The sequence below is a fragment of the Lepidochelys olivacea genome (assembly GCF_965140295.1).
Source record: "Lepidochelys olivacea isolate rLepOli2 genome assembly, chromosome: 23".
In the NCBI taxonomy this organism is placed as follows: domain Eukaryota; kingdom Metazoa; phylum Chordata; order Testudines; family Cheloniidae; genus Lepidochelys; species Lepidochelys olivacea.
In genome coordinates, this window is record NC_140433.1 from 14434742 (window position 1) to 14927595 (window position 492854).

At 63.7% G+C, this 492854-nt stretch overlaps 31 protein-coding genes and 1 long non-coding RNA gene across 66 annotated transcripts in view; 12 read left to right on the forward strand and 20 right to left on the reverse strand.

Moving 5' to 3' along the window:
• Positions 1–59: 59 nt before the first annotated feature.
• HUWE1 (HECT, UBA and WWE domain containing E3 ubiquitin protein ligase 1) lies at positions 60–25766 on the reverse strand (the record flags this gene model as incomplete). The annotated part of the gene is made up of 19 exons (XM_084612964.1): positions 25351–25766; positions 20981–21125; positions 6827–6897; positions 6042–6140; positions 5332–5538; positions 5042–5194; positions 4894–4956; positions 4109–4186; positions 3516–3563; positions 3352–3420; positions 2928–3027; positions 2618–2718; positions 2234–2384; positions 2019–2146; positions 1418–1558; positions 1237–1348; positions 546–707; positions 359–460; positions 60–148 (listed from the first exon to the last, which is right to left on the reverse strand). The coding sequence occupies exons 3-19, from the start codon at positions 6869–6871 to the stop codon at positions 60–62; spliced, it is 1848 nt and encodes a 615-aa protein (XP_084469090.1). The 5' UTR covers positions 6872–6897; positions 20981–21125; positions 25351–25766.
• Positions 25767–27688: 1922 nt separating this feature from the next.
• Positions 27689–37481, reverse strand: PHF8 (PHD finger protein 8). Its single transcript, XM_084612480.1, has 21 exons — positions 36917–37481; positions 36273–36358; positions 36004–36121; positions 35290–35450; positions 34859–35000; positions 34446–34632; positions 34194–34356; positions 33856–33943; positions 33491–33597; positions 33308–33399; positions 32863–32952; positions 31859–32092; positions 31563–31660; positions 31024–31199; positions 30844–30929; positions 30616–30740; positions 30123–30388; positions 29797–29892; positions 29397–29506; positions 28544–28916; positions 27689–28361 (listed from the first exon to the last, which is right to left on the reverse strand). Exons 1-21 carry the CDS (start codon positions 37012–37014, stop codon positions 28273–28275), a joined length of 2985 nt encoding a protein of 994 aa, XP_084468606.1. The 5' UTR covers positions 37015–37481; the 3' UTR covers positions 27689–28272.
• A 1777-nt stretch (positions 37482–39258) lies between these two features.
• FAM120C (family with sequence similarity 120 member C) lies at positions 39259–64840 on the reverse strand. Of its 3 annotated transcripts, none has more exons than XM_084612733.1 (16): positions 63720–64840; positions 61325–61571; positions 58857–58939; positions 57946–58074; positions 57456–57558; positions 56851–56936; positions 56285–56598; positions 55748–56027; positions 55456–55627; positions 54825–55074; positions 54484–54598; positions 52920–53129; positions 52366–52567; positions 51750–51888; positions 45702–45759; positions 39259–45461 (listed from the first exon to the last, which is right to left on the reverse strand). In XM_084612733.1, exons 1-16 carry the CDS (start codon positions 64698–64700, stop codon positions 45222–45224), a joined length of 3609 nt encoding a protein of 1202 aa, XP_084468859.1. In that variant the 5' UTR covers positions 64701–64840; the 3' UTR covers positions 39259–45221. The 3 variants fall into 3 exon arrangements, with proteins under 3 accessions (XP_084468859.1, XP_084468858.1, XP_084468860.1); XM_084612732.1 differs by having other exon boundaries at positions 58818–58939; XM_084612734.1 differs by lacking the exon at positions 56285–56598 and having other exon boundaries at positions 57460–57558; positions 58818–58939.
• On the forward strand, positions 45770–51636 carry LOC311511841. Of its 2 annotated transcripts, none has more exons than XR_014709351.1 (2): positions 45770–46761; positions 48824–51636. It is a non-coding gene; the product is annotated as an uncharacterized lncRNA (long non-coding RNA). The 2 variants fall into 2 exon arrangements; XR_014709352.1 differs by having other exon boundaries at positions 49059–51636.
• A 5456-nt stretch (positions 64841–70296) lies between the features above and the next one.
• On the reverse strand, positions 70297–129565 carry WNK3 (WNK lysine deficient protein kinase 3). Of its 3 annotated transcripts, none has more exons than XM_084612735.1 (25): positions 129324–129565; positions 117499–118085; positions 107175–107347; positions 105508–105728; positions 104660–104817; positions 98452–98540; positions 97515–97734; positions 95573–95855; positions 94291–94484; positions 92988–93119; positions 89902–91755; positions 88499–88563; positions 87767–87914; positions 86507–86623; positions 83548–83703; positions 83403–83454; positions 82191–82286; positions 80753–81501; positions 80213–80303; positions 79618–79727; positions 78816–79270; positions 77941–78152; positions 76620–76721; positions 74876–75078; positions 70297–74608 (listed from the first exon to the last, which is right to left on the reverse strand). In XM_084612735.1, exons 2-25 carry the CDS (start codon positions 117997–117999, stop codon positions 74279–74281), a joined length of 6711 nt encoding a protein of 2236 aa, XP_084468861.1. In that variant the 5' UTR covers positions 118000–118085; positions 129324–129565; the 3' UTR covers positions 70297–74278. The 3 variants fall into 3 exon arrangements, with proteins under 3 accessions (XP_084468861.1, XP_084468862.1, XP_084468863.1); XM_084612736.1 differs by having other exon boundaries at positions 92988–93116; positions 129324–129564; XM_084612737.1 differs by lacking the exon at positions 117499–118085 and having other exon boundaries at positions 129324–129563.
• Positions 129566–134729: 5164 nt separating this feature from the next.
• TSR2 (TSR2 ribosome maturation factor) lies at positions 134730–137473 on the forward strand. The gene is made up of 5 exons (XM_084612750.1): positions 134730–134860; positions 135836–135926; positions 136344–136435; positions 136643–136816; positions 136998–137473. Exons 1-5 carry the CDS (start codon positions 134780–134782, stop codon positions 137082–137084), a joined length of 525 nt encoding a protein of 174 aa, XP_084468876.1. The 5' UTR covers positions 134730–134779; the 3' UTR covers positions 137085–137473.
• On the reverse strand, positions 137280–154616 carry FGD1 (FYVE, RhoGEF and PH domain containing 1). Of its 6 annotated transcripts, none has more exons than XM_084612742.1 (18): positions 152556–154616; positions 145322–145495; positions 144740–144929; positions 144129–144549; positions 143550–143639; positions 143306–143346; positions 142975–143131; positions 142368–142506; positions 141217–141275; positions 140738–140884; positions 140407–140499; positions 140007–140102; positions 139727–139757; positions 139380–139466; positions 138981–139136; positions 138693–138839; positions 138215–138358; positions 137280–137871 (listed from the first exon to the last, which is right to left on the reverse strand). In XM_084612742.1, exons 1-18 carry the CDS (start codon positions 152674–152676, stop codon positions 137591–137593), a joined length of 2574 nt encoding a protein of 857 aa, XP_084468868.1. In that variant the 5' UTR covers positions 152677–154616; the 3' UTR covers positions 137280–137590. The 6 variants fall into 6 exon arrangements, with proteins under 6 accessions (XP_084468868.1, XP_084468865.1, XP_084468864.1 ...); XM_084612739.1 differs by having other exon boundaries at positions 138215–138355; positions 143306–143454; positions 152556–154612; XM_084612738.1 differs by having other exon boundaries at positions 143306–143454; positions 152556–154611.
• Positions 154617–156130: 1514 nt separating this feature from the next.
• Positions 156131–163328, forward strand: GNL3L (G protein nucleolar 3 like). The gene is made up of 16 exons (XM_084612744.1): positions 156131–156233; positions 156832–156886; positions 156979–157013; positions 157190–157291; positions 157442–157558; positions 157803–157886; positions 158068–158203; positions 158679–158782; positions 158983–159127; positions 159269–159356; positions 159451–159628; positions 161263–161405; positions 161533–161669; positions 161911–162041; positions 162408–162579; positions 163074–163328. The coding sequence occupies exons 2-16, from the start codon at positions 156874–156876 to the stop codon at positions 163139–163141; spliced, it is 1653 nt and encodes a 550-aa protein (XP_084468870.1). The 5' UTR covers positions 156131–156233; positions 156832–156873; the 3' UTR covers positions 163142–163328.
• On the reverse strand, positions 159649–167564 carry LOC311511845 (uncharacterized protein). 5 transcript variants are annotated; one of them, XM_084612746.1, is made up of 9 exons: positions 167271–167564; positions 166792–166965; positions 165784–165941; positions 165351–165549; positions 165013–165109; positions 164519–164690; positions 164163–164270; positions 163781–163908; positions 160943–161140 (listed from the first exon to the last, which is right to left on the reverse strand). In XM_084612746.1, the coding sequence occupies exons 1-9, from the start codon at positions 167519–167521 to the stop codon at positions 161078–161080; spliced, it is 1350 nt and encodes a 449-aa protein (XP_084468872.1). In that variant the 5' UTR covers positions 167522–167564; the 3' UTR covers positions 160943–161077. The 5 variants fall into 5 exon arrangements, with proteins under 5 accessions (XP_084468874.1, XP_084468872.1, XP_084468873.1 ...); XM_084612747.1 differs by lacking the exon at positions 160943–161140 and adding an exon at positions 163249–163575 and having other exon boundaries at positions 164519–164585; XM_084612745.1 differs by lacking the exon at positions 160943–161140 and adding an exon at positions 163249–163575.
• A 1120-nt stretch (positions 167565–168684) lies between these two features.
• On the reverse strand, positions 168685–198288 carry ITIH6 (inter-alpha-trypsin inhibitor heavy chain family member 6). Its single transcript, XM_084612923.1, has 17 exons — positions 197997–198288; positions 195238–195357; positions 187096–187303; positions 185227–185501; positions 183113–183267; positions 182424–182534; positions 182020–182267; positions 179734–179903; positions 179051–179167; positions 173692–173863; positions 171508–173004; positions 171246–171272; positions 170671–170700; positions 170399–170449; positions 170198–170311; positions 169573–169953; positions 168685–169478 (listed from the first exon to the last, which is right to left on the reverse strand). Exons 4-17 carry the CDS (start codon positions 185317–185319, stop codon positions 169249–169251), a joined length of 3396 nt encoding a protein of 1131 aa, XP_084469049.1. The 5' UTR covers positions 185320–185501; positions 187096–187303; positions 195238–195357; positions 197997–198288; the 3' UTR covers positions 168685–169248.
• TRO (trophinin) lies at positions 192090–197923 on the forward strand. Its single transcript, XM_084612927.1, has 10 exons — positions 192090–192127; positions 193078–193185; positions 193276–193339; positions 193941–194020; positions 194727–194821; positions 195250–195386; positions 195470–195512; positions 195671–195733; positions 197038–197152; positions 197438–197923. The coding sequence occupies exons 2-10, from the start codon at positions 193093–193095 to the stop codon at positions 197702–197704; spliced, it is 957 nt and encodes a 318-aa protein (XP_084469053.1). The 5' UTR covers positions 192090–192127; positions 193078–193092; the 3' UTR covers positions 197705–197923.
• A 55-nt stretch (positions 198289–198343) lies between the features above and the next one.
• Positions 198344–210256, reverse strand: PFKFB1 (6-phosphofructo-2-kinase/fructose-2,6-biphosphatase 1). 3 transcript variants are annotated; one of them, XM_084612925.1, is made up of 15 exons: positions 209956–210256; positions 208606–208731; positions 208264–208360; positions 208049–208115; positions 207892–207966; positions 207564–207620; positions 202706–202827; positions 202377–202584; positions 202014–202160; positions 201783–201887; positions 201172–201301; positions 199503–199565; positions 199222–199286; positions 198843–198977; positions 198344–198437 (listed from the first exon to the last, which is right to left on the reverse strand). In XM_084612925.1, exons 1-15 carry the CDS (start codon positions 209981–209983, stop codon positions 198378–198380), a joined length of 1485 nt encoding a protein of 494 aa, XP_084469051.1. In that variant the 5' UTR covers positions 209984–210256; the 3' UTR covers positions 198344–198377. The 3 variants fall into 3 exon arrangements, with proteins under 3 accessions (XP_084469051.1, XP_084469050.1, XP_084469052.1); XM_084612924.1 differs by lacking the exon at positions 209956–210256 and adding an exon at positions 208990–209164; XM_084612926.1 differs by lacking the exons at positions 198843–198977; positions 209956–210256 and adding an exon at positions 208990–209164.
• A 1589-nt stretch (positions 210257–211845) lies between these two features.
• Positions 211846–217768, forward strand: WDR45 (WD repeat domain 45). The gene is made up of 11 exons (XM_084612205.1): positions 211846–211933; positions 212630–212732; positions 213086–213160; positions 213259–213363; positions 213474–213579; positions 213925–214019; positions 214126–214205; positions 214442–214650; positions 215718–215819; positions 217010–217155; positions 217232–217768. The coding sequence occupies exons 2-11, from the start codon at positions 212684–212686 to the stop codon at positions 217339–217341; spliced, it is 1077 nt and encodes a 358-aa protein (XP_084468331.1). The 5' UTR covers positions 211846–211933; positions 212630–212683; the 3' UTR covers positions 217342–217768.
• A 670-nt stretch (positions 217769–218438) lies between these two features.
• Positions 218439–234182, reverse strand: HDAC6 (histone deacetylase 6). 3 transcript variants are annotated; one of them, XM_084612202.1, is made up of 29 exons: positions 234044–234182; positions 233759–233863; positions 233335–233460; positions 233036–233124; positions 231594–231678; positions 231382–231422; positions 231003–231099; positions 230675–230772; positions 229666–229770; positions 229357–229425; positions 228947–229073; positions 228756–228821; positions 228536–228595; positions 228266–228355; positions 228009–228115; positions 227854–227921; positions 227297–227444; positions 227000–227128; positions 225965–226133; positions 225561–225694; positions 225314–225382; positions 225016–225208; positions 224312–224461; positions 222668–222842; positions 222303–222565; positions 222053–222133; positions 221530–221676; positions 219950–220078; positions 218439–219209 (listed from the first exon to the last, which is right to left on the reverse strand). In XM_084612202.1, the coding sequence occupies exons 2-29, from the start codon at positions 233759–233761 to the stop codon at positions 219141–219143; spliced, it is 3087 nt and encodes a 1028-aa protein (XP_084468328.1). In that variant the 5' UTR covers positions 233762–233863; positions 234044–234182; the 3' UTR covers positions 218439–219140. The 3 variants fall into 3 exon arrangements, with proteins under 3 accessions (XP_084468328.1, XP_084468329.1, XP_084468330.1); XM_084612203.1 differs by lacking the exon at positions 222053–222133; XM_084612204.1 differs by lacking the exon at positions 233759–233863 and having other exon boundaries at positions 234044–234157.
• Positions 234183–235810: 1628 nt separating this feature from the next.
• On the reverse strand, positions 235811–252293 carry GATA1 (GATA binding protein 1). Of its 5 annotated transcripts, none has more exons than XM_084612681.1 (8): positions 251093–252293; positions 249521–249706; positions 245383–245420; positions 241604–241797; positions 240670–241056; positions 240430–240575; positions 237286–237411; positions 235811–236741 (listed from the first exon to the last, which is right to left on the reverse strand). In XM_084612681.1, the coding sequence occupies exons 4-8, from the start codon at positions 241773–241775 to the stop codon at positions 236442–236444; spliced, it is 1131 nt and encodes a 376-aa protein (XP_084468807.1). In that variant the 5' UTR covers positions 241776–241797; positions 245383–245420; positions 249521–249706; positions 251093–252293; the 3' UTR covers positions 235811–236441. The 5 variants fall into 5 exon arrangements, with proteins under 5 accessions (XP_084468807.1, XP_084468808.1, XP_084468809.1 ...); XM_084612682.1 differs by having other exon boundaries at positions 251083–252293; XM_084612683.1 differs by lacking the exon at positions 245383–245420.
• Positions 252294–253961: 1668 nt separating this feature from the next.
• Positions 253962–260382, reverse strand: CDK20 (cyclin dependent kinase 20). Of its 4 annotated transcripts, none has more exons than XM_084612287.1 (9): positions 259434–260382; positions 258096–258197; positions 257771–257884; positions 256464–256652; positions 256056–256177; positions 255849–255911; positions 254944–255067; positions 254679–254834; positions 253962–254363 (listed from the first exon to the last, which is right to left on the reverse strand). In XM_084612287.1, the coding sequence occupies exons 2-9, from the start codon at positions 258168–258170 to the stop codon at positions 254175–254177; spliced, it is 1032 nt and encodes a 343-aa protein (XP_084468413.1). In that variant the 5' UTR covers positions 258171–258197; positions 259434–260382; the 3' UTR covers positions 253962–254174. The 4 variants fall into 4 exon arrangements, with proteins under 4 accessions (XP_084468413.1, XP_084468411.1, XP_084468412.1 ...); XM_084612285.1 differs by lacking the exon at positions 259434–260382 and adding an exon at positions 258871–259106; XM_084612286.1 differs by lacking the exon at positions 259434–260382 and adding an exon at positions 258785–258825.
• Positions 260383–260430: 48 nt separating this feature from the next.
• Positions 260431–263764, reverse strand: TIMM17B (translocase of inner mitochondrial membrane 17B). 3 transcript variants are annotated; one of them, XM_084612290.1, is made up of 6 exons: positions 263644–263764; positions 262612–262711; positions 262343–262406; positions 262104–262232; positions 261826–261936; positions 260431–261479 (listed from the first exon to the last, which is right to left on the reverse strand). In XM_084612290.1, exons 1-6 carry the CDS (start codon positions 263667–263669, stop codon positions 261391–261393), a joined length of 519 nt encoding a protein of 172 aa, XP_084468416.1. In that variant the 5' UTR covers positions 263670–263764; the 3' UTR covers positions 260431–261390. The 3 variants fall into 3 exon arrangements, with proteins under 3 accessions (XP_084468416.1, XP_084468415.1, XP_084468414.1); XM_084612289.1 differs by lacking the exon at positions 263644–263764 and adding an exon at positions 263301–263393; XM_084612288.1 differs by lacking the exon at positions 263644–263764 and adding an exon at positions 263124–263209.
• Positions 263765–264028: 264 nt separating this feature from the next.
• On the forward strand, positions 264029–266994 carry PQBP1 (polyglutamine binding protein 1). 2 transcript variants are annotated; one of them, XM_084612795.1, is made up of 7 exons: positions 264029–264160; positions 265007–265088; positions 265538–265649; positions 265780–265889; positions 266063–266173; positions 266449–266509; positions 266793–266994. In XM_084612795.1, exons 2-7 carry the CDS (start codon positions 265022–265024, stop codon positions 266947–266949), a joined length of 618 nt encoding a protein of 205 aa, XP_084468921.1. In that variant the 5' UTR covers positions 264029–264160; positions 265007–265021; the 3' UTR covers positions 266950–266994. The 2 variants fall into 2 exon arrangements, with proteins under 2 accessions (XP_084468921.1, XP_084468920.1); XM_084612794.1 differs by lacking the exon at positions 264029–264160 and adding an exon at positions 264177–264266.
• A 578-nt stretch (positions 266995–267572) lies between these two features.
• SLC35A2 (solute carrier family 35 member A2) lies at positions 267573–276417 on the reverse strand. Of its 2 annotated transcripts, none has more exons than XM_084612792.1 (5): positions 276357–276417; positions 273098–273280; positions 271966–272117; positions 271099–271793; positions 267573–268141 (listed from the first exon to the last, which is right to left on the reverse strand). In XM_084612792.1, exons 1-5 carry the CDS (start codon positions 276406–276408, stop codon positions 268114–268116), a joined length of 1110 nt encoding a protein of 369 aa, XP_084468918.1. In that variant the 5' UTR covers positions 276409–276417; the 3' UTR covers positions 267573–268113. The 2 variants fall into 2 exon arrangements, with proteins under 2 accessions (XP_084468918.1, XP_084468919.1); XM_084612793.1 differs by having other exon boundaries at positions 271079–271793.
• Positions 276418–282479: 6062 nt separating this feature from the next.
• On the reverse strand, positions 282480–286216 carry PIM2 (Pim-2 proto-oncogene, serine/threonine kinase). The gene is given in 7 exon segments (XM_084612126.1): positions 282480–283245; positions 283668–283844; positions 284008–284380; positions 284938–284988; positions 285136–285242; positions 285982–286031; positions 286033–286216. Coding segments are annotated over 7 exon segments (1011 nt in total). The 5' UTR covers positions 286116–286216; the 3' UTR covers positions 282480–283075.
• Positions 286217–293627: 7411 nt separating this feature from the next.
• OTUD5 (OTU deubiquitinase 5) lies at positions 293628–314090 on the reverse strand. Of its 2 annotated transcripts, none has more exons than XM_084612618.1 (9): positions 313524–314090; positions 306221–306314; positions 298852–298916; positions 298358–298514; positions 297704–297852; positions 296640–296825; positions 296293–296503; positions 295622–295735; positions 293628–295107 (listed from the first exon to the last, which is right to left on the reverse strand). In XM_084612618.1, exons 1-9 carry the CDS (start codon positions 314073–314075, stop codon positions 294989–294991), a joined length of 1647 nt encoding a protein of 548 aa, XP_084468744.1. In that variant the 5' UTR covers positions 314076–314090; the 3' UTR covers positions 293628–294988. The 2 variants fall into 2 exon arrangements, with proteins under 2 accessions (XP_084468744.1, XP_084468745.1); XM_084612619.1 differs by having other exon boundaries at positions 306221–306311; positions 313524–313657.
• Positions 314091–316563: 2473 nt separating this feature from the next.
• On the reverse strand, positions 316564–328967 carry KCND1 (potassium voltage-gated channel subfamily D member 1). Of its 2 annotated transcripts, XM_084612751.1 has the most exons (7): positions 328857–328967; positions 326235–327897; positions 320425–320587; positions 320143–320226; positions 319302–319379; positions 318977–319218; positions 316564–318522 (listed from the first exon to the last, which is right to left on the reverse strand). In XM_084612751.1, the coding sequence occupies exons 2-7, from the start codon at positions 327347–327349 to the stop codon at positions 318321–318323; spliced, it is 1884 nt and encodes a 627-aa protein (XP_084468877.1). In that variant the 5' UTR covers positions 327350–327897; positions 328857–328967; the 3' UTR covers positions 316564–318320. The 2 variants fall into 2 exon arrangements, with proteins under 2 accessions (XP_084468877.1, XP_084468878.1); XM_084612752.1 differs by lacking the exon at positions 318977–319218.
• Positions 328968–333260: 4293 nt separating this feature from the next.
• Positions 333261–350759, reverse strand: GRIPAP1 (GRIP1 associated protein 1). Of its 3 annotated transcripts, XM_084612291.1 has the most exons (26): positions 350665–350759; positions 349980–350046; positions 348315–348376; positions 348055–348081; positions 347439–347546; positions 347190–347340; positions 345795–346003; positions 345663–345710; positions 345519–345550; positions 345320–345367; positions 344299–344398; positions 344061–344138; positions 343056–343148; positions 340680–340814; positions 340037–340132; positions 339212–339424; positions 338646–338759; positions 338421–338498; positions 338163–338258; positions 338014–338070; positions 337607–337706; positions 336562–336689; positions 336095–336211; positions 335894–335987; positions 334061–334215; positions 333261–333842 (listed from the first exon to the last, which is right to left on the reverse strand). In XM_084612291.1, exons 1-26 carry the CDS (start codon positions 350704–350706, stop codon positions 333741–333743), a joined length of 2550 nt encoding a protein of 849 aa, XP_084468417.1. In that variant the 5' UTR covers positions 350707–350759; the 3' UTR covers positions 333261–333740. The 3 variants fall into 3 exon arrangements, with proteins under 3 accessions (XP_084468417.1, XP_084468418.1, XP_084468419.1); XM_084612292.1 differs by lacking the exon at positions 343056–343148; XM_084612293.1 differs by lacking the exons at positions 343056–343148; positions 344061–344138.
• A 2639-nt stretch (positions 350760–353398) lies between these two features.
• On the reverse strand, positions 353399–395231 carry CACNA1F (calcium voltage-gated channel subunit alpha1 F). The gene is made up of 47 exons (XM_084612806.1): positions 395101–395231; positions 393885–394024; positions 393409–393551; positions 392187–392339; positions 391920–392116; positions 390979–391082; positions 389898–390064; positions 387894–387977; positions 386578–386665; positions 386431–386457; positions 385619–385779; positions 384097–384322; positions 383084–383291; positions 380780–380900; positions 380411–380498; positions 380220–380274; positions 379490–379544; positions 378894–379026; positions 377908–378037; positions 377492–377551; positions 377265–377371; positions 375679–375766; positions 374344–374451; positions 373026–373078; positions 371578–371724; positions 370977–371178; positions 369976–370017; positions 368564–368722; positions 368114–368224; positions 367835–367918; positions 367076–367096; positions 366772–366900; positions 365749–365814; positions 364909–365000; positions 364371–364530; positions 363120–363247; positions 360851–360947; positions 360323–360425; positions 358931–359032; positions 358577–358707; positions 358249–358371; positions 357815–358047; positions 357419–357559; positions 356666–356829; positions 356241–356353; positions 354374–354670; positions 353399–353965 (listed from the first exon to the last, which is right to left on the reverse strand). Exons 1-47 carry the CDS (start codon positions 395182–395184, stop codon positions 353678–353680), a joined length of 5913 nt encoding a protein of 1970 aa, XP_084468932.1. The 5' UTR covers positions 395185–395231; the 3' UTR covers positions 353399–353677.
• Positions 395232–397800: 2569 nt separating this feature from the next.
• CCDC22 (CCC complex scaffolding subunit CCDC22) lies at positions 397801–408028 on the forward strand. Its single transcript, XM_084612504.1, has 17 exons — positions 397801–397887; positions 398583–398665; positions 399085–399262; positions 399382–399514; positions 399683–399789; positions 401175–401241; positions 401501–401670; positions 401851–402060; positions 402423–402494; positions 402779–402898; positions 405634–405870; positions 405955–406056; positions 406351–406458; positions 406738–406833; positions 407117–407176; positions 407400–407474; positions 407572–408028. The coding sequence occupies exons 2-17, from the start codon at positions 398616–398618 to the stop codon at positions 407683–407685; spliced, it is 1899 nt and encodes a 632-aa protein (XP_084468630.1). The 5' UTR covers positions 397801–397887; positions 398583–398615; the 3' UTR covers positions 407686–408028.
• A 172-nt stretch (positions 408029–408200) lies between these two features.
• FOXP3 (forkhead box P3) lies at positions 408201–433845 on the reverse strand. Its single transcript, XM_084612505.1, has 11 exons — positions 433785–433845; positions 415157–415295; positions 414961–415059; positions 414649–414739; positions 414419–414548; positions 412429–412516; positions 412036–412116; positions 411618–411777; positions 409848–409924; positions 408868–408969; positions 408201–408708 (listed from the first exon to the last, which is right to left on the reverse strand). Exons 2-11 carry the CDS (start codon positions 415277–415279, stop codon positions 408457–408459), a joined length of 1203 nt encoding a protein of 400 aa, XP_084468631.1. The 5' UTR covers positions 415280–415295; positions 433785–433845; the 3' UTR covers positions 408201–408456.
• Positions 422507–433226, forward strand: PPP1R3F (protein phosphatase 1 regulatory subunit 3F). Of its 2 annotated transcripts, none has more exons than XM_084612206.1 (4): positions 422507–423784; positions 430029–430084; positions 430635–430702; positions 431038–433226. In XM_084612206.1, the coding sequence occupies exons 1-4, from the start codon at positions 422685–422687 to the stop codon at positions 431956–431958; spliced, it is 2145 nt and encodes a 714-aa protein (XP_084468332.1). In that variant the 5' UTR covers positions 422507–422684; the 3' UTR covers positions 431959–433226. The 2 variants fall into 2 exon arrangements, with proteins under 2 accessions (XP_084468332.1, XP_084468333.1); XM_084612207.1 differs by having other exon boundaries at positions 431066–433226.
• A 548-nt stretch (positions 433846–434393) lies between the features above and the next one.
• On the forward strand, positions 434394–441954 carry GPR173 (G protein-coupled receptor 173). The gene is made up of 2 exons (XM_084612506.1): positions 434394–434529; positions 440235–441954. The coding sequence occupies exon 2, from the start codon at positions 440281–440283 to the stop codon at positions 441391–441393; it is 1113 nt and encodes a 370-aa protein (XP_084468632.1). The 5' UTR covers positions 434394–434529; positions 440235–440280; the 3' UTR covers positions 441394–441954.
• A 4474-nt stretch (positions 441955–446428) lies between these two features.
• Positions 446429–455840, forward strand: LOC311511782 (uncharacterized protein). Its single transcript, XM_084612636.1, has 7 exons — positions 446429–448477; positions 448592–448669; positions 448884–448995; positions 449075–449220; positions 449298–449374; positions 454406–454506; positions 454891–455840. Exons 1-7 carry the CDS (start codon positions 447122–447124, stop codon positions 454953–454955), a joined length of 1935 nt encoding a protein of 644 aa, XP_084468762.1. The 5' UTR covers positions 446429–447121; the 3' UTR covers positions 454956–455840.
• A 1336-nt stretch (positions 455841–457176) lies between these two features.
• Positions 457177–475887, forward strand: LOC311511868 (semaphorin-3F-like). The gene is made up of 18 exons (XM_084612796.1): positions 457177–457263; positions 458557–458671; positions 460650–460810; positions 461180–461242; positions 461507–461626; positions 462081–462174; positions 462284–462403; positions 466388–466527; positions 466627–466741; positions 467254–467323; positions 467478–467622; positions 468515–468737; positions 468853–468941; positions 469230–469271; positions 473766–473923; positions 474154–474221; positions 474909–475039; positions 475122–475887. Exons 2-18 carry the CDS (start codon positions 458569–458571, stop codon positions 475455–475457), a joined length of 2178 nt encoding a protein of 725 aa, XP_084468922.1. The 5' UTR covers positions 457177–457263; positions 458557–458568; the 3' UTR covers positions 475458–475887.
• A 6213-nt stretch (positions 475888–482100) lies between these two features.
• PNCK (pregnancy up-regulated nonubiquitous CaM kinase) lies at positions 482101–487678 on the reverse strand. The gene is made up of 11 exons (XM_084612828.1): positions 487560–487678; positions 487219–487350; positions 485548–485622; positions 485220–485358; positions 484776–484899; positions 484519–484594; positions 483988–484100; positions 483703–483781; positions 483533–483620; positions 483019–483137; positions 482101–482609 (listed from the first exon to the last, which is right to left on the reverse strand). The coding sequence occupies exons 1-10, from the start codon at positions 487634–487636 to the stop codon at positions 483027–483029; spliced, it is 1014 nt and encodes a 337-aa protein (XP_084468954.1). The 5' UTR covers positions 487637–487678; the 3' UTR covers positions 482101–482609; positions 483019–483026.
• A 3177-nt stretch (positions 487679–490855) lies between these two features.
• SLC6A8 (solute carrier family 6 member 8) overlaps positions 490856–492854 on the forward strand; it is a gene marked incomplete at its 5' end in the record, with an annotated part of 7333 nt that continues 5334 nt past the window's right edge. Inside the window, one exon of the mRNA XM_084612965.1 lies at positions 490856–490919. Coding sequence (XP_084469091.1) covers positions 490856–490919 — 64 coding nt within the window. The remainder of the gene's footprint in view (positions 490920–492854) is intronic.

The window sequence follows — 492854 nt, forward strand, 5'->3', positions numbered from 1 at the left end:
CTCGGGAGGACATCGCTCTGGAGGAGGGGGCGCTGCAGGTTCCCCCTGGCCCTGTCCCGTTACTTACCGAGCAGGAAGAGAGATGGGCCGTAGTACTCCGCATTGCTGATGACATGCTTCAGAGAGGTAGGCAAGGAGCCATCCATCACTGCGAGGGGAGAGGGGCCGTGAGACACAGCAAGGGGGGGGGGGTTACTCCCCTTTGTATGGGGAGAAAGGAGGGGGGCTGGGAGCCAGGACTCCTGGGTTCTCTCCCTGGGGGAGGGAGCAAAGGAGGAGAGAGGCAGCTCAGATCCTGCTCCCCCCACAAGCCCACCTGCTGCAGCCCATCCCTCGCCCGCCACCGGCGCCCCCTCACCGTGGCGAATGCCGTCCGAGAAGGCGGGGTCCTGGATGGCCTTCTTGAGGAAGTTGAGCATGGATTTGAGGAGGGCGGCTCGCTGCGGGATACACTGCACGCCTGCAGACAGGGAGAAGGCAGGGAAGGAGAGGTCAGCACCCGGGCCACTGCCCCCCACCCGCCCTGCCCGAGCCAGTGCACCCACCGCTGCGGGGGGCGACGACAGCACTGGTCGCGCTGCTGATGCTGCAGCTGGGGGCAACGGCGCTCGGCATCCTCGCTTCTGCCACCACCACCACCGCCGCTTCCGGCCGGGGCTCTGCCGAGGTGGAGGGGCCCGGGCTGCTCTCCATGGCCACGTCTGACACTGCAGGGGGACACAGAGCATTACACGCTGGGAACCACACGCACCGGGATTCCTCGGCACCACAGGGCTGCCACCTCTCTGGGGCTGAGACCTCTGGGAGTGGGGGCTATGGGTTAGAGCAGGGGGCCAGGAGCCAGGACTCCTGGGTTCTCCCCCCAGCTCTGGGAGGGGAGTGGGGTCTGGTGGGTTAGAGCAGGAGGGGCTGTAAGCCAGGACACCTGGGTTCTCTCACCAGCTCTGGCAGGGTAATGGGGGCTATGGGTTAGGGCAGGAGCAGGGCTGGAAGCAAAGACCTCTGGGAAGCTCTTTCACTCCCAAACCCCTTCATCTCCTGGGGCAGGAGACCTGCAGCTCAGTCAAACCCAGGCCAGCATCCATCTCCATGAGGCTTCGGCCGCAGTTTCGAGCCCGGCCGCAGACAGGGCAGAACCGCTGGGTGATGGGTGGGATGGGGGACGCGAGAGGGGCCAAGGGGCCCAGAGGGCGCACGGCCCAGCACCCCACAGTGCTCTGGGAAATTTCCAGTTACCTTCCATGTCCGTCTCCATCTCCTCCCCTTCCTGGAGAGGGGCGGTGGGTGGTCTCTGGATCTTTGGCTTTATGACGAAGGGGCACTCCCGGCGGCACAAGTCCACCTCGTGCTGGGGAGAGAGCAGGGCATTAGTGGGGGCCAGGCGGGGGGGAGCCACGGCTGGCAGGGGGCCGGTTACCTCTAGCCGGTAGATGAAGATGGAGAGGCCGCTGTGGGACTGGAAGGCCGCCATGTCCAGGTTGGTAATGAGATCCACCACGCGGACTGCCCGGGTCACAAATGTGATCTGGTCCTGTTCGTCCCCCAGGAACTTGATCACCTGGTGTGGGGGAGCAGCGAGATCCCTGGTTACGGGGTGCGCTGAGGATCGGGGCCACACACTCACCCAGCGGGGCTTTGAAATCAGCCCTAGTTCAGCCCATTCAGTGTGAGGGTGAATGCCAGTGGGGACAGCCGAGACCACCACCCATCCCATCCGGCCTTGCAATCTGTGACCCTGGGAATGCATGGATCTGCCTGGGGGTGGTGGTGGGGATTCTCCAGCTCCTGGGGTCTTCAGTTCAGGCTCTGGGACAATCTCCAGAGAGGGCAGAAGTCCTCTACACCCCAATCCCCTGGCCACAGCCTTTCCAGTGAGCCAGCCAGTTCTCTGCCCTCGGGCCAGATGGGAGCTGGGGCCCCCTGGAGGGGACAGGCCACATGTCCTGTTCCCACTACCCCGAGCCAGCCTGATCAGAGCCGACGCCCTCTAGAGGACAAAGGCCCTCTCCCCACATCACCTTCAGTAAGGCCTCCATCATGCCGCAGGAGACCAGCGCTTCCCCGCCGGCGTCGTAGCTGGCCAGGTGGTAGAGGAAAGAGAAGAGGGCCGTGGCGAACTGATGAGGGTACGGCTCCATGGTCGGGTCTGCAAGGGACATCCTGGTCAGCCTTTCACCTGTGTCTACCCCGGCCCCACACCCTGCAGCCCTGCACCCAGCTGCCCCCTGCTCACCGATCATAGCCTGGATACAGTTGCGCACCAGGACCGGCAGGAAGCCGTGGTAGGAGGCGGTTCCCGTGCAGTCGATGATGCTGCTGAGTTTTGGGGTCCTCTCCAAATGGACAATGGAGGTGAGGGTTCTCAAGGAGGCCGCCTTGATGTCCTGCGAGAGGTGACGAGAGGTGCGAGATGCCAAGCCGGGCCCTGGCTTCCCAGCACCCTCAGGGGGAAACTGAGGCAGCCCAGGGATCAGCCGCCAAGGCCGTAACACATCAGCGGCTGGCTAGGTTTCCCTCCCACATGAGCGGAGCTGACAAGCACAGGTGCCCCGAGAATCCTGGTACCCCAACTCCATGGGGTGACCAGCTATCCCAACCCCCCACCTGGGACGCTCACCATGAGCTGTTTGTCCGTTATCTGCAGCACGTCCACCAGCTCCTCTATCAGGCCGTTGTACAGGATGCTGCTGGCCGACTCCTGCAGGGCGTTGGAGTATACTGTGGGCACAGAGGGGCAGCGCATCAGGCTGGACCGCGTAGCTGGCAGGGGGCTCAAGCCAGTGGCAGCTGCCTCGGATCGAGCAGGGCCACTGGGCAGCAGTGCCAGGCTGCGCAGGAACCAGCCACCAGTGGGCACAGCGGGTGCCAGGCTCCGCCCTCCAGGCCGAGGGGGCGGAGCCAGCCGGGACCATCAGAGGCCCCCTTACCTAGGATGGAGATGGCATGCAGCCGGGCCTGGACAGCCTGCAGCCGCTTTCTGTGGTTGGAGAAGCCGTGCGCCAGGCGGATGTGTGTGAACAGCAGCATCTGGAGTGGGGCAGGGAACAGTGAGTATTGGGGGTGGGGGGCAGGATTACGGTACAGCCTACAACTGCACCCCACCCTTCCCAGCTCTGCACAGCCCCCCTGCCCCACCCACAAGGCAAGAGGCTCCCCCCAAGTAGCTTTTAATCAATAGATAGAGTGAAAACTGAGGCAGAGAGAGGAACGGGCTCTCCCCCACAGTCAAGTCAAGCTGCGGATAGAACCCAGGAGTCCTAGCTCCCAGGACCCCACCTCTGACCACTCGCCCTCAGGGATAGAGCCCAGATGTCCTGGCTCCCAGGCCCCGGGCGATGCCCCAGCACTGACCTGCTTGTCCTTGGGGATGCTGTACATCTTGGTGAGGGATTCCATGATCTCGGAGGGGCTTTCTGAAATCTACGGGAGGAGACCAGACCAGGCGCTCAGCACTAGGCAGCTTCAAACCCGTGTACAACACATGCTCCCCGCCCGCTCCGGGCCCTAGGCCTTACCTTGTCCAGCTGTTCTATGTGGATGTAATGCAGTGTGTTGCTGGTCGTCTGCAAAGAAAGAGGGCGGGGGCATTAAGGGACGGCTCTGCACGGGGCCTGCGGGTGGGAATGGGGAGGGGGAGCTGTCCACTGCTGTCTCCCCCCACACAAAAGCTAGGAGATGTAACCCAGGAGTCCTGACTTCCAACCTCCCCAACACCCACCCCTCCTGGCACCAGGGATAGAGCCCAGGAGTCCTGGCTCCCAGCCCCCTGCTCTAACCAATAGACTCTACTCCCCTCCCAGAGCCGGGGAGAGAACCCAGGAGTCCTGGCTCCCAGTCCCACCTCGCTCTAGGGGGCATGACGGGCCACAAGCTGCTGAGGGTGGTGGGTGTCCTGGCACCGCGGGCACAGCTAAGGAAACCTGCCCTTCCCAGATGACTGCTGACAGCTCAGGGGCACTAAGGACAGAGCTTGCAAGCCAGAGCCAAGCGGGGCTGGGCTGGGCCCCGGAACTGGCCTCATTCCATGGCCTTTCAAGCTACGATCCCCCCGCTGCCCCACACGGGGGTCTCCCCCTAGAGGATCAGCCCTCCCCGGCCGGACACTCACCCTTTTATCCACTTTGACCTCGGTGCCCAGATCTGCATAGAACTCAAAGTGCAGCGTGGTGGCACTGGGTGGGTATTTCTACATAGAGAGCACAGCACGGGGCGGTCAGAGCGCTGCAGGGGACGGCCTGCCCCTTCCCAGACCGGGGAGAGCCCCACCCCCTGCCTAGCACCAGCAGCTACCCCCGGTATTGTGGTGATACTACCCCGCTCCTCTCGCCTCTCAGAGCTCCCCCTCAAGAGGGAAACTGAGGCAGGGAGCCCAGCAGGCTGAGCTGGGACTAGAAGCCAGGAGTCCGGAGCGCCAGCCTCGTGTTCGAGCCGCCCTGGCAAGGCGCTGTGAGCTGCTGTTTCAGGGAGGGGAGACGGAGCAGCTACCATTACAAGGAATCCCATCTTAGAGCCATGGAGAGAACCCAGGAGTCCGGTCCCCCAGCCCCGCTTCCCACTCACTAGACCCCACTCCCCTCCCTGTGCCAGGAATAGAACCCAGGAGTCCCGGCTCCCAGCCCCCACTGCTCTAACCCACTAGACTCCAGTCTCCTCCCTGTGCTGGGGACAGAACCCAGGCGTCCAGTAGAGAACAAGTGACGTCGGTCATACTCAATGGAGGGCAGCACTGGGGGTCCCCCAGGAACTCAGCCCATGAGGGGTCAGGGCACGGACAGCGCCAGGGGTCCGGCATGTGCCACGCTGGCCATAGCCCTGGGCCAGGCGCTCAGGGGTCTGGAAGACGCAGCTCAGGGCCGGTTAGCCGAAGAGTAGGAAGCCGGGGTGGGAACTCACCACCATGAGTAAGTCTCTACAACACCCAGCCAGTCCAAAGCCGTTTTCCTTGCCGCCCCAGCTCTGCAGGAGAGGAGAGGGGGATTAGCAACATACAGAGCCCCCCAAGCCCGCCCCCGCCCCCACCCGCGGCGTGGGGGGCGCTCACCTCAGCCAGGTGCTGCAGCCGGGACAGCAGGGGCGCCCGCTTGTCGGAGCCCAGGCGTGTGATGTAGTTGGAGCGTTTGCTGAAGACGTAGAGCAGGTTCAGCACGGCCAGCACCACCTGCATGTCCGAGGAGGCCAGCAGCGTGGTCAGGTGCTGTGGGACGGCGGGAGGGGTTAGACGCTGCATGGGTCGAGGGGGGTTCTCGGGGCTCAGAGCTGGGGGACCCCAGCCCGAGAGAGAACCCAGGAGTCCTGGCTCACAGCCCCCCCCATTCTACCCACTAGCCCCACCTCAATGGAGCTGTAGAGATGCCGGGAGAAGCTGTACTCTATGAGCAGGGCGGTAAAGTTGAGTACAGCCAGCAGCAGGGCCTTGAGCTGCTCCCTCTCCGGCCGGTCGCACACCAGCATCCACAGCATGTTCTCCACCGTCTGCCCGGCGTCGGCCAGGATGCCGTCAAAGCGGTCGAGGAGATCCACCCAGTGGTACAGCTCGCACTGAACGGGGGGGAAAAAGGAGGAGACACGGGGGTGAGGGGAGCAGCCAGCAAACCCAGGAGTCCTGGCTCTCCCCTGCCCCGACATCTCTTCCCCGCCCCAGCCCCATACCAAGATGGGAGGCTCTTACCATATGCTAGAACTTAGACCGGCCACCAGGTAGTCTGTCCTGAGCCATGGACTTGGCTGGCGGCCACCACTCTGCTGGTCTGGATTACAGCTGGCGCACCTAGAGGAGATGACCCTGTCCCCCATTCCCCCACCCCCTGAGCCAATCAGTCCCCAGAGCTGGCGCCCCCTGGCGGGGACATGGTACCTTCTCCCCTCCTCAATCCTCAAACCCTTGGAAGCAGCTAGCCACGCTGACAGCGAACGAGCGATTCCTGCCAAACCCCCGGCAACACCTGGGGCTGGCCAGGGAGCCAAGGTCCCAGCTGGACAGGTGTCGAGCCGGAAGCAGTACCAGCCGAACGGCATGCGCACTGGACGCCTGGGAGACCCACCTTCCCGATGTTCCATGTCTTGATCTGTTGCAGTTCCAGCAGCAGCTGCTCATCGTTGCAGACTTTGAGCTTGTCAATCAAGGCCCTGCAGTCGGCAGGCTAGGAAGAGACAAGTGGGGAGAGGCAGGTCAGGGGGACCAGGCTGCTTCGGGCCTGGGGCAATGATCTGGCTGGACCCCCTCGCCCCAGGATTCCTCCAGCGTCCCGACAGCCCTAGGGCTGATTTCAAACACACTGGGAGAACCCAGCGGCTCTGTGGGGCATCAGAGATGAACCCACAGGACTGAAGCCCAGACCTCTGGCATCAAGGGAGAGCACCCCCTCTTCACATAGCAGGGCCCCCAGAACACACCCTACAGGGAGCGACAGTTTTCACACTGGCTGGGTCTAGTGGTTAGTACGGGAGAGCCGGGAGTCAGGACTTCTGGGTTCTATCCTTGGGTCTGGGAGGGGAGTGGGGCCTAGTGGTTAGAGCAGGAGGCTGAGAGCCAGGACTCCTGGGTTCTCTCCCCAGCTCTGGATTCAGTTTGATCCCAGTAAAAATGGCAGCCCAAGCACGGCCTGGCAATTCCTAGGCCAGAGAATGTACATTCCATTGCGAAGGCAAGATCCCGCCTGCAGCAGTAACATCTCTGTCAGCGTGATGGCCCAGCTGGCCAGTAGCCCAGCACTCTGCTCCTTCGCCAGCCCCAACTCCTGTGTTTAATGTGGCATTTCCCCAGGAGCCTTCCAGCCCCCCAGTCATGCCTGGAAGGCCAGGTGTTCCAACCACCAGCGATACTCACAGCCTCAGTGGGGGTTTTCTTCAGTTTCGTTCGGTCCACTTTCATTTTTTATTCTTTTCCACTTTCTGATCCTGGAAGGGAAGAGCGGAGAACAGATGGTGAACACAGAGGGGGCCAGGCACGGAGCCTCGCTGCCGGGTTTGTTCTGTTTGGGCTACTGTAAGGTCTGGGAACCCTAGTCCCAGTCCAAGGCCGCACCATGCCAGGCCTGGACAGAGAGCTCACCAAGGCGGGTCCTTCCCCCACCAGGGACAATCTTGAGAGACAAGGCAAGGGGACAGGCCACGGATCTCACCCAAGGTCACAGGTTAGTGGCAGAGCTGGGGACAGAACCCAGGAGTCCTGGCTCCCAGTCTCGCCCCCCGCCCCCGCCACTAACTGCTACTTCCCATCCTCAGCCAATCAAAATTGAGGACCCCATGTGGCCACGCCGCAGTTACCCCGACTTGAGACCAGGGTGTCAGCCTCCAGACCAGGGTCCCCCTAATCACAGACTCCAGCTGCCCCACCCCCTTCCCAGATCAGGGGGTTTCCCACTGCACCAGGTGCCACTCAGTTCCCCCCTCCCCAAACAAAATCAGCCCCCTCCATTGAGCCAGCCCAGCTCCAGCCCCCTTCCCACCGTGCCCAGTGCGGCCCATCCCACTGGAGAGGGGAAGGGTGACCCCCAAGAGTTACCCCGGGCAGGGCAGGGCGACAGTGCCACGTATGGGTAGAGCCAAGGCGGACTCTGTCCCCAGCCAACCCACATATCTGTCCAATAGCCTGGAGTTATGGGAATGCCCCCACCCCTCCAACCCATTCACTGCTTTCACCCCTCCCCCAAACCCAGGCAGGGTCTCCAGTCCGGCAGCAGCAGACCTGAGCCCAGGGGGTTTGAGCGCCTCAGAAAGGAATCTGCTTCTGACCCTCGATTTAGGCTCCAGTCCTGACCTTGACTCAGCTATCCCGGAAGAGACGCTTGGGGTGAACCCGATGGTCCCCCGCCAGTGGGCAATTCTTGAGATCTGGGTCTGACCCCTGGGCATCCAAATGGCTTTGTTGCTCTGGGCTGCAGTTGAACAGCTGTCCAAGGAGCACAATTTTCGGGACAGGAACTGGCTATGCAGCACGGGGAGGGAGGGACCCCGATCTCAGCTGAGCCCCCTTGATCGGGGGAAGAGGAGAAAACACCTGGGCCCTGTTTGCATCACAAGGGCCGAGCAAGCCAGCGGCATGGCTGGATTGGAACCCACCCCAGGGAAATCAACAGCAAAACAAAAAAACCTGTCACCCCAAGCACAATCTGCCTTCAGAGTCAGAGCGAGACAGACAGCTTCCAGGCCCGCAGATCAGCCCAGAGGGGAGGGATCGGGGCCTGAGCAAGGCACTAAATCAGAAAAGGGGGCCCAAACAGCCACAGCGTCTAGTTTCAGGAGTGGCTTCGTCTTCTTCCCTAGCAGCCACGGGCCCGCAATGCTTTATTCGGCACCAATGCCACCACTGCTGGATTGCGGTGTCCAGTTCAATCAGAGAAGGGTTGGAGAAAAGCCACAATTAAAAGGATTAGCAAACTGGCTTTCAAGCGACAGACTCCAGGAGCTCCAGCTCTTCAGCTCCCCAATGAGAAGGTGTCTAGTCATGGGGAACCAACATTTGAGAACAGGAACGGGCTCTTGGATCCTGCAGAGAAAGGTCTAACAGGCGTGGCCATGCAGGTCAGACCAGCCGAGCCTGGCCTCACAGTACCAACTGGGAACAGCACAGACCACGGCATGAGCTGGACAACAGCATGGGAGGGAGACCTTGGGCCCCATGCCAGAGCCTGAGCCAGAACTAGCCACTTCTCCTTCGGGCACATGACTGGCTGCTGACCCCTGCCCTTGCAATCTGCTTTTTAGGGTCAGGCTTCCCTGCAAACAAAGCCGGGGCCAGTCAGGCCGGAACTACAGCTCCCAGAAGGCAGTGAGCTTGCCTCGGCCTTCGCTGATGACATCACGGCTCCAGCTCTGGAACAATGAATGTGCAAAAAACCCCCAGAGGAGCAGGAGTGGGAGGCGGTTTGAAGAGACGGGGTTGGGGATGGGGGGGTGGCGGGAGGAAGGCCATGCTCAGGGCCGCTGGAGCAGACTCGGGTCCCAAAATCCAGTGTGCGCAGCACGTGTGCAACAGGGGAACCTGAGCTGTAAGAATACAGCGCGTCCTTCCGTGCTTTGACCGTTCCCTGCCTTTCCCGGCTCTGGCAAAGGAGCCGACTGGGTCGTTCAGAGCCTACAGACTAGGAGCAGCCCTGCCTGCTTCTTCTCAGTCTTTCACCACAGTATAAAGGGCCCACGGGGGATCTCATCTGGCCCCCTGTATTGCACAGGGCAGGGAACTGCCCCCAACAGGTCCCAGAGCAGATCTTTTGGGGGAGGGAGCCTGAGCCTGATTTACAGATGGAGAATCAGTCGCTCCCTTGGTTGCTCACTCTTGGGTCAGGCTGAGAAGCTGGAGCTGAAAACTAGGACTCCTGGGTTCTGCTTCCAGCTCGGAGGCGAGAGGAGTGGAATGGGGAGCGAGGACTCCTGGGTTCTGTTCCCACCTTGGCAGCAAGCAATTTCTTGCCGGGGCTCCCTAAGCCAAGCCAGGTGAAGCATTCGGGTCCCTGGGCAGAGGCTCCCCAAGTAGATTGTGAGCTTAGGCTAGGGCCACACTATGCAATTACTTGGGCCCCTGGGCACCATAGCTGGACCGGGCCGTGCACCGGTTGGTGTACACAGCGCTAGGTCGGCGGGCAACGAACCAACCTGCCCGCATTACGATTGCCTCATCTCTCGCTTCACATGCCTGTCGCCAGCTCTTTTGGGGCCAGGCAACGGACGAAACCATCCCCTTCTGATCAGGGGATCGGGCCGCGGTCCAGAAAGCCCACGCCGAGTGCTTTCAGACACTAGACAAAGCTGGTGGCCAGGAGAGGGCCAGGAAGCAGCACGTGCACCAAATTTGTCCTAGACTGCTAGGACCACTTGTCAGAAGCGCCAAAGACCCCTGACCCCAAGCCCAGAAGAAAAATGATCTAAGCAAAGGAACGCAGCTTGCCAGGGAAGAGAACAGCAGAGACTCACAGGCTCTTGGACTGCAGGGCACATGCCAAGCACCAGTTTCTAACAGTCAAGGGGGAATTAGCCACTGACACAGACCCCTGAGGGAAGCGACCGATGTTCCCTCGCTTGTCGTGCCGAGATCAAGACCACACACCTTGCTCGAAGACAGGCAAGTTTAGGACTCTGTGGGAAACTGTCTTGCGTTGTATTATTTAGATCTAGTCTGACCTCCAAGATCCTTCTAACCTTCTGCCCACCCTCCTGGAGCTGAGCCACGGCCCGGCTAGCCTTAGACCAAGGCTTGGTCTCAGTCAGTGGCCAGTGGACACTGTAAGAAGCCCTGAAGTTACAGTTTTAAGTTTCCCTTCCAGATAACCAGAGTTTGGCTCAACCCAAAGGAGGAGAATTTAGATCCCTTTCCAGAGCTTCTTTACCTTGTACAGTATCTCTGTATGTTCATGTGACCGGTACACGTGTCCACGCCTGCTAAAAAGTTCTCGGCCAGGAGTTCCATCAGCTAATTGGGTGCCGCGCACTTAAAGGAAGTTTCCTTTGATCACTTTGGAGTTAGAGACCATTGGGAACCCAGGAATCTTGGCTCCCAGCCCCCTGGCTCTCACTCGCTACAGAACCCAGGAGTCCTGGTTTTGCAGCACTGCAAACATGACTGAATAAATTGGACGACTCATTCAAAAATGAGAGCAACCCGACAGATCGGAGGAGCACAGAAAGTGCCGCTTTTCTTAAAAGCGAGTCAGCGAAGAGACCGGCTCTAGTTTAAGCAGGAATGAATTCAGAGACGTCCTATGGCCGGGGTAAACAGGAGGCCAGACGTCCATTTGGAGTATGATTTCACAAGCCGCCAGGACAAGTGTTTGAAAGGCAGGTCTTGGGGGAGCAGCAGCCAAGGCCACATGTCACAGCGGGGCTGGGCCCGGGGGAGGTTTGTTAGCCCACAGGCCGGTTGGACACAAAGGAGCCCACCTTCCTGGAAGCTGGGGAAATGTACTGGTCGAGACGTTCTTCACCGAGGCCAATCTCAGAGCTCTGACCTTCTGGAGCACAGCCAGCACTCCTTTCCACCCAAAGGAAGTCATTAATTATAGCCTGACAGAGCACAGGACTGGGAACCAGGTCCTCACAGATCACGCAGTCCTGTGGCTCAATTTACCCTTTCTAAAATAACCACATGCTCTATAAACATGAGCTCCAACAGCCTGCAAGGCACAGGAGGTCAGACCAGACCGAACTGAGGTCCCTTTTGAGGTCCAAAGCTCTTTCACACTCCTTTGGGGGGTGGTTAGATTAAGTTCTTCCGGCCAGGACCTGCTCAGCTCCCTGCACAGCTGACTACTCTAGACGCCATGGTCAGGCCAAACTGAACTATCACAGAGGAGCCTTCCGGCCACATAAGCTAGGAATCCAGAACTGGAACAATGGGATCTTCCCCCTGCTTTTATAGAAGGGAAGCACAAGGCATAGACTGATCAACTGAACCCAGGAGTCCTGGCTCCCGGTTCCAGACGCCTGCCAGAGGAACTTCCAACTCCTGCACCGCTGGTCAGGTCATTAGTGGTAACCGTCCTGGCTCGTGGAGTCTGCCCCACGGCAGATTGAGTTCTAGCGACCAGTGTGCTCTCCTGCTCCGAATTGGGCACCAGCCAGCCCTGGGGCCGGACAGAGGGATCCGGCCCTACAGAGCACAGGACCCGGGACGGGGGAGGCAGCTGGAGGGGAGAAACCCAAGGAGACAATGAGCCAATCCTGGCCTGATTGGGTTCTAGCCCAGGCAGCCCACGTGACAGTGGATTTTGCTTCCCCAAAGGGCAGGTGGTGCCATGCGCTGGGACTTTTGTGCCAGAATAAGAGCTGCGGTTTGATTCCCAGGTCGGGGGTGGGGGACAGTTGGATGAATGTCACCGGTAAGAAAAGCTGACTTGGGGGGAGGGTGTATCTCGGGCCCAATCTGTTCAAACAGCCCCATATGTGGGCCACTCAGCCTATCCTTCGCACACACGAGGGGCACCGAATTTCAAGGCAATCTGAGGAACCGTGCGGATTTGTCACTTGTTTTAACACCCTTTGATCCTGGCACAGACTCCGGCGCAGGCCGGTGGCTGGGGCCAGCTTTTCACATTGCTTTTCTGTCTCTTTCCCCTCCCACCTTTCACCCGTCTAGACTGTGAACTCCTTAGGGCAGAGACCGTCCAACTAGGTGTCTGTCCAGCACCCCATGAAGCCAGGGTTTTCACAGGCCCCGCAGCCAAGCCCTGGGGGCTGCCACCATCTCAGTCAGCCTGACTGGGCACCGTTGCTCTGCAGCATTTCAATTAACAGGGACACAGCGACAGGCTTCCCTTGAAAGCTCCTGTCCCTCTTCTGATGGCGACTGACTTGGGCTCCGAGCCTGGGTTACAGATCACTGCTAAGTTTGGCCACCTTTCCCAGCACCGCGCCCACGTTCCGGCTAGGCCCTAGGGAGAGGAGCTTCCGCAAGCATTCGCTAGAGTCAACGCAGCCTTCAGAGCAGAAACGCCGCGCCTAACCCCCCGGCCGGCCCAAAAAAGCCGACAAAGCACTTCCTGCTGGGTGACCCAGTTTGCTAGAGAAACCAGCCTTCGATGGGAACCAAAGCCCGGTCGTGGGGCGGGGCCCGTCCGTACATACCCTGCTTGGCGAGGCCTGTGATCCTACCCCACCAGACATCTCAGGAGGGCTGCAGGCCAGTGGGCCCCCACCGCTCCAGGTTGGCTGCCTTAACTTGGCAAAACAACCGGAACCTGGATGCTGGCTGCTCCCAGAGCCTGCTGCTCCTCTCTGCTCCAGCCGCAGGCCCTGAGGCTGTGGGGCAGATTGCGTTAGCTCGCTCTTCTCCTTGCACTGGCTGGTTTTAAAAGCCACCTGGCCACACTTTCGCACAGCTCTCAGCTGAGCTGGGGCTGCTGCTCCGATGATAGGCTTCCCCCAGCTGGGCACTGCCCAGACACCCACCCTTCGCTACCCCTCGAGGAGCCATGCTCCAGCCTGAAACTGAAAGCCAAAACTCCCATGGCATCCCCAGCTGAAGAGCCTGGGCCGGGAGCTCCCAGCCGCACAGAGCACGGCCGACACTCACCAGACTGCCCCACGGCAAGAGCTATGCGTCCACTTCCCATCGTCAAATCTGTTCAGATCAGACTGATCAGGAAGCCAGTCTCCTCCTGCCCCTCACCCCCAGCAACACTGGACACTCTAGAAGGGACCAAAGCGTCGTCCTCCACAGACTTCCTCCCAGGGGATTTGCAGACAGACACCTTGCAACCCGCAGCTGCTTAGTCACGGCCATGACTCCACGAGGAGTTTTCGTTTCGGTTCTGGAACAAGAGAGCCTTCCGCCCCCGCCTAATAAATAGCTGTCCACTCACACGGCAACGCCAAAACCATAGGACAAACCTGGAGCGCGCCAGGACTTCCAGCCCCATCTTTTGCATCCTGACTGCTGTGGCTCACTGCTCCAGCAGCTGTACCTCCCGAGATCAGCCGTGCTGTCGCTAACTGGCGCTAGACAAACCCCTGTGCTGTGGGGTGGGGAGCTGCTGGGGCTGTGAAGCTCAGAGCCTTCCCCACCCAAAACTCCCCCAGCAAAGGGGCAGCAAGGAACAGCATGCGGAGGTCGGAATGAAGGGGGCCGCCTGGGCTTGATCCCTGGCTTTTAGATACTCATACGCCCATCCCCTATGTGGGGTCTCTCAATCTGTAGGTCGCTGATCCTCAGCCTCCCTGTGAGGAAGGGCAGTGCCAGCAGCAGCTCTGCCTCAGTTTCCCAAGCTCAGAGACTTGCCCCTGCAGTCTCAGTTCCCAAGCTAGCACCCTAACTGCCAGGCAGTCCTGCTAAGGCCAGAGAGGTGGGGTGAACGCCATGCGCCCGAGACCCCGGACAGGCCTGAACTCATTCCTGCCGGAACTAGAACAGAGCTCTTTGAAAACATCCCGGACAGACTTTGCCAGCGCTGGCAAATCCAGCGTGACCTTCAGCAAGCGCTTCATTCGCCTCCCTGTGCATCTCATTTTTCCTCTGAATTTGTTCGGCTCCAACGGTCGGATGGAGCTGAGAGGGCTCTTCAAACTGGGATCGAGTCACCCCTTAGCCTTCTTTGTGAAGTTGTGTTTGCTCTTTCTGGTTAACAAGGAGTCCCTGTGGGTCCTTAGAGACTAAAATTTGGGCATAAGCACAAATCAGACATCAAGAATTATAATATTCAAAAACCAGTAGAACACTTCAATCTCCCTGGACGCTCAATCAGACTTAAAAGTGGCAATTCTTCAACAAAAAACTTCAAAAACAGACTCCAACAAGAAACTGAAGAACTGGAATTAATTTGCAAACCGGACACCATCAAATTAGGCCTGAATCAAGACTGGGAGTGGCTGGGTCACTACAAAAACTAGTTTCCCCCCTGCTGACACTCACACCTTCTTGTCAACTGTTTGAAATGGGCCACCTTGATTACACTGGCATCATTAGCACTACAAAAGTGATTTTTCCTTCCTTGGTATTCACCCCTTCTTGTCAACTGTTGAGACTAGCCCACTTCCATCTTAATTGGATTGGCTCGTTACCACTGACACCCACTTGGTAAGGCAACACCCGCCTTTTCATGGGCTGTGTATTTATACCTTCTTACTGTATTTTCCACTCCATGCATCTGATGACGTGGGTTTTAGCCCACGAAAGCTTATGCCCAAATACATGTTAGTCTCTAAAGTGCCACAAGGACTCCTCGTTTTTGCTGATACAGACTAACACGGCTACCGCTCTGAAACCCGTCAGAAAGAGAGAAACACTCTGGGAGCTCAAAGGCAAGTTTTCCCATCCGTTCTCTCCAGCTGATCGACACCCGCCTTGAATCATGGGCACCAGAATGGGACACACTATTCCAGCAGTGGTCACACCAGTGTCAGATCCAAAGGAAACAATCTCAGTCCTTCCCGTGTGAAGCTGGCCAAGTCAGGCGTGTCTCCAGTCCCCATCTCCACGGAAGGTTTCCTACCCTAGCGAGAACATCAGCTCTTTGGGGCGGGGACCGTCTCTCCTAGGGACACTGCTCAGCAAGCAGCACTTAGTCATTCTGCTCACACCCAAGCCCCAAAAAGCCTGCTGGGCAACACGCTGCATTCAACGCAAAACCCCCACAGGTGCAAGTCTGGTGACTATTTTAGTTGCAGTGGTTTGGGCATTACGGTAGCCACTTTGTACAAAGACAACGAGACGCAGGATGGGAGAGGGACAGCGGCACCGACAGGGAAAAGAGTCGCCAGATGGGGCAGCAGGAACAGACCCCACCCACTACGCTACGTTGCTTCAGCCTGCAAGAGCCCCCACTCACACCCATGGCACGTTGATCCGACTGTGCAGTGACACTTGTGACTTAACACGTGGCACGGGGGCAGGGGCCTGGCTGCTGTGAGCACTCTGTTGCCAGAGGTTTTGAAGTCTTGGACGAAATACAGCACTGCATGGCTCCGAAGTTATCAGACTAAAAGGCGTTTTTCCCCCCCAAGTCCCTGGCCTTCTGTGTCACGTTAATGCGAACAGCCGGGCTGTGGAACCTGAGAAATCTCCGATGCAGAACAAAGTGCAGCCACCTCTCGTGCAGAGAGCGGCAGCTAAACAGAACACAGCAAGCTGCAGGACAGTGAGGGAGGGGGATTCTGGGCCACCAAGGAAGCCCCATGAAGAGCAATATAGGATCTTTAGCAGCTTACTTAAGACTTTGGGCTCTTTTTGTTCTGTGTTTGTGAAGCGGCTAAAACAAGGGGCTCCTGGGACTGCCACCATACAAGTAACCTGCGCAGAGCAGAAGGGACCTTGGCTGAAGATGCCAACAAAGCGAGAAGCAAGATGCTCTGGGAGCGATCAATGCAGGTTGAGTCCAGTGTGACCTGGGAGTCAAGCTGGTTTCAGGGCAGACAGCGTGCTTAAATCCAACAGGGGAGGTGGCAAACTCTTCAGGGTCAGTACCCCTGTTTGAGCTACAAATCCTGCTCGGCCATCTCCACTCTTCAAATGTTGCTGGGGTCTTCAAATACACTTTCTGGCTTGCGGTTTTCAAACAGGATGGTTTGCTTCAGTCCTTGATAGCAAAGCACAGTGTGAGCACAAGTCACCCGACGGTAAGGATGAGGGAGCCCTTTGAGCCAAGATCCAACCAGAGACATTCCGGCCCAACACGGCCCACCTGTGAAAAGCAGAGCCGGAAAGAGAGACCTACGGATTGTCACGGAGCGCCTTCACTCCAGGTCTTGAAGGACATTGTTTGCCTCCAGTTACAGGCCCTGTCCCACTGCTGAGCTAGCTAGGAGATCTTGGACAGGCAGTGGAGGGTGGAGGTGCCGGTTTTGTGGGGTCACAGGCCAAACGTTCCGAATCCACCCAACCAGTTCCTGCTCTTCTAAAGGGAGCCATCCCCTCAGAAGTGTTAAGGCTAGAAAGGAACCGTAGATCTAGTCCGATCTCTTGTACAGTGAGACCACAGGACCCCTGTGCTGAGCTCAACAAACTGCAGTTGAACAAACATCCCTCTTACAAATACACCCAGTCTCGACTGAAGACCTGCGTGATGGAGACCCTCTTACCACATCCCTGCACAGGTCTGTCCCAACGGCCAGCCAGCTTACTCCTGACTTTCATCCATCGCGGATCAGCTACCAAGCCAGCGATCTCAACCTGCCTCCTGGGTGAGATCCAAGAGCTGTCTGAGGTCCCATCTCTTCTCCCCAGGCAGTGGTTAAGTCACCTCTTAACCGTCACTTCCATAAAGCTACTTCAGTTGTTTACCATGCGAACCTTGGACGGCCCCCGTGGTTCTTTTCCAAACCCTCTCCTCGTTTTCCCAGCGTCGTTCTAGATCCACTGGGGCACCAGACCTAGACGCAACCTCCCAGTGACGCAGCCCCGTCTCTGCAGGTTTTTTAATGTACCCAGCGTAGGTGCACCCCCACTTTAGCAGCTGGGACTCCCTGGCACATGTAAAACATTCCCCACGCCTGCCTCGCTAGCTTCCCAGTTTCAGCCTTGCCACTAACAGCTCCAATGACAGCCATCCATCAGCCACACGGTAGCTCTCAGCGCGCGCTAGTCCATTTCTCGCCTCCTGCCCGACAGCAACCATCGCTCCTGTAGTGCTCCGCACAAGCGCCTTCCCCTTGCCAGGTGCTGTACGGAGGCTGCTCGCTGCCTTACAGCTCAACAAAGGCCGGGGAAAGGAAAACACACACAGACGTGAAGCCAGCAAGGCAGAGGCAGCAGCAGAAGCCAGGAGTCCTGCCTCCCAGCTCTGCGCCTCTTGTCCCTCACTACGCAGCCGCTGTTCTAGATGGAAATGAAAGCACTTGTCGTCGAACGCTGACCTCCAAGAGGAAACTGGGTGTGTATAACATTTGCCCCCCTACAGTCAACACCCCACGGCTTGGTGCATCCATGCGAAACTAACAGGCGAAGACACTGCACTAGCCTGATTTATAGTCCAGAGAGGCTCCTTGATGGGGCACCACCTCCATTCTCCACGAATGTCTAATAGTTTTCCCTGCCTACTAACTCCACCTATGATCAATGGGAGAAACAGGCTCTTTGGTTCACTTTGTAAAGCTCTAGCTTTGTACCGTCAGCTTCGCCGTTAGCCCTCATTTGTTCTGAGCTTTCCCAGTGAAAGAGGGGCCAGCTGGGGGCATGGGGACCTGCAAAGGCAGGGGGACAGGTGCATGATCAGCAAAGTGTTTTAACTGGCATGATTTCAGTTGGACAGTGGCCCCTGAAGTTTGTAACTTACCATTCCAAGGCCAGAAGGGATCATCCAAGCCTAACCTCCTGGCTAACACAGGCCAGAGAATTTCACCAGTTCCCCCCGGGGTGGAGCCCGACAACTTGTGTTTGGCAAAAGCATGTCCCAGAAGGTAGGCAGTCTGGATGGGAGCCTCCATCTCCATCCCCGGGAAGTGTGTCCCAAGAGTAAACCATCTTCTCTTTTAGAGACAGGCGCCTCATTTGCCATTTGAGTTTGGCTGGCTTTAGCTTCCAATCGTCTCACCACTAGAAGGGGCTTCGTACTCAAGCCTGGGATGAAGGTACTTAGACATGGGTCACACTGTGCTGTAGCTCCACACTGGTGCTTAAACACACCCAATAAACTTTAATCCCCTTTAGTGTCTAACAAGCAACAGGATGAAGCATCCTGGGTGAGAAAGAGAACGGGGCCAGTGTGCCTGACTGCTCGTTAAGAGGAGTCGATCAGGGTCACATCAGGCTCCTTTATAATATTCCAGTCGGATTCTCTTTGCTCACCCAAGACCTCCCCGGGAAGAACCGGCTACCTCTGTCAAGTACAACGCCCGCCTGAGTGCCAGGACTCCTGGGGGTTCTGTGCCCCGCTCTATTCCTGTCACTGACAAGGTGGGACCACACACAAGCCACTACCTCCAAGCCTCAGTTTCCCCACTGATTAAACAGGCAGAAGTTTGAGACATGGAAAGCGCGGAGATCCTCTCACCAGTGATCTCTCTACCCCAGAGCGATTTACTCTGCACAGGTTCTAGACGTGGTGACAGCAGTACATGGAAGGCTGCAGGCTTTAGCAGCGAGGCCAGCTCTTCGGAAGCACACCCTTAAACGGCAGAGGTTGGAAGGCACAGTCACACATTTCTGGCCGGGGCTCTTGTCCTCCACAACAGAAGCAGCATGCTTGGTTCGAGAGGAGAAATCTGCCAATACTTTAACGAGGCAGGGGTTGGGAATACACCCAGCCACTCACTTCAACTCGCTGGCTCATCTGGAAAATTGCTCCAGTGAGCCAGGCAACAAGTGGAGCAAGTTTTAGTAACTCTGCCATTATGACACACATCCGATTAAGAGTCTCTGAAGGATCCAGGGCAGAATTGGTTCCACCAGCGATGTCCTATTTATCTGGCCACGCAGCCACCACTTAGCTACTGCTGAGGAAATGTGTCAGACAGCAGGACACAAAGCCAGTCTAGTGCATCTCTATAAACACACCCCCCCCACACTCCCAATGACTACCTGCAGGCTCTGATCCTTGCTCCAATCAGTTTCATGGTTCTCTAAGATGCAGGCTTTTAAGAGACTGGAAAAAATGGCATCGTGGACTCAGTTACCCTGACTCTCCCATCAGCCGACAGTGGACAATGCCCGGAGGGCTGGCGGTTTCCAGTTCTGCCACAGCTCCGTCGAGTGAGCCTGCCTCCAGGACCGGCTCGCCGTTACTCACAGGCATGCCAAAGCAGGGGGAGTTGAAGTGGAAAAGGTTCTTTCAACTCTGTTTGATTCACAAGGCTAAATATGGGATTCCATAGTGACGCTGCATTTTAATCGGTACGTCAAGCCGTCTGAATCAGCCTTTTTTCAAAGAAAAACGATAGCTCCCCCACAGGGCTAACCCCAAGCCCACAGACAAGCCAAGAGGCTGGAGAATGCCGCTAAATCGGCTCTTCGCACCGGGTCTGACACCCATTCCAGATCACAGGGCAAAGCAGAGGGGTGCTGCAGACAGTGCACATACAGGCGGCATGAATGGTATTGCTGGACTTGGCTCAGGGCCTGAAACGGAGTCATGCTGGTCTGAACTCTTACAGAAAGGATCGTCACTTGAACCTAAAACATCTAACCTGGCAGTACACACCCTCTACATGCTGTCCTCTGGGTCCTGACTAGTGAAAGGCACCAGAAAGTTAGGTGACTTGACAGAGGTCACAGTCAGTGGCAGAACTGGAAACAGAACCCAGGAATTCTGGCTCCCAGCCCCATCCCCCTGCTCTCGCCACTGGACCCCACCCTTCTCCCAGAGCTAGGGAAAGAACCCAGGAGTCCTGGCTCCCAGCCTCGCTGTTCTAACCACTAAACACCACTCCGCTCCCGGAGTTGCGGAAAGAACCCAGGAGACCTGACACCCAGTACTTCACACCAGCAGCACTCAGGCCAGAGTTGGGGGTTATCCCACAGGTATTGGGGCATCAGACCACTCAGTCTCCCTTGCAGGAGGACAGCTATCAAGGCCCTGCGCTAACCATTAGACACACTCCCTTCACTACACAGCGACCAAATCAATGTTCTTAAGGCAATGTAGCAATACCAAGGGGAGCCCGTAAGCACCTCCCTGCAATTCCAGGCGCTGAGCAGGCCGACAGTCCCAGGGAATGAACCTGGGACATTTCTAGGGCGGAAACCCTGGGACTGAGCCAAGACCCAGAGCTCAGACACACAATTCCACTGCATCACATCGGGTGCCACCTCACCTGAAGCTAACTGGACTTAATCAGGCAACTTTCCATGCTGCTGTAGGCTGGGAATTTGGGAAGAATCTAGGTGACCAAAACCCATGGAACCCCGGAGTCCTGGCGCCCAGCCCTGCCACCTCCACTAACCCACTCCACCTCACCTCTGCCCAGAGCCAGAACGCATAAGGCTCTGAAAACCCCAGAAGAACTTACTTAACACCCACCACCTTCAGCACATATTCCATGCGAGGATCTCCAAGCACATCACCAGGGGACTGGTGAGCAGAAGCCTTATCTTTCAGAGAGGGTGGATGCCCTGGCCAGTATCAGAGCTGGCTCCAGGGCTTTCAGAGCCAGAACCTCCTCACCTTCAGCCACCAGGCGCCCTCTCTGCAACATGAGACAGAGCACTGTCTGGAGGCCAGAGCTCCATGCCTAGCTCTGCCTTGTTGTGAGCTCAGATGTGCCTCAGTTTCCCCTCCCACCAACACCTTGGGATAGGGGCATTCTCACTGCACATCCGTGCGGGCCCCAGCACACAGGCAGCCTCCCTGCCCTTGAGGGGGGGCGCCCCCTCAGAATAAAGATCAACCCAGAGAGAATACACCTGCTGGCTGCGGTGTTAGCCAGTTCACCGTGGACCCTTATGCCCCCTCATCAGAGGAGCTTCAGCGGCGTGGGTCGCCGTCTCCATCCTCTCACCATCGATACGCAACCACAGCTAGGGATCGCTGCCAGAGCAAAAAAGCCCAGCTAGGTCACCAACAAGCCAGAGTCACCGCTAGCTGACAGAGGTGAGCACCAGAGGTGCGCGGACACCCACCTGGAATCACAGCCAGTCCATGCTCAGTCCGGTCTGCTGTCCAAATCACTAATCCAGCACCCACGCTTCGCCCCAGCCGGCCAAGGGAAACACCTTCCGGTTTTCGCAGCCACTCTAATCCACTTCGACCAGACTAACTGAGGGCCTAGGAGGAACCAGAGACACGCGTGAGACCTGGCATTGGGGGCAGGTGGGGCAGAATCTACCGAGACCCCAGAATGGGCACGGGGCAGAGGCCAGACCATGGAGACCCAGGTATTGTGTTATACAGGGTAAAGAGCAGATACATCCCTAGCAGGCGAATTGGGCAATATATTGGGGGACAAGTCAAAGCAACTTAACAGCAGACAGGAAGCCAAGTGGGGTACCTGCAATACCATCGTATTCACCCTATGGTATCCCTGCCTGGCGTCGAAAGAGTGAACCTAGATGTGGTATTTACCCTTCCCTCCATACAAAACCCAGGAGTTATCTGATAACATTCAGACGCAGCAGCTCCCATACAAAACAAGGGGAAGTGCCTCTTCTCACACACCCCACACTGTTAACCTGTGGAACCCATGGCCACCTCACTTGTGAAGCCCAAAAGTAGATCACTGGGGTCCAAAAAGAACTGGGCAGCCCCATCGATGGATCTATCCTCCATGAAGTTATTAGCCAAGACAGTCAGGGACGCTTGGGACAGCCCAACTCTCTGACGGCCAGAAACTGGGAGGGGAAGATGCTGGGGGGGGGTCTTTCCAAAACTGCCCTGTTCTGTACGCTGCCCTGAAGCTCTGGGCCTGGCCACTGCAGGAGATGGGATACTGGGCTGGATGGACCATTGCTCTGCACCACTCTGGCCTGTCTTATGTTCTCACCTGCTACAAAGCAGGAAATCAGGGGGTGAAATTCCCTGGTCTGCGTTACACAGAAAGGGACATTGTGAGCTAATCTTACCCCCACCCTAGACAGATTTGCTTCACACACCACATCAGCCCCCCGAGAAAAGCACTGAGTGCTGTTATACATGCAAACAAAACAATAAAGAGCCAGGCAAGCCCTAGTCACCCAACAAGTATCCTGCCTTAACGTAGACTCTACGGTTATTTACAGGGAGTCTCCCACCTCTGCACACCACACACTATGCAGTTGGTCACCCCCAAACCGTGCTGAAAGCCAGCAGCAGGGAGAGGCCAGCTGGGCTCGAAGCTGATCAGGGCTCGGCCGCGGCAGACCCAACTTTTGGCAGCTACAGGATGAGCATGGGCAGCCCTGCGGTGCTAGAACAATCCCCGCCCCCATGCTAGGCTTCCCTGCTCACCTAGCATGGCTACATCCAGAGCAGAGCCCAGGCGTGGGTCCAGGCAAAGCTGGGGCTCCGCTCAGGGCAAAAAGGTGTGTGGGGCAGGCGGGAGGAGAGAAAATGGAGAAAAGTCTCCCCCTGAGCCGCCACTTCAATTTAGACCCAGAATTGGGAGGTTCTGCAGCTTCGCCCCACATGCAAGGGTGGGAAGAACTGCCAGCTCCAGGTCCTCCTCCGGAGAGATTTCTACAGCTTGGCCTAGGACGGGGGGAGCCCCAGAGCACCTCTACCAGCTGGGAGAGGAGGGATTTCCCCAATTACAAAGCTTCCTGGTGGGCTTCCCACCCAAACCTTGAGGCGGGGCACCATTTCCCCACACACCTAAAGAAATCAGGGAGACCTCCCTGACCCACCCTCTTTCACATCTCCCTACCGCAGTGGCACCCGCCAAAATAACTCCCCCTTTGGGCAAGACTCAGTTAGTGTCGTCCCCCTACACTAGCTTCAGGGGTCCCCCTTTGAGCTCTTCACTCCCTCCATCATCCCCTGCCTTTGGGGGTCATCCGTGCCCCTTCAAAGCCTTCCAGGTTTCATGGGGTATGGAAGCTCTGTTATGGAGTTGAGGGGAACTGGGGCAAATACCCTGCAAGGAGGGAGACAGGGGTCCTCATGGGAGGAGGGGTTTCAGGGCGAAGACCCTGTGGAAGGTAGCAAGTTCACTGCCCAGAAAGGGGAAATGACAGACTTTGGGGGACTGACAGTTTTCAGGGGAGTGGGGAAGCCAGGCACGGAATGGTGCGAGATGGACCCTCATGGGCAGGGGGAACCCATCCTGCACAGATCTGGGGGGGGGGGGAGAGGAGGGGGAGGTCCCTGCCCAATGGGGATGGGAGAAGGGCAGTGGTCTATGGAAGAATGGTGCAGATCAGGCTGGGGGGGGGGGTGTCTCCGTGGGGAGGAGGAGAAGGTCCCTGTCCAGGGGGTGGTAAGAGAGGGGCAGGCTTGCTGGTGGGGGGGAATGATCTCTCAAAGGAAAATGGGTTCTTCCCTGTGGGGGCAGGTCTCTATGGGAAGGGGGGAGAAGAGAGGCAGGGCTTGCTGGGGGTGAGAGCTCTATGGGGAGTGGAAAAGCAGGTCTCTGTCAGAGCATGGGAGAGAATCTCCTCTCTCATGGAGGGGGGCAGGTCACAGTCTGAGGGCACAGGTCTCCATGGGAAGCAGAGTCCCCTCTCTCCTGTGGCAGCAGTGGGGGCAGCGCTCCACATCTCCCAGCAGGGGTCAAGTCTCCCCTCTGTCCCTGTGGGGGGCAGGAAGGCAGCCTAGCAAGGTAGGGGGATATGACAGGGGCAGGAACCATGGGAGGGGGGATAGGCCCTGGCTGGGGCAACGTGGGGGGGGGCAGGACCCATGGCAGAATAGGGGTGATATTATGGGGGGCAGGTCCCTGGTTAGTAGAGTGGCAGGGGGGATATGAGGGAGGGCAGCGGAGGGCACGACCCCCGGCCACGGGGATATGAGGGGGGGCACCGGGGAGGGATGGGGGGCAGGACCCACGGCCAGGGGGGATATATGGGCAGGCGGCGGGGGCGGATGGGGGGCAGACCTCCACGGCCGGGGGGGGGAATATATGGGGGGCAGGACCCATGGCCGGGGGGGGGAATATATGGGGGGGCAGGATCCACAGCCGGGGGGGGGAATATATGGGGGGGCGGCAGGGGGAATGGGGGCAGGACCCACGGCCGGGCGGGGGGGGGGGGAGGATGATATATGGGGGGCAGGACCCACGGCCGGGCGGGGGGGGGGAGGATGATATATGGGGGGCAGGACCCACGGCCGGGCGGGGGGGGGGGAGGATGATATATGGGGGGCAGGACCCACGGCCGGGCGGGGGGGGGGAGGATGATATATGGGGGGCAGGACCCACGGCCGGGCGGGGGGGGGGGAGGATGATATATGGGGGGCAGGACCCACGGCCGGGCGGGGGGGGGGGAGGATGATATATGGGGGGCAGGACCCACGGCCGGGCGGGGGGGGGGAGATGATATATGGGGGGCAGGACCCACGGCCGGGCGGGGGGGGGGGGAGGATGATATATGGGGGGCAGGACCCACGGCCGGGCGGGGGGGGGGGGAGGATGATATATGGGGGGCAGGACCCACGGCCGGGCGGGGGGGGGCAGGACCCACGGCCGGGGGGGAATATATGGGGGGGGACGGCGGAGGGACGCCCCCCACGAGGAGTAGGGCCCAGCGCAGGCGGGTCCCCCCCCGGCCCCGGCGGTACCTGCTCCGGGCGCGGGGTCAGTGCCAGGCCCAGCCGCCTCCCGCCGCCGCCATCTTAATAGCAGCCCCGAGCCTCAGCCCAGCAGGCAGATCCCGCGAGAACTCCCTGCCTACCGCCCAGGGACGGGATCCCGCGAGACTTCGGGAGAGAAATCCCGCGAGAGAAGCTCCGACCACTCTCTCCCGCGAGAACGGAGTGGGGCAGATCCCGCGAGACTTGGCGGGAGTGACTTCACCGCGCTGGAGCAGGCGGGACAGAGCTCGCGAGAGTTCAGGCGACAGTTCACGTGAGACTTCGCCGCAGAGCTTTCCCGCAAGAATGGAGGACGGAGATCTCGCGAGACCTTGACGGTTCCCATACGCATTCAATGCCGGGGTAGCGATCCTCGGAGCGAGAAGGGACGAGCGAAATCTCGCGATAGTTCGGGGAGCAGAATTCACCGCGAGGCCGCCTGCTCAGTATAAAATCCCGCGAGACGTGATGGTGAAAATCTCGCAGGGGTCGTGAGACTCATCACTTTAACCGCTTACGGCCCGGAATAAAGTGGAGGCGAGATCTCACGAGACTTGAGGCCGCAGATCTCGCTTTGGTCCCGCCCTCCCCATGAGACTAAACTACCTTCGGCCCAGTAAGAAAATCGCGCGATAACTGGAGACGGATCCTCGCGAGAACTCACTCCCCGGGCTGTAAGAAAACGGGAAAACTCGCGAGAAGTCGGGGGGGGGAATGAACGCCCCCCCCCCGCCGTCCCAGGAGCTCGAAGACGATGGGAGCCCTGAGGGGAAATCGCGCGAGAACTCACCGTCTCCAAGGCGACAGGGGGCGAGAACGGCCGGCTGTGCCTGGGTGGCTAGACAAGAGCCGACGTGAAGTATCGCGATGAGAGGAAACCACGCGAGAGCTCCGACCAGCGACGCTATCGCGCTTCCTCCAAGGACATTTCTAATCACGCGAGATCTCAGGAAGCTGTCTCGCCCACTCTCAACTCTCGCGAGATCTCTGACGACGAACTTCCGCCTTAGATCCCGAGTCTCGCGAGACCTCGCTGCTAAGGCCGAATCCCAGACATTCTTGAGACAAATGTAACTTTATTGAGCCGGCTCCAGGCGGACACGCGAGAGGGCGGGGCCTGAGCGAGCCTCGTCCCTCCCCCGTGCGGTCATGTCACATGGCCCCCCAGGCTAATGGCGGGGCAGAGCCACTGGGGGGAGGGGGCTGGTATGGGGGGTTGAGAGGCCCTGGGGGGGGCTGGTATGGGGGGCACAGAACCCCCTGGGGGGAGGGGGCTGGTATGGGGGGTTGAGAGGCCCGGGGGGGGGCGGCTGGTGGGGGGGGCGGCTGGTGGGGGGGGCACAGAGCCCCCTGGGGGGAGGGGGGATGGTATGGGGGATTGAGAGGCCCTGAGGGGGAGGGCCACAGAGCCCCTTGGGGAGAGTGGGGGAGATGCTGTGGGGTGCACAGAGCCCCTGGGGGGAGGGGGGATGGTATGGGGGATTGAGAGGCCCTGGGGGGGGCTGGTATGGGGGCCACAGAGCCCCTTGGGGAGAGTGGGGGAGATGCTGTGGGGTGCACAGAACCCCCTGGGGGGAGGGGGGATGGTATGGGGGATTGAGAGGCCCGGGGGGGGGGGCTGGTATGGGGGGCACAGAGCCCCCTGGGGGGAGGGGGGATGGTATGGGGGATTGAGAGGCCCGGGGGGGGGGGCTGGTATGGGGGGCACAGAGCCCCCTGGGGGGAGGGGGGATGGTATGGGGGATTGAGAGGCCCTGGAGGGAGGGGGAGCTGCTGTGGGGTGCACAGAGCCCCTGGGGGGGAGGGGGGATGGTATGGGGGATTGAGAGGCCCTGAGGGGGAGGGCCACAGAGCCCCTTGGGGAGAGTGGGGGAGATGCTGTGGGGTGCACAGAGCCCCTGGGGGGAGGGGGGATGGTATGGGGGATTGAGAGGCCCTGGGGGGGGCTGGTATGGGGGGCACAGAGCCCCCTGGGGAGAGTGGGGGAGATGCTGTGGGGTGCACAGAGCCCCTGGGGGGAGGGGGGATGGTATGGGGGATTGAGAGGCCCTGGGGGGGGCTGGTATGGGGGGCACAGAGCCCCCTGGGGAGAGTGGGGGAGATGCTGTGGGGTGCACAGAGCCCCTGGGGGGAGGGGGCTGGTATGGGGGACAGAGAGGCCCTGGGGGGAGGAGGGGCTGGTGTGGGGGCACAGAGCCTCCTGGGAAGAGTGGGGGGGCTGGTATGGGGGAATAGAGAGGCCCTGGGGGGAGGGGGAGCTGCTGTGGGGTGCACAGAGCCCCTGGGGGGGAGGGGGGATGGTATGGGGGATTGAGAGGCCCTGAGGGGGAGGGCCACAGAGCCCCTTGGGGAGAGTGGGGGAGATGCTGTGGGGTGCACAGAGCCCCTGGGGAGAAGGGGCTGGTATGGGGGATAGAGAGGCCCTGGGGGGAGGAGGGGCTGGTGGGGGGGCACAGAGCCCCCTGGGGAGATGCTGTGGGGTGCACAGAGCTCCTAGGGGGAGGGGGGATGGTATGGGGGAATAGAGAGGCCCTGGGGGAAGGGAGGGCTGGTAGGGGGCACAGAGCCCCCTGGAGAGAGTGGGGAAGATGCTGGGGGGTGCACAGAGCCCCCGGGGGGAGGGGGCTGGTATGGGGGATAGAGAGGCCCTGGGGGGAGGAGGGGCTGGTGGGGGGGGCACAGAGCCCCCTGGGGAGATGCTGTGGGGTGCACAGAGCCCCTGGGGGAAGGGGGCTGGTAGGGGGGATAGAGAGGCCCTGTGGGGAGGCAGGGGCTGGTGGGGGGGGGTACAACCCCTGGGAGGAAGGGGGGGCACAGAGTGCCTGAGGGGAGTGGGGGGGGCTGGTATGCAAGACACAGAGCCTGTGTGTTGAGGGGGGCTGGCGTGGGGAGCACAGAGCCCCTCTGTAGAGTTGGGGGGCTGGCCTGGGAGGCTCTGTTGTTGGTCGGGGTCTGTGCAGCGCCTGGCAGGATGGAGTCGAGGGGTGTCTTGGCAGCACCTGACATGATGTCGCCCCACGCTGGGGGTCCATGTGGCGGGGGGGCTGCAGGAAGGAGGGGGGGCCTGTTCAGCACAGGGGGGCCGAATGGCAGGGGGGGGCGCAGTTAAGAGACGGGGGTCTCCCAGAGACGAGCGGAACTAACAGATTTTTATTCTAACCCTGGATATAAAATGTCTGGCGCAAGCCCCGGCTGGGCCCGAACCCCCACAGTCCTGGGGAGCCCCGGACCCCTGGTGTGGGGGGCAGAACAGGGACCCTCTACCACAGTCCCCCTCCCGCTACCCCCGTGGGCCAGCTGTACCCCTGATGGCAGCAATGGGGGGAGTCATTCCCCCAGTGCTGGGGAGGGGCTGTGTGGGCTCAGGGTCCCCCAGCCTCCTCCCTCCCTGGGCCTGTCCTGCTGTGGGGAAGGGAGGCCGGGGGACCCCAAAAATCAGGGCAGGGAATGGGGTGAAGTCTGGATACCTTCCAAAGGAGGGTGGGGGGGCACTCAAGCCAGGTTCCCAAGAGCCCCCCCACCAGGGCAGAAGAGACCAATCAGACCCAAAGGGGGAGGGAGCATTTGGGGGGCTGGGGGTGGGGCTACCAGGACACAGCAGCCAATCGTTGGAGGCACCAGGGAAGCCCCTCCCCTGTACAGGTCCATGGGGGGGTGGGGGGTGGGGGGGAAGCGGTGATCCATGCTGCCCCCCCCCCCAGCTCCATGGGGCTCAGAGAAGCAGCTTCCCGTTGCGATGGATCTTGAGGATGCGGCCGAGCCGTTGCTTAGCCGTGGCCAGCCCCTTCTTGGGGCGCTTTCCTGGGGGGCAGAGCGGAGGGTTAGGGGAGCTGGACGGATCCCTCCCCCACCCACACGAGATACCAACAGCCCCACCATGGAACCCAGGTGTCCTGGCTCCCCCAGCCCCCAAACCCCACTCCCCGCCCAGAGCTGGGGAGAGAGCCCAGGCGTCCTGGCCCCCAGCACTCCCCACGGCTTACCCTGAGCGGGCGGGGTGCCGGGGGCGCCGGCGGAGGGGCGGCGCTGGGACAGGAAGACGCCGGGGGCCATGGGGGTGGTGCCGCGGCTGAGCTGGGCCATGCCGAAGACGCTGGGCCGGGCCGTGTACTCGTGGTCAGCCAGGCTGCCGGCGAAAGGCTCCGCCTTGGGCTCAGGGGTGGGGGGCGCCGGAGCTGCCCCGGGGGCACCGTCCAGCCCAGCGGGCGCCTCCGGCTCTGGCTCTGCTTCCGGCTCTGCTTCTGGCTCCGGCTCCGGCTCGGGGTTGGGCTCCGGGTCGGGCTCCGGGTCAGGCTCCTTGGGGGACGGGGCCCTTCTCTTGGCCTGACTCTTCCTCCGCTGCAGCCGCTGGTGTTCCTGGGGGACGGAGCACGGGGTGGGGAGGGGGATGGGGAACCGCCCCCTGCCTGCCCCCCACGCCACAGCGACCCCCAGCACCCTCCCCCACCTGCCCCCCACGGCATGGTGCTCCCCACCACCTGTTCCCCATGACACAGTGCTCTCCGCCTGCCCCCCACGCCACAGCGACCCCCAGCACCCTCCCCCACCTGCCCCCCACGGCATGGTGCTCCCCACCACCTGTTCCCCATGACACAGTGCTCTCCGCCTGCCCCCCACGCCACAGCGACCCCCAGCACCCTCCCCCACCTGCCCCCCACGGCATGGTGCTCCCCACCACCTGTTCCCCATGACACAGTGCTCTCCGCCTGCCCCCCACGCCACAGCGACCCCCAGCAGCCCCCCGCCTGTCCTCCCCAGCACAGTGCCGCCTACCTCCCCCTCCATCTGCCCACAGAGCGTGCCCGCTGCCCAGCCCCGGCCCCGCGAGGCCATTACCTGCTGGGCCAGCTTGGCCGCGGCAGCCGCCAGCCCCGTCTCGACAGACGCCACTCGGGTCCCCTCCCTCACAGGCCGGTCCTGGCGGGGCAGCGTCGGGGTCACCCGGGCTGGGGGGAGCAGACAAGGTACTGCAGAGTTCTCGGCCCGGGGGCGTCTCGTGCCCGCGGGTAACCAGGCGGGACCCAGGCCCCCCTGCTCCCCACCCAGAGCTGGGGAGAGAACCCAGGTGTCCTGGCTCCCAGGCCCCTGCTATAACCGCCAGCCCCCACTCCCCTCCCAGAGATAGGGAGAGAACCCAGGCGTCCTGGCTCCCAGCCCCCTGCTCTAACCGCCAGCCCCCACTCCCCTCCCAGAGCTGGGGAGGGGATTCACAGCCCGGACGCCTGGGTTCCATTACCTTTCGGGCTCCAGGGGGCGTCATCCGTACATTTCTTCTTCTTTGGTAGCGATTTCAAGGCTGGATCGTCCTCGTCTGACTCAAGAGAGGGGTAAACTGTGGGGCAGGGGACGCAGTGGGTAAGTTGGGGGGCCCCCATACCCCTGACCCAGCCAGCCCCCTCCCCAGGGCCGGATGAGAGCCGGCGCCCCCCAGAGGGGACAGGCCCCTGCCCCATTCCCGCCCCCCTGAGCCCACCAGTCCCTGCCCTGTGGTCGGGTGGGAGCCGGCGCCCCCCAGAGGGGAGAGGCCCCTGCCCTATTCCTGCCCCCTGGCCTGGCACTCACTGAACTCGGCGTCCTTGAAGCAGGTGCCCAGGCTCTCCTGCTCGTCCAGGCTGCCCGTCTCGCCCTCGCTGTCCGTGCTGTGGGCGGCCGGCCGCTTCGGGGGTCTCCTGCGGGGGCGCTTGCTGCCCGACCCGCCCGCCCAGCCCCGCTCGTGGCCTGGGACCCACCAGGCCGGGCGGCTGGGCGAGGAGCCGGCGGCCTGCAGGTTGGCCATGCTGAGCATGCCCTGGATCGCCTCCTGCGTGCTGGGCGAGGCCGGCGCGTCGCTGGGGGGGGGGGGCGCGGAGGATTAGTGGGGGTGGGATCCCCCTCCCCCTGGCACAGCGCCCCCCGGTGACGCCCAGCATCCTCCCCTCCCCTTGGCACAGCGATCCCCCAAGTGACACCCCCCTCCCCTTGGCACAGCGTCCCCCCAGTGACACCCAGCGCCCTCCCCCCCCCAGCGACACCCAGCGCCCTCCCCTCCCCCCACTCAGCCCCCAGCGCGTCTCACCTCAGCTCGTCGTAGTGGGGCCCCCCCACCTGGCGACTGGCCTTCAGCAGGTCGAGGATCCCGGCCGCACTGCCCCCCGGCCCCTCAGCCCCTGAGCCGCCCTCCTCCTCCGTGGTGTAATCCTCCTGGGGGCGAGCAGAGAGACGTGGGGCGCCCCGCAAAGTGCAGCCCCCTGCTCCACAGCCCCCCACTCCCGGCCTCCCAGCCCCCCTGTCATCACCCCTTTACCTCGATGTCGAACTCGACCTCCCCAGGCTCCCGCACGCGGTTGGGGTCAGAGCAGGGTTTGGCCCTTGGCAGCTTCCTGGGGAATTCTGGGAAAGAGAACGGCAGAGCCACTCACCGAACGGCCCGGCGGGGGCTGCCGAGCCGGGGGGGGCTGTGGGGCCGGGGGGGGCAGTGACCTACTGGCCAGTCTCCTGGGGGCCGCTGGGCCCCGCCGGTCCTTGTGGGGCGGCGCCTCGTCGATCTGCAAATCCTCCTCCGAGTCCAGGTCCAGCCCCGGGGCGCCCGGCGAGCTGGGGGGCGATGGGGAGTGGGAGGGGCGGGGCCGCCGGCGCCCTGAGACCCTGGCCCGCTTCGTCCTGCCGGGGGGAGAGCAGGTCAGAGACCCCAGCCAGCCCCCCACCCTGCTCCCCACAGCCCCTCCCAGAGCTCCCCTACCGGCCCCTGCCCCGCTGCCTGCCCTGCAGCACCCCCTGCCAGCCCCCCGCCCCGCTCCCAGCTGCCAGCCCCCCGAACCGCAGCACCCCCTGCCAGCCCCCCACCCCGCTCCCCAGCGCCCCCTGCCAGCCCCCCGCCCCGCTCCCCGCCGCCAGCTCCCCGCCCAGCAGCACCCCCTGCCAGCCCCACTCCCCAGCGCCTCCTGCCCCATTTCCCACCCTGCAGCACCCCCTACCCACCCCAACTCTCCGCCCACCCCCTGACATCCACCCAGCCCCACTCACTGCACGGGCCGCCCGTCGGCCAGCACCAAGGTGAGCTCCCCTTCGGCCACCTCCGAATCCGCGTCCGTCTCCTCCAGGCTGGAGCTGGGAACGTCAAACTGCCAAGGGAGGGGAGAGGGGCTCAGCAACGGGGGGCCGGGCTGAGGGGGACGCAGCCCCCCCTAGGGTGGGGCCACTAGGAACAGCCGCACACCACGCTGCCCAGAGACGGCTTGCCCGGCGAGGAGATCGAGGCCCCTGCCCAGCCCCTCTGCCCCACGGCGCCCCCCAGCCCCCTGCCCAGCCCCCGCCATCACCTCCTCCTCGTGGGGGCTCTCGGTGCTCTCCAACAGCGGCAGCTCCGTGCGCGTGTCCAGCAGCTCCAAGTCCAGCCTCGTGGGGGCGCCGGCAGCTGGGCCCTCGCGCCCCTTCCACCCTCCCCTCCGGCCCGGCTCCTGGGGGCTTTGGTCCCCCCTCCTGGCACCAGGGGGAGGGCCCCGCTGCACCCCGAAGGGGCTGCCCGTCTTCCCGATGTTCTGCTGAAAGATATCCTGGGAGGGCTTCAATCCCCCCACCCCGGCCCTGCCTACTGGGAGAGACCCCCCCACCTGCCCCCCAGTGCCCGGCCCTGCTTGCCCCCCCCAGTGCCCCCTCACCTACCAGGGAGACCCCCTTCCCGCCCCCCCACCACCTGCCTCACAGTGCCCAGTCCCACTTGCCGGGGAGACCTCCCTCCTTCCCCCCACCACCTGCCCCACAGCTCTCAGCCCTGCCTGGCCCCCACCCCACAGCACCGAGTCCCAGCTACCAGGGGAGACCCACCGCCTGCCCCCCAGTTCCTGGCCCTGCCTGGCCCCCACCCCACAGCACCAAGTCCCACCTACCAGGGGAGACCCACCGCCTGGCCCTGCCTGGCCCCCACCCCACAGCACCAAGTCCCACCTACCAGGGGAGACCCACCGCCTGCCCCCAGTGCCTGGCCCCGCCTGGCCCCCACCCCACAGCACCGAGTCCCACCTACCAGGGGAGACCCACCGCCTGGCCCTGCCTGGCCCCCACCCCACAGCACCAAGTCCCACCTACCAGGGGAGACCCACCGCCTGCCCCCAGTGCCTGGCCCCGCCTGGCCCCCACCCCACAGCACCGAGTCCCACCTAGCAGGGGAGACCCGGTGCCTGGCCCCCACCCCACAGCACCCAGTCCCACTTGTCAGGGGAGAGCCCCTGCCCCCCAGTGCCCAGCCCCAAGTGCCAGGGGAGACCGCCCCCTGCCCAGTGGCCCTTGCCCCACGGGGCCCCCTCGCTCCAGGACTGCCCCTCACCTCGACCAGACGGATTTCCTTGGCCAGGTCTTTGATGAGCTGTGCAGGACGCACAGAGCCGGGGATTTCGTCTTCGTGCTCCTCCAGCACCTGGGGGGGGCGGGGGGGGGGGTGTTACTAGGGGCGCTCGGGCCTGGTCAGGTTTGGGAGGCCAGGAGTCCCGTCGGACGAAGGGGTCCCTGCGAGGGCGTGCGCTGCGGGGGGGATGGGGGGGGACAGCGGGAATTCCTGGGGGGGCTGAGCGTCGAGCTAACACAGTGACAGCTGTCGAACAGACACAGCCCAGAGCAGGCGCCTCTGTAAGTCCAACGTCCCCCCGAGAGCCCTGAGATGCGGCTGACGCTGGGGTGGGGCACGACAGCTCCTTGTAACACAGCGTTCGCCTCTCTCCAGCTCCGCCCAGCCGGGGATTGCTCCCGGCCCCCCCCCGATCAGACCCACTTGCCTCTTTGCGGGTCCAGGCGCGGAACGCCGTGTTCAGAGCTTTCGCTCCGTGGACCAGGTAGGCGGCCGGGTGTCGGCGGTTCTCCCGCAGGCCTGGGGGGGGCGAGAGGCACAGGTAGGACTCAGGGGATGGGTCGGGCCCCCCCGGCCCCTCTGACCTCAGATGCCCCCTGGCCCCGCTCACCTCGGAAGATGTCTAGCAGGTGTTTGCCGACGTACCAGCAAATGGTTTCAAAGTTGGGAAACCTGAAGAGATCGGCCGTGCTCAGCCGCTTCTCGATCTCGTAGGCCCTGCGGGAGGAGACAACCAGGCCAGGTTGGGCTGGGACACCTCTGGAACAGCAGCCGCATGAGGACGGCTCACCCCGCGCGGAGATGCAGCCACCTCTGGGGCGGAGCAGCTGGGGAACAGCCACACATAACACAGCCTGGGGACGCCCACCCCGTTTGTGGGCTATTTCCCAGAGTGCTTTGCACCAAGCCCCACTCTCGGCAGGGTCCAGGTCCCTGGGGCGGGGCTGGGAGTCTCCGGCACCCCCCGACACTCACTTGAGCTGCATCTCGATGTTGAGGCTATGCAGGAAGTTGCCCCCGAAGGCCAGGCAGTCGACGGGGGTCAGCACGGCATGGATCCAGCCTGGGGACAGAGCGGGGTCAGACTCCGGGGGAACCCGGCCCTGGAGAGGGGCAATGGGGGATCGGGGACCGACGGTATGGGAGCAGGAGGGGGTGGCGGGAACCCGTGGGGATGAACGGGACTGGGGGGTACCCACGAGGGGGAGGAAGAGGGGTACCCGCGGGGATGAAGAGCGTCTGGCCCTGGCGCAGGGGGCACCGGGAGCGGTGGGGACGGAGGGGCCGGGGTACCCGCGGGGGGCAGGGGGTACCCGTGGGGATGAAGAGCGTCTGGCCCTGGCGCAGGGGGCATCGGTAGCAGCGTTCGGCCTGGTCCCCGAAGAACGTCTCGCTCTGGTTGGACGAGCTGCTCCAGGCCTCGAACCGGGCCAGGTTGGCTGGGCTGGGCCGCACCAGGTAGAAAATCTTCTCGCCCTTCGGGGAGGGGGACGGATGGACAGTGAGTGGGGGGTCCCTGCGCCCACCCCCCACCGCCCCCCCGCCTGGTCCCGCCCGGCCCGTACCCACAGCACGTGGTACCAGACGGAGGTGCCCCCGAAGTCGATGTGGAAGTCGGTGTAGCTGCCCTGCATGCCCATCAGACAGTACTTCTGCACGCTCGGCCGCTCGAACACCGACTCGCCCGGCCACAGGTTCTCCACCCACGACAGCTTCCGCACGATCTTCGGGGTCTCCACCAGGTTGGACAGCCTGGGGGGCAGAGCCGTCAGCCCGCGGGACCCCGGCGTCCGGGAGGGGGGGCCGGCCCGGCTGCCCGCCCGCGGGACCCCGGCGTCCGGGAGGGGGGGCCGGCCCGGCTGCCCGCCCGCGGGACCCCGGCGTCCGGGAGACAATACAGGTAATACGCTCTCCCCTGGCTTCCCCCTGCCCCAGCCCCCCTTCCCCTCCAGACCCCCCCGCCCCAGCCCCCGCTGACCGGCTCTCGGAGAACTCCAGGCTGATGACGTTCAGCACCTTGTCCCGCCGGGCGGCACAGAAACAGCCGACGAAGTCGCCCAGGTGCATGCGGCAGTCGGCCTGGCGGCTCACGTCGATCACGTCGATCTCTTTGTCGGGCCCTGGGGGGCGCAGGGTGAGAGCGACAGGCCCCCATGCCAGCTATGGCCCCCCCACGGCCCCCAAGCCAGCTATGGGCCCCCACCACAGCCCCCTGAACCCCCAGCCAGCCACGGCCCCCTGGACCCCCACTGCCTCCAAGCCAGCTATGGGCCCCCGCCACAGCCCCCTGACTCCCCACACCCAGCCATGGCCCCCCTGAAACGCCAGCTATGGACCCTTACCACCCCCTGCCCCACACGCACACCCAGGGCTGTTCCCAGCACTGGCAGCCCCTCGGCCCGGCCTTACCCACGTAGTGCTCGATGTCCCGCACGGTGAAGGACGGGGGGGGCAGCGTCATGCCCAGCCCGTCCTTCTTCAGCACCAGGATGGGGACACTGAAGCTGTTCTCCTCCAGGAACTCGACCGTCAGCTGCGCCCCACTGGGCTTCAGGATCACCTCGTCCGCGCTGCCGGGCGGGAGAGAGAGTCAGCAAGGTGCAGCCACCTCTGGGGCGCAGCGGCTGGAACAGCCGTACATAGCACTGCATGGGGATGACTCCCCCGGCACTGAGATGCAGCTGCCTCTGGGGCGGAGCAACTGGGAACAGCTGCATAGAACATCGGACAGGGATGACTTGCCCGGTGTTGAGATGCAGGCACCTTTGGGGCGGGGCGGCTGGGAACAGCCACACATAACACTGCGTAGGGATGGCTCGCCTGGTGCTGACGTGAGATTTAGCGACGGTGGCCTAGAATTAAACCAAGGTCCTGGAGACAGGCGCTGACAGCTTGAGAAATCTTCAAGTGTCCAGCTCTGACTGCCAGGGATGAGTGCCCCCTACCCAGCCCCCCCAGCACCCAGCCCTACCAGGGGTGAGCACCCCCTACCCAGCCCCTTGCCCAGCCCCATGACACCGCCCAGCCCTGCCAGGGGACAGGCCCCCCTGCCCAGCCCTCCGGCACCTCCCAGCACCCGGCCCTGACTGCCAGCCCCACGGTGCCCTCCACCATCCCTCTCACCTGGGGAACGTCCGGGCCCGAAGCTCCCTTATGAACTGGGCACTGCCCGTCCGCACCGCGGCACCCGCCTCTCTCAGCCCCGCGTCCTGCTGCTTCGGGGGCCCACGGCGCCGCTTCACTGCAGGAGACCCCGTCAAGGGAGATCAACCAGGGGAGGGAGAAGATCCCCCCCACCCCCGAGGCAGCCACCCCCAGCCTAGGGGCCGAAGCCTGTCCCAGCCCCTTGCCCGGCTGCCCCGGCCCACGGCGGGCGGGTTCGGGCTACTCACTGACGGAGGGGCCATGCGCCAGCTGGCAGTTGGGGCAGTGATACAGGTCGATGTCGGCGGCCGCGTCCTCTTCCACCCCGACGCAGCTGGGGAGACAGAGAGTCGCTTACCCACTGCCCACCGCTCAGCCCCCGACCCAGACCGGCCCCCCAGAGGGGACAGGCCCCCCGCCCCACCCCCCCGAGCCAGCCTGCCCCCCGGCCCGGCCCGGAGCCGGCCCCCCAGAAGGGACAGGCCCCCCCGAGCCAGCCTGCCCCCCGGCCCGGCCCGGAGCCGGCCCCCCAGAAGGGACAGGCCTCCCCAAACCAGCCTGCCCCCCGGCCCGGGCCCGGCACCCCCCAGAGGGGACAGGCCCCCGCCCCCTCCCCGAGCCAGCCTGCCCGCCGGCCCAGCCCCTCAGAGGGGACAGGCCCCCACCCTCCCAAGCCAGCCTGCCCCCCGGCCCGGCCCCCCGAGCCAGCCTGCCCCCCGGCCCGGCCCCCCAGAGGGGACAGGCCCCCCCCGAGCCAGCCTGCCCCCCGGCCCGGCCCCCCGAGCCAGCCTGCCCCCCGGCCCGGCCCCCCAGAGGGGACAGGCCCCCGCCCGCCCCCGAGCCAGCCCCCCAGCCCGGCCCGGCCCGGCCCGGCCCGGCCCCCGCCCCCCACCTGCCGTGGAACCAGTCCTGGCAGGTGTCGCACTCGATCATGAAGCGGGTCACGTCGTAGGGCAGGCGGCAGAGGCAGTAGACGGGCACCGAGGCCATGGCTGCCCCCCACAAAGGACTGACGCCCCCTCAGGACCAGCCGGGGGGCAGGGGACGTGGGGGGCCCCGCGCCCCTGCCAGAGCCTCGCCCAGGGGGGCGGACACCCCCGGGGTCCCCCCAAATCAGTCCCGACCCCCCCAAAACCCTAGGGGTCAAGTGGGGTCCCCGCGGCACCCCAAAAGAGCACGTGCCCCCTCGGGGTGCCCTGCCCTGCGGCCACTGACCCCCAAGCGAGCCTGAGCCCGGGGGGGGTCTCCCCGCCCCCTGCACCCCCCGAGGTCACCCCACAGCCCCTCCCTGTGGCCTAGAGCGGGGGGCCTCCCTCCTGCAGCCCGGGGGTCTCCCCGCCTCCCGCGCCCAGGCCCCGCGGGGGGTCTCTCCAGGCCCGGTCCGGTCCCCCTCGGCCTGGCCAGGCCCCAGGATCCTGCTCCGGCTCCGGCCTCCCAATAAAGTTTATTCAAAACACGGGGAGGGGCCCCGGCGCCATCTTGGGAGCGGCCCAGGCCACGGCCGGGCGACGCGGCCATCTTGGGAGTGGCCTGGCTGGGTGCGGAAGCCATGTTGGCCCGGGAAACGGCTGGGCCCATCAGCCATCTTGAGTGTGACACCGCTCACGGGCCAGGGAGCGGCGGCCATCCTCGGAGTGGCAGGCCTGACGCAGCAGGACACATTGGCCATCTTGAGAGTGGCCTTCAGACTGAGCCATGTTGGGACTGGCCAACAATTCGACCATGGCCGCCATCTTGGAAGTGGCAGCGTTCCTGGCTAAGCGGCCATGTTGGGAAGGGAACAGGACGAAAACGCCATCTTGGGAGTGGCAAGAGCACATTCAGGCCCCGACCTAGGGCAAGTGTGAGCTCGCGGGGGTTCAGGGCTCGGTCCGACCCGGCCCCCAGCGGGGGACTGGCCGCCCTGACGCCAGCAGCTGTCGTCGCCGTCTTGGGAGTGGCACCAGTCCACACACCCTCAGGTGTGGGCCCTGGTCGCCATCTTGAGTGTGGCATGTGGCCACTTGTGTCACACCCAGAGAACCCAGGAGTCCTGGCTCCTAGCCCACCCCCGGTCTAACCCACTAGACCCACTGCCCTCCCAGAGCCGGGGAGAGAACCCAGGAGTCCTGGCTCCCAGGCCCCCTGCTCTAACCCACCAGACCCACTGCCCTCCCAGAGCCGGAGAGAGAACCCAGGAGTCCTGGCTCCCAGCCCCTCCCCTGCTCTAACCCACTAGACCCACTGCCCTCCCAGAGCCGGGGAGAGAACCCAGGAGTCCTGGCTCCCAGGCCCCCTGCTCTAACCCACCAGACCCACTGCCCTCCCAGAGCCGGAGAGAGAACCCAGGAGTCCTGGCTCCCAGCCCCTCCCCTGCTCTAACCCACCAGACCCACTGCCCTCCCAGAGCCGGGGAGAGAACCCAGGAGTCCTGGCTCCCAGGCCCCCTGCTCTAACCCACCAGACCCACTGCCCTCCCAGAGCCGGAGAGAGAACCCAGGAGTCCTGGCTCCCAGCCCCTCCCCTGCTCTAACCCACTAGACCCACTGCCCTCCCAGAGCCGGGGAGAGAACCCAGGAGTCCTGGCTCCCAGTCCCTCCCCTGCTCTAACCACTAGACCCCACTGCCCTCCCTGAGCAGGGGAGAGAACCCAGGAGTCCTGGCTCCCAGCCCCTCCCCTGCTCTAACCCACTAGACCCACTGCCCTCCCAGAGCCGGGGAGAGAACCCAGGAGTCCTGACTCCCAGCCCCTCCCCTGCTCTAACCACTAGACCCCACTGCCCTCCCAGAGCCAGGGAGAGAACCCAGGAGTCCTGGCTCCCAGCCCCTCCCCTGCTCTAACCCACTAGACCCACTGCCCTCCCAGAGCCGGGGAGAGAACCCAGGAGTCCTGGCTCCCAGGCCCCCTGCTCTAACCCACCAGACCCACTGCCCTCCCAGAGCCGGAGAGAGAACCCAGGAGTCCTGGCTCCCAGCCCCTCCCCTGCTCTAACCCACTAGACCCACTGCCCTCCCAGAGCCGGGGAGAGAACCCAGGAGTCCTGGCTCCCAGTCCCTCCCCTGCTCTAACCACTAGACCCCACTGCCCTCCCTGAGCAGGGGAGAGAACCCAGGAGTCCTGGCTCCCAGCCCCTCCCCTGCTCTAACCACTAGACCCCACTGCCCTCCCTGAGCAGGGGAGAGAACCAAGGAGTCCTGGCTCCCAGCCCCCTGCCTTCAGCGGCCGCTCAGAAGAACAATCCAGCTCAGCTGCGGTTTACTAAAAGAATAGACTTTTATTAAGTACTGTAAGTCTCTCTCCACGGTCGCAGCTGACCGTACCACGCGCCCAGATCCACCCAAGCGAACCACGTTCCCAAAGACATCCTCCCCGCCGGCTTCACCTCCGCCACGCAGCCTTCCCACGCGTCCCCACCACTGCCACTTTTCCTGCCGAAGCGGGACCCGTCCCAACTTACATGGATAAACTAGGGAGCAAGTCGTGGGATCTGGGGCTAGCAGGACAACAGGGTTTTTACAGTCATAGGGCTGAGGTGCAAGGGAAGTAGAGGTAACATTTATCCATCCACTAATAAACGTGTCAGTAGCTTTAAAAAAAAACAGGGGTGGGGGAGAATTTAAATGATAAGATTAACAACAAAAACCATGAAATTTCTTACTTGGCTTTTTTTCCCCTCGTAAATATAACACACAACTGTAAATTGACAAAATCGCAAGGAAGAAAATAACCCGACGGCTCATTTCAGTGAAAGATACTTTTAGGTTTAAACAAAAAAAAAAACCAAACAAACCCCAAACCTAGGTTCTTATGCTAAAAGCATTTTAAAAGTTGGGGAGAGAAAAATATATGGATAGATACAGTTACAAAAACCGGAAGCTTCAGAGTTATTTGAAGGATGGGGGGGGGGGCGCAAAGTGTGGAAAGGAAAGTCCGCTGGTTTACAATTTAAGAACCAAAAAAATACAATTGAGACCTCTGAGGTTTGATTTAAAAAAAGTCTCACTAGTCATTAGTTTCTATCCAGAAAAGCTTGTAGCAACATACAAGGGCTATGGCTATCGTCAAAAAGGTGTATGCCCCAGGTGAGGAGACAGACAGATAGAAAGTGTATTAGATAGATAGATTGTATGGAGATGGATAGATTGAAATAATTTTATTTCAAAAGGGGAGGAGGGAACGTTCTTAACATCAACACAAATTATTTAAAAAAACCCTTAACCGTAAATAGCAGTATAAACCCAAAGGATTTTCTACCCTGCAGGCAGGGCAATGGGGTTTGATTTTAAAAAGTTAAATTAAATCAACAGCAAAAGAAATCAACGGGAGAAAGATGCCATGAGACAGGGAGGCCGGGGGAACAGAAAGGGGACCAGGCCTAGTTAGAAATACAGATCAGGAAACAGCTAGTGCCCAGACCTGGCTCTACTGAATTCCGCTAACTAGATTAAAACCGAAAAACCACGGTCGCTTGTTGCCCAGTTGCTTCTCTCGTGCGGCTGGGGCAGCGGCGAGAGCTGAAAGGCCAGCTAATCTGAGCACAGAGTCTCAGACGCTGGGGCTGGAGCTGTGCCGTCAGACTTTATATTCGCCTCCAGGCTGGCCTGGCTCAATTCCAGCCCATGGTCTGAGCAATTTCCCCCAGCCGGCCACAAACAATTCCCGAGGACGGGTTTTGTCTCATTTGTGAGAAAATTCTCTCTCCTGGGTGGGGGTCGAATGAAAATTCGAGAGAAAGTGGTCGGGGGCCAGTTTCTGACACACAACAGGGGACACAGAGAGAAAACTGAGACATCCACGGGAGAGTTAACACAAGTCACACAGACAAGGAGTGGGAGAATAATGTCGGAGTGGCCAGTTTACACCATCAGCCGGTTGATTTAGTGGCCAAAGGTAGGAAATCAGTAGCCACACCCTGGCCCATGGCAAGCTGGCTGGCTTAAAAGTCAAGAGAACTGCAGGTGGGTTGGTTCAAACTTCTTTGTGGTTTTTGTTCTCTTTTAAAGCTTCAAGTCAGCAAGAAAAAGAAACCGAAAACTCCACTTCGGTGTGGGCTTCGTCCATGGGGCTTCGCTGGATCAGAGTTGAAAGCCGTAATCCGGGAGCAGAAGGGTTAATTCAGATGCTGCTGACTGGGGCCAAGCCAAGGGTCCAACCCACGCACTCCTCTCCGGCTCACAAGGGAAAAAGCTGCCCAGATTAAATACACAAAGAGCTGTAATGGGCCAGACCCGCACCTGGGGTACACGAGTGTAACTCCACTGCAGTAAGTGAGGCCAGACCCCCAGCTGGGGTCCATCATCCATCGCTCCATGGAGTCAATGGGGCCAGACCCCCAGTTGGGATCAATGGGCCATAGCTCCGCTGGGTCAATGGGGCCAGGCCCCCAGCTGTGGGAATCCCCAATTGACACCAGCAGAGGAAACGGGCTCCATGCTAGTCATAAAATGTTTCACCTAGATACAGAAAAAAACCCATGGAGAAATTTAGCAGCACAATCCCAAAGCCTCCAACATACCCCAGGCTCTTATGAACGACCAGCCGAGCCGAGCTCCGACACACGAGGCCAGCAACTTTCACCAGTCACTCCTGCAGCCAGCCTGACAGCTGAGAGAGAGAGAGGTGCGTCCTCTCAATTCCACCGCTCACTGGGGGGCTGAAACTGGGAGGAAATACCTCTCCTCCTGCCTTTGTCCACTGGTTTCCACTGCCCTGGGCTGCCAGACACGACGCCCGCAGCAAGCCAAGCGCACACTTCAGCCAACAGGAATTTCCCACACACATGACTCTGGGCTTTGATGGGTTTGTCTGGGGCTTTTCCACCTTCTCTGAAGCAGCTGGGACCAGTCCCGGCTGGAGACGGGACCCTGGATAAGGTGCTTGGAGCTGCTGCGCAGAGCATCGACAGATTGGCAACGGGGAAGTTTCATCTTCCACTGCAGCCTGGGCCTGCTGGCATCATCTGGGCACGTCTCACCTAAATGGATTCCCTGCAGCCCCTCACACCTGCTCAGTCTCCTTTAGGCCAACCGCCATCTTCGGGCTCAGCGAAACCGAACGCCCTGCACTGCACAAGACTCGAGTTCCGGCCTTGGACATGGAAACACAGGGTGTTCCAGGCCAGGAGCAAGGATGACTCCATGGGCCGGAAGGGACCTCAAGAGGTAGTCCAGTCCAGCTCTCGGCACAGAGGCAGGACCAAATAAACCTAGACCATCCCTGACAGGGGTTTGTCTGACCTGTCCCTAAAAACCTCCAACAACAGGATTCCCAAATCATCTCCTCAGCTGTTCTTCGACAAGCTAAGCTGAACAGTGCCTTGCTAGGTGGGGCAGTCGAGGCCTCTTGAACGCCAACGGTGAAAGAAGGGGAACTTCTTACCTCCGGTCAGTTTTGCAGGGCACTTCACAACATCAGGAAAGGCAGCGTGGGTGGGAACTGAGCCCCCAAAGCAGATCCAGAAAAGGCGAAGAAACTGACCATGGTTTTCCAAAGGGAACAAGCGATTTCCAGTGCGGGGAATCGGTGATTCCACCGAATGGTGCCAAGAAAGGGGCTTTTGCAAAGCCAACCAAGCCAGCAGCCCCAACTCGGATCAGTTCAAATCCCCATCCGAGGTTCAGATTTGCCCTAATTTTATTTCCAGTGTAAATCTAAAAGGTGACTCTCCGCCGATCTAGTCAAGACTGCTTCATCCCTGCCAGGCAGGATGCTTATCTCTGTGTTTTCAGCTTAGTTTATGTCACTTAATCTCGCCTGGACGGCAAGACCCCAAGAGCTGGAGAACGCGCCACTTCCATTGGGAGTTCGTCCCAGCTGTTCATTACCTTGACGGGTAAGAATTGGTCCCTTATTTTCAATTTGTATTGGTCTGCCTTCAGCCTCCTGCCTCTTGCTTTTCAGTCAGCCTCTCCCCACCAGAGTAAAGAAGAGCCCTGTAGCACAGTGACTGCCAAAGATTCTCCAGCAGAATACAGTCCCCTCTAGACCTTCCGAACACGGTGGGCTGCTTACGCCTCTCAAATCATTTCCACAGCTCTACTCCGCACCCCAAAGCGTCTCCGTGTTTAAAATCTCTGGGATGGCAAACACTACAAATCTTCCAAAGCACCAATGACTGGCAGATGCGATTCAGAATTTCCCCCTGGGAGTTTAGCAGAGGCCGTTTGGGAGGCTGTGATTTAGGGTTTCGTTTTCCGGATTTCAGAGGAGAAAAAATGGCTGCACTGAATTGGGATAAGTTCTGTAAAATGCCGAGTGTCCTTCAAATCATATCTCTCCCCTCCCCCAAAAAAGGGGGGTTATTCCAGCAATAAAAGTGATTGCAACTCCAGGCGTCTGCCCTGAAGATTCCCAACCCCAAACGCTTCAGATTAACTCCTTCGTGATTCGCAGACACGGCCGATTGTCTCCAGACATTCAGAGAGGCCTGATCTGAGGTCTGACTTTGAAACACGGTTAAAGTTATAAAAAAAACTACAGAGTGACGGCTCCAAGTGGTGGCGCGCGTCGAAGATCGCTCTGCCGATGAGCTGCCTCAGGTGGGCAGGCGTCTTCTGAGCGTTGGGATTCTGAATTGGCCTCAGTTCGAAAGCTCAAGTAATCAGAGTCCGGAGATAGTTTTCCGGAGTCTTTGCTGGCGTATCAGTCAGGTTAAAAGGGTTCAGTGCCCCGATCAAACAACGGGGTGTTCAGATTTCCTCCCATCCCCCCAACCCCGAGGGGAGGGGAAAATAAGTTTTATCGAGATCTGGGCTCTTTCCCAACCCCTCCCTGTTCCCCAAATACCCACGGCCTGGCCGTCTCTGCCCGGCAGCCAGGGCTACCAGGGAAGTGACGTGCTCAGAAAACGAAGGATGCAGGACCACACCGAGCCACGCGCAGCACAGGGGAATTCAAGCCTTCCCGTGCCGACAGGGGCGTGGATTGGTCAAGTGTGGAGTCGCATTGCCCAGTTTTTATACACGTCTGGGGGGCCAGGATAGGAATTCACCACCAGCCCCCCGCCTGAAGTTAGAGTCGGGGCAGGGGGTAGGATAGTCCACAAAACCTTCAAATTTTCCACCCTGTATGGTCCAGATTTTAATGGGTCTTTAAAGGGGTCCCCCCTCTGCACCAATACATCCCCGGTCAGTGAGCCTCCAAGTCCCTGCACTCCCCTCCCATGGGACAGAAACCCTAATAGCCCCCAGCCTCAATATCCCTGCCCACCCCTCCCCATGGGTCACCAACCTGAACCCCTCCTCCACCCTCCATTGATCAGCCCTGCTGGGAACTGCAGCCAGGATGGGGGACTCTGCGGAAGCAAAGGGGGACCTGTCTGGTTTTGGAGGGACCCCCGACTGCCCCTGCCTCCCTGGGTCCGACGTGGACAGCTCTGGAGCTGCGGCTGGGGACAAGGGAATTCCCCCTTTCCCCCTGAGATACGTAGTTTCTATATAGAATCTGTCTCTGTAAATATAATCTCTCTTCTTTCTGTACAAAGCCCAGGCAGATTTCCGCCGTCACCACGTCTGCCCCGAACTCGCCCCCAGGGTAACGTATGAACCTCTGCGCCGCCCAAAACGAACATGGGCTGGGGGCGTCTGCACCCACCAAATATTGGGGAAATCCGCCTCCCCACCCCCCGGTGACATTTTGGGGCTCCCCCCAGAGCAGCGAGGGGCATGACTGGTGCGCTCCTCAGCTGCCTGCAGGTGCCGGGGCATATGGGGCACACCGTGTTGCAGGGCAGGGGGCGCCACGACCCCTTAGCAGCCTGGGTTGAGCCCCCAAATGTCACCCCTCCCCCCTCGCTTTGATTCATCCTGGCTGGCTTCCTTTTAACGGCTCCCCCTTTATTTAACAGCATTTCTCCCTGCCCCCTGCTGCAAGAGCCGGGGCAGGGGCTATGTATAACACGTTAAAAACCCTAAAAACCGTCAGCTCCCCACCCCACAAATATTAAAATAAAAAAATAATAAAATACGCCATGTTGCAGACCTGATGGGGGGGGTCAGTGCCAGGAGGGGGCGGGGGTAGCGAAACAGGTACACATCCTCCCACAATGCACTGGGGCGCTGTAGGAGATCATCCCTCTAATTAGGGGACGATCCCCCACAATGCACGGGGGTGCTGCCTTTCCAACCCCACTGTCCTCATGGTACCCTGAGGCTTTCACACTCCGGGCCCCGCTCCCGCCCCCCCGGAAAGCCCCACCCATCCCCGAATCAGGTCCCCATCACTCTTCCTTCTGCAGAGCTGGGAGGGGCAGCTTGGTGTCAGGGCCGCGATCCACCTCTTGGGCCAGCCGCCCACAGTACTGGCCCTCGGCATTGCAGGGATCAGCGTCTCTGGCTAAGGCACATTGTGATGGGGCTGGGGGGCAGGGACCGCCCCCCGAATCCTCCTCCCCGTTCACCTGCGACGGGGACTGCCCGCTCTGCAACTCCGCTGCTTTGGCTGCTCCCTCCAATGAGCCCTGTGGAGAAGAGAAGTGCAACATAATCGGACACCCGCTGGAATCCCATCCCAGTATGCCCGGTGCTGAGATGCAGCCAGCTCTGGGGCAGGGCAGCTGGGGAACGGCCGCACACAACACTGCATGGGGACAGCAACCCAGCTGTGGGGGGATGGGGGGCACAGAGAAGGGCTGGGGTCTCTCCTTGGTTGGGGGGAGGGTCCAGACCAGTGGGGCTGAGGGAAAATCAGAAACATGTACCTGCTTGCTCAGTTTCTTGTTTCCTTTAGGGAGTTTTCCAGACCCGTCTCGACTGCGTCTGGGGTGGAACAGGGCGGAGAACAATAATACCGATGAGCTAGCAGCAGGGTTGTTACACTGACACCCCCGTAATAAGAGTAATTAAGTAACAAGCCTAATAACCATGGTGACGTTAACGAGGATGAACAACAATGGTCATTAATAGTTCTAATAATTACAAATAATACTAAGCATAATTCATGAGAACAGGGATGGTTCGCCCAATGTGGAGATGCAGCCGTCTCTGGGGCGGGGTGGCTGGCGAACAGCTGCACAGAACGCCACACACAAATGACTCGCCCAGTGCCGAGATGACCCAAGGAGAAGATGCTGGCCCAGCCAGCGAAACCTCTCTCCAGTGTTAAGGAAAAGTTAGCATATGTGACTCCATTTTGGTTTGGGGCCCACCATTGTTTAAATGCCAGCACATCACACACCAGGAGGAGTGATCCTTAGATACTGAATCCCTGTGAAAATCCTCCTTGTCTCCAGCCCGCCTTGACTCCCAGTATCTGGTTTTTGTCAGTCTCTAACTCCCTGTCTCTTGGCCTTGATGTGAGGCCTCCCATCCTATTTACTGATGCATGGCTTTAGGACCATGCTGTGTAATTAACATACTGGTATAGCATGAGGAATGCACCAAGCAGGGATAGGTGGTAGATAAGACAAGGGTTTGTTTATTGGCTAAGGTTTCCAATGCACGAGGGCAACATGCTTTGCTAAAAAGTATATAACCTTTGTATAATCTGTATTCAGGGTCCCCTCCTGGCTAGCAGGGGGGCACCATGCTCGAGCATAATAAACTTAGTGTCTTTTGAGAACTCTGCAGTTGTGGACTTTGTTTATGTGCCTCAGCCTAGATTCGAACTGTGCATGTCCTACCAGGTGTAATTCGCAGCATTGGTGTGCGTGTCCTACCAGGTGTAATTCGTAACAGTTTTGGCGACCACGAAGGGACTCTAGGCTCGCCCCAACAAGCAAGACTACATTCCTCCTCTCGGACAGCTCCAGGCGGCACAGGGTGAGTTCACCTTTGAGAACTCCGAGGAGGGGGTGTGTGAGCCGTCGCTTAGGCGATAAGGTGGCACATTTGGTGTCCTTTTGGTAGCCCATTATGGGTTCTGGGCAGAGTGTAAGTAAGGGGACCCCTTTGGCTGAAATTCTCGAGAATTGGGGGAATATTTCTGGCACCAAAGGGTTAGATAAAAAAAAAGCTGTAATCTTGTGCAAGATTGAGTGGCCAGCACTAACAACTCAAACACCTTTTGACTGGCCACCAGATGGTTCCTTTGCTGGGGAAAAATTAACAGCACTTAGGAAAAGGCTGGAAAACAAAGCTCCAGCCCAGATGGATTATTGGTATGTATGGGACAACTGGGCTTATGCACATGCGAAAGGACGTCCTCTTTCCTCCTCCTTTTCTTATTCATCTCAGGGGTCTCCAACCCCGCTCTGTGCTATGCCTGCTTCTGCCCCTCCTCCAGCTTACCCTTGGCTTTCTGACTTATGCCCGTCACCTCCTTGCTTGCCAATTAGCCATGCTTTCTGTTCAGGTGACAAGCCTCATGGGGGTAGGACTCGGGTAGCCCTTGTAAGTGAAAATATTTAAGAAAAGAGACCAGGAGTGCTGGGGGCTAGTTAAGAAGCCTACCCTCCTTGTTAATATGGTAGTGAAACAAAGCTGGTGCTCATGGAAGGGACAGTTCAGAGAAAAAAAAACAGGATCGGCCCAAGCGGGCAGGCAACAGATAAAGAGATTGGAAAACAGGTTGGAAACTTGGAGGTCATAGTGAAAAAAGAGGAGTAAATAATTACAGGAATGGAAAACGTAAATCCCAGAATAATACTTGAAATGGTAAAATCTAAGTTAATTGGGTGTCGTTTGGGGAAATAAGCAAGTGATTTAAGAAAGGAAAGTAAGAAGTTAACTCTTTAGTTGCTGGAAAGAATTAAGCAGTTGAACTTTGTGAAATACTGGAAAGAAAAAGAATTCTTGGTTTCTTTGCAGCCATTTTGGAAAAAAATGGGCCCTTTTCCAAAGAAATGCAATTATACAGTGCTACTTAATTAAATATCTTATTAGGCTCCAAGGGGCTACAATAGGTGGTGTCTTCCTTTTCAGGTCGCTGTGTGTTTGACAGCAGGAGTTAAAAGTAAAAGGCAATCAAAAGTCTGGTAAAGTTTATTGTGCCTTTTTTAGAGTAAGAATCTTTAACCTGTGGATCCAAAAGCAAGCCGGAAAGCATTTGTTTTAATGTAAATTACCTAACTAATAAGGTAGAGGCCACTGAAACCTGGGCTGCCTATAAAACAAATACAAGAAAATATGGGTAATTCCTCTGTTTTGCCTGCAATTAACAAGGGTATTTGCATAAAAAGGAAATATTTTAAGCAATGACTGACTGCCCAAAAGGGGTAGATCTGTGGGTTTTTTTGTCTTTCAAAAAATCAGAGAAAACTGATGCCAGCTGAAAAGCAATTCAACATCTCATAAATTTACTGGCACAATAGGAATTCTGTTCTGTGTTCTATGTCCTGTCTTGTGGTGTTTGTCTTGTGGCCAGAATTGCTGTGTTTAATTTTTCATAGGACAGTTTAGTTTAAAACTAAATAGAAGGGTTAAATCAAAATGCAGATACTCGTTTTATTCAACTTTGAATATATACTAAAGTTTAATACATTTGCTTAAGTAAAAAAAAAAAAATTCATTGGCCAGATCTTTTAATTAAAAAAAATTGTTGTTAAAATTTGCACACCAACAGTCTTTGGAATCAAGGACATGAAAGGTTAACCCACTCCCCATATTATACATGAAATCCTTCTGGCTACCTCACATTTCTAGCCGGAGGGCTGGGGAGGGAGGAAAGCTATTGGACACCAGAGGTTGTACCAAGCGGCTTCCTCAAAAGTGGGTGTGCTTGTCCTGGCTTGTTGCTCCAAAGCTCTGTAATAAAGTCATTTTCCTAAAAGGGTGTATGTGGCATACATTAAACAATAACATTAAGTGCTGTATAATGGGCAATGTACATGTGTTCCTTTTTAAACAAAGGTGTATAAGTAAAAAGTGAAAGTTTCCTTTGCAGGTTAATAAAGGCCAAGAAGGGGAAAAAAAAATAAAACGGAGGACAAGCTAATTCAACACTGTAGCTGGCAGGCTCGGTCCAAAGATAAGACACTGGCCTGCCCAAGGACACTACTCACAGCTAGGATTTGGCTAACAGCCAAGAAAGAGGGGGGCTTGAATGTGCCCAAGCAGCTGTGAGATCTGCACCACACTGCCAGACATTAATGAAATGTGTTAGGTCTCTGTATTTACAGGTGAAAGAAGTCCTGCTCCAAGGATCCTGAGCAAACCTGCCATTTGTTAAAACCAGGTAACTGGGTCTACATAAAGGTCCATCAACAAAAGACTACTCTGGCCCCATGCTGGAAAGGCCCTTATTAAGTCCTGCTAACTACCAACACCACTGTGAAGTGCCAAGGACTGACTGCTTGGACCCATGCTTCTTACTGCAAAAAGACCCCTCCACCTCGAGATGACTTCACTTCGACTACTGATCAGCCTGTCCCTCCTGGGTTTTTTTTCTTTCCTCCTTTTGGACAACAGGAAAAAAAACAAGGTGAAGTGCTAGTCACCTTCCCCTTGTCCACTGACAGAGCTAACCTGCATTCAGTATTTGCTAAAGAAACCAAAGCACGGCAGGGTGACGTGCTAGTAACCTCGCCCCTGTATAATGCAAAAGCATGACTGTTCCAAGAAAAAAGAAGAAACGCCTGCTCTGCTAAAACCACCAAAATCCAAGGATTCCTGACTGCAAAAGACACTGAGAATTGGCCTTGATGGCAAAGACGGAGCATTGTACATTGGCAGGGAGGAAGTTGCGGGATGTATTCTTGGGAATGTGAAGTAAAGTGGTGGGGTGGGTTTATTCCAGAGGCTGGAACCTGTGCTGATAGGCAAGTATAAATACCAAAAACGCCTTACTGCCACGAACATTACTCCCACCATCTGCCACCACTCCTTTGCAGGTAAAGGTTCCTGGCTCCATCATAGCTACGTTAAGTTGGCACTGGGACCCCCACCTGACCCTGACAAGCCATTGGACGAGCCACTTCATGAATGAACACCACGACCAACCCATGGACTAAGCTTTCCAGCTACTGGGACCTTCACAGCCCACCAGGACTCTTTGTGTTCCTGTTTATTGGACTTACATTGGGCGTAGTGTTTTTTGTATGGTATAAAGGAGGATGCCGACATTGGTATGGTTTGCCTGGGGGGTTCCTCTTCCTATTCCCAAGTCCAGTACAAGGATGGGAGGGCAATAGCTTCTTGAATTTAACCCGCGCTATCAAACAGGGTGTAAATCGAACGCAGTGTTGGATTTGTATTCATACCCCCACATATTTAGGTCAGGGGGTCCCGTTGGTAGGGGTACCTATCCCCCTTAATTGAACACTCCAAGCTAAGCTATGGGCAAACACTACATTTAACTGGAATGTTACAATCCAAATATGGTCTATTGATATGGTGGCCCAGGGTAATTATGCTTTATGTGTGTCACGACGTAAGGGCATAGAAAATACAGTTTTTATAGGGAATTTTGTAGGGTGCAAGGACACCACCCAAATCAGCTCTGGTGCGGGAGGCCCCTCTACCTACTCCAGAACCCCGTGGCCAGTCCCCGAGGGGTCTGGCTGGAATTGGTTATGTAATCACACAGCCTATAAGGTTCTCCCAGCAGGATGGTGTGGTCCATGTACCTTAGGGGCTACAGTACCCACCGTGACAGTACACCAGACCCTGACCCGGAGAGAGATCCGCAATCTAGTATGGCGGGACCGACGAAGTATTCCTTTAAACCCCCTTTCTCAACAGCCCAAAGGCTTTCACTCCTTTGTGCGTTGGTTTCTGCCATGGTTGGGAGTAAGTGAGCTGGAAAAAGCTATAGTTAACATTTCAGCTGCTTTGGAACTAATGGCAAATGCTACTGCAGATGCTCTTCAAATTGAAGTCACCCAGCTATCCCAAACTACATTGCAAAACCGCCTAGCCCTGGATTATCTCCTTGCAAATCAGGGCAGGGTTTGTGCTCTGGTCAACTCAAGCTGTTGTGTATTTGTAAATCAGCACCATAGGGTGGAAACTGACATCCACGTCCTCAAGCAACAGGCAGCCCTATTCCACCACATCAGCCTCGACACTACGAAAGCCGGATTCCAGGAGGTCTGGGACTGGCTCACCTCATGGCTACTGGATGTGGGGACTTGGGGACGGCGTATTTTGTATTTACTTTTTTTGACTGTTATTGTTTTTGGGTTATTTTTTGTATGCCTACAATGCTGCAGTGTGTTCGGTCGGCAGTTGCTAACCCTGCAGCGTGGTTACTCAGCCCCAATATAGCTTACTGACTTACAAAAAGAAAGGGAGGACTGTTAAGGAAAAGTTAGCACATGTGACTCCATTTTGGTTTGGGGCCCAGCATTGTTTAAATGCCAGCACATCATACACCAGGAGGAGTGATCCTTAGATACTGAATCCCTGTGAAAATCCTCCTTGTCTCCAGCCTGCCTTGACTCCCAGTATCTGGTTTTTGTCAGTCTCTAACTCCCTGTCTCTTGGCCTTGATGTGAGGCCTCCCATCCTATTTACTGATGCATGGCTTTAGGACCATGCTGTGTAATTAACATACTGGTATAGCATGAGGAATGCACCAAGCAGGGATAGGTGGTAGATAAGACAAGGGTTTGTTTATTGGCTAAGGTTTCCGATGCACGAGGGCAACATGCTTTGCTAAAAAGTATATAACCTTTGTATAATCTGTATTCAGGGTTCCCTCCTGGCTAGCAGGGGGGCACCACGCTCGAGCGTAATAAACTTAATGTCTTTTGGGAACTCTGCAGTTGTGGATTTTGTTTATGTGCCTCAGCCTAGATTCGAACTGTGCGTGTCCTCCCAGGTGTAATTCATAACACCAGCCCACCCCTCAGCAGTGCTGTGATACTTACCCCTTGCCTGGCCCCCCGACAGACACCACCTGCATCCCAAAGGAGCCCCGCCCCCGCGAGGGCTTACTGCCCGCCCACTGGCCAACGACCATGCCGGCGATCTCCAGCTTGCCCCCCTGAGGCGGGATGGGGTGGAGACCTAGGGAAGCGGAGACGGGGGGGGGGGAGAGATGAGTGACAGGTGACACTAGGGTCATGTCCAGGCCCCAGCAGATATGGAACAGTAGCAGAACAACATCTTTCAGGTCAGAAACAGGGTCCGCATGAGCCTGAGCCGGTCACTGGGAGAGGTGTGAACTGCCCTTGGCATAGCCGATCCCTGCCTGAGTCTTCAGAGAGCCTGAGCCAATAGCCCTGACCGAGGGAATCTGCCCCGATGCATCTCAATAGGATGATGCCCCCCAGCCCCACTGCTCTGGAGCACCCCACCAGCTCCCCGCACTCCACATATGTACAACTGGAGGGGGGAGAAAAGAGGCCTCCCCTACCCCTGCCTTCAAGAGGGCACACAATCCAGCCACCTGGGGATCCCACCGTTGCCACCAATTCCCTGCGATGAGTGAGGCCACAGAGCAAAGGGGCAGGGAGACGGCTCAGGGGATTCACAATCTCTCACCTGTGAACCCTCTGCTCCTCCCTGGGGGCGGCAGCGGCGCAGAGCCCGTGGTGCGGGGGTAGAGGGGCATCGAATAGAAGGGCGCAGCCATGGCAGGCACAAAGGGAGGGGGTGGGAGCAGAGGGGGCGGGGCCTGGCGGTTGAAGTTCACGCCCTCCAGGATGCTCTGTCTCATCCTCTCCACTTTGGCCGCCTGCTCCGTCTGGGAAGGAAAGTTGGGGACAGGGGGAGATGAATCCAGCTGACTTCATCCCCCACATTCCTGCCCCTCCCCCACAGCCTGCCCCAATGTCAGAACATCCAGGTACTTCCAGACCAAGAGGCGCAACCTCTCAAACCCCCTCCCCCACTCCCCCCCGCAGAGACAGGGACAGAACCCAGGAGTCCTGGCTCCCAGCCCCACCGCTCTAACCCACTAGACCCTCCCTCCCCTCCTCTCCCTGAACCGGGGATAGAATCCAGGAGTTCTGGCTCCCAGGCCCTCCGCTCTAACCCACTAGACCCCACCCCCCATCCCAGAGGCAGGGAGAGAACCCAGGTGTCCTGCCCCGTACCTGTCCGTCACACAGATCAATGAGGGGAGCCCTGTCACGGGTGGCTTTGATGAGCTTGCTCTGGAAGAGTTTGCCATCGAAGTAGATCCAGGGGCAGCAGTGTTCCCAGGGCACCGGCTGCCCACAGGCGTCATTGGCAAACAGAGCCATATCTACTCCACTCATGAAAAGGGCTGCCAGTTGCACGCCCCGGGCATCCAGCTTCTCGATCTGCAAGGGAACCATTCCCATCACTTTAACTTAGGAAGGAGTGCAGCCACTTCTGGGGCAGGGCAGCTGGTGAACAGCCACACAGAACACTGCATGGGGAGGCTCACCCGGCGTTGAGATGTGGGCAGCTGGGGAACAGAGCAGATCAGCAGTTTTTAATCTAGTAAAGGAATAACTCCCGCATATTCTCCGGTGAGAGCTAGAGAGAGAAACCAGGAGTCCTGGCTGCTAGACTCCCTATACTAACCCTGCACCCCGCTCCCATTCACCTTTCTCCCAAACAGCACCAGTGCTGGCTGTCACCAACTGTACTCCATATTCACCGCTTTTACAGACTAAGATAAATTGTGTACAAAACGTGCCTTGCGAGGTGTCATTTGACAACTCATAATCTTCTGAACATTATTGTCCTGGTAAAATATGTGTATGTTCTATGGATGTTGTATGGCAAGTTATGAGACTCCACTGTATAACATCACCGTGACATGCAGGCACAAACCAGTTCTTCAGAGACAAGGGACACACTAACGGCCCAGCCAGGTGACAGCATAATAAAGCAGACTATCACCTGGGTAAGAGGCCAATCTTTGGCGGGAAGAAGGGTGCGAGCAAGAACTTTACACATTGGCAAAGATACGGCTGGGGTTTCCCAGCCCACAGACTGGCTGTCGCCTGCGCCCCAGCTAGAGACAATCCTCAAGGAAGGGAGAGGGGTATACGAATGGAAACAGAGGACCCCAAATCATGTTCGTCCCTCATCTCTACTCACGGCAGCAGCCCCATTTGAAAGACAAATGAAGCATCACTGAACTGGGGCCAGGGTCCTGGCAGAAAGATCAAGCCAGTGGGCTCCTTATAGGGAGAGAAACCTTTTTGCTTTGAAGTTCCCCTAGCTTGTTACGTTAGGTACCAGTTTGTATCTTCTCTCCTTTTATTTTCTTTGGGACCCAGTGTGACTTTCACGTCTCCCCACCTGTCATCACTTCAAATCTTTCTGCCTGGGGTTAATCAGCTTCTTGGATTCTTTTCTCTATCCCAGCATGTTTGGGAACCTCCACCGGAGAGAATGAGGTCCAGGCAGGTCAGTTTCCTTTGAGGAGCCTGCAATGTCCGGGAGAGACAGGGCAGGACGAGACCCACCGTCCAGAGGAAGGTATGGGGCTGGGAGTAGTCGGTGAGGGACCAGCCGGAGCATTGGTTTAACTCAGCAGGCAGTGATGCCGAGGCAGGCGGCTGCGTGGGCCGGCCAGGAGCAGTTGTTGTCACAGCGAAGCGGGGTGCGATGCACCCCAGGCTGGAGAAGTGAGGAGACACGGCTGCTTGTGCCCCGTGGAACGTTGCGGCGGCCCCCTACCTTCAGCTCCTGCAGATGATCCGGCTCGTAGAGCTGAGAAGAAACCGCCTGAGCCAGGAACACGTCCAGCTCGTGCCTATGAAGGATCCTCCCTCCGGGCCACTGGATCATGTAACTGCAAACGGAAGAGAGATCGTGAACCCGGCCAGGCCTGGCATGCCCACACGGAGCAGCTCACCCTGGCTAAGGGAGGGGGGGCTGGTGGTTAGAGCAAGGGGGCTGGGAGCCAGGACTCCTGGGTTCTCTCCCTGGCTTTGGGAGGGGAGTGGGGTCTAGTGGTGAGAGTGGGGGCCTGGTTGTGTCGCTTGTCACCCCACACATTCCGCCCTGCCCCCGCTCACCGTAGCACGCAGCACATCAGCAGCAGGTGCGTGGGTACGTTGGCGGGGTTCAACATGCCGGGCGTGTCGGCCCGCAGGCAGGCCAGGAAGGCCCTCATGCGCCGGTTCTTGTCCTCCACCGCCTTCCCCAGCCACAGCTTCCGCAGGTTGGGGCAGGTCCACTCGCGGAAGGCCAGGGCCGAGACCAGCTCTGGCGTCTGCGGGGACTTCCCCTTGTACGCCGCCCACTCCTTGATGATCACAGGCGGCACTGAGAGGCAATGAGAGGGGGAAGGGTTCAGGTTCTCCTGGCTGGGGAGAGAACCCAGGAGTCCTGGCTCCCAGCCCCTCCCAACCACTGAACCCCACTCCCCTCTCAGAGCCGGGGAAAGAACCCAGGAGTCCTGGCTCCCTGCTCCAACCCACTAGACCCCACTCCCCTCCCAGCACCAAGAAGAGAACCCAGGAATCCTGGTTCCCAGTCCCCCCTGCCAACCACCAGACTCCACTCCCCTCTCAGAGCTGGGGAAAGAACCCAGGAGTCCTGGCTCCCAGCCCCCACTGCTCTAACCACTAGACCCCTCCTCTCTCAGAGCTGGGGATGGAACCCAGGGGTCCGGAGGCTACAGCTCTCTGCCACGGGGGCCCCTACCTTCTGTGGGGATGCGGCGGCGGATGGCCAGGCGCTCCACCCGGCGCTGGTTCTCAGCCACGCCAAACAGCACCCCGTAGATATGCTGGCGGGCGCCGCGGAAGAGGATGGCAGCTGGAGGCAACTCAGTATTACACTCATCCTCGATGCACACTGGGAGCTTGATCTCGCCCTACACCGGAACGTCAGGAGAGGGACTGAGAACTCAGGAGTCCTGGCTCCCAGCACCCCCAGCCCCCACTCCCCTCCCAGAGCAAGGTGGAGAACCCAGAAGTCCTGGTGCCAGGCTCACCTTGGTAAGAACATGGTAGATGGAGGGGTACATGAGGCCGCGTCGGTGCCGGTGCTCAGCCACCCGCAAGACCTCAGGGGCGACAGGGGGCAACGGGGGGGTGGTTATGTCCATGTGGTTGCGGGTGGCCATGGAAAGCAGCGAGGGGATGGAGGGCTCAGGCCCAGCCAGGGGCCCGTCGGTGTCGCCGGAGCCCCCCACCTGCCCCCAGCCCCGGCTCAGCTTCTCGGCACCGGGCCCCTCCCAGCCAGACTTGGGCTGCAGCACCTCGGAGACGTGGCTGGGGAGGAGACACGGGGAAGGTGGTGAGTCACGCCCCTCTCAGAGCCAGGAAGACAACCCAGCCTGGCTTCCCACTCCCCCTGCTCTAACCACCAGACCCCACTCCCCTCCCAGAGCCAGGGAAAGAACACAGGTGTCCTGGATCCCAGCCCCCCTGAGACAACCCCTAGACCCTACTCCCCTCCCAGAGCTGGGGAGAGAACCCAGGAGTCCTGGCTCCTGCTGACCTGGCTCTAACCACTAGCCCGCACTCACTTGGCACTGCCCCCGTTGTGCTCTTCGCCATCGGAGGAGGAGGAGGGGGAGGAGGCTGGCCCGGAGGAAGGGGAGGGCTTGGGGCCCCGGTGGTGGTGGGGGAACTTGGCGTCGTAGGCGCTGGGCCAGCTGTTGAACTCGCCGCCCTTCAGGATGGGGTCCTCGTTAAAGGGGGGCACGTCTCCGAGCGGGTGTGGGGAGAAGAGGAGGCTGGCACTGGGGCCCGGGGGGAAGGAGGCGGCCGAGGAGGAGGAGGAGGAGGAGGGAGGGGCCGGCGGCTGGTACTGCATCTTTGGCCCCAGGTGGTGGGGGAACTGGGGAGGGAGCCAGAGAAAGAGAAAGAGGTGAGCAAAAAGTGGCAGACCCCACTCCCCTGATAGAGTGAGGAGAACCCAGGCATACTGGCTCCAACCCCCTCTCCCCTCGCTCGAACCACCAGACCCCGCTCCCCTCCCAGAGTGGGGGAGAGAACCCAGGAGTCCTGACTCCCAGCCTGGCCCACCCCCACTTCAACCCACTGACTCCAGAGACCCCAGTCCCATTCCCCACCCCGGACTGGAACGTACCATCGGCTTCCCCATGGGGAGGGATCCCACCGGGCTGTGCTGTGCAGGGGCTGCTCCTCCGAAGTGGTTGGATCCATAGCCTGGCACTGAGACACAGAGCGGGGCTGGCATTGGCGTCAAAACCAGCTCAGCATGCGGAGGGGAGCGGGGCCTAGTGGTTAGCGGGGGCAGCCAGGACTCCTGGGTTCTCTGCCTCGCTCTGGGAGGGGAGTGGGGGTTAGCGGGGGGGGGCGGCCAGGACTCCTGGGTTCTCTGCCGGGCTCTGGGAGGGGAGTGGGGCCTAGCGGTTAGCGGGGGGCGGCCAGGACTCCTGGGTTCTCTGCCTCGCTCTGGGAGGGGAGTGGGGGTTAGCGGGGGGCGGCCAGGACTCCTGGGTTCTCTGCCTGGCTCTGGGAGGGGAGTGGGGCCTAGCGGTTAGTGGGGGCAGCCAGCACTCCTGGGTTCTCTGCCTGGTTCTGGCAGGGGAGTGGGGGCTAGTGGTTAGAGCAGGAGGCGATGTGGAGAGCAGGTCAGGGTGCTGGCTGTGTGGGGGGCTCCCAGCTACTCCAGCCCCAGCCTCTCCCAGCAGGGGGCGCTGTGGGGAACAGCCCCTGCCAGATACTCACGTACAAACGAGGATGGGCCCACAGGAGCCGGTGGCATCTTGGCAGTCACCGAATAATAGTTCACGGCTTTCTTGAAGCGCTCGATCTTATCCTCCGTCCTGGACTGGGGGAGCAAAGCAGACAGGAGACTGGCTGGGGAACTGGGGGCTGTGTCATTAAGCCCCACCCCGGCAATCGAACCCACCCTCTCAAAAAGCAGGAGCTGCTCTGCCCCGTCTGACGCTACAGAGCGACACAGGACTGCAGTGTTAGCCCAGTGGGGCTTGGGAGTCAGACCCCAAAAGAGATGGGGCAGAAGCCAGCGTGCCGGGGACCCCGATCTTGCTCAGAGTGGTCTCACGGCACGCCAGGGGCCCCCGATCTTGGCTGGAGGGGTCTCACGGCCCAGGGCACACCAGGGTCCCCCCGATCTCGGTTAGAGGGGTCTCACGGCACGCCAGGGGACCAGATCAGCAGCTCCAGTCAACAAGCCAGGCCCCTCCCAGCTCACCTGAGAGTGTTTGAAGACATCTCTCCCCACGGCATCCAGGTTGTAGGGGTCTTTGATGGCGCTGACATACTCCGAGACAGCCTTGATCACCACGTCGCAGGGGGGCAACACCAGCTGGTGGGCTCGGACCTGGGCACGGAGGGAGACACAGACAGTGCTCAGCATCTGGCACCCCATGGGCAGCCGGGCTGGAAACCCCACCCTCCATCACCCCCCATGTGATCCCCAACCACAGACCAGAAAGCCTGCCCAGAGAGTCCCCAGCACCCCATGTGCTCCCCGACCATAGAGACCTGGCCAGAGAGTCCCCAGCCCCCTCGTGTGCTCCCCGATCACAGACACCTGGCCAGAGAGTCCCCAGCCCCCTCGTGTGCTCCCCGATCACAGACACCTGCCCAGAGAGTCCCCAGCCCCCTCGTGTGCTCCCCGATCACAGACACCTGCCCAGAGAGTCCCCAGGCCCCTCGTGTGCTCCCCGATCACAGACACCTGCCCAGAGAGTCCCCAGGCCCCTCGTGTGCTCCCCGATCACAGACACCTGCCCAGAGAGTCCCCAGGCCCCTCGTGTGCTCCCCGATCACAGACACCTGCCCAGAGAGTCCCCAGGCCCCTCGTGTGCTCCCCGATCACAGACACCTGCCCAGAGAGTCCCCAGGCCCCTCGTGTGCTCCCCGATCATAGACACCTGCCCAGAGTCCACAGCCTAACTATGTGTTTCCTAACTACAGAGATTCTTCCCTACAATGGCTCCCAGCCTCCCCTGCTCTAACCATTAGACCCCACTCCCCTCCTAGGTCCAGGAATCCTGGCTCAGTCCCCTCTGCTCCAACCCACAATGCCTGTCCACAAGGCCAAGCTCGTTCCAGCCCTACCAGGCTGCTGTGGGGTGGAGCCAGCGGCCGTGAGGCTACCTTGAGCGATGCCAGTGGGTGGTCTGGCCCCAGCAAGCTCCAGTGGAAAGCAGCCAGGTCCTCGTCCGGGAGGATGTGGTTACCTGGGGGAGGCAAGAATAACACAGTCCCTGGTTACCGCACCCCAAAAGGATTTGGTGCCCCAAAGAGAAAAGGGGAGGCTGTCACAGACCCTTCTGATTGGAGGAGGATTCAGGCCAGAAGGCCAGAAAACTGGAGCTTTTATGCAAATGAGGCAGCCCTGATTTGACTATTAGATGACTAGGCGCTGTCATTTGCATAAATGTACCCCCTCTTTCTCTTGGGATCCCCTCTGAGTGATCCCCTTTCTTCATGCAATTCCAACCCCCGCACAGCTCCATTCTGATCATAGGTTTCAGAGTAACAGCCGTGTTAGTCTGTATTCGCAAAAAGAAAAGGAGGACTTGTGGCACCTTAGAGACTAACCAATTTATTTGAACATGAGCTTTCGTGAGCTACAGCTCACTTCATCAGATGCTTACTGTGGAAAGTGTAGAAGATCTTTTTATACACACAAAGCATGAAAAAATACCTCCCCCCACCTCACTCTCTTGCTGGTAATAGCTTATCTAAAGTGATCACTCTTCTTACAATGTGTATGACAATCAAGGTGGGCCATTTCCAGCACAAATCCAGGGTTTAACAAAAACGTCTGTGGGGGGGCGAGGGGGGGGCAGGAAAAAACAAGGGGAAATAGGTTACCAGGTTACCTTGCATAATGACTTAGCCACTCCCAGTCTCTATCTAAGCCTAAGTTAATTGTATCCAATTTGCAAATGAATTCCAATTCAACAGTCTCTCGCTGGAGTCTGGATTTGAAGTTTTTTTGTTGTAATATCGCAACTTTCATGTCTGTAATCGCGTGACCAGAGAGATTGAAGTGTTCTCCGACTGGTTTATGAATGTTATAATTCTTGACATCTGATTTGTGTCCATTTATTCTTTTCTGTAGAAACTGTCCAGTTTGACCAATGTACATGGCAGAGGGACATTGCTGGCACACGATGACATATCACATTGGTGGATGTGCAGGTGAACGAGCCTCTGATCGTGTGGCTGATGTTATTAGGCCCTGTGACGGTGTCCCCTGAATAGATATGTGGGCACAGTTGGCAATGGGCTTTGTTGCAAGGATAGGTTCCTGGGTTAGTGGTTCTGTTGTGTGGTATGTGGTTGCTGGTGAGTATTTGCTTCAGGTTGGGGGGCTGTCTGTAGGCAAGGACTGGCCTGTCTCCCAAGATTTGTGAGAGTGTTGGGTCATCCTTCAGGATAGATTGTAGATCCTTAATAATGCGTTGGAGGGGTTTTGTTGCAATATTACAACAAAAAAACTTCAAATCCAGACTCCAGCGAGAGACTGTTGAATTGGAATTCATTTGCAAATTGGATACAATTAACTTAGGCTTGAATAGAGACTGGGAGTGGCTAAGTCATTATGCAAGGTAAGCTATTTCCCCTTGTTTTTTCCTAGCCCCCCTCCCCCCCAACATTCTTGTTAAACCCTGGATTTGTGCTGGAAATGGCCCACCTTGATTATCATACACATTGTAAGGAGAGTGATCACTTTAGATAAGCTATTACCAGCAGGAGAGTGGGGTAGGAGGAGGTATTTTTTTCATGCTTTGTGTGTATAAAAAGATCTTCTACACTTTCCACAGGATGCATCCAATGAAGTGAGCTGTAGCTCACGAAAGCTTATGCTCAAATAAATTGGTTAGTCTCTAAGCTGCCATTCTGATCATAGAGACCCTGACTAGGGTGGTCCCCAGCCCCTCATGTCCTCCCTGACCATAGAGACCCTGCCCAGAGAGTAGCCCCTCCTCCCCCAACATGTTTCAACCATAGAATTCCTGGCTAGAATGGTCAGCAAAGGCCTTGCCTAGAGAGTAGTTCCCAATTCCCCCCCACGTGCTCACTGACCACAGAGTGCTTGCCTAGAGGGTGGTACTTTACCATAGAGATGCTGCCTAGAGAGGTCCCCAAATCTCCCCCACCCCAGCAGGTGTCCTCCAAAGAGCACCAAGACCCTGCCCAGAGCGGTCCCCCAGCCCCTCGTGTGCTCCCCGACCCCAGAGCACCTCCCCCACGCCACAGAGACCCGGCTAGAGAGACTGCCCTCGCCGCCAGTCGCTCGAGCCGTCTCTCTATGGTGGTGGGGTGGGGAGTGGCTCCCCCAGGCAGGAGGAACAGGGCTGCTTCCCAGACTCCCCAGAGCGCGGCTTAGCCAGCGCCACGGACCCCTCGATCCCAGGCACGGACTCCCTCTCCCAGAGGGACCTGTGTGTCCGTCCCCCGGCTAGAGGGGCTGAGCCCAGGGCGTGTCATACATACAGACCCCGGCTGGAGGGGCTGAGCCTGCGGGGGGGAGGTCCCTGCTGCCCCCTCCCCCCCTCAGCTCTGTGTGCCTGCCCCACACAGGCCCCAGCTGTTTGCCTGGCTGCCCCTACCCAGCAGGGCGGCGAAGATGGGGAAGCTGGAGACCTTCAGGCCCAGCTGCTTGGCCACCTGGTGCATGAGGAACTGATTGGTGGTGAGGCTCTTGCCGTTCCAGCTCAGCTTCAAGGCATGGGCGCTGAAGTAGCAAGGCAGGCTGGCCAGGGCGAACTCCGAGTCGTGGGCCAGCAGCCCGTGGAAGCCACGCTCCCGGAAGAAGGACACCACCTCAAGGTGATGGTCCTCCAGGCTCTGGAAGACCTGCGGGCGGGAGAAGACCGTCACACTCGGTGGTGGTGAGACAAGGGAAGGAATGGGGCCCAAACAGAGCCTCCCGCCATAGAGATGGGGATATGAGGGGCCCTGCTATGGGGGAGGGAGAAATGGAGGGCCCTGGTATAGGGGGAGGAGGGAATGGGGCACACACAGGGCCACCCGCTGTAGAGAGGGAAGGGGGGACCCTGTATGGGGGAAGGAGTGGGGGACAGAGCCCCCTGCAGAGGAAGGAAGGAAGGAAGGAGGGAACACCGCAGCACGCTGGGGGGTGCAACTGGCAGGTGCCATCTCTGGGCTCGGAGGAATGAGCGGAGGAAGGCGGCAGGGCTTTGCTGGGTTTCTCTCTCCCCGTCAGCGCAACCCGTGGTTCTGCCTGAGGGCTCAGGGACTCAGTACCAGCCATCAGCCAGGGCAGGGGCAGAGCTAATCAGGCCAACTCCACATTGGGCGACCCTGGACCAGGGGGCCCAACCCCCCACCACCAGGAAACTAGACAGAGGGGTCTGGCTCGCTGGCCCACGACGCCTCTAGCTGCAGCCGATCTCTGATGCTTCCGAGTAGGGCAGAAAAACTACAGTTCTGCATTGGGGAGAGATGGAACCTTCCTTCCTGACCTCAGATGGTGAAGCCCTGAGGCATGGGAGTGGATCACATCCCATATCCAGAGGCAGAGCTATACTCGGGCATGGGACAAGCAGCTCCACCCAGAACTGCTCCGGCTTCCTGTCCTCGAAGCGTCACCGTCACTTGCTTGTCCCCCACCTCCCTTTGATTGCGATGCTGGCATGATTCCACAACCCTACTGCTGGCTGCTCCTTCCCTCCTTTTAATTAAAGCAGGGTTGCCCAGCCCCACACTGCCAACACGCGGGCTGCTCCAGGGCGCTGGCCATATCGTGTCAACTAGAGACGCCCTCCAACCCAGGCACCGCTTTACACACAGGCCATGGTACGTCCTTGAGTTCAATGGAGAATCCACACGTCCCCCGGGAAATGGGCCCCTCCCTGTTCAAAATCAACACCTGATTTCCAGGCAGGATTTGTTTAGCTTCAATTTCCAGCCACGAGCTTGTGTTCAAGCTTCCACTACTAGACTGGTGAGCCCATTAGTAAATGTTTGGTCCCCCCAGAGGTGTTTAGAGACTGGGATCACGTCACCCCTTCACCTCCCCTTTGTGGACTTCAATAGATCGAGCTCCTGGTGTCTCTCTCAGGCCCGTTTTCTAACCCTTTAAATCGTTCTCCTGGCTCTTCTCCGGCCCCTCTTCAACTGATCAACAGCCTCCTTGAATTCCAGACACCAGAACTGGACACGGGATCCCAGCAACAGTCGCACCAGGGCTGAATCCAGGGTGAAATCACCTCTCTGCTCCACCTCGAGATTCCCCGGTTTATACCTCCCAGGAGGGCCTTAGCCCTTTCAGCCCCGGCCTTGCACCGGGAGCTCCCATTCAGTTGCTTCTCCCCCACGACCCCCGTCCTATTTCTCCACTTTGTCTGGCACAGAGTGTTCCCCTGGCACCACAGCTCGAGGGCGGACGATGCAGCTAGCCCTGTAAGTACCCTTTCTTATCGAGCTGTTTTTACCACATCCAGCACTTGGGTACCAGGAGCCCACATTAAAGGTCAAAAAAGAACCACTGCTGATGATGGAGAGAGAGAAATCCAACAGACACAATGAATACGAGTCACCCAGCACTGAGATGCAGCCACCTCTGGGGCAGGGCACCTGGGGAAAAGCCACATATAATGCCACATAGAGAGGGCTTGCCCAACACTGAGGTGCAGTGGCAGCTGGGGAACAGCTGCACACAACCCCACATAGGGAGGGCTTGCCCAGTGCTGGGATGCAGCCACCTCTGAGGAACAATCACACAGCCAGGTGGCCCAGCCGGTTGGGAGAGGAGACGAAAGAGAACGACAAAGTGCAGGGGAAGGAGGCTGAAGGGAGTACGGAGGCAGCAGAGAAGTTAGGGTTACGGCTCAAACCGCAGGGAGTGGGGCTCATGCAGGGCAGAAGGGGCCATAGGTTGAAGGGCAAGGGGCACGCGTGAGTAGGCACAGTCGTAGGGCGCCAAGCAGAGGTGTTGGATGCACAGACATGGGGGGAAGGTGCGCAGCCGCCCTCTCCTACCTTGACCCGGAAGCGGATCATGGCCAGGCGGACACAGTGCCCCAGGCAGGCAGGGGGCAGGAACCAGGCGCGGGGCGGCGGTGTGCCCTTGTTGCCCACGTGGCCAGCGATCAGCTGGGCTGTCTGCCGCTCGGCCTGGGCCTTGCGGCCCCACTCGGGCAGCCGCTCCTTGCCCAGCCCGCCGTTGAAGATGACTGCCAGCTCCAGCCCACCCTGGTAGAGGCAGGCCTGGGACAGGGCCGCCAGGTAGCCCACCATGGCGTTCCACTGGCCACCGCACACCCAGTCTGTCTGGTAGCCGCCATACAGCCGCTGCAGGGCCGAGTCCGCGTCCACCAGCAGCCGGGCCGGGCAGGCCGATGTTAGCCCCGGAGCATGCTGGGAGTGGGCCGCCACCGTCGCCAGCCCCGGAGCATGCTGGGAGTGGGCCGCCAGCCCCGGAGCATGCTGGGAGTGGGCCGCCACCGTCGCCAGCCCCGGAGCATGCTGGGAGTGGGCCGCCAGCCCCGGAGCATGCTGGGAGTGGGCCGCCACCGTCGCCAGCCCCGGAGCATGCTGGGAGTGGGCCGCCAGCCCCGGAGCATGCTGGGAGTGGGCCGCCACCGTCGCCAGCCCCGGAGCATGCTGGGAGTGGGCCGCCAGCCCCAGAGCATGCTGGGAGTGGGCCGCCACCGTCGCCAGCCCCGGAGCATGCTGGGAGTGGGCCACCAGCCCCGGAGCATGCTGGGAGTGGGCCGCCACCGTTGCCAACCCCGGAGCATGCTGGGTATGAGCTACCGACGCCAGCCCCGGAGCATGCTGGGAGTGGGTCGCGAGAGGCAGCGGGTAGGGCCCGGGCAACGGCTGGAGGTAGCCGGCCAGGCTGCAGTAGGGGGGCCCCCCGCGGACCCCCGCCGCCCGGGCCAGCTTGAGCAGGTCGACGGGCACCACAGCACCCGGGCAGCGCTTCTCCACGAACTCCTGGAAGCCCTGGACCCCCATCGCGGTGGGCCCCACTTAGGGGTCAGGGCGAGGGGGGGCTGGACCCCCCCCTCCCCTCGTCGGGGGCTGGCTCCTGGGCTCGTCCCCGCCCCCCCCCCCTCACAGCGCCCAGAGCTTTGGGGCGGCCGTGGCCGCCATGTTGTAGCTTTCTTCTCCTTCTCCGCCTCCCTGCCAGCCCCTCCCCCGCCCGGCCGCGGGGCACGTCGGGAGTTGTAGTTTACTCCCTCGGGGTGCGCCCCTTAGAACCCATGGACGAGTGGGAGGGATCTGGACTACAAGTTCCGGCAGGCCCTGCGGGAAGAGCGGCGCCCTCCCGCCATGTTGTCCGGGCCGCCTGCGCGCGGGCTCATGGGAGTTGTAGTCATCTCCGCTAGGGCAGCCCCGTTACCACGGAGGGCGCGGGAGAGCTCGGACTACGACTCCCGACAGCCCGAGCGAGACGGGCAGCCCCCTTCTCCACCATGTTGTCCGGTGCATCTCGCAGGGCGGCATATGGCCTCATGGGAGTTGCAGTGCCCAGCTCCCAGGCTGCAGTGAGCCCTAGGGTCGCCATCTTGCCTGGTGCCGACTCTCCCAAGGGATCATGGGAGTTTGTAGTGCGGCTCGCAGAACGCCATCTTGTCCTCCGCAAAGCCGCATAGAAGGTCTAGGAGGACTTGGGGCGCCTTAGAGACGAACCAATTTATTAGAGCATGAGCTTTCCTGAGCTACAGCTCGCTTCATCGGATGCATGCCGTGGAAACTGCAGCAGGCTTTATACACACAGAGAATAGGAACCAATACCTCCTCCCACCCACTGTCCTGCTGGTAATAGCTTATCTAAAGTGATCATCAGGTGGGCCGTTTCCAGCACAAATCCAGGTTTTCTCACCCTCCGCCCCCCCCCCCCCCACATTCACTCTCCTGCTGGTGATAGCCCATCCAAAGTGACCACTCTTTACACAATGTGCATGACAATCAAGTTGGGCTATTTCCTGCACAAATCCAGGTTTTCTCACATCCCCCCACCCCCATACACACACAAACTCACTCTCCTGCTGGCAATAGCTCATCCAAACTGACCACTCTTCAAGTTTAAATCCAAGTTAAACCAGAACATCTGGGGGGGGCCGGTAGGAAAAAACAAGAGGAAACAGGCTACCTTGCATAATGACTTAGCCACTCCCAGTCTCTATTTAAGCCTAAATTAATAGTATCCAATTTGCAAATGAATTCCAATTCAGCAGTTTCTCGCTGGAGTCTGGATTTGAAGTTTTTTTGTTTTAAGATAGCGACCTTCATGTCTGTGATTGCGTGACCAGAGAGATTGAAGTGTTCTCCGACTGGTTTATGAATGTTATAATTCTTGACATCTGATTTGTGTCCATTTATTCTTTTACGTAGAGACTGTCCAGTTTGACCAATGTACATGGCAGAGGGGCATTGCTGGCACATGATGGCATAGATCACATTGGTGGATGTGCAGGTGAACGAGCCTCTGATCGTGTGGCTGATGGTATTAGGCCCTGAGATGGTGTCCCCTGAATAGATATGTGGGCACAATTGGCAACGGGCTTTGTTGCAAGGATAAGTTCCTGGGTTAGTGGTTCTGTTGTGTGGTATGTGGTTGTTGGTGAGTATTTGCTTCAGGTTGCGGGGCTGTCTGTAGGCAAGGACTGGCCTGTCTCCCAAGATTTGTGAGAGTGTTGGGTCATCCTTTAGGATAGGTTGTAGATCCTTAATAATGCGTTGGAGGGGTTTTAGTTGGGGGCTGAAGGTGACGGCTAGTGGCGTTCTGTTATTTTCTTTGTTAGGCCTGTCCTGTAGTAGGTAACTTCTGGGAACTCTTCTGGCTCTATCAATCTGTTTCTTTACTTCTGCAGGTGGGTATTGTAGTTGTAAGAAAGCTTGACAGAGATCTTGTAGGTGTTTGTCTCTGTCTGAGGGGTTGGAGCAAATGCGGTTGTATCGCAGAGCTTGGCTGTAGACGATGGATCGTGTGGTGTGGTCAGGGTGAAAGCTGGAGGCATGCAGGTAGGAATAGCGGTCAGTAGGTTTCCGGTATAGGGTGGTGTTTATGTGACCATTGTTTATTAGCACTGTAGTGTCCAGGAAGTGGATCTCTTGTGTGGACTGGACCAGGCTGAGGTTGGTGGTGGGATGGAAATTGTTGAAATCATGGTGGAATTCCTCAAGGGCTTCTTTTCCATGGGTCCAGATGATGAAGATGTCATCAATATAGCTCAAGTAGAGTAGGGGCTTTGAGTCGGGCTTTATTCCGACTCAAGGAATATTTCCAAAATACCTCTGAACAGCATACTAATCCACAGAGGTCTCCCTACCAACACTACAGAAAGAGGGATTCTAGGTGGACTCCTCCTGAAGGTCGAAACAGTAGACTGGACTTCTACATAGAGTGCTTCCGCCGACGTGCACGGGCTGAAATTGTGGAAAAGCAGCATCACTTGCCCCATAACCTCAGCCATGCGGAACGCAATGCCATCCACAGCCTCAGAAACAACTCTGACATCATAATCAAAAAGGCTGACAAAGGAGGTGCTGTTGTCATCATGAATAGGTCGGAATATGAACAAGAGGCTGCTCGGCAGCTCTCCAACACAAGTTTCTACAAGCCATTACCCTCTGATCCCACTGAGAGTTACCAAAAGCAACTACAGCATTTGCTCAAGAAACTTCCTGAAAAAGCACAAGATCAAATCCGCACAGACACACCCCTGGAACCCCGACCTGGGATATTCTATCTACTACCCAAGATCCATAAACCTGGAAATCCTGGGCGCCCCATCATCTCAGGCATTGGCACCCTGACAGCAGGATTGTCTGGCTATGTAGACTCCCTCCTCAGGCCCTACGCTACCAGCACTCCCAGCTACCTTCGAGACACCACTGACTTCCTGAGGAAACTTCAATCCATCGGTGATCTTCCTGATAACACCATCCTGGCCACTATGGATGTAGAAGCCCTCTACACCAACATTCCACACAAAGATGGACTACAAGCCGTCAAGAACACTATCCCCGATAATGTCACGGCTAACCTGGTGGCTGAACTTTGTGACTTTGTCCTTACCCATAACTACTTCACATTTGGGGACAATGTATACCTTCAGATCAGCGGCACTGCTATGGGTACCCGCATGGCCCCACAGTATGCCAACATTTTTATGGCTGATTTAGAACAACGCTTCCTCAGCTCTCGTCCCCTAAAGCCCCTACTCTACTTGCGCTATATTGATGACATCTTCATCATCTGGACCCATGGAAAAGAAGCCCTTGAGGAATTCCACCATGATTTCAACAATTTCCATCCCACCACCAACCTCAGCCTGGTCCAGTCCACACAAGAGATCCACTTCCTGGACACTACAGTGCTAATAAACAATGGTCACATAAACACCACCCTATACCGGAAACCTACTGACCGCTATTCCTACCTGCATGCCTCCAGCTTTCACCCTGACCACACCACACGATCCATCGTCTACAGCCAAGCTCTGCGATACAACCGCATTTGCTCCAACCCCTCGGACAGAGACAAACACCTACAAGATCTCTGTCAAACTTTCTTACAACTACAATACCCACCTGCAGAAGTAAAGAAACAGATTGATAGAGCCAGAAGAGTTCCCAGAAGTTACCTACTACAGGACAGGCCTAACAAAGAAAATAACAGAACGCCACTAGCCATCACCTTCAGCCCCCAACTAAAACCCCTCCAACGCATTATTAAGGATCTACAACCTATCCTAAGGATGACCCAACACTCTCACAAATCTTGGGAGACAGGCCAGTCCTTGCCTACAGACAGCCCCCCAACCTGAAGCAAATACTCACCAACAACCACATACCACACAACAGAACCACTAACCCAGGAACTTATCCTTGCAACAAAGCCCGTTGCCAATTGTGCCCACATATCTATTCAGGGGACACCATCTCAGGGCCTAATAACATCAGCCACACTATCAGAGGCTCGTTCACCTGCACATCCACCAATGTGATCTATGCCATCATGTGCCAGCAATGCCCCCCTGCCATGTACATTGGTCAAACTGGACAGTCTCTACGTAAAAGAATAAATGGACACAAATCAGATGTCAAGAATTATAACATTCATAAACCAGTCGGAGAACACTTCAATCTCTCTGGTCACGCAATCACAGACATGAAGGTCGCTATCTTAAAACAAAAAAACTTCAAATCCAGACTCCAGCGAGAAACTGCTGAATTGGAATTCATTTGCAAATTGGATACTATTAATTTAGGCTTAAATAGAGACTGGGAGTGGCTAAGTCATTATGCAAGGTAGCCTGTTTCCTCTTGTTTTTTCCTACCGGCCCCCCCCAGATGTTCTGGTTTAACTTGGATTTAAACTTGAAGAGTGGTCAGTTTGGATGAGCTATTACCAGCAGGAGAGTGAGTTTGTGTGTGTATGGGGGTGGGGGGGATGTGAGAAAACCTGGATTTGTGCAGGAAATAGCCCAACTTGATTGTCATGCACATTGTGTAAAGAGTTGTCACTTTGGATGGGCTATCACCAGCAGGAGAGTGAATGTGGGGGGGGGGTGGAGGGTGACAAAACCTGGATTTGTGCTGGAAATGGCCCACCTGATGATCACTTTAGATAAGCTATTACCAGCAGGACAGTGGGGTGGGAGGAGGTATTGGTTCATATTCTCAGTGTATATATAAAGTCTGCTGCAGTTTCCACGATATGCATCTGATGAAGTGAGCTGTAGCTCACGAAAGCTCATGCTCTAATAAATTGGTTAGTCTCTAAGGTGCCACAAGTCCTCCTTTTCTTTTTGCGAATACAGACTAACACGGCTGTTACTCTGAAACCTGTCATAGAAGGTCTAGTCGCCACCTGGGAGTGACCAGCAAGGACTACAACTCCCAGCGGCCATTGCTGCCCGCAGCCACCTTTGCCCACCCTGCTTCCTAGCCCCAGGCCATGCTGGGAGTTGTAGTCCAATAACTTCCCCACCCCCAGCAGCCTACAATTCACAGTAGCCTCCTTACCCCAGAGAGCTGAGGGGAAAAGGGTGGGGATTATATTACCCAGAATCCTCTCAGAGAACAGGGGGAGGGGCCTCATTGACATTACCCAGAATCCTCTCAGAGAACAGGGGGAGGGGCCTCATTGACATTACCCAGAATCCTCTCTGGGAAAGCAGGCGGGGGTGGGGGGGGTTCTCGATTTAGGCAGCGGGGCCTCGGGCTGGGCTCACAGCAGCATTGTTTGCGTCGACAGGGCGAGGCCGCTCCGCACCAGCTCAACACGGGGCCTGGCCGAGAAGCTGCAGGCCTGGGGCTGCGCTTCTGTGCTTCACAGCCCGCTACGTTCGCATTACAAGCGAGTCCTGCCAGTCACAGCTCAGGGGATTGATTGTTTTCCCCTGTGCTCAGCCTCACACTATCCCCCCCCTCTTTTTTATCCCCCACAGGTCTATTCATGTTGGCCAGGGGGAGGTGGTTGGCGAAGGAAGTGGAGAATTTTTGCCTGTGTCTCCGCTCCCCCCCTTCCCAAACCCACACACTTCCACGTCCCCTAGGATAAACTGGAGATTTGTAACCACCAAAAAGAAACAAAATATTAAAAAACAAAAGTCCAAATGTATTTTAGGTTAACATAGTTTTCACCAAACATTTCACCTTTACAGAGTAAGAACGTGTAAAATGAAGGACAGACAGACTGCTGGGTTTCGGAAATGAAACAGCCCAGAATGCATCATTTTAACGACTATTAAATAAAACACCTTAAAGGGCCGTTAAGAATCACGCCCCGCGGAACAATGCCAGTGGCTTGGCTTATTTTGATGGCTTAATTAGGGACACAAATAATTCATGAGCAATGCTTCTGTGGATAAAACAAGCTTTTCAAATTGTTGCTACTGAAAGGCAGATCGGTGCTCCAGCTTTCACATGCGCTACCAAAGATCCCAGGTCAACGGTGCAGTGTCTAAATCATATTTTCATTCATCTAGCTGAATTCAAGGGGGGGGATTTGCCTCAAGAGAGCAAATGCAATCGCTACACAAATAATTAACTGAGAAAACGGAAGATCAAATGTCACTTTGAAGTCCCATAAGACGAGGGGTGGAAATAAAGCAACATTGGGAAATTGGAGGCTGGATTCAAACAGCACTAAAAAAAATGAGGTAGATAAAACCAAGAGCAAACATAAAAAGCACCAGGTTCAGCAGACTGTACCCCAAACCAGCCCGTTATTAAACTGATCCATTCGTTACAGTGGACGCTGACCCTGGCAGACTTCCACCTGAAAGAGGCACAGCAGGAAAATAAAACGTCTCTTTAAAAAAATAATAATAATAATAATAATAATTCACATTTGTTTATCACCTTCAAATTCTTCATGCTGGATAGAAAATAAAAATGCCACGTGGGACCCAGAAAGCTCCTTGTTACATTACAGCCAACGAAAAGATGAACCGTTCCATACAGACGGAACGCCGCTACTGACTCTTTGGGGGCTGGGGGTGCGGTTTGGTTTGTTATCAGATTTACAGCATCTATTTCTAGCGTGCTGCTCAGACACTTCATGATAGAGAGGATACATCTGGAGGGACTGCAGTCTTCGAAGGACTTGTAGTTTGCCCTAGGAAACAGACACAAGCGTCTGGTCCATACAGACAGTAGGTGTTTTCCCGGTCTAACTGCAGCCATTTCTGCTGTTGGGCCCTAATCTGGGACACCCTCCCCTTCTGCTGTTTAAAACCCTTCCTGAATCAAGGCTAGATTCCCAGTGTCACTAAGGGTCTGTCTGTGCATGGACTCTTCCCAATTAACTGTTCCTGTCCCTGATTACTCATACACTTCAACTTGTGCTTTGCTGGATCAGGGCCAGAGCGCTCCACAATTAGCAGGGTCAAAGCCAAAAGCATCCTCCAGACCTGCTTTTATACCACTCTCCCTGGGTGAGTTACAGACAGGGTACCAGCCCCGTCCCTCCTGTAGACACGGCTGTACCACTACAGCTTTCTCCTCGTCCTTCAAGGGAACAGCCAGACCAACAGGTGCACACGAAGGTGTGCTTTCACTCTACCTGCATAGCACTCGGATTTCTGTCCGGTTTTGGTGTCAGTTACAATCAGGTCCCAGAGCTAGTTCGGAGTCTTAGGCCTGGGTCTACGGAAAATCCCTCCTGCTGCAGCCTTGCAAGAGCAGACAAGTACTTGATTTCCCCTCCCACTGGAAAACCAAAGGCTGTTTCGCAGATCTGTGCTTTGGGGAAAGGAAGAAAGCTAAGGCCAAGCACCTCCCATTTCCAAACACCCTCTCCTCCAAGTGGAAAACAAAACCAGACTTCGTAGCCCAAGTGCCTACACCGTTTGAGACTTGTTTTTAACGGAGTGAACACAACCAGCCAAAAAACAATTGAAAAGTCTTAAAAAAATCCAAAAAATCCCAGGGAGATGAGAAACGCTGTTCTCAGGTCTTCACAAACGCCACTCGCTATCTGCGTGTGGGTTTGTTTTCTGCACGTGTTCGCTATAAAAAAGTTAAACCCACTGGTGTCAAGTCACCCTCAGACATGCAGCCCTTCCCAGTAAAAATCTGACAAAAACCTTAGGAGACAGCAGTTATAAGGCAATGCAAGTGGCTGCAGGCAGACAAAGCGGGGGGGGGGGGGCATGGAATGGGGCCGGGTTTGCACCTCTACCTGGGTCCATTCCTAATGCTGTTCTAAGCGGAGCTTTCAGGGTGGAGCAGAAGCATTTGGCACATCTGAAAAGTTCCTATCTGACAAAGGGCCCAGCCTTGCAAGATCCAACGGACTTGAAAGCCACCTGGCAAAGAAATGTCTGTTTGAAACTCAGGATGCAGAAAAGGCCACGTGACAGAAACGCCAAGGGGAGATGGGATGAGTTTTGGCAAGTGATATTAAGTCCCTGTTCCTACCACAAATCTAACCCAACCCCATGTGCTAAAATCCTTGCAAAGACAATAAGGAATTGAAGCCAAGTTGGGTACCGGTGTTGGAGTCAGTGGGTCCATCAGGTGAGACGGAGAAAGAGGATTTGCTGCACTTCACGTAAACCAAACTTCAGCTAAAAAAATCTCCATTAGCCTCAATTAGTCTCTTTCTCTGAAAGCACTCTCTCCGAGCATAGCCACTGCAGGGCTGCAATCAGGGGACATGTGCTAGTCTACAACCCAGGCCTCGGAGGCAGGTTGCAAAGGGAAAGAATATTAAAAAGAAACAAACCCACTGAAAGTGAGCCGTTTCGAATGCGCTCCAGATCATAACGCGAAGTCGACCCCCATGTTCAGGTTGCTGTGCTTAAGATTTCAGAGCCCAAAAGGGGTCAAATATGAGCTATGAGATCAAAGCCAGGATGACGCAGGATGAAATTTTCAGAAGTGCCATTTTCAAAAGAGACGTAGGAGCTGATTTTCAAAGGTATTTAGGAGAGTAAAGATGCAAACAGGTGCCTACCAGCATAGTCACAAAGCACTAAGCAGGTTAGGTGGATAAATTTGATTGAAATCAATGAGTTAAGCCGCTAAACTGCTTCTTCCTTTGAAAATCAGGAAAAGTCCCTTTCAAAAATGGACTTGAGGCAATATTTTCAAATGCGCCTAAGATAGAAAAACATTGGAAGCCAGTGCTTCTGAAAGGCAGGCTTTTCAAAACAAGGGCAGCTGCAAAAGCACAGGGTTTAGCAGGGCTAAACTAAGACCCCAATTCACTGCGTTTGCTCCCAAATTCTCTACAGCACAGAGGTGCACACAGCCCTGTTGCCCTGTCTAATTTTGCACCTCCAAATCTGTGTCCCAGATGGGGTGACTGAGATTGGAAGAGATTTAAAATAGCCCCCTCCCAGCAACTCCCCCCCACTCTGAGACTCGTGTCTGCTGCAAAAATAACAAAACCAGAACTCATTTCAACAGGAAACACCCAACTACCCAAGCATCTCTCAGCTGCTCAAATCAAAGAAGTGTGCGTATGAGGAACGAGGAAATAGCTGCTGGCTTTGCACAGAGCTGCCCTGAGTGGCTCAAGGATATTCCTGACACAGCAACAGGATTGGTGAGATCAAGGAAACCCTTTTTTCAGTCCCCAATCCTCCTGGCTCAGGGTTGGAAGGAGGGTCTTTAGAACTCAGCAGAAGCTAGCTGCACTGATCAAAACATTTTTTCTTTCTAAACTTCCCAGCCGCAGCTCAAACCGACGTGAGTTCTAGGAGCACATTTTCCATCACCTAACTTAAAAACCAAATCAGAAATTCCTCCCCACCATCACGTCTGCCATTTAAAAGATGCAGGCGGACAGCTTCTCCGCCAGAGAGGGGTGAAATGGAGGTTTCTTTCTGAAGCGATCACGTCTCAGGAGCATGAGACGCAGGAGCCAAGTTTACCAAAGCTGGTTAAAAAAATCAAATCAAATCAAGTATTCCGGGAGGATAGGAACCGTGCCACAAGTCACTGTTAGCTGAGCCAAATCGCCTCCACTGGCAGACTGGGCGTCAGCCACACCAGAATCCACACGGTTTGCAGGCCACGATGGGGGAGTACGACAACACCCTGTTTGCCTCCAGCTCCCTGCTCTGGCTTCATTTGGGACCAGGCGGGATGGTAGCTGGGTTAGGGACCGGGGAGGCCGGGAATCCCAGCATGCTGCCCCCAGGCTGGAAGGGTCCGATGGGCGGGGAGGGGACGACAACCGACTGCTGAGCCATCCCCGAAACACCCACCCACTGCATTGGGTAAGCTGCCCCTGCCATGGCGTTGTACTGGCAGACGTGGGGCATGCCGTAGGGCGGCAGGACGCTGGGGAAAGCCGGGAGGGCCAGTCCGGGGGGCAAGGAGGCCGGCACAGTCCCGCGGATCTGGGAGAGGGAGGAAATCCAGGTGGAGGTGTAGCCCACTGACGAGGACGTGTTCTAAAAGAGGAAGGGGAGAGAGAGAGCAGTCAGATGGATCAGAAAATTCTGAGCCCATTCCCCTCGCAGCGCCAGGGAGAGAACCCAGGAGTCCTGGATCCCAGCCTCCCCTGCTCTAAGAACTAGATCCCCCTCGCCTCCCTGCGCCGGGGACAGAACCAAGGAGTCCTGGCTCCCAGCCTCCCCCCTCTAAGCACTAGACCTCACTCCGCTCCCTGCACCGGGGACAGGACCCAGGTGTCCTGGCCCCCAACCGTCCCCTCTCACCTCGCAGGCTTTGCTCCAGCTGTCCCCCTCCAGCCGGTGCTGGTTCTGTTTGATCTGGTTCAGGCTAGGTTTCATGAGGGCGTTCCCGACCGCCTCCTTAGTCCAGTCATCCACCAGCTTGTGCAAGTCGTCGGTGAACATCCCCTTCTTGCTGGCCGGGGACTGCTGGCAGGAGGCAGTCCCACTGACAGCACATAGCTGCTCTGTCGGGGAGAGGGGCAGAGAAGGGGTTAGGCAGGGCGAGGGTGGCCATGGCCCTCCTCACATGGGCAGCGACACCCACAGCTAGCCGACGTTCCCCGTTCCCAGGGGGAGGAATTAGCCAAGTAAACGCCAGCCAAGTTCTTGGCCCTCACGGCTCCTTAGAGACGGGGCCAGCCCGTCTTACAGGGTGGGTAAGTGAGGCAGAGGGGGGAGGGAAGGGAAAGATTTGGTATCCACCCGTCCGTCCATCCCCATCCAAACTCCTCTGATCCATCCATCCCCAACTGCATTCCTCCAGCTAACCATCCGTGCATCCCCAGCCACGTCCCTCTGTCCATCCATCCCCACACACCCCTGTATCCACCCGCCCCTCTCTCCTTCTTCTTCCCCATCCCTCCCTACATATGTCCTTTCATTCATCCATCCATCCCCGTGCACCCCTTCCATCCCCCCCACACCCATGCATTCCCCAAATGCATCCGTCCCACACATACCCTTCCATCCCCCCACACACCCATCCATCTCGCCATCCATCCCCTCCCCCCCCGCACACCCATCCAGCCATCCAAGAATTTGATCCTGACACCCATCACCGTAATATCTGGGCACCTTGCACGTGAAATCAAGGGCAGTAGCGAGGTCCCTAGTGCTTAGATGGGAAGCTCTGCGGGGGCAGGAACTGTCTTTCTGTTATGGGTTTGTACAGTGCCTGGCGCGTTGGGGTGGTGGGCCATGGCTGGGGCTCCTAGGAGGTTCCGTAATACACCTAATACACACTGTACAGTGCCCGGCTCAGGTGATCAATCCCCTGTCATGGCAGGGTCCCGGGGCGTCGGAGGCACCGGGGTCTCTCTTGCTCAAACAGCGATTCAGCCCCATTTTACATTAATGCCTCTGGGCTCACTGCCAGGTGGAACTCGCTGGGCTGGGCAGGGGCCGGAGCGCACCATCCAACGTGCCCGCCTGGGCTTGCGTGCTAGAAGACTATGGGTCTGTGCACCGAGACTGGTGGGGGGCAGCAGAGCAGATAAGTACAGGGTGGAGGGCCCAGACACTGGGGCAATGGGGCCGGAAGCACCCCCAAGCCCGAACCAATGGGGCTCTGAGAAGTATAGAAAGACAGAACCAGCTGTGGCCGGAGAATTAGATTACGCAGACCCAAGAGGGGCCAGAGGAGTAAATCAGACAGACACAGACAAACCAAACCACCAGCTAGAGGAAATTTCCCCCTGGGTCAGGCTATCCCAGAGCAGCCTAGCGGGGTCTCTTCGTAAGGGCTCCTAGCTCACACAAAGTGCTTTCCATCTGTAGGTCTCAACGTGCTCTACACAGGGGTGCTAGTATCTTCACCCTGGTTTCACAGATGGGGAAACCGAGGCACAGGCCGGGGCCAAGTGACTCATCTGAGCAGCCGGGAACAGAACCCAGGTCTCCCAAGTCCTAATCTGGTGCTTTAATCCTTAGCCCGGGCTGCCTCCACCCTGGGCTGTCTGCAGGGGAACTGGCTAAGTGCCTCCCCTCCCCCGGGGCGCAGAGGTACCTGGGCTGGGCTCCCCCGGGGCACAGCTCTGATGCAGCAGGCGGGCCTGGATGCTCAGCTGATAGTCAATCATGGAGGCGGCGGTGGTCGTGCAGCAGCACTCTGTGCGTACGGGAGGGAGGGAGTTAAAAATCACGACGTAACCCACTCGCTTTCCAACCCGTCAGCTCCCACGAGCCACCAACCCCGGGCTACAACCTAATCTGGGGGGGTCAATTGCACCCCACCCCCACTCCATCCAAAGTCAGTAGCCCCCTCAGGGCAGCTGGCCCTGCTGTGGTGACCATGGGCAAGTCACGACCTTTCTGTCCCTCAGTTTATCCAGCTGTAAAATGGGGATATATATATATACCAGCTTCCTCTGTGAAGGCTGGCAGATTACATAAGGTGTACATCATTAAGGATGAGCGTCGTTAACCACTGGAACAATTCCCCATGGGGCATGGCAGATTCCCCATCGCTGGGCGCTTTTCAGTCAAGGTGGGCCGTTTTCCTAAGAGGTCAGCCCCAGGAATTACTTTGGGGACACGCTCTGGCCTGTGTCAGACTAGATCAGTGGTTCTCAACCAGGGCTACACACACCCCTGGGGGTACTCAGAGGGCTTCCAGGGGGTCAATCAACTCATCTAGAGATTTGCCTAGTTTTACAACAGGCTCCATAAAAAGCACCAGCGAAATCAGTGCCCACTAACGTGTCACACAGACAACGCCTGGTTCACACTGCTCTGCCAGTGCAATAGTTCTAGCCCAAGGGGTTTATTTTACAGCGATCTGGTACAGATGTGAACATCAGCCATTTGTCAATACCGCTGTGCCTGGGACGCTTGTCTAGTTCTAGGTCTGATTTTGTAAGCAAGTCAATTTTAAGCGAGGTGAAACTTGGGGGGACGCAAGACAAATCAACCTCCTGAGCGGGGTCCGGCAGTCTGGAATGGTTGAGAGCCCCTGGACTGATGATCGCAATGGTCCTTCTGCTCTGAAATCTAAGCACCTCGCTCGGAGCCAGGGGCCATTGTTCATAGGTTTGGCTAGCTTCAACTTCCAGCCCTGGCATGGCGGGAGACGTTCGCCTGCCACACCGAAGAGCCTGTTAGCAAATATTTGTTCCCCGTGCAGGTACATCTAGGCGGGGATCGAGCCAGAGCGACCGAGCTCCTTGCTAAAGCCCGGTTTCCAACCCTCGGATCATCCCCATGGCTCGTCTCTGGCCTCTCCACCTCAAGCTCCCCTGTGCAATGCCAGTTCCCTTTGATCCCCATCCCGGAAGGCCAGAAGGGACCAGGGCGGCCCCACGTTGGCCAGGGCTCATTTCCTGGCTTACCTGTGGCGACGATACAGTTCTCGGCGTGCGTCAGGACCTGAGGCCGGCTGCGCAATTTGCTTCTGAAGGAGCGAGGCCGGCGGGGGGAGGCGGGCTGCAGGGACAGCTCCGACAGCTCAGGCTTGCTGTCTTTGAGGGCGTGCAGGCGTTTGTACAGCTCCTGCAGCTCCCGGCTCTGCTGGGCCTGGAGCGTCACCACCTCCTGGACGTGTCTGCGGGGCAGGAAAAGCCGTCAGCACGGCGTCCCCAAACCAGCAGGAACTGGCTTTGGACAAGTGAGCTACTCAGCTGCTCCGTGAGGGGGGCCTGGGTTCCCTCCCCAGCTCTGGGAGGGGAGTGGGGTCTAGTGGTTAGAGCAGGGTGGGGCTGGGAGCCAGGACTCCTGGGTTCTTTTCTTGGCACTGCCACTTCCCCGACCTATGCCTCTGTTTCCCCTTGTCTGTCTAGCATATTTAAACTGTGAGCTCCTGACCCACTCTCTGGGTGTTGCGCACGCCCGGCCCAACGGGGCTCCGACCCTGACCTCTAGGCATAAGAGGAAAAACAACAAATGGTCCTAACAATTCGCTCCAGGCTGGCTCTGAAAGGACAAAGCAGGACTGGACTGAGGCAAGCCTGAGTCTGCACAGAGCCTGCGCTGATTGCTCAGAGAGATGTGAAGTGACCCTGTCTGAATCTGCAGAGAACCTGAGCCAGCAGCTGCCCTGTAACTCTCCAGCCCAAGCCTCACTGCTTGGGGGGCCTGGCGAACCCCACCCCAGCCAGGGGCTTGACGTGTAGGAGGAGAAGCCCTGGGGGAGGAGATCCCTGGTCCTTGCACAGGATTGGGGGGAAGAGAGTTGGAGGTCACAGTCGGGCTTCCCAGGCCCCCTTACTTCTCCCGCAGCCGCTGCAGCTCCACCTTCAGGTCCTCGTCCTCGAGCTCAGACTCGTCATCGCTGCTCATGGGCGAGGAGGCCGAGTGGAAGAGGGAACTACGGCGCATGGCCCCATGGCCGACACGGTCCTCGGCCAGCGGGGGGCACTGGTCCCTGCCAGACCCCAGGGTCTCCCCCGATTCCTCGGGGCCCAGCTCACTATCGGAGCTGGGCTGCCTCAGGACAGGCCCCTCGGCCCACGGCTCTGTGCTGCTCCCTGTGGCCGACAGCTCCTCCGGCTCCTGCTCTGGGGTGAGGGAAGAGGCATCGGTCTCACAGGCCGGGCCAGCCCACAGGAGCGACTCTCCCGGCGGGGGGGTGCCTGGATCGTCTGTCTGAGGCTCCTCCAGCCCGGCAGCATCAGGTCCGGCATCTGCAGTGCAGGGAGCTGGCTGCTGCGGCACGGAGGTGACCTGGGACAATCAGGGATGGACAGGGTTAGCTGGGAAGGGCAGGGCCCCGCCCTGAAGAGGTCATGCCTAGGGGTGATGGGAGGGGCTGGGAGCCAGGACTCCAGGGTTCTCTCCCCGGCTCTGGGAGGGGAGTGGGGTCTGGTGAATTAGCGCCGGGGGGCTGGGAGCCTGGACTCCTGGGTTCTCTCCCTGCCTCTGAGAAGGGAGCAGGGTGTGGCTAGTAAGAGCAGGGGGACTGGGAGCCAGGACTCCTGGGTTCTCTCCTCGGCTCTGGGAGGGGAGCAGGGTCTGGTGGATTAGAGCCAGGGGCATGGGGAGGGAGCCAGGCCGTGGCTGGCAAGACCCACCTGGAAGCGACCTCGCTGATAGGACACCGAAGCCGATCTCCACCTCCCACTGGCTTCGTTCGCCCCAGCCTGCTCAGCAGGCCCCTCCGTCCTCGTCTCCTCTGCCTCCGCTGCCAAGGGGCGCCACAGCGGGAAGAAAAGAAGAGCAGAAACAAGGGAGGGCATCGCGGGTTGGAACCGCACCACAGGGGCCGCACCTCCCAAGAGTGATGCCACGTCCAACGCTCCGCCCCCGGTGCTAGCCGGTTTTTCCCAGCCCCCCACCCTCCCCGAGACTTACGCTTCTAGGTGGAATGGAAAATAATGCGGGGAAGTGGGGGGAGCCCGAGAAAAGGAAAGTGGCGATGGCTGTGCGGGGTGAAATGATGGGCGCGGAGGGGAGGCGGCGTGGGCGGGGAAAGAAATCATAAGGGATGCTTTACCTATGGTAGATCCCTGTCTCTAAGCACACTACCTTGGCGGACTTTGGATCTCTTGAAAAAGCTGGTGGATTGCCGGAGCCTGAACGCCCAGCTTTTTAATTTGCGAGTCCAGGATTTCTTGCTAATAGGGTTTTTGAGACTAGGGCAAGTAAAGCTTAGGCCAAAATATCCACCTCCTGTCTGCAGATGAACGGCTCCGATGCTGGCTACTGCAGCGGGGCAGGCCTCGGGGTTCGGCAGGGAGGAAGGCTCCGGGGACAGCTCCTGAAGGAGACACAGGGGAGGGAAAGAGAAAGAGCTGCAGCGCCTGAGTGGGACGGGGCAGCCGCAGATTCGCAAGGCAAAGGGGACCCCTGGCGCCCCCCACATCAGACTTCCCTGAATTAACTGCTGGGTGCCCTGGAGATCTCCCAGAAAACAGCCACCGGGAGGAGGGTGAAGGGGGCTCGGGAACCACCATCCTGTCCCAACCCAACTTTCAGACCCCCTCGCAGCTCCACCACATGTATCTAAAGGACTTTCCAACAGGCCGGTGCATTGGGGGCCTGATCTCAGCCAGGGGAGGGGTCTGTGCAGCACCTGGCACAAGGGGAACCCCGATCTCGGCCGGGGAGGTCAGAACATCTTGGCCCCAACCCCCCAACGCCAGCATTGTGTCCCGGGTACCGTAACTAGAGCCATACCCGCCGTCCCCCCACGCCCTCCATACTCACTTGCAGACAGAGTTCGCTGGGCGCGACCGTAATGATATCGGGGTCCTGTCTCAGCGCTGGCGAGCCAGCAGGCTGGCTGGCAGCCTCGGCGGGGGGCAGCGGAGACCCCTCGAAGGCGTCAGTCCCCTGGGACTCTGCCGGGGAGGGGACGGCAGCTGGCGCTTCCGGCCCAGCACAGGACAGCGTATCCTCGGCCGAGGAGAGTGGGGACTCTGTGCTCTGCGTGTCCTTCTGGCTATCGGAGTAGCTGTGCTCTGGGTAGAGCAGCGTCCTTAGCTTCTCATCCAGGGTTTTGATTCGGTTGTCGACAAAATCCATCTTGGGTGGCCCCTCGCCGTCAGATTCTGGCACCGAGGGGGGCAGAGGGGCCGGTTCGGAGCCAGGCGTCTGCACCTGCCCGGCGCTGGAGCTCAGAGAGGCGTCTCCTTCTTGCGGAGGCTGCTGGGACTGGCACTCAGACGCCGGGACCTCGGCCAGGAGGGGCGGCTCACCAGCGTGGGCCACTGCCAAGCCGACCGGGCGGTCGCCAGGCTGTGGGGCAGGGGGCTCTCCAGTCTCCGGCCCAGCCCAGTTGTCGTTGGCAGACAGAGGCACTAGTGTCTCCGTGTCTCCTTCCGCCAGCCGCTCAGGTTTCGAGCCGGGGCACTCTGGTGCCGTGCTGTCCTTTGGGCTGGCATTGGGACCCTGGCTCTCGGCAGCCAGCAGCCCACCCTGCGGGGATGTCTCCTTAGCATTCTCCTTGTCCGGACCTGTAACAACCGCAGGGGGAAACGTTACACCCCGACCAAGACACTGAACAGGGACCTCGGCCCCTAGCAGGTACGTGTGTCTGTCATCATCAGTAAAGACAGCTGTGGGGGTCTCCCCAAACTAAGGGCCTAAGAAGGAGCGGCTGGAAGGTGAAGGGAGCTGCTGGAAATATCTGTGGACCCCCTGCCGCTGAAGGATCTTCACAGAGACCCGATTCTCAGCGGACTCAGGCTGTATGACTATCAGTCACACTAACAGCAGTTCACACCTCCCTGAGCGATTGGCTCAGGCTCTCTGTAGACTCAGGCAAGATCACCGAGTCAGGTCACACTCAGGGCAATTCCCCCTTCTCAGAGCAACTGAGACCCATTCCTTCCCGACCCTAAATCTGGCTATCAGTTTGACCATGAACAGGGGAGAAAGACCCACCAGCCAGGCATCCAGACGGAGGATTCTCTGGACTTTCTCAGAGCATTAGCCCACCCTGTCCAGTGCCCTGTCTTACCCCAGCTGAGACCAGGATCCAAACCTGGGCCCTTCACATGAGCCCTACTGCATGGGCTACAAAGGCTTATGCCAAAGCTAAGAGAAAGCCTCTGGCTGGTTTTGACTCAGGCCTTCACTGTAAATTGTTCGTTTCCTTCTGCTCTCTGACCTCCCGTCACCCACAGTGGAAGTCTCTGCTCACCGGTAACACCCGGCATCTGGCCCTCTCTGTTCCTTATTGTCTGATTGATGCAGAATCGCCAGCGGCCGACTGGAGAGGACTGAGGAGCGCACTCGTCTGGGGAAAGATGAAAGGGGAAGCGTCACTCGAACCTACCAGCAGGTAAGTCACTAGTGGAAGTCTAGTGCATTTCTGTCCTAGTTAATCGGCCAGCCAACGCACGCCCCCGACCTCCCCACTCTGTGGGTCTGGTTTGCCTGCCTTCGAAATATCAGACGCGGGGATCATGCACGGCGAATGGGACACTGAGGCTAAGCTAACTGCTTTGCTTGGCATGAGCATCACTTGCTGAATTCGCCCTGACGGACTGGTTTAAATAACACATGCGGTTGCTGTGTAGGACAACGGTGCTGTTTTGTACCGTGCTGAAGGACAGACTTAAAAGGAAGTGAATTAAAACAATGAAATACACGACAACATCCCTGTAGCGTGAAAAACAAGGATCTCTCTACATTAATGGAGTCACAGATTCATACGTTCCGAGGCCGGAGGGGAGCGGTGTGATCATTCCACCTGGCCCCCTGTAGAGCACAGGCCGGAGAACAGCCCCAGAAAAATTCCTAGGGCAAATGTTTCAGGAAAACATCCCATCTTGATTTAAACAGAGTCAGTGATGGAGAATCCGCCGTGACCCTCCAGGAAATGGTTGCAGTGGTTAGCGACTCTCACTGTTAAAACTTCATGCCTCATTTCCTGTCTGATTGCGTCTGGCTTCAACCTCTACCCATTGGATGGTGTTAGACCTTTCTCTGCTCGACTGAAGAGCCCGTTATTAACTATCTGTTCCTGACGTGGATATTTACAGACTGGGATCAAGTCACCTCTTCACCTTCTCTTTGGTAAGCGAAATAAATTGAGCTCCTTGAGTTAACCCCAGAATCCCCAAGGTCATTATGTGCCCCAGAGAGAAACAGAGAAACATGAAAACTGGCCTCGCTATTATGAACCTCACACCAGAACACCACAGATTGATCTTGCAATCGCTAGCTAGGTCTGGGAATCGGTGACAGCATGGCCCCCTCTCAAAAAATTTTGGGAGAAGGGTGGGGAAAGCAGAGGGTCAATAAGATTCATTTCAACAAGAACCCAGTGAGGTCTCCCTTATTTCCAGCTCTCCGGGGCTCAAAGATAAGCCAACACCCCCGTGTTTCAAGGTTCTTGAAAGGTACTTACTTCCAGTCTGAGTGGAGGCAGGATTTATCTGAACTTGCTCGGACGATCCTGTCTGAATTAAAAACCGACAGGTCAATAAACAATGAAGCTTTTGAGGTGCCCACGTAGCCAAAAAGACATGCCCACAATAAAGCACTGTTCTTACTTGGCTGCTGTTGGACTCGGAGGGAACGGAATCGTTGCCAGACGCTCGCTCTTCCACCGGCAGGCTTCGGAGGATCTCCTGAGCTTGGCACACAATGGCTCTCAGCTCCTCCACAAACCTCTCCTTCTCACTCTCCAGCACAAAGTTATCTTCTACCTGATCGGGGGGGACCAACAACCAACAGTTCAATCAGCATTTCCCAAAGCGTGGGACTCGACAGCCAGGGGATTGGACAAGTACCTGAATTGTTCAGCAGATTTTCAGCTTTCACTTATTACAAAAGGCAATCTCCCTAGCTCGCACTGCTGCAAAGGAATCTTCAGTAACGTGCCCCGAGTCTGCCTGACACAACAATGCTTGCCTGTGTCTGCAGAGAGCCTGAGCCAATTGCTCAGAGAGGTGGGAACTGACCAATTTCGCTGCTGGTCCAAGCATATTAGGAAAGAGAGGAACAGCTCATATTGGGAGCAATGCTGGCTGACAGCGGTTTGAAAAAGTGGTGGCTCACCAAAAAAGAGAACAGCCCTGAAGTGGCAGGTGAGGAATCGTGCGAATTTGTAGGTTTGACTCCCAACTCTCAGAACTCCAGGGACCCACAATGCACAGCAAGAAAAGTCCCAGAATGCACAGAGCCCAACAGTGAGGCAAAGCACCAAGGGAGACCTGTCTAGAATCCAGAGTCCAACGACTACCCCCACACACACCCCAATTTTGTGAATCTAGCCCTTTAACGCCCCCAACTGATGTTGTCGATTCGCTGACATTTTTCGTAATCTTCAGATTCAGCCTGACCCGCTTTTTTTGGAACGGACCAAAACAATCAGCAAGATGTAGCAAAACCAAGCCCTATATGGCTTATCCAAGGCTAAGGTGGCTCTGGGAACTAGCCCTAGGGTGTGGCCCTCATCACCCTCTCCCAAGATCACATACTGTCCACCTTGGAAGATCAGCCCAGGTATGACACAGAGCCCAGGTGAGAACCTCAAAGCTCACGGGCACGGCGACACAACGCACTAGACCAATCTCCCACCGCAGCGCAGCATCTGAGCTGCCCAGGATGGTGGGAAGACGTTCAAAAAGGAAGTCCAAAGAGTACGGCTGTCTGCGTGGAAGGAAAATTCGTTGTTTCCCTGGCTGGAAGGGACCATTGCGACTATCCAGTCTGACCTCCTGCACAGCACAGGCCCAAGAACTGCCCCGAGATCATTCCTGCTTGAACCAGACCAGATCTTTAAGGCAAACATCCCATCTTGACTGGAAGATTGTCAGGGATGGCGAATCCGCCACAGCCGGTGGTCAGTTGTTTCAATGGTTAATTTCTCGCACTGTTATTTCCAGTCTGAATGTGTCTAGCTGCAGCCTCCTGCCATTGGACTGTCTCAGAGCTTTCTCTGCTATTAAATATTTGTTCCCCAGGTGGAGCCATATAGACCGGGATCAAGTCACCCCTTCACCTTCTCTAAAGCTAAACAAATGGAGCAGCTGGAGTCTCTCACTCTAAGGCAGGTTTTCTAACCCCTGGATCCTTCTCATGGCTCATCTCTGACCCCCGCCCCCTCCCCGATTATCCACATTCTCCTTGAAGTGTGGGTGTGACACTCCACATTCTTTATAGAAATATGCTTGTAATATGAATCAGGCATAACTAAGATGTATTTTATGCAGGATGACTCATGTAAGGTATCATTGGAAAGGTTTGTCTGATTATCTGATTTGAAGGTGATTATCCAATTTGTATGCTTGTATCATTTCTGTATCTAAGGTTAGGGTGTGTGTACTTGGGAGACATCCACCAGACAACCGGCCTAGATGGGCCATTAGGAAGAAACAATAAGACTTTGAAGATACTAATCTCTGTTGCTGTGACAGTCCTAGGTCATGTGGTCCTGTCACCTGGTACTAAACACCATCTTAAACTTCTAGTGATTTTCCACTAAAAGGAGGGGGAGGTCACACCTCGGAAACAAAAGGTACCCGCCTGGTGCAAAATTCTATCGAAGGCTGGGAGGTAAAGCCATCGGCACTCTCCCCTCACTGCCTTCCTGCCCAGAGGAATGATTGTGGAAAGTACCTGAAGAGAAAAAGGAACTAAGCTGAAGGAAAGGCAGGGGCTGAGTCCAGACTAAGACAGGAGTCTAGTCTGTAAAGGGAAATAACTGGAACTCTGAGCTACAGAAACGCTGCATCCTGCCTAAATCAACATTTAGGGTAGGGAATTGCATTTTGTAACCTGTTTCTTTGGAGTAACATAGTAATCTGCTTTGTTCTGTTTGCTATACCAGTAGTTAATAAATTTATTTCTTGTTTATTTCAAAACCCAGTTTGTGCAATTCATATGGGGGGGGGGAGAAGCTGTGCATATCTCTCTCCACATTGAGGGAGAGGGCGAATTTTTATGAGCTAGTGCTGTCCAGCTCTTTCTATACAGTGCAAGACAATATTATCTTGGGGGTACACTCCAGAGGGGAGGTGCACTTAAGTGCAGGGCAATTTCCTAACTGATTCTTCCCAAGTAGAGCTGATTTCAGTGTCTGTGTCTTTCTGCAGCTGGGCGTGTCCCAACCTATGTGTGTGCACTAGAGGAGGCTTGAGGGCCTGGCACAGCAGGACAGGGTGAGGGAGCCCAGGCTAGTGGAAAGGTCGGGCTCAGTGAAACCCCAATATATCAGGTGGCATCCCAGAAGGGGGGTCCAACCTGTCACAGTGGGCACAAGAACTGGATGCAGTATTCCAGCATTGGTTGCACCAGGGCCAAATCCAGAGGTGAAAGAACCTCTCTGCTCCTATTCAAGATTCCTCTGTTTATGCCGCCCAGGACTGCATTATCCCTTTTGACCCTGGCGTCGCCCTAGCAGCTTGTGTTCAGCTCATTCTCCCCCACGAGCTCCAAATCTTTTCCAGAGTCGCTGCTCCCCAGGAGAGGGTTCAAGCAAGCAGGGCGGCAGCTGGGGAAACTCACCATGTAATCAGCAATATCCTCGGGCGCATCTCCATCAGCATCAAACTTGAAGGTGACCATCTTGTTGTTGTGGGTCTCCAGCTGGCACTCGACCATATTATCCCCAGCCGCAGACACCTGGGGACGTAAGCAGAACACCAGCATTTTGCAAGGGGACCCGATTCCAGGGGGGGAATCTCAGGGAGCAAGGGGAGGAACATTCTGCTTTTAAGACCGACTTCGGGACTCTGATCTACCTGGAGGCCTTCATCCCCTCCCCTGAGCCAAAGCAAGCCCCTCGTAGATTTCAGCGGCTGTGGATCAGGCCCCAAGACAGCCACATGAAAGTCCAAGAGGGCTGATTCCAAGGGCGGACATGGAAGAGAGAGAGCAAGCCTGATGGGGCTTTGAAGGACGGGCTCATGTGACGTTCAGGCCCTGCCAAGGTGGGGTAAAGCAACACAATACGGCTTTAACTCCACTGCCAGCCTCCTGAGCGTGGGCACCATCACATCAGCATAAAGGCGCTCTGGCCAGTCCCAGTGAGAGCAGCATCAATCAGACGGACCCGTTTCAGGCCTCGGGAGACTACACTGTTGTGAGGACGAGAACGGCCAAGGCCCGAACGACGGCAGGGAATTGATAAGGTGAGCTGTGACTGGGTGATCTCAGGAAGGTGAGCCAGCCCGCTTGCCCCCTTGCAGAGGAAAGTGACCTCCCAGCTCCCAAATCACCCCCCACTCCCCAAAAAAACCTTAGCCATAGCAAACTCGGGACAAAACCTGGGGAGTTAAAAATTCAAAAGCACCGAAGTGACTTAGGAACCTGCTTTCAAAAGACAGATTCACACATCCCAAGGCCAGAGGGGAGCGTTGTGATCATCTGGTCCAACCCCCTGGATAACACAGGCCCAGGCTGAACTGGAGCAGAGCCTTAGGAAAACAGTCCATTTCGAATTATACGAATCGCCCGTGAGCAAGACTCCCCCACCTCTAGGTGAGATGTCCCAGCGGTTCACTCCCCTGGCACCTTATTTCTGGTCTGAATTTAGACAGAGGAGGCCAATATTTGTTCCCCACCTAGATACTTCTAAACTATGATCAGGTCAATTTCTCCACGCAGAGAAGCTTGGGGGAACTAGGCAGCCCATGAGCACAAATCACTGAGGAATGTCGGATCTCCGCTGGGTTCTAATCCCTTCCTGCGGTGAAAGGTCAGCTGTCCTGAGTCACAGGTTGAATGCTCCCGGAGCCCGACTTTTACCCCCTCGCCACTACCAACCTGCAGCACAGTGAGCTGGAATTTGGTCCCTTTGTCCGGCCGGGGGCAGGACGCCCGCCTCTGTTTACTTCGGTCTTGTTTGCCGTTGCCGCTCATGGGCTCGTGTGCATTGGAGCTTTCCTTCAAAGCAGCCAGCTCGGGATTTAGCCTGGGAGCAGAGCAGGGAGAGAAGAAAAGCATGAATGGATGAGCTCTCAGAACGGAGCTCGCTGCGGCAAACTGGATCAGTCAATCTTCCCCCAGGGGAAGATACAGGTTGACGCATTTAGTTCCCTGCCCAAAGACTTGATTGTTTATTTGTTGTTTCTTGTAGCAATGAGTTCCGCAGGCCAAGAGAGATGGGGAAATCGAATCACTTCAGTGGCCACAGCTGTGGAAGGCTCAGGCTCCTCAGACGGGTTAGACAAGCAGCGGGAAAGGGACAGGACTGTGTGTCTATCTCGATAATATCCCTCATTGTGGTGGGAGGTGAGCTGGGAGAAATAAATTGAAGGGGATTCTTTTATGGAGGTTTCTGGGACACACCGACCCAACAGTCCTCCAGCTGGCAGGATGGCCGGCCGACTGTTAATGCGGCCACTTGACGGGGCTGTGAACTGCAGCTCACATGTACTCCCGCCACACCCCAGATACGCACAGCACACGGGCAGAAAGATTGGATGTAGCACCGGGCTCAATTCCTTTCCCCCTTGCAACCCCCATGCTCTCGGATTAACGAGGAAGGAGACTCACCCTTGCAGCAAGTCTGGCTTTGGAGCAGCTATTTGGGCCTCAGGCACCGTGGCAGGCTGGGAAACCTGCCAGGAAACAGAGTTGTGAAACAAGTGAATTTCAGTCTTTCTCCAGGGACCAGCGGAGATGGGGCTATACCAACTGCAAGAGGAAGTGTTTGAGGAGACACTGAACAGTGCAATGGGACGCATTAGCTGGACAAAGACCAGAAGAACATAAGACAGGCACAAGGACTACCGGGATCAGGGATCAATTCAGGCTGGAAATTAGAACACTGGGAGGGGACTGAATTTGGCTTCAGAGCAGAGGAGCAGGATCACAGACGGGGCGCGGGAGAACGAGACGAACTTGCCAGGCTCTTGCAAAGCTAGAATTTCCCTCTGGGAGCAAGAAGCAGCCACCAGGTTACAGAAAACTGCTGGTTAGGGAAGAGTTTGGTGGGTTTTCAAACCCAGCCATTGTGAGGGAGGCAAGTCTGCGAGGTCTGGAAGAGAGCTGTAAAGCGTTCCAAACAGAGCTAGAAAAAGTAGCCGGGATCGCCAGCTATTCCCAGGCGGAGGAAGCATGCAAGGGTGAAAGAGTGACCCAGAGCTGAACACGGGAGGGACACCTGGTGACACCACTTTCAGAGGATGACCCCATGAGGAACCATTCTCCGGGACAGTGGCTAAACCTGGAGACTGGACGGAAACTCAGAAAGGGTCACCCACCAGGGAGGAGGCTTTCAGGGTCAATCAGAGACCTTCGGGCTTGTCCAGGGCAGGAAACTGGCTGGCAAAATCTCAACTTTAAAAAAGGCTTCCATGATTCCAAAATAAGAGCGTTGCCCTGGTGTCACTCCACTGGTGGAATTACCATGGCATTTCCCCATGTCAACGAGCTGTCGGACTCTGCAGGGACTGCTCGCAAGCTCTCAGCCTGGCTGCTTCAAGCTGGCCCGGGAGTTCATAAACCCCAAGGCCAGAAGAGACCACTGAGCTCATGCAGTCTGACCTCCTGTATAACCCGGGCCAGAGACCTGCCCCACAATCCTTCCTTCTGACCTACAGCAGAGCTCTTCTACAAACCTCCCGTCTCAACTTTAAAATGGCCAGTGATGGAGAATCCACCACGACCCTTGGTAAACTGCTCCAACGGTTAATTATGCTCACCGTTAAAATCGTATGCCTTATTGTTCATTTGAGTTAGTCTAGTTTCAAAGGCCAGCCATTGCCTCATGTTAGAGCTTTCTTTGCTACCCTGAAGAGCCTATTATTAAATATTTGTTCCTCGCATGGATACTTCTAGACTGTGACCAAGTTACTTCTTACCATCACCCAGCACGAGGGAAGGGCTCTCTGTGGCTCTCCCCCACAGTTCCCAGCCCGGCCGGTGCTGTTTCAGTCTGAAGCCGGGTCACATACCTGCTCGGGCCCCGGCCCATGCTGTGGGTGCAGCTGGGGGCTCAGGGCGGGCTGTGGGGAGGTGGTGAGCAGAGGGCTGGCTGCCGGACTCTGGTACACCCCCGACTCTGCTGCTAACAGGACGTAGGCTGGCTGCTCGGGTACGTGCGCCGCTGCCTGCTGCACTCCATAGGCTTGTTCTGAGGAGGGCGGCTGCAGCTGCTCTGGCCTGGGCGACAGGGTCTGGAGCAAGGTGGGGACCGTGGCCAGGAGCGGCTGTGGCTGGAGAGGAGCCTGCTGAGGTAGCGGCTGCATCGCGGGAGGCGCAAAAGTGGAGGGCTGCGGCGGGAGGAACGGGACCGCTGGCGGCGCTGTCTGTTGCCCTTCGCCCGGCCCTTGCGCCAGGGGGTACCCCAAGCCGCTGCTGTCCTGCTGGGAGAGCGCCACGGGCATCTGCTCTGTGCTGGCCTCCTGGCTCAGCGCCCCAGGAGACGGCACAAAGGCTGGCTGCTGCGGATCTGCCAGCTGGCTCAGAAACGTCACCTGCTCCACCCGGTACGGAGGCTGCCCCGGGTAGAGGGGCTGAACCGGGTACCCCGGCAGCTCCGGGTACGCATACACCACCGGCTCTGCCGGCTGGGCTGGGCAGGGGGGCTGGTCAGTGTAAGGACCCTGCAGGGGATATGCTGGCTGCAGCCGGTGCGGGGCCTGCAGCGGGTAAGCCAGCTGCTCTGGGGCCAGGACAGGACACACGCATTCCACCTGTTGGTCTGTCTCCTGCACCAGCAGCCCCTGCGGCTGCTCTAGGGTGCCTGTGTGCAGCACAAACTGCGGCTGCTGAGGGGGCGGGTAACCCGGCAGCTGCAACTGCATGGGCTGCGCTGGCTGGGCCAGGGAAGGCTGCAGTAAGGAGTCTGGCTGCATCACAGCATACTGCTGGGGCGGCTGCATGACGGGAACCTGTTGGGGCTGCTGCATGGGTGCAACCGGCTGGGGTTGCTGCATCGATGCAACCTGCTGTGACTGCTGCATGGTAGGAACCTGCTGCATGGGCGCAGTCTGTTGAGGAATTTGCTGCGGCTGCTGCATGGCGGGAACCTGTTGGGGCTGCTGCATGGGCGCAACCAGCTGGGGTTGCTGCATCGATGCAACCTGCTGTGACTGCTGCATGGTAGGAACCTGCTGCATGGGCGCAGTCTGTTGAGGAATTTGCTGCGGCTGCTGCATGGCGGGAACCTGTTGGGGCTGCTGCATGGGCGCAACCAGCTGGGGTTGCTGCATTGATGCAACCTGCTGCGGCTGCTGCATGGCAGGAATCTGCTGCATCGGTGCAGTCTGTTGAGGAATTTGCTGTGGCTGCTGCATGGACATCACCTGCTGGGACTGCTGCATGGCAGGAACCTGCTGCATCGATGCAACTTGCTGCAGTTGCTGCATGGCTGGAATCTGCTGCATGGGTACAGTTTGCTGAGGAATTTGCTGCGGTTGCTGCATGGGCACCACCTGCTGGGGCTGCTGCATGGCAGGAACCTGCTGGAGCGGCTGCATCGATGCCACCTGCTGCGGCTGCTGCATGGGCGCCCCAGGCTGCCCAGCCAAGGAAGCAGGCAGGAGCTGGGCCATCCCCTGCATGTTGCCAACAAACTGGGCCGAGGGCTGGTTCTGCGGTGCCAGGCTGTGACCGAGGGTCAGGAAGCCAGAAGCCGGGTCGACCTCGGCTGCAGTGGTGGTGGCCATCTGACTCCCGGTCCTGGTGGTGGAGTCCAGCTGCGCGCTGGCTGCCGGCATGGCCTGGGGAGAGGCAGCTGTCAGGATGGCCTGGGACACCGCCATGACCGATGGCTCCAGCACCGTAGGCAGTTGTGACTCGAGGTGCTGGTGGCAAAGGAAACGTGGGGCTTACAGGTGCGGAACCACAAACTAATCACAGCACAGCCCCCCCACCCCAAAACAACCTAGGCTCTGTCCACGTCTGCACTAATGCATTCTGGGAAAAACAATCTGAGCGGATACCCCATAGAGCAGTAGGAGGGCATTCCCAGAGCATCTCCAGCAGCAATGCATTCTGGGGGTGAGACATGGACGCAGCCTGCTGCACAGCATCATAAGAACGTAAGAGCGGCCACACTGGGTCAGACCGACGGTCCATCTAGCCCAGTGTCCTGTCTTCCGACAGTGACCAGTGCCAGGTGCCCCAGAGGGAATGAGCAGAACAGGGAATATCAAGTGATCCATCCCCTGTCCCCCATTCCCAGCTCCTGGCAAACAGAGGCTAGGGACACCATCCCTGCCCAGCCTGGCTAGTAGCCATTAATGGACCTATCCTCCAGGAACTTAGCTAGTTCTTATCTATCATGAGGAGAGCAAGGCGCTCCGGGAAAGACAGGCAACATCAAGGGATGCAGGGGCGGGATACTGTCTGGCTCAACATCTTCAGTTTACAAAAGCAAACGGCTCAGGCCCCCAGCCAGAAACCTGGGGAAAGGAATGGCTGCCCGGAAATTGGATTCAGCAGAGCCCTGCTCAAATGCCTCAGATCCCTCATAGTAACGGGGCTCTCTCTTTGGATCCCCTTGCGCTGATCCTCCAATGTGCGTCCAGCCCTTGGGACAATTATATTCCCCCAAAATAAGTTGCTTTTGGTCCAGTGCCCCAGAGGCTCCGATTTTGGCTAAGCAGGGTGGAAGCAGGTGGGGGCTTGTACAGGAGGTCCCTGCCCACGAAAACACCAAGTGGTAGAGGAGGCAAGTACTAAGTCGAAGCAGGGATGACTGGGGACGGCCTGTCCCTCTTATTACTTTTAACCACAATTGGGGCCGGTCAGGAATTTCCCCACAAATTTTGCCAGATTCAGGGAAACTCAAACTTTCCAAGGGAAAGGATCCTCTTTTGGTGGGGAAGGTCCCTCGGGGCCAGACAGAGCCCCACCCCAGAGGCGAGGGAATCACCTAGAATGTGGGATCCTAGATTCAAGTCCCTGAACCAGGAAGGACTTGACCCTGGGGTTCACACATCCCTGTTCAGTGCTTTCCCCACCTGCCAAGGATTTCTCTGCACCAGCCACCCCTCGTGTGTCAGCCGCACCACACAGGACACACCAGACGTACCATTATCGGCGTGAACTGCGGGACCGCGCCAGGTGACACCTGGGGCTGGGGAGCTGCCGGTGGAGCCAAGCTGGGGGTGGGTAGAGCTGGGGGTAAGATCTGCAGGTGGCCCAGGTTCTGCTGCTGCACCTGCTTAATTAATTAACGACAGTGACAAATAAAGAAGCTTGTTAATGACAAAGCACCACCGGACCCCACCTGTGCTCTCCCCGACTCGGATCTGCTGCACCCTCCTACCTGGGTCTCTGTAGATGCTTGGCTCCCCTTTTAGGGGACATCTACACTGTACGCAAAGCCGGGATCTGCAGGACACGGCTAGTGGACTTGGTGCAGCCAAGCCCCTGCTCACGCGTCCACACTGCCTTGGAAGCCCGGGTTTCGCAACTGAGCTAATGCGCTATGCAGCCCTTCTGACTTGAGCTGCGTTCACACGGCCGAAGGACAGGGCTTGGATGCGGGTCACGGCCGGGCTCAGGGCCTGACCCACCCCACTAGCAGGGTCCTATGGCCCGGGCCCTGAGCATTCGCTGACCCAAGAAAGACTGATTTGTGTGTGGCGGAAGCGGGGCTTGAGCTCAGCCCTATCTCAGAGCCTGGGTTTGGTGCAGACATGCCCTAGGAGTCCCAGACGCCCTGCCCCCCCAGGCCACAGCATGGTTTTGAACTTGATGGGAGGCGGTTCAGTAACGCGCCGGGGGTCCCTCGCACCAAAGATAATGGGTAACCTCCAACCCTACCCCCTGTAACGCCTCCAACTCTGACCCACTCCCCAGAACCCCCCAACCCTAATCCCCAACACCCCATTTTCATGGCACCCCCAAACCTGTCCCCTACAATCTCTTCTCATGGCCCCTCACGACTCAGGAGTCGGATCCTAGGACCCTGCTAGAAGGGTGGGTCAGAGCCTGAGTCCCAGTGAGCCAGTGCTGAGCGCTGAGATGCTCCGAAACCCAGCAAAGCGAGTGGGTCACAGAGCCCAAGTGGGACTGTCTACACTGCAATTTGTAATGCCGCAGCACCAACCCGAGTCTGTCAGTCCTGGCTCTGGGATTCACTGCAGTGGGCTGGGGAGATGTACCTTTAACAGCCTAGCCTGTGGGCCTTGCTCAGATGCTCGGGGTCAGCAGATTTGGGGTAGGGAGGGGATTTCCCCCAGGTCAGGGTTTTTGGGGCGTGGGACAATCCAGGCGCTGGAGACACCGTTCTGTGGCCTTACACGCTGCGCGTGGCTAAGGACGCCCTTGGTGTACCGTACAGTCATGGACCCTAGGATGACGGCTGGTGATCCGAGGAGGCACCTTACCCCAGCAATCTGCTGATAGTGTCCCATCACCGGCTGCGATGGGTAGAGGTGTCCCTGAAGGCCGGCTTCCACCGGTGGGGGGATAGAGGCCTGTGGAGGGCAGCCCATCACCTGCTCCGTGTAGGGCAGGCTGTGCTGTCTGGAGGCATCCGATAGAATCACTGACCCAGCACTCTTCTCCGACAGGCTCTCGGCTGTATGGGGAGGCAGGAAAGCCCTGTCAGTCACTCAAAGCATTGACAGGCGTGTCCTTTCCTAGCAGGTGCAAACGCTGAGTTAACACGCAACGGGGTGGGGGAGGACACAGGAACCAAAGACTCACTAGGTCCCACTCCAGACCTATGTCTTCCTCACCACCATCACCAAGTTCTTGTCTAGCGCGCGTCTCCAAGCACTTTACGGAGCAGGGAAAACATGCCACTGAGACCGGCAGGATCACTGGGCAGGGACTAGAAGCCGGCTGTTCTTGGCCCCCGGGGCAGCGCGCTACCCACTAGGCCACACTGCCCATAGACTCACATCTAAGGCTGCTCAGCGAGGTCAAAATGACAGTAAACGATGGCTGCTCAGAAAAACCAGGGCAATTATCACCAGTCTCCAGGAACTCCAAGAGGCACCAACTGCCCCAATCCCCACCCCTCCAAAACATCTCCCTGCCACCCCGAGGAGGGGGCGGGACTGTGGCGGCGTGGGGACCAAGTCATAGCATGGGGGGCACAGAGCGCGCCACCCTCAGGAGGTGGGGAGAAACCCTTTCTGCTTTCTGCTTCGTTATCGCTGTTGTGAGGGCAGAGTCTGGGCCAGGAGTTAGCACACCCCGGGACTACAGATCACCACAAGGCCCCTCCCTCCTTTACCTCAGGCTGGGGCTACCCCTAAAGATGAGCTCCACCAACACGCCCTGGTAGTGTGAACGCAACCCCAGCAAGACCTGCGATGGCTCAAAGCCGGAGGCAGCTGTGTTCTCAGGGTGTTTTTTTCACCTTCCCCCGAAGCATCAGGGATGGGCCTCAGCTGGAGAGGGACACCGGACTGAGGGGAATGGGGCTCTTTGCAGCTGCCGGTTGGCAGGTCTGGCTCCCAGGCTCGGGGTGGCCAGACGTGGGATGGGGGAGGCAGGGACGTGGTGGTCCCTCTGCAACATGGGATCATCGGGGCACATCTCAGCGAATCAATTCCCTTCTATAGCAGGCGAGCGGGTGACGTTTCGGTCTCTCCGGAGGAGACTAAAGGGGTCAGGGGGCTGGTGAAATTGACTAGCCACCCCTGTCGCTCCATGTACCTGCCAAGGAAGACTGGTGCTGAGTCTGCTGCAGCAGCTGCTGCCGGACGTGCTGGTCCACCTCCGTCTCCTCCCACTCGGCACCCGCCGGCGGGGACGGGCGGGTCAGCGAGACGCCCTGGGGCAGCAGGGCCCCACCAGCTGCCTTGCACTGGGCTTCCCTCTGTTCCTCCAGGCAGCCGGCTTGCCGCCGCTCTCGGGTCTTCTTGATCAGGGCCACACGGTCCCGGATGGACTTGGCCACAGCTTTGGAGTCGCTTTCGTGGAAGAATCCGGATTTCACCTGCAGAAGGGGGATCAAGATAGGAAAGACGAGGAATCACGCCTGTTCTCCAGATACCCTGGAAAGACGAGGAATCGTGCCCGCTCTCCGGATACCCCACGAAAGCCTCTCTCGGGTTGTTAACCAAAAGCATGCAGCTTTTAGCTCTCCACCCTTTTACGGGAGAACTCCTTGGAGGGCTCAGAGATGTGGATCAACCACTCTCCCCGTTCTCAGGCAAGAGGCATTGCTGACTCTCATGATATCGGACCCCTGACGGAACCAGGATTTCACGTCAATGTTTCTTCATAAAGACCCAGCTGCCGGAGTCATGTGATTTGGGGAGAATGTCACCTTTCTTTTTACCAAAAAAAAAAAAAAAAAAAACTTTCTAGCCCTCGGGACTGAGGAGAAAATCTTGCAAACGGGACGTTCTAAAGGCTCAAAAGCTAGAAAACAAATAAGACCCCACATTTCAAAAGAGATTTTTCAAGCCACATCTCACGATTTTGGGATGACACCTAATTTATAATTTCAGAACATTTGGGGCCAGCAACGCCATCTTTAACGAGGCCTTGTCGACGCACATTCATCCAATTGGTTAGGGGAAAGCGCTCTTATTTCCTCTTCACAACTGACCTTAAAAAAAAAAAAAGCCCAGCCTGTTGCCGGCACAGCCTTCTGTGTGGATTCTCCTGTTTCAGTTTAACTAAAAGTGTATGTCTTGGCTGCAGTTGCGAAGTGTGATTGCCGCACACCTGAGCTAGCTTTGATGCTCACTGCAGGGTAGGCATGCCCTGAGTGGCTTTAAATTCATATCACGTTACACCTGTGACAGACGCAAGACCTTGGAGGAGAGGAAATGTCCGAATTGATCCCACAGTGCAGGGCAGTAGGGGATATTTGTAGGATATTATATCAACAAGTGGTCTATGGACCTTTGTGTTCCTGATCCTCCTGAACTGGGAATCACTAGGAGGGTGATGAAAGCAAATCCCCAGTCCCGGTTATATAGATACCCCGCCCTTTGACACTCTGCATCTCTTGGAGAGACAAAGACCTAGGAGATGTCCCCAGCCTGAGCTGGCTTAGAGACAAAGCTGCTCCCCAGTGAGGCTCTGCCAGACCCCCATGGTCCACCAGGACTCCACACGGACAGCCACTGGGTGAGTGTGTCGACAGCTTGTGGCTTCGTGAGAGCATTTCTCTCAGATGTTCCAAGCCAATCCCCAGGGTGCTTTGCCACAGCAGACATGGCCAGAGACAGCAGGATCACCAGTGTCAGCGTGAGAGAAATGTTAATAAAGTTTCAAATAGTTTGAATTTAAAAAAAAACAAAACAAAAAAAACAGTTCCCACTTCTCAACCAGTCGGGTTTCAGACACATCCCTGATGGCACGAATGCGGCTTGATCTCCATCCTTCCCGGAGTCACCCAGGAAAGGCGGGTGAGACACGACTTCGGCATGGAAAATACAAGCAGAGCCGAACAACGGTAACGCTTCCGGACCTTCTTAGTTATTAATGTGCACTCAGAAAGCGCCTGGATCCCCTCCAGCCCCACTGTGCAAACAGTGAGAGACAGCCCCTGCCCCGACGAGCTCCCACATAGACAAAGGGAGGGAGGAGAGACAGTGGCACAGGGAGCTGCAAGTAGGAGGTGTCCGTGCGAAGCGCTCACCATCTCGCACGCCACTTCTTCGGGGACATCCGACTCCAGGTTGAAACTGAACTCGATGGCTTCGTTGTCCTTGTGCTTCCCCTTCAGTTTCTTGGGGTCTTCCACCCACAGTCTCAAGGCCAAAGAAGAGCTCAGCCCGTCATCGTCCTCTGCCAGCTCCACCCGCAGCCCCGTGTCCTCCGCGAAGAAGGCATGGTTCAAAAGGTCTTTGATGGACAACCTGATGGTGAGAGGTGGGGTGGGGTGGGGGTGGATTAGGGGTCCATCGCCAACAGGGCATTGACATCCTGGTCAGTGACCACTGCAACCACACAATTTCTAGCCTCTTTGGGGCCACCCAGTCTGTCCCCGCCCCGGTACCCAGGTAAAGCAAGGAACCACTCAGCTGACCGGGACGGGGGTGGAGGGAGCGAGAGTCTGACGGTGGCCTCAGATGCTTTGAACTGGAGCCAGAGCACTCGAGTGATCTACCTCAGGGTCACAGAGCAAATCACCAGGAGAACCAGGAATAGGACCCAGGCGTCCTGGCTCCCAGCCCCCCTGCTCTAACCCACTAGACCCCACTGCCCTCCCAGAGCCGTGGAGAGAACCCAGGAATCCTGGGTCCTAGCCCCCCAGTTCCCCTGCCTGCTCTAACCACTGCACCCCCCACACCAGGTGCAGGTAATAGAATCCAGACGTCCTAATTCATCTCTACACAGCACTGCCATTGTGGTCAGGAGACCCCGCAGCTTTTCCTTTTTAACTTTACTTCAAACAGCCCAATGGCCCCCCCACACGCAGTACGGCAGCTGCTCGGCTGCTGACTCAGGAAAGCACAGTAGCGCGCGCTCGAGTCCCGGGGACTTCCTGAATCAGACTCGGAGGCCGCAGCCAAGGCCAGCCCATCGGCCCTGCGACGGGCATCTCTGAGCTGGTGCCTCGCAGGGAGACGCACCTTTCAGATTTGTTCTGCCGGATGCACCCCTCAATGATCTCTTTCACCTCCGGGTCAGTCACCTTGTTGAAACTGGCGGGTTTAATGCCCTGGAAGAGAAGGGAATTGTTATGGTGTGCCGAGCGGCACCAGTCCCTTCCTTTGAGCCAGCTAGCTGGGAGCAGGGTGTCTATGACCTACTGCCAAAGGGTCTGCCTCCGCACACCGAAGTTTCATAGATCCCATGGATCATGTTAGACCTTTCTCTGCCAGACTGAAGAGCCCATTCATAACTTTTGTTCCCTAAGTTAGTATTTGTGTGACTGAGTCTCCACAGCCCCTTCTCTCGGTTAAGCCAAAGAGACTGAGCTCGTTGAATCCCACTTCCAACCCTTCCGTCATTCTAGTGGCTCTTCGCTGAGCCCTCCCCGATTTATCCACATCGTCCTTGAACTGTGGGCACCAGACTTGGACACAGGATCCCAGCAGCAGTCGCACCATTGTAACGGAACCTTCTTGTAAACGACTCTTTTGGCGTTTGTTCCAGTGGTCAGCTGCCCTCACTGGTAAAATGTGCAACATTTGCAATTGAAACATGTCTGGCTTCAGTTCACAGCCCCTTGGGTCTTGTTCTCCTCTAGCTCAAAGAAACCTTTCGTATCCGGGCTTCTCTCCGCGGGAAGGTGCTCACACACGGTAATCGAGTCACCTGCCGCTCTTCCTCTTGAGGAGCTAAGCCCTCTTTCCTTCTCTGACTGTGAGGCATTTCTTCCAGCCCTCCAATGGTTTTCTGCACCCTCTCCAATTTCTCAACATCCTTTTTAAAAATGGGGACACGGAAACTGGATGTATCGTTCGGTGTCAGGCTCACCAGTGCTGTTTACAGAGGTAAAATCACCTCTCCTGTGGACTGCGATAGACCCATCTCCCACCCTGGCCATCAGATAATCTAGCCTGACCTTCTGTACAGCGCAGGCTGTCGAATTTCATCCAGTTAGTCCTCCTGTGAGCCCAGTAGCAGGGGTTTAATAACAGGGACCGCACTGGTACAGTTACAAAGTGTGGCTTCGATTACGGCTATTCCATAGGGGAAATCACATGTATATTATATTTATGCTGCTACCTCAATCAACTAACCTACTAAATCTCATCAAGAATATTACCAGCTTTGTCTGACAAGCCCCATTGTCCATAAAACCATGGGGACCGGCATGAATTATATTCCGATCCTTTCATTCTTTATCAACTGAATCCCGTGTCAGGGACTGATGCCAGGCGAATGTTACCCAAGTCATCCCACTGGTTCTTTTGGAATATCGGCATGACATGAGCACTTTCTCAGTCTTCTTGAGCTTCCAGTATGAGGCAGGAATGTCTGTGAGGGGAGGGCTCCTGCCTCATACTGGCAATGTGGGGCGATCAACAGGTTATCTCAAGTGCTTATATACAAATACACAAAGCCTTGGAAACAAGCAGGGAGAACTGGAGGTCCTGGTGATGTCAAGGAACTATGACGTGATCGGAATAACAGAGACTTGGTGGGATAACTCACATGACTGGAGTACTGTCATGGATGGTTATAAACTGTTCAGGAAGGACAGGCAGGGCAGAAAAGGTGGGGGAGTAGCACTGTATGTAAGGGAGCAGTATGACTGCTCAGAGCTCTGGTACGAAACTGCAGAAAAACCTGAGTGTCTCTGGATTAAGTTTAGAAGTGTGTGCAACAAGAGTGATGTAGTGGTGGGAGTCTGCTATAGACCACCGGACCAGGGGGATGAGGTGGATGAGGCTTTCTTCCGGCAGCTCACGGAAGCTACTAGATCGCATGCCCTGATTCTCATGGGTGACTTTAATTTTCCTGATATCTGCTGGGAGAGCAATACAGCGGTGCATAGACAATCCAGGAAGTTTTTGGAAAGCGTAGGGGACAATTTCCTGGCGCAAGTGCTAGAGGAGCCAACTAGGGGGGAAGCTTTTCTTGACCTGCTGCTCACAAACCGGGTAGAATTAGTGGGGGAAGCAAAAGTGGATGGGAATCTGGGAGGCAGTGACCATGAGTTGGTTGAGTTCAGGATCCTGACGCAGGGAAGAAAGGTAAGCAGCAGGATACGGACCCTGGACTTCAGGAAAGCAGACTTCGACTCCTTCAGGGAACGGATGGCCAGGATCCCCTGGGGGACTAACTTGAAGGGGAAAGGAGTCCAGGAGAGCTGGCTGTATTTCAAGGAATCCCTGTTGAGGTTACAGGGACAAACCATCCCGATGAGTCGAAAGAATAGTAAATATGGCAGGCGACCAGCTTGGCTTAATGGTGAAATCCTAGCGGATCTTAAACATAAAAAAGAAGCTTACAAGAAGTGGAAGGTTGGACATATGACCAGGGAAGAGTATAAAAATATTGCTCGGGCATGTAGGAATGTTATCAGGAGGGCCAAATCGCACCTGGAGCTGCAGCTAGCCAGAGATGTCAAGAGTAACAAGAAGGGTTTCTTCAGGTATGTTGGCAACAAGAAGAAAGCCAAGGAAAGTGTGGGCCCCTTACTGAATGAGGGAGGCAACCTAGTGACAGAGGATGTGGAAAAAGCTAATGTACTCAATGCTTTTTTTGTCTCTGTTTTCACTAACAAGGTCAGCTCCCAGACTGCTGCGCTGGGCATCACAAAATGCGGAAGAGATGGCCAGCCCTCTGTGGAGATAGAGGCGGTTAGGGACTATTTAGAAAAGCTGGACGTGCACAAGTCCATGGGGCTGGACGAGTTGCATCCGAGAGTGCTGAAGGAATTGGCGGCTGTGATTGCAGAGCCACTGGCCATTATCTTTGAAAACTCGTGGCGAACCGGGGAAGTCCCGGATGACTGGAAAAAGGCTAATGTAGTGCCAATCTTTAAAAAAGGGAAGAAGGAAGATCCTGGGAACTACAGGCCAGTCAGCCTCACCTCAGTCCCTGGAAAAATCATGGAGCAGGTCCTCAAAGAATCAATCCTGAAGCACTTGCATGAGAGGAAAGTGATCAGGAACAGCCAGCATGGATTCACCAAGGGAAGGTCATGCCTGACTAATCTAATCGCCTTTTATGATGAGATTACTGGTTCTGTGGATGAAGGGAAAGCAGTGGATGTATTGTTTCTTGACTTTAGCAAAGCTTTTGACACGGTCTCCCATAGTATTCTTGTCAGCAAGTTAAGGAAGTATGGGCTGGATGAATGCACTATAAGGTGGGTAGAAAGCTGGCTAAATTGTCGGGCTCAACAGGTAGTGATCAATGGCTCCATGTCTAGTTGGCAGCCGGTATCAAGTGGAGTGCCCCAAGGGTCGGTCCTGGGGCCGGTTTTATTCAATATCTTCATAAATGATCTGGAGGATGGTGTGGATTGCACTCTCAGCAAATTTGCGGATGATACTAAACTGGGAGGAGTGGTAGATACGCTGGAGGGGAGGGATAGGATACAGAAGGACCTAGACCAATTGGAAGATTGGGCCAAAAGGAATCTGATGAGGTTCAATAAGGATAAGTGCAGGGTCCTGCACTTAGGACGGAAGAACCCAATGCACAGCTACAGACTAGGGACCGAATGGCTAGGCAGCAGTTCTGCGGAAAAGGACCTAGGGGTGACAGTGGACGAGAAGCTGGATATGAGTCAGCAGTGTGCCCTTGTTGCCAAGAAGGCCAATGGCATTTTGGGATGTATAAGTAGGGGCATAGCGAGCAGATCGAGGGACGTGATCGTTCCCCTCTATTCGACATTGGTGAGGCCTCATCTGGAGTACTGTGTCCAGTTTTGGGCCCCACACTTCAAGAAGGATGTGGATAAATTGGAGAGAGTCCAGCGAAGGGCAACAAAAATGATTAGGGGACTGGAACACATGAGTTATGAGGAGAGGCTGAGGGAGCTGGGATTGTTTAGCCTGCAGAAGAGAAGAATGAGGGGGGATTTGATAGCTGCTTTCAACTACCTGAAAGGGGGTTCCAAAGAGGATGGCTCTAGACTGTTCTCAATGGTAGCAGATGACAGAACGAGGAGTAATGGTCTCAAGTTGCAGTGGGGGAGGTTTAGATTGGATATTAGGAAAAACTTTTTCACTAAGAGGGTGGTGAAACACTGGAATGCGTTACCTAGGGAGGTGGTGGAATCCCCTTCCTTAGAAGTTTTTAAGGTCAGGCTTGACAAAGCCCTGGCTGGGATGATTTAACTGGGAATTGGTCCTGCTTTGAGCAGGGGGTTGGACTAGATGACCTTCTGGGGTCCCTTCCAACCCTGATATTCTATGATTCTATGATTCCCTGCTATTTCCAAACTGGAAGACATGTCTAGTGGGGTTAGTCCCAGGGCTGGGGCTACACAATATTGTCATTAACAACATGGATAACAGACTGGAGAGCGGTTTTATAAAACCTGCGGATCACACCAGGCTGGGAGGGGTTGCTGGCACTTTGGAGGGCAGGATTAGAATTCAAAACGACCTGAACAAATTGGAGAATTGGTCTGAAATCAACAAGATGAAATTCACTAACAACAAGTGCAGAGAACTCCACAGAGGAAGGAAAAATCAAATGCCCAACTACAAGATAGGGACGAACCGGCTGGGCCATCATACTGCTGAAAAGGATCTGGGGTATTAAGACTTGGCCCCGCTGAGCCCTAAACTGGAGTACTGTGTGGGGTTCTGGGAGCCGCTCCTTAGGAAAGACCTAGACAAACTGGAGACAGTCCAGAGGAGAGCAACAAAAATGAACAAAGGTTTAGAAAACCTGACATTTGAGGAACAGTTACAAAAATTAGACGTGTTTAGTCTTGAGAAAAGAAGACTCGGGGGGATCTGATACCAGCCTTCAGATCTTTTAAGGGCTGTTATAAAGTGGATGGTGACCAAAGGAGACTGAGGTTAGATATTAGGAAAATTCTCATTATAAGGGTAGTTCAGATCTGGAAAGGCATCGCTGTTTTTAAGGACATGGCTGTCAGGCATGGTCTAGCTTTACTTGGTCCCACCTCAGAGTAGGGGGCTGGACTTGAAGATGTCTCAAGATCCCTCCCAGCCCAACATTTCTATGATTCAAAGACACATTAAAAATTAGCATCAGCCAGGGGGAGATCTCTGCCAACTCTTTAAAGCCAGAAGAGACCATTATGGTCACCTAGTCTGAGCTGCCTCACACAGAGGGTAGGATCCGGCCAGCCCCTTCTGTCAACTCCCTTATCCCACTCTGAAACTTCCAGCCTCTACTTTAAAATGCTAAAGCAGAACCTCTGAGCTTTACATAATGTGGAACCGGGGACAAATCCATTCTAATCCATTTGACTCATCCTTTCATCCACACTTGCCAGCCCTTCCACCCTCTGTCACAATAATTACACGTGACTTTGCTGAGAATTAACTGGGTCTGTTTGTCCGCTGATGTTGTTTTCTCCTGCTCTGGACAGGTTCAGTAAACAGGGCTTCAGAATGTATTGAAAGAATTGGCAGCTTCCATTCCCCAGTTCTAGAAAAGCAACTTTGATACACCTCTACTTAAAACTCTTTCTAACACAGAGTCACGTCCACTGAATGCATCCGATGAAGCGAGCTGTAGCTCACGAAAGCTTATGCTCAAATAAATTTGTTAGTCTCTAAGGCGCCACAGGTCCTCCTGTTCTTTTTGCAAATACAGACTAACACGGCTGCTACTCTGAAAAGAGTCACATTAGCATCCTTCCACCTTTTTATGCATATTAAGGAGAGGCCTGGAGCGTGTGTGTGTGAGAGAGAGAGTGAGATACACAGACAGGGATTAGGGCCCCTATCATTCTGCGTGCTGCACAGCCCCTGACTAGGTCCGGGGTCCCTGTCGTGCCAGACGCTGCACAGATCTGCCCCCCTTTCCCCCAGCCCACCCCAGCTACCATCAGGTTCCCCATTTTTTCCCCACACACACTCCCCAGAGGGTCAAGATTTCCCAGTGACTAGCGTTTGGGGCACTTAGTTTGAGACAAGGACGCCGCTCAGCCTCCACAGACTGAAACCGAGCCTGGGGATGTGGCACGTTACGGTCGGTACACAATTTTGGAAGCGACTAGCGTGTTGCGCCCCGAGACCAATGCGGAAAGGGCACTACTCAGCCGGCGGCTCCAAACAGACTAAGTTTAGCCTCCGATTTGCACAGCAAGGTTAGTGCTGAGTAATAGGCTTACCCACCCTAATCTGCCAATGTACAAGTTTATGCTAACGAGGAAGTTAAATTTACACCTACGCTGGTGACTTTGCGATAGATCTGGGCAGCGTTCTGGCACTCAGAGTAGGGGTACTCGGAAGTAGCCATTTCCAGCATGCACATCCCGAAAGCATACACGTCCACCGACTCATCGTAATGCTCTTCATACATCTCGGGGGCCATGAACTCGGGGGTGCCTGTGGAGGGAAAGAGGGATGTCTTTCAAAAGCTTCTCTGATCTGCAAGCCTTTAGTCAGGCAAGACAAGCTGCCACACCACATCCCACACATCAAACTCCTCCTGGACGTTTTTCTTGAATTCCCACCTCCCCATCAGCAGGAACAAAAGAGGTGGAATGAATAAGTCAAGGTACCACCTTCTTGATAGCTTCATAGGGTATCTCTGCACAGTATGCGGAGACATACACAAGCTAAGCTTTGAACTAACTGCATGCTACAGACGCTGCAAGTTCAAAGCCCGGCCCAGCCAGAATTGGTTGCATGAACACAGGCTTGTTGCTGCAATTTGCCAGTGATAGGTGAGGATTTTATTTTGCCATACTGCAGTGTGAGTGGAGGAGAAGAGCCAGAAAGATTGCTAAGTGATTAGGAAAAGGACATCTGAGATTGTACGTGACGTGTGGGATACACTGTGGGGTTTGCGGTGGTTGAATGCCATCAGGCTGTTTTAATACGGCTAACAGTAGATGCATACATCTAGGAACAAAGAATGTCCACCACACTGATAGCGACTTAGAAAGGAGGTCAGTGTGGTTATCCCCATTTTATAAAGGGGGAAACTGAGGCAGAGAGTGGGGAAATGACTCCCCCCGCATGCCAAATCACCCCGGGCCGGCTGCTTGAGCAGGGAGCGCGCCGTTGTCGTACCAATGACGCTCTTAGCAAATGACGTGCGCATCAAGGTTGCCAGGCCCAGGTCGCCGATCTTCACCGAACCCGTGGGTCCCGTGATAAAGATGTTGTCGCATTTCAAGTCCCGGTGGATGATGGGCGGGGTCCGGGTGTGGAGGAACTGCAAGCCTTTCAAGATCTGTCGGCACCAGCTCCTCAGGACCTTTGGTTTCATGACTTTGAATCGCTTTAAGTACCTGGGCAGGGGGAGAACCATGGACTGGTCAGAGAGGAGGAGAGGCTTTCCCAACACAGCCTTTGTCCATAGTGGGGATGCACGCAGAGCGCCGAGCAGCCTGCTGAGCCAAGGCGAGTGTGGTAGTACCTGCTGTCTGTCTGGGAAAGGAGCTGCAGGCCTCACTGTGCGGGACACTGGAAAGACCTAGCTATGTGCCAACCCCAAGGTGTCAACCCTTCTCAAAGCAAGTCCCCCATCCCATACCTGGACTAGCCAGCAAGCCGGTAATAACCGTGGGGTACCTGGGTTTGACTCCCTAGGGGGTCTCTCTGCAAGCTGGCATAGGCTCGCTCATCATCTACACTTAAGAGTCATTAAGGGATAATGCTAAGACCATCAACTCTAACGACTCTGGCTCAGGAAGGCTGACGCTGAAGGACACGGAGGCCATGTCGAGACACCACAAAATTAAGTCGACCTAACTGACGTCAGCATAGAGCCGCCGCAGTAATTACATCACTTGTGCATGTCGACACTTTGCTCTTCATGTTGGTGGTGTGCATCCTCACCAGGCACACTTGTCTCGATTGAACTGTCACCGTGGGGCACCGTGGGATGGCTTCTCAAAGCCGGCAACGGTCGACGTACGCAACGCAGCGTTTACACTGACGCCGTGTCAACCTAACTACATCAACCTTGACTCTGCCGCTCACAGAGGTGGCGTTATTAATTAGCAGGCAAGTTACGTCAGTGGGAGTGAAATTTTAGGGTAGACACTGCAGAGTTAGGTCAACGTAAGCTGCCTTGCATCAATCTAACTCTGTAGTGTAGACCAGGCCAGAACTCCAGCAGGGTTTAAAAAGACCAGACCGAAATAAGACTCATGGCAGATGAAATTCAATATCGGTAAGCAACAGAAAAAATCATCCCAACCATACATACAAATGAAGGGGTCTAAATCAGCTGTTGCCTCTCATGAAAGAGATCTTGGAGTCATTGTGGATAGCTCTCCAAAAACATCCACTCAATGTGCAGCAGCCGTCAAAATAGCTAACAGAATGTTAGGAACCATGAGGAAAGGGACAGAGAATAAACCAGAGACTATCATAATGCCACTATATAAATCCATGGCAGGCTCACACCTGGAATACCGGTCACCCCATCTCAAAAACGATAGATTAGAATTAGAAAGGGTCCAGAGAATGGCAACAAAAATGATTCGGGGGTGGAACAGCTGCCATATGAGGAGAGATTACAAAGACTGGGACTGTTCAGTTTAGAAAAGAGACGACGTGAAGGGGGGTATGACAGAGGTCTGTAAAATCATGACTGGTAAGGAGAATGTGACTGCGGAAGTGTTATTTACCCCTGCACAGAACACAAGACTAAGGGGCAACTATGTTAAAACTCAGCAGGCCTGCACCAAGTATGACTGGGAGCAGGGAGAGGAGATAGACAGACTTACGTCTTTAAGGTGCCAGAAGTCATCAGCTCAGTGACTAACACAATGCATTTCTTCCCCTTCACCGTGGACTCCCAGGAATCATAAAACCGGACGATGTTCGGATGCTGTAGGCCTTTTAGCATCTCTGCTTCTTCCTTAAACCTCTGCTGTTCTGCTTTGGTTAGCTTCCTGTCCTGGAACGGGGAGAACATTTGGGGAAGGGGGAATAAAGCAGATTCACTTGTTACTCCCGACAGTCACAGCTGAATGACTGTCTAGCTATTATACTGTGGCCGCGCCTTGGCGCAAAGCCGCAAAGGTATTTAGACATTTAACTCCCTTGAGATAGACTCCAGGAGCTCAATCTATTTCACTTAGCCACGGCAAGGTTATGGGGTGACCTGATTATGTGGGGAACACAAGGGTTCGAATGGGCTCTTCAATCTAGCAGACAAAGGTCTGACGCAGTTTGATGGCTGGAAGTTGAAGCTAGACAAATTCAGACTGGGAAGACGACGCAAATATTGAACCAAGTGGAATCCACCGCTGGAGCAGAGTACCCAGGGTGGCAGTGGGGTCTCCAGCATCAGCAATTTTTAAATCAAGATGGGATTTTTTTAAAAGGAATTATTTGGGGGCAGACCTATCGGCTGCGTTATCCAGGAGGTCAGATTAGACAAGCACAGTGGTCCCTCTGGCCTAGGGCTCTATTCATCTGTTTGTGCCTTTTTGTCTACGAATCTAGGAAACCCTCTGGTGAGCTTCTTCTTCCCTTGAAAGTGCATGAGCGTAGCTGTGTGGATGAGGGGGGGTGGTATCCTTGTACCAGCAGAAGCCCTAATGGGTAGGCAGTTATACTGGTACAGTAAAGGGAAGAGCTAGCCTGGGAGAGTGAAAACGTTACAGCTTTTTTGTACAGACAAGGCTTCAGTGAATACATTTTTGCCAACTCAGGCGACGAACTCGGCTCTTTAAGGCAGGGGACCATATCTACCTACATGTAAAATGCCCATAAATCACAACTAGGATGATGCTTTTTAGGCAACAGTTTTAGGGTCATAAAATAGATTCATAGCATCTAGTCTGCCCTTTTGTGTGACACAGGCCACCAGGCTTCCCTGAATTAATTCCCAGTTGAACTAAGGGATTTTTTCTAAAAGATCTGCTCATCTTGATTTTAAAATGTCTAGTAATGGCGAATCCACCACAACCCTTGGTAAGCTGCTCCAATTATTCATTCCCCACCCTGTTAAGTCAACCCTTAACCTTCTCTTTGTTAAGCTATATAGACCAAATTCCTGGCGTGTCTCACTCTTGGACACCGTTACTAATCTTTTAGTCATTCTTGTGGCTCTTCTCTGACCCCTCTCTACTTGGTCAACATCCTTTTCGAACCGGGGATACCAGAACTAGACCCAGGGTTCTAGCAGCGGACCCCTGCCCCCCCACAAGACAGAAACCAGGAAACGGAGGCATGGAGAAATTCAAGTAATTTGCCCAAGGACCTACAGCTGACAGAGTGCTGACAAGGCTGGCCTTTCCTCCTCTTCACCTGCAGAGGTTTCCGCTCCCTGTGCCCCTCTCTTTTTTGTTTCATTGCCGTTACTGCAAGTTCAGAACTGGCCTGACCACTTTCCAGGACTTCCCAGGAAGTTTATTTAAATGCTGACGCTCCTCTCTATAACCCAGTTTCTGGGGGTAGTTCACATTCAGAGTTTCCTCTTGCGGGTGGCTTTACAAAGGCACAGCCCTTCCAACATAACCTCTTACCCTTTAATAAGCCAAAATAAACAGTCATTTAAGTGGCACTTAGATCTGCTGATAGCTGGGAGATTTGAAAGGAGGGAGGCTTGCTGATGAAAAGAGGCAGGCATTTAGGACCAGATTACCTTCCCTGCTACAGTTTAAGAGGTTTGATTTTCATTCCCCAAGGCCAAATATCACTCCTGGCAATACCTAAAAAAGACCAATTAATCTATGGACTACCAACTGCATACACTATCCCCATCCATGCAGGGCTATAGGGACTTGTTAAATGCCCGTCCATTTCCCCCATTGGAGGGAATTGGCCTCGGAGGGCAGGGCGGGAGGAAGGGAGGGCTGCCCCAGCACACTGGTTTCAGAGTAACAGCCGTGTTAGTCTGTATTCGCAAAAAGAAAAGGAGGACTTGTGGCACCTTAGAGACTAACCAATTTATTTGAGCATAAGCTTTCGTGAGCTACAGCTCACTTCATCGGATGCATCACTGGGTTTTAGATGCATATCTCTCTCAAACAGACACAAAGGTAAACAAAGGGACCTGGCTCAGGAATGAGAAGCAGCTGAAGTTTTGTGGAGAATGAGAAGTGTTTGAGTCTGGCACTGACAGAAGACATGCTGAAGGTTCAAACACAGGAAATCCTTGCTGGATTGGCCTGCTTTTCTGGACGGCTAATCACCATGGCCTCTGAGCCCCTGGCCAGCCCTCCTCAATGGAGAGTCTTTTGTCCTCATGCAAACATGCCCACGCTCACTGCTGCCTCCAACCCTATCATCCCGCACTCACCCCATAACCCATCAACAACTCCCCCCCCACCCATCCACTGTCCCCAATACCTTCTGGGCCACTCACAGCACCTCCTCCTCCTGCCAGCTCAGCATGCCGCTCCCTCCCATCCCAGGGTAGGGCTGGTTTTCCCAATCCCGGCTCGCTCCCGTCGCCCACGCTGCATTCACAGGGCCTGACTGCCCCTCTGTTGTGCAGGCCAAATCTCAGCAACTAGCATTGTGATCCATCTGGCCAGGGCCTTCTGCAAGTGCAACAACTGCAGACTTGTTAATCTGGGCCTGGCTAGGGGCTACAATCCACTGAGTCTATCCCCCTCTGGTCTACTTTCTGCCTTCGCCACAGACTTCCCGTGCAACCTTGGTCAAGTCACTTTTGCTCCTCCATGATTCAGTTCCCCCCACACCTCACCCCAGAGAACAGAGACAAGGATTCTCTATCTCAGCTGCCCGTACTGAGACTCAAAGTCCACCGACTGGGAGGTGCTCGGAGGAGAAAGCTAAAGGTTTATTGGACCAGCTCCGGGCCTGGCTCTGCCGTTGTCTCACTGGATGATGACCCACCACAGACAGATGGGGCTACCAGGCAAAGTTGTTTCTACGCACTGAGCCACACGCGAAGGTTGCCAGACATGGAGTCTACAGCTGCGGCAGGATGGTTGGCTTCAGGCCTAGGGTTGCCAATTTTGGTCAGATGTATTCCTGGAGATTTCATCACATGACAATCTTTAATTAAAGATTAATCTTTAATTCCTGGAGACTCCTGGCCAATCCTGGAGGGTTAGCAACGTTATTCATGCCATAAAGGGAGTTGCAGAGGGACTCAGGAGGGAGTTGACACATACAACAGGACAGTCAAACCCGGGCTCCTGCTACAGAACATTCTGCTCGCAAACCCTCCGACTCAGGGGCCCCGTTAGCACCCCCGTCATTCTGCCACAGAGGGGAAGGGTACTGATTGGCCAGCTGGATCAATGACTGCGGGAACAAATAAGGTGACCACAGTAGGCTTCCGTTTATACAGCTAGCACTGCTCCAAGCTGACACCCCCCCCACCCGGCCGGCTCTCCAGATTCGCAAGCCACCAAACTGCCCTGAATTCATCCATTCAAACTGCCCTGAGTTCATTCATTCATGAACGTGGATGCATGAGGAGTGGAAAACTCTGACCAGGCTCGGCAGATCAAACTCCCTGTGCAGAAGATTAAACTAATTATTATGTTTATGGTAACTATTCTGCCTCCCACTGCGGGGGGGGGGACCCCACAACCAGCAACACACTGGCTTGTGAATCAGCACTGTTCAGAAGCTCAATGTTCCCTGGTAAACAAAGAGGATTTTCACTGGCAAAGGCCTGATTTGCTCTAAAATAGCACATTTCCCTCCCCACCGGCTTTTCCGATCGATGTGTTATTCGGGACACCCACTATAGATTATTATAGATGCTCTACCCCCAGATAAGGAGGTTGAGATGACAAATTCTTTGGGGGATTATGTCTGTTGGACAGGCCAGCTGTGGGGACCCTAGCCAGCTCCTGCAGGGGAAAAATCTGTAAGCAGTAATACGGCTGCAGTTGGGAGCTGTGCTGAAAAGATGCGACGTGTTCTAGATTACAGAGCCGTTATTCTAGATTATTTACACATAATACAGTAGTGCTGAATGACCCCGGCCGAGATCAGGGCCCCATTGTACCGGGCGCTGCCCAGACACAGTGAGACACAGGCCCTACCCCAGCTGAGATCAAGTCCCCGCTGTTTTGGGCACTGCCCAGACACAGAAGTGCACAAAAGAGCTTAGCATGGTAAGTTAAGACCAAAGCTCCTGTGGTTATTAAAGGCAGCAGCCCAATGCCTCCGAGGGGCTGCAATCTGGGGTAAGAGTCATTACAATCCCCACCCCGAAGGACCACATATGTCCTGGTCAAATCCCAACCCACATTCTGCAGTCCCAAAATTCTCTCTTGTGGTTTCACTGGATACAGCATCTTCTGGACTTCAGAAAAGCAGACTTTGACTCCCTCAGGGAACTGATGGGCAGGATCCCCTGGGCAAATAACATGAGGGGGAAAGGAGTCCAGGAGAGCTGGCTGTATTTTAAAGAATCCTTATTGAGGTTACAGGGACAAACCATCCCAACGTGTAGAAAGAATAGTAAATATGGCAGGCGACCAGCTTGGCTTAACAGTGAAATCCTTGCTGATCTTAAACACAAAAAAGAGGCTTACAAGAAGTGGAAGATTGGAGAAATGGCCAGGGATGAGTATATAAATATTGCCCGGGCATGTAGGAATGAAATCAGGAAGGCTAAATCACACCTGGAGTTGCAGCTAGCGAGGGATGTTAAGAGTAACAAGAAGGGTTTCTTCAGGTATGTTGGCAATAAGAAGAAAGCCAAGGAAAGTGTGGGCCCCTTACTAAATGAGAGAGGCAACCTAGTGACAGAGGATGTGGAAAAAGCTAATGTACTTAATGCTTTTTTTGCCTCTGTCTTCACGAACAAGGTCAGCTCCCAGACTACTGCGCTGGGCAGCACAGCATGGGGAGGAGGTGGCCATCCCTCTGTGAAGGAAGAAGTGGTTCAGGACTATTTAGAAAAACTGGACGTGCACAAGTCCATGGGGCCGGATGCGTTGCATCCGAGAGTGCTAAAGGAATTGGCAGATGTGATTGCAGAGCCATTGGCCATTATCTTTGAAAACTCATGGCGATCGGGGGAAGTCCCGGACGACTGGAAAAAGGCTAATGTAGTGTCCATCTTTAAAAAAGGGAAGAAGGAGGATCCTGGGAACTACAGGCCGGTCAGCCTCACCTCAGTCCCTGGAAAAATCATGGAGCATGTCCTCAAGGAATCAATTCTGAAGCACTTAGACGAGAAGAAAGTGATCAGGAACAGTCAGCATGGATTCACCAAGGGAAAGTCAAGCCTGACTAATCTAATTGCCTTCTATGATGAGATAACTGGTTCTGTGGATTTATTCCTCGACTTTAGCAAAGCTTTTGACACGGTCTCCCACAGTATTCTTGTCAGCAAGTTAAAGAAGTATGGGCTGGATGGATGCACTACAAGGTGGGTAGAAAGTTGGCTAGATTGTCAGGCTCAACGGGTAGTGATCAATGGCTCCATGTCTAGTTGGCAGCCGGTATCTAGCGGAGTGCCCCAAGGGTCGGTCCATATGATTCTATGATTCTTCCACTTCCTGTCCTAAACTGAGGCACTGCCTAGGCACGCCCAGTCATGAAGGAGTAGCCTGAATCCTCCTGCTATTCCAACCGTTTAAGGCCACTAGATCATTTATTCTTCTAGGTAGCACAGGCTGGTGAATTTCAATTAGCTCCCCCATTACTGAGCCCAATAACTTGTGTTTGACTCAGGCCTCTTCCAGAAAGGTGTCCCATCTGGCCTTGAAGGCATTAGGAGATGGAGAATCCAAACGCTTCTCTCAGGAGTTTGTTCCAATGGTTAATCACCCTCACTGGGAAACACTGGTGCCTTATTTCCAATTGTCTGGCTGTAACTTCCAGTGGCTGGTTCTTCTGCTTTACTCTGCTAGATTACCGAGCCTGGGGTTTTCCTTACGCAGTACATATCCCCTACCGTCCCCACAGACCACCAGGTTTGCTTAGTGAAGAGACCTGAGCCCTTGGATGAAATCACATGCCCCCCATACACACTTTTTCTTTTTCTGGAAGGAGGACAGTTTGGTTCATTTTACGATTCCTATTTGCCTCCCGTGCATCCTCTTGTCCTCCCGCCCTTTGCAGTCTTCTCTGTTTAGATTACAGGCTCTTTCCGGCAACGATCTGAGCGTGCGTGTCTGTACAGCGCCTAGCACAATGAGGCACTGATCTCACGGGGGCGGGGGGGGGCCTAGAGACAAATGGGAACAGGGGGCACCCAGAGCCACTGAAATGGGGAAATGAGGGACCTTGGTATGGAAGATGAGGGACCTGGGGCGACACACAAAGCCCTTGGCATAGGGGCGATTGGGGGGGGGTTTGCAGGGAGTCTCAGCAATAGGGGGATGGGAGAGTGGCATTCAAAGCAGTTTGTGGGGGGGATGGAGGGTGCATACAGTGAGCTCAGTGAAGAGTGCAACCCCATGGTATTATTTATTAGGTGTATTACGGTAGCACCTAGGAACCCCAGTTCTGGCCCAGAAGCCCATTGTGCTAGGTGCTGTACATCATTATTGAATCATAGAATAACAGACTTAGAAGGGACCTCTGGAGGCCATCTAGTCCAACCCCCTGCCCAGAGCAGGACCAATCCCAACTAAATCATCCCAGCCAGGGCTTTGTCAAGCCTGACCTTAAAAACTTCTAAGGAAGGGGATTCCACCACCTCCCTAGGTAACGCATTCCAGTGTTTCACCACCCTCCTAGTGAAAAAGTTTTTCCTAATATCCAACCTAAACCTCCCCCACTGCAACTTGAGACCATTACTCCTTGTCCTGTCATCCACTACCACTGAGAATAGTCCAGATCCATCCTCTTTGGATCCATCTTTCAGGTAGTTAAAAGCAGCTATCAGATCCCCCCTCATTCTTCTCTTCCGTAGACTAAACAATCCCAGTTCCCTCAGCCTCTCCTCATAACTCATGTGTTCCAGACCCCTAATCATTTTTGTTGCCCTTCGCTGGACTCTCTCCAATTTATCCACATCCTTCTTGTAGTGTGGGGCCCAAAACTGGACACAGTACTCCAGATGAGGCCTCACCTATGTCGAATAGAGGGGAACGATCACGTCCCTCGATCTGCTGGCAATGCCCCTACTTATACACTCCAAAATGCCATTGGCCTTCTTGGCAACAAGGGCACACTGTTGACTCATATCCAGCTTCTCGTCCACTGTCACCCCTAGGTCCTTCTCTGCAGAACTGCTGCCAAGCCATTCAGTCCCTAGTCTGTAGCGGTGCATTGGATTCTTCCGTCCTAAGTGCAGGACTCTGCACTTGTCCTTGTTGAAGCTCATCAGATTTTTTTGGCCCAATCCTCCAATTTGTCTAGGTCCCTCTGTATCCTATCCCTACCCTCCAGCGTATCTACCACTCCTCCCAGTTTAGTGTAATCCGCAAACTTACTGAGGGTGCAATCCACACCATCCTCCAAATCATTTATGAAGATATTGAACAAAACCGGCCCCAGGACCGACCCTTGGGGCACTCCGCTAGATACCGGCTGCCAACTAGACATGGAGCCATTGATCACTACCTGTTGAGCCCGACAATCTAGCCAGCTTTCTACCCACCTTGTAGTGCATTCATCCAGCCCATACTTCTTTAACTTGCTGACAAGAATACTGTGAGAGACCGTGTCGAAAGCTTTGCTAAAGTCAAGGAATAACACGTCCACTGCTTTCCCTTCATCCACAGAACCAGTTATCTCATCATAGAAGGCAATTAGATTAGTCAGGCATGACTTTCCCTTGGTGAATCCATGCTGACTGTTCCTGATCACTTTCCTCTCATCTAAGTGCTTCAGAATTGATTCCTTGAGGACATGTTCCATGATTTTTCCAGGGACTGAGGTGAGGCTGACTGGCCTGTAGTTCCCAGGATCCTCCTTCTTCCCTTTTTTAAAGATGGACACTACATTAGCCTTTTTCCAGTCGTCCGGGACTTCCCCCGATCGCCATGAGTTTTCAAAGATAATGGCCAATGGCTCTGCAATCACATCCGCCAATTCCTTTAGCACTCTCAGATGCAACGCATCCGGCCCCATGGACTTGTGCACGTCCAGTTTTTCTAAATAGTCCCGAACCACTTCTTCCTTCACAGAGGGATGGCCACCTCCTCCCCATGCTGTGCTGCCCAGTGCAGTAGTCTGGGAGCTGACCTTGTTCGTGAAGACAGAGGCAAAAAAAGCATTAAGTACATTAGCTTTTTCCACATCCTCTGTCATTAGGTTGCCTCTCTCATTTAGTAAGGGGCCCACACTTTCCTTGGCTTTCTTCTTATTGCCAACATACCTGAAGAAACCCTTCTTGTTACTCTTAACATCTCTTGCTAGCTGCAACTCCAGGTGTGATTTAGCCTTCCTGATTTCATTCCTACATGCCCGAGCAATATTTATATACTCATCCCTGGTCATTTCTCCAATCTTCCACTTCTTGTAAGCCTCTTTTTTGTGTTTAAGATCAGCAAGGATTTCACTGTTAAGCCAAGCTGGTCGCCTGCCATATTTACTATTCTTTCTACACGTTGGGATGGTTTGTCCCTGTAACCTCAATAAGGATTCTTTAAAATACTGCCAGCTCTCCTGGGCTCCTTTCCCCCTCATGTTATTCTCTCAGGGGATCTTGCCCATCAGTTCCCTGAGGGAGTCAAAGTCTGCTTTTCTGAAGTCCAGGGTCCGTATTCTGTTGCTAATTATTAGGTGTATTACAGAAGCACCTACCAGCCCCGCCCCCCTGACCAGAAACCCTACTGTAACAGGCACAGTACAAAGACAGAACAAAAAAGTGGCCCCTGCCCCACAGAGTTTCCCTTTCAAATAAAAAGGAAACAGGTGGAGACAGACAAAGACAGACAGACACAAGGATCCAATCCCAGGCAGAGTGACGGGCAGCCGTCCGCCCGTTTCTGAGGGGCAGGGCTGAGCCTGGACAGGTGATTGGCGGAAGAGCCAACAGCAGAAGTAACAGAAAACTCGCCACGGGGGGCTGCATCCGCACACGCCTCATGCATGTGCCGGCCCCAAGCGTCCACAAACCCCCGAGGCAAAAATTCACAAGACTGGCTTGAATGTCAGGCAAACACAGAAACGGGGGGCCGGAAGGGACCTTGAGAGGTCAACCAGTCCAGCCCCCGGGGCTGAGGCAGGCCCAAGTAAACCTGTACCATCCTTCATTGGGGTTTGTCCAACCTAAAACAATGACGCGGATCTCACCAGATTTCAAGTGTCAGGGAGAGAAGGGGTTATTGGCCTTCTGATTTCTGAGCCTTTTTTAAAAAGAAAGCATGAGCAGAGATTTTTAATCATCATCATTATCATCAAAGAAAAAAAAGTAACAGGCTCTTACAGATGCCAAAGCCAGCAGGGACCAGAGTCATCGAGTCTGACCCCATCTATAGGACTTCCCCAAAATAAAATTACAAAGCACTTTTTACCTGCGGCGCTCAAAGCATTTCATAACCTTGACTTGTCATGACACCTGTGAGAGGCAGGGCAGCGCTATACAGATGGGGAAAGTGAACCCCGGATAGGCTAAATGATGTGACCTTAAGGTCACGCAAGGAAGTTTATGGTGAACCAGGGAATGGAACCCAGGTCTCCCAAGTCTTAGAGGAGGATTATATTCCTAGCCTATGCATATAATAAGATTCAAGGAGTGTCGCTCTATTTGTGTGTCACTCTGAAGCCTACAATGTCTGTTGGGTCAGGGTAAGCGAAGCAAACAGTTACAAGCAGGTTCAGTCACCCCTGAGATTCACAGATTCCAGAGCCAGAAGGGATCGCTGGGATCTCATCTGACCTCCTGTGTAACACAGGCCGGACAACTTCCCCACCATAGTTCCTAGGGCAGATCTAGATTTACAAATCCGCAGCCTGTTACCCATGCCGGGAATATATCAGCATATCAGAGGTAAGTCAACCAAGCACCACCATTACTCTGCAGCTAATTTGCATGCAACAATTTTCATTGGCGACTGCACAGATGGCAGATTACTTGTCCCAGCTGCCATGGTCTTACAGCCCAGGCTTTCACCTAGTTTTTTACATAATCCCAGGACTCAAGGAGCTGGAGATTTAAGAGAAAACACACCAATTATTGCACAGAATGAGATCTGCTGTACTAACCTGCAGTTCACACCAGGCTACCTCAACCCACGTCTCTGTGTCAAGCCCTTTGAAGACGGTTTTAAAGGCCCCTCGGCCCAACTCAATATCAAACTTCAGGAAGCGGCCGCTGGGCGAGGTGGCCACTGCTTTCATCTCTGCCTCCTCTTCGATCTCCTTCTTGGTCTTCTCCTTGGAGGCCTCTGAAATCGCCTTAGAACCCAACTCATTCCTAGCCTCCTGCCCCAGCACACTGGCAGAGAGCTGGTCCCCTCGGCGACCGCCCGCAACCAGCTGCTCCCGCTCATCCCTGGGAGACGGTTCAGCGGTTCTGTCCTCCTCCATGATCTCCACACTCTTCCGGAAGAACCGCTTCCGTTCCATGGCACCCCCGGAGGCCGGGGCGCCGGCGGGCTCCATGATCAAAGCAGCTTCGATGGTCGGGATCCTGCCGTCCAGAGAAACTCCATCAGGTTTTTCCGGATCTTCCGTGCTGGCCGGCTCACCGGAATCTGTAGCCATTGGTACCTTTCGCCTGTGTCCTCCCTCCTCACAGCCGGCACAACCTTACTAGGACTTACTTCCTCTCAGAGCATCCCCATAGCAACCTGAAAGGAGACCGAGGGGTGGGGGTGGGAGAAGAATAGGATCATTTCAGAAGGTAAATCATGAAGCAGCTGCCAGAAGTGCAAAATCTCTGGGGGCTTCTTCCCCCCTGCCAGCGAAGGAATGAACTGGGGAGTCGCTCGGCAATACTAACTCGGCTCCCTGACCGAGATGAAGGCCAACACTGTGCTGTACGCAGTATTCCCCCCCTCCCCGACTGAGACCACAGCCCCTTCGTGGTTCTAGACACTGTAGAGAGCCACCCAATCGATACCAAGGTGTTTTGTTCTGTGGGGCACCATACAGGCCCTTGTGGCACCGGACAAGCCCTGACAGAGATAGGGGCCCCTCTGCACCAGATGCTGTACAAACCCATAGCAAGAGATGGCCCAGGCCCAGAAGAACAAACAAAAGGTGGGAGGGGAAACTGAGGCACAAAGACGGAGGGTGATATGCCCTGCGCATCAGCCGTGCAGCCAAGAAGAGAAACTCCCAGTTCCTCATAACTCAGTAAATGTCTCTTCCCTCTGGATTTGCTAAAATGCATTGGCTCAGACATACTGGCCTCTTAGCTTGTAAGTTCTCGTGGCCAAGGGGCTGTATTTATTTTCTGTCCTGAGCACATTATGGGTCCTTAATTAATCATTTCTAACCAAGCCCAGTGAACCCTGGGTTTCCAGCCAAGATGAAAGCACAGCAACTGCAATATGCAAGGGTCCAGATGCGGTTTTGGAAGTTTGAATTTTTAAAGAGCTCCCATGCACGCGTAAATTTCCCTGCTCAATGAAAGTGCATTTAATCAATGAGAACGCCAGACCAAGGAAATGTGAAATGGAGAGACGAATTAACGGACTCCACTATGATCTCTACGGATACCGCTGCCGTGTCAAGCTACTTCCTGGAACTGCGTTACAACAACGCCCCATCAGGAACACCAGGCTCAGTTCTGGGGGCTGCCTTTTTGAAAGGATCCCAGAGCTGGGGATAGAACCCAGAAGTCCTGGCTCCCAGCCTCCCCTGCTCTAACCACTAGACCCCACTCCCCTCCCAGAGCCAAACAAAAACCCAGGAGTCCTGGTGCCCAGCCCCCTGCTCTAACCACTAGACCCCATTCCCCTCCCAGAGCCAAGGATAGAACCCAGGAGTCCTGGCTCCCAGAGGTAACAGAATTAAGTTCCCTGGCCTGTATTATACAGGAGATCAGACTAAGGATCTAATGATTCCTCCAGGTCTTAAAATCTATGAATCTACTTAGCTGCCACATGCCCCAAAAGCCACCACTTGCATTCTGGAGCCAAGTGATCAAATGGGGGTCGTTTTTTGCAACTACAATTCACTTCTGAAATTTCCCAGGACAGGGCACACGCTGTCAGATCAGATCAGATGCTGGCAATTTAGGAAAGGGGGTCCCAATAAGCAGGGCACGGAGGCCCCTGATGCACCAATTCCTCTATGTACACAGTGTGAAATTAAGAAAGAGGAAGCGTAGGACTGATGATCAGGGAAATCGGCTAACAGCAAGAGCTGGTTTGACTGTGGGAAAGTGATCTCATGGGACACTTAAGACTACTCAGATTGCAAAGTTTCATTATGTGTTCATATAGCCTCTAGCCCAACAGGGCCCGACATGGGTTACTGCATACTTACTCATATTGCCATACCACAAAAGTCAGCTTAATATCCCTTCCAGAATTCGTTACTACTCCTTATATTGACTTTAAATAGTCCTGATAGCCATATAACTGTCCAGTCTCTTTTCTGAACCTGGTTAAGTTCTCAGCCTCATCACTTTCCTACGGCAAGGAGTTCCACAGTCATTTGCTGTGTGGAAGAAGTCTTTTAGCCACCTTTAGTGTCTCTTCTGGTGTTAGGACAAAGGGAGAGCAGGAGTTCTATGACTACCTTACATATCCCACTCATTATTTCAGTTCCTTTTATCATGCCCCTTCTTATTCACAGACGAGAAGGCCAGAAGGAAAAACTATCACCGTCTAGTCTGATCTCCTGTACAACACAGGACCCTGAACTTCCCTAGACTAATTTGTGCTTGAACTACAGTAGATCTTTCAGAAAAACACCCCAATCTTGATTTTAATATTGCCACCATGACCCTTGGGAAACTGTCCCAGTGGTTAATTACCCTCCCTGGTAAAAATTCATGTGGTAATAGCCAGCCCCCATCCTAAAGAGCTTACAACCTAAACTGAGAACCAGTCTGAATTCAATAAGGCGGAATTTCTGTAAAGAGAAGCGCAAAGTACTACACTCTGGAAGGAAAAAATTAAATCCACCACGGTCAGGCAGCAGTACTGCAGAAAAGGACCCAGGGGTTTTACTGGGTCATAAATTGAACATGTGTCAACAGTGTGATGCAAACAAGACAAATGTCATTCTGGGATGTATGAACAGGAGAGTCATACGGAAGACACGGGAAGTAATTGTCCCCCTCTACCCGGCACTACTCAGGCCTCAGCTGGAGTACGGTGACCAGTTTGGGGCACTGCACCTTAAGAGAGATGTGAACGAACTGGAGAGTCCAGAGGCAAGCAACAAAAATGATCGGTGACTTAGAAAACATGAGGCAAGGTTGAGAGAACGGGCATGCTTAGCCTAGAGAAGTGAAATGGAGAGGAGAGGAGAAATAATAAGGATCTTTAAATATGTCGAATAAGAGGACGGTGACCAAGAGTTCCCCATTTCCACAGAGGACACAAAAGCACCGTTTGCAAGTGGTAAGACGGACTAAGGGACCGAAGTAGGTTTTTTGCCATCTTCTATTTCTTTACATTCTGCAACTGCCCCCAACCCCCTCTGCCTCAGGCCTCTTCTCCGCTGGGAAAATCCGTCATGTTAGAACGCAGGGGAACTTCAGGGAGCCCAGGAGCAGCTGGCTTTTATTTAATCATGGCTGTCCCTTAGAAATCATGGACGTGCAGGCCTGGCAGGGACCTCGAGAGGTCACCTAGTCCAGTCCCCTGCACTGAGAAAGAGGGGGGTAGGATTAAATATTATCTAGACCATCCCCAACAGGGCTTTGTCTAACCTGCTCTTAACAACTTCCAGTGATGGAGATTCCACAACCTCTGTAGGGAATTTGTTCCCGTGCTTAGTTACCCTGACAGTTTGGAAGTTTTTCTTAATGTCTAACCTAAACCACCCTTGCTGCTATTTAAGCACATTGCTTCTCGTCCTGTCCTCAGCGGATAAGGAGAACAATTTATCACCCTCCTCTTTATAACCACCTTTTCTGTACTTAAAAACTTGTCAACATGTCCCACCTCAGCCTTCTCTTCTCAGATTAAACAACCCCCGCCCCCTTTTTTTTTTTTTTTTAAATCTTGCCAGTCGGAGATCATGTTTTCTAGACCTTTCAACATTTGTGCTGCTCTCCTCTGGGCTGTCTCCAGTGTGCCCACATCTTTCCCAAACTGTGGTGCCCACAGCTGGACATAGCACTGCAGTTGAGGTCTCATCAGTGCTGAGTAGAGCGGAAGAATTACATCTCATGTTTTGCTTACAACACTCTTGCTAAAACAACCCAGAATGAGGTTTGCTTTTTGGGGGTTTTTTTTGCAACAGTACTATATTGTTGACCTATATTTAGTTTGTGGTCCACTATGACCCTCAGATCCTTTTCCGCAGTACTCCTTCCTAGGCAGTCATTTCCCATTTTGTGTGTGTGCGACTGCTTGTTCCTTCTTAAGTGGAGTACTTTGAATTTGTCCTTATTGAATTTCATCCTATTTACTGCCGATCATTTCTCCAGTTTGTCCAGATCATTTTGAATTCTAATCCTGTCCTCCAAAGCACTTGCAACCCCTCCCAGCTTGGTATCGTCCACAGACTTTACCAGTGTACTCTCTACGCCGTTATCCAAATCATACATGAAGATATTGAACAGAACCAGACCCAGGACAGATTCCCTTGCCACACTAAAGACAAAGCTCTGGTACCTCACAAGGGACTTTTTCTACTTCAATGAATTTGCCCACACGACAACAAACTGAAAACAAGGAAATACGTCCAACGGGGAACTACAGCACCATGTAACGAACCAGAAGAGCACAAATTCCACAAAAGGGCTTGACTTCAAAGGCCCACCCCATTCCACCAGTGGCAATGACAAAAAAATCCCAGCCTGGTGGTTTTCAGCTCAGCTGTATTTTATTATTCACATTAAAGTAGTCCAGCTGAGATCAGGGTCTCATTTGGCCAGGAACTTGACCAGCGCGTAAGAAGATTATAAACTCTTCAGAGCAGAGCACATTTGTACGGCTTCTAACCCAGGACCCTGGCCTCATGGCCATGTGCAGTATAACTGTTCACAGAATCATAGATTATAAAGCCAGACACGACCACCGGGATCCTCTACTCGGCCCACCAGGAGCCCAGAATTCACTCCTGGTTGAACCAGAGCAGATCTTTGAGGAAAAAAACACCCCATCTTCATTCAAAAATGGCCAGTGATGGAGAATCCAGCACAGTCTTCAGTAAGGTATTCCAGGCATGAATTCCCCTCCCTGTTAAGAAGGTGAACCTTAAACTACGTCACAAGCTCATCTTTCCTCTCTTAGCTCAACCCTCATACACAGAGCAGTGACCCAAAAGAAATAAACCCAGGAGACCACCTTCCTGAGGGAGGAGAAGATATACCACAACACAGAGAGACAAGGGATCCAGAAAGCGCACCAACCAACTTCATCTGGCTAGGAAGATCCAAGATCTGCTAATGGTGGGGAAGGGACAAGACAACAAAAATACAGGATTCATAGATTTTAAGACCATAATGCACTGCTATGATCATCTAATCCGACCTCTCCTATAATTAAACTTGACAGAATTCAAATTTTTTTTTTTAATTTTGATGGATATCATCTGTGTTCATTTTAAGCATTTTTTTCCTATTTTCATCCATTTAAATTTGCAAAGTTGTGTAAATTTATGGATTTGAAGCATTTTTCCCTATATTTATCAATTTAAATTTTCACAGTTGCTGAAAATTAATGGAGGAGGGGCCAGACAATAATTATATAATGACGGTAGATGTTGAGATTCAAAAAGTCAACACTTGATATCCATTAGAATGCAAACTGTCAACAACACCCATCAAAATACATAAAGTAAGCATCTTAAATCAAAGTTCTCAAGCAGCATTTGTCTTACTTTGCCTATCGGTACATCTCAATTACTATCTTCCTGGGTGTGCCTGTGGACAGTGAAATCAACGTCTGCAAACACTTACTGATAAATATCTAAGCCTTCCAAGATTACATATAGCATAGGCCATAGCAACTCATCCAGATTAGAGTAGGGTTCTTGTGCTCTGAGAAAAGCAGTGTGATCTGTTGGGTAGGGGACATGATCGGAGACTGCTACACCCAATAGGCCAGTGATAGAACCCAGGAGTACAGGATGGTGCCACAGTCACTTTGGGCCGTAGTCAAACGAGATATAGACTCCCATCTGGGAACAAAGATTGTAGGCCGTATTGATGGGATGGGGGACTCTCCCCGGGGAAACCGTGACTCTGAAAAAGATTTGGGGGTCATGGTGGAGAATTAGCGGAACACGAGCTCCCAGCATGACACTGGGGCCAGAAAGGCAAACGCGATCCCGGGATGTATAAACCGGGGAATCTTGAGTAGGAACAGGGAAGTTCCATGACCTCTGGATTTGGCCCTGGTGCGAATCCTGCGTCCAGTTCTGGTGTCCGTGGTTCAAGGAGGATGTTGGCAAATTGGGGAAGGTTCAGAGAAGAGCCATGAAGATGATTCAAGATACCGGGAATGGAATCTATTAAGTTTAACCAAGAGAAGGTTAAAAGTAGACCCGATTGCAGTCCAAGTACCTCCACAGGGAACAAATACTTAATAAGCGGCTCTTCAATCTAGCACTCAAAGGTCTAACACAATCCAATGGCTGGAAGTTGAAGCTAGACAAATTCAGACTGGAGAGAAGTGTACATTTTTAACAGCGAGGGGACTTCACCATTGGAACAGATTACCAAGATATACTCAAGTAGAACAAAGCATTCTCTCTCTCTCTCTCTCTCTCTCTCACACACACACACGAATCACGAAAGGCTCAGCACCTCACAAGACCATCCTGACAGGAACATCTGAAATGTACTGAATGGAAAACCAAAGTAAATGAAAGCCATTCTGTCAAACACTAGACACAGGAACAAATCAGTGGGGGCGGAAAGAACACCACAGAAATGCTCTAAACATTTGCAGGGAAGAAATTCTAATTATTCTGCTTAGTGCTTTGAAGAGTGAAAGAGCTACAGAAATGCAACACATTGTTATTATCAACCACCATGGCAAAATGGAACAGACGACAGGGAAAATGTGTTATCTGCCAAGGCCAACAATAAAAGATGGGGTTGAAAAAAGAACTAGCTAAAGTTCAGGCAGGATCGGTCCATCAATGGCTATCAGCCAAGATGGTAAGAGATGTAACCCCATGCTCTGAGTATCCCGAGCCTCTGATCTCAAGCTAAGATGACTGATTGGATTTTTTTTTTTTAAGACGTGCTCTAGTTCAAAAGGAATTATTATGGGGAAGTTCTATGGCCTGTGTTATACAGGTGACACGAGATAATCACAACTACCGGCCTTGGAACCGAGCAATCTACAAATTTACAAAGAGGTCACCATTCAGACGCAAAACAGTGACGAATTCAAGAATTCACATTCCAAATGAAAGTGGCGACCGATACGACTTTGTGTTAAAGAGTTAGCCCCAGATCCTTGAATCCTTTCCATGGCTGAACAATCAAAAGCCACAGAATGCACCAGCACAACAGGGTTTGGACTATGAGCTGTCATTTCTGGCAAAGTCAAAAGGTTCTCACAGACTAAGCCATTTTCTTTCACTTTAAACAAACATTTCAGCCTGGATAAGGTCAGAGACACATCGGCACGCATTTGTTTTAACACTGCTCCTCAAAATGAGGTGCTTTTTGTAAGACAGAAATACATCCTGTGGGCATGTTTCTCAAATATGAACAGCAATGTTCACCAGTACTTGGGGGGACATTTCTCCAAACAGGGAAAGTGGGGTCTACATGTACTTTTTGTACACGGGTTGGGAGTTGAAGCTAGACAAGTTCAGACTGGGAACAAGCCGCTAATTTTGAACTATTTGAGGAATTAACCATTAGACTGATTTAACAAGGGGCATAGTGGAGTCTTCATCACTAAAAATTTTTAGATCAAGATGGGATGCTTTTCTCAAAGATCTGCTCTTGTTCAGCCAGGAATTCATTCAAGGGAGTTCTCTGACCTGGGTTACACAGGAGGTCAGATGTGGGTGGGTATACCTGCATAAAGACACCTTACACTTGCCTCCCTCATTCCATTTCTTGTATAGGAAGAAGCTATGCTGATATAACTGCAACCAAGGGTGGTGCACAACTTTAACCCTCCCAGTGTACTTAAGTATAGTTAAAGCAGGTTAACTTGCATGTATAAACAAGACCTTACATATTCAGAAAGTTGTATTCAGTCCCAGTTTACAGGAGAGGGGAAATCAAGCACAGAGAGATTAAGTGATTTGGCCAAAATAACAGAGCTCATCGGTGGCAGAAAGAGAACCCAGGCGTCCTGGCTCCCAATGCTACTGACCTAAACTTCGTACAATTATTATTATGCACTTATATAGGGGTACTGCCCGGGTGCACTAAGCATGAATTGAGACCGCCATTTTGCTGAGTGCTCTACAAACATAAACACTACCCCCACCTCCAAGTTAGGGACAGAACCGAGGAGTCCTGGCTCCCACCTCCCCCCACCCCTGTGCTCTAACCCATTAGAATGCATACCCATCCCAGAGCGAGGGATAGAAACTCCCAGCCTCTACCTTGCCGCTCTAACCACTAGACCCCACTTCCTTCGCAGAGCCAGGGATAGAACCCAGGAGGCCAGGTCCCCTGCTCTAATTGACTAGATACCCACCCCAGAGTTAGGGATGGAACTCAGGTGTCACGGCTCACAGACCCGCACCCCCAACCCACTGGCCCCACTCCCCTCCCAGAGTCAGGAGTAAAGCCCATGGGTCCCAACTCCCCACAGCACTACTAAACCCCACCCAAAGTCTGAACCTTCCCTTCTTTCATTAAAAGATTGTATCTATTTTCTGCAAAGGTTTTTTTTCCTTCTTTAGAAAACCTGCCATGACCCCCACCAAATATAAAAAAGTTCACAAAGTACTTAGTCAAATCATATAATTACCACTAACGCTACCATCAAATTGGAAACCTCACCTTGCCACCCCTTTCCACGGGAACTTACCCAGCAGTCCTCCCCAGTCAAACCTCCTGCTGTTTTCAAGGGCTGTTCTCTGGACAGTCAAAAGCATGCACACAGAAAAACAAAAAAGGCTGACTAGCAATTTTCCCTCCTCCTTTTCGAGATGTCTGAGCTTGTGATTAACAGAGCACTGAAACAGCCAGCTACATACAATGCAAATAACTTCTGCTTTCACTCTGAAGTCTAGCGATGTCTCGAGCAACTTATCGCTCACCATTGTTTGGCAGAGCAGAGCTCCAGAAGAGCCCATTGATCCTCTCGTGAGTCTGACTTCCTGTATAGCGCAAGCCATTTTCACCCCGTTCTCCCTGTCCTTTACCCGATCCCCATGGGAACTGACCGCTAATGACAGGAATACAAGGAAAGAGGACGGTTGCTCCAGGCATCAGATCACCGGTCTGGCACATCGAATACCGAATATCCGGTCCAATTCCCTGCTCCCCACAGCCTTCCCACCTAACTCGAGGTGAGCCAGTAAAGCCAGAGCCACCTGCAGGTTTTTGTACTGGTATAACTATTAGACACAATGGTCCCGGGTCCCTGCCTGGGACTGTGAGCTGCTACCGGAAGGCACCTAATATAAAACATACAGCACCCAGCACAATGGGGTTCTGGTCAATCCCTGGGGTGCTGAGCTGCTACTGTAATACATCTAATATATAATGTACAGGTGCTACCATAATACATCTAATATATTAAATTCAGCACAATAGAGTCCTGGTCCAGGATTTGGGCTCTCAGGCCCTACCATAGTACACCTAATATATAGCTTACAGTACCTAGCACAATGGGGTCCTGGTCCAGCACTGGGGCTCTGAGCTGCTACCGTAATATACCTACTACATAACGTACAGCACCCAACACAACGGGGTCCTGGTCCAGGACTGGGGCGCTCAGTTGCTACTGTAATACACCTAATATGTAGCACACACTACCCATCACTGGGACCCTGATGTGCTACCTTAATACACCTAATATATTATGTACAGGGACCAACAAAAAGGAGTCCTCATCCAGGACTTGGGCTCTCAGGCTCTACTGTAATACACCTAATATACAATGTACAGCACCCAGCGCAATGGGATCCTGGTGCAGGACCGAAACGCTGAGCTGATACCATAATACATCTAATATATAATGCACAGAACTTAGCATCATAGGGTCCTGGTCCAGGCCTGGGGTTCTGAGCTGATACCATAATACACCGAATAACATACAGCAACCAGCACAATGGAGGACAGGGGCCCTCAGGTATTACCATAATACACCTAATAAATAATGACAGGCTTGTCTACACACAACAGTTGTACAGGTTTAACTACAGTTAACTATTCCCCTATGGTGGACACAGTTATATCAGTACAAATAGGCTTTATACCGCTAGAACTACTCCCCGACGGGAAGGGACCAGTATAAGGCATCTCTATACCAGTATAACGGCTTCCCTGTACTCATATAACACTTATGCAGTTGTGACACACACACACACACTCCAAAGCATCCAGCTCAATATTAATTTATTTCTTTGCACTAACATATTTGTATTCCTGTATTCAAATTCTTGCCATCATCTGATATGTGGCTGTCACCCCTACTGGCGAAGCCAGTTTACCCAGACTCTCCGCGGCACTGCAAAAGCCACTATACCTTCCTGGCTTCCCGCTGCGTCTTTCCAAGGCTGGCAGCTACCAAGCAACCGAAATTCCAAGCCGTGGGAGATTTCGTCGTCACTAACATGACCCAGATACTGACATCTGTGTTGTCCTGAACTCACCACTGGCAACAAGAAATAAAACGGGGGACCACAATGATGGACTCAATCAGTGAAGCAGGCTTTTTTTTAAAGAAAAAAAAAACAGGACATGACTTGCACAACTTAAGGGATCAAAAATAAAATAAAAAAAGAACAACTCAAAAGCAATCACGTAAGACAAATATCACTGCGTGAATAAAGGAGAACGCCTGGCACTTTAAATCTTTTATGCAGAAGCAAGGAATAGACAGCTCAATTTCTTTTCTGCGTTACGACACAGCTTAACTGTAAAGCAAGCCTCGTTCCCACAAATCCCTGTCCCCTAAAAATCTAGCAGGGATCCCCTACGCAAACCCTCGCTTGGGAGCACGGTATAAATTACAAGAGGAAGGTACAGTTACAAAGAACGGTTCTAAGCAGCCATTCATAAACTGGTATTTCGTTTCACAGACCAGCTGAGCAGGGAATTGCAATCCACTTCCTCCACCCCCAAAATAAATCTGCGCGAAAGGAAATTGTTTTTAACCAGGAAACCCCCCCCCCCCCCAGATCAGATGAATCCAGGTTGCTATAAAAAATTTTAAAAAAATAATTCCAAAGAGGCGGAGGAAGGAAGCCGCCAAGCCACACACAAGAGTCTCACAAATAGCTGCAGGCTGAGGCACAACGGGGTGCAGCCAGCGAACGACAGAAGCCACATTAAAAAAAAATGAGGTCGGGGGGAGTTAATTCTCCATCCAGTGACTCTGTGGCAACGTTTAGAGGCAGGGGTTAGAAAACTGAAGCAAAAAGTCTTTTCCTCCCCCCCACCGTAAGGGTAACACCAGATTTCCACAGGCATCTCCCGGCAAATAACGCACCTACATACACCATCAATAAATACACCTGTTTCCCCAACACACGCTAAATAAGCATCCTTCACCAATAGCGTGCACACACTCACACTATACGCACACTAACAAATCATCCTGCAAACACATCCCACCCACACCCGCTCACAAATGCCACCACCCCCTCCCCAAATCCCTGGCTGTATCCATTTGGCCCCAATTTCTAACCATGTTCGGCAGAAAGAGAAGCATTGCAGACAGCATGGAGTCCCACGCACAATGCACCCCCCAGACTACACACACCCACTCCTCCTCCCCTTTCCCTCACGAAATCCCCCCCCCTACCAAGATTGCAGGACTTCAATTAAATCCTTAAGGGGGTGGATTGCTCCATCCCTCCATCTCTGTTCCCGGGCTCCCCCCAACAAGGCAGCCAAAGGAGGGGCAGTGCATCTGGGGAGAAGACCCCCCCACCCACACACACACTCTTCCTCTTGAGGAAGAACTTCCGGGGGACAGCAAAAACAGTCTGCCGAGCAGGTGAAGAAGCAATTCTTTCTCCTCCACCCGCTGTCTGGGCTGTGCTATTGCCAGCAGAGTCTGCCACAGAGGAAGGAGTTTGTAGGTGGGGTGGACCATCTGCCCCAGCCAAGGGGGAGAAGGATGGAGATGGGGAGGGGGTGAGATAAAGGCAGATTACCCGGATGTCTCCTTCCCCTCCCCATCCCCCCTCGGGGAGAATTCAGCTGTGATACCTCAGAGGTGTCAAACCCCTGCAAAGTTAAGAGAGAATCTGTCAATATCCACTTTTCCCGGCCACATTTAACTCAGCCCACTAATGCTTTATTGGCATGGCAAGGTGCCAAAGTGTGAGAGGCGCGCACTCACACACGCACAGAAGATTCCCAGACCCTTGTTAGCCACGCACACAACACCCCGTTGGCTCACACACACACCACCTGATTCAATGCACATCTCCACTACGTGCCTGATACTGGTACTGAGGTAGCGTCTAAGAGTTTTGCAAGGCCCTGTGCACACCTGTAACAAAAAGATGTACGGTGTGCCATCCCCTCCCAGATGTGGGAAAAAGAACCCAGGCATCCCGGCTCCCAGACCTCCCGCACGCACACACACACTCTAACCACTAGTCCCCACTCCCCTCCCAGAGCGGAGGATGGAACCCAGGAGTCCTGGCTCCCAGCCCCCCCACCCCCGCTCTAACCACTAGACCCCACTCCCCTCCCAGAGCGGAGGATGGAACCCAGGAGTCCTGACTCCCAGCCCCCCCCGCTCTAACCACTAGACCCCACTCCCCTCCCAGAGCGGAGGATGGAACCCAGGAGTCCTGACTCCCAGCCCCCCCCGCTCTAACCACTAGACCCCACTCCCCTCCCAGAGCGGAGGATGGAACCCAGGAGTCCTGACTCCCAGCCCCCCCCGCTCTAACCACTAGACCCCACTCCCCTCCCAGAGCGGAGGATGGAACCCAGGAGTCCTGACTCCCAGCCCCCCCCGCTCTAACCACTAGACCCCACTCCCCTCCCAGAGCGGAGGATGGAACCCAGGAGTCCTGACTCCCCAACAGCCCTGAATTCCCAGGGTCTCCCTATTGTTCTGCCCATCGGCCACTGTGCCCCGGGGAACACCCTGCCGCTTGCAACCTGACACCCCTCGCTCCACCTACACCCCACCACCAGGGACGCACGGTCCCCAAAGACCGCACGGCCCCATCGTATTGGTTCCTGCCTTCGTGGAGCTGGGGGGGCGGGTCTCTTCATTCACCCCCACCAAATAAGGGGCCCCAGCTTCTGACCCTCCACCCAATCCTCCCCAGACACATGCGCCTCCCCTTCTTCCTTCCCCACCCCCTCCCTGCACCCCAATTCCCTCCCTGGGCCTGCCCCGTCCCAAGTACCCCCTCCCCCCATTTATCCCATTCCCTCCCTTTATTCCACTCTCTTCCTCCCCCGTGTACCCCAATCCCCTTCCTCATTCACCCTAAATCCCCCAGGTCCCCCCCGCACCCTCCTCCATAGGCCTTATTCCCCCCCATTCCCTTCTGCACGTCACCCCGTTTACCCCTTCCCCACCATGTACCCACCTTCCCCTGTACCCCCTGCCTCCACTGTCACCCACTCACCCCCCTCCCCCACCCTTCCCCCGGGGGCGGGGCGGGGCGGGGGAGAGGGGGCAGGCGCGAGACGCACCGTCTCCAGCACGAGGCGCCTCTGGGCGGGGGAGGGGGGAGCGGGCGCGTGCTCCCCGCGCTGTTGCGAGCTCGAGACTCATTGGCCCGCCCGCGGCCCCCTCCCCGCCCTGTCTGAACGCAAAGCGTCGTGGGAGTTGTAGTCTTCCATGGACTCTGCGGGGGAGGGGGGGCTCAGGGGCTCTCTCCCGGCAGCCATTTTGCCAGCCCTGTGAAGTAGGGGGCGCCCCCGGGAGGGGCCCCCTTATAACCCTAGGGCCCCCCCACACCCCCCAGGGCCTGTTACTGCATCTGCCGCTCTGCCCCCTTTCCACGCAGAGACACCGTGAGGCGGGAGGGGCACAAAAAGCCAACTCACGCCAAGGGGGCAGCCCAAGATGGCCACCAGGCAGAGCCAGTTCGCTCCCCACCCAACATGGCTGCCAACAGCGTGGCCGCCCACAGCAGCCAACCCGCCAACATGGCCAAATTTGCTCCAGAGCCAACATCGCTGCCAACCGGGTTCCCCGCCCAACATGGTTGCCAATCAACACAGCCACACACAGCGGGTTTGGCCAATTCATTCCCCACCCAACATGGCTGCCAACTGACATGGCTGCCCTGAGCAGCCAACTCGCTGGCATGGCCAATTTGCTCCCCAGTCAACATAGCCCATTCATTCCCTGCCCAAAACATGCTTCATTCAACCAACCCAATCTACTGGCACGGCCAATTTGTTCATCACCCACCATGGCCAATTCAATCCCCACCCAGCATGGCTGACAACCAACATGGCCTGAGTGGACAACCCATAGGCATGGCCAATTCACTCCTCACCCAACATGGCTACCAACCAACATGGCTTCCAGAAGCAGCCAACCTACCGGCATGGCCAACTTGCTCCCTGTCCAAGATGGATCTTGAGAGCCCAACCAAGCCCTCCGGTGCTGACAGAGGACGAAGTAAACCTAGACCAGTGGTTCTCAAACGTATGTACTGGTGACCCCTTTCACATAGCAAGCCTCAAAGTTCGACCCCCCCTTATAAATTAAAAACACTTTTTAATATATTTAACACCACTATAAATGCTGGAGGCAAAGCGGGGTTTGGGGTGGAGGCTGACAGCTCGCAACCCCCCATGTAATAACCTCATGACCCCCTGCAGGGTCCCAACCCTCCGTTTGAGAACCCCTGACCTAGACCATCCCTGCCAGGGCTTTGCCCAATGATGGGGATTCCACAACCTGCTTTGGGAGTTATTTCCACCACTTAGCTCCCATTTAAGTTAGAAAGATTTTCCTGATCTCTAGCCCCAATCTCCCTTGCTCCAGATGAGGCCCCTTACTTCTGCCGTCAGCAGACATGGAGACAAGGCCTATCCCAAACAGCCCTTCACAGATCTAAACCCTGTTATCAGGGCTCCCCCGTCCCAGTCTTCTGCTCTCCAAACTAAACATGCCCAGTTTCTAACCTAGCCAGGTACTTCGCATTTTGTACTTGTGCATGTGAGTTTTCCATCCTAAGTGAAGTTCTTTGCACTTCTCTTCACCGACTCTCCCTTTGCGGAGCTCAGACAAAGGTGAAGTCATCTTGAATTCGAATCCTGTCCTCCAGAGCACTGGCAAAATACCCCAGCCTGGTGTCACCTGCACATTTTACAAGCCCGGCCTCCACTCCCTTCTCCAAGCCATTCATGACAGTGTTGAACAGGGCCAGGATCAGGACAGACCCCTGCAGGACCCCACTAGAGACGTCCTCCCAGTTTGGTAGCAAATCCTTGATAACGACACTTTGAGGCCAGTCTTTCCACCAGTTCTGCACATTGGGCCCACGTCTCTCAAGTTGGCTCCATTCTCTGCCCCAGGGGCCGAGGTCAAGGGCGTCCCAGAATGTGCTGTGCCCCGGCTTTTACAGGGTCCCTAAGATTTTCCCAAGAGCTGGCTGCATGTTTTCTCCCCATGTGTTCCCAAGTAGCAGACAGCGTCTGTACGGCCTGAAGCAACTGTCCCATTCGTCCAGCTTGGATCTCTCTGGTTCCAAGTTCCAGTGTATGTCACAAAGTTCCCACTCCGCTTCCCTGATGAAAGACTGGCTCTTCCCATCAGCCACGCTGAGTCCAGTCCAGGCTTTAGGGTCTGACCCAGACAGGTGGAACAGTGCTATCTGACTTTTCCTAAGGAGAGAGGCCCAGAGGCAGGGCTGATGGGGGCGGGCGGGGGGGTGAGCAATCGTACTGGGGTCCTGGGCTCAGGGGCTGCCCCAGAACGTCTGTAACTGGAGTGAAATGACAGGGTAGAGCTCCAACAAACATGATGTACCAGAGGCCCAAATTTCTCTCACTTCCCTGCCCAACACACTCCCCCTCTACTCTGCTGCCCCCACACCCAGCTCCAACCTCTCCCCCAGACAAGCGATCACCACCCCACCAATGGCCAGGCAGGTCTGGGAGCTTCAGATCCCCTCCTCCTCCCTTGCATCTCTGCTGCCCCGGGAAGCACCAAAAGTTCAGACCCTTCTGGTACTCCCTGGATCTGCCCCAGGGGTTGGGGGCGCCCACTGGAAAGACTGAAAAGGTGTGTGTGGTGGTGGTGGGGTGTTAAAGCAGGTGCATGGGGTTGCAGCACCCCTCAAATTTGGTCTGGCCACCCCCTGTCATTGGGCCAAATGGGAGAGGTGTCTAGGACAAATTTCCAGTTCCAGCCAGAGGCCAAGAGGGAGGTGTGTGTATGTGGGTGTCCCCTGCCTCCCCACATTGCATCCCTGCCTAGGTGATCTCCGTCCCAGCCGTATCTTGGTTTTCCCCTATCCCCAGAGAAGGACTCAACCCAGTGGGGAGTGATAGGAAGTGGGTGGAGATTGCCCATTCTTCCAACACTGGTATCCCACCTCATCCACCACGGTCGTCCTTTTGTGGAATGGCAGCACGTATCTGGGGCCTTGCAGGCCCTGCAAAGGAGAAACCAGAACTGTGGGATAGTCTAAGTGTGACGTGTGTTATTGACCCAGACACACCAAGCCTGGGACAGAGGGGGTCAAACAGCATGGAGGGAGAGTCCTCTGGAATAGCCACCCTTGTAGCAGCACCCACTTCCCAGGGAGCAATTCTGCAGAGACCACCCGCCATCCCGACCTGTGCAAGACCCAAGCAAACAGACCCCGGAGAGCCCCAGGGAGGAAGACGCGGATTCTGTTATGATTCCAGGTAGAACCATCTGTCGTCCATCATAATTTTCGTCATGGTAACACCTACCAACCCCATGTGAGATCCGGGACTCCAGTTGTGCCAGGCGCTGCACAGACCCCTCCAGACCGAGACATGGTCACTAAATCGGAAAAACAGGGGGAGGGGGAGTCCCCAGAAGGGGCTGAGAGATGATCTAGCCTGAGCCCCTCGCTGCAGGGTTTGCAACCCAGGGCAGCGCCGCACCGGAGCCCGGCAGGGCGGGGGCGGTCTCCGGCCGCAGAGAGGGGAAAGCCGGACTCGAACCCGCGGCCCGAGCGCGCAGCCACCGATCGATCGACGAGCCCGGCGTGCGATTGTTGATGGCGGCCTGGGTGGGGGATCGATGCTCTCCGCGCTCGGTTCCTGCCGCCCGCCCTGGCGCCCCCTGTCATGGCGGCGCCCAGGGAGGAGACACGTGGCCTGTTCAGCCAGGGGGTCCGGGCGGTGCTGGGCAGCTGGGCCGCGTTGCAGGTGAGAGCGGGGGGCGATGGGTGCGGGGCAGAGCGAGTCCCGGAGCTAGGGGGCGGCAAGGCCAGGCCAGGCCTGGCCTGGCCTCCTATAGGAACACGTGGAAGGGGCAAGGCCACCTATAAATCCTCCCAGGCCCTATAGAAACACGCAGAAAGGGCCCGGCCCCCTTTTGCCCCCCTCTAGAAACACGCAGAAAAGGCAAGCTTCCCCAGACCCTATAGAAACACGCAGAAAGGGCAAGCCCCCCCCCGACCCTATAGAAACACGCAGAAAGGGCAAGCCCCTCCCCCGACCCTATAGAAACACGCAGAAAGGGCAAGCCCCTCCCCCGACCCTATAGAAACACGCAGAAAGGGCAAGGCCCCCTCCAGACCCTGTAGAAACATGCAGAAAGGGCAAGCCCCCCCCGACCCTATAGAAACACGCAGAAAAGGCAAGGCCCCCTCCAGACCCTGTAGAAACACGCAGAAAAGGCAAGCCCCCCCCCCCGACCGTGTAGAAACACGCAGAAAGGGAAAGATCCCCCTATAGAAACATAGAGCAATGGCAAGGTCACCATAGAAACACCACCAGGCTCTATAGAAAAATAGAGACACGGGAAGGTCCCCTATAGACACGCTCTCCAGACCCTCTAGAAACACAGAGAGATGGCATGGTCCCCTATAGAAACACAGAGGTCTCAAGGGCCCCTGTGGACACCACCCCCCCCCCGTCCCTACAGAAACACACTGCAAAGGTGAGGTCCCCTATAGGAATTTTCCCTCCCTGTCTCTACAGGAACACAGCGGGGTGATGAGGTCCCCCATAGTCCCTGCCCCCAGGCCCACACAGCCCTCCCACAGAAACATGACGAGGTAGCACGGTCCTGTCTAGAACAGCCGGCGTGCCGAAGCCGGGCGATCCCGCGCCCTGCCTGCCCCGCGGTTCGCAGGCCCAGGCCAAGGGGTAACGTCCGCACTTCTCTCCCCGGCGCAGGTCGCGGTGGAGCATGGCTTCGGCGGGGCACACGGCCGGGCAAAGGCCGAGTGGCTGGTGGGCGTGGTGGAGCAGTATTTCCACAGCAATGGTGAGACCCGCCGACACCGACGGGGCGTTCCCACCGGCAGCGCCTCAGGGCCCAGCTCCTCAAGCCCCCAAGATCGCAGGGGGTCTGTGCTACGCCTGCCGTGAATGGGACCCCAGTCTTGGTTGGTGGGGGTCTAGTGGGTTAGAGCAAAGGGAGCCAGGACTCCTGGGTTCTCCCCTCGGTTCTGCGAGGGGAATGGGGTCCAGTGGTCAGAGCAGGGGGCTGGGAGCCAGGACTCCTGGGTTCTCTCCCCGGCTCTGGGAGGGGAGTGAGGTCCAGTGGTCAGAGCAGGGGGCTAGGAGCCAGGACTCCTGGGAGGGAGCTGGGAGTCTTCCCCCAATCCCAGAATCCTTTTCCAGGCTAGAGAGTTCTGAAAGCCCCCTCCCGCCCCAGCTCTGAGTCTTCTTCTCTCTGCAGTGGCCCTGGAGCTGGACGAGGTGGAGGATTTCCTCGCCGAGGTGCTGAACAACGAGTTTGACACCATCATTGAGGACGGCAGCTTGGCTGAGGTATCCCAGCTGCGTGTCCTAGCCCCCGTAGTGCTTGGCAGGAGGCGACTCCTCCTATCTCTCAACCCTGCCCCGGGGGACTGCGGGAGTGAGGGCAGAGCATGTGTGTGGGGGTGGGGTGGTCATCCTGGCCTGGGGGATTCTTGGAAGGAGGGGGGACACCCCCTGGCCTTTGATCCCATCTCTTCCCCCCACCCTCCCCGGCAGGTGAGCCAGCAGCTCCAGTTGCTCTTTGCGCGGTGCCAGCGTGGCGAGGGGCCGGCCCTGACGGAAGCCATCGCCCGGCTGGCGCGGAGGCAGCAGGAGGTGGGCAGGGCAGCCGCCCAGGCCCGCCCCGCCGAGGGGAGCAGCAGTGAGGAGGAGGAGGAGAAGCCGGAGGAGGTACCAGCCGCGCGGCCCAGAGCAGGGGCCAGGAATCAGGGATGGGAGCCAGGATATGCAACTGGCTGAGCCCATGGGGCTGATCTTGGCGGGCGGTAGGGAGCTGGCTGGGCTCAATCTTGGGGGGGGGGCTGCAGTTGGGAGGGATCCCAGCTCTGACTCCTGCACCCCATCCCTGCAGGTGATGGACTGCAGCAGCCCCGGGCCCCTCCCGGACCCTTCCCCGGCAGACGACGGCTGGACGGTCGTACGGAAGAAAAAGAAATGAGGGGTGCCCCCCCGGTCACGTGTGGCCTGGGGGGGCTTCGCTGCAGGGAGCTGGGCAGGGGAAGAAACCAGGTGTAGCCACAATGTGTCGCTATGGCAACAGCTGGGGGGCGTTAGTCAGTGAGAGGGGCGCCCCCTAGAGGGGACAGGCCCCGCCCCCCATTCCCTGCACCTTGGCTGAAAACGAAACGACCCGAACAAAACAAAACCTTTATTAAGAAATCGGCTGATGGAGCTTTAACAACGCGCGGCTCCCAAGAACTCTAGAAAATCCGGGTGCCCCCCCATCTCCTGGGGGGAGGGAGAGAGTTGGGGTGCCCCCGTGGATGGGAGGCTGCCCCCTAGTGGCCAGCCACTGCACGTCAGCAACAATAAAACGCGGTCTGCGAAGCGAGCGTCTGTCCCTGGCGAGCGCCGCGTGAGCCGGCCTGTCGATCCGCGGGGGGGGGCAGCTGAACAAAGGGGGGGGGTTAACAGCTAGGCCTGCCCTTGTGCGGGGAGGTGAGTTCAAAGTGCCTGAGGACAGTTCAAGTATCGTTTGCTGGGGGGGGTCGGGTCCAGTCCAGCCCCTCGGCCTCGGGCCCGGGGGGGGCTGCCGGCTCCCCCCGCCCGGCCCGGCTCAGGGCTTCCATCCAGCGCCGCTGCAGCCCCTCCGACTCGGCACTGAACTGCCAGCAAAGCTGGCTCTGGCGGATGGCGAACGAGTGACGCCGCTCGAGCCGCACCCCTGGGTCCGGGGCCGTCACCTCGAAGCCGATCAGCGGGAGGCTGCGCTGGGCCTTCACGTCCTGGGGGGCCAGAGAGACGGGGTCAGGCGTGAAGGGCAGGGGCTGCCGGTCGGGAGTGGGGTCCCAGCAGGGCTGCAGGTCGGGGGCACCAGCGGGGCAGGTCGGGAGTAGGAGGCCTGGCCAGGGTCGGGGGGCCCGGCAGGGGCTGCAGGTCGGGAGTGGGGGGCACCGGCAGAGCAGGGGGTGCGGGGCTCGGCAGAGCAGGTGGAGGCCGTGGGGCGAGGCCTGGCGGGGCAGGAGTGGGGAGCCGTGGCCTGCCAGGGTTACGGGGTGGCGGTGGGGGGCCTGGCAGAGCTGCAGGGGCCAGCAGGGCAGAGCAGGTGGGGGCCGCGGGGGACCCTACCTGGGGGGCCCCATAGACGTACAGCACCAGGGGCTCGCTCTCCGGAACGACGAACCAGCCTTTGTGCCAGGCCTTGGCTCCCGGCTCCATGTAGTGCAGGGAGCTGCAGACAACGCTGCGCTCGGCCGCCTCCGACGCCTGCTTCTGTGGGGCAGAAATGCCCAGTAGTGCCCGGGGGCCCCACTGCGAGGGGGGAGGGAGCTGGGGGTGCCAGGGGGCTCACCTCGGGGATGGAGCAGAAGCGTGGGGGGGTGGTTGGGGGGCCCTGGGGGGGCTCACCTCGAGGATGGAGCAGCGGCGTGGGGGGAGTAGCTGAAGTGCACCGGGGGGGCTCACCTCGAGGATAGAGCGGTGGCTCGGGGGGGGATCCTGGAGGGGGGGCTGGGGGAGTCACCTCGAGGATAGAGCGGCGGCTGGGGGGGAGTCACCTCGAGGATGGAGTGGTGGGTCGGGGGGGGATGCTGGGGGGGGGACTCACCTCGAGGATGGAGCGGCGACGCGGGGGGGGGCCGGGGGGCCCGGGGGGGCCGTGCAGCGCGGCAAAGCAGCCCCCACAGACCCGGTTGGGCCGGTTGTTGTCGTAAAGCAGCCGGGCCCGGAACTCGGAGCATTTCCCGCAGACCACCTGGGGGAGCCGGGGGGGGAGCATGAGACCAGGGGGGACCCCAAGACAGGCCCGGCCCAGCCGGGGGTCCTGGGCTCCCAGGACCCCCTCCTGCAGCCCAGGCCCCCCCATCCCGTTCCCGCCCCAGCCCCCGGGACTCACGCGGCCGCAGGCCCGGCAGTGGTGTCGGCGCTTGGTGAGGGCGGCGAAGGGCTCCTGGCACTGCATGCAGAGCGTCACCTCGTTCTCCCGGATCGGCGTCGGCGCCCGGCGGCCCAGCTCCCGGTGGCCCAGCTCCCGGCGGCCCAGCTCCCGGCCCTGCACGGGGACAGCCGCACGGGGCCTCGCACGGGCGCACACGGCTCCCGCCCTCGCCCCCCGGCCCTGCGCACGCACGTGCAAATCCTGCCCTCGCTCACGTGAATATGGGTCCTGCCCTCGCACACTCACCCCCAGGTCCCACCCTCTCATGCACACCCCCAGTTCCCTCCCTCGCACTTGCACCCCTAGGTCCTGCCCACACTCAGCCATCCACGCACGGACACACGCGTGTGAGCTCACCAGCGATCCAGCCCAGGGCTCCTCCTCTTCCCGGGGGGCAGCTCCCACCGGAATCTGCTCCAGCTTCAGGATCGTGGCCCGAATCGCCTGGGGGGGGCAGAGGAATGAGAAGGGGAGGGAGGTGCCCCTCCCCCGGCAGCCCCCCTCCACCTGTGCCCCCCACAGCAGGCCCCACCATGGCCCAGGACCCTCCCCACTGATGGGGATGGGAAGGGCTGTGGGGGCAAGTGAGAGGTGACCCTGAGCTGAATCCCGCCCCTCCACCCTGCCCCCCCCCGAGACACCGCTCCCTGGATCCCCCCACCCGTGCCAGGGGAAGGGGGACAGTCCCAAGGCCCCCCAGGTACCTGGATCCAGTCGCGTTTCTCTTCCTCCGTCCTAAAGGGCAGAAACAGGAACACGGAGGGGGGTGTTAATGGGGGGCGGGGTAGACGTGGGGGGAGGGGTACTGGGCGGTGAGTGGGGGGGGAATAACCAGGCTGTGGAGGGAGGCAGAGGGGACACCAGGCTGGGGGGGTTGGGGAAGGCAGGGGGGATACCAGCCGGGGGGAGACTCAGGGGGGAGACAAGGCGAGGGGGCAGTGGAGATATCGGGGGGCAGTGGGGACACCGGGGGGGTCTCCCTACCTGGCCTGCAGCTCCAGCGAACGCTGCTTCCCTGACACCAGGAAGGTCCGGGGCAGGTTGACGCCACTCGACTCCTTCACCTGCGGGACAGAGACACTGGGAGGGGAGCGGCCGGGTCAGAAACCCCCCACACCCCCTCGATCGGGGGGGCAGGATACCAGGGCAGAGGGGCCCAGGGCGGAATACCGGTGGAGGGGGGAGAAACTGAGGCACAGGGGCCTGGGCAAGGAGGGATACGGGGGGGAAATGGGGCACAGGAGGATACCGGAGGAGGGGGGGATACCGGGGCGGGGGGTACGAGGGGTAGGGGGGATACCAGGGCGGGGGGAGAGCAGGGCCAGGGAGGATAGCGGGGGGGGGAGGGGGGAAGAGGATAGCGGGGTCCGCGCTCCCCACCCACCTCCATCCCCTCCACGTCGATCCGGGCCCGGACCCCGAATTTCTGGCCGAGGAGGCGCAGTTTGGGGACGCAGCAGAGCAGCCGGTCGTTGAACTGGGGAGAAGGGGGTCGAGAGGGGGTCAGAGGTCACCCACGCCCCCAACCCCCCAGGGCTCAGAGGTCACCCCCCCACCCCCAGGGGTCAGAGGTCACCCAACCAGTCCCTCCCTTTGTACAGAGGCCAGCCAGGGAGCCCCCCAGGGGTCAGAGGTCACCCAGCCAAGCCCTGCCCTCATATGGGGGTCAGAGCCCCCTCCCAGCCCCCGGCAGCCCGACCCAGGGGGTCTCTCACCAGGATCAGGTACCGGTCCTGTGTGGTCCCGTTCTTGGCCGACAGCTTGAGGATGTGGCCTTCCTTAATGAGCTCGTTAGTGGGGCTAACGATGTCCTCCTCCCCGCCCAGCAGCTCGTACACCTTCAGCAAGGAATGCATCCGTTCCTGGGGGCGAGACGGGGGGTCGGTCCTGCCCCACAGCCCAGCAGCCGCCCTGCCCCCCCAGCCGGCTGCTTCTCGGGGCCAGGGGAGCCTCCCCGTGTGGTGTTGTGTGTGGCTGTTCCCAGCCGCCCCACCCCAGAGATGGCTGCATCTGGCGAGCCATCCCCACGCGGCGTTGGGTGCGGCTGTTCCCCGCCGCCTGTCCCCAGAGGTGGCTGCATCTCGGTGGTGAGCGAGCGTCCCTGTGGCATCGCCCAACGCAGCCCCGCCCTGCTCCCCACAGCACAGCGCCCCCTAGCGCCCAGGCTGGGACTCGCACTCGGACCCCGGCGTACCATTTTGCGGATGGCGGCATTCGAATGCTCGGCTGCCGTCGCGATCAGCTGCAGGGACTCTGCGATCAGGGCGGAGAGACGGGGTGAGTCCAGGAGAGCCCCCCACCCAGCCTGCCCCCTCAGATGCCCAGAGCCCCCTGCCCAGCCTGCCCCCCTGGATACCCAGAGCCCCCCGCCCAGCCCCCACCCAGCCTGCCCCCCTGGATACCCAGAGCCCCCTGCCCAGCCCCCCGCCCGGATACCCAGAGCCCCCCGCCCAGCCCCCACCCAGCCTGCCCCCCCAGATACCCAGAGCCCCCTGCCCAGCCTGCCCCCCCAGATACCCAGAGCCCCCCACCCAGCCCCCCGCCCGGATACCCAGAGCCCCCCGCCCAGCCCCCACCCAGCCTGCCCCCCCAGATACCCAGAGCCCCCTGCCCAGCCTGCCCCCCCAGATACCCAGAGCCCCCCACCCAGCCCCCCGCCCGGATACCCAGAGCCCCCCGCCCAGCCCCCACCCAGCCTGCCCCCCCAGATATCCAGAGCCCCCTGCCCAGCCTGCCCGCCCGGATACCCAGAGCCCCCCGCCCAGCCCCCACCCAGCCTGCCCCCCCAGATACCCAGAGCCCCCTGCCCAGCCTGCCCCCCCAGATACCCAGAGCCCCCCACCCAGCCCCCCGCCCGGATACCCAGAGCCCCCCGCCCAGCCCCCACCCAGCCTGCCCCCCCAGATATCCAGAGCCCCCTGCCCAGCCTGCCCCCCCAGATACCCAGAGCCCCCCACCCAGCCCCCCGCCCGGATACCCAGAGCCCCCCGCCCAGCCCCCACCCAGCCTGCCCCCCCAGATACCCAGAGCCCCCTGCCCAGCCTGCCCCCCCAGATACCCAGAGCCCCCCACCCAGCCCCCCGCCCGGATACCCAGAGCCCCCCGCCCAGCCCCCACCCAGCCTGCCCCCCCAGATATCCAGAGCCCCCTGCCCAGCCTGCCCCCCCAGATACCCAGAGCCCCCCACCCAGCCCCCCGCCCGGATACCCAGAGCCCCCCGCCCAGCCCCCACCCAGCCTGCCCCCCCAGATACCCAGAGCCCCCCGCCCAGCCCCCCGCCCGGATACCCAGAGCCCCCCCCCAGCCCCCCACAGATCCCCACAGAGTCCCGGGCGCCCCACTCACTCTCTGCATCCCGGCTGTCGGGGGCGCCGGGGGGCAGGCGCTGCAGGTAACCCTTCAGCAGCAGCTGGTACCGGGGGATCCTCTGGACGGGCTCCAGCATGTGCTGCTGCAGGGTGAGATTCCCGCAGGCCTCCTCCATCTGCAAAGGGGAGGGTGAGCCCGGACGCCTGGGTTCTCTCCCCGGCTCTGGGAGGGGAGCGGGGGCTGGTGGTTAGAGCAGGGGGGGCTGGGAGCCCGGACGCCTGGGTTCTCTCCCCAGCTCTGGGAGGGGAGTGGGGGCTGGTGGTTAGAGCGGGGGCCAGGAGCCCGGACGCCTGGGTTCTCTCCCCGGCTCTGGGAGGGGAGCGGGGGCTGGTGGTTAGAGCGGGGGCCAGGAGCCGGGACTCCTGGGTTCTCTCCCCAGCTCTGGGAGGGGAGTGGGGGCTGGTGGTTAGAGCGGGGGCCAGGAGCCGGGACTCCTGGGTTCTCTCCCCAGCTCTGGGAGGGGAGCGGGGGCTGGTGGTTAGAGCGGGGGCCAGGAGCCGGGACTCCTGGGTTCTCTCCCCAGCTCTGGGAGGGGAGTGGGGGCTGGTGGTTAGAGCGGGGGCCAGGAGCCTGGGTTCCTCACCTGGATCTGGTGGACGATCAGCTTGAAGTGGGCGGATCGCTCCATCCAGGTGTTGACGAGCTCCATGGCCCGGTCAAAGTTCTTGACGTACTCCCCGTACATCTTGAGAAATGGAGCCAGCTTCTGCAGTATGTCCCCTATGCGGGGGTACCTGTCCCTGGGGAGGGCGGGGGGTGGGATCAGAGCTGGCGCCCCATGTCCCAGGCCCCGGAGCCAGCCTGTCCCCCATGCAGCGTTCTGTGCGGCGGTTCCCCAGCTGCCCCGCCCCAGAGGTGGCTGCATCTCGGCGACCTCTCACACACGCCCCCCCCCCGGCCCACTGCTCGCTCACCATTCCTGCATGCGCTTCTCCAGCTCCGGCAGCAGGAACTGCTGATGGAAACAGTAGATGGAACAAATGTTGGAGAAAATCCCCATCACCACGTCGCCGGGGAAAGAGCTTCTGCTGCGGGCTTCCTCCAGGAGACGGGCACAGAACACCTGCGGGGGGGAACCAGTGAGCACCACCACCCCCGCTCCCGGGGCCGGGAGAGAACCCAGGCGTCCTGGCTCCCAGCCCCCCCAGTTCCTGGTACCTGATCCAGCAGGTGCAGCCGGGCGACGTAAGCCTTCTCTGTCTGCAGCAGCTCATTGGCGATGTGGAAGGTTTTTTGGGGGGCTGTGAGCTGGGGGTGCAGAGGGGGAGAGAGAGAGAGAGAGGTGTCAACCCCATACACTCAGTCCCGACCCCCAAGCCTCTGCCCCACCATATCCCCACCTCACACACACAGACCTGCCCTGCCCCACCCCCCAGCTCCCTCCCCTGGCAGTCAGGACTGGGTGCTGGAGGGCGCCATGGGGCAGGGACGCTCTCCCCTGGGAGTCAGGGCTGGGTGCTGGGCTGCACAGGGGGTGCTCTCCCCTGGCAGTCAGGGCTGGGTACTGGGGGCGCCGTGGGGCGGGGAGCTGGACAGGGGGCACTCTCCCCTAGCAGGCAGGGCCAGGCACTGGGGGGCGCCATGGGGCAGGGGGCTGGGCAGGGGGCGCTCTCCTCTGGCGGTCAGGGTTGGGTACTGGGGGGCACCGTGGGGCGGGGAGCGCTCTCCCCTAGCAGGCAGGGCCAGGCGCAGGGGGGCACTGTGGGGCAGGGGGTCGGCCGCTCTCATCGATCTCACCTCCGGCGCGTTCGGTCTCTCGGCCTGGGGGGGCACCGTGCCTGGCGCCGGCTCCCCATCATCCCCGCTCCCCTCGTCCAGGTCGCTGTCCACCTCGGAGTCTGGGCAGGGGGGGGACCCCGGGCTGCCCCCCCCATCGCCCTCCCCCACGGGCCCCTCTTCCCCCCCGAAGCCCAGCTCCTCGCTGGGGGACGGGGAGCTGATGCTGTCGAAGCCACTGTCCCGGTTGGCCAGTTTCCCGCTGGGGACCGGGGGGGGCAGGCAGGGGGCCTGGTCCCCCTGCCCGGCTGGCCCTGAGTCCTCCCCCGCCGGCAGACCCAGGAGAGCCAGCGACTTGGGGGTTACATCGGCCTCCCCAGGACTCGGGAGGTCCGAGCTGGGGGTGGGGGACGGCTGCTCCAGCGTCAGGATTACAGGGTCCCTGCAGGAGGAAGGGAAACAGAGTCAGGACTCCTGGGTTCTCCGGGAGGGGAGCGGGGTCTGGTGGGTTAGAGCGGGGCTGGGGGGAGCCCGGACTCCTGGGTTCTCCGGGAGGGGAGCGGGGTATGGTGGGTTAGAGCGGGGCTGGGGGGAGCCCGGACTCCTGGGTTCTCTGGGAGGGGCGCACTCACCTCTCAAACTTCTCGATGAGGGTCAAGACGTCTGTGGAGACAGCTCCATCCTGAGCCTCGGGGTGCGGCGTTGGGGGGCTCCGGGGGCCCAGGCGGGGGTTGGCTGGGAGGGGGCGTGAGGGGGGCGGGGGGATGGGGGCCGGAGGCCACGGGGGATGGGTGCTCTGGAGATGACCTGGTTTGGGAGGGACTGGAAAAGGAAAGGGAAGAAAGGGTTAATGTGATCCCCGCCCAGCACCAAGCCCCCTCAGCACCTCCCTCAGCGCCCCACCCCCAATGTCCCCCCAGCACCCGGCCCCTCCCTCAGCGCCCCACCCCCAATGTCCCCCCAGCACCCGGCCCCTCCCTCAGCGCCCCACCCCCAATGCCCCCCCAGCACCCGGCCCCTCCCTCAGCGCCCCACCCCCAATGTCCCCCCAGCACCCGGCCCCTCCCTCAGCGCCCCACCCCCAATGCCCCCCCAGCACCCGGCCCCTCCCCCAGCGCCCCACCCCCAATGCCCCCCAGCAGCTCCTGCTGGCAGAGGCTGGGGCTGGAGCAGCCAGTTCCCCCGCCCGCCCTGCCCCGCCCTGTGGGACTCACCCTGTGGTTTGGGGCCCAGGGCCCTCCTGGGCAGGGCGGGGTGGGGCTCCCCCCCGTCGCTGTGGGGCCCGGGGTCTGAGCGGAGGCGCTGGGCGCTCTCCGGACGCCAGGGTTCGCTTCGCGGTTCCAGGGACAGGCTCTTCACCAGCAGCCGGGAGCCCTGGCCCGGGGGGCCTGGAAGGGAGAAGGGGGGTGGCTGGGTTGAAGGGGGTTGGAGGGTCATTGTGCCCCCCCGAACCCCACCCACAAGTTTGCCCTGCCCATCCCCCACCAGTGCCCCCTCCCTGCAATTCCTCCTCCGCAGCCCCCTCATGGCCCCTCCTTAGCAGGGTCCCCCCATAGGTTCCAACCCCCACCCCGCCAGCTGCTGTCTGCGCCTGTCGGGGGGGGGCAGAGAGCAGTGGGAGCTCCCCTCCCCCCCCACAGCGCACCCTCGTCTGGGGGGGTCAAAGGAGCAGAGGAGCAAACGGCTGAGCTTGGAGGAAGGGTGGAACAGGGGACCCAGGCATCCGGGCTCCCAGCCCGCTCCAGCCCTGCACTCTAACCCACCAGACCCCGCTCCCCTTCCAGATCTGGGAGAGAACCCAGGAGTCCTGACTCCCAGCCCTGCCCCCCCACTCTCACCACTACACCTCACCCCCATTCCAGAGCCGGGGAGAGAACCCAGGAGTCCTGACTCCCAGCCCTGCCCCCCCACTCTCACCACTACACCTCACCCTCATTCCAGAGCCGGGGAGAGAACCCAGGAGTCCTGACTCCCAGCCCTGCCCCCCCACTCTCACCACTACACCTCACCCCCATTCCAGAGCTGGGGAGAGAACCCAGGAGTCCTGACTCCCAGCCCTGCCCCCCCACTCTCACCACTACACCTCACCCTCATTCCAGAGCCGGGGAGAGAACCCAGGAGTCCTGACTCCCAGCCCTGCCCCCCCACTCTCACCACTACACCTCACCCCCATTCCAGAGCCGGGGAGAGAACCCAGGAGTCCTGACTCCCAGCCCTGCCCCCCCACTCTCACCACTACACCTCACCCCCATTCCAGAGCTGGGGAGAGAACCCAGGAGTCCTGACTCCCAGCCCTGCCCCCCCACTCTCACCACTACACCTCACCCCCATTCCAGAGCTGGGGAGAGAACCCAGGAGTCCTGACTCCCAGCCCTGCCCCCCCACTCTCACCACTACACCTCACCCTCATTCCAGAGCCGGGGAGAGAACCCAGGAGTCCTGACTCCCAGCCCTGCCCCCCCACTCTCACCACTACACCTCACCCCCATTCCAGAGCCGGGGAGAGAACCCAGGAGTCCTGACTCCCAGCCCTGCCCCCCCACTCTCACCACTACACCTCACCCCCATTCCAGAGCCGGGGAGAGAACCCAGGAGTCCTGACTCCCAGCCCTGCCCCCCCACTCTCACCACTACACCTCACCCCCATTCCAGATCTGGGAGAGAACCCAGGAGTCCTGACTCCCAGCCCTGCCCCCCCACTCTCACCACTACACCTCACCCCCATTCCAGAGCCGGGGAGAGAACCCAGGAGTCCTGACTCCCAGCCCTGCCCCCCCACTCTCACCACTACACCTCACCCCCATTCCAGAGCCGGGGAGAGAACCCAGGAGTCCTGACTCCCAGCCCTGCCCCCCCACTCTCACCACTACACCTCACCCCCATTCCAGAGCCGGGGAGAGAACCCAGGAGTCCTGACTCCCAGCCCTGCCCCCCCACTCTCACCACTACACCTCACCCCCATTCCAGAGCTGGGGAGAGAACCCAGGAGTCCTGACTCCCAGCCCTGCCCCCCCACTCTCACCACTACACCTCACCCCCATTCCAGAGCCGGGGAGAGAACCCAGGAGTCCTGACTCCCAGCCCTGCCCCCCCACTCTCACCACTACACCTCACCCCCATTCCAGAGCCGGGGAGAGAACCCAGGAGTCCTGACTCCCAGCCCTGCCCCCCCACTCTCACCACTACACCTCACCCCCATTCCAGAGCCGGGGAGAGAACCCAGGAGTCCTGACTCCCAGCCCTGCCCCCCCACTCTCACCACTACACCTCACCCCCATTCCAGAGCCGGGGAGAGAACCCAGGAGTCCTGACTCCCAGCCCTGCCCCCCCACTCTCACCACTACACCTCACCCCCATTCCAGAGCCGGGGAGAGAACCCAGGAGTCCTGACTCCCAGCCCTGCCCCCCCACTCTCACCACTACACCTCACCCTCATTCCAGAGCCGGGGAGAGAACCCAGGAGTCCTGACTCCCAGCCCTGCCCCCCCACTCTCACCACTACACCTCACCCCCATTCCAGAGCCGGGGAGAGAACCCAGGAGTCCTGACTCCCAGCCCTGCCCCCCCACTCTCACCACTACACCTCACCCCCATTCCAGAGCTGGGGAGAGAACCCAGGAGTCCTGACTCCCAGCCCTGCCCCCCCACTCTCACCACTACACCTCACCCCCATTCCAGAGCTGGGGAGAGAACCCAGGAGTCCTGAATCCCAGCCCTGCCCCCCCACTCTCACCACTACACCTCACCCCCATTCCAGAGCTGGGGAGAGAACCCAGGAGTCCTGACTCCCAGCCCTGCCCCCCCACTCTCACCACTACACCTCACCCTCATTCCAGAGCCGGGGAGAGAACCCAGGAGTCCTGACTCCCAGCCCTGCCCCCCCACTCTCACCACTACACCTCACCCCCATTCCAGAGCCGGGGAGAGAACCCAGGAGTCCTGACTCCCAGCCCTGCCCCCCCACTCTCACCACTACACCTCACCCCCATTCCAGAGCCGGGGAGAGAACCCAGGAGTCCTGACTCCCAGCCCTGCCCCCCCACTCTCACCACTACACCTCACCCCCATTCCAGATCTGGGAGAGAACCCAGGAGTCCTGACTCCCAGCCCTGCCCCCCCACTCTCACCACTACACCTCACCCCCATTCCAGAGCCGGGGAGAGAACCCAGGAGTCCTGACTCCCAGCCCTGCCCCCCCACTCTCACCACTACACCTCACCCTCATTCCAGAGCCGGGGAGAGAACCCAGGAGTCCTGACTCCCAGCCCTGCCCCCCCACTCTCACCACTACACCTCACCCCCATTCCAGAGCCGGGGAGAGAACCCAGGAGTCCTGACTCCCAGCCCTGCCCCCCCACTCTCACCACTACACCTCACCCCCATTCCAGAGCCGGGGAGAGAACCCAGGAGTCCTGACTCCCAGCCCTGCCCCCCCCACTCTCACCACTACACCTCACCCTCATTCCAGAGCCGGGGAGAGAACCCAGGAGTCCTGACTCCCAGCCCTGCCCCCCCACTCTCACCACTACACCTCACCCCCATTCCAGAGCCGGGGAGAGAACCCAGGAGTCCTGACTCCCAGCCCTGCCCCCCCACTCTCACCACTACACCTCACCCCCATTCCAGAGCTGGGGAGAGAACCCAGGAGTCCTGACTCCCAGCCCTGCCCCCCCACTCTCACCACTACACCTCACCCTCATTCCAGAGCCGGGGAGAGAACCCAGGAGTCCTGACTCCCAGCCCTGCCCCCCCACTCTCACCACTACACCTCACCCCCATTCCAGAGCCGGGGAGAGAACCCAGGAGTCCTGACTCCCAGCCCTGCCCCCCCACTCTCACCACTACACCTCACCCCCATTCCAGAGCTGGGGAGAGAACCCAGGAGTCCTGACTCCCAGCCCTGCCCCCCCACTCTCACCACTACACCTCACCCCCATTCCAGAGCTGGGGAGAGAACCCAGGAGTCCTGACTCCCAGCCCTGCCCCCCCACTCTCACCACTACACCTCACCCTCATTCCAGAGCCGGGGAGAGAACCCAGGAGTCCTGACTCCCAGCCCTGCCCCCCCACTCTCACCACTACACCTCACCCCCATTCCAGAGCTGGGGAGAGAACCCAGGAGTCCTGACTCCCAGCCCTGCCCCCCCACTCTCACCACTACACCTCACCCCCATTCCAGAGCTGGGGAGAGAACCCAGGAGTCCTGACTCCCAGCCCTGCCCCCCCACTCTCACCACTACACCTCACCCTCATTCCAGAGCCGGGGAGAGAACCCAGGAGTCCTGACTCCCAGCCCTGCCCCCCCACTCTCACCACTACACCTCACCCCCATTCCAGAGCCGGGGAGAGAACCCAGGAGTCCTGACTCCCAGCCCTGCCCCCCCACTCTCACCACTACACCTCACCCCCATTCCAGAGCTGGGGAGAGAACCCAGGAGTCCTGACTCCCAGCCCTGCCCCCCCACTCTCACCACTACACCTCACCCCCATTCCAGAGCTGGGGAGAGAACCCAGGAGTCCTGACTCCCAGCCCTGCCCCCCCACTCTCACCACTACACCTCACCCCCATTCCAGAGCTGGGGAGAGAACCCAGGAGTCCTGACTCCCAGCCCTGCCCCCCCACTCTCACCACTACACCTCACCCCCATTCCAGAGCTGGGGAGAGAACCCAGGAGTCCTGACTCCCAGCCCTGCCCCCCCACTCTCACCACTACACCTCACCCCCATTCCAGAGCTGGGGAGAGAACCCAGGAGTCCTGACTCCCAGCCCTGCCCCCCCACTCTCACCACTACACCTCACCCTCATTCCAGAGCCGGGGAGAGAACCCAGGAGTCCTGACTCCCAGCCCTGCCCCCCCACTCTCACCACTACACCTCACCCCCATTCCAGAGCTGGGGAGAGAACCCAGGAGTCCTGACTCCCAGCCCTGCCCCCCCACTCTCACCACTACACCTCACCCTCATTCCAGAGCCGGGGAGAGAACCCAGGAGTCCTGACTCCCAGCCCTGCCCCCCCACTCTCACCACTACACCTCACCCCCATTCCAGAGCCGGGGAGAGAACCCAGGAGTCCTGACTCCCAGCCCTGCCCCCCCACTCTCACCACTACACCTCACCCTCATTCCAGAGCCGGGGAGAGAACCCAGGAGTCCTGACTCCCAGCCCTGCCCCCCCACTCTCACCACTACACCTCACCCCCATTCCAGAGCTGGGGAGAGAACCCAGGCGTCCCGGCTCCCGGCCCCTCCCCAGGACCACTCACCCCTACTGCTCTCAGCTCTGGACCTGTGGGGACCAGGGCAGGAAGGGGGAAGTCAGGGGGGGGAACACGACAAGGGGGCGGGGGCTGGGATCCCAGATCTTAGCAACGGCCCTGCCCAGGAGATATGAACAGACGGGATCCCGCAGGCCCGGAGAAGAGCTTAAGGTGGAGGGAACCGGGTGCAGGGGCGCCGGCTCTGATCCAGCCCTGGGGGGAAGGGGGGGGGCTGGCTGGCTCAGGGGGGCGGGGAATGGGACATGGGGCCTGTCCCCTCTAGGGGGAGCTGGCTCCCACCACGCCCCAGGGCGCGGACTGGCTGGGTCCGATTCTGGGCTTCCCCTGTAACTACATGTATCTGTGCCTCAGTTTCCTTTCTCTATTCAGGCTGGCAGGTAAGGAACCGTCTCTCACTGCCAGTGCCCCTCACTCCCGACTTGCAGCCCCTACCAGCCCAGCCCTGCCCCCCCCGCCCCGCCGGTGCCCCTCTCTCCCGACCCGCAGCCCTACCTGGTATCCTGATGCCACCTTAACTCCACCAGGTGCTGGCTGTGATTTCACCCACCTGGCTGCCTAGTAAGAACCTTGTCAGCCTTGGCACCGCCCCACCCGCCTCTGCCTGAGGGTGTGGGGGAGAGACAGGGCTCAGAGAACCACCCAGCCCCCGCCAGTGCCCCTCACTCCTGACCCACAGCCCCCTGCCAGCCCTGCCGGTGCCCCTCACTCCCGACCCGCAGCCCCCTGCCAGCCCAGCCCCCCAGCCCCGCTGGTGCCCCTCACTCCCGACCCGCAGCCCCCCCAAGTTTAGCTGCTCCCTGTGCAGCAGCGACTTCAGGGGGTTAATGAACATCAGCAGCCAGAAGGCGGGGTGGGGGGTGCAGAAGGTTGGGGCAGGGTCTGATGCCCTGGGGATGGGCCCCTGGGGGGGAGGGGTCAGGGGGTCAGCAGGACGGGAGAAATGCCTGTCGAGATTGCTCAGGACTGGGGGGAGCCGGGAGATGCAGGGGCTTGTGGGTAATATGCAAATATCACCACTACAGCCTAAACCACAAATCTGAGCCCTTCCATCTCAGCCCCTCCCCCAGCTGAACCCAGGAGTCCTGGCTCCCCCCTCCCCTCCCAGAGCAGGGGGAAGAACCCAGGAGTCCTGGCTCCCACCCCACCCCCCTGCTACTAACCACTAGGCCCCACTCCCCTCCCGGGGACTGGGGGGAAGAGAACCCAGAAGTCCTGACCAGCCTTCCTCTGGACAATCACGGGGTCTCTCGCATCCCAAATCAGCTGAGCCCTTTGGGAACAATAACACTGTGGTTGTTTTGTTTTGCTGGAAATGTGTCGCAAGAGGAGGGTACCGCAGACAGACCGACCCTGAGCCAGGCTCGTCCCCTCCCGCTGGGTCCGCACGGAGGGACCGACACACACGCAGACCGCCCCCCCCCCCCCCGTGAGTCTTTGTTCCAGACCTGGTAAACCCGCGCTTAGGCCAGTCCTCTCATCCCTCCGTGACTCAGTTTCCCCTTCCACCTCTGTTTTTGGGGCAGGAATTGTCTCCTGCTCACTGTTGGGGCCTGATGGGATGAGCCCTGATCAGTCAGGGCGATTTGTACAGCATCTGGCAGGACAGGGGGTTGATCTCGGTCAAGGGGGGTGGGGAGGCTGGGAGCCAGGACTCCTGGGCTCTCTCCCCGGCTCTGGGAGGGGAGGGGAGGGGAGGGGGGGGTCACAGAGCCAGGGTCTCAGACCAGGGGCTGCCCTCCCAGCCCCCTGTGCCCTGGGACCCTTCCACCCCCAGCCGTCCAGGGCAAGGAGCTGCTCTCACTCCATGCGCCCAGAGGCAGGACTGGCTGGGTGTGGGCAGGGCCAAGTCCAGGGGAAGAGACAAACCTCGAAAACCCGGGGGGCGAACGTCACCTGTCACCAAAAACTGCAGCAGAAGGGACCTGAGTTTGGCATTGTCCCGGGTGCCCCTGCTCTAACCACTAGACCCCATTCCCCGCACAGAGCCAGGGAGAGAACCCAGGAGTCCTGGCTCCCAGCCCCCCCCCCCCGCTCTAACCACTAGACCCCATTCCCCGCACAGAGCCAGGGAGAGAACCCAGGAGTCTGGGCTTCCAATCCCCTCTCCCACTTGACAAAGAAATCACCCCCACACAGGTGTCCCCCCAGCCAGATTTCACAGCCCCCCTTACCGGCTCGGTGCCCGCCAGCCCCACTCTCCAGGTGATAGGAGAACCGCATGGCCTTGCACTGCTGGGAGAAGGATCCGGCTTGGTCCAGGCTGGGGATCCCGACCATACTGGCCCTCTGCATGTCTGCACCCCTTCCTCCGGGGCTCAATCCCCCCCCAGCTCCGGTCCCAGGCCCCCCCGAGCCCCGGGGATCTCGGGCCACATCCTCAGCCAGGGGTGTCCAATCCCAACCCGGAGGCTGGCAAGAGAGCAGAGGGTGGGTCTCCTTCGCCGGGGGGGCACGGGCACCTGCTCCCCCGTCAGCGTGGGGCTGGAGGCATGGGGAAGGGAGGGGGTCTGTTTTCTCCAAGGCTGGGATGGGGGGGCCTGGCTCACTTGGGCCCCACGCGCCGCTGGCTTGCTGCAAAATCCGCTACCCCCTTCTCCGCCCACGAACCCGGAGCGAGGACGGGGGGAAAACACCCAGCCCACGTGGGATTTCCATCCACGCAGGCTCGGCCACGCAGCAAGGCCTCGGACGGCCCTCGGCAAAAAAGTCCAGGGGTTCCTCCGGGCAAGGGGTCCGCTCTGCAGCCGTGGCAAAAGGCAGCCACTTCCCCAGCTCTGGCCTTGCCAAACCCCGACCTCTTCGCTCCCGGGAGGTTTTCCTCGGTTGCCAAGCGCTGCTTTCGCGTGGGCCGTGCTGGAAACCGTCCCCAGCCAGATGCAATGTCCGAGTCGTCTTTAGTCAATCCCCCAACTCCCCACGAGGGTCTCGCTCATTGCCCCGGGGAGCGAGTTCTTCTCCCCCGCCACAGCGCGTGGGGCTGCCGATTCCTGGCTCGGAAATTCTCCCTCAGCCGCGAGGTCCCAGCTCTGCTCCTTCGAGGTTTCACATCAGTTGTACCCACCCATCTCCTCCAGGGAGGGTTCGCTCATTGGGAGCCCAGCTTCACGGCTTTTTGTAGTCAGGTTCGGATCTATTTCCCGCTGCTTGGAAGGAAGATCCAAACCGGCTGGCAACTCCCAATTCTGGCTTCGGACATTTAAAATCAGTTGTAAACTCCCGTTTTCAGCTTTGAGCGCTTCCAGCCAGCTGCGAACGCCGATTTCTGGTGTCCTACGTTTCAAACCAGTTGTGATTTCTTGCCTTGTGAGGCCCTTCTGCCGGGCTGTAAACTCCCAAGTCTCGCTTCGCCAATTACAAACTAGTGGCAACCGCGGACGGCTCGGGTTCAGACCACTTGTCAACTGGGATTTCTTGGGTTCAAACCCGTTGTAAACTCCGATTCCTCGCTTCCTAAGTTCCAGACCAGTTGTAAATTCCAATTTGCTGGTTTCAAACCAGGTGTCAGCTCGTGTTTCTAGCTGCGTAAGCTCCAAGCCAGCGCCAGCTTCGAGTCCTTGTGGAGCAGAGCCGGCGTTCCCGAGGGGTTACTGCCAAACAAAAGAGCCAACTTGGATGTTCACTGCCTTTCTTCGAAATCAGGCTGGCTGGCTATTTTAAGCAGGGAAATCCACCTCTGGGAGGCCAGGGATTTTTCTCCCAAGGAGAGGGGGGGAAACCTCTGAAATCTGCTGCTAAATCCAGCCCACGGCTTCTTTCCCTGCTTGCACATGGTAGGGGGGGAAATTCCTCCTGCTCTGGGATAATATGCTTCAAACCACAGCAGATGGGAACAATGGGGGGAGGATTTAAAGGCGCAGAGCCAGGCGCTGGAAAGGAATCACACGCGGCGGGGAACGCCCATTGATTACAGACATGCCAGACTTGTCTTCGCCATGGCTCGGGCCTGGCGGGCCCCGTCAAAGGCTTCCCGGCCCCGAGTCGCCAGCTGCCGGAGCATTGCTGGCTCACCCGCCTGGCCTGTTATACGGAGGGGAGGGGACTGGAGTGAGCGGGAGCTGGGGAGAGAACCCAGGAGTCCTGGCTCCCAGCCCCCTCTGCTCTAACCACTAGCCCCCACTCCCCTCCCACAGCTGGGGAGAGAACCCAGGAGCCCTGTGACTCAGCAGAGGGGCTGGTGCTAACAAGAGGAGCCGTTTCTCTTGCAGTTAAAGGGAAGCGGGAGCTGCCTGGATCGGGGCCTTTGAATGAAATCCCAGCTGGGCTCTGGAATCCCGGTTATTTCCTGAACTCCTGGAGGTGCTTAAACCCCCGGCTGCCGGCTCAGCCCCAGCGCCACACGACCGACCAGCCATCCCAGCGCCAGGGAGAGAACCCAGGAGTCCTGGCTCCCAGCCCCCTGCTCTAACCACTAGATAACAGCGTCTACACAAAGTGGGCCAACCCCGTCTGTGTACAAACGGCCCTTTAGTGCGTTTGCCTGATGCCCTGGGCCTGGGGCCAAGAGCTGTTCCCTGCGGGTGAGGGATCGCAGCTCCTGAGACAAGTACAGTCCAGCAGCGGGATCACCCTGTTTCCCCCTGCCAACCATCTACTGTTAACTCACGGGTGGCTGTGGCGGGACAGCTCCCCCGACCACCTCTGGGGTGGAGCGGCTGGGGAATGGCCACACATAACGCCGCCCGGGGACAACTGACCTGGTGCTGAAATGCAGCCACCTCCGGAGCGAGGCAGGTGGGGAACAGCCACACATAACAGCATGGGGAGGGCTCACCCGATGCAGCCACCTCTGGGGCGGGGTATCTGGGGAACGGCCACACTTAACGCCGCATGGGCACAGCTCACCTGGTGCTGAGATGCAGTCAGCTCTGAAAAGACTGCTAGGAGGATGGGGAAAGGGCGGCTGGTGGGTTAGAGCAGGGGTTTCTGGGCTCCAGGACTCCTGGGTTCTCTCCCAGGCTGTGGGAGGGGAGTGGGGTCTAGTGAGTTGCATCCCGCACATTTTGCAACTTGGGATCTTTATATCTGGGAGCAAAAGCCCCGCATGGCCGCAATTTGGCAGCAAGGCCGCAGGCCGGAGATTTATTTCCTCTGAACAATGTCTGTGACCATAGCGCACGTTTGCAACCAACGCAGGCACCCAGCCTCTTCGCCTCTGGGTGCTCGCCACCCGGCCTGCATGTGCGCTGGGTCTGCAATCGGGGGTCGGGGGGCTTGGTTTGCCGGCAATGGGCCTCTGCAAGGCATGCAGGCCTGGGGATGGAGCCATTTCGATGCATCCATGCAGATTTGCAAGGGATGCGCGGCCCCCCCCCTGCAGATTTGCAAGGGATGCGCGGCCCCCCCCTGCAGATTTGCAAGGGATGCGCGGCCCCCCCCTGCAGATTTGCAAGGGATGCGCGGCGCCCCCCCTGCAGATTTCCAAGGGATGCGCGGCGCCCCCCCTGCAGATTTCCAAGGGATGCGCGGCCCCCCCCGCAGATTTGCAAGCCTGGCGGCTTGGTTTCCTGGCAATGTGCGGGCTGCAGAGTTGCAAGCCCAGGCCCCGCAGGACTCTCCAGGCCCGCCTGCAGATTTGCACCATTTCATCCCATGCAACCGTCACCCCCGCACCCCGGCTTCCAGCTGCGCCCCCCCCCGCCTTTGCAGCTGGAAATCGCAGCCACCTTTTGCAAAGCTCAGAGTCAGCAACAACACGGGGGCGGGCGGGAGCTCCCGCCTTGGGGACGCGCCTGTGCACGAGGCCCCGCCCACCGCGCGCGCACTCGAGGGGGAACAGGAAGTGCCCCTGTGTCGGGAGCGCGCCACGTGGGTTCCAGCTGGTGCCCTGGAAGTGGAACTGCGACAGCCAGGTAGGGAGGAGGCGGGGGGGGGCTGGATCTGGGGGGAGGGGGTGCAGAGGGGGAGGGGCTGGATCTGGGGTGCAGAGGGGGAGGGGCTGGATCTGGGGGGAGGGGGTGCAGAGGGGGAGGGGCTGGATCTGGGGTGCAGAGGGGGAGGGGCTGGATCTGGGGGGAGGGGGTGCAGAGGGGGAGGGGCTGGATCTGGGGTGCAGAGGGGGAGGGGCTGGATCTGGAGGGAGGGGGTGCAGAGGGGGAGGGGCTGGATCTGGGGTGCAGAGGGGTGTAGAGGGGTCTTAGATCTATGGGGCGGCGGGAGGCTCTCTGGGGAGGGGGCTGCAGAGGGCGAGGCATGGGGCGTGAGACCAGAGGGGAGGCTGGATCCCCACCCTGTCCGTGTCTGGGATTTCATCAGATCTCCCCCCCACCCCACACACACACCCCGATTCTCTTCTGGTAGGGACTGCTGTGTGGTGGATCCGGAGGTCACAGAGCTGGCGAGAGAACCCAGGCATCCTGGCTCCCAGCCCCCCCGGCTCTAACGACTAGGCCCCCTCCCCACCCCCAGAGCTGCTCTCCAGGCCCCTGTATAACCGTAATTTCTTCCCAGGTGCTGCTCAGTGGAGACGGCCCTGCGACCTGCTTCGGAGCCATGACCCGGCCCAGTAAGTCCCTAGGGCCGGTGCCCCCTGGACCGGCCTCCAGCCCCAGCCCCCCAAAATATAACATCCCCTTAACTCTGTCCCCTTCTCCACAGAACACGCAAGAGCTGCGAGGAAACACCCATGCAAGGTGAGCCCCAGGATGCCTGGGTTCCTCTCCAGCTCTGGGAGGGGAGTGGGGTCTGGTGGGTTAGAGCCGGGGGGGGGGGGGCGCTGGAAGCCAGGACTCCTGGGTTCTCAATGGGGGGGGGGGGCGCGAGTTGCTGCCTGCTGTGAGGTTATTAACAGGATCTCTCTTTTACACAGAGGAAGGAAGCAAAGGCTCATGGGAAAAAGGACCCAGGAGTGCCTCACCTGTTGGGTTTCAAGGAGTATGCGAAGAAGGAAGCCAAATTAAAGCAGAAAAGGGTAGGGATGGGGGGAGCCTGGACTCCTGGCTTCTCTCCCCAGCTCTGGGAGGGGAGTGGGGTCTATTGGGTTAGAGCCGGGAGGCTGGGAGCCCGGACGCCTGGGTTCTCTCCCCGGCTCCGGGAGTCTGAAGCCTGGCTGTGTCTCCAGGTGGCAGAGCTGAGGGCGCGGCAGGAGGAGGCCCGGCTCAAGGAGACCAGCCAGCGCCGCAGCCTGGAGTCCCTGCAGCAGGACGCCCTCCACAAGCAGCGGGATTTCGAGCAGAAGGTAACATGGCCCCGAACCTCACAGCCCCTCGGCCCCCAGACCGGCCTCCTGGGTCCTCTCCCATTTGGCAGAGGGGAGTAGGGTCCAGTGGTTAGAGCAGGAGGGGCTAGGAGCCAGGACTCCTGGTTCTCTCCCCAGCTCTGGGAGGGGAGTGGGGTGTAGTGGCTCAGAGCAGTGGGGCTAGGAACCAGGACTCCTGGGTTCTCTCCCCCCCCCCCCACTGTTTCGTCTCCTCTCTCGGCAGGAGGCCGGGCTGCAGCAGCTGCAGGGGCACCCGCGACTGGAGAAGGAGGGGTCCCGCCGGGCCTACTACCGGGAGTTCAGGAAGGTCAGTGTGAGCCACATGGAGGGGAAGCCCCCATATCCCCCCCTCCCTGGCGCTCAGTGGGGCCGGACTGCGGAGGGGAGACTATGATTCTCCCCTTTCACCAGTGCTCAGTGGGGCCGGGCCAGGCCAGGCCAGGCCACGGAGGGGACACCCTACTCACCCCCTCTCCTGCTCCCCACAGGTGATCCAGGCAGCTGACGTGGTCCTCGAGGTGCTGGACGCCCGAGACCCCCAGGGCTGTCGCTGCCCCCAGGTGGAGGAGGCCGTGCTGCAGGCCGGGGGCAACAAGAAACTGGTGCTGGTGTTAAATAAAATCGGTGGGTGTGTGGTGGGGGGAACCTGGACTCCTGGGTTCTCTCCCTGGCTCTGGGAGGAGAGTGGGGGCTAGGGGTTAGAGTAGGGGGGGCTGGGAGCCAGGACTCCTGGGTTCTCTCCCTGGCTCTGGGAGGGAAGTGGGGGCTAGTGGTTAGAACATGGGGCAGGGGGCTGGGCCCCAGTATTCCTGGGTTCTATCTTTAGCTGTGGGAGGGGAATGGGGCCTAGTGGTAGGAGCCAGGACTCCTGGGTTTTCTCCCCAGCTCTGGGATGGGAGTGGGGGCTGGTGGTTAGAGTATGGGGGGGTGGGAGCCAGGGATCCTGGGTTCTCTGCTGTCTCTGGGGCAAGTCCTGTGGTGCCTCAGTTTCCCTCCCTGGGGGTGCGAGCTGGGGCTCCTAAGGGAGGAGGAGCCGTAATAGCTGGGTGGGGGAAAGCAGGCAACGCTGGGTTAACCCTTGGTGCTTTGCGCTCCCCAGACCTGGTGTCCAAGGAGGTGGTGGCCGGGTGGCTGAAGTACCTGAGGAACGAACTCCCCACAGTGGCCTTCAAAGCCTCCACCCAGCAGCAGAGCCGGCACCTGGTGAGGGGTTGGGGCATAGGACTTTTCCGGACTCTTGGCTTCTGGGAGGGGAGTGGGGGCTAGTTGTTAGAGCCGGGCGGGGAGGGGCTGGGAGCCAGGACTCCTGGGTTCTCTCCCTGGCTCCGGGAGAGGAGTAGGGCCAGAGGGGATGTAGCTGTGTGAGCCCTGTCCTGACCTGTCTGCTGCTCTCTGCTCCCCAGCAACAGAGCAAGGTGCCCGTGGCCAAGGCCTCCTGCGAGCTGCTGGCCAGTGGGGCGTGCGTGGGGGCCGACTGCCTGCTGAAGGTGCTGGCCAACTACAGCCGTAGCCAGGACCTCAAGACGGCCATCAGCGTGGGGGTCGTAGGTGAGAGACTCAGGCCCTTCGCTGTGGGGGGCCAGGACTCCTGGGTTCTCTGGGAGGGGAGTGGGGGCTGGTGGTTAGAGCCGGGGGTCCCGGCTGCCTGGGTTCTCTCTCTGACTCGTGTCCCTGTTGCTCTTGGTCCAGGCTTCCCCAATGTCGGCAAAAGCAGCCTGATTAACAGCCTGAAGCGGAGCCGGGCCTGCAGTGTGGGCGCCACGCCCGGCGTGACCAAGTAAGCCCTCCTGCCCCACGGCGGGGGTGGGGGTCCGGGCCCCCGCGGGACGGCCCTGCTCCCCCGCTGATGCCCCCTTTCTCCCCCCGCCCAGGTGCCTCCAGGAGGTCCAGCTCGACCGGCACGTCAAGCTCCTGGACTGTCCCGGCCTCGTCATGGCGACCGCGGCCACGGACGCTGGCCTGGTGCTGCGCAGCTGCCTCAAGGTGGAGCAGGTGGCCGACCCGGTGACGCCCGTCCACGCCATCTTGAGACGGTGCTCCCAGGGCCAGGTAGGGGAGGAGGGCAGTTGCTAGGGGGACGGTTGGGGGAGTGCTCAATGGGGCGATGCCACAAACCGTGGGGCCAGCGCCGTCCACCAAGAGACAGGCCCCAAGAAGCACCTGCTCTGAACTCAACCCGCCCAGGACCCAAAAGGACCCATTCAGCATTCTCGAGCCTCCAGGACTCCCGCTTTCCTGCCACAGCAGACAATGGGGCTCCCAGCGCCCCGTCTTCTCCCCACAGTCCCTGTGCCCCCTCCAGCTCTTTCGGGAGCAATGTGGAGAAGTAGCGCTGGTCTTTGAAGACCAAGGGAAATGGAGTATTCACCTGGAGCAGGTGGAGAGTCCTTGGGGCGATGGGAGAGGCCGTATGGGGGAGAGTAGAGGTCCCTGCAATTCTGTCTCCCCGTTGGCGCCGGGGGTCTGTTCTCACCTCCTTCCTCGATAACGCGCTCCTCATGTGGTCAGCTTCCCAAACAGTTGAGTGTTAATGGCCAGGTTGTTGGCTCTTCCATTGGCCGCAGGGTCTTCCGTTGGTCAACGCAAGATCGTCCATTGGTCATTGGGTCTTCCATTGTCAATGCAGGCTCTTTCCTTGGTCGTTGGCTCCTCCATTGTCAACTCCAGCTTCTCCGTTCTTATGTGTAGATTCCAGCCAGTTCTTAACATGTCTGGTTCCAACCCAGACTCCTCAGACTCGAACCCCAGCCCCTCTTTTCCTTGTCCCAGGAAGGAAACTAACACTTTCTTCCCAGTGGACGGAAGTACCTATCCCAGGAAGAGATTTCTCATGGACAACTTTCGGCCAGACAGCCTGCTGCCGTTTTCCGACCAAGAACGTCGATTAGACAAGATCAGAATGTTTCACTCAGTTTGTCAAACTCAGTTACTGAGGTTTCCCTTTTATAAATCATAGTATGCATGATACAACCCTCTGACTTGCTAGCCAGCGAAATGAAACGATGAACAGAAACTCCGGAGGAAGGGCTCATTAGAAGAAGACCATATCAGGTTAACAGACATCACTGTGATCCTCCAATCTGACCCCTCCATATAACACAGGCCAGAAAACTTCCCCAAACTAATTCGTAGAGCAGAGCTTGTCGGAGAACCTCTCGGCTGGATAGAGAAACTGCCAGCAATGGAGAACCCACCCCGCTGCTTGGAACGTTGTTCCGTACTCTCACCGTTAAGAATTGACGCCTCGTTTCTGCTCTGAATTTGTCCAGTTTCAGCTTCCAGCCTGTGGATCGTGTTAGACCAGATTGAATAGCTCGTTATTAGCTCTTTGTGCCCCACATGGGTACCGACAGACTCGGGTCAAGTCACCCCTTAACCGTCTCTCTGTTAAGCGAAATAGACCGAGCTCCTCGAGTTTCTCACTCCCAGGCCGGTTTTCTAACCCTTGGGTTTTTCTCGTGGCTCTTTTCTGACTCGTCTCCAATTGAGCGACAGCCGTCAAGTCTGTGAATGCAGAAGGATCCAGCAGTGGCTGGGTCGGGGCCCCAGCGTGGGGGTGGCCTGTGGGAAGGCGGAGAGGAGATGCGACCGCGGTTGGACGGGGAAGCGAAGAGGGAGGAGAGGGAAGGTTGAGGGGAACCGGGAGCGGTTTGATGGGCTTGTCTGGCTGCTCCCCACCCCAGATCATGCAGCACTACGGTGTGCCGGCTTACCAGGACGTCATGGAGTTCCTAGCGCACCTTGCCCGGAGAAAGGGGAAACTGAGGAAAGGAGGCGTGCCCGATCACGAGAAGGCAGCCAAAGCTGTGCTGAGTGACTGGATGAGGTGGGTGGGGAAGAGGCGGAACGGGGGCGGGGATGCCAGCCCTAATCTGGCACCAGGGCAGGGGACTGGCTGGCGGGAGTTGTGGGGAGTGGCACCCTTTCAGAGCCCCCGTTCTTTCCCCTCCCAGCGGGAAGATCAGCTATTTCACGCACCCCCCAGAGACCCACACGCTGCCCACCCACATCAGTGCTGAGATAGTCACGGAGATGGGCAAGGCCTTCGACTTTGAGGCGCTGGAGCAAGGCAACCAGGAGGCTTTGGCCAGTGAGTAGTGAACATGGGCTGGTAACCTGCTATGCCCCGCTCCCCTCCCAGGGCCAGGACAGAACCCAGGCGTCCTGGCTCCCAGCTGCCACCCCCATCAAGCCAGGAGAGAACCCAGGAGTCCTGGCTCCCAGCTGTGCAATGTGGCCTTTGGGGGGCAGTACCACTTTCTCCCCCTGGGGGTGGGTGGGAAGCAGAGCATCAGCTTACGGTGCCCTCTCTGTGTCCGTTCCCTGCCCAGACCTCCCGTCGATTCCTGCGGGCATCGGCCTCGCCCCCGCCGGTCTCACTAGCGGGGCAGGGTCAGAGATGGAGGAAGAGGAGACGTTGGGAGAGGAAGAAACAGCCATGGACGAAGACAGAGATCTGGAGGTATGGAGGGAGGGGAGAAGCATGGCCCCTAAGCCCCACAACAGGCTCCGCCCACACAGGCATCCCAAAAGTATTCTCCAGAGAGGCTGAAGCTTCAAAGACCCACCCCCTCTTGGTGCCAACAGGAGACTCTTTCTCTTAGCTGATTTGCATAATAGGCTCCACCCCATCCAAGGAATGAGCTCAGGCTCTCTGCAGACTCAGGCAGGTAGTGATCCTTTCTCTCCCCAGCCGTTTGAGCTAGAAACTTCATTTTCTTTTTATCTGAAAGCTGAGATATTAGAGTATGAGGCAGCTGCCCAATTCTGGGCCTGTCCCGTTGGCAGGCCGCCCTCTCATGCCTTACTCTCCGCTTTGTCCCTGCAGCTCGGCCCCGTGACAGTGGAACTGAAGGCTAAGAACAAAGCAGCCGCTGCCGTGGAGAGACCTGTTCCCAGAGCCCCCAGCCTGGAGGAGATCTCAGCCCTAGACCCCCTGCACCAAGGGCAGGGGCTGCGGGCAGCTAGCAGAAGGCGGAAGAAGCAGCAGAAAAGAGCAGGTTGGCGGAGGGGTGCTTAGGGGATTCATCGTGGGGGCATCTGGGGAAGGATGCCGTCCAGACTGAGCAATAAGGGATGGTCCCTGACCAAAGGGCTTAGTCTAGAAATTAATGGTAGAAAGGAGAAACTGAGGCACGGGAGAGGGGACTTGGCCACGGTCCAAGGCAGAGCCAGGAAGAGAACCCAAGGATCCTGGCTTCCTCCCAACTGCTCTAACCACCAGTCCTCCTCCCCTCCCAGAGCCAGGGAGAGAACCCAGGAGTCCTGTGCTCTAGGCCATGTTGTCCCTTGGCTAGGGCTAGGAGTCAATCAGGACTCCTGGGTTCCATCCCCAGCTCTGTCGCGTCTCTTTGTGCCTCAGTTTCCCCTCCCACCCAGGCAGGCTGGAAGTAGGTTTCATGGCAGGGCGGCGCGCAGTGCTCTCTGCTGGCCGGGGCGCGCGCGTCTCACCGAGCGGGGGGGATTCTCACTGCAGCTCGTTTCCCCCCGGCAGAGAAAATCGCCAGCAAACTCTCCGCCACGCTGACGGCCGCCATGAACTTCGGGGCAGCAGGCGACTAGGTGCGGTGCTGGCGGCCCCCGTGAGCCCGGCCCTCCAGCTCCCTCGGGATCGATCGCCACTCCTGGCCGGTGGCGGCCACGCAGACAAGACCAGAGCTGCCGCTACCGAATTGTCAGGCTCCTTTTATTACCGGCTAAAAGCCGCGGCGCGGCACGGCCCGTCTCCATTAAAACATCACGCAGCCTCCCCCTGTCCTGCGTGTCTCACTCAGACCTGCCCAGGCTGGGGAGAGAACCCAGGAGTCCTGGCTCCCGGCTTGGGGTGACATTCACCCAGTAGGAGTCTGATCCCAGGTTGGGCTCAGCAGGATGGCACCTGCCGCCGGCAACTGAGGTCTTCCCCTTCGGGTGCTGCAGAGGGGCCCCTTCACCGTGGCTGGCGTTTGGGGGGGGTCTCTCAGGGCCGGCCGGTGCCGGAGATCATAGCAGCACAGCTGGGGGAAGAGAGACATTTCAGGCTGGTCAAAGCAGGGGGCCAGGACTCCTGGGGTCTCTCCCCAGCTCTGGGAGGGGAGTGGGGTCTACTGATTAGAGCAGGGGAGCCAGGACTCAGGGGGGTGTCTGTGATGCTGGGGCCTGGATCCTGGTTGGTGGGGGGTGAATGGGGGTGTAAGTTGCACCCTGCTGACTCGCACTCACCCCGTCCACTGGCACAGGAACATTGCGTCTCTCCGAGTCCCGTCGGCTGGTGCGTCTCTGCGGCCGGGTGCGCTGGCGGGCCGGGGAGCGGCTCCGGCTCTTGGGGCTGCTGGTGCTGAGCTCCTCCGCTGGCCACAGGAAAGGGAGGTTTGGGTTAGGGGGGCTCCTCGCTCCCACCTGGGGACCCCGGGGTGCCAAGCGCTATACAGGCCCACCTGCCGCTCCCCTCCCAGAGCCAGGGAGAGGACCCAGGAGTCCTGGCTCCCAGCCCCCCCTGCTCCAACCACCAGACCCCACTCCCCTCCCAGAGTGGAGAGAGGACCCAGGAGTCCTGGCTCCCAGCCCCACCCATGTAGCACCCGCAGCACAGTGGGTCGCTCACCCCAGGGGGCTCCTCGTTCCGGCCGGGAGAGGGGCTCTGGGAAGCCCGAGTCGGCGAACTCGGCATTGTCCTGGCTGGGATCTGGGCCCCGCTGGGCCAGCAGGCGTTCTGCATGAGGGAGGGGGGCGTGGTTAGCCCATGCCTCACCCACATGCCCCTGCCCATCCAGATATGCCCCCGCCCTCTTCCCCTAGCTCCACCTTCTTGCCCACTTAACCCCTCCCACCAAGCCTTAGCCCTGCCCATATTGTCATGCTCCGCCCTCCACTAGCTCCGCCCACTGCTTTCACACAGGGACTGTCCCCCATTCCCCTCCTCCTCTAGCCCCTCCCTCCCCTCTAGCCCCGCCCCCATACCTGTCTCCTGCAGGATGTGCTGCATCTGGGCCCGGGTCTCCTGCAGCCCCCGCAGCACCTCCCGGCTCTGCTGGGCCACGTCGCGGTAAGTGAGGACGCAATAGGCCAGGACAGCCAGCCCGGCGCCCACACACAGCCTGCGGCATAGCCCCACCCAGCTGGCAAGGGCCTCCTGGCAGAGGGGGACCTGTCAGAGCGAGGACCCCCGCTCTCCGCCCAGAGAACCCTGGCGTCCGGGCTCCCCGCCCCACTGCCCGGGCTCCCCCGCTCTAATCTGCCAGAGCCTACTCCCCTCCCAGATCCGGGGAGAGAACCCAGGTGTCCTGGCTCCCAGCCCCGCCTGCTCCACCCCACCTGACCCCACTCTCCTCCCAGATCAGGGGAGAGGACCCAGGTGTCCTGGAGACCCAGTGACTGCTGAGCCCGGGGGAGGGGAGGGTCTGAAGTAGGGGTCACCCCAGCTGGGGGTGTCCGGGGGGGTGCCTGGCCGGTACCGTTGGATCGGAGCCGGCCTCAGTGTTCTCCAAGACGAGTCCACTGACCACACGCTCCAGGTAGACGTTGCCCCCAACCAGGCCCAGCAGGATCAACCTCAGGCAGAAGAAATAGGGGATCACGGGAAGGGAAAGAGGGGACAGGCCCCAACCCCATTTGCCACCCCCCTGGCCAGCCAGTCCCTGCCCTGGGGCCAGGTGGGAGCCGGCGCCCCCTAGAGGGGACAGGCCCCAGCCCCATTCCTCACCCCCCTGGCCAGCCAGTCCCTGCCCTGGGGCCAGGTGGGAGCTGGTGCCCCCCAGAGGGGACAGGGCCCTGCCCCATTCCCTGCCCCTACCTGGCCCCAGCAGTGCGCTGGCTGGAGGTGAGCAGCAGGGCGGCGCTGCCGGTCAGCAGGTGGTAGAGGAAGGAGCCCAGGGCTTGGGACTCCCCCACCAGGAAGCGGTGCAGGAAGCTGAGGCGGTTCACGATCTCGGCAAAGGCCAGGCGTTGCCGTCCGGCCGCCTCCTGCATGTCCTGAAAAGCCTCCCGGACACCTGCGGGGAGCCAGGGGCTGTCAGCAGCCGTGCTTCCCAAAGCCAGCAGAGAACCCAGGAGTCCTGGCTCCCAGCCCCCCCTGCTCTAACCCACTAGACCCTTCTCTCCCAGAGCTGGGGAGAGAACCCAGGAGTCCTGGCTCCCAGCCCCCCCGCTCTAACCACTAGACCCCACTCCCCTCCCAGAGCTGGGGAGAGACCCCAGGCATCTTGGCTTCCAGGGACTGGGGTTACCCCTGGAGGAGTCCTGCAGTGTCTGTCTCAGCAGCTCCCCATGGCGGAGGATCTCCTCCTGGGATCGCAGGGTGGCCTCTTGTGCCCGCGCTGACTGCTCTGCCAGCTGGTTGGTCTCTTCCAGCCGCTCAGCTACGCCCTCCGAACTGGCTACCAGCCTGGGGGCGGAGGGGGAAGGGGCGTCAGCACCAAAGCGGGGCCTTGATCCTGCCCCATGCCCCCAACCCAGGCAGTGTGCTACTTATCCACACAGACAGCACTGCCCATTAGCCCCACTCTGTGAGCAACGGGCTCAGGCCCTCTGCAGACTCAGGCAGCTTCCGGCACGCTCGGGTCACACCTGTGAGCAATGGGCTCAGGCTCTTGGCAGCTTTTCTACCCAACCGCGAAAGCTAGAAATGTACCTGGTGTTTTCTGCCCGAGATCTGAGATTCTGGCGCAATCCCTCGACTCCTGGAGCCAGGACCTCATGTAGACCTAGACACTGATGAACTCCACAGTCCGCAGGCCTGGGCTGGAGACTAGCCCACCTCCAGCTCCCCAAATGTGCAGGCCAGGCCCTGCTACACACAAAGCCCCTGCCCCATAGATGCTCCCCCGCACAGTCCCTTCCCATCCAACTCTGGTGGAAAAGATGTAGGGAAAGGCTCTATCCACACCCCATGCAGCCCCCTACCCCCCAGCCCCTCCCCCCACATAGCCCCTCTCCCAATCTGCTCCCCAACAGCCCCCTCCCACCTAATGTTCTCCTTTGTTTTGGGAATGGGGGACACATCCTCATGTTCTGCTCAGACCCCGGCCTCTGCCAGCATCGGGGGGCTGACTAGGTGGGACTAGGGGGGCATCTGCCCTGCTAGAGACTCAGCGAACTCAGCGCAGGATGGAAGCCAGCACCCGCTAGAAGGGAAAGGCCCTGTGTCCCATTCCCACCCCCCGAGCCAGCCAGTTCCCACCCAGGGGCCAGATGGGAATGAGCGCCCCCTGGAGGGGACCCCGCCCCCCGCTCACCTGTGCACGGTGCTCTCAGCTTGCTGCTGCCAGGCCTCGCTGCGAAGGAGGTAGCAGATGCTGTGGGCATGGGTGAAGAATTCAGTGTAGACCCCGAAGGCCACAGGGTCCATGTGCTGGGTGCAGGCCCGGACGGAGCTGCCAGCCTCGCAGCGAGGGAAGGGCCGGCCCGACCTGGCCAAGGGACAGCGGGGGTCTTAGCCAGGAACCCCTAGGCTACCATCCCCGGGGATAGAAATCAGGTGTCCGGGTTCCTAGGCCCCTGCTCTCACCCACCAGCACCCACTTCCCTCCCAGAGCCAGAGAGAGAACCCAGGTGTCCTGGCTCTCAGCCCCCTCCTCCCAGCCTACTAACCCCACTTCCCTTCTATAGTCAGCGATAGAACCCAGGTGTCCGGGTCCCAGAGCCCCCGCCCCCATAGAGACAGAACCCAGGTGCCCCTCTAGCTGGGGTCAGGACCCAGGTGTCCGGGCATCACCTCTGCAGGTGGCAGTGGGCGAAGGCCAGGGCGATGCGGCTTTGCTGCTCCTCTCCCAGCTGCTGGCAGCCCCCGTCCAGCCTGCCCAGGGCCCCCGCCCAGCAGGCCCCCAGCTGCGGGTGCTGGGCCAGCATCTGGGCCTCCCGCAGCCGGGCACGGCCCTGGGCCAGCAGCCCTGGGTCTGGGGGAGCCAGGCCCTGGGGGGCAGGGTAGAGGCAGAGCATGAGGAGGAGAGCTGGGGGCAGCCCCATGGGGCTGGGGCTGCAGGGGCAGACAGGCCACTGGGGAGAGTCAGGAGAAAGGGTCGGGGGGGGGGTGGGGCCACTGGGGATTAAACACTTTATGGGGGCGGGGCCACTGGGGGTCACACCCCTTCTCATTGGGGCGGGGCCACTGGAGTCATGCTCCTCCCATTGGGGGCAGGGCCTGAGGGGTTAAACCACTTATGGGGGCAGGGCTAATGGGGTTACACCCCTTCATATGGGGGGTCACTGAGGCCACACCCTCTTCACATTGGAGGGCGGGGCTATACCCCTCATGGGGATAGGGTCACTGGGGTTGCACCCCTTCTCATGGGGGGCTGGCCACTTGGGGTTACACCCTCTCATGGGGCAGGGCCCCTGAGACCTCTATGGAATCCACCCCCCTTTTCCTGGCGCAGATGGTACATTCTGTCTCAGCTTTTCCCTTTCCCCCGCCGGCCCCCGTAGCGCTCAGGGGCTGGCCCCTCCCTTTGCAGGAGGCGGGGTTGGGTCACAAGGTCGATTGCCGCCAAGCGCTCGCTGCTTGGCCCGTGGAGCTTCAGCGCCATCTCGTGGCCCGGATGGACGTTGGCTTGTTTACTGCTGGAGGGCATGAAGCTAAGCAGGAGCCAGCGAGTTCAGCGCATGGAGGGGGTCCAGGGGAGATGCCAGCCCCTCCCCCCAAACTGTCCAGTCTCTCCTCATTAGTTTGCATGAGCCAGCTGCACCTGCGGACCACTGCTGCTCTGGGACGAGAGTGGGGTCTTGTCGTTAAGGGGGGTGGGAGCCAGGACTCCTGGGTTCTCTCCCCCACTCAGGGAGGGGGGCTGGGAGCCGGGGTTCTGTTCTGTTCTCTCAGGGACCTTCCATCTACCTTAAATCTGTGTTTTAGCCTTCTTGGGAATTCCACCTTAAATTGCAGGCTGGCCCTCAGGGGAGGGTCCACCTTACATCTGTGAGCTGGCCACCTGGGGAAATGCCCTGTGACATCTGCCAGCTGTGTGTGCACCAGATGGTGATCTTTCCCCTGAACCTCCTGAGCTGTTTGCCAGCTAAGACTCCCACCTTCAGCCAAGGGGCTGCCCAGCTGGGAAAATCCCCCCTTCAAGCCAAGATTCTCATAGAACTGTAGTTAGAATTGACCTTACAAATTAAATGACCTACACCCCATATCATGGGGGGAACCATGCTGAACAGATGAATCACGCACAATTACATGGGAGAAAAATCCACGTTACATCAAAAACCCGTATCCATTCCACCTTAAATCACCACATGGCACTGGGGAAGGAAATCCAGCTTAATTTAAGGACTCATGTTCATTAATGGGAAGGTGGGATCCACCTTCATTCAGCAAGTGTTTTGGGCAGGGGGAGCTTCCACCTTCAATCCACAGTCCATGGCAGGTAGGGAGGATTCCACCTTTAATCCACGTGGTGGGGAAGGAGAATTCCCTGTGAACTCCACAAACTGCAGGAAACAGGGAGAAGGAGGATTCCACCTTAAATCCATGATCCGAAGGGGTGGGCGGAAGGAGGATTCCACCTTAAATCCACGATTGGAGGTGGGGAGGGGCAATTCCACCTTAAATCCACGATTGGAGGGGGGAGAGGGAGGATTCCACCTTAAATCCACAAGCCGTGGCCATGACCAGGGCCCAGGCGGCGGCTGCGGGGTCAGTCTCAGCAGCAGGACACGGGGCAGCCCCCACCCTGCCCAGGCCACGCCCCCTGGCCTCACGCCTCCAGCGGATGGGGGACCACGAAGGCGCCGTAGGCCCCGCCCAGCAGGGCCTGCACGTCGCCGCCCTTCACCAGCCAGCAGGGGGCCTGGTGGGCCGGCAGGGGCGAGTCCTTCAGCAGCTTGGTGACCCGCGTGGCCGGCACCGTGGCCCCGCCCCTCTGTAGCCGGGTGGGCTGCTCTCCGGCACCCGGCTGCAGTCGGATGGCCGCGTTCTGGAACTGACCTGCAGGGGGCAAGAGGGGACACAGGGTGAATGGGGGGAGCCCCCTGGCGGCCGGACAAGTGGGGCAGGGAAGGGGGGGCCCGGAGCCCCTTACCCAGCAGCCCGTGGGCCTGGGCCGAGAGCCCGCTGCCGTCCAGCACGTAGAAGCCCAGGTGGTCTCTCTGCAGGCGGCTGGGGTGGCTGTACCGATGGCGCTGGACCACGAACTCCAGCCCGGCGCCCAGCCGCAGCGTCGTGTTGGCACCCGGCCCCACCTGCACCCCCAGCCCGGGGCGGCTGACCCAAGCCGGGCGGCCGAAGGGCAGATCCAGGGCCCCCTCCCCCTGCAGCGCCACGCCCTGGAGCGTCACGGTGATCACGTAGTGGAGCGGGGCAGGCCCCACCAGCACGGTGATGGCGTCAAAGTAGGTGCGTGGCCGATCCGCCGTGCCCGGCCGTGGCGGGGCGCCAACCAGGTGGCCGTGGACTGACAGACCTGCGGGGAGAGAGCGCAGGCCACGCTGCGGTCACTGAGCTGTCAGGGATCCCCGTCTCCTCCCCATCACTCGGCCCACCATCCCCATGGCACCACGGCTGCCCCGGGACCTCCTCCTGGATCCCCCCCGCTCGACCTCAGAGCCGGGGAGAGAACCCAGACGTCCTGGCTCCCAGCCCCCCTGCTCTAACCACCAGCCCCGCTCCCCTCCCCGGGGCGCTGAGCTGCGGGGTGGGGGTCTCACCGCTGGGGGGGTCTGTCACCAGCTGGAGCACGTCTCCTGGGTGCCCATCCAGCGTAAAGCACAGCGTCTCAGCGGAGCCGGGCAGTCGTGCCACGAAGTGAGGGTCTCCATCCACTGCAAGGTAGAACAAGGGGTGGAGTAAGGGGGGGAACCAGGCTGCCTCCTCCCCCAAACATCACCTGGGTGTCTGGGCAGCCTTACCTGAGGAGGAGAAAGTGAAGAATCTGGCACCAGCCAGGTCTGCCATGCCATCTAAGGGCGGGGGAAGAAGAGAGGGTTACAGCCAGTTGGGTGATGGAGCTTTCCCCCCCACCCCGATCCTTGGGCATCCTCTTCTCTCTCCAAAGCACCATGGGCACCCGCTGGCCAGGCCTGGCAGAGCCCAGAGCGACCATGACGGGCAGCGGCTGAGAGCCAACAGGAAACTGCCAAGTCTCCCCCTGCCCTCACCCAGGCCCAGACCTGAAACATACCTGTGTCACCGTCCTGTTTCTCTGACAGGTCTGGAAGGGAAAGGCAGAGTCAGGGTGGGGGTGTGAGGCCATCTGGCAGTCAATGGCAAAGCTGACTCGCTTAGCATGAGAGGCTGGATGCTGGCACCATGCCCCCGACCCTGGCTCCAGCCCACTCATAGTGGCTGCAGAATGTCAGCGGTCAGTTTTTAAAAATATTCAGTTTCTAGCTCTCATGGTTGGGGAGCAAAGGTGGAAAATGGGACCAGTGCCTGCCTGAGTCTGCAGAGAGCCTGAACCAATTGCTAAGTGATGTCCTGGAGGGTTGGGGTGTCATCTCAGTGCCCCACCCCTTAATCCCTGCCTTGCCCCTTCAGGCTTCAGTGCAGCTGTGTGTGGCAGGGAAAAGGACCTGCCCAGTTCTCAGCAGGCCTTGCTCACAGCCCCCAGGAACTACAACTTCCAGAACTCCTGGTCTTAAAGAGCTAGGCCGAGTGGGATTTCCCTTAAGGGCCAGCGTGCTGGTAGACCCCTCCCCACAACCTGCCTGGCTACCCCACCCAGGAGAGAGCGCGTTGGCCTGGTTGTGGTGTTACCTGAGTAGTCTTCATAATCCAGGACACCTGTAGGGAGAGAGAGACAGAATGAACATCCATGCAATTCTGGGAGGGGGGATCCCGGCAGTCGGGGAGGCAGGCGGCGGGGGAGCACAGGCCGGGGGGGATCAGGCTGAGATCCCGGTGGGTAAGGAGGGGGCAGCATGAGGAGCACAGGCCAGGGGGGAGTCGGGGAGGGATCCCGGCCACGGGAGAGGTGGGCGGCATGGGGAGCATGGGCTGGGGGGGATGGGATCCCCACCCTTCTCTCCTTTGGCCACCACAAAGCTGTACACGGCCGGCGGGTGGCGGGACTCCACGGATTCCTCGGCCGTGTCCTTTGCTGACAGCAGTTCTGACTCTGCTGGCGGCAACAGCAGCAGCCACTGGCTGAGGTCGGTGGCAGGTGGGATGGATCCCACGGCGGCCGGCGTGCCCCGGGAGCCCTCAGACTCCGCCCTGTGGTGGGGGGCAGCCGTGCTGTTGCCAGTCCAGGCGTCTGTGATAGTCCGGACCGTGGGAGCCGCTGTGCCCCACGAGAAGGGGGCCCTCTCTGTTCTGAGATGTGGCTGGCGCTTGGTGGCCAGTTGCGGGGGCGTCTCCTGCTGGCCGGAAGGGGGTGCCGTGGCTGATCCTGGGCTCGGCGGCAGATGAGCTGTGGCCCTGGGGTTCCCAGCTTTGGGTGTTTTTCCGGGTGTGGCTCTGGCTGCCTTGGTGACACCGTGGGCTGTGGGAGGAGCTGGCGTGGCCGTGGCCGTGCCAGGTGCCGGTGTGGCTCGGGCTAGTTTGGAGGCGCCCTGGGACGTGGCAGGTGCTCCTGGGACGGGCACGGCTCTGGCTAGGTTGGGGAGGCCTGCGGCAGCTTTGGTGCCACTCCCAGGCAGCGAGGTGGATGTGGCCCCCAGAGCGGGCCTGACTCTGGAAGCTTTGCTGGCACGGTGGGCCACCATGGTGGCCAGGGGTGTAACAGGAGCCCCTGGCGTGGCCCGAGCCGTGGCACTCTCCTCCTCCTCCTCTTCTGGCTTGACCACCACCAGTGAGGTGACGGGCGTGACAAAGTTATACTTCAGCGAGAGGTTGGTGGCCTTTTCAGTGAGCAGCCGGCGCGCAGCAGTGTCGTTGGAGTGGAACCGGGCCTGGAGCTGCTCCTGGATGGTGAAGTAGGCCCAGAGGCGTTGGACGAATTGCCCGATCTGCCCCAGGTCTGGAGAGCAGCCGAACGGGGCGGCCTCCGTGGCGTTGGCCGAGATATCGTTCTCCAGGCTCAGCGGCCCGACGTGCCCATGGCCTGCAGCCTGGACCTGCAGCTCAGTGGCCCCCGGGGCCAGCCGTCCGGCCACCACCAGCTCAGCGCCCCGGAAGTAGTGGGGGAAGAGCGTGCGGGTGAGGTCTGCGCCGTCGCGGTAGGAGAGGGCCACGTCGGACAGCAGCGGGCTAGCGATCTCGTCGTAGAAGCCGGCGAGCTGCAGGGCGGCATCGGCGTCCTCGTAGATGCGCCGGGCGATGCCCCGGTTCTCCAGCGCCAGGCGCCGCAGCAGCCCATAGTCAGCATCGTCCCCAAAGGCCAGGCCAAACAGGGAGACGGAGCCGCCCAGCGCCTGCCGGGCATTGGCCAGGATGCGAGTGCCTGAGGTCACGCCCACCGTGGGCTCCCCGTCCGTCAGGAAGATGAGCAGTGGGATCTGCCGGGGGGATGGCTCCGGCGGGCTCTGGATCAGCACCGAGGCGGCCTCCAACAGGGCTTTGTTGATGTCGGTCCCTGAGGAGGAAAAAGGCAGAAGGATCTGGATTTGCAGCCTTGTACTGAACCCCACTCCCCAAGTCGGGGAGAGAACCCGGGGTCCTGGCTCCCAGCCTCCTCTGCTCTAACCACTAGACACCATCCCCCTCCCAGAGCCATAGAGAGAACTCAGGAATCCTGGCTCCCAGCCCCCCTGCTCTAAGCACTAGACCAGTGGTTTTCAAACTGTGAGTTGGGATCCCAAAGTGGGTCACGCCCCCCCCTCTGAATGGGGTCATCAGGGCATCAGGGTGGGGGAGCTCGGGCTTTGGCCCCCATGCCCAGAGTGGGGGGGCTTGGGTAGACTCAGGGTTTGGTCCCCCCTCCTAGGGTCGTGCAGTAATTTTTGTTGTCAGAAGAGAGTGGTGGTAAAATTAAGTTTGAGAACCCCGCACTAGACCCCATTCCTCTCCCAGATCCAGGGAGAGAAGCCAGGAGTCCTGGCTCCCAGCCCTCCCCCACCCCGACACCCCTCTAGCCCACCCAACCCCACTCCTTCTACTGATTTGTGCTCCACTGTGTTATGATAATTTCTAATACAGTACAATTTCTGCATCCTGTGGGGAGTGGGGCAGGAGCCCTGGCTGTGGGGGGGGAACTCCTAGGGGGCACTGTGGGGAGCGGGGCAGGAGCCCCAGCTGCAGGAGCCCCCCCGCAGTGACTCACATCCATCAGCTTCCATCCTGTGGACGTAGTCCTTGGCGGTGCGGACATTGTGGGCCGTGGCCGGGATGGAGCGCCTGGCCTTCCACACATGGACGGTGTCGGAGAAGGTGATGATGTTGAAGCAGTCGTCCGGGTGGAGGTCGCTCAGGATGATGTGCATGGCCTTCTTGGTCTGGAGGCAGAAACGCAGCATGGCTGACCCTGCTTGGGGGACATCTGGGGGGTGGGGAGGTGGGGGGCAGGGCGAGATTGGAGGGACAGGGTGGAAGGGGTGGATTTCAGTGAGGGTTTCAACGGGGAAAGGGGGCACCAATCGGTCTGGCTCCGTCGTTTCGTTTCATCGTGGGGTGGCGTTACACTGGTCTGCGTTACGTGTGCTATGCGATACACAAACACGTACTAATGTGTATGGGGGACACCCTCACACCCAGAATTCTACCTAGAGAGAGAGAATTCGCTCTGTACCATAGACTCCCTCAGTTTCCATTACAGAAACTGAGGCCGGACGAGTTGCATCGAGAGTGCTAAAGGAATTGGCGGATGTGATTGCAGAGCCATTGGCCATTATCTTTGAAAACTCGTGGCGAACGGGGGAAGTCCCGGATGACTGGAAAAAGGCTAATGTAGTGCCCATCTTTAAAAAAGGGAAGAAGGAAGATCCTGGGAACTACAGGCCGGTCAGCCTCACCTCAGTCCCCGGAAAAATCATGGAGCAGGTCCTCAAGGAATCAATCCTGAAGCACTTACATGAGAGGAAAGTGGTCAGGAACAGTCAGCATGGATTCACCAAGGGCAAGTCATGCCTGACTAATCTAATTGCCTTCTATGATGAGATTACTGGTTCTGTGATGAAGGGAAAGCAGGGGATGTATTGTTTCTTGACTTTAGCAAAGCTTTTGACACGGTCTCCCACAGTATTCTTGTCAGCAAGTTAAAGAAGTATGGGCTGGATGAATGCACTATAAGGTGGGTAGAAAGTTGGCTAGACTGTCGGGCTCAACGGGTAGTGATCAATGGCTCCATGTCTAGTTGGTAGCCGGTGTGAAGTGGAGTGCCCCAGGGGTCGGTCCTGGGGCTGGTTTTGTTCAATATCTTCATAAATGATCTGGAGGATGGTGTGGATTGCACCCTCAGCAAATTTGCGGATGATACTAAACTGGGAGGAGTGGTAGATACGCTGGAGGGCAGGGATAGGATACAGAGGGACCTAGACAAATTGGAGGATTGGGCCAAAAGAAATCTGATGAGGTTCAATAGGGATAAGTGCAGGGTTCTGCACTTAGGACGGAAGAACTCAATGCACAGCTACAGACTAGGGACCGAATGGCTAGGCAGCAGTTCTGCGGAAAAGGACCTAGGGGTGACAGTGGACGAGAAGCTGGATATGAGTCAGCAGTGTGCCCTTGTTGCCAAGAAGGCCAATGGCATTTTGGGATTTATAAGTAGGGGCATAGCGAGCAGATCGAGGGACGTGATCGTCCCCCTCTATTCGACATTGGTGAGGCCTCATCTGGAGTACTGTGTCCAGTTTTGGGCCCCGCACTACAAGAAGGATGTGGATAAATTGGAAAGAGTCCAGCGAAGGGCAACAAAAATGATTAGGGGTCTGGAACACATGACTTATGAGGAGAGGCTGAGGGAACTGGGATTGTTTAGTCTGCAGAAGAGAAGAATGAGGGGGGATTTGATAGCTGCTTTCAACTACCTGAGAGGTGGTTCCAGAGAGGATGGTTCTAGACTATTCTCGGTGGTAGAAGAGGACAGGACAAGGAGTAATGGTCTCAAGTTGCAGTGGGGGAGGTTTAGGTTGGATATTAGGAAAAACTTTTTCACTAGGAGGGTGGTGAAACACTGGAATGCGTTACCTAGGGAGGTGGTAGAATCTTCTTCCTTAGAAGTTTTTAAGGTCAGGCTTGACAAAGCCCTGGCTGGGATGATTTAATTGGGGATTGGTCCTGCTTTTGAGCAGGGGGTTGGACTAGATGACCTCCTGAGGTCCCTTCCAACCCTGATATTCTATGATTCTATGAAAACAGGAGAGGCTATATACATTTTATTTATAGAGTGACACCTAATCTGTGCATATCAAATACCCCTATAATTAGATCCATTATAATGGGATAGTCACATTTTATGTATATGAGCGGATGCAGATCTACAATTCTAGCACGTTATATTCACTTATGTCCTGGGTATGTTATATCTCACATATACACATACATCGACACAGTGTTGTAGCCACCACGTCGGTCCCAGGATATCAGAGACACACGATGGGCAAGGCCCTATCTTTTATTGGACCAACTTTGGTTGGGGAGAGAGACGAGCTTTCAAAGAAGTTGTTCCAATAAAAGATAAGACTCACCCACCTTGTTGCTCTGACACACACGAGCACAGTCTTGTTTTCCTACAAGGTATCACTGACTCTACAGACCCCATGTTCTGTTTTATTTTGGCTGATTTTCAACCCATTTCGTTCAAGCATGCACATCCATCTCTGAACAGTCTTCCGGTTCCTCTTTGCCACACGAGCCCTCCATCATCTGCGAAAGGGACGCAGCAGGGTGCCATCCTCTGGACGCATCGAGCACCAAAAAGTGCATCGTGCCAAGCCCCGACGTACTCCCCCTCTAGCTCGACATGGTTCAGTTTCTGCAGCACCACGGCAGCGTTCTGGAGGAATCAGATGTAGTCTTCAGGGATTGGTTTCCTTCTCCTGCACCACTAGATGACTCCCCTCGGAACGCGGTCATAAGTGTTCTCAAGAGCGATGAGTACCACGTGCAGGGTATGTCTCTTCTTTCTCTCCCTTTTCCCCCCAGTCTTAGTGCAAAGCCAGCGTCCATCGTTGACTCACCTGGCGTGAATCCAAATTGATTATCACTGCCCTTTACCACTCTCTTCGTAGTCACTTATCAATAACTTTCTCCCAGATCTTCATATGAGGTCTATGAGTTCATCACAGTCTTGTATGTCTCCTTTTCTCTTAAATATTGGTAGGAATGTGGACGTCCTCCAGGCAGCAGGCATCTTCTCAGTCCTGATGCCATTTAACGGCTGTGCCAATAAAAGCAATCGTACGTGCCCCAGCACTTCCATACTTCTGCTGATCTGCTGCTATTTTTCCTGGTGCTCAAAGCTTGTGCCACTTCTTCTTCCAGGACTGGTGCTGCCAGCCCCTGGGGTGACTTACAAGGTTTAGAAAACCTGACCTCTGAGGAGCGATTACAAAAACTGGAGAAAAGACGACTGAGGGGGGACCTGATAAGTCTTCAAATCGGTTCCGGTCTGTTAAAGAAGACGCTGATCAATTGTTCTTCATGTCCACTGAAGGTAGGACAAGAAGCAATGGGCTTAATCTGCAGCCAGGGAGATTTATATTAAATAGTAGGAAAATGTTTCCAACTCTAAGGGTAGGTAAGTTCTGGAACAGGCGTCCGAGGGAGGCTGTGGACCCCGACACTGGAGGTTTTTAAGGACAGGCTGGACAAACCCTTGCCAGGGATGGTCTAGGTTTACTTGGTCCTGCCTCAGTGCAGGGGGCTGGACTTGGTGACTTCTTAAGGTCCCTTCCAGCCCAACATTTCTGTGATTCTACGGTTCTCTTGGGTTCTCTTCATTCATAAGACTTTCAAAATAATTTCTCCGCCCTTCTATAATCTGTTTCTCATTTATTAACATATTTCTGGTTTCATCTTTAATGACTTTGATCTCACCAGTGTCTTTAGTTCTCTTACTGGGGGGCTTTGCCAGTCTGTGTATTTTTCTCTCATCCTCCTGTTTCAAGATGGGTATATAAGCCTTCCACAGCCTTAGCGTTAGCAGCTGCCACCTCTTTCTTCAATATCCTTTTGGCTTTTTTCCACTACTGAAAAATCCTGCGGTTGGAGCATTGCTTGTCACAGTTTTAAACACCTTTTCTTTTCCTCCACGGCCTCTTGAACTTCCTCATTTCACCAAAAAATCTCACTGGGGAAAAGGAGTCTTGTTTTCGTTTCACCAGGCAGGCACTCTATACATTCGCGATGTTTGCTTGCAATAGGATTCCACCCTGATACGTATTTTCTCTTAGTTTATATGGATTAGCGGATTTAACATAGTATATTGCTTCAACAATGATGAAACAAGCGTTTCAACAATGTTTCATTTTGACTTTATCCCTTCATTTCCTTTAGCCTTTTCTATTATTATTAGAACTCAGCAAATCCCTGATTTTTCACTTCAGAGGCTGAACCAAAAAAAAATTCAGGAAAAAAGGGTTCTGGGTTGAACGAAACATTTTGTTTTAATATTTCAGAATGAACAAACCCAGCTAAATTTCAAAACAAAACCTCAAAACACTTAAAAAGAAAAGGAGTACTTGTGGCACCTTAGAGACTAACCAATTTAGTGAAGTGAGCTGTAGCTCACGAAAGCTCGTGCTCAAATAAATTGGTTAGTCTCTAAGGTGCCACAAGTCCTCCTGTTCTTTTTGCGAATACAGACTAACACGGCTGTTACTCTGAAACCTGTCAAAACACTTAGTCGACTATTTTGCATTTTTTTCCCAGCTGAAACAATTGGCCGAATTTGGTCACATCTTTCAAGAACTATTAAACCCAAACATTTCACCCACCTCTTACACTCATCTGAATGTGAAGAGTCAGATTCCTGGGTTTTTCATGCCTTTGTGATCTAGTTTGCCCTAGATCTAGATTTGCCCCCAAATCCTTCCTAGAGCGGAGCTGTCAGAAGAACCTCTGCCAGTGACGGAGAATCCAGCACAATCCTTGGTCACTTGTTCCAGTGGGTGATTCCCCTCCTATTTACACCTTATTTCCAGTCTGAATTTGTCCCGTTTCAACGTCCATCCACTGGATCTTGTTAGACCGTATAGAAATCGATGTCATACATGGAAATATGAGCTCTGTATTATGTTTATCCTCCACTGTGTTATATTGAAGATCTCAGATTGCTTCACACCATCAGATGCAAAGGACCCAGTGTTAACGCCTGGAATTTTTTCAGAATTTCCAGCCAGTGTCAAATTTCGAGATCTCAACTCCGAAAGAAAACGGAAATTTGGCATTTCAAACACGGAGCTGTTCAAACGCGGAGCTGACAGATTTGAGGGGGATGGAGCAGAGTGCTGGACTGGATAATTGTCTAAAGGAGCTGATGGATATGCAAATTAGACCATGGCTTCATCTGCATGGATGTTGACCCATGTCCTAGGAGGCCTGCTGTTGTGGGGGTGGGTGCTTCCTTTTCTGTGGCCCCACCTCAGATCTCCTGGCTGCCCCCTCCCCTCTGCTCAGATTCCCCCACCCCACTGGTCTGGTCTATGGGCGATCTCCCCCTGGCATCTCCACCCTCTTACCTGCTTCATCTTGGTGCCATGCATGGAGCCACTGATGTCGATGACAAACACCACATTCTTCTGCATGGGGGGCAGGCCACGGGGAGCGAAGTAGTGAACGAAGTAGCCATTGTAGATCTGCCAGAGAGGAAAGGGTGCGGGGCCGAAGGGCTGAGGCTGCGGCTGCCCAGGGCACAGGTGTGGCAGCGAGAGGAACCCATGGGACAGGCAGCGGGTGCCTGTGTCCACCCTTCTGCCTGGGCATCCATCCCTCACCACGCACACTGTTCCCTCCCTGACTCCCCATACATACCCCTTCTCTCCCGCCCACAGCCCTCCATCCCTCGCCCCCCCACCCTTCACCCCCAATGCCTCATCCATCCCCCCACACCATCCCCTCCGTGCTTCCCCATACACACTCCTTCCCTCCCGCCCACAGCCCACCATTCCCCGCACACACTGTCCCCTCCCAGCCTCCTTCTACACACCCCATCCCTCCTCCCTCACACCCTGTCCATCCATCCCCCCCATGCTCCATCCCTGCCTCCATCCCACACGTCCCATCTATCCCTCCCCGCCATACCCCTCCCTCCACCCCAGACGTGTCTATCTGCCCCCTTCTGCTGTGGGCTGTTCCCTGTTCTCTACTCCATGGCCCTCATTCCCCGCCCAACCGTGAGGTCTCAGCTCCAGCCACCCCTCACCTGCACGTCCCCAGCCACATCTGGCATGGCCACGTCGTACTGCACCACGAAGTCCCCCAGGATGCCTGAGCTGGAGAAAGCCACCTGTTCCTGCGGGGTGGGGGAGAAGACAACCCAGGCGCAGTGGCTCCCCTTCTCCACCCGGGTGGATGGCGGCACATCGGCGTCCCCTGCGGAGAAGCCGTGGTCATCAGGGCTGGACGGAGGCTGGGAGACGGGGACCCCGTGGCACATGGGCTCCTGCCCTGAGAGTTCTCCCCACAGACCTGACCAACTCATTCCACCACCCCCAGCCCATCTCCCTCAATGTCCTGGAAGGAAACAAAAAATCCTCACTGGTGAAATGCCAAGACTGGAGGGGGTGGGACATAGGGAAGGGCCAGGTCATGGATACAGAGCAAGCTGGGTGGCCGCTGGGCGCAGGCGAACAGCGTGGCTCCGTGGAAACGCGTCCCTCTGGGAACAAGGCGTGCTGGCCCGCCTTACAGGCTGGGTGCCTCTCTCCTGGTAAGCAGCGACCTAAAAAAGACTTGGGGGTCGTGGGGGAGAATCAACGGAACAGGAATTCCCAGTGCGGCGCGGGGGCCCAAAGAGCTAACACTGTATAAACCGGGGACTCTTGAGCAGGAGCTTTCCCCTCTGGATCTGGCCCCGGTGCAACCGCTGCGGCTGGACTGCTGTGTCCAATCCTGCTGCCCACACTTCAAGCGGGAGGATGATAAATTGGGGAGGGATCAGAGGAGGGCCACGGGAATGATACAAGGGATAGGGAGCCAGCCTGAGAGCGAGAGACTCCCAGAGCTCAATCTGGTTCGCGTCACAAAGAGAAGGCAAAGGGGTGCCCTGATCCCCGCTAGAAGTCCCTACACGGGGCACAAATATTTAACAACAGGCTCTTCGATCCAGCACAGGGCGGCCTAACCCAATCCAACAGCTGGACGTTGAAGCGAGAAATTCAGAGAGGAAATCAGGTCTCAGTTTTAACAGTGAGAGTCAATAACCATGGGATTGGGTTCCCAAGGGTGTGCTGGATTCCCCAGCACGGGCGACTTTTCCATCAAGACAGGATCTCTTTTTTGTAAGCCCTGCTCTAGGTGTGATTTGGGGCAGCTCTCTGGCGTGTTACAAAGGAGGTCAGACGAGATGGTCACAACAAGCCCAGCTGGCCTCGAGATCTGCGACTCTAGATCGGGCAGGGTATTTCACGGGAGGTGTCTACAGAAAGCTCGTAACTCGTCAGGCCTCGGAACCGTTGCGAGACATTCGAACGGGTGACAGTTAAGGGCCAACATGTTCCTACTGAAAGCAGGTTGGCTGGGCTTGGAGGAGAAATATATCAGCAGAGGGCGTTACTCATCAGCCAGTTGAGCTGCCTTGCTCCCTCCCAAAATTATCCCTGGCAAACTCCAGGCAAAATCCCCCACATCGCCTATCAGGGACCATCAGAGTCACCAGCCTGATCTCCTGCACATCGCAGGCTCAGGGCCTCCCCCACCCACGCCAGCAAGAAGCCAGAACCCCTGGCTGAGTTACTGGTGCCCTCAAATTTTGATGTCAAGACTTCAGATTACAGAGAATCTTCCGTTTCCTCTAGTTCGAACCAGCCATTGAGCAGTGCCCCACGCCGCGGAGGGCGGCGAGAAACGCTCCAACTGACCTGGGGGGAAATCCCACTTGGTTAGCTAGGAGGGGGAGCGATCCATAAGTCTAGACCCAGGTTGGGGTTTCAGGATCTAGTTTGGTCCCCACTTATTTCCATCACTGGTTCTAGTTCACTCTTGAGTCTTACTTTAATGAACCTTTTTCAAGAAGTGCCCACATGTGGCCTGCATTACATGGGGGGTGGGGGAAAGCTAGTAAACTGGAGCACGCTCCACCTAGGGGGCTGAGAATTGGGGATTTCAGGAGCGAGATAACGCAGGAGAGCTCAGGGAGTGGGTGCACTATTGTTAAGCTGCCAGGCAAAGTTAGGGCTGGCCCAGCCCAGATGGGAGTGCAGGAGTGGCTACCACCAGAAAGATTCCCTGTTGCTAGAGGCAGATGGCAACAAGGTGACTTGTATCCTGAGTAACCGGGGAACAGTCACAAACGCGCCAGGGCTCTTGGCCACTGAACTGCAGCAGAATCCCGGCTACCAGGTGGAAAAAAAAAAAAAAAAAAAGAAGAGTAAGTTTCTAGGTTACGGGGTTGAAGGAAAAGATTAAAAATGTGACAGATGCACCCATGCCTGCCTGAGTGTGCAGAGAGCCTGAGCCGACCGCTCGCAGAGGTGTGAACCGTGTGTACCTCGCAAGGTGTTGGTGAGCAGGCGGCTGGTGCGGAGGGGCAGCACGTGGACGTAGTCGATGCCGGTGCGCTCCGAGATGCTCACCTCCACGGTGAGGTTCCCCACCACCTGCTGGGGACGCACACTCACGGCGTGCTGGTACTTGCCCAGATGCCGCTGCAGCAGCTCCTCGTAGCACAGCTCGAAGGACACCTGGCTGCCGGCTGCCACGCTGGCGGAGACCCGGAACTTCTCTGTCTCCCGGTCTCTGGGGGCAGGGGGCAAAGCCAGGGATGGAACCCAGGAGTCCTGGCTCCCAGCCCTCACTCCTCTAACCCACTAGACCTCACTCAGAGCCGGGGAGAGAACCCAGGAGTCCTGGCTCCCAGTGCCCCGCTCTAGCCACCTCTAGCCAGGGTCTCACCTAGTGCCAACATGAGCCGCTGTCTGGCCCTGTCTCCGGGCCTCGTCGTACATCTTCTTGGCTTGATGCTTCTCTTTCACCTCAGCCACATAGAGTTTATTGTTGATGGCTCTAAGATGGAAGAGAGGGGGATTATGGGACATGGCCTTAAATCTGCCTGATAGCGACAGACAGTGGGGATGGGTCTCCTTGATCAGACCTGGTTTTGGGGACCCTCCATCCCCATCCCATCCCTCCAACCATCTCTCCATTCCCATACCTTCCATCCTTCCCCAGATACTCCTCCATCCATCCCCATCCCCATCCCCACCCTCCAACCACCCATACCCACTCCTCCATGCCTCCCTCCATCCCCATCCCCACCCCTTCAACCATCTCTCCATTCCCATACCTTCCATCCTTCCCCACATACTCCTCCATCCATCCCCATCCCCACCCTCCAACCACCCATACCCATCCCTCCCTTCCTCCTCATTACCACCCCTCCATCCATCCCTTCAGCCACCCACCCCACACACCCCCTATCTAATCTATCTCACTTGCACTCTCCTCCACTGCTCTGTCCCTTCCAGTCCCCCTCCATCCCTGGATCCCACGGAAATGCGTTTCCAACCCCCTTCCCCTGCCATCCCCAAGGTGTGGGGGTGTGGCCGCAGGCTTTGCATGGCTGGGACCCGTCCCAGTCTCACATGGTGAAGTTGGAGATGAAGGCCGAGCCGGGCAGGTCTAGGTCGAAGATGGCTTCCTTGCGCTCGGCGTGGGGGTTGCTCAGGTCAGTCCGAACACGGGTGGAGGCATAGCGGGACACAATGGTGGAGCGGATGGAGAAACTGGCCATGGTGAGCTGGGCACAGAAACAGGGACGTGTAGGAAGGTGACTCCAGAGAGCCTTGCCCTGCCCATGGCTGAAAGGGGGTGTGCCTGGAGGGCCTCATTCCAGAGTTGGGGAGAGAAGCCAGGTGTCCTGGCTCCCAGACACCCCCCCCCCCGGTGCCCCGCTCTAACGCACAAGAACTAAAACTTCATTCTTTCTATTGAAATCGAAGCTGACATTCTCCCGCCGCCCCAGGACTCCGGAAGCAGGCCCTTCCGCTATGACACCTGCCTGATCTCGCTCCTTTTTCCGAGCAAAATCCCCCCAGCCCCCGACGGAATTCCCTCCGTTGGTGCAAAATGGGAGATTCCTGGCTGCACTGGCTCTGGGCTCTGGGTCTGAGACAGCAGCTGCATGAGTCTGGGGCTCACCCAACGAAGCACGCTGAGGAGTGGCTGTGTTCCAGGGGGAGCCCTGCTTAGCTACACCGGAGACCCAGCGCCTCTGCCCCAGACCCCACCTGGGGTCCATCTCCATGGAATCAATGGGGCCAGACCCCAGCTGGGGTCAATTGGCCATAGCTCCATTAGAGTCAATAGGACCAGACCCCCAGCCGGTGTCCATCAGCCATAGCTCCATGGAATCAATGGGGCCAGACCCCAGCTACACACCCGCTTCTCTTTCCATTGGCAGAAAGCTGTGGTTTTAATTTGTATTGGCTCTTTTCTCTCCTCCGCCCATCTTCAGCAATGCACACCCATATTACTGTAGCACCAGAAGGGCTCAATCAGGATCAGTCTTATGCTGCGCTTGGTGCTGGATAAACAGACCACAAGGATCCAGCATCTGCCTTACAATCTAGAGCAGGGGTGGCCAACCTGTGTCTCCGGGGCCACGTGCGGCTCTTCAGAAGTTACTATGCGGCTCCTTGTCTAGGCACCGACTCTGGGGCTGGAGCTATGGGCACCAACTTTCCAATGTGCCGGGGGGTGCTCACTGCTCAACCCCTGGCTCTGCCCCAGGCCCTGCCCCCACTCCACCCCTTCCTGCCCCCTCCCCCGAGCCGCAATCCCTCACTCCTTCCCCCTCCTCCCCAGAGCCTCCTGCACCCCACGAAACAGCTGATCAGGAGGTGCAGGGAGGGAGGGGGAGATGCTGATCGGCAGGGCTGCCGGTGGGTGGGAGGTGCTGGGAATGGGGTGGGGGAGCTGATGGGGGGGCTGCTGACATATTACTGGTTTCAGAGGAGCAGCCGTGTTGGGCTGTATTCGCAAAAAGAACAGGAGGACTGGTGGCACCTTAGAGACCAACACATTTATTTGAGCATCAGCTTCCGTGAGCTACAGCTCGCTTCATCGGATGCGTTCATCGAGCTGTAGCTCACGGAAGCTCACGCTCAAATAAATGTGTTGGTCTCTAAAGTGCCACAAGTCCTCCTCTTCTTTTGACGTATTCCTGTGGCTCTTTGGCAATGTACATCGGTAAATTCTAGCTCCTTCTCAGGCTCAGGTTGGCCACCCCTGATCTAGAGACAAGTGACCCCCAGGTGACCCAGCCCAACTGATGCAGACTTTAACCACAGGTGCTGCAACAAGAAGAGTTTTGACTAGGGGCAGGAGATGGGATCAGAATGGTTAGATGACTAGACTGGAATCAGAACACCTGGGTTCTCTCCCCGGCTCTGGAAGGGCAGTGGGGTCTAGTGGGTTAGAGCAGGGGGGCTGGGAGCCAGGACTCCTGGGTTCTCTCCCCGGCACTGGGAGGGCTGTGGGGTGTAGTGGGTTAGAGCAGGGATGCTGGGTGTCAGCACTCCCAGGTTCTAACCCTGGATCTGGGAGGGAAGTGGGTTCTAGTGGTTAGAGCAGAGAACGTGAGGTTCAATTGTGATTTGGAGATGACAACAAGGTCAGGGCTCCTGGGTATCACATCCTCTGCTGTAGCCACTAGACCCCAAAACTTAGCAAGGGGGGGAAAAATAAATGGCCTCACCTCTGGAGTACGGGGGTGCCCAGTGTTGGGTAGAGGTTCCAGGCACATTAGGAGAGCAAAGGGAAGGAGCAGCAGCTGTCTCAGCATTGGCATGATGCGTCCCCGCAGCTCCACCAAGAAGAACCAACCTCCGAGATCTCTTTTTTGGACGCACTTTTTAAAGCTTCACGGGTTTTTCTCCCCCCCGCACCTCTCAATGCAGCATTCATGCGGACACAAGCTGTGATTGTCTGCCCCTCGGAGGCTGGAGGGAGGCCAGGCCTTCGCTCTCCCCTCTGTAAGATGAAATGAAAACAAAATGTTCAGGCGAGTCCGTGCCCTGGGTTAAAAAGGAAAAAAGGCAAGGAAGCCCGTGCAAGGGTCAACAGGAGCCAGAGCCCGGGAGCTGAAGAACGGGAGGCCAGCAAAAAAGGAGCCGGCTCTGCGTACCTGGCTGGGCTGAACTCCACGGCCAGGAATCAGCCTGGCTCAAGGGTTGCAGGTGCGATGGGTTTCCTTGGAGGAGCCACGGAGATTTTATCGAGCGGGATTTCACACCAGTTACATCCCCGTGATCCATCAGGGCGTCTCTTCCCATGGGGCCAGACAGGACAGCTGGGATCATCCAGTCTGCCCCCCTGTAAGGCACAGGGCAGACGACTGCCCTCCACAATGGGGAGGGAGGTTGGATGACTAGGGGAAAGTCCTTCCTCTCTAGGGGACACCCCCGTCAAGCCCTAGGGTGGGAACTGGCTGGCTCAGGGAGGTGGGGAATGGGGCCTTTCCCCTCTAAGGGGCGCCGGCTCCTATCCAGCCCCAGGACAGGGGACCGGCTGTTGGAGACCCTTCGAGTTCATGAGCCAGAGGACGTCAGAATTGCCAGGGTCATTCTTGTAACGCTGATTTCCAAAAGACATAAAGGGGCTCAGGTGTGGAGAAAACTCCGGGCGCTGTTATTAACGCAAGCCAGGCTGGCCGCAGGGAGATTCTGGGTTTGGCTGCAATGGAGAGGGAGGGAAGCCATGCAGCATTTCTCTCCGCTGGGAGCTCTGGCTAGGTCGGTACTCCATAGAGCTAACCATGCTAATCACCCAGCCCAAAGGAGGCACTGGGATCTAGTGGCTGGCAGGGCTAGAGTGGAAGCCAGGACACATGGGTTCTGTTCCTGGCTCTGGCCCTTCCACTCTCTGGGTCACTGGTGGAGCCAGGGAGAGAAGCCAGGAGACTGGCCCCCCAGCTTCCTCCTGCTCTAACCACTAGACCCTACTCCCCTTCCAGAGCCGGGGAGAGAACCCAGGAGCCCTGGCTTCTATCACCCTGCTCTAACCACTAGACCCCACTCCCATAGCCAGCTCCCAATCCTGCCCCCTTCCTCGGGGGTCTGGATTGGGACAGGAGCAAGCTGGAGGTGAAGGGCTATCCGTTTCTCCAGAGCATCCCACAGCTGCTCTCTTTGGAGTAACCAGCCCCTGGACAGATGGGTGTCCGTAGGTCACGGGGCACGGGGCTTCTGTGGCAGAACTGGGAATTGGGTGCTGTCTGGATCGTAAGCTCTTTGGGACAGCGTGATGGGGTCCCAATCTCAGCAAGAGGTGTCTGTGCCAGGGGCCCCAATCTCAGCAGGGGCGGGGTCTGTGCAGTGTCCGGTGCGATGGGGTCCCAATCTCAGTCTGGGGGTATCTGTGCAGCACTGTGCCTGGCGTAACAGGGGCCCCGAGCTCAGGTGGGGGCATTTCTACCATAACAACGTCTTTTTAAAACGATCTAAAGCCAGGGGCATTACTTTTTGTAGGACCCACACAAACAAATCCCTCTACGGAGGAAGAAACAAACTAGCGGGAAGGCCCGGATTTTTACCAGGGAGGGCTGTTAATCATTGGAACAACTCACCTAAGGACAGGGTGGATTGCCCCTCTCTTGAGGTCTTTAAATCAGGACTGGGTGTGGAAGATCCAGCAGAAGCAGTGGGTGCGATCCCAGGATAAATGCTGGACATTCCCCAGCCCGCGTCTCCCAGGTCGGATTCGAAGACCTCCGTGGCTCCTTGCAGCGTTGAGATCCCCGCCAGAGCTGTGCCGATCCCTTGAGGTGGTGGAAGCTAAGCAAGGAAATAAACAAATACAGAGCCAGATCCTTTCTTGGCCCGGCGCGGCTGTTTACATCAACCTCTGCCAAAGACGAGAGGGCCAAGGTTCAGTGAAAAGGCTGCTTCTTTCTTTTTGAAAAAGTCAAAATGACAAAACGAAGGATTCTGGAGCCACAAAAAAGGGGGAATTGGAAAGAAGCTGAAGGAGGCTGGAAGGAACAACCCGGAGCCGTGAAAGAAATTAGTCATTGACAGGGAAAATGTGATGCCTGTCCTGGTGTCTTGGTTATTTATCCGAGCGGTGGGTTTGGAACTCACCCCAAACCAGAGCTGTGCAGGCTGAAAATAGCCAGGTTTTAGTCCCAGGGGCCTGGTGACCAAATGTTTTGAATTTCCATGGCACAAACTCCAGCTGAAATGAGGCTCCCATTGTACCAGGCACTGCAGAGACCCTGACCGAGAGCAGGGCCCCCCCGTTGTGCCAGGTGCTGCACAGATGCCCATCACCAATGGGTGCCCCTTGTGCCAGGTGCTTACTGAGATGAGTGCCCTCCCTGTGCCCGGTGCTGCACAGACCCCAGCCGAAAGCAGCGCCTGATCATACAAGGTACTGTACATACACACACTTAGAGACAGTCCCAAACCTGACCACCTAAATAGCCAAAGGTTATTTCAACCCATTGGACAGGTGGGGAAACTGAGGCACCTGGCGACACTCCTCCCAATCTCCTGGGTCCCCTTCCAGATCACCCGTCAGCCTTCTGATAACGCTCTCTGCTGGGGTCAGGACGGGGAATGGGTTGTTTTGAGAGGGTTCTTCTCATGCCAGGAATAAGATGGCACAGGGGGGGTGATCCTCACAGGAGCTACCTGTGCCAGGGGATCCAACGGAAGGCGTAGCAAAGGCCTGTGCCACCTGCGCCCGGGTGCTGGAGAACGCTGCCCGTCGTGGGTCTAGGGTGAAATGGCTCCCAGCTCGGCGGATCCTGACCTGGTTTGCTTCCATCACTCACACAGTGCACTCCTTATTTCACCGGCCCACGGGCCCAGACGCAACGGGTGGGGCTGCAGGGGAAAGGCCGACAGGGTCAATCAGCCCGGCTGTGGGAGGAGAGGCTGGGAGCCCGGACTCCTGCGTTCTCTCCCTGGCGCTGGGAGGGGAGTGCGGTCTGGTGGTTACAGGGGGAATCCTGGGGCTGGGAGCCAGGACTCCTGGGTTCTGTGCTCTGGGGTCCATCCCGTCCCCTTTTGTGTCACCTCAGTTTCCCCCTGAAGTTGTCGTGGGGGTTGGGCGGTGGGGAGAGGCTGGGCAGGGCCCTGGGCTGAGGACCCAGGAGGGCTGGGGAACTCCTGCAACCGCAATGGGGCTGAGGGCATGGGGGAGAGAGGCAGGTGTGGGCGTTGCCTGCAAGGGGCGGGGGAGAGAGGCAGGTGTGGGCGTGGCCTGCAAGGGGCGGGGGAGAGGGGCAGGTGTGGGCGTGGCCTGCAAGGGGCGGGGGAGAGGGGCAGGTGTGGGCGTGGCCTGCAAGGGGCGGGGGAGAGAGGCAGGTGTGGGCGTGGCCTGCAAGGGGCGGGGGAGAGAGGCAGGTGTGGGTGTGGCCTGCAAGGGGCAGGGGAGAGGGGCAGGTGTGGGCGTGGCCTGTAAGGGGGCGGGGGAGAGAGGCAGGTGTGGGCGTGGCCTGCAAGGGGCAGGGGAGAGGGGCAGGTGTGGGTGTGGCCTGTAGGGGGCAGGGGAGAGGGGCAGGTGTGGGCGTGGCCTGCAAGGGGCGGGGGAGAGGGGCAGGGGTGGGCGTGGCCTGCAGGGGGCGGGGGAGAGGGGCAGGTGTGGGCGTAGCCTGTAAGGGGGCGGGGAGAGGGGGAAGTGTGGGCGTGGCCTGTAGGGGCGGGGGAGAGGGGCAGGGGTGGGCGTGGCCTGCAAGGGGCGGGGGAGAGGGGCAGGTGTGGGCGTGGCCTGCAAGGGGCGGGGGAGAGGGGCAGGTGTGGGCGTGGCCTGCAAGGGGCGGGGGAGAGAGGCAGGTGTGGGCGTGGCCTGCAAGGGGCGGGGGAGAGAGGCAGGTGTGGGCGTAGCCTGCAAGGGGGCAGGGGAGAGAGGCAGATGTGGGTGTGGCCTGCAAGGGGCGGGGGAGAGAGGCAGGGGTGGGCGTGGCCTGCAAGGGGCGGGGGAGAGGGGCAGGTGTGGGCGTAGCCTGTAAGGGGGCGGGGGAGAGGGGCAGGTGTGGGTGTGGCCTGCAAGGGGTGGGGGAGAGGGGCAGGTGTGGGCGTGGCCTGTAAGGGGGCGGGGGAGAGAGGCAGGTGTGGGCGTGGCCTGCAAGGGGCGGGGGAGAGAGGCAGGTGTGGGCGTGGCCTGCAAGGGGCGGGGGAGAGGGGCAGGTGTGGGTGTGGCCTGTAGGGGGCAGGGGAGAGGGGCAGGTGTGGGCGTGGCCTGCAAGGGGCGGGGGAGAGAGGCAAGTGTGGGCGTAGCCTGTAAGGGGGCGGGGGAGAGAGGCAGGTGTGGGCGTGGCCTGCAAGGGGCGGGGGAGAGAGGCAGGTGTGGGCGTGGCCTGTAAGGGGGCGGGGGAGAGAGGCAGGTGTGGGCGTGGCCTGCAAGGGGCGGGGGAGAGGGGCAGGTGTGGGTGTGGCCTGTAGGGGGCAGGGGAGAGGGGCAGGTGTGGGCGTGGCCTGCAAGGGGCGGGGGAGAGGGGCAGGTGTGGGTGTGGCCTGTAGGGGGCAGGGGAGAGGGGCAGGTGTGGGCGTGGCCTGCAAGGGGCGGGGGAGAGGGGCAGGGGTGGGCGTGGCCTGCAGGGGGCGGGGGAGAGGGGCAGGTGTGGGTGTGGCCTGTAGGGGGCAGGGGAGAGGGGCAGGTGTGGGCGTGGCCTGCAAGGGGCGGGGGAGAGAGGCAAGTGTGGGCGTAGCCTGTAAGGGGGCGGGGGAGAGAGGCAGGTGTGGGCGTGGCCTGCAAGGGGCGGGGGAGAGAGGCAGGTGTGGGCGTAGCCTGTAAGGGGGCGGGGGAGAGGGGCAGGTGTGGGCGTGGCCTGCAAGGGGCGGGGGAGAGGGGCAGGTGTGGGTGTGGCCTGTAGGGGGCAGGGGAGAGGGGCAGGTGTGGGCGTGGCCTGCAAGGGGCGGGGGAGAGGGGCAGGTGTGGGTGTGGCCTGTAGGGGGCAGGGGAGAGGGGCAGGTGTGGGCGTGGCCTGCAAGGGGCGGGGGAGAGGGGCAGGGGTGGGCGTGGCCTGCAGGGGGCGGGGGAGAGGGGCAGGGGTGGGCGTGGCCTGCAGGGGGCGGGGGAGAGGGGCAGGTGTGGGCGTAGCCTGTAAGGGGGCGGGGGAGAGAGGCAAGTGTGGGCGTAGCCTGTTAGGGGGCGGGGGAGAGGGGCAGGTGTGGGCGTGGCCTGCAAGGGGCGGGGGAGAGGGGCAGGTGTGGGTGTGGCCTGTAAGGGGGCGGGGAGAGGGGGAAGTGTGGGCGTAGCCTGTAAGGGGGCGGGGGAGAGGGGCAGGTGTGGGCGTGGCCTGCAAGGGGCGGGGGAGAGGGGCAGGTGTGGGCGTGGCCTGCAAGGGGCGGGGGAGAGGGGCAGGGGTGGGCGTGGCCTGCAGGGGGCGGGGGAGAGGGGCAGGGGTGGGCGTGGCCTGCAGGGGGCGGGGGAGAGGGGCAGGGGTGGGCGTGGCCTGCAAGGGGCGGGGGAGAGGGGCAGGGGTGGGCGTGGCCTGCAAGGGGCGGGGGAGAGAGGCAGGTGTGGGCGTAGCCTGTAAGGGGGCGGGGGAGAGGGGCAGGTGTGGGCGTGGCCTGCAGGGGGCGGGGGAGAGGGGCAGGGGTGGGCGTGGCCTGCAGGGGGCGGGGGAGAGGGGCAGGTGTGGGCGTAGCCTGTAAGGGGGCGGGGGAGAGAGGCAGGTGTGGGCGTAGCCTGTAAGGGGGCGGGGGAGAGGGGCAGGGGTGGGCGTGGCCTGCAAGGGGCGGGGGAGAGGGGCAGGGGTGGGCGTGGCCTGCAAGGGGCGGGGGAGAGGGGCAGGGGTGGGCGTGGCCTGCAGGGGGAGGGGAGAGGGGGAAGTGTGGGCGTGGCCTGTAGGGGGCGGGCCTAGGAGTCCATGACATGGCCCACGCGTGGGGGAAGGGCGCCCACCCCACCCCCAGTGACTGGAATCCAACCGTCACACTGTGCTCGCAGCACGAGGCCCGGGCCGGGGGCGGGGCCGGGAGGGGAGCGGCCGTTCGCCGCACGAGGCCCGGGGCGGGGCCGGGAGGGGAGGGGCCTTTCGCCGCACGAGGCCAGGGGCGGGGCTGGGGCCGGGAGGGTGGGGCCGTTCGCCGCACGAGGCCGGGGGCGGGGCCGGGAGGGGAGGGGCCTTTCGCCGCACGAGGCCCGGGCCGGGGGCGGGGCCGGGAGGGGAGCGGCCGTTCGCCGCACGAGGCCGGGGGCGGGTCCGGGAGGGGAGGGGCCGTTCGCCGCACGAGGCCGGGGGCGGGGCCGGGAGGGGAGGGGCCGTTCGCCGCACGAGGCCCGGGGCGGGGCCGGGAGGGGAGGGGCCGTTCGTCGCACGAGGCCGGGGGCGGGGCTGGGGCCGGGAGGGGAGCGGCCGTTCGCCGCACGAGGCTGGGGGCGGGGCCGGGAGGGGCGGGGCCGTTCTCCGCACGAGGCCGGGGGCGGGGCTGGGGCCGGGAGGGGAGCGGCCGTTCGCCGCACGAGGCCGGGGGCGGGGCCGGGAGGGGAGGGGCCGTTCGCCGCACGAGGCCCGGGGCGGGGCTGGGGCCGGGAGGGGAGCGGCCGTTCGCCGCACGAGGCCGGGGGCGGGGCCGGGAGGGGAGGGGAGGGGTGGGGCCGTTCGCCGCACGAGGCGGCGCAGGCGCGAGGGGGGCGCGCTCGATCGGGTCGGGGCGCTGAGGGGGGCGGGGTGGGGCGCGGGGAAACCCCAGGCATTGGGGGTGTCCCGGGGAAGAGGGCTGGGGGAGCCCCTGAGGGGGCTGGGGGAGCCCATGAGGGGGAGGGAGGCTGGGGAAACCCCTGGGGGGAGCCCATGAGGGGGAACCCCAGGCACTGGGGGTGTCCCGGGGAAGAGGGCTGGGGGAGCCCCTGAGGGGGCTGGGGGAGCCCATGAGGGGGAGGGAGGCTGGGGAAACCCCTGGGGGGAGCCCATGAGGGGGAACCCCAGGCATTGGGGGTGTCCCGGGGAAGAGGGAGCACCTGACGGCTGCCCCAGGAGCCCCTGGGGCTGGGCGGGAGCTCCCAGGGGGCCAGGCCGTGAGGACGGTCACAGGGTGCCCCTGAGGGACTCTGCTGGGACAGCGGGGCCCTGAGGTGGTGCTTGGGGGCAAGTAAGGACCTTAAGCCCCCCTGGCATGGGGCAGCAGGGCCCAGAGGCAGGAGCAGGGGCCTGGCTACCTCTTCCCTGGGAGCTGGGATCCAGCGGGCAGCCGTGGGGAGGAGGAGCCAGAGGCTGCACCCCGGCCCCCCTTAGCAGCCCCCCAGGGCTCCTGTCCTTGCCGTACCCACAGGGCAGACGGTCCGCCTGGGAGTGATGGCCCAAATGAGGTGCAGTCAAGGGCTTGGCCCCTCTCCGGGATGGAGCTTGCCTTGGGGATACTCCCCTCCGCTGTGCCCCTCTCCCAGCCAGCCACTCCCCCCATGCCCCATTCCTCACCCCTCCGCCTCCAGCCACTCCGTGACCCAGGAGCCAGATGGAAGCGGACACCCCCTAGAGGGGAAAGGCCCCCTGCCCCATTCCCTTAGCCAGCTCTCCATCCTAGCAAAGAGTTTCCAGCACCCAAATCCCTTCCCTACCCTCCCCGTTCTGCTCTGATCCTCTTCTGCCTCTGCCCAGGCAGACAACGTGGCCATGGAGGAGGACTACGCGCTGACCCAGACCCAGACCGCCAGCCAGGTGCAGCGGAACTTGGAGAGATTCTCAGGGGCTCAAGTGGATCAGAAGGTGGGGGGACCTCTGTGGCACATGGGAGCCTGTTCTTCTCCCAGGGCAGCCCCATCCCTTTTTGTAACACAGCTTGTCTTCCCCCTGCAGGTGAGTGAATTGGTGCAATTCCTGCTGATCAAGGATCAGAAGAAAATCCCCATCAGACGGGCAGGTAAGAGGCCTGCTAGATGGTCATGGAGTTTGGGGTGGGGGTTCCACAGCCCCCTTCAGGTTAGCAGAGGGGCTCCCTGAGGCCACTTCTGTTCCCCACTCAGTCTGAACCCAGGTCTCTGAAGCAGCAGAGTCAGGATTCAGGCAAGGTGCTTTTCACACTGCATGTGCCACATCTATATGCTTTGATTAGGTGTTCTGTAGTCACTGCCCTGCGCTCCCTTCTCAGAGTTGGTGATAGAACCCAGGAGTCCTGATTCACAGCCACCCCTGCCCTAACCACTAGACCCCACTCCCCTCCCAGAGCTGCAGATGGAACCCAGGAGTCCTGATTCCCCAGTCACCAGCAAGGTTTGAAACTTTCAGAGACCCGACTTGAATCCCCATAATGCAGGCTATGGGATCCCCAGAAGGAGGTAGCTAATGAGGAGGTGGATGTCACTGGAACGGTCACTAAGAAGTTGCTCCAGACCCCCGAGTTCTATTTCCAGTTCTGCCGCTGGCCCAGAGGGTTACCACTGCAGGGGCCCTGTCCTGCCAGCAGGGGGTGCTAGGAGCCATTGGAATGGCTGTAACAGGGCTCCCCCTCTTCCCCCTTGTAGATATTCTGAAGAACGTCATCAAAGACTACAAAGAGGTCTACTGTGAGATCATTAACCGAGCCAGCAGGACCCTCCAGCAGGTGGCGCTCTTCTGAAGCCGTGCCAGGCACTAGGGGATGCTATGCTGTGGGGTGGGGTGCAGGGGCTCCCCTGCCCTTCAGTGCCAGGCGGTAGGGGGCACCCTGCTGCACAAGGGACCATCTTTCAACTGAGCGATCTTTAAACATTGTTCAAAACTGTTATGTTTGCCTTGGTGTGCTGGGTCGGTCTTGGCTACTTTATGTTGCAGCCCTTTCCTCTTGCCCCTCCCCTCCTAATGTCAGGAATAGAACCCAGGCGTCCTGGTTCCCAGCCCTCCTTGTTCTAACCATTAAACTTCACTTACCTCTTTGTCAGGGATAAAACCCACGAGTCCTGGCTCCTAGCCCGCCTTGCTCTAGCCCCTAGATATCACTCTCTCATATTCTCTCTTGGACATTGGGAAGGATGGCCATACTAGGTCAGCCCAAAGGTCCATCTAGCCCACTGTCCTGTCTTCCGACAGTGGCCAATGCCAGGTGCCCCAGAGGGAATGAACAGAACAGGGAATCACCAAGTGATCCATCCCTTGTCACCCATTCCCAGCTCCTGGCAAACAGGCCAGGGACACTATCCCTGCCCAGCCTGGCTAATAGCCACTGAAAGAGAGAACTCAGTAGTCCTGGCTCTCTGCACACCCCCTACTCTAACCACAAGAATCCACTCCCCATGCCATGCCTCTGTGCAGTTAACCTTTCCCCTGCACAGGTGTTTGGGCTGCAACTGGTGGAGATAGACACTAAGCATCACATCTACATCCTGGTCAGCAACCTGCCACGCCTGGATGGGGAGAACCTGAAACAGTAAGGGAGGGAGGAGGCCGGCTGGCTGGGGGGGCACTGTCACAGATTCCCCCCCCCCCCTTGGGAGCCTTCCAAGCCCTCAAGGGTTAATCCTTGTCATTAGACTCCACCCACCCCCTAAAAACTGCCATGGCTGATCCCTGAATGCCCCCATCCTTGCATTGTTCCCCTGCCCCCTAGTGGCCAGAAGACTGCCTTGCAGTCTCCATGCCCAGCTGGAGGTCTGCTGGGAGATCTGTAGGCTATCCCTGGCTCTAGTGGTTACAGCAAGGGAGGCACCTGGGAGGCAGGACTCCTGGGTTCTATCCCCAGCTCGGGGAGGGGTGTGGGGGAGGTTGGGAGCTAGGATGCTGGGTTTTTTTCCCCAGCTCTGGAAGGTTTGAGCAGGGTCTTTGCTCTGCCATTAAACCCCTTACCTCCTTGTCCAGATCCCCAGTCCTCCGCAGAGTTCCCTGGGTGAGTGACACCCCCATTGTGCGTTGCAGGGACGATCGCACGGCGAAGCTGGGCCTCCTCACCGTCATCCTCAGCTTCATCTATATGAAGGGCAATGCTGCTAAGGAGTGTAAGCCCCACCCCTTCCCTGAGAGCCCCGCCCCTTCCCTGAGGGCCCTGCCTCTGATTGACAGGCTCTCTCTGCCCTTTCAGCTGATGTGTGGGAGATGTTGAAGAAACTGCAAGTTGAACCCGGGTAGGTGTGGAGTCTGGGAAACCAGAGATTAATCCCCAGTAGGCTCCTCCCCCTCTGTGCATCAAACAGCCAATGGAGTGGCTTGCAGAGTGGGGCAACCAGTGAGCCCCCCCGGAGGCCCTACCCCTTTAACACATTCCTATCCCCAACCCTTCCAGAAAGAGACACAAGGTCTTTGGGAATGTCAGGGAGTTGGTGACTGTGGAATTTGTCCAGCAAAAGTAAGTTTGGGCTTGCCAGGGAGGGAAGTGGTTAGAGCTAGGCAGTGGGGGGAGGAGGACTCCTGGGGTGACATTGCCACAGAACCCTGTGGCGCCTCCTGCTGGTTGTCCAGGGAATTAGCTCTTTTCAGTCAAGAATGCCCTCTGCCATTTGGTGTCTCGCCTGCCGCTGGCCCTGTGCCCCTCCCAGACCCCGGTGCCCTTCTAGATTAGGGTTCTGCCCCCTGGTAGTACCCCCTCAGTCTGGGTCTCCCCTCCCAGGGGAACCCGCAACCCCCTATCCCTCCCTTGCCTCAGTGGCTACTGTTAGTCATCATCTAACCCCCCCTCCCTGGGGCAGACTGCAGTCTGTACCACTTATCATCGCCAGGGGGGTCAGACCAGCTGCCTCTGTCTAGGTCTGGGCTGCTCCTCTGCAGTCTTAGGACCCTTCATGGGCCTTTACCTCGGCCTGCAGCCTGGGGCTCTGCTAGGCTGGAGCTCCCCAGCTCCCTCTGCTGTTCCGCAGTATTGCCCTGCCCTAGGTACCCTCTTCAGCTTCCCAGGCAGCCTGGTCCTCCTCTCTCTGTGTAGCTAGAGAGAGTCTGTCTCAGCTCCTGGCTAACAGCCCTCTTATAGGGCCAGCTGTGGCCTGATTGGGGTGTGGCCCCACCTGTGGCTACTTCCCTCAATCAGCCTAGCTTTCCTCTGGCTACAGCCCTCACTGAGGGCTGTTTTAAGCCCTTTGAAGCATGGCAGGGTGACTACCCTGCCATAGGCAGTCTCTGGGAAGTCTGAGGTGCTGGGATGGCCCGATGGGGCAGGCAGTTTGAATCCCGCTGGGCCAGCGGAGCCCAGAGCCTGGCCGTTTATACCCTGCCGCTGAGGACCTTGCTGCCCCGTCATGCAGGCGGACAGTTCCCTGTGCCTGCAGGTGTCAGGGACACATGCAGCCTGGGCTGGCCCTTTACCTTTCTCTGGCAGCTGGGGAGATCAAGCAAGCCATTTTTCCCTCTGGGGAGGGGGAGGAGGGCTGGCCCCAGGGGCTCTGGAGATGCAATGGGGGGTGGAGCCTGCGCCTCCCACAGACTGCGGGAAACAGACACAGGGAGAGGAAAGGAGTAGTGGACCAGCTAGAACCCCGATGTCTGCACCCCAGTGCTGAACCCACTCTGCCATGCTGGGAGCAGGTCACTGTGGCCATATGGAGGAAGTGGGGATGAGGGGTGGGGGGAGAGCCCCGAGGGAGGATGTGGGCTCAATGACAGAGTGGGGGTGCATGTGAAGATTTGATGGTCGCTGATCCCCATGCCCCAACCCCTCAGGTATCTGGAGTACAGCCGCATGCCCAACACAGACCTGGCAGAGTTTCAGTTCCAGTGGGGGCTGCGGGCCACCAAGGAGACCTCCAAAATGCAGATCCTGCACTTTGTCGCCAAGGTATGTGCTGTTGGGGGCTAGCCCCAGGGGGTGAGGTTCAGGGGGCTGGGGTCACTCAGAGGGGGCCATGGGGCTATGAATAGGAGGATGAAGGCTAAAACCCCAGGGGGCAGGGCTTAGGAGGATAGTCCCTGGGCAACCAAGGGGGCTGAGGCTTGGAGGGTCCCCTACAGGGGGTAGTCGACATGTGTCCCTTAAGGGCTGCTGGTGCCCAAGTAGGCTTGGGAGGAAGGGGGGAAATTGCAGCCCAGCTATCCCAGCCCCCATTCCTTCTCTGCCCATCAGATCCAGAGCAAGGACCCCACAGCCTGGACCAGCCAGTACAATGAGGCGGCAGCAGCAGAAGCCCTGTCCCACCACACTAGTGCCCCTGGAGATGCTGGTGGGGCCAGCCGGGGGGCACGCAGGAGGAAGCAGTCAGCCTGGTCCACTTCACCCACAGGTGCCACCCCGCGGCGCCTTGTGAACCAGCAGCCCTTGGGAGCGGGGGCCTCTGCCCATGCTGAGCCCAGCATCCAAGGATCGAGTGGGACACTACCTTTGCCCTCCTGATCCCAGTGCCCCCTGGCACAGCAGCTGCAGAGATCCAGTCTCACCTTTCTGGGGTGGGGCCCAGGCATCTTGTGCAAACTCCTCCCGCCCAAGTCGTCCCGCAGTGGGTTTCCTCTGCGCAGAGGGACCCAGCGGTGACCTCTCACCCTTGTAATTCACCCAACATTACTTTCAAATAAAGCTCCTGACCCCCGTTAGTGGTGGGGGTCAATTGTGTTACTCACGGGGTCTTTGCAACAGGCAGCTGGGGAGCCCCAGTTCTTAGCATTGCATAGCTGAGTGGGTCCATTACCTGACAGCTGGGGCTGTGTTTGCTGCTGCTGCATTCCTCCCTGCCTGCAGTGCCTCCCAGTGGTATTAATGCCCCATGGCGATCACAGAGCCTTGCTGCGTGGTTACGCTCAGGGCCGCTCCCCTCTTGCCGAGCAGTTGGCTCAGGCTCTCTGCAGACTCGGGCAGCGTTGCTCCAGGGAAGCTCCCCTCCCTTGCCAAGTGACTGGCTCAGGCTTGCTTTGGGCTAGAAACTAATTGAAAGCCGAGCTCGTGTGGCTATCTGTGACTTCAGGAGCCGGGGCCCAAGGCCTCGATCTAGCCCCACCACCGACCTGGGGACAACAGCACTGACTACACAGCCGTGGCAAAGGAGAGAGCCGGATTTAATGGGTGCGAGCAGTTAATAGTGAGGGGGCACCGTCCCCAGTGCTTCCTCGGGCTCCCGCGTCACGTCGACATTCTGCAACGAGATCCGGGAAGCACAGGGTTACATGCACCTTGCGGGCTGGAGCCATGCCTGGTCCCATGGCTTTGAGAGCGTAGGGGTGTCCCTTTGTGCCTCAGTTTTCACTCCCTACCCCTACTCATTTAGACTGTTCTCTGGGGCAGGGACTGTCTCATTAGGGCTGTGTCATCCCTGGCATGCCAGGAGCCCTGATCTCATGCAGGGGTGTCTGTGATGGACCCCTGCTGTCAGGTGGGGTGTCAGGTGCACCCCCAGGGATGTTAATGGGGTTAGCACAGGTTACACACAGACTTTAGTGGCAGTGTAGTGGGATGGGGGGCAGGAAGGCGGTAGTGAAGCGTTTTAGGAGCTGGCAGGAAGGGGGCCCTGCCTGATTAAGGGGGCCAAAACTGACTTTACCTGCACCCCAAGCTGTGAGAAAGTTGTCAGACCAAGATCTTCCAAGTGGGACCATTTGGTGGGCTCCAGGCTGGCCAAAGGGTTGGTCCGGTAGTGCTGGTAATGGGGGAGCAGGCTAGACTTGTGGGGCAGGTGCTGAGATGGAGGTGGCCGAGGAGGGGAGATAAGAGGAAATGGTTAGAGGGGGCATGCAGATCTGCTTCCCCCTCCTCAGGTGGGTGTGGGTTGGAGGAGACAGGAGGAGCTGGGATCCAGGTATGGAGGGTGTTAATTTCACATGTGCTTTTGTCAGTTTCGGGGTGTCCCTCAGTGAGATCAGGACTGGGAGATTGCATTGGCCTAGCCCCCTAGTTTGGGGGCAGGGGGAGAAGCCACTCACCTGGGGGCGCTCCCGGTGCGTGTTCACGGCCTCCACGTTGAGGAAAATGGACTCCACTTGGCAACCTGCCATCACCCCATAAAAGAAAAGGCCCTTAGGTTAGAGCAGAGAGATCCATGCCCCCCCCCTTTCCTCCCTGGGGTGGGGAGTATAACTGGGTGTGGTCCCCCAAAATTTTTTTTGGGTGGGGACCTGCCAGTGGGACGTGAATGGGCCCAGAGGGATCTGGCACCTGTCTGAGGGCAGCGGGACCAGCCCGTGGTGAATGGAGATGCACTCACCGTATGCCACGGGGGTCAGTTTGAGCACGGTGTGCAGTGGGCATTTCAGATAGGGCAGCTCTTCTGCGGGGAGAGAAGAGGGCAGTTAGATGGGGGAGTTTTGGGGTGAACAGGATCCAGCCCATGCGACACACTATCCCTCATATTCACCACTTTTAAATGGTTGTTATATTTTGTATAAAGTATGCCTTGTGAGCTATACATTGAAAAGTCATAATCTGCTGAACATTGTTGTCCTGTTACACTGTGTGTATCAACATTGTATAGGGAGTTATGAGATTTGGCTATCTGATTGTTACTGACGTGTTATAATTCTGGGCAACACTCACAAGCCAGTTTCCCAGGGACAAAGACACACTGGCTTGCCAGCAAAGTGGAACTTCATGATCCCATGGGCCAGCAAGGGCTTTTTCAGTGAAAAGGGTCAGGATATAAGAAGAGTGGCTCCCTCTTCGCCCCCATCTCTACACATGGGATCAAAAACCCATCAGTGAACTGGGAGGATTGGTCCGAACTGGATGGCTTTCCACTTAGCAGGGACCGCTGAAAGTTCTGGGGTGAGAGACTTTTTGCTTTCAAATCCTATTTAGCTTGGTAAAGTTTACGAGTTAGCTGGTACTTTTATCCTTTTATTTTCGGTGGTAACCAGTTCGGACTTTTGTGCCCATGTCACTTCCAGTCACTTAACAGCTCTCCTGCTCTAGTTAATGCACTTGTTTTAACGGTTTATCTAAACCGGCGTGGTTGGGGCATCTCTCCTCAGGTTAACAAAGGCTGGGGCATGTTGGTTACCGGGTGATGGAATGACTGACTTCTGCACTGTTTAGGCGGGGTCCTGAGCAGTGTGAGCCACACATTTCTGGGGTGCAAGGCTGGGACTGAGGGAGGCGAAGGTGTCGCCCTGTATCTATTCATGAGTGGCTGGGAGAGCATGTGTGGGGCACTTTGCTGGGGGGCCGGGGCATGGGCCTGGGGTGGCTGCTTGCCACTAGCAGAGCAGTAAGAGACGTCCAGGGCTGGAGAATTAAGGGGATAGGCACAAAAGGTCAGAGACTTACCAAAGAAAATAAAAGGGAAGGACACCGTCTAAGTCCCAAACCTTACTCAGCTGAGCAGTATTTGGACCAAGCAGTTTCTCTCACCGCCCTGGGTGTTGGCGGTATGTTGCTGTCCTTCATACGCAGGCTTCCCCCTTAAGCTTGGGACCAGTCTCCTCGGTTCAAGTCTTTATCTTCCCAGTGTTCCTGCTGCTTCCAGCGTAGGTGCGGGAGGAGAAAGGCCGAAGCATGATGCCACTGTCCTCTATTTTATATCCTCAGTCCCTGTGCCTGGCAAACACCAGCCCAGACATCACAGAGCGGAGCAATCCCCCCATGGTGTGATGCTTGCACCCCCCACTGATGAAGGATCATTGAGCACCCACCTGGGTGTGGGGAACTGGCCGTGGCTGACTCCCAGACTTACACCATATTTCAATAATAACCATACAGCAAAGTCTTACACGTTAACGCTGTACATATCTGGACGGAACAATGGGGTTCAGCACATCATGACCTTTCCTAGGATACCTTACATGGCATGCTTGGTATGAAATATCACAGCCATCTATGAACGGTAGACATGGGGGTTACAGGTACAGTGTGTCCCGAGGGGGTAGCTGAGGGGGTACCTGCGCTCTTGTCCAGGAAGTAGGCCAGCAGGCAGCGCATGACGGCCTGATGGCAGATCACCAGCACATTCTCCTGCCGCTCCAGCTCCATGATGACGGGCTCCAGCCGCTGCACCAGGTCTTCATATGACTGAGGACGATTGTGGGGGCTGATGTCAATGAGAGAGATGCTGCCTCCCTCCATCTCCTCCCCGCCGGCACAGGTTAACAACAATTGTCACCCAAATCTGGCCATAGATTCTACAGTGGCAGGAAGTTCCATGGGCCCATTGTGTGTAAAAAAATCTGCTCCCTGCATCATGGGGCAGAGAGTTCCACAGGCTAAGTGTGTTGCCAAATTCATTCCCTTTAGGAATACCCCACAGCAGGAGACCCATCACTAAACTCCTGGGAACACTCGCTGGCAAGGAGTTCCACAGTCTGAGTGTGTGGCTAAACTCCTCCTCTTGGAAATACCCAGTAGCAGTGAGTTTCCCAGATTATTTAGGTCTGTCACTATAATTTGCCTCCAAGATCATGTGGCAGGGAGTTCCACAGGTTACTGACAAGTGAATCGCCCCCCTTCATGCCCCTGATCCCGCTCCAGTCAGGGTGCGGAGCACCCCCCTTACCTCCCCTTTCGGGTATCGGTATCGGTACTTGTCTTGATCGCGCAGGGCAAACTCCTCCGGGTGATGGGTCTGGATCTCCTCATAGGACATTTCCTCACAGACGCCCTGGAACACCCCATGCCGTTACAGGGGGGTGGCTGGACACCCGGTTCCGTCCCCACCTCTGGGAGGGAGGGGGGGATCTAGTGGGTTAGAGTGAGGATGGGGGCGGGCGGACGCCAGGGTTCTCACCGCATCGATCTCGTTCAGCGCCTTCCACTGCTCGTAGGGCACATGCAGGGCCTCGGCCGTCTGGATCGTCCGCTTCATGTGGCTGGTCCACACCTTGAGCTCCCGGATGTTCTGGCTCTCGATGAAGCTGGCCAGGGCGCAGGAAAACTAGGGGGGCAGAGGGGGGGTGAGCCCCATCCCTCAATTGGGGGGCCCTGGCTCCCCTCCCTGGGTCCCTGCTTCTGGAACGGGAGAGCCCTGATCCCCTGGTAGCAACTGCCCCATCCCGGCCCCCATCCCCACTTGCTATGTTTTCATAGCCCCCAAAGCTTCACACTGTGGGGGTGCTGCAGTCGCCCCCTCACGATGGCTGCCAGCCCCCACCTGCTGGCCGCGGGGGGAGAGCCCCGAGTCGCCCCCGAGGCGCCCCTGCAGGTTGAGCTGGCTCTCGCCGTGCCGGGCGAGGTAGATGGCGCGTGGCGCGACGTGGATGTTCATCAGGTAGTACACGGTGCGGCTCTGCACGTGGCCCTGCACCCGGCTCACCAGGTACCGCAGCCCCACGTTGAAGATCTTGATGTAGGACAGGGCGCTGCGGGGGCGGGGGGAGAAGGGGTCAGCAGACCTGGCTCCCAGCCTGGGAGGGGAGTGGGCTCTGGCGGTTAGACCCGGACGCCGGGGTCCTCTCCCCGCTCTGGGGGGAGGGGTCTCACCTGTCCAGCTCCTCGTCCAGGGGCTGGTAGTTCAGCTGGTAGCACTCGATGCGCTTGAGGAAATCCCCGACCACCTCCTCCCGCGCGCACTCCTCGTAGTCCGGGCTGCTCAGCTTGACTTGCTGCAGGCGGGACACCGGGGAGATGGGCCCAGAGCGAGGGGCCGCATTCCCCTGGGGCGGGTGTGGGGGGGACACGGGGCCGCCCGCCTCCCCCTGGGGGCGTGGGAGGGGGACACGGGGCCGCCCGCCTCCCCCTGGGGGCGTGGGAGGGGGACACGGGGCCGCCCGCCTCCCCCTGGGCGTGTGAGTGTGTGTGGGGGGGGGCACGGGGCCGCCCGCCTCCCCCTGGGCGTGTGAGTGTGGGGGGGGGGGCACGGGGCCGCCCGCCTCCCCCTGGGGGTGTGTGTGGGGGGGACACGGGGCCGCCCGCCTCCCCCTGGGCGCGTGTGGGGGGGGAACACGGGGCCGCCCGCCTCCCCCTGGGCGCGTGAGTGTGTGTGCGGGGGGAGACACGGGGCCGCCCGCCTCCCCATGGGCGTGCGTGTGTGTGCGGGGGGAGACACGGGGCCGCCCGCCTCCCCCTGGGCGTGCGTGTGTGTGCGGGGGGAGACACGGGGCCGCCCGCCTCCCCCTGGGCGTGTGAGTGTGTGTGTGGGGGGGACATGGGGCCGCCCGCCTCCCCCTGGGCGCGTGTGTGTGTGTGTGTGGGGGGGACATGGGGCCGCCCGCCTCCCCCTGGGCGCGTGTGTGTGTGTGTGGGGGGGGAGACACGGGGCCGCCCGCCTCCCCCTGGGCGCGTGAGTGTGTGTGTGGGGGGGGAGACACGGGGCCGCCCGCCTCCCCCTGGGCGTGTGAGTGTGTGTGTGGGGGGGGAGACACGGGGCCGCCCGCCTCCCCCTGGGCGTGTGAGTGTGTGTGTGGGGGGGGAGACACGGGGCCGCCCGCCTCCCCCTGGGCGTGTGAGTGTGTGTGTGGGGGGGACACGGGGCCGCCCGCCTCCCCCTGGGCGTGTGAGTGTGTGTGTGGGGGGGACACGGGGCCGCCCGCCTCCCCCTGGGCGTGTGAGTGTGTGTGTGGGGGGGACACGGGGCCGCCCGCCTCCCCCTGGGCGTGTGAGTGTGTGTGTGGGGGGGACACGGGGCCGCCCGCCTCCCCCTGGGCGTGTGAGTGTGTGGGGGGGGGGGACACGGGGCCGCCCGCCTCCCCCTGGGCGTGTGAGTGTGTGGGGGGGGGGGACACGGGGCCGCCCGCCTCCCCCTGGGCGTGTGAGTGTGTGTGTGTGTGTGGGGAGACACGGGGCCGCCCGCCTCCCCCTGGGCGTGTGAGTGTGTGTGTGTGGGGGGGACACGGGGCCGCCCGCCTCCCCCTGGGCGTGTGAGTGTGTGTGTGTGGGGGGGACACGGGGCCGCCCGCCTCCCCCTAGGCGTGTGAGTGTGTGTGTGGGGGGGGGACACGGGGCCGCCCGCCTCCCCCTGGGCGTGTGAGTGTGTGTGTGTGGGGGGGACACGGGGCCGCCCGCCTCCCCCTGGGCGTGTGACTGTGTGTGGGGGGGGGACACGGGGCCGCCCGCCTCCCCCTGGGCGTGTGACTGTGTGTGTGGGGGGGACACGGGGCCGCCCGCCTCCCCCTGGGCGTGGGAGTGTGTGTGTGGGGGGGACACGGGGCCGCCCGCCTCCCCCTGGGCGTGGGAGTGTGTGTGTGGGGGGGACACGGGGCCGCCCGCCTCCCCCTGGGCGTGGGAGTGTGTGTGGGGGGGGGACACGGGGCCGCCCGCCTCCCCCTGGGCGTGGGAGTGTGTGTGTGGGGGGGACACGGGGCCGCCCGCCTCCCCCTGGGCGTGGGAGTGTGTGTGTGGGGGGGACACGGGGCCGCCCGCCTCCCCCTGGGCGTGGGAGTGTGTGTGTGGGGGGGACACGGGGCCGCCCGCCTCCCCCTGGGCGTGGGAGTGTGTGTGTGGGGGGGACACGGGGCCGCCCGCCTCCCCCTGGGCGTGGGAGTGTGTGTGTGGGGGGGACACGGGGCCGCCCGCCTCCCCCTGGGCGTGGGAGTGTGTGTGTGGGGGGGACACGGGGCCGCCCGCCTCCCCCTGGGCGTGGGAGTGTGTGTGGGGGGGGGACACGGGGCCGCCCGCCTCCCCCTGGGCGTGGGAGTGTGTGTGTGGGGGGGACACGGGGCCGCCCGCCTCCCCCTGGGCGTGTGAGTGTGTGTGTGGGGGGGACACGGGGCCGCCCGCCTCCCCCTGGGCGTGTGAGTGTGTGTGGGGGGGGGACACGGGGCCGCCCGCCTCCCCCTGGGCGTGTGAGTGTGTGTGGGGGGGGGACACGGGGCCGCCCGCCTCCCCCTGGGCGTGTGAGTGTGTGTGTGTGTGTGGGGAGACACGGGGCCGCCCGCCTCCCCCTGGGCGTGTGAGTGTGTGTGTGTGGGGGGGACACGGGGCCGCCCGCCTCCCCCTGGGCGTGTGAGTGTGTGTGTGTGGGGGGGACACGGGGCCGCCCGCCTCCCCCTGGGCGTGTGAGTGTGTGTGTGTGGGGGGGACACGGGGCCGCCCGCCTCCCCCTGGGCGTGTGAGTGTGTGTGTGGGGGGGGGACACGGGGCCGCCCGCCTCCCCCTGGGCGTGTGACTATGTGTGGGGGGGGGACACGGGGCCGCCCGCCTCCCCCTGGGCGTGTGACTGTGTGTGTGGGGGGGACACGGGGCCGCCCGCCTCCCCCTGGGCGTGGGAGTGTGTGTGTGGGGGGGACACGGGGCCGCCCGCCTCCCCCTGGGCGTGGGAGTGTGTGTGTGGGGGGGACACGGGGCCGCCCGCCTCCCCCTGGGCGTGGGAGTGTGTGTGTGGGGGGGACACGGGGCCGCCCGCCTCCCCCTGGGCGTGTGAGTGTGTGTGTGGGGGGGACACGGGGCCGCCCGCCTCCCCCTGGGCGTGGGAGTGTGTGTGTGGGGGGGACACGGGGCCGCCCGCCTCCCCCTGGGCGTGGGAGTGTGTGTGTGTGGGGGGACACGGGGCCGCCCGCCTCCCCCTGGGCGTGGGAGTGTGTGTGTGGGGGGGACACGGGGCCGCCCGCCTCCCCCTGGGCGTGGGAGTGTGTGTGTGGGGGGGGACACGGGGCCGCCCGCCTCCCCCTGGGCGCGCGTGTGTGTGTGTGGGGGGGGACACGGGGCCGCCCGCCTCCCCCTGGGCGCGCGTGTGTGTGTGTGTGGGGGACACGGGGCCGCCCGCCTCCCCCTGGGCGCGTGTGTGTGTGTGTGGGGGGGGGGGACACGGGGCCGCCCGCCTCCCCCTGGGCGCGTGTGTGTGTGTGTGGGGGGGGGACACGGGGCCGCCCGCCTCCCCCTGGGCGCGTGTGTGTGTGTGTGTGGGGGGGGACACGGGGCCGCCCGCCTCCCCCTGGGCGCGCGTGTGTGTGGGGGGGACACGGGGCCGCCCGCCTCCCCCTGGGCGCGCGTGTGTGTGTGTGTGGGGGACACGGGGCCGCCCGCCTCCCCCTGGGCGCGCGTGTGTGTGTGGGGGGGGGGGGGACACGGGGCCGCCCGCCTCCCCCTGGGCGTGTGAGTGTGTGTGTGGGGGGGACACGGGGCCGCCCGCCTCCCCCTGGGCGTGGGAGTGTGTGTGTGGGGGGGACACGGGGCCGCCCGCCTCCCCCTGGGCGTGGGAGTGTGTGTGTGTGGGGGGACACGGGGCCGCCCGCCTCCCCCTGGGCGTGGGAGTGTGTGTGTGGGGGGGACACGGGGCCGCCCGCCTCCCCCTGGGCGTGGGAGTGTGTGTGTGGGGGGGGACACGGGGCCGCCCGCCTCCCCCTGGGCGCGCGTGTGTGTGTGTGGGGGGGGACACGGGGCCGCCCGCCTCCCCCTGGGCGCGCGTGTGTGTGTGTGTGGGGGACACGGGGCCGCCCGCCTCCCCCTGGGCGCGTGTGTGTGTGTGTGTGGGGGGGGGACACGGGGCCGCCCGCCTCCCCCTGGGCGCGTGTGTGTGTGTGTGGGGGGGGGACACGGGGCCGCCCGCCTCCCCCTGGGCGCGTGTGTGTGTGTGTGTGGGGGGGGACACGGGGCCGCCCGCCTCCCCCTGGGCGCGCGTGTGTGTGGGGGGGACACGGGGCCGCCCGCCTCCCCCTGGGCGCGCGTGTGTGTGTGTGTGGGGGACACGGGGCCGCCCGCCTCCCCCTGGGCGCGCGTGTGTGTGTGGGGGGGGGGGGGACACGGGGCCGCCCGCCTCCCCCTGGGCGCGTGTGTGTGTGTGTGGGGGGGGGGACACGGGGCCGCCCGCCTCCCCCTGGGCGCGTGTGTGTGTGTGTGGGGGGGGGACACGGGGCCGCCCGCCTCCCCCTGGGCGCGTGTGTGTGTGTTGGGGGGGGACACGGGGCCGCCCGCCTCCCCCTGGGCGCGTGTGTGTGTGTGTGGGGGGGACACGGGGCCGCCCGCCTCCCCCTGGGCGCGTGTGTGTGTGTGTGGGGGGGACACGGGGCCGCCCGCCTCCCCCTGGGCGCGTGTGTGTGTGTGGGGGGGACACGGGGCCGCCCACCTCCCCCTGGGCGCGTGTGTGTGTGTGTGGGGGGGACACGGGGCCGCCCGCCTCCCACTGGGCGCGCGTGTGTGTGTGTGGGGGGACACGGGGCCGCCCGCCTCCCCCTGGGCGCGCGTGTGTGTGTGTGGGGGGACACGGGGCCGCCCGCCTCCCCCTGGGCGCGCGCGTGTGTGTGTGTGTGTGTGGGGAGACACGGGGCCGCCCGCCTCCCCCTGGGCGTGAGAGTGTGTGTGTGGGGGGGACACGGGGCCGCCCGCCTCCCCCTGGGCGTGAGAGTGTGTGTGTGGGGGGGGACACGGGGCCGCCCGCCTCCCCCTGGGGGGGTGTTTCTCTCACTGTGATGTTCTCCTCGATGATATCAGGGTCATCACAGATGGACTCAATGAAAAACACCTGGGAGGGGGGTTAAAGTGGGTCTGACAGTGAGACTGGAGAGCCCAGCACTGCGCACTTCCCCCAGCAGTGCCCCCCGCCCCCTCCAACACTGCGCCCTTCCCACCTGAAAGTGCCCCCAGCTGGGCACCCCTCCCCAACATTTCCCCCCCGGACACCCCTCCCCAGCACTGTGAGCTTCCCCCCAGTGGAGCCCACAACCAAGGCCCCCGAAGTACTGTGGACTTCCCTATAGCAGTGCCTTGGGCCAGACCCATGCCCCCCCCTTTACCTTGTAGCCATGGTCACTGGCGAATTGCAGGATCATGTTCCTTCGCTCCCGTGTCGTGTTGGTGGCGTCAAACACCTGAACATAGGAGCAGGCATGAGGCCAGGGTAGATGGGCCCATGGGCCTGGCGGGGGGAGGAAGGGGGAGGGTCCCTCTTACCGCGACCTGTCCCTCCTCACGGCTCAGGTAAGTGTGGACATCCTTCAGAGCAGCCAGAGCGCACTGCCTGGGGGAGAGGAGGGGTGAGACCCTTACACATACCCCACCCCTCCCCCAAGCTGTGCTGCAAACTTCCCCCCAGCAGTGCCCCCAGCCGGAGTCACCCCCAGCGCCACGAGCTTCCCCCCTGCAGTGCCCCCAGCTCACCCCCTCACCTGCGTATGTGCATGGCTTCCTGGTTATCTGGCCGGAAGAACTCATAGTTTTTGTAGGTCTGCACAGCCTCGCGGCGATATTGCCCCACGTTGAACACTGCGGGGAGAGTGGGGGGTGGGCCGGGGTCCCCATACTCCTCCCCACAGCCCCCCGACAGACACCCACCCTGCCCTCTAATTTCCTGCCACCACAATCAGAGAACTCCCCTGTCCCGCCCCACAACTCCCTCCCCCAAGAGATCTCTGTCCCTGCCAGCTCCACAGACCCCACCTTAGAGACTCCAGCCACCCCAATCTCTACCCCCCCATCTCCTCTGAACCCCAGCCTACCCCCCACCTCACCCTTTGTGGGGATCCCAATCCAGTTCAGGTAGCGGGTCAGCTTCTTGGAGATATAGGTCTTCCCACGGGCCGGCAGCCCCACCAGGATCACCATAGTGGGCGAATTGGTAAACTGAGGCACGGAGGCTGTTGTGTGGGGGAGAACGGACACAGCAACAGGGATGGGGGGCTAGAGGCCAGATCCCCAATCAAGCTGCACCCTCAAACCCCCACACCCTGGGCCCTGAACCCCCTAGAGGGGACAGGCCCTGGGCCCCATTCCCCACCTCCCTTAGCCAGCCAGGGGCTTGTGCCCCCTAGAGGGGACAGGCCCAATGCCCCATTCCTGCCCCCCTGAGCCAGCCAGTCCCTGCCCAGCTCCCCCACAGGCCACCCCCCACTCACACCCCCTGCGCTGGTGCAGCCGGTTGCTGGTGCGTGGGATCCACACTTTCTGCAGCGGCGTCTGGGTGAGCTCCCCCGCCTCGGCCGACATCCTGCCCCCTGGGAGCTCGCCGGGCACCTCAGCCCCACAGGCTCTCGTTGCCCTGGGACTGGCTGGCCTCACCCTCTGGGCACCCTGCCGGGGGGGGAGGGGAGAAGGGGGGAACTGCTGACCCCCAGATCACTGACCCCCGTGCTGTGTACGCTGCAGATAACACCAATCACCGCCCCCTGAGCCAGCCAGTCCCTGCCCTGGGGCGCGATGGGAGCTGGCGTCCCCCAGACTGGACAGGCCCTGTGCCCCATTCCCAGCCCCCCTGAGCCAGCAGGCCCATAGCTCTGACTCTGTGCCTGTCCAGACAGTGGGTCCCCTGTGCACTGGCTCCAATCCCCCTACTTCCCGTGCTGATCATCCGCGTGCCCAGGAGCCCGACCAGCGTGCCAGGCTCGGGGCCAAAGGCCGATGCCCCTCACAGAGGGAGGCTGGAGGTCAGGGAGGACATTTCCCCGCCCAGTGCAGAATGGGGCAGGGGGTGCTTTCCCCAGGCTCTCCGAATCGCCTGCCAATCTGGGGCCCTGGCAGGCCAACGCCAAGCGTAAATCTTCCAGCGCCGTCACCCCAAGAGCAGAGCGGACTGGGGGACGTTGGGGAGGGGCTGGAGCCCAGCAGAGGACCCCCACAAGGGGGAAATTGCAGGGGGTCTCTTGGAATTCTCCCTGTCTAGGGGACAGGCAAGCAGGCCTAATGCCAATGATGTGGCTGGATGCATTAAAAAAAACAGGCTTTGCCTGCTCTAACCACCAGACCCCACTCTCCTCCCAGAGCCAAGGAGAGAACCCAGGAGTCCTGGCTCCCAGCCCTCCGCCCCCAAACCACTAGACCCAACTCGGGGCAAGTGTATTTTGTGAAGGTCTTTGCTCCCTTACCTGGTATCTTAGTTGGCTTTTGCTCCATGGCTCAGGGGGTCAAGTGGGTTGGAGAAGGGGGGCCTTGGGAGTCAGGATCCTGAAGCATGGGGGTCGGTAGGTTGGGGGGTTGTTAGGAGGCCTCGGTCAGCTCCACCTCGGCTCAGCGGAAGCAAACCAACCCAGGGAGCTGTTCCAAACAGACCCATGTGCCCCTCTGGAAAGGTCACAGCTAACATTACACCTGGCAAGGGAGAAACGGTGGGGCTGGTGGGTTAGAACAGGGGGGCTGGGAGCCAGGACTCCTGGGTTCTCTCCCCGGCTCTGGGAGGAGGGGGGTGGGATTCGGAAAGTCATAGCATTGCCCAGCTCCTGGGGCCTCCCCCCTCCTCTGCTGTGTAACACACTCCCCCAGCCCCCATCAGACACAAAGCCCCCACCAGCCCAGTGTCCCCCAGGTACCCCTGAAGCCCCACCCCCAGCACAGGTACTTCTATTGGCTCCTCCCCTTTCACCACCCCTCTCACAGGTGTGTTGGGGAGGCAGGGAGGAGAGACGCCAGGGTGCTCTGGGGGGAGGGAGCACAGGCATAGACTGCAGGAGACAAGGAGACAAGCCCCTTGCTCTAACCACCAGAGCCCGCTCCCCTCCCAGAGCCAGGGAGAGAACCCAGGAGTCCTGGCTCCCAGCCCCCCCCCCCGCTCTAACCACCAGACCCCGCTCCCCTCCCAGAGCCAGGGAGAGAACCCAGGAGTCCTGGCTCCCAGCCCCCCCCCCCCGCTCTAACCACCAGACCCCGCTCCCCTCCCAGAGCCAGGGAGAGAACCCAGGAGTCCTGGCTCCCAGCCCCCCCCCCCCGCTCTAACCACCAGACCCCGCTCCCCTCCCAGAGCCAGGGAGAGAACCCAGGAGTCCTGGCTCCCAGCCCCCCCCCCCGCTCTAACCACCAGACCCCGCTCCCCTCCCAGAGCCAGGGAGAGAACCCAGGAGTCCTGGCTCCCAGCCCTCCCCCTCTAACCACCAGACCCCACTTCCCTCCCAGAGCCAGGGAGAGAACCCAGGAGTCCTGGCTCCCAGCCCCCCCCCCCCGCTCTAACCACCAGACCCCGCTCCCCTCCCAGAGCCAGGGAGAGAACCCAGGAGTCCTGGCTCCCAGCCCTCCCCCTCTAACCACCAGACCCCACTTCCCTCCCAGAGCCAGGGAGAGAACCCAGGAGTCCTGGCTCCCAGCCCCCCCCCCCGCTCTAACCACCAGACCCCACTCCCCTCCCAGAGCCAGGGAGAGAACCCAGGAGTCCTGGCTCCCAGCCCCCCCCCCCCCGCTCTAACCACCAGACCCCACTCCCCTCCCGGAGCCAGGGAGAGAACCCAGGAGTCCTGGCTCCCAGCCCCCCCCCCCCGCTCTAACCACCAGACCCCACTCCCCTCCCGGAGCCAGGGAGAGAACCCAGGAGTCCTGGCTCCCAGCCCCCCCCCCCCCGCTCTAACCACCAGACCCCGCTCCCCTCCCAGAGCCAGGGAGAGAACCCAGGAGTCCTGGCTCCCAGCCCTCCCCCTCTAACCACCAGACCCCACTTCCCTCCCAGAGCCAGGGAGAGAACCCAGGAGTCCTGGCTCCCAGCCCCCCCCCCGCTCTAACCACCAGACCCCACTCCCCTCCCAGAGCCAGGGAGAGAACCCAGGAGTCCTGGCTCCCAGCCCCCCCCCCCCGCTCTAACCACCAGACCCCACTCCCCTCCCGGAGCCAGGGAGAGAACCCAGGAGTCCCTTGCCGGGGGGGCGGGGGAGAGGGCATGTTTGGCTATTTGCCAGTATCCAAGATGGCTGCCAACGGGCGTTACTAAGGGCAACACAGCTCCCTTGCCAATGTCAAACATGGCCGCTATGGCTTCACCCATCGTCCAAGTTGATCACGTGATGAGCTGTCAGCGGCCCTTCCCCTGTGTGACCCGGCGGAACCAGATCAGCTGGTGTTTGCCGCCCGCCCGCTTTCTGCGGGGTAACCAGGGCCTGGGCTCGTGGGGGGCAGTGGGGCTGGGCTCGTGGAGGGAAGTGGGGCAGTGGAGAGGTGGGGTTGGGGGCTGGGCTCGAGGGGGGAAGTGGGGAGGTGGGGCTGGGGGGCTGGGCTCGTGGGGGCAGTGGAGAGGTGGGGTTGGAGGCTGGGCTTATGGGGGGAGGTGGGGTTGGGGGGCTGGGCTCAAGGGGGGAAGTGGGGAGGTGGGGCTGGGCTGGGAGGTTGTGGCTGGGGGGTCAGCGGGGCTGGGGAGATGGATATGGGGGCTGGGGGATGCCGCAGGGGGAAGGGGCAGCGATTGGCGGGGGGGGGCAAGGTGAATGCTGTGGGGCAGGGGGCACCCAGATAGACACGTCATGGTGGAGGTGGGGGCCCAGGGAGGGGCTCGGGGCAGGGTGCTGGGGCGCAGTGGGGCCAGGGGATGTGGGAGGCCGTGGGGCTGTGTGTGTGCAGGACAGTGGCTGGGGGGCAGCAGACTCTGGCTGGGGCAGACACGGGGATTATTGGGGGGCAGGACGATCCTGGGGGAAGAGCGGGGGCAGTGGGGTTGCGGGAGACAGTGACAGGGCAGCTGGGTGGGGGCAGACAGCTGGGCATGGGGGTGAAAGGGGCACGTGGAGATGGGGGGCTGGAGCGTAGCCTCAGACTCTCTTACCCCCTGCCCCTCACCCCACTCCTCAGCTGCCTGTTGCTGGGATCCGGGAAGGGGCCCCCCAGATCCGCTGGTCCTGCAGCATGGCGCAGCAACGCGGGGTGAACAGTCTGCGCTTCAACCAGGACCAGAGTAAGCGGCACCCCCTGAACCCCGCCTCCGTGCCCTGTGGGGAGAACCCAGGCGTCCGGGCTCCCTGCCCCTCCCCTGCTCTTACCACCAGAGCCCACTCCCCTCCCAGAGCCAGGGAGAGAACCCAGGCGTCCGGGCTCCCTGCCCCCCCCCCCACCCGCTCTTACCACCAGAGCCCACTCCCCTCCCAGAGCCAGGGAGAGAACCCAGGCGTCCTGGCTCCCTGCCCCTCCCCTGCTCTTAGCACCAGAGCCCACTCCCCTCCCAGAGCCAGGGAGAGAACCCAGGCGTCCGGGAAGCCCCTTCCCCTGCGGCGGGCTGGGGTTTAACCCACTCTCTGCCCCTCGTTCCAGGCTGCTTCTGCTGCGCGATGGAGTCCGGGGTGCGAATCTACAATGTGGAGCCGCTCATGGAGAAAGGGCACCTGGGTAAGGGGGGGACTGGTAGGGAGGGCAGGGAATGGGGGCTGGCTGGCTCGGAGCGGGGAAGTGGCATTGGACTCCACCCCGATTTTCTACCCCCCCAGATCACGAGCAGGTGGGCAGCGTGGCCCTGGTCGAGATGCTGCATCGATCCAACCTCTTGGCCGTTGTGGGGGGAGGAGGGAACCCCAAATTCTCAGAGATCTCAGGTATGTACCCCGGGGGGGGCTGGGAGCTAGGACTCCTGGGTTCTCCCCCCAGCTCGGGGGGGGCTGTGGGGGTAGCACTCTCTGCTCTCACCCGTGTCACCCCCTGGCAGTGCTGATTTGGGACGACGCCCGCGAGGGGAAGGGTGGCAAAGACAAGCTGGTTCTGGAATTCACCTTCACCAAACCCGCCCTGGCAGTGCGCATGAGACACGACAAGTGAGTGTGACCCCAGGCGTCCGGGCTCCCACCCCCCACCCTCGAATCTCCAGCCCCCACTTCCCTCCCGGAGCTGGGGAGACAACCCAGGAGTCCTGGCTCCCAGCCCCCCTGCTCTAACCACTAGACCCCACTCCCCTCCCAGAGCCGGGGAGAGAACCCAGGAGTCCTGGCTCCCAGCCCCCCTGCTCTAACCACTAGACCCCACTCCCCTCCCAAAGCAGGGACAGGACCCAGGAATCCTGGCTCCCAATCCAGCCCCCTACTCTAACCACTAGACCCCTCCCTCCCTTCCCCTCCCCGAGCCAAGAGAGAACCCAGGAGTCCGGGCTCTTTGTGTTTCAGGATCATCATTGTTCTGAGGAACCGTATTTACGTTTATTCCTTCCCGGAGAACCCCACCAAGCTCTTTGAGTTCGACACACGGGACAACCCCAAAGGTACAGACCCCCCCAGCATGGCGCCCCCCCTGCGCCCCTCAGGACAGCAGCCCCCGCCCTGCTCCCCCCAGCGCGGCGCCCCCCAGCCTCCTGCTCTATCCCCCAGGGCTCTGCGATCTCTGCCCCAGTCTGGAGAAACAGCTGCTGGTGTTTCCTGGGCACAAATGTGGCAGCCTGCAGCTGGTGGTGAGTGGGGGTGGGGTGGGGTTCGTGGGGGGGCACGGAGGGGAGCAGGGAGGTGCTGGGGGAGGGGTGGGATTCGGGGGGGGACAGAGATGGGTCGGGGGGGTGATCCATTTCCCGCAGGGGCGAGGGGTAACATGGGGTGTCCGTGGTCACGGGAGGGGGGGTCACTGTGTGGCTGGGTGGGGGGGGCTGGGCTCTGCGGGGCAGCCTGGTCTCAGCCCCCCCCCCCCCCCCAGGACCTGTCGAGCACCCAGCCGGGCACCTCGTCGGCACCGTTCACCATCAATGCCCACCAGGGCGAGATCGCCTGCGTCTCCCTCAACCAGCCGGGCACCGTGGTGGCATCGGCCTCCCGCCAGGGCACCCTGATCCGCCTCTTCGACACCCAGAGCAAGGAGAAGCTGGTAGAGCTGCGCCGGGGCACGGACCCTGCCACGCTGTACTGGTGAGCGCCCCGGGCACGGACCCCCCTGGGCAGGGCCCCCCCTGGGCACGGACCCCCCCGGGCACAGGGCCCCCTGGGCACGGACCCTGCCACGCTGTACTGGTGAGCCCCCCGGGCAGGGCCCCCCCTGGGCACAGACCCCCCCAGGCACGGACCCCCCCGGGCACAGAGCCCCCCCGGGCACGGACCCTGCCACGCTGTACTGGTGAGCCCCCCGGGCACGGACCCCCCGGGCACAGAGCCCCCCGGGCAGGGCCCCCCCGGGCACAGACCCTGCCACGCTGTACTGGTGAGCGCCCCGGGCACGGACCCCCCGGGCACAGAGCCCCCCGGGCAGGGCCCCCCCGGGCACGGACCCTGCCACGCTGTACTGGTGAGCGCCCCGGGCACGGACCCCCCGGGCACAGAGCCCCCCGGGCACGGACCCTGCCACGCTGTACTGGTGAGCGCCCCGGGCACGGACCCCCCTGGGCACGGAGCCCCCCGGGCACGGAGCCCCCCGGGCACGGACCCTGCCACGCTGTACTGGTGACCCCCCCTGGGCATGGACCCCCCCGGGCACGGACCCCCCCGGGCACGGACCCTGCCACGCTGTACTGGTGAGCGCCCCGGGCACAGACCCCCCCAGGCACGGACCCCCCGGGCACAGAGCCCCCCGGGCACGGACCCTGCCACGCTGTACTGGTGAGCGCCCCGGGCACAGACCCCCCCGGGCAGGGCCCCCCGGGCACAGAGCCCCCCGGGCACGGACCCTGCCACGCTGTACTGGTGAGCGCCCCGGGCACGGACCCCCCCCTGGGCACAGAGCCCCCTGGGCACAGAGCCCCCCGGGCAGGGCCCCCCTGGGCACGGACCCCCCCGCGCTGTACTGGTGAGTGCCCCGGACAGAGCCCCCCGGGCAAGGACCCCCCCCTGGGCACAGAGCCCCCCCCGGGCACGGACCCCCCCGCGCTGTACTGGTGAGTGCCCCGGGCACGGCCCCCCCACAGCACCGACATCCCTCCTGGGGGGGCACTGCCAGGGGGAGCTTGTGGCCTGGGTAACCCCCCCCCCCCCGATCTCCACAGCATCAACTTCAGCCACGACTCGTCGTTTCTTTGCGCGTCGAGTGACAAGGGGACCGTTCACGTCTTCGCCCTGAAGGACACACGCCTCAACCGCCGCTCCGCGTAGGTCCCCCCCGGAGCCCCCCCACCGCGCCTGGGTACCCCCCGGGGCCCCCCCAGAGCATCTCAACCGCCGCTCCGCGTAGGTCCCCCCCCGGAGCCCCCCCACCGCGCCTGGGTACCCCCCGGGGCCCCCCCAGAGCATCTCAACCGCCGCTCCGCGTAGGTCCCCCCCCAGAGCCCCCCCACCCCGCCTGGGTACCCCCCGGGGCCCCCCCACCGCATCTCAACCGCCGCTCCGCGTAGGTCCCCCCCGGAGCCCCCCCACCGCACCTGGGTACCCCCCGGGGCCCCCCCAGAGCATCTCAACCGCCACTCCGTGTAGGTCCCCCCCCGGAGCCCCCCCACCCCGCCTGGGTACCCCCCGGGGCCCCCCCACCGCATCTCAACCGCCGCTCCGCGTAGGTCCCCCCCGGAGCCCCCCCACCGCACCTGGGTACCCCCCGGGGCCCCCCCAGAGCATCTCAACCGCCACTCCGTGTAGGTCCCCCCCAGAGCCCCCACCACGCCTGGGTACCCCCCGGGGCCCCCCCACCGCATCTCAACCGCTGCGCCGCGTAGGTCCCCCCCCGGGGCCCCCCCAGAGCATCTCAACCGCCACTCTGCGTAGGTCCCCCCCCCAGAGCCCCCCCACCCCGCCTGGGTACCCCCCGGGGCCCCCCCAGAGCATCTCAACCGCCGCTCCGCGTAGGTCCCCCCCGGAGCCCCCCCACCCCGCCTGGGTACCCCCCGGGGCCCCCCCACCGCATCTCAACCGCCGCGCCGCATAGCACCCCCCCACCTGGGTACGCCCTGGGGCCCCCCAACCATTGCTCTGCGTAGGTCCCCCCCCACTTGCCCCAGAGCTCAGGTACCCCCCTGGGGCCCTGCACTCCCCCTCACCTGCTGCTCTGCATAGGTACCCCCGCCAGGGACCCCCACGGGGCCCTGCACTCCCCCTCACCTGCTGCTCTGCATAGGTACCCCCGCCAGGGACCCCCACGGGGCCCTGCACTCCCCCTCACCTGCTGCTCTGCATAGGTACCCCCCCCAGGGACCCCAACCACACCTCAACCACTGCTCCTGGTAGGTACCCCCCTGTGGCTCCCCCCTGCACCTAAACCACCCCTCCGCACACATACCCTGCCTCGGTGCCCCCCCGGGCCCCTTAACCACTGCTCTGTGTGGGTGCCCCCTGACGCGTCTCTCCCCAGGCTGGCGCGCGTGGGCAAGGTGGGCCCGGTGATCGGCCAGTACGTGGACTCGCAGTGGAGCCTGGCCAGCTTCACGGTGCCGGCGGAGTCGGCCTGCGTCTGTGCCTTCGGCCGCAGCTCCGCCAAGACCGTCAACTCCGTCATCGGTCAGTGGGGGGCAGAGTGGGGGGGCAGGGGTCTCTTCTCACCCCCCTCTAACGCCCGTGTCCCCCCGCTCCCCAGCGATCTGCGTGGATGGCACCTTCCACAAATACGTCTTCACGCCCGACGGCAACTGCAACCGTGAGGCCTTTGACGTCTACCTGGACATCTGCGACGACGACGACTTCTGAGCCCCCCGCGCTGGGCCCGAGGCCGGGGCCGCAGAGGGGGCAGCTGTTTGTGGACTTCTAGCCGTGGGACCACTCACCTCCAGCTCTGAGATCCACCTCCCCTCCTGCGGAGATGCAGCCACCTCTGGGGTGGGCTGGCTGGGCCTCACGCTGCTCTGGAACGGCTCACCCAGCACTGAGATGCAGCTCAGTTTGAAACAGCCCGGGATTGATACCAGACCCTCTGGTTTCTCACCCCACTGCCTGGAGGGGAAGAGCCTGGCTTTTACCTTCTACTGCTGCTCCCTTCTAGTGGCACAGACACACCCCAGCCTCAGGCCCATGGGGAGACACTGTAACCCCCCCTGTTCACCGCTTGTAATGGCTACGGTATTTTGTACAGAGTATGCCTTGTGAGGTATCATTTGAAAAGCCACAATCTGCTGAACATTATTGTCCTGTTACAATGTGCGTATCAACATCGGAGAGGGAGGCAGGAGATTTTGCTTTATGTTCGTTACTGAAACACATTGTGAATTTAGGAAACATCTGCAGACTAACCCCTTAGCCCTAACAACAGGACTGTGAGCAAAAGTCCCACATGTCAGCCCTGGAGGATTTTGAGAGATGCTAAATATCTCCTGTGCCCCACAGCCAGTGAGATCACCTGCCTCGCCTCCCTTGCACAATGGAACAAGAGCACGGGGAAGATAAAGAAATCCATCAGGAGCCTATGGGAGGGGCTGGGCCTAACGAGACAGCGCTCTCATTAGCCAGAAGTGCCATGAAGGGTTAGGGGCAGGAAATCCCTCTGCTGCTAGAATTACTGGGGTGGTGAAGGTTAGGAATGAGCTTGTGATTTTCCCTTTGTCAGCAACTCTGAGCTGCCCCCTGTAAGCTCTTAAAAGCGTTTCCTAGTTAAACACCGGTGGGTTTGGGGAGCTACTCTGGGGGTGACGCCTGTAGGACCCTGTCCCACTCTGGCAGCAGGTGAATGGGACGAGATGGCACCCTCTACGTAACTCAAGGGTGGCTGGGGGTGCCCCCTGGCCGATGGGTGCTCCGCAGGGCACAGTGCACAGGCGAGTGGCAAATTAAAGGGGGGACAACGGCACCTGCATCGTTAACCTTGTATTGCAATAATCAACCTGAAAAGCAAAGACAGCGAGGGCCTGGCACCTGCCCGGCGTAGGTGCCCCATTGAGGGGAAAGGCCCATGTCCCATCCCACACAGGGGAGATCTCCCACATCACACTGCGACCATGGATTCTGGCCCCCAGCCCACTTACTGTAGGTCCTACACTAACAAAAACAGAGGGCCGTGTTCCTCTCGCCCCGCCGGCCATATGGAGTCTGGGTTTATAAAGGAGCCTTTATCTTCACCCCCTTCGCGGGGAGGGGGCCATTTGCACCTGATCCACAGAGTCTGCAGCCCCCACCCCTCTTGGGGGGAGAAACGGCTCCTGAGAACCCAGGGGATGTTCATAGAGCTGGTCACAGGTTTATTTGGGGGGGGGGGGTTAAACAGAAATGGACGACCCCCCCTGCATATCTGTAATCCTCACGGCCTGCTGGGGGGTGGGGATCAAGGAGGCTAGCCCTAGAGGATGTGAGGGGAGGTGGTGGTTGGGGATGGCCATCCCCAGTGAATGCAGTGGGTGGGGTGGGACCGACCCCCCAGTGGATACATGGTGGGGGGGGGAAGTCCCTCCTTACTGCTGGTGAGTTGTTTGGCACGTCTGTAGCCCTTTAAGAGAGTGGGTTCGTCCATCATGGGGGGGGGGGATTTGAACATCCCCCCCCTTCCTGTGGCACAGGGCTCAGAGCCCAGCGGCCGGGTCCGCCCCAAACTTCATGCGGTGAGCCAGGGCCTTGGCTGGCAGCAGGGTCTGGGGCAGGGAGAGAACGGAGGTCAGGATGAGATGGCCAGGCCAGCCGCCCCGCCCCGCCCCTCCGCCCCGGACAATGAAATTGCCTACGCCCATGGCCCCCCCTCGCTGGAGAGAATGGAGCAGTCCGTGCCCACACCCCCCCCAACGATATGGAGAATGTGCTGCCCCAGGAACTAATTCCCCCCCACCCATAATAGTATATCCCACCCTAAGGCATGACAAGGCCAGGGAGAATGGATCAGCCCAGCTGTAAACCCCCCCACGCTGTCAGCAGAGAATGGATCCGGCCAATGGCCTGGAGATGGGGTTCCCTAGCGACCAGTGACCTGGTGACCAAGAGACCCAGCCCAGCTATAATGGAATGGTCCAATGCCAAGTATACTCCCCCCACACCACAATGGATCATCCCACCCCAGGGGCTGGAATATTCCATTACAGCAGGGGTGGAGGTGGGACAGGTGTGTGCGACTTGCTCACTGCGGGAATGTTCCATTATAGGAATGGGACAGGGGAGCATTATTCCCCAAGTTGGGATGCTCCATTATGGCAACAAAGGCAGGGGGAGGAACGTCCCAGCCCCAAGAATTAACCCATTCAGCCCCCGCCAATCAGCAACCCTCCTGCATCTGACACCTGCCCCCAACCTTCATATGGACAGGGATAGAGGGGGAACCCCGACCTGCGGGCGGGGGGAAGGGGGGCTGTGTCATGTGACCATGAAGGGAGGCATGGCTTACCGGGTGATGGACGTATGATTGACAGGCGTAGCACCAGACCGACAGGTCCGCGTAACTCAGCACCAGGGGGTGGCCGGAAAGGGAGCCATGAGCCAGCATGTGCTGATTGATGTAACGCCCGCAGAGCACCTGGGGAGAGAAAGGGTTAACGGCTTCAGGGGCTGCGGGTCGGGAGTGGGGGGCAGGGCTGGGCTGGCAGGGGCTGCGAGTCGGGAGTGGGGGGCACTGGCAGGGCTGGGGGGGGGTCAGGGCCAGGCTGGTAGGGGCTGCAGGTCGGGATTGGGGGGCACCGGCAGGGCTGGGCTGGCAGGGGCTGTGGGTCAGGAGTGGGGGACACTGGCAGGGCTGGGGGACCCAGGGCTGGGCTGGCAGGGGCTGTGGGTCGGGATTGGGGGGCACCGGCAGGGCTGGGCTGGCAGGGGCTGCAGGTCAGGATTGGGGGGCACCGGCAGGGCTGGGCTGGCAGGGGCTGCAGGTCAGGATTGGGGGGCACCAGCAGGGCTGGGGGACCCCGGCAGGGCTGGGCTGGCATGGGCTGTGGGTCAGGAGTGGGGGGCACCGGCAGGGCTGGGGGGCCCAGGGATGGGCTGGCAGGGGCTGCGGGTCAGGTTTGGGGGGCACCGGCGGGAGTGGGGGGCACCGGCAGGGCTGGGCTGGCAGGGGCTGCGGGTCGGGATTGGGGGGCACCAGCAGGGCTGGGAGGCCCAGGGATGGGCTGGCAGGGGCTGCGGGTCGGGATTGGGGGGCACCGGCGGGAGTGGGGGGCACCGGCAGGGCTGGGCTGGCAGGGGCTGCGGGTCGGGATTGGGGGGCACCAGCAGGGCTGGGAGGCCCAGGGATGGGCTGGCAGGGGCTGCGGGTCGGGATTGGGGGGCACCGGCGGGAGTGGGGGGCACCGGCAGGGCTGGGCTGGCAGGGGCTGCGGGTCGGGATTGGGGGGCACTGGCGGGAGTGGGGGGCACCGGCAGGGCTGGGCTGGCAGGGGCTGTGAGTCAGGATTGGGGGGCACCGGCAGGGCTGGGAGGCCCAGGGATGGGCTGGCAGGAGCTGCGGGTCGGGATTGGGGGGCACCGGCAGGGCTGGGAGGCCCAGGGATGGGCTGGCAGGAGCTGCGGGTCGGGATTGGGGGGCACCGGCGGGAGTGGGGGGCACCGGCAGAGCTGGGCTGGCAGGGGCTGCGGGTCGGGAGTGGGGGGCACCGGCGGGAGTGGGATGGCAGGGGCTGTGGGTCAGGATTGGGGGGCACCGGCGGGAGTGGGGGGCACCGGCAGGGCTGGGCTGGCAGGGGCTGGGGGGCACCGGGAGGGCTGGGCTGGCAGGGGCTGCGGGTCGGGATTGGGGGGCACTGACGGGAGTGGGGGGCACCGGCAGGGCCAGGCTGGCAGGGGCTGCGGGTCGGGATTGGGGGGCACCGGCAGGGCTGGGCTGGCAGGGGCTGGGGGTCGGGGGGCACCGGGAGGGCTGGGGGTCGGGGGCAGGGGGCAGGGCTGGGCTGGCAGGGGCTGCGGGTCGGGATTGGGGGGCACCGGTGGGAGTGGGGGGCACCGGCTGTGGGGCAGGGGCGGGGGGCGCTGTCTCACCCGGTAACAGGCCAGGCAGACCCAGTTCTCGCCCCGGCTGCCGCATTCCTCACATGGTGCCAGCACGTCCAGCCCGGCCGGGGGAAGGGGCTGGAGCGAGTCCAGGTGGGGGCACCAGGGCAGGGGGGTCACGGCGTAGAGCGTCCCCTGCAGAGACACGAGGGAGACAAGGATCGAACCCAGGAGTCCAGGCTCCCAGCTCCCGCCCCGGCTCTAACCCACCAGACCCCACTGCCCTCCCAGAGCCGGGAGAGAACCCAGGCGTCCTGGCCCCTAGTGTAGCAGCTGGGAAATGGGTGCACCCAGTTCTGGGCTGCTGCCCCATGTGAGCCCAGTGGGCGGGGGGGGCAGAGAGGTAGGCTGGGAAATGAGGTGTAGGGGGTAGAGGGAAGCAGAGAATCAGGTGAGAAGGGTGAGGGGGCGCAGGTGAGGGGCCCATCCGGGGGATGGGAGATGCCAAGGATGGGGGTGGGCGGCCCCAAGGATTAAGGAACAGGGTTGGGGGGGGGCGTCAGGGCCTCACCGTGTCTGCGAACTCCACCCCCAGGCTGACAGAGGGGGTGGGGAGCAGGGCGGCTGCTTCGTCCAGGAGGCTGGGGGGGTCCTGGGAGAGAAAAGACCCATGAGCTGAGACCGCCCCCCACCCCCACCCCCAGGCTACTCCCATCCCCCAGCCCAGGGAATCCAGTGCAAACCAACCCCCCAATAATAGATCCCCTCCCTGGCCCCATGGGATAGACGCCCCCCCAGAACCTCCCTCCCCCCCACCCTACCTCTGACTCCTCTGCAGCTGGAGGTTCCGCCTCTCCAGGGGAAGCCCCGCCCACCAGGGCGGAGTCAGGGCTCAGCTGGGGGGAGCCCGAGTCGGTCTCCACCTCACCGCTGAGGCAGAGGGCTCCGAGCCTCAGGATGTCATCGACGGAGCCCTCGGAGACGGGGGGGCTCTGGGAGCCCCCCGAGGGGGCCTCTGGTGGGGAGTCCTCATGGATGGGGCCCAGCTGCTCGGATTGGGGCCTCGAGTCCTGCTGGATCGGCACTGCAAGAGATGGAGATTACGTAGCATGGCAACACGTGGCAGGGGGCTGGGAAGGGGGGCCGCGCTGTGGGGCAGGGGCTCGGCCGGGGGGGCCGCACTTACCATCCAGCCGCAGGCAGGTCCAGTATTTGCGGTGCACGGCGCTCGCCCGGGCCAGCGACTGCAGGGCGCTGGGGTGGGGAGCCTGCAGGCGCCCCAGCTCGGGCAGGGGGTCCCCCAGCAGGGTCCGGGTGCACATGGTCATGGATTCGGAGATAGACACCAGGTTGTAGCCTCCCTGGAGGGGGCAAGGGGAGGAGAAGAGACCTGGGATTTGGGGGCGTCCGTCTGTCTGCGTCCCTGGCTGTGCAGCCCAACCCTGGGGGCAGCACCAATCGCCACCGTGCCTTGACCTCAGGCACATTCCCCCCTGCCCCGGAGACACGCGGCCGGGGCTGGGCCGGGTGGGAGGAGGCGCCGGAGGCCTGGCTGGCCGGGGGGGCGGGTTCCGATTTCTCGCTGAGCGACACGGAGGCCAAGGAGCAACGCGGCATTTCCTGGCCACCGAATCTTAACATCTCCCGGCCCTGAATGGCCACCTGACGCCCCCGCGACCCAGAGCCGCAGACGTCGGGGGTGAATCGCTTGGAAATGAGCTTGGGAACTGGCCGGCGAAACGGGCAGCAGGAAAACCCAGCTCGGCCAAGGACAGGGATTCGTCAGGTCGCCGCGGGGCTCCCAGCATGGGCCGTAATATTAGATTCTTAATCATAAAACTAAATATGACACAGATTGTAATCATTACATTAATACGTTTGATGAGTGGTAAGACTGTACTGTGTATTAATATACATCGTACTCAATTAGATGTTAAAGAAGACTCCAGTTCCGATGAAATCGCACAGGTTAATGGTATTTGAAACCATGCAGCAGCAGTAATTCAATCAATAATAAAATGATTGAGCCAAATCTTAAATCTTACGTCCCACTCAACCCTCACACGAGCTGGTCTCTTGAAAAGCTTCGGCTGGTTTTCCCCGGACGGGATTTGCTTCTCCCGGGACCCCGGAAGTTTCAGAGTTTCCTCCCATTTCAGAGCCAGGTTTTCCCTCCCCGGGATAGTCGGTCGTTTCTCGCAGACCCAGCTCCGGTGCTGGGGGCCGGTGGGCTCGGCTCCCCCAGCACCGTAGCGGCTCGTGACATCCCTGGAGGCTTTGCGGGGAATTGGCACCAGCAGGCGGCCAGGCCAGGGACCCGCCAGAGTTAACCCCCCCCAGCCAGCGCTGCCTGGCCGCAAGGGAAACGCACGAGATTTCGCAGCGGAGGCCCCAAAACTGGCAGGTCTGAGGTGCATCCATCTGTCCTGTTTAGCTCTGGGTTTTGCCCCATTTCCCGCCCCCTGAGGCCAGATGGGAGCCGGCGCCCCCTAGCGGGGACAGGCCCCTGTCCCATTCCCTGCCCCCCGTGCCAGCCAGTCCCTGCCCTGGGGCCAGATGGGAGCTGGTGCCCCCTAGCGGGGACAGGCCCCTGTCCCATTCCCTGCCCCCCGTGCCAGCCAGTCCCTGCCCTGGGGCCAGATGGGAGCTGGTGCCCCCTAGCGGGGACAGGCCCCTGTCCCATTCCCTGCCCCCCGTGCCAGCCAGTCCCTGCCCTGGGGCCAGATGGGAGCTGGTGCCCCCTAGCGGGGACAGGCCCCTGTCCCAGCCAGTCCCTGCCCTGGGGCCAGATGGGAGCTGGTGCCCCCTAGCGGGGACAGGCCCCACGTACCTCCAGTGCCAGCACGACCCGGCCCCCCGCCAGCCCCAGCAGGAGGTGGGTCATGTGGGCGTAACACTCGGGGCTCACCAGGCAGCCCCCCAGTGGGTCGCCGCGGGCGGCATCGAACCCAGCCGACACCAGAACCAGCTCCGGGTCGAACTGCAGAGAGACAACGAGAAGCTGAGTGAGACCCCCCAGCGGGTCCAGGCATCTGGGCTCACCCCACCCCACACCCTCACCACCCGACCCCCCAGCCCCCACTGGCGGACCCAGACATCCGGGCCCACCCCCACAACCCTCGCCACCCGACCCCCCAGCCCCCGCCGGCGGACCCAGACATCCGGGCCCACCCCCACAACCCTCGCCACCCGACCCCCCAGCCCCCGCCGGCGGACCCAGACATCCGGGCCCACCCCCACAACCCTCGCCACCCGACCCCCCAGCCCCCGCCGGCGGACCCAGACATCCGGGCCCACCCCCACAACCCTCGCCACCCGACCCCCCAGCCCCCGCCGGCGGACCCAGACATCCGGGCCCACCCCCACAACCCTCGCCACCCAGCCCCCGCCGGCGGACCCAGACATCCGGGCCCACCCCCACAACCCTTGCCACCCGACCCCCCAGCCCCCGCCGGCGGACCCAGACATCTGTGTTCACCCCTCCCCTCCCCTCCCCTGCGGGTGCTGGGCAAGAACCCAGGCGTCCGGGCGCACCTGGTAGGCAACGGGCAGCACCAGGCGGTGGAAGGCAGCCAGGTACTCGGCGTCACCCATGTGGGGGCTGTTCCAGGGCACGTTGAGGGTGAAGCCGCGGCCCGGCCCCACCCCTACCCGGTCGGCGTCGGCGTCCTCCGAGGTGGGGAAGAAGGAGCCGCGGTCGTAGCGGTGCAGAGAGACGTACAGCACGCTGGGGGGGGCGGGCGAGGGGGGGGTTAGTCCCACTCGGACCCTGTCCCCCCACATACCTCCCCTCCCCCACCCTCCAGCAGCCCCCCACCAGAGGACAAGGTACCTCGGATCTTCCTCAAACATGTGCTGGGTACCGTTGCCGTGGTGAACATCCCAGTCCAGGATCATCACCCTGACGACGAAGAGAAGGGAGGATGAGGATGGAAACCAGGAGTCCTGGCTCCCAGCCCCCACCCCACGCCCTGCTCTAACCACCAGACCTCACTCCCCTCTCAGAGCTGGGGAGAGAACCCAGGAATCCTGGCTCCAAGCCGCCCCGCCCCCAAGCGTAACCATCAGCCCCCTCTCACCTCATGGGCCGTCCCGCCAGGCGCTGAGCGAAACGAGCTGCCAGGGCTACCGAATTGAAGAAGCAGAAGCCACAGGCCGTGTCGGACTCGGCGTGATGCCCAGGGGGCCGGACAATGGCCACGGCGTTCTGCACCTAGAGCCAGGCACAGAGCACACGGGGGGGGGGGCGGGTGAGTCGGTGCTGGGATGCAGCCACCTCTGGGGCGGGGCAGTGGGGGAACAGCCGCACATAACAGCGTGACGCGCGGCCACCTCTGGGGACAGCCTCTCTGGAACGGGAAGTGAAGTGACGACACAAGGAGACAGAATGAAGTCCCCTTAATGAGGATTTGGCCTGAACACTGGGGTTCACACTCCAAGCCTTGGGGGGCAAAGGGAGGGGCCCCCGCCCCCCAGCCCTCACCTCGCCCTCCAGCACGGCCTGCACGGCGTTGAAGGCCGAGCCGGCAGCCAGCCGGGCACACTCGTAGGAGCTGGTGCAGATGTAGATGGAGTTGTACTGGTCGCCCTGGCGGTGCAGGTCCCGTGGCTTCATGCTGGCCGTGGCCTTCACCGTCTGCACGTAGGCTGGGCTGCGAGGGAGGCAGAGAACCCAGGAGTCCTGGCTCCCGGCCCCCCTGCTCTAACCACCAACCCCCACTGCCCTCCTGGTCCAGGGAGAGAACCCAGGAGTCCTGGCTCCCGGCCCCCCTGCTCTAACCACCAACCTCCACTGCCCTCCCGGAGCCGGGGAGAGAACCCAGGAATCCTAGCTCCCGGCCCCCCTGCTCTAACCACCAACCCCCACTGCCCTCCTGGTCCAGGGAGAGAACCCAGGAGTCCTGGCTCCCGGCCCCCCTGCTCTAACTACCAACCCCCACTGCCCTCCCGGAGCCAGGGAGAGAACCCAGGAATCCTAGCTCCCGGCCCCCCTGCTCTAACCACCAACCCCCACTGCCCTCCCAGAGCCAGGGAGAGAACCCAGGAATCCTAGCTCCCGGCCCCCCTGCTCTAACCACCAACCCCCACTGCCCTCCTGGTCCAGGGAGAGAACCCAGGAGTCCTGGCTCCCGGCCCCCCTGCTCTAACCACCAACCCCCACTGCCCTCCCGGAGCCAGGGAGAGAACCCAGGAGTCCTGGCTCCCGGCCCCCCTGCTCTAACCACCAACCCCCACTGCCCTCCCGGAGCCGGGGAGAGAACCCAGGAATCCTAGCTCCCGGCCCCCCTGCTCTAACCACCAAACCCCACTGCCCTCCCGGAGCCGGGGAGAGAACCCAGGAATCCTAGCTCCCGGCCCCCCTGCTCTAACCACCAACCCCCACACCCCTCCTAAAGCTGAGGAGAGAACCTAGGAGCCCTGGCTCCGGCCCACCCCCAAGTTCTAACCCACCAGACCCCACTCCCCTCCCAGAGCCAGGGAGAGAACCCAGGTGTCCGGGACGCCCCTCCCCCATTACCTGTGGCACATTCTCAGCTCCTCTTCCTCAGCGCTGCGGGCCGGGATCCGGCGGCATCGTTCCGTGAGCCGGAGCTCCCCATGGCGCTGGAAGATGCGGGAGACCCGCTGGGGCAGCTCTGGGTGCTGGCTGTGACGGGGGGAAGGGAAGGACTCAGAGCCCGGACGCCTGGGTTCCAGCCCTGGCTCTGGCCAGGGACAGAACCCTGGAGTCCTGGCTCCCAGCCTCCCTGCTCTAACCACTAGACCCCACTCCCCTTCCAGAGCAGGGGAGAGAACCCAGGCGTCCGGGCCGTACCTGTCCCACATGTTGTAATGCTCGGTCATGCGTTCGTCATACACCAGGCCGGTGCGGGCAGCCGGGAGGGGTCGCGGCACCTCAGGAGGGTCTGGGGGTTCCACAGGGGCTGGCTCCTCGTCCACATCCTCAGGGGGGGTGTCGGTCTCTGTGGCGGGGGGGTGGGGGGGGAATCAGAGCCAATCCCTTGAGTTATGCGGGGGTGATATCAAATCAGGGAGCCCCATGGGAATTTGGGGGCAGGGTACAGCAGGGGGATGGGGTTGGGGGGCTCTGGGCTGCCCCAGAGGGCAGCCTGTCATCCCCCCAAAGAGTGGGGAGCTGGGGGGGGCAGAGGAACCCCAAAGAGGTTGTGGGGGCAGGAGGGGGTACCCCAGGGGGGCTGGGTTGGGGCATCTCAGAGGAGCTGGAGGACCCCAGTGGGGCTGTGTGGGGGGGATCTGTGGGATCCTAAAAGAGGGCTGGGGGGCCTTGGAACCCGAGAAAGGCTGTGGGGGGCCAGGGAGCCCCAGAGGGGGGCTGGGGGCGAGCAGGGGCTCCTGGGGGCCAGGACTCACCCCCTCTCTGCAGGCTCCGCCAGTATTTCTCGTGGATCGCGAGCGTCCCAGACACGGAGCTCAGAGCGCTGGGGAAGGGGGAACAGCCCGGAGTCAGTGGGGTGCGATCATGGGGCCGCCCCACCCCCAGCCCCACCCCCACAGACCCTGCTCACCTGCGACAGGGGGCAACGGGCGGCTCCAGCCGGGGACAGGGGTCCCCCAAGAGGGTCCTCAGGGCCGCACAGACCCCCTCAGCCAGGGAGTTCAGATTGTAGCCACCCTGGGGTGGGGGGAAAAAACGGGTCAACGGTGCCCCCGGCCCCGAGATGCATCTACCGCTGGGGCGGGGCAGCCGCATATACCGCTGCCTGGGGCTGAGATGCAGCCACCTCTGGGGGCAGCCTGCGCCGTGGGTCAGCTCCACACTCACCTCCAAAGACAGCAGCATCTTGCCGCCCGCCAGGGCCATGAGCAGATGAGTCAGGTGAGCGAAGCACGCGGGCGACACAGCCATCTCGCCCTAGGCGCGGACGCAAAGGTCAGTTTGTCAGGCTCCCTCCCCGCCCCACAGCGAGGCCCCTCACCCAGCCCCCTAGACTGGCCGCTGCCCTTCTAAACGCGCCCCGGGCCCCCTCCTTAGCCCCTCGGCGCCCCCTGGGGGCAGCGCTGCCAAACGCGGAGGGATACAGGGGCCACTCACCTTGGGGTCCCCGAGCACAGAGTCGAACCCGGCGGCCACCAGAACCAGCTGGGGTTGGAACTGAAAACAGAACACAGGAGATCGCAGCCCGGACCCAACACCCCCGGATCGGGGCAGAGGGGACAGGCCCCAAGCCAGCCAGTCCCTGCCCTGGGGCTGATGGCAGCTGGCGCCCCGTAGAAGGGACCGGCCCCATGTCCCATCCCCTACCCCAACGTACCTCAAATGCCACGGGCAGTAAGACATGTAAAAATGCAGCGAGATAATCACCGTCCCTCATTCCCACCTGGACGGAGAGACAAAGACCAGTTAGATGGGTCTGAGGGAGGTCAAATGCAGCCACTTCTGGGGTGGGGTGGCTGGGGAACAGCTGCACATAACGCCGCCCAGGACAGCTCACAGGGCACCTACCGCGTTCCACGGCACGTTGACGTTGAACCCCTCTCCGCAGCCCTGCCCCACGGCGGGGCTGTCGGACGCTGGCAGGTGGGGCCAGAACCTCCCCTGCTCATAGCGATGGACGGAGAAATAGAGAACGCTGCAGAGAGAGACGGGGCAGACAGGGGGCAGTGACTGGTGCCCCTCACCTGCAGCCCCCTGCCAGCCCAGCCCTGCCCCCTATCCACCCTGCCGGTGCCCCTCACTCCCGACCTGCAGCCTCCTGCCAGCCCAGCCCTGCCCCCTACCTGCCCTGCCAGTGCCCCTCACTCCTGACCTGCAACCATCTGCCAGCCCAGCCCTGCCCCCCCAGCGCCCCTCACTCCCGAGCCGCAGCCCCTGCCAGCCCAGCCCTGGGCTCCCCCCATGCGCCTGGGACCGACCTGGGATCCTCCTCGAAGAGGAACTGGGTGCCCTGCCCGTGGTGAACGTCCCAGTCGACGATCAAGACTCTGGAAGGAAACAAGACTCTCGTCACGCCCATTAGTGGGACTCAGCACCCGCCCCTCATCCTGCCCCCCCGGGCCATAGACACCCTGCTGGGCGGGGGGGTGATATCCAGGAGTCCTATCTCCCAGCCCCCACTGCTCTAACCGGCAGCCCCCACTCCCCTCCCAGAGCCAGGGAGAGAACCCAGGAGTCCAGGCTCCCAGTCCACCCCTGCTCTAACCACCAGCCCCCGCATCCCTCACCGTTCCACTCCCAGTTTTTGCCGGGCATATCTAGCCCCGATGGCCAGGTGGTTGAACATGCAGTAACCGTCCATCTTATCTCGGTGGGCATGGTGTCCTGGCGGCCTGGAACGGAGACAAAGAGAGTTAGCGGAGAGCTCGCTTGATGCTGAGATGCAGCCACTTCTGGGGTGGGGCAGCTGGGGAACAGCCATACACAACGCTGCACAGGAACGGCTTGCCTGGCGCTGAGACGCAGCTGTTCTCTGCCTGCTCTGCCCTGCCCAGAGGTGGCTGCAGCTCGGTGCCACCCATTTAAACCCAGCTCATGCAGCGAGCCGGATCTCTGCACATGCTGCCTGGGTCGTTTTTCCCAAGGAGAAAGGTGAGAACAGGAAGGGACCCTGGAAAAGATCCTTGTAACCCAGCGTGGATTGGGGCAGTTCGAGCTGCGGAGGTGGGGGGCGGACAATGTAAATGGCTGACCTAGGGAATGGGGGGGATTCTGGGGCTGTCTGAGACTGGAGGGGGATTGGGATTAAGGGGGATTAGCTAGAGGATTGGAGGGCGCAGGTCTGAGCCCCGGTGGGGAGCGGAGACCAGGGACAAGGCCCAGCTGGGATGACAGAGGACCAAGCAGAGACTAGGTGAATAACCCGAGACTAGAGCTGGGCGGTTTCTAGCCCAGGCCAAGATTAAGGCTCTGGGCTGGTGCGAGGGAGGATCTGACAGACAACGGGGCCAGGGGCTGATCGGGGCCGGGGTACAACCTGGGACTGGGATTATGGGCTCAAACTAAACCAAAAAGATGCTGGATTTAGGATGATCGGCCGGAGTGAACATCACAGGAGTTGGGATTAAACTCTGGGCGTCCCATCACAAAGGCTGGATCGTCATTGGAAGAAGGAATTAAAACCTGGCAACTTAACCGAGGATCCGGGAATCAACCATTCTCTGTGGCTAGCCTCTGCCAAGAGGGAGGAGCCCCCCAGCCCCTGCCCAGCCCCCGGCCCCAGCCCACCCCTCCTACCGGACCAGCGCCAGCCCGTTGCGCAGCTCTCCGCTCTGCACCTTCTCCAGCAGACGCAGAACGCAGCCACCAGCCAGCCGGGCGCAACGGAACGAATCCTGGGGGGCAGGAGACATGGAGAGTGGGGGCTGGACAGAGAGACAACCCCCCGCAGGGAAAGAACCCCATAGACAGCACTGGGTAACTGTCCGCCAGACCCTCCTAGAGCCAGGAGAGAACCCAGGAGTCCTGGCTCCCTGCTCTAACCCACTAGACCCCGCTCCCGTCCCAGAGCCAGGGAGAGAACCCTGGCGTCCGGGCCCCGCCTCACTGGCCAGCGGGTGCTCACCGGGTGCAGGAAGACGGAGTCGTAGGTCTCCGACAGGGCCCTGAGCTCCTGCTCGCTCATCTGCTCGGTTGACTTCATCAGTTCCACGTACTCCTGGCTGAGAGAGAGAGAGCTCCTCACTCCTGCCCCGCTGCCCCGCCCCCCAGCCCCGCCCGCGCCCCTCACTCCCGCCCCGCTGCCCCGCCCCCCAGCCCCGCCCGCTCCCCTCACTCCCGACCCGCCGCCCCATGCCTCAGCCCTGCCAGCGCCCCTCACTCCCGCCCCGCTGCCCCACCCCCCAGCCCTGCCCCTCACTCCCACCCCGCTGCCCCGCCCCCCAGCCCCGCCCGTGCCCCTCACTCTTGACCCGCAGCCCCAGGGTCCTCTCTTCCATAAATACCTGTGGGCTAGCAGAATCTCTTCCTCGGTAGCCAGCCGGGCCTGTGAAGAAAGGAAAGAATTGTAGCCGGAACCCGCAAACCACTGAAGTGGAGACTGCGGGGGAGGGTAGAAGCTGCTGGTCTCTGACCCCTCCCGCCCACGGGGAAAGGAGCCCACTACTGGGGATGGAACCCAGGAGTCCTGGCGTCCAGCCCCTCCCCCGTCTCTCACCTCCACCAGGACACAGCGCTCCCACAGGCCGCACTGCAGCAACTTTCCCTGGACAGCCGCGAGTCTCTCCGGGCGCTCGGGGAAGCTGGGAATGAAATGAGGAGAAGATGGATTGGGGCAGGGGGCTGCGGGTCGGGAGTGAGGGGCACTGGCAGGCCTGTGGTGGGGGGGGTGGTTATGATTCTCCAATTAGGATTTTAACGCCCCAGGTTAGGAGTAAGGACGGCGAGGCGATTACAGAGAAAGGGGCGGATTAGGATTAAGGACGGCAAGGCGATTACAGAGAAAGGGGCGGATTAGGATTAAGGACGGCAAGGCGATTACAGAGAAAGGGGCGGATTAGGATTAAGGACGGCGAGGCGATTACAGAGAAAGGGGCGGATTAGGATTAAGGACGGCGAGGCGATTACAGAGAAAGGGGCCGTCATAAATATAAAGGAAAGGGTAAACACCTTTAAAATTCCTCCTGGCCAGAGAAAAAACCCTTTCACCTGTAAAGGGTAAAGAAGCCCAGATAACCTCGCTGGCACCTGACCACAATGACCAATGAAGAGACAAGATACTTTCAAAAGCTGGGGGGAGGGAGAAACAAAGCCCCCCTCTCTCTCCCTCTGTCTGGGTGATGCTTTTGCCGGGGACAGAACAGGAATGGAGTCTTAGGACTTAGTCAGTCATCTAGCAAGCAATGCGTTAGATTCTGTTTGTTTAAATGGCTGAGGAAACAAGCTGTGCTGAATGGAATGGAGATTCCTGTCTTTGTGTCTTTTTGTAACTGAAGGTTTTGCCTAGAGGGATTCTCTATGTTTGGAATCTAATTATCCTTTACCATCCTGATTTTACAGAGGTGATTCTTTTTACTTTATTAAAATTCTTTTTTTAAAGAACCTGATTGCTTTTTCATTGTTTCTAAGATCCAAGGGTTTGGGTCTGTGTTCACCTATGCAAATGGGTGACGATTTTTATCAAGCCTTCCCCAGGAAAGGGACTGTAGCGTTTGGGAGGATTTGGGGGGAAAGACATTTCCAAATGGGCTCTTTCCAAATTATATCCCAGTTAGACGCTTGGTGGTGGCAGCAATAAGGTCCAGGGACAAAAGGTAAAATAGTTTGTACCTTGGGGAAGTTTTAACCTAAACCGGTGAAAGTAAACTTAGGAGGTTTTCATGCAGGTCCCCACATCTGTACCCGAGAGTTCACAGTGGGGCAGGAACCTTGACATGAGATTAGGATTAAGGACGGCGAGGCAATTCCAGAGAAAGGGGGCGGGCGAGGAGAAAGGGCGGCGAGGCGATTACTGACGAGCAGGAAGGATGAGGCCCATAGATTCAGACAGGGCATTCTGGGGGCCAGGCTGTGGCTCCCACAGGGTTTTCGGGATCTGCACCCGGAGGGGAGGCCAATTCAACCCAGACCAGGGGGATCTGGGACCCGCCCCCCAAGTACCTGTCATCCCACAGGCAATGGAAGTCAGTGAGCCGCTCGTCAAAGGCCAGACCCGTCCCCACGGGCACCGCCCCCGGCACGCTCAGATCCTGGGGCAGGAGAAAACACAGTGAACCCAGGTATCTGGGCACCCACCCCCTGGCACTTCTCACCCAGATCCACCAGACCCTCCTCCCCTCCCAGAGCCGGGGAGAGAACCCAGGAGTCCTGAGTCCCAGTCCCCCCTGCTCTAACCCACCAGACCCCACTCCCCCCCCAGACCCAGGGACAGAACCCAGGTGTCCGGGTGCCCCACCTACCAGGCGCCGCAGCCCCGATTCCAGCTCCTCCGCCTCTTTGTTCATCCTCTGGGCTCGGCCGCGGCGCTTGGTTTCGGGGAGCCCAGGGCTGCGACGGGGCGGGGGCCCCTTCCGGCCTCCCCGCTTCTGGGAGGAGCGCATGGGGCAGAGAGGGGGAAAAAAGGTGGGGAGTTACACACTCAGACATCCCCAGCCCCCCCCCCCCAGACAAGAGCCCCCCCAGCCCCCCCGGACAAGAGCCCTGCTCCCGCCCGCCCCAAAACCCCACTTGGAGAAGAGCCCCCAGCCCCCACCGCTTGACCCTCTCCCTCCGTGAAACGCCCCCCCCTACAGCCCCACAGCCGCGGGCCACGCCCACTCAGGGCCCCGCCCCATGGACAAGAGCCCCGCCCCTCCCTCAAGCCCCGCCCCCAGGCGGACTCACCATGGCCACGTGTGCTGGGGGGGGTTACTTCACCCCTGGGCGGGGGGAGCTGGGTCCTTGCTCCCCCGGGGAGACCCCTGGGGGCGCCGCCATCGCTGGGCAGGTCTGGGGGGGCAAAGAGCCTTAGAGCCGGGTCAGAGCCGGCCCCGAACCCCGCGGCCAGGGCCGGGCCGGGCCGGGCGGGGCGGGAGTGGGGGGCACCGGCGGAGGGGGGCGGGTCGAGGGGGGGGCGGCGGGGCACCGGCGGGGGGGGCTGCAGGTCGGGAGTGAGGGGCACCATCTCACCTGGCTCCTGCGGCACCTCCCCCCTCCGGCGCGGTCAGATGGTCTCTTCCAGCCAGGCGCTGCCTGATGCTGTCACTCAGGCCTGCCCCCCCCTCCCTACTGGGAGAGACCATTGGCACGGAGCATGGGGGGGTTGGTAGAGACCATTCGCTCTGAAATTGGCGGGGCCTGGGAGAAACCATTCACACTGAATGTCAGGGAATGCTGGGAGAGACCATTGGAGCATGGGGGGGTCTGGGAGAAACCATTGGCATAGGGAGGGGGGTATTGGAGGAAAAATCCCCCCTGTCTTCATGGGCCAGGTCTTTGGGGGAATCCCCCCCATGACCTCTCACCCTGTGACCTTTAACTCGACCCCTCCCCCAACTTGCTCCAGAGACCTTTCACCCCGACCTTGGTTCTCCTTTGACCTCCTCAGCCTTGCCCCCTGGTGTAGCATCACATGGTGTAGTACACAGGGATGGCTCCCCCGAGGCCGAGATGCAGCCACTTCTGGGGCAGGGCAGCTGGGGAACAGCCGCACATAACACCACCCAGGGATGAAGCAGCGAGGGCTTTGCACCAGCAGGTGGCGCTGGGCCTGCCCTGAAGTAGCAGTGGGACTGGGATAAATAGCCCGGACCAGTGACCGCAGTGTGTCCCTGCTGCCCCCAGGGGGAGGGCCCCAGCCCGCTACCTGGTGCGGCATCCAGGATTGGGCCTCATCTCCAGTTCCCAGCCCTGCCCCTCCTCCGCATTCAGGTCCCTTTGAAATCCTGTTCCCAGCTCCCCGCCTGGCCAGCCCTTAACTGGGGGGCCCATCTCTCCCCCTAGCTCCCCCTGGGCCCTGGCCAAATGGGGCAGATAAACCCCTTCCTGCCCTTTTTGATCGAGAGAGAGATTCAGGGAGAGACAGAGATGGGGCTGATAGGTGGGATGGGACTCCTGGCTCCCAGACCCCTCCCCTCCTGGAGCCAGGGAGAGAACCCAGGAGTCCTGGCTCCCAGCCACCCCCGGCTCTAATCCACTAGCCCCCACTTCCCCAACCATCCCGTTTTCTTTACACAAAACAATACTTTGCGGGGGAGGGAATAAAACATCCCATAAAATTGGATCCATCCTGACACATACCCACCGCCGTCTCCCTCAGATTCCCACACCCCAACCCCCACATTCGCCTTCCTTGCATCCCCCCATCTCTGAGTTTTCGAGAGCAAAAGCAAGAGGACCCCCAATTTTTGCTCTCTACCGGGGGGGGGGGTGAGCAACCTCCTAGATTCATCCCAAACCTTCCACAGAGACCCCCCTGAAACCCCACAGAGCACCCCAATAAGTGAGGACACCCCCAAACTGGAGCATGCACCTCAATAGCTGAACACTAATCCATCCCCCCAAGCTATAGCCCCCTGCAGCCCCTCATGGTACTCAAAACCAGCTGAGTTGGGGGTGCAGGTAGAACAAGCTGACACCCCCAAAATTGAACTATGCACCCCAGTAGTTGAACAGCTAACCAGCCCCCCAGTCAGAGCCCCCCACCCATCCATGCTGCTCAAAAACAGTGGCATAGGCTTTGGGGTGTATCTAGGCTAAGATGATCCCCCCAAACTGGAGCATGCACCCCAATAGTTAAACACCAATCCAGCCCCCTCCCAACCTACAGTGTTCCCCCCAGCCACACTGCTCAACCCAGCTGCGCTAATTTGGGGCTGTTTCTGGAAGGACAACCCTGCACCCCCAAACTAAACCCCCAACTTCACCCCGGAGGCATTGAAACGCATGACACCCAAGTCATTACAAGAAATATAGAATATATTTTAAAATGTGGTTTCCATATAATATATTTTTTAACCCACAATATATCAGGGTGCCAGAAGGGTGAGTAAAAAGGGGGGGTCCTATCACAGCTAGTGCTGGATCATGGGGGAGATGGGTTCATTGGGGGGACACAAGGGGTGAAGGGTTGAGAGGGTGTAGGAGGAAGAATGGGGGGAAGCTCCCAGTGTGAGGATTCGGGGGGGCTGAAGGGGAAATCCAGGCACAGGGGAGGGTAGAAATGAGGGGGTCTTTCCTTCAAAAGCAGCCGGGTGGATGGAGGGAGGGACAGATGGACGGATGGGGGAGGCATGGACAGACGGGAGGGTATGGGGGGGGAAATGGATGGGGTGGTGTAGGGATGGACAAATGGTAGGGGGATGGACTCAGGGAGGCCTGTGTGGGGGTGGGCCCATTTCTAAGGAGAGACCCCCCAATCCTTGCAGTTGCTGAGGTGAGACTCCCCCTGTACCCCAACACTCTGCCCCCTCCAGCCCATTCCCCAACTCCGTGGCTGGGGGGGCGACCTCCCCAAACAACTGTACCCCAATGTCTCCCCGGCTTCCCCCTTGTTCCAGCTCTGCCTCCTTCTGCGAGGGGCCACCTATCACCCCAGCGAGGCGCCTGCCCCCGGGGAGGCGTGGGGGGGATGGTAGGCGGCTGGGGAGGGGCCGAGGAGGTGGTGGGTGGAGGGGGAGTAGGGGAGCAGGTGGCTGGACAGGACCATGGGGCTCAGGGCATAGAGGGAGCCGGGGTCCTCGGCCAGGGGGGAGAGCAGTTCGAGCGGGGCGGGGAGCCCAGCCCCCCCCTCGCCCGGACCCACCCCCCGGCGTTTCTTGCCCTTGCCGGAGACTTTGCGGTTGCGGGTCTGGATGCCGTCTTTCCGCATCGTCAGGGGGCGATTGACCTGCAGAGGGGAAGGGGAGAGGGATGGCACCCAGGCATCCGGGGTCCCTGCAACCTCCACACTAACCAATAGACCCCCTCCCCTCCCAGAGCTGGGGAGAGAACCCAGGAGTCCTGGCTCCCAGGCCCCCCCTGCTCTAACCACCAGATCCCACTCCCTCCGCAGAGCTGGGCAGAGAACCCAGGAGTCCTGGCTCCCAGCCCCGTGCTCTAACCGCCAGCCCCCACTCCCCTCCCAGAGCCGGGCAGAGAACCCAGGAGTCCTGGATCCCCCCCGCTCTAACCACCAGACCCCACTCCCCTCCCAGAGCCGGGCAGAGAACCCAGGAGTCCTAGATCTCCCCCGCCCTAACCACCAGACCCCGCTCCCCCCCCAGAGCCGGGCAGAGAACCCAGGAGTCCTGGATCCCCCACGCTCTAACCGCCAGACCCCGGTCCCCCCCAGAGCCGGGCAGAGAACCCAGGAGTCCTGGATCCCCCCCGCTCTAACCGCCAGACCCCGGTCCCCCCCAGAGCCGGGCAGAGAACCCCGGCGTCCGGCTCACGTTGTGCAGTTTGTAGTAGAGGCCGCAGGCGTTGCAGACGGGCTCCCCGCCGGCATTGCGTCGCCACAGGGTGGTGGTGCTCGTCTGGCAGTTGCTGCACTGGGTGCCCGCTCGTTTGCTGACGATCTGGGGGAGAGACGGGGAGCGGGGGGTGGGCGGGCGCGGGGGACACCAGTCTGGCACCCGCACCCAGGGCATGGAGGGGTCTCACAGGAGGGGAAGGGGGTGTCGGGGGAGGCTGGGTTGGAGGGGGGTCTCATGGGAGGGGAAGGGGGCATCGGGGAGGCTGGGCAGGAGGGGGGTCTCACGGGAGGGGAAGGGGAAGGGGGCAGGCTGGGTCGGAGGGGGGTCTCACGGGAGGGGAAGGGGGCGTCGGGGGAGGCTGGGTCGGAGGGGGGTCTCACAGGAGGGGAAGGGGGCAGGCTGGGTCGGAGGGGAGTCTCACGGGAGGGGAAGGGGGCATCGGGGGAGGCTGGGTCGGAGGGGAGTCTCACGGGAGGGGAAGGGGGCGTCGGGGGAGGCTGGGTCGGAGGGGGGTCTCACGGGAGGGGAAGGGGGCAGGCTGGGTTGGAGGGGAGTCTCACGGGAGGGGAAGGGGGCGTCGGGGGAGGCTGGGTCAGGGGGGTCTCACGGGAGGGGAAGGGGGCAGGCTGGGTCGGAGGGGGGTCTCACGGGAGGGGAAGGGGGCGTCGGGGGAGGCTGGGTCGGAGGGGGGTCTCACGGGAGGGGAAGGGGGCAGGCTGGGTCGGAGGGGGGTCTCACGGGAGGGGAAGGGGGCTTCGGGGAGGCTGGGCCGGGGGGGGTCTCACGGGAGGGGAAGGGGGTGTCGGGGGAGGCTGGGTCGGAGGGGGATCTCACGGGAGGGGAAGGGGGCAGGCTGGGTTGGAGGGGGGTTTCATGGGAGGGGAAGGGGGCGTCGGGGAGGCTGGGTCGGAGGGGGGTCTCACGGGAGGGGAAGGGGGCGTCGGGGAGGCTGGGTCGGAGGGGGGTCTCACGGGAGGGGAAGGGGGCGTCGGGGAGGCTGGGTCGGAGGGGGGTCTCACGGGAGGGGAAGGGGGCGTCGGGGAGGCTGGGTCGGAGGGGGGTCTCACGGGAGGGGAAGGGGAAGTGGGCATCGGGGAGGCTGGGCCGGGGGGTCTCACGGGAGGGGAAGGGGAAGGGGGTGTCGGGGGAGGCTGGGCCGGGGGGGTCTCACGGGAGGGGAAGGGGGCAGGCTGGGTCGGAGGGGGGTCTCACAGGAGGGGAAGGGGGCAGGCTGGGTCGGAGGGGGGTCTCATGGGAGGGGAAGGGGGTGTCGGGGAGGCTGGGTCGGAGGGGGGTCTCACGGGAGGGGAAGGGGGCAGGCTGGGTAGGAGGGGGGTCTCACGGGAGGGGAAGGGGGCGTCGGGGGAGGCTGGGTCGGAGGGGGGTCTCACGGGAGGGGAAGGGGGCAGGCTGGGTCGGAGGGGGGTCTCATGGGAGGGGAAGGGGGTGTCGGGGAGGCTGGGTCGGAGGGGGGTCTCACGGGAGGGGAAGGGGGCAGGCTGGGTCGGAGGGGGGTCTCATGGGAGGGGAAGGGGGTGTCGGGGAGGCTGGGTCGGAGGGGGGTCTCACGGGAGGGGAAGGGGGCAGGCTGGGTAGGAGGGGGGTCTCACGGGAGGGGAAGGGGGTGTCGGGGAGGCTGGGTCGGAGGGGGGTCTCACGGGAGGGGAAGGGGGCATCGGGGAGGCTGGGTCGGAGGGGGGTCTCACGGGAGGGGAAGGGGGTGTCGGGGCAGGCTGGGTCGGAGGGGGGTCTCACGGGAGGGGAAGGGGGCAGGCTGGGTCGGAGGGGGGTCTCACGGGAGGGGAAGGGGGCGTCGGGGATGCTGGGCCGGGGGGGGTCTCACGGGAGGGGAAGGGGGCAGGCTGGGCCGGGGGGGTCTCACGGGAGGGGAAGGGGGCGTTGGGGGAGGCTGGGTCGGAGGGGGGTCTCACGGGAGGGGAAGGGGGCAGGCTGGGTAGGAGGGGGGTCTCACGGGAGGGGAAGGGGGTGTCGGGGAGGCTGGGTCGGAGGGGGGTCTCACGGGAGGGGAAGGGGGCATCGGGGAGGCTGGGTCGGAGGGGGGTCTCACGGGAGGGGAAGGGGGTGTCGGGGCAGGCTGGGTCGGAGGGGGGTCTCACGGGAGGGGAAGGGGGCAGGCTGGGTCGGAGGGGGGTCTCACGGGAGGGGAAGGGGGCGTCGGGGATGCTGGGCCGGGGGGGGTCTCACGGGAGGGGAAGGGGGCAGGCTGGGCCGGGGGGGTCTCACGGGAGGGGAAGGGGGCGTTGGGGGAGGCTGGGTCGGAGGGGGGTCTCACGGGAGGGGAAGGGGGCAGGCTGGGTCGGAGCGGGGTCTCACGGGAGGGGAAGGGGGCGTCGGGGAGGCTGGGTCGGAGGGGGGTCTCACGGGAGGGGAAGGGGGCAGGCTGGGTCGGAGGGGGGTCTCAGGGGAGGGGAAGGGGGCATCGGAGAGGCTGGGTCGGAGGGGGGTCTCACGGGAGGGGAAGGGGGCAGGCTGGGTTGGAGGGGGGTCTCACGGGAGGGGAAGGGGGCGTCGATGGAGGCTGGGTCGGAGGGGGGTCTCACGGGAGGGGAAGGGGGGAGGCTGGGTCGGAGGGGGGTCTCACGGGAGGGGAAGGGGGCAGGCTGGGTCGGAGGGGGGTCTCACGGGAGGGGAAGGGGGCAGGCTGGGCCGGGGGGGTCTCACGGGAGGGGAAGGGGGCAGGCTGGGTCGGAGGGGGGTCTCACGGGAGGGGAAGGGGGCATCGGGGAGGCTGGGTCGGAGGGGGGTCTCACGGGAGGGGAAGGGGGCAGGCTGGGCCGGGGGGGTCTCACGGGAGCGGAAGGGGGCAGACTGGGTCGGAGGGGGGTCTCACGGGAGGGGAAGGGGGCAGGCTGGGTCGGAGGGGGGTCTCACGGGAGGGGAAGGGGCAGGCTGGGTCGGAGGGGGGTCTCACGGGAGGGGAAGGGGGCATCGGGGAGGCTGGGTCGGAGGGGGGTCTCACGGGAGGGGAAGGGGGCAGGCTGGGCCGGGGGGGTCTCACGGGAGCGGAACGCGTCGGGGGAGGCTGGAGCGGGGGGATGTCACGGGCGTGGCAGGGGGTCCGGGGGGACCCCAGGGAAATGGGGGCAAGTCCCCACTCACCAAGCGTTTCTTGGGCCGGATGAGGGGCCGGTTCTGCCCGTTCATCTTGTGGTACAGCCCGCAGGCGTTACACAGGTAGTGCCCGGTGCCGTCCCGGCGCCACAGGGGTGTGGCTGTGGCCCCACAGTTCACACACTCCCGCGCCTCTGAGGGACGGGAGAGGGAAACCGAGTCAGCGATGGGCCCTCCCCGCAGGGGGCGCCGACCCCCCCACCCCCCCAGCCCGAAGGAAGCTCTCACCGCACGGGGACAGCTGCAGCGGCCCCCTGAGTTTGGGGGAGTACCCAGCCACCAGGGGGCTCCCGCTGGGCTGGTAGAACCCGAGCTCCGGGGTCCCGGTGTAGGCGGGGTGGGGGGCCCCAGCGGGGGACCCCAACGTCAGCAGCTCGGCAGTGGGGGGGCTCATTGGCTCCGTCTTCAGCATCTCCAGGAACTTGGGGCTGCCCTTGTCCTCGGGGGGCTGCTCCTTGGGTGAGGGGGGGCTGTAGGAAGAGGAGGAGGGGGGAGCCGGGTAGAGGGGGACCCCGGCCTGGGGCTTGCCATAGGAGACGGGGGTCCAGCCGGCCGTGGCGTAGGGGTGCCCGTCCACCCACTGCAGCCCGTTGAGGAGAGGGTACACTGGGCGCGCTGCAGGGGGTGGAAAAGGAGGGGGGGGTTAGTGGGAGGGGAACCCACAGCTGCCACGGGGACACAAAACCCGTCGCCATGGCGAGGCAGGGGCCACGGCAACCATGGCAACCTTGGCAGGAGAAACCCTGACCATTGCAGTGAATCCAGGGGGTGGGGGCCATGGCAACGCAGGTGGGCACCATGGCGACCACAACAACCCCACACAATGGCATAGCAATGGCACTGTTGCCATGGCAACCAGGCAGGCAGCCCGCCCCCCCTCCCCCCCGCAGGAGCCCTGGCAACACCACAGGCAGCCATGGCAGCAGTGCGAGTCTGCTGCTGGAAGCCACGGCAACCGTGGTCCCATAGCAACCACAGCCCACGGTGCCAGGGGTCGCCACGGCAACAGTGTGACTGTGGCATAGGGCCTTCTGTGGGCGGCCTCAGGCGATGCCCCTCCAAGGAGCCCTGCGGGGTGGTGAAACGGGGGGGGGTCCCCAGCTGGGTTTCAGGGCGGGGGTCCCTGGCCACGTAGCTGGGCGTGCGGGCTCTGGCCACCCACCTGTCGGATTGCGGTAGGACTCCGGTGTCCGGGAGAAGTAGGTAGCGAGCGCGCCGGGGTCCCCGCCCTCGGCTCCGTGGAAGAAAACTGCAGATTCATCGGCCGGCGGCAGGAGGGGGGGCTCCAGGAAATGGGGCGTCATCTCCTGCCCCCCCAGGGTGGCAAAATCCATCCCGGGCACAAGAGCTCCTGACCTAGATGGGGAATTTACATGGGGGACAAGACACAGGGTGTCAGGACTCCTGGGTCCTCTCCCTGGCTCAGGGAGGGAAGTGGGGTGTAGTGGTTAGAGTGAGGCGGCGGGGAGCCAGGACTCCGGGGTTCCATCCCTGTCTTGGGGAGGGGAGTGAGGTCTAGTGGTTAGAGAAGCAGCCAAAAGCAAAGCAAAGTCAGGGCTGTTTAAGAGGAGGCAATGCCAGCCCGTGCTCCCCCAGCCCCGAGCCCCTGCAGGGCCCAGACAACGCGAGGGGCCGGCTCCCCACCGTCCGTCTGCCCCCCATACCCACAATGACATGTTCCCGTGGAGCAGAATCCTGTTCTTGAGAGAGGCCATGTGCAAAAACAGCTTCTCACTAGCGTGCAAACGCAGCGATTCCACGTGCGAATTGGGCCGGACTGGGACAAGCCGGGGGGGATTTGCCCCCCGAGGCCGCTGGCTGGCCACGCTTCGCGAGTCAAACGGTTCATAAAGGGTTAACGGTTGGCATCTCAAGGGTAGGGCCCTGCATGCACCAGCCAGGTCACCATTCTCAGCACTACGGGGCCTGGGGAAGGAAACCCACCCGCCCGGTCCCCGGCTAGGGGAGGGCACTGAGAGACGCTGGGGGTGGGCGGGATGGGGGGGCCCCAGCGGGGAATGGACAGACTGGAGAATGGGCCCGAGGGGGCGCGAGGACAAGGACTGGGGGGGGGGGAGGGAAACAGGCCAGGGAGGAGGTCCTGGGGCCACGAGGGGAAACGTGGGGCTTACGGGACTGAAAACTATGGGTCTGTCCCTCCCCCGACATCTAAATCCACCCTTCCCTCCCTGCAGGCCCCCCTTCCTCCATCCCTCCCCCCTTCCTCCATGCCTCCATCCCCCCTCCATCTCCCCCACCCCATCCACCCCCCATGCCCCTCCCTGCCTCCATCCCCCCTCCATCTCCCCCACCCCCTCCATCCCCCCATGCCCCTCCCTCCCCCCCACCCCATCCATCCCCCCTTTGCCCCTCCCTCCCTCCAAGACCCCTCTGTCTCCCCATCCCCACCTTTCTGTCTCCAGCCAGCCAGGCAGGCCCTGGTGACCCCGCCCCTATATACCCTGTCCCTGGGCCCCCCTCTGGCCTAGGGGGGTTACCCCGGAAGATGCTGCCCTTGCCGCCCGCCCAATCTCTGCATCTCTCTGTCTCTATCTCTCTCCCCATCAGATGCTCCAAGCCTCTCGTTCTGAGAACTGGGGCCTCCTGGCCCTATCCGCCCCCCCGATCTCACACGCAGCCCCCCCAACGTCCGCCAGAGACTTCAGCTGGGGCCTGCCCCCTCCCAGGCATGTCGGCTCCCACCCGGCCCCAGCGCGGGGCCTGGCTGGCTCAGGGGGATAGGGCATGGGGCCTGTCCCCTCTGTGAACCCACCTCCCCTCACACAGAACCCAGGAGTCCTGGTTCCCCTCCCCTGCTCTAACCATTAGCTCCCACTCCCCTCCCTGACTCAGGGATTGAACCCAGGCGTCCTGGCTGCCGGGTGTGTGTGGGGTGGGAGGGTTGCACAGTGCAGAGGAAGTTGGCCCGGTCTCAAAGCTGATTTCAAAAGCTGCCCTTGCCTCATCCCCAACGCAGCAGAGATGGGGCAGATAACGAGTGGGGGGGGGGAGCAGCGAACTAACCACCCACAGTGGAGCGGGGGCTGGGAGCCAGGACGCCTGGGTTCTCTCCCGGCTCTGCGAGGGGAGTGGGGTCTGGTGGGGCTAGAGTCGGGGGTCTGGGAGCCAGGACACCTGGGTTCTCTCCTCGGCTCTGTGTACAGGTTGGTCGGGGTGTGTATAATCCCCACACCGACTCTGTGCCCTGTTGTGTCCTTCTCATGTTGTGAATTTTGTTGCTTTTTTAATCTTATGTCCATTGGTAAGTGACAATTCAACCCAGCCCTGCTCCCAACCCACAAACACGCACCCACCCAGGACACGCACTCAGCACACCCACATCGCACAAATGTACACCCCTCGCCAATACTTACAACAGCTCCATGGTGCCACCCCACCACAATCGAGACACACACAAACCACTGCCCTGAAACAGCACACAATCCCAGACCGCAAGGACACACACACAGCAGGACTCAGGCCCTCCAGCAGGGGCAGCAGGGATGGACACACACACAGACAACACATACACACATGCACATTACAAAGACAGGCAAAGAAATCCAGCCCAAAGGGCAGAGAAAGCACAACTCCCTCCGCGACACACAAGCCCCCCAACACACACACAAAAGCACTCCAAAATACCACACCTTGGAAGAACACACCAACACCCCAAAAAGCCAACACTCAGCATCCCCAGAGCAACAGACTCACACGTCCGACACCACACTGAGGGAAATACTTCCCCAAAAAGCCCCCCACAGCCACAACACGCTGCTAACCCACGGATACAACACACACAGATAAGAGATACACACCCACCAAACAACCAGCCTCAGGGAAACACAACAGCCCACCCAGACATGCCAATTCAACACAAACACCACACCAAGTCACAGCCACCGAAACTAACGCCCGCCATATGAAACACACAGCACAGGCAGCCCCAAACAGCGCACACACACCCCACCACCACAGCCCAAACCACACAAAGACACGCAGCGTAAACAACACACACAAAAAGCTACAACCCAGACACACACCCTCAACACTACAAAAACACAGCCCAGACCCACACAAAGAGAAACAACCCAAAGAGAGACACTCTCACCACCACCACCACCAAGACACACAACCCAAACACACACACCACCATAACCCAAAGACACCCACCCACCACACTCCAAAAACACAGCCCAGACCCACACAAAAAGAGACACAACCCAAAGAGAGACACCCCTCAACACCACCGCAAAGACACACTACCCAAACACACACACCACCACATCCCAGAGACACAACCCAAGGGGACACCCCCTCACCACCACCACAAAGACAAACAACCCAAACACCACCACAACCCAAACACAAACACCCTGAACACTACAAAACACAACCCAGAGACACACACACAACCCAAGGAGAGACACCCTCAATACCACCGCAAAGACAAACAACCCAAACACACACCTCCCAAAGACAGACACACAACCCAAGGGGACACACCCTCAGCACCAGCACAAAGCCAAACGAGCCAAACGCAGATGCACACCACCACAACCCAACCACCGCCCCCCATCACAGACACACTCCAAAGACCCCCCAGTGCCCTGCATGCCCCCCATCACCCCCACTTCCATCTCCTTGAACCATATTCACATCCAACTCCAGCATCGCAGGATCTGTGCGTTGTGTGGGTGTGTACCAGGCTGGAGGGGGGAGGAAATAGGACGTGTGGGGCCCAACGATTGTACAGCCGTTATCGGGGTTAGGGCCTCAGATAAGGAATAGCCGGGAGATAAAAATTATCTCCCTTGCCTTGACAGGCGGATCACACGGCAGTGACAGATTTGCCCCTACACAGCTCAGTGGGTAGAACAAGGTGTATTGTAACCCCTGCACCCCCCCACCCAAGGGCGACGCTCCCACCCCCACATTTACCTCGCAAAGGCTTCAAAAGAACCCAGGCGTCCTGGAGGCTGAGAGAAGAGAACAGAAGGTAAATTTCTGATCCCCTGGGATATCGAATTCTCCCTTTTATTGCACCCTTGCTCAGTACTCAGAGGAGGGAAGGCTGGTGGGTTGGGGGGGTGGGGGGCTAGCAACCAGGACTCCTGGGTTCTCTCCCTGGCTCTGGGAGGGCAGTGGGGCCTGGTGGTTAGAGCAGGGGGGCTGGGAGCCAGGACTCCTGGGTTCTCTCCCCAGCTCTGGGAGGGAAGTGGGGTCTAGTGGTTGGGGGGCGGGGCTGGGAGCCTGGACTCCTGGGTTCTCTCCCTGGTTCCAGGAGCGGAGTAGAATATTCATCACCGAACCAGGCTTTTAAACAGTTGGATGTGGGGGGGCTGGAAAAGTGTCTCTAGATGGGGGGGGGTCTCCCCCTCCCTGACCCTGACACCCACACACGGGACTGGACATCTCCAGACAATTGACCATTCTGCTGGTCAATGGGAGATGGAAATTCCCACCCCCCGGATCCCCAAACGACCAGCGGGAAGTCAAATGTGGGGTGGAAATCAGTTGGGGAGGGAAACCCCGACATTAACCTGGAAGGGACCTGCTGGGACCTGCCAGTCTTCTCACCTCTTTTTCTCGTGCAATCCATCCACCCCCACCCATCATCCATCCATCTGCCCCATGCCCCCACCCACCTCTGTCTGCCCCCACCCTTCCCCTCACCCCTCCATCCTGCTCACACCCCTCCACCCATCCCCCAAACCCCTCCATCCACCCTATCCCCCTCCCACCCACCCACCATTCCTCCCCCAACCCCTCCATCCCCCCATCCCTTCCCCTCACCCCTCCATCCTGCTCACACCCCTCCACCCATCCCCCAAACCCCTCCATCCACCCACCATCCCTCCCCCAACCCCTCCATCCCCCCATCCCTTCCCCAAACCCCTCCATCCCACTCACACCCCTCCACCCATCCCCCAAACCCCTCCACCCATCCCCCAAACCCCTCCATCCACCCACCATTCCTCCCCCAACCCCTCCATCCCCCCATCCCTTCCCCAAACCCCTCCATCCCACTCACACCCCTCCACCCATCCCCCAAACCCCTCCATCCACCCACCATTCCTCCCCCAACCCCTCCATCCCCCCATCCCTTCCCCAAACCCCTCCATCCCACTCACACCCCTCCACCCATCCCCCAAACCCCTCCATCCACCCACCATTCCTCCCCCAACCCCTCCATCCCCCCATCCCTTCCCCAAACCCCTCCATCCCACTCACACCCCTCCACCCATCCCCCAAACCCCTCCATCCACCCTATCCCCCTCCCACCCACACACCATCCCTCCCCCAACCCCTCCACCCCCCCACCCCTTCCCCAAACCCCTCCATCCCACTCACACCCCTCCACCCATCCCCCAAACCCCTCCATCCACTGCCCCCTACCCCTCCATCCATCCCCTTCCCCCCACCCCTCCATCCCGCTCACACCCCTCCATCTACCCCATCCCCCCAAATCCCCCCTCCCCATCCTTCCCCCCACCCCATCCTCCCCACTAAACCCCTCCATCCACCATCCCTCCACACCCTGCCCTCCATCCATCTCCCCAATACGCACCCCTCTCTCTCTCCTGGTCCATCCCAAAGCACACCCACTCCCTCTCCATCCCCATCCCCTCACCCTGCCCCTCGATCCCCAGTGCTCCATTGCTGGGCCACGGACAACCCAGCTGTGCGGCCAGGACACTGGTCCCTCCACTCTGGCCCTTTACTCTGTTCCTTCTCTCCTCTTCCAGCCTTGCCCCGTTCCTGGTTTGGCTCCTGAGCGACCGACGACCTCCCCAGCCCACCGTGCCCACTGCCCCCTGGTACCACCGCGACAGCCCTCCGTTCCCAATGCCCCCTGGTACCACCGCGACAGCCCTCCGTTCCCACTGCCCCCTGGTACCACCGTGCCAGCCCACTGTTTGCACCCGCCCGCGCACCACCCCGTCCGTCCCGATTCGTTCTGTCCATCGGTCTCTCTTCACAACTGCCCAAAACCAGACACCGCCTGTCCCCCGCTGGCCTCGGATTGACACTCACCTACAGCTGGGCAAAAAAAATTTTTGGGGGGAGGCCCCCATGCAGTGCCAGGTGGACCAGTGGCGAATTTCGAGGGGGGCGGTTTGAAGCGCAGCGAGTTCCCCCAGATCTACCCGGCCGCGGGTTGGCCCCAACTTGCTGGTGGCTCCGAGAGACAGACGGAAAGAAGGAGTGGGGGGGGGCAGAGACGCTAAAAATGACACAGCAGCCCAGGCGGGTGAGGTCCCGCCTTCTGAGACGGGACGGGCTCCTGTGGGGCACAGAGAGGGGAGGGGGAGAACAGCTGGGGGGCTCTTGTCCCCCACCTTGGAGAACTCAATTACCTCCAATGTACGGCGGAGAGAGAGAGAGAAAACTAGCCCCCCAAACTCTCTCTGGTGTAGAAGAAGATGAGTCTAGTGGTTGGGGGGCGGGGGGCTGGGAGCCAGAACTCCTGGGTTCTCTGTGGGGAGACTAGGGTCTAGTGGGGAGGTGGGGCTGGGAGGCAGGATGCCTGGGTTCTCTCCCTGGCTCAGTGGGAGGAGGCAGGTAAACACTGGAGGGGGGGCTGGGAGTTTTGGGGTCTTGGTGCAGTACCCCCATGCTCGTCTGGGGGAGGAGAGGCCGCGGTGGATACATGGGGAGGTGGCAATTGGTCTATCATCACTCAGCATCCCTAGAGATTTCACACGCAGGGGCAGATCGCAGCTGGCACCTCCTAGAGGCGACAGGCCCCAGGCCCCGTTTCCCGCCCCCCTCAGCCAGCCCCGGGACCGGATGGGAGCCGGCACCCCCTAGAGGGGACAGGCCCTGTGCCCCATTCCCCACCCCCCTGAGCCAGCCAGTCCCTGCCCTGGGGCCGGGTGGGAGCCGGCGCCCCCCAGAGGGGTCAGGCCCCAGACCCCATTCCCTGCCCCACTAACCGCTCAGCCAGTTTGGGGCCTGGGGAGGTTATGGCAGCAGGCCTGGAAGTCCCCGATAAGCCCTTATCTGATGCCAGGCTCAGGAGCTGGCGGTTGGCGGATTCTCGGTGATGGGGCTTGGAACAACGCATGCCACGGGGCTGGGGCGGGCAGGGCAGGGAGGCAGCTTGGGAATAACAGACGTGGGTGGGGGAGACGCCTCCGGGCCCCCTGCTGCTTCTGGGGTGGCAGGGCCGCAGAGTCTTCCTGGCCTCTGCTAGTGTCCCAGAGCCGGGGAGAGAACCCAGGAGTCCTGGCTCCCAGTACCCCCCCTGCTCTAACCACTAGACCCCACTCCCCTTCCAGACTCAGGGAGAGAACCCAGGACTCCTGCTCCCAGCCCCCCGTGCTCTAACCCACTAGACCCCCACTGCAGCTGTAGATGGGGGTGTCCCCGAGACACTGGCTGACAGAAACTGATGCAGATTCTCTGTCAGGACTGGCTCAGATGAACCCCTGGCCCTGCGCACAGGCAGGCGGTGGGGGCGGGTGAGTCTCACCCAGACTTCAGGGGAAGCCAGCGACCAATTCTCCGAAAAACACCCGCTTATCTCCCAGCGCCAGATAAAGGGGAAGGAGCTGAGCAAGAGAGAGAGAGAGATGAGCCCAAACCCAGCCCTGCCGGTGCCCCTCACTCCCGACCCGCAGCCCCAGCCCTCCCCACCCTCCAACACAGCCCTGCCGGTGCCCCTCATGCCCGACCCGCAGCCCCTGCCCTCCCCACCCTCCAACACAGCCCTGCCGGTGCCCCTCACGCCCGACCCGCAGCCCCTGCTAGCCCAGCACTGGGACAGCTCCCTCAGCACTATCAAGCAGAGATCAGTGTCATTGGGCTAGTAAATACAGTAGGACCTACATTAAGCACAGCAGGTTCATAACATAAGGCTTGTTGTAATAAGATTGCAATGGTCAAGGCTGGGGGGGGACCCTGACACCCCCTGCTGGAGAGGAGAAGCCCTGCTGTGTGCGCGTGCGTCCGTCCCTGCTGCAGGGGATGGGCCCTGCTCTGGGCGTAAACAGCAGGGCCCTCTTTGAAAACTCTGCTGTGTGTCATGCTCCCTATACTGCTACCCAGTAGCAGAGAGTCTCCGTCCACTCACCCTCTTTCCCCGAAGCGGAGCTCAGCTCGCGGGTGAGTCTAATCTTGTCCCTGGCCAAGCTGGCGAAGCTCTCACGCTCACCGTCCCGGTGTGTCTCCACCCACGCATCAGGCAACAATTGCCAGATACCGTGGCCAGTCCTTCCCAAATTTCCTGAGGACATTCCGGGCACCAACGGGCAGGAGTCTGTGGAATTGGGGAGGGGGAGGAAATTAGAAAATGGAGGGGATACATGGGGAGCCCCCGCCTGGCATCCGGTTAGCATGGCCACCGTTTTAGCACCTCAGCCATTGAGTGGAGATCAAAGAGCCCACAGGTGGGGGATGAGAAACTGACACCTTCTTCAGGCCAGCTCCCCGAGGGAGTGTAACCGGGAGACCCCTTGAATGAATGACCCCTCAGAGAAGGGTGGTGAAAATGGGGGGCACAGAGAGTTCCTGGCATGGGGGGGGCAGAATGGGGGACCCTGCTCTGGGGAGACTGGGGGGCACCCAGAGCCCCTGGCATGGAGGAAATTAGGGGACACAGAGGGAGTCTGTGAATAAGAGGGGTTGCGGGGGATGGAGAGGGGCACAGAGTCCCTGGGGGTGCAATGAACTTGCCACAAACCATGGGACTGGCTAGAAAAGCCCCTTAGACCACCAAGGCTGACTTCCCATATAGCCCAGGCTGGTGAATTTCACTGAGGGTCCCCTGCGCTGAGCCCACTGACTTGGCTAAAGCCCCTTCTGTAAAGGGATCTGGCCCGGACCTGACCCCATGGGAGTCGGGGAATCCACCATGTCCTCAGGCGGTTTGTTCCGAGGGCTCATCATCACCCACGCTGGGAAAAGTCAGGGCTGCATTTCCAGCTGGGCTGCGTCTGGCTTTAACCCCCAGCTGCGGGTTCTTATTCTGCCTTTTTCTGAGAGAGTAACGAGCTCGTTAGTGCCCAGGAGTCTCTCCCTGCAAAGGTATTTTATCCATCAGAACCAAGCCAGCCTTCGATTGGTCGGGGTGTGGGCAGCGCCCGGGTGGCCCTGATTGTGGGCGGGGTCTGGGCAGCACCTGGCATGACAAGACCCCAATCTCAAAATCAAAGTTTACTGCGGGAACCTTAAACTATCTGGCATGTCCTCATTTCTTTTTTAAAACTTAAACAAGGTTTTTGCCTGGTCTTTCCTAGGTTGTTTTATTTTCTTATTGATAGGGAAAAAATTCTGCAGCTTACCGAGCTCAGCAAGAGTCTAAGATAGGAAGAGTGAGAGAGGAAGAAAGAAAGATTCTGCTAGAGGGAGCAAAGGGTGCACTGAAGGACGACACAGAAAGAATCGACAATGATTGAAAGATCACACAAAAGGAGGAGTATCCACCCTCCACCTCGCTCTTTTTCTGGGCATCTCGGCTTCCCTGACTCCATCCGTTCTTGGCTCTCCTCCCACCTCCCCGGGGCTCGGTCGTTCTCTTCTCCATCTGCACCTTCTCCCTCCCGCAAACCCGGGTCTAACTCCTGCCTCCACTCCCAGATTGACCTCACCAAGCAAAAATCCGGCCACCTCCTGGCTATCTAACCAGCTCCTCACCCCAGCTTGCCTGTCACGGTTGACGCGGGCCTTCCTCTCACGTGCAAACTCCGTGGAAGTCTTGCGGATGCCACCCGACGTCCTCAAGATCCAGCTTTTCCTCTCTATCCTCGCCCCACCGCATCGTCTGGGCGATCTTGCCCGGCTCGTCCCTGCCTGGAAAGGGGGGGGGGGCTCAAAATCCTCCTCCAAGCCCATTTCTCTGACCACACTGCCCCTAAGAAGAGAAGAACGGCCACGCCAGGTCAGTCCAATCGCTGCTGACAACGGCCAACGCCAGGTGCTTCAGAGGGAATGAACCGTGATCCACCGCGTCACCCAGTGCCAGCTACTGGCAATCAGAGGTTTAGGGACACCCAGACCATGGGGAGGCAGCCCTAGCCATCCTGGCTAATAGCCACTGATGGACCGATCAGCCATGAACTTATCTAATACGTTTTCGAACCCTTGCAGCCCTCCACTGACACCCCCTTCTCTGGCACATCAGACATAAGCCATTTGGACAATGAGAAGGAGTTTTTTTAACCACATGAGGAACAAAAAGGATCTTGAGAACAGTCCATTCCTTGATGGAAATGGTAAACTTACCAATACTAGCACAGAACAGGCAGACGCGGTCAATAAATATTTCTGTTCTGCGTAAGGAAAACAGACATTGCAGGCTCATCGGACGAGTGATGACAACACTCTTTCCATTCCACTAGTGTCTCTGGAGAATGTTACACAGACACTACCAAAAATCAAAGATTTTTAAATCATGTGGCCCAGAGAACTTCAATCCAAGAGTTTTACAAGAGCTGGCCGAGGAGCTGGCTGTACTGTTACTGTTGCTTTGGAGCACTGGGGAAGGTCCAGAAGACTATAATAAATCAATGTGCCAATTTTTTAAAAGAGGGTGAATGGGATGATCTGGGTAATTATAGGTCTGTCAGCCTGACATCCATCCTGGGCAAGAGAACAGATAGGCGGATACAGGACTCGATCAATGAAGAATTAAAAGAGAGTGATGTAATTAATGCCAATCAATAGGGGTTTACGGAAAATAGATTCGGTCAAACTAACTTGATATCTTTTTTTAACGAGATTACACGTTTGGTTGCTAAAGGTGACAGCGCTGATGTAACAGGCAGACTTCGCCGAGGCGTTTGACCTGGTCGCGCATAACACGGATTAAAAATTCACACAATGTAACATTAACACAACCCACATTAAATGGCTTAAAAACCAGCTAACTGATAGATCTCAGAATGTAGCTGTAAACGAGGAATGATCCTCAAGTGGGTCTGTTTCCAGTGGGGTCCCCTGGAATCAGTTCTCGGCCAGGCATGTTGATTAATGCCCTAGAAAAAAATATAAAATCATCCCTGATAAAGTTTGCAGATGGCTCAAAAAATGGTGGGTAAATTCTGCAGGGGGGCAGGTCAGAGGCACCGAGCCAGCAGGAGTGCCTGGGAACCCGGGCATAAGCTAACAATGTGTGGTTTTGTATACGGCTAAATGTGAACGTGTCCACGTAGGAACAAGAACGCTGGCCGTGCGAAGGGTGGGGGCTCTGTCCTGCGAAGCAGCGACTCTTCGGAGCGAGGAATCTAGAACTGTATAAGGTCTCTGGCAGCCGATCTAGCACCGTCGGTACTCGGAGCTCCACTCCTGCCCCTGCCCTCGCCGGGCCCCTGACCCCAGCCTCTGCTGCCCGCGTCACTCCCCAGCGAGCATCTTCGGGCTCGGGTGCACGGCCCCGCTGACATCCACCTCTTTCTCCGCCTCCTCTGCCAAGACACCTCAGGGAAAACCTTGGCAAGGGGGAGGCTGCCGGGGCACGGAGCTGGTTGCAATAGAGACTTGTCGTTCCCTTGCAGTCCCTGTCTGGACCCACCCTGGGTCCCTTGTCTCCGGCGGGAAGCTCTGCGGGGGGCAGGGACTGTCTTTTCGTTGTGGGTTTGTACAGCGCCTGGCACAGTGGGGTCCTGGGCTGTGTTTGGGGCGCCTAGGAGGTACCGTAATACACCTAATAGACACTGTACAGGGCCCAGCACGGTGGGTTTGTGGGCCTTGGCTGGGGGACCTAGGAGGTACCGTAATACATCTAATAGACACTGCACAGCGCCCGGCACAACGGGCCGTCACCCAGATGAACCATGGAGTGAAAGAGGAGATCATGGAAAGCAGGACAGACGGGCAGGGGCAGGTGCTAATGAAAGAGGACGAGGGTGACAGGCGGAGAGCGAGACAGCGAAAGACAGGGCCTGACAGTGACCGAAGGAAGGGAGGCTGGAGGGAAAGAGCGTGAGACACGTGCGAGAGGAAGGAAGAAGTGAAAGAGATGTGACGAACGAAAGCGCGCGAGAGCAGGACAGGCCTAGAGAGCAGGAACGGAGGGAGACAAGGCCAGAGCAGGGGAGGAAAGTGAGGGCTCCGTGGCCAGCCAACCCTGTTCCCTCCACCCCCCAGCAATGGTAGCACAGCCCAGAGGCGGGCACATGGCGACAGAGATAACGCTATCTCCCGGCTCAGGCTGGACGGCTGTCACCCGCCTGTCACTGCCGGGAGAACGGGGGAGCAAGGCAGAGCCGGAGACTGAACCCAGTTGTCCTGACTTCCAGCTCCCCCTGCTCTAACCACTAGCCCCCCTCCCATCCCAGAGCTCAGGAGAGAACCCAGGAGTCCTGGCTCCCAGCCCCCCAGCTCTAACTACCGGACCCCACTCCCCTCCCAGAGCCAGGGAGAGAACCCAGGAGTCCTGGCTCCCAGCCCCCCTGCTTTAACTCACTAGCCCCCCTTCCCCTCTCAGAGCTGGGGAGAGAACCTAGGAGTCCTGGCTCTACACACAGAACCAGACCAGGGGGCAGGGCATTTCCAGGAAAGGGGCCAGGAATCAGTTCACAGTAAACAAAAGCCATTTAATTACAAAACTCAGTGTCACCACAGAGTCCAGAGAGCACCAGGAACCAGAGAGGGAGATGCTGGGGGGACAGACAGACTGGGGGTCCCTATTACAGGGACTATATAGGGATCTGGGGCCAATCTTCACCCTCCACAGGGCTGATTCAGAGCCAGCGCCCCCTAGAGGGGACAGGCCCCATGTCCCATCTTCACCCTTGCATCACATAAGGGGCCACCCATTCAGGGTCCACCACAGACTCCTCCACGGGCCGCTCGATGTGGAAGTCACGCTGATGCGGGGGTCCCTGCCGGGCCTTCCTGGCCCCACGCTGGGGAACAGGGAGCTCCGAGTGGTGGGCAGGCAGCGGGGGGGTGAAGAAATAGGGATGCAGCAATGCCTGGGGGGGGGAAGAAAGGGTTAACCTGGTAACACCCCTGCCCCAGCGGCACAGCTGACTAATGACAGAGTCTGGGTCGTCCTCTGGTGGCAGCTTGAGGTATTGCACTCCCCAACTCTAGCAGAGCGCCCCCTGCTGAGCCCCCTGCCCGGCTCCCACCCCTCGGCACCCCCTAGCACCCAGCTCTGAATGCCAGGGGAGATTAGTGATGGAGGGGAGTGGGGTGCAGTGGGTTGGAGCAAGGGGGGAAAAGGGCTGGGAGCCAGGACTCCTGGGTTCTCTCCAGGCTCCGGGAGAGGAGTGGGGCTCCCTTACCTGGGCTGCCCTCACGCGCTCCCGGGAAGGGTAGACCAGGAAGCGCTTGAGGAGCTGCAGGGCCTGTGGGGGGGCGTCAGGCAGCACCTCCTCCAGCGGGATGGGCGGGTTGTCTTTGAACGAGATCTTGTTGTAGTCAGGCAGCTCCGTGATCTCCTGCCATGGGAGACTGGTGGTTAGAAAACCCAGGAGTCCTGGAGTCCCAGCCCCCACTGCTTTAACCACCAGCCCCCAGAGCCGGGGGGAGACCCCCCCCGCCACTCACCGGCCAGACGCGCTGGCTGGGGGTGCCCAGCACCCGGAGCACGCAGCAGAGCTGTTCGATGTCGTTCTCCCCAGGAAAGAGGGGCGAATTGTTCAGCAGTTCGGCAAAAATGCAGCCCACAGCCCTGGAGCAGACACAGAAAAGGGGGAGCACGCCAGGGGTTGGGGGTGGCTATGGAACCCCAGGGTTGACTGAACCCTGTCCCCCAGGGTCCCCAGGGCAACCCTCACCATCCCCAGTTACCGCTGTGCCGCAGAGTGGGTGGGGGAGATCATTTAGGGCTCAGACATGGCCCCTGCACCCCACATGAGAGACTCTGGGCCTTCAGGATAAAAAAAAACAACAGGAGTTCCTGGGACTCCTGTCTGAGGAGAGAAGTGTCAAAACGCGACACCCGCCCAAAGAGCCGACTGCTCGCAGAAGTGCGAACTGCCTGAGTGTAACGGATATAGGGGCACTGCCTGAGTCTGCAGAGAGCCTGAGCCGGTTGCTCGCAGAAGTGCGAACCGCCCTGTCACGTCTCCGCTGGGGGGTGTGGGAAGGAGACTCCCCCATACACAGAGGGCTGTGTGGGGGCTGAGACCCCCTCAAGGGCCCCGCTCTGTGGTCTGGCTCCCTTTAAAGATGGTTGGGCGGTGTGATTATGTGGGGGGAGAGTGGCCAGGGGGCAGAGCAAACAGGGCATGGCTACAGCTGGATTAAGGAGGGAGGGCCCCTTGGCCATGTCCCTTAATTAAGTATGCAATCGAATCCAACTCCAGCAGAGATCTCTGTGTTCCTGACCCCCACATCAGCAGGGGGTGGGGATTCACACTAAAAAAGGGCTGTCCAGCCACAGGGGGGCTCAAGCATGGAGGGGAGACTGGAATGGGGGCTTCTAATAAATGAGGGGCCGGGGAGCTCACCACAAATCCACGCCTTCGTCATACTTCCGGGCGCCATACAGGAGCTCCGGGGCGCGGTACCACCTAATGGGGAGACAGAGAGATGGTTACACACCTCCATACCAGCCACTAGCCTCTCCCGCTCTAACCCACGAGACCCCTCTCCCCTCCCAGAGCCAGGGAGAGAACCCAGGAGTCCTAGCTCCCAGCCCGGACACTCCCACTCACCTGGTGGCCACCTGGTGGCTGTAGAGCCGGACTGTGTCACTGGAGAACACCCTGGCGAGGCCAAAATCTGCAATCTTCAGCTGCCCCGCAGAGCTGATGAGTAAATTGGCTGGTTTCAGATCCTGCTGGGAACAATGAGTGGGTTACAGGAGGGGGGATGAGAGTCAGGACTCCCGGGTTCCCTCCCCTGCTCGGGGAGGGGAGTGATGTCTAGTGGTTAGAGCAGTGGGGGGCTGGGAGCCAGGATTCCTGGGTTCTCTTCCCGGCTCTGGGAGGGGAGTGGGGGCTATGAGTTAGAGCAGGGGGGTCTGGGAGCCAGGACTCCTGGGTTCTCTCCCTGGCTCGGGGATGGGAGTGGGGCCTGGTGGTTAGAACAGGGGGAGCTGGGGGGTGAGGGGTTGGACTCACCCGGTGCATGATATTATTGGCGTGGCAGAAGGCCACCCCCTGCAGCAGCATGAGCATGTAGCCTTTCACCTGGGCCTGCGTGAGGGGCTGCTGGGCGTTGCGGATCACCTCGGCCAGGTCCGACAGCATGTACTCGAATACCAGCACGAAGCCTGCGCCATGGGGGAACACGGCCTTCAGCTTCACCACCTGCGATGGGGAAGACGGGCAGAGCTGTGAGCCCAGCTAGCCTGATGTCCCGGCCATGCCAGGTCTCAGCCATGGGCACATCGACCCCAGTATCCTGCCTTTGGTCCAAGCCGTGGGCCCACCCATCCCAGTGTCTGCTGCCTCTAACCAGTTCAGTCCAGATAGATAGGTGGACACCCATCCATACCTCACTTTTTCTGCTTTCTTGGCATCTTAAATTACCAACTATCTCTCAGCAACAAGAAAGAAAGAAAGAAAACGTAATATAGAAGAAAGAAAAATAGAAAGAAAATGCAGAGAAAAGAATGAACCAAAGAGAAAAAAAATGAGGGATGAAAAACAAAGACTGAGAAAGGGAATATAATATACAGAAAAGAGTGAAACAAGAAAAGAGAAAGAAAAAGAGATCCAGAGAAAGGAATGAATGAAAAAACAAACAGAGGATGAAAAGGAAAGAAAGGGAATATAATACAGAGAAAAGATAGATAGATCTATAGATCGATCGATCTTGGGAGAAAACTTGGTTAATTTCAAACTGAATTTTTGCAGTTTTTCTTGAGGAAACAAACAAAACAAACAAAGAAACCTGACTAAATTTCATCTGGGTCACAATAAAACCTTTTGATGGTTCTCTCCCCCCACCCCACAGTGTTTTTTGGGGGGGTTGATGGAAACTTGAATTTTCAAACAGTTTTGGTGCCTTGAAAACTGCATTTTGGGGCAGTTTCACTCTTTGTTGATTTTGTTTTGCCCAGCTCTAGAAGCGAATGAACGAAAAGAGAAAAAGACAAAAAAAAGGAGTAGAGAAAATGAAAGAAAGAATACAGAGAAAGGAAAAAAGAAACAGGGGAACAAAAAAGAACGAACGAAGGCAGCAACCCAGAGACAGGAGGATAGGGTAGCTGCAGGCCGGGTAGTGGAAGGGGATGCGGAGAAACAGACCCTGGGGTTTCTATTTCTGACCCCCAACCCAGTGGCTTTGCCATCACAGAACCCCAGTGCTGTAGGGCTGGAAGGGACCCCAAGAGGTCACCTAGCCCAGACCCCAGTAAACCCCAGTCCCCTCCCAGAGCCAAGGAGAGAACCCCAGGAGCCCTGGCTCCTTGCCCCCCACTCACATGCTGATTCTCCTCAATCTCCTGTAGTGCTTTGATCTCCCGCAGCGCCTGGTTCGGGATCCCGTCCTCCAGTCTCCGCAGAGCGACCTTCTTCAGCGCCACAGTCTCCCCCGACTGTGGAGCAGGGAAGCAGTGAGAATAGAACCCAAGAGTCCGAGCTCCCGCCATCCCCCCTGCCCCAACCACTAGATCCCACTCCCCCCTCCCAGAGCCGGGAAGAGAACGCAGGCATCCCAGCTCCCCCTCCCAGAGCCAGGGAGAGAACCCTGGCAGCCTGGCCCCCAGCCCTGGCTGTGGGGATCAGATTGAGGGGGGACATTCTCACCTCTATGTTCTTGGCTTTGAAGACGATGCCGTGGGCGCCTTCCCCGATCCTGCCCAGGATGCTGTACTGATCCATGCTGGGCTGACTGGTTTGCACTGGGACCTGTGGGGGAGAGGAATTTACACACTATTAGGGGCCCCCCACCCCTGAAAGGGGCACTCGGCATTGTTGCATACCAAGGGTATGTGGGGTGGGGAGGTTTGCTCTGTCCCATAATGCCCTGGTCCTCGCCCCATATACTGAGGGAACCCCAATGCTGGGTACCCGCAGTGCACTGTGGGTTATTGGGGGAGCCTCATCCCACAATGCACTGCTGCCTGTCTCAGGCCATACCCCCATTACTAAGGCACCCACAGTGTATTGGGGGATATCAGGGGGTGTCCTATTTCATAACCCACTGCTTCCTCACCCCATATCTGGGGGGGGACCCCCTTTCCCTTCCCACAATGCACTGCTCCAGGCAACCCCCTCCCCAATTTCTGGGGCACCTGCAGTACATTGTGGGATACTGGGGGGGGGGGGGCTTTCCCTTCCCATGATGCACTGCTCCCTCTCAAGTTGTGGCCCCCCATTTCTGGGGCACCGCAGTGCATTGTGGGATACTGGGGGGTACGCTGTGTCATAATGCACTGCTTTCTTGCCCCATAGGACCGCCCCTTCCCACAATGCACTGCTCCCTCCCTGGCTACCCCCAATTCCTGAGGCACCCCAGTAGAGGGGGAGCTCCCCTTCCCACAATGCACCGCGCCGCGCTCTCCCCCCACAGCCCCAGTACCTGGCGGGCGCCCTGGCAACCGGGGCCCAGTTGCCTAGCAACGCACCCGGAACTGCCCGAAGCCGGCATGGACCCAGTCACATGACAAGGAGCTGGGAGCCCGGACTCCTGGGTTCCCTCCCCGGCGCTAGGGGGTTGGGATTCTCTGACCCATCCCCCACGTCCATCTAGTGCCTGGCTCTGCCCCCAGAAGCCCCCTAACAGGGGAGCTCCTCAGCCCCTGGAGCCCCCATGCGCAGAACCCAGGAGTCCTGGCTGCCAGCCCCCAGCCCCACCCCCTGGCTTTAAAATGCCCAAATCCACTGCCCCGTTTGGTGCCCACTGGTGGGTTCCCCCCCTTCCCTAACCTCCCTGCCCCCAAGGGTCCCAGTCTCCTCCACTGCACCCCACCCCCAGGCTTTTGGTGTGCAGACTCCTTGCCACTGCCCCGCTGCCAGGGGCTCTGCACCCCCCGCCCCTGCCATGTGTCTGCCTGGGAGATCAGCCCTTCTGGGGGGGCCCATTCCCCGCCTCAGAGGGCACAGGAGCGGGGGGCTCTTCTGCCCCAAAGCATCCCTGCCTGCCTTGACAGGAGCTAGTGGTTGGAGCAGGTTCTCCTGGGCTCTCTCCTCGGCTCCGGTGGTTAGAGCAGCGGGGGCTGGGAGCCAGGACCCCTGGGTTCTTTCCCCACTTCTGGGAGGGGAGTACGGTCTAGTGGGTTAGAGCAGGTGGGGCTAGGAGCCCGGACTCCTGGGTTCCGAGCCCATCTCTGAGAAGAGTGGGGACAGAGGTGCTGAAAGAGCAGTTGCTACTGTTTGGGGTGTCTCTGTGACCCTTCAGTACCCCCCCCCAACCCATAGGCTGCGGCCCACGGCTGCTTAGGACCGCTCAGAGGATTTTTAAATGAATCAGCCCTGGGGGCTCAGCAGGAGATGCCCCAAGAAAGGCATCTCAAGCTCCTTAAGCCCAGGCACACGTGGAGATGAATTTGCAGGGGGACCATGAGAGCGGAAGGGAGTGAGTGTAGTTGGGTGCTGACGGTACAAGGCAGGAGCAGAGGTTAACCTCCGGGATGGCAAGTCAGGCTTCTGCAATTCAGCCCTTGGTTCTGTGCCAGACACACCTCTTCCTATGCCTCGGTTTCCCTCTCTCTGCAAGGGGGCATTTTGTCTGATCAGAGTGCAAACACTGAAAAGCAGGGAGTGTCTGAATAGGTCTGTGACAGGCAGGGAGAGGCTCTCCCGCTCTGGCCATGCTGCCCTCTGTTGGGAGAGCTGAGGTCCAATCTCATACTCTCCTCAGTGCTGGATGGAATGATCAGCCATCTGGTTCAGCTCCCCTGTACTGCTCCCCAAGAGGGGGATTCTCTGTTCATTTAACCAGAGAACCGAAGCTGATGGAAGACAAACAGGGTCCCCCCACTGCTGCACTACAATCACTAGACCCCACTCCCCTCCCAGAACCAGAAGAGAACCCAGGAGTCCTGGCTCCCAGCCCTGCCTGCTCCACCCACCAAACTCCATTCCCATCCCTGCATCACAGCACCCCCCACTGGCAGGCAGATCATTAAACACTCTGACACACCAGCAAATCACTTTCTCTATTTTGTACCTGGAAAAAAAAAAGAAATCTGACACCTTTAAAAACATCTTTAAATACAAACAAAATCTAAAAGAGGTGAAAGTGGGCTCAGAACTGGGACTTTGGGGGGGGGGGGAGGGCTGACAGCAGGGGGATAGAACCTTAATTGGGACAGGTTGGGGATACACACCAAGGTGGTGTTTCACAGCTGGATTGGGGGGGACATCAGAATTCACTGGTTATGAAAATGGAGATCACACCCCTTGGAGGGGGCGGGGGGGGGAGAAGAGGCAGGACAGCCCAAGGGTATACTGTTTTAGGTCATATTTATTTCAAGAGACCCACGTAGCTTCATTCCAAGAGATGCCTCTCCCCAGCCCCCCATCTCAGGAGCAGGGATGCCGGGAAACCTCTAACACTGAGGCTCCGTGTCACTACAAGGTTCGGGGGGCTGCCATAAGATAGGCACCCCCAGTGCAAGGCTGGGAGCACCCCATCATCTATAACCCTGCAGCCCCCCTAAGTTTCACCCCAGCTAAACAGGGTGATACAGCCACCTCGTGCCCTTTCAGGCATGTATTGAACTCTATTTTTAAGCTGGAAATAGGAGCACTTCCAAACAGAATGCGGGGGGGAAGCTCCAAAAAGGAGGCTCCCCACTGAGAGCAGATGCCAACCCCCCAGTGTATACTGTAGTAGCAAGGAAATACAGAACAATCCCCTGCCCCATAATCCCCAGCCCCCACGCCAAGCTCCCCCCCAAATATGCAAATTTAGAGGGGCTCCCAGCAAACCCCTCTCCCCTCCACAAGCCCATTCAGCATTGCCTCCTGGGGGAGAATCCGAGAACTGGAGGGACAAGTTGCTGGAATCACATCCTGAGCACCAGCAAGGGGGAGGGGCGAACTAGCTGCAGCTCCCACCCCCCAAAATAGAGGGGACCCCCAAGTACAAAGAGCTTCATTGATATTGTCCGTAGCCCGGGTATCCTGGAGGCGCTGGGCTGTCCTTCAGGGGCAGCTGACTGGGGTCTTCACCGAAAGGGTTAGCTGGTGGGGGGGGAGAACAAAACTATTAGTGAGAAGGCAGAGATGCAGCCACCTCTGGGTGGGGCAGCTTGGGAACAGCCCCACACAGGGACAGCCTGACCAGTGCTGAAATACAGCCGCCAAGGCTGGAGCTCCTCCACTGTGATCTGCAGTCCCTGCTAGCTCAGCCCCCCCACAGCGCTCCGCACTCCCAGCCTGCAGCCCCCTGCTCGCCCAGCCTTGCCCCTCACAGTGCTCCTCCCTCCCAACCCGCAGCCCCCTGCCAGCCCAGCCCTGGGCTCGCCCCAGGTCTGCCGGTGCGCCTCACTCCTGACCCACAGCCCCTGCTAGCCCAGCCAATCCTTACAGTTCTGGAATTGCTGTGCCGTATATCTGGTGAGTAAGATCCCGACTCCTTCTATCAAGGCCAGTAAAATCCCTCCCATCATGGCTGAGCCGACCATGGCCAACGGGCCACCTGGGAAAAAGAAGAGATGTATTAAAAAGAGATAGGGGCGCCTGGCAGGGGGCCGCTCTCCCCTGGCAGTCAGGGCCAAGCAGCGGGGGGGGCGGGGGGGGAGGCAGGGAGAAATTGGACCGGGGGGCCACCAGCAGGGGCGCTGCACAGGACACCAGGACACTCACTGCGGGAGGCGAGCACGGCCCCTGTGAGGGCCCCACTGGTGATTGAGTTCCAGGGATCTTCCTTTCCCCTCATCTTCACCAGGCCGCAGTCAATGGTGGAGAAAAGGCCCCCCCAGACAGCAAAGCTACCTGGGGAAAGGAGGGAGTGGCGATTAGATACACCTCGGTCCCCTCCCCGGCTGCTGGGATCCCCCCGACCCAGGCTCCCCACGCCTCCCCCACACAACATCCCCCCTCACCTCCAATCTGCGGCGCTCTGATGCGGATGGCACTGACGCTCCCTTTGAATCGGTGTCGGACGCCCTAGGAGGGAAAGCAACAGAGGAAGAGTTGGGGTGAGATGCTGCATGGCTCCCCAATTCTCCCCTCCCCCAATAACGATCAGGGAGCCACCCCTCAGGTGTGTGGCCCACCCCAGCCAGGAGGGCCCAGAGCCACCAGAAAGAAGAGAATCACATCAACAGAATCCAGAGCCTGGGTCCAGCTGATGACGGAGGGTGGGACTCACCACGGGGGCGTTCCGGAAGCCCTTGACGGCCTGGAAGACCCCCCCACCGATCATCCCCATGGTGAAGGCACCACCACAGTCGTCCACGATGCGCCATGGGCTGCCGGAAGAGAAGGGAGCTGGTTAGCCAGGTTGGGAGACCTGACAAACAAACCTGGGAGAAACCCTACAACAAGCCCGGGGGTGGGAACCCTACAGACCCCTGCCAACCCCACGAGAGTGACCCCGGGATAGCCCCCCTCCCCTCGGGACGGCTGACCCTACGGTAAATAATTCCTCCGCCCACGGACCAGCAGCAAGCCGGAGAGAAGAGACCCTACAATAACAATCCCCTCCCGCGGCCAACCCTACAACCACCGCCCAGCCCAGCCCAGCCCAGCCAGCACCGACCTCGCCTCACGTGCCCCATCCCCTCCCCCGCCACGCCACCAGCGAGAAGAGACCCTACAACAACAATTCCCCATGCACCGCAATGGACCCTACAATAATAATCCCCCCTGCCCTGCCCATACCACGTGGCACAAACACCCCTTCCATTCTTGTGCTCTTGGTATTTCCCAACCCGCCCTATCTCCCAGCCCATGGAGCCGAGGAAAGGTCGGGGGGACAGGCCCTTTTCTTCCGCCGCCCCCCCATTTCTCCCCCCAATGAACTCGCCCGCCCATAGACACCAAAGGCCAGGGACATACCAAGTGACCACGAATAGGGGTGTCAATGGGGCGATAGGCAAGTCCATTGCGGACAGGGGTCCCTCCCCCTCCACTGCTCCCCCAATGGACTCGCCCACCCAATAGGCTGGGAGCTACCAAGGGACCAAACACGCGGGGAGGCTGGGAGCTACCAAGGGACCAAACACGCGGGGGGAGGCTCCCCTCTAGACCCGCCGGTCACCTCCCCCTCCTTCTCCTAACGTAGCGGCCCTCAGGCCCCTGCCACGGGGAAGAGACCAATTCCCCTCCCAGTGGGCTCGCCCGCCGGGCGGTACCAAGTACCCCGCGCGGGGGGAGGCTGACCCCGGTCCCGGCCGCTCACCAGGGCTCCCGGGCATATTCCTCCATAGCTCCAAGCCGCGACCGCGCGGTCACGTGGGTGCGGTACACCGCTCCACCCCCTTGTCCCGCCCCTAACGTAACGGGTGAGAGTCCCCCGCGGCCTCTTATTGGGCAGCTGGGATCACGTGTGTTTGTCCCACCATACGTCACAAAAAGGCGCCGGGAGGGGTCTCAGCTCTGATTGGTCAGTTGGAGTCACGTGGCGGAGGAGATGCCACTTTTCCGGCCCTCTGAGCACGTGACGAGGGGATTCCGCCTCTCTATTGGCTCTTCTGCGATCACGTGATCTGCGATGCTCCTTTTCACCGGCCCCTGGGTATCACGTGATAATAGGTCTTCACTCTGATTGGTTGTCTTCGGAGGCTGGACCCTCTGCTCTATCCTTCCGATTGGCCAGCCGGAAAAGGAGAAGCGTGACGACACCGCCTCTCTCCCTCCCATTGGCCGGAGCCTGTCACATGGGCGGGGCGGCGGGAGCAAGTTGGCTGCGGGCTTAGGTGAGCGAGAGGGGAAGGCGAGGCCGCTGATTGGCCCGAGTGTGTCACGTGTGTGGCTGGAGGGTCTAGGGGCAGCCTAGGGAGTGGAGCGACCGGACGGAGACTGGTGGGGGAGGGGCCGGGGCCGGGGGGGAGCCCCCCCCCCGGGCTGTGAGAAGGCGGGTGGGGGAGGGGCCGTGGCGGGAGCAGGTCTCCCCGGGGGCGCGGGATCCCGGGGGGGAGGGGCAGGTCTCCCCGGGGGCGCGGGGGGGACAGGCCGGGGGGGAGGGGCAGGTCTCCGCGGGGGCGCGGGGGGGGGGGGAGGCCGGGGGGGAGGGGCAGGTCTCCCCGGGGGCGCGGGGGGGACAGGCCGGGGGGGAGGGGCAGGTCTCCGCGGGGGGGAGGCCGGGGGGGAGGGGCAGGTCTCCCCGGTGGCGCGGGGGGGACAGGCCGGGGGGGAGGGGCAGGTCTCCCCGGGGTCGCGGGGGGGGGTCCGGGGGGGAGGGGCAGGTCTCCCCGGGGGGGACAGGCCGGGGGGGAGGGGCAGGTCTCCGCGGGGGGGAGGGGCAGGTCTCCCCGGTGGCGCGGGGGGGACAGGCCGGGGGGGAGGGGCAGGTCTCCCCGGGGTCGCGGGGGGGGGTCCGGGGGGGAGGGGCAGGTCTCCCCGGGGGGGACAGGCCGGGGGGGAGGGGCAGGTCTCCCCGGGGGCGCGGGGGGGGGAGGCCGGGGGGGAGGGGCAGGTCTCCCCGGGGGCGCGGGGGGGGGAGGCCGGGGGGGAGGGGCAGGTCTCCGCGGGGGCGCGGGGGGGGACAGGCCGGGGCGGGGGCGAGCCCGGATCCCCCCAACTAACGCTTCCCCTCCCCCCAGGTTGGGCCGCTCCAGATGCCGCTGCCGGTGGCGCTTCAGTCCCGCCTGGCCAAGAGAGGCCTCCTCAAGCACGTGGAGCCCGGTGCGGGCGAGACACCCGCGCCCTGGGGGGGGGCGCCGTGGGGCAGGGAGCGGGGCTGGGGGGGATGCCGTGGGGCTGGGGCTGGGGGAGCTCCCCCTGGCAGGCAGGGCCCGGCGCTAAGGGGCTCTGTGGGGCCGGGCGCGGGGCTGGGGGGGATGCCGTGGGGCTGGGGCTGGGGGAGCTCTCCCTGGCAGGCAGGGCCCGGCGCTAAGGGGCTCCGTGGGGCAGGGAGCGGGGCTGGGGGGGATGCCATGGGGCTGGGGCTGGGGGAGCTCTCCCTGGCAGGCAGGGCCCGGCGCTAAGGGGCTCCGTGGGGCAGGGAGCGGGGCTGGGGGGATGCCGTGGGGCTGGGGCCGGGGGAGCTCCCCATGGCAGGCAGGGCCCGGCGCTAAGGGGCACCATGGGGTAGGGATCCGCGGAGGGGGTTCTCTGACCCATGCTGTCCTTAGAGCCCGAGGAGGAGGTCATCGCGGAGGATTACGATGACGACCACGTGGATTACGAAGCCACCAGAATCGAGAACTTGCCACCCAACTGGTATAAAGTGTTCGACCCCATCTGGTAAGGTTGATCATCCCTGGGCGGTGTTATGTGCGGCTGTTCCCTAGCTGTCCTGCCCCAGGGGTGGCTGCATCTCAGCGTGCGTGCTATAACAGCAGGTGAATCTACTCTGTCTCCCCCTGCCCTCCAGCGGTCTTCCCTATTACTGGAACATGGAGAACGACCTGGTCTCCTGGCTCTCTCCCAACGACCCCAGCTCCATCATCACCAAAGCAGCTAAGAAGTTGAAAAACAGCCTAGGTAAAGGGAGGGGAGTGGGGTTAGTGGGGGGGAGGGGGCTGGGATTCAGAACTCCTGGGCTTCTGTCCCCAGCTCTGGGCAGGGCATGGGGTCCAGGGGCTTAGACTGGGACAGGGCGGAGGGGCCCGGACGCCGGGGTTCCTTCAGGAGCTGTGTGTGTGTGTCTCCCCCAGAGGCTGACGAGAAGCCCGAGCGCCCCTACGAGAAGCCCGAGCGCGAGGAGGTGAAGGAGCGGCGTTACCATCGCCGGGAGGAGCTGGCGCCATATCCCAAAACCAAGAAAAGTGCGTGGGGGGGGGGGACGGCGAGGGATGCAGCTGGATCCCTGCCAGCGTGGGGGGACAGGGAGGATGGGGGTGCCACGACATCCTGGAGAGGGTGGGGCTGAGCCCAGGGTGGGGAGCAGAGACATGGGGGGCAAAGAGGGATGAGTGAGGAGGGGAAGGGGGTGAATTAGTTCCTGGGGGGATGGGGTTGTATCTGGACTTGGGGGGGCGGGGCTTTGGGGGAGCACTCAACTTAGCAGGGTCTCTCCCTCCCCCTGCCTTTCCCTCCCCAGGCAGCCGCAAGGACGAGGAGCTAGACCCCATGGACCCCAGCGCCTACTCGGACGCCCCACGGTGAGATCTTGCTGCCCCTTCCCCCCCCGGGGGGTGTGGTGGGGGGGGGCTGTAGTCCCACAGTGTGGCTTGGCGGGGGGGGGGGGGTTGGAGAGGGAGTAGCAGGTGGGGGAGGGGCCAAGGGAGGGAGTTACAGAGGGGAAGGAGTTTGGGGGAGGGGCCTATTATGGTGGGGCGGGCTGTGGGGGAGGAGCTGAGAGGGGGGCTAAGGGGTGGGGTCTATTGCAGTGGGCGGGGCCTACCTGGGGGCTGTTGCACTGACCTGCGCGCACCCCCCCCGCAGGGGCACGTGGTCGACGGGGCTGCCCAAGCGCAATGAGGCGAAGACAGGGGCCGACACGACCGCGGCCGGGCCCCTGTTCCAGCAGCGCCCGTACCCCAGCCCGGGCGCCGTGCTGCGGGCCAATGCCGAGGCCTCCCGCGCCAAGCAACAGGACTGACATCCCCGCCCCCCTCTGTAATAAACCTGGAGAGATGCAGCTGGACCGACCGCAGTGTGTGCCCGGCCTGCAGGGGGTGCTCTCCCCGGCTGACAGGGCTGGTTCTCCGCTCCCTGCCACTTCTGCTCTCCTCTCCCCAGCGAGCTGCCGTACTTCCGCCCCCCAGCAGGGGCGATGGGTTGCCCCTGCCAGAGAAACCAGGTGTCCGGGGGGCAGAGAGCGGGTTTTTCCAAGCCTGCTGCATGGGGTGGTGTGTGGAGCGGGAGGGAAAGACTGGCAAAGCCACGGGGGGGTTGGGGACCTCCCCGTGATGTGTCTTCTGCTCTACATGGGGGGGAAGCATGGTTGGGGGCTGGTAGCCCCCCCCAAAGAGAACTGGAACCCCCCCTTTCCTCTGCCTCGATTTCCTGCTCCACAACCTGAAACTCTCCCACCCCCTGAATTTCTAGTGAGGGTCACACAAAATGTATTTCCCTGGTTCCTCGAGCCAGAGCTGGGAGAGAACCCAGGAGTCCTGGCTCCCAGCCCCCCCTGCTCTAACCACCAGATCCCCATTCTCCTCCCACAGCTGGGGAGAGAACCCAGGAGTCTTGCAGCCCCACAGATGACAGGACACACGTGACTTAGTGTCAAAATCCATGTTGGATAATAAATAGAAAAGGCCACAAGGGGAGTGATAAAAACTGGGGGTTCCACACGGCTGCCCCAGGGGACATTAATACTGAGCGGTTCATGCCTGGGTGCCCCCCCGCTTCCCCCCCCCAAGCACTGGGGGACTTAAGCGAGGGGGACTGGCCACGCTGTGAGGGGGCGCATCCCCTTTTGGGACCTAGGAATGGCTGCCTGCCTTTTACGCAAGGGTAAACTGAGGCAGGGTGAAGCAGGAAATGGCAGTGAGGTGGAACTCTCAGCCCCCCCAGCTCTAACCCATCAGACCCCACTCCCCTCCCAGAGCGGGGGAGAGAACCCAGGAGTCTTGGCGCCCAGCCCTACCCTTCCACTGCATCTCTTCTTTCTGAAAGATGCTGGCAGGATCCCAGGCTGCCTCACCCGGCACCGAGATGCAGCCACCTCTGGGGCAGGGCAGAGGGGCCCCCTCGCCAAAGACGGGGCTGGATGTTCGGAGACGAGGTGACCATCACGCCCCCCCAGTCACTGCCTCACTCAGGATCCCTTCTCCTTACACGCCAGCCTGCAAGAGAGAAAAAGGAATGGTTGGACTTGGGGAGCTGGAGCCCAGAGAGAGGGTAGACCCCCTGCACCTGGCTCCCAGCCCTCCCCCACCACTCTAGCCACTAGACACCATTGCCCTCCCAGAGCTGGGGAGAGAACCCAGGAGTCCTGGCTCCCAGCCTTCCCCACCCCATCCCACAATCCAGTAGTTGATGCGGCACCCTGGAGTGCCCCAGCTCCCCCCACACCCTATGACTTCCCCCTCCCCCAGCTGTAGGAACTCAGGGCTATTAAGAAACTATCCCCCAGCACCCCACTTTCATTGCTAGTAGCGAAGAGTACAAGAGGGACAGTGGGGCTCTGTGCCCCATTCCCCCCCTCCGTCTGGGGCCAGATGGAAGGTGGCCCTCCCTAGAGGGGCAGGCCCCCATGTCCACTTCCTATCTCCCCCACATAGCCAGCCAGCCAGTCCCTCCCTGGGGCTCCAGCCTCCTAGCCCATCTCTGGGTGCTGCTGGTAAAGGCTGTTCTGTGCCTCAGTTTCCCCACTGCTGCCAACGTGACCTTTGTCTATTTCAACTGGAAACTGTTGGCGGTAGGGAATGTCTCTCCCTCTGGGTCTGGGCAGTGTCTGGCCCAATGAGGGGCTGAGATCTCAGCTGGGGGAGGGGGCGGCTCTGATCACGGTCTGTGGAGGTCTAGGCTTCCCAATCTCCGGGGAGGCTCCAGCGGGAGATAATACCACTACTGAACATGGCTATGTGCTGGGGTTGGGGGGTTGACTGGCTGGGGGGCAGTGTTGTAGTCACCCCCACCCCACACTTGGCACCCAGCCCTGGGAGAACTGGGGGGGATCTCAGCTGCGGGAGCCGGGTATTTCCCTGCCTGGGGGAAGCTGCTGTAGCAGGACTGGGCTGAGACCTGGCAAACTTCCCGCAGGAGCAGAGCCAGCGTCCCCCAGAGGGGACAGGCCCCGGACCCCATTCCCTGACTCAGCCAGTCCCTGCCCTGGGGCAGATGGGAGCCGGCACCCCCTAGAGGGGACAGGCCCCGTGCTCCACCCCCTGCCCCCCTCACCTGGCCGGCGCCTCCTGGAGGTGCCCATGCCCCATTCCCTGCCCCCCTGAACTGCCCCTGCAGCTAGGTGGGATCCGGCACCCACTAGAGGGGACATGGCCCATTCTCCAGCTGTTAGTAGGGTTAGAGGTCTGGACTAACACGAATCCTAGGACTCCCCCACACACATACACGTCCCCCCCATGTCAATCACCGAGCACGGCAGCTAAATAAATACAGTCTCTTTATTCTGCGCGGCGGCTCTGCACAGACAGGACAGCGGCCGCCAGGGTTACAGGCGTTTAAAAAAACCACCACCCCCCCGTCCGTACAAAATGTGTCACCCGGCATCTATGTTCAGTGTTAGTGCCCCAGCAGGAGTGCCCCCCCCCCCGAAAAACGCAGCCAGCTGGCCCCTTGGCAAAGCAGCACTCCCCCTGGCTTTGGGGGAGGGAGAGAAACTGAGGCAGAGAGAGGGATGGAGCTGAGAATTGAACCCAGGAGTCCTGGCTCCCAGTCCCCCCCGCTCAAACCCACTAGACCCCACTCCCATCCCAGAGCAGGGGATAGAACCCAGGAGTCCTGGCTCCCAGCCCCACCCCTCAACAGCAGCATAGGGTAGAGTGACACTTAAAATGTATCTCATTGTCTCAGGTATGGGCCAGCCCCCAACGTGTCCAGTGGCCGTTGCTCCATAGAGTCACTGGGGCCAGCCCCGCAGCTGGTGGGAAGGGGTTTGCAGTGGAGTCCCGCAGATGATGCACATTCACACCGGCTGCTCCCCGCTGTGTGGTACCAACAGCGGCCTCTGTTCCCACTGCCACCGGGATGTGCCTGCCCAGGGACGCCACCTCCCAACAGGGAAATATTGATTAGTAATTAATGGCAGGTCGCAGCCGTTTGCTCCCACCCAGCCGAGCCCCAAAGAGCTACAGAAATATGGAGCCAGGGCAGGTCAGCGTCCTGGAACACCCAGGGGAACTGAGGCACAGAGCTGGAGGAGGGACTCAGCTGAAATTTACAGACAGCGAGTCCTGACTCCCAGCCCCCTGGCTCTAACCACTAGACCCCACTCCACTCCTAAAGCCAGGAATAGAACCCAGGAGTCCTGGCTCCCATTCCCCCTGCTCTAACCACTAGATCCCACTCCCCTCCCAGATCCAGGGAGAGAATCCAGGAGTCCTGGCTCCCAGTCCCTCCCCCATGATTTAACATGGTGGGGGGCTGGGCTTGAGAGTACTCAGCAAAAGGGAGTGCTGTGGGGAATCCAGGGGGCAGCACTCCCACGCTGCCCGGGTGAACCATCACCCTTTGGAATGGTGGCAAGTCCTTCCTCCACGTATCAGCTTGGTACGGCCGAGCCATTCCTGGGGGTTCCCTCCCGCCCCCCCGTCTTGATGCTCCATCCATCGGGGCTGCTTCGGGATCGTACAAAAATAATTCTCTGGCTCAATCCATTTGCCGACCCTCCTCGGCTTGGGGGGGACGAGAATCAGGGTCTCTCCCCCCTGTAGTGTGCACCTAAATGCCTCTCCTGGGCCAAAGGGGGGGTGTGGGTCAGTCATCCTGACCCAGGAGAGGGGAATAGGGTCTGAGCTGGAGCAGGGTGGAGGACAGATATGGGGCGGGTCTAGGAAAGTGACTGGCTTGGGGGGGAGACAAGGTTATATGGGGGAGCAGCAGTTGAATGATTGGATGGGGGTGGAAAAGGGGGACATGCTTCTCCCCAAAGAGCTGTCAAGTGAGAGAGACTTGGGGGGGAAGCCAAGGTAGAAGGAGGGGCAGAGAGATGTGGGCGTTAAGGTCAGGGAGAGGCTATGGAGGGGGTCAGGGAGATGGAGGGGCTCACAGCCCAGAGAAGGGGTGCAGGAGATACCCCCCCAACCCACCCCCTTGCAGACCTCACTCAACCAGCACTGACTTGGGCGGGTAGCCCGGCTCGCTGTGCTCCTTGCCAAGGGGCAGCGGGGTAGTGGGCTCCTTGCAGGGGCCCAGGGGCGGCCCAGCCTTGGGCAGACTGTACATGTAGACGGCCCCGATGACCAGCCCCGCCCCCAGAACGAAGGGCGGGTGCAGGCGGAAGCCGAAGAGGTGCATGGAGGCCACGGTGGAGGCCACAATGGAGAGCGAGGTGGCGAAGCCCTTGAGGATGTTGTCCGCGTACTTCACCACCACGGCCACCAGGAGGCCGCCGAAGGCCTGGTTGAGGATCACACCCCACACCACTGGGCTGTAGCCATGGAAGAAGCCTTGGGCGGCCACGGCTGCCCCCTCGGCCCACCACATGCCCAGCAGCCCCAGCAGGGTCCCGAAGATGCCCAGCTGCACATTGCGCAGCCAGACGGAGGCCGAGCTGCCCTTCAAGATCTTCTCGAAGTAGACGCCGGCGAAGCCCGAGGAGAGGCAGGAGACCACCACGGCGACCAGCCCAACCACGTAGCTCTGGCGGGCTGTGCCCGGGGAGCTCTGCCCGCCCGCCTGGCCCTGCTCCACCTGGACGATGGCCACGCCGGAGAAGAGCAGGAGCAGCGACAGCCACTGCAGGCGTGACAGGCTCTTGCGGAGCATCAGGACCGAGAAGATGGCCGTGGTCAGGATCTTCAGCTGGTAGGTGACCTGCGGGGCGGCGGGAAGGCAGGTCAGAATGGCGGGGGGCCAGGCTGGCATCCCCTCCTGACTGCCTGCCAACCCACAGATCCTCCCCCAGTCCCACATAGGACCCACCACCCGGTATCCCCCGGTCACACCGACGGACCCATCAAGCCCGGCATCAGGGCTGGGGTCCCACCTGGAAGGTGGCTGCCGGCAGGTTGGAGATGGCAACGTACTGGAGGTTGTTCTGCAGCGTGTAGATCAGCGAGGGCACCGCCAGCTTCAGCGTATCCATGTACTGCAGCACCACGGCGTCGTACAGGAACAGGGCGAACTGCTTCACGTTGCCTGCGGGCAGAGAGAGTGCCGGGGACGGCTCACCGGTCTGCCTGGCGCGGCACGGCGCCCCTGCCAGCCCAGACTGCCGGGGAGAGCGCCCCCTACCCAGCCTCTGTCCTACAGCGCCCGGCCCAGCCTACCAGGGGACAGCGCCCGGACCCAGCCCTCCGCCCACTCCCCACAGCCCGGCCTGGCCTGCCAGGGGAGAGCGCCCCCTACCCAGCCCTCCACCCACTCCCCACAGCCCGGCCCAGACTGCCAGGGGAGAGCGCCCCCTACCCAGCCTCCTGCCCACTCCCCACAGCCCGGCCCGGCCTGCCAGGGGAGAGCACCCCCTACTCAACCTCTGTCCTATAGCACCCGGCCCGGACTGCCATGGGAGAGGACCCCCTACCCAGCCCTCCACCCACTCCCCACAGCCCGGCCCAGACTGCCAGGGGAGAGCGCCCCCTACCCAGCCTCCTGCCCACTCCCCACAGCCCGGCCCGGCCTGCCAGGGGAGAGCACCCCCTACTCAACCTCTGTCCTATAGCACCCGGCCCGGACTGCCATGGGAGAGGACCCCCTACCCAGCCCTCCACCCACTCCCCACAGCCCGGCCCAGACTGCCAGGGGAGAGCACCCCCTACTCAACCTCTGTCCTATAGCACCCGGCCCGGACTGCCATGGGAGAGCACCCCCTACCCAGCCCTCCACCCACTCCCCACAGCCCGGCCCAGACTGCCAGGGGAGAGCGCCCCCTACCCAGCCTCCTGCCCACTCCCCACAGCCCGGCCCGGCCTGCCAGGGGAGAGCACCCCCTACTCAACCTCTGTCCTATAGCACCCGGCCCGGACTGCCATGGGAGAGCACCCCCTACCCAGCCCCCTGCCCTACAGCACCTCCTAGTGCCCAGCCCGGCCTGCCAGGGGAGAGCGCCCCCAACCCGCCAGGGGAGAGCGCCCCCGACCCAGCCCCCTGCCCACTCTCCACAGCCCAGTCCCCGCTACCTCGTTTCTGGAGGAAGATGAGCAGCAGGCAGGTGGCTCCCTTGAGGAGCTCAGCCATGACCACGGCCGTGGTGGCGAAGAAGCGCTCCCCGGGCAGGGTTCGCACGTAGCGGATGCTCAGGATGAGCGAGGCATTCTGGACCACCAGCACCGCCAGGCTGATGTACTTCAACCGATGGTTCCCTGCCGGGATGGGGACGGGTCAGACCCAGAGCAGCCAGCCTGGCATCCCCCTCTCCCCATCAGACCCCCCATGGCCTTTCACACACACTCCTTCCCTGCAACGCTGCACCCAGCCAATACCCCAATGCCAAAATCCCATGCCCCCCCTCCCCTTGCACACTGATCCATTGCACATGTAGAAGGCAGACTTCCCCCTCTTGGCCCCACCACACGCGGGATGCATTCAGGGAGCTCGCGGCGCTGAGATGCAGCCACCTCTGAGGCGGGACAGCTGGGAAACAACCACACACAACGTGCAGGGGGATGGCTCGCAGCACTGAGATGCAGCCACCTCTGGGACAGGGAAGCTGGGGAACAGCCGCACATAACGCTGCACAGGGACAGCTCGCCCTCTCCCTCAGGTGGTTCAACACTTATTTTCAGCCTCAATCACTGCCTGGCCAGTTTGTCCCCATTTCTTCTCGTGCCAGGGTTGTTGCTTAGCGTCAGTAGCTCTTTCCCCTGGTGCTTCAACCCCACCCCCGTCAGCCTGTGTTTTCAGCTCAGCTAGGCCAACTAGGCCCATGGCGAGATCGGCTCACTACTCCCCTGATCAGCCTTCTTCTGCCCCCTTTTTTCCCTCAGATGCGGGCTGCCCAGAATAGAACACAGGAGTCCGGAGGAGGCCCTCGTCGTTCATATGTTCCGATCTTGGCTGGAGACACCCCGGGGCCTTTTTCCCCAGCTCCAGCATCCCGATGAACCCAGTCTTTCTCCTCCTGTTTACAGCCAATGAGCTCCCCGCTCAGCCGCCAGAGACGTTACAATGAAATGAAAAACCTCAGCTCTGCGACGGGGCTTTCTACCCTGTGTCTGTGCAGCCCCTAACACCATGGAAATCTGCATGGTGACCCAACTGTAATTGAAACAATAAACGCCTAGTGCAGTGGAAGTTTGATTGTAGACCCTACCATAATAGAAACTGTCAACAACCACCGGGTAGGTGGGCCCATAATCTGATCTAAATGTTGCTTCCCGGCGTGACTGATTGCAGCTAATTTCAACTCAGGAGCCCTGGATGAAAGACCGGCACCCAGACTGGCAGCACTTCAGGTGCCTGGGGGGGATTTTGGCATCAGCTGAAGGGAACCAGTTGCAGCTAAGCAACTGGCTTCCTGCTGCACCTGGCTAAGCAAACACACACCTGTCCGGAGTCAAACCAGGAAACATGAGAAAAGGGTGGGGAATTTCCGTCCCTTGACTGCATTCCAATCCAAGGAATGGTCAGGCTGGCCTAGGGCTACCATAAGAGGGAAATCCGTCTGGCTATGCCGGAAATGGCTCACGCAGCACAGAGACGCAGCTGCCTCTGGGGTGGAGCAGCTGGGGAACAGCTACACATAACAGTGCACAACAATTGAGGAAAGGATACATAGGGGGGATCTGTCATCCAACAGAATCGCAGATCAGCCCTGGGGCCAGTGCTGGCTGCTGGGGGAGAGGCCCCTGCCGAGCTCCCCGCCCTGCAACACAGCGCCCCCAACAGCTTCTTAAAAGTCTACCTATCATCCTATACCTATTATCCTACCAGAAAGAAAAGGAGGACTTGTGGCACCTTAGAGACTAACCAATTTATTAGAGCATAAGCTTTCGTGAGCTACAGCTCACTTCCTCAGATGCATATCGTGGAAACTGCAGCAGGCTTTATATATACACAGAGAATATGAAACATATTTTCATATTTCATGTTTCATATTCTCTGTGTATATATAAAGCCTGCTGCAGTTTCCACGATATGCATCTGAGGAAGTGAGCTGTAGCTCACGAAAGCTTATGCTCTAATAAATTGGTTAGTCTCTAAGGTGCCACAAGTCCTCCTTTTCTTTTTGCGAATACAGACTAACACGGCTGCTACTCTGAAACCTATCCTACCAGAGTACACCTTCTGACTCTGCTGCTCCTTCTCAAGGCCCTTGGATCCCGCCTCCGAGTGGGGAGAAGAGCAGGAAATCCCATTCCCCACCCCGTCTTTCTCTGCAGGGAGTCTCCCCTTTGTACAACCCACCCCCCTCATCATGGGGCCAGAGCTCCCCCTTGTACACCAGACACCCCCCTTTGTGTATGGCCAACCCCACACACTCCCCCTTCAGCAGCAGCAATTCCCTGGTCTTCCCAACTCCACCCCCTGCCCCACTCCCAGACCCCACTGCTCCCATGCTGTCCCGGTGTCTCAACCACCCCCCTTTGTAGTGTCTGCCCCTCCCAGGGCTCCCCCCCGCCGCCTTCCCCTGCATCCACCCCTCCCCCTCCCAGCGTCTCCCCCTGCTCCCCTGCCCCGTTCCTCAGTGTGTCCCCCTCCCCACATCATCTGCTCCCCCACCAACCCCCTGCCCCCGGCATCTCCCCACGGCAGCACGAGCCCTTTCCCCACAAACTCCCCCCACCCCGCAAGGCCAGGGACTCCCCCAGGTATCTACCCCTCCCCCCACCCACACCGGTGTCTGCCCCCCCATCACCAGGAGTGACCCATCCCCTCTGCACTGCCCACTGCCCCCCCCGCCTTCCCATGTCCACTTCCCTCCCAGTCCTGAGCCCCCCATTGGCATCAGCTCCCCCCCTGGAGCCCCGGAGCTCCCCGCACCAGCCCCCGGCCCCCAGAGCCCCCCCCCCGGAGCCTGCCCCCAGAGCCCCCCCGGAGCCTGCCCCCCCCGGCCCCCAGAGCCCCCCCCGGAGCCTGCCCCCCCCTGCCCCCAGAGCCCCCCCCGGAGCCTGCCCCCCCCTGCCCCCAGAGCCCCCCCCGGAGCCTGCCCCCAGAGCCCCCTCCGGAGCCTGCCCCCCCCGGCCCCCAGAGCCCCCCCCGGAGCCTGCCCCCCCCGGCCCCCAGAGCCCCCCCGGAGCCTGCCCCCAGAGCCCCCCCCGGAGCCTGCCCCCCCCTGCCCCCAGAGCCCCCCCCGGAGCCTGCCCCCGGAGCCTGCCCCCCCCGGCCCCCAGAGCCCCCCCGGAGCCTGCCCCCAGAGCCCCCCCCGGAGCCTGCCCCCCCGGCCCCCAGAGCCCCCCCCGGAGCCTGCCCCCAGAGCCCCCCGGCCCAAGGTCTCACCCCCCGCTGCCGCCTGGTCCCCGCCGCTGCCAGCCCCCCCCGCCGCTGCCATGGTGGCAACTGCCCGGCAACCCCCGGACCCCGCCCCGCCGCCACTTCCGCATCTCCACTTCCGCTTCCGGCCCCACCGCGAGAGGCAGGCTAGAGCGGAGCGCGAGCGGGCGGACCATAGAGAGCGGGGGACGGGCTAGAGCGGAGCGCGGGGACCATAGAGTGCAAGGGGGCTGGCTAGAGCGGAGCCCCAGTGGGAGGACCCTTGAGAGCAGGGGTGGCTAGTGGTTAGACCGGGAGCCAGGGAGCCCGGACTCCTGGGTTCTCTCCCTGGCAAAGGGTGGGAGCCCGGACTCCTGGGTTCCAGCCCCAGAGCACACACCCCTGGGGCAGCAACCCGGCCCCTGGGCTCCCCTCCAGCCCCCAGCTCCCTGGTTTGGTTTCTCCCACCACAGGGCTGGGGGCAACGGGGGGCCAGGATGCATTTCAGGGGAGCCCGTGGACGGGGTAATTGCCGCGGGGCACCGCAGGTGCCAAGAGAGACCGGCCATGTCAGCTGCAGGGCACAAGCCCCATGTCCCATCCCCCCGAGCCAGCCAGGCCCAGCCCTGGGGCCGGGTGGGAGCCGGCGCCCCCTAGAGGGGACAGGCCCCTGCCCCATTCCCCGCCCCCCTGAGCCAGCCAGTCCCCGCCCTGGGGCCGGGTGGGAGCCGGCGCCCCCTGGAGGGGACAGGCCCCTGCCCCATTCCCCGCCCCCCTGAGCCAGCCAGGCCCAGCCCTGGGGCCGGGTGGGAGCCGGCGCCCCCTAGAGGGGACAGGCCCCTGCCCCATTCCCCGCCCCCCTGAGCCAGCCAGTCCCCGCCCTGGGGCCGGGTGGGAGCCGGCGCCCCCTGGAGGGGACAGGCCCCTGCCCCATTCCCCGCCCCCCTGAGCCAGCCAGGCCCAGCCCTGGGGCCGGGTGGGAGCCGGCGCCCCCTAGAGGGGACAGGCCCCTGCCCCATTCCCCGCCCCCCCGAGCCAGCCAGGCCCAGCCCGGGGGCCGGGTGGGAGCCGGCGCCCCCTGGAGGGGACAGGCCCCTGCCCCATTCCCCGTCCCCCTGAGCCAGCCAGTCCCCGCCCTGGGGCCGAGTGGGAGCCGGCGCCCCCTGGAGGGGACAGGCCCCTGCCCCATTCCCCGCCCCCCCGAGCCAGCCAGGCCCAGCCCGGGGGCCGGGTGGGAGCCGGCGCCCCCTAGAGGGGACAGGCCCCTGCCCCATTCCCCGCCCCCCTGAGCCAGCCAGTCCCCGCCCTGGGGCCGGGTGGGAGCCGGCGCCCCCTAGAGGGGACAGGCCCCTGCCCCATTCCCCGTCCCCCTGAGCCAGCTAGGTCCCGCCCTGGGGCCGGGTGGGAGCCAACGCCCCCTAGAGGGGACAGGCCCCTGCCCCATTCCCTGCCCCCCTGAGCCAGCCAGGCCCAGCCCTGGGGCCGGGTGGGAGCCGGCGCCCCCTAGAGGGGACAGGCCCCTGCCCCATTCCCCGCCCCCCTGAGCCAGCCAGTCCCCGCCCTGGGGCCGGGTGGGAGCCGGCGCCCCCTGGAGGGGACAGGCCCCTGCCCCATTCCCCGCCCCCCTGAGCCAGCCAGGCCCAGCCCTGGGGCCGGGTGGGAGCCGGCGCCCCCTAGAGGGAACAGGCCCCTGCCCCATGTCCCATCCCCCCGAGCCAGCCAGGCCCAGCCCTGGGGCCGGGTGGGAGCCGGCGCCCCCTAGAGGGGACAGGCCCCTGCCCCATTCCCTGCCCCCCCGAGCCAGCCAGTCCCAGCCCTGGGGCCGGGTGGGAGCCGGCGCCCCCTGGAGGGGACAGGCCCCTGCCCCATTCCCCGCCCCCCCGAGCCAGCCAGGCCCAGCCCGGGGGCCGGGTGGGAGCCGGCGCCCCCTGGAGGGGACAGGCCCCTGCCCCATTCCCCGTCCCCCTGAGCCAGCCAGTCCCCGCCCTGGGGCCGAGTGGGAGCCGGCGCCCCCTGGAGGGGACAGGCCCCTGCCCCATTCCCCGCCCCCCTGAGCCAGCCAGTCCCCGCCCTGGGGCCGGGTGGGAGCCAACGCCCCCTAGAGGGGACAGGCCCCTGCCCCATTCCCCGCCCCCGTGAGCCAGCCAGGCCCAGCCCTGGGGCCGGGAGGGAGCCGGCGCCCCCTAGAGGGGACAGGCCCCTGCCCCATTCCCCGCCCCCGTGAGCCAGCCAGGCCCAGCCCTGGGGCCGGGAGGGAGCCGGCGCCCCCTGGAGGGGACAGGCCCCTGCCCGATGTCCCATCCCCCCGAGCCAGCCAGGCCGAGCCCTGGGGCCGGGTGGGAGCCGGCGCCCCCTGGAGGGGACAGGCCCCTGCCCCATTCCCCGCCCCCCCGAGCCAGCCAGGCCCCGCCCTGGGGCCGGGTGGGAGCCGGCGCCCCCTGGAGGGGACAGGCCCCTGCCCCATTCCCTGCCCCCCTGAGCCAGCCAGGCCCAGCCCTGGGGCCGGGTGGGAGCCAGCGCCCCCTAGAGGGGACAGGCCCCTGCCCCATTCCCCGCCCCCCTGAGCCAGCCAGGCCCCGCCCTGGGGCCGGGTGGGAGCCGGCGCCCCCTAGAGGGGACAGGCCCCTGCCCCATTCCCTGCCCCCCCGAGCCAGCCAGGCCCAGCCCTGGGGCCGGGTGGGAGCCGGCGCCCCCTAGAGGGGACAGGCCCCTGCCCCATTCCCCGCCCCCCCGAGCCAGCCAGGCCCAGCCCGGGGGCCGGGTGGGAGCCGGCGCCCCCTGGAGGGGACAGGCCCCTGCCCCATTCCCTGCCCCCCTGAGCCAGCCAGGCCCCGCCCTGGGGCCGGGTGGGAGCCGGTGCCCCCTGGAGGGGACAGGCCCCTGCCCCATTCCCTGCCCCCCTGAGCCAGCCAGGCCCAGCCCTGGGGCCGGGTGGGAGCCGGCGCCCCCTGGAGGGGACAGGTCCCTGCCCCATTCCCTGCCCCCCTGAGCCAGCCAGGCCCAGCCCTGGGGCCGGGTGGGAGCCGGCGCCCCCTAGAGGGGACAGGCCCCTGCCCCATTCCCCGCCCCCCTGAGCCAGCCAGGTCCCGCCCTGGGGCCGGGTGGGAGCCAACGCCCCCTAGAGGGGACAGGCCCCTGCCCCATTCCCCGCCCCCGTGAGCCAGCCAGGCCCAGCCCTGGGGCCGGGAGGGAGCCGGCGCCCCCTAGAGGGGACAGGCCCCTGCCCCATTCCCCGCCCCCGTGAGCCAGCCAGGCCCAGCCCTGGGGCCGGGAGGGAGCCGGCGCCCCCTGGAGGGGACAGGCCCCTGCCCGATGTCCCATCCCCCCGAGCCAGCCAGGCCGAGCCCTGGGGCCGGGTGGGAGCCGGCGCCCCCTGGAGGGGACAGGCCCCTGCCCCATTCCCCGCCCCCCCGAGCCAGCCAGGCCCCGCCCTGGGGCCGGGTGGGAGCCGGCGCCCCCTGGAGGGGACAGGCCCCTGCCCCATTCCCTGCCCCCCTGAGCCAGCCAGGCCCAGCCCTGGGGCCGGGTGGGAGCCAGCGCCCCCTAGAGGGGACAGGCCCCTGCCCCATTCCCCGCCCCCCTGAGCCAGCCAGGCCCCGCCCTGGGGCCGGGTGGGAGCCGGCGCCCCCTAGAGGGGACAGGCCCCTGCCCCATTCCCTGCCCCCCCGAGCCAGCCAGGCCCAGCCCTGGGGCCGGGTGGGAGCCGGCGCCCCCTAGAGGGGACAGGCCCCTGCCCCATTCCCCGCCCCCCCGAGCCAGCCAGTCCCTGCCCGGGGGCCGGGTGGGAGCCGGCGCCCCCTGGAGGGGACAGGCCCCTGCCCCATTCCCTGCCCCCCTGAGCCAGCCAGGCCCCGCCCTGGGGCCGGGTGGGAGCCGGTGCCCCCTGGAGGGGACAGGCCCCTGCCCCATTCCCTGCCCCCCTGAGCCAGCCAGGCCCAGCCCTGGGGCCGGGTGGGAGCCGGCGCCCCCTAGAGGGGACAGGCCCCTGCCCCATTCCCCGCCCCCCCGAGCCAGCCAGGCCCAGCCCGGGGGCCGGGTGGGAGCCGGCGCCCCCTGGAGGGGACAGGCCCCTGCCCCATTCCCCGCCCCCCTGAGCCAGCCAGTCCCTGCCCTGGGGCCGGGTGGGAGCCGGCGCCCCCTGGAGGGGACAGGCCCCTGCCCCATTCCCTGCCCCCCCGAGCCAGCCAGGCCCAGCCCTGGGGCCGGGTGGGAGCCGGTGCCCCCTAGAGGGGACAGGCCCCTGCCCCATTCCCCGCCCCCGTGAGCCAGCCAGGCCCAGCCCTGGGGCCGGGAGGGAGCCGGCGCCCCCTGGAGGGGACAGGCCCCTGCCCCATGTCCCATCCCCCCGAGCCAGCCAGGCCCAGCCCTGGGGCCGGGTGGGAGCCGGCGCCCCCTGGAGGGGACAGGCCGCTGCCCCATTCCCCGCCCCCCTGAGCCAGCCAGGCCCCGCCCTGGGGCCGGGTGGGAGCCGGCGCCCCCTGGAGGGGACAGGCCCCTGCCCCATTCCCTGCCCCCCTGAGCCAGCCAGGCCCAGCCCTGGGGCCGGGTGGGAGCCAGCGCCCCCTAGAGGGGACAGGCCCCTGCCCCATTCCCCGCCCCCCTGAGCCAGCCAGGCCCCGCCCTGGGGCCGGGTGGGAGCCGGCGCCCCCTAGAGGGGACAGGCCCCTGCCCCATTCCCTGCCCCCCCGAGCCAGCCAGGCCCAGCCCTGGGGCCGGGTGGGAGCCGGCGCCCCCTAGAGGGGACAGGCCCCTGCCCCATTCCCCGCCCCCCCGAGCCAGCCAGTCCCTGCCCGGGGGCCGGGTGGGAGCCGGCGCCCCCTGGAGGGGACAGGCCCCTGCCCCATTCCCTGCCCCCCTGAGCCAGCCAGGCCCCGCCCTGGGGCCGGGTGGGAGCCGGCGCCCCCTGGAGGGGACAGGCCCCTGCCCCATTACCTGCCCCCCTGAGCCAGCCAGGCCCCACCCTGGGGCCGGGTGGGAGCCAGCGCCCCCTAGAGGGGACAGGCCCCTGCCCCATTCCCCGCCCCCCTGAGCCAGCCAGGCCCCGCCCGGGGGCCGGGTGGGAGCCGGCGCCCCCTGGAGGGGACAGGCCCCTGCCCCATTCCCTGCCCCCCTGAGCCAGCCAGGCCCCACCCTGGGGCCGGGTGGGAGCCGGCGCCCCCTGGAGGGGACAGGCCCCTGCCCCATTCCCTGCCCCCCTGAGCCAGCCAGGCCCAGCCCTGGGGCCGGGTGGGAGCCGGCGCCCCCTAGAGGGGACAGGCCCCTGCCCCATTCCCTGCCCCCCCGAGCCAGCCAGGCCCAGCCCTGGGGCCGGGTGGGAGCCGGTGCCCCCTAGAGGGGACAGGCCCCTGCCCCATTCCCCGCCCCCCTGAGCCAGCCAGGCCCCGCCCTGGGGCCGGGTGGGAGCCGGCGCCCCCTAGAGGGGACAGGCCCCTGCCCCATTCCCCGCCCCCCCGAGCCAGCCAGTCCCTGCCCGGGGGCCGGGTGGGAGCCGGCGCCCCCTAGAGGGGACAGGCCCCTGCCCCATTCCCTGCCCCCCCGAGCCAGCCAGGCCCCGCCCTGGGGCCGGGTGGGAGCCGGTGCCCCCTAGAGGGGACAGGCCCCTGCCCCATTCCCCGCCCCCCCGAGCCAGCCAGGTCCAGCCCTGGGGCCGGGTGGGAGCCGGCGCCCCCTAGAGGGGACAGGCCCCTGCCCCATTCCCCGCCCCCCTGAGCCAGCCAGGCCCCGCCCTGGGGCCGGGTGGGAGCCGGCGCCCCCTAGAGGGGACAGGCCCCTGCCCCATTCCCCACCCCCTTGAGCTTTGAAGCCCCAGCTGGGACTGGGAAGAGTGGCTGGGGCGGGCGTATGAAACGCTGGCAGGTGTTGGGGCGCGGTTGTTGTCACAGCAGGTGTGCGCAGGGCAGGGCAGGTAAATACAGGGCTGACGTAGGGGACGCCTGGTAAGTGTGTGTGCGTCACTGCTGGATCCGGGAGTGCTGGCTGGAACTACACCTTTAGTGTGGGTGAGGGGCTGGGAGCCAGGATGCCTGGGTTCTCTCCCTGGCTCTGAGAGGGGCCTGGGGCCTGGTAGGTTAGAGCTGGGGCAGGGATGAGAGTCAGGACTCCTGGGTTCCCACCTCCACATAGTGAGAGGAAGCACTGACTCTACAAAGATTTTCTGGATAAAGATAAAACCTCTTTTATTTAAATAGATTTTTCTTCCTCTCAATCCTGTACAGAATTGGTCTGAATCTCACGCTGGCACCGGGGTCCCCTGCATCGGGGCCCGTTAAGCAGCTTAGATAAGGTACCTCAGTCTCAGCCCAGTAAGCCACACCTTGGGGAGCGTACGAGGGGCTGGAAATGGGGGGGGCTAGAGCCCCCCAAACCTCATCCCCACCTCATGGGCTGGTACTGAGGGGAGCCCAGCTCATGGCAATACACAAGTATTTACACGTACAGAGACACGGCTGATCCTCGAGAGGGACCAGAATCCAAACCTCTAGCGGGGGAGGAGGAAGAACTGGGGGGAGGGAGGGACTGGGAGACAGGACTCCTGGGTTCTTTCCCCAGTTCTGGGAGGGGAGTTGGGTCTTAGTGGTTGGGGGCTGGGAGCCAGGACTCCTGGGTTCTATCCCCAGGTCTAGACACCTGTAAAACCAGGTCAACTCTGATCTCAGCTGGCCACAGGCCCAGCTGCCTTAGGCTGAAGTGGTCCCCATGGGTGGGTCCCCATCCCGGCAGGGAGATGCCGGGTAAAGCCAAGTCTTTCAGCAGCTGCTGTTGCCAGCGGTGCCCCTAGGGGGTGCTGGGTTCTGTGGCTCCTCCTCTGGTTGGAGCTGGGGATCTGGCTGCAGCCAGGGGTGCAGGAGAAGCTGCTCCAGTGTGGGTCGGTCTGCAGGCTCTGGGGACAGACACCACCGGATCACATCCTGGCAGCCTGGGGGGCAGGGGGAAAATGAGAAAGGAGGTTAGAGAGAACCCAGGAGTCCTGGCTCCCAGACCCCTCCCACCAATGCTGTACCCCCCACCCAACTAAACATTTTGGACAGGGGGGTGAGTGTGAAAGAATGAAAGGAGATGAATGTGTCGGGGCGCAGTACCCCAGAGGGCCAGCAGGGGGCAGTGCTGGGCGTAGGGAGCACAGGGCCCCGGCGGGGGGCAGCGCTGGGCGTAGGGAGCAGGGAGCAGCGCTGGGTGTAGGGGACACAGGGCCCTGGCGGGGGGAAGCGCTGGGCGTAGGGGGCAGGGGGAAGCGCTGGGCGTAGGGGACACAGGGCCCCGGCGGGGGGCAGCGCTGGGCGTAGGGGGCAGGGGGCTGCGCTGGGCGTAGGGGGCAGGGCCCCGGCGGGGGGCGCTCACCGTCAGACAGGGGCTCCGGGAAGTGGAGCTGCGCGGCCAGGATCTCCTCGTCCCGCTGGAAGGGGACGTCACCGCAGGCCATGTCGTAGAGCAGGATGCCCAGGGACCAGACGGCAGCCGGCAGCACATGGTACTGCTGCAGGCCGACCCACTCCGGGGGGCTGTACACACGGGTGCCTGGGGAGGGGGGGGGGGGGCACACAGGTTAGCAGGGCTGCCTCCCGGAGGCGGGGAGAGAACCCAGGCATCCGGGCTCCCAGCTCCCCCCCCAGCTCTAACCCACCAGCCCCCAGTCCCTTCCCACAGCCAGGGAGAGAACCCAGGTGTCCGGGCTCCGCACCGTCAAACTCCGTGCAGACCGAGTCCCTCAGGAGGGCGCCGGAGCCGAAGTCGATGAGCTGGAGGCGGCCGGTGTGCAGCTCCACCAGGATGTTCTCGTCCTTGATGTCCCGATGTGCCACCCCCCGGGCGTGGCAGTGACCCACAGCCTCCAGCACCTGGCGGAAGAAGCGCCGGCTCTGCCCCTCGGCCAGGGGCCCCCGCTCCGTCACGTAGTCGAAGAGATCCTGGCAGGGCTCGGGCCGCTCCAGCACCAGGAGGAACCCCTCAGGGGTCTCGTACCAGTCCAGCAGGCGGATCACGCCCCGATGCCCGCCCCTGGCACACACCCGCTTCATCAGCATCACCTCCTGGGGCACCCGGAGGCCGCTGGGCTGTGGGGAGAGAGAAAGGGGGGAGACTGAGGCTGGGCCTTATGCTGCAGAGCCAAGGAGTCCTGGCTCCTAGTCTCCCCCTGCCCTAACCACTAGATCCCATTCCCATCCCGGGGCCGGGGAGAGAACCCAGGAGTCCTGGCAGTCACGGCCGGGCGCTGGGGGGTGCCGTGCTGCAGGGGGCAGTAGAGGTTATAGTGATTTCTATGATAAAGCACCTTCAGCCCATAGACCCGCCCCCTTTATTTGGACCCAATTGGAAAGGAGGAGTCTGGGTTTAATTTGCATAAATCCTTGTCCAAGGATCTAAGCGCCGTTTTGAGGACCCCAATGGGAATTTGCTGAGCTTGTCCCCTCGTTAACCTCCCCAGGCCCACAGTCAGGACACAGACTCAGCGTGAGTCATCAGGTGGAGCTTTCCAAAGGGGAAGCAATTAACCAGCAAGAGCACCCTGAGCTAACGAGTGGAGTCTAGGAATTAGCTCCTAAACTAAATGACCCCCCCCCACACACACACATCCAATCATTGCCTCAAGCCCCCTCCCCACAAAACTTACCAGCTTGGACCAGTGGGTCACTTTGTTTTTCCCGACGTGTTTGATGGCGACCTGCAGAGAGAGACAGAGATCAGGCCCCTGCCCCATTCCCCACCCCATTCCCTGAGCCAGCCAGTCCCGCCCTGGGGCCGAAGCCCCCCAGAGGGGACAGACCCCTGCCCCATTCCCCACACCCCTGGGGCCAGCCGGTTTTCTCACCTGCAGTCCATCAGCCAGCCGGTGACCAGCATAGACGGTCCCGAAGCCGCCCTTCCCGAGCAGCCCCCCAAGCTGATACACAGTGTCAAAGGCGTCTTTGTCCTTCCCTGGGGAGGGCAGAATGTTACTCTCGTGGAAAAGAGAACCCAGCTGTCCTGGCTTCTAGCCCCCACTCCCCTCCCAGGGCCGGGTGTCCCCCCACCCCAGCCCAAGGAATGAAGTGGGAGACAAGGGCAGGGCCGGTTCTGCAGAGGGGGAGCCAGGCATCGTGGCGGGCTCGGGGGAGATGAAGGGGCCCCAGAGAGCCCCGGGGAATGATACAGGGGAGAGGAGCCCCCCCAGGACCCCGGGGTGGGGGAGCTGTGGAACACAGAGACAGACCAGGTGTGAAAGTGAACGGAGAGAAATTGGAAATGTGGAGGGGAGGGGAGGGGAAGGGGCAGTGGGGCAGGAGAGGGGACAGTGGCGAGCGGGGCAGGGGCCAGGCCTCACCTCCGGGGAGTGGGACAGGAGCCAAGGCAGGAGAAGGGGAGGGGAGGGGGCAGTGGGGCAGGGCAGGGGAGAGGCCCGTGGGGCAGGAGGGGGCAGTGGACAGGGTGTCACCTCCGGGGCAGTGGGGCAGGAGGGGACAGTGGGGTGGGAGCTGTGGGGCAGTGGTGCAGTAGGAGGATGGGGGCCATGGGGCAGGAGGGGGGGGAGGGAAGGGGGCCGTGGGGCAGGAGGGGACAGTGGGGTGGGGACTGTGGGGCAGGAGGGGGCCACAGGGCAGGAGAGGGGAGGGAAGGGGCAGTGGGGCAGGAGGGGGCTTGGGGGGCAGGAGCAGGGGGGGCAGGGGCCGGGCCTCACCTCCGGGGCAGCAGCGTCCCCCCGTGGCCTGGGGCAGCATCGCGCCCCCCGCCCCGCAGCCTCGGACCCCGCAGCCGCCCCGAGCTCAGCCCCGGACCGACTCGCGCCACGCCGCGCGGCTGCCTCGCGACCATCGCGCCGCCAGCCAACCAGCGCCGGCCTCATTTGCATGGCCCCGCCCCGCCGGCCGCCGCGGCGGGCGTCGAGGTGATTTTCCAGGAATCGGGGCGGGGGCGGGGGCGGGAGCGGGGGGGGGGGCCAGAGCGGGAGCGGGAGCGGAGCCGTCGCGGTTCCTCGGAGCTCGGTCGCGGCCGAACCAGCCACCGCGGCGCCTCGCACGTCCCTCACCCTCAGCGAGGGACCGGCTGCACCGCGGGAACTGCTGGGGCAGGGCGAGAACCCAGGCGTCCGGGCCCCCAGCCTTTCCCAGAGCCAGGAGGAACCCAGGCGTCCGGGCTCCCAGGGGACATGTCAGCCCTCCACTCTCGCCCTGCAGCCCCCCCCAGCTCGGCCGGTGCCCCTCACTCCCGACCCGCAGCCCCCAGCCCCCCCCCAGCTCGGCCGGTGCCCCTCACTCCCGACCCGCAGCCCCCAGCCCCCCCCCAGCTCAGCTGGTGCCCCTCACTCCCGACCCACAGCCCCCTGCCCTGCCGGTGCCCCTCACTCCCGACCCGCAGCCCCCCAGCTCGGCTCGTGCCCCCCTGTCACGGAGTGTGGGGGAGTCCAGGCCCTGCACCCCTCTTCCTGGGATTCACTGAGACTCTCAGCCAGCCAGTGAAACAGAAGGTTTATTGGACAACAGGAACACCCAGGACCCCTCAGTCAAGTCCTTCTGGGGGAGCAGGGAGCTTAGACCCCAGCCCTGGGGTTCCCTGTGTTTCTCCACCCAGCCCCAAACTGAAACTAAACCCACCCAGCAGGTTCCCTGCTGCAGCCTCCGTCCACATTCCTGGCCGAGGTGTCACCTCCCCCTCCCCCTCCTGGCTCAGGTGACAGGCTCTCAGGTCTCCCATCCCCAGGGCACACCCCCAGGTCAACACTCCCCCCTCCCTGCGGCGTCCCATCTCTCCCCCCTTCGAGACTGAACTGAGCGGGGTCACTGTGACCAGTGACCTGGGGAAGTTCGGGGCCCCCTCTCCGGGACAGCGCGTCCGCTATCAGGTTGGCACTTCCCTTCACGTGGACCACGTCCATGTCGTAATCCTGCAGGAGCAGGCTCCATCTCAGGAGCTTGGCGTTGGCTCCTTTCATCTGGTGCAGCCAGGTCGGGGGGAGTGGTCGGTGTAGACGGTGAAGTGTCGCCCGAAGAGATAGGGCTCTAGTTTCTGGAGGGCCCACACCATGGCCAGGCACTCCTTCTCGATGGCTGCGTAGTGTTGCTCCCGGGGTAGCAGCCTCTTGCTCAGGTACACGATGGGGTGTCTCTCCCCCTTTTCATCCTCCTGCATTAACACCGCCCCCAGTCCCGTGTCGGAGGCGTCGGTGAACACCACAAAGGGCTTGTCAAAGTCTGGGTTTGCCAGAACTGGGCCACTGACCAGAGCCTCCTTCAGCGCCCGGAAAGCCACCTGGCACTGCTCGGTCCAGACCACCTTGTCTGGCTTCCCCTTCTTGCATAGCTCAGTGATGGGGGTGGCAATGGCGCTAAAGTGGGGCACAAATCGTCGGTAGTATCCTGCCATCCCAATAAAGGCTTGGACCTGCTTTTTGGTGTGGGGAGCGGGCCAGTCTCTGATCACCTCCACCTTGGCTGGTTCCGGCTTTAGGTGGCCGCTCCCCACCTGATGGCCCAGGTAAGATACTTCCGCCATCCCCACCTTGCACTTCTCCGCTTTTACAGTCAGCCCAGCCCCCTGGAGTCGGTCCAGCACTTGTCTAACCTGGGACACGTGGTCCTCCCAGGTCTGGCTAAAGACACAGATGTCATCAATATACGCCATGGCAAAACTCTCCATCCCCCTCAGGAGCTGGTCCACCAGGCGCTGGAAGGTGGCCGGCGCTCCCTTGAGGCCAAACAGCAGGGTCAGGAACTCATAGAGCCTCAGAGGGGTGATAAAGGCCGATTTCAGCCGGGCATCTGCATCCAGTGGCACTTGCCAGTAGCCCTTTGTAAGGTCCATGGTGGTAAGGTACCGAGCTCCTCCCAGCTTGTCTAGGAGCTCGTCTGGTCTGGGCATGGGGTAGGCATCAGATACAGTGATGGCATTGAGCTTCCGATAGTCCACACAGAACCGGACCGACCCGTCCTTTTTGGGGACCAGCACCACCGGCGAGGCCCAAGGGCTGGCCGATGGCTGGATCACCCCCAAAGCCAGCATGTCCCGGACCTCTCTTTCCAGGTCCTGAGCAGTTTTCCCTGTGACTCAGAAGGGGGAGCATCTTATCGGCGGGTGCGACCCGGTCTGCACCCGGTGGACAGTCAGATTAGTGCGTCCAGGCTGGTTGGAAAACAGCTGGCGGTACGGATGCAGCACCCCCCTGACCTCAGCTTGCTGGGCAGGGTTAGCTGATCCGAGAGGGGAATTGTTTCCAGGGGGGAACCAGCTCTGGTCCCAGGGAATAGATCTACTAAAGGGTCATCTCCCTGCTCCTCCCACTGTCCACACACGGCCAACACCACATTCCCCCTGGCATAATATGGCTTCATCATATTCACATGGTACACCCGGCGGTGGTGCGCCCGGTTCGACAGCTTCACCACATAGTTCACCTCATTGAGCTGCTTGACGACCTTGAAAGGGCCCTCCCAGGCGGCCTGTAGTTTGTTCTTTCTCACGGGGATGAGAACCATCACCGGATCCCCGGTGGCGTAGGCACGGGCCCGCGCCGTGCGGTCATACCAGACCTTCTGCTTCCTCTGGGCTCTGGCCAGGTTCTCCCTGGCCAGGCCCATGAGTTCAGCCAGTCTCTCTCGGAAGATCAGGACATACTCCACCACTGACTCTCCATCGGGAGTGGCCTTCCCCTCCCATTCGTCTCTCATCAGGTCCAGGGGGCCCCTCACCCTCCTTCCATATAACAGTTCGAAAAGCGAAAATCCGGTCGACTCCTGGGGCACCTCCCTGTACGCGAACAGCAGGTGCGGTAAGTACTTGTCCCAATCCTGCGGGTGCTGGTTCATAAAGGTTTTCAGCATCATCTTTAGCGTCCCGTTAAACCTCTCCACCAGCCCATTGGACTGGGGGTGATAAGCTGAGGCCCAGTCGTGCCGGACCCCACATTTCTCCCACAAGCACCGGAGCAGGGCCGACATGAAGTTGGAGCCTTGGTCTGTCAAGACTTCCTTGGGGAACCCCACTCGGCTGAAAATGGTCAGGAGCATCGGCCACGGTGTCGGCTTCAATGGAAGCTAAGGGCAGTGCCTCGGGGTAGCGGGTAGCAAAATCTACCACCCCCAGAATGTATTTCTTCCCCGACCGGGTCGTCCTGCTGAGAGGCCCCACGATGTCCATGGCCACCTTCTGGAAAGGCTCCTCTATGATGGGCAAAGGTTTCAAAGCCGCTTTCCCCTTGTCCCGGGCCTTCCCCACCCTCTGACAGGGGTCGCAGGATCGGCAATACTGCCGGACCGTGGTAAAGACCCCGGGCCAGTAAAAGTTCTGTAGCAACCTCTGCCGGGTGCGCCGGATTCCCTGGTGCCCTGCGAGGGGGATGTCGTGGGCCAGGGACAGGAGCCTGTGGCGATACTTCTGGGGGACCCCCAGCTGCCTCCTGACCCCACAGGACTCTACTTCTCTTGTGGGAGCCCATTCTCGGTACAGGAACCCCTTCTCCCACAGGAACCTCTCCTGGCAGCCTCTCCTCATGGTCCGTCCCACACCGAGGTCGGCCAGGTCCCTGAGCTTCCGCAAGGAGGGATCTTTCCTCAACTCGGCCTGGAACTCAGCGGCTGGGGAAGGGATGGGGCCCGGTCCCCCCTCAGTGGCCAGGTCTGAGGCCACAGCCTCTCTGAGCCGTGCCCCTCGGCCCTCCCTCCCCACCAGGGTAGGGTCCTGCGCCTCCGGTGCGGTACCCTCCCCAAGGTCAGGGTGCAGTGCCCCTCGCCGGCTCTGGTTACGTGTCACAACCAGGGCGGTCTGGGGCTTGCTTGGCCAGTCCTCTAGGTCTCCCCCCATCAAAACCTCAGTGGGCAAATGGTAGTGTACCCCCACATCCTCGGGGCCCTCCTTGGCCCCCCATTTCAGGTGTACCCTTGCCACGGGCACCTTAAATGGGGTCCTGCCCACCCCTGTCAGGGTCAGGTAGGTCTTGGGCACCACCCGATCTGGGGCCACCACCTCAGGCCGGGTCAGCGTCACCTCCGCGCCCGTATCCCAGTATCCATTGACCTTCCTCCCATCCACCTCCAGGGGAACAAGGCACTCTCTCCGGAGGGACAGCCCCGCGCCCACCCTGTAAACCGAGCACCCTGAGTCCAGAGCCTCCGGCCCTCTGGCGGAGCTGGCCTGGGGTACTCTTCCCTCCGGGGCAGGTGGTAAACTGGCAGCCCCCCTTCCCTGGGTCGTCTGCCCCTCGTCCAGCTGGGTCCCTACCCAGTTAACCCTGGGTAGGTTGGGTCTGCTCAGTCTGTCCCTGAGCCCGGGGCACTGGGACCGTACGTGGCCTCTCTGGCCACAGTGATAGCAGCTCAGGTCACGTTGGTCCCCTCGAGCGGGTCGGAGGGGCCCGACGCCAGGCGTTCCCCGTGGGAGGGGGTTCCCCCTATTTCCCCGCTGGGAGGCCCCATGGTGACTCTCTCTCTGCATCGGGGGAGGGAGGGGGGCTGTCCTTTTGGGACTCCTCCCGGCTACCCCCTGACCGACTGTTCACGAACTCGTCGGCCAGCTGCCCTGCGTGCTGGGGGTTCTCGAGCTTTTTGTCCACCAGCCACAGCCTCAGGTCGGAAGGGCACTGATCATACAGTTGCTCCAGTACGATTAGGTCAAGCAGGTCCTCTTTAGCTCGGGCCCCAGCTGTCCACTTGCCGGCATACCCCTGCATCCGGTTGACCAGTTGTAGGTAGGTGACCTCAGGCGTTTTACGCTGACTCCGGAACCTTCTCCGGTACATCTCGGGGGTCAGCCCAAACTCACGGAGCAGGGCCTGTTTGAACAGTTCATAGTCCCCTGCCTCCGGCCCTGTCATCCGGCTGTACACCTCCACGGCTTTGGGGTCCAGTCAGGGGGTGAGAAACTGGAGCCTGTCTGCGGGGTCAACCCTGTGCAGCTCACAGGCATTCTCAAAGGCCGTCAGGAAGCTATCTATGTCCTCCCCCTCCTTCCGCTGGGCCAGGAGGCACTTATCAAAGCTCCTTGCAGTCTTGGGTCCCCCCTCACTCACCGCAGCCGGGGTCCCACTGCTCCTCAGCCTGGCCAGCTCCAGGTCATGCTGTCTTTGTTTCTCCTTCTCCTGACGTTCCCTCTCCTTCTCCTGACGCTCCCTCTCCTTCTCCTCCTGCTCATGTTGACGTTGTTTCTCCTCATGTTGACGTTGTTTTTCATGATCCTCCAGCTCCCTCATTTTCATCTCCCTCTCCCATTCCAGCCGCCTCCGCTCCAGGGATGGGGAGCTCCACCGGGAGGATCCCCTGCTGGGTGCCGGGGTCAGGGTGCCCTCGGTATTCGCTGGGCTTCCCCCAACCCCTCCCCCAGGCATAGGTAGGAAGGGTCTCGGGATGTCCTCGGCAGCAGTCTGACCCCTCCCAGCCCGGTCAGGCCCCAGGGCCCACGCTGCGTCTGCCAGGCGGCTTCCCTCAGGGACAGGGATCGGGTCATCCAAGCGATCCCTCTCCTCCAACTGGGCAATCAGCTGTTCCTTGGTGGACCTCCTGATGTGCAGCCCCCTCTGCCTGCACAGCTCCACCAGGTCGCTCTTAAGGCGTTTAGCGTACATCTCCCTGCTGGCCACTCGCAGGCCGGGCAGCTTCCCACGGTTTGCAGGAAAAGCCCCTCGTGTGCCAGTCCTTCTTGAGGTCACCACCTCTTTGCCAGGGTCGAGCTGCAGACTCCTCCGCCCCTGAGACCGCTCGCTGCAATCCCCCGGGGGACCCTGTTACTGCAAAAGTCCTTCTCTCTGGTCACACACTCCCAGGGGTTAACTGCCCCTTGAAACCATCTCTCTCTGAATCTTCAGCATGCCTGGTCCCCGTCAATTCCCCTTCATTTTACTGCTCCCCAGTCACTTACTGCAGGAAGCGCCGTTCACGGGGTGCAGTAAATCCCACCGCTGCCACCAGTTGTCACGGAGTGTGGGGGAGTCCAGGCCCTGCACCCCTCTTCCTGGGATTCACTGAGACTCTCAGCCAGCCAGTAAAACAGAAGGTTTATTGGACAACAGGAACACAGTCCACAACAGAGCTTGTGGGTACAACCAGGACCCCTCAGTCACGTCCTTCGGGGGGAGCAGGGAACTTAGACCCAGCCCTGGGGTTCCCTGTGTTCCTCCACCCAGCCCCAAACTGAAACTAAACCCCCCGCAGCCGGCTCCCTCCTGCAGCCTCCGTCCACATTCCTGGCCGAGGTGTCACCTCCCCCTCCTGGCTCAGGTGACAGGCTCTCAGGTCTCCCCTCCCCAGGGCACATCCCCAGGTCAACACTCCCCCCTCCCTGCTGCCTCACACCCTCGCCCCCCAGCCCCGCCGGTGCCCCTCACTCCCGACCCGCAGCCCCCAGCCCGTCGGTGCCCCTCACTCCCGAACCGCAGCCCCCAGCTCGACCGGTGCCCCTCACTCCTGACCCGCAGCCCCCAGCCCCGCCGGTGCCCCTCACTCCCGACCCGCAGCCCCCAGCTCAACCGGTGCCCCTCACTCCCGACCCGCAGCCCCCAGCCCCGCCGGTGCCCCTCACTCCCGACCCGCAGCCCCCAGCCCCGCCGGTGCCCCTCACTCCCGACCCGCAGCCCCCAGCTCGACCGGTGCCCCTCACTCCCGACCCGCAGCCCCCAGCTCGACCGGTGCCCCTCACTCCCGACCCGCAGCCCCCAGCCCCGCCGGTGCCCCTCACTCCCGACCCGCAGCCCCCACTAGCCCGGCCCTGGCCCCCCCAGCTCTGATCTAGTGGCTGGAGTGCAGGTTGGGAGCCCGGATGCCTGGGTTCTCTCCTGGCTCTGGGAGGCATGTGGCATGGCCGTGAAGGAGGTGTCACTTACCCCTGCAGGGCCCCTGCTGCCCTAAGGCAACAAGCAGACCCCCCCCGCCACGCTGGAGACCCTGGAGCAGGGACCCCCCCCTCACGCAGACTCTGGAGCAGGGACCCCCCCACCCCCGTCCTGGGCGGCCCCTGGAGGCAGGAACTGGGGCTCCCTGTTCACAAATCCCCATTTCCCCTCCCCCGCCCGCAGTTTTCTGAGGGCGTTTGCGTAGGTCCTACCAAAACACCCCCCAGGGAGAGACCTGGGCCAGGCAGGGGCAAGATGAAGGGTCACTGCCGGGTGCTGGGGGGGCTTCAGTGCTTTGATCTAACCCCAATGGCAGTCCCCCCCTGCTCTCAGCCCCAGAGCCATGGAGGGAACCCAGGAGTCCTGGCTCCCAGCCCCACCCCCTCTAACCACTAGACCCCACTCCCCTCCCAGAGCCACGCAGAGACCCAGGAGTCCGGGCTCCCAGATCCCCTTTTCTATCCCACCGGACACCCCCCCACCCCGTGAAGAAAATTCACTGCAAAATGGAAAACAATCAATTCAATTTCTTTAAGTTGGAAGCTGTTTTGGGGGGGCCGGGACCGTCTCTCGCGGCATCTGTGCCCTGGGAGGTGGGGAGGGGGGGCCATGCCAGGCCCGACAGGGCCCCGCTCCCGTGTGGTGGTGTGAGCAGCACCTGGGCTGGGGGGCCCTCGCTCGTGGTGGGGGAGTGGATCTGGGCAGGTCCTGGCCAGTCGGGGCCCCCATCTCAGGCAGGGGGGTCGGGGAGGCACCATGACCCCCCTGTAGCAGCTCTGGGCCCCCCAGTCCGCAGGACCTCCCCCTGCTTGCCCCTCCCACGGCTCTTGCTGTTCTGAAGGGTCTTAGCCCCCCCGGTTTTTATCAGACCCCGGCGTGGGGCGTCACTTGGGGGCCTCTCAATTCCCAGCCAGCCGCTCGGCCCCCCCGAGGCAGGGGCCAGGGCAACCCGCTGCGGGAATTGGCCCCCCGCGCCCGGCCCTTTGGGGGGCAGGTGGATGCTGCCGGGGTGGTCACTGGATGGATCGGGGGGGAGCCCCAGAGGGTCTTTTCACCGCTGGTCGAACCGGCTCTAGTGCAGGGGCGGCTCAGAGGGGTCACGCCCGAGGGGCACCAGCCCCATGAGCTCGCGGCCCCCCAGAAAGATTGGGGCCTGGCATCTGTAGCTCCCACAGGGAGGGGGGTAGATTGGTGTCCCTGGGGAGCCTGGACCCCTAGGGGGCGTGCAGCTGGGGGGCTGGTGGGGGGGTCAGGGTCAGGACTCTGGGGAAAGATTGGGGTGTGTACGGGGGGGCCGGGGTGTGCTCCCCCCTTTCAATACACACTAGCAGGCCCCAGCTGGGTGCTCTGAGCCGCTGCCTCCCGGGGTGAGAGGTGCGGGGGTCCCACCTTGGTGACCCCCAACACCCATGGGAGGGGGCAGCCCCCGACTGATCCCCCTTTGCAGACCCCCCCAAATCCACCCTGAAACTGGCTCCATCTGCAGCGTCTGCCCCCCCAGACCCAGAGCTTTGGGGGCGGGGAGACGGCGCGTCCCCCACATTTCCCGCCAGCCGGGAGGGCCTGCAGCAAAGGATGGTGGGTATTTTCTGAGGCTGCTCCGGGGCTCCCTTGCTCCTCTCCAGCGCTGCTGGGGGTCCGGCAGCCCCCCAGGCGGGGGGGGAGGCAGCGCCCCCGGCTGGCGACAAAAGGGATGACACCACACGCGGCCGGTTGGGTTTTTTCCCCAGGTTCTTTGTTTCAGTTTCCTTCCAGCCATGCACCGAGGAGGGTCCCTGGCCTCAGGTCCGGACGCGGGGGGCGCGGGGGTGCGGCGGGGGGGAAGGTGCCGGGGGGGAGCGGGGCCGGGGGGGCTGACAGTCTCAATTCATTATCAACTCTTGTCGGCGGGGCTGTCTCTGTGCAGGGATCCCTTCATGCTCTCCAGGTATTCCTGCTGCGAGACCGCCAGCACGGAGGCCAGGATCTCGTCCTCGTCCCAGTCGGTCAGACCTGCCGGGGGAGCGGCAGGGTTAGGGGGCAGAGCACCCCGCACCCCCCCAGTTCTCTCACTGGGGGGGGAACAGACCCCTCTCCTCTGCGCCCACCCCAGCGCTCCTCCCTCCTCTCTGCCACATCCCCCACCCCTCCCTTCCCTTCTCGCCCCCGGGACCACCCCATTGCAGCCCCCCCAGTGCACTGGGAGACGGGGAACAGCTCCCAGCCGCTCTGGGAAACTGGGGGACGGGTCTATTGGCTTCAGGGGCGTGGCCTCATTCAGAGCCCTCCTATTCATCATCTGCAAAGGACGCCTGGGTTCTCTCCCCGACTCTGGGAGGGGCATGGGGTCTAGTGGTTAGAGCAGGGGGGCTGGGAGCCAGGACGCCTGGGTTCTCTCCCTGGCTCTGGGAGGAGAGTGGGGTCTAGTAGTTAGAGCAGGGGGGGGCTGGGAGCCAGGACACCTAGGTTTTCTGCCCGGCTCTGGGGGGCAGTGAGGGCTGATGGTTAGAGCGGGAGTGACACTCACCGAACGCGGTAGGAGACATCTGCTGCATGATGGCCCGGCACTCCAGGGCCGGGTACAAGGACACTAAGGGTGGGGTCGCTCGGCCGCCTCCTGCTGATAACTGACTGCTCGTGCCTGGGGACGCAGAGATGGGGGGAGGGGGCTAAACACGCTGAATGTATATTCATCACCTCTGGGGCGGGGCAGCTGGGGAACGGCCGCACGTAACGCCACATGGGGACGACCTGTCTGGTGCCAGGATGCAGCCAGCTCTGGGGCGGGGCAGCTGGGGAACGGCCGCACGTAACGCCACATGGGGACGACCTGTCTGGTGCCAGGATGCAGCCAGCTCTGGGGCGGGGCAGCTGGGGAACGGCCGCACGTAACGCCACATGGGGACGACCTGTCTGGTGCCAGGATGCAGCCAGCTCTGGGGCGGGGCAGCTGGGGAACGGCTGCACGTAACGCCACATGGGGACGACCTGTCTGGTGCCAGGATGCAGCCAGCTCTGGGGCGGGGCAGCTGGGGAACAGCCGCACATAACGCCACATGGGGACCCAGCGCCAAGATGCAGCCACCTCTGGGGCAGGGCGGGTGGGGAATGGCTGCACCGGGGCAGTTGCTGGCTCATCCACTCTGAGCTCCTGGGCGAGAGAGCGGAGAGCCCCCTTGCCCGCCCCCCGGCACTGACCTGGCGCGCAGGGCGAGGGGGGTTTCGGCAGCGCCAGGGCGGCGGCGGTGCCCGGGGAGGGCGGTTTCATGGCGGTGATCTCGCCGTGCAGGTCGGGGTGCTCGGGGGACGGGGCCGAGCTGCGGTGACGCGGGGAGCGGCTGCTCCAGTCCTCCAGGCCGCTGGTGGCGGCCGCCGTGGCCGAGCTGCAGGTCGCGCTGGCTTTCCGGGGCTGGGGGAGGGAGGCAAGGGGTGAGCCGCGAAGGAGCCCCCGCCCATCCCCCGCCCTGGAGGGGGCAGGCCCCGTGCCCCATCCCCCGCCAGTCCCCAGAGGGGCGGGGCCGGGGCGGGGCGGGGGCGGGGCTCACCTGTCTGGCTTGTTTCTCCTGGTCCCGCAGCCACTGCAGGTAGGACTCTCGGGCCACCTGCTCCTCGATGGCCTCGTTCGTGGCCTCCCAGTCGGTCGCTCGCTTCTTGTCCTCCAGCATCTGCTGCTCGATCCACGACTCCTCCGACGTCTTGATGGCGCTTTTCATCAGCGACTGCTCCGCATACTGCGGGGGGGCGGGGTCAGGGAGCCCCGCCCACAGCGTGCCCCGCCCACAGCGTGCCCCGCCCACAGCCCCGCCCCTCGCATGCCTGGCCCTGGCCCCAGCCCCGCCCCCGGTCAAAGCAATGACACAGCCAGCGCCGCCCCCAGCTGGGACATGCCCAGCCCCGCCCCATCCCCCTGGAATGACAGGCCCCGCCCCCAGCTGGGACATGCCCAGCCCCGCCCCATCCCCCTGGAATGACAGGCCCCGCCCCCAGCTGGGACATGCCCAGCCCCGCCCCATCCCCCTGGAATGACAGGCCCCGCCCCCAGCTGGGACATGCCCAGCCCCACCCCATCCCCCTGGAATGACAGGCCCCGCCCCCAGCTGGGACATGCCCAGCCCCGCCCCATCCCCCTGGAATGACAGGCCCCGCCCCCAGCTGGGACATGCCCAGCCCCGCCCCATCCCCCTGGAATGACAGGCCCCGCCCCCCAGCTGCCACATGCCCAGCCCCGCCCCCATCCCCCTGGAATGACAGGCCCCGCCCCCCAGCTGCCACATGCCCCGCCCCCAATCCCCCTGCAATGACACACCCCGCCCCCAGCTGCCACATGCCCCACCCCCAATCCCCCTGGAATGACAGGCCCTGCCCCCCAGCTGCCACATGCCCCGCCCCCAACCCCCCTGCAATGACACGCCCCACCCCCCAGCTGCCACATGCCCAGCCCCGCCCCCCATCCCTCTGGAATGACACGCCCCGCCCCCCAGCTGGGACAGGCCCCCAACCAGCCTGTCAGACACCCTGTCCCCAGTCCCGCCCCGACACACCCCGCCCCCACCCCCCAGAAGCAGAGAGCTCATTGGCTGAAAGGCAGCTCCCACTCCGCCCCACTCACCCCTGGCTTGAAGGAGGGCAGCCCCAGCCCCACGCCGATGGTGGCCTTGTTGGGGTTCACCACGGAGTTGTAGTGGATATTGCGGTGGTAGGAGACCCGGATGGGCTCGTCCTCGTTCTGCTGGATGCCATGGAAGGTGTTGATGGGCTCTGCGAGGGGCGGGTGCAGCCTCGTTAGCAGGGAGAACCCCGGCGTCCGGGCTTCCAGCCCCCCCCAGTGCCCTCCCACCCCTCAGAGCTAGGGAGAGAACCCAGGAGTTCTGGCTAATGCTACGCGCCAGAAGGTACCATCTACGGCTTGGGAGCACAAGCGAGTCCCTGGGGAAGAATCCGGCTCAGGGTGCATGTCAAACAGCCGGGAACCGTGTCCTGTGCCCCCCCCGCGTGAGGCGGGAGCCGCGAAACAGCCCCGTGAGCCCGAGCCAGCCGGCCCAGGTCCGCTGGGGGGTTTTCTGCGCGGTGTAGACCTGGCCTCTGAACGGAGACAAGAGACTGTTCCTTTGGAGCTGGGATTTCGGTGACCAGTTGGCGCCGGATGTCACAGAGTGGGCGGGGGGGCTTAGAGGGGTGTCAGAGGACTGGGGGGCTCCTCTCGTTACCCCGCGAGGCGGAGTTGGGGTCTGAGCCGGAGCGAGAAGCCAGGGGCCCCCGGTACCTGTGCCGTACTGGTACACCTCCACAGGCCGGTTGTACATCTCCGCCATGGCCTGCATCTCAATGTGGTTGCCATGGCAATTGTTTTTCCGCTTCCGGTTGATGTAAGTGGTGAAATCTTCAGTCACGTAGTTGGAGAAGTAATCGGCGTTCTTCATCTGCAGGGGGCGGCCCCGGGGCCAGAGAAGGACTGTGAAACAGGGCGGGGACTGGCCAGCTGGGGGACAGGGAATGGGGCATGGGGCCTGTCCCAGCTGGGGGGGCTGGCTCCCATCTGGCCCTGGGGCAGGGACTGGTTGGCTCAGTGGGGCAGGGAATGGGGCATGGGGCCTGTCCCCTGTATGGGGTGCCGGCTCCCATCCGGCCCCAGGGCGGGGACTGGCTGCCTCGAGGGTTGGGAATGGGGCATGGGGTCCGCGGGGCCTGCCACAGGGGAAGATGCTAAGGTGGCCACCCTGGGGATCCCCCGAGCTCTGTCCCCCTGCCCCCACTCACCAGGTAGTCCATACAGTGCTTCCGGACCACTTCGTGCATGTCCTGGTCTCCATACACCTGGTCAGCTGGAAGAGAGGAGAGGGGTGTCGGGAGATAGAACAGGTGACGTGGAGACGCTGGCGGGGGGGGACAACACACAACCGGCCACAGTGGGGTGGACCCAGGGCCCATCCAGCCCAGTGTCCAGCCTGGTGCCAGGTGCTTCAGAGGGAATGAACCGAACAGGGCGATTATCACGTGATCCATCCTCTGGCGTGCAGTCCCCGCATCTGGCAGTCAGAGGCTAGGGCCACTCGGACCCGGGGGCTGCGTCCCTGCCCGTACTGGCTAACGGCCACTGATGGACCCATCCTCCAGGAACGTAGCTAGCTCTTTTTTGAACCCAGTTACAGTTCCAGTCTATGCAACATCCCCTGGCAAGGAGTTCCACAGGTTGACTGTGCGTTGGGTGAAGAAATACTTTCTTTTGTCTGTTCTAAGCCTGCTGCCCATTCATTTCCTCAGCTGATCACTAGTTCGTGTGTCACACCAAGGGGTAAATAACATTTCCCTGTTCACTATTCCCCTCGGCATGATTTTATAGACTTGTCATATCCCCCGTTCATCGTCTCTTTCCCTAGGCGAACAGTCCCCCCCTCTTCAGTCTCGCCCCACACGGCAGCTGTTCCACCCCCTGATCATTTTTGCACTTTTCTGCACCTTTTCCAATTCCAGTAGATCTTTTGTGAGACGGGGCGGCCCCGTCTGCACGCAGTATTGAAGGTGTGGGAGTCCTGTGAATTCACAGAGCAGCACCAGGATATTTCCTGTCTGTCTGTCCCTCTCCCCACAGTCCCTAGCACGCCTGGGGCTTTATTTCCTGGTGCACATCCACTGTGACTCCGAGCTCTGCTCCTGGAGCAGCCGGGGGCAGGGCAGGGCAGGGATCCTGTTTCCAACGGGTGGGGCTTTGCATGTATCAAGGCTTAGTTTTTTGGGGAGGTCCCTTGGTCGCAATCTCGCTTGAGTAGTTTTGTAACGGCTGCAAAGTTTGCCACCTGCCCGTTCACCCCTTTTCCCAGCTCCTTTATGAATGTGTTGAACAGGCCCGGGGGGACCCCGCTATTTACCACTCCCCAGTCTCATTCATTCCTACCCTGTCTCCTGTCTTTTACCCCGGTACTGATCCATGAGACCTTCCCCCTGATTCCATGCCACCTGGAGTGCTGGGAAATAAAACAGGTAAACTCCTAATTAGACTGCCAGCCCCCGGTTCTAACCACTAGATACTGCTCCCCTCCAAGGAATCTTGGCATTAGAGCAGGGGGGTTGGGCGCCAGGACTCCTGGGTCCTCTCCCGGCCTTGGGAAGGGAGGGGGGGGTCTAGTGGGTTAGAGCAGAGCGGATTAGGGCCCAGGACTCCTGGGTTCCCCGCCTGTCCTGGGTCTGGCTGGTGTACACGGTACCCCATGAGGCCTAGCACCTTGCCAAGTGCCGCATCATGGGAGCAAGTGACTCACCCCCCACCCCACACTGCAATGTAAACAAGGATGTGGGTTTTGGGGGGGAGTAGGGGGGGGGGCCTTGGCCAGCAGCTCCCGTCAGTCACATGGGGACCTGCTGGGTTTCCCAGAAGCCCGCGCTGCGGTCGGCCCGTACGTTATTTATACCCACGCTCGGCAAAAACCACACGCTGCGGGCTGTGAAGGTGCACAAGAAAACAGGAAGCGAAAGACCACAGCTGTTTGTCCCCCCACACTATTCCCGCCCCCCCCGCCATTACTAGGAGGCGGGGACAGAGCTAAGGGCAACTGAGGCAAACAACAGCGAGACTTGAGAGGGAAACAAAGAATAGAACCCAGGAGTCCTGGTTCCAGCATCCCCCACTCCCCCTCCCACTGCCCTAGACCCCACTCCCCTCCAGAACTGCAGAAGAGCAGGGCGTGGGTCTGGACGCCAGGACTCCTGGGTCCCATCTCTGGCTCTGGGAGGGGAGTGGAGTCTAGTGGGTTACAGCAGGGGGGCTGGGAGCCAGGACTCCTGGGTTCTCTTCCTCAGTGATAGTGCCTGGAGTAAGGACGTCCCCGAACGAGATTGCTCGGCCTGCTCAGGGCACCGGTCTGCCCGCTGTGCATTGGGCATCAGAGTTCAGCTGGCTTTGGAAATGCCCAGGGGCGCAAGAGAAGCCAGGAAACTCGTCCCCCAGGCCCGTGTCCGATCCCCCCACCCCCAGGTCCGTAAGGGTCTGGTTTCAATCCCTTCCCCGCTGACAGACCCCCACAGACCAGAGGGGGAAATGTGATTCGCCCCAAACGAGGACAAACCAACAATCCCCTTTTCTAGCCCCTCCAGCGGCAGCCGCCTGTCGTCCCTTCGGCAGCTCCTCGTGGCCAAGCCCCCCAGTTCTTTGCCATCATCTCCCCTCCGACCACGACGCCTCCACCCCAGGCCCCTGGCACTTCTCCCTCCCGCCTCAGGGGAGCTGCCCGGAGCCACGGTCTGGGAATGGGGAGCTGAGCTCAGCCGAGGAGACCGGACAAGCACGGCTCGTTTAGGCTGAATACGGAGACTCGTCAACCCCAGCAATTCATGGATTCCAAGGCCAGAAGGGAGTATTCTGTGTCGTACGTCCTCCTGTATAACAGGCCAGAGAGCGACGTGGCGCTTTTTGAACACGATCCCAGCTGGACTGGAAAGTTGGGGAACCCACCGTGCCCGGCGGTGAATTGTTCCAGGGTTAGTTCCCATCCCCGGGAAAAGGGATCTGGGTGGAGGAGGCTCCCGTTCGGAGGAAGGTTCGGGGGAGAGCTGCTGTTCTGAACAGAGTAAGAAGAACCGGGAGGAACCGAGCCAGGAGCAAATCTCCCTGAGCCGCTTTGAAAGGGGTCGAGGAGTTTTGATGGCCCCGAACTGACGCTGGTCTCGGCCCGTGAGACCCAGGGAGGGAGGGTTTTTGGCCAAGGGCCGGACATGGGTTCACTGCGCCAGTCCGGCACCCAGCTGGCAGGCACAGGCTCCTGGCTCCCGGCTCCCGTCTGCTTTCCCTCCGCTGCCTGGAGCTCACCTTTTCCAGATGCTACTGAAATACGTTGAATAACGTACAGCGCCTGACACAATGGGTCCCCAGCGCGCCTAGACCCTACCGTAATACACCTAATATACACGTACAGCGCCTGGCACAACGGGTCCCCAGCACGCTTAGACTCTACCCTAAAACACCTAATAGATAATGTACAGGGCCTGGCACAACGGGTTCCTTGTATAACACGGGCTCCTACAAGTGCCAGCTGAGATGGGGGGGCCTCCCACTATGCCAGGCGCTGCCTAGATCCCCCCCAGAGAGAGATCAGAGCCCCCTGGGGCTACGTACCACACATACCGCTCCCCATCTCCCACCCAAGTGAGATCAGTGCCTCGGTGCTGGACAGGCCCCACTGACCAAGATCGGGCCCCACTGACCAAGATCGCACGGGGCCGTACCCGGACCCCCCACCCAAACCGAGATGGGGGTTCCTGTTCCACCAGGCACTGTGTGGGTGCTGCACAGACACACAGCGAGAGACAGTCCTGGCCCTGGAGAGTTTCCAGTCGACACAGACAAATGCCAGGAAGAGAAACTGAGGCACCGACAGCAGGGCAGCGGTCTGCCCAAGTTCACCCAGCCGGTCTGGGAATAGAACCCAGGTGTCCGAGGCCCAACGCTGTCACCACATCACCAGATCACGCTGCGCCAGTCACAAAGCGGTCTCCCCCCCGGATTGACAGTCTCCCCTCCTGACTAATAGACATAGCGAGGAACTGAGTGATGGCTCCTTCCTGTAACACGCGGATGGCTCCCCGGCTACCTCAGCAGCGATCACTCAGATTTATTTTGACCACCTTGCCGCAGCCCTCTCAAACCTCTGTCCAGGTTTCCATCCAAACAAATTAACCGCTCTTTGGGGGGGATCAACCCATGCAGACGAGTGTGAAATCTACAAATGGACCCGGGCCCAGCGCCTGGCAATGCAGGGTTAACAGTACACAGGGTGGGGACACCCAAAAGGATTGCAGAGCTTAAAGGGATTCAGAGATTGCTTGCCAAGATGCAGCCACCTCTGGGGTTGGGCAGCTGGGAACAGCCACACATAACACGACAGGGGAATGGCTCGCATGGTGCTGAGGTGCAGCCACCTCTAGGGTGGGGCAGCTGGGAACAGTTCTAGCTCCAAGTCAACACTCACTACTAGAGCTACGAACGTAATGGGAGCCAGGACTCCTGGGTTCTCTCCCCAGCTCTGGGAGAGACTGTGCTCTAGTGGTTAGAGCGTGGGGGTGTCAGGACTTCAGAGTCCTATCCCTGCTTCGGTCATTACCTGCTCCTCACCCTCTGCGGTTGTGGGGGAAAGCAGCTGCCCCCCAGGGCAGGAGGGGCCCAGTGTATGTAAAGTGCCGGCTATTCTTAGCAGCCAAATTCCCCACCATGGCTGGAGGAAGAGGAAGTCAGTAACCGCGAAGGCAGGCCAACCAGCAGTGCCCCCAGCACGCAGGGACGAGCCCTGCTCCCTGAGCGCACCCCTGCTGCTGCGCGGCCGTTCCCTGGCTCCCCCGCCCCAGACGTGGCTGCATCTCAGCGCCCAGGAAGCCAGCCTGGGGTCCTTTGGAATGGAAGACGAAGCAGTAGAAATGGGGGGGGGGGAGGTCCTATGGGTCCAGTGGGTTAGAGCATGGGGGCTGGGAGCCAGGATGTCTGGGTTCTCTCGCTGCTGCTGGGAAGGGAGTGGGGACTGGTGGTTAGAGCATGGGGGGCTGGGAGCCAGGACTCCTGGGTTCTCTCCCTGGTTCCCCAGTGGCGCTGTGGCCATACGAACAGTGCTAAGCGAGTCCCAGGCAGGGTTAAGTGAGCCAGGGAAGGACTGAAGCTAAGGCAGGGGAAGGTTTTCCCCTGGGGGCAGCTGGGCGTTAGGGGCGAAGGGCCGCTGGGGGTGGGGTATTATGAGAACAGAGCTAGAGCAGCAGCCTGCCTCCCCCTTATCGGCCTGCGAGTTTCAGTTTCTATCAAAACAGGGTGGTTGAAATTCCCCCACCCCTCACATCACAAAAGCTTTCCAATACCAGGGTTTCAGTCACTTCTCGGTGCTCAAGAGACCCCCTCCCTCCCCCAGCCAAGGATAGAACCCAGGCGTCCTGGCTCCCAGCCCCCCTCTAACCCAGGGAGGATGTGTGGGACGGGTGCTGATGCTCGGGGCAGGGAACGTTCCACGGGGGCAGGTGGAAAACCCATCAAAAGAGGAAGGAAAGTGACGCACAGCTGGGAAAAATACGTGTAATTGACGAGAGGCAATGACTCTTTAATCTGCGCAGAGCTTAGAGCAGGGGGGGCTGGGAGCCAGGACTCCTGGGTTCTCTCCCCATGGCCATCGCTCTAGTTCGGAGGCCGGGCGGGGCCCTCCGGGCGGCTGCGTCTGGGAAGCAGCGACCACTGACAAGGCCTTGCCAGGCCTGGGCAGAGCAGGAGCAAAACATGACGCTGCAAAACCTCCTCTGAGTCAGCAAAACCCTGCCCCGACTCAGCAGCCACGCCGGCCCCCTGCCAACCCAGCACCAGCGATGGGAGCCAGGACGCCTGGGTTCTCTGCTGGCTCTGGGAGGGGCATGGAGTCTGGTGGGTTAGAGCAGTGGGGGGGCTGGGAGCCAGGACTCCTGGGTTCTTTCCCCAGCTCTGGGAGGGGAGTAGGGGCCAGTGGGTTAGAGCGGGGGGGGGAAGAGGGGGGCTGGGAGCCAGGACGCCTGGGTTCTCTCTGCACCTACCTCAAACTACTGCCCCCCCCCCAAAACACAGATCACGCTGGCCTGGCTCATTCTCCCGCCCCCCCAGGGCCCTGCTCCCCCCACCTGCAGCGTCACGGGACAGTCTGCACCCCGCTTTGCTGCCTCAGGGGTGATAAAGGAGGGGGGAAGCGGGCGCAGGCCCTGGGCAAGGGAAGCTGTTTATCTCGGCAGAAGGAAGCGGGTGTGTGGGCTGGACAGGAGACCGGCCGAGGGGAAGGCAATGCCAGGGTTGTGCTGCCCCCTGCTGGTCAGATGGGAAAAGGCACCGACAGGGTAACAGACTTCATGCCTGTGAGGCTGAGATGCAGCCACCTCTGGGGAGGGGCAGCTGGCGAACAGCTGCACATAACGCCCCACAGGGATGGGTCACCTTGCATGGAAATGCAGCCTGTGTGCTACCGCCGGTTCTTATGTTCAGTCCCTATGGCGTGGGGTCCGGATCTCATTCAGGGTGCTCCCCAAATCTTGGTGACTGGCATCTGCAGCACCCAGCCCTTCGTGGGCCCCCCAGTCAAGGAATCCCCCACCTCTTGGGGGGTGGGGAGAGAACAGAGTTCTGGGAAAGGGGCAGGGTCACTGATTCCCCACCCCTCCATATGGGGGGAGTTATACATACCTATGGGTCAAATGAGCCGCTGATCATGGGGCTTGGGGGGGGGGGCGGGACAGAAAGATGGATTTAGGGATTAGAGATGTCAATCAATATAAGGCCAATGATTGACATGGAGAGCGCCCCCTGCCCCACCCCCCACAGCACAGTCCTGCCTGCCAAGGGAGAGCCCCCCCCAGCTCAGCCCCCCACCGCCGGGGCTCCCTGTTTCTCCTTGGGGCTCATGGGGAAGGGCTGGGACTCAGGACTCCTGGCTTCTATTCCCAGCTCTGCCCCTTGCCTTGACTTCGTGCCTCGATTTCCCCTTGTCAGCACCCACAGGAAGCTCGTTTGGACAGGGCCTGTCTCTCGTGAGGTATCGGCGCCACGGGGGCCCCAATCCTGGCCGGGGGGACCCTCCTCGAGGGATCTGCCTGACCCTGATCGTCCATCATATAATCTCACCTGAAAGCCGCCCCCCCATCCCCCGCTTTGTCCAACCCAGAGCCAAGGCCCCACAAATCACCAGAGATCACCCTGAAACAAGCTGGCAGGCAGCAGAGAACATCCCCCCGCCCCCCCTTTCCAGGAACACGAGGTCGGGGCCCAGCGGAACCACCCAATCTCGTCACAGGGACCCCAGCCCCCTCAAACCTGACCCTACAACACCCCGTCCTTACAGCTCTCCCACAGGACACCACCCCTGACCCCCCAATCCTCTCATGTCCCCCCCCCACTCCAACCCCCAAACCCCATTCTTACGACACCCCCAATCCTGCCCCAAATCCCCCCCATCCATCACTCATGACCCCCAACTCTGACCTGCTTCCCACCCCGACCCCCCAGCCTCCCAGCACTGACCCCCATCCCCACCACGACCCCTCCAACTCTGACCTGCTCCTCCAACTTATCCCAGAAGGGCTGGGAAGGAGATCCGGCTGCCCCTCCCCGACGGGGGTCCCCCACATCCCTCCCCAGGCCCCAACTTACCCACAGCCCGGAATAAACAAGCCCCGTCCTCCTTCATCTGCTTGATGATGAAACCTTTCTTCTCCCGCAGCGACTTCTCAAACCTGTTCTCCTGCTGGACACAAGAGAGCAGCGCGTCAGCAAGTTACCACGGCGCCCCCTGCCGAGCCCCCCAGGTGCCCCCCGCCCCACTGCACCCCCTGCCGAGGCCCACCGGCTCCCCCCGCCCCACCCCACTGCGCCCCCTGCCAAGCCCCCCAGTGCCCCCCACCCAAGAGCGCTGCTTGCCGAGCCCCCCGGCGCCCCCTGCCCCACTGTACCCACCGCCAAGCCCCCCGGTGTCCCCCACCAAGCCCCCTGGCTCTGCTTGCCGAGCCCCCCGGTACCTCCCACTGCACCCCCCGCCCCACTGCTGAGCCCCCCGCCGAGCCCCCCGGCGCCCCCTGCCGAGCCCCCCGCCCCACAGTGCTGCTTGCCAAGGCCCCCGCCCCCTGCACTCCCTGCCGAGCCCTCCGGCTCCTCCCGCCCCACTGCCGAGCCCCCCGCCCCACAGTGCTGCTCGCCGAGCCCCCCAGCACCCGGCCCTGACTGCCAGGGGAGACAGCCTCCAGCCGAGCCCCGCAGCCCGTTCCCCACAGCACAGCGCCCCCTAGCGCCCAGCTCTGACTGCCAGGGGAGAGCTCCCCTGCCCAGCCCCCTTGTCTCCCATCTCCTAAGGCCCCCAGAATCGGGCACAGCAAGAACATGGTGTATTACAGAGTACTGGGGTGCAGCACACCTGGGTTCTTGCCCCAGCTCGGGGGGGGGGGGGCTGGGAGCCAGGATCCAAGCTCAAGACCCTGGAAGGTCTAAGCTCAGTCTCCCGGCTGAGGCCCCCCAGCTGCGTATGGGGTAACACCCCATGGCCCGGGCGCTCGCAGCAGCGACGTCAGGACAGATTGGGTTACGGATCAGATTCTGTCTGGCCCTCGAGTGGGACAGGGGGTCGGCCAGCGGCACACAACCCCCCCCACCACACTGCCCTGGAAAAGCCTCCCCCCAACTTCAGCTGTGGAATCAGGCCCCCCATCTTGCCATATTAAGCATTAATGAACCTGAGGTAGGAGATGTCTATTACAAATGTGTACAGCACCAGACACGCTGCCCCCCGGTCCCCCTTCCCTGACCTCAGCTGGGGGGGATTCCCCACGGTCCTGGGCTCTGCCCCGATCCCAGCCCCATGGGGAAGAGATCCCACAGGACCAATAGCCCAGCTGGGATGGGGTTTCCCCTGAATGCCAGGCCCTGCAAAGCCAGCCCGGATTGGGGATTTCCCCCCACCCCATGGCTAGACAAACCAGGCCCCGATACAGGAACGCCTGGCGGGTCTAGGGGCAGCCCTGGCCCAGGGTTTTCCCAAAGTCCTGTTCACTTAGGCCAAGCGACATCCCACAATCCCCTGCAACAGCCCAACTCAACAGGCAGCTAGGCAAGCTGCCAACCGAGAGACAGTCGGCCTACGTCTGGGCACCCTCGCGCCTGGACTGTAGGGATGGGTGAGGGGTCTGTCACTCGGCCAGTTACCCCAGCAATACCCCGCACTGCCATGCGTGACACACCGGCCTCTCTTCCCGGCCCGGGTTACTCCTGGCCTTCAGCACTAGCCCCCCAGAGCGGGTCTCGCCCCGAACCAACGGGCGGGCAGCACAATTCACCCACAGCTCCCCCAGAGCCCCGCATCGCCGGGGGCAGGGCAGACGGTAATTCCACCCCACTGCAGCCAGGGCAGGGCTGGGTTCAGGCTGCGGGATCGGGGAGGCTCTGTACAGCGCCTGGCACAAGAGCTCCCCCACACTGGGCACTGCGGTAATGCACCTAACAGATAACACACAATGCCTGGCGCAAGGGGGGATCCCAGATGCTACCGTAATACACCTAACAGATAACACACAGTGCCTGGCAGAGGGGGCCCCGGTCCAGGACGGAGGTCCTGCATACTGTACCCTGTCGAGCACCCAGCACACTGAGGTCCTGGGGCAGGACCGGGCTCCCAGGTGCTACAAGAGCACAGTCTCCTGCCCCCCTGCAGTTCACTTTCACCACTGCCAGGATCCCATGATGAAGCTAGTTAGTTCCACCTGGCGAATCGTGTCTCTCTCACGCTCCAGCCCGACCTGGTGAGCACGCGCCGAGAGCGGGACTCATCCCCCACAGCAGGGACGCACGCTGCCACCTGGGGCAAAACCTCCCCACCAACACCAGCCCCACGCTCAACTGCTGGCCCCAAAAGCTGGTGCTGCAGCCCGGGGCCCCACCCACGATTAGACGCCGGCCCAGCATGCCGACGAGATCTGAAAGCAGCAGGGCTGTGCTCTCCCAAGCTGCCCGGGGCCCGGAGGAAGCAGTAGTTGCCCTCCAGGATAAAGAGGGTGAATGTCTTCAGCTTCAATACCCGAACGTACGAGAACTGAGGGGGCAAGAGAGCGGGTTGGTAGGTCAGCAGGCTCAACGGCTCCCTCGCAAAGGTGTGAACCGCCCGGAGCGCGATCCACCTGAGCCAATCGCTCCCAGAGGGGGGAGCCTGTTACTCTAACTGGGTGTCAACATGAAAGCCCATGTCAGGGTTAGCTATTTACTCACTTTTGAGGGGGCTAGATTTTCCCCTCATGCAACGAGCACATTAGGAGACTGACTAAATCCCCCCCAAGCAGGGCTCATCCCCTCCAGGAGGGGGCAGCAGGTACCCGTCCCAGCCCCACCACCCCTCCCTCCACCTCCGATTGGTCTCTGCACACGCTGTCCTTCCAGCCCCCTGGGAAGCCACGTTGGGAGAAAGGATGGTGCAGTCTCTCAGGGCACCGGATCAGGACGCGAGGGGGGTGTGTGTGAGCGAGAGAGAGAGATCCATTAGAGGCTCAAACCCTGCTCTGAGGAGGGAGGGTGGGTGAGCGGATGATCGCTAGAGGAGTTGGCCTGGGGATGAGGAGAGAGCACGGTGGTCTGGGAAGCAGGAGAAAGAGACCCGGGGACAGGACAGACTAAGGGGTTCCCAAGGGAGGGACGGACAGGACCCCGGCAAGGGGGGGACACAGCACGCTCCCAGTCAACCCCGTTTCGCAGACGATCTGGTAGAACCGGCCACTACGTGGCAGAAACCCCACGGGACCAGCCCCGAGTCCCGTGTGAAACAGGAGCCACCTGGCACCAGCCTGGTCCCGCCTTATCTTTAGGCACCTGGTCTGCACCATCAGCACCACTGACCCCCCTCCCCTGCCCCACTCTGGGGGGGGCTAGGAGCGGAGCCCCTGGACGCCTGGGTTCCCAGTGTGCTCGGGGAGGAGAGCCTCCAGATGCCTGGGTCCCAGCATCCCGCCCCCAAGGGGAATACAGGCCCGGATGCCTGGGTCCCAGTATCCCAGCCCCTGGATCTCCGTGGGGTGGAGTGGAGTTCACAGGTCAGGTGCCCTCTCATGAGTAAGAATGAGTGCTGGGGGGGCCTCAGCGGTACCTTGCACCCCAACAGCAATAAGGGGGGCTAAATAGCAGACTAATAAGGTGACAATACAGGGGCCCCCTCAGAGCCCGCTGCACAGGGTGGGGGTAGAGCTGGAAAACCAGCATACCCCTACAGCTCAGAGCATCCCCAATAAGTGCCAGAGGGCCCCTCGCTCCCTCCCCTCCAGTGGACAGGCTCCCCCATTCCCCTATCACATAGAAGGGGGCCATGGGGAAATGTAAGGGTCACCATCTGATTGTTACATCCCTCTCCTCCATCATATTGGGGGGGGTGTCTCCCCCTCTCCACATTCCCCACCTCAAGATCACAGCCCACCCCATAAGGGGGAGCAGGGTCCCCCACCAACATCTCCCCAGTCAGGACTGCCCCCATATCAGAGGAAGGGGGCTCAGCACACATCTGAAAGGGGGGTGCCTCCCACAGATCAGAGAGTGGAGGCTCTTCCCTCCCCCCCAAACGAGGGGGCATTGCTCCCCTCCAGCCCAGGTCATGGGGGAGGCGGTCCCCCCCATTCCCAAGGAGAGAATCCCCCCAGGATACCTCCTCTACAGTGGGTGGTTCCCCTATACCTCAGAGGGGATCCCCGTCCTGCCCGCAGCTCAGAAGAGGGCCTGCTATACCTCGGGGGGGGCCCTGCCGGGGGGGTGTCCTTCCCCCCACAGCCCAGTGTGCCTGCCCCAGCCAGGGCACCTGTTACAGAAAGGGTGGGTCCCCCTGTGCCCCACAGCTCCCAACAGAGGAGAAATCCCCCATTCCCCAGCACAGCTCAGAGGAGGGGAATCCCTCCAATAGCCCAGAGGAAGGGGGGTCCCCCGATAGCCATGGAGTCCTCACAGAGCCCCAGAGACAGGTCCCACTCTCCCAGAGCACAGAAGAGGGGGGTCACGGTCCCCCTCAAACCTCCCCCCATACCTGGGGTCCTCCCCATACTCACCAGAAGGGGATTCCCCCCCATTCTCCCCCAGAAGGAGATCAGCACCTCCCATGCCCCCCCAGAAAGGGGTCCCCAAACCCCCCCTACAGGGGGATCCCTCTCCCCCTCATTCCCCCCCAGAAGGGGGAGATCAGGGCCCCCCATGCCCGCACCAAGAAGGGGGATCCCTCTCCCCCCGGAAGTGGGAGATCAGGGCCCCCCATAGCAGCCAGAAGGGGGATCCCTGGCCCCCCGGAAGGCGGAGATCAGCACCCCCCAGTCCCCCAGAAGGGGGATCCCTGGCCCCCCGGAAGGTGGAGATCAGGGCCCCCCATTCCCCCCCAGAAGGGGGATCCCTGGTCCCCCGGAAGGTGGAGATCAGCGCCCCAGAAGGGGGATCCCTCTCCCCTCAGAGGGCGGACACCAGGGCCCCCCCAGGCCCCCTGGAGGGCGGACACCAGGGCCCCCAGAAGGGGGAGATCAGGGCCCCCCATAGCCTCCAGAAGGGGGATCCCTGGCCCCCCGGAAGGTGGAGATCAGCGCCCCCCAGCCCCCCACAAGGGGGATCCCTCTCCCCCCAGAAGGCGGACACCAGGGCCCCCCAAGCCCCCACAGAAGGGAGATCCCTGGCCCCCCGGAAGGCAGAGATCAGCACCCCCCAGACCCTCAGAAGGGGGATCCCTCTCCCCCAGGAGGGCGGACACCAGGGCCCCCCCCAGTCCCCCCCAGAAGGGGGATCCCTGGCCCCCCGGAAGGGGGAGATCAGGGTCCCCCATAGCCGCCAGAAGGGGGATCCTTGGCCCCCCGGAATGGGGAGATCAGGGCCCCCCAACCCCCCACAAGGGGGATTCCTCTCCCCCCGGAGGGCAGACACCAGGGCCCCCCCCAGTCACCCCCAGAAGGGGGATCCCTGGCGCCCCAGAAGGGGGAGATCAGGGTCCCCCATAGCCGCCAGAAGGGGGATCCTTGGCCCCCCGGAATGGGGAGATCAGGGCCCCCCAACCCCCCACAAGGGGGATTCCTCTCCCCCCGGAGGGCGGACACCAGGGCCCTCCATAGCCCCCAGAAGGGGATCCCTGGCCCCCTGGAAGGCATAGATCAGAGCCCCCCCATAGCCGCCAGAAGGGGGATCCCTGGCCCCCCGGAAGGCAGAGATCAGCACCCCCCAGCCCCCCAGAAGGGGGATCCCTCTCCCCCCGGAGGGCAGACAGCAGGGCCCCCTGGAGGGCGGACACCAGGGCCCCCCGGAGGGGGGAGATCAGGGCCCCCCGGAGCCTCCAGAAGGGGGATCCCTGGCACCCCAGAAGGCGGAGATCAGGGCCCCCCCTAGCCGCCAGAAGGGGGATCCCTGGCCCCCCGGAAAGTGGAGATCAGCATCCCCCAGCAGGGGGATCCCTGGCCCCCCAGAAGACAGAGATCAGGGCCCCCCATTGCTGCCAGAAGGGGGATCTCTGGCCCCCCGGAAGGCAGAGATCAGCACCCCCCAGCCCCCCAGAAAGGGGATCCCTGGCCCCCCGGAAGGCGGACACCAGGGCCCCCTATAGCCGCCAGAAGGGGGATTGCTGGCCCCCCGGAGGGCAGCACCAGGGCCCCCCCAGGCCCTCTGGAGGGCGGACACCAGGGCCCCCAGGAGGGAGATCAGGGCCCCCCATAGCCGCCAGAAGGGGGATCCCTGGCCCCCCGGAAGGCAGAGATAAGCGCCCCCCAGAAGGGGGATCCCTCTCCCCCCGGAGGGCAGACACCAGGGCTCCCCCCAGGCTCCCGGAGGGCAGACAGCAGACCCCCTGGAGGGCAGACACCAGGGCCCCCCGGAGGGGGGAGATCAGGGCCCCCCGGAGCCCCCAGAAGGTGGAGATCAGAACCCCCCAGGCCCCCAGAAGGGGGATCCCTGGCCCCCCAGAAGACAGAGATCAGGGCCCCCCATAGCTGCCAGAAGGGGGATCTCTGGCCCCCCGGAAGGTGGAGATCAGCACCCCCCAGCCCCCCAGAAGGGGGATCCCTGGCCCCCCGGAAGGCGGACACCAGGGCCCCCCATAGCTGCCAGAAGGGGGATCTCTGGCCCCCCCGAAGGCGGAGATCAGGGCCCCCAATAGCCGCCAGAAGGGGGATCGCTAGCCCCCCGGAGAGCGGACACCAGGGCCCCCCAGAAGGGGAAGATCAGGGCCTCCCATGCCCCACCAGGAGGGGGATCCCTGGCCCCCCGAAAGGCGGAGATCAGCACCCCCCAGCGCCCCAGAAGGGGGATCCCTCTCCCCCCAGAGAGCGGACACCAGGGCCCCCCCAGGCCCTCTGGAGGGCGGACACCAGGGCCCCCAGGAGTGGGAGATCAGGGCCCCCCATAGCCGCCAGAAGGGGGATCCCTGGCCCCCCAGAAGGCAGAGATCAGCACCCCACAGACCCTCAGAAGGGGGATCTCTCTCCCCCAGGAGGGCGGACACCAGGGCCACCCGCCGGCCCCCACAGAAGGGGGATCCCTGGCCCCCCGGAAGACAGAGATCAGGGCCCCCCATAGCCGCCAGAAGGGGGATCCCTGGCCCTCCGGAAGGTGGAGATCAGCGCCCCCCAGCCCCCCAGAAGGGGGATCCCTGGCCCCCCAGGTGGGCGGACACCAGGGCCCCCCCCAGGCCCCCCCAGAAGGGGGATCCCGGCCCCCCGGAAGGCGGAGCTCAGGGCCCCCCAGCCCCCCAGAAGGGGGATCCCTGGCCCCCCGGCCCCCCCAGAAGGGGGATCCCTGGCCCCCCGGAAGGTGGAGATCAGCGCCCCCCAGCGCCCCAGAAGGGGGATCCCTGGCCCCCCGGCCTCCCAGAAGGGGGATCCCTGGCCCCCGGAAGGCGGAGCTCAGGGCCCCCCAGAAGGGCCCCCCAGGCCCCCGGAGGGCGGACACCAGGCCCCCGCCCCCCCAGGCCCCCCGCTACCTGCTCCGCCGAGGCCGGGTCCAGGCTCTCCCCGCGGGCCGCCGCCGTCTCGTACTCGTCCTCGCTGTTGCAGCCGGCGCCGCCGCCGGCCTCGTCGCGCTCGGGGCTGGAGCCGGGCCCGGGGCCGCCCTGGCGCCGCCGCTTGCTGTGGCCGGGCCCCGAGCAGCAGCCGCCGCCCCGGGCCTCGCCCGGCCCCAGCAGCGGGGCCCCGTCCAGCCCCGCCAGCGGGTCCCCGCCGCCCCCCGCCCCGCCCGGGCCCGGCGGCGGCGGCGAGCCGGCCGGGGGCGCCCCCCAGCGGGCCGGGGGGGGCGAGGCCCGGGATCGGGCCCCGCCGCCGCGCGGATCGGGGCCGGCGGGGGGGCCGCCCCCGCCGCCGGGCCCCCCCCGCGGGTGCGAGTCCGGGCCGGGCCCGCCGCGCGGGTGGGGGTGCGGGTGGGGGTGGGGGTCCGCGCCGGCCCCCCCGCCCGGGGCCGCGGCGCGGGGGGGGCCCGGCGGGTCCCGCTCCCCGTCCCCCGCCGCCGGGCAGGGCTTCTTCTTGGGCAGGATCGTCATGGCCGGCCGGGAGCGGGGCCGCGGGCGGGGCGGGCCCCGGAGGGGGGGGCGGGGGCCCGGAGGGGGGCTAAGGGGGGGCGGGGGACCCGGATGGGGGGGCTAAGGGGGGGGCTAAGGGGGGGGCGGGGGACCCGGATGAGGGGGCTAAGGGGGGGGCTAAGGGGGGGGCGGGGGACCCGGATGAGGGGGCTAAGGGGGGGGCCGGGGGGGTTGGGGGACCCGGATGAGGGGGCGAAGGGGATGGTGGGGACCCGGATGAGGGGGCTAAGGGGGGGGTCCCGGGGAGACGGGGGACCCGGATGGGGGGGCTAAGGGGATGGGGGGGACCCGGATGGGGGGGCTAAGGGGGGGACCCGGGGGGGCTCCCTCTCCCCCACAAACTCACTGCCCCCCCATGGGGAGGGGTCGGGCGGCGAAAGGACCCCGGGGGGAGGGGGGGGGCAGCTGCCTCGGGCGGCCGGACGCAGACGAATCAACCCCTCGCTCGCCCGCTCCTTCCCCCTCCCCCGCCCCGTTGCGACTTTTTGACCCTTCCCGGCTTCCGCGACAGCCCCTCGCGCTCGGCCCCGGCCTAGTGTCAACATCAACACAGCCGGCCCCTGACCCCGAGCGCTCACTTCCGCCGCCACGCCCCTTAGCAACGCCGGGGGCGGGGACTAGGCACGCCTCGGCAACGGCCCAGTTTTCACTCGCTGCCGCGCGCGGCCTGACGCTCATTGGCCAGAGGTTGACGGGCCCAACTATCTGATTGGCCACGGCTCAGCGGCAAATCAAGAGAGGTCCCACCCACCCCCGTTTTCTCACTCCAATACCCTCTCCCACAGCCCATAGCAACGACACAGCGGAATGCGGGACCTGGGCCGCCCTTAGTAACAGTGAATTGTCTGATTGGCTCAGAGGTGAAGGTCTCCTTTCTGATTGGCCGAACAGCACGGAACCGATTTCTGATTGGCTCAGAGGTGGAGGACTCATTTCTGACTGGCTGAGAGACAAGGAACCAATTTGCACAGAGCTGCAACGCAAAGGAGCCATCTCTGATTGGCTGGGAGACGGAGACGACGTCTCTTATTGGCTACGAAGGACCTACCCTCGCTTCTGATTGGCTGTTGGACAGGCTCCACATCTCCAATTGGAGGACGCTCACTTCTGATTGGTTGGACATCAGAGGGCAGCTCTCTGATTGGCCAAGAAGAAAAGCCTCCGTTCTGATTGGGTGGAAGGCGTCATCCAGTCAAAGGCCCCCTTCCCCTCTTGCCTCGCCCTGCCCTGGAGGAGCCAGCACAGTGGCTGCTCTGATTGGCTGAGGTGGCTGCCACTCAAATATAGTCCCACCCCTTTTTCTCACCTATTAACCCACTCGACCACCCACCCAGCCAGCCCCAAGGGGCAGTAGAGAACCCAGGAGTCCGGGCTCGCAGGCCCCACCCCCATCCCAGAGCTGTGGGGAGAACCCAGGAGTCCGGGCTCGCAGGCCCCGCCCCCATCCCAGAGCTGGGGAGAGAACCCAGGAGTCCGGGCTCGCAGCCCCCGCCCCCATCCCAGAGCTGGGGAGAGAACCCAGGAGTCCGGGCTCGCAGGCCCCGCCCCCATCCCAGAGCTGTGGGGAGAACCCAGGAGTCCGGGCTCGCAGGCCCCGCCCCCATCCCAGAGCTGGGGAGAGAACCCAGGAGTCCGGGCTCGCAGCCCCCGCCCCCATCCCAGAGCTGGGGAGAGAACCCAGGAGTCCGGGCTCGCAGGCCCCGCCCCCATCCCAGAGCTGGGGGGAGAACCCAGGAGTCCGGGCTCGCAGCCCCCGCCCCCATCCCAGAGCTGGGGAGAGAACCCAGGAGTCCGGGCTCACAGGCCCCGCCCCCATCCCAGAGCTGGGGGGAGAACCCAGGAGTCCGGGCTCGCAGGCCCCGCCCCCATCCCAGAGCTGGGGAGAGAACCCAGGAGTCCGGGCTCACAGGCCCCACCCCCATCCCAGAGCTGGGGAGAGAACCCAGGAGTCCGGGCTCACAGGCCCCGCCCCCATCCCAGAGCTGGGGGGAGAACCCAGGAGTCCGGGCTCCCTTACATCCCCCTCCCCGAGCCACCCCCTGCCCTGGGTACGTTGGAGCTGGTGCCCCCCACTGGGGCCCCCCGCCCCGCCCCCCCAAGGAAAGCCAGGAGTCGGGGGTCTGAGTTTCAGCACGTCTCATTGTATTTGCTCCAGCGACAGTGGGGCCGCTGTGGGCTCAGGGCAGCCCCTCGCCCCCCAGCTTCCCTGCCCCCTCCCGGCCTCTGTCCAACTCCCCCCACTGCGCCCCACATGCAAGGTGCTTCAAAGTCGCCTCTGGCCTCGAAGGGGTTAAACTGCCGAGCTCCCCGCCCCAAATCTGGTCACTTTTATTCTCCCCCCTGTGGACACAAAGGGGAACCTGAGTTGAAGTGATTTGATCAGTCACACACTGAGTCAGGGAGAGGACCCAGGAGTCCGGGCTCCCAGCCTCCCCACCCTCCCCACCAACCATTAGTACCCACTCCCCTCCCAGAGCCCCGGAGTCCTGGCTCCCAGCTGCCCGCACTCTAACTTTTCCTTTCATCTTCATGTAGACTAGGAGGTAAATTGAAGGGGGAGGTGTGGGGTGGGATCCCCACCCCCAGCCGAGGCACCCCCCTATAGCGATGCCCTCTCGGGGACGGGGTATATTGCTTTGTATGGGGGGGGCGGTGCAGCAGAGTCCATGTCGCCCCCCTGTGGCCATGCAAGGAATTGGGCGTTGCGCTATACAACCAATGAGGTGGCTGCTCCCCCAGAGCCCGTGGTGGGGCTAGGGGGCACCTACCCCCTCCCCGGTTCCTGTGGGCCATTCCTCGGGGCTGTCTGTCCCCCCGCTTGCCATGCTAGGGGGTGCATGCATTGGTCGGGACCCCCCCAGCTGTTACTGCTGGGGGGCAGGGGGCGGAATACTGCTGCCATTCTTATCAGGGGCACAACAGACCTGCAGGCTGCTGGCGGGGGTGGGGGTCTGAGACCCCCCACTCCCCTCCCAGAGCTGGGTAGAGAAGCCAGGAGTCCTGGCTCCCAGGCCCTCCGCTCTAATCACTAGACCCCACTGCCTTCCCCAAACTGAGAACCCAGGTGTCCAGCCCACCCCCGAATGCCTAGAACGGCACCCGTGAGGCGGATCGCGAGGTGGCCGGCGTCTGGGCAAAGGCGCGACATTAGCAGAGTGTGTCCTTGGATTCGGCGTCCGCTCCCTGTCGATCTTTGTGCCTAGGCAAGGTCCTGGGAAGGAGGGCGGGGAGGTGGAATTTGGGGGGGTCGGGTACCCCCCTTTCTGCTCCCCCACACAGGTGCCTTCCCACTGAGTCTAGACCGGAGATGCATGCAGGCATGGACAGTGCCCCCCGGTGGTGGAAGAGACACATGCATAGATTTCGGGGGACGGGGGGGACTGCAGTGAGATCTGGGTGCGGCCCCCTTGGGAGCTGTGGGGTGGGGAGTAGGTGGGTCCACTGGGACAGGTCCAAGGCAGTGGGGAAGGGACCTAGGAGTCTGGCTCTGCAGGTCCTTCGTTCTGATCTACTGCAGTGCGTGTTGGGGGGTGGGCACTGGGCTATATGGACCCCACTCCCCTCCCAGCACAGGACATACAAGGGCTCTGGGTTGAAGAGTTTTCTTGCCCACATTCCCCTGGGGTGGGGGCATGGGGTTGGGGGGGGAAGGCTTTAGCCAGGTGCCGTAACCTTCCGCCCCCCTCGGGCCGGCCCTGGAAGTCGTCCCGTTTGCCCGTCTTGCATAGCTGTCCCCGAGATAGGGCTTTGATTCAAACAGAGAGCTGAGGGGGCGTTCGAGAGGAATGGGCTGGGGGGCAGGACCTGGGCGTCCGGGCAAGGCCGTGTCCCTCGGCGGGTGGCACCTCAGCGTTTGTGTTGCTACAGTGGCGGGACCCAGGCATCCGGGCGAAGTCATGCACCTAAGCGCGGGGGGTCGAGAGGCGTGTGGGGGGGCTAGGTGTCCGGGCTAGGCCTTGGTCCTGTGGAATTCAGGCGTCCGGGACAAATCCAGACCCCCAGGCAGATGCCACCACCCCAGTGTTTGTGGAAGACGATGTCCCTGGGACCGAAGCCGCCGGGCGAGGACATGCACCGAAGCAGGGGGACCCAGGCAGCTGGGGGACCCAGGCCCTTAGGCAGCTGGCGCCCCAGCGTTTGCGGAAGACAATGCCCCTCGGCATGTGTAACCCAGGAGTCCCCCCACAGCCGCTCCATGCTCTGCCCTTACAAGGAGGAGATCTTGACCATGCGGTGGGGCAGGTAGGGGGCAGGCAGGCTGGAGTTGGGCAGGGCGCAGGGTGAGGGGGGACGGCTCTCGGGGGTGTTGGCGGGGGGCGTGGGGATGCTGGTGAGAGCGGCCGCCAGGTCCACCCCATCGTAGTCCAGCGTCATGTTCTCGTGGGCCTTGGCGTTCAAGCTGGAGCGGCTGTGCGGAGGGAGAGAAGAGAGAGAGAATGAACCCAGGCGTCCTGGCTCCCAACCCCACCCCCCCAGCTCTAACCACTAGGCCCCACTCCCCTCCCAGAGCCGGGGAGAGAACCCAGGCGTCCTGGCCCCCAACCCTCTTGCTCTAACCACTAGGCCCCACTCCCCTCCCAGAGCCGGGGAGAGAACCCAGGCGTCCTGGCCCCCAACCCTCTTGCTCTAACCACTAGGCCCCACTCCCCTCCCAGAGCCGGGGAGAGAACCCAGGCGTCCTGGCTCCCAGCAGCCCCCGCTCTTCCTCATTTGCCCACTAGGTGGCGGCAGATACCAGCATCCCCCCTAGTGGGGGCTTCCATCGCCTCTTGGTCAGACGCCCCAGGACCCTTCCCAGCTCAGCACCCCCCGCGCCCCCCATTCCTCCACCCCCTCAGGCCCCCAGTGCGGGGCGCGGTCACCTCTGGGGGGCGGCGGGCCCCGTCTGACCGTGCAGCGTGCCGAGCTCCTGGGCGCTGGTGCGGCTGGCGGAGGCGGTGGAGGGGGCGGGGCGCAGGGCTCGGCGCGGGGGGGCCCGGCGGGGGCAGCAGGACCTGGTGCCGCCCTGCTGGGAGGAGACGGAGGTGCTGCGGCTGGTCCGGCCGCCCACTGAGCCCCCCAGGCCGGCCTCGCTGCACGAGCGCTCGTCCGTGAAGTCGTGGCTCTGCGGGGGGGGAGGGGGGAGATTCAGCCTGGCCCACGGCCCCCCCAGCCGCCCCCCCGCCGCCCCCCAGCCGCCCCCCTCACCGTGGTCCTCTCCAGGCAGCGCAGCAGGTGGTGATGTTGCTGTTCGAAGGTCGAACGATTCCTCACAGCCAGGGCGTCCTGTTTCGCGGGGGGGGGAGATCAGAGCTAGGCAGACACCCCCTTCCGGTGAGCGGGGTGAGTGGGAGGGGTAGCAGAAGGAGGGTTGGCGGGGGGCGCGTTCAAAGGGTGACGCTCGGTTCTGCAGTCCTGTGCGGGGGTAAGGCCAGGAGGGCGTGCGACTGGGCGTGGGGGGGTCCGTGCAGCTGGGGCAGTGTGTGGAGATGGGGGGGTGCCCAGGGAACGGGGGGGGTGCCGGCATGAATGCCATTGCGTGTGTGCAAAGTGTGAGGTGAGTGTGCGTTGCACAATGATGGGTTTAGTGCAAGCAGGTGAGGGGTGAGGGTGAGTTGTGACCGTGTTAGTGCAAACGTGTGGCCAGTGTGCTTTGGGACTGTGCATGTGTGAAGGGCGAGTGTGCACTGTGGTTGTGCATGGGAGGGTTACTGCAGTTGTGAGTATGTGAGGGGTGAACGGGCAGCCAGCGTGCACTGGGGTTGTGCGTGAGTGCAACAGTGCGAGCGGTGAACGTGCCGCGTGGGCCTGCTGAGTGTGCACGGTCACGTCCGTGCAACTGAGGCGCTGGCGTCATGGTGAGTCAGCGACGTGCGAGGGGCGAGCGTGCGAGGGGCGAGGGTGTGGGGAGTGCTTTCCTGCCACTCAGCCAGCGTGTGCTGTCACTGTGCACGGGCATCAGCGACTGCAACGGGGCAAGCGTGCGAGGGCCGAGCGTGCGAGGGCCGAGCGTGCAAGGGGCGAGTGTGCGAGGGGCGGGAGCAGGTACCTCGAGGCCCCCGTCCCGCTTGTACTGCAGGAAGGCGTTGGTCGTGGTGCTCTTAGCCAGCCGGATCCGTGCCAGGCGAACCTTCTGTGGGGGGCGGGGACAGGGTCAGAGACACAGACACAAACCTCCCCCCCACCCCCCTTCCGGCCCCCCAGCCCCGCTCCGCACCTCAGCCCCACAACCCCCCTCCCCCCGGCTCACTCTCCCCTCCCCACATCCCCCTCCTTTGCCCAGGCCGCCCCCTCTCCACCTGCCCCGTGGCCCCGCCGTGGCCCCCCAGACCTGCTGCGCCCGGCGTTTGTCCGCCCGCTGGTTCTGGTGGTAGATGCGGCTGAAGTTGGAGACGATGACGGGCACCGGAAGTGCGATGACCAGCACCCCGCTCAGCGAGCAGATGGAGCCGAAGATCTTCCCGGCGATCGTGCTGGGAACCATGTCCCCGTACCTGCCGGGGGAAAGGGAGGGGGAAGCAGGAATGGGGCAGAAGCTCAGCTTTCGGGGGGTGAAAAAAGTACGTTCCCAGCCCCTGCGGTCGGGGAGAAAACCCCCAAAATGTGGCCCTGCCGGAGTCTGCCGAGAGCCTGAGCCGGTCACTCGAAGAGGTGTGAACTGCCTCGTGCATCTCACTCCCCGCTGCTCTCGGGCCCCTCCCCGGCAGGGTGGGGAAGATGCCGAGATGCAGCCACCTCGGGGGGGGGCAGCAGGGGACAGCCGCGTATAACACCACGCCGGGATGGCTCTCCCCACGCTGAGATGCAGCTGCCTCTGGGGCAGGGCGGTTGGGGACCAGCCACCCGTAACGCCGCATGAGGATAACAGGCGGCAGAAGTGTTGCAATTCGTAATGGACCGGTTGGGAAAGCGAAATTGCTTGTGGAGACGCTGTTAATCCACGTCAAGCGAGCGGCGATTATATAATAAAACACAGGCCCCAACACCATGACTTATTTAACGGGCTGAGAATCAATCAACGGCTCGGCGTGCGGCTCCGAGAACCCAGCACACCCCAGAGACCGGCGACGGCATCCCCGTTACGGGCAACACAGGGCGCAGAGATGCGGCCACCTCTGGGGCGGGGCAGCTGGGGACCAGCCGCGCACAACGCCGCAAGGGGACGGCTCGCCCGGCACGGACATGCGGCCACCTCTGGGGCGGGGCAGCTGGGGACCAGCCGCGCACAACGCCGCAAGGGGACGGCTCGCCCGGCACGGACATGCGGCCACCTCTGGGGCGGGGCAGCTGGGGACCAGCCGCGCACAACGCCGCAAGGGGACGGCTCGCCCGGCACGGACATGCGGCCACCTCTGGGGCGGGGCAGCTGGGGACCAGCCGCGCACAACTCCGCAAGGGGACGGCTCGCCCGGCACGGACATGCGGCCACCTCTGGGGCGGAGCAGCTGGGGACCAGCCGCACACAACGCCGCAAGGGGACGGCTCGCCCGGCGCGGACATGCGGCCACCTCTGGGGCGGGGCAGCTGGGGACCAGCCACGCACAACGCCGCAAGGGGACGGCTCGCCCGGCGCGGACATGCGGCCACCTCTGGGGCGGGGCAGCTGGGGACCAGCCACGCACAACGCCGCAAGGGGACGGCTTGCCCGGCGCGAACATGCGGCCACCTCTGGGGCGGGGCAGCTGGGGACCAGCCACGCACAACGCCGCAAGGGGACGGCTCGCCCGGCGCGGAGATGCAGCTACCTCTGGGGCAGGGCAGCTGGGGACCAGCCGCACACAACGCCGCAAGGGGACGGCTCGCCCGGCGCGGACATGCGGCCACCTCTGGGGCGGGGCAGCTGGGGATCAGCCGCACACAACGCCGCAAGGGGACGGCTCGCCCGGCGCGGACATGCGGCCACCTCTGGGGCGGGGCAGCTGGGGATCAGCCGCACACAACGCCGCAAGGGGACGGCTCGCCCGGCGCGGACATGTGGCCACCTCTGGGGCGGGGCAGCTGGGGATCAGCCGCACACAACGCCGCAAGGGGACGGCTCGCCCGGCGCGGACATGTGGCCACCTCTGGGGCGGGGCAGCTAAAGAAGAATTTGATAGTCAGTGGGAATTCCAGGGAATTTTAGCTGGGTGGTGGCTTGTTATAACTGGCCAGGAAACTGGGATCCCCCTGCTGAGATCCCTGCCCCGCAGCACGGCACCCCCCAGCGCCCGGCCCCACTGCCAGGGGAGAGCGCCCCTGCCCAGCCCCCGCAGCACGGCACCCCCTAGTGGCTCAGTGCAGACCCCCAGACAAGGGCAATGTATGGGGGGCAGGAAGGGGATTCTGTGTTCTGTGCGGGGGAGGGATTCTAAAGTGGGGGAGGAATCAGGAGCCCCCCTCCCCCCTCGTGTGCCTCTGGGCTGGCTCCAGAGAACATGAAATATTCACAGGTCCCAGCGCGGAGCCGGTCCGCTTGGCAGCGAGAGGTTGCTGTAACCTTGCACTGCGGTGTGGGCGGGGGCCCTGGGGCTGAACCAGGGGTGGGGGGAGATACCACACTGGGGGGGCCTTGGGACTGATCTGAGGGGGGGCAGGATACCAGTCTGGGGGGGGACCTGGGGCTGATCCAGGGAGGGCAGAATAGCAGGGTCTGGGGGGGGACCTGGGGCTGATCTGGGGGTGGGGGGCAGGATACCAGGGTGGGGGGGAATGGGGCTGACCAGGGTACTGAAGGATGCTCCTTGGACCCGGGGGGGGGAAGGTTGGGGGGGATCTGACAGCCCCGACCTCCCTGTAACTCCACGGGGCGGCGGGGGGGTGTGTGTGAGCTGCCCGGGGCTGGAGATGCACAGGAATGGGAGAGCAGGAAGGGGGCCCCACCCTGCTTCACCTAGGGGGCAGCAGCGGGGCCTGGAAGGTGCCTGGGGTGGGGGGGATCCTGCCATGAAACAAAGTTGGGGGGCTGGATTAGGCCCCAATTCGCCCTGGAGCAGATGAGATCACGACCCCATGGCAGACGCGCAAAGAGCCAAAAAACCCAGGAGTCCTGGCACCCAGCTCCCCCTGCTCTAACCCACCAGACCCCCCTCCCCTCCCAGAGCCAGGGAGAGAACCCAGGAGTCCTGGCCCTCAGCCCCCCTGCTCTAACCCACCAGACCCCCCTCCCCTCCCAGAGCCAGGGAGAGAACCCAGGAGTCCTGGCCCTCAGCCCCCCTGCTCTAACCCACCAGACCCCCCTCCCCTCCCAGAGCCAGGGAGAGAACCCAGGAGTCCTGGCCCTCAGCCCCCCTGCTCTAACCCACCAGACCCCCCTCCCCTCCCAGAGCCAGGGAGAGAACCCAGGAGTCCTGGCCCTCAGCCCCCCTGCTCTAACCCACCAGACCCCCCTCCCCTCCCAGAGCCAGGGAGTCCTGGCCCTCAGCCCCCCTGCTCTAACCCACCAGACCCCCCTCCCCTCCCAGAGCCAGGGAGAGAACCCAGGAGTCCTGGCCCTCAGCCCCCCTGCTCTAACCCACCAGACCCCCCTCCCCTCCCAGAGCTGGGGAGAGAACCCAGGTGTCCTGGCGCCTCTCTATTCCCTTCACCATGCAGACACATCTCCTCCAAGCCCCCATTCAACGTGGTGGGACCCGTCACTCAATCCAGGCTGTTAACACTTGAACCTAGTGACTGGGGAGAGCGACTTTCCTCCCCTCATCATTGCAGCGTGAACCTCCGGCCAACCTGCCTACCCCAGGGCCCAGCCCCCTCCTGCTCCTGCCCTCCGCCTTACCCACAGTGCATCTCTTCCACACGCCCTGGTGTAATAGTGACCCCCTGCGGAGCACGAAAACCCCACGGTGCCCCCTGCTGGGAAGTAAGGGAAGGACAGTTTGTGTGGTGACCTGGGGATTGTGCGTGTGTCCTTGCTGCCCCCTGCTGGGGGGCTGAGCCCTGTGCTGTTTATTTGGGGGGGGACCCAGACTCCTGCTAGGGTATTACAGCCCCCCCCCCAGAGCAGGGTGTGAATCCCAGCGTCCGGGCCAAGCCCCATCTCCCATGAGTCTCTCCTGCCTCCCGAGCAGCCTCTGCAGAGGAAGAGACTCGATGGTCCCCCCTCAGGGTCCGTCCCAAACGGCTGGTCCCAGCCGCTCTGCCCCAGAGGTGGCTGCATCTCGGCGCCGGGCCAGCCAACCCTTTGTGGTGTTATGTGAGGCTATTCCCTGCTGCCCCACCCCAGAGGTGGCTGCATCTCAGCGCCAGGCGATCTGTCCCCGTGCAGCCCACTGGGAGGCCCCGCTGAAGGCCCAGTGTGGGTAGATTATCCGGGCAACTCCGCTCCTGCCAGAGGACAGGGGAGAGGATCCTGGAATGGGCCCCTCGCCCCGTCCTATGCACACCCAACCCCCCGCACACCACCCCCTCCGGCTCAGGCACCGGGGGTGGTCAAGACTCATTTAGGAGCTCAAAACACAGCCGCTAATTACACCTCAAATAATGAGCACCGGGTGGTGGGGGCTGGGAGCCAGGACTCCTGGGTTCCCTCCCTGGCTCTGTGGTTCGCCCCAGCAATGATGCAGTAAGAACCAGCAGGAATCCGGGGGCTGTTAAAGAGACATGCAGTGCCCCTCACTCCCGACTCGCAGCCCCCCGCCAGCCCGGCCCTGCCCCCCCAGCCCTGCCGGTGCCCCTCACTCCCGACCCGCAGCCCCCCGCCAGCCCGGCCCTGCCCCCCCAGCCCTGCCGGTGCCCCTCACTCCCGACCCGCAGCCCCCCGCCAGCCCGGCCCTGCCCCCCCAGCCCTGCCGGTGCCCCTCACTCCCGACCCGCAGCCCCCCGCCAGCCCGGCCCTGCCCCCCCAGCCCTGCCGGTGCCCCTCACTCCCGACCCGCAGCCCCCCGCCAGCCCGGCCCTGCCCCCCCAGCTCTGCCGGTGCCCCTCACTCCAGACCCGCAGCCCCCCGCTAGACCGGCCCTGCCCCCCCAGCCCTGCCGGTGCCCCTCACTCCCGACCCGCAGCCCCCCGCCAGCCCGGCCCTGCCCCCCCAGCCCTGCCGGTGCCCCTCACTCCCGACCCGCAGCCCCCCGCCAGCCCGGCCCTGCCCCCCCAGCCCTGCCGGTGCCCCTCACTCCCGACCCGCAGCCCCCCGCCGGCCCGGCCCTGCCCCCCCAGCCCTGCCGGTGCCCCTCACTCCCGACCCGCAGCCCCCCGCCGGCCCGGCCCTGCCCCCCCAGCCCTGCCGGTGCCCCTCACTCCCGACCCGCAGCCCCCCGCCGGCCCGGCCCTGCCCCCCCAGCCCTGCCGGTGCCCCTCACTCCCGACCCGCAGCCCCCCGCCGGCCCTGCCCCCCCAGCCCTGCCGGTGCCCCTCACTCCCGACCCGCAGCCCCCCGCCGGCCCGGCCCTGCCCCCCCAGCTCTGCCGGTGCCCCTCACTCCCGACCCGCAGCCCCCCGCCGGCCCGGCCCTGCCCCCCCAGCTCTGCCGGTGCCCCTCACTCCCGACCCGCAGCCCCCAGCTCCTCTCTTTCGCTCTCCCCTCCCCCTGCTGCTGCCCCGTGGGCTCTTAGGAAGAATTACGACCTGAACAAATGTTTGCATTCTGGGCTATCCAGCCCACTGCAGATGGCACCAGCCGCGCCAGGCCCGGCCTCCTGCCCACAAGTTCCCCCACTCCAGTGCTTTGCCCTCCACTGTCCTTCCCGAGCCAGGAGAGAACTCAGGCGTCCGGGCTCCCAGCCCCCCTGCTCTAACCACCAGCCCCCACTCCCCTCCGAGAGCCGGGCAGAGAACCCAGGCGTCCGGGGTCCAGCCCCCCCTCCGCACCTCATGCACTTCCGCCCTTTCCCAGCCTATTCTGAATCGGATGCATGTGGGAATTCCCCAGGTTGGATTCCCACTCTGCTCCCAGGAGCCCCAAGAACAGCCCTGCTGGTGCCCCACGGACCCAACGGGGGCAGTCAGTCATTTGCCCAAATTTCCTGGCCATGGTAGAGTCCGGGCCCGGACTCCAGGGACAATAACTCAAAAACCCGAGAAAAAAGCCCTCAACAGATGGCGGGGTCGGTTCCGAAGCGTCCGGCTCTCGGATCCCCCCGCCTGACAGGGCCCAAACGGGATCCCGGGAGAAAGCGGAGCCGGGGGCCCAGGGCTGAGCGGTGGGGGGGCCGCAGGGCGCAGACTCACCCCAGCGTGGTCATGGTGACGATGGTGTACCAGAAGGCGGCCGGGATGCTGGTGAAGTTGGTGCTGCGGGTCCCTTTCTCGGCGTAGAACATGACGGTGGCGAAGATGATGATGGCCATGGTCAGGGAGAAGAGGAGGAAGCCCAGCTCGGAGGCGCAGCTCTTGAGGGTGTAGCCCAGGATCCGCAGGCCCTGCGAGTGCCGGGAGAACTTGAAGATGCGGAAGACCCGGAAGACCCGCAGGGTGACGAAGGCCCCGCTCACGTCCTCGTTCTCCGGCATCACCAGCCCGATGTAGTAGGGCAGGATGGCCACCACGTCGATGATGCTCATGACGCTGCGCAGAAACTGGCAGCGGCTGGGGGCGGCGAAGAGCCGGAGAAGGTACTCGCCGGTGAAGATGAGGACGCAGGCCGTGTCCATGCAGGAGAAGGCCAAGGGGAAGCGGTCGCCGCAGGGCTGCTGGCGCTTCCGGCCGGGCGGCGGCTGGCAGGGGATGGTCTCCACCACGTTGGCGATCACCGAGACGGCGATGAAGAAGCCGGTGACGTAGTAGAAGACCAAGGCCACCGTGCTGGTGTGGGGGTTCTCGAAGGCCCGCCACAGCCGCTGCCGGACGGTGCTGTCCGGCGGCAAGGAGAGGTCGGTGGCGCTCTCCGCTTCTTCGTCCTCGGCCAGCCGCTCGGCGTTCTCCTTCTTGCGGTCGCGATATTCCTCCAGGCAGCAGTCGCCGATCAGCTCCGGGATGATGCCGTAAAAGCTCAGCTCCTCGTCGAAGGCCTGGATGCACTCGTGCCGGGGGTAATGCAGGTGGCCGGTGCGGTAGAAGTTCAGGACGTGGCGGAAGATCTCCGGGTCGCGGTCGAAGAAATACTCCCGGCTGTCCTCGTTGTAGAAGAACTCCTTCTCCGAGCTGCCGAGCAGCGTGTCCGGGTACCGGTCCAGCGTGTTCTGCCAGGTCTGGAACCGCCGGCCGCTCACGTTCACCACCAGGATCTCGTCCCCCCGGGGTCGCTTGACGCTGGGTGGTTTGGGTATCGGCTTCTTGGCCAAGGGCAGCCAGCCCACGGCGGCCGCGCGGGCGAAGGGCAGCCAGGTGGCCACGCCGGCCGCCATGGTGGCCAGGCGCGGGGGTCGCCGGGGCAGGGCAGAGGCGTCAGCTCGGAACGGGGAGGGCGCCAAAGCTGGAGGTGCCCGGGGAGTGGCCTTGGGACCCAGGAGATTGGGGCGCCGGCAGGAGGGGGGGTCGTCTCCAAACTTGGATGTGTCCAAGGGAAATCGGGGCAGTTCTCAGGACCCAGGAGATGGGGGAAGAAAGTCTCAGGACCGGTCTCAGGACCCAGGGCTCCGCTAACTGCGGGTCCCCCGTGGGAACCTCCCCACCCCGCCTGCCCGGGGCTCAGCTGTCTCCGAAACACAAGCCCCAAGCCGGCGTGTTGCTGTGGGGCACAGAGCCAGGGTCTAGAGGGAGAGACGAGTCGCTCCTGGTCACGGTCTCAGGTACCCCCCCGGTCTCGGCTGTCCCCGGAGGGGGTGCTGCTGTCCCAGCTGAGGCCTGGTCTCTCGAGGCATCGGGGGGGGGGGGTTTGGGCCTCTCCACGCCGCTGGCTCTTGGCAAAGGGGGCCGAAGGGCTCGGCAGCCCAGCGGGGGGCGTCTCAGGGCGCTGCGGGCAGGAGAGAAGAGACGTGAGAAAGAAAATCAAGAACTGCAGATTGGACACCTCAGCCCGGACGCCTGGGTTCTCTCCCCTGCTCTGGGAGGGGAGGGGGGTCTAGTGGTTAGAGGACGGGGGGGGGCTGGGAGCCAGGACTCCTGGGTTCTCTCCCCTGCTCTGGGAGGGGAGGGGGGTCTAGTGGTTAGAGGACGGGGGCGGGGCCTGGGAGCCAGGATGCCTGGGTTCTCTCCCCAGCTCTGGGAGGGGAGTGGCGGCTGGTGGGTAGAGCGGGGGTGGGGGGCTGGGAGCCAGGATGCCTGGGTTCTCTCCCCAGCTGTGGGGGCTGGTGGGTTGGAGTGGGGGACCCCCGGGGGAGGGAGGGGGTCAGTCCTAGCCTAGCAGTGGGGGAGGGGTGTTTTTGATTCTTACTCAAACCCCTTTTCCCGGGGCCCAGCCCCTCCCCCCATTGCAGGGGACAGGAACTGCTCCATGTGGGATGGGGGGGTGTCAGGAGGGGCCACCGGACTCAGGGACACCCCAGCCCTGGGGTGGGTATGGGGCCAGGGCGGGGGGCACATGCAGGGGGTGGGGGGCAGGTCTGGGGGGGCAGCTACCAGAGGTGCTGGAACTAGGGGGGCTGGGGGGGCTGCCGTACCCCCCCGGCTGTAGGTGGTTTCCATCCTATCCAGGGTTTGCAGCTCAGCTCTCAGCCCCCCCCCCCCCCCGCACTGTCCCAGTGCCCCTGGCAGACGCGGGGGGACAGATCCGGGGGCTCGGGGGGGGGATCCGCTAAGGGGGCAGATCCGGGGCCTCGGGGGGGCGGATCGGGGGGGGCCGATCCGGGGGCTGGGGGGGCGGATCCGGGGGGGCAGATCCGGGGCCTCGGGGGGGCGGATCTGGGGGGGGCCGATCCGGGGGGACAGATCCGGGGGCTCGGGGGGGGCGGATGCGGGGGGGGCAGCTCTCACCTCTCCCCGGCGGCCGCGGGCGGCGATCCGGGCTCGGGGCTGGGGGGGTCCCTGCCCCGCCCCCCCCCAGGCGCATCGCTCCGCGGGCTCCGGCCGGGTGTGGGTGAAGCGGGTCCCGCCTGCATCAGGCGGCGGGGGGGGGATGTACCGGCTTTTATAGCGCAGCGGCGGCTGCCGGGTGGGGGGAAGGAGGGGGAGGGGGGAGGGAGGGATCTGTGGGGGGGAGATAGATCCATAGGGGATGGGGAAAAGAGATGGGTCTATGGGGGGGAGAGTTGGATCATGGGGTGGGGGAGGGATCTATAGCCGGTGGGGAGGAGGGATCTATAGGCGGTGGGGATGGATCTATGGGGTGGGGGAGGGAGGGATCTATAGGGGGTTGGGAGGGATCTATCAGGGGGAAATGTGGGGGGCAGAAGGGGAAGGGGGGAGCCGGGGGATTGAAGGGGCAGAGATGAGGTTGGAGGAGGGGCACCCCCAGGGCGGGGATGGGGGGGTCCAGATGACCCAGAGCAGAGGGAGCATTTGGGGGACTGAGCCCGGAGGGGGGTGGAGTCACCGGACCCCTCCCCCACAACAACTCCAGGCAGCTGAGGAGCGGTCCACAGACTCAGAGCCAGGGAGAGAACCCAGGAGTTCTGGCTCCCAGCCCCCGTCCACACCTGACATATCTGGGGGTCCCAGCAGGATCAGCACACGGGGTTAGTGCCCCTCACTCCCGACCCGCAGCCCCCGCTAGCCCGGCCCTGGGCCCCCCCAGCCCTGCTGGTGCCCCTCACTCCCGACCCGCAGCCCCTGCTAGCCCAGCCCTGGGCCCTCCCAGCCCTGCCAGTGCCCCTCACTCCCAACCCGGAGCCCCTGCTAGCCCAGCCCTGGGCCCCCCAGCCCTGCCGGTGCCCCTCACTCCCAACCCGCAGCCCCCGCTAGCCCAGCCCTGCCGGTGCCCCTCACTCCCGACCCGCAGCCCCCACTAGCCCGGCCCTGGGCCTTCCCAGCCCTGCCGGTGCCCCTCACTCCCGACCCGCAGCCCCTACCAGCCCGGCCCTGGCCCCCCCAGCCCTGCCGGTGCCCCTCACTCCCGACCCGCAGCCCCCGCTAGCCCAGCCCTGCCGGTGCCCCTCACTCCCGACCCGCAGCCCCCGCTAGCCCAGCCCTGCCGGTGCCCCTCACTCCCGACCCGCAGCCCCCGCTAGCCCGGCCCTGGGCCTTCCCAGCCCTGCCGGTGCCCCTCACTCCCGACCCGCAGCCCCTACCAGCCCGGCCCTGGCCCCCACAGCCCTGCCGGTGCCCCTCACTCCTGACCCGCAGCCCCCGCTAGCCCAGCCCTGGGCCTTCCCAGCCCTGCCGGTGCCCCTCACTCCCGACCCGCAGCCCCTACCAGCCCGGCCCTGCCCCCCCAGCTCTCTGCGACTTACCAGACTCCCCACCCCCACGTGCCCCGAGTTGCCAGTGTCAGAACAAACCCTTAATCAGCACATGGGAAACACGCAGCACTTAGAGCAAATCGATACCCAGAGCGGCTAAGAGCTGTTCAGTGAATGGGCTGAGAGCCAGGTCTGCGGCCTGGGCATGGGGGCACCGGCAGGGCTGGGGGGGCAGGGCCGGGCTGGCAGGGGCTGCGGGTCGGGAGTGAGGGGCACCAGCAGGGCTGGGGGGGGGCAGGGCCGGGCTGGTAGGGGCTGGGGGTCGGGAGTGAGGGGCACCGGCAGCGCCGGGGGGGCAGGGGCTGCGGGTTGGGAGTGAGGGGCACCGGCAGCGCCGGGGGGGCAGGGGCTGCAGGTCGGGAGTGAGGGGCACCGGCAGAGATTGGGAGTCAGGAGCTCAGGGCCGTTGGACCAGCCCCCTGCCCTGGGGTAGGATCAGGGCGGGTGCCCCTTAGAGGGGACAGGCCCCATGTGCCCTTCTCTGCTCCCCCAAAGCAGCCACCCCTCCCCCTTTCCCTGCTTGCGGCTGAGCCCGGTGCCAGCCACGGGCGTGAAGCAGGAATCTCACGACAGCTCCAGCATCAGGACCCTTCAAAGGCTCCCGGTGACAGGCGGGTGATGGTGCCCCCAATACGTCACCCGCCAGCGAGACGCGCCCCAGAAAAACAACCTGCTGCCAGAGAATCCAGCCCCCGCTCCAGCCAACAGCCGAGCCAGGGAGAGACCCAAGCATCCGGGCTCCCAGCCTTCCCGCCCCTGCTCTAACCGCCAGACCCCACTGCAGGGCAAAACGTTCTGAGCCTGTGACTTGCTGTTCATTCTGCCATGACCCCAGGCGGGTGAAATCTCCGCTGCCCTGATTCCCACCCCGCCCCCCATCCTCACACCTGCACCTTCAGTGCGGGAGGTCCCGAGTGTCCGGGCAGCTGCCCCACCCCAGAGGCGGCTGCATCATCGCACAAGGTCTGCCGGCTCTGGGGACAAAGGCCTGTGGGCCCATTGATGGTCGACTTTGCTCAGGGAAAGAGGTAAAAGTGTCTGTACCTTGTTGATCCCATGGGCCCATTTACCCTGGTGTCCTGGCTAAGGTTGATTTTCCCAAGGGCCCTGCACCCCCAGCCAGACACCAAATATCCTGCCTCCTGCTCACCCTGCTGCAGTGGGATCCAAGTTCGATACCAGCCCGGCTCTGGGATGAAATCCAGTGGCCGGTAGTTCCGCAGGCCCCCCCACCAAGGGAGTTTCCAAACTTATCAGCTGTTTGGTCTCCTTCCAGCGCCCCCTGCTGGCAGAATGGCAGAGATCTATGGGGGCTGAGGACCCAGGCGGGGGGTCTTTGCCCTGTGCCGACACCCCGCCCCCCCCAAGTCCTGCCTCCCACCCCTCCCCCTTCCAAATAACAGACATTCACTTCTTGCCAGAACTCACCTCTTTATTGTGCTTTGTAACTTTTTGGACAGAATTTAAGCTGCCACGTGACTGGCTGATGAAAAGCTGGCCTCCCATTGGTCAGGAGGGTTCTCTGTCCCGCCCCCTTCCCCCCAGGCCATTGGATTGTGCGGAGGAAAAATAGTCTATAAATAAGACGGGGGGCGGGGCGGACGGTACAGCGGGTGGGGGGGGGCCAGGGCCGGGCTGGCAGGGGCTGCGGGTCGGGAGTGAGGGGCACCGGCGGGGCTGGGGGGGGCCAGGGCTGGGCTGGCAGGGGCTGCGGGTCAGGAGTGAGGGGCACCGGCGGGGCTGGGGTGGGGCCAGGGCCGGGCTGGCAGGGGCTGCGGGTCGGGAGTGAGGGGCACCGGCGGGGCTGGGGGGGGGGCAGGGCCAGGGGCTGCAGGTCAGGAGTGAGGGGCACCGGCGGGGCTGGGGGGGGCCAGGGCCGGGCTGGCAGGGGCTGCGGGTCGGGAGTGAGGGGCACCAGCAGGGCTGGGGGGGGGCAGGGCCAGGGGCTGCAGGTCAGGAGTGAGGGGCACCGGCCCAGTTGCGGGGGAGGCGGGGCCCCACCCCACACAGCTGGGGCGGGGGGCATTGGTGACATCACCAGCCCATACATCGATATTTCATTGTTTTCCTTCCCCCCGCTGGACGCCCCAGGAGCGTTGGCGAGACGGGCGGGGGCGGGATCCTTTCTGGGCAGCACGTTGATGCCAGTCTGAGTCCGCCCCCCAGGCTGCCAGTGCAGAGATGCGGCCAGCTCTGGGGTGGGGGCGGGCTGGGGGCCAGCCCCCTATAACACCATGTGGGGACGGCTTGCCTGGCGCCAAGGCGGGGGCCGCGCTGGGCCGGGGGCTGGGAACAGCTGCCCGGGCCCTCCAGGATGGTGAAGTTACCTAGAATCGCCCCAGGGGGAATTAACCCCGGACGCCTCGGTTCCTGCCCTGACTGGGGCTTCGGGGCCCAGGGTGGAGGAGTTTAAGGACAAACAAGATTAGGGCATTTCCCCCCCCAGGAGAGCGCCTGCCCCTCTAGGCCCCCCGCTGAGCCCCCCACCCAGGCCCCTGCCCCAAGGCGCCCCCCAGCCCTGCCAGAGAACAGCAGCCCCTCCCCAGCCCCCCCCCACTGACACCGGGAGCCAGGGGCCAAGTCCACGTCTTTATTGTCGCCGTAGCGAGTCGCGGCTCACGTCACCACCCCCTTAACCCCCCAGAGCCGGGGGGGCAGGGAAAGTGCAGTCAGAAGATCGGCCAGGCCCCCCACCCGAGCCAAATATACACAGCACGTCCCTCGGGGCCCCCATCGCACAGAGGCGAGCGGACTGGGGGGGGGACTTGCATTGGGACACATGTGGGAGGGGCTGGGGGGCAGAGCAAGTCCAGGGCAGGAAAGGGGGGTAAAGGAGGCGCTACCCCACGGGCAGAAGGGAGAACCGCCAAAAGATGAATAGGGGCCCCTCATTCCCACCCCCCAGCCCCACGGGTGCCCCTCACTCCCACCCCCCAGCCCCCACCCCCCAGCCCCACCGGTGCCCCTCACTCCCGCCCCCCAGCCCCACCGGTGCCCCCCGCTTTCCCCTGCTGGTTCCCCCTCCTGCCAGGGGAGGTAGCACCATGAAACCTCGCCTCTTTCCCGTGCTTCTTAGAGGGCCGGTGACCCGCCCGCCAGCCCCCCAATCCAGGGATAAAGTCTGGGGGTGGCGGTGGGGGGTGGTGTGCAGCTCGAAAGGGGCAGGATCTAGGCTGGGGGAGAAGGGGTTCAGGTACCCAGAGGATGGGGGGGAGGGAGCTCAGGTGGGGACAGGGCCCCCCGCCGGCTGGGAGGGGCTAGAGGCAGATGGGGCAGAGGACGATGAACCATCAATGGAGCTGGGAGGACGCGAAGGGTTAAAGGTCCTGTCCCCACATAATGTGGGGGGGGGGTAGGAAGCTGCTGGCCAGGTGGGGGGCAGCGCTTGAAGCAAGGGCATGGGGTGCCCTGGGAACAGGCAGGTCTTGCCCCTGGCCCCACCCCCTGGTGTAGTGGGGGGTCAGCAGGCCCCGCCAGGGTCAGCACTGGCGGGGGCGGGCGGGGGGAGGGGGACGCACTCCTTGCTGAGCCGCACAATCTCCTGGGACAGGACCTCCAGGTGCTGGAAGAGACGAGGGGAGGGGTGAGGGGCAAAGAACCCAGGAGTCCGAGAGCCCCTGCCCCCCAGGGGAGAGCGCCCCAGGGGGAGGGGCTCTCCCCCAGCAGGTGGGGACAGGCACAAGAGGGTGCTTGCCCCACGCCCCTCCCCTCCCCCGGACTCTACCCCCACAGGCTCCGCCCCTCCCCAGGACTCCGCCCCCACAGGCTCCGCCCCCTCACCTTCTGCAGGTGCATGTTCTTGGTGAGCTGCTCCTCCAGCAGGTTCTGCAGCTTCTTGTTCATCTCCCGCAGGTTCTCGTCGCCCGGCTTCACCAGGTCCCGCAGGACGCTGCCCAGGGTGCTGCGGTCCAGGGGCCCGTGGGCCGCCGACACGTCTGGGGGGCAGACGGGGGAGGGGTGAGCCAGCCCCCCACCCAGCCCCCACAACACCACAGCGGGGGGGCTCTCCCGGCGCCGGACAACCAGCTGGGATCGGATAGGTGGGGCGGGGGGAGGGAGCCAGAAAGATAGGACCCAGGTGTCCTGGCGCCCCTCCTCTGACCACCAGCTCCTCCCCCCAGAGCCGGGGAGAGAACCCAGGAGTCCTGGCTCCCAGCCCCCCTGCTCTAACCGTTCTTGCACAGTGGTGTTTAGTGGCTTGGGGGGGCTGGGAGCCAGGACGCCTGGGTCCCCCCCACGCAGGGCAGGGCAATGACAGAGGAAGGGAAGGAGCAGGGAAGGTATTTTTAGCCATCATTAAACATTCAGGGCCGGAGCCGCCCGCTGCCAAGCCGAGGGGAACACGACCCCACTGCAGCTATTTACACCCAGGGCTGCGGGCCAGAGCCGCCCGCCAAGCTACCGCTCCCGGCTCCCTGCCCCGCCCCAGAGGGGGCTGCATCTCCCCCTGGGGCAACAGACCGGAGGGCGCAGCCCTGCCCACTTCCAGCCCAGGAGGGCAGACAGAGGTGATCTAATTGGGGGGCCCTGGGCAAACGCTGGGCCTGCCAAGCCCCCCTCCCCGCAGCACAGCGCCCAGCCCTGCCCTGCGAGAGAGGGCCCCCCGCAGCACCCCCTGGGCAGCCCTGTGTCCCGGGGAGCGGCTCCCACCCCGCTCAGTGCGGGAGGCACCCAGCTGCGGGGGGCCGGGGGACGCAGCGCCAGGCCTGAGCCAGGCGGGATCGATTCCCGGACCCACCTCTGGCCCAAGGTGACCGAGGCTGGAGGGAGCGGAAGGGGACTCGCCCAGCAGCCCTTGCGGAGCCGCGGGCCGGGGAGAACTCCAGGGTGCAGGGACCCGGCCCAAGGGTGGGGAATGGGACATGGAGCCTTTCCCCTGTAGGGGGCGCCGACTCCGAACTGCCCCCCAGCGGGGGGGCGGCTGACGCAGGGGGCCAGGAAACAGGACACAGGGCAGCAGAGCGCTTTGCTTTCCTTCCATATCAACAGAAGTGACTTGAAGAAAACCTGATGGGGCTGCAGCCACCTCTGGGGTGGGGACCTAGGAACGGCCACATATAAACGCCACATGAGGAGGGCTCATTTGGTGCCAAAATGCAGCCACCTCTGGGGCAGGGCATCTGGGGAACAGCCACACACAACACCACACAGGGGTGGCTTGCTCAGGAAGGGTTGGGGGTATGCAGGGCCCATCCCTCCGGCCTCAGGGCTGGAGGGGGTGACCAGCCTTCCCCAGAGCCCCGTGGAGGCCCCCAGCAGACATCCAGGGCGGCCGACACCTGCACAGTCCCGCTGGCCATGCCCCGACCTGCCGCCCCCACCGCACCTGAACTCACCGGGGGGGGGGGAGAAGAGGAGAGTGGGGCAGGGGTTTCCCAGCATGCCGTGCAGCAGAAGGCCTCCCCCCTGCCCTGGCTGAGATGGGACACCGTCACGGCTCCCGGCCTCGCAAAGTCTGGGACGGCTGGCGATGAACCCAACCCACTGGGACAGGGAGAAACCCCCAGCCCCCATTCCCCTCCCAGAGCCAGAGGGAACTCAGGAGTCCTGGTGCTCAGCCCCCCCGCCCCCAACCACCAGACTCCGCCCCCTCCCGGACACCGGGGTCCTCACCGATGCGACTGTCCATGACGTAGGTCTCAATAATGGCACTCTTCCGGCACAGATCCTCCGCCATCGAGGCGCTGCTCACCTCCAGGTGCTTCACCTGTGGGGCAGGTCAGAGCCGGAGACATCGCCCCTCACTCCCGACCCGCAGCCCCCAGCCCTGGTCCCCCCCACTCCCCAGCACCCCCCGTGGGGCGGGGCCGGTACCTTTTCCTCCAGCATCCACTTCTCCTGCTGCATCTCCGCCAGGCGCTGGAAGAGCTCCGAGATCTCCTCGTCCGACAGGTCCGCGGGGCGTTGGGACTGGGGGCTCCCCGTGTTGGACTGGGGGGCAGAGAGAGGGGGGAGGGGCTGTCCTGAGTGCTGACGGGACCCCCAGGGAGGGAGGTAACAGGGTGTGAGGGGCGGGGTTTGCAAAGGGGATGGGGCCTGGGCATAGTCTGAGGGAAGTGGGGGATAGGGAGTGGGGAGGGGAGGAGCCCTAGCATCAGGGGCGGGGCTAGCAGCAGTGGCCACACCCCCCCAAGCAGGGAGGGAGGGGAGGAAGGAGCAGAGGGCTGTTGGGAGCCCGCACAAGAAGCCCCACCCCTTTAGGAGGGAGGGGGAGCAGAGTGTGGGGGCGGGGCTTGGTACAATAGAGGCCCCACCCCCAAGCAGGAAGCCCCGCCCCTCACCTTGGTGCTGCCGGGCCCCGACCCCTCCTTCATGATCTCCCGGTAGCTGAAGGACGAGATGCTGCTGCTGTCGCCCGTCTGCACCCGGCTGGGGGAGCTCATCTCGGCCAGAACCAGCTCCTCGATCCCTGTGGAGACAGGGCATGGAACCCAGGAGTCCAGGCTCCGCCTCCCCCCCAGAACCGGGGAGAGAACCCAGGAGTCCGGGCTCTAAGCGGCCGCACCCAGGGCTCGTTCGGCCAGGTGACAGGGGGACGCGATGAAGGCTCTGAGCTCCGGGGAAAGAGGAATGAACGGGTCAGGCCCAGCAGGCAGCCAGGCCGGGAACGGCGCGTCCGCGTCCAATACTTGATCTCCCGTTTTCTGCTTTTCACTTGACCGTGGCAGGAGCGTTTCTGCATCTCGCCGGGGGGCTGCCCCCCCGCCCCGAAAGCCACTGAGTCAAACACACTCTCCTCTGGGGTGATCCCCACGTCCCTCCCTGCTCTAAAGCTTGCTGAGCTCTTGGCCTTCAGGGACATCATGTGGCGAGGAGTTCCGCAGGCTCCGCCTTTGAAACTGCCCCCTTCTGCGACGCCTTGGCAGACTGGAGAATGGTGGGGCTGCCCCCAATGGTGGAAGAGGGAACAGTGCACAGGCTGTGCTCCCATCGCCCCCTACAGCCCAAGACCACCGCAGATTCGCTGTGCGCCTGTCCCCTCCAGCTGCCTCGCCCCAGAGGCGGCTGCATCTCAGCACCAGAGCAGCCGTCCCCGTGTGCTGTTGTGTGTGGCTGTTCCCCAGCTGCCCCGCCCCAGAAGCGGCTGCATCTCAGCACCAGAGCAGCCGTCCCCGTGTGCCGTTGTGTGTGGCTGTTCCCCCGCTGCCCCGCCCCAGAAGTGGCTGCATCTCAGGGCCGGATGAACCACGTTCATGCAAAGCAGCGTAGGAAGGGACTTGGAATCCTTCAGAAGCAGGAGGTTGAGGGGAAGGTCCCGTGTCCCGTTCCCTGCCCCCCTGGGCCAGCCAGTCCCCAGCCCTGGGGCCAGCGTCCTTCCGCGCTCACCCGTCCGGGTCTTGCTGTTGGTCAGGATCTCCTGCAGTCGCTCCTGCAGCTTATCCGCCCGCTTCCTCTCCAGCTGCAGCTGCCGCTTCAAGTCTTTGAGCTACGGAGAAGGGGGGCAGCGAATTGAAAGGGCCGGCGGGCCCGGTGGCCTGGGGGCGCAGCCCTGTGCTGAGGGGGTGGGGGGATGGGGCAGGAAGCAGGGACATTAATAGGGGAGCGCACCGCTGTTTAACCCCGTCTCCCCTCTGCATGGCAGCAGCTGGAGGGGGCCTGGGGGCCCCATGACCTGCCAGTCCCCCCCCCCGACTGCAGTGCATCAGAGGAGCGCCCGGGCTCCGTCCCGGCTTGGAGGGCGTGGGGATCAGGACTCCTGGGTTCCATGGGCGGGGCCGGAGGGGGCCACTCACACTGGCGCTGCCTTTCTTCTCCAGGATGCGCTGTCCGTCCATCGTGTCCTTCACCTCCTGCCAGAGATGGGGCGGGATCAGTGTCACCCCCAGCCCCGCCCCGCCCCGGGGGGCTCCGGGGCCGGAAGGGAACTGGGGCAGCCCCTCACCTGTCTGAGCCGGCCGATCGTGGCCACGTGCTCGTCCCGGGAGCTCTCGGCCACCCGCAGCTGCTCCCTGGCGGCTTCCGCCTCTTGGGCCTTCAGCTGAGGGGAGGGAGAAGCAGCCCGGGGTTAACAAAGGCCTGCCTGTCCCCCAGATGATGCAGCCACCTCTGGGGCGGAACAGCTGCGTATAGCACCACAGCGGGTGAGCGCCTCGGCTCGGAGATGCAGCCACCTTTGGGGCAGGGCAGCTGCCAGTCGTACCTTCAACTCGGCCCCGTGGTGCTCCTTGCACACTCGAAGCGCCTCTTCGTGGTCACGCTGGTGCTTTTCAATCAGCTCCTGCAATGCAAGACGGAGACGCCCGGAGTGAGAACGGCCAGGGATATGGGGGGCGGGGACGGACCTGGGGCCGGTCCCCTCCAGGGGCCGCTGGCTCCCACCCGCCCCAGGGCAAGCGACAGGAATGGGACCCGGGGCCTCTCCCACCTCCGCTTCCTTGAGCCGCCGCTCGAACCAGCCTTTGGCCCCGTCCATGGACTGGATTTGCAGGCGGAGCTCCTCCACCGTCTGCCGCGAGCTCTCCAGCTCCCGGCTCCGGGCCTGCGGAGAGAGCCACCATCACCGCCCGCCCCTCAGGCGGAGGGGCAAGGTGGAGATAAATCTCTGCACTAAGCATCTTCCCGTAACTTCCATGACTGTGTTCGGTCTCTATTTTCACACATCTTTGTATCAGACCCTTATGCAGAAAACGTTGAATTGAGCCCTGGTCCAACGTTCGATAAAAACGTCTTTTCGCTCGGCGTAGAATAAGATGCCCCCGTCCCTCTTAATCAATTGCCCTGTGGAACGAGCGAGGGGGGACTCATGTGAGCCCACCCAGCTGGGGTGGAGCCCATGGGGCTGAGATGCAGCCAGCTCTGGGGCGGGGAAGTGGGAACAGCCGCACACGCCGCCGCACGGGGAAGGCTCGCCCGGCGCTGAGATGCAGCCAGCTCTGGGGTGGAGCAGCTGTGTGTAAAAACTCTGGTCCGCACAGGGCTCCCCCCCAGCACCTTCTCCTCCTTGAGCTGCCCCCGCAGCTCCTCCTCGTGGCGTTTCTTCTCCTCGTGCAGCTCCCGCAGCTCCCGCTCGTAGCGCGCCCGGACGCCCAGCACCTCCTTCTCCTGCTGCACCCGCAGCACCCCCAGCGCCTCCTGGTGCCGCCCCTTCTCCTGCTGCGTCTCCACCGCCATCGCGTCCAACATGGACTTCCGCTTCTCTGCGCTCTGTGGGGAGGGACCCCGCTGAGCCCCCCCGCGGCCAGGGGGGAGAGACCGCGCCGAGCCCCCCCCCCCACGGCCAGGGGAGAGCCTCCCCCCGCGGCGGCCAGGGGAGAGCGCCCCCGTGGCCAGCCCCCCAGGGACTGGCCGCCCCAAGGGACTGGCCCCACTGAGGCCCCCTGCAGCCAGGGGAGAGCGCCCCCCGCCGAGCCCCCCGCCCCCGCGGCGGCCAGGGGAGAGCGCCCCCGTGGCCAGCCCCCCAGGGACTGGCCGCCCCAAGGGACTGGCCCCACTGAGGCCCCCTGCAGCCAGGGGAGAGCGCCCCCCGCCGAGCCCCCCGCCCCCGCGGCGGCCAGGGGAGAGCGCCCCCGTGGCCAGCCCCCCAGGGACTGGCCGCCCCAAGGGACTGGCCCCACTGAGGCCCCCTGCAGCCAGGGGAGAGCGCCCCCCACCGAGCCCCTCCCCCCCGCGGCCAGGGGAGAGCGCCCCCGTGGCCAGCCCCCCAGGGACTGGCCCCACTGAGGCCCCCTGCAGCCAGGGGAGAGCGCCCCCCGCCGAGCCCCCCCCCCCGCGGCCAGGGGAGAGCGCCCCCCCCGAGCCCCCCGCCCCACCTCTCACCTTCCTGGCCTCTTCTAGCTCCAGCAGCAGCTTCTCCTTCTCCTGGCCCAGCTCCTGCAGTTGCTCTAGGAGGCGGCTGTTGGCTCGGACGGATTCCTGGAGTGTGTGGGGGGCGCGGGGGGGGGAACGACACAAACCAGGCCCCGATAAATCTGCTGCCCCCCACAGCTCAGACAGGGCCACGAGCGGCCGGGCCAGGGGACAGCGACACCCCAGCTAGCCCGGGGCCCTGTCTCCCGGAGCAGCCAGTGTGGCAAGTTCAGGGCCAACAAACGGAGCAGGGCGAGTCTGGGGAAACCCCGGCTGACAGAGGTTTCTGGGTTGCCCTGAGCCACTCGTGCTAATCGCTGGGCCTGACCTCTAGCTGCTTCTCTGGCCTGTCTGTCGCCCTGGGACGAGGAGTTCCGCAGGTGAACGCAAGAGCGTGGCTTCCCGGGGGCATTAACTGGTGGCCTGACCCTTCCATGGGGTAACCCCCTGGTTTGGGGATCCTGGCAAAGGGCAGAGTGGGCTGCTCCTTGATTGGGAACCTGGAGCCCACCCCCCATTGATAACTCAAACTGGTGCCCTCCGGGGGCAGAGCAGGGCCCTGCAGGCCCCACGGGCGGCGTGAGCCCTCCCCAGGTGTCCCGTCTCCCCCCACCTGTAGCTGGGTGTTTAGGTCGTCCCGCTGCCCAGCCAGCGCCTCCTTCTCTCTCTCCCTCTCCTGCAGCTCCAGGCCGAGCGCCGCGCTCTGCTCCCGCAGCAGATTCAGCTCCTGGGTCTTCGACGTCTGGATCTGAACAGCAGGAGAGGAAAGACGCTCGGCCTGGGGAACTACCCGCCACCGGCCCGCGGACGGCAGACCAGCCCCCACCCTGCTGCGCTTGACCAGGGCCAGTTAACTCCGGCATCTCCGAGGACAGGGAAGGAACCCAAGTCGCACTGACACTGGGAACCCGCCCTCAGCTACGGCACACCCCACAGCACTGGAAAGGGTCGGGAACGCCCAGACAGCAAGTGAGGGGTGCGGGCGCCAGCTAACGGGGGAGTCCCCAGTGGCTGGGATAAGGGGAGGGCTGAGCGTGCCAGAGCCTGGGGGACACAGACCGGTGGGGGCGGGGGGAGACTGCCCCCCTCCACCCCGGGGATAAGGGCAGAGAATAGACCAGAGGGGACACGGACTCCAGACGCAGGGAGAAACGCGGATTTCCCAGGCCAGGCGCCGACAGAGGAAAGAATCCAGCAAGCAGGAGAACCAGGGCATTCAGCACAAGAGCATCACACGCCTTTCCTCGGAGCGCGGCCAACACGGGAGGGCTTGCCCAGCGCGGAGACCAGCCGCCTCTGGGGTAGGGAGCAGCCGCCTAGAACGCTGCATGGGGACAGCTCCCCGGCGCGGAGATGCAGCTGGCTCTGGGGTAGGGAGCAGCCGCCTGGAACGCTGCATGGGGACAGCTCCCCGGTGTGGAGATGCAGCTGGCTCTGGGGTAGGGAGCAGCCGCCTAGAACGCTGCATGGGGACAGCTCCCCGGCGCGGAGATGCAGCTGGCTCTGGGGTAGGGAGCAGCCGCCTAGAACGCTGCATGGGGACAGCTCCCCGGCGCGGAGATGCAGCTGGCTCTGGGGTAGGGAGCAGCCGCCTAGAACGCTGCATGGGGACAGCTCCCCGGCGTGGAGATGCAGCCGGCTCTGGGGTAGGGAGCAGCCGCCTAGAACGCTGCATGGGGACAGCTCCCCGGCGCGGAGACCAGCCGCCTCTGGGGTAGGGAGCAGCCGCCTAGAACGCTGCATGGGGACAGCTCCCCGGCGTGGAGATGCAGCTGGCTCTGGGGTAGGGAGCAGCCGCCTAGAACGCTGCATGGGGACAGCTCCCCGGTGTGGAGATGCAGCTGGCTCTGGGGTAGGGAGCAGCCGCCTGGAACGCTGCATGGGGACAGCTCCCTGGCGCGGAGACCAGCCGCCTCTGGGGTAGGGAGCAGCCGCCTGGAACGCTGCATGGGGACAGCTCCCCGGCGTGGAGATGCAGCTGGCTCTGGGGTAGGGAGCAGCCGCCTGGAACGCTGCATGGGGACAGCTCCCCGGCGTGGAGATGCAGCTGGCTCTGGGGTAGGGAGCAGCCGCCTGGAACGCTGCATGGGGACAGCTCCCCGGTGTGGAGATGCAGCTGGCTCTGGGGTAGGGAGCAGCCGCCTGGAACGCTGCATGGGGACAGCTCCCCGGCGCGGAGACCAGCCGCCGCTGGGGTTTCGGGCAGGCAGCGAAGGAGAATCCCGGCCACAAATCAAACCCCAGCTGGGCGCGAGACGGGGTCAGAGGTGCCCCAGCTGCGAGTCCCGCAAACTGGGATTTGGACCAAGACCCTGAGCTCGCGCCCCCGGAAAGACTTAGAACAACTGCCTGGGGGAATTAATGACTCCCCCCGACGCCCGGCCATGACTGCCAGGGGAGAGAGCCCCCTGCCGAGCCCCCCACCCTGCTCCCCGCCCCACGGCACCCCACCCCCACCCAGCGCCCGGCCCTGACTGCCAGGGGAGAGAGCCCCCTGCCGAGCCCCCCACCCTGCTCCCCGCCCCACGGCACCCCACCCCCACCCGGCCCTGACTGCCAGGGGAGAGAGCCCCCTGCCGAGCCCCCCACCCTGCTCCCCGCCCCACGGCACCCCACCCCCACCCGGCCCTGACTGCCAGGGGAGAGAGCCCCCTGCCGAGCCCCCCACCCTGCTCCCCGCCCCACGGCACCCCACCCCCACCCGGCCCTGACTGCCAGGGGAGAGAGTCCCCTGCCGAGCCCCCCACCCTGCTCCCCGCCCCACGGCGCCCCACCCCCACCCAGCGCCCGGCCCTGACTGCCAGGGGAGAGAGCCCCCTGCCGAGCCCCCCACCCTGCTCCCCGCCCCACGGCGCCCCACCCCCACCCGGCCCTGACTGCCAGGGGAGAGAGTCCCCTGCCGAGCCCCCCACCCTGCTCCCCGCCCCACGGCGCCCCACCCCCACCCGGCCCTGACTGCCAGGGGAGAGCCCCCTGCCCCAGCAGGTACCTGCTCTAGTGCGGCTAGATTGGTTCTCAGGGCATCGTTCTCAGAGAGAATCGTCTCTACTTGCTCCTGGCTCTCTGCGCTCTGGCAGGCCACCTGCCCCCGGGGGGCACGGAGCGGGGAGGGGGAGACGCCCCAGAGACAGAGGTAGAAAGAGAAGAGATGCAGGTTAACACAGAGAACAGCCGAGAAGGAGGAGGAGGAGGAGGAGATGAACGGTGGCAACGCATCCCTGCCAATTCCCCATCTGGTCCTCAGTTTCCCCAGCTGTACCTCACGTGTAACACCACTGCTGTCCTACGGCTGGGGCAGGACAGGGCCACCACAGCCGGGAGACGGCGCTGTTTGTACGTTCACGCAAAGACGCAGCAATCAGGGTTAAAAAAAACCACTAAGAAAATATCCGTGAACTGCAAAATTCAACATGGGACCTGGGGTTGGCGTGAAACAAGATCAACTTCAAACCCCCAAGAAACGAAGAGCCCAAACCCCGACGTGAAACGCAGAACACGCCCCAGCCCCACGGGGAAACGAAGGGCCGAAAGGCCAGGCCCCCCGTGACACCCAGACCAGCAGGGAAAGGGGGCGCCGGACCGTGGCCGTGAAACGGGGTTAACGAAACACAGACAACAAGGGAAAACCCCTGGGGGGCGAAGCGGCTGCCCGTGGGAACCCACGGGAAGGGGCTGGTCATTTGTGAGGAAACAGGAACCCAGCAGACGAAGCAGAGGGAGGAGAGGGGAAGAACCAAAGCTGGGCTGGGTCCTGCCCCCCGGCTGCCCAGCCCTGGGGAGGTTAGATAAATGAGGGGTCGGGGGCTGGTTCCCCACATGTTGCTCCCAGGGAGGCTGCAGGGAAGCGAGAACGGCTGCTATCCTTGACACGGCCCTGGAGGGGACCAGATCCCAGCCCCACCCAGAGGACCCAGGAGTCCAGGCTCCCAGCCCCCTCTCCAACCAGCTAATCCCACTGCCTCCACCCCGGGGAGGGAGCTCCCCGGGGGCTCACCTGGTCCTGCAGCGCGTGAAGGGCGTCCGCGTGCTCCCTCTGCCGGCTCTGCAGCTGCTCCTGCACCTGGGCAGCGCTCTGCCGGGGAGAGGGGGAAGGGGTGGGACAGAGCCCCCCCAGGATCCCTCCCACAAACCACCCCCCGCCTCCTGCACACCCCTGAACCCCCACGTACGGAGCCCCTCCCCACCCGGCCCAGCTCCTCCCCGAACCCAGAGCCGGCCGGCCGGGGGCTCACCTGTGCGGCTGCCTGCAGCTCCTGGTGCAGTTTCTGGTTGCGAAGCTGCAGCGATTTCAGCTCCTCGTCTCTCCTCTGCTGGACCTCCGCCAGCTTGGTCCTGGGGGAGGAATTCCGGGGATGGGGCCCCTCACGCTCAGGGAAGGGGAGAGAACCCAGGAGACCGGGCTCCCAGCCCCCTGCTCTAACCACTAGACCCCACTCCCCTGCCAGAGCCGCAGGGGAGAACCCAGGAGTCCAGGCTCCCAGCCCGCACCGCCCTGGCTGATGCCATGGCCAGTCAGGGCTGAGCACAGCCTGCCCCCCAGCCGCAGGCCCCGAAGGAAGGGGACATTCCCAGGTGCCCGGCGGGTGGCTGCCGACACAGGCCCCTGCGGACAGCAGCTGCTGCCGCCCACCCATGCGTGAGATGCGGCTTATTCCACCCTATTGATCTCGGGCCGTTACGATACGGTGCCAGGCTGTGCCAACCGCAAGCCGAGTGAGGCCTCACCAGGACCCAGGAGTCCGGGCTCCCAGCCCCCCGCTCTAACCACGAGATCCCACTCCCCTCCCAGATCTGGGGAGAGAACCCAGGAGTCCTGAGGCCAACACAACAGGGTGGGAGAAAACGATGGACTTTTAACCATTTCCTTGACGCCCTGCGGGACCAGAGGCAGTTTGGAGCAGAGGGAGTAAGAACTCTGTGAGTCCATCCCCTGAGCTCGGGGGGGGGGGGTCCCCTGCGCCCCCTGCTGGAGGAGGGGGTGGGCCCTGAGCTGGGGGGGATCCGTGTCCCCCTGCACCCCCTGCTGGATGAGCTGGGCCCCGCGCCGTGTCCCTCCCCGCTGGGGGGCCGGACGGAGGCAGCCAGGGACCACGCGGGGGCCCGGCCCCAGGCCCCGGCAGGCTCGGGGGCGTCTTGCCTGCGGCTCGGGGGGGGGTTGCCCGCGGCTCGGGGGGGGGTTGCCCGCGGCTCGGGGGGGGGGTTGCCCGCGGCTCGGGGGGGGGGGGTTGCCCGGCCGGTGCAGCCACATCTCACCTGCTGTCGTTGTAGAGGGCTTCCTTCTCCCCCTGCAGCCGCCGGAAACTAGGAGACAGACGCCGACAGTCACCCACCACGCAGCGGGGGGCCTGGTTATGGGGTGCGGGGCCTGTCCCCTCTTGGGGGCCCCGGCTCCCCCGCTCTAACCACCAGCCCCCCAGAGCCAGGGAGAGAACCCAGGCGTCCTGGCCCCTACCTCTCTTGCTTTTTCTTCAGTTTCTCAGCGAGCTGCAGCGAGGGAGAGAGGAGGGGGACGCCGTCAGGAAGGGGTCACCACGGAGCCCCACCCCACCCCACAGCCCCCCCGCCCCCCGGCTCAGGGATCCAGGGTCCCACTCGCCTTATTCAGCTCGTCCTGAAGCTGGGAGATCTCCACCTGCTTGGCCACCTGGGGAGAGAGCAGGGGGGGTCAGAGCCAGGGGAGCCCCCAGCCCGGGGCCCCCCCACCCCTAGGGCCGCGCCCCCCGCTGACCTCCAGGCTCTGCAGCTGCTCCCGCAGCAGCCTCTTCTCCTCCCGCGCCGTCTCCCACTTCAGAGCCAGCTCCGAGGGCAGGGGGGGGCCGGGGCTGGCGCCCGGCGTAGGCCCAGCCACGGCCTCTCCGGCGGGGCCCTGAGCTTGGGGGGCGTCCCCCTGCCCCTCGGCCTGCCGGGCCACCTCCTTCTCGAAGCGCTCCTGCAGGGCTGTGGGGATCCGGTTACTGCCCCGCTCCCGCCCCCCCCGCCTGCCCGCCACCCCTCATTGCCGGGGAGAGCGCCCCCCGCCCGGCCCCTCCTGCCAGGGGACAGCGCCCCCCGCCCCTCTCCCCACCCACAGCGCCCCATGGCGCCGGCCCTTCCTGCCAGGGGACAGCGCCCCCCACCCCTCTCCCCACCCACAGCGCCCCATGGCGCCCGGCCCCTCCTGCCAGGGGACAGCGCCCCCCACCCCTCTCCCCACCCACAGCACCCCATGGCGCCGGCCCTTCCTGCCAGGGGACAGCGCCCCCCGCCCCTCTCCCCACCCACAGCGCCCCATGGCGCCGGCCCTTCCTGCCAGGGGACAGCGCCCCCCGCCCCTCTCCCCACCCACAGCGCCCCATGGCGCCGGCCCTTCCTGCCAGGGGACAGCGCCCCCCACCCCTCTCCCCACCCACAGCGCCCCATGGCGCCCGGCCCCTCCTGCCAGGGGACAGCGCCCCCCGCCCCTCCCCCCACCCACAGCGCCCCCCGCCCAGCCCCTCCTGCCAGGGGACAGCGCCCCCCACCCCTCTCCCCACCCACAGCGCCCCCCGCCCGGCCCTTCCTGCCAGGGGACAGCGCCCCCCACCCCTCTCCCCACCCACAGCGCCCCATGGCGCCGGCCCTTCCTGCCAGGGGACAGCTCCCCCCACCCACAGCGCCCCCCGCCCGGCCCCTCCTGCCAGGGGACAGCGCCCCCCACCCCTCTCCCCACCCACAGCACCCCCCGCCCGGCCCTTCCTGCCAGGGGACAGCGCCCCCCGCCCCTCTCCCCACCCACAGCGCCCCCCGCCCGGCCCCTCCTGCCAGGGGACAGCTCCCCCCGCCCCTCTCCCCACCCACAGCGCCCCATGGCGCCGGCCCTTCCTGCCAGGGGACAGCGCCCCCCACCCCTCTCCCCACCCACAGCCCCCCATGGCGCCGGCCCTTCCTGCCGGGGGACAGCGCCCCCCGCCCCTCTCCCCACCCACAGCGCCGGCCCTTCCTGCCGGGGGACAGCGCCCCCCGCCCCTCTCCCCACCCACAGCGCCCCATGGCGCCCGGCCCTTCCAGCCAGGGGACAGCGCCCCCCGCCCCTCTCCCCACCCACAGCGCCCCATGGCGCCCGGCCCTTCCTGCCAGGGGACAGCGCCCCCCACCCCCAGGTTACCTGCCACGTTTTTTTGCAGCGCCTTGTTCTCGGCCTGGAGCCGCAGGAACTCGCCGGGCGGGGGCCCAGGGGGCGGAGGCTCGTCCGGCACTGGGCCCCCCCCCTGCATCCTCTTATTGTCGGTCTCCAGCTGCTCGACCTGGGAGCACAGCTGGAACGAGGGCAGCAGAGGCGGTCAAAGGTTAACTAACCTCGCCGTCTCCCCCATGAGCCCCCCGGCTCTGAGAGCCCGGCCCCCCGGCGCGGTACCTTGGACAGCTCCCGCACCAGCGCGCTGTTCTGCAGCCGGAAATCCTCCTCCTGGCTGTGCAGTTTGCTCTGGAGCATCTCGTTCTCGCTCAGCAGGGCCTCCACCTCCTGGGGGGCGACAGGGGTCGGGCCCAGACCGCCAGCTCTGCCCCCCTCCGGGGCACCGAGCCCCCCCCACCCCCAGCTCTGAGCCTGTCCAGGCCACAGAGCCCCACCCCCAGCCCAGCCCCCGGCTCTGACGCCCCCCAGGGCACCAAGCCCCCCCCCAGCCCAGCCCCCGGCTCTGCCCCTTCCCCACCTGGATCCCCAGGCCACCCCCACCCGGCCCAACAGCCCCTAATTCCACCCCCCACTCATTCCATTCCCTCCTCCCACAGAGTCCCAGAGCTGGGCACCCCAACAGCAGTCGAGCGGCTGAGTGGGTAGGGTGCCAGCCTGGGGCTCAGGACTCCTGGGTTCTCTTCCCGGCTCTGGGAGGGGAGTGGGGGCTGGTGGTTGGGGTGGGGGGAGCCAAGACGCCCAGATGCCACAGTGACAGGCCTCACGCTGGTCCCGGTGACAGATAACCACCCTGCCCGCCCGAAGCTTTCCCGCCCCGCCAATGGGACGGCCTCACCTGAGCCTTCTTGCTTTTCCCCAGAGCCTGCAAAAAGAGAAGGGAAAAGTCTGTAACTAAAAACACTGGGGACCCACAGCTTCCCTCCCACCCACCCCAGAGGCGGCTGCATCGCAGCACCAGACGAGTCTTCCCCAGGCAGCGTTATGTGCGGCTGTTCCCCAGCTGCCCTGCCCCAGAGGTGGCTGCATCTCAGTGCCGGGCGAGCCCTCTCCATGTGGGGACGCGCGAACGCCCCCCAGGTCAGGGAGGGCAGGTACCTTCTGAGCCTTGGCGAGCTCCTTATCCAGAAAGGTGACACGCTGCCGGAGCCCGGTGAGCTCTGTGGGGAGAGAGAGACCAGGTCAAACGCCACGGCAAGATGTGCGTCCCTCTGGGGCATGGCAGCTCCATCCGGCCCCAGAGCAGGGACTGGCCAGCTCGGGGGGGGGGCAGGGAATGGGGCAGGGGCCTGTTCCCTCTGGGGGGCGCCAGCCCCCATCCGGCCCCAGAGCAGGGACTGGCCAGCTCGTGGGGGGGGCAGGGAATGGGGCAGGGGCCTGTCCCCTCTGGGGGGCGCCAGCCCCCATCCGGCCCCAGAGCAGGGACTGGCCAGCTCGGGGGGGGGCAGGGAATGGGGCAGGGGCCTGTCCCCTCTGGGGGGCGCTAGCCCCATCCGGCCCCAGAGCAGGGACTGGCCAGCTCGGGGGGGGGCAGGGGCCTGTCCCCTCTGGGGGGCGCCAGCCCCCATCCGGCCCCAGAGCAGGGACTGGCCAGCTCGTGGGGGGGGCAGGGAATGGGGCAGGGGCCTGTCCCCTCTGGGGGGCGCTAGCCCCATCCGGCCCCAGAGCAGGGACTGGCCAGCTCGGGGGGGGGCAGGGGCCTGTCCCCTCTGGGGGGCGCCAGCCCCCATCCGGCCCCAGAGCAGGGACTGGCCAGCTCGGGGGGGGGGGCAGGGAATGGGGCAGGGGCCTGTTCCCTCTGGGGGGCACCAGCCCCCATCCGGCCCCAGGGCAGGGACTGGCCAGCTCAGGGGGGGGGGCAGGGAATGGGGCAGGGGCCTGTCCCCTCTGGGGGGCGCCAGCCCCCATCCGGCCCCAGAGCAGGGACTGGCCAGCTCGGGGGGGGGCAGGGAATGGGGCAGCGGCCTGTCCCCTCTGGGGGGCGCCAGCCCCATCCGGCCCCAGAGCAGGGACTGGCCAGCTCGGGGGGGGGCAGGGGCCTGTCCCCTCTGGGGGGCGCCAGCCCCCATCCGGCCCCAGAGCAGGGACTGGCCAGCTCGGGGGGGGGGCAGGGAATGGGGCAGGGGCCTGTTCCCTCTGGGGGGTGCCAGCCCCCATCCGGCCCCAGAGCAGGGACTGGCCAGCTCGGGGGGGAGGGCAGGGAATGGGGCAGCGGCCTGTCCCCTCTGGGGGGCGCCAGCCCCATCCGGCCCCAGAGCAGGGACTGGCCAGCTCGGGGGGGGGCAGGGGCCTGTCCCCTCTGGGGGGCGCCAGCCCCATCCGGCCCCAGAGCAGGGACTGGCCAGCTCGGGGGGGGGGGCAGGGGCCTGTCCCCTCTGGGGGGCGCCAGCCCCCATCCGGCCCCAGGGCAGGGACTGGCCAGCTCGGGGGGGGCAGGGAATGGGGCAGGGGCCTGTCCCCTCTGGGGGGCGCCAGCCCCCATCCGGCCCCAGAGCAGGGACTGGCCAGCTCGGGGGGGGGGCAGGGAATGGGGCAGGGGCCTGTCCCCTCTGGGGGGCGCCAGCCCCCATCCGGCCCCAGAGCAGGGACTGGCCAGCTCGGGGGGGGCAGGGAATGGGGCAGGGGCCTGTCCCCTCTGGGGGGCGCCAGCCCCCATCCGGCCGGCTCAGGGGGGCGGGAATGGGAGACGCTGGGGCAGAAGCCAAGGGCCCCCCCGAGGGTGAGAATCAGTCTCAGTGACACCCCCCAGCCCCCCCCCGTTACCGGCGCCGCTTTTCCGCAGCTCGTCCGACAGCTGGTAGTTGTGGGTGCGGAGCTCCAGCAGCTGCGCCTGGGCACAAACACACGGGGGTCAGAGGGGGGCCCGGACGCCTGGGTTCTCCCCCCCAGCGCGGGGAGGGGGGGATCTGGGGGGGGGCCCGGACGCCTGGGTTCTCCCCCCCAGCGCGGGGAGGGGGGGATCTTGGGGGGGGCCCGGACGCCTGGGTTCTCCCCCCCAGCGCGGGGAGGGGGGGATCTTGGGGGGGGCCCGGACGCCTGGGTTCTCCCCCCCAGCGCGGGGAGGGGGGGATCTTGGGGGGGGCCCGGACGCCTGGGTTCTCCCCCCCAGCGCGGGGAGGGGGGGATCTTGGGGGGGGGCCCGGACGCCTGGGTTCTCCCCCCCAGCGCGGGGAGGGGGGGATCTTGGGGGGGGCCCGGACGCCTGGGTTCTCCCCCCCAGCGCGGGGAGGGGGGGATCTTGGGGGGGGCCCGGACGCCTGGGTTCTCCCCCCCAGCGCGGGGAGGGGGGGATCTTGGGGGGGGGCCCGGACGCCTGGGTTCTCCCCCCCAGCGCGGGGAGGGGGGGATCTTGGGGGGGGCCCGGACGCCTGGGTTCTCCTCCCCAGCTCCAGGAGAAGGGGGTCAGAGTGGGGGGGGGACGAGCCGGACACCTGGGTCCCCCCCGCACCTGCAGCCGCTGGAACTCCTCCGCCGACAGAGCCTGCGCCATCTTCCGGCCCCCGCCCGTCGGAGGACAAAAAACCGCCCCCCCCCGTCGGTGGCTGCAACGGTACGGGTGACTTTAAGGGCGGAGCATAGAGTTGCCTTGGGCGGCCGGCGAGAGCGTCGCACGGAAGCAGGAAGTGGAGACCATAGAGAGGTGCCGGACGCCGCCAGGACGGGCGGGAGAGAGAGTCGCTCCCAGAGGCTGCAGGATCATAGAGTCGCATCCTTCGCCCCCGGAACCGGAAGTTGGGACCATAGAGACGTAAGGGCTCAAGCCGGAAGGAGAGAGCATAGAGGCGTGAGTGACAGAACGCCGCCCACCGAAAGGGTGCGAGGACCATAGAGACGGCCGGCGCGCGCGAAACCGGAAGTAGAGACCATAGAGTGGCGAGGGACAGAGCGTCGCTCGCTGAAAAACCAGCAGGGGCTATGATAGAGATTAAGGCGCCACCCGTGGGCAGAGCGTCCCCTGCTGAGCCTGGCGACCCGCTTTGGTCCTCCAGCGCCCCCTCCCCCAGCCCAGTTCGTGCCAACCATGAATTAGGATTAATTCACTAACCATTAGCGGCCGCTGGGCGGCGCCTTACACCCACCCATTACTGGGCCCCTTGCTGATTGGCCAGCCCCAGCCAGCCAAGGACCCCCAACCCCGGCTTGCCTCAGTTTCCCCTCCGCAGGGGCCCGGGCTGCCCCAAGCCTGGCGCGGGCTGAGCCCCGGCTTGCCTCGGTTTCCCCTCCGCAGGCTCCGGCGGACGGGCCGGGGGGCGCGGGCGGCCCGGGACCCCTGGGGACGGGGTCCCCGCTGCAGCCGGGGAGTCGGGCCTGGCCCGCGTCCTTCCCGGCCGAGGGGCTTCGGGCTCAGCCCTCGCCACGTCCCCGCGAGCCTCCCGCACGGCCCCGGCCTGCGCCTCGCTGGACCCCGGCCTCTGGGCGCCGGCGAACCTCTGATTCCCATGACAAATCCACCCTGCGGCGTTATACACGGCTGTTCCTGGGTTGCTCCGCCCCAGAGCTGGCCGCATCTCTGCGCCAGGGGAGCCGTTCTCGTGGGGCGTTATACACGGCTGTTCCTGGGTTGCTCCGCCCCAGAGCTGGCCGCATCTCCACGCCGGGGAGCCGTTCTCGTGGGGCGTTATACACGGCTGTTCCCCAGCCCCCCCGCCCCAGCGCTGGCCGCATCTCTGCGCCAGGGGAGGCGTTCTCGTGGGGCATTATACACGACTGTTCCCCAGTCCCTCCGCCCCAGAGCTGGCCGCATCTCTGTGCCGGGGAGCCGTTCTCGTGGGGCGTTATACACGGCTGTGTGACGAAGTGGGACTCTTCTTAATGTTTCCTCTGAATAGTGTGGGGGTGCCTCAGTTTCCCCTAGGCAGTTCTTAAGTATCTAGGGGGTGGGGTAAGGGTGTATGATCACTGCAGAGCCCTAGAGGGCAGGTGTGTGCAGGAGTCTGCACACAGAGAATGGCCGACACCCTGTTTCCTGGCACCTGATGGCCTGGGCCCTTCCCCCTGCCAGGTGAGAGCTGAAGGGCTGGAGAACAAAGGAATCAGGTGACCTCCTGGCCCGGGAAAGGAACAAAGCCCAGAGCAGGGGGGGGCTGGAGGGAGTTTCAGTTTGGGGCTGGCTGGGACATGGAGTGAAGGGCAGACGGGGTGTCTGGCTCACTGCCCCCCAAAATGGGCCCGGCTGAGGGGTCCCGTTCTCTGCACCTACAAGCTCTGTGTTAGACCCTGTTCCTGTCGTCTAATAAACCTTCTGTTTCCCCGGCTGGCTGAGAGTCACGTCTGACTGCGGAGTTGGGGGGCAGGACCCTCTGTCTTCCCCAGGACCCCGCCTGAGCGGACTCACTGGGGGGAAGCGCACGGAGGGGCAGAGGATGCTGAATGCTCCGAGGTCAGACCCAGGAAGGTGGAAGCTGTGTGAGCTGTGTGTCCTGCAGACAGGCTGCTCACAGAAAGGCGACTACCCCAGAGTCCTGACTGGCTTCATGGGGAGCAGTTCCAGAGCATCGCCCAGGGACTCCGTGACAGGCTGTTCCTGGGTTGCTCCGCCCCAGCGCTGGCCGCATCTCTGTGCCGGGGAGCCGTTCTCATGGGGCGTTATACACAGCTGTTCCCCAGCCCCCCCGCCCCAGCGCTGGCCGCATCTCAGCACTGGGCAAACCATCCCTGTGTGAACGCTGCAGGGCGTGTGCGTTTGGACGGACTCCTGGCCCTCGGGGTCGCTCCCGGACCCCCCCCCATTCCTGGCCGATGCGGGGTGGGGGTGGATCAGAGAGGAATTGTGGGTATTTACAGAGGGTTAACTGGGGCCAGGGAGAGCCCCCCTCTAATCCTCCCCCCCCCCCCGAGCACGGGGACGAGATAACCTGTCTGACCCAATTGTCCATCTGTCTGCATTGGTGGCCCCCCCGCCCCCCACACTGGAAGGGCGGGGACACTGCGGCTCGGCCTACTGGGCTGGCTGGGTCCATAGGGTGGGGCGGGGGGGGATCCCGGACTCCTGGGTTCTCTCCCTGGGAGTGGGGGGCTCCCATTGGGGTGGATGCGGCCACAGGTGAATTCCCCCACTGAAATATCCTGTGCTGGGGGGGTCTCCCTGCGACACCCCCCCAGCTTCTCCCTGCCTGAGACCCCCCCACAGGAGACCCCCAAACCTCACTTCTTTCAAAGAGACTTTATTGGACTGTCCTACCTCTGCCCCCCCAGACGCTGGGGGGCACCCCATTGGGTGGGGGCGTGGCTTCAGCAAAGGGAGCGGGGCTTCTGGAAGAACCACCCCTATGGCAGGAGCCTGCCTCAGCCAATGGGGAGGCAGAGTTCGGGGGGGGGGGTGAAGCCCCCTCCTCTGCTGTGTCTTCTCCTGCCCCCCCATTCCTCCAGGCTGCACCCCCAGCGGGGGGGTCCCTCTCCCACAGCTCCCTGCCCTGGGGGTGGGTCTTCTCCAGGGGGGTCCTCGCGCCCCCCGGCCCTGGTCAATACGAGGCCACGCAGACCATCTCGTCGGCCAGCTCGTCCTCGGCCCGCGAGCGGAACGGCTCCTCGTCGCTGTACAGGGGCCCCCCCGGCCCCCCGGCCCCTTCCCCCTCGCTGCCCGGGGGGCCCCCGTGGCCCCCGGGCCCCCGCCCGCGGCTCAGCAGGTCGGAGGCGGCGCTCTCCATCTCGGCGATGGTCATGTGACAGGCGTCGGCGATCTCCCGCTTGGCGAAGGCCACGAACTTGGGGTCCCGGGCATAGATCCCCAGCCCCTCCGAGATCAGCACCTGGGGGGGCAGGGGTCAGAGAGACTGAGGCGCCCGCCCCGCCCCCCAGCCAGCCGGCACTCCCAGAGGGGAGGGGTCCCGTGCCCCTTTCCCTGCCCCCCCAGCCAGCCGGCACCCCCCAGAGGGGACGGGCCCTGTGCCCCTTTCCCCACCCCCTCAGCCAGCCAGCACCCCCCAGAGGGGACGGGCCCTGTGCCCCATTGCCCGCCCCCCCAGCCAGCCGGCACCCCCCAGAGGGGACGGGCCCTGTGCCCCTTTCCCTGCCCCCCAGCTAGCCGGCACCCCCCAGAGGGGACGGGCCCTGTGCCCCTTTCCCTGCCCCCCCAGCCAGCCGGCACCCCCCAGAGGGGACGGGCCCTGTGCCCCATTGCCCGCCCCCCCAGCCAGCCAGCGCCCCCCCCGACTCACGGCTTCCACCAGGCTGTCAGCGCTGCCCCGCTGGTCGTGGTAGCCGGGACTGGGCACGTGGAGATGGGCGTAGGGGGGCCAGGGCAGGTCCGGCTCGTGGGCCCCCCAGCGGGCGCAGGAGGGGGGCGGGAGGCTGCTGCTCTTCTCCCCCCAGCCCCTGACCGTCAGCCCCCCCTCCTCCACCAGCAGCAGGGGGGCGTAGAGTAGCCGGCCCCGCTTGGGGGGCGCGGCCCAGGCCTGCGAGGAGTCCCCTGGGGGGCGGCTGGTGCTGTGCCAGGAGGGAGCGCTGCTGTAGCCCTGGGGGGAGAGCGGGGTGAGGGGGGCCGTGGCGGGAGCATGTACGCACACGCCCCCCCCTCGCACCATCGCACGAACAGGCCCCTTGTTCAACCATCGCACACACACACACACCCCTCGCACCATCATGGACACACACACCCCTGTCACACCATTGCTCACACACAGCCCACCCCTCGCACCATCATGGACACACACCCCCTCGCACCATCGCACGCACACAGGCCCCCATCTCACCATTGCTCACACACAGCCCACCCATCGCACCATCATGGACACGCACACCCCTGTCACACCATCGCTCGCACACAGGCCCCCTCGCACCGTCACACACACAGAGCCCCCTGCACACTACCATCGCAGCACGCGCACCCCTGTTGCACGGCCACAAGCACATGCCCCCCCTTGCAGCGCTGCAGGCAGACGCCCCCAACAAAGTGGGACTTAATGTTTCCTCTGAATAGTGTGGGGGTGCCTCAGTTTCCCCTGGGCAGTTCTTAAGTCTCTAGGGGGTGGGATAAGGGTGTATAATCATTGCAGAGCCCTAAAGGGCAGGTGTGTGCAGGGGTCTGGACACAGAGAATGGCCGACACCCTGTTTCCTGGCACCTGATGGCCTGGGCCCTTCCCCCTGCCAGGTGAGAGCTAAAGGGCTGGAGAACAAAGGGATCCGGTGACCTCCTGGCACGGGAAAGGGACAAAGCCCAGAGGAGGAGGGGCTGGAGGGGGTTTCAGTTTGGGGCTGGCTGGGGACATGGAGTGAAGGGCAGACGTGGTTGTCTGGCTCACTGCCCCCCAGAATGGACCCGGCTGAGGGGTCCCGGTCTCTGCACCTACAAGCTCTGTGTTAGACCCTGTTCCTGTCGTCTAATAAACCTTCTGTTTCCCCGGCTGGCTGAGAGTCCCGTCTGGCTGTGGAGTTGGGGGGCAGGACCCTCTGGCCCCCCAGGACCCTGCCTGGGCGGACTCGCTGTGGTAAGCGCCCATAGGGGCAGGGGAGGCTGGAGGCTCCGAGGTCAGACCCAGGAAGGTGGAGCCGGGGGAGCTGTGTGTCCTGCAGACAGGCTGCTCCCCGAGAGGAGACTCCCCCAGAGTCCTGCCTGGCTTCATGGGGAGCAGCTCCAGAGCATCGCCCGGGGACCCCGTGACAGACGCCCCCATCACACACCCATCCCGTGGCACCGTCTCACCCCCTGGACCTCAGGACAGCCCCCGTCGTCCCCCGTTCCCCACTCATACACGGCTGGGCTCCCATGAAAAGTCACGACGGGCCGAAGCGCCTGGTCCCAGCCCACGGCTCAGCCCCAAGGGTGGAGCGCCCGCCCTCTGGCTGTGAGGGACACAGGCTGGAGACGCCCTGTGGCACCAAAGGGGGACCCAGCCCCCCGCGGGCGCTAGGTGCCCGTCCTCAGCCACTGATCGTGAACGAGAGAGAGCCCCTCACTGGCTCTGCCCCCCACCCGCCGGCCACGGATCGCCCCGTCAGAGACCCCAGGCCGGCCGCCTCGTGCGAATGGCCGTGCGAGAGCAAAGCTGGCCAGGGGAGAGGTCGTGCCCACCCCCGTGGGTACCTGGGGCGGGTGGCGCCGGGCCGGGGCGTTCTGGTGGTAGGTGCCCGGGATGGGCATGTCCTCACAGCTGCCCTGCCGCTGCAAACACTGCATGAGGAAGGGGGGCTTCCGGCCTGGGGGGCGAATGGGGGGGACGTTACTCCCCAGCGCTCACATGCCCCCCTGCCCCAGGCCCCGCCCCTTCCCCAGCAAGCCCCACCCCCTCTGCCTTGTCCCCCAGCCTCAAATCTCCCCCTCCCCTAACTCCATCCACAACCTTAGCCCCGCCCCTTAACCCGCCTCATGCACCTGCCAGCTCCACCCACCACCCTAGCTCCACCCCTTACCCCGCCCCCAAAACAGCTTCCCGCTCTTTGCCCCACCCCTGTGGCCCCTCACCTCCCCCTTGCCCTCCTCTTTGCGAGCACTGCCCCCCAGCCCCCTACCTGCGGGCGTGGGGGGCAGGAGGCGACGGCGCTTGGCCAGGCGGCCCCCCGGCCCCCCATCCGGGTGGGCGTTGGAGAGGCGTCGGTGGGGCAACGGCAGGGACCCCCCATAGCCATCGTCCCAGCGGTGCCGGTAGAGCCGGGCGCCCCCCAGCCACGGCTGCCTGCGCCGGGCGGGGGCAGGACAGAACCAGCAAAGAAACAAGCCAAGAAAGGGGGAGGGAGGGAGGAGCGAGGCAATGGCAGACGGAGGAGGAAGCCGGGGCAGCGGAAAGACAGAGGGAAGGAACGAGAGACGGACGGGAAAGAAGAACAAAGGAGAGAAGCGATGAACGGATGGAAACAGGAACCAACGGAGGAAGCAAGGATGGGAAACAGGGAGAAGGAATGAAAGAAAGGAAGGAAGGGGGCAGGGGAAGAGAGGAAGGGGGAACCCCGGCATCCGGGGCCGAACCCCAGGAGGTCAAAAAAATGAAGGAAGGGAAGACAAAAGTGTCAGAAGGACACAGCAGGAGAGAGACAGAAAGCACCTCAGTGAGCCCCGCCCCGCGTGGGGCAATGTGGGGGGTGCTCCCCAGTTGCTAGGAGGTGGGGTAAACCCAAGCCCCACTCCAGCTCCGACCCGCAAGAGTCAGGGTGGGAACCCAGCTATCCGAGCTCAATCCCAGTGGGGGGAGCCCTCCCCGTGAGGCGTTATGTGTGGATCTTCCCCAGCCGCCCCGCCCCAGAAGTGGCTGCATCTCAGCTTCCCACCTGTCCTGAGAGGCCAGGCTCTCTGAGTCCTCCTCCCGGCTATTGTAGCCTTGCTCCCCCGCCGTTTCCTCGCCGTTCTCCTCGGCGGTGGGGGGCTCTTCATGCACCGTCGTGGGGATACAGCTCCCGTCGGAGCTCCGCCTGGACAGACACAGGGACATCGGGAACCCAGGCGTCCTGGCTCCCAACCCTCCTGCTCTAACCACCAGACCCCCTCCCCTCACCACCACCACATACAGCCGGGGACAGAACCCAGGCGTCCTGGCTCCCAGCCCTCCTCTGCTCTAACCACCAGCCCCCACTCCCCCTGCTAGAGCCGGGGAGAGAACCCAGGCGTCCTGGCTCCCCCCCACACTCCACTCCCAGAGCTCGGGGGAGAACCCCGGCATCCAGTACCTGCTCATGCGGCGCCTGCTGGGGATGTGGGGTAGCTCGGGCAGCTCCTCCTGCCCCCCCTCGTTCTCCTCATAGCTGTGGAGGCCGTTGGGGGTCCTGACCAGACTGGCAGAGGAGGGGCGCCGGGACCCCAGTAGCCCGTTGGCCAGGGTCTCCCCACCCCGCTCGGCCGGGGCGGAGACGGGCGCCGTGGGTCGGTGGTCGGGGCTGCTGCCAAGCAATCCCTCTGGGGTCTGTGGGAACACAGCAGGGAGGAGTTACCTGGGGGTGGGGGGCACTCGGGAGGTGGGGGCTTAGCCACAGGAAAGGGGCACTTGGGGACACCTGGGGGGCTAGGCCGATGGGGGTGGTACCAGGAGCCGTGGTGGGAGGGGAAAGCGGGTGCTGGGGGGTGATGGGGGTGCTGGGAGGGGGGCAGTTGGGGGGGTCCTCACCTGGCACGTCATCTGCTCCTCCTCACACAGGGTCTCCCCGGCCACCTCCTCCCCGTCCTCCAGGTCGCAGGACAGCGCCCGGCGCATCTCAGGGCCCAGGTCCTGCAGGGTCTGCAGCCCGGCCTGGGGGGAGAACTGAGTCGTGGGGCGGCTGCTGGTGTCCCCCCTGCCATCCCATCTCCAGCCGGCCCGGTGTCCCCCCAGCCCCGCCCCGCCCCCAGCTGGCCTGGTGTCCCCCCCCACCCCGCCCTGCCCCCAGCCGGCCCAGTGTCCCCCCCCACCCCGCCCTGCCCCCAGCCGGCCCGGTGTCCCTGGGGGGGGGTCTCACCTGCAGGGCCGTGGAGTTGCTGGGGGAGGCGTCTGGCCCCAGAAGCCCCTTTTCCTTCCGCTTCCGGAACTTCCGGAAATAATCCTGGATCAGGAACGTGGCGTAAAACTTCCCCACCGTGACCTCCTCCTCTGCGGGGCGAGAGAGGGCCATCAGGATGCCTGGGTTCTCTCCCGGCTCTGGGAGGGGAGTGGGGTCTGGTGGGTTATAGTCGGGGGGGGGGTTGGGAGCCAGGACTCCTGGGTTCTCTCCCGGCTCTGGGAGGGGAGTGGGGTCTGGTGGTTAGAGCGGGGGGAGCTGGGAGCCAGGACGCCTGGGTTCTCTCCCCGGCTGTATACGGTGGGTGTTTCTCACCTTCTGGCGGGGGTATCACCTCGTCCAGGAGTTTGGGCTTCGTTCTCTTCCAGATCTTCTTGATGACAACCCGGAGCTCTTTGTTGGCTTGGTCCAAGTTGCCTAGTGGGGGTGACATGGGAGGCCAGGCACCATGAGCTACAGGCCAGGGACTCACATGAGGCACTTTGGCGGGACCGTCTCCCCTAGCTAAGCGGGGAGAGCGTGAGGCATCATGGGAGTTGTAACTGGGTCAGGAGAATGGGGTGGAGGGGTTGGAATGAGGCAAAAAAGAACTACAATTCCCACAATGGCCCTGAACTACCATTCCCATGATGCCTTGCAGTGCCTCTCTCGGAGGCTACGCTGTGGTGCATCCTGGGAGATGTAGTCCGGCTGGGAGCCCAGCTCATAGAGAACAGGGCGTGAGAGGCACCAAACTACAATTCCCATGATGCCTTGCAGTGACTCTCCACTCTGGGTTTTTTGGTGGACAACTCTTGCTGGTGGCTGCACTGACAGTTTTTCCTAAAATCTTCCTCAACGGTAGGAAACACAAATAAATGTGCACATGTCCCCGTCCACAGCAATGCAAGGTATTTGTGTAGGGTTTTTTTGCAGACTCGATAACGACAATAACGTACAGTCGTCTCTCTCTGCTACTGGCCCCACACACGATAGAAACACAAATAAGGCGCTTTAGACTTACTGGCGAGTATGTCTGCTCCTGTGAAACGTGAGATTTGTATGTTTGTTAATATCACTTTTCCCAGCCCCGGAAAGCTGGGGGACAAATGAAGCCCGAGGTGGGGAGGGCCCAGAGCAATGGGAGGCTGGAAGAGGCAGGGGGGTTGGGGTGATGGGGACTGAGCCCGGGGCTGGAGCCCGAAGCCTGAGCCCCACCGCCTCTAGGAAGGTAGGGAACCCACGGAATGGGCCGCTGCTTTTGCCCCCACCCCCCATCACCACCCAGAAGGCTGCGGCTGCAAGAAAAGCCCCTGGTGGCCACTCTTGGGAGAGGTAGACCGTGGTGCATCATGGGAGAGGTAGTCCACCCACCCGCCCGGCCCACGGAGGAGAATGGGAGGAGGGGGGAGCTGAACTACAACTCCCTTGATGCTCCCTTGCAGTATTTTGTGGCTCAATCGTTCTCCAAAAAGATTATTTTTCCCAGAGGACTTGGGGGAGATCCCAGCCCCCGTCCCCACCCTCTGCAGCTCCAGTTAACCCTTTGCCCCCCAGCATGTCCAGCCCCCATCGACTCCGGTTGTGTACGGACCCAGAGACACCAGAGTCTATGAGTCACCCCACAGCGCTCGCTTGAGCCCCCCTCTCCCCAAGCCAGTCCAAGCCCAGAGACACCAGCCCCCCACAGGCCCAACTGTACCCCCACCCCACACCCCCGGGTTTCACCTTCGGTCTTGATCTTGAGCGAGGTGCGGACCAGGGCGAAGAGGGTGGCGTTAAAGGTGACGGTGCCGTCTGCGTTGAGGGGCATGTTCATGGCCACCAGTCTCTGCGAAGAGAGGAAGGATAGAACCCAGGCGTCCGAGCTCCCAGCCCCCCCTGCTCTAACCACCAGATCCCCCTCCACTCCCAGAGCCGGGAGAGAACCCAGGCGTCCGAGCTCCCAGCCCCCCCTGCTCTAACCACCAGATCCCCCTCCACTCCCAGAGCCGGGAGAGAACCCAGGCGTCCGAGCTCCCAGCCAATCCTCACACTACTCTAACCAGTAGTCCCCACTCCCCTCCCAGAGCTGGGGAGAGAACCCTGGCATCTGGGTTCCCAGCCAACCCCCCCCCCACTCTAATCACTAGCCCCACTCTCCTCCCAGAGGCAGGGAGAGAACCCAGGAGTCCTGGCCCCCCCTGTACTAACCACCAGATCCCACTCCACTCCCCTCCCCTTCCAGAGCCAGGGAGAGAACCCAGGCGTCCTGACCTTACAGGCCACACGGTGCGGGCAGAGCTTCCCAAAGCCGAGGGGCGGCTGGATCCGGCGCAGCAGGGTCACGACGTCCAAGTGTTTAATGCGGCCTCTGGGGAAAGAAATGGGGTGGGCGGAAGGTGTGGGGAGCTGTGGGACACATGGGGGGTCTGCTGCCCCTGGTGGTGGATAGGGGAATAGCAAGGGGGGATAGAGCTGGGGAGATCTGTGAGCATGGTAGGGGGGCTGTGGGTCCCAGAGGAATTGAGGGTGTGGGGGACCTGGGAGGATTGGGGGTTGTGGGGGGTCTCAGGGGAATTGGGGGTTTTGGGGAGTGTCATGGGGTCCCCGGGCGATGCTCTGGACCTGCTCCCGGCGAAGCCGGACAGGACACTGGGGACCCTCCTCTCCTGGTGCCAACTGTCCCCAGGGCAAGACGCTGCCCCACCTTCCACCGTCCTGGGTCCGACCCCGGAGCCTCCCGCCTCCCCTGCCCCACTGTGTGCTTCCCGCAGCGCGTCCCCCCGGGCGTAGGGCAGAGCTTGTTAGCACAGAAATCAGGGTCTTTCAGCCAAGTCCATCTTGGGGAGTCCTGGGCCAGATGCCCTGGACTCCCCCCTCCAGTCCCCCCCTCAGACTCCCAGCCTCCAGCCCCCCGACCTGCGACACCCCCCTTTATGCCCCTCCTCCTCTTTGTCTCCCTCCGGGCCAAAGGTGTCATCTGGTCGCACGCCCCTCCTGGGTCTCAGGTTACACAGGTGCAGACACCTGCCCCAGGGCCCCAGCAAAATCACACCCCCAATTCCCACCACCCAAGCATTGGTGCAGCACGCAGGGAAACTGAGGCACACACAGTATTAATATAGGCCAGTAAGACTCACATGCAACATAAGAAGATGAATAAAACCCCACTCATCACAGGGGGTCCCAGGGGAATTGGGGGTGTGGGGGTCCTGGGGGAATGAGGAGTTTGGGGGCCTGGGGAAGTCAGGGGGCTGGGACTCCCAAGGGAATTGGCGGTTGTGGGGGTCCCAGGGGAGTCAGGGGATTGGGGGTGTGACGAAGTTGGGGATTTTTGTCGTGTTTTACATGAATAGCATGTGTGCGCCTCAGTTTCCCTGTGTGCTGCATGTTTGACAAGCTGGCGGGAGAGGGGTGGTTGTTGCAGAGGACCAGGTGTGACCTTGCCTAGCAGCCGGGACCCCCGGACAATGGCCTGGAGATGGGGAACCCCAACAACTGGTGACCTGGAGACTCAGAGGCCACCCCAGCTTGGCGGTCAACTGGTTCCAGCCAGAGAGGACAGATGAGAGGAGGGGGGCCCAGGCAACCTGTTTACCTGGAGAGAAGACAATGGACAGAGGGGGGGCTTGGGGCCGGTGAGATCAGATGCCCAGCGGGGAAGCAGGGGGGCTCAGGACTGGGGGGAGGGAGCAGCTGGAGCCCCCTGGATGCAGGGGAGACTGGACGTGCTGGGCTGAGGGGGGCCAGGCCTGAGGCCAGAGAGTTTCCTATGCTGGGTTCAGACGCTCAATAAACCCTCCTGCTTTATGCCGGCTGAGTCGCTCCGGGCTAGAGACCAGGGGGCCTTATTCCCTCCCTCCTTATTCCCTCCTGGGGTGGGGAGCTCGGCGGGGGGCCTTATTCCCTCTGGGGGTGGGAAGACCGGGGGGGGCATTATTCCCTCTGGGAGTGGGAGCTCGGGGGGGGCCTTATTCCCTCTGGGGGTGGGAAGACCGGGGGGGGGCATTATTCCCTCTGGGAGTGGGAGCTCGGGGGGGGCCTTATTCCCTCTGGGGGTGGGAAGACCAGGGGGGGCATTATTCCCTCTGGGAGTGGAGGCCCCAGGGCTCCAGAGCGAGGGGACTCCTTGAGGGGCCCACGGCAGAGACAGGCATGCTAAGGGTCAGAGAGGTGCAGTTCCAGGAGGCGGGGGGCTGGACCCCCGAGAAGGGCTGTCGCGCTGATGGCTGCTCACAGAAAGGCGACTGCCCCAGAGTCCTGACTGGCTTCATGGGGAGCAGGTCCAGAGCATCGCCCAGGGCTCCCCCGAGGGACCGCACGGGCCAAGAGTGGGCACGACCAGTGAGTCCGTGACAGGGGTCCCAGGGGAATTGGGGGTGTGGGGAGCTGGGGGAATTGGAGGGCTGGGGATCCCATACAGTTTGGGGGGCCCAAGGGAATTGGGAGGTTGGGAGTTCCAGGGGGTTTGGGGGCCTGGGGTAATTGTGGGTTTGGGGAGATCTGGGGGAGCCATTGAGGGTTTGGGGGGTGGGGCTCTTACTTGGCGGTGGGGTCGTACTCAGACCAGATGCGTTTGAACTCGTCCAGGTGGTGGGGGCCCAGGATGGACCAGTCCCGGGTCAGGTAGTCAAAATTGTCCATGATCACAGCCACAAAGAGGTTAATGATCTGGGGGGGCAGAGGTCAAGCAGCGAAAAGATGGGGGGCAGGGTCTCCATGTGGGGGACACCTTGTGCCATGCAGCATAGGGGGCACTGGGGGATTATGGCAGATGGAGAGGTCCCCAAGGGGCAGGGGGGCAAATGACCCCCAGGAAGGGGGCATAGCAGAGCTGGGGGGCCGGGAGCCCTGAGGGGGGCTAGTGCCCATGGAACATGGGGGACCCTGGGGGCTCTGGCGGATGGCGAGGGGGGTCCCATAGTGGAGGGAGGTGGGGTCCCATGGGGGGTACAGGGGCTCTGGCGGATGGAGGGAGGCGGGGGTCCCACGGGGGGTACAGGGGCTCTGGCGGGTGGCGGGGGGTCCCTCGTGGGGTACAGGGGCTCTGGCGGATGGAGGGAGGCGGGGGTCCCACGGGGGGTACAGGGGCTCTGGCGGGTGGCGGGGGGTCCCTCGGGGGGTACAGGGGCTCTGGCGGGTGGCGGGGGTCCCACGGGGGGTACAGGGGCTCTGGCGGGTGGCGGGGGTTCCACCGGGGGTAAAGGGGCTCTGGCGGGTGGCGGGGGGTCCCACGGGGGTACAGGGGCTCTGTCGGGTGGTCCCTCGGGGGGTACAGGGGCTCTGGCGGGTGGTGGGGGGTCCCACGGGGGTACAGGGGCTCTGGCGGGTGGCCCCACGGGGAGTACAGGGGCTCTGGCGGGTGGCGGGGGGTCCCTCGGGGGGTACAGGGGCTCTGGCGGGTGGTGGGGGGTCCCACGGGGGGTACAGGGGCTCTGGCGGGTGGCGGGGGTTCCACCGGGGGTAAAGGGGCTCTGGCGGGTGGCGGGGGGTCCCACGGGGGTACAGGGGCTCTGGCGGGTGGCGGGGGTTCCACCGGGGGTAAAGGGGCTCTGGCGGGTGGCGGGGGGTCCCACGGGGGTACAGGGGCTCTGGCGGGTGGCGGGGGGTCCCACGGGGGGTACAGGGGCTCTGGCGGGTGGCCCCACGGGGAGTACAGGGGCTCTGGCGGGTGGCGGGGGGTCCCTCGGGGGGTACAGGGGCTCTGGCAGGTGGTCCCACGGGGAGTACAGGGGCTCTGGCGGGTGTCCCACGGGGGGCGGGGTCCTGCAGCGGGGGCCCCGGGGGGGCTCACCAGGAAGGCACAGAGCATGAAGAAGCTGATGAAGTAGACGATGGCGAAGTGGCTCCCGCAGGTGAATTCCTCGCCGGGCCCCACGTCCGACTCGGGGTCGCAGCGTTTCCCGGGCAGGCTGGCCAGCATGATCTCCTGCCAGGCCTCCCCGGTGGCGCACCTGGGGGGCCAGGGGGGTCAGCTGGCCCCCTCCAGCATCCTGCCCAGCCCCATGGCACCTGGTCCTGCCCATGTCACCTCCCAAAACCCAGCCCCACAGTGGCACTCGGCCCCCCGGCACCCAGTCCCGCCCAGCCCCACGGCGCCCTCCAGCACCTGGCCCTGCCCAGCCCCATGGCTCCCCCCCGCCCCGCCCCAGGGTGGGGAGTTGGGGCATCGGGGGGGAGTTGGGGAGATGGTAGAGCCCCAGGGGGGAGTGGGGGCGTCGGGGGCCCCCAGGGGGAGTTGGGGGAACGGTGGAGCACTGGGGGGAAGTTGGGGTATTGGGGGCCCCCCGGGAGGAAAGGGGGGAAGGCGGGGGGCCGGGGGGGCACGGTACCTGAAGAGCAGCAGCACGGCCTGGGGGAACGTCTGGAAGTTGTTGTTGCGGTTGATCTGCGTCCCGTCCTGCATCGCCACTTTGCCGAAGGTCTGAAACACCCCGGGACGTCAGCAGGGGTGGGGCACCCCAAAAGGGACCCCTTGCCCCCCCCAGCGCCCCGCCACCCCCACCCTTCCTGCTCCCTGCTGCCCTGCAGGTTAGCTCTCCTGAGCTCCCCGCCTCCGCGTGCCAGGCAGAGACACGTGTGCGATGCACAGCTGGAGCCCTATGCGCATGGTGCTTGTGGAGACACACGCGTGTGTGTTGCACACTCAGGGGCTGCACGGGGGTGTTGCACGCCTGGGGTCTTTATGCACAAGCAGCCCTGGGTTTGCTTGCGATAGTTACTAGTGTGGCCCAGAACCGGGTGTGCGAGGCACACGCCAGCCTGCAGAGGCAGACACAGCACAATGTGCGTGGGCCAGAGGTGCCCTCTGGTGCATGTCGCACAACCAGAGCCATGCACGAGGGTGTGACACACGCTGAGGACTGGGCTGCAGACACAGGGTGTGCGCAAGTGGGTAACGTGTGCTCCAGCATCCCTTGCTCGGTCCCAGCCTTGCACAAATGTGCCGCATGTGGTTTGGTGTGTTGCATGCTCAGGGCCACGCACAAGGGTGCATGTTGCACATGCAGGCAGTGTGTTGCACGCTTGCCGGCTTGCACAAGTGCAAGACCCACACTCAGGCATGTCTCAGAGGCACCCTCAGCAGTTCACGCTTGTGGGGGCGTGCAAGGCCAGTGCACTAGTGTGTGCATTGCACATGCACAGCCGTGCAAGGCTCCTCCCCCGCTCACCTGCATGCCAATGACGGCGTAGATGAAGAAGATCATGGCGATCAGCAGGGCGACGTAGGGCAGGGCCTGTGGAGAGACACGGGGGGGTCAGAATATGGTGGGGTCACAACCCCCCCTTCCAGCCCCACCCCCCTGTACAGCTGACTCCACCAGGGGTGCTCCCAGTATGTCCCGCTCCAGCCCTCCCTGGCGCCCAGCATGCATTGCTCCGTCTGGGCTGCCCCATGGGTGCCACGCAGTGCATGCTGGGAAGGGTGTACCCCCATAACCCCCAGGTGTATCCCCCATCCCCCCATGGGTGTACCCCCTCATTCCCCCCCAATGTACCCCCATAGCCCCCTGGGTGTATCCCCCATCCCCCCATGGGTGTAACCCCATCTCCCCCCAGGTATACCCTCATAACCCCCCGGGTGTACCCCCCATCCCACCATGGGTGTAACCCTCATCCCCCTGGGTGTACCCCTATAACCTCCCGGATGTACATCCCTCATCCCTGTGACGAAGTGGGAATGGTCTTAATGTTTCCTCTCAATACTTTGTGTGTGCCTCAGTTTCCCCTCCGTGTTACTCAAGCACCTAGGTGGGGGGATGAATGTGTGTGATTGGTGCGGCAACCCTAGAGGGCAGGTGTGACCCAAGTGGCCACCTGGGCCCGAACAGTGGCCAACACCCTATCTCCTCCTCCTCGGCAAGGACCAGCCGCAGGTGCTGGTGCAGCCCAGGTGACCTGCTGGCCTGGGAGAAGGAGGGGAACAGGCAGGTCTGGGGACAGGCAGTCTCCGGACTGGGACTCGGGGAGGGGGGGTCAGGGGCACCAGGCCCGGGGTCCCCCAGACGGACTTTGCTGAAAGTTCCTGCTCCTGGTGCTAACGAGCTCGGCTCTACACCGACCAGTAACCCGGCTGCGTCCCCCGCGGGCTGTGGAGTAGGGCCAGGGCCCCACCGGTGAGAAAAGGGGGCTGGGGAGGGACACCCCCTCAGCCCTGCCTGGGGGCCCCCCGCCCCCCGAGGGCGCTGTCCCACCTGGAAGGACTTGATGAAGGTCCAGAGCAGGGTGCGAATCCCTTCGCCTTTGCTGAGCAGCTTGACCAGGCGCATGACGCGGAAGAGGCGGAAGAAGGTGATGGAGATGCGGGAGCTGTCCTCCGAGCTCTGTGGGGCAGGGGGCGGGGGGGTCACGGTGCCCCACGGCAGCCCCCGCGCCAGGCCCCACGGCTCACCCCAACTCCCTCCGACACCCCCCTGTACCCCCCACCTCGTCCACCTCCAGAGTCTCGTCTGGCTCTGGCCCCCGTCCCCCAGCCCGGGGGGGGATCCAGGGCGTTACCTCGCCAACGTGGCCGCCGTTCTAGCGGGGGGCCGGGAGTTGTGATGACAATGAGGAGGAGACGGAGGATGAAGCCATGAGACCCCGACATCCGCCGGGAAACAACCATGGGAGAGATGAGAGACAGACACCAACGTGGGTGGACGGACGGATGAACGGGGTGTGTGGGACAGACGGATGGGGGTATGTGTGGGGGGGGACAGACAGACAGAGGATGGGTGTGTGGGGACCGGGGGGGGGTATTTCTCGAGCATGTTCCACCCCCGTGGATTCCCATTTTATACCGGGACCCTTGGCCTGGCGCTGCGACACGCAGCCCCCTGGGGCAGGGCGCAGGGGCTGGTCACGCGGGGACCCCCCTGGGGCAGGGCGCGGGGGCTGGTCACGCAGGCACCCACCTGGGGCGGGGCGCGGGGGCTGGTCACGCAGGGACCCCCCTGGGGCAGGGCGCGGGGGCTGGTCACGCGGGGACCCCCCTGGGGCAGGACGCGGGAGCTGGTCACGTGGGGTATCTCTGGGGCAGGGCTCGGGGGCCCTTCGCATGGGGACCCGTTCAGGGGCGGGGCACAGGGCCCTTCGCACGGGGACCCCTCCGGGGCAGAGCACGGGAGCTGATTCCCCCACTCCCCATGCCCCCCATCTCCCCACCCTCCAGCTCCCCTGGGACCTGCCAGCTTCCTCTCACTTTCCCCAGCCCCACATGGTGTGGCCCGGACACTGGGGTCCCGGCCCCAGATTTGGGGAAGGGGGGGCACTTACATTGACCTCGGTGACGGCGATGTCCACCACGCTGCCCACCACGATCAGCGCGTCGAAGGTGTTCCAGGCGTCACAGAAATAGTGCTGGGAACGGGGCGGGGGGTCAGCCGTGGGGTGCATGTCCCACCCCGCCCACAGCTTGCCAGACCCCACCCTGTCACACAAGGCCCCACTCCCGTTGAGCCCGGCCCCACCCCCGTCATGCCCGCCCCGCCCCCTCACCCAAGGCCCCGCCCCCATGGTGACAGGCCCCACCCCCTCACCGCAGGCCCCGCCTACCCGGGGTTTGAAGGCGATGATCTTCAGCACCATCTCCACGGTGAAGAGGCCGGTGAAGACCATGTTGAGCAGGTCCATGACGTAGTTGAACGGCTGCGACTGCTCGTAGTGCTGGGGGGCGAGTGCAGGGTGAGGGGGGCCCGGCCCCACCCCCTACCCTGATGGAGAGACAAGCCCCGCCCCCAGACAGCCAGGCCCCGCCCCCTCCCCAGATAGCAGGACAGGCCCCTCCCCCACACAGCCAGGCCCCGCCCCCTGCCCCAGGCCCCGCCCCCTCCCCAGATGGCAGGACAGGCCCCTCCCCCACACAGCCAGGCCCCGCCCCCTCCCCAGATGGCAGGACAGGCCCCTCCCCCACACAGCCAGGCCCCGCCCCCTCCCCAGATGGCAGGACAGGCCCCTCCCACACACAGCCAGGCCCCGCCCCCCAGGCCCCGCCCCGGGCAGCACCTGCACGGCCAGGGCGATGGTGTTGAGCAGGATGAGCAGGAACATGCCGTACTCGAAGGCCGAGCAGTTCACGGCCGCCCACACCCGGTGCTGGTGCCGATTCTTGGGGATGTAGCGCCGGAGCGGCTGGGCCTTCAGCGCGTACTCCACACACTGCCGCTGGGGGGCGGGGGGACAGGGGGCGCTGAGCCGTGCCCCACACCCCCCTCCCGGCCCCCCAGCCCCTCCACACACTGCCGCTGGGGGGCGGGGGGACAGGGGGCGCTGAGCCGTGCCCCACACCCGCCTCCCGGCCCCCCCGCCCCTCCCAGCCCCTCCACACACTGCCGCTGGGGGGCGGGGGGACAGGGGGCGCTGAGCCGTGCCCCACACCCCCCTCCCGGCCCCCCCGCCCCTCCCAGCCCCTCCACACACTGCCGCTGGGGGGCGGGGGGACAGGGGGCGCTGAGCCGTGCCCCACACCCCCCTCCCGGCCCCCCCGCCCCTCCCAGCCCCTCCACACACTGCTGCTGAGGGGGGATTAGGGGGCACCGGGACCGCCACTGCCCCCCACTGAGCCGTGTCCCATGTGACGAGGTGGGAATGTTCTTTCTTTTCTCTGAATGCTGTAGGGGTGCCTCAGTTTCCCCTAGGCATTTCGTAAGGCTCTAGGGGGTGGGATAAGGCAGGGGTGTGATTGTTGCAGAGCAAAGGGCCAGGGTCCATAAATGGCGACACTCTGTCTCCTGGCCACTGGTGGCCTGGGCCCTTCCCCCTGCCAGGTGAGAGCTAAAGGGTTGGAGAACAAAGGGATCCGGTGCCCTCCTGGCCTGGGAAAGGGACAAAGCCCAGAGCAGGGCGGGGCTGGAGGGAGTTTCAGTTTGGGGCTGGCTGGGGACAAGGAGTGAAGGGCAGACGGGGTGTCTGGCTCATTGCCCCCCAAAATGGGCCCGGCTGAGGGGTCCTGTTCTCTGCACCTACAAGCTCTGTGTTAGACCCTGTTCCTGTCGTCTAATAAACCTTCTGTTTCCCCGGCTGGCTGAGAGTCCCGTCTGACTGCGGAGTTGGGGGGCAGGACCCTCTGCCCCCCCCAGGACCCCGCCTGGGCGGACTGGCTGTGGGAAGCGCAGGGAGGGGCAGGGGAGGCTGGAGGCTCCGGGGTCAGACCCAGGAAGGGGGAAGCCGGGGGAGCTGTGTGTCCTGCAGACAGGCTGCTCCCCGAGAGGAGACTCCCCCAGAGCCCTGGCCGGCTTCGTGGGGAGCAGGCCCAGAGCATCGTCCGGGGACCCCGGGACACTTGTCCAGCTCGCAGTTGCGGTACTCCTGCTCGCCCTGGGCGCGGAGGGTGATGGGGGCTGGGGGAAGCTGGGGAGCCGGCTGGGGAGGTGGGGAAGGCTGGGGGGCAGGCCGTGGGGCAGGCTGGGGGGCGGTACCTGGTTCTTGTCCAGCTCGCAATTGCGGTACTCCTGCTCGCCCTGGGCGCGGAGGGTGATGGGGGCTGGGGGAAGCTGGGGAGCCGGCTGGGGAGGTGGGGAAGGCTGGGGGGCAGGCCGTGGGGCAGGCTGGGGGGCGGTACCTGGTTCTTGTCCAGCTCGCAGTTGCGGTACTCCTGCTCGCCCTGGGCGCGGAAGGTGATGGGGGCTGGGGGAAGCTGGGGAGCCGGTTGGGGAGGTGGGGAAGGCTGTGGGGCAGGCCGTGGGGCAGGCTGGGGGGCGGTACCTGGTTCTTGTCCAGCTCGCAGTTGCGGTACTCCTGCTCGCCCTGGGCGCGGAGGGTGATGGGGGCTGGGGGAAGCTGGGGAGCCGGCTGGGGAGGTGGGGAAGGCTGTGGGGCAGGCCGTGGGGCAGGCTGGGGGGCGGTACCTGGTTCTTGTCCAGCTCGCAGTTGCGGTACTCCTGCTCGCCCTGGGCGCGGAGGGTGATGGGGGCTGGGGGAAGCTGGGGAGCCGGCTGGGGAGGTGGGGAAGGCTGTGGGGCAGGCCGTGGGGCAGGCTGGGGGGCGGTACCTGGTTCTTGTCCAGCTCGCAGTTGCGGTACTCGTGCTCGCCCTGGGCGCGGAGGGTGATGGGGGCTGGGGGAAGCTGGGGAGCCGGCTGGGGAGGTGGGGAAGGCTGTGGGGCAGGCCGTGGGGCAGGCTGGGGGGCGGTACCTGGTTCTTGTCCAGCTCGCAGTTGCGGTACTCCTGCTCGCCCTGGGCGCGGAGGGTGATGGGGGCTGGGGGAAGCTGGGGAGCCGGCTGGGGAGGTGGGGAAGGCTGTGGGGCAGGCCGTGGGGCAGGCTGGGGGGCGGTACCTGGTTCTTGTCCAGCTCGCAGTTGCGGTACTCCTGCTCGCCCTGGGCGCGGAGGGTGATGGGGGCTGGGGGAAGCTGGGGAGCCGGCTGGGGAGGTGGGGAAGGCTGTGGGGCAGGCCGTGGGGCAGGCTGGGGGGCGGTACCTGGTTCTTGTCCAGCTCGCAGTTGCGGTACTCCTGCTCGCCCTGGGCGCGGAAGGTGATGATGACGAAGCCCACGAAGATGTTCATCATGAAGAAGGCGATGATGATGATGTAGACGATGAAGAAGACCGAGATCTCCACCCGGTAGTTGTAGATGGGGCCCTGGTTCTCCCCGTTGGCGTCGATCGCCTTGTACAGCAGGCTGGGGGCAGGGAGTGAGATGGGGACCCCCAGGAACCCCCCCAGCTTCCACCAGTCCCTGTGCCCCCAGCCCCTGATCCCCTTCCAGCCCCCTCCCACTCCCCATGCCCCCCATCTCTGCACCCTCCAGCTCCCCCAGGCCCCCAGCCCCGATTCCCTTCCACCCCCCTCCCCCCGTGCTCCCAGGCCCCCCATTTCCCCCCACTCTCCGTGCCCCCCATCTCCCCACTCTCCAGCTCCCCGGGACCTGCCAGCTCCCTCTCACTTTCCCCAGCCCCCCACCTCCCCCAATCCCTAGCCGCCTGTCTCCGATCTCCCCCCAGCCCCCCATCTACCCCGATCCCCAGCCGCGGGTCTCCAATCTCCCCCCAGCCCCCATCTCCCCGGCCCCTGGGCGCACCTGGGCCAGCCCTCGAAGGTGGAGACGGTGAACAGGGCCATCATGCCGGACAGGACATTGTCAAAGTTGAAGTCGCTGTTGTGCCAGACCCTCTCGCGCACCATGGGGTGCCCCACGTCCCCGTCCTTGTACACAATGAACGTGCCCCTGGGGGGGTCAGGGGTCAGGGGACGGACCCTGACGCGCCAAACCCCAGCCTGGTCCCCCCGACAACCAGAGACCCAGCAGCCCCCAATGGCCTGAGCCCCGCCCCCCGGCCTGGTCCCCCCGACAACCAGAGCCTCAGCAGCCCGACAACCTGAGCCCCCCCAGCCTGGTCACCCCAACAACCAGAGCCTCAGCAGCCCCCGGCCTGAACCCCCCCGCAGCCTGGTCCCCCCGACAACCAGAGCCTCAGCAGCCCCCGGCCTGAACCCCCCCGCAGCCTGGGCACCCCGACAACCAGAGCCTCAGCAGCCCCCGGCCTGAACCCCCCCGCAGCCTGGGCACCCCGACAACCAGAGACCCAGCAGCCCCCAATGGCCTGAGCCCCGCCCCCCGGCCTGGTCACCCCGACAACCAGAGCCCCAGCACCCCGACAACCTGAGCCCCCCCAGCCTGGTCACCCCGACAACCAGAGCCCCAGCACCCCGACAACCTGAGCCCCCCCAGCCTGGTCACCCCAACAACCAGAGACCCAGCAGCCCCCAATGGCCTGAGCTCCCCCAGCCTGGTCCCCCCGACAACCAGAGCCCCGACAGCCTGGTCACCCCAACAACCAGAGCCCCCAGCACCCCACGATGGCCTGAGCCCCCCCAGCCTGGTCCCCCCGACAACCAGAGCCCCCAGCACCCCACGATGGCCTGAGCCCCCCCAGCCTGGTCCCCCCGACAACCAGAGCCCCCCCAGCCTGGTCACCCCGACAACCAGAGCCCCAGCACCCTGACAACCTGAGCCCCCCCAGCCTGGTCATCCCAACAACCAGAGCCCCCAGCACCCCACGACGGCCTGAGCCCCGCCCCCTGGCCTGGTCACCCCGACAACCAGAGCCCCAGCACCCCGACAACCTGAGCCCCCCCAGCCTGGTCACCCCAACAACCAGAGCCCCCCCAGCCTGGTCACCCCGACAACCAGAGCCCCCAGCACCCCACGATGGACTGAGCCCCCCCCCCAGCCTGGTCACCCCAACAACCTGAGCCCCCCCCAGCCTGGTCACCCCGACAACCAGAGCCCCAGCACCCCCCTGGCCTGGCCCAACTTATGCCAACAGCCCAACCCCTGGCCCCTAATCTCAGACCCCAAACTCTGACCCCCGGCCCAGCCCCCCAACCCCATCCCAGCAACCAGCCCCTGATCCCAGCCCCTACCCACGACCCCCTGACCCCGGAGGCGGCTGGTGGGGGGAGACAGGGGGGCGGGGGTCCCTGGTGGGGGTCCCTGGGGGGCAGAAGGAGCCGAGGGGGACGTACTTGCATTCCTCCGGCGTGTGCTTGGCCTCGTCCGTGCAGCTGTAGAATTTGCCCTAGGGAGAGCCATGGGGCTGGGTTCAGACCCCCCGCCGCCGCGAGCCCCACACCCCACGTACCCCCCCTCTGCTCCCCCGCCTCCTCCCGCCCCCACCAGCCCCACGTACCCCCCCTCTGCTCCCCCGCCTCCTCCCGCCCCCACCAGCCCCATGTTACCCCCCCTCTGCTCCCTCGCCTCCTCCCGCCCCCACCAGCCCCACGTTACCCCCCCTCTGCTCCCCCGCCTCCTCCCGCCCCACCAGCCCCACGTACCCCCCCTCTGCTCCCTCGCCTCCTCCCGCCCCCACCAGCCCCACGTTACCCCCCCTCTGCTCCCCCGCCTCCTCCCGCCCCACCAGCCCCACGTACCCCCCCTCTGCTCCCCCGCCTCCTCCCGCCCCCACCAGCCCCACGTACCCCCCCTCTGCTCCCCCGCCTCCTCCCGCCCCCACCAGCCCCACGTTACCCCCCCTCTGCTCCCTCGCCTCCTCCCGCCCCCACCAGCCCCACGTTACCCCCCCTCTGCTCCCCCGCCTCCTCCCGCCCCACCAGCCCCACGTACCCCCCCTCTGCTCCCCCGCCTCCTCCCGCCCCCACCAGCCCCACGTTACCCCCCCTCTGCTCCCCCGCCTCCTCCCGCCCCCACCAGCCCCACGTTACCCCCCCTCTGCTCCCCCGCCTCCTCCCGCCCCACCAGCCCCACGTTACCCCCCCTCTGCTCCCCCGCCTCCTCCCGCCCCCACCAGCCCCACGTTACCCCCCCTCTGCTCCCTCGCCTCCTCCCGCCCCCACCAGCCCCACGTTACCCCCCCTCTGCTCCCCCGCCTCCTCCCGCCCCCACCAGCCCCACGTTACCCCCCCTCTGCTCCCCCGCCTCCTCCCGCCCCCACCAGCCCCACGTTACCCCCCCTCTGCTCCCCCGCCTCCTCCCGCCCCCACCAGCCCCACGTTACCCCCCCTCTGCTCCCCCGCCTCCTCCCGCCCCCACCAGCCCCACGTTACCCCCCCTCTGCTCCCCCGCCTCCTCCCGCCCCCACCAGCCCCACGTTACCCCCCCTCTGCTCCCCCGCCTCCTCCCGCCCCACCAGCCCCACGTTACCCCCCCTCTGCCCCCTCGCCTCCTCCCGCCCCCACCAGCCCCACGTTACCCCCCCTCTGCTCCCTCGCCTCCTCCCGCCCCCACCAGCCCCACGTTACCCCCCCCTGCCCCCACCAGTCCCACGTAACCGTGCCCCGTGGGGGGCGGGGCACTGGGGGCTGGGAGGGGCCCATGGGGGCTCACCTTGAAGAGCTGCACCCCGATGCAGGCGAACATGAACTGCAGCAGCGTGGTCACGATCATGATGTTGCCAATGGTGCGAATGGCCACGAAGACGCACTGGACCACGTGCTGGGGGGGCGGGGGGGTGAGACCCCCAGACACACAGCGACCCCCCCAGCCCCCCTCAGACACACAGGCCCCTTGGTGCCCCCAGCACAGCACCCCAGGCCCTGCACCCCCTCCCAGCCCCTGCACTCAACTCCCCCCGAGCACTGCCCCCCCAGCCCCCCGGCCCTGCACCCCCTCTCAGGCTCTGCCCCCCCCGAGCACTGTCCCCCCCAACCCTCCGGCCCTGCACCCCCTCTCAGCCCTCTGCACTCAACTCCCCCCGAGCACTGCCCCCCCCAGCCCCCCGGCCCTGCACCCGCTCTCAGGCTCTGCCCCCCCCGAGCACTGCCCCCCCCAGCCCCCCGGCCCTGCACCCGCTCTCAGGCTCTGCCCCCCCCCGAGCACTGTCCCCCCCAGCCCCCCGGCCCTGCACCCCCTCCCAGCACCTGCACTCAACTCCCCCCGAGCACTGCCCCCCCAGCCCCCCGGCCCTGCACCCCCTCTCAGGCTCTTCCTCCCCCGAGCACTGCCTCCCCCAGCCCCACGGCCCTGCACCCCCTCTCAGGCTCTGCCCCCCCCCCGAGCACTGTCCCCCCCAACCCTCCGGCCCTGCACCCCCTCTCAGCCCTCTGCACTCAACTCCCCCCGAGCACTGCCCCCCCCAGCCCCCCGGCCCTGCACCCGCTCTCAGGCTCTGCCCCCCCCGAGCACTGCCCCCCCCAGCCCCCCGGCCCTGCACCCGCTCTCAGGCTCTGCCCCCCCCCGAGCACTGTCCCCCCCAGCCCCCCGGCCCTGCACCCCCTCCCAGCACCTGCACTGAACTCCCCCCGAGCACTGCCCCCCCAGCCCCCCGGCCCTGCACCCCCTCTCAGGCTCTGCCCCCCCCGAGCACTGTCCCCCCCAACCCTCCGGCCCTGCACCCCCTCTCAGCCCTCTGCACTCAACTCCCCCCGAGCACTGCCCCCCCCAGCCCCCCGGCCCTGCACCCGCTCTCAGGCTCTGCCCCCCCCCGAGCACTGTCCCCCCCAGCCCCCCGGCCCTGCACCCCCTCCCAGCACCTGCACTCAACTCCCCCCGAGCACTGCCCCCCCAGCCCCCCGGCCCTGCACCCCCTCTCAGGCTCTTCCTCCCCCGAGCACTGCCTCCCCCAGCCCCACGGCCCTGCACCCCCTCTCAGGCTCTGCCCCCCCCCCGAGCACTGCCGCCCCCAACCCCCCTCCCAGCCATCTGAACACCCCCCCCACACACCTTCAGCCCCTTGGCCCGGTTGATGGCTCGGAGAGGCCGCAGCACGCGCAGCACCCGCAAAATCTTCACCACGGAGATGGCGCTGGAGCTGGGGGGGGGTGTAGCAGGGGGGAGTGGGGGTCAGAGACATTGCAGCAAGTTCCCCAACTTCCCTGCCCGGCACCGCCTGCCCCCATTCATCACAACCCCCAGCATATCCCACCGCTTCCTTCCCATGCCTGGCGTATCCCACCGCTTCCACCAACCCTTCCTACTCCCGGCATATCCCACCTCATCCACCAATCCTCCTCACGCCCAGCATATCCCACAGCGCCCACCAATCCTTCCCACCCCTGAAGCATCCCACCGCGTCCAAGAATCCTTCCCACCCCCGGCGTATCCCACCGCGTCCACCAATCCTACCTTCGCCCGGTGTATCCCACCTCACCCACCAATCCTTCCTGCTCCTGGCGTATCCCACCGCGTCCACCAATCCTTCCTGCTCCTGGCGTATCCCACCGCGTCTACCAATCCTACCTTCGCCCGGTGTATCCCACCTCACCCACCAATCCTTCCTGCTCCTGGCGTATCCCACCGCGTCCACCAATCCTTCCTGCTCCTGGCGTATCCCACCGCGTCTACCAATCCTACCTTCGCCCGGTGTATCCCACCTCACCCACCAATCCTTCCTGCTCCTGGCGTATCCCACCGCGTCCACCAATCCTACCTTCGCCCGGTGTATCCCACCTCACCCACCAATCCTTCCTGCTCCTGGCGTATCCCACCGCGTCCACCAATCCTTCCTGCTCCTGGCGTATCCCACCGCGTCTACCAATCCTACCTTCGCCCGGTGTATCCCACCTCACCCACCAATCCTTCCTGCTCCTGGCGTATCCCACCGCGTCTACCAATCCTACCTTCGCCCGGTGTATCCCACCTCACCCACCAATCCTTCCTGCTCCTGGCGTATCCCACCGCGTCTACCAATCCTACCTTCGCCCGGTGTATCCCACCTCACCCACCAATCCTTCCTGCTCCTGGCGTATCCCACCGCGTCTACCAATCCTACCTTCGCCCGGTGTATCCCACCTCACCCACCAATCCTTCCTGCTCCTGGCGTATCCCACCGCGTCCACCAATCCTACCTTCGCCCGGTGTATCCCACCTCACCCACCAATCCTTCCTGCTCCTGGCGTATCCCACCGCGTCCACCAATCCTTCCTGCTCCTGGCGTATCCCACCGCGTCTACCAATCCTACCTTCGCCCGGTGTATCCCACCTCACCCACCAATCCTTCCTGCTCCTGGCGTATCCCACCGCGTCTACCAATCCTACCTTCGCCCGGTGTATCCCACCTCACCCACCAATCCTTCCTGCTCCTGGCGTATCCCACCTCATCCACCAATCCTTCCTGCTCCTGGCGTATCCCACCTCATCCACCAATCCTTTCTATGCCAGCGTATCCCGCTATCCCCACCAATCCTTCCCGCGCCCGAGCCATTTCCTGGGTCTGCCTTCCCCCCTTCCCTTCATCCCTCCAGCCCCATACGCATTGTTCACCCCTGCACTCCTATTCCCCGCTCACCGCCCTTCCCCGCCCCACTCACTGGATCCCGAAGGAGATGAGGGAGACGCTCACAACGAGCAGATCCAGCAGGTTGAACCAGTTCCTGCAGAAGGAGCCTTTGTGGAGGAAGGCGCCGTAGGCTGTCATCTGAGGGGAGTGGGGGGAAGAGGGTCAATCCGGGCCTGTGCTGACCCCTGGGCCCCGTTCCCCTCCCTGAGCCGGGAGAGAACCCAGGAGTCCTGGCACCCGGCCCCGCCCCAACAGTACCTTGAGCAGGATCTCCACGGTGAAGATGGAGGTGAAGGCATAGTCGAAGTACCCCAGAATCTGAGCAGGGATGGGGTGGGGAGACAAGGCCATGGGGGAGAGTCAACGGCCAATGTGGGGCAGCCCCCCCTGCCCTGCCCCAATGGCCCCTCCTGCCCTCCTGCCCCCCTGCCCTGTCCTGCCTGTCTGCCCCACCCCAGCACCCTCCCCACCTCCCCTGGCCTCCTCCTCGTCCACCCTGGCCAGGCCCCTGTCCCATCCAGCCCCCTTCCTCACCCCCCCATGCCTCCCTGCCATCCATCTCCACCCAGACCCTTCCCCCGCCTGTGCCCCTCCCCATCCAGCCCCCATGTCCCCACTCCTCCTCCTTCCCCCTCCCCCATTACCCCCCCCGGATGGGCGGGTGGGGGTCTCACGATGTTGCGGAAGGAGTGGGCCCGGATAGGGTCCTCGGCGGCTAGCGAGATGCTGCTGAGGATGATGAAAACGAGGATGAGGTTGGTGAAGATGTGGTGATGGATCACGGCGTGACACCCCACCCGGAGCCTGGGGCAGGGGAGAGATCGGGTCAGAGCCAGACTCACCTGAGATGTTCTCTCTGAATACTGTGGGGGTGCCTCAGTTTCCCCTAGGCATTTCGTAAGGCTCTAGGGGGTGGGATAAGGCGGGGGTGTAATTGTTGCAGAGCAAAGGGCCAGGGTCCATAAATGGCGACACTCTGTCTCCTGGCCACTGGTGGCCTGGGCCCTTCCCCCTGCCAGGTGAGAGCTAAAGGGCTGGAGAACAAAGGGATCCGGTGACCTCCTGGCCCGGGAAAGGGACAAAGCCCAGAGCAGAGGGGGGCTGGAGGGAGTTTCAGTTTGGGGCTGGCTGGGACATGGAGTGAAGGGCAGACGGGGTGTCTGGCTCACTGCCCCCCAAAATGGACATGACTGAGGGGTCCGGTTCTCTGCACCTGGAAGCTCTTGTGTTAGACCCTGTTCCTGTCGTCTAATAAACCTTCTGTTTCCCCGGCTGGCTGAGAGTCCCGTCTGGCTGTGGAGTTGGGGGGCAGGACCCTCTGGCCCCCCAGGTCCCCGCCTGGGCAGACTGGCTGGGGGAAGCGCCCGGAGGGGCAGAGGAGGCTGGAGGCTCCGGGGTCAGACCCAGGAAGGGGGAAGCCGGGGGAGCTGTGTGTCCTGCAGACAGGCTGCTCCCCGAGAGGAGACTCCCCCAGAGTCCTGCCCGGCTTCGTGGGGAGCAGGTCAGAGCATCGCCCGGGGACCCCGTGACACCCACCCCCCTGAGCCAGCCGGTCCCCGCCCTGGGGCTGGGTGCGAGCGGCGCCCCCCAGAGGGGACAGGCCCCTGCCCCAAGCCCCGCCCCCCTGGAGGAGCCAGGCCCCGCCCCTCCCGGCGCTCACGGGTTGGTGCTGCTGAGGATGAAGAAGGCGCTGCCGGCCGGGATGGGCAGGACTTTCTCCGTCGTCACCTCCTCCAGCTTGTCCAGGTGGGACTCGGCCAAGCTCTCCTGGTAGCCCTCCTCGGCCTCCTCCCCTGCGGGGCAGACGGACGGCGGGGGGATGACAGCGACAGGGCCCCGCCGGGCTCAGCCAGCCCTTCCCCGAGCAGAGAACCCAGGCGTCCTGGCTCCCGGCCCCCGCTCCTGCTCTAACCCACCAGACCCCACTCCCCTCTCAGAGCCAGGCAGAGAACCCAGGAGCCCTGGCGACCAGCCCCCCCCATGCTCTAACCACTAGACCCCACTCCCCTCCCAGAGTCGGGGAGAGAACCCAGGAGTCCGGGTTCCTATTCATCATGATAGGATCAAAAAATACAGTAGGGTCACATCTGGCAGCCACAGATCCCCGAGAGGAGAGCGCTCCCTGCCCAGCCCCCCGCCTGCCCCACGGCGCCCCCCACTACCCAGCCCTGACTGCCAGGGGAGAGCACCACCTGCCCAGCCCCCTGCCCCCCCCCAGCACCCCCCATCTGGGAGAGTCAGACCCACCCTTCCTACCTCCTTCTTCGCTCCCTTCTTCATCCTCCTCCTTCTCTTCCTCCATGCACGGCACCTGGGGACAGAGCAGCAGGAGGCCAGGTCTGTGTGTGTCCCTGCACCCCCTGCTGGAGGGGCTGAGTCCTGTGCTGGGGGGGTAACCAGACCCCCACCAGGGGATTTCAGCTCCCCTGCCCCTGGCGTGAACCCTGGCATCTAGGCCAAACCCCATTGAGACCAAGAGGGAACTATTCATAAAGTTTTGGATGAATATTGTGCGTGCCTCAGTTTCCCCAGTGCGCTGCCTGGTTAACCGGCGGTGGGGGGAAGGGTGTTTGCTCTTTGCAGAGACCCAGGCATGACCCACCCCCAGCTGTCTGGGGCCCGGCCCCCCATGCCACGGAGGAGCCCAGCCGACAACGGCTGTTTGCCACCTGGCACCGAAAGACCCCGGGGGCCGACCATCCGCAGGAAGCCAGCTGGGGGTGGGACCAAATGGGGGGTTTTCTGAACACGCTGCGCTGGGCATGCCTCAGTTTCCCCCGCATGCTGTGCGCTTAACAAGGCCGTGGGGGAGAGGGGTTGTTGTTATTGAGGGACAGGGTGTGACCCCACCGGGACCCCAGACTATGGTCAGTGGGGGGACAGAGGGTGGAAGAGAGGGTGCCCCGAGTAAGGACAGAGAAGGGGCCGTGAGGAGGGGATACGGGGGGGACTGGGCTGCCCCACGCTGGGGGGAGCCACTTCTTACCTTCACGCTGCCATCCTGGCTGCCGCTGCCCGGGGCTTCATCCGCCAGCTTCCCCCTGCGGGGAACAGGGGGGCTCAGAGCAGAGATAGGGAGAGAACCCAGGCATTCGGGCAGCCTCATCCCCCCTCTTACCCACCAGCTCCCTCCCCTCCCAGAGCCGGGGAGAGAACCCAGGCGTCCGGGTGCCTCACTTTTTGCTCTCCTCCGCGGACGAGTTGATGTTGTCCCCATCGGCCAAATTGTCCACAGCAATGGCCAGGAAGACGTTCAGCAGGATATCTGGGGGGGGGGCTCAGGAAAATAGGGGTGCAGGGGAACCTCTGCCTCAGCCCCACCCCAAATCCACTCACCCCCCCATGTCAGCCACCCCCCCACACGACACTGCCTGGCTCCAGGGCCCCCCACCCTCCTGCCACCAGCTTCTGATCCGCCCCTGCTGCCCCCCTACTCCACCCCCCAGCTCGAGAACTGCCCCACTACTCCCCAGCTGCCTGTCAACTCTCCCCTCCCCCCCACAGCCATTGCCCCAGCCCCCTGTAGCCCCCCGGCCAAGCGGGTACAGTTGCCACAAATGAAGAGGATGATGAAGTAGACACAGACCAGCATGCCGGGGAAGTAGGGACCCCCGTAGGCCATGATCCCGTCGTACATCACCGCGTTCCAGTCCTCGCCCGTCAGGATCTGGGGGGGCCGGGCAGCCGTCAGTGGGGGGCAGGGGGCTGGCGCGTGCCCCGGAGGGGGAGAGGGGGTTCCCAGGGGTTTCTGGGGGATGGGGGGGGACCTGGAAGTCAGTGAGCAGGGTTTGGGGGAAGGTGTCTAAATTGGGGGTCCCAGGGCAGCTGGGAGGGATTCAGGGGGGCACCTGGAAGACGGTGAGCAGGGCCTGGGGGAAGGTGTCGAACGTGGGGGGGCTCCGGGGGGCCCCGGGGGGTACCTGGAAGACGGTGAGCAGGGCCTGGGGGAAGGTGTCGAACGTGGGGGGCTCCGGGGGGGCCCGGGGGGTACCTGGAAGACGGTGAGCAGGGCCTGGGGGAAGGTGTCGAACGTGGGGGGCCCCGGGGGGTACCTGGAAGACGGTGAGCAGGGCCTGGGGGAAGGTGTCGAACGTGGGGGGCCCCGGGGGGTACCTGGAAGACGGTGAGCAGGGCCTGGGGGAAGGTGTCGAACGTGGGGGGCCCCGGGGGGTACCTGGAAGACGGTGAGCAGGGCCTGGGGGAAGGTGTCGAACGTGGGGGGCCCCGGGGGGTACCTGGAAGACGGTGAGCAGGGCCTGGGGGAAGGTGTCGAACGTGGGGGGTCCCGGGGGGGCCCGGGGGTACCTGGAAGACGGTGAGCAGGGCCTGGGGGAAGGTGTCGAACGTGGGGGGCCCCGGGGGGTACCTGGAAGACGGTGAGCAGGGCCTGGGGGAAGGTGTCGAACGTGGGGGGCCCCGGGGGGTACCTGGAAGACGGTGAGCAGGGCCTGGGGGAAGGTGTCGAACGTGGGGGGGCCCGGGGGGGCCCGGGGGTACCTGGAAGACGGTGAGCAGGGCCTGGGGGAAGGTGTCGAACGTGGGGGGCCCCGGGGGGTACCTGGAAGACGGTGAGCAGGGCCTGGGGGAAGGTGTCGAACGTGGGGGGTCCCGGGGGGGCCCGGGGGTACCTGGAAGACGGTGAGCAGGGCCTGGGGGAAGGTGTCGAACGTGGGGGGCCCCGGGGGGTACCTGGAAGACGGTGAGCAGGGCCTGGGGGAAGGTGTCGAACGTGGGGGGGCCCGGGGGGGCCCGGGGGTACCTGGAAGACGGTGAGCAGGGCCTGGGGGAAGGTGTCGAACGTGGGGGGCCCCGGGGGGTACCTGGAAGACGGTGAGCAGGGCCTGGGGGAAGGTGTCGAACGTGGGGGGCCCCGGGGGGTACCTGGAAGACGGTGAGCAGGGCCTGGGGGAAGGTGTCGAACGTGGGGGGCCCCGGGGGGTACCTGGAAGACGGTGAGCAGGGCCTGGGGGAAGGTGTCGAACGTGGGGGGTCCCGGGGGGGCCCGGGGGTACCTGGAAGACGGTGAGCAGGGCCTGGGGGAAGGTGTCGAACGTGGGGGGCCCCGGGGGGTACCTGGAAGACGGTGAGCAGGGCCTGGGGGAAGGTGTCGAACGTGGGGGGCCCCGGGGGGTACCTGGAAGACGGTGAGCAGGGCCTGGGGGAAGGTGTCGAACGTGGGGGGGCCCGGGGGGGCCCGGGGGTACCTGGAAGACGGTGAGCAGGGCCTGGGGGAAGGTGTCGAACGTGGGGGGCCCCGGGGGGTACCTGGAAGACGGTGAGCAGGGCCTGGGGGAAGGTGTCGAACGTGGGGGGTCCCGGGGGGGCCCAGGGGTACCTGGAAGACGGTGAGCAGGGCCTGGGGGAAGGTGTCGAACGTGGGGGGCCCCGGGGGGTACCTGGAAGACGGTGAGCAGGGCCTGGGGGAAGGTGTCGAACGTGGGGGGGCCCGGGGGGGCCCGGGGGTACCTGGAAGACGGTGAGCAGGGCCTGGGGGAAGGTGTCGAACGTGGGGGGCCCCGGGGGGTACCTGGAAGACGGTGAGCAGGGCCTGGGGGAAGGTGTCGAACGTGGGGGGACCCGGGGGGGCCCGGGGGTACCTGGAAGACGGTGAGCAGGGCCTGGGGGAAGGTGTCGAACGTGGGGGGCCCCGGGGGGTACCTGGAAGACGGTGAGCAGGGCCTGGGGGAAGGTGTCGAACGTGGGGGGACCCGGGGGGTACCTGGAAGACGGTGAGCAGGGCCTGGGGGAACGTGTCGAACGTGGGGGGCCCCGGGGGGTACCTGGAAGACGGTGAGCAGGGCCTGGGGGAAGGTGTCGAACGTGGGGGGTCCCGGGGGGGCCCGGGGGTACCTGGAAGACGGTGAGCAGGGCCTGGGGGAACGTGTCGAACGTGCTGCGTTTGGTCTGGGTCTCGTCGAAGTTGAACTTGCCCCCGAAGAGCTGCATGCCCAGCAGGGCGAAGATGATGATGAAGAGGAAGAGCAGCAGCAGCAGGGACGCGATGGATTTCATGGAGTTCAGCAGCGAGGCCACCAGGTTACTCAGGGACGCCCAGTGCCTGCGGGAGGGAAGAGGGGTGAGACGGGGCGACCCAGAGCCCAAACACGGCCCCTTCCCCACGCCCGGCCCAGCCCCATGCCCAGCCCAGCCCCACGCGACGCCCCGTGCCTGTGGGGGGGGAAGCTGTGCAGATCTTCCTCCGCATTGAGGGAGGGGGCGGATTTCAGGAGCTTGAGCTGTACAGGTTTCTCTGCGGCGCGAGACGACAGTTCTGGGTGTGCACCAGAGGGGGGGCTGGGGTCCCCGAGCTGAGTCTTCCCACCCAGAGCTGATTTTTGCAGCCACGGGTGTCCCTGTGTGCACTGGGCCTGGCACAGCAGGGCAGGGGGAGGGAGCCCAGGCTCGGGGGCCGGGGGGCGGGGAGGGACTCCAGGACCTCAGGTGGGGGGCCAACCTGGTACATCAAACCCGACCCAGCCCCACACCCTGCCCCCCATGCCCAATCTCTGCCCCCTTGTAACCCCCCAGCGCCTGGGGGGTGGGCGGTGAGGATCAACACCCAGTGCCCAGCCCCACGCGCGGCGCCCAACACCCAGCCCCACGCCAGGTCCCCCAGAACCCCACGCCCGGCCCCCAGCCCCACTTCCAGCGCTCGACACCCTGCCCCACGCCCGGCCCCCCGGAGCCCCACGCCCGGCCCCCAGCCCCACGCCAGGTCCCCCGGAGCCCCACGCCCGGCCCCCAGCCCCATGCCCGGCCCCCCGGAGCCCCACGCCCGGCCCCCAGCCCCACGCCCAGCCCTGACACCCAGCCCCATGCCAGATCCCCCGTAGCCCCACTCCCGTCCCCCAGCCCCGCCGGACCTAGTGACTTTGAAGATGCGCAGCAAGCGGACGCAGCGGAGCACGGAGATGCCGAGCGGCTCCATGACCCGCAGCTCCACCAGCAGGGTCTCCAGGATGCCCCCGCACACCACGAAGCAGTCGAAGCGGTTGAAGAAGCTGGCGAAATAGGCCGGCAGGCCCAGGCTGTACAGCTTCAGCAGCATCTCCAGCGTGAAGAGCGACAGCAGCCCCTTGTTGGCGTAGGCTGGGGGGAGACAGGGCGTCACGCCGGGGGCAGACGTCCGGGGGCAGGAGGGGCCGGCACGGGGCAGTGACTCGACCCGGGCTTGCCGGGTTAGCAGGGTCGAGGATTAGCACAAGCTGGGGGGGCTCTCGCCGAGGGCGATTACAGGGATCCGGGCGTGTTCTCTATTCGACACGGAGCCGGGATTACCCAGGAGCGGGATTCGGGTAATCTGGGGGGGATCTCGCCAGGGGACATTGGGTCTGTTCTCTAGGACAGGGGCTATTCGACACAGAGCCGGGATTACTGACGAGCGGGATTTGGATAATCTCGGGGGCTCTCGCCGGGGGACATTGGGCATGTTCTCTGGGCCAGGGGCTATTAGACACAGAGCCCGGGATTATAGAGGAGCGGGATTTGGGTAATCCCAGAGGTTACCACAGGGAGAGATTATGATTAGGACCGGGATTGGGAATACCTGCACTCAGGATTATATAGTAGGGGGACAAGGGCTACCTAGACAGGGGATTTGGAAAATCTCACACTGAGATTATCTCCCGGGGGGGTCCGGGACTACGTGGAAGTGGGATTCTATGGGCCAGGAGATTAGGAGGCTGCAGGGCTGGATGAATGAGGAAGGGATTAGGGTGGAGGGAGGCCAGGACGATTGAGGGCAGAGACGGTCGCATGGGAACAAAGCGTTTAGGATTTCCCGGGCCGGATGCTTGGGATTGGGGGGGATTCGGCTGGGCGGCGCAGAGGCAGAGACAAATTCTCTCGGCTGACGGAGGAGGGGATCTCTCGGAGACCGGTCGGGATTAGGGTCGGCTGGCGGGGAGATGGGGGAAATGGAGGATCCCCGAGGCCTGGCGAGATACTGGACGGAGGGCTCACCGCCTGGGGGTCACAGACACAGTTTCGGGGTGTCCGGCACAGATTGGGGCTGGGACCTGTCTGGGTTTGGCGTTAAGAGCAACGAGAGTTTCGTCCGGGATCCGGCCCCACTGGGACTGGGCTTTCTCGTCCTTAGGGGCAGCTCGGCTGGGTTACTGCAGACCCCAGGCAGGGGAAACTGGGTCGGGAATATCACAAATCGGGATTGGGGCTGAGGACACTGGAGATCGGGATACTCTGGGACCAGGACGGGGCCTTAGGTTTGTTCGGGAAAGCGACCCACCGCAGCTATAATAAACGCCCGCCCAGAGCCGGGAGAGAACCCAGGAGTCCTGGCTCCCAGCCCCCCGCACTCTGACCCACCAGTGCCCAGCGCCCCGCCCCGGGCTGGGGAGGGACCCAGGCCCCCGGCCCTGGGCTCACCCTGGATCTGGGTCAGCCAGTCGGGCTGGTTGTCGTGCTCGGAGGCGATGGTCAGCGTGTTGAGGAAGACGAGGATCAGGACCGTCCAGTAGAAGGAGACGGATTTCACCGCCAGGCGGCATCTCTTCCGCAGCAGCCGGTTCGTACGCCGGCAGCGGCGGCTGGGGATCCGAGTGGGGGGCGGGTCGGTGGGGCTGAGCCCCACAGAGACCCCCCCCCGGGCCGGGACAGCGCCCCCTGCAGGGCCCCACAGAGACCCCCCCCGGGCCGGGACAGCGCCCCCTGCAGGGGCCCACAGAGACCTCCCCCACCAGCCAGGACAGCGCCCCCTGCAGGGCCCCACAGAGACCCCCCCCGGGCCGGGACAGCGCCCCCTGCAGGGGCCCACGGAGACCCCCCCCGGGCCGGGACAGCGCCCCCTGCAGGGGCCCACAGAGACCCCCCCCACCAGCCAGGACAGCGCCCCCTGCAGGGGCAAACAGAGACCCCCCCCGGGCCGGGACAGTGCCCCCTGCAGGGGCCCACAGAGACCCCCCCCGGGCCGGGACAGCGCCCCCTGCAGGGGCAAACAGAGACCCCCCCCGGGCCGGGACAGTGCCCCCTGCAGGGGCCCACAGAGACCCCCCCCGGGCCGGGACAGCGCCCACAAGACCCCCCCCACACCAGCCAGGACAGCGCCCCCTGCAGGGGCCCACAGAGACCCCCCCACCGTGGGCCAGGACAGCGCCCCCTGCAGGGAATCAGCGGGGCTGGGCCCCACAGACACTCCCTCACTGCGGGGCTGAGACGGCCCCTCCTTCACTCCCACTCACCAGAATTTTGTCTTTGAGATTTTGCCTCTGGAGAAAGCGAAGAGAAAAGAAACGAAAAGTCAAATGCAGCCACCTCTGGGGTGGGACCTGGGGCCTGTTTATGCCCCCCAGACCCCCGCAGCACGGGCCCTTCCACCCAGCACTCACAGATACACGTCGCAGCAGGCGGTGTGATGCTCCTCTTCGCCCACGTTCTCGGTGTTGATGGAAGTCGATTCACTCGCAGGGAGACTGGCTGGGGGAGAGATGGACGGGTGAGCTCCCCCCTCAGCGCCCCCACGGCTGGCTGGGTGGCTCTGGATTGACCTGGGGGCTTGAGATCAGAATCCAGACCTGCCCCCATTACAATCAGAAGTGACTCTGGATTGACCCCATGGGACCTGAGATCAGAATTGGCCCTGGCCCTGTTGCAATCAGGGGTGATTCTGGTTTGACCCCGGGTGTGAGGCAGCAGGGAGGGGGGAGTGTGAATGTGGCTGGGGGGTTTCAATGGGAGACCTGAGAGCCTGTCACCTGAGCGGGGGGGGGGGGGGGGAGGTGACACCTCTGCCCGGGGAACTGGACACAGGCTGCAGGAGGGAGCCGGCTGGGGGGGGGTTGGGTTCAGTTTGGGGCTGGGTGGAGGAACGCAGGGAACCCCAGGGCTGGGGTCTAAGCTCCCTGCCCCCCAGAAGGACGTGACTGAGGGGTCCTGGGTGTACCCACAAGCTCTGTTGGGGGCTGTGTTCCTGTTGTCCAAAAAACCTTCTGTTTTACTGGCTGGCTGAGAGTCTCAGTGAATCCCAGGAAGAGGGGTGCAGGGCCTGGACTCCCCCACACTCCATGACACCGGGGAAGCTGAGATCAGAATTCAGCCCTCCCCTCATTGCAATTAGGAGTGACTCTGGATTGATCCCATGGGACCTGAGATCAGAACCTGGCCCTGGCCCCATTTCAATCAGGGGGATTGTGGTTTGACCCCGGGGGAGCTGAGATCAGAATCCAGCCTTGCCCCCATTGCAATCAGGAGTGACTCCGGATTGACCCCGGGGAGCTGAGATCGGAATCCGGCCCTGGCTCCATTGCAATCAGGAGTGACTCTGGATTGACCCCAGGGAGCTGAGATCAGAATCCAGCCCTGCCCCCATTGCAATCAGGAGTGACTCCGGATTGACCCCGGGGAGCTGAGATCAGAATCCGGCCCTGGCTCAGTTGCAATCAGGAGTGACTCCGGATTGACCCCGGGAGCTGAGATCAGAATCCGGCCCTGCCCCCATTGCAATCAGGAGTGACTGTGGATTGACCCCGGGGAGCTGAGATCAGAATCCGGCCCTGACTCCACTGCAGACCCCAGCGGGGGAGCTGGGAAGAGGATGTTAATGAGCAGCCAGGGGCAGAGGGGCAGGTGGAGACGTGAAGCCCACCCCGGCGATGACACACAGGCACAGACAGACAGACGGACGGAGACGGAGGTGCCACATTACTGTGGGTGTCGGTGGAATGGCCTGAGTGACGGAGCCACCGGAGTCGGCCTCTCTTCTTCTCCGCCAGGTCTTCCACGGTCACACCTTCCTCAGGGAGAGACAGACGGACGGAGGGATGAGGCGTGTGTGGAGGGATGGACAGACGGACGGAGGGATGGGGTGTGTGGGGAGGGATGGAGGGATGGACAGACGGACGGAGGGATGGGGCGTGTGGGGATGGAGCGTGTGGGGATGGACGGACGGACGGAGGGATGGAGCGTGTGGGGATGGACGGACGGACGGAGGGATGGGGCGTGTGGGGAGGGATGGACGGACGGACAGAGGGATGGGGCGTGTGGGGAGGGATGGACAGACGGACAGAGGGATGGGGCATGTGGGGAGGGATGGAGGGATGGACAGACGGACGGAGGGATGGGGCGTGTGGGGAGGGATGGAGGGATGGAGAGACGGACGGAGGAATGGGGCGTGTGGGGAGGGATGGAGGGATAGACAGACGGATGGAGGGATGGGGCATGTGGGGAGGGATGGAGGAATGGACAGACAGACAGAGGGATGGGGCGTGTGGGGATGGGTGGATGGATGGATGGAGGGATGGGGCGTGTGGGGAGGGATGGAGGGATGGACAGACGGAGGAAGGGATGGGGCGTGTGGGGAGGGATGGAGGAATGGACAGACAGACAGAGGGATGGGGCGTGTGGGGATGGGTGGATGGATGGATGGAGGGATGGGGCGTGTGGGGAGGGATGGAGGGATGGACAGACGGAGGAAGGGATGGGGCGTGTGGGGAGGGATGGAGGAATGGACAGACAGACAGAGGGATGGGGCGTGTGGGGATGGGTGGATGGATGGATGGAGGGATGGGGCGTGTGGGGAGGGATGGAGGGATGGACAGACGGAGAAAGGGATGGGGCGTGTGGGGATGGAGCGTGTGGGGATGGACGGACGGATGGAGGGATGGAGCGTGTGGGGATGGACGGACGGAGGGATGGGGCGTGTGGGGAGGGATGGACAGACGGACAGAGGGATGGGGCGTGTGGGGAGGGATGGACAGACGGACAGAGGGATGGGGCATGTGGGGAGGGATGGAGGGATGGACAGACGGACGGAGGGATGGGGCGTGTGGGGAGGGATGGAGGGATGGGGCGTGTGGGGAGGGATGGAGGGATGGACAGACGGATGGAGGGATGGGGCGTGTGGGGATGGGCGGACGGACAGGAGGACGTGTGGGGGTGGGGAATGAGAGACAAGACACACAGACGTGAGTGCTGTGACAAAGAAGGGATGTGACCCCCCCCCCCCCAGGCATCATGGGTTTTGGCAGGCCCCAGGGACTGATCCACCCAACCCCCCGATACAGCTCCCCACGCTGTACAAGAGGGACCCCAGCAGTTAGGGCTGGGAACCAGGACACCTGGGTTCTCTCCCCGGCTCTGGCGGGGGGGTGTATAATTGACCCCAGCGTCCCTGACCCAGTGAGACTAACGAGGCCCCAGCGAGCAATTAACTCAGCATAGCCGGGGCGGGGGAGCCCCGCTGGAGGCAGGGACTCGCCCGGGCTGCCCCTGTGGGAAGGGCACCTGGTGCCACACAGCTGCTAATTGCCCCCCCGGGGCACTGCTGGGGGGAAGATTACAACTCTGCAATGTCCCCAGCCCCCGCCCTGCTCTGCTGAGAGAAACCAGGCTCTGCTCCTGCCCCCTCCCCGATCTCTTCCCCGCCCGCCCCCCCCTCCCACTGCCAGGATCCCGCCCGACCCCCTCCCCAGCTGGTAATTTACTCAGGTGCCCACTAATCTCCTGGCCTGGAAGTCTCATTTCTCTGCCTGCTAATCCCCGGCCCGCAGCTGCCCCCAACACAGCTGGCGGTAACTCGCCCCCCCCGGCCGGGGGGCAGAATCTGCTGCCCCAGACACCCAGGCCTGGGCTCGCGGGTCGGAGGGGGACTGGCTGCCCTGTGGGGGGCGGCAGGTCGGGAGCGAGGGGCGCCGTAGGGCAGGGGTCTCACGGGAGTGCTTGTCCTCCGGGTCCCCCTCCTCGTCGTCGGGGTCGATGTCCTCGGCCTGTGTGATCCAGTCCAGGTAGCCCCTGAGATCCTCCTCCATCTGCTGCTTCTCCCGCAGCTTCTGGAAGTCGCCCCGCGCTTTGGCCTTCTCCCGCTCCTTGGAGAACTCCCTGCGGGCAGCGAGGGGTTAACCCCCCGGCACACGCAGCAACACGCTAAGCACACGCTGGGCGAACACGGGAAGCACATGCGGGATCCAGCTGCCCCTGCTTTGAGCTGCGCCTCGCCGGTGTGATCCACCCACACGCCTCAACATGCCAGTGACACACAGCGCCTGGCGGCACGGCCTGCCGCATGTCTATGATCCGTCCACGCAACTGACATGCCAAAGGCACACACAATCCAGTCGCACACACCCCAACGCACGGAGAACACGCTCCCCCCCATGCTTGTCGCCTGGCTCCCCCTGCACATGCCTGACATGCTTAGAACATGCTTCCCCTCTGCACATGCCCCAACATGCTGATGTGACGAAGTGGGATCGTTCTTAATGTCTCCTCTGAATAGTGTGGGGGGTGCCTCAGTTTCCCCCAGGCAGTTCTTAAGTCTCTAGGGGGTGGGATGGGGGGTATGGTCATTGCAGAGCCCTAGAGGGCAGGTGTGTGCAGGGGTCTGGACACAGAGAATGGCCGACACCCTGTCTCCTGGCCACTGGTGGCCTGGGCCCTTCCCCCTGCCAGGTGAGAGCTAAAGGGCTGGAGAACAAAGGGATCCGGTGACCTCCTGGCCCAGGAAAGGGACAAAGCCCAGGGGAGGAGGGGCTGGAGAGAGTTTCAGTTTGGGCTGGCTCCAAGCCACCTCCCACCCAACAGCCCCATGTACTCCCTGAGCTCCTCCCCAGAGCTGGGCACATCCCCTTACGTGGCCTGCCCCCCTCTTACCCAGCTAGGCCTCTCCTTACCTGGCTAGCCCCCCTCTTACCTGGCCAGGTCCCCCCTTACCCAGCAAGCCCCCACCTTACCCAGCCAGGTCCCTCCTTACCCAGCCAGCCCCCACCCCTTACTGGGCCAGGCCCCAGCCTTACCCGCTCAGCACCCCCAGCACAAGGTTGAGGACGAAGAAGGAGCCGAAGATGACCAGGCTGACGAAGTAAACCCAGGGCAGCTCGTGCCCCATAGCATCCTGCATCTGTGGGGGGGACAGGGGACAGAGGGGGTGTGGTGTCAGGGGATGTGACGAAGTGGGAATGTTCTTTGTTTTCTCTGAATACTGTAGGGGTGCCTCAGTTTCCCCTAAGCATTTCGTAAGGCTCTAGGGGGTGGGATAAGGCAGGGGGTGTAACTGTTGCAGAGCAAAGAGCCAGGGTACATAAATGGTGACACTCTGTCTCCTGGCCACTGATGGCCTGGGCCCTTCCCCCTGCAAGGTGAGAGCTAAAGGGCTGGAGAACAAAGGGATCCGGTGACCTCCTGGCCCGGGAAAGAGACAAAGCCCAGGGGAGGAGGGGCTGTAGGGAGTTTCAGTTTGGGGCTGGCTGGGACATGGAGTGAAGGGCAGACGGGGAGTCTGGCTCACTGCCCCCCAAAATGGACCCAGCTGAGGGGTCCTGTTCTCTGTACCTACAAGCTCTGTGTTAGTCCCTGTTCCTGTCGTCTAATATACCTTCTGTTTCCCCGGCTGGCTGAGAGTCCCGTCTGAGTGCGGAGTTGGGGGGCAGGACCCTCTGGCCCCCCCCGGACCCCGCCTGAGCAGACTCACTGTGGGAAGCGCCGTAGGGCAGAGGAGGCTGGAGGCTCCGGGGTCAGACCCAGGAAGGGGGAAGCCGGGGGAGCTGTGTGTCCTGCAGACAGGCTGCTCCCCGAGAGGAGACTCCCCCAGAGTCTGGCCTGGCTTCGTAGGGAGCAGGTCAGAGCATCGCCCGGGGACCCCGGGACAGGGGGATCTCCAGGGGTTTGGGGAGCGGGGGCGGTTGGGGTGCAGGGGGATCCCTGTGGGTTTGGAGGGTCCCCCAGGGTGGGGGCTCACCCAGTAGAGCACGTCGGTCCAGCCCTCCATGGTGATGCACTGGAAGACGGTGAGCATGGCGAAGAAGAAGTTGTCGAAGTTGGTGATCCCGCCGTTGGGCCCCTCCCAGCGGCCCCGGCACTCGGTGTTGTTGAGGGGACACTCCCGGCCGTGCCCCGAAAAGGCGCAGGGCGAGGGGTCCTCCTCGGCCTCCAGGTCTGGGGGAGGGACGGAGGGGTCAGGCGGGGCCCCGGGCAGGCTGGGGGGGGCTGCGGGCGGGGCGGGTACCTGAGCCGACGAGGAAGCAGGTCTTGTGCATGCGGCCGATGAAGAGCTCCAGGCCGATGATGGCGTAGATGATGATGACGAAGAGGACGAGCAGCGCGATGTGCAGCAGGGGCACCATGGCCTTCATGATGGAGTTGAGCACAATGTGCAGACCTGCGGGGGAGGGGTCAGGCTGGGGGCGTCAGGCCTGGGGGCAGTTCATGCAGTGCACCGCAGCAGAGGCGTGCAATGTGACAGCATGCAGTGCGACGCGCCACGGCGCAGTGCGACCTCACAGAGCATGCAGTGCGACGTGCCACGGTGCAGTGCAACCTCACAGCGCATGCAGTGTGATGTGCCAAGGCGCAGTGCGACCTCACAGAGCATGCAGTGCGACGCGCCACGGTGCAGTGCGACCTCACAGAGCATGCAGTGCGACGCGCCACGGTGCAGTGCGACCTCACAGAGCGTGCAGTGCGACGCGCCACGGTGCAGTGCGACCTCACAGAGCGTGCAGTGCGACGAGCCACGGTGCAGTGCGACCTCACAGAGCGTGCAGTGCGACGCGCCACGGTGCAGTGCGACCTCACAGAGCGTGCAGTGCGACGCGCCACGGTGCAGTGCGACCTCACAGCTCATGCAGTGTGATGTGCCACGGTGCAGTGCAACTTCACAGAGCATGCAGTGTGACGCGCCACGGTGCAGTGCAACCTCACAGAGCATGCAGTGTGACGCGCCACGGTGCAGTGCGACCTCACAGCGCATGCAGTGTGACGCGCCACGGTGCAGTGCGATCTCATAAGAATACAGTGAAATGCAACACTGCAGCAAAATGGGTTGCAGTGTAATAGAGCAGGGTGCAAAGAAATGGCTTGCAGTGCAGTGCGCCCTGGGGCAGTGTGACCTCGTACAGCATGCAGGGCAACGAATCACTACACAATGACACTACACTCAGTGAAACTCACCGTTGTGCAGTGTCACACCATGCAGGATACAGTGCAGTGCACCACTGCGCAGTGAGACAACACGCACTGCGACTCGCCGATGTGCAGGGTCACACCCTGCAGCGTGGAGTGCATTGCATTTCCGTCCAATGAGAGTACACAATGCATAACTGTGCAGTGAGGCAGTGTGCTGGGACGTCATACATCTCAACACAACTCCCGCAATGCAGCACACAGCAACCCCCCCCCAGTGCCTGGCCCCCAGGGCTGGCATTTGCCGGCGGGCCCTCGGTCCTTACTGGGGACGCCGGAGACGAGGCGCAAGGGGCGGAGCACGCGGAAGGCCCTCAGGGCTTTGACGTCGAAGCCCCCCGGTTTGCCGCTCATGTGGTGGGCGTCCCCGGGCTTGTGGGACGCTTGCTCCAAGATCACGCTGAACAACCTGCGGGAGAGCGGGCAGGTGAGGGGGGCACCCGGGGGGGATGGAGCCCTCTAGGGGGCACCAGCCCTCACCCAGCCCTGTCCCTGTGGGGAGGGGGAGCCCAGCAGGGTGGCAGGGGCCCAGCAGGGTGGCGGGAGGCCTGGGGGGGTCTTGGCGGGGCATTGGACAGCCCGGTGGGGCGGTGGTGACCCAGCAGGGCAGGGGGCGGAGGTGGGGGGCCCGGCTAGGGCCCAGCAGGGTGGTGGGCCCAGCGGGGTGTTGGGGGCCGTAGGGGGAGCCCAGTCGGAGGCGGCAGTGACCCAGCAGGGCGCGGGGGGGCGGCGGGGGACGCACCCCACCACCACGATGACGAAGTCCAGCAGGTTCCAGCCGTTGCGGATATAGGCACTGGGGTGCAGAACCAGCCCGTACGCGATGATCTTCAGGAACGTCTCCACCGTGAAGATGATGAGGAAGACGTACTCCACCTGCTCCTGTTGGGGGGGGGGGAGACGGGAATTGAACCCAGGTGTCCGGGCACCACCAACCCCCACCCCCGTGAGCCACAGACACCCAAACGGCCCCCTGCATCCTACAGAATGAACCAAAGTGTCCTGGGGGCCCTTCCTGCTGGGAAACAGACCCAGGTGTCCGGGAGTGGGGGGGGTCATCCCTGGAAGAAAGGAACCCTGGCGTCCGGGCAGGCCCCAAGCAGCGGGGGGAGCGGGTGGACAATCCTGTGCAGAAGAGCGAACGTGCAAGATAGTCCCGGCTTAGCGCCAACAGGTCCCCCCGGCCCCCCCGCCTGGTAAGCGGCTTAGAGCTCATGGCCCGGGACACAGAGAGACAGAGAACCCAGGCGTCCTGGCTCCCAGCCCCCCCCCAACCAGCAGACCCCACTCCCCTGCCAGGACTGGTGAGAGAACCCAGGAGTCCCCCCCGTCCCGTCCCGTCCCGTCGTCCCCCCCCCCCCCCCCCGGCAGCTAATTCCTTCCAACTCCTCCATGACTTCTGCCCAGGGACCCAGCAGCTCGTTAAGGACAGTCATTAGCTCCGAGCTCTTAATGAGGCTAAACCCAAAGTCTGGGTGACGGGCCAGGGGAGCCAGCCCAAGAGGCTCACAGGGCCTGCCATGGGGCTGGGAGCCCGGACGCCTGGGTTCTCTCCCAGCTCTGGGAGGAGTGGGGTTGCTGGGCCGGACGCCGGGGTTCGCTCCCAGCTCTGGGAGGAGTGGGGTTGCTGGGCCGGATGCCGGGGTTTGCTCCCGGCTCTGTGGGGGAGCCGGGTTGCTGGGCCGGACGCCGGGGTTCGCTCCCGGCTCTGTGGGGGAGCCGGGTTGCTGGGCCGGACGCCGGGGTTCGCTCCCGGCTCTGTGGGGGGGCCGGGTTGCTGGGCCGGACGCCGGGGTTCACTCCCGGCTCTGGGGGGGCCGGGTTGCTGGGCCGGACGCCGGGGTTCACTCCCGGCTCTGTGGGGGGGCCGGGTTGCTGGGCCGGACGCCGGGGTTCGCTCCTGGCTCTGTGGGGGGGCCGGGTTGCTGGGCCGGACGCCGGGGTTCGCGGGGGCTCACCAGGTCGTGGTTGGCGGTGTTGGAGTCGTCCTCGGGGAAGGGGATGTAGACCCCCAGGGCCACGCAGTTGGCGAAGATGGTCATGAGGATGAGGATGTCGAAGGGCCTGGGGCAGGGGATGGGTTAAGGAGCTGAACGGGGGTGCTCCTGCCCCTTCCCCCAGTGCCCCCCCACATGCCCCCCTTTCTCCCCTGGCCCCCCCTTTAGCACAGTCCCTTCCCCCCAACCCCCCTCTGCCCCCCTCCCCTGCCCCCCAGCCCCTCTGGCAGGGCAGATGCTTCCACTCGACGATGCTGATGGCAGCCTGGCGCAGGGGGTGGTTGAGCCGGAGGCAGAAGAGGGCCCGGGGGGAGCGCGGCACCGTGGGGCTGCCCTGAGTCTTGTGCTTGGCGGGGGGCAAGCGCCGGCGGGGGGTGGGTGGGGGGCTGCCAGCCTCGGTCCCCAGTCCCCCGGCCTCCACCCCCCACCCCGGGCTGTCGGGGGGGACGACCGCTGCGGGGGAGAGAGGAGAGGGGTCAGAGTGCGCCCCCCACTGAGCCCCCCTCCCTCTGTGGTGACCCCAGAGACCCTGGCCCCCCCGCTGAGCTCCCTCCCCCCACAGAGACCCCTGCCCCCTCCCGCCTCCGTGGAGATCCCAGCCCCTTCCCAGGGCCCCATGCCCTGCCCCATGAGGCCCCCCTGCCTCCTCCATGCCACCCTGCCCTTCCACTCCCCCATGCCCCACAGCTCCCCAACCCTTCCATCAACCCCCCCTAGTGCTGGGCACTGGGGGGGGTCAGTGCATGTGCCCCCCATGGAGCCCCCCCCAGCCCTCTGCCTCCTCCTCCGGTCTCCCCCCATCAGGGTCACTTACCCCTCCCGTTCTCCTCCAACTCCAACATCCTGGGTTGGGGGGGGCACGAAGCAGGGTGGGGGGTTAACCTCTTTGCCCGGCTGACCCCCTACGGCGGAGATGGGGGGCCTTGGGGAAAAGCCCCCCACACTCCTGGCAGCCTCTCGCCAGCCCCCCTCCTCTCATGGGGAGCCGGCCCAGGTGGGGGGGGGCGAGAGCTGGTGATAGGGTGCCCCCTGGGTGTTCCTTGTCCCTGTTCCCCCCCCGGTGCCCCACAGGCCCTGCTCCCCCCAGGTGCCCTGCCACCCCCAGGGCCCCCCAGCAGTCCCCCGGTGTCCCCTTTCTCTCCCGCTCTTCCTCCGTCTCGTCCCGTCGCTGTCCCTGGCTCGGCCGCGGATTAAGGGGGATTAGCTTCAGAGGCCTGCGTGGGCTAGTGGGGGGGACCATCCGGCCCCCCTGCCCCGGTGGTGTCGGGCACCGAGGGGGGTGGGCATCTGCTGGAGGGAGGGGGGAGTGGCAGGGAAAGCTGGGGGCAAAGGCAGCCTCCATGTGCCCCCCCAACTCCCCCTCACCGCTGATGCATTCTGGGAGCCCCCCAGGTCCCCCAACTCCCCCTCGCCCCGGTGCATTCTGGGAGCCCCCCAGGTCCCCCAACTCCCCCTCGCCCCGGTGCATTCTGGGAGCCTTAGAACCCTGCCCCCTCCCCTTTGCAGACTCCCCTTTGCCCTAGTGTTTGCCACCTTTCTACTTGCCCCAAACCGAACCCCCCAGCCCCGCCCCCGCCCCGAGGCCCCACCCCCTCGCTCCGTCTCTCGCTGTCCCCCACCCTCACTCACTTTCCCCAGGCTGGGGCAGGGGGTTGGGGGGCAGAGCGGGGGGAGGGCTGTGGCTGGGGCCGAAGGGGTCGGGGTGCAGGCTCCAGGCGGCGCCGACCTCAGGGGGCTCCCAGAAGCGGCCGGCACGTCCGGCCTCCCTGGCAACCCTAGTTGCCCAATGGCATTCGGGGAATGTCAAGACCCCCACCCCCTGCCCCCCATCCCTGACCCTCTTCCTTGACTCTTGCTTGCCCCATTGCATTCTGGGAGCTCAGTGGCGACCCCCCCACACACACACACTCCAGGATTCTTGCTGGCCCCAGTGCATTCTGGGAGCCTCTCTCCCCTCCCCCCCAAAGACCTGGTTCCATGGGAAGCTCTGGGACAAGTGGGGCAAAGCCCCCCCCAACCCCAGCCCCTCCTCTCCATTAATGGGGGAGCCACTGAGCCCGGGAACACCCAGGAGTGGGAGCGAGGCCGAGAGTTGAAAGCTGGGGACTTGACGGGAACGTGGGGGGCGGGGGGTTGCTCCAGCCGATGCCGAGAGTTCACCCCACAGGGCCTCGCCGGCTACAGCCAGGGGGAAGAGGGGGGTGGCGAAGGCCCTGGGTCGGCTTCCCTGCATCTCTGCCGGACCCTGGCTTTTCAGCGCCCCCCTTTCCCCTGGGGCCCAGAAGACGCAGGGCCAGGGAGCCGCCCCCGAAGGAGCCGGGCGCAGGATGGGACGTCGGGGTGCTCTGGGGCCAGTCGCCCGGGGCCGCTCCCGCTTCCGAACCTCCTGCTCTGGGGGCGCCCGGAGAACCCGCACCCGGGACCAGCAGCCGCTCCGGGCCCGGGATTGGGGCCATGGTGGTAACTAGGACTACACGTCCCAGCATGCACCCGGTTAGGGAGGTTGGGGCTGGACTACAATTCCCAGCGTGCACCGGGCGGGCGGGAAGGAGCTGGACTACAATTCCCAGCATACCCCGGCAGGGGGCGGGGCTGGACTACAATTCCCAGCATGCCCCGGCTGGGGGCGGGGCTGGACTGCAATTCCCAGCATGCCCCGGCTGGGGGCGGGGCTGGACTGCAATTCCCAGCGGTCCCTGCAGCGGGTCCTGTGACTCCGTGGCTCGCCGAAGCGCAAAGAGGGAGCCCGTGAGTGTGAACCAGCCCCCGCCCCCCCCGGACCCCCCCAGCCCCTGTTCCCCGGGAGCTGCCCCTGCCCATCCCCCCTCACTTCTGTACCCCCAACTGTGCCCCCCACGTCCCTCTGCCCCACTTCCTGCGGGGGGGGGCTGGCGCCAGGTGTGCAGCGGGGGGGGGCTGGCGCCAGGTGTGCAGCGGGGGGGGGCTGGAGCCAGGTGTGCAGCGCGGGGGGGGGCTGGCGCCAGGTGTGCAGCGGGGGGGGGCTGGCGCCAGGTGTGCAGCGGGGGGGGGGCTGGCGCCAGGTGTGCAGCGGGGGGGGGCTGGCGCCAGGTGTGCAGCGGGGGGGGGCTGGCGCCAGGTGTGCAGCGGGGGGGGGGGCTGGCGCCAGGTGTGCAGCGGGGGGGGGGCTGGCGCCAGGTGTGCAGCGCGGGGGGGGGGCTGGCGCCAGGTGTGCAGCGGGGGGGGGGCTGGCGCCAGGTGTGCAGCGCGGGGGGGGGGCTGGCGCCAGGTGTGCAGCGCGGGGGGGGGGCTGGCGCCAGGTGTGCAGCGGGGGGGGCTGGCGCCAGGTGTGCAGCGCGGGGGGGGGCTGGCGCCAGGTGTGCAGCGCGGGGGGGGGGCTGGCGCCAGGTGTGCAGCGGGGGGGGGGCTGGCTGCGGGGGCTGCTCGGCTCCGGCTGCAATGCCCCGCCCACTTTTCTCCCCCAGGGGTCGCTGCCTGGGGGCCCCTCGACCCCCACCATGGAAGAGGTCGACAAGATCCTCATCCACTCGCTCCGCCTCTCCGGAACGTAAGCCCCGCCCCCTGCGGGGGCACCGTGCTGGGGGGCAGGGGGTCTCGCCAGGGGGCCCTCCCCGGGCAGTCGGGCCTGGGTGTCGGGGGCTCTGCTGGGGGGGGTCTCCCCTAGTGCTGGGTGCTAGGGGATGCCGGGGGGCAGGAAGCGGGGTTGGGGGCTCTGCTGGGGGGGGTCTCCCCTAGTGCTGGGTGCTAGGGGATGCCGGGGGGCAGGAAGCGGGGTCGGGGGCTCAGCGGGGGGCTCTCCCCGGGCAGTCGGGGCTGGTCGAATTTCAGCGCTGGGCGAGCCGCCCCTCTGCGGTGTTATATGCAGCTGTTTCCTAGCGGCCGCCCCCCAGCGGTGGCTGCACCGTGGCACCGGGTCCCTGCCCACCTGGGGGCGCTGTCTGACGGCGGCTCCCCGGCGCCCCCCAGGCAGGTCCCCGAGGAGGTGCAGAGCCTGCGGGAGTTCACCACGGAGCTGATCGTGGAGTCGGTGGTGCGATGCCTCCGCGTCATTCACCCGTCGCTGGGTGCCAGCCTTGGCCACGTGCTGCCCCCCGGCATGTCGGCCCGGTTCCGCATCGGCACCAGCCTGGCCCAGGCCTGCCAGGTGAGAGAACCCAGGCATCCTGGCTCCCAGCTCCCGCTGCTCTAACCCCCCCCAGACCCCGCTGCCCTCCCCGAGCCGGGGAGAGAACCCAGGAGTCCTGACGCTCCCTCCCCCGCCAGGAGCTGGGCTACCAGGGCGAGGTCGGATACCAGACTTTTCTGTACAGCAACGAGCCCGAGATCCGGCGCCTTCTGCTGTTCCTGGTGGAGAAGCTGCCCAGGGACGACGCTGAGGACGCCAGGCAGCCCGCCGGTACCCGGGGGGGTGGGGGGGGCAGGGGAGGCTCGTGGGGCACGGGGAGGGGCCACACCGCCGGGTTGAAGGTGTGCCAGGGGGGCGGATCGGAGGGGGTGCTCGGGGGGGGGGATCTGGGGATCGGGGGGGCGCTGCTGCTGGCCATGACCTTTGCCCCCCTTGCAGGGAAGTCGGCCGGGTTACTCCGTGCCATTGCAGCGAAGATCAAGGAGCAGCTGGGGACGCCCTGGGTGCCCCCCGCGTGCCGCACCCCCCGGCTACAGCTGCTGCAGGTGGGTCCCTTCCCTCCGCGCCCCCGGTTCCGACCCACGTGTCGAGCCGGCGAGCCCTGTATCCACACCACAGCCACACGCAGCAGCCCAGCCCCACGGGCCCATCTACCCCGGCGTCCTGGCTGCAGCGTTTGCTTCGCTTCCCTCCCTCCCCAGCCGGGCCTCGGGGCTCCCCCCCGTAGACCCGGCTGGGTTGGGTCCCGTGGCCTGTGCCCACGTCACGTCTCCCCTCACACCTGCTAAATACACATCATTGTACTCGAGATTAATTAATTACATTCTCCTGTTTTATAACAGAATAAATATAATGCAGAATTTACTCGATACACAATGATCTGTAAACACTAAACATGACGTCCCGTATTGAATTTTATATATGGGACAATACTCGACGTTCTGTTTTACCTGTAGGTGTAACGTATTCCAGACCAGGTCCCGTTTATTTAATAAATGATGTGTTTTGTTGTAATTCGTGTGTTGTCGACTTCAACCTGGCATAGTCCAGTTTAACGCACGAAATACATCGATCGTATATTCAAATGAGAGTGGATCCTTCACCTCGTCGTCTTAACCAGCCTTCGGTAAACGAGCTCCGGAGTAAATGGGGCTGTGTAAATGTGACGTTTCCTCCAGGCGCAAAGGGACTGGTAACAAATATTTTTAGAAACTCGACAAGTTTCAGTTGACACAAGGCTGGTGAATAATCGTGGTTCTGACACTGAAAGGTTTCGGGTGCGAATTACACTCTATTATTAAGAGTAACCGTCAAGAAGGTTTGCGATAGGGAGGAAAAGGCCGGTGGGTGACGTTCCTGAGATGATGTAGGAACCGGCGTTAGGTTCTGGTTCGTCTTCTAATTAACCTGCGTCACGTGCGTGACGTTAACGAGCTCGAGTTCGCTTCTGCTGACAGTGTCGTTCTGAGTCTCCACAAACGCACCGGTTGGATTTCGTGGCGTTTGAACCCGCCGCAGTATCCGTCTCTGAACCGTCTCTTCAGGCCGGCCGATAACCTGCCCCTGCCGTGGCCTGTGACGTGTTCTCTGCGTGGCGGGGGGCGTCCTGTCCAGCCCCCGGCCCGAGAACAGCTCTGGCCTTAAATCCCTCCCACGCCGGGGCCCCACGAAGCTGGGTGCAGAGCTGAGCAGAAGTCGGTCTGCTGGCGGGGCGGGACTTCCTGTTTTCCCGCATTGCCCCGCCCCCATATGATGGAAATGGCCCGTCATCTCTCTCTGTCTGCGAGGTGCTACCGCCCCATAACCCGCCTCCCCCCCCCCCCAGGATTCACTCCACAGGTGTTCCCTGGCAGCGCCCCCCTTTCCTATCTCAAATGGGTCCTGTGGCAGGCAGTTCCACAGGCTAACAGTGTTGGTTTTCTCCCTGCAGGGCACCTGTCTGCTGAAGCCGTTTCACGCCCACCCCTTGGTCCTGCCCCGCGATTCGGGGCCTGTTGGTAGATGACGGGAAGGGGGCAGGGGCTGGATCTGAGCTCAAGAGGGGTCGGGTGCAGCAGGATTGGGGGCACAGAGGGGTGGAGGGGACATGGATTGAGAGGGCGTGGGTGGGAGCCAGGGGGTCGAGGCAGGGAGTGTGGATCGAGGTCGAGTTGGCTGGGGGAAGGGGTCTGTGGGGCTGGATTTGGGGCATGGGTGGGAGGTGGGGGAGGCGGCGTGGGGGGCGGGCTCTGACCTCCATGTTCCCCCCCCCCGCAGAGCGCCGGGAGTTTTTCGGGGGGTTCCTGCCCCCGGTGTCAGCCCAGCCCCCCCGGCCGGGCGCCGTGGCCCCGTCCCTGCTGGAGCGTCACGCAGGCGACCTGGGGGCGCAGCACGACTGGGAGGCCGACTGGCAGAGCCAGGGGCTGGCATCTCGCCTGCCCCCCAAGGTGAGGGGGGCTGCGGGGGGGGCTCTTGCCTGGGGTGGGGAGGGTCCTGGATGTTTGTGGAGGGTCCCTCATGGGGGGAGGGGTTTGGGGTCCCCTGGCCTCCAAGGAATACATGCCCCGGGGGGGTTGCTGCAGGGGGGTCCCCCAATCGCACTGCCCCCCCATTTTATCTCCCCCCAGGAGTACGTGCAGTGGAAGCACCAGCGGCTCCGGCACCGCCTGCTGGACCAACTGCGTCAGGCCGCCCCCCCCCACGGCGCCGCTGGTCCCCCCCAGCCAGGGGCGCCGGACCTGGCCCAGATGCTGGGGCTGCTGAGCGCGGGGGGCACCGGGGGGGCCCTGGCCAAGGGGTCCCGCTTCAGCCGCGCCCAGCGCCTGGCGCACGAACAGGTACCTGTGGGGCCGGGAGCTGGAACATGGGGGGGGGGAGTTGGGGGGCTGTGGGGAATGGGGGGGGCCTTGGGGGAGGCTGGGGGGCTCAGAACTCCGGGTACCTGGACAGACTTGGGTGAGTCTGGGCGGATGCGGGATTGGGGGGGATGGAGGTGGGGGTTAGGGGCTACCCAGGAGGTTGAGGGACACTTGGGGGGGATGGGGTGGCTGGGAGAGGGGAATCTGGGGGGCCGGGCAGGGAATGGGGGCGCTGCAGGCTTTCGGGCTCTGGAGGGACTCTGGGAAATTTTGGGGGAGTGATAGTGTGGAGGGGGCTGAGGGGAGAGGCCCTCTGTGACTGCCCCCTTTTGGCCCCCCAGGACCCTCAGGAACTCGTGGGGCAGATGCAGGCAGCGGTGGAAACTCTCCCGTCCTCCAAGACCTCGGCGCAGGTAGTGGGGGGGGACCCCCTTAAAAAGCGGGGGGAGTGCTCAGCGGTTGGGGGACCCCGAGGCAGGGTCCGGAAGGGTGCTCTGGGGGACCCCAAAACAGCTGGGAATTCAGAGCTACCACCTCGCTGATCGTTAATCCTGGACCCTAATGATGGCCAGTTCTCGTTGCTACCCCAGTGGTCCCTGGCAGGACTCAGCCAGCTGGGGGGTGGGGAGGGGTGTTCCCAGGATGCCCCCCCGCTGCCCCCCCCCATGCTGGCCTTGAGACCCTCTCCCCGCCCCAGGAGGAGCTGGTGCGGCAGGCGGAGGAGCTGGCCGGCCTGCAGGGGGAGCTGCGGCGCCTGGAGGCCGAGATGGAGGCCGTCGGGGGGGAGGTGAAGGTGCTGGAGCTGAGCCTTTCCCAGGTGAGGGGCGGGGGGGGGGCTGGGACGTTTCCCCCGGGGCGGGGGGGCAACCATGTCTTGGGGGGGAGGGTCCATGCTCCCCATGTCTCTCTGCCCCCAGGCGGGGGTGTCTGGGGGTGTCGGGGGTCCATGCTCCCCAGTCTCTCTGCCCCGAAGCGGGCGGGCTGGGGGTCCGCTCTCCCCATCTCTCTCTGCCCCCGGGCGGGGGTGTCTGGGGGTGTCGGGGGTCCGTGCTCCCCGGTCTCTCTGCCCCCGGGCGGGGGTGTCGGGGGTCCGTGCTCCCCGGTCTCTCTGCCCCTGGTGTTTGGGGATGTCGGGGGTCCGCACTCCCCGGTCTCTCTGCCCCCGGGCGGGGGTGTCTGGGGGTGTCGGGGGTCCGTGCTCCCCGGTCTCTCTGCCCCCGGGCGGGGGTGTCTGGGGGTGTCGGGGGTCCGTGCTCCCCGGTCTCTCTGCCCCTGGTGTTTGGGGATGTCGGGGGTCCGCGCTCCCCGGTCTCTCTGCCCCCGGGCGGGGGTGTCTGGGGGTGTCGGGGGTCCGTGCTCCCCGGTCTCTCTGCTCCCGGGCGGGTGTGTCTGGGGGTGTCGGGGGTCCGCGCTCCCCATCTCTCTCTGCCCCTGGGCGGGGGTGTCTGGGGGTGTCGGGGGTCCGTGCTCCCCGGTCTCTCTGCCCCCGGGTGGGGCTGTTTGGGGGTGTCGGGGGTCCGTGCTCCCCATCTCTCTCTGCCCCCGGGTGGGGCTGTTTGGGGGTGTCGGGGGTCCGTGCTCCCCATCTCTCTCTGCCCCCGGGTGGGGCTGTTTGGGGGTGTCGGGGGTCCGTGCTCCCCGGTCTCTCTGCCCCTGGTGTTTGGGGGTGTCGGGGGTCCGCGCTCCCCGGTCTCTCTGCTCCCGGGCGGGGGTGTCTGGGGGTGTCGGGGGTCCGCGCTCCCCGGTCTCTCTGCCCCCGGGCAGGTGTCTGGGGGTGTCGGGGGTCCGCGCTCCCCGGTCTCTCTGCCCCCGGGCGGGGGTGTCTGGGGGTGTCGGGGGTCCGCGCTCCCCATCTCTCTCTGCCCCTGGGCGGGGGTGTCTGGGGGTGTCGGGGGTCCGCGCTCCCCATCTCTCTCTGCCCCCGGGTGGGGCTGTTTGGGGGTGTCGGGGGTCCGTGCTCCTCGGTCTCTCTGCCCCTGGTGTTTGGGGATGTTGGGGGTCCGCGCTCCCCGGTCTCTCTGCCCCCGGGCGGGGGTGTCTGGGGGTGTCGGGGGTCCGTGCTCCCCGGTCTCTCTGCCCCCGGGCGGGGGTGTCTGGGGGTGTCGGGGGTCCGTGCTCCCCATCTCTCTCTGCCCCCGGGTGGGGCTGTTTGGGGGTGTCGGGGGTCCATGCTCCCCGGTCTCTCTGCCTCTGGTGTTTGGGGATGTCGGGGGTCCGCGCTCCCCGGTCTCTCTGCCCCCGGGTGGGGCTGTTTGGGGGTGTCGGGGGTCCGTGCTCCCCGGTCTCTCTGCCCCTGGTGTCTGGGGATGTCGGGGGTCCGCACTCCCCGGTCTCTCTGCCCCCGGGCGGGGGTGTCTGGGGGTGTCGGGGGTCCGTGCTCCCCGGTCTCTCTGCCCCCGGGCGGGGGTGTCTGGGGGTGTCGGGGGTCCGTGCTCCCCGGTCTCTCTGCCCCTGGTGTTTGGGGATGTCGGGGGTCCGCGCTCCCCGGTCTCTCTGCCCCCGGGCGGGGGTGTCTGGGGGTGTCGGGGGTCCGTGCTCCCCGGTCTCTCTGCCCCCGGGCGGGGGTGTCTGGGGGTGTCGGGGGTCCGCGCTCCCCATCTCTCTCTGCCCCTGGGCGGGGGTGTCTGGGGGTGTCGGGGGTCCGCGCTCCCCGGTCTCTCTGCCCCCGGGCGGGGGTGTCTGGGGGTGTCGGGGGTCCGTGCTCCCCGGTCTCTCTGCCCCCGGGCGGGGGTGTCTGGGGGTGTCGGGGGTCCGTGCTCCCCATCTCTCTCTGCCCCCGGGTGGGGCTGTTTGGGGGTGTCGGGGGTCCGTGCTCCCCATCTCTCTCTGCCCCCGGGTGGGGCTGTTTGGGGGTGTCGGGGGTCCGCGCTCCCCGGTCTCTCTGCCCCCGGGCGGGGGTGTCTGGGGGTGTCGGGGGTCCGCGCTCCCCGGTCTCTCTGCCCCCGGGCGGGGGTGTCTGGGGGTGTCGGGGGTCCGCGCTCCCCATCTCTCTCTGCCCCCGGGTGGGGCTGTTTGGGGGTGTCGGGGGTCCGCGCTCCCCGGTCTCTCTGCCCCCGGGCGGGGGTGTCTGGGGTGTCGGGGGTCCGCGCTCCCCATCTCTCTCTGCCCCCGGGTGGGGCTGTCTGGGGGTGTCGGGGGTCCGCGCTCCCCATCTCTCTCTGCCCCCGGGTGGGGCTGTTTGGGGGTGTCGGGGGTCCGTGCTCCCCATCTCTCTCTGCCCCCGGGTGGGGCTGTTTGGGGGTGTCGGGGGTCCGCGCTCCCCGGTCTCTCTGCCCCCGGGCGGGGGTGTCTGGGGTGTCGGGGGTCCGCGCTCCCCATCTCTCTCTGCCCCCGGGTGGGGCTGTTTGGGGGTGTCGGGGGTCCGCGCTCCCCGGTCTCTCTGCCCCCGGGCGGGGGTGTCTGGGGGTGTCGGGGGTCCGCGCTCCCCGGTCTCTCTGCCCCCGGGCGGGGGTGTCTGGGGTGTCGGGGGTCCGCGCTCCCCGGTCTCTCTGCCCCCGGGCGGGGGTGTCTGGGGTGTCGGGGGTCCGCGCTCCCCGGTCTCTCTGCCCCCAGGCGGCGGCAGGGCTGTGCCAGCAGCGGCTGGCTCTGGGGGGCCGCGAGCGGACCCTGCGCGTACAGCGCCGTGCGCTGGAGCTGCTGCCGGAGGCGGGGAGGAACCTGGCCGCGCTGCAGCTGCTGGTGGAGGGCAGCGCCCAGCGCCTGGTGCACCTGGCCGCCCAGTGGGAGACGCGCCGGGGGCCGCTCGTGGATCAGTATCGGCACCTGCGGGCCGCCCGCCACTCCCGCCAGGTGAGCGTGGGGGCGGGGCTGCTCAGCGGGGGCGGGGCTCCGCCCGGGGGCTGCCCCCCCGCTCACCCCCTTCTCCCCCCGCAGCTGGAGTCGACCCGGCGGGTCGCGGAGATCCAGGCCCTGCACGAGTGTGGACGGAGCGCGGCCGCTGAGGCCCGGCGCAAGGAGGAGCTGTGCCGGCAACTGGTGGGCGGGGCCTCTCGGGCGGGGGCGGGGCCTCTCGGGCGGGGGCGGGGCCTCTCGGGCGGGGGGCGGGGCCTCTCGGGCGGGGGGCGGGGCCCGGGTGGGAGAAGTGGGGCTGGCCGGGCGGCATGGGCTGCGATTTGCATGCCCCGCGGGGGGGGGGGGGGAGCCCTCTTTGCCCGCTGGTTTTGCACATCCCCTGGGCGCACGATCCCCCCCCCCCGTGCGTGTGGGGCCCCCCTGGCCGGGCCCGGTGGGGGGGGCTGGGGCAGACGCTGACCCCCCCGCCCCCCCCAGCTGACGGAGCTCGAGGTGCTCCCCAAGGACGTGTCGCGGGCAGCCTACACCCAGCGCATCCTGGAGATCGTCGGCAACATCCGCAAGCAGAAGGAGGAGATCACCAAGGTAACCGGGGGGGGGAATCGCCCCCCGGGCCCCCCCTGCCCTCGGCAGCTTCCGCAGGCCGGAGATGCCCCCAGGTTACCCCTCCCCTCTTGGGTTGGAGGGGGCGCTCCCCTGGGGTGCAGCGGTAACTTATGGCTTTTATCCCCACCCCCCGGCCTTGCCCTTTGCAGCCGCGGAAGTCGAGCTCTTATCCATGCCACGGGCAGGGCCGGGTCCCCGAGCTATGGGGGGGCTCCCCCCCCGGCAGCGGTAGTAGATCTCTTCTCCTCCGCCCCCCAGATCCTGTCAGACACCCGGGCCCTGCAGAAGGAGATCAACGGGCTGACGGGGAAGCTGGACCGGACCTTCGCCGTCACCGACGAGCTGGTCTTCAAGGTGGGGGAGCTCCTGAGGAGGGGGGCTGGACTGGGGGAGTGGTGGGGAGATGTGGGGTGCCTGGAGGGGGGGCTGTATAGGGGTGCTCCCCTGGGGTTATGGAAGGGAGGGGTGTGGGGGGAATATAAGGTGGATCCCCAAAGGGGCCCCTTGCGCGGGTGGAGAGAGGAGAGTGACTGGGGGGCTTTGGGGCTCCCCTGGGGGGGCTGGCCTCGGGCAATTGGGGGGGGAAGTGTGGGGAGCAGGCTTTCTGACTCCCCTCTTGACTCTGTGCCCCCCTCAGGACGCCAAGCGGGACGAGTCGGTTCGGAAGGCCTATAAGTACCTGGCGGCTCTTCACGAGGTGGGTGTGGGGGGATACAGGCCGGGGGGAACCAGGGGTGTCTCAGTGGGGGCAGAGTGGGGGGCAGCTCTCGTTGGCTGGGGGTACCAGAGACCCAGGAGTGGATCTAAGGGACCAGTGGGGGGGGGGGGAATGGCCGGGGGGGCTGCTGTAGCCCAGGTGGGTGGGGGGCTGGGGCAGCCCGGCCGGGGGACTCATTAACCCCTGCCCTGCTGCCCCCCAGAACTGCAGCCAGCTGATCCAGACGATCGAGGACGCGGGGGCCATCCAGCGGGAGATCCGGGACCTGGAGGAGCAGGTGAGGGTTGGGGGGGGAGCCGGGCCTGGGGGCGGGCGGGGCCGGAATGCGGGGGCCTCCCAGCTCCAGCGCTGAAGGAGTTAATCTGCCCCCGCAGATCGAGAGCGAGGGGGCCAAGAAGACCTTGGCCAACCTGGAGCGGATCCTAAGCGACTACCGGGCCCTGCGGCAGGAGAACGCGGCGCTGCTGGGGAGGAGCCGGGACCCCTGAGACGGCTGCATATAACGCCCCTCCACTGGGCCCCCCATCCCCTTTCTCTGCTGGGGCGCCCACCCCATTCTCCACTCCCCCCGGGCGCCATCCAAGCCCCCCACTTCCGGCCCCCGGTAGCTGCTGGGGTAACCCCCCCCCATTTCTCTCCCCTGCCAACTGCTGCACCAGCCCCCGCCATTTCCCCCACCAAACAGCAGCTGAGCCGGGGGTGCTGGATTTTGCTCCTTTTATTCCCCCCCCCTGCAGCCTGGGGTCAAGGTAGCTGTGGCTGGGGTGCCGCGTCCGTCCCTCCAATTCCCCTGGTGGAACGAGGTCAATAAAGTCCATGGTTTTGCAGACAGCTCCTGTGTCCAAGGGCGGGGGGTGCGTGGCTCCATCCGTGTCTCCCCCCCCCACGCACATGGGGGGTGGGCTCAGCCCCTGGAGCTGCCCTGGGGGCGTCTCACGGGCTGGGACGGGCGGAGGGTGTGGAGGGCAGAGGGGGCAGCAGGTGCTTCAGCAGGTGCCTGGGGGGGAGAGAAGACATGAGGAGGGGAAGGGGGGGGCTAAGATGTTTTGGCCCCGCCCTTCCCCGCTGGGCCCACCCTGGGCTGTAGCTAATGGCAAGGACCCTGCTGCCCCCCTAGACCCTGCAAAGGGGCGTGGCTAACAGGGGAGGCCCCGCTGGACCCCCTCTGGGGGCGTGGCTAACAGGGGAGGCCCCGCTGGACCCCCTCTGGGGGCGTGGCTAACAGGGGAGGCCCCGCTGGACCCCCTCTGGGGGCGTGGCTAACAGGGGAGGCCCCGCTGGACCCCCTCTGGCGGCCTGGCTAACAGGGGAGGCCCCGCCCATCCCCGCTGGACCCCCTCTGGGGGCGTGGCTAACAGGGGAGGCCCCGCCCACACAGGGGCTCCATACAGGGGCGACCGCTGGCTCCGCTTCTTCTGGAACTCGTCCTCGTCCACTGTCCACACGGCGCCTTTCACGTGCTCCACGCGCACGAAGCACTTGTGCAGGCTCAGGTTGTGTCGCACGGCGTTCTGTGGGGGGAGGGGGGGTGAGTGCCCCTCACTCCCGACCCGCAGCCCCCTCCCAGCCCCACCGGTGCCCCTCACTCCCGACCCGCAGCCCCTGCCACCCCAGCCCTGGGCCCCCCCACCCTTGCCGGTGCCCCTCACGCCTGACCCGCAGCCCCTCACCTTCCAGGTGGCCGTGTTGTGCCGGAAGTAGCCGAACATGCGGCTGAACCACTGGTAAATCTCGTTCAGCGTCAGCTGCCGCTGGCTGGACTCCAGAATGGCCTGTGGGGGACGGGGGGGGGCTGTCAGGGCTCGGGTGGGGTAGCCCCTCCCCCCAGGCTCTGGGGCAGGAGGGGGGCACTCTGTGACGAAGTGGGACAGTTCTTAATGTTTCCTCTGAATAGTGTGGGGGTGCCTCAGTTTCCCCTAGGCAGTTCTTAAGTCTCTAGGGGGTGGGGTAAGGGGGTATGATCACTGCAGAGCCCTAGAGGGCAGGTGTGTGCAGGGGTCTGGACACAGAGAATGGCCGACACCCTGTTTCCTGGCCACTGGTGGCCTGGCCCTTCCCCCCTGCCAGGTGAGAGCTGAAGGGCTGGAGAACAAAGGGATCCGGTGACCTCCTGGCCCGGGAAAGGGACAAAGCCCAGAGCAGGGGGGCTGGAGGGGGTTTCAGTTTGGGGCTGGCTGGGGACATGGAGTGAAGACGGGATTGTCTGGCTCACTGCCCCCCAAAATGGACCCAGCTGAGGGGTCCTGTTCTCTGCACCTACAAGCTCTGTGTTAGACCCTGTTCCTGTCGTCTAATAAACCTTCTGTTTCCCCGGCTGGCTGAGAGCTGACTGCAGGGTTGGGGGGCAGGACCCTCTGGGCCACCCAAGGACCCCACCCGGGGGGACGCGCTGCGGGAAGCACACAGTGGGGCAGGGGAGGCGGGAGGCTCCGGGGCCGGATCCGGGACGGTGAAAGCTGGGGCAGCGTCTTGCCCTGGGGACAGTCGGCGCCGAGAGGGGAGGGTCCCCAGAGTCCTGCCCGGCTTCGGGGGAGCAGGTCCGAGCATGGCCCGGGGACCCTGCGACAGCCCTAGTGGCAGGGCAGATGGGGGATGGCGGCTGGGGGGGTTGGGCAAGGTGGGGCGGGGGTCCCCGGGGTCGGGGGCTCACCCAGCGGATCAGCGTCGCGTAGGTGAAGGGCGGCCGGGCCGTGCTGAGCCGATAAAATTCCAGGCTTGGGCCCAGGTCTGCGGGGTGAGCACAGCTGTCGAGCAAGGGGGGATGACGCCCCATGGCCTGCCCCCCAACCAGGCTCAAGTATTACCCCTCCCGCAGCATGCACTCACCCCTCGGCCTCCACGCTGGCCCCCAGTCCCCGCCCAGAGCCGGGAGAGAACCCAGGAGTCCTGGCTCCCAGCCCCCCCTGCTCCCACCACCAGTCCCCACCCAGAGCCAGGAGAGAACCCAGGAGTCCTGGCTCCCAGCCCCCCTTGCTCCCACCACCAGTCCCCAGTCCCCACCCAGAGCCGGGAGAGAACCCAGGAGTCCTGGCTCCCAGCCCCCCCTGCTCCCACCACCACTCCCCACCCAGAGCCAGGAGAGAACCCAGGAGTCCTGGCTCCCAGCCCCCCCTGTTCCCACCACCAGTCCCCACCCAGAGCCAGGAGAGAACCCAGGAGTCCTGGCTCCCAGCCCCCCCTGTTCCCACCACCAGTCCCCAGTCCCCACCCAGAGCCGGGAGAGAACCCAGGAGTCCTGGCTCCCAGCCCCCCCTGCTCCCACCACCAGTCCCCACCCAGAGCCAGGAGAGAACCCAGGAGTCCTGGCTCCCAGCCCCCCCTGCTCCCACCACCAGTCCCCGCCCAGAGCCGGGAGAGAACCCAGGAGTCCTGGCTCCCAGCCCCCCCTGTTCCCACCACCAGTCCCCACCCAGAGCCAGGAGAGAACCCAGGAGTCCTGGCTCCCAGCCCCCCCTGTTCCCACCACCAGTCCCCAGTCCCCACCCAGAGCCGGGAGAGAACCCAGGAGTCCTGGCTCCCAGCCCCCCCTGTTCCCACCACCAGTCCCCAGTCCCCACCCAGAGCCGGGAGAGAACCCAGGAGTCCTGGCTCCCAGCCCCCCCTGCTCCCACCACCAGTCCCCACCCAGAGCCAGGAGAGAACCCAGGAGTCCTGGCTCCCAGCCCCCCCTGCTCCCACCACCAGTCCCCGCCCAGAGCCGGGAGAGAACCCAGGAGTCCTGGCTCCCAGCCCCCCCTGTTCCCACCACCAGTCCCCACCCAGAGCCAGGAGAGAACCCAGGAGTCCTGGCTCCCAGCCCCCCCTGTTCCCACCACCAGTCCCCAGTCCCCACCCAGAGCCGGGAGAGAACCCAGGAGTCCTGGCTCCCAGCCCCCCCTGCTCCCACCACCAGTCCCCACCCAGAGCCAGGAGAGAACCCAGGAGTCCTGGCTCCCAGCCCCCCCTGCTCCCACCACCAGTCCCCGCCCAGAGCCGGGAGAGAACCCAGGAGTCCTGGCTCCTAGCCCCCCCTGCTCCCACCACCAGTCCCCGCCCAGAGCCGGGAGAGAACCCAGGAGTCCTGGCTCCCAGCCCGCCCTGTTCCCACCACCAGTCCCCACCCAGAGCCAGGAGAGAACCCAGGAGTCCTGGCTCCCAGCCCCCCCTGCTCCCACCACCAGTCCCCGCCCAGAGCCGGGAGAGAACCCAGGAGTCCTGGCTCCCAGCCCCCCCTGCTCCCACCACCAGTCCCCGCCCAGAGCCGGGAGAGAACCCAGGAGTCCTGGCTCCCAGCCCCCCCTGTTCGCACCACCAGTCCCCGCCCAGAGCCGGGAGAGAACCCAGGAGTCCTGGCTCCTAGCCCCCCCTGCTCCTACCACCAGCCCCCAGCCCCCGCCCAGAGCCGGGAGAGGACCCAGGCGTCCGGGCCCCAGCCTCTAACCTGAGAAGATGCCGACACCGTGGCTGCCACAGGAGTGGGGCTGGGGGGTCAGTGGAGTCTGCAGCGCCCCCTTCTGGGCAGGGAGGGCAGCTCCCGAGCAGGCCCAGCCCGAGGGGTTGGGGGGTCGGGTGGGGCAGCGCTGGCCCCTCGCTGACAGTGCCTGGGGGGGAGGGACAGGTGAGGGATGGGGGAGGGGATTCTGGCCCCACTCCCTCCTCTTCGCCCCCACCCCATGGATTCTGACTCCGCCCCACCAGGCTTTAGGCCCTGCCCCCACTAACTTCATCTCTGCCCCGATGTCTGGCCCCACCCCCAGTCCCTCACCTCCCCCCAGACTCGGACCCCCCACCCCATTCCTCCCACCCCAAGGCTCTGCCCCCTTCTTGCCCCACCCAAGAGGACCCCCCCCGGCTCTTACTGGGTCGAGGGCTCGGTCTGTGGCCTCCATCGTGGCCAGCTGGGCCTGCATGGCCCCCAGGCGACGCCGCTCCTGCTCCAGCTGGGGGGGAGGGGGACAGGTGAGGGGGGGCAGGAAACGGGTTGGGGGGAATCCCCCTGGACTACAACTCCCATGATGCACCTGGGTGACACTTCCCATGATGCTCTGTGACGGATCGAGGCCCCCCCCACATGAAGATGCCTGCGAGGGGGGAGCCCCCCCAGGGCAGACCCCCCCCCCCGGTACCCAGTGTCAGTGACCCCAGCCCCAGTTATCCCCCCCACCTTCTCCCCGAGGCAGCACCCAGCTGCGATTGTCCCCCCCAGCCCCTGTGGGGCAGCCACCCCCCCATCTGCCTCCTGCCAACCTCACCTGCTCCTCCAGGTGCTCGACCAGCTCCCTCTGCCGCCGGCACCGGGCTGCCCCATCCTGCACCCACAGCGGCTCCTGCCGGGGGGGTCTGCCGAGATCAACAGTTCAGCTGGCCTGCCCCCTCCCAGAGCCGGGAGAGAACCCAGGCGTCCGGGCTCCCAGGCATCCGGACTCCCAGCCCCCCAGTCTAACCCCCCACCCCCCTCCCAGAGCCAGGAGAGAACCCAGGCGTCTGGGCTCCCAGCCCCCCCACATCTAACCCCCCACCCCCCTCCCAGAGCCGGGAGAGAACCCAGGAGCAGGGCCCCCACGGGAGGGCTGTGTCGGGCCCCAGGCCCCTGCGGGGGGTGGGGGGCTGGCCACTTCCTGAGGGAAGTGCAGTCACCCGGCCCCAGCCTGCTCCCTTCCCTGGCTCCCGGGCAGGGGGGGTCGGCCCCCCCAGCACTCGCCGGCGCGGCGGGGGCCGGGTCGCTCCACTTACCGCCGCAGGGGAGTGCTGGGGGGCCGCCCCCTGCAGCCCTCGGGGGACAGGGTGGCTGCAGTGGGGCTGGGGGCCGTGGGGAAGAGGCTGGAGCAGCAGCCGCGTAGGGCACCCGGAAACGGGGTGCCCCAAATGTCCTGGTGCCCCACGCAGCTGCGTGCTATGCGTAGGGGTAGGGACGGCCCAGCCCCCCCTCCCCTCCCGGAGCCGGGGAGAGAACCCAGGCATCCGGGCTCCCAGCCCCCCCCCGCTCTAAGCCCCTGGCCCCCACACCCCTCCCGGAGCCGGGGAGAGAACCCAGGCATCCGGGCTCCCAGCCCCCCCCCCGCTCTAAGCCCCTGGCCCCCACACCCCTCCCGGAGCCGGGGAGAGAACCCAGGCATCCGGGCTCCCAGCCCCCCCCGCTCTAAGCCCCTGGCCCCCACACCCCTCCCAGAGCTGGGAGAGAACCCAGGCGTCCTGGCTCCCAGCCCCCCCCCCCCGCTCTAAGCCCCTGGCCCCCACACCCCTCCCGGAGCCGGGGAGAGAACCCAGGCGTCCTGGCTCCCAGCCCCCCCCCCCCCCCGCTCTAAGCCCCTGGCCCCCACACCCCTCCCGGAGCCGGGGAGAGAACCCAGGCGTCCTGGCTCCCAGCCCCCCCCCCCCGCTCTAAGCCCCTGGCCCCCACACCCCTCCCGGAGCTGGGGAGAGAACCCAGGCGTCCTGGCTCCCAGCCCCCCCCCCCCGCTCTAAGCCCCTGGCCCCCACACCCCTCCCGGAGCCGAGGAGAGAACCCAGGAGTCCTGACTGTGCGGGTTTACAATGGCGCCAGGCTCGGAAGGCCCCCCACCTGCTCCACTTGCCCTGTGCCCCGAGACCCCACCTGCCCCCTGGCTCCCCCCACCCCACCCCATCCCACCCACCACTTGCTGCTCTTGGCCCCTCCTGGCCTGCAGCTCCGGGCGTCTCTGCCTCCCTCCCCCTGCGGGGCCCGGGACTGGGGCAGACGCCGGGCTGGTCTTGGGCAGTTGGGGAGCAGGGGATGGTGGGGGCCTTGGCTGGGCCCCTCCAGGCAAGTGGGTCCTGAGCCAGGTCCTGGCCTGGCTGATCCCGCCACTCCCGAGGGGCGGGCCCTGGCTCATCCCGGCGGGGCGTGGGGGGGCCTGAGGGAGTGGGGTTGTGGGGGGCGCTGGCCATAGGGCTTTGGGGGCTGTTGGGCGGGGGTCTGTGGCCCGGCGGGGGCCGCCCCCCGAGGGGCACGGGCAGGCTGGCAGCACAGGGCCGGGCGGGGACCTGGCAACTGGCGCTTGGTAACCCGTGGCCTCGCGCTGGGCTGGGTGGAGCCGGGTCTGGGGACCGCCCCCCGCCCCAACTCCGTGGCCCCCGGTGGGGCCCACAGATATGTTTGGTGCCAGGCCCACAAAAGGTTAATCCGGCCCCCCCGCTCTAATCCACCAGCCCCCCTCCCCTCCCAGAGCTGGGGAGAGAACCCAGGAGTCCTGGCTCCCAGCCCCCTCCCCAAGCACTCACCTCTCATTCTGCCCCCTGTGGTCCCCAGGGCTGGGGCAGTGGTGGGGGGGAGACTGGTCCGGGGAGTGGGGGGCGTAGCGGGGGGCAGCTGGGTCCCTCAGAATCCACTCCATGCCTTTTATGTTAATCCCTGGAACAAGGGGGGGAGAAATGGGGGGGTGGGCCAGGGCACCATGCCAGGCTACACCCCACTCGCCAGAACCCCCGCCCCTCCCGGCACCCTCGGTTACCATGTGTCAAGCCGTGGCGGGACCTCACCACCACCACGCCCGGGGGCTGGAGGTGCAGGATGGAGGGGCGGGCGCTGGGCTCCGGAGAGATCTGGGGGGAAGAAAGTGAGGGGGTGAATGGGGGGCAGAACCCAGGTGTCTGGACTCCCAGCCCCCTCCGCAGTAACCACTAATCCCCCACTCCTCTCCCAGCACCGGGGAGAGAACCCAGGAGTCCGAGCTCCCAGCCCCCTCCGCTGTAACCACTAGTCCCCCAAGCCCTTTCCAGCACCAGGGAGAGAACCCAGGAGTCCGGGCCCGGTGCGGTGGTACCTGTTGGATGAGCAGTGCCTGGCGCTGGGTGTCCTGGAGCAGGGCCTGGAGCTGGGGGGTGGTTTGGGGATCCCCCATTGCCACGGGGTACGGTGGCATCTGTGGGGCAGGCAAAGGGGGGGTGCTGTCAGTCCTGGGGGGCTAGGGAGGTAGGCTGCCCCCTCTGTGCCCCTCCCCCAGCCACGTGGGGACCCACCTGCTGCTTCCTGGAGGGGGCGCTGGTTCCACGGGTGAGCACCGTGGGGCGGTTCTGGGCCCCGCCGGGCGGGCCGGCTGGGCTGTCGCCATGGGGCACTCGGGATGCCGTGCGGCTGGGCATCGGGGCCTGGCGCAAGCTGTGGGGAGAAAGGGCAGCTGAGGGGGTGGGAGAAGCGACGAGGAAGTACACGCGTGTGTGACTGGTCACACGTTAAGCCGTGCACGGGGCGTGAGCAAGTGTGATCCGTGCAACACGTCCCACGTACACGCACGGAGGAGATTCATGCAAGTCGCGGGGAGCACACGCAGGGCAGCGGTTTCCCATGGCGCGCGGGGCACCAGGTGCATGTCAGAGCCACGCAACACGGGGTGGGTGGATCCCCGGTGAGCGTGCGTGCAAGTGTGAACCACGCGACTCTGAGCCATGTCACGCGTGGGGGCCAGGAGCCACAGGGCCCAGCCGGACCTTAGCAGCCCTCAGCCTCCCTGACGAGCCGCGGGGCTAATTAGTGCACGCGGCTGGGGGAAACGGGCCTTGATTAGCCAGACGGGTCTGACCCAGAGCCGGGAGATCCAGGAGAGGGGGGCAGAGGGGCGGATGTGGGGCGAGATAGAGGGAGGGGAGAGACTGGGGGCTGGGAGGGCTGGTTAGAGGGATGGAGGGGGTGGGGGGAGCCCCGAGGGGAGCAGCGACCTGTGGCTCTGGCCGTGGGATTTTGTGCCGTGAGCTGGGGCAGCGGCCGGCTGGGACCGGGGACCCCAGAGAGCGACAGGCCCCCGGCAGCGCCGTCACCAGCCACGAGGGGGCGCCCCGGAGGCGAGGGCATGGCCGAGCACGCGCGCGTGTCTGTGATCCGTGCGACGTGTCGTGTCCTGGGGAACGTGCCTGGCTGAGCATGAGCCGCGTCTTTGCCCCCGTGAGCGCCCAGGGACGGGACGTGCCCCGCAGCCTCGTGCCACGAGCGGCCAAGACGCGTGGGCCAGCGTGATCTGTGGCCCGCCTCGCACAGCCAGTGCACTAGGCCCTCCCCTGGCTCGCACGTGTGCAGCCCCCGTGACATGCGGGCATCTCCTCCGTGCCTTTGGGCCGCTCGCACGCCAGCCCACCGGGGCTCACATGTCACTCTGAACATGCCTGGACACATGACGCACCCTCCAGATGGGCGGTCCCGGGTTCGGGGGCGAGAGCAAACACCCAGCTCCGGGAGGGGGGTGAATCCAGCCAACGCCCCCCATATTACCCCCACACCTTGACCCCTGCACCTCCCACCTTGCTCTGACCTGTAGCTAGACCCTACCCCCTCCAGCTCCTCGCGGGCCCCCATGCCCCTTCCTGCCCCCCAACCTCTAACCCCCACTCCCCTCCCAGAGCCGGGGACAGCTCCCAGGAGTCCTGGCCCCTAGGCCCCCTGCTCTAACCCACTACACCCCACCGCCCCCCCAAGCTGGGGAAAGCACCCAGGCTCCCAACCCTGCACACTCCCCCCGCTCTAACCACTAGACCCCACTCCCCGCCCAGGGCAGGGGCCGCATCGAGCCACTTCCCCGCAGCGGGGGCGGGGCCGGGGCCAGGTTCCGAGAATCGGGGTGACGTCCCGTTCGGCCCCGCTCTGATTTCTCACCGCGGCCCCCGCTTCCCAGACGTCACGGAACCCGGCCACGTCAGCGGCGTGGGACGCGGCGCCCAGGGCTTAAATCCGGGGCGGCCCACCCCCCGCCTCAGCACGCACAGAGCTGGGGGGGTGCAGCCTGGTGACCCGAGGCCCCCAGCCCAGCCCAGCCCCAAGGGTCCGTGGGAGGCTGGATTTCATCTGCTCCCCCACCCGGCCCTGATCCTCCCCAAAGCTCGAGTCGCACTAGGCCTGGAGACAGTGCTCACGAGTAACCAGCTCGGGTCTTACAGGCCCCACTCCGCTGCCAGGGAACCCAGGCGTCCTGGCTCCCGGAGCACCCCCACGCTCTGAGCACCAGCCCCCACTCCCCTCCCAGGGTCGGGGAGAGAACCCAGGAGTCCGGGCTCCCAGCCCCCACGCTCTAACCACCAGCCCTCACTGCCCTCCCAGAGCTGGGGAGAGAACCCAGGAGTCCGGGCTCCCAGCCCCCACGCTCTAACCACCAGCCCCCACTGCCCTCCCAGACCGGGGAGAGAACCCAGGCATCCTGGCTCCCGGAGCACCCCCACGCTCTGAGCACCAGCCCCCACTCCCCTCCCAAAGCCGGGGAGAGAACCCAGAAGTCCGGGCTCCCAGACCGCCCTCTCTAACCCACCAGCCCCCACTGCCCTCCCAGACCAGGGAGAGAACCCAGGCATCCTGGCTCCCAGCCCCCACGTTCTAACCACCAGCCCTCACTGCCCTCCCAGACCGGGGAGAGAACCCAGGCATCCTGGCTCACAGACCGCCCCCACGCTCTGAGCACCAGCCCTCACTCCCCTCCCAGGGTCGGGGAGAGAACCCAGGAGTCCGGGCTCCCAGCCCCCATGCTCTAACCACCAGCCCCCACTGCCCTCCCAGAGCTGGAGAGAGAACCCAGGAGTCCGGGCTCCCAGCCCCTGAGCCAGGTATTTCTCCCCAGTTCTGGCAGCTGCAGTTTCTGTCTCGGGTGTTTTCTGGGCCCGGTTCTGTGTAAAGGGACCTGGCCCGTGGGCGTCCACACAGAGATTCGAAAGAGGAATCGGCAGTGGAGCTGGCTCAGCCCAGCCGGGTCCCTTTGCCTGTGGTGTGAACGCGCCATTGAGTTGCCGGCAGGGGAGAAATTCCGGCTCCTGGCCACGCTCTCGATGGGGTTCTGCAGCCAGACGGACCCAGTCTGGAGTCTACATCGCGTCTCAATGAGCAGGAATCGGGAGTTTGAGTCTGGATCAATCCACGGGGCCGGGTTTGCGGCGTGTCACGTTATTAAAATCCCGCTGTGTTTGGCGGGGTGACTCCAGATTGACTCTGGGGTGCTAGGCTCAGAATCCAGCTCTGCTCCTGTTGCAATGAGGAGTGACTCCAGACTGACCCCAGGTCAGCTGAGATCAGAAACCCCTCCTGTCCCTGCTGAAGTCAGGGGTGACTCTGGATTGACCCTGGGGCAGACCTTAAATCAGCCGAACGACTCGTGGCCGCCTCTGGCCTGCCGGGGCCTGCCCCGATCCCCCCCGACCCCGGTCCCACCCCACTCACCGCTGGGCGCTCCTCAGCATCCCGGCTGGCAGGGGAGCCAGTGTGAAATCCGCCCCGCAGGTGGGTATTTATAGGGCAGCCCTGGGGCGGCCGCGCTCCCCTTGCCGGGTGACTCAGTGGAAACGGAGCACCAGGGCGGCATACCCCGCGTGCCCTTTGGGGGGGGGTTTCTTTGCTCGAAAATAACACCAGCGTTTCGGTCGGGGTTTTCGGCGCCCCAGCCCCCGAGGCTTTTGAGCACCAAGAAGCTACCACAAAAATATCCGTGTGCGAGGGAAAGAAAACCACAGCGTGCACGAGAGAGACACGCGCGCGAGCACACCCCGCCGGAGGAAACCAATTCGCGGGGGGTTATTAAGAGCCGGCGGTGGTGCGGGGCCGGGCCCCCCGTGAGCGGGGCCGAGGGATGGGAATCGGGGCAGGAAGGCCGGGGCAGACTCAGGTTGCCTGTCGTGCGGGAGAAATGGGGTGTTGCTGCTAATGGCGCGGGGAGAGAACCCAGGAGTCCGGGCTCCCAGCCCCCGCGCTGTACCCCACCAGAGCCCACTGCCCTCCCAGAGCCGGGGAGAGAACCCAGGAGTCCGGGCTCCCAGCCCCCGCGCTGTACCCCACCAGAGCCCACTGCCCTCCCAGAGCCGGGGAGAGAACCCAGGAGTCCGGGCTCCCAGCCCCCGCGCTGTACCCCACCAGAGCCCACTGCCCTCCCAGAGCCGGGGAGAGAACCCAGGAGTCCGGGCTCCCAGCCCCCGCGCTGTACCCCACCAGAGCCCACTGCCCTCCCAGAGCCGGGGAGAGAACCCAGGAGTCCGGGCTTCCAGCCCCCGCGCTGTACCCCACCAGAGCCCACTGCCCTCCCAGAGCCGGGGAGAGAACCCAGGAGTCCGGGCTCCCAGCCCCCGCGCTGTACCCCACCAGAGCCCACTGCCCTCCCAGAGCCGGGGAGAGAACCCAGGAGTCCGGGGCTGGGCCGGAACGGAGCGTGCGGGGCTGTGAAGCTCCGTGTGTGACTCCGAGAGAGAGACTGTGAATCAGGGGGTGGGGGGTTGTGTAGTGGTGGGCGGGTGGGCCTGACTGGGTAGCGCCCTGTGTGAGTCCCCAGCACTGTGCGTGCAACTGCCTACTGCTCTGCGTGCGTGGGGGTGCGTAGCGTCCACGAGCGGTCGTGTGGCGCGCTGTGTGTGTGCGTCACTCTGGTGGTGCGGTTGTGTAGCGCGGTGTGTGTGTGTCCGTGCGGTTGTGTAGCGGGGTTGTGTAGGTCGCCGTGTGTGACCCTGCTGTGCCGTGTGTGTGTGTGTTGGTGCGGTGGTGTAGCGCGGTGTGTGTGCGTCACTCTGGTTGTGTGGTGCGGTTGTGTAGGTTGCCGTGTGTGACCCTGCAGCGCCGTGTGTGTGTGTGTGTGTGTTGGTGCGGTGGTGTAGCGCGGTGTGTGTGCGTCACTCTGGTTGTGTGGTGCGGTTGTGTAGCACGGTTGTGTAGGTCGCCGTGTGTGACCCTGCAGCGCCGTGTGTGTGTGTGTGTTGGTGCGGTGGTGTAGCGCGGTGTGTGTGTGCGTCACTCTGGTTGTGTGGTGCGGTTGTGTAGCGCAGTTGTGTAGCGGGGTTGTGTAGCGGGGTTGTGCAGGTCGCCATGTGTGTGTGCGTCACTCTGGTTGTGTGGTGCGGTTGTGTAGCGGGGTTGTGTAGCACGGTTGTGTAGTGCGGTTGTGTAGCGTGGTGTGTGTGCGTCACTCTGGTTGTGTGGTGCGGTTGTGTAGCGGGGTTGTGTAGCGGGGTTGTGTAGGTCGCCGTGTGTGTGTGCATCACTCTGGTTGTGTAGCGCGGTTGTGTAGCGGGGTTGTGTAGCGTGGTGTGTGTGCGTCACTCTGGTTGTGTGGTGCGGTTGTGTAGTGGGGTTGTGTAGCGGGGTTGTGCAGGTCGCCGTGTGTGACCCTGCAGCGCCGTGTCTCCCTCTGACTGCGTGTGCGTCCCAGGCCGCCTGGCCCCCCAACCCCTCTCCTCACCCCTTCCCCCCCCAGCGGCTCAGACCCCCCTGCAGCCCGCCTCTCACCTTGGGGGGCTCCAGCCGCCCCGCCCCACCGGGGAGCCCCATGGCCGCTGGTTCAGAGCACCCGGGGCTCCTCAGACACGTCTGGGCCCCCCCCACTGTCCCCCGGTTATATGGGCGCCGGCCTCCTCCCGACGCGATGCCAAACCCTCCGCCCGCCCCCCCGACCCACCGCCCTGCCCCCCCGGCGCCGCTGGGGTGCGGCTGCCCCGACCCCCCCCAGAGCAGGCGGGGAATTTTCAGGGGAACTCCAGGGTCAGGTCGGGGCGCGGGCAACTTTCACTGCGCCGGAGAGACGGCAGCTGGCTGACCTGAGACAGGGCCCGCCCCCCCCCAGCCGGGCCCCCAGGCCCCCCCAGCACCGCCCGTCCCCCCCGAGCCAGGCCCGCAGGCCCCCCCGGCACCGCCCGTCCCCCCCGAGCCAGGCCCGCAGGCCCCCCCGGCACCGCCCATCCCCCCCGAGCCAGGCCCGCACACACACCCCGGCACCGCCCACCCCCCCCGAGCCAGGTCCGCACACACACCCTGGCACCACCCGTCCCCCCCGAGCCAGGCCCGCAGGCCCCCCCGGCACCGCCCGACCCCCCGAGCCAGGCAGTGGCTCGTCCCTGCCATCTGTCCCCCCCAGGGTCCGGGTCCCCTCGCGGGGCGGCTGGCGCTCTCTGACCCTGACCTAGTGAGGAGGGGTGAGTGGGGCTGGACACACAGGCGGGGGGAGGGGTGTGCATGGGGACAGACAGGCGGACGGAGGGGTGTGCGTGGGCATGGATGGATGGAGGGGTGTGTGTATGGACAGACACGTGAGCAGAGAGCTGTGCATGGTGATGGACAGACGGGCAGAGAGGTGTGCATGTGGACAGACAGGCGGACAGAGGGGTGAGCGTGTGGGTTAGGGACAGACAGGTGGATGGAGGAGTGTATGGGGGGACGGACAGACAGGTGGACGGAGGGGTGTATAGGGATGGACGGAATGGCGTGGGGACAGGCGGAGAGTGTGCGTGGGGACAGACAGACTGACAGAGGGGTGAGCGTGTGGGTTAGGGACAGACAGGCAGATGGAGGGGTGTATGGGGGGTCAGACAGGCAGAGGGGTGGGTGTGCATGGACAGACAGGTGGACGGAGGGGTGTATGGGGGTGGATGGTCAGGCGGAGGGGTGTGCGTGGGGACAGACAGGCGGACAGAGGGGTGAGTGCGTGGGTTAGGGACAGAGAGGTGGACGGAGGGGTGTATGGGGGTGGACAGACAGGCGGAGGGGCATGTGTGGATAGACAGACAGGCGGACGGAGGGGTGTATAGGGATGGACGGTCAGGCGGAGGGGTGTATGTGGGGACAGACAGGTGGACAGAGGGGTGTATGGGGGGACAGACAGGCGGACAGAGGGGTGGGTGTGGACGGACAGTCAGGTGGACGGAGGGGTGTATGGGGACAGACGGACAGACAGGAGCAGGGGTGGGCGTGGGCACAGACATGCAGGCGGAGGGGGCTATTTGTGTGGGGACGGACAGGCGGACGGAGGGGCAGAGGTCAGTGGGCAGGGGGGGCCGAATGCTGCAGGCTGCTGGTGACCCTGCTTAGCCGGCTTGGGGCTCGGGTGGGCTGGGGGGCAGGGAAAGGGGGGCTCGGGGGAGGGCAGAGAGCCTGGGCGTCATTAGTTACCAGCCCCCCGCCCCTGCCCCTACACCCCCCTCATCCCACTGCCCTGCCCCCAGCCCCTCCCACGTCCCCCAGCCCCTGCCCCACAACCCCCTCCCCTGCCCCATCCCCTCCCCACTCATCCCACTGCCCTGCCCCCAGCCCCTCCCTCATCCCCTCCCCACTCATCACAGTGCCCTGCCCCCAGCCCCTCCCACGTCCCCCAGCCCCTGCCCCACAACCCCCTCCCCTGCCCCATCCCCTCCCCACTCATCCCACTGCCCTGCCCCCAGCCCCTCCCTCATCCCCTCCCCACTCATCACAGTGCCCTGCCCCCAGCCCCTCCCACGTCCCCCGCCCCTGCCCCCAGCCCCTCCCCCCTCATCCCACTGCCCTGCCCCCAGCCCCTCCCTCCCTCCGGGTTCTCCCTCCCCCGCCCCCTCCTTGGCTCCGCCCCCCGCCTCGCTCCCCCCCCCAGCCGCCGCCGCCGCCGCCGCCATGGCCGGCGCGGCCTCCCCCTCCCCGCGGCCCCCCCTGCGCCGGCCCCGGGCGGGGGGGTGGGGGGCGGAGGAGCAGGAGCCCCCCCCGCTCCCCGCTTGGCAGCTCTCCCAGCATGCCCCGGGGCAGCCCCACTCCCAGCATGCTGCAGGGCAACACCAAGGGCCAAACTCCCAGCAGGCCATGGGGCAACCCCACTCCCAGCATGCCCTGGGGTACAGGCCGGAGCCGCTCTCCCAGCATGCCGCGGGGCAGCCCCACTCCCAGCATGCTGCAGGCGAACACCAAGGGCCAACCTCCCAGCAGGCCATGGGGCAACCCCACTCCCAGCATGCCCTGGGGTACAGGCCGGAGCCGCTCTCCCAGCATGCCCTGGGGCACGGCGAGGAGCCGCTCTCCCAGCCTGCCGCGGGGCAGCCCCACTCCCAGCATGCCCTGGGGTACGGGCCGGAGCCGCTCTCCCAGCATCCCGCGGGGCACGGCGAGGAGCCGCTCTCCCAGCATGCCACGGGGCAGCCCCACTCCCAGCATGCCCTGGGGTACGGGCCGGAGCCGCTCTCCCAGCATCCTGCGGGGCACAGCGAGGAGCCGCTCTCCCAGCATGCCGCGGGGCACGGCGAGGAGCCGCTCTCCCAGCCTGCCGCGGGGGCGCGCCGGGTGCTGTTTGCCGATGCCCTGGGCTTGCCTTTGACCCGCCTGCGGCGCTACCAGCCCTGGCCGCCCCCCTCGCCCGAGTCGCCCCCCGAGGTGCTGCCCCCCACCGGCCAGCCACCCCCTGCCCCCTACCTGCTGCCCGCCTTCGTGCTGCCCCCGCCGGGGCAGGGCGAGCCGGAGCGGCTGGCGCGGCTGCACCGGGCCATGGTGGAGCTGGAGGAGGTCCTGGCCCCGGGGCCAGACGAGCCCTGGCTGCTGCGGGGCACCGTGCGGGTGCTGAACGTGGCCTACCGCAAAGCCGTCCACGTGCGAGCCAGCCGGGACCGCTGGTGCACCTACCGCGACCACCCCGCCCGCTACGTGCCGGGGGGCTCACCCGACGGGGGGCTGAGCGACCGCTTCGCCTTCAGCCTGCCCTTCGGCCCCGGCCAGGAGGGGGAGGAGGAGGGGGACGAAGCCCGGCTGGATTTCGTGATCCGGTACCAGACCGACGAGGGCGTCTACTGGGCCAATAACCAGGGGAAGAACTACAGTGTGGTGATGAAGGGCCTGCCCCCGCCCCGGGTGCCCCCCAGCACTGCCGGCCCGGGGCGGCAGCTGAAGAGTTGCATGAGGCCGGAGAGGATGAGGTAAAATCCCACCGTCCTCCCGGGACCACCTGTGAGAACCGCCAAATCCCCCCAATCCGTGTGACTCTGAGCCCCCCAGATCCCCTGATCTGTGACACTGAACCCCCCAATTCCCCCCAATCCCCATGACTCTGAGCCCCCCAAATCCCCCTATCTGTGAATGAGCCCCCAATCTGTGACACTAAATCCCCCAATCGCCCGATCTGTGACTCTGAGCCCCCCAATTCCTCCCGATCCCCGTGACTCTGAGCCCCCACATCCCCCCGTTCTGTGACTCTGAGCCCCCCAATCCCCGTGACACTGAGCCCCTCAATCCCCATGATTCTGAGCCCCCACAGCCCCCCTGATCCCCATGACTCTGAGCCCCCCTGTCACGGAGTGTGCGGGAGTCCAGGCCCTGCACCCCTCTTCCTGGGATCCACTGAGACTCTCCGCCAGCCAGTAAAACAGAAGGTTTATTGGACACCAGGAACACAGTCCACAACAGAGCTTGTGGGTACACCCAGGACCCCTCAGTCAAGTCCTTCTGGGGGAGCAGGGAGCTTAGACCCCAGCCCTGGGGTTCCCTGTGTTCCTCCACCCAGCCCCAAACTGAAACTAAACCCCCCCAGCAGGCCCCCTCCTGCAGCCTCCGTCCACATTCCTGGGCAGAGGTGTTACCTCCCCCTCCCCCTCCTGGCTCAGGTGACAGGCTCTCAGGTCTCCCCTCCCCAGGGCACATTCCCAGGTCAACACTCCCCCCTCCCTGCTGAGTCACATCGTCACACCCCCAAATCCCCCCAATTCCTGTGACTCTGAGCCCCCAAATCCCCCGATCCCCATGACTCTGAGCCCCCCAATCCCTGTGACATTGAGCCCCTGAATCCCCCTGATCCCCGTGACTCTGAGCCCCCACATCCCCCCGATCCCATGACTCTGAGCCCCCCAAACCCTGGTCTGTGACTCTGAATCCCCAATTCCCCCAATCCCCATGACTGAGCCCCCCAAATCCCCGCTATCCCATGACTCTGAGCCCCCCAATTCCTCCCGATCCCCGTGACTCTGAGCCTCCACACACCCCCGATTCCTGTGACTCTGAGCCCCCCAAATCCCTCTGATCCCCGTGACTCTGAGCCCCCAAGGCCCCCAATCTGTGACTCTGAGCCCCCAAATCCCCCCGATCCCTGAGATTCTGAGCCCCTCAATCCCCCCGATCCCCGTGACTCTGAGCCCCCCAAATCCCCCAATCCTCATGACTCTGAGCCCCCCCGAATCCCCCTTATCTGTGACTCTGAGCCCCCCAAATCCCTCTGATCCCCATGATTGAGCCCCCAATACCCCCAATCTGTGACTCTGAGCCTCCACACCCCCCCAATTCCTGTGACTCTGAGCCCCTCAAATCCCTCCGATCCCCATGACTCTGAGCCCCCAATGCCCCCAATCTGTGACTCTGAGCCCCCAAATCCCCCTGATCTGTAAGTCTGAGCCCCCCAAATCCCTCCGATCCCCATGACTCTGAGCCCCCGAATCCCTCCGATCTGTGACTCTGAGCCCCCAAATCCTCCCGATCCCTGTGACTCTGAGCCCCCCAAAGCCCCCAATCTGTGACTCTGGGCCCCCGAAATCCCCCCGATCCACGTGACTCTGAGCCCCTCAATCCCCCTGATCTGTGACTGTGAGCCCCCGAATCCCTCCGATCCCCATGACTCTGAGCCCCCGAATCCCTCCGATCCCTGTGACTCTGAGCCCCCCAAATCCTCCCGATCCCTGTGACTCTGAGCCCCCCAAAGCCCCCAATCGTGACTCTGAGCCCCTGAAATTCTCCTGATCCCCATGACTCTGAGCCCCCCACATTCCCCCGATGTATGACTCTGAGCCCCCCAATCCCTGTGACTCTGAACCCCTCAATCCCCCTGATCTGTGACTCTGAGCCCTCAAATCCCCCCGATTCCTGTGACTCTGAGCCCCCCAAGGCCCCCAATCTGTGACTCTGAGCCCCCGAAATCCCCCTCATCGCCATGACTCTGAGCCCCCCACATTCCCATGATCTATGACTCTGAGCCCCCCAGTACCCCTGATCTCTGACTCTGAGCCCCCCAAATCCCTCCGATCCCCATGACTCTGAGCCCCTGAATCCCTCCGATCTGTGACTCTGAGCCCCCAAATCCTCCTGATCCCTGTGACTCTGAACCCCCCAAAACTCCCAATCTGTGACTCTGAGCCCCCCCAATCCCCATGCCTCTGAGCCCCCCAAATCCCTCCAGTTTATCAGGGGGTGCAGAGCCTATGGAAGAGCAGCCCAGAGACTGCTCTGAATTACAAGGGGCAGGTTATATGGGGAGGGACCCTGCCTTTGCCCCGCCCTCCTTCTGAGATAGTCCCTGCCCCACAGGGCACAGAGTGTCGGGGGGAGACGCTGGAGGTCTCGGGGTGGGTTTAAACTGCGGACAGAGGATCAGCAAGTGAGAGGGGAAAGGGTTCATTTGGGCAGGGTGGGGTAGCATTGGGGGGCTGTGCAAGATCAGCACTTGTGCAAAGTGAGTGTGCATTGCTCCCAGATCAGCTGCAAGCATTAGCACTAGTGCAGAGCAAGTGTGCAAGGCTCCCAAGTCGGAACTCACCCTGCTCCCGTGGTGCCAAGTGTGTGTGCAATGCTCCCAAACCAGAATTCACCCTCTTCCCTTGTGCTATCACTTGGACGAGTGAAAAGTGGATGTGAAACACTCCCACATCACAGTTTGCCCTGCTTCCTCGTGCAAATGTTAGCAGTAGTGCAAAGTGGGTGTTCAATGCTCCCAAATCAGAATTCGCCCTGCTCCTTTGTGCAGTCGTTTGCACACGTGCAAGGTGCATGTGTAATGCTCTCAGTCCAGAACTCACACTGCTCCCTTGTGCTATTATTTGCACTACTGAAAAGTGAGTGTGAAGCGCTCCCAAATCACAATGCCCTCCTCTCTCCTGCACAGGATAGCACTAGTGCAAAGCCAGTGTGCAATGCCCCCAAAGCAGGTGCATGTGTTAGCAGTCGTGCAAAGTGACTGTGAAACATTCCCAGGTCAGCATTCACCCCGCTGCACTGTGTGTCTCAGTACTAGTGCAAGGCAAGTGTGCAAGGCTCCCCAACCAGAATTCACCATGGGCTCTCGATGAAGGGCTTTCACGCCTGCCTTGCACTAGTGTACGCTCTGAGGCGAGCGAGCCCATGCGGGCTGTCGGTGCAGATCTGCCGGTGGTTCTAGGAGGGGACAGGCCGGCGGGGGGATTGAACTCCAACGCCCGAGGCAGAGCGAGGAGAAAGGCAGTTCAGGTTAAAGCCCCCGCCCCTCGTGGTCTGAAATTTCACCATCGCGTTTCCAGCTGCCAGCGGGTGAGTTCTGCGTAGTGAAAAACAAGCTGCAGGGGAAATGGGGCAGCGCCGTCATCTATTATTTCTAAAGAAACCGAGACCGAGGGCTGCGGAGAGGTGAAATCACTTCGCCGGGGTGTTTTCTCTGAAACTCGGGCAGCAAAAGTGGTTTCCAAAAGGGGCAGGAAACAGAGTTAATAACGAGCCGAGCGGGGAGTGAAAAGTCTTTTGCGGTCGGCTGAGTTTGTCAGAGATCTCATTTAAAGTGGGTAGATAGGTGGATAAAAGGGCCCAATATGGGTATTTCTGCACCAGAATCTCAGGCGGGGTCTGGGCAGCGTCCGGCGCGACGGGGCCCCGGTCTCGGTCGGGGTCTGGTGGCTCCCGGCGCGACGGGGCCCCGGTCTCGGTCGGGGTCTGGTGGCTCCCGGCGCGACGGGGCCCCGGTCTCGGTCGGGGTCTGGTGGCTCCCGGCGCGACGGGGCCCCGGTCTCGGTCGGGGTCTGGTGGCTCCCGGCGCGACGGGGCCCCGGTCTCGGTCGGGGTCTGGTGGCTCCCGGCGCGACGGGGACCCGGTCTCGGTCGGGGTCTGGTGGCTCCCGGCGCGACGGGGCCCCGGTCTCGGTCGGGGTCTGGTGGCTCCCGGCGCGACGGGGCCCCGGTCTCGGTCGGGGTCTGGTGGCTCCCGGCGCGACGGGGCCCCGGTCTCGTCGGGGTCTGGGTATAAATACATCTCATGTATTTTATTGGCTTCTCCTACACCCTGGGGTCCAGCTCCCGGCTCGTTATCCCAATGAGTGCCAGGTGTCAGGGCGTCGCTGTGGTAGGCTGCATCCACGCAAACAACGCGGAGGCCGGTGGCACCTTAAAGACGAACCGATTTATTTGGGCTCAAGCTTGCGTGGGTGAAACCCCCTTCTCCAGACGCCTGGCGTGGAAATTACACGCTGCTGACACAGGACGAGACGGGAGTTACCTCACCCTAACCCTAACGAATGCTAATTACAAGGCCGTGAGACGGGAAGGGCGGGTGGGTGGCTGGGAGCGAGTGAGCTCTAGGTTCTCACGGGGACGAAGACCACGCCAAAGGCCTTGCTCTGCCTCAGTTTCCCCATCTCTAGGGCGGGGGCGGGGCAATGAAGATGCTGAGCGGCGGGAGGTACGAGGCAGGAGTTTGTATGCTGGGAGTGGGGGCAGGTTAACCCTCGCCATGTCTCCGGCGTGGGTGTGGGGCAGCCGGGCATCCAGTGATGAGAGTGGGGGGGCTGGGAGCCAGGACTCCTGGGTTCCTTCTGTGTCTGGGTTTGTGACCGAAATGTTTCTCCTCCGCTAAGACGTGAGCATCAAAGGAAGTTTCTGTTTCCACGGGCCCCACCCCCTGCGACTGACTGTCTACAGCCCCGCACAGGCAGACACAGGCGGCCCGTTCGGCTTCCCCCCCCCCGCCTGCCCTCCTTGCTCCCACCCTCTGGGGCGGAGTCTGGCAGAGTCGCCCTCGGGGACCCCTCTGCATTCAGGGGTGACTCCGGATTGACCCCGGGGGGCTGAGATCAGAATCCAGCTCTGCCCCCAGTACAGCCGGGGGTGACTCTGGATTGATCCCGGGGGGCTGAGATCAGAATCCAGCTCTGCCCCCAGTACAGCCGGGGGTGACTCCGGATTGACCCCGGGGGGCTGAGATCAGAATCCAGCTCTGCCCCCAGTACAGCCGGGGGTGACTCCGGATTGACCCCGGGGGGCTGAGATCGGAATCCAGCTCTGCCCCCACTGCAATCAGGGGTGACTCTGGATTGATCCCGGAGGGCTGAGATCAGAATCCAGCTCTGCCCCCTCTGCAATCAGGGGTGACTCTGGATTGACCCCGGGGGGCTGCAATCAGAATCCAGCTCTGCCCCCAGTACAGCCGGGGGTGACTCCGGATTGACCCTGGGGGGCTGCAATCAGAATCCAGCTCTGCCCCCAGTACAGCCGGGGGTGACTCTGGATTGACCCCGGGGGGCTGAGATCGGAATCCAGCTCTGCCCCCACTGCAATCAGGGGTGACTCTGGATTGATCCCGGGGGGCTGAGATTGGAATCCAGCTCTGCCCCCACTGCAATCAGGGGTGACTCTGGATTGATCCTGGGGGGCTGAGATCAGAATCCAGCTCTTCCCCCTCTGCAATCAGGGGTGACTCTGGATTGATCCTGGGGGGCTGAGATCGGAATCCAGCTCTGCCCCCACTGCAATCAGGGGTGACTCTGGATTGATCCCGGGGGGCTGAGATCAGAATCCAGCTCTTCCCCCTCTGCAATCAGGGGTGACTCTGGATTGATCCTGGGGGGCTGAGATCGGAATCCAGCTCTGCCCCCAGTACAGCCGGGGGTGACTCCGGATTGACCCCGGGGGGCTGAGATCAGAATCCAGCTCTGCCCCCTCTGCAATCCGGGGTGACTCTGGATTGGCCAGACCCGGTGCCGGGCCGGATTCTCTCTGAGCTCTGCGGCTTGGCATTGTTGCTGTCCCGCCCCCTGGCAGCCCCAGATCTCAGGGCCTGGGCTCCCAGACGCTGACTCGCAGGAAAGGGGAAAACCCAAAATAGCTGCGGGGTTTTACTCGTGTGGAGGTGCCGAGCCGGATCAGGGTCCCGTCACACCGGGCGCTGCACAGACCCCCTGACCCCAGACACACAGAGAGACCATCCCTAAACACACAAAGGGAAACTGAGGCACCCAGCGATTAGAGCTCAGCTGGGCACGTGTGGTCGAGCTGGAATGGAACCTGGGAACCCTGGCTAATACCTTGCCCACTCAGGCTGGCGCCCGGACGCCTGGGTTCTCTCCCTGGCTCTGGTAGGGGAGCGGGGAGGGGGCTGGGAACCAGGAAGGTGCCACCCCCCACCCGGCGCCAGGCAGTGACTGGATCCTTCTCCCCGCACAGGCCGTGCGAGGAAGAGCCAAGCGATGAAGATACACCAAACCCTGTCGACGCGGAAGGTATGTGGTGCGTGCTTCCTCCCAGCAGTGCCCCCAGCTGGGGTCTTCCCCAGCACCGCGAGCTTCCCCCCAGCAGTGTCCCCATCCGGGGTCTCCCCCAGCGCCATGAGCTTCCCCCCAGCAGTGCCCCCAGCCGGGGTCAACCCCAGCGCTGCGAGCTTCCCCCCAGCTCACCCCCCAGTGCTGCGAGCTTCCCCCCAGCAGTGCCCCCAGTCAGGGTCACCCCAGCGCTACAAGCTTCCCCCCTAGCAGCGCCCCCAACCAGGGTCACCCCTAGCGCTGCGAGCTTCCCCCCAGCAGTGCTCCCAGCCGGCGTCACCCCCAGTGCTGCAAGCTTCCCCCCAGCAGTGCCCCCAACCAGGGTCACCCCAGCGCTACAAGCTTCCCCCCTAGCAGCGCCCCCTACCAGGGTCACCCCTAGCGCTGCGAGCTTCCCCCCAGCAGTGCCCCCAGCCGGCGTCACCCCCAGTGCTGCGAGCTTCCCTCCAGCAGTGCCGGGCTGGTTGAGTGGAGCACTAGTGTGGGTGACCCCGTCTCTCTCTGTCTCCAGAAGGGAGCCCTGAAAGGGAGATGCGAAGAGAATCGCCCTCAGCTCCCGCACCGCAGCCCACGGGACAGGTATGAACTGCCGGCAACAGCGTTGGTGTGGGGAGAGAGGCCCCTGCCCGGCCCCCTGCTGAGCCCCCCTCCCCACGGCACCCCAGTGCCTGGCCCTGCCTGCCAGGGGAGAGTGTCCCCTGCCCAGCCCCTCACCTGCCCCCCAGCGCCCGGCCCTGCCTGCCAGACTGGGGCTGCGCAGACCCACAGCAAGGGTCAGCCCTACCCCAGAGATCTCCCAATCTCACTGACAAAGGCCGGCTCAGGCCCTGCGTCTCACAGGTGGGGAAACTGAGGCACGGCTGTGCCAAAATTGTGCCCCCCCCTGGCACTTGTGGGGGATCCTGTCTCTCCAGCCCCCATCCTTCCCATACCCTGCTGCAGGTCCCGGCGCTGCCGGTTGCCTCCACGTCCCTGGAGACGGAGCCACCCGCGAGGGAGCCCCCGCAGCCACCCGTGGCCGGCACTCTGGGGCCAGGGGCCTCATTCTTGGAGGCTGGCCTGGCAGAACAGGCTGGGCTCTGGCAGGCGGAGGAGGAGGCCGTGGACTCGGAGCTGGAGCAGCTATATCTCTGCCATCTCAGCCGGCTGCGGGCAGAGGAGCTGGGGGGCGCCGGGGGGCGGCCGGGGGGCATGGAAGTGGCTGGCTCCCCCCCGGCCTGGCTGCCTGCCCTGCACCTGAGCGTGCTGAGCGACAGGGACCTGGTGGTCGGCTGCGCCGGGCCGGAGCGGGCGCTGAACAGCTCCCTGGCCCAGGAGATCACCCGGCGTTACGCCAGCCCGGAGGGCGAGGGCCTGGAGAGGGGCACGGCCGCCCGGCTCACCCCGCCGGCCGGCCCGGGGCGAGACAGCCCCCCAGCGCTGCTGGAGGGTGGGAGCCAGGGAGCCGGCCCGGGCGGGGCCTTGCGGCTGCTGGCGCCAGCCGCCATGGTGGTGCCGGCATGGACAGCGGCCCCGGTGGGGCGAGGCCAGGGGGGCTACGCAGGGCCACGGAGCCTGTGGTCGGGGGAGCCCAGGGAGGGGGCGCCCGGCTGCCCCCCGCGGCTGGGGCAGGCCCTGACCCGTTCCCTCCTCGTCCTGGGACTCGTGGTCGTCCTGCCCGTGGTCCTCGGTGGCTGCCTGCCGGCCGCGGTCATCACCCTGTATGTGGTTCTCACATGGCGCCAGGCGAGCTAGGACCCAGGCGTCCTGGCTCCCAGCCCCCCCGCGCTAGCCCCCTTGCCCCCAGAGCCGGGGAGAGAACCCAGGCGTCCTGGCTCCCAGCCCCCCCGCTCTAGCCCCCTCGCCCCCAGAGCCGGGGAGAGAACCCAGGCGTCCTGGCTCCCAGCCCCCCAGCTCTAGCCCCCTCGCCCCCAGAGCCGGGGAGAGAACCCAGGCGTCCTGGCTCCCAGCCCCCCAGCTCTAGCCCCCTCGCCCCCAGAGCCGGGGAGAGAACCCAGGCGTCCTGGCTCCCAGCCCCCCCGCTCTAGCCCCCTCGCCCCCAGAGCCGGGGAGAGAACCCAGGCGTCCTGGCTCCCAGCCCCCCAGCTCTAGCCCCCTTGTCCCCACAGCTGGGGAGGCGTCCTGGCTCCCAGCTCCTCCGCCCTACCCCACACTCATTGTGTCCCACACTGGCACTGGGGGCCACATGTCTCTGAAGACCTTACATCGGCTCATTGCCCCGCTTTGCTTCTCCAGCGCACGACCCCCCCATGGCACCGTATTTATTTTGTACTGTGGGGTGTGGGGGGGTTCAGTGGGTCCCCCCCGTTTGGTGCAAAGTGGGTCATTTGCAGCATGACGCTTCCGCTGAGTGCGACCGAGAGTTTCGGTCCAGCCGCCGGGGGGGCTGGCGATCGTCCGGCTGATTCACCACGCTTGCGTCAGCCCCCAGTGGTGAGGTCCCACGGCACGCCGGAGCCGCCCAGCCACCTGCTCCACCGCCGCGTGGCCCTCTTCTGCAAGTCGAAGGAGCTGCCGCTGTGGGAGCGGGGGGGGGCGTGCCTCAGTTTCCCCACATGGGAGCTCTGCCCATGTTTCGGAAGCCGTGGGGGACACTCGGAGTGATGGAGGATGGCCTGAGTCGGAGCCGATGCTGGGTGGAGGTGAGAGCGGAATCGGACCCAGATCCTGCTGCAGTTGGGAGTGACTCCAGATTGACTCCAGATTAAGTGGGATCAGAATCCTGCCTTGACCCCATTGTAGTCAGGGGTGACTCCAGATTGACTCTGAATTAACTGAGATGGGAAGTCGGAAAACCTGCCTTGGAGCGAGAGAGGCAAGACTCTGGATCCGCATCGAGACGGCTCGGGGGGCCGTGAGCCCCGGGGGGGGCAGATATCTGATAACGGGCTCGTCAGGCCGCTGGCACCGGGTCCCGGCTGGGAGTCAGGCGCCGATTGTGGCCCGGAAAGGGGTTCGCCGTGGGGACAGTGGGCCCGGGGCTGGGCCGGTGGCTCCCCGACCAGGCGGGTTCGGGAGCCGGACGCGCGGGGTCTCGAAGGGGGCGAAACGCCGGCGTCCGCGCAGCTGACGGAAACGCGAAATAAACACGGTCCCGGCCACAGCCCTGGTGTCAGTTTCTGGGGGGCTCATGGCGCCAGCAGGGGGAGGATGGGGGTCCGCCCGTGGGGTGGAAGGTGACGGGCCTGGAGGCAGGATCGGTTGGGCCTGGAGCCCAATTCCAGATGGGCCCCTGCCCCATTCCCGCCCCCCGAGCCAGCCTGGGATTGGGCGGTTTACACGGTGCCGCAGCCCCCAGGACCCCCCCACACACACACCAGATCTGGTCAGTTGCTTTGCAGTTTCAGTGTCCCTTCATGTCTGTGGGGCAGCTGGGTAGAGAACCCAGGAGTCCTGCCCCCCCAACCTATGGAGAGAACCCAGGCGTCCTGGCTCCCAGCCCACCCCCCACTGCTCTAACCACTAGACCCCCCTCCCGGAGCCAGGGAGAGAACCCAGGCGTCCTGGCTCCCAGCCCCTCCCTCCCCCTTGGCTTCCCCTGGTCCTGATGGTGCGTTGCTGCCCGAGTCCCCCTCCCCCGCTCCGCCATTGTCCCCCGGCCCCTCCTCGGCCCGGCTCCGCCCCCCACGTCCCTCTGCCCCCCAGACCCCCCCCGCCGCACCTTCCGGTGGATGCTAAAGAAGATGGTCGGATCCCGGCCGCCTCCCGGCTCCTTTGTGGGGACCGGAGCCTGAGCCGCCGCCCGATGCCTCCAGGCTCATCTCGGGGGGAGAGTCCGGACCCCCTCCTTCCCGGCCGGGATCCGGCGTGACTCCGGAGCCGCCGCACCTTGCATTAACCCCCCGCATTCGGGTCGAACCGGGGTCCTGGGGATGGAGCGAGCCGGCGTCGGGGCGCCGCGCGGGCCAGGAGGGCGCCCCGGGACCGGCCCCGACCTGGATTTAACCCCCTGGATCTAATCGGGGGGGGGGGGCGAATCCGGATTCCCACGGAGGAGCGAGCCGATCCGGGTTGCCATTGGATCGATCTGCTGGAGGAGGTGTCTGTGTTGAAGAGGGCAGATCGGAGTCACACCGGATTGATCGGGGAGGGGATCCCCGGAGGAGGGACCCGGCCCCTTGGTTTCACCGAGGCCCCGATCCGGGTAGCTTGGGGGTCCCCGGGACGCCGCCGCGGGGAGCCTTCGGCGCCGGGCTCTGGAGGCGGCGGAAGCGGGGGGGGGCAGCGCCCCCGGACCCCCAAGGCAGCCCCCCGAGCCCCCTCCGGCCGGCATGGGGGGAGGCCCGGCGAAGGGACGCCCTGCTCCCCGCAGGGCCTGAAGGCGCCGGGGGCAGGGGACTCGCCCCCCACCGAGCGGGGAAGGATTTGGGGGTCTCGCCTCACGCCGGGGAGCCAGCGGAACAGAGGTGAGCTGGGGCCGGTCCTGGGGGGGCGGGCTGGGTCCCTGCCTCGGCCCCCCTCCTTCCCCAGCCCTCCACCGGTGTACACCCCTCCGGCCCCCCGTATACACCCCCCGTCCCCAGCGCCCCACCTGTATACATCCCTCCAGCCCCCCCATGCACCCCCCATCCCCATCCCCCCACCGGTGTACACCCCTCCGGCCCCCCCGTATACACCCCCCGTCCCCAGCCCCCCACCGGTGTACACCCCTCCGGCCCCCCCGTATACACCCCCCGTCCCCAGCCCCCCACCGGTGTACACCCCTCCGGCCCCCCCGTATACACCCCCCGTCCCCAGCCCCCCACCGGTGTACACCCCTCCGGCCCCCCCGTATACACCCCCCGTCCCCAGCCCCCCACCGGTGTACACTCCTCCGGCCCCCCCGTATACACCCCCCGTCCCCAGCCCCCCACCGGTGTACACCCCTCCGGCCCCCCCGTATACACCCCCCGTCCCCAGCCCCCCACCGGTGTACACCCCTCCGGCCCCCCCCGTATACACCCCCCGTCCCCAGCCCCCCACCGGTGTACACCCCTCTGGCCCCCCCGTATACACCCCCCCGTCCCCAGCCCCCCACCGGTATACACCCCTCTAGCCCCCCCCATATACATCCCCCGTCCCCAGCCCCCCACCGGTGTACACCCCTCCGGCCCCCCCGTATACACCCCCCGTCCCCAGCCCCCCACCGGTAAACACCCCTCTAGCCCCCCACATATACACCCCCCCGTCCCCAGCCCCCCACCGGTAAACACCCCTCCGGCCCCCCCATATACACCCCCCCGTCCCCAGCCCCCCACCGGTAAACACCCCTCTAGCCCCCCACATATACACACCCCCGTCCCCAGCCCCCCACTGGTAAACACCCCTCTAGCCCCCCCATATACATCCCCCGTCCCCAGCCCCCCACCGGTGTACACCCCTCCGGCCCCCGTATACACCCCCCGTCCCCAGCCCCCCACCGGTGTACACCCCTCCGGCCCCCCCGTATACACCCCCCGTCCCCAGCCCCCCACCGGTGTACACCCCTCCGGCCCCCCGTATACACCCCCCATCCCCAGCCCCCCACCGGTGTACACCCCTCCGGCCCCCCCGTATACACCCCCCGTCCCCAGCCCCCCACCGGTAAACACCCCTCTAGCCCCCCACATATACACCCCCCCGTCCCCAGCCCCCCACCGGTATACACCCCTCTAGCCCCCCCCATATACATCCCCCGTCCCCAGCCCCCCACCGGTGTACACCCCTCCGGCCCCCCCGTATACACCCCCCGTCCCCAGCCCCCCACCGGTGTACACCCCTCCGGCCCCCCCGTATACACCCCCCCGTCCCCAGCCCCCCACCGGTAAACACCCCTCTAGCCCCCCACATATACACCCCCCCGTCCCCAGCCCCCCACCGGTAAACACCCCTCTAGCCCCCCCATATACACCCCCCGTCCCCAGCCCCCCACCGTAAACACCCCTCTAGCCCCCCACATATACACCCCCCCGTCCCCAGCCCCCCACCGGTAAACACCCCTCTAGCCCCCCCATATACATCCCCCATCCCCAGCCCCCCACCGGTAAACTCCCCTCTGGCCCCCCCCGTATACACCCCCCGTCCCCAGCCCCCCACCGGTGTACACCCCTCCGGCCCCCCCGTATACACCCCCCGTCCCCAGCCCCCCACCGGTGTACACCCCTCCGGCCCCCCCGTATACACCCCCCGTCCCCAGCCCCCCACCGGTGTACACCTCTCCGGCCCCCCCGTATACACCCCCCCGTCCCCAGCCCCCCACCGGTAAACACCCCTCTAGCCCCCCACATATACACCCCCCCGTCCCCAGCCCCCCACCGGTAAACACCCCTCTAGCCCCCCCATATACACCCCCCCGTCCCCAGCCCCCCACCGGTAAACACCCCTCTAGCCCCCCACATATACACCCCCCCGTCCCCAGCCCCCCACCGGTAAACACCCCTCTAGCCCCCCCATATACATCCCTCATCCCCAGCCCCCCACCGGCACACACTCCTCCGGCCCCCCCGTATACACCCTTCGTCCCCAGCCCCCCCACCGGTATACACCCCTCTAGCCCCCCCTGTATACACCCCCCGTCCCCAGCCCCCCACCGGTATACACCCCCCAGCCTCCTCGTATACATCCCTTCATCCGCCCCCCATGCACCCCCGTCTCCAGCCCCCCACTGCTATGCCCCCCTCCACCCCCCCATATACATCCCCCCATCCCCCCACCTGTATACACCCCTCTAGCCCCCCCCGTATACACCTCCCATCCCCAGCCCCCCACTGGTATACACCCCTCCGGCCCGCCACTCATCCCATCATCTCTCCACCCCATATACAACCCCTCCATCTGCCCCTCCCCAGCCCTCCGTACACCCCTCTGCCCACCCCGCCTCCCCCCAAGCCGTCCACCCCGTCCCTTTTTCCTCCCATGCACCCCCCATCTCCCCCCACACACCTTACTGTACCCCAGACACCCCTCAGCTGCTCCAGCCTCCAACAGTCGTTTATCCACCCACCCCTCTCAAAACGGCCCCCTGCACCTCCCCTTGGCCCCCTGCACCCCCCTCTGGCCTCCGCCCACTGGAGGGGCCTGTGGGGCTGGAGAGATGAAGGGTGTGTGTCCATCCAGCCCCTGTGCACCCCTTTAACTAGTCACCCCTCCCCATCCGCACGTACCCCTCTATTGTCCCATCCCCCTCACTCCACCCACCCGTCCCCCGCCACCCCCTCCAGCCCCCACACCATCCCTACACCCCCCAGGCCCCCCGCCACACTCTCCATCTGCCAGTCCCTCCAGCCCCCCCATCATCCCTGCACCCCTCCCCACCCACCAGCCCCCACCCCGCCTCCAGCCGCAGAGACCCCACAACACGGCCTAGGAGTGGCTGGGGGGGCTGTCATTCAGGGCCTGGGGGGGGGTGAGTGTGTGTTCTCTGGGTGTGTATTTTGTGTATAGATATATTGTAGATGTGTAATGTGTGTGTTACACGTGTGTGACGACAGTGTCTGTATTGTGAGCGTGCAGTGTGTGTGGGGGGGGTTACGGGTGTGTGTAGCCTGGGTGGATTGTGTGTGGGTGTGGGCGTCTCTCTCCCCTTGGCGTGTGGCCAGGCTCTGGGGGGGCCTTGTGCCAACTTACCCCCCCATTACAAGCCCCCAGCCTGCCAGACTCGCCCCCAGCTGGGGCATGACTGCAGAGCGGGGGGGGGGGGATTTTGGCCAGGCCCCCACCCAGAGGCCCTGAGTTGATGCTGGAGGGCCTCAGGGCAACTCCACTGGCTTCATTCTCTTCTCTCTTCCGCTGGGGCAATCAGGAGTGACTCCAGTTTAAGAGCAGAATTGGGTCCCGGCTCAGTTCCACAGCCCACCTGCTTCCCTGGCGGCTGGAGGGGGGGAATGAGTGTGACAGAGCCCGGATGTGTCCCTGTGTGTGTGTGTGTGTCCCTGCTGGAGGGTGGAGCCCCGTGCTCTGTGTGTGTGTGTTCGTGAGTGCACGTGCGCGTGCGAAGGACCCTTTCCAGCTGCCTGGGGTGAGCAAAAGCAGCCGGAAAGCTTCAGCCCCCCGATGCGCTGGGGCAGCCGAGTGTGAGCGGGAGCGAGGGTGAGCGGACGTCAAGGCGCGAGGGCGTGAAGGGAGAAGGGGCCCGGCGGGGTGGGGGGCACGTGTGTGAGGCTGAGTCTGCCGGGGGGGGAGCATGTCAGCGCGAGCGTGACTCGGAGCGTGGGCACGTGCGTGTGTGTCTGTGCCCGGGCGGCTGTGAGGATGAGCGTGTATCAGTGTGAGTGTGCGTGCGTGGTGAGAGTGGGCACGGGCTGTGGGTCAGTGCGGAGCGTCTCAGCGTCAGGGCGGCCGGGAGGACGAGCGTGCGGGAGCGTGTCAGCGTCAGGGGGCCGGGAGGACGAGCGTGCGGGAGCGTGTCAGCGTAGGGGCGGCCGGGAGGACAAGCGTGCGGGAGCGTGTCAGCGTCGGGGCGGCCGGGAGGACGAGCGTGCGGGAGCGTGTCAGCGTCGGGGCGGCCGGGAGGACGAGCGTGCGGGAGCGTGTCAGCGTCAGGGGGCCGGGAGGACGAGCGTGCGGAAGCGTGTCAGCGTCAGGGGGCTGGGAGGACGAGCGTGCGGAAGCGTGTCAGCGTCGGGGGGGGCCGGGAGGACGAGCGTGCGGGAGCGTGTCAGAGTCGGGGCAGCCGGGAGGACGAGCGTGCGGGAGCGTGTCAGCGTCGGGGGGGCCGGGAGGACGAGCGTGCGGGAGCGTGTCAGCGTCGGGGCGGCCGGGAGGACGAGCGTGCGGGAGCGTGTCAGCGTCGGGGCGGCCGGGAGGACGAGCGTGCGGGAGCGTGTCAGCGTCGGGGGGCCGGGAGGACGAGCGTGCGGGAGCGTGTCAGCGTCAGGGGGCCGGGAGGACGAGCGTGCGGGAGCGTGTCAGAGTCGGGGCGGCCGGGAGGACGAGCGTGCGGGAGCGTGTCAGCGTCGGGGGGGCCGGGAGGACGAGCGTGCGGGAGCGTGTCAGCATCGGGGGGCCGGGAGGACGAGCGTGCGGGAGCGTGTCAGCGTCAGGGGGCTGGGAGGACGAGCGTGCGGGAGCGTGTCAGCGTCGGGGGGGCCGGGAGGACGAGCGTGCGGGAGCGTGTCAGCGTCGGGGGGGCCGGAAGGACGAGCGTGCGGGAGCGTGTCAGAGTCAGGGCGGCCGGGAGGACAAGCGTGCGGGAGCGTGTCAGCGTCGGGGGGGACCGGGAGGATGAGCGTGCGGGAGCGTGTCAGCGTCAGGGGGCTGGGAGGACGAGTGTGCGGGAGCGTGTCAGAGTCGGGGCGGCCGGGAGGACGAGCGTGCGGGAGCGTGTCAGCGTCGGGGGGGCCGGGAGGACGAGCGTGCGGGAGCGTGTCAGAGTCGAGGCGGCCGGGAGGACGAGCATGCGGGAGCGTGTCAGAGTCAGGGCGGCCGGGAGGACAAGCGTGCGGGAGCGTGTCAGCGTCGGGGGGGACCGGGAGGATGAGCGTGCGGGAGCGTGTCAGAGTCGGGGCGGCCGGGAGGACGAGCGTGCGGGAGCCTGTCAGCGTCAGGGGGCCGGGAGGACGAGCGTGCGGGAGCGTGTCAGCGTAAGGGGGCCGGGAGGACGAGCGTGCGGGAGCGTGTCAGCGTCAGGGGGCCGGGAGGACGAGCGTGCAGGAGCGTGTCAGAGTCAGGGCGGCCGGGAGGACGAGCGTGCGGGAGCGTGTCAGCGTCGGGGGGTCCGGGAGGACGAGCGTGCGGGAGCGTGTCAGCGTCGGGGGGGCCGGGAGGATGAGTGTGCGCGAGCGTGTCAGCCTCAGGGGGCCAGGAGGACGAGTGTGCGGGAGTGTGTCAGCGTCGGGGGGGCCGGGAGGACGAGTGTGAGGGAGCGTGTCAGCGTCGGGGGGGGCCGGGAGGATGACGGTGCCCTTCTCTCTCGGGGGCGCCGGCTGGGGGGCCTGGCTGGTTCGGGGCGGGCAACGGGAGACGGGACCCCCAGACGAGGCGGGCGATGGGATCGGGGGCCTGCGCTCAGCAGCCCCGCCCCCAACCGGGTCGGGCCTGGGGGCACCAGGCCCTGCCCCACTGCCCCGCAGCCTGGGCTTGGGCCCCGCACGCCGGGTCCCTCCCCCCCTCGCCGGGCCAGGCCCCGCCCCGACAATCCCTTCTCCCCCTGCAGAGGCCCCGGGGCCATGGGCCGCCCCCGCTAGCCCCTCTGGCCGGAGATGGCCAACGCCAGTGAGGCGGACGAGCCGGGCCTGCCGGGCCCCCCGGCGGCCTCCACCTACGCCAAGCTGCTGCTTCTGGGGCTGATCATCTGCGTGAGCCTGGCGGGCAACCTGGCCCTAGCCCTGCTGGTGCTGAAGGAGCGGGGGCTGCACCGGGCCCCCTACTACTTCCTGCTGGACCTGTGCCTGGCGGACGCCGTGCGGGCGGCCATCTGCTTCCCCTTCGTGCTGGTCTCCATCCGCCACGGCTCGGCCTGGACCCACAGCCCGCTGAGCTGCAAGGTGGTGGCCTTCCTGGCCGTGCTCTTCTGCTTCCACGCCGCCTTCCTCCTCTTCTGCATCAGCGTCACCCGGTACATGGCCGTGGCCCACCACCGCTTCTACGCCAAGCGCCTGACCCCGTGGACGTGTGTGGCCGTCATCTGCATGGTCTGGACCCTCTCGGTGGCCATGGCCTTCCCGCCCGTCGTCGACGTGGGCACCTACAAGTTCATCCGGGAGGAGGACCAGTGCATCTTCGAGCACCGCTACGTCAAGGCCAACGACACGCTGGGCTTCATGCTCATGCTGGCCGTGCTGGTGGGGGCCACCCAGGCCGTCTACGGCAAGCTGCTCTGCTTCCAGTACCGCCACCGCCGGATGAAGCCGGTGCAGATGGTGCCGGCCGTCAGCCAGAACTGGACGTTCCACGGGCCGGGGGCCACCGGCCAGGCGGCCGCCAACTGGGTGGCCGGCTTCGGCCGGGGCCCCATGCCGCCCACGCTGCTGGGCGTCCGGCAGAGTGGCCACGCCGCCAACCGCAGCCTGCTGGGCATGGAGGAGTTCAAGGCGGAGAAGCGGCTGGGGAAGATGTTCTACGTCATCACCGTCCTCTTCCTGCTCCTCTGGTCGCCCTACCTCGTGGCCTGCTACTGGCGGGTCTTCGTCAAGGCCTGCAGCATCCCCCACCGCTACCTGGCCACCGCCGTCTGGCTGAGCTTCGCCCAGGCCGCCGTCAACCCCATCGTCTGCTTCCTGCTCAACAAGGAGCTCACGAAGGGGCTGGCGGCCCACGTGCCCTGCCGCAGGACAGAGCCCCCCCTGCCCCGGGAGCCGTACTGCGTCATGTGAGGGGGGGCGCCCCACGGGTCAGGGCCGTGGGAGAGGGTTGGAGGGGCTGGCTGCGGCGGGCCGAGGGCGGGAGGCTGGACATCCAGCGGCAAGCCGGAGTCACCCCCTGCCCGCAATGGGATCAGGCCAGATTCTGATCTCCGTTCATCTGGAGTCAGTCCGGAGTCACCCCCTGCCCGCAATGGGATCAGGCCAGATTCTGATCTCCGTTCATCTGGAGTCAGTCCGGAGTCACCCCCTGCCTGCAATGGGATCACCCCAGATTCAGATCTCTGTTAATCCAGAATCAATCCGGAGTCAACCCCTGACTGCAATGGGATCAGGCCAGATTCTGATCTCAGTGAATCTGGAGTCAATCCGAAATCACCCCTGGACTGCAGTGAGGTCAGGGCTGGATATGATCTTAGCTCCCCTGGGGTCAATCCAGAGTCACCCTGACTTCGGCCGTCTTACTCCAGCTGCAGTGGGTTAATCTGGATTCACACCCAGGTACCCAAAATGGGGAATTTGCTGTGTCTAGTTTAGTCCCCATCGAGGAGATGAGAAGAGATGGGGTGGGAGTGGGGCAGGTCTGGGGGGGAAGGGAGCTGGAGGGTGAACCAGGGGAAGGGGGGGTGGAGAAGGGAGGGGTGGGGAGATCGGGGGAGGGGGTCCAGCCCAGCAACGCCCACGCCCACCCCCTGCCTCTGCGGGTGATTTAGCAACCTCTCAGTCAGTAACCAGGGACACGCCCCCCATGCAGTCTCCATGGCAACAGCCAATGGGAGCCCGACAGACCATGTCACCCTGGAACAATGCAACCAGGAAGCTGGGGGGGGGGGCGGGGGGACGACCCATCCTGGCCCTGGAATCCCTGGGGGCTCCGGGGGGAGGGAAACGGGGCTGCTGTGATGGCAGGTGTTCTGGAGAGATGGCCAAGGGCTGCAGGGACCAGCAGGATCACAGGAGCAGTGCCAGGGCAACAGGCGGAGTCACAGGCAGCGATTGTTAGGGGGACAGGCGGAGTCACAGGCGGCGATTGTAACAGGCAGGGAAGTTAGGGCGACAGGCGGAGACACAGGCAGCGATGTTAGGGTGACAGGCGGAGTCACAAGCAGCGATTGTTAGGGGGACAGGCGGAGTCACAGGCAGCGATGTTAGGGTGACAGGCGGAGTCACAGGCAGCGATTGTTAAGGCGACAGGCAGAGTCACAGGCAGCGATTGTTAAGGCGACAGGCAGAGGAACAGGCAGGGATTGTTAGGGGGACAGGCAGAGTCACAGGCAGCGATGTTAGGGTGACAGGCGGAGTCACAAGCAGCGATTGTTAGGGCGACAGGCGGAGGAACAGGCAGCAATTGTTAGGGGGACAGGTGCAGTAACAGGCAGGGATTGTTAGGGGGACAGGCAGAGTCACAGGCAGCGATGTTAGGGCGACAGGCGGAGTCACAAGCAGCGATTGTTAGGGGGACAGGCGGAGTCACAGGCAGCGATGTTAGGGTGACAGGCGGAGTCACAGGCAGCGATTGTTAAGGCGACAGGCAGAGGAACAGGCAGGGATTGTTAGGGGGACAGGCAGAGTCACAGGCAGCGATGTTAGGGTGACAGGCGGAGTCACAAGCAGCGATTGTTAGGGGGACAGGCGGAGTCACAGGCAGCGATGTTAGGGTGACAGGCGGAGTCACAGGCAGCGATTGTTAAGGCGACAGGCAGAGGAACAGGCAGGGATTGTTAGGGGGACAGGCAGAGTCACAGGCAGCGATGTTAGGGTGACAGGCGGAGTCACAAGCAGCGATTGTTAAGGCGACAGGCAGAGGAACAGGCAGTGATTGTTAGGGGGACAGGCGGAGTCACAGGCAGCGATTGTTAGGGCGACAGGCGCAGTAACAGGCAGGGATTGTTAGGGCGACAGGCGCAGTAACAGGCAGGGATTGTTAGGGGGACAGGCAGAGTCACAGGCAGCGATGTTAGGGTGACAGGCGGAGTCACAGGCAGCGATTGTTAGGGCGACAGGCGGAGTCACAAGCAGCGACTGTTAGGGGGACAGGCGGAGTCACAGGCAGCGATGTTAGGGGGACAGGCGGAGTCACAAGCAGCGATTGTTAGGGGGACAGGCGGAGTCACAGGCAGCGATTGTTAGGGGGACAGGCGGAGTCACAGGCAGCGATGTTAGGGTGACAGGCAGAGTCACAAGCAGCGATTGTTAAGGCAACAGGCAGAGGAACAGGCAGTGATTGTTAGGTGGACAGGCGGAGGAACAGGCAGCGATTGTTACGTGGACAGGCGGAGCAACAGGCAGCGATTGTTAGGGGGACAGGCGGAGTCACAGGCAGCGATTGTTAGGGGGACAGGCGGAGTCACAGGCAGCGATGTTAGGGTGACAGGCGGAGTCACAAGCAGCGATTGTTAAGGCGACAGGCAGAGGAACAGGCAGTGATTGTTAGGGGGACAGGCGGAGGAACGGGCAGCGATTGTTAGGGGGACAGGCAGAGTCACAGGCAGCCATGTTAGGGCGACAGGCGGAGTCACAAGCAGCAATTGTTAAGGCGACAGGCGGAGGAACAGGCAGCGATTGTTAGGGCGACAGGCGGAGGAACAGGCAGCGATTGTTAGGGCGACAGGCGGAGGAACAGGCAGCGATTGTTAGGGGGACAGGCAGAGTCACAGGCAGCGATGTTAGGGCGACAGGCGGAGTCACAAGCAGCGATTGTTAAGGCGACAGGCGGAGTCACAGGCAGCGATGTTAGGGCGACAGGCGGAGGAACAGGCAGCGATTGTTAGGGGGACAGGCAGAGTCACAGGCAGCGATGTTAGGGCGACAGGCGGAGTCACAGGCAGCAATGTTAGGGCGACAGGCGAAGGAACAGGCAGCGATTGTTAGGGCGACAGGTGGAGGAACAGGCAGCGATTGTTAGGGCGACAGGCGGAGGAACTGGTGGAGAAACACACACAATGCTAGAGTACCCTGCACCGACGCTCGGGTACGGGGCACACTATCAGGCAGTGGTGCTGGCAGAACAGGCGGAGGGCCGCACAGCGATGGTCGGGTGCCCTGCGGGAACACAGCTGCATGCGAGAGGAACAGGTCCCCTCCCAGCCCCTTTGCTGCTCCCCAGAGCTGTTTGCATTCCCGCACGGACAGACTCCGGAGGGCAAAGGGATTTGGAGTGGGATGTTACGGGGCCGAGCCCTGACCCCGGGCTCCTGGCCAGACTCACCCTGCTGGCAGCGGGGAAGTAACTCCAGATTGATACCCACATAAATGGGATCAGAATCCGTCTCTGGGACCGCTGGGGCTGGGGAAGGGAGGGCCTAGCACCGGGAGCCAGGACTCCTGGGTTCCATTCCCGGCTCTGGATGGGAAGTGGGGTCTAATGGGTTAGAGCGGGGGGAGGGGGGAGGCTGGGAACCAGGACTCCTGGGTTCTCCCCCAGCTCTGGATGGGAAGTGGGGTCTGGTGGGTTAGATCCAGTGGGGCTGGGAGCCAGGACTCCTGAAATAGGTGGGTGAAGGGCGGAGGGGGGGCCTTCGCTCTCCGTTTCCAGCCGGGCCTGGGCCCCGCAACGGATCTGCCCGGGCTCAGAACTCTTCTCTTGCTCTTTTGGTTCGGGGTTTTTTGGGGGTGGGGGATTTTTTTCGCAGAAAAAAAATCTAAGAAAAAGACACAGAAAAAAAATCAATGTTTTTGTACAAAAATACCTCCCCCCCGATAATTTCGGGGCTCGGGGGGCTGGGGAGGGCACAATACAGCGACAGGACGGCTGGACAGAGACTCCCGACAGCAGCCATTTCTGGAGGGACCCCAGGGGGGCAACCGCTCTGTCGGGGGAGGGAGAGCATGGGGGGGGCAGTGTGGGGGTTCGCTCGGATCTTTGGTTCTGGTCCAGCTCCTCCCCCCCTTTTTCAGGGTGCTGGGGGGCAGGGACCGTTCTCGTTTCTTTTCTTTTTGATATAAAAACCAACGGAATGAAACAAACTGACCAATCGGTGTTTTCTTCGAGCCAGGGCCACGCAGGACCCGTCTTCTGGGGTGCCCGGACACCTGGGTTCTTTCCCTGGCTGTGGGAGGGGAGTAGGGTCTGGTGGGTTAGAGCAGGGGGGCTGGGAGCCAGGACTCCTGGGTTCAATCCCTGGTTCTTGCCGTCAGTCACTATTGGCCATTGTGGAACAAATCTCTTCTTGCCTTTTCCCCCCGCGAGCTGGGTCGGGCGAGCGCAGGATGAATGCAGACCCCGATGACTCCAGCCTCGGCCTCCCCCAGCCGGGGGGGCGCTGGGGCGCCCGGGGCAGCGTTCGGGCCAGGAAGCAGTTGGCTCCCCCGGCAGCTGAACCGAAACCTCCGGCTGTGCTTCGGTTTCCTGCTTTCGGGGCCGACCCTGCCCCCGAAATTTCGATTCAAAGGTCACAGATTTCTCTTTCTTCGAAAACAGCCAGCATGATAAGATCTGGGGCGAGGGGGAGAGACGCAGCCACACAGGGGCGCCTCGCCTGGCACTGAGATGCAGCCACCTCTGGGGCGGGGCGGACACATAACGCCCTATGGGGATGGTGAGGAGAGGCAGCCACCTCTGGGGCAGGGCGGCTGGGCCGCAGTTTGGGACAGGAAGGGAAGCTGATGCCTGTTGCTGACTGCGACATTTCGAGAGGGGGAATGGGCCCCCCGGGCCTGGGGTTCGATCCCCCCATTCGACGGGGCAGAAAGCCAGGCTCGGGGAGTTGGTGCCCGCGCTGATCACCGGGGGGGAGCGCCCCTTGCAGAGCCCCACCCCGCAGCCCCCTCCCCCCCGGGTCTGGCTGGGAGCGCCCCCACCCTTCAGTCTCCTGCCCCGCCCGGGGGCCGGACCTTTCGCCCCCGCCGTGCTGGTCCTGACGAGGCCGACGGCTGTCTGCAGTCCGACCAACACGGGCTCCGCCGCGTGCAATGCACAACTGCACCGCTGGCCGCGCGCACCCTCTCGTGCAAGGCACCAGGATTCAAGGGGAACCGTCACGTGCAGGGCTCGACAGCCTGCAGTTCACTACTACGGGCAATGCACTATTGCACACACGGCGCCGTGTGCGCTGCACGCTCGTGTGTAATGCACACCGCACCGTATTGCCCGCGCTGCACGCTCGTGTGCAAGGCACCGTTGCTCGCGGATCGCGCCACGCCTGCGCGACGAGCAATCACGCGCCACCGGCATTTGCTCCACCTGGCGGGCGCGCGCGCGCTTACCCACAGCCAGCTGCCCAGGGCGCAAGCGCCGCATTCGGCGTTACTGCGCATGCACCGGGAGAAGGTCCTGCCAACGCGCATGCGGCACGCGCAGTCTCCCTTTGAGACACTCCCCGCCCCATCTCTGGCGGACGCGACCGAATCCGCCGAACCTGGTTCCGCCTCTTGCCCATTGGCCGCCGCCGAGAAGGCGCCCGCCGTATCAGGGTCCGGGTCCCCCACGTGGGGGGCGGGTCGAAGACGGAACCCGCGACGATTGCTGGCGCCGCAGGCCAATCGCCGCCCGGTTCGCCCCCCCACGTGGGACGGAAGGCTTTGCCCTCCCGCCGTTGGCGGGGCAGCCCTGCTGCTGGCCAATCAGCGCGGGGAGGGGAGAGAGGAACAGAGGAAGGGGGGAGAGACGCGCGAGGCGCTCGAGTTTGGCAGTTGCCGGCGGCCGTTGCTCCCCTCGCGCCTCTTCCGTTTGAAAACGAGGGTTGAGCCGGAGGGAGGGGGGCCGGCGCGGCCCCGCCCCCGGGCCTGAGCGGACCGAACCATGAGCGGGAGCGGGGGCGTCCCGCGGACCCCACCCCCCGCCCCGGCCGCCAAGCGCCGCTGCCCGGCCCCGCTGCTGAAGGAGACGGAGGCCGCCCAGGCGCTGACCCAGCTGACGGCCTGGGGGGCCCTGGAAACCGCCGGGCGGCCGGGGGCGCCCGCGGCCGGGGGGGGCCTGGAAACTGCTGCCGCGGGGCTGGCGCCCCCTGCTGGGGAGGGGGGCCTGGAAACCGCCAAGCGGGGCAGCCGAGACCCCGCCGGGGGCGGGCGGGGGCGCCTCGCGGCTGTCGCCAACGGGAAGGGGAGCCGAGGAGCCGCGCAAGGGGAGAGGAGCCTGGAGGCTGCCGCTGGGCCAGGGAGCCTTGAGGCCGCCGCCGCCGCCACCGCGATGGGGAGCCTCGAAACCGCCGCCGCCGGGGGGACGGGGGTGCTGGAAACCGACGCCACCGCGATGGGGAGCCTCGAAACCGCCACCACCGAGGGGACGGGGGTGCTGGAAACCGACGCCACCGCGATGGGGAGCCCCGAAACCGCCGCCGCCGGGGGGACGGGGGTGCTGGAAACCGACGCCACCGCGATGGGGAGCCTCGAAACCGCCACCACCGAGGGGACGGGGGTGCTGGAAACCGACGCCACCGCGATGGGGAGCCTCGAAACCGCCACCACCGAGGGAACGGGGGTGCTGGAAACCGACGCCACCGCGATGGGGAGCCTCGAAACCGCCGCCGCCGGGGGGACGGGGGTGCTGGAAACCGACGCCACCGCGATGGGGAGCCTCGAAACCGCCGCCGCCGGGGGGACGGGGGTGCTGGAAACCGACGCCACCGCGATGGGGAGCCTCGAAACCGCCACCACCGAGGGGACGGGGGTGCTGGAAACCGACGCCACCGCGATGGGGAGCCCCGAAACCGCCGCCGCCGAGGGAACGGGGGTGCTGGAAACCGACGCCACCGCGATGGGGAGCCTCGAAACCGCCGCCGCCGGGGGGGCGGGGGTGCTGGAAACCGACGCCACCGCGATGGGGAGCCTCGAAACCGCCGCCGCCGGGGGGACGGGGGTGCTGGAAACTGCCGACGGCCGGGAGGGGCGGAGGAAGAGGCGGGCGGAGGAGGAGTGCTCCATCATCTCAGTGGGGGAGGGGGAGGGGGAGCCGGGGGCCGGGGCGGCCCGGCGGGCCCCGGACACGGGGCAGTACCTGGAGGCGCTGGAGGCGGTGCAGCGGGAGCTGGAGGCGGTGAACGAGCAGGCCGGCTGCGCCTTCCGCATCCTCAAGGCCAAGTTCGGCCACATGCGCCGGCCCCACCTCGAGCGCCGCAACCTCATCATCCAGAACATCCCCGGGTTCTGGGTCACCGCCGTATCCCTCCGCCAGGGGGCGTCGCAGGGCAGCCGGGGCTGGGCGGGGGGCGGGGGGCCCGGAGAACCCAGGCGTCCGGGCGCCGGTTGTGTTTCCTTGACTCGGGCTCGGCAGTTTCTCAATCACCCCCAGTTGTCGGCCGTGATCAGCGACCGGGACGAGGACACCCTGAGCTACATGAGCAACCTGCAGGTGAGAGTGGGGGGCTCGGCGCTCGGACGCCTGGGTTCTCTCCCTGGCTCTGGGAGGGGAGTGGGGTCGAGTGGGTTGCGGGGGGCGGGGCTGGGCGCCAGGACTCCTGGGTTCCTGCTCCAGCTCTAGGAGGAGCCGGGGGACGGTGGAGGTGGGGGTGCGCGCTGTGGAAAGTCTCAGGCCCGGACTCCTGGGTCCTTTCTGCCCCCGGCAGGTGGAGGACTTCACTCACGCCAAGTCAGGGTGCAAGATCAAGTTCTACTTCAGCGGGAACCCCTACTTCCAGAACGAGGTGATCGTCAAGGAGTTCCAGCCGGCCTCCTCTGGTACGGGGCGGGGCTGCGTTCGGGGGGCGCTGGGGGCGCTCCCCGTGCCTGCACCCTCACCCTGCCTCTCCCCCCGCAGGCAGGCTGGTGTCGCACTCCACCCCCATCCGCTGGTGGCGGGGCCAGGACCCCCGGGCCCACGGCCGCAAGAGCCCCGAGGTGGGGCGCAGCTTCTTCAGCTGGTTCGGGGACCACAGCTTCCCCGCAGGTGACCGGATTGCTGAGGTGAGACCCCCCGAGCCCCGATCCTGCCCCCCCCCGGCTGCCCCCCCACGTCTCACCCCCCTGCTCCGTCCCCCCAGATCATCAAGGAGGACCTCTGGCCAAACCCCCTGCACTACTACCTGATGGGCGAGAACGGGGGCGCCGGGGACGACAGGTGAGACGGCGCCTCCTGCTGGAGGGGGCCGGGCAAGGGGCCGGCAGGCTGGGGAGCCAGGGACTGGGCCTAATTTTTTGGTGGCTGAGAAGTGCATGCTGGGTAACCCGGGCGGTGGGGGCGCCGAGCATTGTGGGTAACCCGGGCGGTGGGGGCGCCGAGCATTGTGGGTAACCCGGGCGGTGGGGGCGCCGAGCATTGTGGGTAACCCGGGGTGCCTGCAGCAGGATGGAGCCTGGGGATGACTGCGTGGTGATTGTGGGTGTCACGGGGTCCCCGGGCGATGCTCTGACCTGCTCCCCACGAAGCCGGGCAGGACTCTGGGGGAGTCTCCTCTCGGGGAGCAGCCTGTCTGCAGGACACACAGCTCACCCGGCTTCCCCCTTCCTGGGTCTGACCTCGGAGCCTCCAGCCTCCTCTGCCCCTCCGGGCGCTTCCCCCCAGCGAGTCTGCCCAGGCGGGGACCTGGGGGGCCAGAGGGTCCTGCCCCCCAACTCCACAGCCAGACGGGACTCTCAGCCAGCCGGGGAAACAGAAGGTTTATTAGACAACAGGAACAGGGTCTAACACAGAGCTTGTAGGTGCAGAGAACAGGACCCCTCAGCCGGGTCCATTTTGGGGGGCAGTGAGCCAGACAACCACGTCTGCCCTTCACTCCTTGTCCCCAGCCAGCCCCAAACTGAAACCCCCTCCAGCTCCCCCCTGCTCTGGGCTTTGTCCCTTTCCCGGGCCAGGAGGTCACCGGATCCCTTTGTTCTCCAACCCTTTAGCTCTCACCTGGCAGGGGGAAGGGCCCAGGCCATCAGTGGCCAGGAAACAGGGTGTCGGCCATTCTCTGTGTCCAGACCCCTGCACACACCTGCCCTTTAGGGCTCTGCAACCATCATACACCCTTACCCCACCCCCTAGAGACTTAAGAACTGCCTAGGGGAAACTGAGGCACCCCCACACTATTCAGAGGAAACATTAAGAACAGTCCCACTTCGTCACATCTCTCCCCCCTTCTAGATCGAACTGAGCGGGGTCACTTTAGCCGGTGACCTGGGGAAGTTCGAAGCCACCAATGTTCCCATGGATGCCCCAGCATCTCTCCCATTCCTTGGTAGGAGTTACACCAGGCCCTTCCAGTTTCACGCCCTGCCTTAGGTCGGGGGTGGTCGATAGCACTCACAGGCCGCATGTGGGAAGGTTTATGTGGCCCGTGCCTTTTGCCACCCCAAAACCCCTGGGGGTCAAACTGGGATTGGGTCTTCTACCCAACAAGCTGGCCAAACACAGCCACTGGGTTATAGGACTGTTTAACTTTCTTAACAGCTTTCACTTCATCTGAGACCTTCTCAAAGCTCTCCACACTGGATCTTTCAACAGGAAAGTCAGTGGATCCATTCACAACAGCAAATTTCTGGCCTTTAGCAACTGAAACTTTCTTGATGAAATCACTTTCACACCCTTCAGTGGCAGTAAACTGCTTGCAAAGACTCCAGGAGGATTCCTTTCCCTAGGGCTTCTCTATACAACAATTCACCCCTCCCAGAAATTCTGCTCTTACCCTCTTCACCGAGGGCTTGCTCTAGAGGAACACTTTCCTGAGCAACAACAGGCTCTTTCTGGGTCTCCCTTACATCCAGAGTTACCTCTGGCCCATCCGGCAGATTCCTACACAATCCCCTTTCAGGCAAACTGACAGACTTCCTAGATAAAAGGTCAGAAGCCTTCTCCTTCCCTTTGCCACACACAAGTTCAGGAATCTTTTCCTTCTTGCTACAGGTTTCCACACCCTCAGTAGGTAACACAATCACATCACCTTCATGCTCTCCTTGTGCCCGGGCTAGGATCTCACCCTGATTAGGCAGAGCTGCGACACCCTTTCCCAACAACACACTAGCAACAGGCAAAATACAAGCACCAGAATTGTCTGGTCTCTGGGATTTTACATAGACCCTAACTGGATGCGACCTAGTTACAGGGCCATTCTCCCGAGCAGACACAAACTTAGGACCCTTCCCTTCCTGGGCTTTAGCTGAATCCAGAACCAGCTCTGGGACAACTGCACCATTCTCAACCGTCCCAGGCTGAAAGGCCCCTTCTGTCTGCTCCACAGACAAAGAAGAGCCGGACACACTTTCTCCCTTCCCAGACACCCAGCTTGGGATCTCATTCCCCTGGTCCCAGCACACAAGGCTGGTCACAGACAACTGCTTGGAGATCAGGGTAGCTCCCTCCATAGGCAAGTCAATACCCCTGACAGACACAGGGATGTTTCCTTCACTGTCCCAATTCTCCACCCAGCTAACAGGTAAGGTCCAGGGACTCTCATCTTCCACTCTCCTCGCCTTCCCGCCCTGCTGACGAGACACAGCCATCAGCTCACAAGGCTGCCTAGGCTCATCCAGACTTTCCTTACCCAGCACCTTGCCACTCCCAACAGATGCCCTGCCCTGCCTGTGTCTCCCGCCACTCAGCTGGGGTCTCAACTCCCCCTGTGCTCAGCGCTGCCCTTGCTGTCCCAGTGGGGGTAGGCAGTGAGCTCCCTGCTTTCCTCACTGCATCAGAGCCAGCGTGAGCCCCCTCTCCCGTGTGCACGGGGGGCAGGGAGCCCCAGGGGTCTGGTCACAGGCAGGCAGGTAGCCTGGGCCTAGCGGCTCCTCCCCGCTGCCAGCCAGGTCATCTGCATTTTCACTGACCATTTCCCTCTCTGCCGATTGCTTCCCTGGATTCAAATTCAAACCCTTGGCAGTTACCAGAGCAGGGCCCGGATCTTGTCCCAAAGAGACACAGTCACCCCACAACAGGGTCTGGCAGCTGGTGTCCTGGAGAACCCCAACGACCAGCCAGCCCCACCCCTCCTGGGTCTGCACAGGGATCTGGGCCATAGGCAGGGCGAGGGGCTTCGTCCCTGGGACCCTCACCCAGCTCACACAACCCCCCGGCATCTGAGGCTGCACCCCCCAGGGCCTGACACCAGTTCTCTCTGTCCCAGGATCTCGCCACCCCAGGAATGTCTCCCCATTGACCATCCCCTTCCGCTCCCACTGGGGGTCCGAGGGGCCTGGCCCCAGGAAACTCCACACAGACATAGAGGTTGGGGTCAGGAGTGGGAGCCTGTCCACCTCCCCACCCATCGGGCTGACGGAGTCGGTGGCCTTGGGACCCAGCAAGGGAGCTAGACACCGGGGCTTTTCCGCAGGGTCCCCCTGGTTCAAATCGCCAGCCTGCTCAAAGGCAGTGAGGTGGCATCCACACCCCCCCCCTTAACCAGGGGCAGCAATGTAGTCTCGAGGTTCCCTGTGGAACTGGCCCCCCGGGGTCTATCCCCACTCACCCCGGGGAGGTCCCCTAGGCCTCTCCGCTCCCCCACCGCCAGTTCATCCTGCTGCTGCTTCTGCAGCTCTTTCTCGGGCTCTCGCTGTCTCCCACAGTCCTCTTGCTCTCTCGGACTCGGCTCCAATCCCGTCCATCTCCGATTCCCCGATGGGGAACCCGATTGTGAAGACCCCTGTCTGGTCGGGGACAGGAGTCTTGGGGGTGCCTGGCTCCTACTCCAGCTGCTCCCAGATCCTGCTATAGCCCCATTTGGGGTCAGGAATCTGTTCCTTAGAGCGGTCATCCTCCTCCAGCCGCACGATGAACTGTGCTTTGGTGAACTTCCCAATGCTCAACCCTCTTTCTGCACCGGGTTACGGTGTCCTTCTTCAGGAGACGGTGACAGGCCGTCACTCCGCTCCTCCCAAGTTGTTGTGGACTCACAGGCCTGTGTGCTCTCAGCTCCCCACGGTTTCCAGGGAGAACCCCTCGTGTGCCAGCCCTTCTCAAGGTCACCCCCTCTTTGCCAGGGTCGAGCGGCAGACTCCTCCAGCCCCGGGACCGCTCACTGCAATCCCCAGGGGAACCCTGTTACTGCAAAAGTCCTTCTCTCTCCCAGGGCCAAGCCGCAGGCTCCTCCGCCCCTGAGACTGCTCACCACAGTCCCCAAGGGGACCCCATTACTGCACAGTCCTTCTCGCTGGTCACACACTCCCAGGGGTTAACCGCCCCCCGAAACTGCTCCTCTCTGAGCCTTCAGCGAGCCTGGTCCCCGTCAATCCCCCTTCGTTTTACTGCTCCCCCGTCGCTTACTGCAGGAAGCGCCGTCCACGGGTGCAGTACATCCCACCGCTGCCACGGGGTCCCCGGGCGATGCTCTGACCTGCTCCCCACGAAGCCAGGCAGGACTCTGGGGGAGTCTCCTCTCGGGGAGCAGCCTGTCTGCAGGGCAAGAAGCTCACACGGCTTCCCCCTTCCTGGGTCTGACCCCAGAGCCTCCAGCCTCCTCTGCCCCTCCGGGCGCTTCCCGCAGCCAGTCTGCTCAGGCGGGGTCCTGGGGGGCCAGAGGGTCCTGCCCCCCAACTCCGCAGCCAGACGGGACTCTCAGCCAGCCGGGGAAACAGAAGGTTTATTAGACGACAGGAACAGGGTCTAACACAGAGCTTGTAGGTGCAGAGAACAAGACCCCTCAGCTGGGTCCATTCTGGGGGGTAGTGAACCAGACAACCCCGTCTGCCCTTCACTCCATGTCCCAGCCAGCCCCAAACTGAAACTCCCTCCAGCCCCCCTGCTCTGGGCTTTGTCCCTGTCCCTGATCTCTTTGTTCTCCAACCCTTTAGGTCTTACCTGGCAGGGGGAAGGGCCCAGGCCACCAGTGGCCAGGAAACAGGGTGTCGGCCATTCTCTGTGTCCAGACTCCTGCACACACCTGCCCTCTAGGGCTCTGCAACCATCATACCCCCTTACCCCACCCCCTAGAGACTTAAGAACTGCCTAGGGGAAACTGAGGCCCCCCCACACTATTCAGAGGAAACATTAAGAACTGTCCCACTTCGTCACAGTGGGTAACCCCAGGGGGGAGCCGAGCATTGTGGGTAACCCTGTGGTGCCCGCAGTGGGATGGAGCCCAGGGACGACAGCATGGTGACTGTGGGTGACCCGGGGGAGCGTTGTGGGTGACCCGGGGGGGGGCGCCAAGCGTTGTGGGTAACCCTGCGGTGCCCACAGCGGGACGGAGCACGGGGACGACTGCGTGGTGATCGTGGACGACGAGGGGGAGGAGGACGAGGTGCAGGAAATCATGGACGAGGAAGAGGATGGCGAGGAAGGTGAGTAACGGGGTCCCTAGGTAACCCCCCCCCAGGGGCTGTCTCTGCAGCGGGCTTCATGAAGGGGGCAGGGCTGGGTGAGCAGGAGCTGTGGGTCAGGATTGGGGGGTGCTGATGGGGTGGGGAAGGATTCGGGGGGGTGCTGGTGGAGTGCGAGGCCAGGGGTGGGGCTTGGCGTAGGATTGGGGGTGCTGGTGGGGAAGGATTCGGGGGGGCCGGTGGAGCAGGGGGGCTGTGGGTCAGGATTGGGGGGTGCTGATGGGGTGGGTCAGGATTGGGGGGTGCTGGTGGGGTGGGGAAGGATTCGGGGGGGCCGGTGGAGCAGGGAGGCTGTGGGTCAGGACTGGGGGGGCACCAGCCGTACCCATGTCTGTCCCCCCCCAGGCAGCACGGTGGAGGAGCTGATGAAGGCGGCCGGCCGGGGCTCGGAGCCGGAGGAAGACGGTTGATCCCCTGCCCCCCCTCCGCCCCACCAGCACCCGAAGATGGACCAGGCCCCCCCCCCCCCCGGCGCCTTCTGCTGGGGCTGGACTCTGTGACTGAGCTTTGCCCCCGGCCCCCCGGCCTGGGGTCGCTTCCCGCTCCGGGCTTGGAGCAATTCAGCGGAGCCCTTCAGTCATTGAGGGCGACCGCAGTTCCCAGCCTGGCCATGGGGGGGCAGCGCTCCCCACTGTGTCGCCAGGGGGCAGTCGTCTGTGGGGCCGTGCTGGCGTTGGGGGTCGGCCCAGGGCGCTGGGGGCAGGGTGGGTCAATACCCCCCCCCCGCTGTCTGTGGGGCCCTGCCGGGCTTTGGCAGAGGGGCATTGTGGGTAAATTCCCCCCAGTGGCCAGGTGGGGTCCTGTCTGGCCGCGGGAGAGGGGCATTGTGGGTAATTTCCCCCCCCTGTAGCGGGGTGGGGCCTTGCGCCCCCAGTGGCCTTTTACTGAGCAGCTCAGGGTCTTGTTCCATTAACTGTGCTCAGGGGTCGGCTGTTAACTCCCCCCCCAGCCTGGGGCCCCCCAGGGCCTGCTGCCAACCTCAGGGCCCCCCCACCTCTGCTGCACCCCCCCAGCGCAATCCCATCAGCCCCTGGGGCCGGGCACGACTCTGCCCTTCCGTGTGGGGGGTGCTCTCCTTGGCAATCGGACTGGGTGCTGGGGGGCACCCTGGGGCCGGCCCCTCTGACGTCTTGTAGCCATGGGTGGAGGCGCTGGGCTGGCCGCCCCCCATGGCCGCCCCCCATGGCCGCCCCCCATGGCCGCCCCGTGCAACGCTACTGATGTGGGGGGCAGTGCCCGCCCGGGGTTGTGCCCAGCCCGCGAAAACAAAGCACTTAATAGACGGAGAGATTTCACCCGCCTGGCTCCTTCCTGGCGCGCCGCCCCCCCCCCCATTGGGCCCCCCGTCCCTTGCCCGCCCGCCGTGGGGCTCCCTGTCCCCCTGTCTGCCGTGGGGTTGGGGTCCTCTGTCCCCCTGCCTGCCTGCCGTGCAGCCCCCCGTCCCCTGCCTGCCATGGGATTGTGGTCCTCTGTCCCCCCATCCCCCTGCCCGCCCGCCGTGGGGCTCCCTGTCCCCCTGCCCACTGTGGGGTCCTCTGTCCCCCCCGTCCCCCTGCCTGCCCGCCATGGGGCCCTTCGTCCCCCTGCCTGCTCGCCATGGGGTCCTCTGTCCCCCCGTCCCCCTGTCTGCCCACAATGGGGTCTCCTGTCCCCTGCCCGCCGTGGGGTCCTCTGTCCCCCCGTCCCCCTGCCCGCCCGCCGTGGGGCTGCCTGTCCCCCTGCCCGCTGTGGGGTCCTCTGTCCCCCCGTCCCCCTGCCCGCCCGCCGTGGGGCTCCCTGTCCCCCTGCCCGCTGTGGGGTCCTCTGTCCCCCTGCCCGCCCGCCCTGGGGCTGCCTGTCCCCCTGCCCGCTGTGGGGTCCTCTGTCCCCCCGTCCCCCTGCCCGCCTGCCGTGGGGTCCCTCGTCCCCCTGCCTGCTCGCCAGGGGGTCCTCTGTCCCCCCGTCCCCCTGTCTGCCCACAATGGGGTCTCCTGTCCCCTGCCTGCCGTGGGGTCCTCTGTCCCCCCGTCCCCCTGCCCGCCCGCCGTGGGGCTCCCTGTCCCCCTGCCTGCCGTGGGGTTGGGGTCCTCTGTCCCCCTGCCTGCCCGCCGTGGGGTCCCCCATCCCCCTGCCATGGGCCCCTCGTCCCACCTGGGGTGTCCTTTCTCCCCACGTAGCTGTCTGAGCAAAGGGGCCACAGCAGACCCCACTTCCCCCAGCTGGGAGAGAACCCAGGCGTCCTGGCCCCCCCGCACACGCCATGGCCAGGGTGGGGGAGTTGCCGAGGCTCGAGGTCTCAGGGTCTCGGGGTGGGGGCACCTGGGAATCCTGGGGGGGGGGGACACGTGGGGTGCAAGGGCTTGTGGGGAAGCAGAGATCTTCCCAGCATGCCCCTGGCCTAGACTGGGTGGGGGGTCACCCCTGCTTGGCTGCCAGGGGGCTCCCCAAATCCTCCTAGACCTGTTCCCCCCCCCAGCTGCTCCGCCCCCCCACTTCCCTCCAGGCAGGTCCCAGCCCCGGCGCTGTTCCGGGTCCCGCCCCCAGCCAGGTATGTGGGGGGAGGGCGGCGGGCAGGGAGGGGTTAACGGGGGGGGGATCAGCTGCTGGGCCCGGGATTGGCCGGGGGATTATCGGCCCCCTTCGTCCTGGGACCTTCCCACCGCGGGGGGGGCCGAGGTCTCAACCCCCCCCGGACGCCGAGCGGGGACGGAGACGCCTGGGAGACGGGACAGACTCGGGGTAAGGGCCCCCCCCAGCCCGCCGGTGCCCCTCCCTCCCGACCCGCAGCCCCCCAGCCCCCCCCGAGCCCCAGCCCCCCCCGAGCCCGCCGGTGCCCCTCCCTCCCGACCCGCAGCCCCCCCCCCGAGCCCGCCGGTGCCCCTCACTCCCGACCCCCAGCCCCCTGCCGGTGCCCCTCACTCCCGACCCGCAGCCCCCCCCGAGCCCGCCGGTGCCCCTCACTCCCGACCCGCAGCCCCCCCCGAGCCCGCCGGTGCCCCTCACTCCCGACCTGCAGCCCCCCCCAGCCCGCCGGTGCCCCTCACTCCCGACCCGCAGCCCCCCAGCCCCCCCCGAGCCCGCCGGTGCCCCTCCCTCCCGACCCGCAGCCCCCCAGCCCCCCCCGAGACCGCCGGTGCCCCTCCCTCCCGACCCGCAGCCCCCCCCCGAGCCCGCCGGTGCCCCTCACTCCCGACCCCCAGCCTCCTGCCGGTGCCCCTCACTCCCGACCCGCAGCCCCCCCGAGCCCGCCGGTGCCCCTCACTCCCGACCCGCAGCCCCCCCCGAGCCCGCCGGTGCCCCTCACTCCCGACCTGCAGCCCCCCCCAGCCCGCCGGTGCCCCTCACTCCCGACCTGCAGCCCCTGCTCCCCTGGATTTTGTCTGCTCCGCTTTGCCCTGCGGGACGCAGACTCTGGTGGGGCCGGGGCGCAGGGGCAGCCGCCCGCATTGGGACAGGAAGTGAAGGAGCCCCCCCGCCACCCCACAACTGCAAGGACGGGGGGGGCACATTTCGGGACTGGCCCGAGGAAAGGGGAGCTGCATATCTCAGCATGCACCTGGCCGCACCTGGGGGGTGGAGCCTGCAGGTTGTAGCCCGCGCAGCTGGGGGCCTGCTGCGGGGGGGGAGCAGGGAGATCAGCCCCCGCACGCACGGGTCTGGGGGGGCCACATGCCTTGTCTCCTGGCTTCACCCCATTGCTCTGCCCGCCGGGCATGGGGCTTGGAAGGGGGGCTCTTGGGGGTTGGTTACTTCCCAGGGGCTCTGATGGGGGGGTCCCCAGCAGGGGAGGGGCTCGGCTGGGTTATCCCAGCCCCTCCCCCCCCAGCAAGGGGGGGGTGGGGGGGCAGCGCAGCCCTGGGAAGCGGCTTCCCAGGCCACACACCTGTGCCCCCCCAGGGGGTGTGTGGGTCGCCCCTGCCCCACTGCACCCCCCAGTGCTCAGCCCTGCCTGCTAGGGGAGAGGGCCTACCCCACTCCCAGCCCCCCACCCAGCCCTCTGCCCCCCACCTACCTCTTCTCCTTCTCCCACAGGTGCTGCCTGCCATGGCCCCCCCAGCGCCTGCCCTCCTGCTGGGGTTGGTGCTGCCCTGTGCCCTGGCCTGGTCCACCCCCCTCAGCGCCCCCCGCGTCTCCCTGTCCTACGCAGGTGAGGGGCGGGGGTGGTGCAGCCCGCGTGGTCCGTCGTGCACACGGGCTCCAGTCGCGGCCGTGCGGGGGGAGGCATGTGGCACGAGTCACACGTGTGTGCAAAGCGTGTGTCCACGGTGAGAGACGTGTGCAGAGACGTGCTGGTGAACACGTGTTCCTGGGCGCCGTTGCACACGCGTGTCCGTGCGAGCAGACGGGCTGCTGAGCCCCATGCCGTGTCACTAGGGGGCACGTGGTGCGGAGGTACCCACGGTGCCCCCCGCAACCCCCCCTTGCTGGGGACTCCGGGATCCGGTTACCCGGCCGGCCGCAGGGAGCGGCTTTCCCAGAAGAGCTTAAAATACCCAGAATGCCGAGTAGGGCTGAGCTCCCCCCGCCTCCTCTGTCCTGCAACACGCCGACCCGCTGTGCAATGCACCAGGACCAGCCCCCCCACCGTGCAATGCACCAACCAGCCAGGCAATGGGCCGGGAACGCCCCTAGCCGTGCAAAGCACCATCCGGCCATGCAACACACCAGGACCAGCCCCCCAGCCATGCAATGCATCATCCGGCCATGCAATACACCATTACCAGCCCCCCCCCTCCACTGTTCAGTGCACCATCCAGCCATGCAATGCACCAGAACCAGCCCCCCCTCACCATGCAATGCACCAACCAGCCGTGCAGTGCACCATCCAGCCATGCAACGCACCACGACCAGCCCCCCCGCCGTGCAATGCACCAACCAGCCAGGCAATGGGCCGGGAACGCCCCTAGCCGTGCAAAGCACCATCCGGCCATGCAACACACCAGGACCAGCCCCCCAGCCATGCAATGCATCATCCGGCCATGCAATACACCATTACCAGCCCCCCCCACCGTGCAGTGCGCCACCCAGCCATGCAATGCACCAGAACCAGCCCCCCCTCACCGTGCAGTGCGCCACCCAGCCATGCAACACACCAGGACCAGCCCCCCCCACTGTTCAGTGCACCATCCAGCCATGCAACACACCAGGACCAGCCCCCCCCCACCGTGCAATGCACCAACCAGCCGTGCAGTGCACCATCCGGCCATGCAACACACCAGGACCAGCCCCCGAGCCATGCAATGCATCATCCGGCCATGCAATACACCATTAGCAGCCCCCCCCCACCGTGCAGTGCGCCACCCAGCCATGCAATGCACCAGGACCAGCCCCCCCCCCCACTGTGCAATGCACCATCCAGCCGTGCAATGCAGGGGGCAGTGGGGGGCTGCCCCCCCATTGTCTCAGTCCCCGCCTGGCCGGATATAGCTGTGACGCACGCCCCAGACACGCTGCAGCAGGTCACCCCCAAAGCCTGCAAAGCCTGGGGCTTGTGGGGATTTCCGGCAGGACGCCTGGGTCCGGTCCCAGGTGCCGAGAGGGCAGTGGGGGCTGGTGGGTTAGAGCGGGGGGCTGGGAGCCAGGACTCCTGGGTTCTATCCCTGGCTCTAGGAAGGAAATGGGGTCTAGTGGTTAGAGTGAGGGGGGGCCTAGCAGCTAGCCCCCCCTTCTGCCCCAGAAACCTGCCCTTGGCCCCGGCTCTCAGACCCTGGCCCGCGTAGCGCCCTGGCCTGGAATCTCCCCCCGGGTTTGACACGCTCAAGGTCACTGCAGGTGGGAAGCTCGCAGCACGGCCTGGCACGGGGCTGGAATGCGGCCGGGGGATTTCAGGGATTATTTCTGGGCTTTGCTGTGCCTCCCCCCCCCACCCCCAAAATACCCCCTGAGCTCAGCCAGCGCCAGGCAGATTAACGGGGGGTGGGGACCACTCCAGCTGCTGCCTGTTGGGGGGGAGGGCTAGGACTCCTGGGTTCTCAGGGGGTAAGAGTGGAGGGGGGGGCTGGGAGCCAGGACGCCTGGGTTCTCTCCCGGCTCTGGGAGGGCAGTGGGGGCTGGTGGTTAGGGTGGGGGTGGGGAGCCCGGATGCCTGGGTCCCATCCCATCTCCATCGCCCCCCACACCCCCAGAGCTCCTGCAGACCCGCACCGCCCGGCCCTTTGCTTTCGCCTTCAACACCAGTGACTATCGGATCCTGCTGCTGGACCAGGACCAGGACCGGCTCTACCTGGGGGCCCGCGACTACCTGGTGGCCCTGGACCTCCACAACGTCAACAGGGAGCCGCTCATCGTAAGGGGCGCCCCCTGCTGGGCGCCCGGACGCCTGGGTCCTCTCCGGGCTCTGGGCGGGGGGTGGGTCTAGTGGTTAGAGGAGGGTGGATGGGAGCCAGGACTCCTGGGTTCTCTCCCCAGCTCTGGGAGGGGGTGGGGTCTAGTGGTTGGAGCAGTGGGGGGGGCGGGGAGCCAGGACTCCTGGGTTCTCTCCCCAGCTCTGGGATGGGAGTGGGGTCTCGTGGTTGGAGCGGGGGGGGGGGGGCTGGGAGTCCTGACTCCTGGGTTCCCTGGGAGGGGTGGAGGGCGCTGGGAGTCGGGGAGCACACAGACTCTGGGGGGCTGGTTCTGGGGTCCCCATCTCTGACCCACTCTCTCCTCTCCCTAGATCCACTGGCCGGCATCCCAGAGTCAGCAGAGCGCCTGCCACATGGCGGGGAAGGGGCAGCGGGTGAGATGGGGCAGGGACCCCCCAGCGCCCCCCGCCCTGTCACCCCTCTCCTGAGACCACGCAGGGCTTCCCCAGTGACCTCTGTGGGTCTGCCCCCTCCTGGGAATCTGCCCCTCCGTGCCCCCCCGTGATCCCTGGGGACCAGCCGCAGCCCCCTGGGACCCATTTGTCTCTGCCCCCCATGTCCTGCTGAGATTCCCCTCCCCCCCATTCGAGTCCCAGCCCTGCCCCGACTCACCCCGTCCCGTCTGCCCCCCCCCCCAGGGCGAGTGTTTCAACTACGTGCGTCTGGTCGAACCCCTGAACCGCACCCACCTCTACGCCTGCGGGACGGGGGCCTGCCAGCCCGTCTGCGCCCTGGTGCACCGCGGCTGGCGGTCACAGGTGAGCCGGACGCCTGGGTCCCACCCACCGCCAGGGCAGGGGGCTGGGGGTTAGACAGGGGGCTGGGAGCCCGGACTCCTGGGTTCTGCCCCGGCCCTGGGAGGGGAGTGGGGGCCGGAGGGTTAGATGAGGGGCTGGGAGCCCGGACTCCTGGGTTCTCCCCCCGGCTCTGGGAGGGGAGTGGGGGCCGGAAGGTTAGACGAGGGGCTGGGAGCCTGGACTCCTGGGTTCTCCCCCAGGCTCTGGGAGGGGAGTGGGGGCCGGAAGGTTAGACGGGGGGCTGGGAGCCCGGACTCCTGGGTTCTCCCCCCGGCTCTGGGAGGGGAGTGGGGGCCGGAAGGTTAGATGAGGGGCTGGGAGCCCGGACTCCTGGGTTCTCCCCTGGCTCGGGGCGGGGGTAGCCAGGGCAGGGTGCTGGTGGGGGGAAGAGCTCTGACCCCCCGTCCCCCCCCAGGAGTACCTGTTCCGCATGGTGCCGTGGTCCCTGGAGCCGGGGAAGGGGCGCTGCCCGTACGACCCCCGTCAGAGCAGCCTGGCCACGCTCGTCAGTAAGTGGGAGCTGGGGGGGCAGGGTCCGTCGGTCCCCCTGGGGGGACCCTGCTCGGGGGGGGGCCCTGCTCTGTGCGGGGGGGTCTCACTCCCCCCTCCCCCCAGCAGACGGGACACTCTACGCTGGGCTGCACGTGGATTTCATGGGCACCGATGCGGCCCTTTTCCGCACCATGGGCCCCCGGCCGGCCGTTCGCACGGAGCGGCACGACTCCCGCTGGCTGCACGGTATGGGGGCGAGGGGGGTGGGGGGCTGCGGGCCGGGAGTGAGGGGTGCCGGCCGGGCGGGGGGGGCTGCGGGAGGTTAAGGGGGGCTGCGGGGCGGGAGTGAGGGGCGCCGGCCGGGCGGGGGGGCTGCGGGAGGTTAAGGGGGGCTGCGGGGCGGGAGTGAGGGGCGCTGGCCGGGCGGGGGGGGCTGTGGGGCGGGAGTGAGAGGCGCCGGCCGGGCGGGGGTGCTGCGGGAGGTTAAGGGGGGCTGCGGGGCGGGAGTGAGGGGCGCCGGCCAGGCGGGGGGGCTGCGGGAGGTTAAGGGGGGCTGCGGGGCGGGAGTGAGGGGCGCCGGCCGGGCGGGGGGGGCTGCGGGAGGTTAAGGGGGGCTGCGGGGCGGGAGTGAGGGGCGCCAGCCGGGCGGGGGGGCTGCGGGAGGTTAAGGGGGGCTGCGGGGCGGGAGTGACGGGCGCCGGCCGGGCGGGGGGGCTGCGGGAGGTTAAGGGGGGCTGCGGGGCAGGAGTGAGGGGCGCCGGCCGGGCGGGGGGGCTGCGGGAGGTTAAGGGGGGCTGCGGGGCGGGAGTGAGGGGCGCCGGCCGGGCGGGGGGGCTGCGGGAGGTTAAGGGGGGCTGCGGGGCGGGAGTGAGGAGCGCCGGCCGGGCGGGGGGGCTGCGGGAGGTTAAGGGGGGCTGCGGGGCAGGAGTGAGGGGCGCCGGCCGGGCGGGGGGGCTGCGGGAGGTTAAGGGGGGCTGCGGGGCGGGAGTGAGGGGCGCCGGGCGAGGGGGCTGCGGGGCGGGAGTGAGGGGCGCCGGCCGGGCGGGGGGGCTGCGGGAGGTTAAGGGGGGCTGCGGGGCGGGAGTGAGGAGCGCCGGCCGGGCGGGGGGGCTGCGGGAGGTTAAGGGGGGCTGCGGGGCGGGAGTGAGGGGCGTCGGCCGGGCGGGGGGGCTGCGGGAGGTTAAGGGGGGCTGCGGGCCGGGAGTGAGGGGCGCCGGCCGGGCGGGGGGGCTGCGGGAGGTTAAGGGGGGCTGCGGGTCAGGAGTGAGGGGCGCCGGGCGGGGGGGGCTGCGGGAGGTTAAGGGGGGCTGCGGGGCGGGAGTGAGGGGCGCCGGCCAGGCGGGGGGGCTGCGGGAGGTTAAGGGGGGCTGCGGGGCGGGAGTGAGGGGCGCCGGGCGGGGGGGGGCTGCGGGAGGTTAAGGGGGGCTGCGGGGCGGGAGTGAGGGGCGCCGGCCGGGCGGGGGGGCTGCGGGAGGTTAAGGGGGGCTGCGGGGCGGGAGTGAGGGGCGCTGGCCGGGCGGGGGGGGCTGCGGGAGGTTAAGGGGGGCTGCGGGGCGGGAGTGAGGGGCGCCGGCCGGGCGGGGGGGGCTGCGGGAGGTTAAGGGGGGCTGTGGGGCGGGAGTGAGGGGCGCCGGGCGGGGGGGTCTGCGGGCCGGGAGTGAGGGGCGCCGGCCGGGCGGGGGGGCTGCGGGAGGTTAAGGGGGGCTGTGGGCTGGGAGTGAGGGGCGCCGGCCGGGCGGGGGGGGCTGCGGGAGGTTAAGGGGGGCTGAGGGGCGGGAGTGAGGGGCGCCGGCCGGGCGGGGGGGCTGCGGGTGGTTAAGGGGGGCTGCGGGCCGGGAGTGAGGGGCGCCGGCCGGGCGGGGGGGCTGCGGGAGGTTAAGGGGGGCTGTGGGCTGGGAGTGAGGGGCGCCGGCCGGGCGGGGGGGCTGCGGGAGGTTAAGGGGGGCTGTGGGGCAGGAGTGAGGGGCGCCGGCCGGGCGGGGGGGCTGCGGGAGGTTAAGGGGGGCTGCGGGGTGGGCGGGGGGGGCACCGGCCGGGCGGGGGGGCTGCGGGAGGTTAAGGGGGGCTGCAGGGCGGGAGTGAGGGGCGCCGGCCGGGCGGGGGGGGCTGCGGGGCGGGAGTGAGGGGCGCCGGCCGGGCGGGGGGGCTGCGGGAGGTTAAGGGGGGCTGCGGGGCAGGAGTGAGGGGCGCCGGCCGGGCGGGGGGGCTGCGGGAGGTTAAGGGGGGCTGCGGGGCGGGAGTGAGGGGCTTCGGCCGGGCGGGGGGGCTGCGGGAGGTTAAGGGGGGCTGCGGGGTGGGCGGGGGGGGCACCGGCCGGGCGGGGGGGCTGCGGGAGGTTAAGGGGGGCTGCAGGGCGGGAGTGAGGGGCGCCGGCCGGGCGGGGGGGGCTGCGGGGCGGGAGTGAGGGGCGCCGGCCGGGCGGGGGGGCTGCGGGAGGTTAAGGGGGGCTGCGGGGCAGGAGTGAGGGGCGCCGGCCGGGCGGGGGGGCTGCGGGAGGTTAAGGGGGGCTGCGGGGCGGGAGTGAGGGGCGTCGGCCGGGCGGGGGGGCTGCGGGAGGTTAAGGGGGGCTGCGGGGCGGGAGTGAGGAGCGCCGGCCGGGCGGGGGGGCTGCGGGAGGTTAAGGGGGGCTGCGGGGCGGGAGTGAGGGGCGTCGGCCGGGCGGGGGGGCTGCGGGAGGTTAAGGGGGGCTGCGGGGCGGGAGTGAGGGGCGCCGGCCGGGCGGGGGGGCTGCGGGAGGTTAAGGGGGGCTGCGGGCCGGGAGTGAGGGGCGCCGGGCGGGGGGGGCTGCGGGGCAGGAGTGAGGGGCACCGGCCGGGCGGGGGGGCTGCGGGAGGTTAAGGGGGCTGCGGGGCGGGAGTGAGGGGCGCCGGCCGGGCGGGGGGGCTGCGGGAGGTTAAGGGGGGCTGCGGGTCAGGAGTGAGGGGCGCCGGGCGGGGGGGCTGCGGGAGGTTAAGGGGGGCTGCGGGGCGGGAGTGAGGGGCGCCGGCCAGGCGGGGGGGCTGCGGGAGGTTAAGGGGGGCTGCGGGGCGGGAGTGAGGGGCGCCGGGCGGGGGGGGGCTGCGGGAGGTTAAGGGGGGCTGCGGGGCGGGAGTGAGGGGCGCCGGCCGGGCGGGGGGGCTGCGGGAGGTTAAGGGGGGCTGCGGGGCGGGAGTGAGGGGCGCCGGGCGGGCGGGGGGGCTGTGGGAGGTTAAGGGGGGCTGCGGGCCGGGAGTGAGGGGCGCCGGGCGGGGGGGGCTGCGGGGCGGGAGTGAGGGGCGCCGGCCGGGCGGGGGGGGCTGCGGGAGGTTAAGGGGGGCTGCGGGGCGGGAGTGAGGGGCGCCAGCCGGGCGGGGGGGCTGCGGGAGGTTAAGGGGGGCTGCGGGGCGGGAGTGACGGGCGCCGGCCGGGCGGGGGGGCTGCGGGAGGTTAAGGGGGGCTGCGGGGCAGGAGTGAGGGGCGCCGGCCGGGCGGGGGGGCTGCGGGAGGTTAAGGGGGGCTGCGGGGCGGGAGTGAGGGGCGCCGGGCGAGGGGGCTGCGGGGCGGGAGTGAGGGGCGCCGGCCGGGCGGGGGGGCTGCGGGAGGTTAAGGGGGGCTGCGGGCCGGGAGTGAGGGGCGCCGGCCGGGCGGGGGGGCTGCGGGAGGTTAAGGGGTCTGCGGGGCGGGAGTGAGGGGCGCCGGCCGGGCGGGGGGGCTGCGGGAGGTTAAGGGGGGCTGCGGGGCGGGAGTGAGGGGCGCCGGGCGGGGGGGGGCTGCGGGCCGGGAGTGAGGGGCGCCGGCCGGGCGGGGGGCGCTGCGGGAGGTTAAGGGGAGCTGCGGGCCGGGAGTGAGGGGCGCCGGCCGGGCGGGGGGGCTGCGGGAGGTTAAGGGGGGCTGCGGGGCGGGAGTGAGGGGCGCCGGGCGAGGGGGCTGCGGGGCGGGAGTGAGGGGCGCCGGCCGGGCGGGGGGGCTGTGGGGCGGGAGTGAGGGGCGCCGGCCGGGCGGGGGGGGCTGCGGGAGGTTAAGGGGGGCTGCGGGGCGGGAGTGAGGGGCGCCGGGCGAGGGGGCTGCGGGGCGGGAGTGAGGGGCGCCGGCCGGGCGGGGGGGGCTGCGGGAGGTTAAGGGGGGCTGCGGGGCGGGAGTGAGGGACGCCGGCCGGGCGGGGGGGCTGCGGGAGGTTAAGGGGGGCTGCGGGGCAGGAGGATGCTCCGGGTGAGCAGCGCCCCCTGGTGGCAGCCGCGGGCCTCGCACTCACCCGGGCTCTGCCCCCCGCAGACCCCGTGTTCCTCCGGGCCCACGTGGTGCCGGACAGCAGTGAGCGCGGCGACGACAAGCTGTATTTCTTCTTCCGCGAGAAGGCCCTGGAGGGCGCCGTGGGGCCCGGCGTGCTGGCCCGGGTCGGCCGGGTCTGTCTGGTGAGCGTGGCGCCGGGGGGCCGGGGGCGCTGGGGGGCGGGGGGTCTCCGTGCCCCCGCGCGCCAGGCGAGCCGGTCCTTGCCCCCGTTTCTCCCCCAGAACGATGACGGTGGGCAGCGGGCCCTGGTCGGCAAGTGGACGACGTTCCTGAAGGCCCGGCTGGTTTGCTCCGTGGTGGGCGAGGACGGGGTGGAGACCTTCTTCGACGAGCTGCGTGAGCCGGGGGGGCAGGGGGGCCGGGTCCTAACTCGGGGCTCAGTCTGAGCCGTCGCTGGACGCCCGCGAAGTCCTCGTGCCGGCCGGGACGCGTCCGAGCCGCGGGAGAGTCAGGGCCCGGCCCCGGCGTGACAGGGACGTTTTCCCGGCTCTGCCGGGCGGGGGTCCGCCCTCCGGCTCTGGGGCAGGTCCCAGCCGCGGTCTCACCCCACGGCCCAGGTTGCTACGTGCGATTCCCGGGGACACTGATGTTCAGCGGGTTACGAGCTTTCGGGCGACCCCTCGCCAGGCAGCCGTCAGAGCGGGGACCGTGGCGGTGTAGACGGTCACAGGGGCCGGGGGGTGAATGCAGCTGTGGAAGGTCCCAGACAGGGGGGCGGGGGCCTGGATCCCTGGGTTCTCTCCCCAGCTGTGGGCAGGGAGTGGATTACAGCAGCGGGGGAGGGGCGGGGAGCCCGGACGCCTGGGTTCTATCTGATTCATCTCCCCCCTCCCGCCCCCCATTTCCAGGAGATGTGTTCCTGCTGCCGACTCAGGACGAGAAGAACCCCCGGGTGTACGGGCTGTTCTCCACCCTGGGGTGAGTTGGGGGGCTGGGGCGGGGTTTGGGGGGAGTAACAGGGGCAGGGGGTGCTGGGCACTTGGGGGTGCTGGGCACTTGGGGGTGGGTTCTCGGAGGGGGCAGGGTGACCCCGGGGGGGCTGGGCGGTCTGTAACCCCCCTGTGTCCCCCAGGTCGGTGTTCCGGGGCTCGGCCGTCTGCGTGTACCCCCTGAGTGCCATCCGCAGTGCGTTCAACGGCCCCTTCGCCCACAAAGAGGGGCACAGCTACGAGTGGGTGCCCTACACGGGCCGCGTGCCCTACCCCCGCCCCGGAGCCGTGAGTGGCGGGGCTGGGAGCCCGGACGCCTGGGTTCGCTCCCCGGCTCTGGGAGGGGAGTGGGCTCTGGTGGTTAGAGCAGGGGGGCAGGGAGCCCGGACGCCTGGGTTCTCCCCCCGGCTCTGGGAGGGGAGTGGGCTCTCGTGATTAGAGAGGGGGTCGGGCAGGGAGCCCGGACGCCTGGGTTCTCCCCCCGGCTCTGGGAGGGGAGTGGGCTCTCGTGATTAGAGAGGGGGTCGGGCAGGGAGCCCGGACGCCTGGGTTCTCCCCCCGGCTCTGGGAGGGGAGTGGGCTCTGGTGGTTAGAGCAGGGGGGGCAGGGAGCCCGGACGCCTGGGTTCTCCCCCCGGCTCTGGGAGGGGAGTGGGCTCTGGTGGTTAGAGCAGGGGGGGCAGGGAGCCCGGACGCCTGGGTTCTCCCCCCGGCTCTGGGAGGGGAGTGGGCTCTCGTGATTAGAGAGGGGGTCGGGCAGGGAGCCCGGACGCCTGGGTTCTCCCCCCGGCTCTGGGAGGGGAGTGGGCTCTGGTGGTTAGAGCAGGGGGGGCAGGGAGCCCGGACGCCTGGGTTCTCCCCCCGGCTCTGGGAGGGGAGTGGGCTCTGGTGGTTAGAGCAGGGGGGGCAGGGAGCCCGGACGCCTGGGTTCTCCCCCCGGCTCTGGGAGGGGAGTGGGCTCTCGTGATTAGAGAGGGGGTCGGGCAGGGAGCCCGGACGCCTGGGTTCTCCCCCCGGCTCTGGGAGGGGAGTGGGCTCTCGTGATTAGAGAGGGGGTCGGGCAGGGAGCCCGGACGCCTGGGTTCTCCCCCCGGCTCTGGGAGGGGAGTGGGCTCTGGTGGTTAGAGCAGGGGGGGCAGGGAGCCCGGACGCCTGGGTTCTCTCCCGCTCTGTCCCCGCAGTGCCCGGGCGGGGCCTTCACCCCGGGGCTGGGCTCCACGCGCGAGTTCCCGGACGAGCTGGTGACGTTCGTGCGTTCGCACCCGCTGATGTACGACCCCGTGTACCCGGTGCCACGCCGCCCCCTGCTGGTCCGCGCCGGCCTCCCCTACGGCTTCACCACGCTGGCCGTCGACCTGGCGCAGGCGGCCGACGGCCGCTACGAGGTGCTCTTCCTCGGCACGGGTACGCAGGACGCCGGGGTCCCATCCCCGCCCCGGGGGGTGGGGGTTGGGAGCCCGGACGCCTGGGTCCCCGGGCGGGGGCTCCCCATCTCAGGTGCTCTCTCCCCTCCCCCCAGACCGGGGCACGGTGCAGAAAGTGGTGGTGCTGCCGAAGGACCCAGGCGTCCTGGAGGAGCTGACGCTGGAGGAGGTGGAGGTGTTCAAGGTGAGAGGCCCCGCCCCTGCTGCCCAGGCCCCGCCCCTTTCCCCGCCCTTCCCTCTGGGCCCCGCCCCTTTTGCTGCACCCTTGCATCCTAGCCCCGCCCCTTCCCACCAGGCCCTGCCTTCTATGGCTCCTCCCCCTCCCTGTAGGCCCTGCCTCCTCTTGGGCTCTTCACAGTCACCAGGCCCCGCCTCCTTCTCTGGCTCCGCCCCCCTTAGCCAGGCCCCACCTCCTTCCTAGGCTCCGCCTCTTCCTGCCCCACTTCTCACCACCCCGCCTGTCTCCCCACAGGTCCCAGTCCCAGTGAAGACGCTCTGGATTTCCTCAAAGCGGGTAGGTCGGGGGCGGGGCTGAGGTTACAGACGGGCTCCCAGGCAGGCAGAAGGGGCTGGGAGCCCGGACGCCTGGGTTCTCTCCCCGGCTCTGCGAGGGAAGTGGGGGCTGGTGGTCAGAGCAGGGGGGCTGGGAGCCAGGACGCCTGGGTTCTCTCCCCGGCTCTGCGAGGGGAGTGGGGGCTGGTGGTCAGAGCAGGGGGGCTGGGAGCCAGGACGCCTGGGTTCTCTCCCCGGCTCTGCGAGGGGAGTGGGGTCTAGTGGTCACAGCAGGGGGGCTGGGAGCCAGGACGCCTGGGTTCTCTCCCCGGCTCTGCGAGGGGAGTGGGGTCTAGTGGTCAGAGCAGGGGGGCTGGGAGCCAGGACGCCTGGGTTCTCTCCCCGGCTCTGCGAGGGGAGTGGGGGCTGGTGGTTAGTGCAGGGGGGCTGGGGGCCAGGACGCCTGGGTTCTCTCCCCGGCTCTGCGAGGGGAGTGGGGGCTGGTGGTCAGAGCAGGGGGGCTGGGAGCCCGGACGCCTGGGTTCTCTTCCCGGCTCTGCGAGGGGAGTGGGGGCTGGTGGTCAGAGCAGGGGGGCTGGGAGCCAGGACGCCTGGGTTCTCTCCCCGGCTCTGCGAGGGGAGTGGGGGCTGGTGGTTAGTGCAGGGGGGCTGGGAGCCCGGACGCCTGGGTTCTCTCCCCGGCTCTGCGAGGGGAGTGGGGGCTGGTGGTCAGAGCAGGGGGGCTGGGAGCCAGGACGCCTGGGTTCTCTCCCCGGCTCTGCGAGGGGAGTGGGGTCTAGTGGTCAGAGCAGGGGGGCTGGGAGCCCGGACGCCTGGGTTCTCTCCCCGGCTCTGCGAGGGGAGTGGGGGCTGGTGGTCAGAGCAGGGGGGCTGGGAGCCCGGACGCCTGGGTTCTCTCCCCGGCTCTGCGAGGGGAGTGGGGGCTGGTGGTCAGAGCAGGGGGGCTGGGAGCCAGGACGCCTGGGTTCTCTCCCCGGCTCTGCGACGGGAGTGGGGGCTGGTGGTCAGAGCAGGGGGGCTGGGAGCCAGGACGCCTGGGTTCTCTCCCCGGCTCTGCGAGGGGAGTGGGGGCTGGTGGTTAGTGCAGGGGGGCTGGGAGCCCGGACGCCTGGGTTCTCTCCCCGGCTCTGCGAGGGGAGTGGGGGCTGGTGCTTAGTGCAGGGGGGCTGGGAGCCCGGACGCCTGGGTTCTCTCCCCGGCTCTGCGAGGGGAGTGGGGGCTGGTGCTTAGTGCAGGGGGGCTGGGAGCCAGGACGCCTGGGTTCTCTCCCCGGCTCTGCGAGGGGAGTGGGGGCTGGTGGTCAGAGCAGGGGGGCTGGGAGCCAGGACGCCTGGGTTCTCTCCCCGGCTCTGCGAGGGGAGTGGGGGCTGGTGGTTAGTGCAGGGGGGCTGGGAGCCAGGACGCCTGGGTTCTCTCCCCGGCTCTGGGAGGGGAGTGGGGGCTGGTGGTCAGAGCAGGGGGGCTGGGAGCCAGGACGCCTGGGTTCTCTCCCCGGCTCTGCGAGGGGAGTGGGGGCTGGTGGTCAGAGCAGGGGGGCTGGGAGCCAGGACGCCTGGGTTCTCTCCCCGGCTCTGGGAGGGGAGTGGGGGCTGGTGGTTAGTGCAGGGGGGCTGGGAGCCAGGACGCCTGGGTTCTCTCCCCGGCTCTGCGAGGGGAGTGGGGTCTAGTGGTTAGAGCAGGGGGGCTGGGAGCCAGGACGCCTGGGTTCTCTTCCCGGCTCTGCGAGGGGAGTGGGGGCTGGTGGTCAGAGCAGGGGGGCTGGGAGCCAGGACGCCTGGGTTCTCTCCCCGGCTCTGCGAGGGGAGTGTGGGCTGGTGGTTAGTGCAGGGGGGCTGGGAGCCAGGACGCCTGGGTTCTCTCCCCGGCTCTGCGAGGGGAGTGGGGGCTGGTGGTCAGAGCAGGGGGGTTGGGAGCCAGGACGCCTGGGTTCTCTCCCCGGCTCTGCGAGGGGAGTGGGGGCTGGTGGTCAGAGCAGGGGGGCTGGGAGCCAGGACGCCTGGGTTCTCTCCCCGGCTCTGCGAGGGGAGTGGGGGCTGGTGGTTAGAGCAGGGGGGGCTGGGAGCCAGGACGCCTGGGTTCTCTCCCCGGCTCTGCGAGGGGAGTGGGGTCTAGTGGTTAGTGCAGGGGGGCTGGGAGCCAGGACGCCTGGGTTCTCTCCCCGGCTCTGCGAGGGGAGTGGGGGCTGGTGGTTAGTGCAGGGGGGCTGGGAGCCAGGACGCCTGGGTTCTCTCCCCGGCTCTGCGAGGGGAGTGGGGGCTGGTGGTTAGAGCAGGGGGGCTGGGAGCCAGGACGCCTGGGTTCTCTCCCCGGCTCTGCGAGGGGAGTGGGGGCTGGTGGTTAGTGCAGGGGGGCTGGGAGCCAGGATGCCTGGGTTCTCTCCCCGGCTCTGCGAGGGGAGTGGGGGCTGGTGGTTAGAGCAGGGGGGGCTGGGAGCCAGGACGCCTGGGTTCTCTCCCCGGCTCTGCGAGGGGAGTGGGGGCTGGTGGTCAGAGCAGGGGGGCTGGGAGCCAGGACGCCTGGGTTCTCTCCCCGGCTCTGCGAGGGGAGTGGGGGCTGGTGGTTAGTGCAGGGGGGCTGGGAGCCAGGACGCCTGGGTTCTCTCCCCGGCTCTGCGAGGGGAGTGGGGGCTGGTGGTTAGTGCAGGGGGGCTGGGAGCCAGGACGCCTGGGTTCTCTCCCCGGCTCTGGGAGGGGAGTGGGGGCTGGTGGTTAGTGCAGGGGGGCTGGGAGCCAGGACGCCTGGGTTCTCTCCCCGGCTCTGCGAGGGGAGTGGGGGCTAGTGGTTAGTGCCGGGGGGCTGGGAGCCAGGACGCCTGGGTTCTCTCCCCGGCTCTGCGAGGGGAGTGGGGGCTGGTGGTCAGAGCAGGGGGGCTGGGAGCCAGGACGCCTGGGTTCTCTCCCTGGCTCTGCGAGGGGAGTGGGGGCTGGTGGTCAGAGCAGGGGGGCTGGGAGCCAGGACGCCTGGGTTCTCTCCCCGGCTCTGCGAGGGGAGTGGGGTCTAGTGGTTAGAGCAGGGGGGCTGGGAGCCAGGACGCCTGGGTTCTCTCCCCGGCTCTGCGAGGGGAGTGGGGGCTGGTGGTCAGAGCAGGGGGGCTGGGAGCCAGGACGCCTGGGTTCTCTCCCCGGCTCTGCGAGGGGAGTGGGGTCTAGTGGTTAGAGCAGGGGGGCTGGGAGCCAGGACGCCTGGGTTCTCTCCCCGGCTCTGCGAGGGGAGTGGGGTCTAGTGGTTAGTGCAGGGGGGCTGGGAGCCAGGACGCCTGGGTTCTCTCCCCGGCTCTGGGAGGGGAGTGGGGGCTGGTGGTCAGAGCAGGGGGGCTGGGAGCCAGGACGCCTGGGTTCTCTCCCCGGCTCTGCGAGGGGAATGGGGGCTGGTGGTCAGAGCAGGGGGGCTGGGAGCCAGGACGCCTGGGTTCTCTCCCCGGCTCTGCGAGGGGAGTGGGGGCTGGTGGTTAGTGCCGGGGGGCTGGGAGCCAGGACACCTGGGTTCTCTCCCCGGCTCTGCGAGGGGAGTGTGGGCTGGTGGTTAGTGCCGGGGGGCTGGGAGCCAGGATGCCTGGGTTCTCTTCCCGGCTCTGCGACGGGAGTGGGGGCTGGTGGTCAGAGCAGGGGGGCTGGGAGCCAGGACGCCTGGGTTCTCTCCCCGGCTCTGCGAGGGGAGTGTGGGCTGGTGGTTAGTGCCGGGGGGCTGGGAGCCAGGATGCCTGGGTTCTCTCCCTGGCTCTGCGAGGGGAGTGGGGGCTGGTGGTTAGTGCAGGGGGGTGGGAGCCAGGACGCCTGGGTTCTCTCCCCGGCTCTGGGAGGGGAGTGGGGGCTAGTGGTTAGAGCAGGGGGGGCTGGGAGCCAGGACGCCTGGGTTCTCTCCCTGGCTCTGGGAGGGGAGTGGGGGCTGGTGGTCAGAGCAGGGGGGCTGGGAGCCAGGACGCCTGGGTTCTCTCCCCGGCTCTGCGAGGGGAGTGGGGGCTGGTGGTTAGTGCAGGGGGGCTGAGAGCCAGGACGCCTGGGTTCTCTCCCCGGCTCTGCGAGGGGAGTGGGGGCTGGTGGTTAGTGCAGGGGGGCTGGGAGCCAGGACGCCTGGGTTCTCTTCCCGGCTCTGCGAGGGGAGTGGGGGCTGGTGGTTAGTGCAGGGGGGCTGGGAACCAGGACGCCTGGGTTCTCTCCCCGGCTCTGCGAGGGGAGTGTGGGCTGGTGGTTAGTGCCGGGGGGCTGGGAGCCAGGATGCCTGGGTTCTCTCCCTGGCTCTGCGAGGGGAGTGGGGGCTGGTGGTTAGTGCAGGGGGGTGGGAGCCAGGACGCCTGGGTTCTCTCCCCGGCTCTGCGAGGGGAGTGTGGGCTGGTGGTTAGAGCAGGGGGGGCTGGGAGCCAGGACGCCTGGGTTCTCTCCCCGGCTCTGCGAGGGGAGTGGGGGCTGGTGGTTAGTGCCGGGGGGCTGGCAGGGGTCTGTGGGTCGTGGGGGGGTCTGTCCGTGCGTCCGTCCCTCAGGTGCGTGTCTGTCCGCAGCACCAGCTGTATGTCTCCTCGGACGTGGGGCTGGCCCAGCTGAGCCTCCATCGCTGTGGGGCCTACGGCCCGGCCTGCGCCGACTGCTGCCTGGCCCGGGACCCCCACTGCGCTTGGGACGGGCACCGCTGCACCCGCTACAGCCCCGCCCCCGGCAGGTGGGTGCCCGGACGCCGGGGTCCCGCGCCCCGGGGGAGCCCCACCGCCCCGCCCCCGCCGGGGGAGCGCCCGGACGCCGGGGTCCCGCGCCCCCAGGGAGGGGACTTGCCAAAGCCACGCTCCGGCACCACTTACCGCGGGGGGGGGGCAGAGGGGGCGGGGCGGCAGGGACAGCCGGGGGGGAGGTGGCAGGAACTGACGCTGTATCCCCCCCCCCGCCCCCCACCAGGCGTGTCCGGCGCCAGGACATCAAACACGGAGACCCCCTTCGCCAGTGCCGGGGCTTCAACGCCCAGGGTGAGTGCCCCTCGGGGGGGATGGGGGCAGCCAGGACGCCTGGGTTCGAACCCCGGGTGGGGGGGGGCTGGGAGCCAGGACGCCTGGGTTCAATCCCCAGCCCTGGGGGAGGAGTGGGGGTCTGGTGATTAGAGTGGGGGGGCTGGGAGCCAGGACGCCTGGGTTCGAACCCCGGGCGGGGTGGGGGGGGGGCTGGGAGACAGGACGCCTGGGTTCAATCCCTGGCTCGGGGGGGGGGGGGGGGTGTGGAGCTGGGAGCCAGGATGCCTGGGTTCAATTCCCAGCCCTGGGAGAGGAGTGGGGGTCTGGTGATTAGAGTGGGGGGGCTGGGAGCCAGGACTCCTGGGTTCAATCCCCAGCCCTGGGGGAGGAGTGGGGGTCTGGTGATTAGAGTGGGGGGGCTGGGAGCCAGGACGCCTGGGTTCGAACCCCGGGCGGGGGGGGGGGGGGGGCTGGGAGCCAGGACGCCTGGATTCAATCCCCAGCCCTGGGAGAGGAGTGGGGGTCTGGTGATTAGAGTGGGGGGGCTGGGAGCCAGGACTCCTGGGTTCAATCCCCAGCCCTGGGAGAGGAGTGGGGGTCTGGTGATTAGAGTGGGGGGGCTGGGAGCCAGGACGCCTGGGTTCAATCCCTGGCTCGGGGGGGTGTCTCTGTTGCTCTCCCCCCTGACGTGTGTCTCTCCCCCAGCCGACCAGGAGCTGTCAGAGCAGGTGCAGTTCGGGGTGGAGGGGGGCAGCGTCTTCCTGGAGTGCCGGCCCCCCTCCCCCCGCGCCCAGGTCCGGTGGCTCCTTCAGCCGGAGGGTGGCACCCGGCGCCCGGTGAGTGACCCCCCCGCTGCGCGGTGACCCCCAGTCCCAGCCCCGTCTGACCCCGTCCCCCGTGTCTCTCTCTGCCCCCCAGCTGCCCCGGGAGCGGGTTCTCCTGCAGACGCCCCAGGGGGTCCTGCTGGGCCCGGTGACGCCGTCGGACGGGGGCCGGTACCAGTGCGTGGGCACCGAGAACAGCTACACGCGGCCCCTGCATCGCCTGCTGCTCCGGGTCTTGCCCCGCGGCCTGCTGGGGGGCCCCCTGCCCCCCGCCTGCCGGAGCCAGGGGGGCCGGCCCCGCCCCGGAGCCGGGCAGGGGGGCCACAACGGGACCCGGACCGGAGCCGCGGCCCTTGGACCCAGCCCGGGGGGCCCGGATCGGCGACGGGACCGGGCCAGAGCCAGCCGGCGCCCCCCACCCCGGAACTGACTGGGGACCTGAGGCCGGGGTGAGGGGCTCGGACCCTGGGGGGGCGCCGGCTGGGGGGTGGGTTCGTTCCACATTCCACGGGGGACCCCGGAGCGAATCGCCCACTGCTGGGGAGGGGGGGCCGCGTTTCCTTTCCATGTACATAGTCTCCTTTGCTGATGGGGGGGAGGCGGGGAACCCGGATGCCTGGGTTCCCCCCCTCCGTTTGATTTGCAGAGTCTATTTTTTCACAGCTGGGGGGATTTCTAACAGGGCTGGACTTGGGTTGTTTTAAAATTAATTTATTTTTTTATCCCGCCCCCGATTTCCTGGGACCCCGTCTGCTGTGGACGAATCCGGCTGCTGCCGATTAAAGGGGCCGGTCTTTGATTTTCCAAATGTGCCCCCAGCGCATGGGGAGGGGCTGGCTCGTCACTTTGGGGGGGACCCGCAGCCCCTGCCAGCCCGGCCCTGGGATCCCCCATTTCCCTCCCGGCCCTGCCGGTGCCCCTCACTCCGACCCGCAGCCCCCCGCCAGCCCGGCCCTGCCCCACCCCAGCCCTGCCGGTGCCCCCCACTCCTGACCTGCAGCCCCCCGCCAGCCCGGCCCTGCCGGTGCCCCTCACTCCGACCCGCAGCCCCCCGCCAGCCCGGCCCTGCCCCGCCCCAGCCCTGCCGGTGCCCCCCACTCCGACCCGCAGCCCCTGCCAGCCCGGCCCTGGGATCCCCCATTTCCCTCCCAGCCCTGCCGGTGCCCCCCACTCCTGACCTGCAGCCCCCCGCCAGCCCGGCCCTGCCGGTGCCCCCCACTCCCGACCCGCAGCCCCCCGCCAGCCCGGCCCTGCCCCGCCCCAGCCCTGCCGGTGCCCCCCACTCCGACCCACAGCCCCTGCCAGCCCGGCCCTGGGATCCCCCATTTCCCTCCCGGCCCTGCCGGTGCCCCTCACTCCGACCCGCAGCCCCCCGCCAGCCCGGCCCTGCCCCGCCCCAGCCCTGCCGGTGCCCCCCACTCCCGACCCGCAGCCCCCCGCCAGCCCGGCCCTGCCTCCCCCACAGCCCTGCCGGTGCCCCCCACTCCCGACCCGCAGCCCCTGCCAGCCCGGCCCTGGGATCCCCCATTTCCCTCCCGGCCCTGCCGGTGCCCCCCACTCCGACCCGCAGCCCCCCGCCAGCCCGGCCCTGCCCCGCCCCAGCCCTGCCGGTGCCCCTCACTCCGACCCGCAGCCCCCCGCCAGCCCGGCCCTGCCCCGCCCCAGCCCTGCCGGTGCCCCCCACTCCGACCCGCAGCCCCCCGCCAGCCCGGCCCTGCCCCGCCCCAGCCCTGCTGGTGCCCCCCACTCCAACCCGCAGCCCCCCGCCAGCCCGGCCCTGCCGGTGCCCCCCACTCCCGACCCGCAGCCCCCCGCCAGCCCAGCCCTGCCGGTGCCCCCCACTCCCGACCCGCAGCCCCCCGGCAGCCCAGCCCTGCCGGTGCCCCCCACTCCCGACCCGCAGCCCCCCGGCAGCCCGGCCCTGCTGGTGCCCCCCACTCCCGACCCGCAGCCCCCCGCCAGCCCGGCCCTGCCCCGCCCCAGCCCTGCTGGTGCCCCCCACTCCAACCCGCAGCCCCTGCCAGCCCAGCCCTGGGATCCCCCATTTCCCTCCCAGCCCTGCCGGTGCCCCTCACTCCGACCCGCAGCCCCCCGCCAGCCCGGCCCTGCCCCGCCCCAGCCCTGCCGGTGCCCCCCACTCCGACCCGCAGCCCCCCGCCAGCCCGGCCCTGCCGGTGCCCCCCACTCCTGACCCGCAGCCCCCCGCCAGCCCGGCCCTGCCCCGCCCCAGCCCTGCTGGTGCCCCCCACTCCAACCCGCAGCCCCTGCCAGCCCAGCCCTGGGATCCCCCATTTCCGTCCCAGCCCTGCCGGTGCCCCTCACTCCGACCCGCAGCCCCCCGCCAGCCCGGCCCTGCCCCGCCCCAGCCCTGCCGGTGCCCCCCACTCCGACCCGCAGCCCCCCGCCAGCCCGGCCCTGCCGGTGCCCCCCACTCCCGACCCGCAGCCCCCCGCCAGCCCAGCCCTGCCGGTGCCCCCCACTCCCGACCCGCAGCCCCCCGGCAGCCCGGCCCTGCTGGTGCCCCCCACTCCCGACCCGCAGCCCCCCGCCAGCCCGGCCCTGCCCCACCCCAGCCCTGCCGGTGCCCCCCACTCCGACCCACAGCCCCTGCCAGCCCGGCCCTGGGATCCCCCATTTCCCTCCCAGCCCTGCCGGTGCCCCGCACTCCGACCCGCAGCCCCCCGCCAGCCCGGCCCTGCCCCCCCCAGCCCTGCCGGTGACCCCCACTCCCGACTCGCAGCCCCCCGCCAGCCCGGCCCTGGGATCCCCCATTTCCCTCCCGGCTCTGCCTGTGCCCCCCACTCCGACCTGCAGCCCCCCGCCAGCCCGGCCCTGCCCCGCCCCAGCCCTGCCGGTGACCCCCACTCCGACCCGCAGCCCCTGCCAGCCCGGCCCTGGGATCCCCCATTTCCCTCCCAGCCCTGCCGGTGCCCCCCACTCCAACCCGCAGCCCCCCGCCAGCCCGGCCCTGCCCCCCCCAGCCCTGCCGGTGACCCCCCACTCCCGACCCGCAGCCCCCCGCCAGCCCGGCCCTGCCCTGCCGGTGCCCCCCACTCCCGACCCGCAGCCCCCCGCCAGCCCGGCCCTGCCTCCCCCACAGCCCTGCCGGTGCCCCCCACTCCCGACCCGCAGCCCCCTGCCAGCCCAGCCCTGGGATCCCCCATTTCCCTCCCAGCCCTGCCGGTGCCTCCCACTCCGACCCGCAGCCCCCCGCCAGCCCGGCCCTGCCCCCCCCAGCCCTGCCGGTGCCCCCCACTCCCGACCCGCAGCCCCTGCCCTGGGCTCTCTCCTGCCCTGGGGGAGGTTGGGGGTGGGAGGGCTCTGGGGGACGGGTCGGGGCCAGCTTGGGGAAATTTGGGGTTGGGGCGGGCAGCTTCTCCATCCCCTGGCGCCCGGCGTGGTGGGGGTGGGGCTCGGGCCGCCCCGGTTCTGTCCCTTGGCCCCCCCCGGCCAGCGTCCGAGAGGAGACGTCTGTGCAGCTGGCTGGTCACGTCCCAACCGGGTTTATTCCGGGCCCAGGCGTCGGGTCCTCTCGGGCCTGGTTTGCTTTCGGGGGCCCAGGAGATGGTCGGGGGGGGAAGCTGGGGGGCCCCCAATTTCTCTCCCCGAGTTCCAGGACCCAGAGGAGGAGCGGGGGGGTTGGACACGTGTAACCGTTCGGGTCCCGATTCGGCCTCGATGCTCGCGGGGGGGGCTGGCCCCTTTGCCGAACGCCAACCGCCGGGCTGGGACGCTCCCCGAGCCCGTGGCCAGGCCGCCCAGGGGAGCCCCCCGAGCCGGGAGCGCGGGGGATACGGGGCCAGCTGGTTTCGGCCTGGCCGCGCGCCCAGCCCAGCCCCACGCCTCTGGGCTCCGTTCCCGGCGCCAGCTGCCCCCCCGGGGTGTCTGTGGCCCCCACCCGGAGCCGCCTCGGGGGGACAGTGCCTAGGTACGGGCACGGGACGCCCCCGGGGCCCTGCGGGGAGACTCGGGCTGGGCTTTGCGATGCTCCGGCCCTGTCCCGGGGGCAGCGGACGCCAGCCCCCGCCGCGTCTCCGGGGGGGGGACAGCCCCGTGCCTTGCCGCGCCGTGGGGGGATGCCGGGGAGTCGTCCCAGCCGCGTCCCGCTCCGGAGCCCACACTGAGCGGGCTGGGAACCCGGCGGCGTGAGGATGTGCCCGGCTGGGTCCGCGCCCGGGGCAGGACCGGGGAGACGCGAGCCGGGGTAACAGGAGTGTCCCAGCCTGGGGGTGAAGACGACGGACACGCCCGGGGCCGGGGGCGTTGTGTGAACAGGGGGGAGCCAGGAGCTGGTGTGCTGCAGGAGCCCCCTGCCCGATCCCCGGTCCCATCCGCCCCGAGGGGCAGGAGCCCCCTGCCCTGGTGATGGGGCGTGGGGGCGGCTCTGGTACTAACTGGCCCCCTCGCGGTTGCGTCGCCGGGCGCCATCCCCCCGGGTTCGATCCGGTCCGCGGGGGCCGCGTTACATCTCCAGTCGGGCTGCCCAGACCCGACCCTGGGGCCAGCCCTCTCCCGGTCGTCACCCCCAGGTGTGAGAGCTACTGGGGGGGGCTTAGAACGAGAGAGTCCCGGGGGCTCAATTCACTTCCTCTGACGCCCCGGGACGAGAACCAGAAACCAGCCGCCCTGGCTAAAGAACCAAGGCAGAGAAGTGGTGAGGGGGAGACGCGTCTTGAACCCGAGAAATCCTCGCGGGGAGGCGGGAGGAGCCCGACCTCTGGCGAGTGAAGCGTGAAAATACCGTGGGGAGGCCGAAGGAACGTGAGAGCAGCGAACCGGGGACCCGGACACTCCCAGCAAAACAGGCTCCGTCCCGCCGAAGCAGGAAGCTGCTAACCAACCCGTGGGGCCCCTGGGCGCTGGCTGTGCTGAGGGAGCAGTCAAGGACGACAAGGCCTTTGCGGAGAAACTCAGTGAATTCTTTGCATGGGTCTTCACGGCTGACAGGCGGGAGATTCCCAGACCTGAGCCGGTCTCGTTCGGCGACAGGTCTGAGGAACTGCCCCAGACTGAGGTGTCACGAGAACAAATGGATAAACTAAACGGCAGTAAGTCCCCGGGACCGGGGGGATCCACCCAAGAGTTGGGAAGGACTCAGAGGTGAAGTTGCAGAACTAACAACCGGGGTTTGTAACCTGCCCTTTAAATCCACTTCTGTCCCGCTGACGGGAGGGGAGCGAATGTGACCCCACAATCGCTCCAAAGGGCTCCCGAGGTGACCCCGGCGATCCCGGGCCGGTGGCCTGACTCCAGGACCGGGCAACTGGGGGAAACTCGCAAAGCCCAGAACTGTCAGCCAGCGGGATGAGCGGAGTTTGTTGGGGAGGAGCCCCCCGGGTTTTCGTAACGGGAAATTGGGCCTCCCCCATCGGCTGAGGGGCCGACAAGCGCGTGGACGAGGGGCCGCGGGGGCACCGTGTGCGTAGATGGTCAGGCAGCCAGTGACAAGGTCCCTCACCAAAGCAGGGGGCGGCTGCTCCGAGGGATCCGGCTTTTCCACTTCCCTCGCCAGGGTCACTGCTGGTGGAGGGAAGGGGATTAGCCGGGCAGTCCCTGTGTCCCCCTCCCGTCCCCAGACTCACTGAACACCCCCCCTTTTCTTTCCTGCTGCCTCCCCACCCGGATGCCTGGGTTCCTCTTTCTTCCTCTCCCTGTTCCTCCTCCCCCACCAGTGCTTGGACACCCGGGTCCCCCCAGCCGGGCCCTGCCCAGACGTCTGGATCCCCTCCTGGCTCCCTCCCTATCTACGGACTGCCCTGCCTGGACGCCTGGGTCCCTCCCCTCCCCGGACGCCTGGGTCCCTCCCTTCCCCCCTGCAGCGAGAGAGGAAGGGGTAATAAGGCGGCAGGGAGGCCGGGGACAGGACCCCCCCACCCCAGATCTGGGCCCCATTCGGCCGTGCCCATTGGTAGTGGTTTTACGGCAGCACCCCGACCGTCCAGCTGAGAGGTGACCCCTGTGGGGGGGGGCGTCCGGCAGGGGCGCAACCCATAACTGGACGGTAGCCCAAGATCAGGCCTCGTTATGCTGTGGGCATTACTAGCAGCATTATGGTAGCCCAGACCAGGCCCCCCACCCGGGGCCCCCCCACCGGCCAGACACGGCGAACATCACGAGGGGCCGGGGCCTTCGCTCAGGACAGGGACCCCCCCGACTCCCAGCCAGGAGGGACCCCCTCCCACCCGGCCACCTGCCTCCATTGAGGTGGGACACTGGGATAGACACCCCCCACCCCAGCCCCACTTTGCATGGGTCTTCACGGCTGACGGGCGGTTCCAGATACCCCAGCCCCCCATGGACCCCACACTGCCCCGGCTCTTCCGAGCTCTTCCCGCAAACTTCCCCCCCCACAGTGCCTGCCCCCCACACATCCAGCCCTGCCAGCCTGTGGTTACAGTCGGATGACGCCCCGCCCCTGGCTTCCTGCTCTTCGTGGCCCCCAATGCTGCCCGGCTCCAACCCCCCGGCCCAAAATCCCCTTCCCCACTCCGCACTCCCCTCCCAGAGTTGGGCAGAGAACCCAGGAGTCCTGGCTCCCAACGCCCCCCTGCTCTAACCACTTGCCTCATGGGTGTGAGCTGGGTGCGAGGCAGGATACCAGGGTAGATGGGCACAAAACTCCATGACACTCCCCCGCTAGGTTGACAGGTTTTATTATTGACAGATCATGGATGCGAAAGTGCCCCCCTGCCCCTCCCCCCACTTCTGCCAGTGCCCCTCACTCCCGACCTGCAGCCCCCGCAAGCCCAGCCCTGCCCCCCCCACCTCTACCGGTGCCCCTCACTCCTGACCTGCAGCCCCCGCAAGCCCAGCCCTGCCCCCCCCACCTCTGCCGGTGCCCCTCACTCCCGACCTGCAGCCCAGCCCTGGGCCCCCCCACCTCTGCCGGTGCCCCTCACTCCCGACCTGCAGCCCAGCCCTGGGCCCCCCCACCTCTGCCGGTGCCCCTCACTCCCGACCTGCAGCCCAGCCCTGGGCCCCCCCACCTCTGCCGGTGCCCCTCACTCCCGACCTGCAGCCCAGCCCTGCCCCCCCCACCTCTGCCGGTGCCCCTCACTCCCGACCTGCAGCCCAGCCCTGGGCCCCCCCACTTCTGCCGGTGCCCCTCACTCCCGACCTGCAGCCCAGCCCTGGGCCCCCCCACCTCTGCCGGTGCCCCTCACTCCCGACCTGCAGCCCAGCCCTGGGCCCCCCCACCTCTGCCGGTGCCCCTCACTCCTGACCTGCAGCCCAGCCCTGGGCCCCCCCACCTCTGCCGGTGCCCCTCACTCCCGACCTGCAGCCCCCTGCTGCTACTTATGGGGGGAGGGCTGGACCCATGTCTTATTGCAGTCTGTGGTGCCGGGGGTGGGGGGGCTCTTTCTCCTTTTAGCCCCTCCCCATCCATGCCTCAGCTGTCTCTGGGGCAGGCGGGGGGCCTGTGGCCAGGGGCGAGTTGGGAAAGGCGGGTGGGGGACTGTGGCCTAGTGGGGGGCGGGGCTGTGGTCCCAGGCTGTCCCCAGCCTCAGAGGGGGCGGCTGGGGGGGCTGGGGCTGGGGTTTGGTCCTTCATGCAGTTGGGTGGCTCATGCAGACGCCAGCACCTGCAGGGAGAAAAGGGGGGAGACCATGAGCGCTGGGAGGGGCAAGACCCGGGGGGACCCCTGTGGGATGGGGGGGCTGGTGGGGGTCACTGCAGGGGGCCAGGCCGGGTCCCACCTCTCTGGTGGGCAGCCCCTGTAAGGGAGGGGGCCAGGCTAAACCAGGGGGGCGTGGCTGGGTGGGTGGGACGGTGTGATGGGGCGTGGCCACGTGTGGGGGCTGTATTGTGGGCGGGGCCAGGGAGAGCGCTGCTGGGGGCGTGGCTGTTCAGGGGCGTGGCCAGGTGGGTGTGGCTAGGTGCCTGGGTGGGGTCTGTGCTGGGGGCGTGGCCTGGGTGCATACGGGGGCGTGGCTAGAGGGGTGGAGCCAATCCTCACCCCCCTCCACATGCACAGAGTCCCCCATCCTCACCTCTGGGGTCACCAGTCTCCGCGTGTCCCCGCTGGAGCCCCCTCCTCCGCCCCGTCGGCCTCGGGGCCCTGCCCCATCTTGGTGATGTGGCGCAGGAAGGACGTGGCGTTGATAGCTCGCTGGGGGGGCACAGAGAATATCCTGCGTGAGACCCCCCCCCGGGACGGCTAGCCCCCAGGGGAGTCCCGCAGCTCACCCACCCTCTGGGGCAGGACCCAGGTGTCCGGGACGGCTAGCCCCCAGGGGAGCCCCCCAGCTCACCCACTCTCTGGGGACGGGACCCAGGCGTCCGGGACGGCGACCTCCTAGGGGACCCCCATAGCTCACCCACCCTCTGGGGACAGGACCCAGGCGTCCGGGACGGCTAGCCCCCAGGGGAGCCCCGCAGCTCACCCACCCTCTGGGGACGGGACCCAGGCGTCCGGGACAGCTAGTCCCAAGGGGGACCCACCCTCTGCGGACAGGACCGAGGCGTCCGGGGTGGGGGGATGGGACCCAGGCGTCCGGAGCTCACCTTCCACTGAGTCCTGGCAAAGTTTTTCTGGATCTGTTCACTGACGGAGCCGTGGATGTCTTTGTCCAGCGCCGTGTCCCCCGAGATCCTGGGGGGGTCAGAGGTGAAAGGTCAGGGGGCTCTCGCTGGGGACCCCCACCCCCTCCCGTCCCACGGTGGGGGGAGCTCACCATGGGTGCTGCAGGGCCTGTTCACACGTGTAGCGCTTCTCGGGATCCCGCTGCAGCAGCTGCTGGATGAAATCCTTGGCTGGGGGGAGGGAAGGGGGGTCCCTGTGAGCTGGGGACTCCCAAAGCCCCCTGCCATCGGGGCCCCCCATGTCCCCTCCCAGGTAGGGACCCCCACTCCCAGATGGGGGACCCCCATCCGTCTCCCTGCTGTCCTAGCCCCCCCGGTTCCCCTGCCTGCCCCCCAGGGGCCCCGCCCAGATTTTGGGGCCACCCCGCGGGTCTCACCTGAGTCCGAGATGTCGTCCCAATAGGGGGAGTCGAACTCGAACGCTCCTTTGAGGATCTGGGCGAAGAGTTCGGAGTCGTTGTCGTCGTAGAAGGGGGGGTAACCGCACAGCCTGGGGGGGGCACAGGAGGGTGAGAGGCGGGTCACCCCTCCCCCGGGGGCCAGCACCCCCCACCGTCCTCCCGGATGCCCGGGTCTCCTCCCCATCTCTCCTCCCCTCTCCAGAAACACCGTCCCGGACGCCTGGGTCCTGTTTGCCAAGCCCGGGTGTGCTGTGGGAGCCCCTGGTAGCAGCACCCCCGGACGCCTGGGTCCCATTCCCGACCCCGGACTCCTGGGTCCCATTCTATGGGGCGGGGTGTGCTGTGGGAACCCCCGGCAGTGGTGTCCCCCGGACGCCTGGGTCCCATTCCCGACCCCGGACTCCTGGGTCCCATTCTATGGGGCGGGGTGTGCTGTGGGAACCCCCGGCAGTGGTGTCCCCCGGACGCCTGGGTTCTCTCCCGCGCCGCCCCCCGGGTGGGACTTACAGGATGTAGGAGATGACGCCCAGGGCCCACGAATCCACAGCTTTCCCGTAGGGCTTCTGCTCCAGGAGCTCAGGGGCTGGAGGGCGAGAGATGGGAGTCACTGCCCCTGGGCCCCCCACCCCCCAAACTGCCCCTGCCCCCCGCCTGCCTCCGACCCCCCCGAACTTCCCCTGCCTGCCCCTGGCCCCCCCGAACTTCCCCTGCCCCCCACCTGCCCCTGGCCCCCCCAAACTGTCCCCGGGCTCCGCCTCCCTCACCCACGTAGCCGGGGGTCCCGCAGGCCGTGGCCATCACCCCGTCCGACTCCAGCTTGGAGAGCCCAAAATCCGTGATCATGATCTTGGCGTCCTCGAAGGGGCTGGCGTAGAGCAGGTTCTCGGGCTGGGGGGGCACGGGGGGGGTTAAACTGGGGGGCATCGGGGCAGAGACCCCCATGGCTGCAGGCCCCCCACCTAACCCCTCCCTGCAGCCCCCCACGACCCCACCCCCAGAGTGCAGCCCCCCATCCCTGCCCCTCTCAGATCCCCCCACCCCCCTCTGCCACGCTGCCCCCTGCTGTGACTCCGCCTCCACCCGGGACCCCACGGAGACCACGCCCCCTTCCTGTGGCCCCACCCCAGGCCCCTCCGAGACCGCGCCCCTCCCCCCAGGCCCCGCCCCATGGCCCCTCTGAGACCACGCCCCCAGGCCCCGCCCCTCACCTTGAGGTCCCGGTGCACTATCCCCAGCCGATGCAGGTAGCTCAGGGCCCCCAGCACCTGCCGGACGAGGCGGCTGGCGTCCCGCTCCGTGTAGTGCCCCCTCTCGACGATCCGGTCGAACAGCTCCCCCCCCGTCACCCTGCCGGAGACGCCCCGTGAGCCGGGGAGAGGACCCAGGAGTCCGGGTTCCCAGCCACCTCCCCTCCCAGAGCCCGGGCGAGAACCCAGGAGTCCGGGCTCCCAGCCCCGCCTGGCGCTCACACCCCGCCCCAACCACCAGACCCCACTCCCCTCCCAGAGCCAGCAGAACCCAGGCGTCCGGGCTCACAGCTGCATGGCCAGGTACAGGTGCGTGGGGGTTTCGTAGATGTTCTCCAGAGCCACGATGTTCTCGTGCTGGATCCTGCAAGGGGGAGCAGAGACAGGTGGGGGGGGCTCGGGCCGCCCGAAAGCGCCCCTGAGCCCCTCAAACCCGCCCCCCCACAGCTCCCTATCCCCTCCCCCATCCACACCCCCCACAGCTCCCCATCCCCACACCCCTCCCCTATCCACACCCCCACAGCTCCCCATCCGCACCCCACTGCCCCCCACAGCTCCCCCATCCCCACACCCCCCATCCCCACCCCCACAGCTCCCCATCCCCACACCCCTCCCCCATCCACACCCCCACAGCTCCCCATCCCCACACCCCTCCCCTATCCACACCCCCCACAGCTCCCCATCCTCACCCCACTGCCCCCCCACAGCTCCCCCATCCCCACACCCCTCCCCCATCCACACACTCCACAGCTCCCCATCCACACCCCCACAGCTCCCCATCCGCACCCCACTGCCCCCCCATCCCCACACCCCCCATCCACACCCCCACAGCTCCCCATCCCCACACCCCTCCCCTATCCACACCCCCCACAGCTCCCCATCCTCACCCCACTGCCCCCCACAGCTCCCCCATCCCCACACCCCTCCCCCATCCCCACACTCCACAGCTCCCCATCCACACCCCCACAGCTCCCCATCCGCACCCCACTGCCCCCCCATCCCCACACCCCCCATCCACACCCCCACAGCTCCCCATCCCCACACCCCTCCCCTATCCACACCCCCCACAGCTCCCCATCCTCACCCCACTGCCCCCCACAGCTCCCCCATCCCCACACCCCCCATCCACACCCCCACAGCTCCCCCATCCCCACACCCCTCCCCTATCCACACCCCCCACAGCTCCCCATCCTCACCCCACTGCCCCCACAGCTCCCCCATCCCCACACCCCCCATCCACACCCCCACAGCTCCCCATCCCCACACCCCTCCCCTATCCACACCCCCCACAGCTCCCCATCCGCACCCCACTGCCCCCCACAGCTCCCCCATCCCCACACCCCCCATCCACACCCCCACAGCTCCCCATCCCCACACCCCTCCCCTATCCACACCCCCCACAGCTCCCCATCCGCACCCCACTGCCCCCCACAGCTCCCCCATCCCCACACCCCTCCCCCATCCACACCCCCACAGCTCCCCATCCCCACACCCCTCCCCTATCCACACCCCCCACAGCTCCCCATCCTCACCCCACTGCTCCCCCATCCCCACACCCCCCATCCACACCCCCACAGCTCCCCATCCACACACCCCTCCCCCATCCACACCCCCCACAACTCCCCATCCGCACCCCACTGCCCCCACAGCTCCCCATCCCCACACCCCTCCCCTATCCACACCCCCCACCGCTCCCCATCCTCACCCCACTGCCCCCCACAGCTCCCCCATCCACACCCCCACAGCTCCCCATCCACACACCCCTCCCCCATCCACACCCCCCACAGCTCCCCATCTGCACCCCACTGCCCCCCACAGCTCCCCATCCCCACACCCCTCCCCCCACAGATCCCCCTGATGCTGGCCGCCCTCAACGCCCCCAACGTCCCCTTCTGATCACTGCCCCCCATCCCCCTCCGTCCATGCCCACCCCACACTGACCCCCCGACCCCCCCCTTACTTCCTGAGTACGGCGATTTCATTCTCCACAGCCAGCTCCTTGCCCCGCAGCGCCTTCTTGGGGATGCATTTCAGGGCCACCAGCCGCTGGGAGCCCCGCTCCTGGGCCAGGAACACCTCCGAGAAGGCCCCGCTGTGGGACAGACCGACAGGGGGTCAGTCTGCAGGTGGGGCGGCTCCCCCCCAACCCAGCGATGCAGAGAAGGGGAAACCGAGGCATGGAGACGCTGGAGAGCAGGTGTCCCCCGAGAGCCACCAGCCCAGGAGTCCTGGCTCCCAGCCCCCCGCCTCTAACCTGCCCCCTCCCTAGGTTTTGCCCCCCACCCTTGTTGGGTGACTCACGCCCCAAGTTTCTCCTTGATGTCATAGACAGCGCCGATCTCCTCCGTGGTTTTCCTCCAGCTCTCTCCCATCAGCATGGCACGCGGGTCCGGCCGGGCGCTGGGGAGACGGGGGAGGTCAGGCCCCATGGGTTGGGCACAGAACCCTGCTCTGACCCAGCAGCCCCCACTCCCCTCCCAGAGCGGGGAGAGAACCCAGGAGTCCTGACTCCCAGCCCCCCCCCCACTCTAAGCACCAGCCCCCACTGCCCTCCCAGAGCGGGGAGAGAACCCAGGAGTCCTGACTCCCAGCCCCCCCCCACTCTAAGCACCAGCCCCCACTGCCCTCCCAGAGCGGGGAGAGAACCCAGGAGTCCTGTTCAGAACCGATAGGGGTTGAAGACCAGATGCCCTGAGCAGGGCTTTGGTGAGGGACCCCCCATTCTGGGGGGGGCAGGAAGTGGGGGCACCTTCCCATGGGGCTGTGCTAGACCCTCCCCCGAAAGACTGGGGTCACTGTGCCAAGCTTCCCCCCACACCACACACCAGGGACCTTCCATGGTTAATTGGTACATGGGAGGCAAAAAAGACGGCACCAGTGGGCGTCCCACAGGTCTGGGGGCGACAGGATCTAGGCAGGGGGTAAGGGCTGGGAAAGGGTCAGGGTTTGTGTGTTCAGTTAGTGTGTGGAAGGGAGGGAGAGGACACAAGGGGACGGTTGGGTCATATGAGTGGATGGATGGGGCGTGTGGGGATGGAGGGATGGGGCGTGTGGGGGTGGATGGATGGAGGGATGGGGCATGTGGGGATGGAGGGATGGGGCGTGTGGGGATGGAGGGATGGGGCGTGCGGGGATGGAGGGATGGGGCATGTGAGGATGAAGGGATGGGATGTGTGGGGATGGACGGATGGCGGGATGGGGCACGCGGGGATGGAGGGATGGGGCATGTGGGGATGAAGGGATGGGATGTGTGGGGATGGACGGATGGAGGGATGGGGCGTGCAGGGATGGAGGGATGGGGCACGTGGGGATGGCGGGATGGGGTGTGCGGGGATGGAGGGATGGAGAGATGGGGCGCGTGGGGAAGGACGGGCCCAGACGAGGGAGGAGTCTAGTCTGGGAAAGAAGCTTCCTGGACCTTGTTCCCCGTGTTCGGTTCCGAGACGTGCTCGGCTTCGACTTGCGGGTTCTGTGGGGATGGAGGGATGGGATGTGTGGGGATGGACGGATGGAGGGATGGGGCGTGCGGGGATGGAGGGATGGGGCGTGCAGGGATGGAGGGATGGGGCACGCGGGGATGGAGGGATGGAGAGATGGGCACGTGGGGATGAAGGGATGGAGGGATGGGGCAACGCGGGGATGGAGGGATGGGGCACGCGGGGATGGAGGGACAGGGCACGCGGGGATGGAGGGACGGGGCACGCGGGATGGAGGGATGGAGAGATGGGGCGTGCAGGGATGGAGGGATGGGGCACGCGGGGATGGAGGGATGGGGCGTGCAGGGATGGAGGGATGGGGCGTGCAGGGATGGAGGGATGGGGCACGTGGGGATGGAGGGATGGGGCACGCGGGGATGGAGGGATGGAGAGATGGGGCGCGTGGGGAAGGACGGGCCCAGACGAGGGAGGAGTCTAGTCTGGGAAAGAAGCTTCCTGGACCTTGTTCCCCGTGTTCGGTTCCGAGACGTGCTCGGCTTCGACTTGCGGGTTCTGTGGGGATGAAGGGATGGGATGTGTGGGGATGGAGGGATGGAGGGATGGGGCGTGCAGGGATGGAGGGATGGGGCGTGCAGGGATGGGGCGTGCAGGGATGGAGGGATGGGGCGTGCAGGGATGGAGGGATGGGGCGTGCAGGGATGGGGCGTGCAGGGATGAGGGATGGGGCACGTGGGGATGGAGGGATGGGGCACGTGGGGATGGAGGGATGGGGCATGTGGGGATGGACGGATGGAGGGATGGGGCGTGCGGGGATGGAGGGATGGGGCACGTGGGGATGAAGGGATGGGGCATGTGGGGATGGACGGATGGAGGGATGGGGCGTGCGGGGATGGAGGGATGGGGCGTGCGGGGATGGGGCACGTGGGGATGGCGGGATGGGGCGTGCGGGGATGGAGGGATGGAGAGATGGGGCGCGTGGGGAAGGACGGGCCCAGACGAGGGAGGAGTCTAGTCTGGGAAAGAAGCTTCCTGGACCTTGTTTCCCGTGTTCGGTTCCGAGACGTGCTCGGCTTCGACTTGCGGGTTCTGTGGGACTTGCGGGTGACTCACTTTGTTCTGTTGTTACTTGGGGCCACGCAAACCCGACCGGTTATACAGACTAAAATCACTTTTTGCTCATTAATGAGCCCAGAGTAAGTGATTAATGCCGGGGGGGGCGGCAAACAGCTGTGCCTGTTTCTCTAGCCGCGTTCGAGGGGGCGGACGGCTCATGGCTTTACCCTGCGTAAGCTTCGGATCGATTTGGGGTTTGGACCCCACTGGGAACTGGGTGTCTGGGTGCGGGAGACAGGGGCAATTCTTAAGCTCTTCTCAGTTACGTCTGCAGCTCTGGGTCCCGTGGGTCAGACCCTGGGTCTGTGTTTGCAGCCGGCTGGCGGGTCCGGCTCGCCAGGGCAGGGGGCTGGAGGCCCAGGCTGGCGGGATGGATGGGGCGTGTGGGGGGGATGGATGGGGCGTGTGGGGCGATGGATGGGGCGTGTGTGGGGGATGGATGGGGTGTGGGGGAGGGATGGAGGGAAACGTGGGGTGTCTTGCAGGGGACTTCGGCTCTCGTCCCGTCAACAGGGGAGCATCGATCCCGCTCGGCCGCCGCCCGGCTCCAGCCCTCCCGCCTCCCCCCGCCCCCTGGCCAGGGACGGTCGGGGGGGCAACGAGCTGGTAACAACGACAAGACGGAGTGTGTGTGTGCCGGAGGGGGAGGGGGAGGGTGTGGGGGGGAGTGTGCGGGTGTGAGGGGCGTGTGCAGGGGAGGAGGAGGGGAGCGTGCGGGGAGCGTGCCGTCCATCATACGCGTACGCTCCAGTCTGGGCTGGGGCCGGTATTATCAAGCAACGCGGCACGGCGCCTTATCCCCCGACGAGAGCCGCGCAAAACACGGGCGGCTGGGGATGGAGGGGCGGACGGATTCACAGAGGGACGGACAGGGCGTATGGGACTATGGGGAAGATGTGGGGAGTGGGGGGCCCAGCCAGTGCTACACAATCCGTGCCCCCCCCCTTCCACACTGGTGCAATATTCACACGACCTCCCTGCCAAATCTGCCCTGCTACGAACCAACAGGGCTCTGGGGGGGGCGGTGGGGGGCAGCGAGGGGGCGCCATGCGAGATCTTGACTTTAGCAAAGCTTCTGACACAGGACCCCCCCAGGAGCCTGGCCAGCCGGGTAGGACGTCTGGGCTGGCTGCAGGGACGAGCCGGTGGCCGGATCCTCGGGCTCGGGGGCGGGGGGGCCGTGGCTCCGGGGCTCGCTGGCAGCCGGGATCCAGCAGGGCGCCCCCGGGCTGGCCAGGCTCCTCGTCAACGATCTGGCGGGTGGGGTGGGCTGCACCCCCAGCCCCTCGGCAGAGGACCCCGGGCTGGGGGAGGCGGATCCGCGGCGGGGCAGAGCCCAAAGAGACCCGAGGGGGTGAAGCGGGAGCAGGGCAGGGTCCTGCGCCGAGGCCGGGGGGGCTCCCCGGCGCCGTGACAGGCCGGGGGCCGAGTGGCCCCGGGGCTCACGGGGGCCGAGGGGCCGGGCAGGAGTCGGCAGCGGGCCCCAGCTGCATTGTGGGCTGCGGTAGCCGGGGCCTCGCCAGGGCCGAGGGGCGGGACCGTTCCCCGCTCTGCGGCCGGGGGGCCACATCTGGAGCCCTGCGCCCCGGTCTGGGCCCCCCAGGAGAGAGGCCAGCGGAGGGCAAGGGAAACGGCCGGGGCTGGGGCAGGGAAAGGGGGGGCCGAGGGGGTGGGGGCGATTTCGTCTGCAGACGAGAAGAGCGAGGGGGGACTTGAGAGCAGCTGGTGCAGGGGGGTCCCCAAGGGGATGGCGCTCGGTGGGTCTCGGGGGGCAGAGCACAGAGCAAGGAGCCCTGGTCTCAAGTGGCAGTGGGGGGTCTAGGACGGATGTTAGGAACACGGTTTCCCTGGAAGGGGGGGAGCCAGGGAGGGGGTTCCCGGGAGGAGGGGAGCCGGGGGGGAAGTTGGGGAGGGGGTTCCCCGGGAGGGGGCGAGCTGGGGGGGGAAGTTGGGGAGGGGGTTCCCCGGGAGGGGGCGAGCTGGGGGGGGAAGTTGGGGAGGGGGTTCCCCGGGAGGAGGGGAGCCGGGGGGGAAGTTGGGGAGGGGGTTCCCCGGGAGGGGGCGAGCTGGGGGGGGGAAGTTGGGGAGGGGGTTCCCCGGGAGGGGGCGAGCTGGGGGGGGAAGTTGGGGAGGGGGTTCCCCGGGAGGAGGGGAGCCGGGGGGGGAAGTTGGGGAGGGGGTTCCCCGGGAGCGGGGGAGCCGGGGGGGGAAGTTGGGGAGGGGGTTCCCCGGGAGGGGGGGAGCCGGGGGGGGAAGTTGGGGAGGGGGTTCCCCGGGAGGGGGGGAGCCGGGGGGGGGAAGTTGGGGAGGGGGTTCCCCGGGAGGGGGCGAGCCGGGGGGGGGAAGTTGGGGAGGGGGTTCCCCCGGGAGGGGGCGAGCCGGGGGGGGGGAAGTTGGGGAGGGGGTTCCCCGGGAGGGGGCGAGCCGGGGGGGGGAAGTTGGGGAGGGGGTTCCCCGGGAGGGGGCGAGCCGGGGGGGGGGAAGTTGGGGAGGGGGTTCCCCGGGAGGGGGCGAGCCGGGGGGGGGGAAGTTGGGGAGGGGTTCCCCGGGAGGGGGCGAGCCGGGGGGGGGGGAAGTTGGGGAGGGGGTTCCCCGGGAGGGGGCGAGCCGGGGGGGGAAGTTGGGGAGGGGGTTCCCCGGGAGGGGGCGAGCTGGGGGGGGGAAGTTGGGGAGGGGGGAGGAATCTCCATCCTTGCAGGGTTCAAGGCCCCGCCGGGGTGATTTCGGGGGGCTGGACTCGGACCCCCTGGGCCCTTCCACCCCGATCTTCTCTGAGTCTCCGGCACCACCCAGCCGTCCCGACACACAGCGACACAAACCACAACCCAAACACCACACAACACACACAGCCACCCTAACACAACCCCCATACACACCACATCTCTCCACCCCCACAACACACACAGCCAGGGTAACACAACCCCTCCCTTACACACCACAGCTATGCACCCACACAACACACACAGCCAGGGTAACACAACCCCCCCATACACACCACATCTCTCCACCCACACAACACACACAGCCAGGGTAACACAACCCCCCC

What these genes read in the sequence shown, in the direction of transcription:
- FAM120C (XM_084612732.1), bottom strand. Translation starts at nt 64,700, where the DNA reads ATGGGGGTCCAGGGCTTCCAGGAGTTCGTGGAGAAGCGCTGCCCGGGT. An exon ending in CTCCACCCCACAGCAGCCTG is followed by an intron (nt 58,075 to 58,817) that starts GTAGGGCTGGAA and finishes CTCCGTGCCCAG; the next exon opens with GTCCGAGCCCACCAGCTGGT. An exon ending in GAGGAGCAGAGGGTTCACAG is followed by an intron (nt 51,889 to 52,365) that starts GTGAGAGATTGT and finishes CCGCTTCCCTAG; the next exon opens with GTCTCCACCCCATCCCGCCT.
- KCND1 (XM_084612751.1), bottom strand. Translation starts at nt 327,349, where the DNA reads ATGGCGGCCGGCGTGGCCACCTGGCTGCCCTTCGCCCGCGCGGCCGCC. An exon ending in AGCGGGACGGGGGCCTCGAG is followed by an intron (nt 319,380 to 320,142) that starts GTACCTGCTCCC and finishes CCCGCGAAACAG; the next exon opens with GACGCCCTGGCTGTGAGGAA. An exon ending in GGGCCCGCCGCCCCCCAGAG is followed by an intron (nt 318,523 to 318,976) that starts GTGACCGCGCCC and finishes CCCTCCGCACAG; the next exon opens with CCGCTCCAGCTTGAACGCCA.
- HDAC6 (XM_084612202.1), bottom strand. An exon ending in CCCGTTGCCCCCTGTCGCAG is followed by an intron (nt 227,922 to 228,008) that starts GTGAGCAGGGTC and finishes CCCCTTCCCCAG; the next exon opens with CGCTCTGAGCTCCGTGTCTG. An exon ending in GGGTCGTGCTGGCACTGGAG is followed by an intron (nt 222,843 to 224,311) that starts GTACGTGGGGCC and finishes TGCCCCCTCCAG; the next exon opens with GGAGGCTACAACCTGGTGTC.
- CCDC22 (XM_084612504.1), top strand. Translation starts at nt 398,616, where the DNA reads ATGGAAGAGGTCGACAAGATCCTCATCCACTCGCTCCGCCTCTCCGGA. An exon ending in AGCGCCTGGCGCACGAACAG is followed by an intron (nt 402,061 to 402,422) that starts GTACCTGTGGGG and finishes TTGGCCCCCCAG; the next exon opens with GACCCTCAGGAACTCGTGGG. An exon ending in CCTCCAAGACCTCGGCGCAG is followed by an intron (nt 402,495 to 402,778) that starts GTAGTGGGGGGG and finishes TCCCCGCCCCAG; the next exon opens with GAGGAGCTGGTGCGGCAGGC.
- CDK20 (XM_084612284.1), bottom strand. Translation starts at nt 258,594, where the DNA reads ATGTACTGCAGGTGCCCCAGAAATTGGGGAGGGGGTTGCCTGGAGCAG. An exon ending in AGATTGAGGAGAATCAGCAT is followed by an intron (nt 256,653 to 257,770) that starts GTGAGTGGGGGG and finishes TCCCCATCGCAG; the next exon opens with GTGGTGAAGCTGAAGGCCGT. An exon ending in AGCGCGTGAGGGCAGCCCAG is followed by an intron (nt 254,364 to 254,678) that starts GTAAGGGAGCCC and finishes TCCCCCCCCCAG; the next exon opens with GCATTGCTGCATCCCTATTT.
- PQBP1 (XM_084612795.1), top strand. Translation starts at nt 265,022, where the DNA reads ATGCCGCTGCCGGTGGCGCTTCAGTCCCGCCTGGCCAAGAGAGGCCTC. An exon ending in AAAGTGTTCGACCCCATCTG is followed by an intron (nt 265,650 to 265,779) that starts GTAAGGTTGATC and finishes CCTGCCCTCCAG; the next exon opens with CGGTCTTCCCTATTACTGGA. An exon ending in GAAGTTGAAAAACAGCCTAG is followed by an intron (nt 265,890 to 266,062) that starts GTAAAGGGAGGG and finishes TGTCTCCCCCAG; the next exon opens with AGGCTGACGAGAAGCCCGAG.
- TSR2 (XM_084612750.1), top strand. Translation starts at nt 134,780, where the DNA reads ATGGCGGCGCCCAGGGAGGAGACACGTGGCCTGTTCAGCCAGGGGGTC. An exon ending in GCAGTATTTCCACAGCAATG is followed by an intron (nt 135,927 to 136,343) that starts GTGAGACCCGCC and finishes TTCTCTCTGCAG; the next exon opens with TGGCCCTGGAGCTGGACGAG. An exon ending in AGGAGGAGAAGCCGGAGGAG is followed by an intron (nt 136,817 to 136,997) that starts GTACCAGCCGCG and finishes CCATCCCTGCAG; the next exon opens with GTGATGGACTGCAGCAGCCC.
- ITIH6 (XM_084612923.1), bottom strand. Translation starts at nt 185,319, where the DNA reads ATGCCAATGCTGAGACAGCTGCTGCTCCTTCCCTTTGCTCTCCTAATG. An exon ending in GGTGGCCAAAGGAGAGAAGG is followed by an intron (nt 171,273 to 171,507) that starts GTGGGGATCCCA and finishes CTCTCCCTACAG; the next exon opens with GTGTCCTGGATTATGAAGAC. An exon ending in GAAACAGGACGGTGACACAG is followed by an intron (nt 170,450 to 170,670) that starts GTATGTTTCAGG and finishes CCCCGCCCTTAG; the next exon opens with ATGGCATGGCAGACCTGGCT.
- PHF8 (XM_084612480.1), bottom strand. Translation starts at nt 37,014, where the DNA reads ATGGCCTCGGTGCCCGTCTACTGCCTCTGCCGCCTGCCCTACGACGTG. An exon ending in CCTGCTAGACATCTTCCGAG is followed by an intron (nt 33,400 to 33,490) that starts GTGAGCGGGGCC and finishes CGCCCCCCCCAG; the next exon opens with GCCTGCGGGAGAACCGCCGA. An exon ending in CCCCACTACGACGAGCTGAG is followed by an intron (nt 30,389 to 30,615) that starts GTGAGACGCGCT and finishes CCCCCCCCCCAG; the next exon opens with CGACGCGCCGGCCTCGCCCA.
- PPP1R3F (XM_084612206.1), top strand. Translation starts at nt 422,685, where the DNA reads ATGGGGCAACCCCACTCCCAGCATGCCCTGGGGTACAGGCCGGAGCCG. An exon ending in AAACCCTGTCGACGCGGAAG is followed by an intron (nt 430,085 to 430,634) that starts GTATGTGGTGCG and finishes CTCTGTCTCCAG; the next exon opens with AAGGGAGCCCTGAAAGGGAG. An exon ending in CACCGCAGCCCACGGGACAG is followed by an intron (nt 430,703 to 431,037) that starts GTATGAACTGCC and finishes CTGTCTCTCCAG; the next exon opens with CCCCCATCCTTCCCATACCC.
- FOXP3 (XM_084612505.1), bottom strand. Translation starts at nt 415,279, where the DNA reads ATGCCCAGCCGCACGGCATCCCGAGTGCCCCATGGCGACAGCCCAGCC. An exon ending in CGGTGTCGGCATCTTCTCAG is followed by an intron (nt 409,925 to 411,617) that starts GTTAGAGGCTGG and finishes CTCACCCCGCAG; the next exon opens with ACCTGGGCCCAAGCCTGGAA. An exon ending in ACGCGACGCTGATCCGCTGG is followed by an intron (nt 408,970 to 409,847) that starts GTGAGCCCCCGA and finishes CGTCCCCCACAG; the next exon opens with GCCATTCTGGAGTCCAGCCA.
- GRIPAP1 (XM_084612291.1), bottom strand. Translation starts at nt 350,706, where the DNA reads ATGGCGCAGGCTCTGTCGGCGGAGGAGTTCCAGCGGCTGCAG. An exon ending in AGCAGCTGCAGAGCCTGGAG is followed by an intron (nt 345,711 to 345,794) that starts GTCAGCGGGGGG and finishes CTCTCTCCCCAG; the next exon opens with GTGGCCAAGCAGGTGGAGAT. An exon ending in CGTCATGGACAGTCGCATCG is followed by an intron (nt 334,216 to 335,893) that starts GTGAGGACCCCG and finishes TCTGCCCCCCAG; the next exon opens with ACGTGTCGGCGGCCCACGGG.
- GPR173 (XM_084612506.1), top strand. Translation starts at nt 440,281, where the DNA reads ATGGCCAACGCCAGTGAGGCGGACGAGCCGGGCCTGCCGGGCCCCCCG.
- FGD1 (XM_084612738.1), bottom strand. Translation starts at nt 152,676, where the DNA reads ATGCAGAGGGCCAGTATGGTCGGGATCCCCAGCCTGGACCAAGCCGGA. An exon ending in GGCTGCACCTGCTGGATCAG is followed by an intron (nt 143,455 to 143,549) that starts GTACCAGGAACT and finishes TCCCCCCCGCAG; the next exon opens with GTGTTCTGTGCCCGTCTCCT. An exon ending in CGACAGCCGGGATGCAGAGA is followed by an intron (nt 141,276 to 142,367) that starts GTGAGTGGGGCG and finishes CCCTGATCGCAG; the next exon opens with AGTCCCTGCAGCTGATCGCG.
- GATA1 (XM_084612680.1), bottom strand. Translation starts at nt 247,520, where the DNA reads ATGGGGGCCTCCCCCCAAAAATTTTTTTTGCCCAGCTGTAG. An exon ending in GTCCTACCGCAATCCGACAG is followed by an intron (nt 241,057 to 241,603) that starts GTGGGTGGCCAG and finishes CACCCCCTGCAG; the next exon opens with CGCGCCCAGTGTACCCTCTC. An exon ending in TCCGGCCCAAGAAACGCTTG is followed by an intron (nt 237,412 to 240,429) that starts GTGAGTGGGGAC and finishes TCTCTCCCCCAG; the next exon opens with ATCGTCAGCAAACGAGCGGG.
- LOC311511868 (XM_084612796.1), top strand. Translation starts at nt 458,569, where the DNA reads ATGGCCCCCCCAGCGCCTGCCCTCCTGCTGGGGTTGGTGCTGCCCTGT. An exon ending in ACCGCGGCTGGCGGTCACAG is followed by an intron (nt 461,627 to 462,080) that starts GTGAGCCGGACG and finishes GTCCCCCCCCAG; the next exon opens with GAGTACCTGTTCCGCATGGT. An exon ending in AGGAGGTGGAGGTGTTCAAG is followed by an intron (nt 468,942 to 469,229) that starts GTGAGAGGCCCC and finishes GTCTCCCCACAG; the next exon opens with GTCCCAGTCCCAGTGAAGAC.
- WDR45 (XM_084612205.1), top strand. Translation starts at nt 212,684, where the DNA reads ATGGCGCAGCAACGCGGGGTGAACAGTCTGCGCTTCAACCAGGACCAG. An exon ending in GCGCTTCAACCAGGACCAGA is followed by an intron (nt 212,733 to 213,085) that starts GTAAGCGGCACC and finishes CCCTCGTTCCAG; the next exon opens with GCTGCTTCTGCTGCGCGATG. An exon ending in GTGCGCATGAGACACGACAA is followed by an intron (nt 213,580 to 213,924) that starts GTGAGTGTGACC and finishes TTTGTGTTTCAG; the next exon opens with GATCATCATTGTTCTGAGGA.
- OTUD5 (XM_084612618.1), bottom strand. Translation starts at nt 314,075, where the DNA reads ATGACGATCCTGCCCAAGAAGAAGCCCTGCCCGGCGGCGGGGGACGGG. An exon ending in ACCCGGCCTCGGCGGAGCAG is followed by an intron (nt 306,315 to 313,523) that starts GTAGCGGGGGGC and finishes TCTTGTGTCCAG; the next exon opens with CAGGAGAACAGGTTTGAGAA. An exon ending in TTGTTTATTCCGGGCTGTGG is followed by an intron (nt 298,917 to 306,220) that starts GTAAGTTGGGGC and finishes CCTCTCTTCCAG; the next exon opens with CTGACCAGGTGTATGGAGAC.
- LOC311511782 (XM_084612636.1), top strand. Translation starts at nt 447,122, where the DNA reads ATGAGCGGGAGCGGGGGCGTCCCGCGGACCCCACCCCCCGCCCCGGCC. An exon ending in CAGGTGACCGGATTGCTGAG is followed by an intron (nt 449,221 to 449,297) that starts GTGAGACCCCCC and finishes CCGTCCCCCCAG; the next exon opens with ATCATCAAGGAGGACCTCTG. An exon ending in GGAAGAGGATGGCGAGGAAG is followed by an intron (nt 454,507 to 454,890) that starts GTGAGTAACGGG and finishes GTCCCCCCCCAG; the next exon opens with GCAGCACGGTGGAGGAGCTG.
- PNCK (XM_084612828.1), bottom strand. Translation starts at nt 487,636, where the DNA reads ATGCTGATGGGAGAGAGCTGGAGGAAAACCACGGAGGAGATCGGCGCT. An exon ending in ATCAAGGAGAAACTTGGGGC is followed by an intron (nt 487,351 to 487,559) that starts GTGAGTCACCCA and finishes TCTGTCCCACAG; the next exon opens with CGGGGCCTTCTCGGAGGTGT. An exon ending in CAGGCCCTGCAGCACCCATG is followed by an intron (nt 483,621 to 483,702) that starts GTGAGCTCCCCC and finishes TGACCCCCCCAG; the next exon opens with GATCTCGGGGGACACGGCGC.
- SLC35A2 (XM_084612792.1), bottom strand. Translation starts at nt 276,408, where the DNA reads ATGGCAGCGGCGGGGGGGGCTGGCAGCGGCGGGGACCAGGCGGCAGCG. An exon ending in CATCTTCCTCCAGAAACGAG is followed by an intron (nt 272,118 to 273,097) that starts GTAGCGGGGACT and finishes CTCTGCCCGCAG; the next exon opens with GCAACGTGAAGCAGTTCGCC. An exon ending in GAGCCGGGCTACCCGCCCAA is followed by an intron (nt 268,142 to 271,098) that starts GTCAGTGCTGGT and finishes TCTCTCTTGCAG; the next exon opens with GCTGGCGTGTAAGGAGAAGG.
- TRO (XM_084612927.1), top strand. Translation starts at nt 193,093, where the DNA reads ATGGAGGAGGACTACGCGCTGACCCAGACCCAGACCGCCAGCCAGGTG. An exon ending in GGGCTCAAGTGGATCAGAAG is followed by an intron (nt 193,186 to 193,275) that starts GTGGGGGGACCT and finishes TTCCCCCTGCAG; the next exon opens with GTGAGTGAATTGGTGCAATT. An exon ending in AATCCCCATCAGACGGGCAG is followed by an intron (nt 193,340 to 193,940) that starts GTAAGAGGCCTG and finishes TCCCCCTTGTAG; the next exon opens with ATATTCTGAAGAACGTCATC.
- WNK3 (XM_084612735.1), bottom strand. Translation starts at nt 117,999, where the DNA reads ATGGCTACAGATTCCGGTGAGCCGGCCAGCACGGAAGATCCGGAAAAA. An exon ending in ATTTGCTAAGAGCGTCATTG is followed by an intron (nt 104,818 to 105,507) that starts GTACGACAACGG and finishes TTCCCTCCACAG; the next exon opens with GCACCCCCGAGTTCATGGCC. An exon ending in TCCAGCTCACTGTGCTGCAG is followed by an intron (nt 86,624 to 87,766) that starts GTTGGTAGTGGC and finishes TTACGTCCCCAG; the next exon opens with GTGTCTGCGGCTGGGGATAA.
- GNL3L (XM_084612744.1), top strand. An exon ending in ACTACCGGGAGTTCAGGAAG is followed by an intron (nt 157,887 to 158,067) that starts GTCAGTGTGAGC and finishes TGCTCCCCACAG; the next exon opens with GTGATCCAGGCAGCTGACGT. An exon ending in GAAGCAGCAGAAAAGAGCAG is followed by an intron (nt 162,580 to 163,073) that starts GTTGGCGGAGGG and finishes TCCCCCCGGCAG; the next exon opens with AGAAAATCGCCAGCAAACTC.
- CACNA1F (XM_084612806.1), bottom strand. Translation starts at nt 395,184, where the DNA reads ATGACCATCTTCGCCAACTGCGTGGCCCTGGGGGTCTACATCCCCTTC. An exon ending in TTCGTCATCGTGGTGGTGGG is followed by an intron (nt 393,552 to 393,884) that starts GTGCGTCCCCCG and finishes GCTCTCCCGCAG; the next exon opens with GTTGTTCAGCGTGATCTTGG. An exon ending in CGCACCGTGTGGCCTGTAAG is followed by an intron (nt 360,426 to 360,850) that starts GTCAGGACGCCT and finishes CTCTCTTCGCAG; the next exon opens with AGACTGGTGGCCATGAACAT.
- LOC311511845 (XM_084612745.1), bottom strand. Translation starts at nt 167,521, where the DNA reads ATGGGGCTGCCCCCAGCTCTCCTCCTCATGCTCTGCCTCTACCCTGCC. An exon ending in CAGCGCACTGCTGGGGCCAG is followed by an intron (nt 165,110 to 165,350) that starts GTAGGGGCAGGG and finishes CTTCTGCCTGAG; the next exon opens with GTTGATCCTGCTGGGCCTGG. An exon ending in TTCCTGTGCCAGTGGACGGG is followed by an intron (nt 163,576 to 163,780) that starts GTGAGTGCGAGT and finishes CTCTTCCCCCAG; the next exon opens with CTGTGCTGCTATGATCTCCG.
- TIMM17B (XM_084612288.1), bottom strand. Translation starts at nt 263,194, where the DNA reads ATGGGCTGGGAGATAGGGCGGGTTGGGAAATACCAAGAGCACAAGAAT. An exon ending in AGGGGTGTTTGTGCCACGTG is followed by an intron (nt 262,712 to 263,123) that starts GTATGGGCAGGG and finishes CTCTTCCGGCAG; the next exon opens with CCCATGGCGCATCGTGGACG. An exon ending in GGCACAGCAATTCCAGAACT is followed by an intron (nt 261,480 to 261,825) that starts GTAAGGATTGGC and finishes CCCCCCCACCAG; the next exon opens with CTAACCCTTTCGGTGAAGAC.
- PFKFB1 (XM_084612924.1), bottom strand. Translation starts at nt 209,080, where the DNA reads ATGTCGGCCGAGGCGGGGGAGCTCACCCAGACGCCGCTGCAGAAAGTG. An exon ending in CTGGACGAGGAGCTGGACAG is followed by an intron (nt 202,585 to 202,705) that starts GTGAGACCCCTC and finishes CCGCCCCCGCAG; the next exon opens with CGCCCTGTCCTACATCAAGA. An exon ending in TCTCACAGCTTGGGGTGCAG is followed by an intron (nt 198,438 to 198,842) that starts GTAAAGTCAGTT and finishes ATCTCGTTGCAG; the next exon opens with AATGTCGACGTGACGCGGGA.